Source organism: Oryctolagus cuniculus, chromosome 4 (assembly GCF_051225735.1).
Source record: "Oryctolagus cuniculus isolate XC-2025 breed Fujian yellow rabbit chromosome 4, ASM5122573v1, whole genome shotgun sequence".
In the NCBI taxonomy this organism is placed as follows: domain Eukaryota; kingdom Metazoa; phylum Chordata; class Mammalia; order Lagomorpha; family Leporidae; genus Oryctolagus; species Oryctolagus cuniculus.
In genome coordinates this window covers 154,627,732-155,204,447 of record NC_142870.1, presented here as the reverse complement: position 1 = coordinate 155,204,447, position 576,716 = coordinate 154,627,732, and the positions used below count along the sequence as shown (strand labels likewise).

General features: G+C 38.8%; 1 protein-coding gene and 2 pseudogenes across 2 annotated transcripts; all 3 read right to left on the bottom strand.

Annotated features, from left to right (window-relative positions):
* Window positions 1-58,685: 58,685 nt before the first annotated feature.
* On the bottom strand, window positions 58,686-58,845 carry LOC127483113 (U2 spliceosomal RNA; annotated as a pseudogene).
* Window positions 58,846-114,287: 55,442 nt separating this feature from the next.
* Window positions 114,288-563,288, bottom strand: KCNH8 (potassium voltage-gated channel subfamily H member 8). Its single transcript, XM_002716200.6, has 16 exons — window positions 562,960-563,288; window positions 425,009-425,242; window positions 389,304-389,435; window positions 324,695-324,822; window positions 315,713-315,953; window positions 289,412-289,569; window positions 282,003-282,210; window positions 235,749-235,946; window positions 221,863-222,062; window positions 220,455-220,704; window positions 214,895-215,109; window positions 165,363-165,401; window positions 160,752-161,110; window positions 159,843-159,949; window positions 156,841-156,917; window positions 114,288-117,339 (listed from the first exon to the last, which is right to left on the bottom strand). The coding sequence occupies exons 1-16, from the start codon at window positions 563,033-563,035 to the stop codon at window positions 116,635-116,637; spliced, it is 3,327 nt and encodes a 1,108-aa protein (XP_002716246.1). The 5' UTR covers window positions 563,036-563,288; the 3' UTR covers window positions 114,288-116,634.
* LOC100349935 (cytokine-like nuclear factor N-PAC pseudogene) lies at window positions 535,508-539,180 on the bottom strand (annotated as a pseudogene). Its single transcript, XR_016232844.1, has one exon. The product of XR_016232844.1 is annotated as a cytokine-like nuclear factor N-PAC pseudogene (transcript).
* Window positions 563,289-576,716: the final 13,428 nt, after the last annotated feature.

Below are 576,716 nucleotides of genomic sequence, written 5' to 3'. Positions count from 1 at the left end.
GTTTTAAAGAGATCATATAAATAGGATCAAGTGCCTGGCAATAATAATAGATAGAATTTAAAAGAAGAGAATGTCCAACATGGGAAGCAGTCTGAACAACAGATTCATAGAATAACAATCACCTTAAGTAACACTCTGACCTCAGAATCAGCCGTTAAGGCTTCCTGGTCTGGCTGAAATGCCTGTGTGATCATTTCAGGCATGGAAAGCCAAGACACTGTGGCAAAAATTGTTCTATTATTGTTCTACGTGAAGGATCTCCAGCGGAAATAAGTGGCCATCAAAGAAGGATGTTCTTTTCTCTAAAGGGAGGGGAGAACTTCCACTTTGCTTATGGCCTTGTCCAAATACTGACAAAGTTTATGGACTCAAAAGGCTTCCATAACCTAAGCAGCTTATTTCAATAATCTCAGGTGGTCACTGATGTTATACACAAGAGTGTTAATTGATAAATTAACAAGAGTCACTGTGCACTAACTTCCCACACAGGCACTCTGTCCTCAATGTATTGAGTTAACTGTAAAACCAGTTCTCAAACAGTTTATGTGTGTGTGTTTGTGTGTGTGTGTGCAAATTGTTGAAATCTTTACTTAGTATACAGTTGTACTTTGTGTACAAAGTTAATTAAAAATGAATCTTAATGGAGAATGGAACTGGCAAGGGGTGAGGGAGGAAGAGTGGGGTGGGATTGTGGGTGGAAGGGCTGATATGGTGGGAAGAACAACTATATTCCTAAAGTTGTACTTATGAAATTTGTATTCCTTAAAAATAAATTAAAAAAAAAAAGAATGACTCACAACAACAACTACACACACACAAAAACAGAGTAACAAATACTGGTAAGGAGATGGAAAAGGGGAACTCTCATAAACTTTTGGTGGGAATGTAAGTTAGTGCAGCCACTGTGGAACAGTATGAAACTTTCTTTAAAAACTAGAAACAAAGCTTCCATCAATCCCACTACAGTGTATCTACCCAAAAGACCTGAACTAATTGAATCAAAGAGATAATTGCTAAATAAGTTTATAGCAACACTTTTCACAATAGCCAAAATATGGAATCAACCAACGTGTCCATCATCAGATGAATAGATAAAAAATATGGTATATACACACAAAATAATAATAATAAGACTTTAAAATGTAGAAATCCTGTCATTTACAACAAAATGGATGGAACTGGAGGAAATCTTGTTGAATGAAATAAATAGATACAGAAAGACAAATATTGCATGTTCTTTATATGTGAGAACTAAAATTTCAAAAAAAGTCCGTCTGAATACCAAATTTTGATTACTAGATGCTGGAAGGTTTAGGAGGCATAAAAAGAATTTGGATAAGACAGACTATGGGAAGTGTATGGTTCACAGTTGTGACAAATACACCAAGATGAGGTGTTAATAGTAGAAATACGTTGATAGGTATATGGGAACTCTATGTTGGAACTGGCAGAAGCTTCAAGAGCTTTGAGGTTCTTGGTAGAAATGTGAATGTTAAATTAAATTCAGAAAAACGAAGATAAAGATGATTCTTTTTATTGAGTTGCAAAGAACTTGAGTGAACTGTGTCCCAGTGTTTTCTGCAAGGTAGAAAATATGGCTAATGAAGAATATTTAACTGAAGATATTTCTAAGCAAACTGTTGAAGAAATTTGATTCCTCCTTCCTGCTTATACTGAAATGTAGAAGGGGAGATTTATTGATTGTTAAGCAAAGTGATCTAGAATGTGAAGATATGAAGAGCTTTCAATGTATCACTAGTGCAAAAAATCAGAAATAGTGATCTGACGAGGCCACTAAGAATATGTCTGAACAATCATTTGATAAAAAGCCATCATGTGTGACTCATTGACTTAATCATCCTTCTCAACAGAGGCCAGGAACAGAGCTGGGATTATACAGTAAAGACACTACCAGTTTGATTGAAGGGGGCAGAGAAAGTGGAACAGATTAAAGGAGTACTGTCAGTACAAGCTGATTAACACACTTTGTACCTGTAGATTTAGAGTTCTTATGAATCTGCTTTGATTCTGGCATTCCTACAGCATTATTTGTGCTTTGCCTTCACATTGCCCACACTTTTGTAATGGTTCCCTTCTTAAAATAGCCTAACTGGAATATGCCATCTGCTCTCTGCTGAGAAATGACGGATAACAGAGTTCAGTAAGAGTCTTGAATGAATGAAACAATAATTTATAAATAGGTTTTAAGGGCACGATGCTTTTCCACAGATTTATACTAAAATTTTCATGCACTTTCTTATCAAGTCCAATTAATGAGACTGTAGTAATTTCTAACTCTTAAAGGATTCAGTAAATTTTTATATTTTAAAAAATTTGTAATATTTAAAATGGATTTAAATATAAAATTGTATGCTACTTAGCACATAAAATTAACCTCATCTTTTATTATTCTAAATTTATTTTATATTAATAAAAAATTAATTTTTAATAAGCGTCACAAAACTAAGTCTACAGTAATTAATATAAAAATAAGGAAATATTATATTAGTTTTTTAATGTTCAACAACTAATTGAAGGTGTCTTGTTAGCAAATAAAAGATTAATAATTTGATTTAAGTTAAACAAAGACTTCTACATTATCTGTTAGTATAGCATCTGTGGAATGATTTCACTTTAATTAATAAGAAAAATAAAATAATTAGTAATTATTATTATTATTTTTTTGACAGGCAGAGTGGACAGTGAGAGAGAGACAGAGAGAAAGGTCTTCCTTTTGCCGTTGGTTCACCCTCCAATGGCCGCTGCGGCCGGCGCACTGCGGCCAGCGCACTGCGCTGATCCGAAGCCAGGAGCCAGGTGCTTCTCCTGGTCTCCCATAGGGTGCAGGGCCCAAGGACTTGGGCCATCCTCCACTGCCTTCCCGGGCCACAGCAGAGAGCTGGCCTGGAAGAGGGGCAACCAGGACAGAATCCGGCACCCCGACCGGGACTAGAACCCGGTGTGCTGGCGCCGCAAGGCGGAGGATTAGCCTATTGAGCCACGGTGCCGGCCAAGTAATTATTATTAATGAAACTTATATCACTTGTGAGATTTTAGGAGCCTGAGATGTGCTTGTGGATGAATCCCAAAATGGCGTATGGGAATGACTGAAAAGGCAAAATATAGATGTTGATTTAGCTTTCTCCTACTGAATCCTTATTTTGTTACTGACTGCATTGAGATGGCACTTAGATGAAATCACTAAAGTAGATCTCCAGTTGCTAACCCTCTATCTGCCTTCTTACACCATTTGGAGATGGGTGGTTTCTTTACAACTTGATGTCCTGCTGTGGAGTGTTTGGTGAGGTGGAATAGTCTTCTTTTGAAAACTTGTAGGACGAGAGCAGGACATTAATATGCTGTAAATCTGTCAATTTGGCTACGACATAATTGCTTAGAGTTGCAACAAGAGATCAATGGGTTGTTGTTATGAGGGTGCTTCAAAATGTTCATGGACAAATGGAATTAAAAACTAAGTTTGGCCAGCGCCACAGCTCAATAGGCTAATCCTCTGCCTGTGGTGCCAGCAAACTGGGTTCTAGTCCCGGTCGGGGCGCCGGATTCTGTCCCGGTTGCCCCTCTTCCAGGCCAGCTCTCTGCTGTGGCCAGGGAGTGCAGTGGAGGATGGCCCAAGTGCTTGGGCCCTGCACCCCATGGGAGACCAGGAGAAGCACCTGGCTCCTGGCTTCGGATCAGCGCGATGCGCCAGCTGCAGGGCACTGGCCGTGGTGGCCATTGGAGGATGAATCAACGGCAAAAGGAAGACCTTTCTCTCTGTCTCTCTCTCTCACTGTCCACTCTGCCTGCAAAAAAACAAAACAAAACAAAAAAAAAACCAATAAAAACAAAACTAAGTTTGTTTTTGTGCTGAAATTTTTGAAATCCATGCATAATTTTTTCATAATATACATTTTCTTTTTAAAAATTAACTCACCTTTTTTTTAATGATTAATTTATTTACCTGAGAGGCAGAGTTACAGACAGAGAGAGGGAAAGACAGAGATAGAGAGAAGTCTTCCAGCTGCTGGTTCACTCCCCAGAAGGCCTCAATGGCCAGAGGTGGGCCAATACTAAACCAGGAGCTAGGATCTTCTGGGTATCCCACATGGGTGCAGGGGCCCAAGTATTTGGGCCATGTTTTGCTGCTTTTCCAAGCCATTAGCATGGAGCTGGATTAGAAGTGGAGCAGCTGGAACTTGAACTGGTGCCCATATATGATGCTGGTGCTACAGGTAGATGGTTAACCTACTATGCCACAGTGCCAGTCCCCATAATATACACTTTCATGAACTTTTTGAAGACCTTCATATTTTGATTTCTATTTATAGTCATCTATGTCTAGTCCCTTACATTGTGTATGTGTGTGTGTGTGTGTGTGTGTGTTTCAGCTGCCTTGGAAACACATAATAAAAAATGCATCTGTTCACTCTATCATGCATTGATTTGAAAGTCCAGAACTTCGCTTCTATTGGCAACTTAAGTTTCAAGAGGAGATAGAGCTTAGCTTTTCCAAAAACCTAGATTTCTAAATTTAGCTAAATTTAATAATTTAAGTACATATACCTAAAATCTAATTCAATCATTATTAGAGTAATTATTAATTAGATTTCTATTGTGCTTAACAAACAACCACAAAATCTAAATTGCATATACCTATAATGTTATTTTGTTAATGCACCTATAGATCAGCTGGGAGTTAGTTATTCCAGACTGCATTTGGCAGGCTAGTCTTGCTAGTCCTGGCTGGACTCAGTCATTGTGGTGTTCTGGGGGTTGGTTGGTATAGGCCGTCTGGTTGGAGTGCTTAACTGTATTGTTTTTAAAACTGTGTTGTTCTGATCCCATTGTTGTTCACTATCTCTTAGGGCCAGTGGGCAGACTTGGGCATGTACTTCTCACAGAGCTGGTAGAAACACAATAATGCAAGCAGAAACACACAGACCTAAGGCTTAGGCTAGAACTGGTAAAATTTCAATTTCGTCTCTTTCTCTATTGACACAAGCAAGGCTCATTTAATGTAACCACAAAGTCAAATGGCAAAAAGTGTGGATAAAGAGTAGCATTTGGCCTAGCAGTTAAGGTACTGGTTAGGATGCCATGTCCCACATCAAACTTCCTGGGTTCCAGTCCCAACTCCAACTTCTGATTCCAGCTTCCTGGTAGTGGGGATCTGGAAACCAGCAACAATGTTCCAATAGTTGGTCTCCCATCACTCACAGAGGAGAATTGGGTTTTCTTACCTGTCTCCCTCTCCAGCCATTGTGGGCATTTGGTGAATGAACAAAGTAATGTGAGTTCTCTCTGTCTCTTTATTTGTCCCTCTCTGTTTCCGGAATAAATAGATAAGTAATTCCAAAAAGGTGTGGGCACAGGAGGCAAGTGTGAAAAATTGTACCACAGAGAACATCAGATCCAACATTGTTTAATATAATTATTTTCTGTTTTGTATTTTTTCAGAGATTTTAAAATGGATAAATTTATAGGACATTTATTTAAACTTTATTTTCCCAACTGTATTCCAGACCTCTACTATTTCATGTGGAGTAAGTTGCCTTTAATTTTAGAATATTTTACTTCTTTGCAAAGAATGCTAATCAACGTGCTTGTTCTTTTAATCTCATGTTGGTAAGTGCAATTAAAACCTTGTAATTTCAGATATACTAAGCATAATAATTATAGACATGTGGAAGACAATATGCAAATATTGCAGTCCAGAGGCAATGACCTAGGTCTTCAATGAATGTCAATAATTACATCATAAAATCAAAATCAACTTAAATTCTTTTAAAGTAGCAGTCTATAATTTAGTCAGATCCACAAAAAAACATTTCTCTCATTGACTATTATATGAACCTTTAAAAAATCTGAGTAGATATCATATGGAAGGAGGACCGGGTATGTCTATGCCTGTGTTTATATTGTTATGAACTCCTTGGTCCAAATGCTTTGGTTATTTGTCTTAGGGCAGAATAATTTTTTTAATCTTTATCTATCTTCTGTCTGTCTCTCTATCAATCATCATCATCATCATAATCCTACTCTATTATACTTATAAGTATACATGTACCGAGGACAATGTCAATAGTTTGGTTAGCTGGACAGAAAGATAAATATATGTGTCATACAAGGTTAGGAAAAGCTAGTTTATGGCACATCTTAACTTCGCTACAGTGTACATACCCTAAATTAAGTTGCAGTGAGGCTTGTCTGAAAGACTGGGGGTGGGGGTGAGTGGGTAGGGACAGGGCTCACTGGGAGTCTGTTAGTGGGAATGTTGACAGCCCACTTGGAAAACAATCTTCTTATAAAAATAAAATGAGTCAAGAAACTTGTTCATTGGCACTATTGGTATAATATAAACCCTCAAACATCGACAGGGACTAGTGGGTTTTATTATCTTAATTTTAGTTTTTTATAGATTTATTTATTTATTTGACAGGCAGAGTTATAGACAGAGAGAGGGAGAGAGAGAGAGAGGGAGAGAGAGAGAGAGAGAGAGAGAGAGAGAGCGGTCTTCCATCTGCAGATTCACTCCTCAAATGATCGCAACAGTGGGAGCTGGGCCAATCTGAAGCCAGGAACCAGGAGCGTCTTCTGGACCTTCCACGTGGGTACAGGGGCCCAAGCACTTGGGCCATCTTCCACTGCTTTCTCAGGCCATTAGCAGGAATCTGGATCAGAGGTAGAGCAGCGGGACTTGAACCTGTGTCCATATGGGATCTCCGAGCTGCAGGGGGAGGCCCAAACTACTATGCCACAGCACTGACCCTGTAGTTAATCTTATTTTATTTTATTATTTTAAAAATTTATTTATTTATTTGAAAGTCATAGTTACACAGAAGGAGAGACAGAGAGACAGAGACAGAGAGAGAGAGAGAGAGAGAGAGATGTCTTCAATCCACTGGTTCACTCCCCAGTTGGCCACAATGTCTGGTGCTGTGCCGATCTAAAGCCAGGAGCCGGGAGCTTTCCCCCACTGTCTCCTAGATGGGTACAGGGGCCCAAAGACTGGCCCATCTTCTACTTTCCTAGGCCATAGCAGAGAGCTGGATCAGAAGTAGAGCTGCAGGAACTCAAACTGGAGCCCATATGGGATGCTGGCACTGCAGGTGGAGGCTTTACCTGCTATGACACAGAACCGGGTCCCCATAGTTAATTTTAAATACAAGATGCAGACCTTCCTCAGGTACTGCATACATAGGTTGGTTTCATTTTTAAAGAGGGAAGCTACTAATGAAACTAAAAATTAAGGTTCTTCAATATTATAAATAATATTGAAGGCACAGATCTTTTATGCTTCTCTCCTTAAATTCCTGTCAAGGCACATTATGGGTTTGAGGACTGGCTAAAACTTATTTCTCATTCACTCTTTGAGAATGGAGAAGGATGCTTTTGATTCTCTTATTCTTCCTAGAGGTTGTGGTAGGAGCTGCAATATCTAACTGTGTTAGGCAGAGCTTTGCGCAATTGGGATTTGTCTACTAGTGGCAGGGTGTTCCCATGTGACATGTCTTCATCTCCATTCTTCTACTTCCTGCCAGTTTTTGTCTTCATGTATTTTATCTTCATGTGGGAAGGGCCCACAGCCCACTTTCTGAAGAAAGCCTTGTGAACTAGACCACACATAAAAGATGGGTATAGAAGTAGGATTAGCAAGGATAATTTCTTTGGCCCTGTTTTATTATTATTTTATCTTACTACAGTCTCATCAGGCAAGATATTGGAAGCTCCTTAAGGCCTCCTTGGTCCTCATTGAGACACCTGACTTTCTGTTTAAGCAGTTCATTCAGAGTAAAGATTCTTCCATGTCACAGGAGCACAGTGTAGGAGGCAGAACGGCAACTCACACTACCTAAAATGAGTGTCTTATTTCTTGAGCTATCTTTTGGGAGAGGCTTCCATATATCAGTCCTGATATTAAGTGTCTTCATCTCATCATCCTCCAGACTCCTGTGTTCTGTGTATAACGGGGTGTGAAATGCAGGCCTATTTGTGTAAATGCTGTAGGATTGCAGGCCCTCTTAGGCGTCTGTGTGCCCACTTGAACACATGGGTTGTAAGATCTCAGCTTAGAAGGGGGTTTTAGGGGTGAACCTGGGCTTCCTATCTATACTTTCCAACACAGCCATCCAAGGACCCAACATTTTGGAGATTCCTATGTAAAGAAATCAGTACTTTGCTGTTTTTCCTGTTTGTGTGGCAGCGTTCTAAACTACAAGCAGGTTATATTTACAGAGAGTGACACACAGGTGAGTCTTTGTTTTACACACTGCAGTGGAGCACAAGGAATGCAGTTCTCTGTTGAAGTGAGGGAACTGGACAATGAGCAGGGGAGGGCACTGGCCGTACTAGAAATCTGGCAGTTTCAGTCAGGCACAACATGAGTGCAGTGGGACCTCAGCAGGTTGGCAAAAGATCTCATCAGAGGTGGCATCAGTGAAACTGCACATTACCTAACTTCCCAAGGTGTGGGGGGCTTGCTGACATTGCCACACAGAGCCAGAGCTGAAGCCAGATCAAGAGAGGCAGAAGAGGGAGTTGAGAGAACTTCACTCATCCACACCACTGGGAAATCTTCAGGTGACAGGCAGAAATACTTAGGGGAAACTTTTAAGGGGATCTGGAACATATTTAATAATAGGCGAGGGAAGAATTAGAAAACAGCTGTGTTTCTATAAATGTGACTTCTTGTCAGTCCCAAACTGGTAGGACCCAGGAAATACAGGTGATAAAGGGTTTGAGCAGGTGTTTTGCAATTGTAGTCAAACATAATCTGATAGCCAGGTAGATGCTTAAAATAAACTCGTTTGGTTGGTTTGATACTCTCACAACCTTTTATATTCTTTCATATATCTACTTTCAGCATTTTGACAGCTCTGCATTACTGATTCCTGAATCTAGCAATTAAAATTATATTAGTTGCTATGTCCCTGACCTGTGTTATATGTGACAAGAGAAAGTGATGGGTGATAAATATGGATGCAGAGGAATATGATGGATGGATGATTTTATAATATAAGAATTTCAAGTTTTCCCACATTAGGTTATAAGCCCCACAAAGATTATTCTTTTTGATTAACACAATATTTTCAATTCCTGGCAAAATACGTCACATAGAAACAAAACTCAATATTTTTGTCTTTTTACTTATTTATTTTGAGAGGTAGAGTTACAGACAGAGAGAGGGAGAGGCAGAGAGAGAGAGAGAGTTCTTCCATTTGCTGGTTCACTCCCCAAATGGCCGCAATGGCTGGAGCTGGGCTGATCTGAGGCCAGGAACCAGGAGCTTCTTCCAGGTCCACCACGTGGGTGCAGGGGCCCAAGGACTTGGGTCATCTTCTACTGCTTTCCCAGGCCATAGCAGAGAGCTGGATCAGAAGAAGAACAGCTGGGACTTGAGCTGTTGCCCATATGGCTTGCTGGTGCCACAGGCAAAGGCTTTAACCCACTATGCCACAGCTCCAGCCCCAAAACTCAATATTTTTGAAGCATACGTGTTTACTACATCTGTGTTTTAGCATATGTTTGTGTGTGAGTATGTGCAACATCAAAGAGTCTGCAGGAAGCGGCGCTTGAGGGGACTGAGAGGAGAAATAAACTGAGGAAAAGGCAGAGAAAAAGTAGATGGGATTTAGAGGGAGATCCACCAGGATCTGTCACTTGAGTCCCTACACCTACCATGAATCAAGTTAGCCTCTTTTCTTGGGTTTTGTTCTTTGTGCATTGCTGCCCCCTCAAGCAGAAAAGATCCATGCCAGTATTTTCTGGGAATGTTCATTCAAGAAAAGTAATTCAGAACATACGACAGAACATTCTTGGCTGCATATGAACAACTTGTTTAAAAAAATCAAATCTAACTTTCGTATGTGGTAAATCGAAGATGCTTACCAGAGCTGTCTTATTAAAGATGGACCTCTTAAGTTAGCTCATATCCCTTCATCACGATAGTGCCTTGTCTCCCCCTTCAGAAGGACATCTGAACAATGGATTAGGGGGCAGAGAAGGGAACTGCAAAGGCACCTACCCACTTGTTCTCCTGTAGTTGGCACAGAGTGCAGAGGATTGCCAACAATTTCCATCAGTCTCTATAAGATTCTGAATGTCAAGAAAGATGTCACGGCAGTGGAAATCCTCTCAAGTCTTCCAGAGGGAACAAAGCTACAGGTATCCTAATGGATGTATCCAACCAGAAAGCTGGGAGTGCTTTTACTTTGTTAAAAATATAAATTTTTTGTTGTAAAATAAAATGCCACACTCCATTGTTGGATTTTGCTATTGTAACTTGTTCAGTTTCTTGAAATTAAATTGTAGTTAAAACTTGAAACAGACATGCTTTCATCTATCATTTATCTCTCTATCATATCTATCATCTCTCTCTCAATCTCTCTACTGATCTATCTTTTTTAAAAAGATCTATTTATTTGGAAGTCAGAGTCACACAGAGAGAGGAGAGGCAGAGAGAGTGAGAAAGAGAGGTCTCCCATCTGCTGGTTCACCCCCAAACTGGCCACAATAGCCAGGGCTGTGCCTATCCGGAGCCAGGAGCTTCTTCCAGTCTCCCATGCGGGTGCAGGGACCCAAGCACTTGGGCCACCCTCCACTGCTTTCCCAGGCCATAGCAGAGAGCTGGATTGGAAGTGGAGCAGCCGGTACTCGAACTGTCACCCACATGGGATGCTGGCGCTCCAGGCCAGGATGTTAACCCGCTGTACTACAGCGCCGGCCAATTTGAACTATCTTCTATCCTTCAGTATCTATCTATCTATCTATCTATCTATCTATCTATCTATCTATCATTTGAGAGTGAGAGAGAGAGAGAGAGAGAGAGAGAGAGAGAAAGTGTGTGTGTGTGTGTGTGAGAGAGAGAGAGAGAGAGAGAGAGAGAGACATCACCAGTTTGTTGGTTCATTCCTTAAATGTCTGCAGTGCCATGGAAACTGGGAACTCAACTCTCACGGATGGCAGGAACCTAACTACTTGAGCTACTACCATGGCCTCCCAAGATCTGCATTAGCAGGAATCTTTAGTCAGGAGCCCAGAAGCAGGTATCAAATCCAGGTACTCTGATATGGAATATAAGTGTTTTAACTGCTAAGCCAAATGCCCACCCTTATGTTTTTAAAAATAAAAGTATAAAATTGGTGATGAGGCAAATAATATCCTGTTCTTACACAGCAGACATGGTTTGATAACAATGACAGTATATTTTTGAGAAATGATAGGGCATTTTTTTTTGTTATCTTAATGTAATCAAGAGACCTTTGTACATCTTGTTTCTGTAACATGCTTATTCTCACAAGTTCTTGTCATAAGAATTTTCTCTCTGAGAGTATATTATAATAATGTCACAATAAAATATATTTGTCTTCTATCAGAATTATTTTATTGATAGTTTCCTGCACTTATTTTCTCTAGTGTCATTTTCTGTGCCTGTTGGGTTGATCAGATCTCTTAACGTCTTCTGTTTTATTCCTTTCATTCTATTTCGTTTTTTTTTTGTCTTTTAACACTAGATCTTAAAATTGACTTCCAGTCCTCCTCTCCTCTCTTTTTCCTTTCGTTTCCTTTCGTTTCCTTTCGTTTCCTTTCGTTTCCTTTCGTTTCCTCTCCTCTCCTCTCCTCTCCTTCCTTCCTTCCTTCCTTCTTTCTCTTCTTTCTCTCTTTCTTTCTCTCTTTCTTTCTCCCTCCCTCCCTTCCTTCCATTCTTTCTTTCTTTCTTTCTTTCTTTCTTTCTTTCTTTCTTTCTTTCTTTCTTTCTTTCTTTCTTTCTCTCTCTCTCTCCTTTCTCTTCTTTCCTTCTAAGTTTTATTCATTTACTAAAGAGTTACACAGAGAGAGAAGGAGAGGCAGAGAGAGAGAGAGAGAGAGAGAGATTCTCTTATCAGGGGTGATTTCCTCCAATTTTCTTTTGTTTTCTATTTCATTTAGTCCATATATTTTGTGATAAGACTTTCCTTGGATTTGTTGATCCTTGTTAGCCCACTTTCAGTTAAAAGATGGTGATGAAATCTGAGTAGAAGTTCTGAAGACATGTGATTTTGTGGACCCCGTTCACTGAGCCCTTCAGTAAGGAGCAGTCAGGTTAGAATTCTGTTGGAAGCCTGTGGTATCCTTCTCTTTGGCTTTAACTCCTGGGCTGCTGAGGTTCTATACAGAGATTCTTCAGTTTCCTTTCTCAGCGGTAAATGATGGTCTGTCTGAATTCTGAGAGACTTTTGGAGAATTAAGTTGTCTCTTTTATATCACCCATAATTCTCTTGAGACTCACCAAAGTTGTTGTGGATATCAGTAGACAACATACACAGGAGGATAGCTATGGTTAACAACAATTAATTGAATATTTTAAAGTATCTAATGACAGGATTTGCAATATTCCTATCACAAGGAAATAATATCTCTGAGATGATAGATATGCCAGTTTCCCTGATCTGATTATTACACACTACATACACACATTAAGATGCCACAATATATAGTATCACATAAATGTTTACAATGATTATGGGTTAATTAAAATATTAAAAAATGAAAAACAGGCTATCCAAATGAAATTATACAATATGTAAATTTTTGAGACTGGGTGTTTTCACTTAGCAAAATCCTTTAGCTCATTCATTTAAAAGTCATTTAATAGTATTCTGTGTATGGATGTATTAAAGTTTATTTAAGCATTTATTCACTGAAGGGTATTTAGATTGTTTCCAGTTTTTTACTATTATAAAAAACTGCTACAAATTTTAATATATAGTTTTTTCCTGTAGGTATTTGTTTCATTTTTTTGAGGTGAAAGCCCAGGGATATGATTGCCAGATAAATTCATGCTTAGTTTCAGAAGAAGCTGCAAAATTATTTTCTAAGTTGTGATTATGTTTTTGCATTCCTTCCAGTAATGTATAAGTTATTCAGTTTCTCTGAACATTTTCTTATGTTTGATAATTTTTTACTTTTACTAGATTGTTATCTTATTATTGAGTTTTGAGTGTTCTTACATGTTAGGATACAGATTATTTATCAAATATTACTTGGAAATATTTTTGTTACAATTAATGGCTTCCTTTTTATTTTCTCAACCTTATCTTTTATGGAGGAAACATTTTTTATTTTGATATAATCTAATTTATCAATATTTTCATTTATCAATTATGCGCCTGATAACTTCTCAATGGCTGAGAAAGTCTTCATCTAGTTTTCTTTTAGAGAATCTTTAGGTTCAACATTAGGTCTTTGACCAAATTTGAGTTAATTTTTATATACAGTACAAGTTATGGATCATATTCTTTTTTTTATATGTGAACATTAAATTGTTTCAGCACCATAGCTAAAAAACCTATTCTTACTCTACAAAACCACTTTGAATTTGTTGAAATCAAATTACCAAGTTTTTGAGGGTCTATTTTTGGAATGCTTATTCTTCTACGTTGATTCATGTATTCTTTTGCCAATATACAGTTTTAGGGTGAGTCTGAAGTCAGATGGTATGAATCTTCTAATTTTTTACTTTTTAAAAAATTGTGATTGTTTTAGTTACCTTATCTTCCCATTCAAATTTTAGGATCAGCTTGTTAATGATATACTCATATACAAAAACAAGTCTTGCTAAGATTTTGATTGGGATTCAATTAATCTGTATGGTAATTGGAAAGAATTGACATCTTAGCAATATCAATTGTAGTTCCATTTATTTCGTTCTATGAGTTCTTACATAAGTATTTTATAATTTCCAGCATTTGAATCTTACATATACATTGCTAAAATTGCACCTAAATATTTCATTTTTTGGTGCTATTACAAGCTTATCAATGTGTTTTCCTTATGCCAAGCGATACTTGTCAGCTTTAAATCTTCAGGGTCTAGTACAACATCTAGTACAGTTTAATTCTCAATAAATATTGGTTAACTATGAGTCTTACTGACAGACAATTTGAGTTCTACTTCTAACTCTCTTAACTGTGACATGTTGGGTAAGACATACAATCTGCTTTTTAAAAAAGGAACTGAGCCATCTTGCACTGCTTTCCTCATTGTTTCAGGTTGTTACAATAGAGAAAACTACTTAATTTTCATTGAGTATATTCAAGGAACTGGTGGTCTAATTATTGTGGACTTAAATATTATATTTTAAGGAGAGACATAGATTTAATAACACTGAAATTTTATCACTCTCATGATCAGGTCTCACTGGCTAGTACAAGGCATTGAATTTATTGAAATTATTTCATTTTAAATAAAAATTTTAATTATGACTCTTACCTCTTTCCTAAGTTGAGATGGGCCCAATCATTTTTTTTAGCGAAGTGTTTTTAATTGTCACATTCACTACGGTACTCCTTCTCTACATCTGTAAGTAGAAATTGTTCTAGAAAAAGATATCTGTAGCTTCATTTTTAATAATTTTTATTAATATAAATTCTATAAATATAATTTTTATTAATATAAACTAATTTGCAAAAGCCATAAATAGTAGAATTGCTTCTATTTTGGCTGAGTTTCAGAGGTTGACGAAGTACAGGGACATTCAAAGGACGTCAGGTTTACTGTGTCACAACCTTCCTGGACCAGATGTCCTCCTTGCATTTTGCTGCCCATTAGCAGGGTATTTTAGTAAGCCTATTGGAGGTATTTTAGTAATTAAAGTAATAACTTTCCCTTGGAAAATATGAATATTTTTAGCTCCTAAAGTTAGAACTTATTTCAAAGAGTACTTGCTTAGGGTGTGGTGTCGAATAAATACATCATCAGTCCATTAGCTGCCAGCTTTCAAGTTGTTTTCTTTAAAAGAGTTGAAGATCACACAATTTTTGCCTGCCCTATAAAGCATCTAGATTCTTATTTTCTTGTACTCTGGGGTAGTCACCTAAATTGCTGCACTTCCCGTTATTACTGTCTTTGTTTTTTTTTTTCTTTTTCTAGCAATTTTTATTATTTTTTAGTTTCAAATTCAGTTATGTCTCTTCTGTCCCTCCTCATCACTACCCCCCACAACTTGGGCAACAAATGTACCAGCACTTCATTCCAAGCAGGATGCCATCTTAATTCATCAGCCATGTGGTCATTTAATTAGTGTAAATTCTTGAGCATTCAATGAGTCTTGCTGAGTAGGTGGGTTCTTCTTATTTATTTAAATTTATGCTTTGTCTTTATGACTGGTCATTTGGTAAAGTTTGGTGCTGAATAATGTGCTTTTGCTGCAAGTTTGAGTATTTTGAAAAAAAAATCTGATCCCATCATGTCTTTGTAAGCTATGCAAAACATATGTAATAATATTTAGCTTATCTCTGCTCAGGAATGTGCATAATCTCTCATGATGTCAGCTACAAAGTGTTGTTAGAAGATTGGATTCTAGACGTTATTGCTGAAGGCACCTGTAAGACTTAAAGCAGACCACTGCATCAGCCTCCTGTCTTTTAAGTTTTTATGTCTAAAATTTACATTTTTCTTCATGTAGTTTAATAGTAAAGGCACCGATGTTTCCCAAGCCTGTCTCATTGCTTTCCTTTACCATTCTACGTACATGAAATGTTTAAAGCATTTCCTAGCCATTGAATGTAAAATAGCTACCTATATAACTAGGATCAACAGAAAGTTTCCCACTTCCACAAAGTCTTGCTAACTGATCCTGTCTTACCTTGTGTTTTCTAGAAGCAGAGCCTAAGCCACAAATTTAGGTACTCATGATTTGTGAGGGAAGTACTCTCAGAAGGAACCTGTGAGTGAATAAAGCAGCATGACAAAAAGGAAAGAGCTTAGCAAGTTTATTGTCTATAGAATTCACCCTTTAACCTGATCCATTGGTGGTAGGTAGATGCCTTTAGAGCATAAATTATATCACAGGACTTTCCTCCCAAAAGACAAAGACTCTGCCTTTGTAACCCTTGACCAACTAGTTCTGTACAGGTAGGCTTTGCAACTAGTGCATTATTTTCCCAGTTTATGTGGTTTCAATCAAGGTAGGGAAATCTTGAAAAGCTGGTATTCGAGGGGCTGGCATTTTGGCATAGCAGGTAAAAGCTGCTGCCTGCAATGCCAGAATCCCATATGGAGCTGGTTCTCATCCCAGCTGCTCCAGTTCCAATCCAGCTCTTTGCTAATGGCCTGGGAAAAGCAGCAGAAGATGGCACAAGAGTTTTGGCCCCTGCCACCCACATGGCAGATCCAGTGTTGGCCATTTTGGCCATGTGGAGAGTGAATCAGGAGATGGAAGATCTCTCTCTCTCTCTCTCTCTCTCTCTCTCTCTCTTTCTCTTTCTCTCTCACTTTCAAAAAATAAATTCATCTTTTAAAAAAATGAAAATGGGTTATTTTAAACTATTTTCAGTGAATTCTTACAGCAACTGTGACCTGATAAATGTGAAGAAGGCCTCAACTGCTTAAAACATTTATTAAATTAATTTTTTCCCTCTACCTGATATACCTTAGGTGACTGTTTCTGTTTCTATGTGTCCCAGTTTTCGACTGCCCAATGCTCCCTAAATCTTTGGAAGTATTTGGAAGTACCCAGAGCAGTTGTTCTTATTCATATAGTTTCTAGAGGTTCCAACATTAAAACTGCAGCTCAAAATTTTAAAGAAGTCTTTCATTGAGTGTTTAAATTTTCAACACAAATATAAATAAAACCCAAGGTTTAAGGCTCCTGGCATTCTGTTTAAAGATATGAACAAGCCATTCACAGAAAAGTAACAGCATATAAGCATATGAAAAATTATCAGTTACATGAGTCATCACATCAAAACTGTCAAATAGTACAAAGGATACTAATACTTGGTATAAAGGTATGGGAACCAACATTATCATACATTGCTTATAAGAGTCTAAATTGGTAGTCTTATTTTGAGAGTGGAGGTATAAGGGTGTAGGTACATACTTTTTGTTACAGTGATTTCAGTATTGAACCTAAAGAAATAAGTGAAAGGGACCAAAGTGAGGTGGAGTAAGAAGGTACGAGTAGGATCTACCACAGATTATCTCCCCATAGAGACACTAATTTGTATAGTTATTCATGCACCAATCTGTAAGAGTTGGAGAAGCCATGTGACTGATCGTAGTACCTAGTTTAACATAATAATGAAAGACATATGGAAGAAGGAAGGAAGAAAATTGTTGTTCATGTCGCCCTTTCTCCAACTGTAATCAGTACAGTGTAGAGAGAAAGAGACACTTCTCACTTGGGAGATTGGGGAGGGAGTTAAGACCAGGCCTTAGTACCAAGCCCAATACCAAGTCTTCTATTGTGAAAGCCAATACTGGCAGCCCCACAGTTCCTGCTCCCAGGCCAGTACCTGTGGGGAGCAATTCGGACTAGACTAAGTTACTGGAATTAAGACTTATTCTATGCATCTGCTCTCCTACAATATGGCGCTGGGAGAGGAGAAAACAGCTTCTACCCAGCTGCCTCCAGTTCAACCAATAAACTGTAGGACTTGCTCCTGATTGGAGAGCAGCGTACTCGGCGTGTGGGCAGCCGAGTTGGGATTGGCGGAGGAGGACTATAAAGGAGGAGAGAGACGGCATGCACCAGGAACATCTATGGGGAACATCTAAGGGAACCCGTGCAGCCCCCGAGAGAACCGGCCGGCGGAGTGCCACTCCCCTGCGGAAGTGGGGAATGTGGCCAGGGGGAACTGCCCTTCCACGGAGGTGGAAGGGATAGTAGCCAACCCGGGAAGAACCAGCAGCAAACCCGGGGAGGGCCGAGCAGACGAAAGAACAGCGCAGGGTCCTGTGTCGTTCCTCCACGAAGAGGGGGAGCGACAAGTACCCATGTACTGAATCTCTAGAACTGCATTAGCAGGTGCCCGGCTAGCTCAGTCGGTAGAGCATGAGACTCTTAGAACTGCATTAGCCAGGTGGCCAAGAGACTCCTCCTAGCAGCCCATCCATCAGCACAACCTCAGGCAGCACACATAAAGAAAGACTCCACTCATAGTGGAGCGGGACAGGAAGACAAGCACGGGACTTATGGGGAAGGAAAATACGCACACCGCATCCGCAACTGCTTCTTTCCAGATCAACTCTGAACAAACAGGGACTTCCCTCACAAGGGAAGGGGTAGGCAGGAGATTCCTAGCAGTCCCTCTTCCTGCCACAGACAACAGAGCTAGCTACTGCTGGGGAACCCCGAGGCCCCCGTAGGCATCGAGCCCAGCTGTGGAGCTGTCCTTTCACCACAACGCTACATTGCACAGAGGACAGAGCCCAACCCCTTTACATTCTTCCCCATCCAGGTTCTTGCTGCATGGAGCCATCTTGAGACTTGTCCATCTGATGCCCTATGAAGCGTTTGCTCCTGGAAGTTCCACACACCCAGCCTTGTAAGCCAGCCTTGAAGGCTCTCTTCCATGGCCCTGAAAAGAAGTTGGGCATGGCATCCTGAGGGTCTTGGCCTGAAAATCCTCCAGAAAACAAGTATGCATCCCCTCCTGCCCTCTTGCTGTCTTGGAATAGGCCAGGCGCATTGCCCCTATCCCTTTGCCCCAGGAAGCAATTAGACAACTTGCCCTGAGAGGCTTAGATCATGGAAGAGCAGAGAAGCAGATGCGTAGCTGTCGCTCCCCGTCTTCATGGAGGAACGACACAGGACCCTGAGCTGTTCTTTCGTCTGCTCGGCCCTTCCCGGGTTTGCAGCTGGTTCTTCCCGGGTTGGCTACCGACCCTTCCACCTCCGTGGAAGGGCGGTTCCCCCTGCCACATTCCCCACTTCTGCGGGGGAGCGGCACACCGCCGGCCGGCTCTCTTGGGGGCTGCACAGGTGTTCCTTCAGATAGATGTTCCCCTTAGATGTTCCTGGTGCATGCCGTCTCTCTCCTCCTTTTTAGTCCTCTTCCGCCAATCCCAACTCTGCTACCCACACGCCGAGTACGCTGCTCTCCTCCAATCAGGAGCAGGTCCCACAGTTTATTGGTTGAACTGGAGGCAGCTGTGTAGAAGCTGTTTCCCTTCTCAGCGCCATATTGTGGGAAAGCAGATGCATAGAATAAGTCTTAATTCCAGTAACTTAGTCTAGTCCGAGTTGCTCCCAGTTGCTCCCCACAGATCCCCCTTTCTTTTTATTTTTGGCGTTGATACGCGCCTGTCCTCGGTGCCCCGCGGCACACACTCTGCTCTGCTTGCTAGAGTTGCCCACAGGTTCTTACAAGTCCTATCAATCAGGCAAACCGAATCCGGGTCCTCTCTTCGCCATGTTGTGAGGAGGTTTTTAGGCGCTGATGCGTGCCTGTGTTCGGTGCCCTGCAGCGCATGCTCTGCTCTGCCTGCAGGTGCTTACAAGACCTATCAGGCAAACCGAATCCAAGCCTTCTCATTGCCATATTGTGGGGAGGCTTATTGGTGTTGATAACGTGCCTGTCTTCGGTGACCTGCGGCGCATAAGCTGCTAGCCGCCCGCAGGTGCTCATCGCCTCACTAATCAGGCAGACTGAATCCAAGCTCTCTCATTGCCATGTTGTGGGGAGGCCTTTCTATTTCTCTATTTCTCTATGTCCGGGCATTCCTATTTCTCCCATTTTACTTCTATCTTCCAGCATTCCTATTTCTCTCATTTTACTTCTAAACTTCTGTTTCTCTTATCCCTGCGGCTTCCCGGCGCCCGCCCCGAGGCTGCTTCTCGGCACCTCACCCCGCCGGCGGGCTCCTGGCTCTGCGTGGCTCGGCTTCGCGGGCACACTCCGCGGTCTCCACGCCCTTCGCATCTGCACCACGGCCTCGCGCCAGCCCCGCGTTCCCTATCTATTCACGCCCAGTGCTCTCTCTGCACGCTGCGGCTTCCGCGAGTCACACAGCGTAGCTTACGTCTCCGCCACTAGCATTCAATCCAAGTTCCCCGGACTAACCTGGCGAATTCCAACCTGGCGGCCCACGTCTCTGCCTCTGGTTCCAGATCTTCGCCTCTTGCTCCCCGGGCTGACTTGAAGAATTCCAAGATGGCTTACGTCTCCGCCTCGGCCTGCACTCGCGGCTTCATCCTCCCTAACATTTTTCTCTACCTGGTATGTTTCCCTAAGTTTTCTTCCAACAATATTCCTCCCTCATTTCTCCTGGCCTCTCCCCACAGTCCGTATCCAAGTCTAAGTTTCTTATAGGTTTCACTTTCACTTTCAACCTGCAGTCCGTATCTGAGTCTAAGTTTCTTCTTGCTTTCACTTTAAATCCTAACTTCTTTCCCACAGTCCATATCCGAGTCTATGCCTAGGCTTTTGATAGCTTCTTCCGGCACCTTTTCCATCCGGCTTTCCCTAGGCTCTGTGCTAGTCTCTCTCTCCAGTATTTTCTACTTCTTCCCGTTTCTTCCCTCCTAGGTTTCCTATCCCTCCTAGGTTTCCGATCCGAGTCACGGCACCATTATGTCGCTCCCCATCTTCATGGAGGAACGACACAGGACCCTGCGCTGTTCTTTCGTCTGCTCGGCCCTTCCCGGGTTTGCAGCTGGTTCTTCCTGGGTTGGCTACCGACCCTTCCACCTCCGTGGAAGGGCGGTTCCCCCTGCCACATTCCCCACTTCTGCGGGGGAGTGGCACACCGCCGGCCGGCTCTCTCAGGGGCTGCACAGGTGTTCCTTCAGATAGATGTTCCCCTTAGATGTTCCTGGTGCATGCCGTCTCTCTCCTCCTTTTTTAGTCCTCTTCCGCCAATCCCAACTCTGCTACCCACACGCCGAGTACGCTGCTCTCCTCCAATCAGGAGCAGGTCCCACAGTTTATTGGTTGAACTGGAGGCAGCTGTGTAGAAGCTGTTTCCCTTCTCAGCGCCATATTGTGGGAAAGCAGATGCATAGAATAAGTCTTAATTCCAGTAACTTAGTCTAGTCCGAGTTGCTCCCAGTTGCTCCCCACACGTAGCCCTTCTCACTCACCCATAACCCGGGAAGCAGCTGAGCAGGTTTCTCTGAGAGGCTGAGCTGGGTAGGATCCTTGGGAAGCCAACAAGTCACCCATACACCCTAAGCCTCAGCTGAGAACCCGTTCTCAGATCCTTGGCCCACTGAGCCCTGAGAAGCAGACACTCAGATGCTCACCAATCCTGGGCTTCAGGAAGAGCCTGGGAAGATCTCCCTGAGCAGGGTCGTTCCTGTGAAGTTACCTGTGGAGCTTTTAGGCACTGACATGCTGGTGGAGCCTTGCCACCATGTGGCCCTGAGACACTGACAGGAACTCACCTTGCTACTGGGAATGCTGTGACTCCTGACGAGGCCCATGGGGGTGGTCTCTATACATGATTCCTCTTTCGTATTACATGTTTTCATAATTTCCTGGTTTTTTTGTTGTTGTTGTTGAAGAACCCCATTACTGTAAGTACACAAATTTTAACATCCTTGTCATGGGGCTGTAACAATTTTACCTGTGGTGAGTAAATTTTCCTTTTTACTGTTGTTAGCAATGTCCCCTATAACCAGATTAATGGTAAATTCCAGAACATTGAGATACGTTTATTACTGTATCTTCTGATAAAATCGTTGGTTCACTTGTTAGTAAGGAAGTCAGTACTGCTCACATTCAGAAGGGTAAATGCAAAATCTGAGGGGACATTGGTGTTTCCTTCTGAATGGCGAAACATTCTCCCTTAATTTATCCTTGAAGAAGTTCTGTTTTCCTCAAGTTGCTAGCATTGCTGAAAGAAATGGAAAACGTACACTCAGTGATGCTGTAAATAACCTTGCACAGGGTTGATCTCAACTAGACTGTTCCTAAAAATAAGATTTCTGCTTCAAGAAGGCTCATGCACCTGCTCTGACACCATTCATGCTAAAATCTCCATTACAACGACCACTCCCTCATCACTCTTTCTTTTATTCTGTAGTAAACACAGCATGATTTATATTTGCTCTACGCTCGGTGATAAAGGCACATTCCGTGAGCAACCACCGCCAAAGAAGTGATCCCAGTGAGGTCGAAGTGCTTACATAATGTGTGATGGTCCCGATGCCAGTGCAGCACAACTATATCAACTCAAGGGAAGCATTGCGACTGCCATAGTGATGGAGAGAGACTGATCAAAGATTTCATGCAGCACATTTTTCTATCCAGCCCTGGGGTCAGAGCAAAGATGCCATAAGATATTTTTACAGTTCTCATGAGTTTTGCTGTATTGTGTTATTTCCTTCAATGGAAATAGCTATCTCAGCAACCAAAGAATTCCCATGACTGTGGTATTGAGAGAAGACTTTTATATAGATTTTTATCTTTTTTTAAAAAATCAGTTGAAAATTTTAGAAAATATTTTGAGAGATCTTGATTTGTGAATTTATAGTTTGCTAGTTCATCTAAATGTTTCTTAAAACTATTTTCAGGCAGATCAATCAATTTGCTGCCCACTCATTTTATAAAATGTAACTTTTTTTAATTCTGAAATTATCACAGCATAATCTCATTTTGGCCACTCTTATCAACTGTTTAAGGTATGAATGTCCACATAACAGCTTGCATTAATTGTGCTGCTGTCAATCTGAAGGAGAGAATTTTAAATTTTTCATCAAGAATAGTTATTTAGCATTTGTTATGTAGAAGACATTGTCTCTGTACCATATGGATCCCTACTATTCCTTCACAGTTTCTGTGCACTCCTTCCCCAATATCTGTGCTTTACTTTTTATGGCCTTGCCCTGTATCCTCTTAAAAAACTTCTTTGGTCTACTAAAGGCAATTTTTCTCTTTCTGCAAGCATAGAGGAAGTCAATGTCTCCAGGAGTGGTTAATTTAGGAGCTCTGATTCCCTTTCCCTGAGCAGGAAAAAAATTAAAGGAATTAGACTCTAGAGCTCTCAGTCGGATCAGATTGATGTTGGGCCATCACTGGAAACTGCACCCTTGCTTGGCTTCTTCCATTCGCCTGTCCTGATCTGCCAGCTCTCTTTCTGCTAGGAACACTTTGCTAAGAAATCACACCATTCTTTGCCCTGGTGACTGTTTCTGGGAACATAGATTAAGATATACACTGTGTCAGACTTTAGCATGGATGTTCAGAATATAATGAAGAGTAAATGAGACACAGATACTGCTGCTTAGATCTCACAGTTGAATGAAGAAGATGGAACATGAAACTGGCATTTGCATAGAGGAAGAGAAACACTCTCTTCTGAGACAAACAGTCCCCTAGGAGGAGGAGTTCATAATCATGCAGGGTAGCAGTGGTTAGGTGCAATTTAGCAGAGAGGGTGGCACTGAAGACTGAACTGGAGTTATGCAGGCAAAGGGCAGTGTGGAACAATGCACAGGAAACATTGCATGTAAGGCGTAGAGGGGAGAGATTGCACAGCCAGGGCAAAACTCAATACACAGCCTGGATGTTACTGCATTGCCCTGCAAGCCCAAGAATGAATTATAAGAAGACCTAATTGAGTCCAACAAACTTATTTGTATATTTCTGTTTCAGTGCTTACCATAGTTTACAGAATAACATGACAGTACTGGCAAGAGTACTAATTACCAAATACAAATGGATATCTACAAACCAAAAGAGCTAACTGTGAAAAAAGGGGTCATTTGGGCTACAGTGGTCCAGCTAGGGTTTGGTCATTTGGCTCAGGGTAGGCAGATGTCAGCTAATAGAGTGAAGTGAATACTACATGCCAGGTAGGAAGGCCTGGAAGAGGGAATGGTCAGGCCTTAGTCCCAGGGTGGAAAGGCAGATCCCCATGCAATTATCCCCTTCTCTGTGGACATATTGCAGACTCATCCAGGTGACTCATCACCCTTTTCCCTGTACACGCTAAAACTTACACATGTCTGCACTCTCCTGTATAACTTCTCTGACATCTTCAATGGTCTATGAGTTTTCATAAAAGAAGAGATGATTCTCTTTAATACACTCAAACAGAACATAACCTAGGTTAAAAAATGTCTGCTGGATGATGGATTTAAGGAGTAAGTGACCCTTTTAGTTTTTTTTTTAACTTTTATTTAATGAATATAAATTTCCAAAGTACAGCTTATGGATTACAATTGCTTCCCCCCATAACGTCCCTGCAACCTGCAACCCTCCCCTTTCCCACTCCCTCTCCCCTTCCATTCACATCAAGATTCATTTTCGATGCTCTTTATATACAGAAGATCAGTTTAGCATACATTAAGTAAAGTTTTCAACAGTTTGCTCCCACATAGAAACATAAAGTGAAAAATACTGTTTGAGTACTAGTTATAGCATTAAATCTCAATGTACAGCACACTAAGGACAAAGATCCTACATGAGGAGTAAGTGCACAGTGACTCCTGTTGTTGACTTAACAAATTGACACTCTTGTTTATGGCCTCAGTAATCACCCTAGGCTCTTGTCATGAGCTGCCAAGGCTATGGAAGCCCCCTGAGTTCACTGACTCTGATCATATTTAGACAAGGCCATGGTCAAAGTGGAAGTTCTCTCCTCCCTTCAGAGAAAGGTACTTCCTTCTTTGATGACCCGTTCTTTCCACTGGGATCTCACTCGCGGAGATCTTTCATTTAGGTTTTTTTTTTCTTCCCCAGAGTGTCTTTGCTTTCCATGCCTGAAATAGTCTCATGGGCTTTTCAGCCGGATCTGCATGCCTTAAGGGCTGATTCTGAGGCCAGAGTGCTGTTTAGGACATCTGCCATTCTATGGATCTGCTGTGTATCTCACTTCCCATGTTGAATCATTCTCTCCCTTTTTGATTCTATCAGCTAGTATTTGCAGACACTATTCTTGTTTCTGTGATCCCTTTCGTTCTTAGTCCTATCATTATGATCAATTGTGAACAGAAATTGATCACTGGGACTAGTGAGATGGCATTGGTACATGCCACCTTGATGGGATTGACTTGAAATCCCCTGGTATGTTTCTAACTCTACCGTTTGAGGTAAGTCAGTTTGAGCATGTCCCGAATTGCACATCTCTTCCCTCTCTTATTCCCCCTCTTATTTTTAACAGTGATCACTTTTCAGTTAAGTTTCAGCACTTAAGAAGAATTGTGTATTGATTACAGTATTCAACCAAAAGTATTAAGTAGAACAAACAAAAAAAATACTAAGAGGGATAACATTAAGTTGTTCATCAACAGTCAGGGCGAGGGCTGATCAAGTCACTGTTTCTGATAGTGTTCATTTCACTTTAACAGGTTTCCTTTTTGGTGCTCAGTTAGTTGTCACCTATCAGGGAGAACAAGTGGTATTTGTCCCTTTGGGGTTGGCTTATTTCACTCAGCATAATGTGTTGAAGTGAAATGGACACTATGAGAAACAGTGACTTATTCAGCTCTTGTCCTGACGGTTGATGTACAATGTAATACTTTATCCATTTTAGTATTTTTTTTTGTTCTAGTACCATTGGTTGAACTCTGTAATTAACACACGATTATTCTTAGTTGTTTAAATTTTAACTGAAAAGTGATCCCTGTTAGGAATTTGGAAAACATTATGGTGAGTGAAATAAGCCAATCTTTTAGTTTTTATTCTTTTCAGCATGAGCACAATATCTTCTGTCCTAAACCCTTTTTTTTTCATTTTCGATTCTCTTTATATACAGAAGATCAGTTTAGCATACATTAAGTAAAGATTTCAACAGTTTGCTCCCACACAGAAACATAAAGTGAAAAATAATAGATGATTTTTTAAATGATGATGAAATCAGATCAGACCTATTGTCATGTTTAATCCCAGTGAGAGTCAAGTTGGGAATTGATAATTTCTTTTTTTTTTTTTTACAGAAGATCAGTTTAGTATACATTAAGTAAAGATTTCAACAGTTTGCACCCCCATAGAAACACAAAGTGAAATATACTGTTTGAGTACTCATTATAGCATTAAATCTCAATGTACAGCACATTAAGGACAGAGATCCTACATGAGGAGTAAGTGCACAGTGACTCCTGTTGTTGACTTTACCAATTGACACTCCTGTTTATGGCATCAGTAATCTCCCTATGCTCCAGTCATGAGTTTAAGGCTATGGAAGCCTTTTGAGTTCTCCGACTCTTATCTTGTTTAGACAAGGTCATAGTCAAAGTGGAAGTTCTCTCCTCCCTTCAGAGAAAGGTACCTCCTTCTTTGAAGACCTGTTCTTTCCACTGGAATCCCACTCACAGAGATCTTTCATTTAGGTCTTTTTTTTTTTTTTGCCAGAGTGTCTGGACTTTCCAAGCCTGAAATACTCTCATGGGCTTTTCAGCCAGATCCGAATGCCTTAAGGGCTGATTCTGAGGCCAGAGTGCTGTTTATGTCCTAAACCCTTAACTCATAAATGTGTCCTTTTCTAGGCCATAGCTGTCCAACAGAAATGTGAGCCGTATTTGTGATTTCAAGGTTTTTTTTTTTTTTGACACACTATGTTCATTACAGTTGCCACCCAAAAGAAGGTGGACTCTGCAGTCCCAAATGTGCTACTCCCCAACTTTACAAGCTAACATGATTTTTGAAGGGGACAGGGTATTTGTGGATACCTGGGTTAGAAAAGAAACACTGGGTCTAGTCAATTTATTTTTAGACAGATTTTCAGGATGTGTTCTCTAATATCCACATTGAAAATGGTAAAAAATGAGCAAATGGAATTAATTTTCATAATCTAATAATTTACTTCTCTTAATATTTCAAAATTATCATTTCAACATGTAATCATTCTTTTATAGTTATTGATAAATGTTTTTTGCATCTTTTCCTGCTAAGAGACCCAGTGTACATTTTATATATTCCTCATATTCCAGCTGACAGTAGTCCTATTGCAAGTGCTCAATAACCGTGTGTCACTGTTGCACCTCCATCAGACATGGTAGTTCTAGATATTATCTCAAAATATTAAGTTAGCCTTTTTATTACAAAATCTGCTCTAAGTCTTGGTTTTTCAATCTGAGACATTACTAAAAAGCAAAAGAATTTCAGGCACAATTATTAATATCAGAATTCCTCAATTGCAACACTATTGACATTTTGTTGGATAATTCTTGTGAACTCTCCTGTGCATCATGGAATATTTAGTAGCGTCCTTGGTTTCTACTCACTGGATGCCAGTATCAACCCTTTCTCCATTTATAACATCAGAAATATCTCCAGATAGTGTTCAATATCCCCAAGGGGATATACTTCTCCCATTTGTAAACCTCTGTTGTGAATTAGATTCTCTCTCTGAACTCTAAGAATCCAAACTTTTGGGTTCAGCAGATTGGTAGAGAGGTGGGCATTATGAAGAGAATTGATGCCACAGAGGAAATGTCAAACCCCCAAGGCCTTGTTCTAGAATTTCTGCTTGCTGAGGCTTCACTGATCTGCCCAAGAGCATCCACACTTTCCCACCTCTGGCCATTTCAGTTTATTGCATTTAGTTTGACTAGTGTTTATTCAGGGAATATGTCATGGAGAATATTTTTCTGTCACATTTCATATGGAAGTCTGAGATTTCTTGTTTGCAAGCAACAGGGATTAATTCTGGGCAAATGAAAAATAATTTGTTGGAAGGTTCTAAGGAAGAATGTGCAGTCAATGGGAAGATGGAAAGATCAGACTATTAAGAACTGAAGGGAATTCTCTCTCAGGTTAATATTGTATTACAGAAACAATCTGGTTAGGATGCAATTTTGGGGGACACAGTTACTGTGTACTCTTGCTTCCCCTGGATATTGGACCCCAACACCCTGCCATTGTGAATATTTTTTGCATTGTGTTTTTGCACCCTTTCTTCCCTGTAATCGTATAGAGAGAACTTAGGAAACCTTGGGTATTGTCCATTCTCAGATGCCCGCTGAACCACTCTCACTACCTTTATAAGCTGTTTCCCTAGAGGTTTGCATTCCAAGTTACTACATGTGCTTTCTTTCCCAAATCCATATTTGATTCGCAGATGAAGGTTATACAATGTTCTTGGATGCTTAGAGTTGTGTTTACTCTCAACCAGCAGTAGCTAACTGTAAGTGACCTCATTTGTTAAGAAACACTCAATTGGTCATTCCAGGGATGCCATCTTTTTTGCTTTGAATATCTCTCCTTTCCTTTTTCTCTCAGAATCATCTCTAATAGCCATTCAAGTCTCCCTTTCCCACTGCAAGAATTTCTCTTTCTGGGCCCCATGAGTTTGGGACCTAATTTCTAATTTGTTTCCTAAAGTTACTAAATAATAATATGAAGGACAGTGGCTAAATTGATTCTCTGGACTCACACTGCAGGCTGTAGCCTTGTTTTTTTTAATTCATCCATCCGTTTTCTCAACAAACATCAACTGTTCATGGAGTGCTAAGCTCAGGGCCAAGCATTGCAGATGCGAAGTGACTGCAGCCAGCCACTGTATTTGGAGAGGATGTTGGCTGGCAAGAAAGAAAGACATTAATCAGATAAACACAGAAAGAAATATTGAGTAGCAATATCATGTGAAATTGTGCATCTGGAAGACTTATAAATAATAGGCAGGAAGCCAATTCAGCCCTGGAGGACTGACATGTGACTGCAACTAAGGGGTGAACAAAGACGAAATAGGAGAAGAGGATAAAGAGAATTCCATGAAAAACAACATGAACAAAAGTCTGGCGGCAAGAAGAAATGTGGCAAATCCAATGGCATAAAAAAGGCCAGCAAAGCTAAGGGAGAGCATATGTGTTTCCCTCTGGAATGGTCAGCTCTGCTCAATGAACTATATGTCTGGCACAAGTACTAATACCAAGAAATAATTGAAACATACTTGAGGAAGTGGAAGACTTAAAGGCTCTCACTGAGCTTGCTCACAATTTGAATGAGAGTTTCAATGGTTCTTTAATATATGGTAAAACAAAAAAGTGATAAACTTACCCCCTGAACGCAAGCTCTCCTCTGCATTCAGTTGCTATGGCGAGCTGATTTCCCTTCCTCACCAAAGAAAGGGGACTCAGTGGGCCTTCCTAATTACTTGTCACAACCAGACATATGTTTTACATCCACCAGATAAAAATTAGATGCCAGAGTGTGGGTGTTTAATTGAAACTGAGGATAACTTGCTTCTAATAGATCTTGAATTATTAAGACAGCTCTTGGAGAACACCTGTATCTGGTCTGTGTGACCCAGTGTGGAAGGTATGACGACAGCTCTGCATCTTCATAACTGCTTTCTGAAAACAAGGCTGAAAGAAAGCAAGACACAGCCTGGTTCCTGCTTTCATTTTCACCTCCTCAGCCCAGCTCCTCCTCCCCCTTGGTGCTGGTAGGCAGTAGAGCCAGCCTTATCTCCCTGAATGTCTGGCTTGCTACCTCTTCTGGTTCAAGAAGAGTGGGCTCCATGGAAACTGAAATAAGCAGCTGGTTGACTCTCATTTGCAGCAGGAAATTCCACTTTGATGCTACCAGCTGATTTTCTAAGATGAAAAAAATGGAGGCAGAAGCAGAAAGCTGCCACTTGCAGGCTCCTGTTGCTGAAGGTCAATGACTTTGCAAGTGGCCTTACCTTGATGTTTTAAGAAAGGTTTTCATATTTGGAAGCACTGTCACTCACTCTCCAACCTGGATCCACCCCTTGGACAGAGGAAAAGCCTGAAAATGTCTGATAAAGAAACACTTGGAGACTTGAGATTGATGTGTTGCACTTCTTGTTATCTCTATTTTGTGGATTCTAAAGCGGTGCTTGAGGGAACGTATTGACAAATGCAGACCAGCTGAGCTAGGTACAATGAGCAGAGAGAGAGGAAAAGGAAAAGCAAAGTGAGAGATTAAGATGAGAGCATTTCAGAAAGTGATGAAGGGGGAAGGAGGAGGACAGAGATGAAATGATGAAGGCAGAGAGGAGAGTGAAGAAGCATCAGTGGCATATAAGGGCACAAAGAGAGAAAAACAGAGTCGAAAAAGCAGTAGTAGAAAAAAATAACACTGAGAGTGGGCAGATTAAAATAAGAGAGATTGTTCCTTTAACAAGTATCTATTAAGCAGAGTCTATGCAAGGTCTCCATGTTAGCAGGCATTGGAACTACAAAGATAAATCAGTGAAGTAAGCATTGTAATGAAGAGTGCTGCGCCGATCTGAAGCCAGGAGCTAGGTGCTTCCTCCTGGTCTCCCATGCGGGTGCAGGGCCCAAGCACTTGGGCCATGCTCCACTGCCTTCTTGGGCCACAGTAGAGAGCTGGACTGGAAGAGGAGCAACCGGGACAGAATCCGGTGCCCCAGCCAGGACTAGAACCTGGGGTGCCGGTGATACAGGCGGAGGATTAGCCTAGTGAGCCGCGGTGCCAGCCCTTGGATATATTCTTAAGCAAGGGCTTCAGAACTACAATAAAAAAATTTTAAGTGTTGTTAGGGACTTCTAAACTAGAGGGGCTTAAACTAAACAGGCTGAAGAACCCCATAGCTTGCTTGCTTTTGTCTGGAATTAAAGTAGGTATGATAAATCTAAAATTTCCTGCTTGTCTTAAAATATTAATTTTGACAACAGTAAGGCTTTGTTTCCCCTTTACAATAACTTGCAGGAACAGACTAGCATTAACTCTTGCAGACGAGGCGTGCCTTCTGAAGAATGCACATCCTCCAATTCTCTACTATTTCTCATCTTGCTCTGGAGCACTAAGGCCCAAGAGTTAGTGCCATTCATCATAATTCCTCTACTGCTGTATTATTTATATCTGATTTACTTCACATTTTTGTATGTCCTGCCCATCCCCTATAGGCAAATGCATTTGGAAAATTTGGTTGCTAGCATCACGGATACTTAATTTTTTTTTAACCTGGAAAGCTTTCATTTAAGGATACTAACTTAATGGATTTCATATATACAAATTAGGATGATAATGGTTCTTCCCACTCTACCTTCCCTTCTTCCACCTCCCTCTCCTATTCCAATTTTAACATCTTTTGTAAACCTAGAAATCTTTCAAGGTATACAAACTTCATTCATTTCATATATACAAATTTAGGAACATAGTGATTCATACCACTTTATCCTCCATCCCATCCCCACTTCAACCCTTCTTCCTCCTCCCTCTTCTACTCCTATTAAATATATTTTTACAAAGATCTGTTTTCAATTTACTTCATATTCATAAGATCCACCCTATACTAAGTAATGAATTCAACAAACAGTATGAAAAAAATATTCCTCTAAAAAATAAACATTGCTGGGGAGGAGGCAAGATGGCGGAGTAGGAAGGGAGCACACTGATAGTCTGGGGAGAGATAATTTAATAGAAGTGGAGATACTGCAGGTTCAAGGAAGAGTAGGGGAGGAAACAGCAGAAGAAACTCTTCCGGAACGCGTGATTCACAGCGGACCTGCGTGGAGAGCGTGGGAGCCCACAGTTCGGGACACCAGCGGCAGACTCAACACACCAGCGCTGGAACGCGAGGTGAGCTGAACCTCAATAGCCCGAGACACCAGCAGGCAAGTGGAGAGAGGAGACTAGAGGGAACAAACCCCGGGCGGGGGGGGGGGGAGTTCACCAGGCTAACTGGAAGAGAGAGAGAGAGAAAAAAAAAAGGTGACTGGTACGGACACGGGTTTCTCTCTCTCCGCTCACCTCTCAAGGGCGAGCAAGACAAAGAGCAGGCGCCATCTTGGACATACGTCATAAGCAGAGCGACCTCAGGTCTGCACCGGCCCTGAGCCTAGCAGAAAAACCTGACTCTGGGCGGGGCGAATTAACAGGAGATTAGGACCTAGTAAATTTGTGGTGCTACTGAACTGAGACTGTGAAAAAAGAGACGGTGGGGGAGAGAACTCACGGAATTCACATGAGCACTCTCCAGAGACACTACAATTCCATAACTTTGGCAACCCAGTGGGAGACTGAAGGAGAATCTGAGCCCACTCTGAGGGCAGAACAGATTCCCTGTGTGGTCCTTGGGAAAGAGCTTCTGATCTTTGGCTCCTGTGGGTATATCATTTGCCTGCTAACTACCTCCAACTTCGTTCAGCTGTGCAGAATTACTTCCCTTTTGAATCAAAAAAAGAAAGAAAGAGAGAGAGAGATTTACCACGCCTAACCTGGGAGTGTCACCTTTGGCACACCAAACAGAGCTCTCAGGCCACACCCATCTCAAGCCCTAAGGCTCCATCAAAAACAGACAGTCCACTTAATCTAGAGTCATAGTATAACAAGAAAAAGCACCACAGTGAAGAAACCAAATATCTCCAATATGCCAAATAACAAACGCAAAAACCGAGGTAATAAAAACAAGGAAGTCACCATGATGCCCTCAAATGAAAAAGACACCCCAATTCAAGATTATGAAAATGATGACATAGAAGAAATGCAAGAAGCAGATCTCAAAAAAATTTTAAGAACATTAAGAAGTTCTCAAAAACAAATTCTTGAACTACAGAAATCCTTAATGGACAAGATAGAAAATCTCTCTCGTGAAAATGAAATATTAAGGAGGAATCAAAATGAAACGAAACAACTAGTACAACAGGAAACCGTGATAGTGACTGAAGTGAAGAATTCAATAGATCAAATGAAAAACACAATAGAGAGCCTTAAAAACAGAATGGGTGAAGCAGAAGAGAGAATATCGGACTTAGAAGACAGAGAACAAGAAAGGATACAGTCAGACCAAAGAAAAGAAGAGGAAATTAGAAATCTAAAACATATTGTCGGGAATCTTCAGGATACTATTAAAAAACCAACTTTCGGGTTCTAGGAGTTCCTGAAGGCATGGAGAGGGAGAAAGGATTAGAAGGCCTTTTTAGTGAGATATTAGCAGAAAATTTCCCAGGTTTGGAGAAGGACAGAGAAATCCTTGTACAGGAAGCTCACAGAACCCCTAATAAACACGACCAAAAGAGATCCTCACCACGACACGTTGTAATTAAACTCTCCACAGTGAAACATAAAGAAAAGATCCTAAAATGTGCAAGAGAGAAACGTCAGATTACTCTCAGAGGATCTCCAATCAGCCTCACAGCTGACTTCTCATCAAAAACTCTACAAGCTAGGAGGGAATGGCGAGATATAGCCCAGGTACTAAGAGAGAAAAACTGCCAGCCCAGAATATTATATCCTGCAAAGCTACCATTTGTGAATGAAGGTGAAATAAAGACTTTTCATAGCAAACAGAAATTGAAAGAATTTGTCGCCACTCGTCCAGCCCTGCAAAAGATGCTTAAAGATGTGTTGCACACAGAAACACAGAAACACGGTCATCAATATGAAAGAAGGTAAAGGAAGGAAACCTCACAGCAAAAGATCACAGGGAATTCAAAGCATATATTAGAACTTATCTTTGGCAAATGGCAGGACAAAGTTACCACTTATCATTAGTCACATTGAACGTGAATGGCCTGAACTGTCCAGTTAAAAGACACCGATTGGCTGATTGGCTTAAGGAACAAAACCCATCTATTTGCTGCTTACAAGAAACACATCTTTCCAACAAAGATCCATACAGACTGAAAGTGAAAGGCTGGAAAAATATATACCATGCCAACAGAGATGAAAAAAGAGCGGGCGTAGCCATCTTAATATCGGACAACATAAACTTCACCACAAAAACCGTTAAGAGAGACAAAGAGGGGCACTACATAATGATTAAGGGATCAATTCAACAGGAAGATATAACAATTATCAATGTATATGCACCTAACTACAGGGCACCAGTTTATCTAAAAGATTTGTTAATGGACTTAAAGGGAGACTTAGACCCCAATACAATAGTCCTGGGGGACTTCAATACTCCACTCTCAGAAATAGACAGATCAACCAGACAGAAGATCAACAAGGATACAGTAGATTTAAACGACACTATAGCCCAAATAGATCTAACAGATATCTACAGAACTTTCAATCCTACAGCTAAAGATTTTACATTCTTCTCAGCAGTACATGGAAGCTTCTCTAGGATTGACCACATACTAGGCCATAAAGCAAGTCTCAGCAAATTCAAAAGAATTAGAATCATACCATGCAGCTTCTCAGACCATAAAGGAATGAAGTTGGAAATTAGCAACTCAGGAATCCCTAGAGCATACGCAAACACATGGAGATTGAACAACATGCTCCTGAATGAACAATGGGTCATAGAAGAAATCAAAAGAGAAATCAAAAACTTTCTGGAAGTAAATGAGGATAACAGCACAACATACCAAAACTTATGGGATGCAGCAAAAGCAGTGTTAAGAGGAAAGTTTATATCAATAGGGCCTACATCAAGAAATTGGAAAGGCACCAAATAAATGAGCTCTCAGCACATCTCAAGGATCTAGAAAAACTGCAGCAAACCAGACCCAAATCTAGTGAGAGAAGAGAAATAATTAAAATCAGAGAAGAAATCAACAGGATTGAATCCAAAAAAACATTACAAAAAATCAGCCAAACGAGGAGCTGGTTTTTTGAAAAAATAAACAAAATTGAAACCCCATTGGCCCAACTAACTAAAAAAAGAAGAGAAAAGACCCAAATTAATAAAATCAGAGATGAAAAAGGAAATGTAACAACAGACACCACAGAAATAAAAAGAATCATCAGAAATTACTACAAGGACTTGTATGCCAGCAAACAGGGAAACCTATCAGAAATGGACAGTATCCTGGACACATGCAACCTACCTAAATTGAACCAGGAAGACATCGAAAACCTAAACAGACCCATAACTGAGACAGAAATTGAAACAGTAATAAAGGCCCTCCCAACAAAGAAAAGCCCAGGACCAGATGGATTCACTGCTGAATTCTACCAGACATTTCAAGAAGAACTAACTCCAATTCTTCTCAAACTATTCAGAACAATTGAAGAAAAGGGAATCCTCCCAAATTCTTTCTATGAAGCCAGCATCACCTTAATTCCTAAGCCGGAAAAAGATGCAGCATTGAAAGAGAATTACAGACCAATATCCCTGATGAACATAGATGCAAAAATCCTCAATAAAATTCTTGCCAATAGAATGCAACAACACATCAGAAAGATCATCCACCCAGACCAAGTGGGATTTATCCCTGGTATGCAGGGATGGTTTAATGTGTGCAAGACAATCAATGTGATACACCACATTAACAGACTGCAGAAGAAAAACCATATGATTATCTCAATAGATGCCGAGAAAGCATTTGATAAAATACAACACCCGTTCATGATGAAAACTCTAAGCAAACTGGGTTTGGAAGGAACATTCCTCAATACAATCAAAGCAATCTATGAAAAACCCACAGCCAACATCCTATTGAATGGGGAAAAGTTGGAAGCATTTCCACTGAGATCTGGTACCAGACAGGGATGCCCACTCTCACCACTGCTATTCAATAGAGTTCTGGATGTTCTAGCCAGAGCTATTAGGCAAGAAAAAGAAATTAAAGGGATACAAGTAGGGAAGGAAGAACTCAAACTATCCCTCTTTGCAGATGACATGATTCTTTATTTAGGGGACCCAAAGAACTCTACTAAGAGACTATTGGAACTCATAGAAGAGTTTGGCAAAGTAGCAGGGTATAAAATCAATGCACAAAAATCAACAGCCTTTGTATACACAGGGAATGCCACGGCTGAGAAAGAACTGTTAAGATCAATCCCATTCACAATAGCTACAAAAACAATGAAATACCTTGGAATAAACTTAACCAAGGACGTTAAAGATCTCTATGATGAAAATTACAAAACCTTAAAGAAAGAAATAGAAGAGGATACCAAGAAATGGAAAAATCTTCCATGCTCATGGATTGGAAGAATCAATATCATCAAAATGTCCATTCTCCCAAAAGCAATTTATATATTCAATGCAATACCAATCAAGATACTGAAGACCTTCTTCTCAGATCTGGAAAAAATGGTGCTGAAATTCATATGGAGGCACAAGAGACATCGAATAGCTAAAGCAATCTTGTACAACAAAAACAAAGCCGGAGGCATCACAATACCAGATTTCAGGACATACTACAGGGCAGTTGTAATCAAAACAAATTGGTACTGGTACAGAAACAGATGGATAGACCAATGGAACAGAATTGAAACACCAGAAATCAATCCAAACATCTACAGCCAACTTATATTTGATCAAGGATCTAAAACTAATTCCTGGAGCAAGGACAGTCTATTCAATAAATGGTGCTGGGAAAATTGGATTTCCACGTGCAGAAGCATGAAGCAAGACCCCTACCTTACACCTTACACAAAAATCCACTCAACATGGATTAAAGACCTAAATCTACGACCTGACACCATCAAGTTACTAGAGAACATTGGAGAAACCCTTCAAGATATTGGCACAGGCAAAGAATTTCTGGAAAAGACCCGGGAGGCACAGGCAGTCAAAGCCAAAATCAACTATTGGGATTGCATCAAATTGAGAAGTTTCTGTACTTCAAAAGAAACAGTCAGGAAAGTGAAGAGACAACCAACAGAATGGGAAAAAATATTTGCAAACTATGCAACAGATAAAGGATTAATAACCAGAATCTACAAAGAGATCAAGAAACTCCACAAAAACAAAACCAACAACCCACTTAAGAGATGGGCCAAGGACCTCAATAGACATTTTTCAAAAGAGGAAATCCAAATGGCCAACAGGCACATGAAAAAATGTTCAAGGTCATTAGCAATCAGGGAAATGCAAATCAAAACCACAATGAGGTTTCACCTCACCCCGGTGAGAATGGCTCACATGCAGAAATCTACCAACAACAGATGCTGGCGAGGATGTGGGGAAAAAGGGACACTAACCCACTGTTGGTGGGAATGCAAACTGGTCAAGCCACTAAAGAAGTCAGTATGGACATTCCTCAGAAACCTGAAGATAACCCTACCGTTCGACCCAGCCATCCCACTCCTTGGAATTTACCCAAAGGAATTTAAATTGGCAAACAAAAATGCGATCTGCACCCTAATGTTCATTGCAGCTCAATTCACAATAGCTAAGACCTGGAACCAACCTAAATGCCCATCAACGGTAGACTGGATAAAGAAATTATGGGATATGTACTCTTTAGAATACTATACCGCAGTAAGAAGCAACGAAATCCAGTCATTTGCAACAAAATGGAGGAATCTGGAACACATCATGCTGAGTGAAATAAGCCAGTTCCAAAGGGACAAATACCATATGTTCTCCCTGATGGGTGACAACTGACTGAACACCAAAAAGGAAACCTGTTGAAGTGAAATGGACACTATGGGAAATGGTGACTTGATCAGCATAGCCCTGACTGTTAATGAACAACTTAATAAATTATCCCTCTTAGTAGTTTTTTTGTCTGTTCTACTTAATACGACTGGTTTAATTCTGTAATTAATACACAGTTATTCTTAAGTGTTGAAATTTAACTGAAATGTGATCCCTGTTAAACATAAGAGTAGGAATAAGAGAGGGAAGAGATGTACAATTTGGGACATGCTCAAGCTGACTTGCCCCAAATGGTAGAGTTAGAAACATACCAGGGGACTCCAATTTAATCCCATCAAGGTGGCATGTACCAATGCCATCTCACCAGTCCAAGTGATCAATTTCAGTTCACAATTGATCATAATGAAAGGACTAAGAGTCAAAGGGAGCACATAAACAAGTCTAGTACCTGCTAATACTAACCGATAGAATAAATAAAGGGGAGAGTGATCCAACATGGGAAGCGAGATACTCAGCAGACTCATAGAATGGCGGATGTCCTAAACAGCACTCTGGCCTCAGAATCAGCCGTAAAGGCATTCCGATCTGGCTGAAAAGCCCATGAGAGTATTTCAGGCATGGAAAGCCAAGACACTCTGGCAAAAAAAAAAAAAAAAAAAAAAAAAAAAAAAAACAACCCTAAATGAAAGATCTCTGTGAGTGAGATCCCAGTGGAAAGAACAGGTCTTCAAAGAAGGAGGTACCTTTCTCTGAAGGGAGGAGAGAACCTCCACTTTGACTATGACCTTGTCTAAATAAGATAAGAGTCGGAGAACTCAAGGGGCTTCCATAGCCTTGGAAACTCATGACTGGTGCATAGGGAGTCTACTGATGCCATAAACAGGAGTGTCAATTTGTAAAGTCAACAACATGAGTCACTGTGCACTTACTCCTCATGTAGGATCTCTGTCCTTAATGTGCTGTACATTGAGATTTAATGCTATAATGAGTACTCAAACAGTATATTTAGCTTTGTGTTTCTATGGGGTTCAACCTGTTGAAATCTTTACTTAATGTATACTAAACTGATCTTCTGTAAAAAAAAAAAAAGAAGAAATTATTAATTCCCAACCTGACTCTCGCTGGGATTAAACATGACAATAGGTCTGATCTGATTTCATCATCATTTAAAAAATCATCTATTATTTTTCACTTTATGTTTGTGTGGGAGCTAACTGTTGAAATCTTTACTTAATGTGTGCTAAACTGATCTTCTGTATATAAAGAGAATCGAAAATGAATCTTGATGTGAATGGAAGGGGAGAGGGAGTGGGAAAGGGGAGGGATGCGGGGGGAAGCCATTGTAATCCATAAGCCGTACTTTGGAAATTTATATTCATTAAATAAAAGTTAAAAGTTAAAAAAAAAAGAAAAAAATATTCCTCAAGAGTTGAGACAAGTGCAATGATTTTGAAATCATTGCATCTCAAAGTGTTAATTTTAGTTCTAACAAGACATATTAATTACCACAGATCAGGGCCAACATATGGTATTTGTATTTTTGGGACTGGTTTATTTCACTAAGTGTATTGGCTTCCAGTTGCATCTATTGTGTTGCTTTGTTTTGTTTTGTTTTGTTTTGACAGGCAGAGTTAGACAGTGAGAGAGAGAGAGACAGAGAGAAAGGTCTTCCTTTTTCCTTTGATTCATCCCCCAAGTGGTCGCTGTAGCTGGCGTGTTGTGGCCAGCGCACTGCGCGGATCCGAAGCCAGGAGCTAGGTGCTTCCTCCTGGTCTCCCATGTGGGTGCAGGGCCCAAGGACCTGGGCCATGCTCCACTGCACTCCCAGGCCACAGCAGAGAGCTGGACTGAAAGAAGAGCAACCGGGACAGAACCGGCGCCCCAACCGGGACCAGAACCTGGGGTATGTACTGGCGCCGAAGGCGGAGGATTAACCTAGTGAGTTGATGCACCGGCCTGCATCCATTGTGTTGCAAAAGACAGGATTTCATTTTTTTTCTTACCTCTGTGTAGTATTCCATAGTGTACATACACTGTAATTTTTTTTTTAACCAGTCTTCAGTAGATGGACATCTGGGTTGATTCCATATCTTAGCTATTATGAATTGAACTGCAATAGACATGGGGTACAGATAATTCTTTTATGTGTTGATTTTTTTCTGGTTTGGGTAAATTCCCAAGAGTGGGATTCTGGATAATATGGTATATCTGTGTTCAGATTTCTGAGATATCTGCATACTGTGTTTCACAGTGGCTGCACCAGTTTACATTCCCACCAACAGTGGATTAGAGTACCATTTTCCCAATATCCTTGCCACATTTATTGTTTGTTGATTTCTGTATAACAGCCATTCTAACTGGTTTGAGGTAAAATCTCATTGTGGTTTTGATTTGTATTTTCCTGATGGCTAGTGATCCTGGGACTTTTTTCATGTGTCTATTAGCCATTTGAATTTCCTTTCTTGGAAAATGGCTGTTTAAGGACTTTGTCCACTTCTTAACTGGGTTGTTTGTTTTGTTGTTGTTGAGTTTCTTGAGCTCTTTAAAGATTCTGGATATTGATCCTTTGTCAATTGTATAGTTTTCAAGTATTTTCTCCCATTTTGTTGGTTGCCTCTTTACTATGCTGAGTGTTTCTTTTGCAGTGCAAGAGCTTCTCAATTTGATGTAATTCTATTTTTCAATTTTGGCTTGGATTGCCTCTACCTCTGGGAGTTCTCCAAGAACTCCTTGCTTATGTGAATGTCTTGCAGAGTTTCCCCAATGTTCTCTAATAATTTGATAGTATCAAATAAAAGACTTAGGTCTTTGATCTGTTTTGAGTGGATTTTTGTGTAAGGTGTAAGGTAGGGGTCTTGTTTCATACTTCTGCACGTGGAGATACATTTTTCCCAGCACCATTTGTTGAAGAGACTGTCTGTCTCCAGGGGTTGATTTTACCTTGCTCCAGAGGTTGATTTCTGGAGTTTCCATCCTGTTCCATTGGTCCACTCATCTGATCTTTTTATTTGCCAGTATCAAGTTGTTTTGATTATAAATGTGCTGTAGTATGTCTTGAAATATGTTTGTGATGACTCTGGTTTTGTTTTTGTTGTATAATATTGCCTTGGCTATGCAGAGTCTCCTGTATTTACAAGTGAATTTCAGCATTTTTTTTCCAGATATGAGAAGAATATCCTTGTATTTTGATTGATATCACATTAAATTTGTAAATTGCTTTTGGTATTATGGACATTTTGTTGATATTGATTCTTCCAATCCATGCACACAGAGATTTTTCCTATTTTTTGGTGTCTTCTTCTGTTTCTTTATTTAATATTTTGTATTTCTTACTGTAGAGGTATTTGATATCCTTGGTTAAATTTATTACAAGATATTTACATTTTTTGTAGCTATTGTGAATAAGATTGATCTTAGAAATTCTTTCTCAGCTATGGCCCTTTCAGTGTATACAAAGGCTATTGATTTTTTGTGTTAATTTTGTATCCTGCTACTTTACCAAACTCTTATGAATTCCTATATATGGAATCATGTCGTCTGTATATAGGGATAATTTGACTCCCTCCTTTCCAATTTCTATTCCTTTGATTTCCCTTTACTGCTTTAATGGCTCTGGCTAAAACTTTCAGGACTACATTGAATAGCAACAATGAGAGTGGGCATCCTTGTCTGTTTCCCAATTTTAGTGGAAATGCTTCCAATTTTCCACATTTGATAAGTTGCTGGCCATGGATTTGTCATAAATTGCCTTGATTGTGTTGAGCAATGTTCCTTCTATACCCAATTTGCTTAAGGTTTTCATCATGAAAAGATGTTATATTTTATCAAATGCTTTCTCTGGGTGTATTGGTTTTTGTTCTTCAGTTTATTAATGTCCTGTATTGCATTACATTGATTTGCAAATGTTGAACCATCCCTGCATAACAGGAATAAATCCCACTTGGTCCAAGTGAATGATCTTTCTGATGTGTTGATGGATTCTATTTGCTAGTATTTTGTTGAGGATTTTAGCTTCTATGTTCATCATGGAGATGGGTCTACAGCTTTCTTTTTCTGTTGTATCTTTTTATGGTTTAGGAATTAAGATGATGTTGGCTTCATATAAGGAGTTTGGGAGGATTCTCTTCTTTTCAATTCTTTTGAATAGCATGAGAATAATTGGAGTTGATTCTTCTTTAAATATCTGGTAGAATTTAGCAGTGAAGCTGTCTGATCTTGGACTTCTTTTCTTTTGGGAGGGTGTTTATTACTGATTCAATCTCCGTCTTTATTATCGGTCTGTTTAGGTTTTCTATGTCTTCATGACTCAGTTTTGGTAGATTATTTGTGTCCAGGAATCTATCCAATTCTTCTAGGTTTCCCAATTTCTTGGCATACAGCTCTTTGTAGTAATTCCTGATGATTCTTTTTATTTCTGTAGTATCTTTTATTACATTTCCTTTTTCATCTCTGATTTTACTGATTTGAGTTTTCTTCCTCTTTTCTTTAGTTAGCTGGGCTATTGTGTATCAATTTTGTTTATTTTTATAAAAAAATCTCTGCTTCACTGACACTTTGTATTTCTTTCTGGTTTCTAATTTCATCATATATATATATATATATATATATATATATATATATATATATATTTGGTCTGATTGTAAGTGTGCTGAGACTTGTCTTCTAGCTCAGATATTTATTCTTTCTTCTGCCTCAGTCAGTCTGTAGTTAGGGCTTTCTACCACAGTTTTTGTTTGATCTTTTGAATTTTTCGTTTCTAATATTTTATTTAGAATTCTCTTTAAAATCTCAATTTCATGGGAAATATTTTCATTCATGTTGTGTATTGATTTCTTTTGTTTGTGGCTTTGCTTGTGAATGCTTCTGAGTATTCTATAATTTATCTTTTGAATTCTGGTTCCAGCATTTCATCAATTTCTTTATTATCACATTATAATATTGAAGTGTTGTGTTCTTCTGGGAGAATCAGGTTGTCTTCCTTTTTCTTGTTTATTGAATTTATGTGTTTATTTTTCAGCATTTGTGGAGTTACTTGTTGTTTCTTTTCCCTCTCATGGCTTTTATCTTTGGACTAAGCCTCTGTGGCTTAGTGGAGCATCTTCTCTTTCAGAGAATATCCAGAGCTTTGTGCTCAGTGTGGCCAGCGAGTTGGGCAGGTAGATCTCTCCTTATTTTTTAGTGTGGAGGGTTTGATAAGCTCTGTTGGCATAGTTACACCCTTACCTTTTCACCTCAGTGAACGATGTCTAGGCACTAGCCCATAGTGGGTGCATTACTCATCAAAAGAGTCAAAAGAACCACATAAAGGACCTATGCAGTCTTCACTGTGAGCATGGATTCTGCTACAATGTTCCACCCCAGAAAATCAGTGAGCCTTGAGAGTGTGGAGCTGCCCACATCACTGTCCAGGGACTCAGCCACATGCTGTGCTCTCCCAAGCAGCCACAGTGTTTCCACAGTCCCAGCATACAAGGTTCCTACAGTCACAGGGTGCCAAGGATCCACTCTACACTGCCAGTCTGTCTTGTACACAGAGAGATGGGTGCTCTACCTAGGAAGTTTGAGCCCCATAGCCTGTGATGTGTTGGGAGACTGGTACTTCACAGTCCTAAGTGGGTACCCCACACCCTGTCAATCCTCCCAGCCAGAATCAGATATCTCTTCTTGGCTGGTTGCTGGGGTGCAAACACAAGCAGGCACAGCTGTGAAGGATGTCCAAAGTGGTGCCCACCTTCTCCCAGCCATTTGCAGGGCACCATTGTCTGGGGGATGGGGAAAAAGAAACATGCCCCCATTTTCCCCTCTATGTTGGCAGGTAATTTGTCCCTTGGAGCACTGTTGCTCCAAGCCAAACTCAAACTAAGATCTCTCTTCAGCTTTATTGCCAGTGTTTTGGGCTGCTGTAGTCTGGCCTCATGTCACTCTCCAAAGCTTGTGCTGAGGTTCTTGGTTGCTGGGGTCCTGTATTGTATCCATGCTCATTCTACACATTCACATCCTCCACATAGATCCACAGTATCCCTCTTCCTGCCATGGAATTTCCGCTGGAGTTTTCTAACTCTTTCCTGAGATTGTACACTCTCTACTTTTTTTTTTGACAGGCAGAGTTAGACAGTGAGAGAGAGAGACAGAGAGAAATGTCTTCCTTCTGTTGGTTCACCCCTCCAAATGGCCGCCACAGCCGGCATACTGCACCGATCTGAAGCCAGGAGCCAGGTGCTTCCTCCTGGTCTCCCATGCGGGTACAGGGCCCAAGCACTTGGGCCATCCTCCACTGCCTTCCCAGGCCACAGCTGGACTGGACTGGAAGAGGGTTGGACTGGAAGAGGAGCAACCGGGACAGAATCCAGTGACCCAACCGGGACTAGAATCCGGAGTGCCAGCGCTGCAGGAGGAGGATTAGCCTAGTGAGCCACGGTGCCAGCCCGCTCTCCACTTTTTTTTTTTTTTTAAACTATCTTCCCCTAACTTAGAGCAGTATGCTCCCTCCCTATTCTGCCATCTTGGAATCTCTGAATACTTAAATTTAAATTAGTTGAAATAAAGTAAAATGAACATTTCCATTCTTTAATCCCTCAACCACAATTCAAGTGGTCCATGCTACCTGCCGTTAGTGATTATCATATTGGGCAACACTCATAAAATGCTTATATTACTGAAGAAAGTTTATTGGATAGGGCTTATCTAGATAAGAAAGAAGAGCTGAGACCAGCATTATCTACAAATTTGTTCCTCTATGATACTAAACCCAGAATTTGTTAGTAGGTGATACTATGACCACATAAGTGAATAATGGTGTGTGTTTAATTTCTTTTTTAAAAGATTTATTTATTTATTTGAAAGTCAGAGTTACACAGAGAGAGGAGGAGAGCAGAGAGAGAAAGAGGTATTCCATCTGCTGGTTCACCCCCCAAGTTGACCACAATTGCTGGAGTTGCGCTTATCCAAAGCCAGGAGCCAGGAGCCAGGAGCTTCCTCTGGGTCTGCTGTGCTGGTGCAGGAGTCCAAGGACTTGGGCTATCTTCTTCTGCTTTCCAAGGCCATAGCAGAGAGCTGGATTGGAAATGAAGCAGCTGGGACTCGAACTGGTGCCCATATGAGAGGCTGGCACTGCAGGTGGTGGCTTTACCCACTACACTACAGCGCTGGCCCTGAGTTTAATTTCTTAAGGACTTTAAACATTATGACAAACTAGTTGCCTAAAAGCACACTAATTCAGCCTTTTATATTTCTGGTAGTCGGAGTCTAAAGTATGTCTCTCTCGGTTAAAACCAAAATGTCAAAAGGGCTATATTTGTAGGGAGTGGGAGTCATTTTCTTACCTTTTGAGAGAACCCCTCCTTCCATTTTCAAATCCAGCCATGACCCTGAATCTTACTTTTCTTCTTTCCCATTTTAGTTTTAAAGACTCTGGTTATTACATTGACCCTACCCAGATAATTCAGAACAATTTGTCCATCTCAGGCTCAACTGATTAGCAACATTAATTCCATCTGCAACCTATTTTTCCCTTTGCCATATAACACAACATAGTCACAGGTTCTGGGAATTAAAACATAGACATCTTTGGAGACCCTAACTGTCTACCAAATAAGGTTAAACAAAATTAAGCAGTGACCTTTCCATTAGGACTTCATTGCAGTTTTATTATTCAAAAAAAATGTGAATTTCTAGGAGGAGTAAAGGATATAGTATTTTTCAAATCTATTTCACTACAGGGCTCTTTTTAATGAAAAAAAGTATTTGTTAGCAATATTTAATGGAACAGAACCTGAAAGATATCTTTGTTGGAAGCCTGTAAAAATAACTCAGAAAGGAGTAACCATTCCAGTTCACTACCTTGGTAATTGCAGAACAATCTCTTAAGTATCATATGCAAATTATTTTCTAAGGCCCTGCTGAGTTTCTGTTCCTTTAACAGGAATATATGGAGTAGGCGGAAATGAGCTAGCTACTTGGAAAGATTTTTGAGCCTACTTGTCTCTGTGTTGCGTATGTAGTAAGGACATGCCTCTGTCTGCAGCTTATACTCTCAGTTCATTAAAATAATCATGGGACATTATAGTTATTACATATCTTTGAGGGAATCAAATACAAAAACCTGGAGTACTTATCATTTGTCATGCAGAAATAATCCATCTGTTGGTCTACATTCTCTCAAGTAAATATTATTCTAGCCTTAAAATTACATTCTTCCAAAAATGTAGGATACCTGGTCATAAAAGTTGTTTGTAACTAAACACCTATGATATGGTATTTACCCTTTCTAGGGATTAAGAATGAAAACTTTTATTAGAAAAGAGTACAACCTGAAGCAGTTGGTTCTCTCCTGTGTAAATTTTCCAGTAACTCTCAAGAAGACTTTGGGTGTGTTTTCTTTGAGCATTTCAACTCTTAAAATAAGTTAGTTAAGCTCCTTCTCTGAACTTCCCACCAAAGTTCTTTAATTGATCCTGTACTTCATGAAGCAAGGAGCCCAAAGAGTGCTAAATAAAGGATGATATTAGACAGAGATTATGATACAGGAAGTCTGTATTTAAAATGATACAAAGGAGATCCCTGGCAATTCCCAGGGATTCCCAGTCATGCCATAGTTGCATGAGGAATTTGCAGTTGGAGAGCTCTGTAGTCCTTGAGAACTGATCCCAGTTTGGGTATTTGCCAAGTCATCACACTGCTGCATTGCCTGGAGAAAGAGCCTAGCATAAGATACAGCCTTCTCCATTCAGGCTCTTGCTGCATGCAACCATCTTGACACTTCACTCACCCAGGATACTACAAAGTTACCCTGATTGAACCTGCCCTGCCAAGCATCCAAGAAACTCCACCCACTCTCCTAGGGTCCCAGGAAGAAACGAGCTACTCATCTCAACTGATTCAGAGGCAGAGTGCATCAGGGAAGTCCGATGGCCCTGAGCACCCTTCAACTACTAATAGAAAAATTCAGTCATCCCTGCCCACTCACTGCTCCAGAAGCAGCTGAATGGCCCCACTCACACAGTCTTGGCCACAGGAAGCAACTAGGCAACCAGCCCTTAATGGCTTGCCCACAGAGGCCCAAGATAGCATAGAAGTGGCCCTGCCCACCGACCTGTGACTCCAAGAAGCAGCCAGCCTTCCCTGAGTAGCCATCCCATTGAGGTCACCAAGGAAGCAGCTGGGCATCCCCATTCACCCTCCTGTGGCCCCACTAAGAGGTCGAGCAGCCCATTCTAAAATGCTCTTCTCACTGAGATCCTGAGAAGCAGATTCTCAATCTTGCCTACTCATCCTTGGCCACAGAATGTAGCAGGGAAACTTCCTTATCAAGTTGGCCCCCAGAGACTCCATAGATGTACTGATACAGCCACTGGACACTGAAACATACTTCACCTAGACAAACTGGTATGGCCTGACCCTTTGTGACCCATGGAACTCTCAGGTATCCCATAGTAATACCATGGGTAATGTTTCCCATTCAGCTGTACCCATAGGAGTGCGCCTTCATACAACCCACAGAAATTAATAGGTGCCAAACACTCACATATGGACACACAGCATCTGGGGTTGCAAACAAACCTGACCCCAACTAAGTGATTGGCAACCTAATTGACAGAGCCTCCTTTCCTTAAAGATTCTTTTATTTATTTGAAAGGCACAGTCAGAGAGAAAGAGGGAGAGACATATTCCATCTGCTGGTTCACTCCCCAGATTGCTGCAACTGCTAGGGTTGGGCTAGGCCAAAGACAGGAGTCTGGAGATTCTTCTAGGTCTCCCATGTGGGTACAGGGTCCAGGTACTTGGGCCATACTCCCCATCTTTCTCAGGTACATTAGCAAGGAGCTAGAAATGGAGAATCTAGGGCTGTAACCAGTGCCCATATGGGATGTTGACAGAGTGGACTGTGGCTTTACCTGCTATGGCACAGTTCTGGCCCTTGGCAGGGCATTTCACAACTCCAGAATCTCAGGCCAATGAAATACCCACAAATATCACTAACATTGATTTCAACTGAAGAAGTTACACAGACACAATACTGAATTATTCACTTGGAACCATAGGTAATCTGCTTATCCAATCAATACCCTAGGACACTTTGCTAGCAAGTCTTTTGCTATTGAATTCTACCCTATAAAATCAGGCAACTACACACCAGATGCATAAAATCTAACATGGGGTAAAGAAGCTTGAAGCAAAAAAAGGTAACAGGACACCTGGCAGGAAGTTAACCCTCTAACACCACAAGGAACTAGAGATCAACTACTTGTCCAACAGTAAATTTGAAAGGACAATCCTATGAAAACTTAATGAAATAACAGGAAAACAGACAATTCAGTGAGATTATGAAAATAATTTGTGGCATAAATGAAAAATTCAGCAAAGAGAGATCATAAGAAGAAAAGAGCAAATCAGAGATTTTGGAGCTAAATAACTCAATATAGGAATTTTTGAAAAACAACTAATCCTCAATAGTAGAAATGAATAAGCAGAAGAATTATTAAGCTTGAAGACATATCTTTTGAAATAACTCCATCTGAAAGAAAGAAGAGGAGAGAGAGAGAGTAAAAGAAAGAAAGAGAAGGTGGGGGAGAGAAGGAAAGCAAAGGAAGAAAGGCAATGGCAGGAAAGGAAGAAAGAATTATGGGATACTATTTAACTAGTAAACATTTGCATTGTGGATTTTGCAGAGGAGAAGAGAAGGAAAAAGGCATAGAAAATATATTCCATGAAATTAGCACTGAATATTTTCCAAACATTGTGAAAGATATGCACATCCAGGTTAGAAAACCCAGATCCTACGGCAGATTTGATCTTCCCTGAAGCTTTTTACAATCAAACTTTAAAAAATCTGAAATCTGTCAGGCTGAGAGAAAATGGATGAAATATTCAAAATCCTAGATGAAAAAAGCATGCATTTACTGCTAAGAATACTATATGCAGCAAAGCTATCCTTCAGAAATGAAGGAAAAAAATAGATTTCCCATAATAAGCAAAAACAGAAGAAATCACCTGTCCTATAATAAATGCACAAGAAAATCATACATTGAAATGATGATAACTACCTTCAGGAAAACACGAAAATACAGATCTGAACACTAGGGACTGTCATTGTGAAGAAATTAGTAAAATTGCTGATTGCAATGCTGTCGTCTTATATTGGGAATGTATATTGGGGCCAGTTCTAATCCCAACTGCTCTGCTTGTCATCCTGCTTCCTGCCCATGTGCCTGGGAATCAGTGGAAGATGGCCCAAATATTTGGGCCCCTGCCACCCATGTGGGGACCTGGATAGAGTTTCTGCCTCCTCCTTCAGCCTAACCCAATACTAGCTATTGTGGGCATTCGGGGTATATAAAAGATCTCTCTTAATTTCTCTTGATTCTCTGTCTCTGTCTGTCTCTCTCTCCCTTTCCCTTTCCTTCTCTTTCTCCTAAAATTAATTCTAGTTGATAGTTTACCATTTGAAACCAGCAATTCTGATCAATATAACACATGACTTACTATAGTATTCAGTGTAACCTATCATTTGAACTAGATATCACAGTCAGTCCCTTGTGTCCTCAGAAGGGATGCAGTAGCCACCCTGAATCCCTAGAATCCTTCCCCCATCTGCTGACCTCTCTATCTGTGATGAGATGAACAATTTGAAAAGGACACTGAAAATCTATCAAAGCAGCTCTCACTTATTTTCATCTTCACCAGTACTTGCTCTCTTTCATAGAGATAGACGTTTTAGAGGTTAATTAATATAGTTGCATTATTTTAGCGATGAGAAATCAATTTTTTAACAATGTTTACTAAGTCAGAGGTAGACCTAGACTCAGGGTAACCTGCACATTTCTTGAGCAGGATTCTCTACTGCTGCAGCTTTGGAATCATCCCCCTTTGCTGGAATCTAGTGAAAGGTCACTGCTTTCTCAGTTTAGTGGGTGAGAGAAGACTTCAGAAAACATTGAGAAATTACAACAGTCCTTCTATGTTAATACATTTAATCTAATTATATAAATACCAAATTTTGTAAAATCAATGTGAATGAGTATGACAATAAATTCCATATTGCTTTCATTCATCAATTTATCCAAAAAGAGTCATATAAGATGTTCTGAGCATTTTTTTATGATTTCGAGAATAAGACCTTGCCAAGAATGAACTATCTGATTTACATTCTGAATAGTTTTTACTTTCTTAATGTTTTTATTTTCAGTTCCATTATTAATATTATTATAATTAATTTTTCCAAAAATCCACCCCCCCCAAAAATAAACCCCAAGCAACAAATAATAAAACAGATTACAGACATTAAAATGTATTGTTAAACAACAAAGTTAGGGGCAGGCGTATGGCACAGCAGTCAAGATACCACCTAGCACATCCATATCCCATTCAGAGTGCCTCAATTTGAATTCTAGTTATACAAATGATTCCAGCTCCCTGCTAACAGGCCTTCTGGGAGGTAGCAAGTGATGGCTCAAGTAGTTGGATGCCTGCCATCAGCTGAGACATGGACTGAGTTCATGGTTCCTGGCTTTGGCCTTGCCCAGCAACAGCTCTTAACAACCATCTGGGAAGTGAACTAGCAATGAATCTCTCACTCTCTCTCTCCTTCTCTCTTTCTCCCTTCCTCCTTTGGCCCACCCTCTCCCCTCTCACTATCTCTCCCCTCTCTGTCTCTTTCTCTTTTTTTCTCTGCTTTCGCTAAAAAGAAAATAAATAAATAAATAAAATATATTTTTTTTATTACAAAGTTAATTTCTTAGCAACTTTAAAAATTTCAAATCCACCACAAAGTTTGTTAATAACCAACTAGGCATGTTCCTCACTTTTGCAACACATATTACACACTATTTGTTGATCCTGTAGAAAAACATCAATAGATTAATTTCACATTCAAAACTCTGAAGTAGTGTACAAAGTGATTTATCTTTCCCTCTCATCCTCACAAATAAATAGCTGTCTTGTTCACATCCCACCAAACGGAGTCCCTTTGTGTTCAGGGTTGAGTTCATGAAATGGAACAATAGAGGCTGTGTGCTTAGTTCTCTTCTTCATAGGGCCATTGTGGATCTCCATGCTACAGAACATCTCTGCCACATCTTCGCTTCTCTCCAACATTCTACTTCAAATATTCCAGTGAATTATTATTTTTTCCCTTGATTTGGTCCCGGGTTGCAGAGGGAGATACACCAGGTATACCAGCAACCTCTAGTCAGTTGTCCATTTTATTCATAAAGATTTATATATTTGAAAGAGAGAGGGAGAGAGAGAGATCGGTCTTCCATATGCTGGTTCACTCCGAAATGGACACAGTGATTGCAGCTGGGCCAAACTGAAGCCAGGAGCCAAGAACTCCATCTTGTTCTCTCACGTGGTTGGCATAGGACCAAGGAATTGGCCATCTTCTTCTGTTTTTCCAGGCACATTAGCAGGGAATTGGATTGGAGGTGGAGGGGCCAGAACTCAAAAGGACACTGTGATATGGGATGCCAGAGTTGCAGGCAACAGCTTATCCTGTTATACCAAACACAGGCCCTTAGTCAACCATCTTGGTGATGTCCTGAAATAGCATTTTTTTCTCAAATATTTATTTATTTATTTATGGGGGGGAGAGAGAGAGAGATAAGAGATCTTCCATCCACTAGGTCACTTCTCAAACCACAACACAATAACAGCTGGAGCTGGGATGGTCTGAAGCCAGGAGCCAGGAGCTTCTTCTGGGTCTCCTAGATGAGTGGCAGGGTCCCAAGAACTTGCACCATCCTCTGTTGCTTTCCCAGGCACATTAGCAGGGAGCTGGACTGGAAGTGGAGCAGCCAGGTCTCGAACTGGTGCCCATATAGAATGCTGGCATTGCAGGTAGTGACTTCACCTGTTAGACTGCTACTTTACAACGCCAGCTCCTGAAATTGCTATTCTGTCCAGAACTCTTTTTATGAATTAATTCTATTTGCCCAGACACAATCTTTCCTTGACTTTGTTCTTGGCTTTAGGATGAGATGCTGTGTTTGAAGGTCTTAAAGACTGGTGAAGCTTCACTAACTTTTCTTCAGATTCATGAACTTCACCACCTTGAATAAATCCCCCTTGGGAAATTATAGCCTGGGAGATTGGAAGTCCTTTCTGTTTCCCTTGGACCTGAAATAGTTCACTTCAGTGGATGTATTTCTGTGTACTGTGAAATGATTCCTACTTCAGACCCCTGCTGTGGGAGTCATTAACAACCTGGAAATGGAAAACAAAGCCAAAAATAGGATAAAAATCTGTTCTACCAAGAAAATAAACATTACATGAAAATTCAAAATTTAATTACTAAAATATGGCTGCCTTTAGAAAGAAGTAAATTTCAAATGAATGTGTTCTAATTTCCTGTAATATACATTTATCTCAGGAAAGGGAAAATGTTTGCATACTGATCAGCAACTCTAAGAAATAGAGATTATTCACTCTAATGAATAGAGGTCATAATCAAACAATGAATCATTAGAAATCATTTTATGTTCCCAAGGATGTCATGTAAGTCAAGGGAATGAAAGTAATGACTTAGAGTAATTAGGTTGACAGGGAGCTATTTTGGAAATCTCTTTACTAAGAAAATTGATCTATGCATAAGAGTAAGGTACAACCTGTGCTGGTGTCTTTAGCCATTGATAAAGAATTTATGTTTTTATACATGAATAGTTTTTTTTTGGTAAAAGATTTATTTACTTGAAAGAGTTACAGAGAGAGAGAAGGAGAGGCAGAGAGAGAGAGAGGTCTTCCATCTGCTGGTTCATTCCCCAGATGGCTGCAACAGCCAGAGCTGCGCTGATCCGAAGTCTGGAGCCAGGAGCTTCCTCTGGGTCTCCCATATGGATGCAGGGGCCCAAGGACTTGGGCCATCTTCTACTGCCCTCCCAGGCCATAGCAGAGACCTGGATCGGAAGTGGAGCAGCCGGGATTTGAACTGGTGCCCATATGAGATGCAGGCACTGCTGGTGGTGGCTTCACCCACTACACCATGAATAGCTTTGTAAATTTAATTTTTAGCTAATTTTTAGCAAAGTCAATGTAATTTTTAGTTATAATTCTAAGACCATATTGGTATTTCCTTTCTCCATTTTTCCCTCCCTCCTTTCCTCTCCTATTCTTTTTCTTTCTCCTTTATTTTTAGTTTTTGGGATAACATATTTTAAATCTATATTACAGTAAAAAAGGCTGAATACTTCACCTAAGAAGTTTAGAAAATAATAAAGCAAAAAGAACTAGTTTAGTGAGAATAAGACAATGGCTATAAATAATAATTGAATGTAAAAAGACCATTTCACTCATATACATAAATTTTAAAGTAATCACAGGTCATTAAAATTATAGTAGTACTACATTCTTAAGTATTGGTTTCTCAAAGCTATAAAAGAAAGTTTTACTATATTTGCAGCAATACTGAAACACAGACATTTCTTTTTTTTATTTCTTTTGGCTTGTTTTTTAAATTTTAGCTCAGGAATATTGTGTGTGTGTGTGTGTGTGTCCTTGATGATTTATTTCATTAGTACTTGATAATTTTCATTTTTGAGATTTTTCAATTCTTTGATTAAATTAATTGCTAAATATTTGATTTTTTTGTAGCTATTATGAATGAGATTTCCTTCTTGAATTCTCTTTCTCTGAGTTCATAATTAGCATACAAAAAGCTTGTTTTTTAAGCTTTTTTTTGAATGTTTATCTTGTATCCTGCAACTTTACTGAATTAGTTTACCAATTCTAACAACTTTTTGGTGGAGTGTTTAGGTTTCTTCATGTACAACATCGTGTCATCTGAAAATGGATAATTTCACTTCTTCTTTTCCAATTTTAATGCCTTGTATTTCTTTCTTCTCACTAATTGCTTTTACTAAATATCCTAGTACTATATTGAATAAGAGTACCAGAAGTGGACATCCTAGTCTTGTCCCAGATCTGAGGGGAAATTGTTTCATTTTTTCCCATTCAGTATAATATTGGTTGGTTGTGATTTATAGCCTTTATAATTTTCAGGAATATTCCTTCTATTACTAATTTGTAGGAGATTTTTTTATCATAAAGGGGTCTTAAATCTTATCAGATCTTTTTTATGCATCTATTGAGTTGACTATATGATTTTTGTTCTTCATTCTATTGATATGATTTATGACTTTTAATGATTTGCAAATGTTGAACCACTCTTGCATTTCTGGGATAAATCCCATTTTTTATGTGGTTTTGGATTCAATTTGCTAGTGTTTATTGAAATTTTGCATCTATGTCATCTATGTTCATTAAGGATATAGGTCTTCAAGCGTCTGGTAATAAAAATAGAATTAAAAAGGAGAGAATGTTCCAACATGGGAAGCAGTCCACACAGCAGACTCCTAGAATGATATTCATTGTAAATAACACTCTGACCTCAGAATCAACCCTTAAGTCTTCCTGGTTGGGCTGAAAGGCCTGCGAGAGCATTTCAGGCATGGAAAGCCAAGACTCTGTGGCAAAAAAATCCTACCCAGAGGACCTCTGTGAGACCTCAGAAGAAAGAAAGGGTCATAAAAGAAGGATACACTCTTCTCTGAAGGGAGAAGAGAACATCCACTTTGCTTATGGCCATGTCCAAAAACCGATGGAGTCTATGGTCACAAAAGGCATTCATAGCCTTGGCAGTCCATGGCAAGAGCTTCATAGGATCACTGACATCATAAAAAAGAGTGTTAATTGTTAAAGGAACAACAGTAATCACTGTGCACTTGCTTCTCATGTAGGACCTCTGTCCCTAATGAATTGCAATATGAGAATTAACTGCAAATTTTCTCTCCTGACTGTACTGTATATGTTGTTTATGTACATGGGTGCAAATTGTTGAAGTCTATGCTTAGCATGGAATTGGTCCTCTGTATATAAAGTCATACTAAAAATGAACCATAATGAAGAAGGAGATGGGAGAGGGAGAGGGAGAGGGAGGTGGGATGGGAGCTGGGGGGGGGGATATGGGGGGAAAGAACCACTATATTCATAAAGTTGTACCTATGAAAAAATGCAATAATTAAATAAAAACTAAAATAAAATAAATTTAAAAAAAGAATCATCAGGAATTACTACAAAGAGCTGTTTGCCAACAAATAGGGAAACTTAGGAGAAACAGCTAAGTTCCTGGACACATACAACCTACCTAAATTGAGCCATGAAGACATAGAAAATGGAAACAGACCAATAAACAAGAAAAATATTGAACCAGAAACAAAGACCCTCCCAAGAAAGAAAAGCTTCACTGCTATATTCTTCCAGACATTTAAAGAATTAACTCCAATTCTTCTCAAGCTATTCAAAACAGTTGAAAGGGAGAGAACCTTCCAAAATCCTTCCATGAAGCCAGCATAACCTTAATCCTTAAACCTGAAAAAGATACAATAGATGAAGAGAACTAAAGACCAATATTCCTGATGAATCTAGACACAAAAATCTCAACAAAATACTAGCCACTCGATTCCAACAACACATGAGAAAGAATATTCACCCAGACCAAGTAAGATTTATCCCTGGTAGGCAGGGATGGTTCATCATTCACAAATTAATCAATGTGATACATCACATTAACAAATTGAAGAACAAAAACCATATGATTATCTCAAGAGATACAGAGATAACATTTGATAAAATACAGCATCATTTCATGATGAAAACAGTAAGCAAATTGGGTATAGAAGGAACATTTCCCAACACTATCAAGGCAATTTATGACAAACCTACTGCCAACATCCAATTGAAAGGGAAAAATTTGGAAGCATTCCTACTGAGATCTGGAACCAGACAAGGATGCCCACTCTTACCATTGCTATTCAATTTAACCCTTGATGTTTTAGCCAGAGTTAGGCAAGAAAAAGAAATCAAAAGAATACAAATTGAGAAGGAAGAAGTCAAACTATCCCTATTTTCAGAAGACATGATTCTATATATAAGAGATGCAAAAGACCCCACTAAGAGACTATTGGAACTCAAAAAAAGTTTTGTAAAGTGACAGAATATTAAGTTAACACACAAAAATCAATAGCAGGTAAAGCTGCCACCTGAAGTGCAAGCATACCATATGGGCACCGGTTTGGGTCCTGGCTGCTCCACTTCCAATCTGACTATCTGCTATGGCCTGGGAAAGCAGTTAAAGTTGGCCAAAGTTCTTAGGCTCCTGCACCTGCATGGGATTCTAAGAAAAACCCTTTGGCTCCTGACTTCAGATCGGCCCAGCTCTGGCTGTTGCCTCCATTTGGGGAGTGAACCAGTGGGTGGAAGACCTCTCTTTCTGTCTCTCTGTCTCCATCTCTCTCTCTGTCTCTGCCTCTCTCTCTCTCTCATTCTGCCTCTGCCTTTCTGTAACTTTGCCTTTCAAATAAAATAAATAGATATTTTAAAATGTCAATCCCTCTTTGCAGATGATATGATTCTTTACTTAGGGGATCCAAAGAACTCTACTAAAAGACTATTGGAACTGAGAGAAGAGTTCAGCAAAGTAGCAGGATACAAAATCAATGCACAAAAATCAACAGCCTTTGTATAAACAGGCAATGCCACGGCTGAGAAAGAACTTCTAAGATCAATCCTATTCATAATAGCTACAAAAACAATCAAATACCTTGGAATAAACTTAACCAAGGATGTTAAAGATCTCTACAATGAGAATTACAAAATCTTAAAGAAAGAAATAGAAGAGGATGCTAAAAAATGGAAAAATCTTCCATGCTCATGGATTGGAAGAATCAGTATCATCAAAATGTCCATTCTCCCAAAAGCAATTTATAGATTCAATGTGATACCAATCAAAATACCAAAGTCATTGTTCTCAGATCTGGAAAAAATGATGCTGAAATTCATATGGAGGCACAGGAGACCTCGAATAGCTAAAGCAATCCTGTACAACAAAAACAAAGCTGGAGGCATCACAATACCAGATTTCAGGACATATTACAGAACAGTTAAGAAATGGGCAAAGTACTTGAATAGCCAAGCCCAAATGGCCAATAGATGCATGAAAAAATGCTCAGGATTACTAGCCTTCAGGGAAATACAAATTAAATCCCCAAGAAGGTTTTACCTCACTCCAGTTATAATAGTTTTCATACAGAAACCAAAAAACAACAAATGCTGGCGAGGATGTGGGGAAAACGATACCCTAATCCACTGCTGGTGGGAACATAAACTGGTACAGCCCCTGTGGAAGATAGTATGGAGATACCTCAGAAATCTGAATATAGACCTACCTTATGACTCAGCCACTCCACTCCTGGAATTCACCCACAGAAAATGAAATCAGCATCTGAAAGAGTTATCTGTATCCCCATGTTCATTGCAGCTCAATTCACAGTAGCTAGGATTGGAATAAACCCAGATGCCCATCAATTGAAGACTAGATAAAGAAATTATGTCATTATACATACACCATGGAATACTACACAGTGTAAAAAAAGAAATCCTTTCATTTGCAATAAAATAATAAAATGGGTATGGATGCAACTGGAAAACATTATACTTAGTGAAATAAAACAGCCCCCAAAAGACAAATACAATATTTTGTCTCTGGTCCGTGGTAACTAATGGAGTACCTAAAAGGTAATATGTGGGAGTGAAATTAACAATTTGAGATGTGATGATTCTGAATAGCTCTTGTCTTGACTGTTGATGTACAGTGTTTTTTCATACTATTTGTTGAACTCTACTTAGTGTGGTGTTAATCTTATGAATATAAAGTTAACTGAAAATAGACCTTTATAAAAAATAAGAATGGGAATAAGAGAGGGAGGAGAAGGAAGGGTGGGAGTGCAGGTGGGAGGGAGAGTAGGATAGGAGAATCACTCTGTTCCTAAATTTTATATATGAAGTGCATGAAATTAGTATACCTTAAATAAAATTTAAAAAAGTATTATTTGTCTGAGCTCTGAGAGTGGCCAAGTATTGGGATTCCAGTTGCTGCTGTGGAACTGTGGCCTCTCTACTTTTTCCTTTTGAATATTATGTTTAGTGGTGCCTTAAGCCTGTGATTATAAAGTAAGTTGAAATTGTGCTTCTGCAAAAATTAAAGGAGGAGGAAAAGAAGGAAGGGGAAGTTGAGGCAGGGACAGAGGAAGGGAGGGGAAATGAAATCTGTTCTCTTTATATTAATACAAATTTTTAAAAGTTAAGGCACTTATCTCATTCATAAGGCCTCCACCATCATGACCTGATAACCTCCTAAATGTCCCACCTCAAATTTTATCACAATGGGGATTATATTTCAACATATGAAGGGTTTTCAAAAGGCTTGTAGAACAATGGAACTAACAGATAATTTATTTTTTGAAAGCCTACATTAATTTCATATTATACATTTTCTATGAATTTTTAAATAGACCTCTTGTATGAATTTTGAAAGGATGCAAATATTAAGACTATTGCAAGGGACATTTTTAGGGTTTGCCAGCTAGACATATTTGAAATTTGAGGATACATCAATTTTAATTGAAAATTAGTAACAGGAAAGCAGCTGCTGTATAGAGGGTATATCATTAAGATGTTCTGCATAATTTTAAAGCTTAAATATTATTGTTTTATATTACAGATTATGAATCAGGCTTATGAATCTGATTAGGTTTGACTGCTATTGTGTGAGATCACTTGTGTTTTTCTGCATTAGTGGTCTCATCTAGTTATGAGTATTTGTGGGCAGGCTGGAGTCTCTGCTTTAGATTTGGTTTGGTTAAATAGCTTAGATGTGCAGCTCTGCCTCATCCCTCCCTTGAGGGATAGCTAGTCTCAGACTTGTTTAAGACAATATGAGCATAGGGCTAAAGCAAATGTAAGGATTCTGATATGAGGCTACCACTATTATTAAGTATTTACTACTTAGTACCTTCTATAGTAACAGTGATTCTCAAGCTTTCATGGCAACAACAACAACAAAAAAACCCAGATAAAACACAGATTTCTGGGTCTATCTAATGATGTGTAAATGCATGCCTTTGCTGAGACAACATTATTCTAACTGAGGCTAGGCAATTCTAATATAGGCAGTTCACATATCATGCTTGAGAACACTATCCTAAGGGAAGCTATAGTAAAATAAAAAATAAGTTTTTCTAAAGATTTTATTTTATTATTTGTTTGAAAAGCAGAGTTACAGAGGGAGGGGGAGATGGATAGATCATACATCATGATCAAGTGGAATTTATCCCAGAATTGCGAGGTTGATTCAGCATTCACAATTCAATATACTTCATAAATCACATCAATACAATGAAGAACAAAAATCTTATGGTCATCTCATAGATGTAGAGAAAGAATTTGATAAGATTCAACACCACTTTGTGATAAAAAAATTCTTCATTAATTAGGTACAGATGGAACATCTTTCAAAATTATAAAGGCTAAATATTACAAATCAACAGTCAATATCATAAATTAATGGGGAAAAGCTGAATGAATTTCCACTTAGGTCTGGAACAACATTTTTGCCACTCTTATTCAAATTAGTACTGGAAATTTTAGTGAACAATTAGTGAGGAGAAAGAAATACAGGAAATCAAAATTGGAAAAGAGGAAGTGAAATTATCCATGTTTGCAGATGTCATGATGTTGTACATGGAGAAACCTAAACACTACATCAAAAAGTTTTTGGAATCAATAAATCAGTTCAATAAAGTTGTAGGTTATAAAATAAACACAAAACACTATCGTTTTGGATGCTAATGAACTCAGAGAAAGAGCAATCAAAAAAGAAATTCCATTCACATTAGCCACAAAAATTCAAATATTTAGGAATAAATTTAACCAAAGAAGTGAAAGAGTTCTACAATGAAAATTATCAAACATTGAAGAACAAAATCATGAAGCAAACACAAATAATGGAAAGATATTCCTTGCTCATGGATTGGAAGAATCAATATCTGATAAGAACAGATACTACACTTGATCTTAGCCAAAAGGCCGAGAAGCAATGGAAGAATCAATATCATTAAATATCTCTACTATCTAAAGCAATTTACAGATTCAATCCAATCCTTATCAAAATGCCAATGACATTTTTTGCAGAATTGGAGAAAACAATCCTAAAATTTATAAATAATCACCCAAGAGCCCAAATAACTAAAGTGATCCTGAATAAGAAAAATCAAGCTGGAAGCACCACAAATCCTGACTTCAAAGCATGTTACAAAACAATAGTAATTAAAACAGCCTGGTACAGCCATAAAAACTGGTACATCAATCAATGGAACAGATTAGAGATCCCCAAAATTAACCCATATACATACAGTCAATTGACAAAAGTGGAATAAGGATAATCTCTTCAGCAAATGGTGCTGGCAAAACTGGATGTATATATGTAGAGAATGAAATTAGAACCACATCTCTCACCATATACAAGAATCAGCTCAGAATGGATCAAACACCTAAATTTAAAACCTAAGACTATGGAGTTGCCGGAACAAAATGTAAGGGAAACACTTCAAGACATCAGCATAGGAAACAGCTTGTAGGATAAACACTGAATAAGGGAATACTTAACTGTTGCCACTACAGGGTTAGTTAGGTCACAATGTTTTTGTTAACCAGTTATTATATAATCTTGTTTCATGTAGGTTTCTGTTTGAAGACACCTTATTCAATAAATATTATCAATTCACTGACACTGATATAGAGGCCGGAAGCATTGTGACTCCAGCTTATATTATACCTACCTAACAGATGTATTTCAGTATAAGGAACATTATGGTCTTTTTCTATTTAGGAACACTTGATAGCAATTCAGCACTATGCTTGGTGGTATTTTAGAGGCATAACCAACAAAAGCACAAACTGGAAAACATGGCACTAAATGGGCATTGAAAGGGCACTTTGTTTAGTGTGGGAGCTGAAAGATGACAGGCAGAACATCATCTTGTTTGACCTCAGCAAAGGACATGAGGTGACAGTAACTCAATATTTGGCCATTATGTGTATGTTCACAAATGACTGAAAACTGTGAGTATTGACTCTAGGATTACAAGCAAATTTCATTGAATAGGCATTTTCACAAGATCAGTTATCTATGAATAATTACAATTGACTACATATTTAAGTATCAGTGACAGAGCTCAGACAAATGTTAATGCTAAGACTAAAAAGAACAGAACAGGTGTCCTAAAATGGGTGAGAACAACCTTCAAGAATTTATTCATGTGTCATGTATAAATGTGAAACTAAATTGGCATTGACAACACTTCTGTTGCCAGATTTTTTTTGGGTGACATGTTCTGGAATAGTTTCTGACAGTGTCTGTTACAACACTCATTTAAAAATTAAGTCTGGATCAGTATTATGATCTATAACCTCTTATCTGCTGTAGCTTCCTTTTACTCCCAGAATAATGTCTAATCACCTTAAGGCTGGCCACTATCTGGGTCTTCATGATTTCCCTGTCTCGTCTACAACCTGATTCTTCTATTTATGAGAAATTGCAGTCAGTGGTTCTGCCATCAAGGAGTTTCAGTCTAGCTCGAGAAAGAATATGTTCAACCAACACCCTATACAAAAAGAGTTTATTCCTAAGAAAGGTTCCATGCTGAGAGTGGGTAGAGAAAGGCACTACATCTACAACCATGAGCCTCAAGGACCTATGTTGTGGTTTGAGTCTTGGCTTCCCTGCTTATCAGAACTCTTAACAGCTGTAGATATGTTTTCTCCTCTGTGAAATTGGAATAGTAATAGCACATGTATTACCAATATCAAAGGGTTATTTTAAAGAATAAATCAATTTTTGAGATTCTTCATTTAATAATCTCCTATGCTATAAATCAGGGTGCTCAAATAAAGATATATAGTAATCTAGGGAGATTTTAAAATTGCATACTCATTTTATAGTTTTATATAGTTTAACAATAGATCAGCATTTTTAATTTGCTTATAACTTTCCTGGTAATCTTGTGAAAATACAGATTTTGAGTTGATTGTTCTGGAGTAAGGCTCAAGATTCTGGCATCCATAACCCTCTCCCAGGTGGTGCCAGTACTTCTCAACCTGGTCTTCATTAGCAGGAAGCTGGAATTGGTAGTGAAGCAAAACTTAAAATTAGGCAGTCGGCCGGCGCCGCGGCTCACTAGGCTAATCCTCCGCCTGTGGCACTGGCACCCTGGGGTTCTAGTCCCGGTCAGGGCGCCGGATTCTGTCCCGCTTGCTCCTCTTCCAGTCCAGCTCTCTGTTGTGGCCCGGGAATGCAGTGGAGGATGGCCCAGGTCCCTGGGCCCTGCACCCGAATGGGAGAACAGGAGGAAGCACCTGGCTCCTGGCTTCGGATCAGCGCAGCGCACCGGCCATAGCAGCCATTTGGGAGATGAACCAACGGAAGGAAGACCTTTCTCTCTGTCTCTCTCTCTCACTGTCTAACTCTGCCTGTCATAAAAAAAATAGACACTCAATATCTATTTGAGTCTCTACTTCAAATGGTTATTCTATGTTTAATTTTTTGATGCACTATGATACTGTTCTCCACAGCAGGTGTGCCATTTTACATTCCTACCAGCAAGGCACATGGTTTCAGTTTCTCCATATCCTTACCAACACTAGATGTCTTCTGGTTTTTGTTTTTGCTGCTGTCTTTAGTTTCCATCCTAGTGGGGTAAAGTGGTATTTCATTGTAGTTTTGAGTTGTTGTCTGATGATTAATGATGCCAACCATCTTTGTCTATTCAAGACTTGTTCCCATTTGTTGTTAATTGCTTTTATTGTAGTTTTTGCTGTTGTTTGGCTGTAGTTCTTCTGAATTCTGGACTGCTTTTCCCATTACATATGCAACTTCCCTTTCTGACTTCCATCTTTTGTAGGCATAAGTTTCCAGCACCAGACACACAAACAACAGACCTAGTAAACACTTGATCAGCCCCACGACAGTGTAAGATCAAATTCTTAGAATAAATATTTTATTTTATATGTCTCCTAGGAGGTCTGCTTCACTGATTGTACTCTCACTGATATTATTATGCCCCATGAGCCTTTATAGAAAAGCCCCATTAGCAAAAGGAATGCAATCACTGTGTTCTACATTATCCACAATACAGTGCTCTGTTGAAGTCAAACTCCTGGTAATTTATGAAACCAGGACTCAGATTTACCATCTCTGAGTCCATTTTCTTTCAGTAGGACTAAATTGTCTTCTTTAAATTGAGGAAAGACAGAAGTGAGTTGACTCATTAAAATGCCTTACCTATACGTGTTCCTTCCATGAAGTGTTAATAGGAATAGCCACTTTATCAATGACCTGCTTTCTGAGTTACCCACAGGGTATTTTTATTATCCTCCAGGTCACACAGATGACCTAACTGTTGTCTAGTGCTATCATAGCCATGTCAATCATGGCCAACATGGAAGCAAAATGAACCCTGTGTTCTGCCACCATTATGAATAAACATGTACATGGTGTTCCAGTAAACAGAAAAGAATGGGGTCATCCTGTCTAGTTCTGGATTAATGAAATTTTGGACAGTTCCTCTAAATCACTCATTCTCTAACAAAATAAAATGACCTTGACTTTTGTGAAGGTGATTTCCAAAGATATGTAACATCGTTTCTGGTCGTGATAATCATGTGAAGAAGTTTTTGGTTTTTACTATGGACAGGTTTATGTAAGTTTGTAACTTTAATAAGTTCAGCTTTTCCCCTTAAATTCATGCTGTACTTTTTATTTGACAAACCACTCTGACTCGGCTGACCACATTTTTGTAATAAACCTATTTTCTCATGCTTTGAATTCTGATTATTTTATCTCCCATGAATGTGTTTTTGTATTCCCTAGGATGGAAAAGTCCATGACAGTGGGAAAAGTAAAATTGATAGTAGTGTTTTTACATTGGGTTGATCTATGTAAAACAAAATGATCTACACACTTGCCTTCCTGTGTTCCTGGTAGTTTTCATAATAAAGCCCAGCCTTGGGAATTTGTATTATAATATAAAATTGGCTGGGTATGAGAAGGAAAGCTGGGACCAAGCTGATATCGGCTATCTGATTTGTTGTGTATCTTTTCATAGTATTTAGAATGTAGTCTGTAGTGTTTAAACTTGAACCAGTTATAAGACATTAAAAACTTTATAGATTAAAAAATGTGTATAAATATGATTCAATTTCTTTGTCTAGTAACTAAGGAAATTATTAACATCTATTACATAGTATTTTTGTAAAGATTAAATAATGTAAACATGCAGGTGAGCATAGAACCTGAAACATAGTAAGTGCTCCAAAAATTTCAGTTATGACTGTCCTGTAATATTTTGTGGAGTATTTGAGGCTGTTTGGACTCTTTTCTTGGAACAGTCTGAACACTAGTATAGTTACCTGACCAGAAATGTGAACCATGTAGCTGGTGCCAGCTGTTGAAATTCAAATTAAGTACATATAAGGAGTGTTCATCAAGTTCATGGAAAGTATGGATAATATACCAACCATCTGTGGATTTCAGAAAATTTTTGAAATACAGTAAACTTATCTTTTAATTCCATTTCTGTGAACCTTTTGAAGTGTGTTTACACTTAAATATCCCTGGAGGAAGCAGAGTTTGAGTGTGTGTCAAGTAAAAATATCCTTCAGGGATACTGGAAACTAAAATGCTACAGAAAAGTAAAAGTAGGGACTTAGTACAATAAGCCAGCGGCAGGATCGAATTTGGGATGGAGAACAATCTGGTGAATTGGACAAGCATGGTTTTGAAAGGAAAGCTGATTAGGGAAAAAGAAAATAGCATTACAGGAAATGTTTGAGATCAGTCTGGTCTTTGGCTTTGTTGGATAATGGGGATCAGGTATACGATTCTTTTATTAGTATGGAGAATTCATAAATGGGTGCTGGAGATACTTATACTTCTAGAAGATTGTAAGGAATTAATACTGAACAATTGCACTTTATATATAATAAAATGTTTCATTTTCATTATGAACATTATATATTATATGAGAGGACTTCTAGAATTTATTGAAAATACAAATTATTTTAAAAGTATGGATTTCAAGTTTTTTACACCAAAATAAGCTTATGCTTATTTATTTATTTATTTGAGAGGCAGACAGACAAAGAGAGAAAGAGAAAGAAAGCACTCTCATCCACTGGTTCATTCCCCAAATGCCCAAGATGGCTGGTGAGGTTGGGCCAAGGCTGAAGTCAGAAACTCAATCCAGGTTTCCCATGTGGGTGGCAGAAACTTAATTTCTGGAGCCATCACCACTGCCTTCCAAGTTCTGCATTAGCAGGAAGCTGGAGTGAGGAGCTGGAGTCAGATATCCAACCAAGGCACTCCAATATGGGATGCAGATATCCTAACTGGAGTCTTAACCTCTAGGCCAAATGCCAACTTCTACACTTATATTTTGAGTACCCTCATGTATTCTCATTCTCAGTTTTGCAGGTGAGAAAACAAACATTCAATGAGGGAGGGATATTAGTCATGACTTTTTTTTTTTTTTTTTCTGAGAACCAACACTATTTTTTGGATGCCAAGACTAACATTTAAGTGTTCATGAGAAACAGAGAGGCAGGCGTGTCACAAATCACATCTCATTTCCTATGGAAATAGTGGCAGAACGGAAGCCTGTTTGCTGACCAGAACTTAATGATAAACCTTTCATAGAATTTTTTTTTTTTTGAGCCATTGTAATTGATCTTTTTTTTTTTATCTTTTATTTAATGAATATAAATTTCCAAAGTACGACTCATGGGTTACAATGGCTTCCCCCTCCATACCGTCCCTCCCACCAACAACCCTCCCCTTTCCCACTCCCTCTCCCCTTCCATTCACATCAAGATTCATTTTCGATTATCTTAATATACAGAAGATCAGCTTAGTATACCTTAAGTAAGTATTTCAACAGTTTGCTCCCACACAGAAACATAAAGTGAAAAATAATAGATGATTTTTTTTAAATGATGATGAAATCAGATCAAACCTATTGTCATGTTTAATCCCAGTGAGAGTCAAGTTGGGAATTGAAAATTTCTTTCTTTTTTTTTTTTTTTTTTTTTTTTTTTTACAGAAGATCAGTTTAGTGTACATTAAGTAAAGAATTCAGTAGTTTGCACCCCCATAGAAACACAAAGTGAAATATACTGTTTGAGTACTCGTTATAGCATTAAGCCTCAGTGTACAGCACGTTAAGGACCGAGATCCTACATGAGGAGTAAGTGCACAGTGACTCCTGTTGTTGACTTTACAAATTGACACTCCTGTTTATGGCATCAGTAATCTCCCTATGCACCAGTTATGAGTTTCCAAGGCTATGGAAGCCCCTTGAGTTCTCCGACTCTTATCTTGTTTAGACACGGTCATAGTCAAAGTGGAGGTTCTCTCCTCCCTTCAGAGAAAGGCACCTCCCTCTTTGAAGACCTGTTCTTTCCACTGGGATCTCACTCACAGAGATCTTTTTGCCAGAGTGTCTTGGCTTTCCATGCCTGAAATACTCTCATGGGCTTTTCAGCCAGATCCGAGTGCCTTTAGGGCTGATTCTGAGGCCAGAGTGCTATTTAGGACATCTGCCATTCCATGAGTCTGCTGAGTATCTCACTTCCCATGTTGGATCACTCTCCCCTTTATTTATTCTATCGGTTGGTGTTAGCAGATACTAGACTTGTTTATGTGCTCCCTTTGACTCTTAGTCCTTTCATTATGATCAATTGTGAACTGAAATTGATCACTTGGAGTAGTGAGATGGCATTGGAACATGCCACCTTGATGGGATTGAATTGGAATTCCCTGGTATGTTTCCAACTCTACCAATTGGGGCAAGCCAGCCCGAGCATGTCCCAAATTATACATCTCTTCCCTCTCTTATTCCCACTCTTATGTTTAACAGGGATCACATTTCAGTTAATTTTCAACACTTAAGAATAACTGTGTGATAATTACAGAATTAAACCAGTCATATTAAGTAGAACAGACAAAAAAAAATACTATGAGGGATAATGTATTAAGTTGTCCATTAGCAGTCAGAGCTATGCTGATCAAGTCACCATTTCTCATAGTGTCCATTTCACTTCAGGAGGTTTCCTTTTTGGTGTTGAGTCAGTTGTCACCGATCAGGGAGAACATATGGTATTTGTCCCTTTGGGACTGGCTTACTTCACTCAGCATGATGTGTTCCAGATTCCTCCATTTTGTTGCAAATGACTGGATTTCGTTGTTTCTTACTGCGGTATAGTACTCTAAAGAATACATATCCCATAATTTCTTTATCCAGTCTACCGTTGATGGGCATTTAGGTTGGTTCCAGGTCTTGGCTATTGTGAATTGTGCTGCAATAAACATTAGGGTGCAGACCGCTTTTTTGTTTATCAATTTAAACTCCTTTGGGTAAATTCCAAGGAGTGGGATGGCTGGGTCGAATGGTAGGGTTATATTCAGGTTTCTGAGGAATCTCCAGACTGATTTCCATAGTGGCTTGACCAGTTTGCATTCCCACCAACAGTGGGTTAGTGTCCCTTTTTCCCCACATCCTCGCCAGCATCTGTTGTTGGTAGATTTCTGTATGTGAGCCATTCTAACCGGTGTGAGGTGAAACCTCATTGTGGTTTTGATTTGCATTTCCCTGATTGCTAGTGACCTTGAACATTTTTTCATGTGCCTGTTGGCCATTTGGATTTCCTCTTTTGAAAAATGTCTATTGAGGTCCTTGGCCCATCTCTTAAGTGGGTTGTTGGTTTTGTTTTTGTGGAGTTTCTTGATCTCTTTGTAGATTCTGGTTATTAACCCTTTATCTGTTGCATAGTTTGCAAATATTTTTTCCCATTCTGTCGGTTGTCTCTTCACTCTCCTGACTGTTTCTTTTGCAGTACAGAAACTTCTCAATTTGATGCAATCCCAATAGTTGATTTTGGCTTTGACTGTCTGTGCCTCCCGGGTCTTTTCCAGAAATTCTTTGCCTGTGCCAATATCTTGAAGGGTTTCTCCAATGTTCTCTAATAACTTAATGGTGTCAGGACGAAGATTTAGGTCTTTAATCCACGTTGAGTGGATTTTTGTGTAAGGTGTAAGGTAGGGGTCTTGCTTCATGATTCTGCACGTGGAAATCCAGTTTTCCCAGCACCATTTATTGAATAGACTGTCCTTGCTCCAGGAATTAGTTTTAGATCCTTGATCAAATATAAGTTGGCTGTAGATGTTTGGGTTGATTTCTGGTGTTTCAATTCTGTTCCATTGGTCTATCCATCTGTTTCTGTACCAGTACCATGCTGTTTTGATTACAACTGCCCTGTAGTATGTCCTGAAGTCTGGTATTGTGATGCCTCCGGCTTTGTTTTTGTTGTACAAGATTGCTTTAGCTATTCGAGGTCTCTTGTGCCTCCATATGAATTTCAGCATCATTTTTTCTAGATCTGCGAAGAATGTCTTTGGTATCTTGATTGGGATTGCATTGAATCTATAAATTGCTTTTGGGAGAATGGACATTTTGATGATGTTGATTCTTCCAATCCATGAGCATGGAAGATTTTTCCATTTTTTGGTATCCTCTTCTATTTCTTTCTTTAAGGTTTTGTAATTTTCATCGTAGAGATCTTTAACGTCCTTGGTTAAGTTTATTCCAAGGTATTTGATTGTTTTTGTAGCTATTATGAATAGGATTGATCTTAGCAGCTCTTTCTCAGTCATGGCATTGCTTGTGTATACAAAGGCTGTTGATTTTTGTGCATTGATTTTATATCCTGCCACTTTGCCAAACTCCTCTATGAGTTCCAATAGTCTCTTAGTAGAGTTCTTTGGATCCTCTAAGTACAGAATCATATCGTCTGCAAAGAGGGATAGTTTGACTTCTTCCTTCTTGATTTGTATTCCTTTGATTTCTTTTTCTTGTCTGATGGCTCTGGCTAAAACTTCCAGAACTATGTTAAATAGCAGTGGTGAGAGTGGGGATCCCTGCCTGGTGCCAGATTTCAGTGGAAATGCTTCCAACTTTTCCCCATTCAATAGGATGCTGGCTGTGGGTTTTTTATAAATTGCATTGATTATATTGAGGAATGTTCCTTCTATACCCAATTTGCTTAGAGTTTTCATCATGAAAGGGTGTTGAATTTTATCAAATGCTTTCTCTGCATCAATTGAGATAATCATATGGTTTTTCTTCTGCAGTCTGTTAATGTGGTGAATCACATTGATTGATTTGCGAATGTTGAACCATCCCTGCATACCAGGGATGAATCCCACTTGGTCTGGGTGGATGATTTTCCTGATGTGTTGTTGTATTCTATTGGCCAGAATTTTATTGAGGATTTTTGCGTCTATGTTCATCAGGGATATTGGTCTGTAATTTTCTTTCAGTGCTGCATCTTTCTCTGGCTTAGGGATTAAGGTGATGCTGGCTTCATAGAAAGAATTTGGGAGGATTCCCTCTTTTTCGATTGTTCTGAATAGTTTGAGAAGAAATGGGATTAGTTCTTCTTTAAATGTCTGGTAGAATTCAGCGGTGAATCCATCTGGTCCTGGGCTTTTCTTTGTTGGGAGGGCCTTTATTACTGTTTCAATTTCTGTTTCAGTTATGGGTCTATTTAGGTTTTCGATGTCTTCATGGTTCAATTTAGGTAGGTTGCATGTGTCCAGGAATCTATCCATTTCTGATAGGTTTTCCTGTTTGCTGGCGTACAGGTCCTTGTAGTAATTTCTGATGATTCTTTTTATTTCTGTGGTGTCTGTTGTTACATTTCCTTTTTCATCTCTGATTTTATTGATTTGGGTCTTTTCTCTTCTTTTTTTAGTTAGTTGGGCCAATGGGGTGTCAATTTTGTTTATTTTTTCAAAAAACCAGCTTCTCGCTTGGCTGATTTTTTGTAATGTTTTTTTGGATTCAATCCTGTTAATTTCTTCTCTGGTTTTAATTATTTCTCTTCTCCTACTAGATTTGGGTTTGGTTTGCTGCAGTTTTTCTAGGTCCTTGAGGTGCGCTGAAAGCTCATTTATTTGGTACCTTTCCAATTTCTTGGTATAGGCACCTATTGCTATAAATTTGCCTCTCAATACTGCTTTTGCTGTATCCCATAAGTTTTGATATGTTGTGTTGTTGTCTTCATTTACTTCCAGAAAGTTTTTGATTTCTCTTTTGATTTCTTGAATGACCCAGTGTTCATTCAGGAGCATGTTGTTCAGTCTCCATGTGTTTGCATACTTTCTGGGGTTTCCTGAGTTGCTAATTTCCAGCTTCATCCCGCTGTGGTCTGAGAAGCTGCATGGTATGATTCTAATTCTTTTAAATTTGCTGAGACTTGCTTTATGGCCTAGTATGTGGTCAATCCTAGAGAAGGTTCCATGCGCTGCTGAGAAGAATGTGAAGTCTGTAGATGTAGGGTTGAAAGTTCTGTATATATCTGTTAGATCCATTTGGGCTATAGTGTCATTTAAATCTGCTGTTTCCTTGTTGATCTTCTGTCCGGATGATCTGTCTATTTCTGAGAGTGGAGTATTGAAGTCCCCCAGTACTATTGTATTGGAATCTAAATCTCCCTTTAAGTCCCTTAACATATCTTTTAAATAGACCGGTGCCCTGTAATTAGGTGCATATACATTTATAATAGTTACATCTTCCTGTTGAATTGAACCCTTAATCATTATATAGTGTCCCTCTTTGTCTCTCTTAACAGTTTTTGTATTAAAGTTTATTTTGTCTGATATTAATATGGCTACACCTGCTTTTTTTTGGTTTCTGTTGGCATGGAATATCTTTTTCCAACCTTTCACTTTCAGTCTGCATGCCTCTTTGTTAGAGAGATGTGTTTCTTGTAGGCAACAAATAGTTGGGTTGTGTTCTGTGAGCCAGTCAGCTAAACGGTGTCTTTTAACTGAAGAATTCAGACCATTAATGTTCAATGTGACTATTGATACGTAGTGACTTTGCCCTGCCATTTTCCCGGAAATATTTTCTAGTATATGCCTTGAGCTTCCCATGCTCTTTTACTGGTAGGTGTTCTTCCTTTCCCTTCTTTCATATTGATGGCCGTGTTTCTGTGTTTCTGAGTGTAGCACATCTTTAAGTATCTTTTGCAGGGCCGGACGAGTGGCCACAAAGTCTTTCAATTTCTGTTTGCTATGAAAGGTCTTTATTTCACCTTCATTCACAAATGAGAGCTTGGCAGGATATAATATTCTGGGCTGGCAATTTTTCTCTCTTAGCACCTGTGCTATGTCTCGCCATTCCCTCCTAGCTTGTAGGGTTTCTGATGAGAAGTCAGCTGTGAGTCTGATTGGAGATCCTCTGAGAGTAATCTGACGTTTCTCTCTTGCACATTTTAGGATCTTTTCTTTATGTTTCACTGTGGTAAGTTTAATTACCACGTGTCGTGGTGAGGATCTCTTTTGGTCATGTTTATTGGGGGTTCTATGAGCTTCCTGTACTAGGATATCTCTGTCGTTCTCCAAACCTGGAAAGTTCTCTGCTAGTATCTCACTAAAAAGGCCTTCCAATCCTTTCTCTCTCTCCATGCCTTCAGGAACTCCTAGAACTCGAATGTTGGTTTTTTTGATAGTATCCTGTAGATTCCCAACAATATTTTTTAGGTTTCTAATTTCCTCTTCTTTTCTTTGGTTTGACTGTATGTTTTCCTGTGCTCTATCTTCTAAGTCCGATATTCTCTCTTCTGCTTCACCCATTCTGTTTTTAAGGCTTTCTAATGTGTTTGTCATTTGATCTATTGAGCTCTTCATTTCATTTTGATTTCTCTTCACTATAACACTTTCCTGTTCTACTAGTTTCTGAGTTTCATTTTGACTCTTCCTTAAAATTTCGTTTTCACGAGAGAGATTTTCAATCTTGTCCATTAAGGATTTCTGTAGTTCAAGGATTTGCTTTTGAAAACTTCTAAATGTTCTTATCATAAATTTTTTGAAATCCGTATCTTGCATTTCTTCTATCTCATCATCTTCATACTCTTGGCTTGGGGTGTTTTGCTTATTTGGAGGCATCATAGTGTCATCGTTGATCTTGCTCCCTCTATTTCTGTGTTTGTTACTCGGCATAGTTAATTCTTCTTGCGTCACTGTGCGTTTTTTTTTTTCTTTTTTTTTTTTTTTTATTTATACTGTGTCCGTGTTAAGTGGACTGCCTGCTGTTGGAGGAGCCTTGGAGGCTTGAGATGGGTGCGGCCTGAGAGCTCTGCCTGGTTCTTCCAGGTTAAGGGTGTGCAAAGGTGACACCCTCAGGTTATGCGTGGTAAATCTCTCTCTTTTTATTTATTTATTTATTTTATTTATTCAGGGGGTAAGTAACACCACAGGGCACGGCTGTGCAGAATTGATGGTATTTAGCTTCCAGTCTTTGGCTCCTCTGGACTCCCACTGGGTTGCCTAGGCTACTGAATTGTAGTGACTCAGTTCCTTAGCTCTCCCCCATTGATATGTAAATCCAGAGCGCAGGCCTGCTCTTTGTCTCTTGGGAATTCTAGCCTTGCAGCCTTGTAACCTTTGCAAGGTTAGGGGGAAGAGAAACCCCGAAGCTTTTTTTTTTCCTTCTTTCCGGTAGTGAGTTTGCTGCACTTTCCGGCCCCCCTCTAGATTCTGACCCCCGTTTCCCCACCAATGTCTCGGGTTATTGAGCTCACCTCCCCTTCCAGCGCCGATGTGTGGAGCGTCCCAAGTCTCCCCGCTGTTGTCTGTGTGGCATGCACTCCCCTTGGAGCACTGGGGCTTCTGCGGCTCCGTCCCGCGACTTGGCTTCCACGCGGTGGGTGACCTTGTTCTCCCAGTAGGTCCTCCGATTCACGATTCCCGTGCAATTTTTTCCTGGTTCTTTTTTCTGCGGCTACCGTAACTCCCCTTTTATTAAACTAAATTTTCCCGGACTATCGGTGCGCGCCCTCACTATTCCGCCATCTTGGCTCCCAGTCATGACTTTTTGATTACAGGTGACTAAAACCCAGTTTGAACAAGCTTTGATAGTTCAAAGGCGCCAGGCTTACTCTCCTGTAGTTTTCTGAATAGCATCATGACCCATTGACGTTTGTGCTTGCATCGTGGCTGGTAATCTGGCCTCTTGAAGCTCTTTCTCACAATTTTGCAAAATACATTGACAATAACTCTGAGTAGTAATGCATGGGTTATGTGCCCAATAAAAGTGGCAAGCGATTTGGTACCACGATGGGTTGTCTCCATTGCAGCAATAATTTCAGTTTGAAATGGAAGAAGAGTTAGGAAAAAAACCCAATAGTTAATTACTACTTATAAATTGCTCAAAGTCTCACACAGTCTAAAAGTGATGGAAGTGAAATTAGGACTAGTCCTGTCTTTGTCTTTGCTATGTCCCTATCTGCCTGCATTTACCTGGTTAATCCCCAGTAGATGTAAAGTATTTTGGGACACCAGACAGAAGAGGAAGAAAAAGTTATAGAATATTCATATTTTGGTTTCTACCACCAAAAATGATTCTTCATTTTTTCCAACTTAAGTAGCATCAATGCTGCATCCACATTACCTTTGTAACAACTGACCCTTATTGTTCCATGTTATTTATATTGCAATGTGCATGGATTGGTGATGAGTTTTGTCTCTCTTTTATTGAGTGAAGTGTTCCTATACAAAGAGGAATCCCATCATATTGCATCTGGAATAGTTTGTTATTCCTGTTTGGTGATTTATATGTATTCTCTGATAGATTAGTCTCCCCAAACAGCTGGGGCAGTGATTCCAGTTAGATATCATTTGTTCATTTGGTCTTGGTTACATGTTCATTGAAGTATAGTGTACACAGAGAGAAGTGCATGGATTGTAAGTGAAGAGCTCACTGTATTTTCAAAAGCTGGAGAATATTCATGCTATCAGTCCAAATCAAGAAACAGCATAACTAATAGCAGTAGAAGCCACAATGGAGCCTTTGCAATCATACTGTCCAGCAGTAACATTTTAATATGCTTATTGTTACTAATGATGTCTAACAAAGATAGCATGTCTTTTAAAATGTGCTCTCTAGTGGTATAAATTACTATGTCAGTGCTTTCAGAAGACCCTCTTCATGGAACATTTTAATGCTTTGCCTCATGAGAATCTATTGCTATGTCATAGGGCAGGAACTAGTAAGGAATAAAAATGTATTGAGATATCAGAAAATTATGCTCTTGTGAGAGGATCTTAAAGTTATACAGATAATTCACCTTAAATTCCATAGAGGTCAGTTCTGGCCAAAAGAAAATAATTTACCTATATTTATATGATTGTATGATAGTTTTTTCATTTTATTTTTTGTTATTTTCTTATGATACCTGTTTTTTGTATGTGTTAACAATTTTTTCATAATCTCTTTAAATATTTTTTATACTAAATAAAAACATTGCTTTGGGGATTGCTAGTGTTTTCTGTACAAAGCAAGCCTCTGGATCCTCTTCTCTTTTATCTCTTCAGCAAGTCACCCAGGAGCTCATTGTCTTTCACAGGTGTCCCTGGGAACTTTGATTCATGTCCCTGTATTTACCCATGTTTCTTCTATCATTAAGGCTGGTTCTAGAGAATTCAACTTAATTCATAGCTTTAATGCAACCAGAAAGGCCAGATACGACATGATTTCTGTATTGCATTTTATTTTTTTTTTATTTTTTTTAAACTTTCATTTAATAAATATAAATTTCCAAAGTACAGCTTTTGGATTACAGTGGCTTCCCCCCTGCCATAACCTCCCTCCCACCTGCAACCCTCCCATTTCCTGCTCCCTCTCCCATCCCATTCACATCAAGATTCATTTTCAATTATCTTTATATACAGAAGATCAATTTAGTAATACTAAGTAAAGATTTCAACAGTTTGCACCCACTCAGAAACACAGAGTAGAAAGTACTGTTTGAGTACTAGTTATACCGTTAAAGCACATAGTAGAATAGATTCAGGACAGAGATCCTACATGGGGAATAAGTGCACAGTGACTCCTGTTGTTGATTTAACAATTGACACTCTGGTTGATGGCGTCAATAATCACCCGAGGCTCTTGTTATGAGTTTCCAAGGCTATGGAAGCCTCTTGAGTTTGCCAAGTCCCATCTTATTTAGACAAGGTCATAGTCAAAGTAGAAGTTCTCTCCTCCCTTCAGAGAAAGATACCTCCTTCTTCGATGGCCCATTCTTTCCACTGGGATCTCACTCACAGAGATCTTTCATTTAGGTCATTTTTTTTGCCACAGTGTCTTGGCTTTCCATTTGCATTTTATTTTGTTTTCAGGCTAGCATGGCCTAGAATATGGTTTTGAATTCTTTTATAGACTATGTGATGTTTTAAAAACTAGTTTATATTTATTTAGGTTATGCATTTTGCCTGTTAAAAACTAATTTGTGTGGGAACTAGAAACCTTAGGAAATGATTGTGTCAGAGATGGTGTCACACACTTTGTCACATTCTCATATTGAGAACATGGAAACTTAAAAGACATTAGGCATGTGTCTAATTATCGTGTAAGTTTCCTTCCTATTCAGTGGAATTTATGATACACTACAAAAATATCTAGAAGGGAATTCTTTAATTTTCAAATTATATTGTTCCCAAATTTCTTGGTAGATTTTTTTCACCTTAACAGTTTCTCATTTTACATTGACCTCACAGCTGTTACTGAGATATTTAAAAATCAAAGGATCAGAGACAATGCAGTGTGAGAGGTGATGGGCACCATAACAACCTAGATTCCAGTGCAGGCTCTGATCTTACTGATTCTGTGGTCTTGGAACAGGATTTAATTATTATTATTATTTAAATATTTACTAATTGGTAAATGTAGCTAATATGGCCTTTTATTTTTAAGATTTACTTATTTATTTGAAAGGCAGAGTTACAGAGATGCAGAGGCAAGAGAGAGAGAGAGAGAGAGAGAGTGAGATAGAGAGAGAGGTCTTCTATCTGCTGGTTCACTACCCAGATGGCTGCAATGGCCAGATTTAAGCTGAAGCCAAGAGCCAAGAGCTTCTTCCAGGACTCCTCTGGTCCATCTTCCACTGCTTTCCCAGGCCATAGCAGAGAGCTGGATCAGAAGTGGCACAGCAGAGACTCGAACTGGTACCTATATGGGATGCTGGCACTGCAGGCAGTGGCTTTACCAGTTATGCCACAGCACCAGCCCCACTAATGTGGTCTCACTTATTTGAACGTGAAGTCAAAAGGCTAAGGCATACATGCATCAATTTAGGCTCCCTATGTCTGCACTAATATGTCCAGTCCCAATTCAACATTTTATATTCCAATTCAGCTTTTCTATTGGGTTCTTTAAAGGAAGTCGTGGATTACCTTTTTTCCCCTCAACCATGACTTACTTCACCAGAAGCACAATCAGTTAGCTCTTTGGATCTATTATGATGTCTAAGATAATTAATAGCATTTGATTATAGACAGTGGTATCTTGGTAAATGTTTAATAGCTGATGCTTGAAAAAAATTATTATTTGTAGCTTTTGCCAATATTTTTTGGTAAATACTGCCATTTTAATTTATTTATTTTTATTTTATTTGAATGAATGAGAGAGACAGGGAGATATCTCCCATTTGATGATTCACTCTCCAAATGACCACAATCTCCAGGATTGAACCAGACTGAAACCGGGATCCTGGGACTCAATATGGTCTTCCACACAGGCATCAGGGGGCCCAGGTACTTGAACCATCACTTGCTGTCTCCCGGGTGTACATTAGCAGAAACCTGGATCAAAAGAGGAGTAGCCAGGACTCAACCCAAGCACTCTCTTGTAGGATGTGGGAATCCCAAATTGCAACTTACCAAATGAGCCAAATGCTTGCCACTATTGCCAGTTTTAAGCTACTGACTTCACTACACAGAATGAGGAGGTAGGAACAGATGTGCACAGTAGGACCTCCCAAGTTGGTGGTATAGCTAGCTACTCTGCCCTGTGCATTAGGCATGCTCTATGACCCTGGTCCCTAACAACTCACAATAGATCAAGGATCTAAACCCAACGTCTGAAACCATCAAATTAATAGGGGAACCATAGGGTATGTGCTGTAAGACATTGGTACAGGCAAAGACTTCTGGGATAAGACCCCAAAAGCACAGGGACAAATATGATTACATCAAATTAAGAAGCTTCTACACAGCAGAGGAAATACTCAACAAAGTGAAGAGGCAACCAACAGAATAGGGGAAAATATTTGCAAGCTATGAATGTGATAAAGAATTATTATCCAGAATATATAAGGAATAAAAGAAAATCAACCAAACAAAACAAACGATTCAGTTAAGAAATGAGCAAAGGACATAAATGGGCCTATTCCAAAGGATGAAATTTAAATGGCCAATAGAAATATGAAAAAAAAAATGCTCAGGATCACTAGCCACCAGGAAGACATAAATAAAAACCTCATTCTATCTCACACAGGCTAGAATAGCTATTATTTTCAAATAAAAAAAAAATAACAAATGCTGGTGAATGTAGAGAACAAGGTACCCTACTGCATTATTTGTGGGAATGTAGACCTATAGTATAGAGAATCATCAGATATATCAAAGTAGATCTATCATATTACCCATCCATCCCACTCCTGGGAATATACCCTGAAGAAATGAAATCAGCATATGAAATAATTATTTGTACCCCTATGTTTATAGCAGCACAATTTACAATAGCTAAGATTTGGAATACACCAGATGTCCTTCCAACAGATGACTGGAGAAACAAAATTTAGTATATATACATAATGAAATACTCCTCATCCATAAAAAAGAATGAAATTCTGTACTTTGCAACAAAATGGATGCAACTGGAGACCATTATTCTTAGTTAACTAAGCCAGATCAAATATTACTTGTTTTTTTATTTGTGGTAGCTAATATATAGAGTAGAAAACACTTAACATTTGAATTGTAGATGATTTTTTTCACATGAAGCTTACTTAAGCTGTAATTATTTGTTTTTTTAAACAAATCACAATAATGACTATAATTCATATTCCTTACAGGTAGTTAAATTTTTAAAGTAGCATTGAGTCATTCTAAAAATATTTTGTTTAAAAGTAAAATAAAAAATCCAAAAGATGAAGGGAATAAAAGAAAGAAAAAAAGAAGGAAAGAAGGAAGGAAGAGAGAGAGGGGGAGGAAAGGAGATGGAGGAAGGAGAGGGAGGGAGGTAAGGAGTGGGAGAGGAGAGGAAGATAAATATCATATTCTTAGAATTGTATCTATGAATTACATAGAATCTGTTCTCTTTGTATTTTATCACATTAACATGATAATTGATTAGAATTGTGTTGTAGTAATTATCATGCATTTGCTGTTACCCTGAGAATCTAATGTATTAATAAATCAATAAAAATAAAATAAATACAAAAATAAAAAAGAATAATTATATTCTAAAAAGTTCATACATAGGAACCAAAGACAAAATATTTCTCTTTGGCTGCTTGACTAGAAACCCTACTATTTGCTAACTTGTGGGATATTATCTCTAGGTTGGTGGGACAACTGCCCCATGATCTGGAAACCTTAGTGTAGACTTGAATCTAAAAGTAACATCTAAACTAGAACCCAGTCTTAACTAATCTGCAGTATTTCTCAGCCTTTGAAGGTTTGAATCCATGATTACCTAATAGTTTTCTATGACATCATGACAACTTACTTCAGCATTTAGCAAATTAAAACAACATTCATTATCTCACGATTTCTTTGGGCAGAGAGTTAGGTGTAGCATAGCTGCACGCCTCTGACTCAGCATCACCTTTGATCTACAACCATGTATCAACCAGGCTGTAGTGCTTTCAAAGGTCAACTGGGGGAGGATTTGCTTCCAAGCTTTCTCACATGGTAGGCAGACATCTAGTCCCCTTGAATGTTGACCTGAGACATCAGTTCCTCACCATGTAGGACTCACCATAGAACCTGACAACATGGCAGTTGGCTTCCTACAGGGCACATGAGTAAAAAAATAAGAGGCTTCCCATGATGGAAGCCATAGTCTTTTTGTAACCAACACAAAAAAAAAATGGTATCACATTACTTTTGCCAAATTCTGTTCAGTAGAAGGGAGGCACTTGTTTCAGCTCACACTCAGTGGGGGTGATTACACAACAGCCCACAGGAAGCAAGGATCATGTTCCTGTTATTACCTCTACAGCATCTTCTAATAATGCCTCAAAGTTTTTTTTTTATTTTTTAAAATTTATTTATTTGTTTGAAAGAGTTACAGAGAGGCAGAGGCAGAGACAGAGAGAGAAAGAGGTCTTCTATTCACTGGTTCACTCCCCAGATGGCTGCAATGGCCAGAGCTGTGCCAATCTGAATCCAGGAGTCACATGTGGGCTCAGGGGCCCAAGGACTTGGGCTATCCTCCACTGCTTTCCCAGGCCACAGCAGAGAGCTGGATCTGAAGTGGAGCAGCTGGGACTCGAACTGGCATCTGTATGAGATGCCAACATTGCAGGTGGAAGTTTTTACACACTATGCCACAGTGCCAGCCTCCCAAAGTTTTTTTTTTTTACCCTGATTTTTGGTAGAAGGCAGAATGGATATCTAATGCAAAAATCTCTTTAATTCCAAGTAAAAGTCAATTCCATAATATCAACTTGTAGTGTACTTGGAAGGACAAAAGATTGGATCTAGTCCCAGTGTATCTTCAGTTAGTCCGTCAGTTCTTTCAGAGAAAATCCCACTATACTGAAATCTGAAGAAACCAAAAGATCATTAAGACCAAGTTAAGAACCATTTTCCAAGAGGAAATTGCATGAACAAAGTTTTAGATTCCCATAGTCTAGAGAATTCACGTAATACTATTTACATTCAATTTTATATGCCAAGAGCATATAATTTAGAATGGTATTATTTCCCCCCAATTTTCCTTCTGGGCTTGCAGTAATATTCCAAGATCCACCACGAGATGTGTTTGATGCCCTGTGACTCCCTGACACCATTCAGCTTGGAGTTGACATGATAGATTGAGCACTCCTAGGACTGGATCTCTTAATGCTTTCTTCACAGCACTCCTCAGCACTGTGTCTAAATGTATGTAATTTAGATAGTGACTCCCAAGCACTATTACGAGTATAAGCCCAGTCACCCAATATTCATATTGCTTTAAAAAACCCTGTTCACTACTATAAGTTTTAAAAATTAGTGTCAACATTACTGCAGGTTTCTGAGGAGGCAGCAGAATCTCAATAAATATCTGTTTTAGATCTCTCTTTGTCCATGAGGCTTTTCTCTACTTTTGGCATGTGCTAAACTCCTTGCCCCTTCTCTCTCATGCATATTGTTCCATCTTCATCTCTCTGCATCACACTGAGTTTCTTTTGTGTAGTTACTCACGATATGCAAGACAATCTCAGATCTCAGAGTAGTTGATCTGGTCTCCTACTTCGATGGTGATTCTCATGATAATCAGGCATCAACTCCATTTTCAGATAAAATGTTCTATTGTTGTACAAAGAGCTATCATCAAGTAGCCATGTTTAGATTTTTGTTCTTTGTCTAAAACTCAAAAGAGAATAAAATGAACAGGGAATCTTTTCATGGATAGTCTTAGAAATAACCAAATGGTTTTGAAAATGTGATAATTTATTCAAATAACCAGCCTTAACTTCTTCATGTCAGAAGTCCTAGGTTGTTGTGCCAGTGTTCCACCTCCAACAATTGAGTAATCAGATTTCAAAATATCAGAAATTTTCAATGTTAAAATTATATAGTTACATCTAATAGCAACATTTTCTCCTTATTAACTACTATTTTGTTTTTGTGTGAGTGTTTTTAAAGAGTTTTGTTTATTTTCTTTAAAAGAATGCCAGAATGAGGGGGAGAGGTGGGGGCAGGGGGAGAACGAGAGACCACACACACACACACACACATACACAGAGTTATGTGATTTTTTGGAAAGGTAGTTCAATAGATATTTTGGGTGAAATTGTTGATGCAAGTTAAGTTACAGTTGAGTTTGGTAGAAAAAAAGAGATAAGAATGTATCCCTTGAAGTAGCTGCAAAATACTAAAATAAAGCTTGTCTTAGACTTGGCAGGACTAGGAGTGTGTGAGTGAATCTCTCCAGAGTACTTTTGTGGAAAACAGGACTCATAACGTGCCTGGTAATGCCATGGATTTGATTTCTACACACTTCTACAGCCCTGTGGATTTCTTTCAGGGGGTGAAAAGGCATAACTGATGTAAGGGAGATAAGGAGAGTCTCTGTGTCAGCTCTGAGTCTACGTTGGCTCTTTGTTCAATAAACATTTGGTAATTTGATGAAAAATAAAAAATAAAATAAAATGGAAAACACCAAAATAATTACACTTTGAATTTTGTTTCTCATTCTAAAGGGACCATACAGTGGAAACAGAAAACAACATGGAGCTAATCTGGATTATTATTACTTTTTTCTACTGGTCTGCATATGGATATATAAGGTAGTTTAGAGACTGGTTATTGACCAGGGTACTTAGTGGGGTTCAAACTTGAGGGATATGATTTGTATCCTAAACTTAGGGATGTTGTACAATGACCTTAAATTTATCCTGCTATGTCTTTCCAATTGTTTTTGGCTCATTTTCCTGCACTCACAGCAGCAGGTATTTGGGTGATAACAAAATCTAAAGTAATTCTAGGGAAATACGCCAATTGATTGAGAGAAGCAGAAGCCATAATAGTATTTGCCTCAACACAACCTCTGTAATTCAGCTAAACTAATCAGGTACCAGCAGCAAGACTGTTACACACTGGGGAAATGGCACATCTTGATGCATAATTATCTGGATGTTTTAACTGAAATAGAATATATAGAGAAAATTTTGAAGCATGGGAGGGGTGTTACTGCAGTCTAAAAGCCTCCACTACCAAGAATAACTCAATAACAATAGAAATTTAAACAAAATATTTAACTTACAAAATTTGACCATAAGATATGTAACTTGTGTTCATCAAAATTTACACCAATTAGGAGTATACTCAACCTCAAACAGAAGAAAATCCATAAACTATGTCTTAAACACGTAGTTTTTTCAAATAAAGTCAATAAATCATTCAGTGATGCCACCAGCTCCTCAGATTTCTTCCACCTGCTGTCTCTACCTCCTTAATGCCAGGTCTCTTGATGTATCTTTCATAATCAAGCATGAATTCCACATTCTGGCCTGGAAGGAAATAGGAACAGGGAAGTGGAAGGGGCAGCACCTATTTAGAGGAGAGGAGTACTCATTAAGAAAGTTCTACCAGATGCCCAGTTATAGCTCCTCAGTCAGTTCTGGGTCATGGTATCACCCACAGTTGCCAGAATGTCAGGAAACTGTGTTGGACAAATTTATATATCTCTGAAATTTTATTCCATAGCCATGACATCAACCCAGAAGCAGTGGACATAGATCAAGATACTGCACATTGTTCTCTGCTTTCCATCCCTCATTTATGTGAGCCATTTCCATCCTATTTGTACAAGGCATTTCTTTCATTTTAATAATGCACTTCTGTCAGTTAGGATTTGGAGTCTTAGCACATGCAACAGTTATACATCACAATGGGTACCAGCATTTACCCTTCTATATATCTCCATAGCCTCCTTTATATTGATTTTTGTATTGTCAGAAATCTTCAGATCATAAATTTGTTTTCGATTTTCCTTTCTTTGCCTCTAAATTCTTCTTTTGTCTTCTGAGTACTATTTAGTGTGACCTACAGTTATGTCATACATAGGCAAGATCTGATGAAAAATTAGACTTTTCCCTCTTAAAATCATTACTGAATATTACAAAACACATATTTAAGATAAACATTTTTACTTTAAAATTTTTTATTATATACAGGGAACATATTTCATGTATTTTATATATACAGTTTTAAGAACATAATTATACTTCCCACTGTACCTTTCCTGCCTCTCACTCTCACCCTCACTCTTGATTTACATTTTTCTCTTAATTTTTACAATGATATACTGTCAATTTCCTTCAAAATCACAAGATTAGCCTGCCACTAAATACAGAATTCAACAGGTAATAAGTAGAAAAATTCCTCAGGAGTATAGAAATGGCTATAAGTAATAATCAAATCTGAAATTGTCACTTTCGCTAATATAGATTTATATATATTTTTTGTACTCTATATATTAGTTACCAGGTATCAGGGAAAATATATGAAATTTTCTTTTTGGGACTGGCTTATTTCACTAAATATGATGGCCTCTGAATTCTTACCTCTTTCATTTCTTACACTGTCCTTGGTAAATGAAAGTATCCCTTAAGTTATACAATGAAAATGAAATATTGGATTTACATAGCAGCTTGAGTAAAAATAACAAATGAAACTTTACTCAATGCCATGATGATCAGTTTTGTACATGCAGAAAGTAATTCTGGGAGCCAACTGCATTCTAACCTTTCAGACATTATGTCCAGTCAGGCTCTGATTGCTCAGCTCTCATTTTTTCACCACATTGTCATTCTTTATCCCAATCCCTTTTGTTTTTCCTAGCTGTTTGAGCAATGACAGACATATTGAAGGTAGGGAATAAAGAAAAGAAATGCTAAAAAGATGACTCTGTCTGAATGTCAATGACCATTTCCAATCGCTGGAGACATAGTCATTCTGACCGCATTCGAAATTCTAGATTTAGTGTGGCCTCTGGCTGATGGAAATGAGGCTGCCAATTTTATCTACCAATCTGAGGAGGAATTTCAGAAATAAGAATGATTTTTCCACTATCCAAATAATTGTGAAAAACTTGTAAATGATAAAATACATTTCACTTTGCCACTGGTGGAAATGAGAGTTCATATGATTACTGGAAACTGATAAGTATTTTAATATTGAGTTATATTTGATAGTAGAATACAAATTAGTTGGCAGAATATTACATACTATATAGCATGTGTTAACATGGTGGAAATATAAAATAACTTTGTCTCAATCCATAGCTAATATTTTCATAAGAATCAGCCCTATTTATTTTTTATTTCTATTTTTAAAAAAAGATTTATTTGAAAAGAGAGAGAAAAGGGGAAAGAGAGGGAGAGAGAGAGAGAGAGAGAGAGACTCTTCCATCCACTGGTTCACTCCCTACATGGGCCCTAGGGCCAGGGCTGGGCCAGGCTGAAGCCAGGAGCCGGAAACTCCATCGTAGTCTTCCACGTGAGTGGTAGGGGCCCAAGCACTTAGACCATCTTCTGGTGCTTTCCCAGTCACATTAGCAGAGATCGATCAGAAGTGGAGCAGCCAGGACTTGAACTGGAGCCCATACAGGATGCTGGTGTTGCAGGTGGTGGTTTAACCCTCTGTGCTACAACACTCCAATCTCAATTTATTTAATCAGGAGTGGTTCACAGATAAAGAACCTAGAAATTACTGAGCTTGGCTGAAAACCACATTCTTCAAGAAACATAATCTGTGTTCATTCAATCATTTGTTTGGCAAGCATTTGCTTGAACAACAACTGAAACTTCAATATTTATTGGAGCCTAACTTTGTAAATGTAGTAGGGGAAGAAAGTATTTCATAGCATAATCCATTCCAAATGAATTCCAAAACAGAGAGAATGGATATATTTGAGGGTTTCTATTATAATTACTTTCAACTGGGACAAAAGTAACATGTAAATACAGGCTTTTTCCATTTAATTTTGGTCAACTTCTGGAAAATGAATGAATGTATGGGTTTGTGGGTATGAAAGAATGCAGAGTATCATAAAGTATCAGTACAATTATTCATAACTGTTGTATTATTCCCATTGTCAATTGTCTTAAGCATTTCTTTTGGATGTTTGGAAATAGAAATGATACCATTACACTGACAATAACTTGTACCTTGACTGAAGTTGACAGGGAGTCTTTATCTTCCTGACAATAATTTCCAATGGATAATGTCAGGAAATAAGCTGAATTAAGGAAAATGCCAGTAGTCTCCTCTTATAATTTCCCCTCAAGGCATAGGATATCATTTAATCTAGAAAGAAAATAAGTCTTCAGTAGCTTAAATAAAAACAGGTGAATATTAATTAGAATAGGGATGCCTATAAACTCCATATTGAAAGAGCAGGATTAAAATAATCTGAAATTGCTAATTTGATCTCCAGCCTTTAACTTGGTACCTCTTGAATAAAATACAAATACAGGAGGGTTGCTGCTGCCTCAAGCTGAAGCCCTTTACTTAGCCCATTGCTAACTGATTCCCCTTTCTATTGTGAAAAAAGGAGAAATTTGAATATAGAGACAGATACACACAGGGATAATGCTGGGCAAACATTAAAGCAGATATAGGCTGAGTATCCACCAGCCCAGCTAGTCAATGATTTCTAGCAAAGTAGCAGATGCTAGAAGAGATACATGGAAGAGCCTCTCCCTCACAGCTCTCAGGAAGAGCCAACCCTGCTTATACCTTGATCTTGGTGATCCAGCTTCCAAAACTGTGAGAGAATATATTTCTGTTGTTTAAGGCACCTTATTTGTCATATTTTACTATGGAAACTGCAGCAAACAAATACTAGGGGTCTTCAAAAAATTGATGAGAAGTATGTGTTACGGAAAAATATGCATGGATTTTAGAATTTTTTTGAAACCAAAGTAATATCTCTTCATTCTGTTTCCTCTTTAAAAAAGATTTATTTATTTTGAAAGTCAGAGATACACGGAGAGAGGGACACACACAGACACACACACACACACAGATCTTCCATTACCTCAATGGCCATCATTGGGCCACACCAAAGCCAGAAGGCAGGAGCTTCATCTGGGTCTACCACGTGGGTGGCAGGAACCCAGGGATTTAGGCCATCTTCTGCTATTTTCCGAGGTTATTAACAGGGAGCTGGATTGTAAATGGAGCATCTGGGACATAAACTGGTGCCCAAATGGGTTGCCAGCATTGAAAGTGACGCTTTACATCCTGTGTCTCAACCAGGTCTCTCCATTTGTTAAAACATTCTGAAGTACGAAAAGTGTGAGCTGCTTTCAATACCTGGTGTGTCTACCCTACAACAGTATGCCCACTGACAGAATGGAATTAAGAGTATGAATCCTGTGGCCAGCTTTGTGACATAATGAGTTACACTACAGCCTGCCAGGTCAGCATCCCATACAGGTGCTGGTTCAAGTCCCTGCTGCTCCTCTTCCCATTCCTGCAAATGCACCTGCTAAAGTAGTGGAAGATGGTCAATTCCTTGGGCCTCTGCACCCACAAGGGACACTTGGATGAGCCTCCTGGCTCCTGGCTTTGGCTTAACTCAGCCCCGGTTGTTGCAGACATTTAGGGGAGTGAGTCAGCAATGGAAGCTCTCTATTTCTCCTTTTCCCTCTGTCTCTGTAACTGCCTTGCACATAAATAAAATAAAATATTTTTTAAAAAGAATATAGATTCTATAATGATGTATAAATGAGAAAAAACCCAAACTTTTTATTTTCCCACTTTCCTCTTTTCCTTTCTTGTTTATAGATATTTATGACTGAGTAAATAATTGACTTGTTTATTTCTTCATATTTCCCAAGATTAGTTTCCTAATTATCAGATAACAAGACTTGAAATGGATTTTGTGCAGGAGATGCATAATGGTTTTTAGAAAACAGCAGTTATCTATTTTTGGTGATAAAATAGGATATTTAAATTATGAAAGAAAAAAGGTAGAATTCTACTGTTAGCCAATTCCCACACTCTCTGAAGATAATAGACAGCAGACACAGTATACAGAAACCAGACTGGTGGAATATAATATCTTGGAACATAAGACATTAATTAAAAGATGAAAAAGAATATGAGAGATTTCAGACAAGGTATGGAAAACAGAGGTTTCTGAATGAAAAGAAAGAATAAAAATGTAATAATCAATGGCACACAAGAAAAAGAAATAGAGACACTAATAAATAACTGAGGTGGGAGAAAGTGGTGTCCCACTTCATCTCAAGCAAATAAAACAAGCAGAGGGTGGGCTAACCCACTACTGTCAGTCCCCAGTAACAGCTTATAATTCACTTGAAAACTGAACATGTGAAAACAAATTAGCATAAATATATTAACAAACAACAACAACAAGGACAAAATATCTGCTAGATATTAAAACCCGGAATGAAACAACAAAGTTTAATGTATTTTTGAATTCATTATAAAATAGAAACATGAAATAATAGGATAGCTTCTGAATATATAAGTAGATTTCACAAGGATTAATATATTTACTCAAAATGGATAGAGAAAGGGAAAACCAGTAAGAATGTCAATTTTTCATAATTGATTAGCATTTTGAAACATAAGAAATTTTTTTTTTAACTTTTATTTAATGAATATAAATTTCCAAAGTACAGCTTATGGATTACAATGGCTTCCCCCCCATAACGTCCCTCCCACCTGCAACCCTCCCCTTTCCCACTCCCTCTCCCCTTCCATTCACATCAAGATTCATTTTCGATTCTCTTTATATACAGAAGATCAGTTTAGCATACATTAAGTAAAGATTTCAACAGTTTGCTCCCACACAGAAACATAAAGTGAAAAATACTGTTTGAGTACTAGTTATAGCATTAAATCACAATGTACAGTACACTAAGGACAAAGATCCTACATGAGGAGTAAGTGCACAGTGACTCTTGTTGACTTAACAAATTGACACTCTTGTTTATAGCCTCAGTAATCACCCTAGGCTCTTGTCATGAGCTGTCAAGGCTATGGAAGCCCCCTGAGTTCACTGACTCTGATCATATTTAGACAAGGCCATGGTCAAAGTGAAAGTTCTCTCCTCTCTTCAGAGAAAGGTACCATAAGAAATTGTTTTATACTGTTCATCAAAACGTACTTCATTTGAATGAGGGCAATGGAAGTAGACAGAGAGATTTGCTGTATTAAGTGTTGCTGCAGATCCAGTTCCATTACATGCTCGTGAGTGAAAAAGAGGTAGCTTTGTAGTTATCACTGGAAGTGGGAATTACAATTTATTGTTTCTGTTTGTGTTCTGAAGGAGAGTGAAATGTCAAAAAGCATCAAATTAGAGGATTAAATATAAAAATAGCAAAATATAGAAGAACTGGCAGGAAATAGTATGGTTATCAAATATAGGAAGGAATGATAAGGTTTTAAACTTTTAAATAATAATAGGAAGAATCAAAATGTTAATATACACAATTTTAAATGATCTTTACGATGAAAAATAGTAAAAAAACAATATGCATCACAACATGTTTACATCAGATATGACACAATTTAATATCTATAAAATATTAAGGATGTGCTCAAAGTTATGAGAAAAATATCAAGGCTACAAAAGATAAGCAGGCAAGAGACATGAATTGATGATTCCAAAGAGGAAGCACAGTTAGAAAATAATAATGTGAAATATTGTTCATATGATTTAATGATAGAAATGCAAAACACAGCAACCATAAACAATTTTTATTTTTTTAAATCAGAACACCCTGTGCTGATAAATTTGGGTTATAACTGATATGTAGATTTTAAACTTGGTTAACATAATTTAAAAGTAAATTAAATGGGTTGACAATAGGCATTTCTCACACTTCAAAAATACAACTGATGACTTTTCTGAGAATTTACTTATGGAATAAGTGGAAAATAAAAATACAAGTATTTTTTAGCCTGATGAAAGTGAGTTATAGTGTCATGTGAACTGCATCTATATTAGTACACTTAGTGCTCTGGAGAGCAAATGATATGATTAAACGGAGAGCATATCAGAACATGCTGGTCATGGTGGCATACAACAACACTGGTTTATGTTTGGAATTTTTGCAACTTTACAGTCATGCATGTTGGGATAAATCATTTAATTTCTGTGAAAAACAGGGATAAGGGCTGGCTATTTTATTTCAGATACCAGGGTAATCATCAGAGTGAGGCCACTGCAAAACCCAGAATCTTCTGCATTTTATGAATATTGGGTTAAATCTTAAGATTGCACTGAGACGGCTGATGTCCCAGCACTCCTTTTCTTGACTCTTCTATTGGTCGAAATTTGAGTTCCTAGGGAGTCAATCCTTCCCTGAAGTGGAAGATTCATATGCTTGCTGAAGTTTAAAACCCTTTTGGAGGGTACTTCAACAAGATTTCCAGCTCGAGGGCTGGTAGATCAGAGGCTTTATGTCCTGAGTCACTACAGGTTTAGATTACAGGTGAAAATGAATTAAGGGTTTTTCTCATCTAACGTAGCTCCCGTAGGTTGCTTTGTATGCCTAGAGAAATCTGAGCAACTTGCTCAAGCTGCTAAAGTGGCTGAAGCAGCTTTGTCTAGAACGTTTCATGCCTATTTCTACTCAGGTTAGACCACTCTCATGAATCCTGTTAGTTGTTAGTAACCCTTAAGTGTTTCATTTAAAAATATGTATTTATTTAATTTCATCTTATTTGAAAGGGGGATATTTCATTTACTGGTTCAGTCCCAAAATGTCTGCAACAGTCAGGGCTAGGCAAGGCTGAGGTCGGGGACCTGGAACTCAGTCCAGGTGCCTCACATGTGTGGCAGGAACCCGAGTACTTGAACCATTACTATTGTTTCCCAGAACGCGCATTAGTAGGAAGCTCAGACTGGAAGAGTAGCTGGGACCCAAACACAGGCACACCAACCTGGGAGGCAGTCATCCCAAGGCATCTTAACAGCTGTGTCAAACACTCACCCGAAATGCTTCTTTTTGATGGCTAAAATATCATTGCAGAAAGCACCTATCCCAAATTATTTCTGCTATATGACTATTTCTCACTTATTTACTAGTTCAGTGGGAGACATTTGTTTTTTATAGAAAATTTTTATTTAATAAATATAAATTTCCAAAGTACAATTTTTGGATTATAGTGATTCTTCCTCCCATAAACATCCTCCCATCCGCAAACCATCAGTGGGAGACATTTGTAAAGTCATTAAGCAGAGATCTTAGAAACTGATTATGACTGACTTTCAACATATCTGTAGTCATAGAAGATAACTATAAACTACAGATTTTTTTGAAATTGCATTGCCCTTCTCTTTGAAGTAAAATGGTACAAATTGACTTTCACTACAGGTTGCTTCTCCTTCTTCCTAATACTGTTTTAGTGACCTTTCCAATAAAAAATGATTTTTTTAGTTTTTATAACCTCTTTAATGGTTATTTGGATAATCATAATACTTTGCACTAGTATGCTCTCAATAAATGTGTAGCTCTCTGGGGCCAGCACTGTGGTATAGTGGGTTAAGCCTTTGCCTTCAGCGCTGGCATCCCATTTGGGCACCAGTTCATATCCCAGCTGCTCCTCTTCTGATCCAGTTCTCTTCTATGGCCTGGGAAAGCAGTAGCAAGTGACCCAAATCTTTGGGCCTCTGCACCCACGTGGGAAGACCTGGAGGAAGCTCCTGGCTCCCAGTTTCAGATTTGCTCAGTTTCAGTCATTGAGGCCATCTGGGGAGCGAAGCAGCACATGGAAGACCTTTCTCTTTGTCTCTCCCTTTCTCTGGCTGTAACTCTACTTCTCAAATGAATAAATACTTTTAAAAATATGTAGTTTCAAGACATAATGATAATAAATCTTGGGGTGGGCATTTGGTATGGCATTGAAGTAAGTGATTGGGGCATCTGCATCCCATATCAGAGTGCTTGTTCTGAGTCCAGGCTCCTCTGCCTCTTAACTAGTTTCCTGCTAGTGTGCACCCTAGGGGGAAGTAGGATGATGGCTCAAGTACTTGAGTCCTTATCACTCTTGAGGGATACCTGAATTGGGTTCCAAGTTCCTGGCTTTGGCCTGGCCTAGCCCTGATATTGTGGCCACTTGGGGAAGGAACCAGCAGTATATAGAAGATGCCTCTCTCTCTCCCTCAACCCTGCCTTTAAATGAAAAATAAATAAAAATTAAAAAAAATTTAATGAAATAATTAAATGTTTCAAAAAAGCATGTCTTTTTCCATAGAATTTGGGTAATCCTTATATATTATAAACAAGGGGCCAGCACAGTGCTGTGGCTCATTTGGTTAATCCTCTGCCTCTGGCACAGGCATCCAATATGGCACCAGGTTCTAGTCCTGGTTGCTCCTCTTCAAATCCAGCTCTCTACTGTGGCCCGGGAAGGCAGTGGAGGATGGCCCAAGTGCTTGGGCCCCTGCACCTGCATAGGAGACCAGGAGGAAGCACCTGACTCCTGGCTTCGGATTGGCGTAGCTCCGACTTTAGCTGCTATTTGGGGGATGAACCAACAGAAGGAAGACCTTTCTCTCTGTCTCTCTCTCTCACTGTCTAACTCTATCTGTCAAATAATAAAGAAAAAATATATTATAAACTATTAATTATTTCATTTAATGGATAAATTTGATGAAAATTTTATATGCTGACAGGATTTAACAATATTGCTACATATTCATATAAAATCTATTCTTGTACATTTAAGTGTGTATACTTGTAGATATTTGGTTGAGAATGTTTGTAGAATAAATTTCTAGAACTAGAAACCCCCCATTGAGTTATGTGTGTATGATTTTTATTGGACGGATGTGGCCAAGTTGCCCTGTAAAATGTGATGCCAATTGTTTACACCACGAACAGGTATTTGTTAGCTATCATTTTCTTTATTCTTTGTTAATTTGCCATGGGATGCGTTTTTTTATTTTAATTGATATTTATAATTTCTTCATTTGTTAAGGAAATTAGCAATTTGTATTTGGTTGCACATATTGTCCAGGCTTTTGACTTTGTGAATGGTAATTTTTTTTCTAGTGGAAAGTTTTCATTTTCATGTGATCAAATTTACCAACTTTTTTTCTGTATGATTTCAAGCTATTAGTCTTTAAAGATTACATTTGTGCCCTGATAGGAAAGGAATTCTGTACTCAAAGATGATCTGAGTGCGAGTGTATTCCTCTGGTACTTACATTTATTGCTTGTTTCTAATATCCAAATCTTCGCTTCCTTTAGGATTTATGTTTCAGTGCAAGAGGATGAGTTGAATCCAGGTTATTCCCTTTGAAGCTAGTGGTTTAGTATCATTTATTGCCCTTTGATGGGAAATATTAGCTGTATAATATGCCAGATTTCCATCGATTTTTTGTGCGTAACTCTAATGTTGTGTTTTGCACCCTGCAGCTCTGCTGTAGTCTCTCTCCAGCACTCTGCTGCTTTAATCACTGTAAGGTGTTTTAGCACCTGGCAAGGTCCATTCCTATTCTTTACTGATAATATGTGTGTATGGGGGGGGGGATGATGGGGTATTATGAAAGCTATAAGGAGTTTTCCAGGCTATTTAACTGTAAATCTTGAAATCTGGTCCTTATTTTGAATGGAATTACTTTTGATCACGAGTTTCTTAATGTCTTTTGTGATGACACACTTCAGATGTTTCATTTTTTCTTACAATATTGTGTGTGTGTGAGTGTATGTGTGTATGTATCTGTTTGTAACCCATTTTTGAAAACTGAGTCTGAAATATTAGGACTGCTTTTGTCTATAAAACCTTGGGCCCCTGGGACGCAATTAAATGGTTGACATCAAAGAAAACTGTATTTCCAGTGTTTACCTGAATATAATCTTTTCCTACAATGGAGGGAATACTGAGGAATGTCCACATTCTGGCTATGTCAGGGTATAAGAACAATACCCATGTTATCAATTTTCCATCCTGAGAAAGTAGCACTATAATTTTTCAGAGTATTATATAAAGCACAAGCTAGTTGGTGCTACATTATCAAGAGCTCCAATAATCATATTAATTAATACACTTATACAAGTGACTCTAAAATATATCCAGGAATCATTGATATATTCTTGCTGCATTTTACCAATTCTTGAAGACCAAATTTGAAGCCAGCCATCCCCTCCTCTCTTTTCTAAAACAATCTATGTTTCCTTTAGTCAGACCTGATATTCCTCTCCTGTCTATTACAGTTCTTACTTCTGCCTAGTGTTCTACAATCTGTCTCCTCCTTTGATGATGAAAGATTTAAGCTGAGCTCTCCATAAGGACTTGTTCATAATACTCATTCTGGTTGAATGGAGCTTAAAAACCTCTAGGGGTCTGAAAATTTTACCAAAACTACTATACTGAGTTTTCTGTCAAGGCTTACTACAGCCTTAGAAAAATGGTTTCCTCACTGTTCTGGAAGCCAGAAGTCTCAAAGCAGCATCAGCTGGTGAAAATCCAGTTTGACTACCCTCTTTCTGAAGGCCCCAAGGGAGAGCCTCTCCTTTCCTCTTCTGCTTTGATGACTGTCAACATTCCTTTGTGTGACTATGCATCGTGCCAGTGTCTGCCACTGTTCTCACATTGCCTTCTCTCTGTGTGTACTCCCTTAGTGCCTCTTTTGATGAGGACTCCTTTTGCATTTTGGTTCCCACCCATATGGCTCAAGAAAAGATCCCTAACTCATTCATATCTGCAAAGACCCCTTTTCCATTCACAGGATTTGGAAGTTTGGACACAGTATTTTTGGGGATACTATACAATTAAATATAGGTAAGTTGCCTCTTATCCAAGGAACCATGTAACAGGGAATCTAAACTTTTCTTTCAGACTGTTTCTCTTTTTGAAGAAGTCCAGGGAAAAGTATAGTCCCTATTGACAAGTTTGTTAGTAAGAAATGAAGAATATCTATATATCTGTCTGTCTGTCTATCTATTTATCTATCTATCATCTATCATCTATCTATCTCAAGTTAAATTTGTTGAGATATATTTATACATACAATAAAATGCATGGTTTTAAATATTTTGATGAAGTTTGATGCATTTCTATGTCTACGTAACCACCACTATAATAAATATACCCCAAATTTTTGTCAGTCCACAGAGGGCCACTGTATTTATTTCCAGTTCATCTTCTTTTCCTCCTTGGCTCCAGTTGACCACTAATCCACCTTTTGCCATTATAGATTAGATTTGTTTTCTAGAGTTTCATATAAATGTAATCCATTCCCAAATTTCTTTGTGATTTGGCCATGCTTTAGATTACTCCTTTTTATTACTGAGCAGCATTTTTCTTCACCTGTTCCTCTGTTGGTGGACATTTGGATGTTTTTAGTTTGACACTCTTATTAACAAATTTACTTTGAACATTACTCTACAATTTTCTTTTCTTTCTTTCTTTATTTATTTTTATTTTTTATTTTTTTGACAGGCAGAGTGGACAGTGAGAGAGAGAGACAGAGAGAAAGGTCTTCCTTTGCTGTTGGTTCACCCTCCAATGGCCGCCGCGGCCGGCGTGCTGCGGCCAGCGTACCACGCTGATCCGATGGCAGGAGCCAGGTACTTCTCCTGGTCTCCCATGGGGTGCAGGGCCCAAGCACTTGGGCCATCCTCCACTGCACTCCCTGGCCACAGCAGAGAGCTGGCCTGGAAGAGGGGCAACCGGGACAGAATCCAGCACCCCGACCGGGACTAGAACCCAGTGTGCCAGCGCCACAAGGTGGAGGATTAGCCTAGTGAGCCGCGGCGCCGGCCACTCTACAATGTTCTTATCTGGACATATGCTTGTCAGTTTTTTTGGCTTTTCTTCCTTAGACTCTTTTTAAAATTATTTTATTATTTTTTATTTTTTGACAGGCAGAGTGGACAGTGAGAGAGAGAGACAGAGAGAAAGGTCTTCCTTTGTCGTTGGTTCACCCTCCAATGGCCGCCATGGCTGATCCGATGGCAGGAGCCAGGTGCTTCTCCTGGTCTCCCATGGGGTGCAGGGCCCAAGCACTTGGGCCATCCTCCACTGCACTCCCTGGCCACAGCAGAGAGCTGGCCTGGAAGAGGGGCAACCAGGACAGAATCCGCCTCAAGGCAGTGAGCCGCGGCGCCGGCTTCTTCCTTAGACTCTTAGAATCCATCTCCCCATTTCATTTTCTATAGTTTGAAGGAATCATGCTCTGAAATAGACAGGCATGGACAATCTTACAAGCAATAAGTTATTGACAATCTTTGTAGGACTGCATGCCTTTCTTGACTTTATTACAGAGATAGAGACAGCAGCCACTTCAAAGAATCCTGCTTCACTCTCAGTAAGGATTTCATTATTCCAACTAACCAAGTAAACCGTAGTTCTATTGAGAAAACAAAAGAAACTGGAAGTGATGTGAGAGCTCGGAAGTATAAGCAAGCAATTACCTGACTGAATCACAGAAAAGGTGAACTTTAATGGGGGATTGCTTGGGAAATTAAACTGTAGGGAAACAAACATGTGAATCTAACTTCAGATGTAACCAACTTTCTAAACTACACAAAGTTCAGGCTCAATTAGAATAGTTAGTTCCTCTGTTGCCACAGAAGGCTCAGAAGTGCCCCTAGACAAATAGAAATAATACAGAACCATCAACCAATCACGTGCTTGATTCCTTTTTCATGATACAAGTGATCTGATGAATATTTTGAATCTCAACAGTCAATAAAATCACACATAGGTTGCTTCTCAATGCTTAAGAGAATATCTGAGCCTAATCCTAGCCTACCTCTTAACTTATGTTCTAGCCTCAAGAAAGATACTGAATGCATTAAGGTCTCCTTGAGAGGAGGAAGGTAGGACTGAATTTTATAGCTGCTATGGCAACAGGTGCTGTTTACATCTGACATTTTTATTCTTGGAGAAAATCTACTCAGTAGTAGAAATGAGGACAGAGCAGAAGGGGGAAGTAAAACATGTAGTCCCAAGACCTTCTGGTCTAACCTCTGTGCAGAGGATTCAATAGCAATAAAATCAGAATTCCCAGTTCAGGGACTTCTCATTCCCATGATTAATTATACCTGCATACCAAGTTATAGCTAAGAAATTTTGAGGTACTCTAAATCACAGTGTTATCCAATTCTTCCCTGAGAGATAAAAGAAAGAAGGTTATATTAAATATAAACACCAAGTAACTTACTATGCTCCCAATAGCAACATATTTAGTCAGAAGAGATAATATCACTGTCTCAACAGTCTACTAATTAAATTTAAAAGGAAAAAAAACAACCTGGGTTTTGAGAAATATACTATAATTACTCAATAACTGTTTAAATTTATAACAAGGTAAATAAGAATTGTTATTAATTTCTTTGTTTTGAATGATTTTGTTTAAAAAACTCAATGCTCTCCTCCAATGTTTTCCTTTTTTCACTTCCCATCTCTTTCCCTCCTTCATTTTCTTCCACTGCTTTCAAGTATGGCTGAATTCTGGGTTCAAAACTGCTTTCAGGTTCTTGGGAAATTCTGTGATTCTACGCAGGCCATTCTGGAGGTTGATAATCATCCCTTAGTCCACTCAGCTGACTCAGAACCTGAAACATGTGCAGAACCTAGAAAGATTGGCTGTGCATTACCCAGCCACAAGTCTATACTCCAAATTACAAGTAGCCTTATAGACTTCAGTAATCCCTGACTTCCATGGGACAACCCATTATTTTTTTAAAAGCCTTTTACTATAATGTAAATTTAAAATATGTTATTAAAAAAAAGGGTAGGAGGAAGGAGGGTGGGTAAGATGGAGGGAGGAAGGAGAATATCACTACATTTTTAGACTTGTTATCTACAAATCATATTGAATCTATTAAAATTAATTAAAATTAAAAATAAAAAAAGATTATTTATTTCAAAAGCCAGTGTTACAGAGAGAAAGAGATCTTCCTTCAGCTTGTTCACCCCCACAATGGTAACAATGGCCAACGCTGGGGCAGTCAAAGCCAGGAGCCAGGAGGTCCATCTGGGTTTCCCTGGTGGATGGTAGGGACACAAACTCTTGGGCCACTTTCAGCTTCTTGAGCTGGATTTGAAGTGGAGCTTCCAGGACACAAATCTGCCCCCATATGAAATGTCAGCGCAATGCTGGCCCTGTGGTTCCATTATATTATGAAGCAGTAAACATGGCAAATACAGAGACAAAGTGCATATTGGCTTGGTGTTAACAAGATGTCTTAAAGATACAGTTTCTATGTTACCAGAATTCTGATTTCAGTCTCTTATTCACTATTTCATTAATTCACTCCTTTAAGGATAGTCTTTTAGTAACTTCCATGATTTCTATGGATACAACGGTGAGCCAAACAAGAATTTGCAGTCTGATGAGGACAGAGATGTTAATCAAGTAAGTACTTCTCATTTTTAATTTAAACTCTATTAAAGAGCTGGGACCTGAAGGTTGCATTGTATATGTATCTTATTAAGATGTTCCATTTCACATTAAAATGGTAATGGGAGCTAGTTTCACACAGGTTGTGAAAAATAAGTAATTTACAGGGATAAAGAATAATGACAGACGATAGTGCCTGACTTTTCACATAGAAACTTTCTGAGGAGAGAATTCCATTGGTTCTTGCTTCCTTTAAGAAATGATTTGGGGAGGGGCACAGTCTTGTTGCTCAACAAGCTAAGCTGCTGGCTGCAATGCCAGCATCTGCTATTGGAGCACTGATTCGAGTCTCGGTTCCTTTGCTTCTGCTCCAGCTCCCTGCTAAGGTGCCTGGAAATGCAGCAGAGGATGGCTCAAGCATTTGGGCACCTGCCACACATGGGGGAGACCAAGATGGAACTCCACAGGCTCCTGCTTTTAGCCTGGCCCAGTCCTCGCTGTTGTGGCCATTTGGGGAGTGAACCAGTGGATGTAAGATCTCGCTCCCTCTCTTTCTCTCTCTCCTCCTTATAATTTTACCTTACAAATAAATAAATAAATCTTTGAAAAGGACTTAAAGCTTGAAACATTGTCCTTCCCATAAGAAAGAAATTTGTGCCTTGTAAGTGAGAAATCCTTGAAAATACATATGGAATTCTTTTTTTTAGCATTTATTTATTTATTTGAAAGGCAGAGTTACAGAGAGAGAGAAAGAGAGAGGAAGTGAGAAAGAGAGAGGTCCTCTATCCACTGGTTCACTCCCCAAATGGCTGCAATGGCTGGAGCTGGACCAATCTGAAGCCAGGAATCAGGAGCCTCCTCCAGGTCTCCCACATGGGTATATGGGTCCAAGGACCTAGGCCATCCTCTGCTGCTTTCCTAGGCCATAGAAGAGAGCTGGACTGGAAGTGGAGCAACCAGGACATGAACTGGCACCTACATGGGATGCCAGCACTGCAGGCAGTGGCTTCACCAACTATGCCACGGTGCTTAACCACAGAATTCTTGAAGAGAATGATGAAAGTATATCCTGGGTTGGGTTATAAACTAGTCTGGAGGTCAGGAAATCAGCAACAGGCTTCTGGCTGGTTCAACAGGCTCCTCTCTTGTTCTCAAGTGAACACAGTACCTGTTGAGTCTCAGTCTAGAGGCATCAATAACGTGGAAAAACATTCAAATTGTAGTGCCCAAAATGCAATTCCGTTTAGAATTGGAGGCCATTTTACCTAGTATAGAGGGAAACCAGAGATTATTAGAAAAATGAGTAAACACAATCCAAGAATACAGGTCTTTTGGAAACAAAGACAAGGTGATAACATACAGCTTAGGTGGTGTCAGAGCAGGTCTGTGATGTGTTCTTCTGATTCCCTACTTCATGCGAACTCATCAAGGGGGAATAAACTATAAATCTAGAAGAGGGCACACATCCAGAAATAAAGCTTGTCAGATGGCATCTGATTTGCAATCTGCATTAGTGATCTTTGGATATACTTTATGGATGCTATAAGAGTTTACAGCACTCGGTAAAGGCAGATAAGCTAATGTACTTGTTTGCAGACCTGCCTGAGGCCAATGTTCCCATTAACTTGGGAATTAATATCACCATGACCCATGTCCCAGCACTCCCACAGCCTTGGGATGATACCTGATATCTTTTTTTCAACTTATCTTTTAATTTCAATTTCCCATGAACTTTATTTTAATGAAAGTCAAGCAGAGCTCCCATATGCTGGTTCACTCCCCAAACCTCTCAATTACCAGGGTTGGAGGCAGGAACTGGGAATTCGATCTTAGTATACTGCGTGGGTAGCAGTGACTCAGCTCTGTGAGATTCACTGTTGCCACCCACGGTCTGCATTGGCAAAAAGTCAGACTCTGAAACCAGAGCTGAGAATTCAGCTCAGCCACTCTGATATGGGACCTGGGTGTCTTTAACATCATCTTAGCCAATAAGCCAACTGCCTGCTCTGATACCTGACAGCTAACATGATGAAGCACTACTGCAGGACGACACTGAAAGAAATTGCCACACCATCCAAGAAAGAACTTTGGAGGAATTCTTAGGTTTTAATCATTTTTAAAAAATATTATCAGCTCATTTTAGGTTTTGTCAAGGTGGACAAATAGCTTATTAGTCAAGAAAAATAGTCTGATACCTCTCATGTATATCAGAAAGAGTATGGAAGCAATATTAGGAAGGGGTGATAGGTAGGAGGATTTAAGAGATATTGATCACCTATGGTGTGACAAACACTGTGCTTGTGCTTTGTCCCTAAGAGTGTCATCTCATTCAATTATCAAAACACATTGCTGCTCCTTTTTTGTTCATCTGTTACGAAACTGAGCATCAGAGATGTTATGAACCTTTCTCAAATGTCGATGATAGAAACAGAATTTGAACATAAGAATGCAGACTTCAAAATCCACTCCTTTTCTAACCCTTCCAGGAGGCAAGAGAGAATATTTGAGAAAGAGTCTAAGATTCTGAATTTGGATGAATTCTGGGATCATAATGTGTTTTGCATGGTACAAAACTGGCTCAGAGACCATTGAATCAAGGGATATAAGAGGCTGATATCAAATACAGAATGTTAGTATAGAAACAGGTAGCCTTGGAATCTATAAGCACTATTTAATGTACCAGACTTGAAAAACATTTTATATATCCACAAAAGATCAAGAAGAAAGGATGTTGAGTTTAGTGACCCGAGGCATGAACCCTTTGGCTGGATTCTATTCTTGGCTCTTCCATTTACATGTCACATGGCCTCTCTCAGAGTTCCTTATGCATATATGGAGCTAATAATACTGTAATTATTGGAAATGAGATGGAAACTAGTAGTAATCAGCATAAGATGGACAGTAGAACCATCTGCAGTAGGCTTGGAAATAATGCAAGCCAATCAGTATGATCAGAGAGTTGTGAATCTTGAGAAGCAATTTTAGGAAATAAAAAACAAATCAATTGCATTGTACAAAGACAGTCTGGATGAAAGAACAGAAAATTCACAAGTGCTTTCCATTCCTGCCCAAAAGAGAGAACATTGTTTTTAGTCCTTAGATTAAGAGCTCTTAAAATATGGATGAAATAGCTCTTACGGCCACAAATTCTTTTCTACCTGTGTAATGCCTATGGCATAACCATGAAGTTATTTCTTTTTTAAAAAATTTTTTCTAGTTATGTTTATGCTGAGAAATGATGTATTGACTTCTTCAAATTTGAAGGGCATGCTTCCACATTCTTATTGTGTTAGTTATCTATTGCAGTATAACACACTATCCCTAAACATAGTGAATAACACAAAATGTATTTATTATTTCCCAGGGTGTATGGGTCTTGAGTTTGAGCACAGCTGGAATGGGTCTTCTCTCAGGGTTTTCTGCAAGGCTTCAATGAATCTGTAAATAGGGAGCCTATTGTACAATATGACAGCAATTAACATTAGTGCTCTGTGTATTTGAAAATTGTGCAGACTAGACGTTGTATCCTCACCACAAACAAAAGAGGCATGTGTGAGGTAATACATATGTTCACTAGCTTGATTTAGTCATTCCCACAATGTATACATATTTCAAGACATTAATGCTGTATGTCAAAAACACAAGGATTTGGTCTTCAAGGAGTTCATGGAGAATGCTTATTATGAAAAAACAATACAAGGATATAAAAAGTTCATCAAAATAAGCATCTTTTAAATCTAGTTTCTACAAACTGAATACCATTGTATATATAGATTTTAGTTATCAATTTAAAAATAAGTGAAAGAGACAGGTACTGCAAAGCTTAATTCAAGGGTCAGCTAAGGTAGGATCAGCTTCAGCTCATGAAACCGTTGTTGATTACACTCATCTCTCTGCTGTTTCTTGGGCTGGAGGCTTCAATTTCTTGTAGGGTGGTGGCTAGAGGATGCTTTTAGCTACTGGCCTGGGGTGCCTTCCATCACCATAAGTCAGCTAGGAGATCCTCACAGAAACAAGAAATCCACCGTCTTTTATTACCTAATTCAGCAGGTGGTATCTTACCACTTTTTCCATATTCTATTTGTTAGAAAAAAGTCTCTAGGTCCAGGCCACATTCAAGGGACATGGATTGCACAGGAGCATGAACACCGGGAGACAGGGACCATCGGGACAGTGTCAGAAGCTGCCTGTCACTCTTCTCCATCTATGAGCTACCGTAGCAGAAGCAGGAGTTCATCACAACTATTGAAAACCAATATAGATAATTACTTAGAAAAAAATATGAGGTATCCTTTATGCTATCAAATATCCTTTCTGTAAATAAAAAAATGCAACTGTTTGAATCACAGAAAGCGACTAACACTTTCTTTTATTTGGGGCAATAGAAAAGCAACTACACTATAGCTTTCCTCTCACTGTTGCCTCAGATGTGGTCTTGTCTTTGTACAATCTGCTTCGGAGTAGGCCCAAGTGAGTAGTGCAAGCCAAGATCTCCTGACATGTGGTTTTCAAAGTATATTTACACTGTGTGTGGGTCAACAACCTTGATATTTGGCAGAGGTCTCTGAGCTGATGATGGAAATATTTTATCACACATTTAAGTCAATACTCTTGTGCTAATATTTCAACTTAGAGAATAAGGATGCCTTGAGGACAGGGTACAAGAGGGGAACAAGGAAGAGGTGAGAGGAGGGAAAGAAAAGAAAGGCATAGAATTTTTTTAATCCTTTAGCTTTATAAATAATAAGGACTTGGTTTAAAACAAAAAGAAGAAAGAAAACTCCATGATCAGCAATTCTAAGAATTTAGGGCCTCCATAAAAAAATTCATGTTTAACTCAAAATGGTTCAAATGGGACAAAGAGAGTCATGTTTAACTTGTGACTGGTTTAATGAGAGGCTGAGAAGAAAAGTGTCTGCCTGTCTTGAATGTCTGTTTGTGAATGCCTTGCCATTTTGGTTTGGACAGAGCGATAGAATCCTTTGTGTGTATCTCTGTCCTATTTACCACCAGCAGGGTTAGTTTACAGCTATTGAATTTGGGCAATTCAGAAACTTTAAGCCTTAAGAAAAGATGCCACTTCCTTAAGCTTCCATTTCTTAAGAAATAAGGACATTAATGTTAAGTATTTAGGTTATTTATTTGCTGAATAATCAATGCTCTGAGGTATGCAAATCCTCAAAATGTCCCTCAAAGAGGGCTACATTAAGAAAAGGGGTTAATCATGTAAAGAGATTATGTGGAATGTGCTGAGTGGAAAGCCTTCTTGTCTCTGGGAAACAGTTTGGAACACAGATAATGCACAACACCAAATTCTGCTTTCATTCTGCCTCTGCTGCACATTTGATGCAAGATTTTTAAAGCCATTTTAATTATTGGCTGTAAATACTAATTGTGTCATGACGAACATTATGATGACCAGTCTTTTACTAATCCTTTTATTAATGGCCATTGTTTAGATTATAAGATCTATCAGTCACTGACTTCCTTTGAAGATTTAATTTTATTTATTTGAAAGACAGAGTGATACAGAGAGAGAGGAGATAGAAAGAGAGATTTTCTGTCTGCTGGTTCACTCCCCAAGTTGTTGCAACATCCAGGGCTGGGTAAGGTCACACCAAGAGCCAGGAACTCCATCCAGAGTGGGTGGAAGGGGCCCAACTTCTTGGCCATCACCTGCTATCTTCCCAGGTGCATTAGCAGGGTGCTAGTTTGGAAACAGAGCATGTGGGACTCTCATATGTGATGCTGGCAGTATCAGCTTAACCCACTGCATCACAATGCCAACCACATTTGTCAAACAGCCATTTTGCATCTTTCTCAAATGTTGTTTGTGGATAGAAAGCTATTGAAAGACTTTGGCTGCCTTGGAAAGCCCTTCAACCTGAAAATGCATACAAACAACAAGCCCAAAATTAAGATGTAATGTAGAATTAAGAGCAAGGATGCTGCAGCCAAAATAACTGGATTTAAATCCAGCTTAGCTACTTACTAGAAGTATGGCTTCGGGTATATTATTTAATTTATTTTATCCTTAATTTCCTCAGTTATGAAATGAAGATAATAATAGTGACTGATAAGATTATTATTAGGACAAAATGAATTGATACATAATTTTGAGCATAAATATTCATTAAATAATAGCTATTATCATTTCATCTCCTTGTCTAATCTTGCTGCAATAACCTCATTGATAAAATAAGCTTAATATTATATGGTCTAAAAGTGTAATAGACTTATAAAGACTCAAAATAAAGCATTTTTAAGGGACTGTACAAATGCATCTACTTATTAATAAGATTTGTTTCCCAAGTTAAGCTTAGGACAGAATTAAGTACAAACTTATAATATCCATGCGAATCTTAGAGAGTCCTAACAACACTGTGGAGTTGTGCAGAGTGGGATCTTCGGAATCTGAGGACAAAGATTATACTTCCCATTTTCTGTGGAAAACTGTTCAGTTTCACAGTTTCTGCTTTCTATTTGTGATAAATAAAGAACTGTATTTTACAGAGTTGTGAAGATTATATTTAAAGTAATTGTCATATAATAGACAATCAACAGAAATCAACTTATGTTGATATGAAAAGAGGAGGAAAAAGTGTATGAAAAAAAAGGTATATGGAAGGATAACCATGGAAGAAGGATGTTGAGTCTGAACATAGAGGCCTATTTTCAAAAACCCCAGCAGCACCATGCAAATTTCCCTAGACCTAAGGTCATCCTGTCTGGATATGGTGGGCATAGTCCTCAATTCTGTCACTTTATAGCTTACTGTTTTTTTTTTTAAGATTAATTTATTTATTTGAAAGTCAGGGTTACACAAAGAGAGAAGGAGAAGCAGAGAGAGAGAGAGAGAGAGAGAGAGGTCTTCCATCAGCTGGTTCACACCCTAATTGGCTGCAATGGGTGGAGCTACATCAATCCGAAGCCAGGAGCCAGGAGCTTCTTCCCAGTCTCCCACGTGGGTACAGGGGCCCAAGGATTTGGGCCATCTCCTATTGCTTTCCTAGGCCATAGCATAGAGCTGGATTGGAAGTGCAGCAGCTGGGAATACTGGCACTGCAGACAGCAGCTTTACCCACTATGCCACAGCACCATCCCCTATAGCTTGCTGTTTACTGCTGTCTCTCTCTTTTCCTTAGAAAGTTTTTATTTAATAAATACAATTTCATAGGTACAGCTTTAGGAATATAGCGATTCTTCCCCCACACCTGTCCTCCCACCCCCATTCCCATTCCACCTCCTACTCTCTCTCACATCCCATTCTTCATTAAGATTCATTTTAATTATCTTTATATACAGAAGAACAACTCTATACCAGGTAAAGATTTCAACCATTTGCACCCACACAGATACACAAAGTATAAAGTACTGTTTGTAGACAAGTTTTACCATTAATTCTCATAGTACAATTCCTTAAGGACAGAGGTCCTACATTGTGGAGTAAGTGCACAGTGACTCCTGTTGTTGATTTAACAATTAACACTCTTATTAATGATGCCAGTGATCATACAAGACTCTTGTCATGAGCTGCCAAGTTTATGGAAGTCTTTCGAGTCCACAAACTCCATCAGTATTTAGACAGGGCCATATGCAAAGTAGAAGTGCTGTCCTCCCTTCAGAGAAAAGTGCCTCCTTCTTTGATGGCCCCTTATTTCCACTGGAATCTCACTCACAGTGGTATTCATGTAGATCATTTTTTGCCACAATGTCTTGGCTTTCCATGTAAGAAATCTCTCATGGGCTTTTCAGGCAGATCTGAATGCCTTAAGGGTTGATTCTGAGGTCAGAGTGCTATTTAGGGCATTTGTCATTCTTCTGAGTGGCCTGCTTCCCATGTTGGATCATTCTTTCCTTTTTAATTCTATCTTATTATCGGACACTTGGTCTTATTTATGTGATCCCTTTGACACTTATTCCTATCTATATGATCATGTACACACTTAAAATGATTGCTTTAACGTGTAAGATGTCGTTAGTACCACCTATACTGATGTCTCTTGCTGCAACTCATCTGCTTCATACTGAAAAAAGCAGGATGAAGCAACTGGTCCAAAATCATTTCTAGCATCAGAGGGAAGTAGGAGTAGAATTCTTTCTGGTGGTTCAAAAGGCTGGGTTTATTCAATCTTTGTGAGTTGGGGGCATAAGAAACTTGTCTATTTACTATATAAATTGTTTCTCATTTTTGTAGGTAGACAGTCACTTTCTCTGTTTCTATGAATTATCAGTTTGAATTTTGTTCATATCTACACAGTAAAAATGACCATAGAACTGTTTTATAGCCTCTTAAAAAATCTTTTCTCTAGTGAAAAAATTTTAGAAGCCACCTCTCCAATTCAATTCACCTCGTACATAAACACTTCAATGGGCTTGATTAGCTGTCATCTAGTCACATTTGGATCACTGTGTTAAAATTAACTTAAAAATTCCATGCCTCTGCCATATGCATGGAAAAAGTGTATGTTTCCAACCATTGTCACCTCCTGTTGTCTGTTGGTTTCTATGACCTTGACTCAGGCTATCCTGGTAATGCATTCCTTTGATGCCCTAAAAAACATATGAAGCAATAAGACAGGAGGATTTCTGACCTATCATAAGACAAGACTGTGTTTCTATTTTTAAGAGATATGAATGGTTATGAATATCAATGGTAATTGGATGGAAACAATAAATTTACAGCCGGAAGCATATTCATGGGTCAAGAGATTAATTCATTTAGTGGAAAGGTTAATTAACTGGATGAGTATATGATGAAGACATCGCAAGGAGATATTTTAATTGACAGTTGTAACACTAGTGGGAAAGATCAAGAGATAAAATTGTGCTAAATTGGAAGATTCCAACTTATTATTTGGAGTTTCACTGAACTCTGCCTCTGTGAGATAGAGATGTACTTCCTGAAGGGCTTTCAAGGGGAGAAGCAAAGACATTCTACCTGCATAAAAACAGCTTATCAAACTTGTGCACAGATCATATTCTTCACTTTCCACAATGCCTACCAAAATTTGCTGAAAAATGGACAAAGATATGTTACAGCTTGGCTAATCTATGGATTAAAATACATATGCAAGTATAATACTTTTCACTAATTGTAGAATATAGACTTGACTCACATTAATGGATTTTTGGTAATAAAATATGTTTGTGAATATGGAAGTTAATTCATGCATTTGTACATGGAAAACAAATTTTGTTAGGAAGATCATATGTTAAGGATAGTTTTAAAAATGATTAATCATGATAAAAGCACAATTTATTGTTAATGATAATTTTAAATATGTTTTTTTGATTAAAAATGTGCATTTAGAAATAGTATCAAAGAGTTATGAGGCCAACATTGCTCTGATACCAAAACCAGACAGGGACATAATTGTCTACAAGTCAATACCCTTGGTAAATATAGATGCAAAAATATCCTCAACAAAATACTAGAAAACTGAATCCAACAATATTCTTAAAAGAGCGTTCCGGCTGTGGCGGCCATTGGAGGGTGAACCAACGGCAAAGGAAGACCTTTCTCTCTGTCTCTCTCTCTCACTGTCCACTCTACCTGTCAAAAAAAAAAAAAAAAAAGATTATTCACCATGATAAAGTGAGATTCATCCTGAGATGCAAGAGTGGTTCAATATATGCAATCCAATAGGTGTGCTACACCACATAATCAGAATGAAGTTCAAAAATCATATGATCATCTCAACAGATAGAAGAAGCTAATAGCTTTCATCACATTGGGGAAAATCTGCCATTTTCTCTTTGAGATTTGTAACAAGGCAATGATACTCACTTCTACCACTTCTATTCAACACACTACTGGAAGTTTCATAGCAATTAGGCAAGAAAAAGACAAAGAATATTCAAATTGGAATGAAGTCAAAGTGTCATTGTTTGCAGATGACGTGATCTTATATATAGAAAACTCCAGAGACTCCACCAAAAAAACTACTTGAAACTAACATATTTCTCAAAGTTGCAGGATATGAAGGCAATGTACAAAACTCACTACCATTGTTAGACACCAAGAAGAAGAAATCAAGAAACCAATCCAATTTCCAATAGCTACAAAAAATAAAATATCTAGGAGGTGGTTTACTTTCACCAAAGAGGTGAAGGAGTTGTGCAGTGCAAACTGCAAAATCTTGATGAAGGCAATTAAAAAGGACATAAATACATAGAAATACACTCCAATTTGTAGGTTTAAAGATTCAATATCATTAAGGTGTCCATATAAGCCAAAGCAATTTACAGATTTAACACAATCACTTTAGAAATACTAATGACTGTTGAAATCTTTACTTAATGTATGCTAAACTGATCTTCTGTATATAAAGAGAATCGAAAATGAATCTTGATGTGAATGGAAGGGGAGAGGGAGTGGATAAGGGGAGGGTTGTGGGTTGGAGGGACGTTATGGGGGGGAAGCCATTATAATCCATATTCTGTACTTTGGAAATTTATATTCATTAAATAAAAGTTAAAAAAATGAAAAAAAATAAAACATGGAGTTCAGGGCAAAAAAAAATACTAATGACGTTCTTGACAGAAGTAGGGAAAAAATATGAAAATTTGCATGGTACCACAAAAGTCCTTCCTTCAGCAGTCACAGCACTCTTGAGCAAAAAGAATAAAGCAGGAGGTATTACACTAAACCACTTTAAAATATATTACAAAGCTACAGTAATTAAAATATTGTGGCATTAGCATAAAAATAGAGATATAGAACAGAACAGAACAAATTCTAGCAGCAAACACATGCATCTTAGCATGAGTTTGACAAAGTATCTGACAAAGGGGCTAGGACCATGCATTGGAAAAAAGGACAGTCTTCTCAGCAAGTGATGCCAGGAAAATTGAACATACACATGTAGAAGAATGAAACTAGACCTATCTCTTACACTAGATAAAAATCAGTTCAAAATGGATGAAAACCTAAATGTAAGACCTGAAGCTTTGAAACTATTAGAACAAAACATAGGAAAATGCCTCGGAACACTGGAATGGGCAATTATTTTTTAGATTAGATCCTAAGAGCACAGGAAACAACAAAAAGTACAAAATAAACAAATGAGTTTTCATGAAACTAAAGAGCTTTTGCATAGCAAATGAAATACTGAAAATAGGAAAGAGAAAACCTATAGAATGGGAGAAAATGGAAGCTGTTGTTGATAATCAGAATATATATAAAGCACTGAAATAACTCAATAGGGAAAAGCCAAATCAATTCAAAATGAGCAGTAGATCTGAGCAGACATTTCTCAAAGAAGACATACAAATGGAAAACAGATACATCAAAAAAATTCTCATCATCATTAACCATCAAGGAAATGCAAATAAAAACCACAATGAGGCATAAACTTATTCCACTTAGATTAAATATAATCAAATCACAAAAGATAACAAATGATGGTGAGGATATGGGGAAAAGCGAACCTTTGCATACTGTTGGTAAAGATGTAAATTAGTATAGCCTTTGTAGAAAACAGTATGGAGGCTGCTCAAAAAACTAAAAATAGAGTCACTATATGATTCAGCAATCTTGCTACTGGGAATATGTCCAAGGGAAATGAAATCCATCGGTAGAAAAGATATCTGCACTTCCATTTTTATTGCAGCCCTATTCAAAATAGACAAGAAATGAAAACAAGCTAAGTGTCCATCCACTGATGAATGAGTACAGAAAATTCATTACATATGCACATGAGTGTTAGTCATAAAAGGATGAAATCCTGTCATTTTCAACAACATGGATGAAATTGAGGTCATTATGTTAAGTGAAGTAAGCCAAGCATGGAAAGGCAAGTACTGCATGATCTCACTTATATGTGGAATCTAAAAAAATGGATCTTACAGAGATTAGTGGTTACCAGAGGCTAGGGAGAGTAGTGGCAGTGAGATATGGGTATAGGAGAGGTTGTTTAATGGATACTAAATTATAATTATATGAGAGAAATAAATACTGGTGTTCTATTGAATACTGGAGGACTTTAGATAGTGATAGTGTACTATATATTTCTCTTTAAAACTTAAAAGATTTTGAGTGCTTTTACCATAAAGAAATATTATATGGGTCCATCGCTGTGGTGCAGCAGGTAAAGCTGCTGCCTGTAGTACTGGCATTCCATTTGAGTGCCAGTTCAAGTCCCTGTTGTTCCACTTTCCATCCAGCTCTCTGCTATGACCTGAGAAAGCAGTGGAAGATGGCCCAGATCCTTGGGCCCCTGTACCCGCGTGGGAAACTGGGAAGAGGCTCCTGGCTCCTGGCTTCAGATTGGTCCAGCTCCTGCCATTGTGACCAATTGTGGAGTGAGCAAGTAGATGAAAGACCTTTCTCTCTCTCTCTCTCTCTCTCTCTCTCTCTCTCTCTCTCTCTCGTTCTGCCTCTCTTTTTCTCTCTGTGTAACTCTGACTTTCAAATAAATAAATAAATCTTAAAAAAAAAGAAACTTGCATGGTTGAGAATATATTTATGTTTACCTTGATTGGACATATAAAATGTATACATGTACCAAAATATCATATTACCCTAAAAATATGTACAAGTTTTATGTGTCAATTTAAAAATATTCAAAATAAAGGATACCATCAAGGGAAATTTTATAGTGTAAAATAATTTTAATACATTAATTTACATTTTATGTAATGATCTTATGTAAATGATGTTATCTTCTGTCAGATTATCTTTCATCCCAAAATTTAACTTTCCTTACCCTGCTTGCATCTTGTAAATATTTTCCCTTTGCCAGAGACTCCACAGGAGTAAGGGGCATTTCCTGTGCTGCTTCCTGGTTGACTCCAGAGGTACAAGGTGACGAGTATTGTGCTACATAGAACACTGTTGCTCACCCTCAGTTGGTTATCTCTAGAAACAGGTCTGGACCCCTACATGCCAGCATAGACTTTCTTTGTATCCACACTTCCCTGCCCTCCAACTTCATCCAGTGACTAGCAACCTAGCAAGCCTCAGGTAAGCTGTGCCTATACCTTCTCCACCAAGTCCACATCCTAGCCTTGGAGACCTTCCAAATCTGTTCCTTCACCACAGCATTCTCATTCATATTTTCTTAAGTGTTTATCCTCCATAAATAATAATTCTTTTTATAAAAGATTTATTCAAAAGTCAGAGTTACACAGAGAGGAGAGGCAGAGAGAGAGGGAGAGAGAGGTCTTCCATTCGATGGTTTATGCCCCAATTGGCCACAACGTCCAGAGCTCTGCTTATCTGAAGCCAGGAGCCAGGAGCTTCTTCTGGGTCTCCCATGTGGGTGCAGGGGCCCAAGGACTTGGGCCGTCTTCTACTGCTTTCCCAGGCCACAGCAGAGAGCTAGATCAGAAGAGGAGCAGCCCGACCTAGAACAGGTGCCCATCTGGGATGCTGGCGCTTCAGGCCAGGGTGTTAACCCACTACGCCACAGCATCAGCCCCATAATAATTCTTTATAATAAGCATGTCTAGTTCAGGTTACTGTGCCATTTCTGTCTTTCAACTGAACCTGATGCACTGTGTACACAGTTCCACCTTGCCATGCTCAAACATCCAGCTACAAGCACTGGAGACTCCTTGTTGAGGCTTTGTGTTTGTATTTGCATAGGTTTGGGCAAGGCATGCTGTGGCATTGAGGTCTCTGGGAGCAACCTTCAGTCACTGACAAATGGGAATTCCAGAGGACCACTTCGTTTCCTTGTCAATAGTTAGGCAACTCAAAACAGGTTCTTCCACTCCTAGAGCTCCTTGGGTGACTGAGTCTCAGTTACTCACAGTGACTGTTTAGTCGTACACCCTCTGTTGGCTTCTGTCCTCTCACTGTCTCACTTCCTCCTCTTCAGGGCAGTCATTTTGAAACTTGAACTGGCATTGGAATCACCAAACATCAATGGCCCTACCAGAGTTTCTGATTCTGTAGGTCTAGAGTGGAGTCTTTGAATTTGCACATTTAATAAGTTCCAGGTGGCGCTCTCACCACTGGTTAGGAGAACTTATCTTAAGAACTACTTTGGAGAGCAGTGTTACTTCAACTCTGCAGGTATACCATTGTCATCTGGGGAGTTTTTAAACATTACCAATACTTGGGCCCCAACCAGACAAACTAAAGCAGAATCTTTGAGGAATCTGTTTTTAATTTTTTTAAAATGGTTTACTTTCCAAATGACCACAACAGCCAGGACTGGCACTGGGCTAAGCCTGGAGCTGGGATCTAGGAACACAATCCGGCCATCCCATGTGGTGGCAGGAACCCACCCACTACAGACATCATTGTTGCTTACCAGGAGTGACATTGGTAGGAAGCTGAAATCAGGTGTCAGATACAAGTGATTCTAACGAGTAAAGTCAAGAACCAATACCTACGCCAGTGCCAGTGTTTCTAAAACAGTAGCATTACATGGATTACTTAGGAATGTTATTAAAATGCAAACTATGATTCATTAGCTCTGGGATGGGGTCCAGGATTTTGCATCCTTAAAAAGCTTCTGGATGAAACTGCTGCTGCTTCCTGGATCACACTTCTTGAGACACAGAAGTCAGACACCCTGTCCTCTTCATCCCTTTTCTGTAGATTCAGTTTTCATGCTGTTAACCAAAGATGTACAAAGTGATCCCGGGGCAGGGCGGGTGGGGGGCTCACATACCTTTTGGGTCTCAGAAGGCAAAAGTAATAATCTGATGTTTATTCCATAGGCTACAGTGTTACAGCAGGAGGAGCTTGTGTGACTAATTTTGAGCAACAGGTTACCATGGCAACTTTCAGGAAACTGTTTCAACCTGTAGGTGCCTGGTCATCACTGACAGTCATAGCAAAGGGACCCCAACAGTGCTCAGAGCCTTGATCTGCAGTCTCTTGGAAGGCTCTGTGTCCCTCAGAAGTGAGCTGAGTATGAGCCTTTTCCTTGGCAACATTTTGTGCCAATCCACATGCTGAGTTCAGAAATGATACTCCTCCAGGGCAAATAAAGCATACTGCAGAATAAAGCTGCCAGCCAGAGTTCAGGGATCTCAGCACTGGTAAGAACATAAATTTACCCTTGAAAGCTAGAGTGCCAAAGAGACAGCGTACTCTACCCTGGAGGGAATTCTTAAACCAAAATTGTCCTTTCTGAGTATTCAAAATAATGAGTTTTTGCAAAAATTAAAGGCACACATTTCAAAGTCTCACTTCTTCCCATTTTATTCTTTGTTGCAATTAAATATATCACAGATAAACATTCTATTTTTGTCAAGCTAACTGTAAGGAAAAAACAATAACCCAGAAAAAAAAAAGGCTTAGCTTCAACTACAGATTCCACACCACTTCCAGCTTCTTATCTCCCCAGGGCGAAAATCTAGGCAAGAGGAAACAGTCTGAGAAAGCACAATTTTGTCCTTAGAACACCTTCTGCTCACCCATTTTTTTTTTCTGGAACACATTGCTTATTTAATTATTTAATCTCAGGTGGGGGTGTGCGGCCTCTGCCTCACGGGGCTGTTCTTACATCATTTGTGCACTTTTCTTTTATTCAGGGCTCTGTTAAGGGACACAACCCAAGGAACCGGTTCTTTCAGGACACAAGCTGCAGGGAGTGACATTTCACGTATCCTCTCTGCTGGGACCCAATCGCTCGCTGATATGTCAAGGGGAAGCCTGGAAGGCATCAGCTCTGGACAAGAGGACCAGGCCATTTTCTTTGGGGGAAGTTTTGAGGCTTTCAGTTCAGTGTTCAGGTGTGCCTGAGCCTGGGTGGTGGGTATGCCGTCCAAATGAGTGTGATATCTGAAGCAACAGAAAATTCCCATGAAGATACTTTTTTTAGGGAAAATAGCATGTATTTTTGGAATACGTTCATGGCAGTCATTAAGCTTCCTGGGTTTTTCTGTAACTGTAAAAAGTTTAAAATAAAGCTTTAATTATTAAATTCAGATAAACCTGGAACTCACACGGATTGGGGTTAGGGTAGCTGGGAGCAGAGAACATTTTTTTTTTTGACAGGCAGAGTTAGACAGTGAAAGAGAGAGACAGAGAGAAAAGCCCTCCTTCCGTTGGTTCACCCCTCAAATGGCCGCTACAGCTGGAGCTATGCCAATCCAAAGCCAGGAGCCAGGTGTTTCCTCCTGGTCTCCTATGCGTGTGCAGGGCCCAAACATTTGGGCCATCCTCCACTGCCTTCCCAGGCCACAGCAGAGAGCTGGACTGGAAGAGGAGCAACCGGGACTAGAACCCAGAATACCTTTGCTGCAGGCGGAGGATTAGTCTAGTGAGCTGCGGCACTGCCAGAGAACATTTTTTTTAAAGGCGATGCTAACAGTGCTAACAGTGCTAATGCACCAGTTAACTCTATGATGAACGCACTGTCAGCAATGGATCCTGAGTGTGGAGTTGTGGCCTCTGCCAAGAAACGCCACAGGAAGAGGTGGGGGTGTCGCATTTCCAAAAGTTAGCCTGCAACACTGAGAGGAGTAAGGAGAGGCAGGTAGAAGGCAGAAGGGAGAGAAGATGGAAACAGAGGAGAGAATAGAGAAAAAGAGAGGCAGAGAGAGACTGTGGAAGAGGAGCTGAGGGACAGGACAGGCAGGAATGAGGAGGGAGAGGGAGGGGAATGAGAGGAGAGGAAGGAAGGCAAGGATAGGGTGGACGTCCAGAGGAGATGAGCTGACATTTGCTTAGCATTCCTTATATGTCCAATCCTGTGCCTCCACATAGACCCTGCAGATTAGATCTATGTTAAGCCTTTGTCTCTAGATGAAGATACAGAGGTTCAGAGGGTAAATAACCTATCTGAGAGCACAGAACGAGGCAAACGTGGGAGGAAGCAAGCACTACAGTGTCCCCCTCCCAATTCCTGCCCTTTCTCAGAATCCCCCTTACTGAGAGCCTTTGCCTTTGAAATTGAAGGCAGCAGGCAATGGAAATCCTTCTGCAACAGTAAAAGCAGTGTTTTAAAAGGATGGCCTTAGAAAATACACTTCAGACTTCATGAAGATGCAGCCTTAGCAAGAAGTATTTGGAGCAGGCTATCTTCAGTGTTCAGGATAAAATCATGATGTTGCCCTCACTGGTTTCACTCCATATAGCAGCCGTCTATCACAATTGTAATCCTCTAACAAAATAGCTGTGTTGATTTTCATATTGAAATGATTTCTTCCTGAGCAGAAGAAGCTGACCAGTTTATGAGACTTCAGAAGGCATCTTAATTTTTCTTCCTCTAGAAAATGCAAACGGAACAAGAAAACAGAGACGCGCCAAAAACCGAGAGGTATCATTGGTACGTGACACATAGTAGGCACGCAGCCCTTTGTAGATGAAGTAATGAATGCCTGTTCAATGTACCTGGGAGAATAGTGCCAATCACTTTGATGAAAAGAAATCATTGATATATTACAAGCTGGACAGAAATAGTATTACAGACACTTGCCTGGCTGAAGGGCTTGAATCCAGCTGCTCCTTCTTCCAGCAGGAACAACTCCTCATTAGGTGGGGGATGACTGTGTGGGTTCTTTGTTTCCTGGACCATCTGCCCTAGAATCATTTGCATCACAGCCCATGGCTTAGTGGTTGGCGCCACTCTCTTTTAAGATCTTCCAGAAATACATTATTTGCACTCAAGTCTAAAAGCTGCGTGATTTAGGGGTTAATTAAACTTCTCTGTTTCACAGTTATAAACTTGGAACTTTATTTAATAGCACTTATTAAAGCCCCTTTATATATAAACTGACTAGGACTCACATTGTACTTCTACAGATTTTAGACCAATATTTCACCATCAATGCAGGTGGCCCAAGGAGTTTATTAAATGGTGGATTTTTCCCTTTAAATGTACGGCCCCATGATTCTGATGCAGGCATTCTGACAACCTTATACCTAGTGCAGAGTCCTTCTGTAGAAAATTCCTGTCAGTCATTCAGATGTTGAGAGAACACTTGATCTACAGGGGATAAACAAGATTCTATTTGTAAATAGTGTTAATGAACAGAGATTTGGCCTCATACTGAATTAATATAAAGTCTCAGCTAATGTCTGGTTGTCTCCCTTAGAATTACAAAGAAGACTTTGTTCTTGAGATTACCTTTAAGAAAATATATTTGACCCAGAAAACAGCTGCTTTGGTTCCTTCTGGACCCCTGTTTTGCTTTTTCAATACACGTTGGATCGTGGAGGGAAGTGTAAGGTTGCAAAAATGTATTCCTGATGAGAAACCTCTGAGATCTGCATAGCAGTAATGCTTAGAAAATCAAATACCTAGGAAAACTCGGAGATCTCATTTATTAGAATAATATACAATCTGCATAAACAAAATAAGATAAAAATATATCACTCTGGGTTTCCTGCTTGTCAGATGAGGGAGACCGTAGGTAAAGAATAAGGTGAGGCTTGTTCTGGTGGGCATTTACCTATTTCCCATGTGCCCACTCACTCTTGTCCATCTGCAGCTCCACACATCAGGAAGTTGGTTCCTGTGCCCACTACCATCCAGAGAAAGCCACTGTTTCTTCCTCTTTGTAACTGTCATTAAGTAAATAAAAAATAATGTAACTGGGTAAGTTTCAAAAATGTGTGTCCTTTTTATTTATTTGTAAAATAGGGTTCATAATAACAAGTAATTCCAGTAGCACTGTTGGATGATTATATGAGGAAACATAACATATATTCATTTTTAACCATCTGTTGGTGCAGACTTGTTGTACTCAAAAAACAGAATGCTAGTTGCTGTGATTAGCGTCTGTAATCATAGTAAGGGTTTGCCAGATGGGCATGCATGCACCAACCTCCATTCATTCCTTGGAAATGGTGTGTGCCATACTACACAGGCTACCATGAGCAACAGAGGGAATGGAGATGAGTATGCAAAAGCTAGAAATATGCCTTTGCCTCAGTTTCCCCTTGAAAGAAGGGAGAACTGGGTTTTTGCAATGTGGAAGGAGTAGGGGCTGAGGCTGTAGGAATCTGTCTCATTATGTCTATACAGTGGCTCTTCTCCTTGCTGATCTAGCTAGTTTTAGGGTGCAAGATTTGCACAATATCAAAAGTTTTGTTTTTTTTTATGTTTTTAGTGATACGATGCTTATTCTTTGTGGTGGGAAATAAACACAGGAGGACTTCAGAATGTGAACTCAGTAGGTTCTGTAGGAAAGTCTAGAACAATTGGGCTCTAAATATTCTCAAATATAAAATCAAAATTCAAATGAAGATGTTTAAGCCATTTCCAAGGGGCTGGTGCTGTGGTGTAGCAGGTTAAGCCAACGCCAGCAGCACCGGCATTCTGTATGGACCCCAGTTCAATTTCTGGCTGTTCCACTTCCAATCCAACTCCCTGCTAATGTGCTTGGGAAAGCAGCGGAAGTTGACCCCAGTGTTTGGGCCCCTGCACCCACCTGGGAGACCCAGAAGAAGCTCCAGGCTTTGGTCCCACCCAGCCCTAGCTGTTGTATCCTTTTAGGGAGTGAGCCAGCATATGAAAGATCTCCCTCTCTGTCTTACCCTCTGTCTCCCTCTGTAATTCTACCTTTCAAATAAAAAAACACATTAAAAAATTGTTCCCAAGGCCAGCTTCTGAATTGGCATATGAGTGTGAGATATGGGGAGCCCTGTGGATTCCATACTGTGCTGGCCTCCTAGCTGTGTGATCTCTGGGAATTTTTTTCGTCAAACATGAATGAAAGCAACTGCATTGCATAGCTTCCAGTGTGGAGGGCAACACTGAAGAAAAAGGGTAGAGTTCTGATCCACGGTGAGCTAATAAACCTGCTGCTAGCATCGCAGCTCGAAGTCTTGGCTCCATTTGGGAATGCTTGCTGGTCATAGTCTCTCCTAAAAACAAAGCACTGGGGAAAGATACACCCAAGTTTTGTGCTCAAAGTGGCTCAATGGAGGTGTGATCTTACAGTCCACAGCTTAAGCAACAAGATGTGAAAATCAGAGGAAAGACACTTCTGCTGGCACACTGGTGGCAACATTAATTCAGGTGGTTGTTGTGAGTCAGCAGGGACTAGCAGGAACCCTCTTTACCACCATGCCAAATCTCAAGTAGTTGGCCCGTAGCCATGTTTTTATTTCATTAATGAAATATGACTAAGTTTTCTTTTGTATTCCAGAAGGATGAGGATACATTAGTTGCAAACTGCATGCAGATAAAAGAGGGGTTCCTTTTGAAACTACATCCTCTTAATAATAAATAATCTTTGATCTACTATATACATAGCAATAGTGCATTTCTTGTTAAAACAGCAAGCTTTTTTTTCCAAAATGAAAAGAAAACATTCATTTCTTTATAAATATTTTAAATATTTTAAATACATATTTCATACCAAGGATATAAAAATAGCCTCTCTTTTTTTGATAAATAAAGACATTTTCATTTACATGGCAAATAACGTGCGAATAGCTAACCACTGGTCACCAGCGCTATTGGACTGATTGTCTGAGAGATGACATGCCGTGATAATTGTCCCTTTGCCTTCTTCAAAAGAAAAACAGATCTGCAGGCGCTGCGCACTCCTGAGGCCAACAGTGCTGTGGATATTGTTCAAGAATGACAAGCCGGCACTCAAGAAAAACCTTTGTTGCAATTCACAAAAGCCACCTAGGACAAAACGAATGCACAAATTGTCCGGGACTTCTAGCTGCTCAGACCCTCAAGGTCTTTGGAACTTTACCAGAGTCTGTCAAACAGACCAGTAAGTTAATATGTGTACATAAATATGCTTCTATTATGCTTCTAGGATCTACAAATTGTTTGCTACAGTATGGGGGTGGTTGTGCCTTTCCCTGGCCCCTTATGCACTCTTCTGCAGAGTTCCCAACTTGACTCAGTCTTCAATGCCTATCAGAGGCAAGAAAAAAAAGGCAAACTAAAGCTGTCATGCAGTGGTGCGTTTGAAATTGGCAGCTGTGTCATCATGTGTGCTGCTATCATACATTTATGGCTTTATTATCTTTCGTTTCTGCTGTGCTTGTAACGACTTCCAGGGGAAAGTTCTCCAAGGGTTTGGTAGAGACTGATGCCATTCTTTCTCGGTCCCAAGATCCTGGCAAGTTTTCCAGACTGAGTGAACTCACAGCTCCCTGAATGAAGCTACCTTCCTCTGATCTGCTTGGGAGAACCAGGTGCAAAGATGTCTCTGAGGAGGAACAGACAGAGGATGAGAGGGTCGCCGAAATGGACTGCAGAGGTGTCAGTGTAGTATCTGAATGTGGAGAGATGCACCTTAAAAATTGCAAATGACCTTCTTGGACAACTTGGTAGTGGGAAGGTGAATAATCAATATTTGGAGAATGACAAAGTTCACTGTCTGCAGGGTGTTGCTCACGAGCTCCAGTTCTTTGGGGGCTGCTCCCCAAAGAAGAAGGATCCACACCCCAAATGTCTGAGGTGACATTACTGCCACACAGTTGTGCTTGGGTATAAGCAGCCCCAGCCGTTTGCAAATGCAGGCAAGGCTGGTGTGTGCTCCAACTCATTCTTGTCTGCAAGCTCTCCCTGGAGGGACACACAGCGGTGGTATGTAGAGAGCAAAGTTGGGAGGGTTGCTGAGGTGACAGAACATTTTCCAGAAGCTGCATCACACTCTTCATATCTTTACCTAGCTGGGAGACTTCCTGAGTCAGTGTCGTAACCTGTGTGGATGAAGCAAAGCAAAAGGCTGTAGTTAGAGGTGCATGGGATCGAACAGATTTCAGGGCAGGAAGTAAGGAGGTGAGACATCTTCATGAGAAGGCCTGAAAGGCTGCTCCAACTCCAAATCCAACCAAGAACAAGTGGTGAATGGGTAGAGTAAGCATCAGGGCTGACACAATAAAGCCATGCTCCTTTCAATGGAACCTGCAGAGATATATGTAGGCTGGGATACTTAATGAGTGATTCTAGAGTTTATGCATGGAACTGGAGGCATGGATCCATCCTCTCTTAAACACTGGTGGTACTTTTTGCTTCCTCTGAGTGGACAGTTGTGTCACTTGCCCCTTTGAAACCGTGTGGAGTGGCAGTTACTGTATGTAAAGTGTTCCAGCCCACACAGCGCCACTACCTGTCTAGTGTGGACACCAAGCACACAGTACTTCTCCTTTCTGTCATTTTCCAGTTGAGCTCTATGCTTTATACACATCCAGAGATAAAGTGATCTTTAGTGATGGTGAAGGCAGTAAACAAGAAATCACACGGGCATGCTGTGGAGGATTTATTTTTCTAGCAACCACATCAAATTTTTGAACATAGAAGGCCACCAGAAGACTAAATTTGACTTAACTATAGCTTTTCCTAAATCTGTATTCCTCAAAGTGAGGAAAACTTGTGTATCAGAAATCAGGGCACACGCACACATCTAATCTTTGGTCAAATTCATAATACAAATTCAATGTTGTAATGTTTTGCCTCCATTGCAATGACATTGTATTTTCTTTTTAAGACTTACGTATTTATTTGAGGAGGAGAGGAAGAGAGGGAAAAGGAAGGGGAGGGGGCGAGGAAGAGGGAGAGAATGATTCCATCTGCTGGTTCTTTCCTCAAATGGCTCCAACAGCCAGGCCTGGGTGAGGCTGCAGCTTGGATTCCAGAACCCCAGCGTGGTCTCTACATGGATGGCAGGAGCCCACCTGGACCATCTTCTGCTGCCTTCGCAGGCACATTAGCTGGAATCTGGGTAGCATAGAGTAGCTGGAACTTGAACAAGCACTCCTATATGGGATTCCAGAGTTGCAAGCATTGGCTTAACTCACTACCACAATGCCCGCCCTTAACATTTTGCATTTTCTATATAACTTCCTTATGACTTGATTTTGCTATGAAGAACCACTAAATTCCAAACAGAGGGAGCTAAACCTATTGGCCAAATATCATCATTGAGGAAGAAAAGAAGTGAGTTGGGGCTGGCGTTGTGGCATAGTGGGTAAAGTTGCTACCTGTGATGCCAGCATCCCATATGGGTACCAGTTCATGTCCCAGCTGCTCCACTTCTAATCCAGCTCCATGATAATGGCCTGGGACAAGCAGTGGAAGACGGCCCAAGTATTTGGGCCCCTTCCACCTACCTGGATGAAGTTTCTGGCTCCTGGCTTCGACATGGTCCAGTCCTGGCCATTGCAGACATCTGGGGAGTGAACCCCCTTTCTGTAACTCTGACTTTCAAATAAATAGACACATTTTTACAAAGGAGTAGATTGAGGATGTTGAGGAATTCAATTTCAGTTTTATAAAAGCCAATATTTCTGTTTTGGTAGACTTTCTTCAATATTTAAGTACACATACCTAATTTATCCAGGAATTTAATTCAGTCCACTTCCTGTGAAGCCAATTTGAAACTAATTCTCCATGGCAGGTCCACTGGGAGGTAGCACTGTTCAGAAATCAGGCATTTAAAGGAGACCAGAAGGAGGTATTTCCATGGTTCAGGAAACCAACTGTTAGCACCTGCCCTGAAATTGCCAAGCCAAAACTATTTCTGCTGAATGCTGGCATGGAACTTGAGAGACTGGGCCAAATATTTGTGCAGGCTTTTCAGCAGATCTAAAACTTCCAGAGACAACAAGATGTTTGTCAGCCTCATATTGATTTCTCTATTACTTTCATGAAGAAACATTTTAGTTGATGTGTAACAATTGTACATGTTTATGGGGCACAATGTGATAATTTGATACATGTCTATAATGTGTAATGATCAAATCTGGGTAATTAGCCATTCTCATTCCTTAAATATTTATTGTTTCTTTGTGTTGAGAACCTTCAAACTCCTTTCTTCTATTTCTTCATAAAATATATAAGTTGTGACTGCAGTCACCCTACTGTGCTGTACAGCACTAGAACTTATTCCTCCTATGTAACTATGTATTAGTACCTGTCTAACCTCCATCTCCCCATTTTTTACCATTCTGTGCTTTGAATAACCACTATTCTACTATGTTTTATCTATGACATCAAAGTTTTCAGCTTCTCCAGATGAGTATTTGCCTTTCTATGCCTGTCAACCTCACATTTAATCTGAGAAAGATTCAATGAGTTTTGAAATTTTCACAACAGGTTGTCAATTTCATTACCCGCCAAGCCTCAATTCCAAAATGCGTGGATCACACTTAAGTTACTAACACAGGACCTCTGCCCTGCAGATATCCATGAGGTTTCCCACTTGAATTATTAGTTCTATCAAAATTACAGAAGCAAAACTTTCAATAAGTGAGATGGTAGAAAGACAAACTAACCATTCATTCTTGTGGTTTGTCCAAGATAATTCCTATATCAAACTCACGAGGGCTATTTTAGCTCAGCTCCCAATAAAATGCTTACAGTTGGTCATTCAGTGAGGATTGTATAAAGACACAGTCTATGATGGACAATTTTGAATTTTAGGCACATCAGTAATTATGTTATCCAACAAATGTTTCAGCAACTTTATAATACAACATGCTTTCAGGTGCATTTTCCTTACTGAGTCTGGAAACAGTATTATTAAATCCCAACATGGAAAATGGGGACATGAAGGCCCAAATGTGATATAACTTTTTTTAATGTTAAAATATTTATATACTTATTTACCTAGAAACCTTTTCTTTCTTCTTTTTTAAAAGATCTATTTATTTACTTGAAAGGCAGAGTTACAGATGCAGAGAGAAAGAGAGATGTCTTCTATCCACTGGCTCACTCCACAAATTGCTGCAATGGCTGGAGCTGGGCTGATCCAAAGCCAGGAGCCTGGAGCTTCTTCCAGGTCCCCCATGTCAGTGCAAGGATCCAAGAACTTGGGCCATCCTCCACTGCCCTCCCAGGTCAAAGCAGAGAGCTGGATCAGAAGTAGAGCAGCCGGGACCTGAACTGGTGCCCAAATGGGATGTTGGCACCACAGGTGATGGCTTTACCTGGTCTGCCAGAGCGACAGCCCCCAGAAACCTTTTCGGTAAAGTATACAAACTTCATGCATTTCGTATGTACAAATTTAGGAACATAGTGATGAAATGACTTTATTAAAGTCACTTATTTAATGAATGACAGTCCTTAGTTTAGAATGCTTAGAATTCAGTCCTTTCTAAATTTGGTTCTCCTTCTGTGAAAGTGTATCACTGCATAGTAAAGGAGACGTTGCCTAAGAAAGAGTTGAGAAATATTTTGCTATTGTGGTCAGAATTTGTAAAGAGCATAATGCTACAAAAATGTAGTAGGTATGTAAAAGCTGTGTTAAATATTAATTCAACAGCAATGAAGTGAATAGTGGCTTCTGTTTTAAAAAAAGAGACTGATTAAATGCAATAAACTCTTGTCATCACAGATTATACCATTGCAAAAAAGAACAAAATTACTACAGGGTAAAAATTGGAACTAGAAGACATTTTAACAGACGTATTTCTGATGAACTATTTTTAGCTTTCAAATTAAACAGGCATTTTCCCATAGCTTAAATACATTTTCATGGCCATTGTCTTGATATCTAACCTTTACTATGCAATGCATTTGCCATAGCTTTTAGGCCAGGAACTTTGGGAATCCAGTAATATAAACAAACACTAGCATTTTCTGCAAATAAATTACTGTGCTAGCTTGAATTACAAGGAGCAAGGAACTCATAGAAAGTGAGCTCTCTTTAGCTCTAGGGGGAAAGGATCAAGTTATGTTAGGGAAGATTTCTGTCACTGAGTCTCGGAGGACACACCCCTGTACCTCATTACAGTTACAGGAGGGAATTAATCCTTATTAGTCAAGGAATTGCTCGCTTTACAAGGACAAAGCCAGCTGTCGCCAGGAGAGATGGCAGCTCCTGGAGGTGGAGACCACGGTGACATTGAAGGAGACAACATTCTGTTACTGCCACAGAGAATGCAGTAAAGTTTTACAGCACTTCTGTTTACTGCTTCCTGCCAGGCTTGCTGACAAAAGTCATTCTAAAATGGGAAAGAACTTAGACTTAATAAAATGCAGGAAGCAACGAACGAAGCAGTGTTTGCTTTCTGCAGGTGGGGAGCTCAAAAGCTTCTCCGTGTGTCTGTGGTAAGAAGGCCTGCATCTGCTGAAAAAAGGTCATTGGGGCAGCCTCGTGAACAAGGCTCTGTCCACTTAGGGACCTGTCTCTTCAAAGTCTGTGTGGGTGCAATCTGTTGAAATCTTTACTTAGCATATACTAAGTTGATCTTCTGTATATAAAGATAATTAAAAATGAATCTTAATGAAGAATAAGATGGGAGAGGGAGTAGGAGATGGGATGGTTTGTGGGTGGGAGCATGGTTATGGCGGGAAAACTGCTATAATCCAAAAGTTGTACTTTCAAAATTTATGTTTATTAAATAAAAGTTTTCTTAAAAAAACAAAACGAAACAAAAAAACAAAATGAAGCTTAAAACCAGAGTGCCGCAAAGAGATAGGTCAATAAAAAAGTTAATGAAAACATGTTCTGATGCAATGAACAAAAGTCTTCCTACTTACCCACCGATAGCCCAAAAGCTTTAAATGCTTCTGTTACTCATATTAGAAAACACAATCTCTTTGTGAGGTGTTGAAAAATGTTGCACAAGCCCCTTTTCAATTTTTTAAATGTTTATTTTCTTCCATTGAAAGTCACGTGCATGCAAGAGAGAGAGAGAGAGAGAGAGAGAATATCTCCTCCATCCCCGATTTACTTCTCAAATGCGTGCAATAGCCAGGACTGGGCCAGGCCAAAGCCAGGACCTCGAATTCCATTTCACCTCCCACGTGAAGGGCAGGAACCTAAGCCCTAGAGACATCCTCTGCTGCCTTCCCAGTGCTTTAGCTGGATGCTGGGTGGGAAGCAGAGGCACGGGGACTCTAACTGGCACTCTTGTATAAGATGAGAATATATCAAGTAGTGGTTTTAAATGCTGCATCCCAAAGCCTGCCCCATTTCATTTTTAAGGACTCCATGTCATGCCTTTCTTCCTTGCCTACTAATGGAGTGAAAACAGTGAGGTCCAAATCTCACTCCTCTGGTGTCTCCACTGGCAGCTCTTTTCCTCTACCTTTTCCACTTGGTAAATTTCTTCTCTTCCCTTCAAATGTCTGCTAATTGATTTTCTCTGCAGAGCTTTTTATTTGTTTGCCTCTCATTTATACTCACAGAACAGTTTAACCCTGACCACCTTGCATCACACAAGACTGTTCTCAGCTAGAATATGAGCTCTCTGAGGTGGAGACTTTTATTTATTTCAGTATGCCCTGGATTCAGGCTAATGTCTAGAGTACCACATATACTCAGTATATCTTGAATGTAAGCATGAATGCAGTGCTTGCCATTTTGAAGACTGTTTTGGTTCTCATGTTGCCTTCGATTTTCATTGTAGTTTAATTTATGGTTTTATCATAAATATATTGGATGGAAACTTCCTGGAATAAAATTATATTGGAAAATCTGTAACTGGGCCCCTTCATTGGAAGTATAGATATTCCCAAGCAGGGATTATATGACTGCTAACATTTTTATAGACAAATTTCCTAAATTGACACTTTGGCCATCCTCTAGTTTCTAGGAACAGATATTATTTCTACTTCAAAGGATCCCTTCTCTCATATTGTATTCCCTTTATAATTGTAGAAATGGGTTTCCATGCCAGGACTTTTTTTTTTTTTTTTTTTACAGGTAGAGTGGACAGTGAGAGAGAGAGACAGAGAGAAAGGTCTTCCTTTGCCGTTGGTTCACCCTCCAATGGCCACCGCGGCCAGCGCACTGCAGCCGGCGCACCGCGCTGATCCAATGGCAGGAGCCAGGTACTTATCCTGGTCTCCCATGGGGTGCAGGGCCCAAGCACTTGGGCCATCCTCCACTGTACTCCCTGGCCACAGCAGAGAGCTGGCCTGGAAGAGGGGCAACCAGGACAGAATCCGGCGCCCCGACCGGGACTAGAACCCAGTGTGCTGGCGCCGCAAGGCTGAGGATTAGCCTACTGAGCCACGGCGCCAGCTCATGCCAGGACTTCTGTGAGACTTCACTTACTGCTCTGTCACTTGTCCTGGTATTGACTTGATTTCAAGGGGGTGGTTTTAACACTTGAGAAATTTCCCCCATTTCCCGGTTCCTAGATCTCATATTATGAATGCCATGAGACAAATTCAATATGTTATTCATTTGTGTTTATCAACTGAAATTTGTTAAACCTCTTATATCCCTGGTCCCTACTCTGGGTGATTATTTTAGCTGTGGCCTAATTCTTCCTACTTAAAAAGATAGTGGATAAAGAAAACATAATGCACATCCTGCTCTTACTTGTTAACATTAAGCTATGTTTTATTTTTTCCTCATCCTTTTTCTTCTTCCTCCTTTTCTTCCTCCATATTCATCTGTTGATAAGAATCCATCAGTCTGGAGTTTAAAAATGTTGGAAAAACCAGTTCACCATCACCATCTGTTTAACCAATTGTTCACATGCAGGCTTTCTCTATACTTTCCAAAATTCCAACTGTTAGAAAGAAAAAGTAATGAAAACACCATTTGGGTTTTCAAGTCATTCATTTTCTACCCTAAGCTTTGGATCACCTAAAGATTCTTCTCCTCTCTGTTCACATAAAGCATTACATGTTAGCAGGTCTGTAGGCAGTGTATGTGCTTTTATTGGGCAGCAATTCTTGTCAAGAATAGAAACACCTGACAATGAACCTGCAAGCTGCCCATGAGAAACAACACATTGATCTTTACACATTTCTAAAAGGGAAATCAATTTTTTTTTTTGACAGGCAGAGTGGATAGTGAGAGAGAGAGACAGAGAGAAAGGTCTTCCTTTTGCCGTTGGTTCACCCTCCAATGGCCGCCACGGCTGGCGCACCACGCTGTTACGAAGCCAGGAGCCAGGTACTTCTCCTGGTCTCCCATGGGGTGCAGGGCCCAAGCACTTGGGCCATCCTCCACTGCACTCCCTGGCCACAGCAGAGAGCTGGCCTGGAAGAGGGGCAACTGGGACAGAATCTGGCGCCCTGACCGGTACTAGAACCCGGTGTGCCGGTGCCACAAGGCAGAGGATTAGCCTAGTGAGCCGTGGCGCAGCCTACTTCCACAACTTTTCTATTTCTGCCACATCCAAGCTACTGAGAACTGTTGACTTATAATCAGCCATTATTGCCCTAATTCCAGAGTATGAGGTTTGCTCCTACCATGTTTAATGAACTCCATTGATGTAATGCTACTTCTTACTTTCCTCTACATCATACTGTTACGAGGATTAAATAATACAATGGGTGTAAAATGTCGGTGCCATGTAACTAGTAGTCTCAAAATCCCAGGTGGCTGGAGGGACTAAACTTACTGGAGAATATGTACATAGTAGGGAATACTACTCCAGAAAACATTGAACACGAAGAAAATGAAAACTACAACTATTTATATAACTCTTCCTTTGCCTCAGCATGGAAAAATAAATTATCATTTACCAATGATTTTACATAATTAAATCATAAGAAAGCATCTCTAACATTTAGTATGATTTTGCATGGATCTTTATAGTAGCAAATAGTAATAGCTATAACTGGAATCACTGAAATATGTTACGATCGTATATGTTCAGTCCAAGGCTTGAGGAACTGCTGTATGGTGGATTGAGAATTCTCTATATAGATACATGAGACAAATACATGGTGTTGATAAAAACTGAATAAAGATCAATTTAGGCTGGTTGCAGGTTGGTCTTTTCTGTTCTTAGCAATAACCCAAGGTCCTATAAAAATTCTGCCATGCTGTAGGTACTCTACAAATATTTATTGACATATGAATATCTTAATGAGTAGTAAATTGCATGCTGAATTTCTTAATAAGAGGTTTTGCTGTTTTCAACTCCCCTTAAAAAAGTCACTTTCACCAATCTCTCCTAAAAACACTACATAATATTCAAGCTAGATAAACATTCATAGCTCTAAGGCTGTTTCATATGATCTCTCTCAGTATCTCATGGTAGTCTCTACCACTTATTAATGGGTGATTTAAAAATATTCTTTTATTACATGGATTAAAGAATACACCTGCGGTGCTGATGACCTGTTGCCCAACAATCACCAGCTTTTATAGCTGGATTCTGTGAGTTTTGCTGAAAACAGATCTTGTGCCTCTTTTAGATTGTGCCTTTAGGGAACGGGAGTATATGATTTTAATGACAATTACAAAAAACGTGTTTGAGAAGACCCTCCCTCCACCTACTTATTCCACATAGAAGTATCTTCCCTTCATTGTATATATATATTTTATATTTCTCAGACTTGCTGTGTTATAATTCATGGGATCTGGGTATAACTGGAACTCTAGTTGACAGGCAGAGAAAAACCCAATTTCCATTTTTGTGCATTCGGAGAGCAGATGGGGAATGCATCTGTTGACATAATCTTCTTAGCTTGAAGAGTTCTTGACCTGTCACTCAATTTTTGCCAAACATGCACACATTTTCCTGCTAGACAGTTTTCCTAAATTCAGGAATACTAATTACACCACTCCTCTCTCCCTGCCACAAACACATACACATTTTTTCAAACTCTGATTCAGGTAATTAAATGGTCATTCATTTAATTCTTTTTTGCACTGCATATTTATCATGGCATTCAGACAAGTTTAATCAAACTCCATAAGCAGGCAAAACAAAAAAGAAGATTGGAAAAATTTCATCCTTGTGTCTTTTGCTTCACATAGCATTTAAACACAAGTGACAGTCTTTTAAACCATCAGCTAAAATAATAATCATACTCAGCACGTGCATGCATTTCCTCCAAATGAGGATATCAATCCCCTTGCTAATGAAACTTGTAAATCTTTGTCCACATCTGGAGAGACTAGAATGTTGGAGGTGAAGTGGCTTGTCCTAGGTCACGTGGGAATAATACCCAGGGTTTTACTTTTGCAGGTGCAGCTGATGCCTTTTAAATTGTAAGAGAAGAATTACAAATAGAGCATTACCATTTCAAAATGACCAGTGAGCAGTGTTGAAAGTGATTATTTCAATGGTTTTATTGAATTTCTGCAAGCTCAGGACTTTGGACACAACTTTATTACTTAAGTTGTGCTTTAGTAATCTGCTATTTATCAACTCTTGGATTGATTTCCTCCTTTGCTTTCCTGGTTTTGGGGACAAAGAGTGATTATATAGAAATTGTTGTCTGATTAAGGATCTTCACTGCTTTCAGCAAACCCCAAACAGAAGTCTGTCCTCTTGCAAAATATCAGCTGTATACAACTTTAATGTGTATAAGAATTTCATTAATGAGTACAAGAATCATTTGGGGAGCTTGAAAAAAATGAGTGTACGTTCAAATGTCAAGTTCTCAGTGAGCTCTTCCTTGACCAGGCTCTCTAGCATAGCAATGCCCTTTCAACTAACATATGTACCTTCTTTTTTTCCTTCCTAATTTATTTTCCCTCATGGCCCTATGAAATCTTTATTGTACTACGTATAGTATATACATATACTACTTGTCTTTCTGATATATATATGTATATGTATACATATATATATATAAATCTCACATTTATTTATTTACATTATTCATTGTCCTTATCCTCCCACTGTAGTTCAATCCTTTGAGGATGAGACTTTATCTACTTTGCTCTTTGCTATATAGTTGTAACATGGTACACACAGATTAATAGCTGATGATGGAATAAAAGATGTTTGGGGTGGTTAAGTTGTCAGCTAAAACACCTGTGTTCTATGTTGTGGTGCCTGGATTTGATTCCAGGTTCCAGCTCCTGACCTGTGGATTGTGTTACCAGTCTTAGCTTCTACATCTATCCAGCCCTGCCTGTCGCAGGCATTTGGGGAGTGACTAAGCATATAGGATCTCTCTGTCCATTCTGTCTCTGTAACTGTCTTCCAAATAAATTAAAAAATGAGTAAGTAAAAAATAAAAATAATAAAAGATACTGGGAATATGAATTATATCTATTTTAACTATCAGATATTAGAACATTGAATAGAATATTTTGAGTAGGAAGAGACATCAGAAATTCTTTCATGTGACATGCTGATATCACAATCAACTGAGTCCCCAGAGATGGTCTCATGCTTTAGTTTATCAAGCAGTAGAGAAAGACATAGAAATAATATAACAAGCACAGTCTAATAGGTTTTCCTTCTTTTGAATTAGCTTTCAAGTGGAACATCTCTGTCTATCATCAAAAATTCCCTTCTGAAATGTCAGGAGCCCACATCAAGCCTTGAGTCTTAGAAATGGCATGTGGTATAGCAGGTTAAGTCACTACCTGCACTGCTGGCATCCCAAATGGTTGCTGGTTCAAGTCCTGGCTGCTCCACTACTGAGCCATCTCCCTGTTAATGTACCTGGGAAAGTAGTAGAAGATGGGCCAGCTGCCTGAACTGCCTGAGCTTCCATATAGGAGACCCAGATGGAATTCCTGGACAGCATCTCATGCATACCAGTTCAAATACTGGCTGCTCCACTTCAGATCCAGCTCCCTGCTAATGCACCTGGGAAATCAACAGAAGATGAATGGCCCAACTGCTTGTGCTCTTCCATGCAGGAGAACAGGATGGAGTTCTGAGCTGTTAGCTTCCATCTAGCAGGGTGGAGAGTGAACCAATGGACAGAAAATCTCTCCCTCTCTGTCTCTTCCTCTCTAACCCAGCTTCCACAATTCTGCCTTTCAAATAAATAAGTAAATCTTAAATTAAAAAGACTTGGGTCTTTGATTTCTTAAATTAGCCATAAATGTACTTAAATTTGAAATGTGGCTTAACTACAGACAGATGACTTAGGATACAATAATTTTAAGGAGGGATTTTCAGAAAAGCCTGGTAAGTTACGCTGTTTATTCCAGGTGGAATATGAGGTGACTCACATTCTCATGGAAAATGCATACTATAGAAAAACTATTTTTAGATTTCACAATTTTTTCCCAAATAAACATCTTTTAAATGTATTTCCCACAAATTATTTGAAGAGTGGCACACATATCCTTATACATATATTTAAAATTTATTAATACTTCCAATGTCAGCATTTCCAAAGCTAAAAATAATATATTTTTAAGTAAATGATAAATTGAATATATTTTAAAGCAAATAAACAATGAAACATTTTAAATGAGTGAAAAATAGAAGAGAGAAATAGCTGGTCATATACTTTTTGAGGTATTTTTTCACCAAATTTAATAACTGATATTCACATACTATCCCTGTGGTCACCTGCTGACTTCACTTGATTATCTGAAAGCTCACTTTCTAAACTGAATCTTTTCAACCATGGAGATGGAGGAGTTTCTGTTCAAGTAATTTTTTGATGAGCTCATTAGAAAAATGTGCTTTATTTAAAACACCTTTATCAGAAACTCTTGACTTTGGAATAGATCTGCCAGTGGTTTAAAATAATTCTTTAGCAAGCCTTGAACCAAAGTTAAGAAGCATGGTGCTACAGCGGTTTTCTCCCAGGCCTGGCTGGATCAGTTCTTCTCATTGAGTGAATGTTTATTACTCAGTCACTCTGAGAGTAAAAGAACCATCTTTGCTTTAATTGAAAGAAGAAGACCATCACTTATTGTATCTGCGTTTTTCTAAGTAGGGCTTACAATTTTTTTAATTTATTTTAATTTTCTTTGAAAGGTGCCAACAGAGACAGGGAGTACTGTTCCACCCACTGCTTCTCTCCCCAAATGCCCACAACAGCCAGCCATGGACCATGCTGAAGCCAGGAGTCTAGAACTCAATTTAGATCTCTCACATGAGTGGCAGACCCAAATGCTTTAGACATCATTTACTGCCTCTTAGGGTGTGTACTCAGGAACCTGGATTAGAAGCAGACCTGAGACTAAAACTCAGGCACTCCAAAATGAAGTGCAGATGTCCCAAGTAGCATCTTAACCACCATATCACTTAAATTCTTATTCCCTCTCTCTATGCTTTTGTGGACATTGATTTGCAGTAGTAAAAATGGGTAACTGAAATTTACAGTGACAAAAGACAAAAGGATAAGCATTGTATAAAAATCAGTAACTTTTTCATTAAAAATGACAGTCCAATAGTCTTTCCTGAAATTAAAAAAATTAAACTACACATTTAATTACATATTCTACTTAAATTATGGGACTTAAAGAAGAATAAGAAATTATTTGGGTGTGTATTGAAGAAAAACCTCATAAAGGACTTACAAGAGAAGAAACTAGGGTATCAGAATTTTGGCAGTAACAATTTGCAAGAAAATGCAATAACAAAATGTATGATATTTAAGAAAGCACATCCATACTATCAAAAGCAATTTACAGATTCAATATGATCCTAATCAAAATACCAGTGATATTCTTTTCAGATCTAGAAAAAAATGACCCTAAAATTTGTATGAAACAAAAGAGACTCTGAATAGCTAAAGCAATCTTGTACAATGAAAATAAAGCCGGAAGCATCAAAATACCAGATTTCAAGACATAATACAGTGTAGTTACAATCAAAATAGCCTTGTAATGGCACAAAAACAGACATCTAGACCAATGGAACAGTATAGAAACACTAGAAATTGATCCACACATCTACAACCAACTAATCTGTGACCCCTGGGGAAAGGACAGTCTCTTTAACAAATGGTGCTGGGAAAATTGGATCTTCACATGCAGAAATATGAAACAAGAGAATTTACTTTACGCCTTATACAAAAACCAACTCAAAATGGATCAAAGATCTAAATCTACAACCCAATATCATCAAATTACTAAAGAAGAAGATTGGTGAAACTCTGCAAGACATTGCCATAGGCAAAATCTCCTTGGGAAAAAACCCAGTAGCACAGGCAATCAAAGGAAAAATAGACAAATGGGTTACATCAAGCTGAAAAGCTTCTGCACTGCAAAAGAAACACTCAGAGAAGTGAAGAGGCAACTGACAGAATGGGAGAAAATATCTGCAAACTATGCAAGTGATAAAGGATTATTATCCAGAATCTATAAAGAACTCAAGAAACTCAACAACAAACAAACAATCCAGTTAAGAAATGGACAAAGGACTCCAACAGGCATTTTTCCAAAGAGGAAACTTAAATAGCCAACACATGAAAAGATGCTCAGAATCACTAACCATCATCATGGAAATGCAAATCAAAACCACAATGAGGTTTCACCTTACCCCAATTAGAATGGCTTTCATAAACAAATCAACAGACAATAAATGCTGGTGAGGATGTGGGGGAAAAATGTATCCTAATCCAGTGTTGGTGGGAATGTAAACCAGTATAGCCATTGTGGAAGATAGTATGGAGATACCTCACAAAGATGAAAATAGGCATATCATATGATCCAGACATCCCACTCCTGGGAATTTACCCAAGGGAAATGAAATCAGCATATGAATGAATGATTTGTACCTCCATGTTTATTGTGCTCAATTCACAATAGCTAAGATATACAATCAACCCAGACATCAAAAATTGATCACTGGATAAAGAAATTTTGGTATATATACACTATAGAATACTACTCAGCCACAAAAAGAAATGAGATCTTTTTTTTTGCAACAAAATGGATGCAACTAGAAACGATTATACTTAGTGAAATAAGCCAGTACCCAAAAGACAAGTACCAAATGTTTTCCCTGATCTGTGGTAACTAAGAGTACCAAAAATGTAATATATAACAGTGAAATTGGCATTTTGAGATTCAATGATTGTTTACATCCCTTGTCTCTACTAATGAGGAACAGTGTTTTTTTTCTTCTCACTGTCTTTTGAACTCTTTACTTAGTGCAGGGTTAATCTTATGAGTATAAACTAAACTGAAAGTAGATCATTGTATGAATTAAGACAAGGAATAAGAGAGGAAGGAGGAAGAAGGGTAGGAGCATGGGTGAAAGGGAGGGTGAGATGGAAAGTATTACAAGTATTACTATGTTACTAAATCTATATATATGAAATATATGAAATTTGTATACCTTAAAAATTTAAAAGTACAAGAAAATTTGAACAAGATTTTATAGCCAGCAAAATTATTGGTCATGAAGTATAAAATTATTACCAACATGTGATAACTCAGGGAATATTTTTCTCAGAAGAATTTTCTGAAGTACACCAGAATAGGGTTTTAGAAACCAAACTGGTTGAAATTGATTATCATAATGACAAGTTCATTGGAATTAAATATGAACTTATTTATAGGAAAAATTCAGTGATGCTCTAGAGAAGAAAGCATAGTTGGAAGCGGTCATACACTCTGTCAGTGCGCAAGAAACAGAATCATAAACAAAAGAGAAAGGGCCTCTGTGGAATGCAAAAAAGCTGTTCTCCCATCCAAGTACTAACCAGGCCCGACCCTGCTTAGCTTCCGAGATCAGACGAGATCGGGCGCGTACATTATCCCTCTTAGTAGTTTTTTTTGTCTGTTCTACTTAATATGACTAGTTTAATTCTGTAATTAATACACAGTTATTCTTAAGTGTTGAAATTTAACTGAAATGTGATCCCTGTTAAACATAAGAGTGGGGATAAGAGAGGGAAGAGATGTACAATTTGGGACATGCTCAGGCTGACTTGCCCCAAATGGTGGAGTTAGAAACATACCAGGGGACTCCAAATTAATCCCATCAAGGTGGCATGTACCAATGCCATCTCACTAGTCCAAGTGATCAATTTCAGTTCACAATTGATCATAATGAAAGGATTAAGAGTCAAAGGGAGTACATAAACAAGTCTAGTACCTGTTAATACTAACTGATAGAATAAATAAAGGGGAGAGTGATCCAACATGGGAAGCGAGATACTCAGCAGACTCATAGAATGGCAGATGTCCTAGACAGCATTCTGGCCTCAGAATCAGCCCTAAAGGCATTCCGATCTGGCTGAAAAGCCCATGAGAGTATTTCAGGCATGGAAAGCCAAGACACTCTGGCAAAAACAAACAAACAAACAAACAAACAAAAAACACACACAAAAAAAAAACAAAAAACAAAACAAAACAAAACCTAAATGAAAGATCTCTGTGAGTGAGATCCCAGTGGAAAGAACAGGTCTTCAAAGAAGGAGGTACCTTTCTCTGAAGGGAGGAGAGAACCTCCACTTTGACTATGACCTTGTCTAAACAAGATAAGAGTCGGAGAACTCAAGGGGCTTCCATAGCCTTGGAAACTCATGACTGGTGCATAGGGAGATTACTGATGCCATAAACAGGAGTGTCAATTAGTAAAGTCAACAACAGGAGTCACTGTGCACTTACTCCTCATGTAGGATCTCTGTCCTTAATGTGCTGTACATTGAGGCTTAATGGTATAACGAGTACTCAAACAGTATATTTCACTTTGTGTTTCTATGGGGGTGCAAACTGTTGAAAGCTTTACTTAATGTATACTAAACTGATCTTCTGTTAAAAAAAAAAAAAGAAGAAATTATCAATTCCCAACTTGACTCTCGCTGGGATTAAACATGACAATAGGTCTGATCTGATTTCATCATCATTTAAAAAATCATCTATTATTTTTCACTTTATGTTTCTGTGTGGGAGCAAACTTGAAATCTTTACTTAATGTATGCTAAACTGATCTTCTGTATATAAAGAGAATTGAAAATGAATCCTCATGTGAATGGAAGGGGAGAGGGAATGGGAAAGGGGAGGGTTGTGGGTGGGAGGGACGTTATGGGGGGGAAACCATTGTAATCCATAAGCCATACTTTGGAAATTTATATTCATTAAATAAAAGTTAAAAAAAGCTGTTCTCCCAGAACAAGAGAATAGGATAATTGTTAGAAGACACTGGGGAAAGGAGGAAGCAGGAGAGGATGAAGAGCGATTAGGTTAGTCAAAGGGTGCAAAGGAGAAAATTCTGCAGTTCTTTTTCATTATAAGGTAATAATAGTTCACAATGATGTAATGCATGTTTCAAAATAGCCAAAAAGCCAGAATAGGGGATTTTGAAAGGTCATATGACATCATTGCATAATGCATACATGCATCGAAGTAACACATTATATGCCCTAGATAGATTCAGTTATCATGTACTAATTAAAAGTAAATAAGTAAAATTTTTAACAAAGGGAAAGTGAGAAGATAATGAAAATACAAAGTGCAAACAATTTTAACTCTTTCCCATGATTATAATTTGTAATACTAATTAGCCTTGGTATTGATACATTAAGATTGTCATATCTATGATATGGGAGTAAATCATGGGGTATCCTAATTTTGTCATTTTCTGTACCTCAGTAAACAGGGTTCACAGTGGAGGATATAGGATATACAAATGTAATATAGAAGGGGTTATAAACCAATGCAGTATTAGATTTATGTAAACATTTCCAAGCCCTTTTTGCAGAAAGCAGTAAAAATCATACCTAACTCAATAGCAGTGAATATCTCTAGAACCCATATTGTGGTCTTAAAATACAGTTTTCTAGTAAAAGAACAGACTTTGTAAAAAAAAAAACAAGAATAAGAATAAGAGAGAGAGGAGGAGGAAGGATGAGAGCATGGGTGGGAGGAAGGGTAGGGTGGAAAGTATCACTATGTTTCTGAATCTGTATATATGAAATCCATGAAATTTGCATACCTTAAAAATTATAAAAAATATAAAAATAATAATAAATATGTGTTTCAGCTTTCTAGGTATGAAATAAGCATGATGAGTCTGGATCACCTTAGCATATCATATAGCAAGAAAGCTATCAAAAAAATTTCAGGAGTCAATAGAAGTGTCCTACATTAGCTGAGAATGATGTAATTTTAGATTTCAGGAAGACTGAGAAATACAATGGATTTAAACACATCAAATATGTTTCAGTTCATGAATTTGTTATAATATTTAAAAATAATTATCTAACTCCAGAGGATGTTAGAAAAATAATTTATTTTATTTAGAATTTATTGCTATGAAATGGAAAACTAAGCATTTTTCCCTATCTTTCCATATTTAGTGGAGAAATCAAGTAATCTATGAGAGAAATACCTCTCATAAAATTAGTTCAGCTAAATGGAATTACAGAATTAGATAAAATATCACCTCTTAGAAACCACAGGACTGTGCATCACTTCCTGCTAACAACACAGTAAGAAAGATGACCCAAACCATGTGCTTTCTAGAACTCCTCTCCACCTACAGACTTGTGAAAGGAACTGAGAATTTGAGAACAATTCATACTGAGCAATTAGTATGTGAAAAGTTAAATAAGGGAATAATTTAATAAGAATTAGGAACAAGATCATTCTATATCCATGAAGTTCACAGGAGCAGTGAATAGAATGGTGGCTACTAGGACTACACAGAGGGTGGAGATTAGGAAGATGTTGGTCAAAGGATACAAAATTCCAGTTTGAGAGGTGGAATCAATTTGAAAAATCTATGGTACAACATCTATGGTACAACATGGTGATTACAGAGAATAACAATGCATTGTATGTTTGAAAATTGCTAGGAGAGTAGATCTGACATGTTCTTATCACATATACACACATACACACAAAGTGATAAGCAGATGAGGTAATAAATGCATCAATTAGCTTGATTTAGTCAATCCACATTGTGCACATAAGTCAACACATCACAATAGAAACCCTAAATATGTACAATTTTGTTGGGTAAAAAATTTAAAAATAAATTTCAAATTAGAGAAAAATAAAATAGGACTAACGATCTACCCTGCAGAGCATGGGGCAGCAGCATTCGCATTAGCTGGGACCTTATTAGAAATGCAGAGTCCCAGGCCCTCAGAGCCTTCTGTACAGTTATCTGAAGGATGTGCTTTCAAAGCAGAGATTAAAAATAACTGCAGGAGTTTCAGTTGTTTCTAAACTAAGACTCATTATAGACAGTAAACTCTGTGGTAGCAACATCATCTGTAGGACTCTAGGGTCAATTGTGGTTTTCTTTGAGACACTGGCTCAAGATGAGAGGGCAAAGTTCCAGGAAGCTGATTTTGCTGATGGGTTTTGTGTCACATTACTGATGTTTCTAAGAAAATAAAACATTTATGGATGAAAATATGGGAAATCAAAAACAGGAAGGAAGAGGGATGTTAGCTATCTTCAAACTTGAAATATTTTCATGAAGAAAAGAATAATTATGTAGCTTTTTCTATGTAACTCAAGAGGGAGAGAATAGGAAAAGTGAATAATAGGCTTTGCAGAGAGTTATGACAGCTAACTATAGAGAAGACTTTCTAAAAGCTAATGTGCTTGAGAAACAGGGCAAGGCAGTTTTTGTCATAGTTGGCTGGCATCAGAATCATTTGGAGAATTTTTAAAAATATAAATGTCCAGAACCAACACTAGAACCAACACTAGAAATTATGAGATTCAGCTGATATGTTATTGACTACAGGAATGGCTAGTCGAAAAAAAATCATTTTATATATTAATTTATAAGAAATATTTATAGTTTCCAAAAATCTTCCCAGAAGATTTGGAAGAATAGCCAGGTTTGGGAACTGCGGGGGTAGAGTTTTCTAGGGCATTATGACCTTTTTCCCATGTTCCAGCAAAATAATTTCTTGGGGCCAGTGCTATGGTGTAGGGGGCTAAGCTCCCACTTGTAGTGCCGGATTCCATATGGGCGCCGGTTTGTGTCTCAGCTGCTCCACTTCTGATCCAGCTCTCTGCTGTGGCCTGTGAAGGCAGCAGAAGATTGCCCAAGTGCTTGGTCCCCTGCACGGGCATGGGAGACTCAGAAGAAGCTCCTGGTCCCTGGCTTTGGATCAGCCCAACTCCAGACATTGTGGCCGTCTGGAGAATGAACCAGAGGATAGAAGATCTCTCTCTCTCTCTCTCTCTGTAACTCTACCTTTCAAATAAATAAATCAATTCTTTAAAACAAATAATTTCTTACGCATAACCTCAAAAATATATGTGAAGTTATATGCTATGATACTATCATATCATGAAGCTGTAATGGTCTCAAGCTGAGGTGCTGAATTATTTGCTCCAGTGCAATTCTTTGACTTGTTGCCCAAGTCCATTTGTGCTACTACAACAAATGATGTGCAGCAGGGTGATTTATAAAGAACAGACATTTGTTTCTCAGAGGTCTGGAGGCTGGGATGAACAAGATCAAGGAATTGGCATCTAGTAAGGGTTGCTGTTTTCAAGATGGGGCTTTGAAGTCTGCGGCCACTGGTGGGGAGGAATGCTCTGTCCTCAAACAGCAAAAGGTAGGAGGGCAAAAAGGAAGGCAAACTCCTTGCATTAAGTCCTCTTATAATGAACGGAATTAATCTATGGTAGATGTTTCGGTTCTCAAACATCCCCAGATTGCACTTCCTTTCAGCCCTATTGCATCAAAGATTAAAATTTCAACATCTGAATTTTGTGAGACACATTCAGATCATAGGACTCATTATTTATAATCACTGGATTATTATTTTAAAATTTATCCTATTATTAGGCCATACAAGCACAAAAAAGGAAATCTAACTAGTTTAGTGTTGGTATATGTATATATATATATGTATATATGTATATATATATAATATATATAATGTTTATTTCTAATTGTGCACAATCAATGGTAAGTCCACTCTGCATTCCTCTAGGTATCTTACTGCTCTCTAATAAAAATATTGGAAAAATATACCAAGACTTTTTGAGTTGATGAAGTTATTTCAGTTCCTGGCATAGTTACCTGAGATCTGCTACATTTTCAATAAAATATGAATACTGTAAATATTAATAATTTAGAGACAATTCGCAGAATTTTTGGGAAATACAATCTAAGCTCTCAAGAGCCTTGCGCTCTCTTTGGAGAAGGAAGAAAGGTACACACAAAAATAATATAAAAATATACAGAAGCAAACATTGAATGCAAGGTGTGAAAAGCAGTTGCTAAAGTTTAGGGATGACAGTCAGGGATTGGGACTCATCATGGAAGGATTAAGGAAATTCACAGGAGACTGTAGGTAGAATCAATTCTAAAGGGATTGAGACCTTTTTGAAAGAGACAAGTGTTCTCAGTTTTTTAAAAAGAGAAATTCATGTACTGGGGAGAGGATGAGAAAGACACACCAGCAATAGTCCCTTTCAACTTCTGAGAGTCTAAAAAAATTCCAACATAATTGGATGAGCAATTAAACTTGATTTTTTTTTCATTGATGAATGAAAATGGCAGGGCTATACACTTTTAAAAACACATCTACTCTTATAAATTATTTAAGACATATGGAGGACACCTACATCCATCTGGTAAAAATAATGTGAAACTATCAGTTAGATTTCAGATAAAACTAGCACCACTAACTAGCCAATTATTAGTAGTGATTACTAACTAATTATAAACATTTTATTTTATTTTTTCCCTCCTTTCTTGCATACACATTAAATCAATTCACTGGTGATTTCTCATTTATCTGTAGAACACATCCACTTTCCACTTTCCAGTCAACTCTATTCCCTGCCTCTCAAGAAAATAGATATAAGTATATTTTTTCAAAATCAGTAAAACTCTCACGAGAGCCACAAATCTATTTGTAGAAGCTTGAGAACTGAAAAGTAATTAAAAGAGGTCCTACAAATATGAATTCATTGGATATATTCCAGTTTACAAATCTGTGTCCACAAAATGTCATGATAATATTAATAATATGTATGTAAAATGAAAAACACAGCATGCTTTTGCCAGCAGTTAAACAGATTATTTTTCTATGTCACCAAGTTAATGTATAGTCTGTTTATATTTTCCTCTTGAGGATTGTAGATCAAGAATTATGTATGATCAAGATGAGGAAAAGAGATCTCTGCATTGACAGATTTTGGGATAACTAGGTAGGCCGGTGGGTTTCAGTTGTTCCAGCTGTTACTGAAAGAATATAACAGTGACACTAATTCACAGGACTGTGAAGTGAATTTTTATCATATGATATTACTCATGTAGGTTCCCTTATATGAATTATTGACAGAATCCTGATCTTTCATAAGCACTTAGAACAGTATTAAAGCAATTCTTAAAAAAAAACCACTTATTACGCTTTTTAAAAAAAAAAGATTTATTTATTTATTTGAAAGTCAGAGTTACACACAGAGAGAAGGAGAGGCAGAGAGAGAGAGAGAGAGAGAGAGAAAGAGAGAGAGAGAGAGAGAGGTCTTCCATCTGCTGGTTCACTCCCCAGCCGGCTGCAATGGCCGGATCTGCGCCAATCCAAAGCCAGGAACCAGGAGCTTCCTCCGGGTCTTCCCACATGGATGCACGGGCCCAAGGACTTGGGCCATCTTCTACTGCTTTCCCAGGCCATAGCAGAGAGCTGGATCAGAAGTGGAGCAGTCGGGACTCGAACTGGTGCCCACATGGGATGCTGGCACTACAGATGGTGGCGGCTTTTACTTGCTACGCCACAGTGCCAGCCCCACGCTTTTTTTTTTTTTTTAGTTTATATTTATATTTTATTGTTATCTGACTTAAAAAGGACATTGCTGTTTCACTTTTTCAGGTATTATCTAGACAACACTGATTGCCAGTGGAAGGTTATTTAATTATTTTTTGCATCTTTCAGAATTTCTGTTTTTATTTTATTGAGAAGTAGAGAGAAGACAGAGCTCCCATTCTCAGGTTCATTCCCCAAATGCTGCAACACCTGATGCTAGCTGTTCCCTCACTTCAGTCTGTCTGCATTTTCACTCCACATCCACTAAGTCAGGCCTGCCAACTGCCTCCTTACTGCCCTCCAGACTCCAGAGTTGTGTGGCTGTTGCTTCTTACCAACCACGACCCCCTTTTCCCACCCTTATGGATCTCAACAGTGTTCTGGAAGGGGTCAGATTTGATGCATTTACTCAGTTCATCATTTCTACTTGGGATCAGCTGTCAAACATCCTAAAACACTGAGATCCATTTATCTAATGACTACTGAGTGCCTGTGAAGTGGCTGGCAGTTTAACAAATGCTGGAGATGACTAGGATTTATCTTCCATGGCGATGACTGATGTTGCAAGGCTGTGCGGTTTGTTGTTTGTTTTTCCCAAAGAGACCTTTTATTTAATGAGTACAAATTTCATAAGCATAACTTTAGGAATATAGTGATTCTTCACACCCGCCCTCCCACCCTCACTCCCACCCCACCTTCTCCTCCCTCTCTCATTCCCAGTCTCATTCTCTATCCATTAAGATTCATTTTCAGTTTACTTTGTGCACAGAAGACCAACTCTTTACTAAGTAAAAATTTCAACAATTTGCACACACACACACACACACACAAACTGAGAATGAGCTTTACAGTGTATTCTCATAATACAACTCATTGAGGATAGAAGTCCTGCATGGGGAGTAAGGGCACGGTGACTCTTGTTGTTGATTTAACAATGAACACTCTTATTTATGATGTCAGTGATCACTCGAGGCTCTTGACATTAGCTGCCAAGGCTATGGAAGCCTTAGGAATCCACAATCTATGTCAGTATTTAGACAAGGCCATAAGCAAAGTGGAAGTTCTCTCTTCCCTTCAGAGAAAAGTACATCCTTCTTTGATGGCCACTTCTTTCCACTGGGGTCTCTCTCACAGAGACTGGAAGATATTTCATTATTTGTATTTGTTTAATTGGGTATCATATGCTACATTTAATTGGGGACTACTTTAGCTTTCAACTTTGAGCAAAGTAAATAGACAAAATTTCACTATTTTAAGGAAGTGAATACTAGTATTTGCCAGTATCCAGTTTTTCATTTCTTTTGGGATACACAGAAATTACAGTTTCCTTCTTCTTGAAGTCAATTTTAAATTAGTTCTGGTTAATGATTATGGGTACATTCTTCGAGGCAAACAGTTGTCTGTGGTCTACTCCTTAAGTTGAATACAAGATTCCAGATGGAGAATCCCCTTCTGCCGAGTTGTGTTGAACATTTTGCTTGAGTAAGAAACAACTTTTAATCAATACATTGGAGTGTGTCACCTCATTATAGTTTTCCTTGTAACTATGCTTATATGAGAAGTGTGGGACTCTTCAATATTTTAGAAAAAGTTTTTGAGGGAGTTAGGAACGAAGAAAGAAGAGTTAAAATATGTTAGAAAACAAACTTTGAATTTGACTTTGAGGTCTTGGTGACTATATGAAAGAATCCTCTAAAGCCTTAGGAAAATATTGGGTACAAGAAGATGACCGGAATAGCTGGAAAGGAAATGACCTACAGTCCAATCAAGAATGTAAAGTCACCTCCAAAAAGAAAATAAATGGGGGATGGATTCATTATAAAAGAGATTGGGGCTGCCACTGTGGTTAACCTGCCACAACTATGACTTCTGCATCCCATGTGAGCACTGGTTCAATTCCTGGCTGCTCTGTTTCTGATCCAGCTGCCTGCTAATGTACCTGAGAAAAGCAGCAGAAGATAGCCCAAGTTACTGGGCCTCTGCCACCCATGTGGGAGACCCGATGGAGTTCTTGGCTCCTGGCTTTGGCCTAGCTCAGCCCCAGCTATTGCAGCCACTTGGAAAGTTAACCAGTAGGTGGAATCTCTCTCTCTCTCTCTCTCTTTCTCCTCTGTTCCTCCCCCTCTCTCTTTCTCTGTAACTCTGCCTTTCAAATAAGTAAATAAATCTTAAAAAAGAAAAAGAGAAAGCTCTCGGTCTATAAAATGTAAAAGACCAAGGTCATATTAATTACCGTCTTATATTTCTTCAAGTTAATCATATGCTATGTGTCAAATGCAACAAAGGGGTCTAAAGAATTCTGGGAGTGTCCTCACAAAATACTGGAAATGAAGAATAGAACTGGGATCCCACAAATATTAGTCCTCATCATGTGCACATAAAACTCACAAAATACAGAGTTGTAGGGGTAAAGCTGGAATAGTTTTCTAAATTCTGGAATTTGAGTTGGTGTTTAATTTTGTCCCACAAATAGATTCATGACATCTTCACCATGGGAAAATACTTTTTTTTTTTAAAGAAAATGTAGATCCAATCAGGGTATAAAAAGAATTATAATATTCCTAAAAGGGGAAAGGATTATTCCCACCAAAGCCTTTTAGACACTGAAACAGATCTATAACTTAAAATGTAAAGAGAGTCACTGGATCAATAGTCATTCAGTGGATGTGAGGGTTCGTTTTGTGTACCAACCTGACTGAATCATGGGATGTTCAGATATTTGATTAAACACGATTCTGGTTGTGTTTGTGAGGATCTTTCTGGATGAAACTAGCATTAACTTGATAGACTGAGTGAAACAGTTTGCCCTCCCTAGTGTGGGTGGTCTCATACAATGCACTGAAGACACGAATAGCAGACAAGTTTAAGAAAGAACTCTTCTGCCTCCCTTCATAAAGTCAGCCCTTCTTGGTTCTCAAGCCTGATGGCTTTTGAACTAAATCTTTTACTATTGGCTCTCCTGGTTCCCAGCCCTTTAGGTTCCTATGAAACTACATCATCAGCTCTCCAGTTGTGCATCGTGCCAGGCACAGATCTTGAAACTCCCCAGCATTATGTGAGTCAATGACTTAATACTTCTTTCTCTTTCTCAATATTTATATTTATTGTTCTATATAATCTGTATCATTTATCTATCTCCATCATAATCATCATCATTTATCATTTATCTATGTTTCCCTATCTATCTCCTATTGTTTCTGTCCAGAGAACACCAACTAATAAATTAATAGTTGAAAAGTATAAACATGATGTGTTTAGGTTTTGGGGAAATTATGAATGGCCAAACCTGTACAAAAATAAAGTGATTAAGACTGCATTTGAAGTGAACTTTAAGCAGTTCTGAAAGCAGAATCCGATGAAGCTAGCTTTGTGGTGCACCAGGTTAAACGGCCGCTCGAGATGCCAGCATCCTGACAGCTGGCATCCCAGCTGCTCCACTTCCAGTTTAGCTCCCTGTTAATGCACTGAGGAAAGCAGTGGATTATGACCCAAGTGCTTACTCCTGCCACCCATGTGGGAGACCAAGATAAAGTTCCAGGCTCCTGGCTCTTGCCTTGGCCCATTGTTGATCTTTATAGCCATTTTAGGATTGTTGGAAGATCACCCCACTGTAATTCTTTCTCAAATAAATCTTTTAAAAAATAAGAACACTCATGCAACATTCCCCTCAAGCATACAGGGCACATATGCTATGTCATTAAATAAACTTCAGAATTTTAAAAGATTGAAATCATAAAATTGTGTTTTGTAGTCACAATAGGATGAAATTGGAAATTGATAACAGATATTTGGAAAATGTATATTTATGTGGATTTTAAAAATATATTACTATATAATCAATGGCTTAAATAAATTATCACAAGGGAAATCAGAAAATAATTCATGATAAGCTAACATGAAGACAAAAGTTATCAAAGCTCATGGGATGTAGCTACAGTTGATGGAAATTTATGATTGTATGTAAAGTTCTAAATTGAAAAAGAAGAGCTAATAACAATTTTTGCTTCCACATTAGGGGATTGGGACAAAAAAGAGAACCAACTAAACTCAAAAAGGAACAGAAGGAAGTGAATCATAAGGATAAGATAATAATAAAACAGAATAGAAAAATAATGGAGAAAAATTTGTTAAAACCAAAGAAAGTTTTTTGAGAATATCAACAAAATTGACAAACCTTTACTTTGATCAAAAGTAACAGAGCAACGACCTGAATTACTAAAATCAGTAGTGAAAGAGAGGATGTTACTATCGATTTTTACAGAAGTGAAAAGTAATCAGAATCTTTCCACAAAGAAAAGTCCAGGAGTAGTTGGCTTCACAGATGAATTTTACCAAAAATTTAAGGACTAATTAATGGTAATTCCAAAGCACAGAAGAGGATAAAATATTTCCCACGTCATTATGAGAGAATTATTACCCTGACATCAACATCACAGAAAAATTATGCACCAGAATCTCTTATTACATAGATGCTAAAACCCTTAACAAAATATTAGTAAATGAATCCCAGTCCCATATACAAAAGATTGAGAGTGGGCATGTAGCATAGCAGTTTTTTTTTTAATTTATTTTTTTATTTTTTATTTTTTGGACAGGCAGAGTGGACAGTGAGAGAGAGAGAGAGACAGAGAGAAAGGTCTTCCTTTGCCGTTGGTTCACCCTCCAATGGCCGCCGCGGCCAGCGCGCTGCGGCCTGCGCACCTCCCTGATCCGATGGCAGGAGCCAGGTACTTCTCCTGGTCTCCCATGGGGTGCAGGGCCCAAGTACTTGGGCCATCCTCCACTGCACTCCGGGGCCACAGCAGAGAGCTGGCCTGGAAGAGGGGCAACTGGGACAGAATCCAGCGCCCCGATGGGGACTAGAACCTGGTGTACCAGCTCCGCAAGGCGGAGGATTAGCCTAGTGAGCCGCGGCGCCGGCCCAGCATAGTAGTTAATACATCCATATTGGAGCCAGCGCTGTGGCATAGCGGGTAAAGCTGCCACTTGCAGTACCAGCACCCCATATGGGTGCTGGTTCAAGTCCCAGCTGCTCCATTTCTGATCCAGCTGCCTGCTAATGTGTGAGGGAAAGCAACAGAAAATGGCCCAAGTCCTTGGGCCCCTGTGCCAGCGTGGGAGACCTGGAAGAAGCTCCAGGCTCCTGGCTTCAGATTGGCCCAGCTTTGGCCATTTGGGGAATGAACCAGTGAAGACCTCTCTCTCTCTCTCTCTTTCTCTCTCTCTCTCTCTTTCTGCCTCTGCCCCTCTGTAACTCTTGCCTTTCAAATAAAATAAGTAAATCTTAAAAATAAAAAAAGATCCATATCTCAAACCCAAGTGCCTGGGTTTGATTTACACCTGCACCTCCTGATTCCAGCTTCCTGCAAATTCAGATCCTGGGAGGCAATGGTGTTACTCAAGTGATTGGATTCCTAATAGTCACACAGAGGAGACCTGTATTTAGTTCCTAGTTCCCAGGTTCAGCCAGACCTAGCCTTGGCTGTCGCTGACATTTGAGGGGTGAACCAGTGAGTGGAAGATCTCTATTTCTATGTCTATCTGTTTTCTATCTCTCTGCCTTTCAAATAAACGAACAAATAAATATTTAAAGGATTATATCCCATGAATACTGGGACTAAGAAATGCAAGTTTGGTTCACTATCCAAAAATAGTATATTAACTCACCATATCAATAGATAAAAATTATCATCTCAATAGATGCAGAAAAAGCATATTACAATATTTAACATATTTTCATGGTAAAGCATAGTAAAGATCAATTATGAAAAATTCACTCAATGGTGAGAGAAAGATTGAAATATTTTCCCCAGACACAAGGAAAAACACAAACATGTCTCCATTCATTTCTGCTCAACTTCCTCTTGGAAGTTTAGCTAGGGCAATTAGGCAACAAAAAGAAATAAAAGGCATTAAATCAGAAAAGAGGAAAAAACCATTTTCAGATGACATGATGCTACATAGAAAAATCTTAAAGATTTCCATCCCAAACTACTAGAACTTCTAACAAACTCTGCAAAGTTGCAGTATGTGAGCTGTTCATGCAACTAACAGTTGTATTTCTCTAAACTATCAATAAACAATCTCTAAATGTGAAGTAAATATTCAATTTACAATAGCATCACAAAAATAGAATAGTAAAGATAAATTTAGCCCATGAGATGCACAAATTGTATCTTGAAAACTGTAAAATATTGTTGTAAGAAATTTAAAAATATACAAATAGTGAAAAAAAGTCATGTTCATGAATAAGAAGCCTGACTAGTGAGATGAAAACACAGTTTGATTGGCAGGATAAATGCGTTCATTGTCAGGATACCAGACATTGAAAGAAACTAATTCTAAAATTCATATGCAATTTCTGGAAACCCCCTGCCATCACAAGTATACTGAAAGAGAATAATGAAGATCTGTATTTTTCTACTTTAAAAGTTACTACAAATATACAGTAATTAATTCAGTATTGCTATTGTTATACAGATAGATATGCAGATGAATGGAATAGAATTGGGAGTCTAGAGATAAACCAATAATCCATTAAGGTCTGTTAATTTCCAACAAGTGTTAAGATCATTCAACAGGGGGAAACACAGTTTTTTTTTTTATGTTTTAAAGCAAACACTGATATGACAATTACAAAGCTACACACTACACACACACAAAACAAATCAATTTGAAGTATACCTTGCACCATATATAAAAAATTACTCAAAATGTGTCAAAGTTCTAAAATATGAGTTCAGATTATAAAACTCTTAGAAGAAAACTTAGGAATAAATCTTATGTTCTTGGAATAGGTAATGATTTCTTATATATGATCCCCAAATCATATGAAACCAAAAGAAAAAAAATAGAGAAACTGGATGTCATCAAAGTTCATACATTTATCCTTGAAAGGACACCATCAGGAAAGTTGAGGGGCAATCTTAAGAACGTGAGAAGAAAATCATAAATCATTTTCCCATAAGGCATTTGTACTTATAGAGAGAACTCTTAAGAGTCAATAAGAGTCGGAGAACTCAAGGGGCTTCCATAGCCTTGGAAACTCATGACTGGAGCATGGGGAGATTACTGATGCCATAAACAGGAGTGTCAATTGGTAAAGTCAACAACAGGAGTCACTGTGCACTTACTCCTCATGTAGGATCTCTGCCCTTAATGTGCTGTACATTGAGGCTTAATGCTATAACGAGTACTCAAACAGTATATTTCACTTTGTGTTTCTATGGGGGTGCAAACTGTTGAAAGCTTTACTTAATGTATACTAAACTGATCTTCTGTTAAAAAAAAAAAAAGAAGAAATTAGCAATTCCCAACTTGACTCTCACTGGGATTAAACATGACAATAGGTCGGATCTGATTTCATCATCATTTAAAAAATCATCTATTATTTTTCACTTTATGTTTCTGTGTGGGAGCAAACTTGAAATCTTTACTTAATGTATGCTAAACTGATCTTCTGTATATAAAGAGAATTGAAAATGAATCCTCATGTGAATGGAAGGGGAGAGGGAATGGGAAAGGGGAGGGTTGCGGGTGGGAGGGACGTTATGGGGGGGAAGCCATTGTAATCCATAAACTGTACTTTGGAAATTTATATTCATTAAATAAAAGTTAAAAAAAATGCAAAAAAAGAGTCAATAATAAAAGGGTGACCAAACTTTAAAATGGGCAAAATGAATAGATAGTTCTACAAAGAACATATACAAATGGCCATTAATACCAAGAACATATGTCCAATATTTTTAACTATGAGGGAAATCTAAATTAAAACCACCATGAATTGCAAATTCACACAAACTAAATGCCAAATAAAAACATGTCAGACTAACAGAAAATGGTTGACAAAGAATTTTAGAGCTTGGAACCTTTGCTTACTGCTCTGGGAATGTCAAATGCTGCTATTGCTTTGGGAAACAGTCTGTCAGTTCCTCAAATGCTTACACATAGAGTTACCATATAATTCAGCAATTCTACTCTTAGGTATATAACCGAGAGAAAAGAAAACATATGTCCACACAAAAACCTGTGCATGATTCTTTTTATCAGTATTAGTCATATTAAATAAAAAGCTGTAATGACCCAAATGTCCATCAGCTGAAGCACAGATACATAAAACATGGTATATCCATAAATTGGAACATTATTTGACAAAAAAAGGAGTGAAATACTGACATATGCCACAACATTGTGGTTCTGGAAATATTATGGCGAGTCCAGCACTATGGAATCGTTAGCTAACCCTCCTCCTGTGGTGCCATCTCATGTGGATATCAGTTAAAGTCCTGTCTGTTCCATTCTGACCCAGCTCCCTACTAATGTCCTGGGAAATCAGTGGAAGATGGCCCAAGTGCTTGAACCCTTGCACCCATGTGGGAAACCTGGAAGAGGCTCCTGGCTCTTGGCTTTAGACTGGCCCAGCTCTGGCCATTGTGGCCATTTGAGGAGTGAACCACTGGATAGAAGGCCTCTCTGTTCTGTCTTTCCCTCTCTCTGTTTGTAACTCTGCATCTCAAATACTTAAACAAATCTTTTAAAAGAAGTATTATGCCAAGTGAAAAAAATTCAGTTACAAAGGATTACACATAAAGGATTCCATTTATATGAAATGCCTAAAATGAGAAATCCTATGAACACAGAATGTAGATTAATGATTGCATAGGGTGAGCTAGCATGGGTGCAGTGGTGGTTAGGGCTGATGGCTATGTGGAATGGGGTTTCTTTGTGGATAATGAAATGTTTTAAAACAGATTATGCTGAGGGAAGCACAATTCTGTGATTACTAAAAGTCATCAAATCTTAAACTTTAAAAGAGTAAATTATGTGACATGTTAATTATGTCTCAATAAAGTCAATTAAAAAAAGAACTAAGAGCATAGGAGGCCAAAGTATTCTCTTTTAAAAAACATTAATAAAATTTATTGCACTAATATTTCTACAAAGCTTATATTTGTTTAGGCTTCTACACATATCATTTCCTTAATATATTTAAGATTCAAGATGGATTAAAACAGTCTCCAATTAACTATGGTTCCCTTACATATATACAAAATAGAATGTTAAAAAAATGACAATCATTCCATCCAAAGCACACTTTGGTGAGCAAGGATAACTTAACAAATCACCTGCATTTTCTCATTTTAGTAATACAGCTCTGACTATGCTTATTTTTCTGTTAAGCTTGGCAGAGTTTGTGTTTTTTTTTTTTTGCCTTATTTTATCATTAAAATGTTCATTGTAATATTGGGTAATGGTTAAGTATTGGTAAACTGGCATATCGTGCCTATATTCTGTAAATCTGACATAAGTTAATACACAGAACAAATTAATACTACAGTACAATCATATCGAACTATTTTGCTAAGATCAAATGCTTTGAAATACAAACCACTGCATCATTTTCTCTTTTAATTTCATAATTAGTATCTTCATAAAAAAGAAAGCCTCTAACATGAAAAAAAATCATTTTAATAATAAAATATACTTTTAAATTCAGACATTTTCATTCTATTTCATACCCATCAATTACTTCCCTTTCTCCTGTTACTCTGTACTGGGCAGTGTTAGTAGGGGGATGTTTGTGTGACCTATGACAGTCCCCCTTTGTTGGCCAGAATCATAACCTTGTATGAAGAGGCAATCAGTGTTTATGGCCACTTATTAAGAAAGATGTCATGATTGGTGCTGCACATATTGTATTAAGTCCTCACAACAATCTCTTTGGAGACTTTATTACTACTAGTTAGTAGAGGAAAACTGTGAGCTCAGGGAAGGAAACTGTTTTGCTGAAGTCACAGAATAAGGATCTAAGGATTTGCTCTCTCCAAAACTCCTTCTCTGCCTCCCACATTGTGTGGTATGCTTTATGCCTACTGGCCAAAGCAGTTTCACTTGGTTTACCTCGTGCAATGTCTTTCTGAGTCAACCAGATTTCAGAAACGAGAACGTTGTCTAACCCTCACCTACAAATCTTTTCAGAAATGGAGCATTTGGCTCAAACAGTCAATGGTCCCCACAGTGACTTCTTGTTGTTATTTTCAAAGAACCTCCTTTGAGTCACACTATTTCTTACTCTGCTGTAAAGCAATGGTAGTTTTGTCAAAACAACTCTAATATTAATAGCTGTGCTACATCTTTTAACCTCTGATAACTGGTCTGTGAATGTAGGTTATTACCAATATTATTGTGGCTTTCATTCTGTATTTAGCCAATGGATTATGATTGTGAAATATATGCCTCAATCAACAATTTATATCTTAAATCTTTGAGCAAATATCAGAATAGGGATTCTGTAATGCTCTACGATGCTCAACAGTCGGAACAACACGACTCACATACATTGAGGTCAGCCTTTTTGTGATAGAGATATCACCATGCGGTACACATCCACATGTAAGATCAAGTCTTCACTTCCTTGTCTCTAACCAAAGCATTGAATAAACAAGAATGGAGAAATCAAAGGGTCTTGCAGGTGAATAGTAGGGAATAGCCAAAATGGTAAGAATTTGGCTTGTACTTTTTTTTAAGGTGTTTTTTTCCCCTATGTAAACAACATGATTTTTCAGGAAATCCAAGGAAAGAACACATAAGGTTTAGGAAGAGGGATAATTTTTTTAGCGTGAAGCCAATTTGTGTTTTTTTATTCTGCCTATCTTATTGGATTGTAATGTACTATCTGATAGATGAAAATGGTGGATAAATTAAATTATGTGTAAAGGATAAGATTTTATACTGACATTTCAGCGATGAAGAAATGAGTTATTTTTCTATAAGAAAAAGCTAATTCTTTAGAGAAAGATAATTGGACTACTGATATTTTACCTTGCCCTTTTTATTTCAGTGTTTGACAAGGCAAAAAGGATTTGTCATCTCACTAGAAACAGAATCATGAGTACTGAATCATGCTAAGAAAATGCTTTCTTTTCAAAGGGTTATCTATTTTATTTATTTTTAAAAAGATTTATTTATTTATATAAAAGGCAGAGTTACAGAGAGGCAGAGGCAGAGAGAGAGAGAGAGAGAGAGAGAGAGAGAGGTCTTCCATCTGTTGGTTCACTCCCCAAATGGCCACAATGGCCGGAGCTAAGCTGATCCGAAGCCAGGAGCCAGGAGCTTCCTCCAGGTCTCTCACACGGGTGCAGGGGTCCAAGAACTAGGGTCATCTTCTACTGCTTTTCCAGATCATAGCAGAGAGTTGGATTGGAAGAGGAGCAGCTGGGAATCAAACTGGCATCCATATGGGATGCTGGTGCTCCAGGCGGAGGATTAACCTATTGTGCCACAGTACAGGCACCTCCATATATTTTTAACAAGAGATTGGATGATCTAGTGCATGATGAAGTCTTTGTGATTTAAAGACTTGAAGTGTAGTTAGTGGACCATCTAAGTTTCTCTTTTCTGTCCCATTCATTTTCCCTTTGGCTCTTTTACTTCATGTCAGCAATAGTCTCACTTCCAAAGAATGTGGAAGGAGAGTTGGCAGGTAAACACAAATCTTCACTAAGCTGAAGAGGCACAGGTTTCAGGGAAATCTGCAGATTTTATGACAGCTATCCAGTCTTCTGTTATTACAGATAATTGGACACTTAACTGTGGTTCCATGAAGAATGTCATTGGTATTTTGATGGAGTTGCATTGAATTGGCAAGTCCTTTAGGTAGTATGAAAATTTTTATAATAGTAATTCTTCAAAACTATGACATGGGAGGAAGTCTTTCCAGTTTTTCTCTTTCATTTCTTTTAATATTGTAATATTTTTTGTAATATTCATTGTAGATGTATTTCTTTTTTTTCTTTTTCTTTTTTTTCATTTTTGACAGGCAGAGTGGACAGTGAGAGAGAGAGAGAGAGATAGAGAGAAAGGTCTTCCTTTTTTTTTTTTTTTGCCGTTGGTTCACCCTCCAATGGCTGCCGCGGCTTGCGCACTGCAGCCGGCACATCGCGCTGATCCGAAGCCAGGATCCAGGTGCTTTTCCTGGTCTCCCTGGTCTCCTTAGGCCCTCCCATGCAGGGCCTAAGGACTTGGGCCATCCTCCACTGCACTCCCGGGCCATAGCAGAGAGCTGGCCTGGAAGAGGGGCAACCAGGACAGAATCTGGCGCCCCGACCGGGACTAGAACCCTGTGTGCCGGTGCTGCAAGGTGGAGGATTAGCCTATTGAGCCACAGTGCCGGCTGTAGATGTCTTTCACATCCTTGGTTAAATTTATTCCAAGGCATTTTACTTTTTGTAGCTATTTTGGATGGAATTGCTCTCATAATTTCCTTCTCAGCAAATTCACTGTAGGTGTATAAAAATACTATTGATTTTTAGGTGTTGATTTTGTATCCTTCAGCTTTATTTCTGATGGTATTTTGATAGCATCTTTAGGTTTCTCTGGATATAGAATCATATCATCTGCCAAAATGGCTAACTTGACATCCTCATTTCCTATTTAATATGGCCTTTATTTATTTCTCTTACCTAATGATTCTAGCTAAAACTTTCAAAAATGCTGAATAAACTGGCTAAAACTTCTGATAAAAATTTCTCATTGCTGTATAACAGCTGCATAACAGCATAGTGTATAACTGTATAACACAGTGAGAGAGACACCTTTGGTTCCAGATCTTAGATGTGGATTCAATTGCACCCTGGATGTGGATTTGTTGCCTTTAACCTTTATTATATTGAATTATGTTCCCGCTGTAGTGTTCTATGAGTGCTTTTCTTTTTAAAATGATGAACAGTTGTTGAATTTTATCAAATGCTTTTTGTGTGATATATTATGTTTATTGATTTGCAGACCTTGAACCACCCTTGCTTCTCTGGGATAAGGTCATGGTGTATGACTTTTGGGGGATCTGTTTTTGGATTCAATTTGCTAATACTCGGTTGAGAATTTTAGCATTTATGTTCATGAGAGGTACTGGTCAATGGTGTTCTTTATTTCAGTGACTTTTCTTGTCTGGTTCTGGAATAAAGTAATGCTGGTCTTACAGAGTGAGTTTGAAAGAATTCTTTCCCTTTCCTTTTTTGGGAATACTTTGAGAAGTGCTGATACTAATTCTTTCTTAAAAGTTGAGTAGAAGTCAACAGTGAAGCCATCTATTTCTGGTGTTTTCTTTACTTTTATATTTTTATCAAGCTTAATATGTCTTTATAGTTTAATTTTCATAGATTTATATGCTTATATAAATTTATTTCTTCTTAGTTTTCCAATTTTATGGCACACAATTGTTCATAACAGTGCCTAATAATACACTATATTTCTATGGCACCAGTTATAATATCTCTTTCTTCAAGTCTAAGTTTATTTACTTGAGTCTTACCTCTTGTTCATTTTTTAAATTCACATAAAGGGAATGAATTTCATGTATTCCATATATTCAGTTTTAAGAGCATAATAGTACTTCCCATCCTACCCTCCCTCGTTCCCTCACTCCCAAAATCCCTCCTTCTCTTATTTTTCTTTTAATTTTTACAATGATATACTTTCAATTTATTTTGTAATCATAAGTTTAATTAGCCTTGCTAAAGGTCTAATGATTTTTTTATACTTTCAAAGAACTCTCTTGAATTCATTGATCCTTATATTGTGTTCTTAGTTCCTACTTTATTTATTCTCTGATACTTATTATTTCTTCCATTCTACTAACTTTGAGTTTGGTTAGTTCTTGTTTTTCTAGGTCATTGAGATGCATTATTAAGTCATTTATTTGATATCTTTTTTTGATTGATATACTTATTGCTATACTCATTCCTCTTTTATTTAGGATTTATTTATTTGAAAGGCAGAATTAGAGAGACAGAGAGAAAGAGAGAGAGAGAGAGAAATCATCTATCCATGGTTTCAATTCCCAGATGGCCGCAATGGCCCGGGGTTGGCCAGGCTGATGCTAGGAGTCAAGAGCTTCTTGCAGGTCTCCCACATGGGTGGCAGTCACCCAAGCACTTAAGCCATCTTCTCTGCTTTTTCCAGGCCATTATCAGGGAGCTGGGTGAGAAGTAGAGCAGCCAGGACTCAAACCGACATCCATATGGGATGTAGGGGTTTCAGAGGCAGCTTTACCCACTATGCCACAATGCCAGCCCCTATACTCATCTCTCTCAGTACTGCTTTTGCTATGTGTGCTTCATTTTTCATTAGTTTCACTGATGCTTTTAAAAAGATTCATTTATTTGAAAGGTAGAGTTAGAGTGAGATAAATTATATCTGTAATATATATAATATATATACATATATATGTAATATATATGTTTATATATATATATGTAATATATAGAGAGAAACAGAGAGAGAGATGGAGAGGGGAAGGGCAGGGAGAGATCTTTCATTTGCTGGTTCACTCCCTAAATGCCTGCAATAGCTAGGGCTAGACCAATCCTAAGCAAGAGCCAGGAACTCTATCCAAGTCTCCCTAATAGGTGGCAGGGCCATCATCTGCTGCCTTCCATGCACATTAACAGGAAGCTGGATTGGGCTCAATGAATCTTTTACTTTCCTTTCCATTTTCATCAATGAATTTTCACGTGTTTGTACAATTTTTAGTGTTTCCTGTGTTGTTTACTTATAGTTTTTATTCTGTTGTGTCAGAAAAGAAATGATTTTGATGTTTTGACATTGTTGATTTGTATGTGGCCTAATATATGGTCTTTCCTAGAAAACGCTGCATGTGCAGAGGTAAAGAATGAGGATTCTGCAGCTGCTGAGATGCAATGTTCTCTAAGTGTCTGTTTGGTTCATTAAATCTATAGTTAAGTTTACTCTGATGTTTCTTTAATTTTTTGTTTGAATGATCTGTCCATTGATGAACGTGGGAGTTTGCGGTTCCCCCTGTTACTGTGCAGCAGGGATCCCTTCCCTCGAGGAAGAAAAAAAAGGCTAAAGGCAAAAAATGGTAGAGGCTTTCAAGCAGGGGCTTTCAGGAAACAGGGGTGTTTCCCGAAACAGGTCTGAGAAATGCCACCAGGCAACCAGGTCAGCAGCAGCCATTCAGGGGCATGCAGGTGTGACTGTGTGATGGTTTTCTAAGTACAGATGCAGCAATGGATATCCAATCAAAAGCCATGTACCTGAATATGAATTAGATAATGCCCCGCTTTGTTCAGAGCCCAGAATTGGGAGACAAAACTCTACTTTGGGTCTGCTGGCAACAATAAAATCAATTTTTCTGTTAAGAGCTTTGGTGTCCCGTGTCTCTGTCCAAGATTCCCACTATGACTGTATTAGAGTTTATCTTTCTATTTAGATACAATAAAGCTTGTTTTACAGAATTGGGTGCTCCAGCATATATACTTACTGTTGTTACATCTTCTTGCTGAATTGACTTCTTGATCATCATACAATGTCTTTCTTTTTTTTTTACAGTTTTTTTTTCTTAAAGTTTATCTGCCAAAAATAAAGCTACATCTGCTTACTTTAGGTTTCTATTAGCATGAGATATATTTTTCAGTATTTTCACTCTCAGTCTGTGAATGTCTTGTAGGCAGCATATTTTTGGGTCATGTTTTTAGTCCATTTTGACAGTGTGTATGTTGTAATTGGAATTTAGTCCATTTACATTCAAGGTTATTACTGATAACTAATGACTGAGACTTGTAACTTCAACATTTTTTATTTTGAATATTCTTTGTTCTTTTTCCAGTGAGTTTTATAATTTCTTATGTTTTCATGATGGTTATTTTTCTTTTCTCTGTAGGACTCCCATAAGCATCTTTGATAAAGCGAATATGTTGGTTATGAATCCCTTTAGTTTTTACTTTTCTTCAAGTGTCTTTGTTTCTCCTTTATTTATGAAAGATAGTTGACCTGGACAAAATATTCTGAATTGCCATTTCTTTCATTTCTTGCTATTTCCTGGCCTGTAAGGTTTCTGTTGACATGTATGCCATTATTTTAATAGAGTTTTCCTTAAAGTTGACTTGGCAGTTTTCACTTGCAGTATTTCAAACTCTCTCTTTGTGTTGTATTTTGAGGGTTTAACCGTAATGTGTCATTCTGAAGATCCATTGTGGTCATGTCTAGTTGAGATTCTATGGGTCCATATTTTTGTTTATGTCTGTATCTTTTTCCAGATAAGGAAAGTTTTCAACTCTTATTTCATTGAAGAGGATTCTAGGTCATTGTTTCTTTCCTTTCTCTCAGGTATTCTCACAATTTAAAATTTGTTTATTTGAATGGTATCCTGAAGGCCCCAGAGGCTGTATTCACTCACTTAAATTGATTTTTTTAACTGAAAATACTTGACTTCAACTGTGGGTATTCTTTAATCTACTTGATCCAGTCTATTGTTAAATATTTCGACTGTATTTTTTATTTAACTTAGTGAGTTATCCATTTCTAGGATCCATTTCCAGGATTTCTACTTGGTTCTATAGGCTTTTAATCTTCTAGATGAATTTCGTACTCATATCACACATGGTTTTCCTGATTTCATTTAACCATATGTATGTATTCTTTTTTATCTCTTTCAGAATACCTATAATCATTGGTGCTTGTTTTAAATTCTCTTTGATATATTTTGTCAATATGTTTTTCTTTGGGATCTGTGTTCAGAAAGTTATTGTGCTCTTTTAGGAGTATCAGGATATCTTGTTTTCTTCATATTACTTGTGACTCTACATTGAGATTGATGCTTCTGGTTGATCAATTGTCCTAGCCAGGTCCACAGCAGGATGGAGACCTAGTTGTTCACAGATTTCATTATCTTATTAACACGTTCTTATTTTTATGTTCTTTGCTATTTATTTTGCATTCTACATAACCTCCCAAATAAACTAGTGTTTGCATTCAAAATTTCTCAGAATCTGCTTTACCTTTCGGTGGGTGGGGGTACCCAAATTAAGGTAGTAATTCAAAAATTACTTTATTTCTCTATTTATATGTATTGGCCCCAAAAGACCCATTTATGGAAAGTAGAATATCAGTTTCCTAGGGCTATACATAGGAATAAGGATTACATTGAGGATAAAATATATTCTAAAATCTATTTATGGTGATGATTGTCTCACTCAATAAAATTACTAAATCTTGATATTATACACTTAAAACAGAGGAATTTTATGACATGTAGATTTACTGCAATAAAATAGCTCAGGCCATTTGATTACTCTGAGAAACAGCATTCTTCTATGGACTATTGATCTTTTAATGAACTCATTAAAAACTGGAGGACATAAAAAAAAGCTGAAAAAAAGAATGCCAATCAAACCAAATAACAATCAATTTATAACAGTAATTATAACACTTATCATGTACTTAATGAGTATTTTACACTAAAGGATTTACCTAGGTTATCTCATTTAATTTCACAATGGACCCTAAGGTAAGCCTTACTGTCCCTTTCTTTTATTAATATATACATATATGTTTAGAGATTCTTTTTTTGTTCATTTGAAAGGCAGAGTGACAGAAAGAGAGGGTCAGGGAAAGGAAGATACAGTCAAAGACACAGGTGCATCTTCCATCCATTGGTTCACTCCCCAAATGCCTACAACAGTTGGGGCTAGGCTAGGCTGAAGACAAGAGCCAGAAACTCCATCTGGGTGGAGCACCTGGGTGGTAGGAACATTAGTACTTTGGCCATCACCCACTGCCTCCAAGGTGCATTCGCAGGAGGCTGTATTGGAAGCTGTGTTGGGACTTGAACCAGCCAGGTTATGTCATGGGATGTGGGTGTCTCAAGCACTGGATTAACCAGTGCACCTCTCCCTATTGTCTGTTTCTTACATTTGAAGAAATGGAGTTTGAGAGACCATGAGTGAAAGCTTGCATTAACTTATACAAGGCAGAAGAGGGATTCATTCCTGGTGGTTTGACAATGCAGTACATGCATGTAATTACTGTATTGTACTGTTGCTTGTAGCTAGAATTATAATCTTACCACTCCAGCATGACCAAAGAAAGTTCCATACCTCACTGTTGAGTTTGTTTATTTGCTGCTTGGTCTCCTCTGCTTTGATGAAGAGAACAGCAGCTCCAATCTCTGGGTCTGAAAAGAGACATACATAAAGAATAAGTACTTTAGGAATAAACTACATATTTAAAAACTGGGGCACCTGGAATGTGAAAGAGAGAGCAAACTGTTGCCTTTAACCTTCTCTGATGTCTGTGCCCTGTAGGTTGTATCTTCTTGGGACCGGACAAGTTTCTTGCACTTCTCTGGATGGTGCCCAGTGCACTAAGCACACATCATGATGGTGACTGTGACCACAGTGATTGGATATGTCCATACCAAATCTTCAGTTCCCCTGAACACAATCGCCATGATGCTCCTGAATGGCACATTTTCTCTTCCTTGCCTATTCTCTAAAAATGCACCACAGTCAGTGCCCAAGATAAATTTTCTTGTCTCCCTTTCTTCCCTTTCTAATTATTGATTCATGTGTCCGTGAGAACATCTTTCTTCCACCTTTTCTGGTATTAACCTTTACTGTGTGTTTCCTGTCTCTTCCTATGTCATTCTAAAAGGTAATTTCTCCCATTTCCCTCTTTTCTACCTTTTTTTTTGGCATTACTCTTCTAGACATATTTATTTCTGTCAGAGACAAAATGTACAGATGAGTCAGTGCTAGCTGTAGTGGAAAATATTTGGCAGAATACAGCTATATCTATATTAAGATCTATATCTCTTATCATATGAACATCCTAATTTTGATAAATTATGAATAAAAAATTTATTTCTGAAGGAAGAAAAGTTACTCAAACTGGCCCAACGCAGAGTCCCAAATCGCATTTTGCAGTGATATTTTTCAGTGGAAATCCATTCATCTTGGGGTATAGTGGGTTAAGCCAATGTCTGCCATCCTGTCATCCCCCCAAGGGCATCAGTTCATGTCCTGGCTGCTCCACTTTTGATCCATCTCCCTGCTAACAGCCAGGGAAAGCAGCAGAAGATAACACAAGTGCTTTGGTCCCTGAAACCCATGTGGGAGATGGATGAAGCTCCTGGGTCCTGGCTTCAACCCCACCCAGTGCTGATCATTGCAGCCATTTGTAGAGTGAACCAGCAGATGGAAGATATCTCTCCCCGCCCAGTGTGTGTGTGTGTGTGTATTTGTGTGTGTGTGTGTGTGTCTGTCTGTCTCTCTGTAACTCTTTCAAAATAAGTGAATAAATCTTTTAGACACCATTGAATAATAATATTGGAGCATATAGCATGAAACAAGACATTTAAAAAGTAACTTGCAATAATTAATAAGTCAGTTCAGGATTTTAAAGCATGAAAGTAAAGAAATACAAATAAATTTGCGGTTTTAAAAAGTTCACTCCATACAGAAAATAGTGAAACCAGAGAAGAGACCTTAATAGTAATACAGGCATGAGATATGGCCAGGAAAAAATTATATCAGTGAGACTAAAAAGCCTGAGAGAGGCTTAGCTGGTGTTATGTGGCAAATTTGTTGCTTGGATAGATAGTGGAGGGGTAGATGACACAGAAAAGGAAAGGAGGAAGCTAAGTGGGTGGTGAGACCAAAAAAACGTGGATAGACCTGGTGAAATTCTCTGAATTTTCTCCAGGTGAGCCAAAAAAGAAAACTTCCAATTGACACTTATGAAAGCTTTCGTGGCTAATAAACCAATGTATTGTAATTTGATTTCTTTGGACATTGCCTTAAGCAGAGTAACAACAACATATGTAAGTCAGTTGAATTAACGAGTCAAGATTGAACTTCTTGTACTCTCCTCACCCCACACACACCACCAAGAAGTCTTATGAAGACCCTGCAATTCCCCAGAAGGTGATCAATGTCAGGAAGAAATGCTGACTGAGATGAAATACTGGTAGTATCCCAGACTGCAACACACCTGCAGAACTATACATGCAAATATCTTTCTTGGGTTTAGCTTTTTCCAAAGAGATAGGCTAATTAGCAGTAAATCCTGATCCAAGGATCTCTGGTCTTGGTGGGAAGGAAGGAAAGGGTTAGCAGAGGGTTACTAGCCTTGCCTCTGACAATTACTTTGGATTTCCTATGCCTGTTTAGTACTTCTCATTTTTGTCTTCATCAAATATGTGCATGTCTTTTTTAGAGTTTGTCATGTATGGCTTTCATCATGTTACTAGACTCCTTTTAATGGGCAGTTAATTCATGACTGAAAAGAAGAGAGGTCTAGGCTGGATTTGGTGGTACTTTTATACTAATCTCCATCAGTAGAAGCTAGCACTTCATATGGTCCTCATTATTTCCAACATGCTTTATCCTTCTGAAATTAACTCCTGACATATTGTAATAACCTAGCCTCTCACTAAATAATTATTAAATATAACCAACAAGATTTTTTTAAATAAAGATTTATTTATTTATTTGAATGTCAGAGTTATAGAGAAAGAAGGAGAAAGATCTTCCATCTGCTGATTCACTTCCCAGGTGGCCACAATGGTCAGGGCTGGGCCAGGCTGAAGCCAGAAGCCAGGGGCTTCTTCCAGATCTTGCATGCTTGTGGCAGGGCCCCAAATACTTTGGCCCTCTTCTGCTGCTTTCACAGGTCATTAGTAGGGATAAGATGCTGGCATAGCAGGCGGCTCCTTTCACTGCTACACCACAATGCTGGTCCCACAGGCAACATTCTTATAGTACACAACCAGCATGGCATTTCCTCAAGATAAACTCCCTGAATGTACACCAGGAGAACATGGCTACTCTCTAATGACCAGTAGTAATTCGCATCTTCTAACACCATTTACCTTAGCTGATAAACAGGTCATTTAACTTGGACGGAAGAACAATTACAAACAATTCTTAATAACTTTGAGATGGCACAGACTCACATCCATTGTTCAATAGCATTGGTAAACTTCTATCACAGGGAGAATATTCTAAGAACAGAAAGGCAACAATGAAATGCCAATGCCATATATTACAAGTTGACAGCAAATATTGTCAATTGAGAGAAGATTGAAAATAGAACTTACCTCCAATTGGAGGAGAAATTCTGAGCTCTGGTTTGATACGTTCAGAGCCAAAGTCAAAAGTCTGACTTTCTTCACTGCTGTTTCCATCTTCAATCCCATCAACAATTCTATATATAATAAAGGGAATTGGTTGGTTGTGCATTTATATTTATGGGTTCTTGTAAATCTAGAAGACTTAGAAAACATTGTGCTAAATATCTAGAGAGTCTAGAGCAGTTATCTGCACTATGGCAGCCATGAGACTTATGTAGCCTGGAACTGAATACCAGCAATGTGGAACGTGGTTAGTTCAAATTCCTCTGTGCTACAAAAATAAATATGCACAAGTTTTTTAACATTTAAAAAGTCATGCAAATTATTGCATTAATTACTTTATATTGTTCACATTTAAAATTATAATAAAGATACTTTGTATTAAATTAAATGCTTTATTAAAACTCTTTTAACTTTTTAAAGTTTTAATTACATATGTGGCTCCCAATTTTACCTTACATTATACATCTATTGGACAGCATTACTGTAGAGTGTAGACTCATTTATTCTTAGATTAAATCTTTAATAGATAGAAGTCCTTTAACCTAAATTCAGGTTAAAAACAATGCTCTACCCAGGAGAAAATGTTTTAACCTAATGGTCACAGCATCAAAGAAAATAAATTTAATGACACTTCCACTCTAGTCTTGGTCAAAAGGCTGAATGTAAGAGTTAAATAATGGTATTAAAATAAGTATCAGGAGTTTAACTAGTTTTCTTTTCTTGGTAAATAGGATCTAACCTACTGTGTGCAGAATTCAGGCTTGGCACCTTTGTCGTGGAAATTCCCAGGTTTGATAATTTAATAGACAGGTACCAGTCTGTATAAACAGTAACATTTTACCAAGAGAAAGATTACATGATGTGAACTCTTACCTTGGACTGAGGTCTGGGGGCCCAACACTATTCAAGGTTGAAAGCTGCAATTTCAAGTTCTTCTCTTTTCTTTTACCATGATTAGGAGGATCAGTCTCTTGCTTGGCTTTGGGGGAATTTGAACTGGAGACTCTGATAGGTGAGTGAAATGGCACTGTTCCTGAGGCCAGCTGCTTTAAGCTTAGTCCTAGGTAACTTTTGTTGCTCCCAATCTTCTTGCTGCGAGAAGAGGAGGATCCCCTTGTATAGATGGGAGAGAGGGACGCTGTCTCTTCTTCCTCCCCGTCCTCTTCCTCCTCCTCATCTTCTACAATGGATGGGAGTCTCTTCTTGATGCTACCATTTCCCTTGGGCTCTGACTAAATCAGTGGATAATATAGATTAGTACAGATACAAAGATCTCTTAATAGATACATCATTCATGCTGGAGTTCTTTATATGAACAAAACCAAATCCTTTAGATTACTGATGCCATAAACAAGAGTGTCAATTTGTTAAGTCAACAACAGGAGTCACTGTACACTTACTCCTCATGTAGGATCTCTGTCCTTAGTGTGCTGTACATTGAGATTTAATGCTATAACTAGTACTCAAACAGTATTTTTCACTTTATGTTTCTGTGTGGGAGCAAACTGTTGAAACCTTTACTTAATGTATGCTAAACTGATCTTCTGTATATAAAGAGAATTGAAAATGAAAAAAAAAAAAAAGAAATTCACCTCTCATTAAAACTGAGGTTTTTCAGTTTTCGTTATTATTTTTTCAGGTATTGAAAGTCTCCTGGGGCAGGCACCATAGCTCAATTGGTTAATCCTCTGCCTGAGGCACCGGCATCCCATATGGGCGCCGGGTTCTAGTCCCAGTTGCTCCTCTTCCAGTCCAGCTCTCTGCTGTGGCCCCGGGAAGGCAGTGGAGGATGGCCCAAGTGCTTGGACCCCTGCACCTGCATGGGAGACCAGGAGGAAGCACCTGGCTCCCGGCTTTAGATCGGCGCAGCACCGGCCATAGTGGCCATTTGGGGAGTGACCCATTGGAAACGGAAGGAAGACCTTTCTCTCTCTCTCTCTCTCACTGTCTCTAACTCTGTCAAATAAAAAAAAGAAAGTCTCCTCACTTTTGTCCTTTTCCAGGTTTCTCCTCTCTGCTTTTTTAACTTTAGTCTCACTTTGGTGTTTTAAATTCTCTTGATGTAGAGCTGTGTGAAAGGTGAATTTTTTACCATATTTGCATCTAGATTTTAATCAACCTATTATTTTTAATAGTGTACAACAGCATGCTCCTGGGAATAAAAACCTTTTACATTTTAATGGAGAGTCTTGGTCCTTGTTTTTATTCTTAGTGTGTATCAAATGCATTTTTAAATGGATATCAGCCATTGAAATTGTATTATCCTTGAGAAAAATTATTTCCTATCTTGGATCACATGGATGAAAGAAGACTGGAAGTATCTCAGCCTCCCTGCTTTCTACTCTGTTTGCTCTCACCAGTCGCAAGCAAGAAATAGTGCAAACCACCTGATCTTGCTTTGAAGAGGTGATGTTGCAAGGAAAGAGCAGAAAAGGCAGCAAAAGCTAAGGTGTAATGCCCTCAACAGAGTCATTATCACAGCATGCTTACTGTTTTGCCATAGACACATTTTAAACTTTTCCAAAAGAACTTGATTCATTTTTCTGTGTATCACTTTCTTTTGAAGATACAATCAATTTTACTGGCTCACGAATAATTTATAATAAAAATAAGATATCAGGTAAAAATCTCTGGGTTACTATTTAAAACTCATGATTTACATGATTATGACTTCAAGAGTTTATTCATGGGTAGATATAGATCTTGCTATATCTATAACAGTTGTAATGATAGAGGTGAAAAAGAACTGCGGTGACCATAGCTACCAATTCTATTCTAATGTTAATGGCTCAAAATTTCCCAAGTAAATGGCATCCCTAGCCTCATCTTTCCAAGCAGGTGTCCTTAGTTTTGTTAACAGTGAAGCCGAAAATTCTTTTTTGAGATACTCATGATGTTGCTTTTATTTGTTTGCCTTTTGTTTTTCAAAGTATTTAATGGATTGTCCTTTTAATAAAATCAGAACTGCTGGAATTTTAAGGGAACATTTGTATATTAGCATTATGGTATAGAAAAATTAGCTTAAATAGCTAAAGACATAGCAGGGCAAACTTATCAAAGAAATGAGAAACAATGAGCACATTCTCTAATTAGACTCCTTTTGTATTTGCATTGCCAATTTAACCATTCCTTTGTTTCAGGAAAGCTCTGTTGGCTTTAATAATCTCCAGACTAATAGTCTACCAAGCATTTTTAGTTCTTCAGATTCGTTTAAATGTCCTACTTCCATTCTGTCATGGTGATCTGGTGCCTTCAATTAGTTGCTTGGATACTGACTTTTGCAATCAAGGGAACAGTCATTACTTCCAAAAAGAATGAGTGATCTCACCTAACCTCTTGCAGAAGGGACCTATTTTTTATATGACTAAGCACCTAGCCCAGTATTGGCAACTATGCAAGAGGACCAGTTATATTCTCCTGTTTTCTCTGTGTAGGAAACCCTGCCTCACTTGGGTAGCTAGATTCACCTGTTATACACTGTCACAGGGCTCAGCCATAGCTTTCTCCCACCTCATGTGACCTATCCCTTCACTGTCTTCCTGGAAAACATTTTCATACAGGCAATGAAGTTTTATATCCATTTTAAAAGAAATCTCAAATGCAGTCCATGGCATTTTGTTGGGATAATTACTTCAAGCTCACAAATGACTAGATCCAGTTGGATCTCTCTCTTTACTAAGGGGGAAGCAGAAGAGTTCAGCAGTTGAATGCATGGACTCTTAGTTACAGAGTTCTTATAGTTGTGTGGCTGAACAGTTGTGAACTCCAGCAAGTACTGTAGATATTAAATGTCTTGGTTATCTCACCTGTAAATTAGGGATGGTGTAAGGAAAACATTAGATGTTAGACAATGGAAATTAAGCATTTACAATGTGTAAAGAGTTCAATAAATGTTTGCCAAAGCAATTATGATGATGATCATAGAACAATGGGAATAACATTTCTATCAAGGAAGATATATCAGAGAGTATGGGTGACCTCTATTTTATGCAACCTCTCTTTCTTAGTTAACAGAACTCTTAGTAATGCCCCTTGTCCGATGAGCACTTTTCTCAGCTTCTGGATGTGAAGCAAAGTTCTGGGATCATGGCTTCTATATGCACAAGCTTCAATAAACTTTTAGGAATGCTTTTAGAAACTGAAAAGCTTTTATCCAACTCTTACATTTCTCTGGTTTCTGAAATTTGGATGCAAGAGATGGATGTTCAGCAAGTACCTTAGATAATGAGGAGATCTTGATGAATGTAGCCATATGCTGAAGATGATGAAGCAAAAGGAAGAAATCCTGGGACTATATTGATTCACTAAAGTAGTCAAATTTTCCATCTCTGGACTGTTCCATGAGAAAGAAAGAAATATCTTTGTCTTGAAAATTCTGTCATTTGTTTGTTTTTTTTTTTTTTTTTTAACATTGCCAATGAGCTTCAGCCTACATTCTATAGAAGGATTTTTCTGTTGAAAGTAAAAGATGTTTTATTCTTGGTATGTATCTTCCTCCACAGAGTTCTTTCAATGGGTAAAAATTTCAAATTGGAAAATAAAAAAAATAGGTAAGAATGTTCTCCACAAGTCATGGAGCCAAGGAAAGTTTGGGAAAAAAGCAATGCTGCAGTGAGGAAAGGTTATCTAGTGAAAAGAGTCAAAACATTAAGACTATTTTGCTGATTACTGAGGTGGCACTTTGTAGAGATGAGAAGACAAATAAGACCAAAGAAAAACTTGCTTGAAGCACTCAGGTACTTTAAAAGCCGTTTAAGAAGTTTCTCTGTAAAGTATTAAAAGTAAACCCTATTTGCCCTCCTTACCATTTTCAGTAAATCATCATTTTTTTTGTAATATATGACATAGTTGGGTCTATTTGTGTGCCTGTAGGTGTGCCTGAGTTTCTAAGTGCTCATGCATGTGTATACTTGGGTATGTTTTTGCCACTCTGAGTATGTGTGTTGTCTACTTTAAAAGAAGTACAAAGCAAGGAAAGAAGCTGTTGACAAGATTCCTGTTGCTGGATTACTAGTAAGAAAGGTCTAGCTAATAAATTTGAGAAAGCTGTGTTTCTTTGAGAAAGTTTTCAATGAAATCAGAAGTTCCTTAAAAGTTGAGATTATTTTAGAAGAAGCGAAGCTCTTTCCTGGATATCTCTGAACCATATTTTAAATGTTATAGATACTTGCAAGAAATTGTATGCATACATAAAAAATGTGCCTAACAATTTTCAGACCAAGCAAAAACACTTCTAAGATCAATACTTTAGGACTTTGCTACTTTTGGCACACTTTAGTGAAAAATACTTTACACTTAATACAGAGAGATGCATTTCAATATTACATTATACTCCAACTCAAGAAAGTCAGTCATCACATCTCTCATTAGGAAACCAGTTATAGGAAGTAAAATATAAATACACAAAATCCTGAAGGGGAAGACAGATTTATTAGAAATTCTTCAAAATGTAGGTACAATTTTGTTCTTTAGCACAAGCCATACCTGTGGGACTGTAGATTTGTTCGATAATCTTGTTATCACCTGAAAGAACAAACGGAAGTGTTAGCCTTCATTTAAGACATTTACAGTGTTTTTTCTTTTTGAATGAAATATCAACATGTCAGAGGCAGTGGAAAGATAGGAATGTTTAGGGAGTGTGTGTGTGTGTGTGTTTGTGATTGGGATGGGGCCACTCCTGTGGGTCTACCTATATATGGCACAGAAGAGAAAATATTTTCTGGAAGGTACTGAGAACACCTGCCACACTGCATGCTCTAAGACCCCTACTGACCAATGTATGTAATGAAAACAGACAGAAAGTTCAATGTCTGCCACAGGACACACACACCTAGGAAATAATGATTACAGCAGTAGACTTGTCGGTTATATTTTCCACCTTGATGCTTCACTTTCTCTTCTTCTTTATGCATTCCATCTCTCTATTCTTCTTTCCTGCTCTTTTTCTAAATTTGCTCACTTTTACAGATCTTTCTCTGTGGTTCTATGTGATCTTCATTGATTTAATCTCTCTGTTATTCTATATTTATTCCTTCCCTTCTTGACTGAATACTGGTGAGATTGATGTCTCTGTTATGTCCCATTTGTTTGATTTATTTTAGTGTTCCTTCTGAAATAGGATTAAGCATACTGAGGAATCTAATCCCCTCTTCAATTGATTCTAAGATCCCATTGATTGCAAAAAGAAAAAAATGCTGTCAATCAAATTGTGGCATGCCATTAATTAAAATATAGATCTCAATTTCAGAGATGCTAAAATATGGGATAAATATGTATCTTACAAAAGCTTAAGCTTTGGGAGTTCCAAGATGGTGGAATAGTGACAGGATGGTCTGAATCACATGGGACAAAATTAATAATTCACAGAAGGATAGGAACTACATGACTGACATAAAGCCATGGGGACTTTGCAGTGGGAAACCCAGAAAGAACAACAGAGATGGTCCAGGTCCATGTCAAAAGAGCAAATTAAAAAAAAAAAAAAAACAATGGAGGTTCAATCCTGGTGAGGACAGCACTGGTGTGGTAGACCAGGTGATGGGGAAAACCGCATGCTTATGGAGCTATGGATAGCAGTGGGAGGGAGAGCTTGGAGAACTGCTTTTGAAGTTTCATGTGGGGAAAAAATAAATGAACAATTAGGGAGGCTGCCCTTCCCTCCCTCTCCTGAATGAAGTACATAGAAGTCATAGAGGAAATCAAAAAAGAAATCAAAAAAATTTCTGAAATAAGTGGAAGTGACAACACAACAATTCAAAATTTATGGGATACAGCAAAAGCAGTGTTAAGAGTATAGTTTATAGCAATTGGAGCTTACATCAATAAATTGGAAAGGCACCAAATAAACAATGTACCAATGCATCTCAAGTACCTAGAAACATACAGGAAACCAAACCCAAAACAAGTGGGAGAACAGAAATAATTAAAATTAGAAAAGAAATCAACAAAATCGAAATCAATAAAATAATATAAAGATCAGTAAAATCAAGACTGGTTTTTCAAAAAAATAAATAAATAAAATTGAGACACCATTGGCTCAACTAACCAAAAAAAGTAGGGAGAAGACCCAAATTAGCAAAATCAGAGATGAAAAAGGAAATGTAGCAATAGACACCACAGAAATAAAAAGATCATCAGAAATTACTACAAAGAACTGGATGCCAAAACGGGAAACCTAAAACAAATGGATAGGTTCCTGGGCACATATGACCTATGTGAGCCATGAAGACAAAGAAAGCCTAAACAGACCAATAACTGAGACAAAACTCGAATCAGTAATGAGGACCCTCCCAACAAAGAAAAACCCAAGATTGAATGGCTTCACCACTGTGTTCTGCCAAACATTTAAAGAAGAACAAGTTCTAATTCTTCTCAAGCTTTTCATAACAAATGGAAAAGGAGGAAATGCTCCAAAATTCTTTCTATGAAGCCAGTATCATCTTAATTCCCAAACCTGAAAAAGATACAACAGAGAAAGAGAACTACAGACCAATCTCTCTGATGAACATAGATGCAAAAATCCTCAACAAAATACAAGCAAATAGAATCAAACAACACATCAGAAAGATCAATCACCTAAATCAAGGGGTATTTATCCCTGGTATGTAGGGATGGTTCAACATTCGCAAATCAATCAACATGATACATCACATTAACAAATTGAAGAACAAAAACCATATGATTATCTCAATAGATGCAGAGAAAGCATTAGACAAAATACAACATGCCTTCATGATGAAATCTTCAAGCAAACTGGGAATAGAAGGAACATTTCTCAGCACAATCAAGGCAATTTGTGACAAACCCACAGCCCGTGTCCTATTGAACAGTTCGAAGCAATCCCACTGAGATCTGGACCCAGACAAGTGTGCCCACTCCCACCACTGCTTTTCAATATATTCCTGGAAATTCTAGCCATGGCCAGTAGACAAGAAAAAGAAATAAAAGGGATACAAATTGGGAATGAGGAAGTGAAACTATTCCTAGATGCAGATGACATGATCTGCACATAGGGGATCCAAAAGACCCCACTAAGAGACTATTGGAACTCATAGAAGAGTTTGGAAATGTAGCAGTATTTAAGATCAACACACAAAAATCAACAGCCTTTCTATACATAGACAATGCCACAGCTGAAAAAGAGCTTATAAAATCAATTCCATTCACAATAGGTACAAAAAACCCAAAATACCATAGAATAAACTTAACCAAGGATGTCAAATATCTCTTCAATGATAATTACAAAACATTAAAGAAAGAGAAGAAGATAAAAAATTGAAAAAATCTTCTATGCTCATGGATTTGAAAAATCAATATCATCAAAATGTCCATTCTTCCAAAACCAATTTAAAGATTAAATGTGATACCAATCAAAATACCAAAGGCATTCTTCTCAGATATAGAAAAATGATGCTGAAATTCATATATAAACACGGGAGACCTTGAATAGCTAAAGCAATCTTATACAGCAAAAACAAAGCTAGAGGGATCACAATACCAGATTTTAAAACATAATTCTGGGCAGTTATTATCACAACAGCCTGGTACAAATAGATGGATTAGACTAATGGAACAGAATAAAAACACCTGAAATCAATCCAAGCATCTACAACCAACTTATCTTTGACAAAGGAGCTAAAATCAACTCCTAAAGTAAGGACAGTCTCTTCAACAAATGCTGCTGGGAAAACTGGATTTCCACATGCAGAAGCATGAAATAAGACGTTTACTTGACATCTTTCATCAAAATCCATTCAAAATTGATTAAAGACCCAAATCTATGACTCAACACTATCAAATTATTAGAGAACATTGGGGAAACCCTACAAGACATAAGCATAAACAGAGAAGTCTTGGAAAAGACCCCAGAGATACAGCCAATCAAAGACAAAATTCACAAGTGGGATTACATCAAATTGAGAAGCTTCTGTGCTACGAAAAAAAAAAAAAACAATCAGCAAGGTGAAGAGACAACAGACAGAATGGGAGAAAATCTTTTCTTTTTTCTTTTTCTTTTTTTTTTTTTTTTGACAGGCAGAGTGGAAAGTGAGAGAGAGAGATGGAGAGAAAGGTCTTCCTTTGCCATTGGTTCACCCTCCAATGGCCGCCACGGCCAGCAAGCTGCTGCCGGTGCACCGCGCTGATCCAAAAGCAGGAGCCAGGTGCGTCTCCTGGTCTCCCATGGGGTGCAGGGCCCAAGCACTTGGGCCATTTTTTTGGGGGGGGGAGAAAATCTTTTCAATGGTATAACTGATAAAGCATTAATAACCAGAATATTCAAAGAGATCAAGAAACTCAACAACAACAAAATAATCTGGTTAAGAAATGGTCAAGTCTAGTACCTGCTAATACTAACCGATAAATAAATAAAGGGGAGAGTGATCCAACATGGGAAGCGAGATACTCAGCAGACTCATAGAATGGCAGATGTCCTAAATAGCACTCTGGCCTCAGAATCAGCCCTAAAGGCATTCCAATCTGCCTGAAAAGCCCATCAGAGTATTTCAGGCATGGAAAGCCAAGACACTCTGGCAAAAAAGAAAAAAAAACACCCTAAACGAAAGATCTCTGTGAGTGAGATCCCAGTGGAAAGAACAGGTCTTCAAAGAAGGAGGTACCTTTCTCTGAAGGGAGGAGAGAACCTCCACTTTGACTATGACCTTGTCTAAACAAGATAAGAGTTGGAGAACTCAAGGGGCTTCCATAGCCTTGGAAACTCATGACTGGAGCATAGGGAGATTACTGATGCCATAAACAGGAGTGTCAATTTGTAAAGTCAACAACAGGAGTCACTGTGCACTTACTCCTCATGTAGGATCTCTGTCCTTAATGTGCTGTACATTGAGACTTAATGCTATAACGAGTACTCAAACAGTATATTTCACTTTGTGTTTCTATGGGGGTAAAAACTGTTGAAATCTTTACTTAATGCCTACTAAACTGATCTTCTGTAAAAAAAAAAAAAAAAAAAAGAAGAAATTACCAATTCCCAACTTGACTCTCACTGGGATTAAACATGAAAAAAAAAAAGAAAAGAAATGGTCAAAGGACATAAACAGACATTTTTCAAAAGAGGAGATCCAAATGGCCAATAGACACATGAAAAATTGTTCAAGATTGCTTGCCATCTCAGAAATGCAGATCAAACCCACACTGAAATTTCAATTCACCCTTTTTAGAATAGCTTTCATACAGAAATCAACAAACAACAAACATTGGCAAGGATGTGGGGAAAAAGGTTCCCTAATCCACTTGGTGGGAATGTAAACTGGTAAAGCCATTATGGAAGACAGTGTGGAGATGCTTCAGAGGTCTGACTCTAGACCTACCATACGACCCAGCCATTCCATTCCTAGGAATCTACCCAAGGGAAATGAAATCAGCATATGTAAGAGCTATCTGTACCTCCATGTTTATAGCAGCTCAATTCACAATAGCAAAGACATGCAATCAACCCAAATACCCATCAACTAAAGACTGGATAAAGAAATTATGGGATATGTTCAACATGGATTACTATATAGCATTAAAAAGAAAATGAATCTGATCATTTGCAGCAAAATGAAGGGCACTGGAAAATATCATACTTAGTGAAACAAGCTAGTCCCAAATGGACAAATTCTGTATGTTCTCCCTGACCTGTGATAACTAACAGAGAACCTTAAGGACAACATGTGGAAATGAAATAGACACTTTACAAAGCAATGATTTGGAACAGCCCTTCTCTTGACTGTTGAGCAACAGCTTCTTATTTTATATTTTTGTTTATCTTTTCCTTTATAATATTTTCCTTATATTTTTCTCTTTCATACTATTTATTGAATGCTGTACTTAATATAGAGTTAATCATATATGTATAAAGCTAAATGTAAACAGATCTTAGTAAAGAATAAGAGTAAAAATAAGAAAGGAAAGAGGAAAGGGTGGGAGTGTGTGTGTGAGGGAGGGCACAGTGGGAAGAATTACCAAGATTCTAAAGTTGTAATTGTGAAATGTATGAAGTTTGAAACTGAAAAGCAGTATAGTACTACATACATTCCTGTGGACCTACTTCAAAGGGTACAGCTTAACAGTTAGCCATAGGACCCCAAAATCCCTCTAGCTGACTGATAAAAATAAAGATATAAAGATCAAATGGATATGAACAAATGGTAAAGTGACCATATAGATAAGATAAAGTGTTAAATTGATCATATAAATAGGGATATGTGTTTGGAAACAATAATAGACAGAATTAAAAAGTGAAGGCTCCAACATGTGAAGTAGTCCATACAACAGACCCATAGAATGACAATAGCTTTAAGTAGCACTCTGAACACAGAATCAGCCCTAAAGGCATTCCAGTCTTGCTGGTATGCCCAGGAGGAGCATTTCTGGCATGGAAAGCCAAGACACTCTGGAAAAAATGGTCCTACATAAAGGACCCCTGTGGATATGACCCCAGCAGAAAGAAATTGCCACCAAAGAAGGATGTACTTTTCTCTGAAGAGAGGAGAGGACTTCCACTTTGCTTATGGCCCTGTTGGGCTAGTGGATCCAAAAGGCTTCCACAGACTAAACAGCTCATGTCAAGAGCCTTGGGTGATTACTATGTCATACATAAGATTGTTATTTGTTAAATAAACAACAAGAGTCACTCTGCACCAACTTCCCATGCAGAACCTCTGTCCTCAAACAGTTAATAGTAAAAACTTATTCTCAAGTTTCTAAAAGAAAGAAAGGAGAGTAAGGAAAAGAAAAGAGGAAGGGGGAAAAAAAGCTTAAGCTTGGAACCCAGGAAACATTTTGTGTAAAATCAAACTATGTTACAATGGAGGAATATATTATAAAGGTATACCTCCCATGATGTACAAAGAAGTTCTGGCAATGACAATATCCTGATAATAGGTTTCTGGTAGCAACCACTTTGTTTTTGAGTCAAATATGCTTCTTTCATTTTTTAAGTTGTAATAGATGCTATAAATTAATACAATTTTATTCACCTGAAAAAATTGTACTTGAAAATTATTTGCTTATTAAGCTAGACATATTTAATGATTCTTTTACCACTGCATGTTTTTTTCTTCTAAATGATTAGAGAAACACATGTGTTATTATTTATACAAATTATGGCATCATTATTGCTGTGCAAATATATGTTTCATCAATGTTTAATTTTATCAAAGCAGTCAACTCATTATACATCTGCCCAGTTGCTTAAATATGCACTAATGAGAAGTATTCTATACATAAGTTTTGCAGTAATTCCCTATATGGTAACAAATAAAACAGCTGAATAATTTAAAATTTGAAAGTAAAACAAAAGTATAGTACTCTTATTACTAAGTTAGATACAAACACGTGTTTTTGAAAATCTTTCTGTTACAGCTTGAATTGGAGAAAAAAAATCTCCATGGGATTCAGGAAACTGGAACACCCCCAAGTCCAGTGTGATGTGAGAGGCATCACAGGAAGAAGATATAGATAGCTTTAGCCATTAGGCATGCCTCCAGCTCTCTTGTTTACTGCTAGTATGAGCTTTGTCAAGTTGCTGAGTCCCAGGGTTGTTTTCCTAAATCAGTGCTTCTCAAACATATATGTGCATATGAATCACTTAGGGACCTCATTAAAATGTAGCTGCTGAATTTGAGTATTTGGCACCATGGTTAAGATGCTATTTCGGACATCTGCATTGCATATCAGAGTGCCTGTTTGGGTCTCAGCTACTTCTCTTCTGATCCAGTTTTCCGCTAAGGGTACCCTGGGAAGAAGCAGGTAATGGCTCTAGTGCTTGGGCTCCTGCCACCCACATGGGGGACTTGGATGGTGTTCTGGGTTGTTGGTTTTGTTTTGGTCCAGCCATGGATATTGAAGGCATTTGGAAAGTAAACCAGTGGATGGAAAATCTGTCTCTGTCTCTGCCTTTCATATAAAAATGAAATTAGAAAAGCAAATTATTTTAAAAAACGCAGGCTATGATTTAGGAGGACAGAGTGGAACCTGAGAATCTAAATTCCAGTAAATTAAACTTCCAGGTAATATCGATGCTGCTGGACTACAAGACACACTTTGAGTAGCAAGATCTCATCACCAACATCACAGTTATCATCACTCTATCGCCTATCAATTAATTTTCTTTTTTTTTTTAATTTTCAACATGTGATAAGCACTTTGGTAGGTGCTTGCAGGCATTATGTCCACTAATTTCCTTTGTAATTCTATAAAGTAGATATTTTTAATCCATATTTTGCTTACAAGGAAACCGAAGTCTAGCCCTAGGCCAAGTGAAGTGTCTTGCTCAAAATTGTATCACCAAGAGTGCATGAGATTTAGGAAAGAAGATGGTACAGGAACAGGGGCAGAGAATCTTCCTGGGTTTTTTTCTCAGAGGATGTTCCAGGAAAACTTATCTTGTAATGGTGTACTCACAGGGGTCTGGAGCATCCAAGACAAGGAAAACTCTAAGAGCCCAGTCTGGATTGTATTTATTGAGCATACAAGTGTGAAAATGTGTGTTGCTTGAGCAGGAAGGGTCCTCTTTCCTCCCCTTTTCTAAATCCTAGACACTTCTTAACCCTTGCTATAAACTATGGCAAACTGCATCTCCAGGAGGCTTTTATTAGGGAGCTGTATCTTCTCACCATCCTGTTTTATCTGCTTATGCTTATCTGCCATATCTTTTGAAAAACTGCTTATCTTTTGAAAAACTCCCACTTGAATTTGATTGCTAGGTGATATTCCAAGTGAATAGATCCTTATTTCTTTTCTTTTCTTTTTATTTTTTAATATCCTTTACTACAAGGTACAGTTAGTAAGAGAAAAAATCTATAACTTTCTTGATTTTTTCTTAGATTTTTTTCTAAAATAGTCTTTAACTGAATATAGATATTTTATTTTATTTTTTTAAATTTAATTTAATGAATATAGATTTCCAAAATACAGCTTATGGATTACAATGGCTCCCCCCCCCATAACTTCCCTCCCACCCACAATCCTCCCCTTTCCCACTCCCTCTCGCCTTCCATTCACATCAAGATTCATTTTCAATTCTCTTTATATACAGAAGATCAGTTTAGTATACATTAAGTAAAGCTTTCAACAGTTTGCACCCCCATAGAAACACAAAGTGAAAAATACTGTTTGAGTACTAGTTATAGCATTAAATCACAATGTACAGCACATTAAGGACAGAGATCCTACATGAGGAGTAAGTGCACAGTGACTCCTGTTGTTGACTTAACAAATTGACACTCTTGTTTATGGCATCAGTAATCTCCTTAGGCTCTAGTCATGAGTTGCCAATGCTATGGAAGCCTTTTGAGTTCACCGACTCTGATCATATTTAGGCAAGGTCATAGTCAAAGTGGAAGTTCTCTCCTCCCTTCAGAGAAAGGTATCTCCTTCTCTGATGACCTGTTCTTTCCACTGGGATCTCACTCACGGAGATCTTTCATTTAGGTCATTTTTTTTTTTTTTTTTTGCCAGAGTGTCTTGACTTTCCATGCCTGAAATACTCTCATGGGCTTTTCAGCCATATCCGAATGCCTTAAGGGCTGATTCTGAGGCCAGAGTGCTGTTTAGGACATCTGCCATTCTATGAGTCTGCTGTGTATCTCTCTTCCCATGTTGGATCGTTCTCTCCCTTTTTTATTCTATCAGTTAGTATTTGCAGACACTAGTCTTGTTTATGTGATCCCTTTGGCTCTTAGTCGTATCATTATGTAGATCCTTATTTCTACTGACAAGGCAAGGTGACAACTAAGAGCAGGAAAATGAACTCAGCATTAGCTATTGCGGGGAGTATATGTAGTAATACTCACATATTTAAAAGTGATGGTCAAAATATTTTTACTCCTCATATTTTTGATGCCTGTTTATCATCCCAAGTTACCCTAGCTAATCTTTTACCAAATTCACTGATGGTCAAGAATTAAGCAGAATCAAGAGTGCTTCCTACATATATGTGAGATTAGTAATTCCCCAGAAGTCTGATAGACTCTGAATAAATCATTTTATTTATATATGGTATTAAACACTTTTTGTTTAAGCAGAGTTCTATGATGCATTCATTTTTGATGACTCATGTTTCACAATGATCCTGCATCTGGCAAGAATAAGGAATTGGAAACCCAGAGTTTTGAAGCCAGAAGCAATCCTACAATGTCTACTATAATAGTGTTTACATCTTGCAGGTAATGGAACACACTGAGAAACTTTAAAAAAAAAACAGATTCCAGTGTACTGACTCAGTGAATCTATTTCAATATGTGGTGGTTTGGGTCCAGTGATCCAGAATTTTACAAAGTTCTCCAAATCAGATTTAAAACCACTGGGTTAGTTCAACTCCCTAACTTCAGAAATAGATAAACTTGGCCTGGGAAGATGAGATAATGTACTACATTCATCCACCAACTTAGTAGCAAAACCTCCACCATGAACCACACATCTGAATCCTACTATTCCTTACACAGAAACAAAGTTTTCTCAGGCACTTTCTTCACAGTAAAATATTCAGGGTTAATATTTTAATACTATTACTAAGTCTGAAAGACTATTTGTCAGATGTATTGTGGGATTTAATCTGGCAAATGGTTTGATGATTACCATAAAAAAGACCCACTAAACTCATGATACTAAGTTATTCAACCAGTGCTTTAACTTTTTCTGAGTCATATAGATCTTTCTGAAATAGGTTTTCTCTCCCTAGGAAAAAAAATGCATGACTATAAGTTTTGGATAGAAAATGTTATTGACCCCATTCTCTTGTGTTAGTAACTAGAGAAGATTTTTACTGTTTTGAGGAGGACAGTCCTATCCTATTTTGAATCCTTTCTACTTGAAATTTTTATACCTTTTAGATAATAAGAAGAACTCTAGTGATCTCTAATGGGGATTTTTTTAAGAGACTAGAGTTACAGAGATTGGAAAACAAAAAGAAGCAAATCAGATATGAGAGGATTAGAGGTGTTTTAAACAGTCTTGAGTGAAATAAAGAAGACTGAGGTCAGCACACTGAGACCTTGGAATTGCACCTTTCCTTCTGTCTGGACAGAAGACAAGTGTGTGCAAAAGGATACGTGTTGACACAAAGTTGTCATGATCAGGGGTATGGCTTTATCACCTTGTAGGCTGGGAAAGAAATATCAGTTATGGTGAGTTGATTTGAGAAGTTTACAAATAGCTTTTCTTCTGCATTTCCCCCCTATCTTAAGTATCTAAATTACTCTATCATTCTGTGAGTTTGGTAGGAAGTGAGAAGGAAGACTCTTACATTGGAAAGATGCTGATCATTGATATAGGGGACAGAGAAAATATAATCTCTTAGTGCTCAGACTATCTACAACAAAAAAGGAAAGCAAACTCACAACTTTTGCTTTTTTTCAAATTGTACTAGTAAAGCCCAGGCATTCCACTGATGCATTTGAATTGCAGATGGAAACCAAACACACTAGGAATATTAATGGTAGTTTCAAATGTGAAGAGTGCCATGGTTTTCTCTAATTCTCTTTATTTTACTGAATAAATACATTTTTATAAGAGCTTTTATAAGTTCATACCTGACTTTGGCCAATAAACTCATTTTTTCCACCTAAAGTTCTTAAATTCCTCAATAGCAAATTTTCCTGTTATTAGAATTTCCAGCAGTTAGGAAAGGAGCTCTTGGATTTCTTTCAGTTTCCCCAGCTCATTAAATGTCCCTGAATTCTGACAGATGGTAATATGGTAACTATTGAGTCTCACCCTGTCAGGCAAGGCCGATGCTTTACCTTTAGAAGGAACAAGAGTGGTTGCTCAGTTGTGGCGAGGCATTACCAATAACCTTTCCTCACTCTCGAGCTCCTTTCAGGAGTCTAAACCATCAAGAAGTATTATCGGGTGGAAGGAAGAAAATCTTAGTGAAACCCACAGCATGTATCTATGACTTTCAAACTGTAACTTAGCAGATGCACGGCTCCCAAAGTATAGGGATCTATTTTCACTGTTTACTTGGTATACAAGTTAGAATTCACAAACCCTCACAGGACTCTGCAAATGTCCACTAGGCTATGGAATCGAATCTCAAAAGACACTGAAGTGCTATGGCAGGAATGTTATGACAGTTGAAAGCTCCATTCAGAAATGAGCTCTCCTTTCTGACTGATTGACAGTATTGTCTGATTCATTAATAGTAGCACATTAATTAAGGCAAAAAGCAGGTTGACAAAATGTGTCCTCATTCAGAAAGGGGGTTATTCATTTTTTTCATATTTATCTTGGTCACTGGATAGCAACATTTCTACTACGAATATGAGTGGTTATTTGGGATAAAGGGAATATGGATGAAGCACAGTCATAAATATTCCCATAACTCTCAGAGTAAAAATAACATTCCTGGCGGAGCCAAGATGGCGGAATAGTGAGGGCGTGCACCGATAGTCCAGGAAAATTTAGTTTAATAAAAGGGGAGTTACGGTAGCCGCAGAAAAAAGAACCAGGCAAATATTGCAGGGGAAACCCTTCTGGAGGGAGTGGCCGTGAATCGGAGGACCTACTGGGAGAACAAGGTCGTCCACCACGCGGAAGCCAAGTTGCGAGACCGAGCCGGAAGCCCCAGGGTCTGTGCCCCAGTGCTCCAAGGGGAGTGCATGCCACACAGACAACAGCGGGGAGACTTGGGACGCTCAGGGCTCCGAGTCCACACATCGGCGCTGGAAGGGGAGGTGAGCTCAATAACCCGAGACATTGGTGGGGAAACGGGGGTCAGAATCTAGAGGGGGGCCGGAAAGTGCAGCAAACTCACTACCGGAAAGAAGGAAAAAAAAAGCTTCGGGGTTTCTATTCCATCTAACCTTGCAAAGGTTACAAGGCTGTAAGGCTTGAAGAATTCCCAAGAGACAAAGAGCAGGCCTCCTCTCTGGATTTACATATCAATGGGGGAGAGCTAAGGAACTGAGTCACTACAATTCAGTAGCCTAGGCAACCCAGTGGGAGTCCAGAGGAGCCAAAGACTGGAAGCTAAATACCATCAATTCTGCACAGCCGTGCCCTGTGGTGTTACTTACCCCCTGAATAAATAAAATAAATAAATAAATAAAAAGAGAGAGAGATTTACCACGCATAACCTGAGGGTGTCACCTTTGCACACCCTTAACCAGGAAGAACCAGGCAGAGCTCTCAGGCCGCACCCATCTCAAGCCTCCAAGGCTCCTCCAACAGCAGGCAGTCCACTTAACACGGACACAGTATAAAAATAAAACAAACAAACAAACAAACAAACAAAAAAAACCAAACGCACAGTGACTCAAGAAGAATTAACTATGCCGAGTAACAAACACAGAAATAGAGGGAGCAAGATCAACGATGACACTATGATGCCTCCAAATAAGCAAAACACCCCAAGCCAAGAGTATGAAGATGATGAGATAGAAGAAATGCAAGATACGGATTTCAAAAAATTTATGATAAGAACATTTAGAAGTTTTCAAAAGCAAATCCTTGAACTACAGAAATCCTTAATGGACAAGATTGAAAATCTCTCTCGTGAAAATGAAATTTTAAGGAAGAGTCAAGATGAAACTCAGAAACTAGTAGAACAGGAAAGTGTTATAGTGAAGAGAAATCAAAATGAAATGAAGAGCTCAATAGATCAAATGACAAACACATTAGAAAGCCTTAAAAACAGAATGGGTGAAGCAGAAGAGAGAATATCGGACTTAGAAGATAGAGCACAGGAAAACATACAGTCAAACCAAAGAAAAGAAGAGGAAATTAGAAATCTAAAAAATATTGTTGGGAATCTACAGGATACTATTAAAAAAACCAACATTCGAGTTCTAGGAGTTCCTGAAGGCATGGAGAGAGAGAAAGGATTGGAAGGCCTTTTTAGTGAGATACTAGCAGAGAACTTTCCAGATTTGGAAAAGGACAGAGATATCCTAGTACAGGAAGCTCATAGAACCCCCAATAAACATGACCAAAAGAGATCCTCACCACGACACGTGGTAATTAAACTCTCCACAGTGAAACATAAAGAAAAGATCCTAAAATGTGCAAGAGAGAAACGTCAGATTACTCTCAGAGGATCTCCAATCAGACTCACAGCTGACTTCTCATCAGAAACCCTACAAGCTAGGAGGGAATGGCAAGACATAGCACAGGTGCTAAGAGAGAAAAATTGCCAGCCCAGAATAGTATATCCTGCCAAGCTCTCATTTGTGAATGAAGGTGAAATAAAGACCTTTCATAGGAAACAGAAATGGAAAGACTTTGTGGCCACTCGTCCGGCCCTGCAAAAGATACTTAAAGATGTGCTACACTCAGAAACACAGAAACACGGCCATCAATATGAAAGAAGGGAAAGGAAGAACACCTACCAGTAAAAGAGCATGGGAAGCTCAAAGCATATACTAGAAAATATTTCTGGGAAAATGGCAGGGCAAAGTCACTACGTATCAATAGTCACATTGAACATTAATGGTCTGAATTCTTCAGTTAAAAGACACCGTTTGGCTGACTGGCTCACAGAACACAACCCAGCTATTTGTTGCCTACAAGAAACACATCTCTCTAACAAAGAGGCATGCAGACTGAAAGTGCAAGGTTGGAAAAAGATATTCCATGCCAACAGAAACCAAAAAAAAGCAGGTGTAACCATATTAATATCAGACAAAGTAAACTTTAATACAAAAACTGTTAAGAGAGACAAAGAGGGACACTATATAATGATTAAGGGTTCAATTCAACAGGAAGATGTAACTATTATAAATGTATATGCACCTAATTACAGGGCACCGGTCTATTTAAAAGATATGTTAAGGGACTTAAAGGGAGATTTAGATTCCAATACAATAGTACTGGGGGACTTCAATACTCCACTCTCAGAAATAGACAGATCATCCGGACAGAAGATCAACAAGGAAACAGCAGATTTAATTGACACTATTGCCCAAATGGATCTAACAGATATCTACAGAACTTTCAACCCTACATCTACAGACTTCACATTCTTCTCAGCAGCGCATGGAACCTTCTCTAGGATTGATCACATACTAGGCCATAAAGCAAGTCTCAGCAAATTTAAAAGAATTAGAATCATACCATGCAGCTTCTCAGACCACAGCGGGATGAAGCTGGAAATTAGCAACTCAGGAAACCCCAGAAAGTATGCAAACACATGGAGACTGAACAACATGCTCCTGAGTGAACACTGGGTCATTCAAGAAATCAAAAGAGAAATCAAAAACTTTCTGGAAGTAAATGAAGACAACAACACAACATATCAAAACTTATGGGATACAGCAAAAGCAGTATTGAGAGGCAAATTTATAGCAATAGGTGCCTATATCAAGAAATTGGAAAGGTACCAAATAAATGAGCTTTCAGCGCACCTCAAGGACCTAGAAAAACTGCAGCAAACCAAACCCAAATCTAGTAGGAGAAGAGAAATAATTAAAACCAGAGAAGAAATTAACAGGATTGAATCCAAAAAAACATTACAAAAAATCAGTCAAACGAGGAGCTGGTTTTTTGAAAAAATAAACAAAATTGACACCCCATTGGCCCAACTAACTAAAAAAAGAAGAGAAAAGACCCAAATCAATAAAATCAGAGATGAAAAAGGAAATGTAACAACAGACACCACAGAAATAAAAAGAATCATCAGAAATTACTACAAGGACCTGTATGCCAGCAAACAGGAAAACCTATCAGAAATGGATAGATTCCTGGACACATGCAATCTACCAAAATTGAACCATGAAGACATAGAAAACCTAAATAGACCCATAACTGAAACAGAAATTGAAACAGTAATAAAGGCCCTCCCAACAAAGAAAAGCCCAGGACCAGATGGATTCACTGCTGAATTCTACCAGACATTTAAAGAAGAACTAATCCCATTTCTTCTCAAACTATTCAGAACAATCGAAGAAGAGGGAATCCTCCCAAATTCTTTCTATGAAGCCAGCATCACCTTAATCCCTAAGCCAGAGAAAGATGCAGCACTGAAAGAAAATTACAGACCAATATCCCTGATGAACATAGACGCAAAAATCCTCAATAAAATTCTGGCCAATAGAATACAACAACACATCAGGAAAATCATCCACCCAGACCAAGTGGGATTCATCCCTGGTATGTAGGGATGGTTCAACATTCGCAAATCAATCAATGTGATTCACCACATTAACAGACTGCAGAAGAAAAACCATATGATTATCTCAATTGATGCAGAGAAAGCATTTGATAAAATTCAACACCCTTTCATGATGAAAACTCTAAGCAAATTGGGTATAGAAGGAACATTCCTCAATATAATCAAAGCAATTTATAAAAACCCCACAGCCAGCATCCTATTGAATGGGGAAAAGTTGGAAGCATTTCCACTGAAATCTGGCACCAGGCAGGGATGCCCACTCTCACCACTGCTATTTAACATAGTTCTGGAAGTTTTAGCCAGAGCCATCAGACAAGAAAAAGAAATCAAAGGAATACAAATCAAGAAGGAAGAAGTCAAACTATCCCTCTTTGCAGACGATATGATTCTTTACTTAGGGGATCCAAAGAACTCTACCAAGAGACTATTGGAACTCATAGAGGAGTTTGGCAAAGTGGCAGGATATAAAATCAATGCACAAAAATCAACAGGCTTTGTATATACAAGCAATGCCATGACTGAGAAAGAACTGCTAAGATCAATCCCATTCACAATAGCTACAAAAACAATCAAATACCTTGGAATAAACTTAACCAAGGACGTTAAAGATCTCTACGATGAAAATTACAAAACCTTAAAGAAAGAAATAGAAGAGGATACCAAAAAATGGAAAAATCTTCCATGCTCATGGATTGGAAGAATCAACATCATCAAAATGTCCATTCTCCCAAAAGCAATTTATAGATTCAATGCAATCCCAATCAAGATACCAAAGACATTCTTCGCAAATCTAGAAAAAATGATGCTGAAATTCATATGGAGGCACAAGAGACCTCAAATAGCTAAAGCAATCTTGTACAACAAAAACAAAGCCGGAGGCATCACAATACCAGACTTCAGGACATACTACAGGGCAGTTGTAATCAAAACAGCATGGTACTGGTACAGAAACAGATGGATAGACCAATGGAACAGAATTGAAACACCAGAAATCAACCCAAACATCTACAGCCAACTTATATTTGATCAAGGATCTAAAACTAATTCCTGGAGCAAGGACAGTCTATTCAATAAATGGTGCTGGGAAAACTGGATTTCCACGTGCAGAATCATGAAGCAAGACCCCTACCTTACACCTTACACAAAAATCAACTCAACGTGGATTAAAGACCTAAATCTACGTCCTGACACCATTAAGTTATTAGAGAACATTGGAGAAACCCTTCAAGATATTGGCACAGGCAAAGAATTTCTGGAAAAGACCCAGGAGGCACAGACAGTCAAAGCCAAAATCAACTATTGGGATTGCATCAAATTGAGAAGTTTCTGTACTGCAAAAGAAACAGTCAGGAGAGTGAAGAGACAACCGACAGAATGGGAAAAAATATTTGCAAACTATGCAACAGATAAAGGGTTAATAACCAGAATCTACAAAGAGATCAAGAAACTCCACAACAACAAAACCAACAACCCACTTAAGAGATGGGCCAAGGACTTCAATAGACATTTTTCAAAAGAGGACATCCAAATGGCCAACAGGCACATGAAAAAATGTTCAAGGTCGCTAGCAATCAGGGAAATGCAAATCAAAAGCACAATGAGGTTTCACCTCACCCCGGTTAGAATGGCTCACATTCAGAAATCTACCAACAACAAATGCTGGCGAGGATGTGGGGAAAAAGGGACACTAACCCACTGTTGGTGGGAATGCAAACTGGTCAAGCCACTATGGAAATCAGTCTGGAGATTCCTCAGAAACCTGAAGATAACCCTACCGTTCGACCCAGCCATCCCACTCCTTGGAATTTACCCAAAGGAGTTTAAATTGATAAACAAAAAAGCGGTCTGCAGCCTAATGTTTATTGCAGCACAATTCACAATAGCCAAGACCTGGAACCAACCTAAATGCCCATCAACAGTAGACTGGATAAAGAAATTATGGGATATGTATTCTTTAGAATACTATACCGCAGTAAGAAACAACGAAATCCAGTCATTTGCAACAAAATGGAGGAATCTGGAACACATCATGCTGAGTGAAGTAAGCCAGTCCCAAAGGGACAAATACCATATGTTCTCCCTGATCGGTGACAACTGACTGAACACCAAAAAGGAAACCTCCTGAAGTGAAATGGACACTATGAGAAATGGTGACTTGATCAGCATAGCCCTGACTGCTAATGGAGAACTTAGTACATTATCCCTCTTAGTATTTTTTTTTTGTCTGTTCTACTTAATATGACTGGTTTAATTCTGTAATTATCACACAGTTATTCTTAAGTGTTGAAAATTAACTGAAATGTGATCCCTGTTAAACATAAGAGTGGGAATAAGAGAGGGAAGAGATGTATAATTTGGGGCATGCTCGGGCTGACTTGCCCCAATTGGTAGAGTTGGAAACATACCATTGGATTCCAGTTCAATCCCATCAAGGTGGCATGTGCCAATGCCATCTCACTATTCCAAGTGATCAATTTCAGTTCACAATTGATCATAATGAAAGGACTAAGAGTCAAAGGGAGCACATAAACAAGTCTAGTATCTGCTAACACTAACCGATAGAATAAATAAAGGGGAGAGTGATCCAACATGGGAAGTGAGATACTCAGCAGACTCATAGAATGGCAGATGTCCTAAATAGCACTCTGGCCTCAGAATCAGCCCTAAAGGCACTCGGATCTGGCTGAAAAGCCCATGAGAGTATTTCAGGCATGGAAAGCCAAGACACTCTGGCAAAAAGATCTCTGTGAGTGAGATCCCAGTGGAAAGAACAGGTCTTCAAAGAGGGAGGTGCCTTTCTCTGAAGGGAGGAGAAAACCTCCACTTTGACTATGACCTTGTCTAAACAAGATAAGAGTCGGAGAACTCAAGGGGCTTCCATAGCCTTGGAAACTCATGACTGGTGCATAGGGAGAGTATTGATGCCATAAACAGGAGTGTCAATTGGTAAAGTCAACAACAGGAGTCACTGTGCACTTACTCCTCATGTAGGATCTCTGTCCTTAATGTGCTGTACACTGAGGCTTAATGCTATAACGAGTACTCAAACAGTATATTTCACTTTGTGTTTCTATGGGGGTGCAAACTGTTGAAATCTTTACTTAATGTATACTAAACTGATCTTCTGTAAAAAAAAAAAAATATCAATTCCCAACTTGACTCTCACTGGGATTAAACATGACAATAGGTCTGCTCTGATTTCATCATCATTTAAAAAAAATCATTTATTATTTTTCACTTTATGTTTCTGTGTGGGAGCAAACTGTTGAAATCCTTACTTAACGTATACTAAGCTGATCTTCTGTATATTAAGATAATCGAAAATGAATCTTGATGTGAATGGAAGGGGAGAGGGAGTGGGAAAGGGGAGGGTTGTGGGTGGGAGGGACGGTATGGGGGGGGAAGCCATTGTAACCCATGAGTCGTACTTTGGAAATTTATATTCATTAAATAAAAGATAAAAAAAAAAAGAAAGTGCTTGGGCCCCCGGCACCCACATGGGAGACCCCAAAGAAGCTCTGGGCTCCTGGCTTCAGATCGGTCTGGCTTCAGCCATTGTGGCCATTTGAAGAGTGACCCAGCTGTTGGAAGACTTTGCTCTCTCTGTCTCTCCCTCTCTCTCTCTGTGATTCTGCCTCTCAAATTAAAAGGAAAGAAAGGAGGAAGAGGAGGAGGAAGAGGAGGAGGAGGAGGAGGAGGAGAAAGAAGAGGAGAAGGAGGAGAATAGAGACACTTAAAAATACTCTATTGATATTAGGTAATATTAGGGAAGATATCTTATTTTTCTCAATATACTATAATAAAATAAGTTAATAAGCCTGGACTTTCAATACATTTCCTTCAACTAAAAAAGTAAGATAGTGGGAAGTCACGTTTTGAACATACTAGTATACTGCCTATGATTGTAATTTTGTTTCATTTAAGTCTCAGAACTTCCCATGAGAGAGGTATTTATATTCCCATTTACACACTAAGCAACTAAAAACTCTTAAAATTATGAAGGGCTCTCTTTATACCATGTATGATTAAATACAATTTAAATGTAAGCAGAACTCTAATACCACAATTCTAAAGAAAATAAAGATTTGGGTATTTCCATGTTACTTATCAAAATTAAATGAAGAGTATTAACAATCATCTAATTTTTGGTTTCATGTGTGAATTGTTCTTGAATGCATTTTTTAATCAAATAAGTTCAGTAAACAAATTCAATAAAGCAACCACAGATCCATTTTTTCTTATTAACTTTACTGGTTATGATATTAGTGGACAACTTTTTAAGAAGAGAGATTTATTTATTTATTTGAAAGGCAGGCTTACAGACAGAAAGTGATCTTCCATCCACTGCTTCACTCCCTAAATTGCCACAATGGCCCGGGTAGGATCAGGAAGAAGCCAGAAGCCTGGAACTGCATCTGGGTTTCCCACATGCGTGGCAGGAACCCAAGCATGCTGGCTATCCTTTAAGGATTTTCTGGGTTCATTACCAGGAGCTGGATTGGAAGTATACCTGCTGACACTTAAACTGGTACTTATGGGATGCAGGCATCATAGGCAGCAACTTAACCCACTGCACCACAAGGCCAGTCCCTAGTACAACATGTTTTTAACACAATTGTTGAAGATGATCATAGAAAGCAAAAATATTTGAGAGTCAAAACTACTCTTTACAAATTTATAAGTAGTCCTTCAGATATAGTTAATGTGGCACATTTGGAGTGTCCCAATTTTTATGGTATTCTTTGGGATATTGTAGTTTGAGTTGGAGAAAAGGAACAAAAGAAATTTAACATGTGAAAAATTAGCCATTTACACCATTTTGCCTTTAGGGGAGCAATACAATTTTGAGTGATAGATAAGGGTGGGTTGTGAACTCTACAGTATTTCTCTTTGCTAGCAGGATATGTGTTATTCTGTTATTTTTCACATAATCATCATACAAAGTAACAGACTTGTTATAGAGAAGACTGAAAGAGATAATAATACCTTAGAATAGAAAACACCACATTCCACATTCAGAGAATATATTACATGCTCATATAAAAGGATGCCATTTTTTTTCTAAAATCTTATGCAATTTCATTTATTCACCTGTTCCTTGAAGATGAATTTAATATTTAAAAAATTTTTGTTTTGTTCTCTGAGTGTCAATCTGCTCACTTAATTTCACTGTTATTTGATGTTTATTTAACCACAGTTCTTGTGTATTAAAATATGTGGCTACCTGGCAAAAAAAAATAACATTCCTGCAGCATCATACATGATTGTCACATCATAGAGGCAAGTAGCAAATCAACAGTTTTCATTTTCATCTGTGATATGCTTCTTTCTCTTGCACACTGAAGTGGAAGTGCCAGTAAGTAGCAAATGACACCATTGGCAGGTGTTAGATGGGAATTGGAAATGGAAATCTCTGGAGAGAAAGTAGACTTTAATAAAGAAGCATTAATTTTCAACTAAAGCAGTCTGAGGTTTAACCAACCTCTGATTTAAAGAAGAGATTTTTGAGGTTGGTCTGAAATCCCAACTGTGTGACAAAATTTCTGTCATGTTTTCTTTACTTGTTGTATAACAAGTAGAAATATAAATGAGATTTTAATGAAAGAATAGATGATTTTGACAGTTTTCAATTTCACCCTGAGATTTGAGGTCAAAACAAACCATTAAGATGTAGAGGAGAGGCCGGCACCGCGGCTCACTAGGCTAATCCTCCGCCTGCGGCGCCGGTACTCGGGTTCTAGTCGCGGTCAGGGCGCCGGATTCTGTCCCGGTTGCTCCTCTTCCACTCCAGCTCTCTGCTGTGGCCAGGGAAGGCAGTGGAGGATGTCTCAAGTGCTTGGGCCCTGCACCCCATGGGAGACCAGGAGAAGCACCTGGCTCCTGGCTTTGGATCGGCACAGGGTGCCTACCGTAGCGGCCATTTGGGGGGTGAACCAATGGAAAAAAGGAAGACCTGTCTCTCTAAAAAAAAGATGTAGAGGAGAAGTCTTTTCCTCTAAAAAAATTTCCCTATATCCTTTCTGTTCATTGCCTTTCTCTGGCAATAATGCCTGGCATTCCTGCAAAAGGCACTGATAGATGGTGTCATGTCTTTTAGGTTTTTGTTTCTCCAGGGTAAAAAAGCATTCAGAATCTGAGGAGCAGTGTAAGCTTCCTGTAACTCTAGCTTCTTTATCCACAAGTTCTCACATAGAATTTGTGGTGAAGAACATCCTTTTTTACATTAAATTTGTTAAGTGCTTGCTCTAGTGTCTGGCATCAAGAGTAATTCATGAAAACAAATGCTAATTATGTTTTATGTATATATTAGTTATGAAAAAGTTTTATTTGGGTTGGGTTATTGTGAGGAGTGTGTCATTATGGCATTTTACATCAATTGTTGAGTTAGGTTAAGGTTATCTTCACATTCACACACATGACTTTGTATCACTTGAAATTAATATTTGTGTGGAATTCCTTAACAAACAAGCTGTATTTTTTAAAAAGATTTATTTGAAAGACAGAGTTACAGAGAGGGAGGGAGGGGGAGAGAGAGAGAGAGAGAGAGAGAGAGAGAGAGAGAGAGAGAGAGGTCTTCCATCACTGGTTTACTTCCCAAATGGCTGCAAAAGCCGAAGCTGGGCCAGGCTGTGAAGCCAGGAACCAGGAGCTTCTTCCAGATCTCTCACGTGGGTGTAGGGGCCCAAGTACTTGGGCTATCTTCTGTTGCTTTCTCAGGCACATTAACAAGGAGCAGATTCAGGAGTGGAGCAGCCTGGACTTTAACCAGCACTCACATGGGATACTGGCACTGCAGGCTGCAACTTAACCTGCTATACCACAGCACTGACCACAGGCTGGACTTAGTTGTTCACAAATTACTCTCCTAGCAAAACGGTTATCATCTAATGCTATAAAAACACACCTTGCTTTGCATAGTACTAATTGCATTACATTAGATAAAGAAATGGCTTGGTATTTTAGTCTCTTTCCCAACTCCTTTATCTGCTTCACTTAAATAAAGTAAGACATTTTCAAACTGTCCATAGGTACAAATACAGTCAATAAGATTGACAATATGGACAAATTATCTCAAGCACTATTGTCTCTGTGGTCCAATCCATTAAATACCAGGCTTTGGAATCGAAAGGAAACCCAAAGGAGTTCCTTTATACTTATCTAAAAGCTTAGAAAATACAGGACAGTTTTGAAAGAGAGCAAGTTACTTACTAATATGTTGCTAATATTATTCTAGAAATAGAAAAGGAGGAAAAAATGCATTATTATGTGAAGAAACTTAACTAGAAATCTCACAGCAACGAAATAGGAATTTCGAATACTTCAGGTTTAAGAAGCTACATCCCAAATCAGTGATTTGGGAGTTCAGTGGGGATAATCTGTTCTAAAGGAACTTATGCCATTTAAACTCATTATATTAACCTGAATCCCATGTCCCCCAGTGACCTGCTTCTGATTAGGGTACAATGGCTCTTGGTTAGCTTGTAAAGTCAGCTACTGTGTAATTGTAAGAAAACACAATAGTTAGTTTCCTAAGATTTTGAGGATACCCACTGAGTATTCTGGTTCCCAACTCAGTTTGGGGTGAGAAGTTTGAGCATCACAACTCCCAATGGTCCATTCACAATTAATGCCAAATGCTTTATTTGCTGCCTAGGAAACTAAATATGCACTGTAATGAAAAACTTACACTGCAGCATCCCTGCATGTTGAAGGTAGTGTGTGGACCAGAAAACTGAAAGGGGTTAGTTTGCTCATTTGAACTATTGTGCCTTGGTTGAGCTTGCCTAATATAGGGTAATACTATATGACTGAAGCATGCATGATTTACTGAAGGACACTTGAGTAATACTGCTCATCACGGTATTAGCCAGATGAAGAAGCAGTCTCACTGAGATGTGAAGCTTCTTGTTCCAGTTTTATTGTATCAAAATTGATGGGTAAATACATTGTAAGAGAGATAATAGGAACTAATCACACGATGATAAAAAATAAGGCTTTGTGAGAATTTATAATGGGATTCCAAGCCAATGAAATCTAGGAAGGAACATGCATGATTTGACATTTTTAATTCTCCAACAGTGCTCTCAAAGAAGGAAGTTCCCAGAATAAAAATTATGTCATAAATAACATATGCCAGCTATAGCTCCAATTTCCCTTCTGGGTCTCTTACCCATTAACATTGCCCCTAGTGCATACTTGTGGTGGGAATAGAGACCATCCTCCAGTTATCACACTGCAGTAAGCATTTTCTAATTCTTTTCTTACGTAAGCTTGTGTTTCCTTAGCCTTTTAAAGTAAACATAGAAGAATTCAGAGGAGACATTTGAATGAAGGATGGGCAAAGCCATATCCCTTTTCCTGAAATTACACTATGCAGACAAGCTTTCTCTATACTACCAGGGAGACAATGCAGTCACAGAGTTGCCATTTCCAAGTTTGGGGGAAATCACAGTGATAGTTGTTGAAGAGCTCCTCTTCATAAGAATGTGAATGATGTCTATCCATTTAGAGTAGATAGAACTCATAGTGGTGTCATTCTGAATTTGCAGAAATGCCTATTCTGTTATTCTGAAGACATCATTCTTTTAGTGAGACACATGAAATGTATAATCTACTTCTCTGCGGAACAAGCTTTTCTCTCCAGGCTTTAGGACTATTTCCATGGGAGTAAAATACTGACAATTTACCCTACTGGAGTGATTATGCATTCGTGGCTACTCATATGAATTTGGGCAAACCAATTTCAGTCCTTCAAGCTTCTTGTCTATTGGATTAAATTGTGCGTGTTCACTTTTTTGGGAGGGGTACAGAAAATCTGCAACATTGTTTTCTCTGTAAAAGCAATTGTACCCTTTGTTGTAGATGTATTGAATCTAATACTTAGGGATTTCTGGATCTTTATTCATTTCTCTTTTTGACAGAATACTGTTTTGTTTTTTCATATACGATGTCAACATTTTAAACTATCAAGATGGAAGAATGACTAATAGCCTCAAAGAGAAATGTAAACTGTACAGCTAGAATATAAATATGACTTGGGACTGTGTATGAATGCTGGCAAAATGTAGTGACGCAGAGCAGTCACCATATGCCTGCTTTTAGAGACCTTAATCCTGACAGTAGAAATGTGAGTGGGATTACTGCATAACTAAAGGCTTAGCAACTTGCAGATGTTCACCTCAGAATTTCCTTTATCATTTTCCTCAATGACACAGAAATCAAATGCTTTAAATCCCAATTCAGTGGACAGAAACACATCTTCCTGGGTCCACCCCCAACCTTGCAGATTAGCCATTATCACATGCTGGCTCTCTAATTCATAATTTCAAGGTACTTCAGTTTTTATCCTAATTTGGCATCTTGTTTGACGCGTCTCTTGGACTGCTTGGCTGCTGTTTCCTACACTCAAAGCTGTCACTCTTTTGGCATCCCAGAATGCTGTGTTTGTATGGTGAGCAAACAGACTCCTCGAATCTGATCAGACTGTAGGTCTCAAACTCTGCCTGCTGGGCACAGTCTGTGCTGTGCGTTTGCAGACTGCCTCTGCCATATGTCATCTTTGCTGCTGTTTATGCCCTTTTGGGAAACTTGGTGGGAAAAGAACTATTAAAGATGTTTATCCTGGGAATCCATAATTCGTTTTTAATTTTAATTTAATTTCCACCAATTTAGCCCATTTATAGAGGCTTCAATCATACAACCCACTGACCATATGTTATCATAGTTGAGTCTGGGTTTGGAATTAGAGGACGAAGAAATGTTCCAAAGGCCAGAGATGACCTGTGAAACTTTGCTAAGCTCATACTATCTCACAGGGTGATGTACATGCTGCAAAGAAACATCCGAGATTATTCTAAGCAATCCCAGGAGGTCAAATTGTTAAAAAAAAAAAAGCAAGACAAAGTTATGTCCTGAGGGACCTCCATCATGATGTAGTGGGTTGAGCTGCCACCTGCAATGCCAGCATCCTGTATGGGCACTGAATCAAGTCTCAGTGCTCCACTTCCAATTTAGCTCCTTGATAATAGCCTGGGAAAAGCTGCAGAAGAGCTTAGGCTCCTGCCACCCACGTAGGAGACCTGGAAGAACATCCTGGCCCCTGGCTTCAGCCTGGCCCAGCCCTGGCTGTTGCAGCCATTTGGGGAGTGAACCAGCAGATGGAAGATTCTCTCTCTCTCTCTCTCTCTCTCTCTCTCTCTGTATCTCCCATTCTCTCCCTAACTTTGCCTCTCAAGTAAATAAATAAATCTTTTGAAAAAAAACATGTCTATCCTAACATACCCACAGTTAATTATTTTTGATTAACAAAGAAATATGAACGAAAATGTAAACTAAAAAATCGCTTATTTCACTTATATTCTCAATACCTTTGCATAAACACATGTATTAGTATGTGTACATGTGTATGTGTATTTGTTGGCAAGATTGAAATATTCATACTCCAAATAGATTTTCACTTATTTCAGTCAATAAGATCTCCCAACTTCTTACAAGAATGAAACTGTGTCTGGAAAGAAATGAGATACTATTTTGTGTATTTTTTTAAAAATTTTTTGACAGGCAGAGTGGACAGTGAGAGAGAGAGACAGAGAGAAAGGTCCTCCCTTTACCATTGGTTCACCCTTCAATGGTCACTGTAGCCGGCGTGCTGTGGCCAGCACACCGCGCTGATCTGAAGCCAGGAGCCAGGTACCTCTCCTGGTCTCCCATGGGGTACAGGGCCCAAGGGCCTGGGCCATCCTCCACTGCACTCCTGGGTCACAGCAGAGAGCTGGACTGGAAGAGGAGCAACCGGGACAGAATCCGGCACCCCAACTGGGACAAGAACCCGGGGTGCTGGCGTCGCAGCAGACTAGCTGAATGGATTAAAACACAAACTGATCTACAAGAAACAACACCCCACTAACAAAGGTACACATGAAAGTGAAAGGATGAATAAAGATATTCCACACACACACAAAAATCAAAACCTAGCAGGAGTAGCATATTCATATCAGAGAAAATGGATTTTATGACAAAAAGTATTAAAAGAGACAAAGAAGAACAACATGTAATGATTAAAGGATCAATTCAACAGGAAGATGTGAAAATTGTAAATGTGTGTGCATTCAACTGTGGGTAAGCTGGCTGTTTAAAACAAAGGTTAATGGATCTAAAGGGAGACATATGCTCCAATACAATAATAATGGGATACATAAACACCCCACTTTCATCAATGAACAGATTGACTTGACGAAAAAAAAATCAATAGACAAACACCAGAGCTAATCTAAACTACTGACCAAACGTATATAATTTATATCTGTAGAACATATCCCACAGCTTCAGAATACACATTCTTTTCATCAGTACACAGAACTTTCTTTAAAATAAACCATATACTAGATCATAAAACATGTCTCAGCAAATTGAAAAAATGTGAACTCATACTATATATCTTTTCTGACCACAACAGAATGAAGCAGTAAATTAACAACATAAGAAATTATAGAGGCCGGCGCCACAGCTCACTAGGCTAATCCTCTGCCTGTGGTGCCGGCACTCCGAGTTCTAGTCCTGGTTGGGGCGCCGGTTCTGTCCAGGTTGCTCCTCTTCCAGTCCAGCTCTCTGCTGTGGCCCGGGAGTGCAGTGGAGGATGGCCCAAGTGCTTGGGTGCCTGCACCCATGTGGGAGACCAGGAGGAAGCACCTGGCTCCTGGCTCCTGGCTTCGGATCAGCGCAGCACACCGGCTGTAGTGGCCATTTGGGGGGTGAACCAATGGAAGGAAGACCTTTCTCTCTGTCTGTCTCTCTCTCTCTCACTGTCTAACTCTGCCTGTCAAAAAAAAAAAAAAAAAGAAATTATAGAAAATACACAAACAAATCGATACTGAACAACCTGCTCCTGAATGAACAGGGGTCATAAAAGAAATCAAAGTGGAAATAAAAAAAATCCTAGAAAAGGATAAAGACGACAATACAGCATATCAAAACTTATGAATACGTGGGGCTAGCATTGTGGTATAGTGGGTAAAGCTGCCACCTATGGCACTGACATTCCATATACATGTTGGTTTTGTCCCAGTTGTTCCACTTCCTATGCAGCTCCCTGCTAATGGTCTGGGAAAAGCGGAAGGATGGCCCAAGTGTTTAAGCTCCTGCCATCACCAAGGAAGACTGATGAAGCCCTTTGCTCCTGGTATCAGCCTGGCCCAGCCCTGGTCGTTGTGATCATGTAGGAAGTAAACCAGAGGATGGAAGATTCTCTCTCTCTCTCTATTTCTCTCTCTCCCTTCCTCTTTCCTCCCTCCCCCTCTCTCTCTCTTTTCCTCTTTGTCTATAACTTTAATTTTCAATTAAATAAAGAAAACTTTAAAAAAAATCATGGGATACAGCAAATGTAGTGTAAAGAGGAAACTTTATAGCAATTGGTGCCTACATCAGAAATTGGAAAAGCATCAAGTAAATGATCTAACAATGCATCTCAGAGACGTAGAAAAACTAGAAAAAAAAACCAAACCCCAAATTAGTAGAAAGAATGAAATGATACGAATTAGACAAATTAGAGAAAAAATAAGCAAAATTGATCTAAAAATGTGCAAATATCAGTGAAATGAAGAGATGTTTTTTGAAGAAATAAACAAAATTGATAAACCATTGGCCCTAAAAAGAAGAAGACCAAAATCAATAAAATCAGAGATGAAAAAGAAATGTAGCAACAGATACCACAGAAACAAAAATAAGAAGCAGGATGTACTAAAAAGAGTTGTATGCCAACAAATTGGGAAGCCTAAAAGAAATGAAGATTCCTGGACACACACAATCTATCAAAATTGAGTCGTGAAAACATAGAAAACCTAAACAGACCCATAACCAAGACAGAGTTTGGAAATGTAGCAGGATATAAAATTAACACACAGGCATTTTTCAGGACAGGAAGTTCATATGATCAATGGACACTTGAAAAAAATACTCAAGATCACTAGCCATCAGGGAAATGCAAATAAAAACCACAATGAGGTTTCACCTCATTTCAGTAAGAATGACTCCCATACAGAAATCAACAAACAATAAATGCTGGTGAGGATGTAGGGAAAAAGGTACCCTTATCCGCTTTTAGTGGATAAATTGGTGCAGTCCCTGTGGAAGACAGTAACCCAGAAATCTTAATACAGACCTACCATATGATCAAGCCATCCCACTCCAATTTACCCAAACCAAAAGAAATCAGTATATGAAAGAGTCATCTGAACCCTCACATTCATTGCAGCACAATTCACAATAGCTAAGGTATGGAATAACCCAGATGTCCATCAACTGTTGACTAGATAAAGAAATTATGGTATATACACTATGGAGTACAACTTGGCTGTAAAAAAAAAAAAATCCTCTTCTTTTGCAACAAAATGAACATAAGTGGAAACCATTATACCTAGTGAAATAAGCCACTTTCAAAAAGACAGATATCCTATGCTTTCCCTGATCTGAGGTAACACAGAGTACCTGAAGTGTAATGTACTGGGTGATATAGACATTTTGAGATTCAATGATTGTTTATAGCCCTTGTCTCTTCTGTTGAGGAGCAGTTTTTATTTTTCTCTCTTCATACTATTTGTTGAAAACTTTTACTTAGTGTAGGGTTAACTGTACGATCATTAAGTAAACTGAAAATAGATCTTTGAAAAAACTAAGAGTACGTACAAAAGTAAGAGGGAGGGGAGGATGGGTTGGAGCAGGGGCAGGAGGGAGAGTAGAGGGGGAAGTGTCACTATATTTCTAAATCTGTATATATGAAACACATGAGAATTGCATAACTTAAATAAAATCTAAAAAAGAAAGTAAATTAGTGATTACTTAGGGCTGAGGAATGGAGAAGAGAATGACTACTAAGAGGCAGCAATTTATTTTTGGGTAAAAAAAGAGTCTCCAGAAATTGGATGCTGTTAATAGTTGTATAACTCTGAAAATACTAAAAATCACTAAATTTTATACTTTAAAAAGTTAAATTTTATAGTGTGTGATTTATATCTTAATATAGCTATTACAAAATGAAATAAAGAATAAATGGAAATTTTAAAAAATCAACAAACAATGCTATGGCTGAGAAAGAACTTTTAAGATCAGTCTCATTCACAATAGCTACAAAAAATTGGAAATACTTTAGGATAAATTTAACCAAGGACATAAAAGATGTCTACAATGGGAATCATAAGACATTAAAGAAAGAAATACAAGAAGACACACAAAAAAATGGAAAACCCTTCAATTTTCACTGATTGGAAGGTTAATATCACAAAAATGTCCACACTACCAGAAGAATTTACAGATTCAATGCTACCCCAATCAAAATACCAAGGACATTCTTATCAGATGTTGAAAAATGACTCTAAAATTCATATGGAAACACAAGAGAGCTCAAATAATTAAAGCAATCTTAAACCATAAAAACAAAGCTGCAGGCATCACAATATCAGATTTCAAGTCATATTAAAGGGCAGTTATAATCAAAACAATATGGTATTGTCACAAAAATAGACAGGTAGAACTGTCTATTGGATCATATCAGAAATCCCAGAAATTAATCCACGTATCTATAACCAACTAATCTTTGATATATGAGCTAAAATCATTCCTTGGAAAAATGACAGTCTTCTCAACAAATAGTGTTGGGAAAGTTGGGTATACACTTGTGGTTGTATGAAACAAGACCCCTACCTTACACTCTCTGTAAGAATCAATCCAGTTAACCTACTCCCCTCAAGGTGCTTAACAATTTAACTACCCACTGTTCATCTTGCAAACATAAGCTGCCAATATTCAAGCCACTAAAATGCAACCACTCTGTGGGCTACAGTCATGCTCTTCAACTGACAAAAAGCTACACAGAAAAACAAATCCAAAGAAGATTAAAGCTTTTTGTGTCTTCTCTATTTTGTACTTTTACTTATCCTATATATTCAAATGGAATTTGGTTTCTAGGAAAACATTGCTAAGATATGATTGCATGGAGAACTACAGTGATGCAAGCACACAGAAGAGGCTCACAGTTCATACTGTCTGTAGATTTCTTTTATTGGTTTAGCAACTACCTCTGTGCATCTAAACATTTCTTGGATACTGTCTCTTATCTCAACTCTTCAGCCCACAGGGTTGCCATGGAAACCGCCATGCTACTGTAGTGTGATCTCCCCCTTTCCTTGACAGTCCCCTCACATGAACACATACACATTAACTGATGTAACTTGACTTCAGCCTAAGCACACAGAGTCTTTTTACAGGAATCTAGAATCAACCAAGAAAATCATGCTTAATCTGCTGCCTATGTACACTAAAGAGATGCTTCAGTGGTCATTTTATGCCCTTTGCATGAGAAAAGAGAGATGGCAAATCTATTGAAAGAGCAGAATGAGAAGATACACAGAGAAAGGAAAACTAAAAAATGAAGGGAGAATGTTAAAGTTTGAGAAAGTGATTGCTTGTAAGTTCCTGAGATCCAGGTTTTTGTTGGTATGTATGTTTGCATGTGTATGCGTATATGTTGTTTTATTCTGTTAGATACTTGGCTTTCTTACAATAAATTCTCCTACTATTAATATATTCAAAATAGATTTCTATTGCTTATAGTCAATGTTCTCTTTCTGAACCTTCTCAAACTTACAAAGATTCCTAGCTCCATATAGCTCTATACTGTATACTCCAACAGCTCTATACTAAAATAAGAATTGAAAATGAGTCAGTCTACAGTTTGAGAAGGGGGTTAGAGTAAATTCTTTCATAACTTTTATTAAAAAGCCTTTTTGAGGCAAAGGTGTACACAGGAAACACAGAATCTCAGGATTAGAAAGGAACATGGACCTAGAGCTCAATGGAATCCAGCAAAATCAATCCTCAGTGAGCTCTTCAAGGAGAAACAAAAAGGGGATGAGACTAATAACCAGGGAGGAAATGACAATAGCCATCTTCATTTATCCAGTACTACAAACGTAAGCACAGAGCTATGTTCTGTACACACTAACAGAAGCAGAATCTCTTCCTACTATGTTTGTCACAGCCACATCTGAGTCCCTGAAAGAGACAGTACGAGAAAAGTTGAAGGATATAAAAAAGCATTCTGGATATAAGTAGAACTTCCAGGCCACAGCTTATCGAGTTTTGTTTTGTTTTGTTTTGTTTTGTTTTGTTTTGTTTTCAGCTGATACTCTCTTGAATACACTAAAAGTGTATGGTAGAGCCGGCGCCGTGGCTCACTAGGCTAATCCTCCACCTTGCGGCGCCAGCACACCGGGTTCTAGTCCCGGTCGGGGCAACGGATTCTGTCCCAGTTGCCCCTCTTCCAGGCCAGCTTTCTGCTATGGCCAGGGAGTGCAGTGGAGGATGGCCCAAGTACTTGGGCCCTGCACCCCATGGGAGACCAGGAAAAAACACCTGGCTCCTGGCTCCTGCCATCGGATCAGCGCGCTGCGCCGGCCGCAGTGCGCCGGCCCCGGCGGCCATTGGAGGGTGAACCAACTTCAAAAGGAAGGCCTTTCTCTCTCTGTCTCTCTCTCACTGTCTACTCTGCCTGTCCAAAAAAAAAAAATGTATGGTAGATAAGGAAGAACTACAAGATATATAAAAGAGATATTTTTGTTTCTAAGGAAAAGTATTTTAGAAACAGACCCTTGATAAACACAACACCTGTTGTATCTGAGATGAAAAGGAAAGCTGGCATGAAAAAGTACATGTAAGTCCTTCAGTGTGCAATTTTCCAAGAACAGCTATCTCAGAAAGGTGCAGAATTAATTATGTTCTCTCACTGTGCAAGACTGTGCAAGCAGGTACACACCTACCACAGGCTACTCTTGAAGAACTACCTATCCAGCCCATCAGATAGATTTTTAAATTGTTACTTCAATTTGATAAATAATTTTCTAGAAAATTGCTTCCAAACAGCCCAATTTTATTTCAAATTAAAATGGGGGCCAAATTTATACCAAGTCCCTTTAAAAAAACACAAAAATCTTCCCTTTCCTATACAAATCTAGATTTAAATTAAGTCAGTATAGTCAGATAAGCAGTGAAAGGTAGCAAAGCTGGCAAATCTAAGATTTTGCTTGAAAGATCTAAGCAGTCTTTTTTAAAAAAATCTAAGTGAGGAAGCATGGAGTTGAATCTCATGGGTAAAGCATAGTCTAATTAAAGATGCAATTGTATGGTACTAAGTGGTTCAAGTAGATCCAACTCGATATATTATGGAAATTAGGTACTTTTTCCAATGTTACTTGTATTTCAGATAGAGACCACTTTCTGAAAATATAAAACTCGAGATAAAGACTCACTTTTGTGCATGAAAGACATAGGACCCAATATAGGAAGAAATATGCATTAATATTCAGATATCACTGAGCTAATGCAGATTGGGCAACATGAGAAGCACATGATTAGATTTCATTATGTATACAGGTCCTATACCCCACAGTTTACCATTAAGGGTAACAGGTCTATATATTGTATTTTGATTAAGTATTTTATAACCACAGATGAACTACTTTACCAGATTACCAGACCCTAGAGTTCTCCATGTCTAAATTAATTTCATCCTCAAATATATAGCCTTATGCCCTGGGCAATAATAGTGAGGTGATTAAGTTCAGAATGATTTAACGGTTAATAGTACTTCTCTACCTTCTGGTGGTATTAGTATTATATTAGTTCATCAGTTTCTACAGAAAATGGGAATACTAGCTTAGATTTGAAGCCAAATCCTCTTTCATCTTAACAGTACTTATGATATCAAACTTGCTGAAGGAATTCTATTACCCATATTGCAAGCAATTTTTTTTGTGGCTATTCAGCTTACATTCCTCAAATGATTTTTTGGGAAACTCTTGTTTCTGAAAAATAGCTGTTATTCAATTTAGCTGTGCTTTCAATTTGTTTTTTCACATCCTACTATTGACACTCATTGGCTGTGTTATTTCTAAGGGATATAATTTAAAATTCCCCTAGATTTCCACTTCAGACTCTATTTACTGCCCATATAAGTGGCTGCTTTCAGGACTCCCTTCATTTTCTTAATAAAATTTCACAGTTTCCAGGCTGCAGAGTAAAACTTGAAATTCATTCATTTACTCATTGACTATATATGGAATGTTGACTCTGATTAGGCTCTAACTCAGTGTAGTACAAGATGAAGTCTTTATAAAGTAGATGTCCTGGTAGAAAAGCTGGCCAAGAACAAGAGAAAATACTAACTAAAAGTAATTTGATATATTTTTAAAGATTTATTTATTTATTTGAAAGCCAGACAGAAAGAGGGAGAGGCAGAGAGAGAGAGAGAGAGAGAGAGAGAGATCTTTTATCCATTGGTTCATTCCCCAAATGGCTGCAACAACCAGTGCTGGTCCAGGCTGAGCCAGGAGCCCGGGGATTCTTCCTGGTCTCACACATGGGTTCAGTGGTCCAAGGACTTGCACCACCCACCACTGCTTTCCCAGGCGCACTAGCATGAAGCTGGATTGGAAGTGGAGCAGCTGGGACTTGAACCAATGCCCATATGGGATGCTAGAGCTGCAGGTGGCAACTTAACTTGCAGTGCTGCAGTGCTACAAGGCTGGCCCCCAAGTAATTTCGTATCTTGATTAATGCTATGAAAAAATTATAAAAATTATGTGACAGAGGATAACTGAGAGAGGGCAAACTCCAAAGCAAGTCATCAGGTAAGGCCAAGGGAGCAGTATTTCTGGAAGTAACAGGAGCAAATGCAAAGGCCCTGTGGAGTGAGAAGCTGCCATGAGTAAGGAAGGAGATGTGGGCCAGTTTGCAGGAGTGCATGCTGGGTACAAGATGGGATAAGGTGACTTTGAAAGGGAAGCAGGAGTAGGAAGGCTTAGGACTTTGAAAGTTATGGTAAGAGGCCTGAATTTTATTATCAGTTGATGAAGAGCTCAAAATATTGAATGATTTTAAGCTACGGAGTGACACAATATAATTTAGAGAATAAGAGTAGAACAAGGAAGTTTATTATATGTACTTTCATTCCTCATGGTCAAATAGATATTTTTTAGCACCTACAACCCTCCCTGCCCACCCCCAGCCCTCCATACACACATGCACATCTCCCTCCCATGGGCTGTTGAGGGAAGGCTGACTCATTTGTTAGAAACCGGCTTACTTCTGTCAAACAATAGCACACACAGCACAGCTGGTGAAAATAGCAATGTCCATGTAGCATGACTACTGTAAAGACAGCACAGGATTAAATCTGCACAGCATCTCAGAAAAAAATCAGTAACAAGAAGAAATGGCAGCTGCAACTGACATTTGGCCTCTTCATCCTTTGCAGGTTGATACATAATATATTTATCTCTGTGTGTATATATTCTTCTACATGAATCTATGACAGAAGAGAACCACCATATTTCTGCTAGAATTGTTTAACATGTATATCCTCAATCTGTTTTCTGTACACTGTATATGATCTTGAAGTAGTCTGTGAGCCCCCTGACAATGTGACATGATATATGGTCCATGGCAAATAATCCAGAAGTCAATAGATTTTATCAGATTCACAAAGAGACTTATGACATATCTAGTAAAGTAACAGCAGCCAAGGTGGTGATGTGTGTGTGTGTGTGTGTGTGTGTGTGTGTGAGAGAGAGAGAGAGAGAGAGAGAGAGAGAGAGAAATTGAGGTCTAAAGACATTATAGTTGCATTTAAGAACACTAAAGATAGAAGAAGATACCACAAGATGCTAGAAAGAAGTGAGGACTGATCACTTACACAGGAGCAGCAGTTCACACAGGACAAGTTTTCTCAACACCAACAATAAACTCCAGAATTCTATGCTGATAAGTTCAATGAATTGAAAGAAGATAATTATCCAACAAGTATTAGGTGCCTGAAAGGATGAGAGCTTGTTGCCTTTCCAGAAAGTAAAATTTGTTATAAATGAGAACTAAAGATCCAGTGTGTTACTATGCAAGAATGGACAAAAATCAGTAAAACTAAGTGAAGATACCAAAAATGTATACCCATATATGAATACTCAAGAAAAAACAGAGAAGGCCTTGCAGCATTGCAGATCAGTAGGGAAAATGAGGCATCACTTCACAAATAGCATTGAATGTGCATTTGCTGTCCCATCAAAACTCAATTCAATCTCCATTGTGAGATGTTAAGAGATGAGACTAAGTGGGACCTACATGAAGTGTCATAGGATACCATCTGAGGGTCCCACGTGGATGCAGGGGCCCAAGGACTTGGGCCATCTTCCACTGCTTTTCCAGGCCACAGCAGAGAGCTGGATCAGAAGTGGAGTAGCCAGGACTCGAACCAGTGCCCACATGGGATGCTAGCACTGCAGGTCACAGTTTTACCCACTATGCCACAGTGCTGACACCTATATAACATCTTTTTATACTATTAGTTACCACAGATCAAGGGAAACATATGGTATTTGTCTTACTGGGACTGGCATATTTCACTAAGTATAATGGTTTACAGTTGCATTGACTTTTTTTTGCAAAAGGCAGGATTTAATTCTTTTTACAGCTGAAGTATTCCATAGTGTATATATACACCACATTTTCTTTATACAGTCATTGGTAGATGGGCATTTGGGTTGATTCCACATCTTAGCTATTGTGAATTGAGCTACAATAAACATGGGGGACACAGATAACTCTCATAACCTGATCTCACTTCATTTGGGTGAATTTCCAGGAATAGGATGGCTGGTAGATTTGTTTTCAGATTTCTGAGGTATCTCCGTATTATCTTCCACAGTGGCTGTACTAGTTTACATTATCACCAATGGTAGAATAAGGTACCTTTCCAACACATCTTCATCAGCATTTATTATTTGCTGATTTTTGTATGAGAGCCATTCTAACTGGGGTGAGGTGAAACCTCATTATGGTTTGATTTGCATTTCCCTGATAGCTAGTTATCCTGAGCATTTTTTCCAGGTGTCTGTTGGACATTTGAATCTTCTCTCTTGAAAAATGCTTTGCTCAAGTCCTTTTCCCATTCTTAACTGGATTGTTCATTTTGTTGTTGTTGAGTTTCTTGAGCTCTATAGATTTGGATATTAATCCTTTCTCTATTGCATAGTTTGCAAATATTTTCTCCCATTCTGTTGGTTGCCTCTTCACTTTTCTGAGTGTTTCCTTTGCAGTGTAGAGGTTTCTTAGCTCGATGTAATCCTATTTCTCCATTTTTACTTTGATGGCCTGTGCCTAAGGGATCTCTTCCAAGAAGCCCTGTCCTATGCCAGTGTCTTACATAGCTTCCCCAAAGTTTTCCTCTACTAATTCGGCAGTATCAGGTCATAGATTTAGATCCTTGCTCCATTTTGAGTTGATTTTTGTGTAAGGTGTGAGGTAGGGGTCTTGTTTCATACTTATGCACGTGGAGATACGATTTTCCCAGCACCATTTGTTGAAGAGACTGTCCTTTCTCCAGGGATTGATTTTAGCTCTTTGTCAAATATTAGTTGGTTATAGATATGTGGACTGATTTATGGAATTTCTATTCTGTTCCATTGGTCTACATGTCTATATTTGTGCTAGTATCAGGCTGTAGAATAACTGCCCTGTAGTAGGTCTTGAAATCTGGTACTTTGATGTCTCTGGACTTTTTTGTTGTTTAAGATTGCTTTAGGTATTCAAGGTCTCTTGTGTTTTGGTCTCTTGTGTTTCCATATGAATTTCAGCATTTTTTTTTCTAGATCTGAGAACAATGTCATTGGCATTTTGATTGGGATTACATTGAATCTATGATTTGCTTTTGGTAGTATGGACATTTTGATGTTATTAATTCTTCCAATGCATGGATATGGAAAATCTTCCCATTTTTTGTGTCTTCACATATTTCTTTTTTTTTTAATATTTTGTGATTTTCATTGTAGAGATCTTTCACCTCCTTTGTTAACTTTTCCCAATGTATTTCATTTTTTGTAGCATTTGTGAATGTGACTGATCTTACAAGTTCTTTCTCAGCTGTGACATTGTCTATGTATTAAAGACTTTTTTGTGTTTTTTTTTGTATATCCTGCACTTTACTAAACTGCTTTGTTCCTTTTTACTTTTTTTTGTGTGTTAAAGTCCATTTTGCCTGATATTAGGATGACCACACCTGCTCATTTCTGTTTTCCGCTAGCATGGAATATCTTTTTTTCCATAATTTCACAATCAGTTTGCATATATCTTTATTGGTGATGTGTGTTTCTTGAAAACATTAAATATATAGGCCTTGTGTTTTAATCCATTCCAGCAGTGTGTATCTTTTTAATTGGAGATTTTAGGCCATTTTCATTCAAGGTTACTATTGATAAGTAACAAAGTGGGTCTGCCATTTTTCCATAAATATTCCCATTATTTGCTTTAAGTTTCCTTTGTACTTTTACTAGGAAGATATTTTGCCTTCACATTCTTTCATAATGATGAGTATTTTTCTGTTTCTGTGTGTGGCACATCCTTCAGCATCTTTTGTAAGGCTAGAGGAGTGGTGGCAAATTTTTTCAATTTCTGTTTGTTATTTCACCTTCATTCATAAATGAGAGCTTTACATGGCACAGTATTCTGGGTTGACAGTTTTTTTTCCTCTTAAGACTTGGACTATGTCTCTTCATTCTCTCCTAGCCTGTTGGGTTTCTGATGACAAAGCAGCTGTCACTCTAATTGAAGATCCTCCGAAGGTAATCTGGCATTTCCCTTATGCACATGTTATAATCTTTTGTTTATGTTTTACTGTTGAAAGCTTGACTGCAATGTGTCATGGTGAAGGTCTTTTCTGGCCATGTCTATTAGGCGTTCTATTTGTTTCCTGTATTAGGATGTCCATTTATTTCTCCAAATTATGGAAATTTCCTTTATTATTTTCCTTGTTAGGCCTTCTAATCCACTCTGTCTTTCCACACCTTCGGGAACTTGTACGTCCTGCATGTTCTATCATTTGATGGTATCCCATAAATCTCTAATACTGCTTTTAATTCTTCTAACTCCTCATCCACCCCCCTCCTGCTTCTCCTCCTCCTCCTCCTTCTTCTTGGTCTGACTAAAATATTTCCAAAGATTTGTTTTCTTGCTCGGATATTCTTCTGTCTTACAAAATCTGCTGTTTAAGGTTTTCCAGTGTATTTCTGATTTGACATACTGAATTTTTCATTTCTAATATTTAAGTTTGATTTCTCTTTAAAATCTCTATCTCATGGGACAATTTTTCATCCATGTCATGTATTGATTTTTTTTTAATTCACAAATTTGCTCCTCACTGCTTCTAAGTAATCCTATTACCATTCTTTTGAACTCCTTTTCAGGCTTTTCATCAACCTCTTCATTTTCATATTCTAAGATTGAAGTGTTATATTCTTTTGGGGGGTTATGTTGTCTTCCTACTTTTTGTTTCTTGTATTTCTGCTTTTATTTATTTACATTTGTGTAAATACTTGTTGGTTTTTCATCTGATGCGTTTAATGTTCAGACTCTGCCTCTGTAGCTTAGTGGAGTGTCTACTCTTTCATTGGATAATCTTAGCCATTGCTGGGTGGGGCTGGGGAACTCTGGTGAGAGCTCAAGGGTGGGGTGAGAATCCAGAGTGACACCCAAGGTGGTGTGGTAGATCTCCTCTATTGTAAGCAGGGAGAGGGTATGGTCACACTTGTTGACATAATCACAACCTCTCCTCCTCTCTTACAAATTATCAGTGACTGGGGTTTGCCCACAGTGGATACAACCCGCATCCATGCTGGTGAATGAACCATACAAAGGATCATTGCAGTTCCGAGTGTGAGCATGGAACATTCTTCAGTGACACACTACAGACTGTCAGGGAGCTCTGAGCTTCTGTCACCAGACACAGTGATTGCCAAGAGACCCAGCTGCACCCTGTGCCCTGTGGCGCATTCACATAGTCACTGTATGCAAGGCTCTCACATTCATGTGGTACAAACCTGCCCTGTCCATGGAGAGAGCAGAGATGTTCCCTGAGCCAGCTGCTGTGGGTGGTCGACCTTGGCAGTTTGAGCCCCAGAGCTGGTGGTATACTGAGAGGATATTGGCACTTCACAGTCCTTCATGGGTGCCCAGCCCCCTGTCAAGACTCCCAGCAAGACTCAAAGTGAGTGGTGAACAAAGATTTTTCTCTCTGTAAAATCCCTTGCTCACATGTACACCTGAGCCACCATAGCCACAAGTTGTGACATGATGGTGCCTTTTCCTGGTGGTTTCCAAGTCCTTTACTGGGGGATGAGGAGTAAGAAACATGCCTATCTTTTGCTGGTAATGTGGGTACCCTGCCCCCTGCTAGGGTCTCAGGCCAGACTCAAAGTCAGTGCCATCCTCATGGCTCTCCTCAGGCAACATCACCCAGTGGTGGCATGAACTGCCACAGTCTGCTCTCACCTCAGCATCAGATGCTATTGTGTCCTCCAGCCCCAGCTGTAGATTTCATGGGTGGTGTCCTCACTCACTACTGTGCATCCACACTTTCTATACTGCTCTATGGCATCCTTCTTCCTTCTGTAGAATTTCCATTGCAAACTTCTCTCCACTCTCCTGTGGGAATGCACTTCCTCCTCTTTTCTTCTGCTCTTTTCCCCTGGTCAAAGTAGCACATCTTTTCCCTATTCAGCCATCTTGGAATCCTGGTATAAACTCTTATACTTAGTTGTGATAGGAATTCAAAGACTTCGCTGGATGCCACTGGCCCTTAGGAAATTGGAAAAATATTTGTCTTGTTCCTAAAGAGTTGAGGAGGCTGAAACAAAAATTTATTTTTTATGCTGAACAGATTGTATGTCAATATGGTAAACTGAGGAAGAAAGGAGTTGACCAACACATTTACAACGTAATAGGATGGGGCCAGCATTGTAGTGCAGTGGGTTAAGCCACTACCTGTGCACCAGCTTCACATATGAGCACCAGTACAAGTACTGGCTGCTTTTCTGGCAATCCAGCTCTCCGCTACTGACCCTGGGAAAGCAGTGGGCAATGGTGCAAGTACTTGGTCAACTGCTACTCCATTGGGAGACCTGAACAGAGTTCCAGACTCTTGACTTTAGCCAGGTCCAGACATGGCCATTGAAGCCATTTGAGGAGTGAACAGGAAGTTGAAAATCTCTATCTCACATTATCTCTCTGTAATTCTGCCTTTCATACATATGTATGAAAAGTAGTATGTGTTGCCACTTAATAACTCTTTGGTATGGTAAAACTAGAGGATTTATCTATTAAAGAATTTATTGCTATTTGTTGCTCTACAACCACAACACCATCATCAAAAAAACAACCAAATATAAAGGACAAATATTATTTCATGTTGTCATATCAATATCTTTCAATGTCTTTGCTTTATTCATTTTTGAGAAAACATATGTATATATTTGGATATTTTTCAGTCATTTTATTTGCTTATCACAAATTCAAAATTCTTACATTAAAGAAAATTAAATTTCACAACTATCACCAACAGATTAGTTTGTACTAAAATCAATATTATCATGTTTACGACGAGAAACAGTGAAGCAAATTTCTCATAAGCTGTATAGACAAAGCTAGCCAAATTATTCTATGCCATTACTAAGGTCATTAGGAGACAGAAAAAGACCAAATGTAAAAACATACTGATTTCATAAGATGAATAATTAACAAGAGGTCAAAACAGTGCTGGCTAACCTTTTCAACAAACATCCAGAATATTTTGTTCATTTTAATTAACTTTCCTATGTGAATTGGATAAATTATCATTCTAGAATTATATACTTCATCACAGTTTCAGGTGTCATAATCTAACTATGACTATTGATTCTGAATTTTGATTACTTCTTAAAGCGCTTTTTGGTCTTTATTTTATTTCTTTTCTTTTTCTTTTTTTTTCTTTTTTTGACAGGTAGAGTGGACAGTGAGAGAGAGAGACAGAGAGAAAGGTCTTCCTTTTGCCGTTGGTTCACCCTCCAATGGCCGCCTCAGCTGGTGCGTTGCGGCCGGCGCATTGCGCTGATCCAAAGCCAGGAGCTAGGTGCTTCTCCTGGTCTCCCATGGGGTGCAGGGCCCAAGCACTTGGGCCATCCTCCACTGTACTCCCGGGCCATAGCAGAGAGCTGGCCTGGAAGGGGGCAACCGGGACAGAATCCGGCGCCCCGACCGGGACTAGAACCTGGTGTGCCAGCACCGCAAGGTGGAGGATTAGCCTATTGAGCCATGGTGCTGGCTTATTTTATTTCAAAATCGGTTGACTGTCTAGATTGTCTAGTTAATCTCTATGATACCTGATAGTTTTAAGCTACCTGGGGTAAAAAGTGACATTCTGGGGCTGGTGTTGGGGTATAATCTGTAAAGCCAACATCTGTGATGCTGCCAACTCATATGGGTGCCAGGTTGAGTCCTAGCTGATCTACTTCTGATCTAGCTACCTGTTAATGTCCTGGGAAAAGCAGCAGAACATGGCCCAAGTATTCTGGGCTTCTGCCGCCCATATGGGAGACCCCGAAGAAGCTCCTGGCTCCTGGCTTCATCCTGGCCCAGCCCTAGCTGTTGTGATCATTTTGTGTGTGAACCAGTGGATAGAAGTGGATGGAAGATCTCTTTCTCCCTTTATCTCTTCCTCTTTCTCTGTAACTCTGACTTTCAAACAAACAAATAAATTTTTTAAAAAGTTACATCCTAAGGGCAAAATTAGAAAGACACAGGTAAACAAAGAATTAAGCTACCAGGTATCAGTAATAATGGGGTATTTTGGGATGAAATGGGAACAAATGAGGGAGGTGAGATTAATAACAAATCGCTGAACAATGTGGCAGAGTTGCCATATGGTGTTTAAGAACACAGGCATGTTGATAAATTACATTTATGCTTTTTTGCATCCCATTGTGCAAATGTTCCTCCTTCGGCAACCCATCATCCAAATTTCCATAAAGGTTTCAATGTACCAGAAATCTGTGTGAGTGGATATTTCTGTGACCATGAAAATTAAGAAAAGGGGCTTGATTCCACATTTGGTCTGACACCAGAGTACAGCAGTAGAACAGACAGCAGGAATCCATAAATATGGGTAACTATCAGAATATAAATACTTCTGAATGTCATATGATGGCAGGAAGGGCACAAGACTTCCCCCCTGGTATCTGGAATTATAGGAAGGGATGGTCCAAATTATCTAGCATTTAGAAGGAAATGCATTTCCAGTTCTTGGATATGTGAGTAGAAATTCTGAGTAATAAAAGATCAGGAAATACAAAGCAATTAAGATCTCAAAGGTATATGTGAGCTACCATGTGCCCTTAAACTTGCAGCTCATAAGGAATCAACTTTCAAAAGAAGCAATAACCAAAATGAAGTGGCTCAGATGGAACTAACCCTGAAGGTAAAGGTAGTTATAAAGCTGGAATACATAAAATAACTGTTTAATGGCTTTTTGAGAGCAGTCAATTCAGTTTAAACCTAGAAGAGCTGTGAATCTTGAATAAAGGGAGAAACAATAATGTGATCGGTATACTTAGCTCGGTCTTTTTTCAGAGGGCACTTGCTATTTTATTGTATGGTGGTACTGAGTAGACTAATAGGAGGAAGTTTTATTGGCTAAGCAGCCAGAGGATGAAATCCACGTAAACCAAAAGATGTGGGATTGGAGTATAGTCCAACAGAAGTACCTGCATTAATGTTCCCATGGAGACATTAGCCAACACCTAACTTGAGCATGCAGGAGAATTCCCAGGAAGCTTAGAAGAAAACACTGGCTAGTGGTCTAAATTGCAGAAAAGAGATTTCCACAATAACATGGAATTCAAGCCCTGCCAAATAGGAAAGCACTTGGTGAACGTATGAGGGTTTAGCTGAGATTCCAGAAAAACTGTTTTAGGAGTAAAAACTATACCCCAGGATTAGGGAAAAAACTGAAAAATAGAACAGTTTCACAAACCTTACAATGAACTAAGGACAGGATAAGCATGTACTTGCCATACTTGGCCTGGCTGCCAAAGGAAAGTGTTACTCTTCTTAGAGGAAAATGTCATAAACAATCTTTCATAAACACCATCTTAACAAAATTATGATACCTGCTTTTAAAATAAGATGAAATGAGAGAGAGAGACAGTGATAGATGATAGGTAGGTAGGTAGGTAGATAGATCATAGAAAGGAGAGAGAGAGAGAGAGAGAGAGAGAGAATAATTTCTATCACAGGTCTGTTATCCACATGCAGAAGAATGAAAATAAATCTCTATGGCACTGTATACATTAAAATCAACTTGGAATGGATAAAAGTCTTAAATTTAAGACCTGATGTTGCAAAATTCTAGAAGAAAAGATGAAAAAAATCCCCATGACACTGGCCTAGGTAATGACACTTTTACAAATGATGCCAAAAGCAGAGGCAGCAAAAGCAAAATTCTACAAATTGTATTACATTAAATTAAAAAGCCCTTTATACCATAGGAAACAATCAAAAGAGTAAAGAGAAAACATAAAGGATGGGAGAAAATGGAGCTACAGAGAGAGAGAGGTAGGGAGGGAGAGAGAGAGAGATCTTTCATCTGTTGGTTCACTCCCCAGATGGCCTCAATAGGCAGTGCTGGAGCAGACTGCAACTAGAAGCCAGGAGCATTATCTGGGTCTCCCACAAAGGTGGCAAGGGCCCAAACACTTTGGCCATCTTCTAGTGCTTTCCCAGGCCATCAGCAGGGAACTGGATCAGAAGTAGAGCAGCTGGAACAAGAACCAGTGCTCATAAGGGATGGCAGCTACACCACAAGTCCAGCTCCATTTTCTCCCATCCTTTCTGTTGTCTCTAGCTCTTGTCCTGATGGTTGATGTACAATGTAATACTTTATCCATTTTAGTATTTTTTTTTGTTCTAGTACCATTGGTTGAACTCTGTAATTAACACACAATTGTTCTTAGGTGTTTAAATTTTAACTGAAAAGTGATCCCTGTTAGGAATTTGGAAAACATTATGCTGAGTGAAATAAGCCAATCCCAAAGGGACAAATACCACTTGTTCTCCTTGATAGGTGACAACTAACTGAGCACCAAAAAGGAAACCTGTTAAAGTGAAATGAACACTATGAGAAACGGTGACTTGATCAGCCCTCACCCTGACTGTTGATGAGCAACTTGAAATGTTATGCCTCTTAGTATTTTTGTTTGTTTGTTCTACTTAATACATTTGGTTGAATACTGTAATCAATACACAATTCTTCTTAAGTGCTGAAACTTAACTGAAAAGTGATCACTGTTAAATATAAGAGTGGGAATAAGAGAGGGAAGAGATGCGCAATTTGGGACATGCTCAAGCTGACTTACCTCAAACTGTAGAGTTAGAAACATACCAGGGGATTCCAATTCAATCCCATCAAGGTGGCATGTACCAACGCCATCTCACTAGTCCAAGTGATCAATTTCTGTTCACAATTGATCATAATGATAGGACTAAGAACCAAAGGGATCACATAAACAAGAATAGTGTCTGCAAATACTAGCTGATAGAATCAAAAAGGGAGAGAATGATCCAACATGGGAAGTGAGATACACAGCAGACCCAAAGAATGGCAGATGTCCTAAACAGCACTCTGGCCTCAGAATCAGCCCTTAAGGCATGTGGATCCAGCTGAAAAGCCCATGAGAGTATTTCAGGCATGGAAAGCCAAGACACTCTGGGGAAAAAAAAAAAAAAAAAAAAAAAAAAAAAAAAAAAAAAAAAAAAAAAAAAACACCTAAATGAAAGATCTCCGCGAGTGAGATCCCCGTGGAAAGAATGGGTCATCAAAGAAGGAGGTACCTTTCTCTGAAGGGAGGAGAGAACTTCCACTTTGACCATGGCCTTGTCTAAATATGATCAGAGTCAGTGAACTCAGGGGGCTTGCATAGCCTTGGCAGCTCATGACAAGAGCCTAGGGTGATTACTGAGGCCATAAACAAGAGTGTCAATTTGTTAAGTCAATAACAGGAGTCACTGTGCACTTACTCCTCATGCAGGATCTTTGTCCTTAGTGTGCTGTACATTGAGATTTAATGCTATAACTAGTACTCAAACAGTATTTTTCACTTTATGTTTCTGTGTGGGAGCAAACTGTTGACATCTTTACTTAATGTATGCTAAACTGATCTTCTGTATATAAAGAGAAACAAAAATGAATCTTGATGTGAATGGAAGGGGAGAGGGAGTGGGAAAGGGGAGGGTTGCGGGTGGGAGGGACGTTATGGGGGGGAAGCCATTGTAATCCACAAGCTGTACTTTGGAAATTTATATTCATTAAATAAAAGTTTAAAAAAATATAAAGATAATTTTCAAAAATGGGAGAAAATATTTGCAAACCACACATATAATAAGGATTAATATCCACGATACATAAGAAACTCAAATATCTCAGTAGTAAGAAAATAAAATGACCAGTTTAAAATTGGTTAAAAAACCTTAATGCATATTTCTTTAAGCAAAAAGAGACAGAAAAGGTGTACAGGTAGATGAAGAGGTGCTCAACCTTAATCCTTAGGAAAACACAAAGTCAGAATGTGATATCATTTCAAGCCTATTATCAAAAAGATGAAAGATAAGCATTGGTAAGAATGAGGAGACTGGTTGATGGCAATTCAAATTAATATAGGTTCCATAGAAAATACTATGATGGTCCCTGAAAAAAATCTCAACTAGAACATCCCTGTGTTCATAAGAGCATGTTACCATGTGCACAACAGCCAAGCTATGGAATCAACCTAAATCTTCATCAACAGAGCAGTAGACAAAGACACCGCACTGGAATGCTATTACGCCTTTTAAAAAGAAGTAAATCATGGCAATTGTGAAAGCATGGATGAACAGCAGGATATTATGTTAAGTGAAATAAACTGGCCAGAGAAAGACAAATACTTCATGATATCCCTTATATGTAGAATCTTTAAAAAGTCAAACTCATGGAAGCAGACTAGAATGGTGGCTACCTGGGGTTGGGATGGGGACTGGGAGGATTGAAGAAATGCTAATCAAAGGATACGAATGAGTTCAAGAAAGAATGAGGAAGAATGAGTTCAAGAAATCTATTGCATAACATGATTGCTATGATTAATAACAATTTACCAAAAAAAGTTCAAAATAGAAAATAATTGTATATCATATACTTTAAAAATGGTAATCTTTTTTTTTTTCAGGCAGAGTTAGACAGTGAGAGAAAGAGACAGAGAGAAAGGTCTTCCTTCTGTTGGTTCACCCCCCAAATGGCCTCTACAGCCGGTGCGTTGCTCCGATCCGAAGCCAGGAGCCAGGTGCTTCTCCTGGTCTCCCATGCAGGTGCAGTGCCCAAGCATTTGGGCCATCCTCCACTGCCTTCCTGAGCCACAGCAGAAAGCTGGACTGGAGGAGGAGCATCCGGGACAGAATGTGGCACCGCAACCGGGACTAGAACCCGAGGAGGCGGAGGATTAGTCAAGTGAGCCGCAGCGCCAGCCAAAAATGGTAATCTTGTAGAAGTTAAAACTATAATGGTAGTTAGCAGAAACTGGAGCAGGGAAAGGAGATGGAGGGGGAAAGATTGATTAATGGGAACTAAGTTATAGCTAGAATGGAATAAGAAGTTCTGATATTTTGTTGTACAGTAAGATGACTAAAGATACAGGCCTGTATATTTCCCTACACAAAGAAAATAGCTACCAGATAGGATTTTGGGTGTTTTTACCATATAGAAATGTTAAGTGATAATTTAGATATATTTACCCCGATTGGACAATACACAATGCATACATGATGTACACATGTATTGAAACATCACACATGGTACTACACAAATAAAATTAAAAACAAAATCACTAAGAGTAGATTTTAAGTGTTGACACAAGAAATATCTAAGAATGTGAAGAAAGTGTATGTGAATTATCTTAATTCAGTCATTATACAGTGTACACTTTTCAAAATAATTTCATACATAATAAATTATTTTAAAAAGATAAATATTCTTAAAGCATGTTGGATAACAAGAAAACAGAGATTGAGATCCAGTATTTTTCACTCTTCCACGCTGAGTAATAGTGGCTCTTTTCTGTCTTTCCACATTTCTTCCACTTGATTGCTGCTATCCCCTAACTCACCTTCAATCCTGAAAAATGGTTGTCATTTTATGCTGTCATGGAGAGCACAAAGTACACCTGTGGTTTAAAAATCCAATCTACTGAATGAAAGACATGAAAGTGATTTCAAGAAGAGACAACCTATTTAATGAAAAGAGCATAGGCTTTCAAATCAAGCGCTGCCTCAGCCATCTGTTTTTGTGACGATTTACAGGTGACTTAACCTTTCCAAATCTCACTTTTCTCTTACACTAAAACAGAATAACACTTACCTTAATAGTTAGTTTTAAGCAATAAATGAGATATTTTATACAAGTGGGGTGTGTAGAACGCAACAGGTTGCCAATAAATGGTGGTGCCTCCGCTGTTGTTGACGTCACCAACAGAGAGAGACACACATGCAAAACTGGTAATCCTGAGCTTCAGAATGGGATCTCATTCATGTTTTTAATGTGATTTAATATTCTCCATCAAAATGAAAGAATATACAACTTGTTTTTTTACTTTAAGTGGAAAATACTAATGACCAACAAAAATATCTATACAACATGTATTAGTCAATACTATAGCTTTTTAAATCCCTAAGAGAGGAGAGGCATTTGTTGCAGCAGTTAGGATGCTTCTTGTGATATCCACATCACATATCAGATGACCAGGGTTCCAGTTCCAGTTCTGCTTCCAAATACAGCTTTCTACAGGTGACAGCTCAAGCGCTTGGGTCCTTGTCATTCATGTGGGACATGGTGATTGAGAACCAGGCTCCTGACTTCAGCCTGGAATCTGGGGAGTGAGCCAGGAGATGGATGATCCCTACCTCTGTGTTTGTCTATCTGTCTCTCTGCCTTTCAAATGAAAATAAATAAATAAAATTTCTTTTTAAAAGTTCCCTAAAAATTAACTGTTTCAAATATCTGGAACAAAGCCCAAAGTAGTGGAGCAAGGATGCAACTGTTACACAATGCTGTGTGCGTGTTCTGGCTTGTCTTTCAGTAATCTGTCCTATTAAATTATTTGTTTCCCTGACACCTATAATGAAGCTGTGTTCATGATCAGCTTAATCATAGGATGTAGTGTAGTACATATTTTGACAGGAAAGCTGTTTATATCAATTGAAACAAGTAGCAAGTATATAATTTCATAAAATGTTCATTATCCACTCAGTTTGACAATCCTAGGCTTGAATAGTTTTATGTAGTCATATTTGAAATATTATTTTGCATACTATTTATTTTAAAGCAAAGAAGATTCTTTTTAAGCAAAATCCATGATAAGAAATTGGATAAGTGATCAATCACAAGATAGTAAACTCTGAATTATATACTTTATCTGGAAATCACTAAATTTTAGTGAAATCAAACATCTCTAGCTAAATCATTAAAATTGATTCTACTTATAAGCACATGAAAATAAACAGGAAAGAACTGAATTAACTGAAGTCATCCATAAGTAATATTTTTCCTAGAATTATGGTAACAAGTGCTAAGTTTGGCTTCTAGCTAATTATTTAACCACTCAACTGGTGGCTCAATAATCATGCCTCATATGAACATATTAATAGACTGTTATTTATTTTCATTCTTTATTTGAATGGCAGAGAGAGACAGATATATTCCACCCATAGGTCTACTCTACAAATGTCTTCCATGGCCAGGAATAGGCCAGGCCAAACCTGGAGCCAGGAATTCCATCCATATCTCCCATGTAGATGGCAAGGACCCAAGTACCTAATTATTTCCTGCTGCCTCCCAGGGTGGGGCTAGGATATAGAATGAAGACATTCCAAGCACATCTTACTGCTGTACAAAATGCCCACCCTCCCCAGAGACTTCAAGTGCAGTCATGACATCTGCCTGTGTTCTCAGATCTCCACTCTAATTAGGAATGAGACTTACATCACTCTCATGACCTTCCCGGAGGTTGTACGTGAGGTCGTGCTGGATGTCTTCCACAAATTTGTGAGCATATTCTGGGTAAAGGTCGAGCACTTCAAAGAGTCCTTTGAGGATGATGCACTGCAGATCACAGTAGGTTAAAGCCTTTACATCTGCATTGGTCTTAATCACTTGGTCCTTAATTGATAAATTGGCTCCAATTAAGTCCCCTTTCCCTAAAAAACATTTTAAAAAGACACACAATTTTTAAAGAAAAGAAAAGCAAGGTTGGGACTGGTTACTTCCTTTGACTTCAGGCCTTCCTTTCTCTGAGATTACACTGAAAAGAGAGGAGGAACCTTTATTTTGCACAAGGCAGTAGTGAATTGTGGGGTTCAACAATTCTATTCAGGGCAGTAGCCAGGAGGGCTTTCAGTGCAGAGAGAATGTGTAGCAGCGTCTTGCATCCCTCTCCCCAATTAGGACAACCCATAGTATCTTCAGACACTGTCACAGGTCCCCTCAACACTATTCCTGGTTGAGAACATTCATGAGAGGACAAAGCCGGGAGCCTCAGGGCTAGGAATTGTAGGTTAGAGATGGGCTCCAGATGGACTCCTCACAGGACTCAGTAAATGGATTCTGACAAATCAATGGATTTTTTTATAATTGCCTTAATCACTCAAGGGAAATAATAATGGCTCAGATTTTTCTGAGAGGGAAAATGGCTCTGTGCTTCCGAGGTAAATCATTTGTCTCTGACACATCTCTGAGGTAAATCATTTTTCTCTCATCATCAAGAACTATGTGAATTATTTTGATTTGGCACTTTGAACAATAGCACAAGCACACACTGTCAAGCTTGCTAACATAATCAGTTCTTTTATTTACCTCTAATCATGTTCACAAGACAGGAAGGTGACATGGGAGGAGGAGCCCCCCTTCCCTCATTGAGTGAATTTGGGGAGGTAGGGGAAGATGTTCGACATTATGGACCATGAATTTATTACAGAAAATATACAACACAACTCACCGCTGAAATGCCCTGTGACATTGTAAAACCTCCATTTTCTCCATCAAAGTAGCAAGTGAATAAATAAGCACTCTGAGGTCCTCACTTGTGACACTAGACTCAAACTCTGTTTCCCATCCCACCTCCAGCTCCCCATGATTTATTTTTGTCTGTAATGCTTCTGCCTCACAGTTTTAGGTTGTACTTCACCTGTTTCAGAACAAGTTTGCTGGTCAGATAATATTGGGCAATTTAATGAGTTCAAATTAACAGGAGAGTGAGCATAACTGAAAGTGCTAATATGAAGATGACTCAGACTTTGGATTTCTTTTTGTCACAGTCATTAATTCAGCAGCCATGGGAAACTTATAACAATTTAATTCATTTTTAAAGATTATTTTATTTATTTGAAAGGCAGAGTGACAGAGAAAGAGAGGGAGAGACATAAAGGGGTGGTCTATTTGCTGGCTCACTCCCCAAATGGCTGCAAGGGTCAGGGCTGGGTCAGGTCAAAGCCAGGAGCACAGAGTTGCATCCTTGTCTCCCGCATGGATGGCAGAGGTCCATGTACTTGGGTCATCACCTGCTACCTTTCCAGGTGTATTAGTAGGGAGTTGGATCAGAAACAGAGCAACCAGGTCTAGAACCAGTGCTTGGATAGGGGATGCCAGTGATGCAGGCGATTACTTAATAAGTCACACCACAAAGCTAGCACCTAGAATAACCTCAGTGCTGTCAGACTTTCATACTTTGTGTTTCCAATGGCATGGCTATTTCAGTGACAATGATACTAGCCATGAAAATAGCACCAACATCTTGCCAAACTTGGCATCTAGAATGAATTCCAGTTTATGTATTCACTCAATGAATACTTGCGGAACACTCCCTATGTGTTGGCCTTGTGTGGAGCCCTGGCAAGCAGACACTGCAAATTACAACATGCTGCTCACTCTCACTGATTTTACTCTTGTAGGTTTCTCACTGTCTACATTTAGGACCTTGAGTTAGGTTTCCCAACTGAATCTCAGCAACCTTACTTCTAAAAGAAGTGACAAATCCCATGACCCTTTACGGTCACCATTTTTCAAAACTGTACTGTTGATCTTTACTAGTCAGTTATTTTTCCACTGTGGGGAAAAAAGTTAAGGGATGCATCTATAAAACTCCATGTTAGAGCTATATAATGTGTTTAATTATTTGACAGACGGATCCTATCTGTCAAAGTGCATTTGTTCATGCTTTGTCATGTTCTTAAAGCAATTAGGATAAAATTGGTGGAGACAACACAAAAACACAGATGTAAAACTAAGATGTACAAGGCAAACAAATTCTATCCCTATAAAAATTCCTACCTCTATGACATCTCCAGTTATCACATTAAGAAACATCTTCACGTATTGACAGGACAACATAGTTACTTGAATAAGTTAGTAGTTTGACAGTTGTTTGATGACACTTCTTCTTCACTGTATAATAATTCAATTCATTGGCAGAGAACATATATTAAATATCTATAGATCAAATGTGAAGCCATGTGCTTAAATTTATCATTGTCAGAATGGATTTCAATTAGCCCCGAATGACAATATCACCATGGGAGAAATAAAATAGTTTATCTTATTAATGAATAAGAGAAAATATTAATAATTTACTATCTCTAGTTGGATTTAGTCTCAGTGCCACATACCAGAGTTTACAATGGTCATATGGCAATTTGTATGTAAATTACTTTCAATATATACACAATAGAAGCAAAAATATAAAAATGTTAATCATGGAAATTTATAGAGGAAGTTGGGGGCTACATGCAGAAAGCAATGCATTAAATCTTTCATCTGTTAGTAGATTTTTAAAAATAACAAGAAAATCCAATTGAATCATGTTCTATAAGCAATGGCAGTTACAGAGAAGTCAGTAAGCTTAACTTTTATGATCCAATGTCATGGATGATGTTTTCATATTCCATTTCTAAAGTCCTTGCTAGTCGCAAACTTTAAAAATCCACCACAACCATGGGACACAATCCACATTACATTAATTTAAAATTTATGTGTTATTTTGTTTTCATGTATATTAAGCCACAAGGTTCTGAAAAAAGGGCTAAATGTTCTGTTAAAAGTGGGTGTTGGAGCCAGCATTATGGCTCAGCAGACTAAGCCACCACTTGGCATCACCAGCATCTCATATGAGCGCAAGTTCAAATCTGGCTGTTCCACTTCCAATCCAGCTCCCTGCAAGTACCTGGGTCCCTGCCACCCACCTAGGGGACCTGGATGGAACTTCAGGCTCCTGGCTTTGGTCTGGCCCAGCCTCAGCTGTTGCAGCTATTTGGTGAGTGAATCAGTGGCTGGAAGATCTCTCTTGCTTTGTATATATATATGTGTGTATGTATATATATATATGTGTGTGTGTGTGTATGTATATATATATATATGTATATACCTGCCTTTCAAAAAAAATTTTTTTAAAAAAAGTAGGTTGTTTCAACAGGCAGACTATAAAACTTATAGTGGTACTAAAGAAACCTGCAGAAAAATATTTTCTGATCAAAGTTGTTTTGTGACAAATCAGGAATAATTGTCAATTCTAATTTAGAATAATAAATTATAGGATCTCTGGTCTTTAACATCACAAAGTTAAGAAAAAAGGCAGGAGTATTAAATTCTATGCATATAAGGAAACACACATGCTCGGACACACACTAGAAGCCTTATTCTAATATTGACAATGACCTGAGCAAGTTGACAGTAAACTCTTAGTTTCTATCCCATGCCTTTCTATTAAGAATAACATAAGTGGTAAGTGAAGAACAGAGTTAAAACTTCGAAAGGCAGGCCCTGCATTTCATATGTTAGTGGTAAATGGAAGACGACACTCAGCTACAAAAGTCACATGACGCTTTCCCCACTCAGTGACTCCATCTTGTCACCATTAAGGAAGCACAATCTTACGACTCTTAGACAATCGCTAGTCTAGTAGAGTTGCTGTAACAAAATGCTATAAACTAGGTCATTTATACACAATGAAAAATGGTTTCTCACAGTTCTGGAGGCAGGAAAGATAAAGGCTCTGTCATATTCAGTGTCTGGTGAGGGCCCCTATCATTTCGATAGGGGCTTCTTGCTGTGCCCTCTTGGGTGGAAAGGGCGTGGCAGCCCTCTGGGGCCTCTTTTAAAAGGACACCTCCATCATCCAATCATCTCCCAAGACCCCACCTCCTACACCATCACACTGGTGATGAGGTTTCAACAGATGAATTTTGAGATGACCCAAACTTTCAAAGTTTAACACACAAGCACACACACACACAGATGCACTTAACTAGGTTGCAAGATTCCAATTGGATAATGGACAAAAAGCACCCTGTTCATATTAGGGATTTATTAAATGTTAATTCTCTTTTCTCTTTCAAATTATAATCTGTGCAAAAGCTTACCAGCCAGATCCCAGTGGTACCAGGACTGCAACGACTTTCTGACTTTCTAGAATGGTAGGTATTGGTTAGATGTAGAAGGAGCAATGATGTAGTGTTCAAGATTCAGGTCAGCTCTGACTTGGGCAAATGGAGAAAATACTTCCCTCTCTGTCTCTGAGCTGTGAAGGCATGCATGAGGCTGTATGCATAAAAATACTTTGCAAGTAGTTGTTTACATATATCATCTTCACAGAAAAATAAAAATATAAAGTACTGAATTAGCTTCTTCTTATTAATACAAATTAAAATGATATTGGTGTTCAAAACATATGCTGAATTCATTACTGCTCCTACCATGGCCTATGCCCCATTGCCTTCTTCACTTCAGTATGATTTTTTTCTTTCCTGCTGCATTTTCAATATTTAAGACCAGTGCTGATCACTCATAGACCATTAATAATTATTATCAAATAAACAAACAATAGAGAAGTTTCTAAAAGATATTTCCAAAAAGTGAATAATTTTCCTTCATTAACTTCCTGTGCGACCTTTTGTCAGCTGCCATGGATCTCTCAGTGAAGACTAAAATGTGTTTCTATTTAACGTCAACTTTGTGGTATAGACTTTTCACCAGTTGTGGAAATAAAAAGAACCTACAGTCATTTTGAGAGTGTTAAGTTAGTCATGGCTATGGGAGCTTATTTTTGAAGCATTATCATTTTTGTTCTATTTCTAGCACAGATAAAACTTAATTTTTGTGTCCTTTGATTTGATTCTCCATAAAAATAGAGAAATTTCTTCTTAAAACAGAACAGTTATTTCACCAGGAGGCAGTATACGTTGTGATTAATCATTTAGCTTTAGGAAATCAGTAAAAGTCAAGTTAATTTTCTTACTATGTAATTGGGACAAGTCAACTAAGGTGCTAGTATTCTTTTGTAAATTGAGGATAATATGCCATTGGAGACTTCACAAGAATCAAATGACATGTTGAATATAAGTGGCAAATTAAACCCAATGAAGAATAATACCCGGAGCCAACATTTCTATCTGTAATTTTCCTACTCTTACTATCAAGCTTTTTCTCCACATTTTATCTCCTTAATTCATGCTTCAGAGTGAAATTTCACAGAAACTTTTCCACTCAGACTTACCAAGAATTGCCAGCACCATGCTGTCTTTGAGGACTTCCATGGAGCCTGAACATACAAAGTAGATGGCCTGCAAGGCATCCCCTTGGCGTAGTAGATATTCCCCTGGTGCACAGAAGGAGGTTTTGATGTGCAGAGACAGAGACCTGAGGCAGCCCCGGCTGGCACACTCAAAAAGGGACAACTGTAGGATCTCCTTGTTCAAGTGCATGGTGATGTCAGAACGTAGCTCATCTGGAAAATCTTTCAAAAGCTGTCAGGGAAGATGAAATGAGAAGTCAAATGGGAGTAAATATAGTTTAACTGATTTACTTCAGAAGACAACAGGGATGATCCCCTTTGGTGTGGGCAAAGAGGGTAAGAAAGAGGACATCTATGTATGTATATTCCCAAAGAAATTTTTCAGTGACAGATTTTCATTTTATGCTGATGAATAATCAGTGCTGATAAGTCTAGGGCAATTGAACAAATTAATAAAGTACTCTGGAATTGGAAAAGAAAACTCATTGTAACTTGCTTCTCAGAAAGACTCTAACTCAAGACTGAATATATGGAATTTGGACTCACTGGTGTTTCCTTTTGAATCAGGATCATACAAAGAGAGCAGAAATCAATCACACTAAAAACATTGGTTATAAAACAGGCATTCAGCCTAATTGTTAAGACTCCTGTGTTCCATCAGAGTGCCTGGATTCAATTCTCGACGGTTTCCAATTCCAGCTTTCTGCTAATGTAGACTCCAGGAAGCCAAGGTGATGGCTCAAGTAATTGGGTCCTACCATTCATGTGGTGAACCTGGATTGAGTTCATGGCTTTTAGGATTGGCTCCCGTCATTGGCCATTTTGGCCATCTGGGGAGTGAATCGGGATAGAATCAATCTCTCTCTGTCTCTCTCCTTCCCTCTACCATCTCCCAAATAAATACACACATTGGTTATTGGTTTGGCTGGTGAGTTGTTGTAATGTTGGTTAATTTGTATGAGGCCTCTTTCACAGTGGTGCTGTAGGGTGTTCAGGATATTAGCAGGTAACATCTTTGCTGGAAAATGTTTTAAGTTTAATTTTATCAACTTTAAAAGACACAGTTACCTCGATTCATCCAAGATTACATCCTTAAAGTATCATTAGAATTGGTTACATTCTAAAGGGGCAATGAGAATGAAAACAAATCCACCTGCCCTACTAAGGTAGACGATTAATGTAAAACATTGTTCAAACCAAAGTGTTGTAAAACACAAACCAAAGCAGATAAAAAAAGATGGGCTGGGTTTCCCAAGAGATGTAAAAATAATCAGGTAAAGAAGCTGGTAGGTATGTTTTTCACTTCTGATACCTATATTAGAGCAACTTGCTTTTACCTTAGAATATGTGCTTTCTGCCTGAAATCATCAATAGGAGAAGTGAACATTACCTCATTTGAATCTATGCCATTGTTGACTGACCAGGTGGTTTGGAAATACTCAAGCATCCTCTGCTTGAGCTGCTGGGGCAAGTGATGGACACGGATGAAGTCCTTCAGATCCTTAGTTCTGGTGTGATAGAGAGACCACCTGGAATACATCCTCTGAATGATCGCCGTGACATTACCGAACACCAGGGCATGCATCAGGGCTGGAGAGAACAGCACAGAACAGAACAGGAGGGAAATAAGAGGGAGGCTTTTTCCTCAACTCTCAATGCATAGTCTGTAAACATTGAATCAGAATAAAGCAAGCTTACGTGGCCACATGGATATGGCTATTTGGGGGTAGTCAATTTATCACAGTGTACTTCCTACAGGAGTCATTTGAATTCAACATTGCCTGATCACAGTAAAAAATATATTTAAAAAAAGACTCAATAAGGAGGTGGACGCCTGGCCGAGTGCTCCAGCTGCTGGTTGCAATGCTCACGTCCCATGTCAGTGTGCCCGGACTTGAGGCCCAGCCCTATGCCTGACTTCTATTAATGAGCAGCCTGGGAGGCAACAGTGATGGCTGAAGTGATTGATTCCCTGCTACCCATAGGGCACAGCCAGGTGGAGTTCCAAGCTCCTAGCTTTGGCCCCAGCCCAGAGTCAGTCACTGTGAGAATTTGGGAAGTAAACCAGTGGATTTGAGGTCTCTCTCTCTCTTTCTGTGTGTGTGTGTGTGTGTGCCTATCAAATTAAAAGAAAAAGAAACAAACTCAACAACAGACAATATAGGTCTCTTTGTCTGACACTGAATTTGTTGGCTGTATTTCTGGCTATGACAAACTTTTATTTTGCACTCTATTCTCATCCATATTGTTTAAATAATCATGTACAATTAAATAGCTGTAATAAGACAGTTTTTCACAGTTTGATAGAATAAGCTACAAAGTTTAAAAGTAATTATTTTATTGTAATAATAATTTTTTAAAAAAATATTTATTTATTTTGAAGGTCAGAGTTATGAGGACAGCGCTGTGGCATAATAGGCTAAGCCTCTGCCTGTGGCGTCGACATCCCATATAGGTGCCAATTTGTGTCCCTACTGCTCCTCTTCCAATACAGCTCTCTTTTAATGGCCTGGGAAGGCAGTAGATATGGCCCAAGTGCTTGGGCTACTGCACCAATGTGGGCTTTGGATCAGCCCATCTCCAGCTGTTGTGGCCATTTGGGGTATGAACCAGCAGATGGAAGACCTCTCTCTCTCTCTCTCTGTCTTTCCCTCTCTCTATCTATAACTCTCTCTTCCTCTCAAATAAATAAATGATTATTTTAAAAAACATCAGATTTACAGAGGGAGAGTGAGAGGGAGAGACAAAGAGAGAAATTTTCCACTTGTTGGTTTACTGCTCAAACGGCTGCAAACAGCCAGGGCTGTGAAAGGCCTAAGCCTGGAGCCAAGAGCTTCATCTGGGTAGGGGCCCAAACACTTGGGCCATATTCTGCTACTTTCCCAGGCCATTAACAGAAAGCTAGATTGGAAATCAAGCATTTGGGACAGGAACTGTAACCCATATGGGATTATGGGATGCCTATGTCACAGGGGGCAGTTTTACCTTTGTAATGTCAGCCCCGCAACTAACTTTCTAAAAATCACACTACTGCAACAGGCTAGCCCTTGTCAGAATTTTAGTGAGATCCCCCCAAAAACCATTATTTAAAATTAGTTTTAGAATATTAAATATAGGGCCGGTGCCGTGGCTCACTTGGTTAATCCTCCGCCTGCGGTGCCGGCATCCCATATGGGTGCCGGTTCTAGTCCCCATTGCTCCTCTTCCAATCCAGCTCTCTGCTGTGGCCCGGGAGGGCAGTGGAGAATGGTCCAAGTGCTTGGGTGCCTGCACCCACATGGGAGACCAGGAGGAAGCACCTGGCTCCTGGCTTCAGATCAGCACAGTGCGCTGGCCATGGCGGCCATTTGGGGGGTGAACCAACGAAAGGAAGACCTTTCTCTGTCTCTCTCTCTCAATGTCTAACTCTATCTGTCAAATAAAAAAGAATATTAAATATAATACATCTGTATTGATACCAGTATTGAGGAAATTGTTAGCAATGCCACTGAGCATTTTTTCGGCATTCTGAGGCTGACATTAACATAATTTCTATACCCCGCTTCACCTCTGCTTTGAAGTCACTGTAATTTTAAGGAAGACAGCAGAAAATTTGAGTCCATTCAAGAAACAAGGAAATTTCAGAGAAAAACAGATATTCTATTTAGAGTCATTGTTGCCACCCTGACAAATACCAGTATGCTTCACACCTATGAGCCTCTTATTTCAATGACATTTGTCAAAAAGATTTAATCTTCACTGCCTTACAGAGCCTCTTGTCTGAAACTATCACCAAAGTTTCATGGCTCTGAGAGTGGATGGGGATGGAAGATGGGTTTTATTTTGGAGAAAAGTATGGCAGAAGGTTTGACCTCACTTTCCAGGATCATACTTTGGGGAGTAGCTGGGTATCTAGAAGCAGAGAAGGCATGACAAGACTTTGTGCTCAACAGTTATTAGAAGGGAAATGGAATGGACTATGCGGATGTCTCAGGAAGGTCCTGGACTAACATGGGGCTGTGACATCGAAAGATGGATGAGAGTCCAGTGCCGTGACATCTATGGGTGAGTCAGCTCTAAACCTTGATCCCCATCCTGGAGCAGGATTTGAGAATAGGGTAAGGAGCACAGGACTGGGTAAAAATAATCTGTTTTCATAGTTTCTAGTTAAAATAAAGACTAAAAATTTAGTGGTTTGTCTATTAAAATTACACATCCCTGTATCAAAATCTTGATGACTGAGGAGCAGTGTTAGAAGTTTCTTAGCTTGAAGACAGATACATTAGAGCAAATGTGTCCACATGTTATTATGTCTACTTCAGAACATTTCCAGTGCACATTCTTTTTTCCTCTACCTTAATCAAAAATTACCAAACACTGACATGCTTATTTCATTCTAATTTAACATTGGAATAAGAATTCTTTACAAGGTTGTATATCATTATTTCTCTATGGAATAATGGTTACCCTGTCTGAAAGGACATCTCTCTCTCTCTCTCTCTCTCTCTCTCTCTCTCTCTTTTAAAGGTTTTACTTATTTACTTGAAAGGCAGAATTAGAGAGAGAGAAGAAGAAGAGGAAGAAAAGAGAGAGAGATCTTCCATCTGGGGGGTCACTCCCAGGTGGCCACAACAGCTACTGACAGATCAGGCCCAAACTAGGAGTAGGAGCTTTATCTGTATGTCTCATGTGGGTAGCAGGGACCAAACACCTGGGCCATCTCCTGTTGTATTTCCCTGGCCATTAGCAGGAAGCTGAATTGGGAGTGGAGCATCCAGGACACAAACCGGCTAAACTGTGGCCCTGGCCTCTAAAAGACGAAACTAGCCTTCAGTATCTCAGAAAACTGCCAAAAATTAAGGTTAATCTTAGGTCTATAAAGAGGAGGCAGCCGGCGCCTCTGTCTGCTAATCCTCTGTCTGCGGCGCCACATACTGGGTTCTAGTCCTGGTCGGGGCGCCAGATTCTGCCCCGGTTGCCCCTCTTCCAGTCCAGCTCTCTGCTGGGGCCCAGGAGTGCAGTGGACGATGGCCCAAGTGCTTGGGCCCTGCACCCCATGGGAGACCAGGAGAAGCACCTGGCTCCTGGCTTGGATCAGCACAGTGTGCCGGCTGCAGCGCGCCGGCTGCAGCAGCCATTGGAGGGTGAACCAACGACAAAGGAAGACCTTTCTCTCTGTCTCTCTCTCTCACTGTCCACTCTGCCTGTAAAAAAAAAAAAAAAAAAGGAGGCAATGTAATGTTGCAGAGAGAATATGGATTTTTTAAATTTTTTTTTAAATTTTTTGACAGGCAGAGTGGACAGTGAGAGAGAGAGAGAGAGAGAGAGAGAAAGGTCTTCCTTTTGCCATTGGTTCACCCTCCAATGGCCGCCATGGCCGGCGTGCTGCGGCCGGCGCACCACGCTGATCTGATGGCAGGAGCCAGGTGCTTTTCCTGGTCTCCCATGGGGTGCAGGGCCCAAGCACTTGGGCCATCCTCCACTGCACTTCCCTGGCCACAGCAGAGGGCTGGCCTGGAAGAGGGGCAACCGGGACAGAATCCGGCGCCCCAGCCGGGACTAGAACCCGGTGTGCCGGCTCCGCAAGGCGGAGGATTAGCCCAGTGAGCCACGGCGCCGGCCAGAATATGGATTTAAGATCAGACAGATCTGGATTTGAAACTTAGATTTGTTTTTTCCTAATTCTGTGAAGGTGGCAAGTTACATAGTTTCCCAGCATGAACTCATGTTCATGTTAACTTACAGTACCTTCGTCGTAAGTCTACATTGAGATTTAAAGATATAGATATATTATATAAACATATATAGTAAATAAATATATAATGTATAACACACATATGTGTATTTCAAAAAGTTTCTAATTATATGTATAAAAATAGTGGGTGTTCAATTCATGTTAATTTTCCCCATAAGCATGAAAAATGGTAGCATGAATGGTGAGCATGCTCAGTGGAGATTGGGATCCTGGTCTAAGATTTTACTGCAAACTTTTAAATAGATAGGAATGCTTTTTTGGTGAAAAAAAATTCCTGATGAAAGAAATTCAAGAAATACTCAATAAGTACTCACTATTTTTGCAAGGGCATGCAAGAATATATTATTTATAAACGTTTAAGAATGAAAGGTCGGCTGGCGCCACGGTTCAATAGGCTAATCCTCCGCCTTGCGGCACCGGCACACCAGGTTCTAGTCCCTGTCGGGGCGCCGGATTCTGTCCCGGTTGCCCCTCTTCCAGGCCGGCTCTCTGCTGTGGCCAGGGAGTGCAGTGGAGGATGGCCCAAGTGCTTGGGCCCTGCACCCCATGGGAGACCAGGAGAAGCACCTGGCTCCTGGCTTTGGATCAGCGCGGTGCGCCGGCCACAGTGCGCTGGCTGCAGCAGCCATTGGAGGGTGAACCAACGACAAAGGAAGACCTTTCTCTCTTTCTTTCTTTCTCACTGTCCACTCTGCCTGTCAAAAAAAAAAAAAAAAAAAAAAAAAAAAGAATGAACTATCTCCCTGTCTCCCAACAGGTAAAAAAAAAAAACTCTAGAAAATTGTATATTGCATAATAACTCAGAGGTTCAGAGGTTTATCTTTTTGTATGGTTTTAAAAGAACAATTATGATGCTCATATATTTTAATTGGAAGATAAGATATCTATTTATGATAAACACCCATCAAATAAAAGCACTGATTTTGCTACAAGTCAGGGAAATTAAATACCAATTTCAGGCTCCACTAATATATGTATGGACTAAGTGTTTGGAAGCCCTAACATATTTAATGGTATGTAATAGTCTTTTCATGGAGATTAAACTGAGTACAGAGAACGATTTTATTTCATTTATTTTAATACTGCTTTCCTTAATTATGTATATGATTTTAACTTTACTTTGCTTAATTATAATGTGTAAAGCACTTAAAGTAAGAGAAGTAACATTCAGATCATTTAGCATACTAATTGTGCATTATCAATAAAACGAATTACTGGATGAATTGTAGCATTCATAACTGGAAAGTATTAGTCTATGCCTGAGTCACCATAATTTCAATGTCTCATTTGAACACAGAAAATATTTCCAATTAAGGAGTTAAAAAAATAAAATCATGGATCTCATAGATTTTCATTTCCCAAAGTTGTTCTAACCTTTTTGTCACCAGTAATCATTTCACTCTGGCAAAGAGTATATGAAACTGTCAGGCCCAATCATTCCATTTGCTAAGAAAGTTTGACTTAGGAACTTCTATATCCAGGTCAGTTTGGAAATTATAACTCACTTTTCCTTTTTACGGAGTGAATTTGATATATATAATTCTTTAGTTCTAGACCTGCTGAGTTTGTGGGAGGTTCTTTTTCTTTGTGTAGGAGTTTTGCATAACATACATTTTGTAAAATCCCATCTCGGTAACAGATATTTGAAGAAATCTCAACAATTGGGAAATAAGAAAGTTAAGTAGAACTCAAGTGAAAAAGCACTTCTATAGGACTTCCTGATGGTCTTGGTCTCCCCCCCCTTCCCTCACTCCTTCCATCCCTCCCTCCCTCCTGCTTTTCCTTCTATATCCCCTTTCTTTTTTCCTCCTTTGAATTTTGGGCAAGACTGTTCTCCTGGGATGTAATTTCTTTCTTCTTCTTATTTTTTAAAGTACAACTCTGCTTTCCAATGAGTTTCTTTTTTTTTCTTTTTTTTAAAGATTATTTATTTGAAAGGCAGAGTTATACAGAAAGAGAAGGAGAGGCAGAGAGAGAGGTCTTCCATCCACAGGTCCACTCCCCAGTTGGCCTCAATGGCTGGAGCTGCACCGAACCAAAGCCAGGAGCCAAGAATGGGTGCAGGGGCCAAGGACTTGGGCCATCTTCTACTTCTTTCCCAAGCCATAGCAGAGAGCTGGATCGGAAGTGGAGCAGCTGGGACTTGAACCCATATGAGATGATGGCACTGCAGGCGGCTTTATCCGCTATGCCATAATACCAGCCCCCTGGGATATATTTCATTACTGATATCCTTAGTCAATTATTTTGGGGTGACCTCAAAGTATACATGTGCATTGTTTTCCTCTGATTAAAAAAAAAAAAAAAAAAGGAAACCACAGCTTACATTTTGGATGAGCTTGACTGCCCTCCTCTCTCCTATCCTCTCACGGTTCAGGAATTTCCCAACCTTTGTTACAACTAAACCAGGTTGTGGATGGCAGATGGCAGAGAAAACAGAGTGAGAAAGATTTCCTAAATGATGAATTTAAATACCAGTGCAAAGGCATTTTAAGAACAGCTGAATTTGTGAACACTTAGCTCATATGGGTCCAATAAAATTATTTCAGGATAGTACTTATTGGGTGGGAGGATGCAAGGGAAGCCTTGATTGCTTTATGACAATAATTCTTCATTTAAATTGCATGTGTCTCAACCATCTGTACTGGAAGCTTTATCTAACCTCCAAGGCTAAGCTGATGGTCCTTTCAACTGGGACAAAGTCATTAGGTGTCTACAAACAGCAATTGTGAAATATGGCAAAAGAACTATTAAAGACATGGAATATTTTCTAAATATATTTTCTTTGGTGGCAAAAAGGATATGCATCATTAAATATATGTATGTCAGAAAATAGGGTATATAAAACATTATAAAAAGGCTGAAAAACCATCTTTTGGTGATGGGAGTATGGGTAATTTAAGTTTTTGTATATTTTACAGTATTTTTTAAATGTGCTTTATGATAGGAAAAAAGTGAAATGTAATAAGGGCATCATCTATTAAATATCTATTTCCATCACTAATTTTGCGAGCTTCTATGAAGGAAAGTATCACGTCTTAGTCATCTTTGTTTCCTAAACATCTAGCACAGTTCTTGGCATAATTTAATGTGTGCCATAAATATTTATGGAACTAAAATGAACCTCTGGTAGTTCAACACTTTCTTTACAAATTTTCATAATTGTATGCAAGTGGCTTAGAAAATTTATGATGAGGGGCCGGCACCGTGGCTCACTTGACCAATCCTCTGCCTGTGGTGCCGGCACCCGGGTTCTAGTCCTGGCTGCTCCTCTTCCAGTCCAGCTCTCTGCTGTGGCCCGGGAGTGCAGTGGAGGATGGCCCAGGTGCTTGGGCGCCTGCACCCACGTGGGAGACCAGGAGGAAGTACCTGGCTCCTGGCTTCGGATCGGCGCAGCTCTGGCCATAGCGGCCATTAGGGGAGTGAACCAACGGAAGGAAGACCTTTCTCTATGTCTCTCTCCCTCTCACTATCTAACTTCATCTGTCAAATAAATAAAAAATAAAAAACAAAAAAAATTATGATGAACAATTCAGTCCCAAGCCTTCCTTTTTAGCACTCTCCTACTCCCCAAAGGCAATCTTTAAACATGATTTCTTTTAGGTCCCTATGCGGTTATTATCAACATTTTAGACAACATGATTTTATTGCTATTGCTTGACATATAATTGTTAAGGCAACCTAAAACCAACCTGATGTCAAAAAACAACTCATTGTTATTCAGCTTCTCATCACACACTTTGTATTATTTTTAGTTCATCTAACTTATTTTCACAGAAAAATTAATATCAAAGATATATATATGTATATATGAGATGTATATATAAAAGATGTATATATATATAATATATATATATATACAAATACTGAGTGTGTAGCTCATCAGTTTCTCAGAGTGAACATAAGTATAGAATTACCCTTAGATGAATAAACAGAATTTTATCAACATCTTGGAGGCCTCCCTTTATCCCCTCCACAATCACTAACTATCCCATCATCTGAGGCAACTTACTATGAATTATATTATAATCAAGATTAAAAATAAAAATCTTTTAGCTTTTTCTGTACAATGTCATATGGGGTGCATTTACTTTGTATCTGGTTTTTCCATTTAGCATTTGATTTTGTAAGATTCGTACATGACGTTGCATGGCATAGCAGTTAATTCATCCTCATGATTGTACAATTCTCTCTTCAAGAGTTACTTCATAATTCATGTAGTTGCTCTTGTACTAATAGGCATTCTCCTATTAATGGCACTCTTCTGTTAAATGCACATTTCCAGGTAACCATTCTTACATTTATGCTTCTATAGGCATCTATGTATGTGTTTTTGTTCGTTTCCTCTGATCTTACACTCAGAAATACTATTATTCAGTCACAGAGTACAGGCATGCTTAGATTTGGCAGATTGGCTCCCCATCCCCAACAGAATAGGTGAAGTCAAGATATTCCACATATTCTCAAATACTTGGTGTTGTCAGTGTTTTTAAGTATGCCATTCTGGTTTTAATTTGCATGTCCTTGATAAATGATTTTGATCACTTTTTAAAGTACATTTATTGTCTATTTTGGGCATTGGAAATCTATTTTTGAACTGCTTTTTCAAGCTTTCAATCATTTTTGGATTGTCTTCTTTTTTCTTATTGATTTGTAGAAATTATTTGTATTTACTAGAATACAGTCCCTTTCAAGATAAACATTTGGAAATATTGCCTCTTATCCTGTGAGTTGTCTGTCCATACTCTTTGGTTTTTAAAGATTTGGTTTTTATTTGAAAGAAGGAGAGAGAGGAATAGAAGGAGAGAAGGAGAGAGGATGAGAGTGAGGAGTGAGAGAGTTACCTTTCATTTGCTGGTTCACTCCCCAGCTGGCCACAAGAGCTTGAGCTGGACCAGGCCATGGTCAGAAACCTGGAACTCCATCCAGGTCACCCATGTGGGTGGCCAGGGTCCAAGTGCTTAGGCCATCCTAAGCTGCTTTCTCAATTACTTTAGCTTGCAGTCAGGATTCAGACTGGTGCTCTGATATAGGATGCTGACATTGTAGACAACAGCTTTGCTTGCTGGACCACAATGCAGCCCCTCATACTCTGAATAATGTCTTTTGATAGAGAAGTTCTGCAGTTCAATTTTTTTGTTATTTTCTTTAATAGTTAGTTATTTTTATGTTCTTATGAAGCTTTTGCCAAATCCAAGCTCATGAAAACATTCTCTTTTAATATCTTTCAAAAGTGTGTTGCCTATTCTTTCCCATTTAGATCAAACTTCATCTGGAATTAATTTGAGTGTGCATTTTTAAAGGAGTCAAGGTTTGACAATGCATGGATATATAGTTGACTCAGCAACATTTCTTGAAAGCCCTGTGATTTCCCTTTTTCATTATAGTGTTACTGACGTTATAAATGAAGTGACCATGTATGTGCGGACCTGATTCTTAACACTCTTTCATTTCACTGGTGTATTGTTCTATTCTTGAGCAAAGATTATATATTCTTTTTTTAGAGATTTATTTATTTATTTGAAAGTCAGAGTTAGAGAGAGAGAGAGAGAGAGAGAGAGAGGTCTTCCATCCACTGGTTCACTCCCCAATTGGCTGTAACAGCCAGAGCTGCGCTGATCCCAAGCCAGGAGCCAGGAGCTTCTTTTGGGTCCCCCATGTAGGTGCAGAGGCCCAAGGACCAGGGCCATCCTCTACTGCTTTCTCAGGCCACAGCAGAGAGCTGGTTTGGAAGTGGAGCAGCTGGGTCTTGAACTGGCGCCCATAAGGGATGTGGGCGCTTCAGGCCAGGGCATTAATCTGCTGCATCACAGTGCTGCCCCCCCACCGTATTTTCTTAATTTTTGGAATTTTGTAATACATCTTCATATTTGTAGCACAAATCTTCCAATTGTTTCTTTTTCATGATTTCTTTGATGAATTTTAGCTCTTCTCATTTGCACTAATTTTCATATACGAGTTGTCAGTTTTCAAAGACACAAGCATACACACACATACATGGGTGTGCATCTACTGGGATTTTTGTTGGGATTGCATTGAATCTGTAGAGTCAATGTTTCCTTCATAATATCTAATCCATCATAACCACCATTATCTAGCCTTCCATTATTTTAAATCATCTGTGTAATTTTCTTACTAATGTTTTCTATGTAGAAGTATTGCAGATATTTTTAGGTTTATTCCTACAGATTTGATGCTTTTATCATTTATTTTATTTCATTTTTTCATTTCTTTTATTTCATTTTGTAATTATTACTATTTTATCGAAACACAATTCATTTTTGTATATTAATTTGATATCCATTGACTTTACTATATTTACCTATTACGACTAACTGCTATTTGAAAGTTTTGGGATCACATCTTTGTTCTGAGTGCTCTCAGAGTTTATGTGGATTTGTCTCGGTACAAATTTTGAACTATTTTTGATTAATTCATTTGCTTTATACTTTGTACACTGTGTAATGGCACATGCTTATATAGAAGCTGGTAATGTCACTTAAGTAGGAACTTTATACATGTATATGACGAAAACCCTTCCAATTCTGTGGAAATGCTGATGCGTCCCCAGAGTACTCTAGATCCGTCTCCTCAACCAATCTCCATATCCTTCTGTCCTAGATAATGATCTGAATTTGGGCAGTTATTCTTCATTGCATCACTGCAATTAGCAATTTCCTTGGTCCTACATGAAGATTTCCAACACAGTTATCCTAGATATAATTGTAATGAGCACCTGAATTTTTCTTTCAAAAACTAAATTATTTGTATATATTTATAGAAATTATATAGAATAAATTATAGTATATAACTAAATTCATATTTACAGGAAGTTTGCCAAGTTTTAGTGAATTCTATCATTTAGACTCACTAAACTTCTGCTACCTTATCGCCAAATTGGGGCATTAATAATCTCTAACTCATAGTGATATGAGAACTAAATGAACAAACTGATCAATATTGTGAGCTCTTATATTAGTTCTCCGTGTTATACAAGTAATTACTTAATTAAGAAATGTTAAAATGCAAGGATCATTTCTCCCAGGCTAGAGAACTTTTCACAATAACACAAAGTGCTTCTCCACAATCACAAACCTAGGATGCTTTAACTAATAAATGCGAATGACTTAGATGCCACTTGGCATTTAAAAGCAATGATTTCCTAGGTGCTGCACATGCCACCTATATATTTTAATGTCAATTACAAAAAAAAAAAAAAACCACTGATTTTGTACAGGCAAATCTGCTCAATAAGCATTTAACAAACAGATGAAAAAGTGACACAATGATTATTTCATGTATGTTTTTGCCTTGTGACCGGTGTAACTCCTACCTACAGTAAACAGTGGGGACTATATTATTCCTTAACAATTTCTGTTTCATACTTCTCACAATATAGTGGATGGCTCCGTGCAGAGTAAGCTCAATTACCTGACAGATTTTTCAAGGTTCAAATCAAAGGCTTAAGTCTAGAGCATTTGAATGTTTCCCAAACTTTCCTTTAGGAATAGAAGAAACATGGATAAATGCTATACATAAGTACAGTCTGTATGCATCTGTAAAGTGCTTGCCATTTTGTTGGGTTTTAAGACAGGCCATCAAAGAGATTAGGAATTATATAAGCCATGAGATGGGGTATGAAAGAGCCACCACAGGCTCTGGCATGCTGTAGCTCTTCAGAAAACGACAATTCCTATTCTATGCTCCCAAAGCTACCAAGAGGCTGCTAACATTGCTCCAGTCCCAGCCTGCTACCTGGGCAACGGGGCCATAGCACAAGGCTTTCCTCCAGGCCTTTGTTTCTCACTGCTTCTGAACTTCCTAAGTGATCTGACACTTAGCCTTGGTAGCCTGGTGTTGTTGAAACCCATCCTGACTACTTCAGCCAACCTTCTCCCAACAGGATCACAGGCTCCTTGAGGGAAGGTGTGGTTTATACTTTGATTTCACCATGAGTGCTGATTCATCAATTGCTTGAAGTCCTACCTGCTACTCCTATCACATCCTCCATGGCAAAAGCCATCCTCTTGTATGAGGTTCAATGTAATATCTGGGATTAAGGCCATAAATGGAGCATGATCAAATGGGCCTTTGAGGGAATATTGTAGGACAGAAAATACTGAAAGAGCTCTGGTCTATGAAGAATGCTTACTTGATCCAAGTGGACTTCCACATCTGCTTCTCCATGACAGTACTCTTATAATTCAGTAAACATATATAATGATAATGTAATTCCTTTTGTGTACTTAAAGAGAATAGTAAATATTCACGTGGATTCAAATTTGCCTCCTTCACTCACTGGTTTTTGGCATTGTGAAAGTTGCTTTACTTCTCCAAGCTTTAGAGTTCTCATTTGAAAATGGTGGAGAATAATAGTATCAATCCTATAGCAATTACAAAGTTCAGAGTAGACATACTTTGCTATTTTACTGAATATTTCAACAGGAATTTTTTTGAGAGCAAACTGATTTCATTGGACTTAGAAGGCTGAATGAGCAACAAAGTGAGCATGGAGGAAACCTGGACAGAAAGGAAGAAGGGACTGTCACACTCTGGGCTGAATCTACACACATTCAACAGAAGAAGAAGCAGGGTTATCAGAACGCAGAAGCCCAGGGGAAGAGCTGTGAAGCTCCTTAGGGATCATGGATCTGACTTGGAACATGGTTGCCATGCCTAATTGAAACAGGAATCTCTGATGAATCTCTGTGGCTGGCTTTGGGGTTGCCTAAAGAGACTAAAAACAGATACCACCTGCTGATTGTTGGAGCCCTCCTCCACTGAGAGGAAAGCAGGAAGTCCCTTTGTCCTCTGCCCACCAGTTGCCCTCTCTGGTGCCCACTACTGGAAACAGAAGTAACCAAAGTCAGCTGGCAAAGAAAAATAAAGATTGCAGAATCCAATCCCCAGTATGACCAAGTAGAATATAGAGAATGAGTTTGGAACTCAAAAAAGATAGTATAATAACTTGTCTACTTGATAGAATAATAATAGTGCCCATGCCATAGATTTGCTTTAGCAATTACTCAGGGACTTGGTATTTTAACATGGTATTTAGCACAGAGAATGGAACACAAACAAAACTGAAAAATTTTACCTACTCATTATTGTATATTTTTAATTTTAACTAGTTTTTTATCAAATAATCAAGCATCCTTTATTTACTATACTAACCTTAATAAAGTTTGATGACACAGACCTATTTGTCACTATAAAAGTGAGTTTTGAGCAGATGTGTGACTCAGGGCAATGAGACACAAACACAAGTGGAAAGTATCTTACGAAGAAAAGAAAGGCCCTGCTCTTTCACAATCAACCACTAGGTAAATGGCTGCTTACTCATTGCCCAGAAAGTCGAATACATCAGCATCACAGACTTCCATTGCAATCCATGTGTATACCCAATGTTTGTCACTGAATTCCCAATTAGTGCCTTTAGACTCTTCATGTGTATCCCCATTTATCTCTTGAGTTTCAGGACAAACAGAAGAGTGACAGTGGCAGACACGTGTTCCCTTCTGGTTTAAGAGATGTTCTCTTACCGCCAATCAGCATGGTACAGATGGAGAAGATCTTCTCTGCATCTGTGTTAGCAGAGACGTTGCCAAACCCAACACTGGTGAGGCTGCTGAGGGTGAAGTACAGCGCAGCGATGTAGGCACTGCGGATTGAGGGGCCCCCCAAGGTGTTGTTGCCATAGTAGGGGGATTCCAGTCTCTTTCCCAACTCATGGAGCCAACCTGCAAGGGAGACAGAAAAGCAAACTTAAGCTTAAAATAGAAGGTCCCAGGATCAGCTTATGTGGGTGATGGCAAAAGAACATTTAGAGGCATCATAATTTGCTCAGACAGAAAAAGAAGGTTAAAAGTAAATTACAAGGAAGGAATTTGATTTTGTTGCTCTAGAAACCAAAGTATCTACATGGTTTTGTCTGTAATAAATACAGCAGAGAAATATGCATTTGAGAGTACAAAGTGGTCAAAACTAAACAAGACACCTAGAGCAAGTACTAATCGCAGAGATTGCGATGGGGGTCAAAATTCTTAGTGACAGAGCTGTATATATAACTAAACTTGTTAAGCTCATTTCTGAATTGAAATTTCAAGATGTGAGGGGGTTAAGTAAATATTTTAAAATGCTACATGACAAATAGCAGTAAGACTTTAGATAGGTGAGATGAATTTTATTTCATTTCTGTGAAACTTATGCCCTTTTTATTTAATTAAGCTCACAACAAAAATGCCTTTTATGTCATGTTACCTTCCTTTAGAAGCCTTCTTTGCCACCTCATTCTTCCTTCGGGGATGGAGGTGTGTGTGGGGAGGGGCCGCAGGTTAGGGAACCTGCACAGGTAATACATATCTATAATGGAATTGGATGGCTCCATTCAACTGTCTTTTGTTACTGGTGCATATATGTGTCAAAATTTATGAAATTACATGCTTTAAATATGTCTAGTTGTTATGTCAATTTTACTCTCAAAAGTCTATAAAAGCTATACTAATAAAGAATAGCAAATATAATATTAATGATAATGCCATGATCTACAATGGAAACATAACACAAAGACAACTTTAAAATTCTTTATAGGAAATATTTTCCCCTTAACAGTCATATTTTATAATTTTATATCTTTTTTTTGACAGACAGAGTGGACAGTGAGAGAGACAGACAGAGAGAAAGGTCTTCCTTTACCGTTGGTTCACCCTCCAATGGCCGCTGCGGCCGGCGCGCTGTGGCCGGCGCACCACGCTGATCCGAAGCCAGGAGCCAGATGTTTCTCCTGGTCTCCCATGGGGTGCAGGACCCAAACACTTGGGCCATCCTCCACTGCACTCCTGGGCCACAGCAGAGAGCTGGACTGGAAGAGGAGCAACCGGGACAGAATCTGGTGCCCCGACCGGGACTAGAACCCGGGGTGCCGGTGCCACAGGTGGAGGACTAACCTATTGAGCCATGGCGCTGGCCTAATTTTATATTTTACAATTAAATATTTTATACTTTTCTTTCTCTGTGTGTAATTTTCACAAGACTTTTGTTAATATTTGTTAATTTACAAATCATTTTCTTACAAACATTAAACTTAATGACTCTCCAAGAAGAGATGGAAACCACATTCTTCTGAAGAAGTAATAACACATCCAAGTTATACACCACAGAGCTGGGCTAGATAATTAAAATGGAGATTTAAACAGGAATTCCTTGAGACCATGAAGAAAGGTTTAGTGACTGGTCCTGTGGCTGATTCTCCCTGGGTCTCCAGACAAGCATGTCTGAACCTGTAGTTTGCATCAGAAACACCATGAGGACTGTAGAACAGAGATCGCAGGCTCTAGCCTTGGCATTTCTGGAACTGTAGGTGGGAAGGATAGAGATAGGGCTGAGAACTTGCCACTCCAACAGGTTCCCAGGTGATGCTGATTCTGCCAAACCACACTTTGACAAACCACTACTCTAGGACAAGGAATCAAAGCTGACAACACTGGAAACCTTTTTAAAAAATACACTGTCCAGGTTCCACCTCCATAAACTGAATCAGAATTTCTGGTGCTAAGTCTAGGTATGGGCACTTTTTTTTAAGTTTCCAAGTAGAATCTAATATGAAGGTGTGGCTTAGAATCACTATATTCCAGAACTTTTCAAATCATCTGGCAATAGTAGGATTTAGTAAATGGCAGGCTAAAAAGTGAACACATTAATGAATGCACACATAGTCCTTAAGTGATGGTATGAGATAATATGAGAGCACTTATGCAGATAGAGTAACATATATGCATTTGTAAATTTGTACTAGATTTATGTACAAAGTGCAGTGAAAGTGTTTTTTGATGCCAGAGAATAATAATCCCATGTAGGGGTTATAGGTTATGAAAAGCAATGCTGTACATAAATTATGGCCATTCACACCACTTAGAAATATTTTGTGGAAGGAATTAACTATAAATTCAAAAACAGATATAAATCTGGTCTCTTCTATATATAAGCTGTGTGAATAACTAACCTTTGAGCTTCAGTTTTTTTCATTTGTAAAGACAAGGGTGCTAATTGGCAACAACATTAAATTAGATGCCACATGAAGAAAATGCCAACCAATGTTACTAGGAGAGCTTTTAGGACATCACATCTTTTTTATTTCATTCTCTTTCTTCTTTTTTTAATTTTTTTTTTTTTGACAGACAGAGTGGACAGTGAGAGAGAGAGATAAAGGTCTTCCTTTGCCGTTGGTTCACTCTCCAATGGCCGCCGTGGCCGATGCGCTGCGGCCGGCGCACCACACTGATCCGAAGGCAGGAACCAGGTGCTTTTCCTGGTTTCCCATGGGGTGCAGGGCCCAAAGACTTGGGCCATCCTCCACTGCACTCCCGGGCCACAGCAGAGAGCTGGCCTGGAAGAGGGGCAACCGGGACAGAATCCGGCGCCCCAGCCGGGACTAGAACCCGGGATGCCGGTGCCACAGGCGGAGGATTAGCCTATTGAGCTTCGGCACCAGCCTTCTTCTTCTTTTTTGTTCTTTATTTGACAGATAGAGTTAGACAGTGAGAGAGAGACAGAGAAAGGTATTCCTTCTGTTGGTTCACCCCCCAAATGGCTGCTATGGCCGGAGCTACGACGATCTGAAGCCAGGAGCCAGATGCTTCTTCCTGGTCTCCATGTGGGTGCAGAGGCCCAAGCACTTGGGCTATCCTCCACTGCCCTCCTGGGCCACAGCAGAGAGCTGGACTGGAAGAGGAGCGACCAGAATTAGTAGCTGGCACCCATATGGGATGCCGGCACCGCAGGCGGAGTGTTAACCAAGTGAGCAATGGCGTCAGCCCCTCTTATGTTTCATAAGTTGGAATGTAGAAAGCACGTAATTCAAAAAGAGAAGAGAAAATATGAAGCCAGCAGTGAAGTATAATGCAGAAAGGATGGTGGAGATAAATGTATTTGGAAGGATCCACTGGCATGTGGCTACAAGGTAGTATTTCCTAATACATGTGGGAGAGAGGAAACCAGGGGACAGTAGTTCTTAGAACTGGGTGATACATACACCTTTTTGTGAATCTGAAGACAGACACGGGTCCTAGTTTATGTGTTTATGTGGAGAACCACACATGATCTCGTGTACACTTACAGGTGACTCGTGGCTTCCTGCAGCCATTTCACCTCTATGTGGTCCAAGGATGCACATTAAAATGTTCTGCTCTACAATTTTAAGTGAGAGGGAGAAGAGAAAGCAGCGATAAAGTAAGATGTGGTAAAACTAAGATTAATCTTTTACAGAAATGGTTTAGAAAGAAAGACAATTTATCCAAGAATAGTTAAAGAGATATCACCAAAGCAAGTCAAATATATCTTCTAAAATATTACTGCTGAATGCACTGTAGAAGAGAGGAGACGCAGTAGTAAAATCAAGACACGGAATTCATCGTTCTATTCAGGATGGAGATTTCTGCGGAGCAGTGCCCTCGCAGGAACGGGCCTGAAGCTCTGGGGAGCATGGGCTACAATGGGGGACTGAACGCTGCTGGGCTGGCAATTTTTCAGGCATCCTCCAAGTTGTGCTCTGAAAGAGGTGTCACTTCCTCTCTGCTAGACAAACAAGGGACTAGAGGGGGCTTGTCCCCCTTTTTCTTTCCATATTGGCCATTCTTGCTAACCATAGGAAAGTCCCCAAAAGTGAAATGTGTCACTTTTCCTGAAGAGTAAATATTACCTGACCAAATTTTTCTTTTAGCAGAAGCGTGGGGTGGGGGAGGGAAAGTGGTGCAAAAGCTCATGGTAAAAATACTGCTTGGAGGGACTGTTACATAAGCCAACATCCCAACATGGCGTTTGGGTGTCCCAAATGGTGGCCTACCTTTCTGTGTCACTGACAATCTTATATTTGGAAAATTATATATAATGAAACTCAATATATCTTCCCCTAAAGGAGAAAAAAAATGCTTCTTGTTTTCAACTGAATGAGCTATACAATCAATCATAGGACCTATTCATTGATTAATTTAATTGAAGTATTATCCATTTACCTACAGATTCTGAAATTTTCTCATAAAAAGGAAGTGAACAGAGCCAGCTAATACATTTATTTCAACTCCTTAAACATAAGTACAACATAGAAGTATTCTCTGCACTCAATCATGTTTTGTAAAATTTGCTTTTCTTAATAAAATAGGATAAAAGTTTATATTAGGACATTTATTATATTTTAATATAGTGCCTATCTGATTATGCACATCTAAGCTTGTTTCTCAGGAGTGGTTCCAGGAACAACACACAACAGACCTACTTTTGTTGACACTGTACCTCCTTTCTGTCTAGTCAACTGTTTTGTCTATTTTGAGAAATATCTTGCTTTTTAAAAGGATTGCTGCTAAACTGTATTCCAGCTGACAGAGCAGAAGCAATAATGAAAATGGAGCAAACCGCTAACATGGAGAGGAGGCACCACCCACAAACCTGGGGATTGGCTACATGGCTAAATAAAGCTTTCACAGAACAGCTCGTCCAAAATGAGAGCACATGTTCCACTGTAACAAGACAACATGTCACTGTACTGTAGAGAAGGAGCAATTTAACCGATTTGGAATCCAATCTTTTTTTATGCTAGAGAAACTCTTGTCTCTAAAGAAACGGATGTCCTAGAACAGTCTGTCTGCTTCTGCTCATTTTTTTCTCTCAAGAAAATTTTCAAAGGAGAAACAATATACAATGTAGACTCTAAATATACCTAAAACACTGCCATTTAATAAAAACAAAAGATATCATTAAGTAATCTTACAATTATGAAAATCAATTAAATGAACAAAGGAGATTTGTGATATAAAGAAGCAATCAATTTCAAAGGCTGAATAACTCTTAATCACCATATCTAGAAAAGTCTATAATTAGCATGATAATTCAGTCTGTGTATTTTTTCATTGCATCCTTAACGTGGACCAAGTATTTTGCATAAATACACACCTTTAAGCCTCAAGAGGATTTCTTATTATTTTACTCTCTAGATTTCATAGGTTTACCACTTACATGTATACATTCACAATTTGTACAAGTGTGACCTACTGTGTACAACAGATATATTACTGAAAAATTTGGCTTATATTAGTATTTGATAAATTAACAGATGTGTTAGGCTAGGAATAGGAACATGTTATTTAAGAGAAACCCATCGATAGAAGGAATAGGAGCATGTTATTTAAGGGAAACCCATGGATGGATATTTTATATCTTATTAAATATTTAAGTAACATGAAAAACCACCCAGTCAGATCTGCTTGTTAAGTCAGATTTAGATGTGTGTTTAAATATGAATATGCAGATAATGTAAAGGAAAAAATAACAAGTATTAAAAAAACCTGTAAATCAAGTGGTGTTCCACAGAATTTGGTATGAAGGACTCAGGTTGTAATGGGAGTTAGCTTAAAAGCAAGAATGGAGCCACCAGTATTGGAATTTTCCAGCCTCTGATTGGCACCTGGATATGACTTTACTGATGCTACCTGTGTTCTCTGTAAGGGGTGCACCTATCATTGTATTACATGCCCTAACCCAATGGAACATATGTAATGATTATCCATATTCTGACCCATTATCTCAGTAGTGATCACATCACCTTAGGAATGACGATTTCTATTTTAAAGATGAAGAGTAAAGCTCAGAGAGATTAAATAACCTGTTTAACGGGCCATCAGAGAAGGAGGTACCTTTCTCTGAAGGGAGGAGAGATCTTCCACTTTGAATATGGCCTTGTCTAAACAAGATCGGAGTTGGTGAACTCAAGAGGCTTGCATAGCCTTTCAGCTCATGACAAGAGCCACAGGTGATTACTGACGTCATAAATAAGAGTGTCAATTGTTAAATCAACAATGGGAGTCACTGCTCCCCATGTAGGACCTCTGTCCTTAATATGTTGTACTATGCAAATTAATGGTAAAACTACTACCCAAACAGTACTCTATACTTTGTGTGTCTTTGTGGGTGCAATCTGTTGAAATCTTTACTTAGTATATACTTCTGTGTATAAAGATAATTGAAAATGGACCATGATGAAGAATGGGATGGGAGAGTGGGAGATGGGATGGAGGTTATTGGGGGAAAAGCCGCTATAATTCAAAAGTTGTACTTTGGAAATTTATATTTATTAATTAAAAGTTAAAAAAATCAATGATAATAAATAACTTTTTATTTAAAAAAATAAAAAATAAATAACCTGTTTCAAATAGCAATGTAAGGCTTTTAAACCAGATAAGTCTGCATTTTGGTCTAGGAAACATCTATAGGAAACAAGAGGAAAGGGGCACATAGAATGAAGAATATGTAATCAAGAAAGTTATCATTACAGACAATTGGAGCCTAGTCCTGCCAAAGAAGAAGGAACATTATTGATCTGGGTGCTCAAAATGGAGTGAGTGGGTGCTCTCGTCAAAACCGGCCTCAGATGTGCTGCAAGTTGAACTCTTGAACTGAGCTGTTTTGAACATATCCACCTGGGTCGCGAAGACCTTGAGAACAGGGTCATTTCTGGCTGGAGATTCTCGAGTCTCTGCAATAGCCTGTAAGGGTAAGTCCTTGCTTCCTGAGACTGTGCTCAATCCCCCTCTTACAGAGCAGTTTAACCTTTTCTGCACCAATCATAGTTCCTGACAAACAGGTTGTATAATTCACAGCCCCCTTGCAGTCTGGGCTGTAAAACCTTCCAGCACATCTCTAAGGCTGCTTGAATTTTGTGTCTCCTGGACTGCAGTCCTAATAAGCCTCAAATATACCTTATTCTTTGTTCTCAACTAGGCTTATTTTGTCTTGGCTGACAATCCCATGGAGAATCTCTGGGACCAGAGAAGACCAACTAACATCCATCATTGACTGAAGACTGTTCTTGAGGAGGCTGGATTCCACACCTGTGACATGCCTGCTATCAGAAGACCCTTCCCTCAGCCGGCGCCGTGGCTCACTAGGCTAATCCTCCGCCTGTGGCACCAGCACCCCGGGTTCTAGTCCCAGTCAGGGCGCTGGACTCTGTCCCAGTTGCTCCTCTTCCAGTCCAGCTCTCTACTGTGGCCTGGGAGGGCAGTGGAGGATGGCCCAAGTGCTTGGGCGCCTGCACCCACATGGGAGACCAGGAGGAAGCACCTGGCTCCTGGCTTCAGATGGAATGGCACAGTGCCAGCCGCAGCAGCCATTTGGGGGGCTGAACCAACGGAAGGAAGACCTTTCTATCTCTTTTTCTCTCTCACTAACTCTGCCTGAAAAAAAAAAAAAACCAACCAACCAACCAAACAAACAAAAAACCCTTCCCAAATCTTGCAGATTGCCTCTGGCAAACAGATGCAGGTCTTATCACAGATTAGGTTTTATCACAGATTAATGGGTCATGGTGGGGCACCAACATTTCTGACAGCACCAACACATACTGTGCCAGGTACTTTGCTAGGCAATTGTGTAAATTCTCCAATTCACAAAAAGCTTTTTTTTTTTTTTCAGTGGGTCCTGGTAAAGAGGCTGTGCAGTTTTTTTTCTCTCTTTTTAAAAATTTATTTATTCATTTTAAAGGTAGATTTACAGAGAGAGAGAGAGAGAGATCTTTCATATACTGCTTCACTCCCCAAATGCTGACAATAGCCATGGCTGGGCCAAACCATAGCCAGAAGCCAGGAGCTTCATCTGGGTCTCTCATGTGGCTGCAAGGGTCCAAGGACTTGGGCCATCTTCTGCTGCTTTCCCAAGCACATTAACAGGTAGCTGGATTAGAAGTGGAGCAACCAGGACTAGTGCTCACACCATGCAGGCTGTTGGCCCAGAAGGTAGCAGCCTTACCCTGCTACACCACAGCAATGACCCCAGTATACTCTCTTTTAGAAGGAAGTATTAGAACTGAGATGTAAATACATAATTTCTAACTTAAACAACCATGTTCTTTTTGCTATACTATATAAATAAGTAATCATTATTTTGTTTTCCACTCAGTGGCCTTTTGTGCATGTTTGAGTCTTTTTCTTCTCCAGCTTAACTGAAATATTATTGAAAAATAAAATTGCATATGTACAATGTACAACTTGATGCTTTAATACATATATATTGTAAATGTGCTGCAATCAAACTCATTTACATATCTATTGACCATGCATAGTGATTTCATAAGACACAATTTCCATGAACTTCTTGAAGTACTCCCCTTTTATTCACTTTAAATAAGCTGTTTTTTCCCCCTGGGTTAATTTTAGATTTGTGGAAATTTGCAAGAATTCTGAGTCCCTATATATTGTATGTCTTTCACCCACAGTCTCCCAGTGTTACCATCTTACATTATCATGGTGCATTTGTAAAACAATAAAAATAAAATTCGGTAATTACTATTTACTAAACTATGGCTTTTTACCTTTTAGCTTAAGAAGTAAAATTAAGGAGAAGTTCACAAACTTAGCCCCAAAACCCACTCTCAACTTTCCACCCCTTCCCAATTTTATGAGAAGGAACAAAGTGAAAGGCTAGATGGGCACACCTTTGTGGAGACCTTCGACATGGATTTCCTGTACACTAGGGGACAGAATTGTACATCTGAGGTTGCAGTGTGATGAAAGCAGTCATAACTTGTGATTCCCATTAATCTCATACTTTGATGCTCATCACCTAAAGTGCAGCAACCCACTCTTGAGACAAAAGTCTGAAATCTGGTAGTAGCAAGTAGGCTTTCAATTAGGAAATTGATGTCCTATTCTTGGTCTTGTCACTAATTAAACATATGTGTAACCCTTTATGCATCAATTCACTTTCTGGTCTTCCAGTTTTTAAACTCGAATATGAGGTGATCATAACTTTTTCAGATCTATGATTTTATGAAATGGGATCCTATAATGTGTTTTCACATATAGTTGGCTTTCTTTTAAAGCAAAATGCTTAGTAATAGCCCATGACTGTGAATTTGCCTTTCTTCAATGTTTAATTATGTGATTGGAGACTCATCAGCAGATATTCATGGGATAACAACTGAAGGTCTTCACACTTTTTCATCTTTGCTCTATTCCTATTGCTGAATAAACATTCAGAATAAGAAACATATGCTGTTAGAACCACCAAGAGTAAAGTGAGTCCCGAGTTGGTCTATTTTCCGTAATCTACTTAAGACCTGAAAAGCTTGCACAGAAGAAATATCCAGAATAATTATTACTGAGATTACTTAACTTAAACAATAACTGGTTTGAAGATTGTATACTGCTATCAACTGCCACAATAAGCTATCATTACATACACCGCTGCCCAAAAATCCTAGAAAGAATGAAAAATGTGAAGCAATCAGAAACCAGAGTTGGGCAGCTACTGTGAAGTTTTCTGATTGATAACAAGAAGTAGAACAGGCCATCTGCTTTAAGCTAACTGGGACATTCCAAAAGCTCTCAACCAAAAATAGAGATAATTGTAACAAAGATTAGGTTCATGGCTAAATTGGCAGAACATAGACTATGAAATTTTCCCTTTAACCTTGCTGTATAGAATACTTAAAATCCACAATGCTTTCAGATCTCTGCCCCAACATACACATTTCTTTCATGGGGAAATGCTCTAGAGTTTTATATGATATTCAAGGGTCTAATCTCAGGGTACCATTTAAAAAGACAACTTTTCAATCAGTAAGAATATCTTTATCTAAGGTACTTGCTACTTGCACCTACAGCAGGAGAAAACCCTGTTCCAGGAAGATGATTTTGGATAAAAATAATCAAATCCAACCAAATAGTTTAGTTTGATAGTCTGCTAAATTTTATGTTTACTATCTTCCCTGAATTTCCTTTTCATCCTCTCTCCTCTCTCAAAAGTTTAGATTAGTGCAAAGCTAGAGAAGAAAAGTTAAGTGACACTTCTCAAATTTACAAACCCCTTCTCAGCTATTTAACTTTAAAGGATAGGGCTGTGTAATCATATGAAAAAAAGTCTTAAATTTGCCTCACTTGTAAAACTTCACAATAAAAGTATAATCATATTTCTTCCAAATACATGAGAGATACATTTTCAAAGTTTTTAATTATAATAGTAATTCTAAAATGAATTAGATCACATAATTTTCATGAATGTTGCATGCAAATACCCCAGTAAAGAATCCATTGGATTTTATTTACTTAAGCTTTACATTGATACTATTCTGAAGACCCTTTAATAAAGTTTATAGGAAATCCCAAGACAAAATGGAGCATTAACTTGGTATAAGCCTTTGTTATTCTTTATAGGATGATATTCCAACTCATACCTAGTAATGTACTTAAAACATATAGCTAACTTTGTTTGAATGGCTGTGAAATACAGTAAGTAGTGGGAATTTGCATGGATATTCCAAAATAAGGTGTTAGCTAATGAGTAGCTGAGTGCTTGGCCTTTAAATATAACACAAGGCAGGAGGGTGGCTCCAGAGAGACCTAACGGGTAGCATGGAAATATTTAAAAAATGCGAAGTTGAATTAAGAGAGAGAAAAGAAATTAAGAGAAGAGAAAAGAAATACAGGAAAATGCATAAGATAGATATAAGTACACAAATATGTGTCATACTCAAGTCAAACAGTAGATCTCGATAATCCAAAAGACAAGCAATGCAGCATATAACAGTGCATATGAAAGCTTGTGGTGGAATTAGGTTGTCTGACTTTTCATATCTTTGTTCTGCCAATTAACAGTTGTACAATGCTCACTTAAGTTACTTATTTGTGTGTGTATGTGTGTCTTTGTCTCTTCCTCTTTAAAATGGAGAACATGGTGGTAATTCACTGTGCAGTGTGTTGCAAGGTTAAGTAACACAATTCACATAAAATGTTTCACAGAGGCCAGTGTTCCACACAGCAAGCACTCAGGTTGTTATTGTTGCTGGTATTGTTTCAAATGAAGGAGGCTTTCTGTTTTATTGAAAATTATGGGAACTTTTAGAATCCTTCAATATCGAAAACCTGCGTAAGATGTTAATACAACATCCCAGCTCCATACAAAGAAAATAATGTACAGAATGGCATCACTCTTGGAATTCAAGGGTCTTTCATCATTCATACTTACAAATGTCATTTCCACAGGAGATTCTGGAGATATTAAGTGGGAAAATCATAGAACATTTTCTAGCATCAACTTGCTTTTTTGTTACTTGATACATTATAATATTCTTATTTATGCATTCATGGTTGGAAACTATACATTGATCACCCAAGGTGCTAAATATTTTATATACTATGCAATCCTATGTCATGTAATTTCATTTTTTTCAGCTCTAAGAGCTAAGTGTCACATGAAGAAATGATGATATTAAGATAATAGTATTTTAGTATAAACATTTGATATTAAAATATTGGCTAACCAACTGTAGACAATTTGTTAGGGAGAAGGATTATATTTCTAATCTGATTTGGATTGAAAATCATTATGCTTTGGGGCCAGCGCCGTGGCTCACATGGCTAATCCTCTGCCTACGGCACCGGCATCCCATATGGGCACGGGGTTCTAGTCCTGGCTGCTCCTCTTCCAGTCCAGCTCTCTGCTGTGGCCTGGGAGGGCAGTGGAGGATGGCCCAGGTGATTGGGCACCTGCACCCACTTGGGAGACCAGGAGGAAGCATCTGGCTCCTGGCTTTGGATAAGTGTAGCTCCGGCTGTAGCGGCCATTTGGGGGGTGAACAAATGGAAGGATGACCTTTCTCTCTGTCTCTTTCTCTCACTGTCTAACTCTACCTGTCAAATAAGTAAAAAAAAAAAAAAAAAAAAAAAAAAGAAAGAAAGAAAGAAAATCATTATGCTTTTTAATATACCATTGTACCTCTTAATCTTTTCAGGCAATGTTTTGACATTAATGAACTTCCAATTGACTTCACTTCTTTTGTAGAAATGGCTCCTCCGACAATCCAGGACAAGTCTTTGGCCTGGATTAAGACATGAGTAATGATGCCTACAGCTCATTTTAGAGTATCTGAGATCAATACCTGGCTCTAGTTCCTGACTCTAGTCTCTAGTTAACACGGACCTCAGAAACAGCAGTGATGGCTTAAGTAATTGTGTTCCTGCTACTCATTTGGGAAAACTGGATTCAGTTCCTGGCTCTAGCTTTGACCAGGCCCAGTCCCAGCCATTGAGATATACGATGAATGAACCAGTAGATGAGAGCTTTATCTGTCTGATTCAATCTTTTATATATAAAGGAATGGTTCAGGGCTCACATTGTGGTATAGTGGGTAAAACCCACTGCCTGTAATGCCAGCATCCAACTTAAGTGCCAGTTCCAGTCCTGCCTGCTCCACTTCCAATCCATCTTCCTGCTAATGCTCCTGAGAAGACAGTAGAAGATGGCTCAGGTGCTTGGGCTCCTGCATCCACGTGGGAGACCTGGATGAAGCTCCTAGTTCCTGGCTTTGGCCTGGACCAGTTCCAGCCATTGCGGCCATTTGAAGAGTGGACCAGTGGATGGAAGTGCTCTCCTCTCTCTCTCTCTCTCAACTCCATCTTTCAAATAAACAAATAAATTTTTAAAAAAGAACCGCTCTGCTAGAGCACATAAAAACATTTTAAAAAATAAAGGAATAGCTGCCCCAGTGAATTATCCTCTGAGATTGATTTTCCCTTTTATCTGAAAATATGAATTTCTCATATTGTCTTTTTCCTGTTTACTGTAACCATCTTCTGGGCATGTGTTCTGAAGATCTTGTGTTCTATTTTGAGTATGGAAGCTTATATGAGGTATCCTTCTTTCTCCCAAAAGTCCTGGTATTATTCCAAAGGCAGTTGTGGGGATTGATGTGTTAATGTTCTTTGTATGAAAAGACTTGGGTACTATAAGAAGATTTTGTGAAATCTCACATTCTCACTTCTTCCATCTCCAGGAATAGAACTCTTTGGTTCTCTCTTGTGGACTTTGTAAGAAATCTTTATATAGGTCAAGACTATGCTATACAGAAACTAAGAATCACATAACTTTCATTCTTTCTTATGAGAATCCATTTTCTTATATACTTTCTTGTACCATATGAAAATAGTGGATAATCTAAGCCCATCAAATCGCCTTTGAAACACTTGATGTCTAAGTTCCATTAAAGAGTCTAATACATCCATTTGGCAACCAAGTCTTTCTGATGAATGTAAAATAGTGGAAACTGAGGCAAAAGGCAGTTTCATCTCCAGGCTGGCACTGAAAAGTTCTTTTACCTTACATTGTTACCAAAGCACAGCATATGGTTCTTCATGGAGAAACCCAGTCAAGATGACAGTAACTTTTGGATGCAAAAGATCACAGTGCTTAGAGAAATAAGCCAGTGCCAAAAAGACAAATATGCTATGTTTTCCCTGATTTGTGGTAACTAATATACAAAGTACAGAGTAATGTATGTGAGCAAAATCAACATTCTGAGATTTGATTATTATTTAAAGCCCTTGTCTATATCCCTGAAGAACAGTGGTTTTTCTACTTCCTACTTGTTGAGTTCTTGATTTAGTGTAGGGTTAAGCTTGTGCTTATAAAGTAATTTGAAAGTATGTCACTGTAAAAATTAAAAGAAAAAGAAGAAAAGGAGAGAGAGTGGAAGTGAAGGAGAGAGGGAGGGTGGGAAAGAAGTACCATTATGCTCTTAAAACTCTACATATGAGGGCTGGCGCCGTGGCTCACTAGGCTAATCCTCCGCCTTGCGGCGCCGGCACACCAGGTTCTAGTCCCGGTCAGGGTGCCGGATTCTGTCCCGGTTGCCCCTCTTCCAGGCCAGCTCTCTGCTGTGGCCAGGGAGTGCAGTGGAGGATGGCCCAAGTGCTTGGGCCCTGCACCCCATGGGAGACCAGGAGAAGTACCTGGCTCTTGCCATTGGATCAGCACAGTGCACCGGCCGCAGCGCGCCGGCCGCGGCTGCCATTGGAGGGTGAACCAACGGCAAAGGAAGACCTTTCTCTCTGTCTCTCTCTCTCTCACTGTCCACTCTGCCTGTCAAAAAATAAAAAAAAAAATTAAAAAAAAACTCTATATATGAAACACATGAAATTCATTCCCTTTATATAAATAAAGAAGTTTAAAAAATGCAAAAATAAGAGCACTGCCTGAATGATGGACTGATGCCCTCTAAACACATAAAGCATATGAGTGGTTCATACCCAGATTCAACCTTCGGAATGCCTTTCCTGGGTCCATATTCTTTTAAGATAGAGGCTTCTTAATCCTTTTTCATGGACTTTTCTATGACCATGTCCAATGGTGCCCCTTGGCCCTTAGCACCTCGTCTTAAGGGCACTGATGACCTCATATGAGATGAAATCTTTTGCCAAGCAAAACTGTGAGTAAGACTGGATGAGCAGTTCAAGACAAAAGAGGAAAGGGAAGGAATCGGAGTAAAGAGAAAGAGTTACATTGCAAGGTGCATAAGGAAAAAGAGGATCCATGAAAATGATTGGAGAAGAAAATTATTTACTGATCAAAGAACAAAAGTACAAGATGAAAGTGAGAGTTGCCAAAAAGTCATAGCAAAATGTGTTTGATGTAAAAGTAGCCAACAAAGACTATTAGAAGGAGGTTGAATAATGGTCTTCAAAAACAGAGGAGAGTAAGAAGTTTGGTGTTCTGCAGAACACTGGGATGACTGTAGTTTATTACACACTTCAGGAATAACAGAAGAGAGGAAAACAAAACCTCTAAGCATCAAGTGATGTGGAGAGGAAAATCTTAATTATCCCGATTTCATCAATATATGTTGTATATTTATTAAAATGTCACAGTGTATCCAATAAATAACTATGTGATAATAAATTTTAAAAATATTTAAGGAGGTGGAATTGCCAACTAACCTGATTTGATCATCACACATTGAATGCATGTATCAAATTATCACATTACCCCATAAGCATGTAAAATTAAAATAATGCATTTTTTTAAGCCTAGGTAAATGTGGAAAGGAGGTTATCACTAACAAGGCCATTTGTTAAGAAGTAAAATCAGTTTTGGATGATCAACCTCCCCTTTGTCTGTTAAAGACCACACCCTTCACTCATGGGGCTAACATGAAATTCAGAGGTCATCCACTCTACTACTAAAATTTACCATGTCCAATCAAATGACAACTGACCTCTGACCATCTATGGTAAAGTCAAATTTACTTCTTATCTTAAATCTTTTGCATCCATTTTGAGACAATTCTGATTATCAGAAAGTACTGTCTGGCATAGTGAACATCAGGGGGCCCAATATGCCTAACTACTTTTGAGATTTGGCATACCAAAACCAACCAACAGGAATCCGATTTACACATTGGCCTAAGTCTTGTTGTATCAATCTGTGTTTATTACATGCAATTGAGTGGTGTCCTAAAAAGCTTCTCAGCCTACTTTCTTGGAAACATGTTTTAATTTCCATGAGACAGGTTGTAGAAGTGTCATTCAGAGTCCAGCTGTCCAACTTTGGGTGTACTCCAAAGGCCATAAGAGACAAAGAAAGCGTGAGAGCAGGGAAGAGAGAGTCCAGGGACAGTAGAGCAATTCAGTGGCTGCAGGCAGCAGCCAGTCAGGGCTGAGAAGACTCTCAGGGGCCTCTCAGGAAGAGTCCAGGCAACTAGAACTCTGGTGCTCCCAGTCCTGGGTGGAGGGCAGGACTGGGCTGCAGTTCCTACAAGAGCTAAGACTTCAGGAACACATGATTCTCCTCATTGACACAGCCCTGGTGCATTGTAGACTGGTGCTGAGCTGAAATCTGTCCCTCTCCTGCTTTTCCAGCTTGTTCTGTCTCTACTTTCTTCTTACACACTCTTACAGCATTGCCAATGTTTGTTTTTTAAAGATTTATTATTTATTTTATTTGCAAGGCAGTGTTACAGAAGAGAGAGGTAGGGAGAGCTCTTCCATCCTCTGGTTCACCTCCAGCTGGCTGTATTGGCCAGGGATGGGCGAACTGAAGGCAGGAGCCAGGAGCTTCCTCCGGAACTCCCATGTGGGTATAGGGGCCCAAGGACTTGAGCCATATTCTGCTGCATTTCACAGGTGCATTAGCAGGGAGCTGGATTGGAAGTGGAGCAGCCGGGACTTGAACTGGCATCCATATGGGATACTGCAGACAGCAGTTTAGTTCACAGTGCCATAGCGCTGCCCCACTGCCATTGTTTAAAAACAGGGCTACCCATACCTCAGCACCAGTTCCAACACTCTGTAAGGTTTTCAAGATCACATGATACCACTTCCTGTGCCTTGTTTCTCTTTTCTGGGATATTCTGTCTTTGGTGCTTTGTCACAGAACTGAATATCAGCAACGTTTTATAGTTTTGCCAGCAATTACCCCTGATGAACTCCTGAAGCTCTGTTCTGACACCCAGTTACCAACCAAGGGTACGCTGGATCAACCCTCTTCATTTTCCATCCACTTCTACAGAGCAAGCGTTCCTTGAACCAGAAAACTGAAAGAGTATCTTATCCTACCACCTGTCCATACTCTCTTGTTCCTAATTAGTTAATTAACTAGTTTGCTAAATTAAAGTGTGTTCAATGATCGTACTGAATGTACAAGATGCCATGTAAGATAGAAAGATTAAGGATAATGGTTTTCATTCCCTTGCAGTCAACTGGGGAAACTCTCATACAAGTGTAAATAAAACAGTGAACGACTGACCACACAGATTCTCCTGTCTGGATCAATCAACAACAGTACAGAATGGGTAGGGATTGAATGAATATATGGAGGAAAAATGTATTTGTGACAGTTGAAAGCACATGAATACTAGGCATGAGGCCATGAAAATATAAAACATGTATGAAGGAAAAGAATTTAAGTGAATTGGTTCAAGTTAAGGGTATAATTAACCTACATTTTTTCAAAGTTTTCTTGTTCTCTTCTAAGGTATCAGAATTAACTACCATAAGTAAAGCTGGGCTTAAATTACTACACTAAGGATTGATATTTAACATAATTGCTAACTTTCTGGAAAGAGTGTCAAGTGTTTGAATAAATTAGCAGGAAAAAATTGTCAAGTCATTCTCCTTTATATACGTACACCTGTGCATGCATGATTAATGATAACGTAGAGATAAATTTAGTGTGATTCTTCCTAGGGTCAGGAAGAAGGTTCAACTTTAAGAATACTTACAATGCAAAAAGTGATCAACATTGACCTAAATGAAAGATCTCTGTGAGTGAGATCCCAGTGGAAAGAATGGGGCCATCAAAGAAGGAGGTACCTTTCTCTGAAGGGAGGAGAGAACTTCCACTTTGACTATGACCCTGTCGGAATAAGATCGAAATCGGTGAACTCAAAAGGCTTCCATAGCCTTGGCAACTCATGACTAGAGCCTAGGGAGATTACTGATGCCATAAACAAGAATGTCAAATTGTTAAGTCAACAACAGGAGTCACTGTGTACTAACTTCTCATGTGGGATCTGTCCTTAATGTGTTGTCCAATGTGAAGTAATGCTATAACTAGTACTGAAACAGTATTTTATACTTTGTGTTTCTGTGTGGGTGCAAACTGATGAAATCTTTATTTAATATATACTAAATCGATCTTCTATATATAAAGATAATTGAAAATGAATCTTGATGTGAATGGAATGGGAGAGGGAGCGGGAGATGGGAGCGGTGCTAGTGAGAGGGAAATTATGGGGGGGGAGCCATTGTAATCCATAAACTGTACTTTGGAAATTTATATTTACTAAATAAAAGTTTAAAAAAGAAATAAATTTTAAAGAAATAATAAGGCAAAAGGTACTGAGATTTTGAGAATCTGTTGGAGAAACTTCTGGGGATTATTTTAGGGTCATTTCTTCTGACTGTAAAGCCAAATAAATGTAGACACAAGAGATACATTTTAGTCTCCAAAGTAGTTCATAGTCAAGAGTTCAAAAAGTTGGAAATCAGTTCTAATGCTGGAATCTAGTTAATAATTTCCAATCTTAAATGATTACCACTATGATAAAAATGTTAAAACATTATAAACACATTTAAGGACATTTCAGCATTTGAAAATTCTCTCAACTGCAGCGATTTCATTTAGATGTAATTTATCCCTTCTCACCTTTCAGGAATTCACTTAAGCAAGTTTTCATTTCCATTACTGAAACTGATCAGCCCCTTATCCTTTGATCTTTCATCCTGATGTTCCCTCACACTTTACCACATTTAATCTCTGATCTTCTGCCTGTGTGTCCTGCCTAGACCAACCGCTCTGTTAACACAAGGATTATGTTATACACTTGATTCATAAGCTTAGCTCAGGGGAGACACCCTGTATGCATTCCACACATATTTGTTAAATGATAAAGAATGTCTGTCTACATCATACAGATTCCCGAATCGGGGCTGGCATATGGCATAGGCGGTAAAACCACCACTTGGGACAGCACCATCCCATGTGGCACCAGTTGGTGTCCTGACTTTTTCACTTATGACCCAGATCCCTGCTATGCCTTAGGAAAATCATAAGAGAATGCCATAAACACTTGGGCCCCTGCTACCCATGTGAGAGACCTGGAAGCTCCTGGCTTTGGTTTGGTTTAGCCCTGGCCATTGAGGCCATCTGTAGAGTGAACCAGTGGGTGGAAGTTCTCTCCCTCTCAGGATGGAATCTCTCTGTTTTGCATGTAGAACAGGACTGGACTTTGCAGAATGGCTTGTCCTGCAGCCTAACCACTACTCAACAGTCTGACTTCAGTTAAGGTTAGCTAGCTCTAAATTTCAGCCTCTTTAGCTAACATACAGAACTAAATCTGCCTTCTTGCTTGTTGTGAAGATTACACAGACAATTTTGCAAGACTCTGGCATGATGCCTGGTGAGTGGTTGCTCCTAGAATGTCAGTGCTTTCTCCAGGCCAGCACTGTGGCGCCTGGGTTAAAATTCTAGCCTGAAGTTCTGGCATCCCATATGGACACCAATTCGAGTCTCGGCTGCTCCACTTCCAATACAGCTCCCTGCTAATGCACCTGGGAAAGCAGTAGAGGATGGCCCAAGTGCTTGGGCCCCTGAACCCATATGGGAGACCTGGGAGAAGCTCCTGACTTATGCTTGGCCCAGCATCAGTCATTCCAGCCATATCAGAAGTGAACCAGCGGGTGGAAGACCTCTCTCCGTCTCTACCACTCTCTGTAACTCTGCCTTTCAAATAAATAAAAGAAATCTTAAAAGAATGTTAGTGTTTCTCAATTTTTCTTCAGTTTTCACTTTGTTTCACATAACTATTTTATTCAAATTAAGTTAGCTTTCTGAATTGGAAGATGAATTGACAATTTTTCTCATATAGCACATATATAACTACAGACATATGCAGTTGGCAATTCTGATATCAGAATTAAATGATATATATATGTCTACAAAAACCAAGACTACTTCACAGTCATCACTATCACTTAGCAAAACTCAGGCCTCTTGACTTATTAAACTGAGGTATCTAAAAATCAGAAGGAGGATTTTTTGGTGTTATTCTTTTGATTTCAATGACATTTTTGTCCCTATCTCCACCTACAGATATTACCAATATTTGTAATATCTTATGTTCGTTGCTCCTTGTTCCAAGAAATACATATTTTAATTATTTTATTCAATTAATAAACATTATTGACAGAAATGAGACAAACATAGTTGAAATGTAGAAAATGGAGTATACTAGAATTGTTCAGAAACAGCATTGAGGCATAGACTACCTGCGATGCTGGCATCCTATAGGGACACTGGTTCATGTTCCAGCTGCTCCAGTTCTGATTCAGCTCCCTGCTATTGTGTGGAAAACAGTGGAAGACGGCCCAAGTGCCTGCACCCCTGCACCCATGCAGGAACACTGGTTGACTGGCTCCTGGCTATCCTGGCTCCTGGTTCCTGGTCTGACCCAGTCCTTGCCATTGCAACCATTTGAGGAAGGAATTAATGGATGGAACCTCTCTCTCTCTCTCTCTCTCTCTCTAATGCTGCCTTTAAATATATAAATAAATATTTTTTAAAATTCGTCAGTCCTCTAAACAAAAGAACAGATAGAAATTATACATTTTTAAGGAACACTGAATACAGCAATCATGGATAAACTTAGATTCAGTAGGAGTAAGAATGATCAATACGAAATAAAAGTCACAATGGCTAAACCTGCACAGAGTAAAATTTCTTTATCAGGAATTCATGGAATAATAAAATTTTCATGACAAAAATTAGTGCCCTAAGTGTTGCATTACAAAAATTGGGATTTGGGGGCTGGCATTGTGGTATGGCAGGTAAAGCCACTGCCTGTGACACCTAAACCCATATGGGCATCACTACTGTCCCAGTCGCTCCACTTCTGATCCAGCTCCCTGAAAACGTGCCTGGGAAAGCAGCAGAGGGTGGCCCAAGTCCTTGGGCCCTCGCACCCACGTGGGAGACCCGGAAGAAGCTCCTGGTTCCTGGCATCGACAAGGCCCAGTCCTGGGTCATTGCAGCCATTTGGGGAGTGAACCAGGAGATGGAAGGTCTCTATCTTTCTCTGTATCTCTGTCTCTCTTTGTAACTCTGACTTTCAAATAAATAAATAAGTCTTCTAAAAAATTAGAATTTGTAAAAATGTTGACACACACACATATATACACACACACCTGAGCAACTCATTACATCTGATATGGGTCTTTAAACATTGATGAATGTTTGGTGAAAGTTTGCTGAAAAAAATTGCTTTGATAAAAAATACTTTCAATACAATTAAAATGAAATTGAAAAATAATTATTGTATCCTCTATATAGGTATTTGATTCAATGGAATTCTTTTTTTTTTTTTTTTTTTTTTTTTGACAGGCAGAGTGGACAGTGAGAGAGAGAGAGACAGAGAGAAAGGTCTTCCTTTGCCATTGGTTCACCCTCCAATGACCACTGTGACCAGCGCGCTGCAGCCGGCGCACCGCACTGATCCGATGGCAGGAGCCAGGTACTTCTCCTGGTCTTCCATGGGGTGCAGGGCCCAAGGACTTGGGCCATCGTCCACTGCACTCCCTGGCCACAGCAGAGAGCTGGCCTGGAAGAGGGGCAACCGGGACAGAATCCGGCACCCTGACCGGGACTAGAACCTGGTGAGCCGCGGCGCCGGCTGATTCAATGGAATTCTAAACAGTACATTCTAAATAAGATTCAGAAATGTTGTTGTCATTCTGAGAACGTCTGCATTACTCCACACACAATGGAAATAGTAATAGGGATCAAGAGAGTGGGATGAAAACATCCATGGCTTAAAGTCAGAGTCCACAAGAGTAAGATGAAATTCTCCTGTGCTTATCAACATTAGCTCAGTATTTTGTCAAATAAATATTTTTAATTGTCCGATTGATACTTCTCAAACTAATTACTGAATCATAGAAAATTGAGGATTTTACTGCAATAATTTTATTGAATTTGACATCCAAAGACAAAATATTTTCTAACTTAAGAATGAAAAGTATTTGTTTCATCAATTTAAAATGTCATCTTGGCAGTGGTAATGAATTATTGTTCTCTGATTTCTCCTCTCTCTCATGTGTGCATGAGTGCACACACACACTAACACAGTTCATTATGGCCGTGACTTTTCTAAGCATGATCACTATGACATGACTTGCTTGAACCATTTACCAAGCACATTGTCAGTGGAGAAATCACACATGGTCACAAATCCTCAGTTTCTAACAAAATAATAATGGATTGTTCATTTAGGTATTCCTAGCTCTTTTAAAGCCCAATATATTATGGCATCATTTTTTGGCATTTTTGACAGATTTTTTTTATTGCTACACAAACATTTTTGTGTGAAACACATAAATGACAAATTATAGCCTGGAAATATGTCCCCTTATATATGACATGCTCTTAATGTAAATCAGGTGCTAACTAACTCTGAAACCATATCCCGGGTTACTCCACAATAGGGCATGAAGAGTAACCACATATCTGAAAATAAACCATTTCAGCCACAGAATAGCTTTGCAATCTCTAAGCCTAACCCAGGATATGTGTATTTTAAAAATTAATGAAATTAGCTAGCACTAAAACAAGATTTTATAGGAAAATGATAAAATTAGAAATACTGCCCTCCTTCTGTGAGTCACAATTTTAAAAAAAGCAAACCTTGACAGAATTCCATTTCAGGCTAGAAAGATTGCTAAAAATAAACCTATAATCCCTGACCATCAGCAGAAGGGTTTTAGTAGAGATGCAGGCAGATGGAGAACTGGCTTCAGTGCTGTGAAAAAGTTAGGTAGAATATCCTGGGAACAGATTCACATTTAATAAAATTATTGCCACAAAATACTAAGCATAACAGTTAAAACAACACAAGCAGTGGCACTAATAGCAATGAGCGTGTACAGAATATTGACTCATCATTTTACACTACTAATTTCTCCCAATGACATGATGAAATCAGTAGGCCAATTTCTATTTTACAGGCTGTATCTTAGACAAGTAAGCAACTCCCATACATTTATACAGACAGTACTTGTAAGCAAATGGCCAGACTTTGAAGTCTGAATTCAGAATATACATTCTAAAAATTATAACATTTTATGAGACTAAACATAGGGTCATGGGAAGCTGTTAATAGAAGGTTAACTCTAAATTTCTTCATATTAGAAAATGAATTTAGATGTCAAAAAAGCTACCTAAAGTTACATGTGCACTAATTTTATTTTTGCCTTTGACCTTTCTGTTGAATGGATCTGCTAGCATCCTACTTTCGCCAGTTTACTTGAGTTTGGTGTAGAGGACAAGGATGTGGAAAAATACAGTGGGATGTGAATCCATCAGTTTTTGAAGGCAAGGCCTTTATATATCTTTACTCTCAAAAGGGGTTCTAGGCTCTGGGTTTTTGAGGAAATAAAATTCATTTTGTCTCTGTCTTTCCTAACTAGTATTATTTGGATCCAGACCCAAAAATCATGAAAGGCTCTTATACCCTATTAAAGGAAATGTTAGCAAGGAGATTTTAATAGTAATCTCCTTAGGGTTGAAGACCATGGAATGCATTTAAATTACTTCTTTTGTTTGTGGCTAGCTGCAAAGATCCTATACATAAAGCAAACACCCACAAAAAAATGCTAAGGAGTGAAGAGGGGTTGAAATTTTTATGCCAGATATCTAATTAGTTTAAATAAAATGTTTAATTACTTTTAGTTCCCATTAGGTATCTATGAGTTACATTCATATTTGTGAAAAATCTCACATGGGAAATGCATTCCACTGGAAGTTCTTTATAAATGCAAAACTCCTTTATAAAATATTCATACAATTAGGATAACAGAGGAAAACTTTTCATTAGTGCATATATATTGACAGTGAGACCAATTACCTAAAAATAGCATTTTTATTTCTTTTCATGAGAAACAGTTTAGCAAATATTGTGAAGAAAAATATTTTCCATGTTTCTGGTTCTTGAATTTAGGTTAAAATTCCTAAAATACTGTAATGAGTCTCCACTTTCCTGGTCTCTGCTGTTTTAGGGGTCCTACTTGCACATCTTAGCTAGAACCTGAACACATTATCTTGGCTTTTTTCCTCTTTTCATCTACTCTGTGAAGGAATGTTGGTGACCTATGGTGCTCCGACAGGTATTTGTTTGTGTGTGTGTGTGTGTGTGTGTTTTATACCATGTTTTTCAAGTTCTAAGTTACTTGCCACTGTTTAAGTAGTAGAGATTTTAAAAAATATCCTAACTGCCAGATTCTTTGGAAAAATCAAATATAGCTACACTTCATCTCTAATAATGCTGGAGTTAAGCCTCGGTTGGCTCTCTCAGATGAGGCTGGATTTCTCTGCTTCTTCTGAAGTTAATTTCATTAACCTTTAGCATTGTACCTGGCCTACTTCTGCCAGGCATGCCTTTTCTTTGAAAACTCAGCTATTTATTAATTTTCTACAAACTGATCCTTTCACTATTCCTCCAACACATTGTGAGATTTAGAACTTCCACAATTTATTCACTTGTCAGAATTACTTTTGTATCTTTATGGACTTTAGTTATTTGCTTCTTGTGTATGTGTTTGTGTTTATTTGTGTCCATTTCTTGACCCTTATTGAGACAGTGCACTTCTAGTACATCGATACTGAAATCCTAACAAGTTTAAAATAGAACATCTCAAAGACTTGGATCATTTTTTTCTATTTTTCTCTACATCTATAGTCTCTTAGGAATATAATATACAGTACATGAAATTGTCATCTATTCTAACAGAGTTAGTATGACTAATAGAGTAGTTAGAAATACATAATTGTATATTAAGCATATTTGATGATCTCTTCTCAAAACAGTAGCATAATATATTTTCCTGGTAACTGAACAATTGTGTTTGAAATATTGGAGATTTGAGGTCTTAAGTTTAAATGATTTTCTCCCATGAATGTGTTTCAAATGGAAATAAGGTCTGGAGTAATTAACCCTCATTCAGTTGACCTTTTATGAGGTAGATAATAACCATTCTTTCTTTTCACCAAAAAAAAAAAACCTAAATCAAAATCACACTGGAATTTAAGTTATTATTTAGGGTAGAAAGTGATACTGCAGTTCTGGAAAAATCATAAAGTTAGCTAATTGCAAGCCCTTCTGTTATAAACACCTGGAAATATATGTATGGCAAATGTATGCATGTGCCTAATATGTATATATTCATATTTTTCCCCATATGCAAAGATGAGGAGCAGGGAGTTTGTTGGTCGACATTGTGATGGTGGTGCTGACCGGGGACAGATACAGGTGGCTAATCTGTACTGGTATAGTCTGTGAGTTTGGGTTTCATGTTCCTGCAAAGTCCAGGAGATAACATCTACCTCCTAAAAATACTAGAACTTACATTTTGTGTAAAACTGGGATACTCAAAGAGTGACATGTGCATGGAGGGGTTAGAAATAATTTGCTCAAAAAGTTATGGGAATGACAAAGAAATTTGTGTTTTTGCAAAATATAGTGTCTTTTGAGAAATTTTAAAAATTCAGCCTTGAGTCTTGCATGTACACTATCCTTGACAAACAAGAATTTTAAAACCAAGAATTTTTTAGAATTTTGATGCCAGGGAAGATGATAATCCTAGTATCTTAATAAAAGCAAATAAAAAATTAACCACCACCAAAGTTCTGTATAATTCTATCATACCTCAATATTCACAAGATTCCTTCAGAAAAAAATTCTATTAAAAATGAGCTCACAATGCAAATGAACAAAATTATAGAATATATGAGGAAATAATTTGCCTTTCACAAGAGTTAGCAGAAGAGAATATTAGCACATGGTGAAATTGAATTAATAGAATAAAAATGGGGAAATAGAATAAGGAAGTAAATATTAAATATAAACTTGTCATAGAATCCAGCAATCCCACTACTGGATATATATCCAAAAGACATGAACTTATCATATCAAAGAAACACCTGTTCCATCATGTTTACAACACTGTTCATGAAAACCGAATTAAGGAATCAACCAAGATGTCCATCATCAGATGAAATAGATAAGGAAAATGCGATACACACACACACAACACACATGCACAAACACAAGAATACTATTCAGCCATAAAAATAATGAAATTCTACCATTTGCAACAAAAACAGTTTGTACTGTAGGAAATTATTTTGAGTAAAATAAGGTAAACATAGAAGGACAAATATCACATGTTCTCCCTTAAATGTGTGAGCTAAAATGAAAGAGAGAGTGAAAGAGAGAGAGAGAGAGAGGGAGAAAAAAGAAGAGAGAGAGAGAGAGAAATACTTGAGTGTATCAGTATTGCCTGACATTCAGTGTTTTGTAAAACTTGGTTTTAAGTATTTGTCCAAAAAATTGTTAGGAATTATATACTATTATAGTTTTAATGATTTTATGACTATTTTATAATTTATATTAGTGAAGTTGAACATCTTTCCATTTGATTATTGTGTATACCCCATGCTTATTTTCCTGCTAGGCTGTGGTATTTTCATTTTTTGTTTGTTGAACTCTAACTTAATACAGACAATAAGTCATTGACGATAATGCAAATTAAAAATTTGTTATTCCCCCAAAAGAATAAAATATGTAATAAAAAGTGGACAGAATAAAATACTTTCGGAAATGTAATAAAATTTATTCAGTGCAGGTATTCTGCTAGTTGCATCAGATCAGGGAAAACATGTGTTATTTGTCTTTTGGGGATTGGCTTATTTCACTAAGTATAATGGTTTCCAGTTGTGACCAGCTTGTTGCAAAATATAGGATTTCAGGTTTTTTCTTTAACAGCTGAATAGTACTCCATAGTGTATCTATACCATAAATGTAAAGTATTAGAGTGAAATAGACATTTTGAGAATGGATGATTGTTTACAGTGTTTATAGCCCTTGTCTCTTACATTGAGGAACAATCTTTTGTTTAGTTCTATTTTATTTTGTTTTGTTTTCTTTCTCTTCATACTATGTGCTGAACTCCTTTACTTAGAGTAGGGTTAACTATATGATCACTAAGTAAACTGATAACAGGTCACTGTAAAAATTAAGAATGGGAATCCGAGAGGTTGGGGGAAGGGTGGGAGGGGAAGTCCCACTATATTCCTAAATCTGTCTATATGAAATATATGAAACTTGTTTAACTTAAATAAAATTTTAAAAAGAAGGCTAATTAAATAGTAATTATAAAAATATTCAGTTCAAATGCTTCATCTAATGGAAAACCTGGATCAATACAAACAGACTAAACACTATGGAAAATACACAGGGACTGGGGTAGGGGCACAATGGGGTAAAGCTACTGCCTGCAATATAGGCATCCTATATGGGTGCCAGTTCAAGACCAGATGCTCCACTTCCAACCCAACTCCCTGCTAATGGCCTGGGAAAAGCAGTTAAGAAACGGGCAAAGGACTTAAACAGGCATTTTTCAAAAGAGGAAACCCAAATGGCCAACAGACACAAGAAAAAATGTTATGTTCAGGATCACAGCCATCAGGGAAATGCAAATCAAAACCACAAGGAGTTTTCATCTCACCCCAGTTAGAATGGCTCACATACAGAAATAAACAAACAACAAATGTTGGTGAGGATGTGGACAAAGGTACCCTAACCCATTATTGGTAGGAATGTAAACAGGTAAAACCACTATGGAAGACAGTATGCAGATATGTCAGAAATTTGAATACAGACCTATAATATGGCCCATCCATTTCACTCCTAGGAATTACCCAAGTAAGATAAAATCAGCAAATAAAAGAGTTAATTGTACCCTCATGCTTATTGCAGCTCAAATCACAATACCTAAGACACGGAATCAACCTAATTGTCCGTCTACTGAAGACTGGATAAAGAAACTACGGGATATGTACACTATGGAATAATACACAGCCATAAAAAATGAAATCCAGTCATTTGCAACAAAATGGATGAATCTGGGAAACATCATACTTAGTGAAATAAGCCAGTCCCAAAAGGACAAATACCAGATGCTCTCCCTGATCTGTGATAACTAATAGAGCACCTAAAAGGAAATCTATAGAAGTGAATTTGACACTAAGCAATGACTTGAACAGCCATTGTCTCAACTGTTAAGGAACAGCTTTTTTTCTTCTTCATACTATTTTTTAACACTTTACTTAACATAGAGTTAATCATGTGTGTATAAAGTCAATTGAAATTGATCTCATTGAGCCGGCGCCGTGGCTCAATAGGCTAATCCTCCACCTTGCGGCGCCGGCACACCGGGTTCTAGTCCCGGTTGGGGCGCCGGATTCTGTCCCGGTTGCCCCTCTTCCAGGCCAGCTCTCTGCTATGGCCAGGGAGTGCAGTGGAGGATGGCCCAGGTGCTTGGGCCCTGCACCCCATGGGAGACCAGGAAAAGCACCTGGCTCCTGGCTCCTGCCAGGATCAGCGCGGTGCGCCGGCTGCAGCGGCGGCCATTGGAGGGTGAACCAGCGGCAAAAGGAAGACCTTTCTCTCTCTGTCTCTCTCTCTCACTGTCCACTCTGCCTGTCAAAAAAAAAAAAAAAAAAAAAAAAAAAAAAAAAAAGAAATTGATCTCATTAAAAAATAAGAGTGAGACAAAGAGGGAGGAGGAAGTTTTTAACTGTAAAGCTGTATAGTTCTGCATACATTCCTATGGACTTACTTCAAAGGGTACAGTTTATTTTTAAGATTTATTTATTTATTTGAAAGTCAGAATTACACACAGAGGGAAGGAGAGGTTGAGAGAGAAAGAGGTCTTCCTCCTGCTGGTTTACTCCCCAGTTGGCTGCAACAGCTGAAACTTTGCCAATCTGAAGCAAGGAGCCAGGAGCCAGCTTCTACTGCTTTCCCAAGCCATAGCAGAGAGCTGGATCGGAAGTGGAGCAGCTGGGACTTGAGCCAGCACCCATAAGGGATGCTGACACTGCAGGTGGTGGCTTTACCCGCTATGCCACAGCACCGGCCCCTAAGGGTGCAGTTTAAAAGTTTCCCATGGGACCCCAAATCCCATTAAGATGGGTAGTAAAAATGCCATCTTAAGTGTTAAAGTGATCATATAGATGGGATTAAGTGTTCAATGGATCACATAAATAAGATCAAGTGCCTGGCAATAATAATATAATTAAAAAGGAAGGAGTGTTCTGACATGCGAAGCAGTCCTCACAGCAGACTCATAGAATGGCAATTGCTTTAAGTAGCTCTGGCCTCAGAATCAGCACTTAAGGCATTCTATTCTGGCTGAAAAGCCCATGAGAGTGTATCAAGCATGGAAAGTCAAGACACCATGGCAAGAAATGTCCCACATGAAGGATCTCAGTGAGACCCCATAGGAAAGAAGTGGCCATCAAAGAATGATGTACTTTTCTCTGAAGGAAGGAGAGAACTTCCACTTTGCTTATGGTCTTATTTAAATATTAATGGAGATTGTGGATTAATTAGCCTTGGCTATGATGTCCATAGCCTCTAGTGGTCACTGACATCATACATAAGAGTGTTAATTGTTAAATTAACAACAAGATTCACTGTGCACTTACTTCCCATGCAGGGTCTCCTTTCTCTATGAGTTGTATTATGAGAATTAACTGCAAAAATTGTTCTCAAACAGTTGTGTGTGTGTGTATGTGTGTGTGTGTGTGCAAATTGTTTAAATCTTTACTTAGTATAGAGTTACTCTTCCATGTATAAAGTTAATTAATAATGAATCTTACGGAGAATGGGACTGGGAATGGGAGGAGGAGGTTGGAGTCAGGGTGGGAGGGCAGATATGGTCAGAAGAATCACTATATTTCTAAAGTTGTACTTATGAAAAATTGTACTCCTTAAATAACACGTTTCTTTGGGGGAAAAAAGCAACAGTAATAGTATTGGGACCACAGAATTATGGCAAGATTAAATGAACGGTGCCTGGATCTGTGAAAGCTCATGTATATCTACTGTTATCACCGTTATTATCACTACTATTTCTGCTTACCATGATATATAGAAGTTAATCAGAAAAACTTATACTATATATTGATAATTGTTTTGCTAACAGATTTGTTCAGTAACAATACCATCTTATAAAATCTGCTGCACCAATTTTAGAATCTTGAGGAGAAAAGAAGGGAGCAACCGAGAGTTGGAAGGGAGTATCACTTTTGTTTCATCTGTAGTATTTCACTAAATTTAAAAATAGAGATGAAGCACATATAGTAAAATAATAAGGAGATACACCTTCCAGAGTGTATCTATTATATTAGTTCTAAATGTTTTTTCTTAAAAGTCTTTCTCAATTGAGAAAAAGAAATCCCGAGGAAATATCAAACTTTTCAGCAAAATGGGATTGAAACTATCTACCTCATGAGATTGCAACAATGATTAGATGAGATAATATACAAGAATATATTAAATGGTATAACCTGAAATTAGTTTGTGCTCAATAAGTGTAAATGAAATGTTAATTTGATGTTATTTTAAAATGTCAAAAGAAAGTAAACTCAAAAATAATTCCACTACTCAATGAATTTATTTCCATTTTTTCTTTTTTAAACCAATCTAGATAATATGTAATATATAGAAATCTATTTCTTGAGTTTTTCACTGGAAATAGCTGAAATTTTTCCTGCCATTAGATATTAATCTTACAATATTTAGTGGTTCATTATTTCTCATTTTCTTTTCTTCATAAGATTTTTTTAAGGCAGAATGGCAGAGAGAGAGGGAGAGACAGAGAAAAATCTTCAACCTGCTGATTCACTCCCTAGAAGGCCTCGAAGGCTGGGGCTGGCCTAGGCTGAAGCCCAGAGTCTAGAACTCTATCTGGGTTTCTCACGTGGGTAGCAGGGACCCAAGGACTTGGCGATCTTCCACTGCTTTCCCAAGTGCATGAGTAGGGAGCTGGATATGAAACAAAGCATGTGGGAGTTGAATTAATAAGAACTTGTTAAATACTATTAGATACAGCTTTTTTTTTTTTTTTTTTTTTTTTTTTGCTAGGCAGAGTTAAACAGTGAGAGACAGAGAGAAAGTTATAGACAGTGAGAGAGAGACAGAGAGAAAGGTCTTCCTTTCGTTGGTTCACTCCTAATGGCCGCTACGGCCAGCACTATGCTGATCCGAGGCCAGGAACCAGGTACTTACTTTCAGTCTCCCATGCGGGTGCAGGGTCCCAAGCACTTGGGCCATTCTCCACTGCTCTCCCCGGCCACAACAGAGAGCTGGACTGGAAGAGGAGCAACCAGGACTAGTACCCGGTGCCTCAACTGGGACTAGAAGCTGGGCAGAGGATTAGCCAAGTGAGCCACGGTGCCAGCCCTAGGTACAGATTTTTGAGATAGTCTTAAAACATTATTTTAAAATCACTAAGTCTTCTCATACAGTAATGACTGGAATACAACTAGTACACAATTTATTTCACTCAGAGAAACACAAAAATATATAGTACTCAGAAATAAACTTAATGAAAAATGTGTACACCATATGGGAAGGAAATAACAATCATTTAATTTTCTAAAAGAAAATAAATGAAGATTAAACACTATGACCTTGGATGCCAAACATGTTTAAATGTTATAAAGACATTATTTTCCCTGAAATTAACTCCAGTTAAAATGTCATTTGGACTTTTAAGAGTAAGAATGTTTTTCTGTTATTGACTCAAGTAAGTGAATAGCTTGGAAAGGTCTGTGTTCTATTTGCTGTACCAAATTTTAAAACGTCAATAATTAAAATTCTTTAGTATTGGTGTAATTAGTCTGTCAATGCAAGAAAAATGAAGCCAAGTAACAGGCAAAAATACACAGTCATAAATCATAATTAAGTATTATGAAAATGCTGTATTTAATTAATGGGAATCAATGAATTATTTGATACATGATACTGAAAAACTGGATAGGCAGTTCAAAGTTAAATTAATCGATCAACTAATTAGTTTGGATTCAAGCCTCAAATCAGCCAGATCAAATCTGCACTTCTAGTAGTAAGATTTTAAAAATTCTTGAGAGGAACTGGAGCTGTGGCAAAGTGGGTAAAGCTTCTGCCTGCACTGTTGGCACCTATATGGGCCCTAGTTCAAGTCCCAGCTACTCTGCTTCTGATCCAATTCTCTGCCATGACCTGGGAAAGCAGTGGAAGATGATCCAAGTCCTTGGGCCCCTGCACCCATGCAACAGACACAGAAGAAATTCCTAGATCTTGCCTTTCGATTGACCTAGCTCTGGCCATCGCAGCCATTTGGGGAGTGAAACAGAAGATGGACAATTTCTCTCTCTCTCTCTCTCTCTCTCTCCCTCCCCACCCTCTCTCTCCCTCTCTCTGCCTCTGCCTCTCTGTAACTCTGCCTTTAAAATAAATAAAAATATAAATCTTTAAAAAAAATTCTTGAGAATTTGGAGAATATTATACTCCTGGTTACATATAGCCCTGACCAGAGACAATTCAGCCTTTATCATTTTTTATTGACCTGCAATTCTTCAAAAATAAGACCTCTTTCATATTTGTGAATGTGCACATTACCTTTTGGGACACTGTAAAATCAGTATTTCCCATGTGACATGTCTTCAACTTTGAACTCACATGAAAATAGAAGCGCATGGCACTGCCTGAGCCAGAAGCACATTGTCCATAATCTTAAGAAACACACAATGCAGGAAAACCCAACAGAGAAGAGAAGAAGAGGCCAGAGGTGGACAAAATTTCTAGTGAGTGAAGTGGTAGGATCCTGAATGAGGAGCATGGTGAGTCAATGACAGCCAGAAAAGTATTGTCTCAAATCAAGGACTCGTGTGGTAAAATACTCAAGATTCTCAAGCCCAGAGTATCCTCCAAAGGCTAAGACACCAATGCAATGTTATCTCCAGCTAGAACAGAGAAGCATGCTTGAGTCACGTGTTCAGACAGCAACCACAGGAAAAGAAAAAGGACATGGAGTGGAGAGGGTTGAAAATGATTCGTTCTCTCTTGTTTTCCCATTTAAAGTATAAGGCTGAAATCAGTGTTCATAATTTCCTTCTATCAGTGCTACCTACCAAACAGATAGAAATCTAAAACACAAAAACAACTGACTGACTCACTGCAGCATCATACAAATCACTAAGAGAAGACTATGAACTCTAGCCAGCACCACGGCTCACTTGGCTAATCCTCCAACTGTGGTGCTGGCATCCCAGGTTCTAGTCCTGGTTGGGGCACTGGCGCTGCGGGTGGAGGATTAGCCTATTGAGCCATGGCGCTGGCCTAAAAAGTACATGTTTAAAAGATAGTGCAGGGATTTCAGTAAAGTTATGCTAGGAGATTTAACAAAGTCCAGATAATCAGCACCAGCACTAGGAAACAATGGCTTTGGCCATAAACTATCACCTGCTCATATCTGTTTTTCCTCTGGCATATGACATCGTGGTTCATATTCTTATGTCTAATACCAAGTTCATTTGCCCAGCTGATTTGCTTTGGTTAAAAAGAACTCCAATTGTGTAGCTGGGTATTTAGTTTCTACCACACCCAACTTGGGGTGTTACCCTGGAAACTCTGCCCACCCTAGAGCATTGAACAGAGCTCTCTAGCCACACCCATCAAACACCTCTTGGTATTCACTGAAAGTGCAGACATTCCACTAAGCCACAAAGCATAGCCCAAAGATAAAAGCCATCAGAAGAAATGAACAAAAATCAATTTCACAAATGCCTAATATAAATGCAGATATTAAAAAACAAGAATAAAGAAAACATGACGACCCTCCCCACAAAGGAACACAACAACATTTCAATTTTAGACTACAAAGATGAAGATATTGAGGAAATGCCATAAATGGACTTTGAAAAATTAATCATAGGATTACTAAAAGCAATCAGAAGCAAATCCATGAACTAAAGAAAATTACACATGACCTGAATGCAATTTTTTTTTGCTATGAAACTGAGGTTGTAAAGAGAAATCAAAAGGAAATAGCAAAAATGAAGAATTCAATATATCAAATAAAAAATGTGGTGCAAAGACTTAACACCAAACTTGGCAGAAAGAATATCTGAACTAGAAGACAAATCTTTGGAAATCTTTCAGTCAGACAAAATAAAAAGAAGAAGAAGAAAATAGAAAACTTAAAAACAGTGTTGGAGGCCTATGGGATATTATCAAATAACCCAACACATGGGTCTTAGGAGTACCTGTGGAAAGAAAGAATGGAAAAAAAGACTACTTAGTGAAATAATTACAGAAAACTTCCACAATTTGGAAAACAAAGATGTGTCCAAGTAGAGAGAGCACACAGAACTCCTAATAGACATGACCAGAAAAGATCTTCAGATCCATAACACACTGTAGTCAAACTTTCCACAGTAAAACATAAAGAAAAGATTCTAAAGAATGCACAAGAGAAATGCAGGTAGAGGATCTCTAATTAAACTCATAGCTGATATCTTATTAGAAGCCCTATGGGCTAGAAGGGAATGGTGAGACATAATCTAAGTTCTAAAAAAAAGCAACTGTCAACCCAGAATACTGTACCCCAAGAAGCTCACAATTATGAATGAAGGTGAAATAAAGACTTTCCATAACAGAAATTGAAAGAATTTGTCACCACCAATCCAGCCTTACAAAAGATGCTTATGCATGTGCTACACACAGAAACTCAGAAACATGGTCATCACTATGAAAGAAAATGAAAGCAAAAATCTCCCGGTAGAAGTACAAAAGAAATCCAAAGTAAACAGTAGGAATATTTATGGAAAAATGGTAGGGCCAAATCACTACTTATCAATAATAACCTGGAATGTAAATGGCCTCTATTCTCCAGTTAAAAGATACAGACTGGCTGGATAGATTAAAAAACAAGACCCATCTATTTGCTGCTTACAAGAAACATATCTCACCAATGATGTACATGCAAACTTAAAATGAAAGAATGGAAAAAGATATTCCATGCTAACTGAAACCAAAAAGGGGCTGGTGTTGTCAACCTAATATCAGAAAAATAGACTTCAATATAAAAACTGTTAAAAGAGATGAAGAAGGGCACTGTGTAATGAATGATTAAGGGATCAATTCAAGAGTAAGATATAACTACAATAAATGTGTATGCACCTAATTACAAGGCACTTGTCTATTTAAAAGAAATGTTAATGGACCTAAAGAGAGGCATAGACTCCAATACAATAGCAACGCGTGACTTCAATACCTCACTTTCAGCAATGGACACATCAATCAGACAGAAAATCAGCAAGGAAACAATAGAGTTCATTGGCACTATAGATCAAATGGATCTAACAGATACATATAGAACCTTTCACTCCACAATGGAAGGATACACATTCTTCTCATCAGTGCATGGAACCTTCCCTTCTCTAAGATAGACCATATGCTAGGCTACAAAGCAATGCTCAGTTAATTCAAAAAAAAAAAATCAAAATCATTCCATGCATCTTCTCTGACACAATGGAATAAAGCTGGAAATAAAAATTCAATAATCTCTAGAACATATGCAAACACATGGAGACTCAACAACATGCTCTTGAATGAACCATATGTCATAGAAGAAATCAAAAGAAGAATCAAAAAATATTGGTAACAAATGAAGATAACAATACATTGTAACAAAACTTATGGGATACAGAAAAGCAGTGTTAAGAGGTAAGCTTATAGTAATAGGTACCTAAATGAAGAAACTGGAAAGCCACCAAATAAAAGAGCTATCAGTACATCTCAACGACCTAGAAAAACAATAACAAATCAAATCTAAAATTAGTAAGAGGAAAGAAATAATTAAAATTAAAGAAGAAATAAACAAAATTGAAGGAAAAATACAAAAAATAGAGAAATAAAGAGCTTGTTTTTTGAAAAACTAAACAAAATTGATACACTTTGGGTTTATCTAATAAAAAAAAAGACTGAACAGATACTACCGAAATAAAAAGAATCATCAGAAATTACCATGAAGAACTGTATGCCAATAAATTAGAAATCCTAAAGAAATGGTTAGATTTCCATCTATTATTTTTCACTTTATGTTTCTGTGTGGGAACAAACTGTTGAAATCCTTACTTAAGGTATACTAAGCTGATCTTCTGTATACTAAGATAATCGAAAATGAATCTTGATGTGAATGGAAGGGGAGAGGGAGTGGGAAAGGGGAGGGTGGTGGGTGGGAGGGACGGTATGGGGGGGAAAGCCATTGTAACCCATGAGACGTACTTTGGAAATTTATATTCATTAAATAAAAGATAAAAAAAAAAAAGAAATGGTTAGATTTCTAGAAACATACAATCTCCCAAAATTGAGTCATGAAGATATAGAAAACCTAAACAGACCAATAACCAATAAGAAATTGAATCATTAATAAAGACCCTCCCAACAAAGAAAATCCAGGACCGGATGTCTTCACTGCAGAATGCTATCAGACAATTAAAGAAGAACTAATTTCAGCTCTTCTGAAGCTATTCAAAACAATTGAAAAGGAACAAATCCTCCTAAACTCCTTCTATGAAACTAGTATCACCTTAATACCTAAACCTGAAAAAGATGCAACAAAGATAAATATATACTAATGTCCCTGATAAACATAGGTGTAAAAATCCTCAACAAAATATTAGCTAATTGAGTCCAACAAAACATCAGAAAGATCATTCACCCAGACCAAGTGGGATTTATCCCCAGTATGCAGGCATGATCCAACATTCCCAATTAATCAATGTGATATATCATATTAACAAACTGAAGAATGAAAACCATATAGTTATCTCAATAGATGCAGAGAAAGTATTTGATAAAATACAACATCCCTAAACCTTAAGCAAAATGGTTATAGAAGGACCATTCCTCAACCCAATCAAGGCAATATATGACAATCCCAAAGCCAGCATCCTATTGAATGGAACCAGACAAGTATGCCCACTCTTACCATTATTATGTAATATAGTCCTGGAAGTTTTAGCCAGAGCCATTAGGCAAGAAGAAGACATAAAAGGGATACAAATCAGAAAGGGGCAAATCAAACGATCCTTATTTGCAAATGACATGATCCTATATACAGAGGATCCAAGAGACTCCACTGAGAGACTATTGGAACTCATAAAAGAGTTTGTTAAAGTGGCAGGATATAAAATCGACACACAAAAATCAATAACCTTTGTATACACAATGCCATAGCTGAGAAGGAACTTCTAATTTCAGTCCATTCACAATAGCTACAAAAATAATCAAACATCTTGAAATAAATTTAACCAAGAGTGTCAGAGATCTCTACAATGAAATTTACAAAAACACTAAAGGAAGAAATAGAAGAGGACATTTAGAAATAGAAAAATCTTCCATATTCGTGGATTATAAGAATCAACTTCATAAAAATGTTCATACTACTGACTGAAATTTACAGATTCAATGTGATATCAATCAAAATACCAAGGATATTCTTCTCAAATATAGAAAATATGATACTGAAATTCATGTAAAAACACAGCAGATCCTGAATACCTAAAGCAATTTTAAACAACAAAAACAAAGCTGGAGGCATCACAATGCCAGATTTCAAGACATACTCCAGGGTAGTTATAATCAAAACAGCCTGGTATTGGCACAAAAACAGGTGGATGAGCAATGAAACAGAATAGAAACTCCAGAAATCAATCCATGCATCTACAGCCAACTTATCTTTGATAAAGGAGTCAAAATCAATACGTGGAAAAAGAACAGTCTCTTTAACAAATGGTTCTGGGGAAATTAGATCTCCACATGCAGAATTATGAAACTAGACCCCTACATTACACCTTATACAAAAATCTAGTCAAAATGGATCAGACCTAAATCTATGACTTGATACCAACAAATCATTAGCGAACATGGGGGAAACTCTTCAATACATAGGCATAGTCAAAGATTACCTAGAAAAGACCCCAGCACAGGCAATCAAAGCCAAAATGACAAATAGGATTACCTCAAGCTGAGAAGCATTTGCACTGCAAAAGCAACACCCAACAAAGTGAAGAGACAACTGACAGAATGGGAGAAAATGTTTGCAAACTACACAACTGACAAAAAGCTAACATCCAGAATATTTAAAGGGCTCAAGAAATTCAACAACAAAGCAAACAATCCAGTGAAGAAATTGGCCAAGAACTTAAACAGGCATTTTTCATGACAGAAAATTCTAATGGCCAAAAGATACTTGAAAAAAATGCTCAGAATCACTAGCCAACAGAGAAATACAAAAAAAAAAAAAAAATAGTGAGTTTTCACCTCACCCCAGTTAGAATGGCTTCCATACAGAAATCAACAAATGACAAATGTTGGTGAGGATGTGGATAAAAAGGAACCCTGATCCACTGCTGGTGGGAATGTAAACTGGCGCAACCTTTCTGAGAAAAATTCATTATGGTTATTGAAATTATCAGCTCACAATATCACAAGGCCGTTTACTGTTGTTCTTACATTACGCTTGTGAATGCTAAGCAGATAATAACTAGAAAGCCTGAAATCAATCAGCTATTTTGATGTTTCATCCAGCAAGGACTAAGGAGATTTAGTATTAAAATTGTCAATGAAAATCTAAAAATTATGTCTGACTTAATCGGTTTTTTTTCCTCATTCTAGATCCCTGCAATTTTTTTTTGGCCAATGAAACAGATAAGCTACTAGGCATCTACATTGGGTAAACCTACTCTGGCCAAAGGATTAGGAGATTAAAGAGCTTCTCTCTATTATAAACGTTCTTTAATCTTTAAAGTAGATCTTTTATTTTAAAGTTCAGTGTGTCATAGCCTTAGAAATAGAGGGTTTAGAGAAAAAGTATAAAGTAACATTTTAGCAGAAAACAGAGCTACTGATCCAGATACAACCGTGCTGAGAAAATCCATCTTGGTAAGAATTCCACTGTTGGACTCAAATAAGGAGCACAGACTGTGTCATGGTGAGCAGGATGCCTTGGAAACTACCATTCTGCAGCTAATTCCACTTGACATGATATCTGTGAAGGGTGTGATGATTCACGGAGATATTTTAATAAGGGTTTTATTAAACTGTATGTTTCATGCGTTGGGATAAAGATGTTATTATAGATATTTATCTTTTTAATAATTTTTTAATGGATAACAGCCTCCTTGGAGGGGAGAGTCGCCACTGCAGATCCTAGCAGAGACACAGGATCCTGATTCCCCCCCCACTGAGAGGTAGGATGGAGGGAGCAGATAGAGTCTGAGCATGTGACTTGCACTTGAACTACAGCCTTCCTCATCAGGGATGGTAGGTCAAAGGTGAGGGAGGGTAGGGCTTCCTTACAGTACCTACAGAGATGGACACAGGTACCAGCCATCCCCACCAAACGCCATATGGCTCCCTCGCACTGAGGAATCTGGAGCTACCCTCATGTCTTGTTCTCTGTCCTTCTGAATCTGCATGTCCTACTAATGAAAGTCTTTCTTTGCTTTTGCTTCCAATTAAGAATCACCAGTGATGGAGAAATTTCAGCTCTTTGCAGACTCAAGCTGTAATGTATCTCAGTTCTCCACTGTTCATCAGTGTAAGGTTGAGCAGATGCCTGACATTTAAGAATCGTGTGAATAGTGACAAGAGCTGAGATTCTGGCAGTGATGGTAATGGTGGTAGTTATGAGCTACAAGAACATACTGTGCACCAAACACTATGTGAGGTGACTACCAGTAGGATCACTACTACACAGCCATTTTAGCTGAGAAAACTAAGATCATTCTATGAAAAGTTGCACACTAATGTTCATTTTGACTAAAATAACCTAAACACCTGAAGTAAAATTCAAATGTAAATTTTTGTAATTAAAATCAGACTTTCATTAGATTCCTAAGAGATCTCTCCAATGATGAATTTAGTGTTTTAATGGAACTGTACAAGTGATAATAATTATATAATATAATATACTTACATTAAATAGGATATAAGGAAACCTGCAAATTCTTACATATTTTAGCTGGGTATTTATTGTCATTCTCTTGAAGACAATAAGTAAAGCAACCTTTCCCTCCCCTCCCACCAAGAGGTCATCCTGAAACATTCTTTGCAAATGAAAGAAAAAATAAAATTTAAAAAGCGCTCTCAGATTTTACTGTGAGATGTCTCTAGCAGTATAGTAAATCTTATTCTCAAATCATTAAATTCCAAAATAATGTGATATATCCCAATAAGCTGTAGGGTAAATCTGTCTCTTCTCTTAGCCTTGAAAAGGAAATCTTCTGTAAGTGGGCAATTATGGACCTACGCAAAAATTACTAATTTTTAAGAGATTGATTCAAATAGGAAACTGACACAGATAAATCATTCTAATTTTATATGCAAAGGCATATAATTTCTTATCCAACACTAAATTAAATATAGAAGGCAATACTTTCTGAGTCATTTTAAAGTAACCTTCCCATATAAAATGAAAAATATTCAGTTCTTTCTGTCTTTCTTTCTTTTAACTGACACATAAAAATTGTACCAATTTCAGTGGTATCATGTAGTGGTTTGATACATGTATACATTAAATGATTGTCATAATAAATGGTAATGACAGTTAATATTTACTGAGCAGGTACAATGGAGTATACATGCTTCACACAACACATTTGGAGAGGTAGATACTATTGCTTCATTTTATAGATACTGACAATGAAGCAGGACCAAGGAGCTAAAATCAATCCCTGGAGGAGGAACAGTCTCTTCAATAAATGGTGCTGGGAAAACTGGATTTCCACATGCAGGAGTATGAAGCAGGACCCCTATCTTACACTTTACAAGAAAATCTATTCAAAATGGATTAAAGACCTAAATCTATGACCTGATTCCATCAAATTATTACAAAGCATTGGGGAAGCCCTGCAAGACACTGGCACAGGCAAAGAGTTCCTGGAAAAGACCTCAGAGGCACAGGCAATAAAAGCAAAAATTAGTAAGTGGGATTACATCAAATTTAGAAGCTTCTGTACCGCAAAAGAAACACTCTGGAAAGGGAAGAAGCAACCAACATATTGAGAGAAATATTTGTTACCAATGTAACTAATAACCAGAATATATAATGAATCAAGAAACTCCACAACAACAAAACAAACAACCCAGTTAAGAGATGGGTAAAGGCTTAAACAGATGTTTTTCAAAAGAGGAAATCCAAATGGTCACAGACATTTGAAAAATGCTCAGGATCACTAGCCATCAGGGAAATGCAAATCAAAACCACAATGAGGTTTCACCTCACCTCAGTCAGAATGGCTTTCATACAGAAATCAACAAACAACAAATGCTGGCAAGGATGTGCAGAAAAAGGCACCCTAATTCACTGTTGGTAGGAATGTAAACTGGTAAAGCCACTATGGAAGTCAGTTTGGAGATACCTCAGAAATCTGAATATAGTCCTAACATACGACTCAGCTATTCCACTCCTTGGAATTCACCCCAGGGAAATGATATCAGCAAATATAATAGTTATCAGCTCCCCCATGTTACAGCTCAAGTCACAATGGCTAAGATATGGAATCAACTTAATTTTCCATCAACTGAAGACTGGATGAAGAAATTGTGGGATATGTACTCTATGGTTACAGTGTAGTTAAAAAAAAAAAGAAATCTGGTTATTTGCAACAAAATGGATGAATCTGGAAAACATCATACTTAGTGAAATAAGCCAGTCCCCAAAGGACAAATACCAGATGTTCTCCCTGATCTGTGATAACTAATAGAGAACCTTAAAGAAAATCTATAGAAGTGAAATTGACACTTTGAGAAGAAATGACTTGAACAGCCCTTGTATTGACTTTTAAGCAACAGTTTTTTGTTTGTTTTTTTCCTTCTTAATACCATTGGTTGAACACTTTACTTAACATAGAATTAATCATATGTGTATAAAGTCAATTGAAAATAGATCCCAATAAAGAATAAGAGTGGGAATACTAGAGGGAGGAGCTGTATAGTTCTGTGTACATTCCTACCGACTTACTTTTAAGCATAAAGCTAAAAACTTGCCATGGGACTCCAAATCCCATTAAGCTGAGTGCTAATAAGGACATCTTAAGTGTTAAAGTGATCATATTAAGTGTTTAATTGATCATATAGATAGGATTAAGTGTTAAAGGATCATACAAATAAAATCAAGTGTCTGGTAATAACAATAGATAGAATTAAAAAGGAGAAAATGTTCCAACATGGGAAGCAGTCCACACAGTAGACTCATCAAATGAAAAATGCTCTAAACAGCACTCAGACCTCAGAATCAACCCTTAAGGCATTTTGTTCTGGCTGAAAAGCCCATGAGAGCATTTCAGGCCTGGAAAGCCAAGACACTGTGGCAAAAGGAAAAAACATTCTACATGAAGGATCTATGTGAGTGAGACCCCAGGGGAAAGAAGGGGCCATCAAAGAGAGATGTACCTTTCTCTGAAGGGAGGAGAGAACTTCCACTTTGCTTATGGGCTTGTCTAAATATTGACATAGTTTATGGGCTCAGAAGGCTTCCATAGCCTTGGCAGCTCATGTCAATAGCCTTTGGTTGTCACTGACATCATACATAAGAGTGTTAATTGTTAAATTAACAACAGGAGTTGCTGTGCACTTACTCCTCATGCAGGACCTTTGTCCTTAATGAGTTGTATTATGAAAATTAACTGTAAAACTTGTTCTCGAACAGTTCTTTATATTTTGTGTGTGTGTACAAATTGTTGAAATCTTTACTTGGTATAGAGTTGGTCTTCTGTATATAAAGTTAATTAAGAATGAATCTTAATGAAGAATGGCATGAAAGAGGGAGGAAGGGTGGGAGGGGATTGGGGATAGGAGAGAGGGTATGTGGAGAAACTGCTATATTCCTAAAGTTATACTTATGAAATTTGTACTCTTTAAGTAAAGGGTTTCTTTGGGGAAAAATATTTGTTTTAGTATCACCAGTGCCTAACACAGTGCCAGGCATATAATTAGAACTTAAATATATTTTTTGAATGAATGACCAAATCTGAAGTGATCACATTGTTCTTCTCACAATCTTCCTAGCCACAAAGACTTTGATAAGTAGCCACTCCCTATGATTTTGCAATATTCAAAATTATTAGAAGGAGCTGTACACAGGAGTAGGGAATCCAGGTTCTGGTACCATGGCTGTAATTCAATGAACAAATTACCTTGAAGATTGATTTGATTCATTTGAAGTTGTTTTTTATTTTTTTTTATTTTTTTTTATTTTTTGTATACTCTATATAATGCAGAAGCTGGAACCACAAGAAAACTGCAGCAAAGAACACAACAGAGCCCCTTCACTCGTGGAGCTGCAGAACCAAGAGCCAGATTTTTCTTCATAAAATCAGAGAACTGGCAAAGGTCTGCCCAGGTCTCAAATGCCATAAGACATGAAACAAAAATTATTTAAAACCTCAAAATTATTTAAAATGTGGTGTGGACATAAGTAAAACTATGAAGTAAAAGTTGCAACCAAATAACAAATAACATATTCTTATATAGCAAGTCTACAAGCATCACTTCTTCATTCCAGAAATAATTATCTTAGAAAAAATGACAATGGAATATTTTTCAAAGATTGAATCAGAGTTGGTATGATAATATTGGAGCCCTTCTTTTCTTGTAAGTAGAGATTTTGACGAGATCAGAAGGAAAAAAACATAATTTTAGGGCAATTAGCAATGAGTAGAAAGGAAATTTACCAGCTGAGAAGATGACTCCATTCTATCCAGGCAATGTTAACCACAAACATAAATGAAGATATGCTTTCTGACCAAATTTTGTTTTTGTGACAGTTTTTTGATTCATGGTAATTGGACAAAAAGGATATTATTATTAGTTGACAAATGATATAGTAAAAACTAAATTAGCTTAGACTCTCAGTAGCTTCACTACAAAAATAAATAGGGAAAGTCATAATTATTTAATTTGTATCCCAATCTCAGAGAACATTTTAAATGAACAAATGATGAAAGTAATTTTCATGTAGGAGAAGAACGTGTGACAAGCCTTTAAACATCATATTTACAGAAATCACTAATGTACTACTTGCTTAATCATATCAGGAGAGGTATGTGGACAGCGAATCTAATACTCTAAAGATAAATGTTCAGTTACTCTTATCATAACTAAGTAAAACACCAATTCTTTGACATGCCCAGTTGACATTAACTGGTTCCAACTGAAGGTTTAGGTGGACAGTGATATATAAGCAAAAAACATATATACACACACATTCTCATAAGCATATGAGAGGTCTTACGAAAGTTCATGGGAAAGTGCACATTGTGAAAAAGCAATACATAAATTTCAAAACATTTTTGCACCAAAATAAATTTATTTTAATACTATTTTCATGACTTTCAAAAGTACCCTTGTGCGTACGTGTGGATGAAGGTAATATCGGATTTGTTTATCCATGGAAGTCATAAAACACGGGAACTGAAAAAGACTTCAAGTTATATGGTAAGGTTTCTTGTGTTGTCGATGAGGAAACTGAGGTCCATACAGATGAATAAGATTTTTGAAAATCAGAGAGCAGGTTAAAGAGAGAGCAATGATGATAGGAGAAAACTACAGCAGCTACCTTGAGGCTCTTCCCACTGTTCTATCACATCCATGCTTTTTGTGGGATTGATTTACAGCTTACTATCTCCTTCCTGTTCATTACCTTTAGCTGCAACACCAGGATCAAGAGGACAAGTGGAAGAAGGGATAACACAGAGAACGCTCAGGTGGTTGACTTTTTTCTGCCTGGAACATAGATACGTCTGTATGTTTATGGGAAGGAAAACCGCAGCTAGGTTGCATGTCTGCAGGAGGACTGACATGTGGAAATAAAGCAAAAAGCTTTTCTCATGTAACTAAATTTGAGACCATGAATAAGCTGATTTCCCCATCTGGAGATACTCAGACCAGAAAAGTCTTCCAAATTAATATGAATGTGTAGGTCTGTGCCTAAAGGAAATTAGTTCAGGTTTAAAAAGGAATTAGGTGCTGATCACAGGTCAGAGTTTTAGTATAGACTCAGAATAAAAGGCACAGACCTAATGCTGCAGTTCACTGAACACTGTTGGGATGGTGCTCTACTACACAATGAGGAAGGCTTCAGAAGTCACAGAGAGGAAAACAGCATTGAGGAACAGAAAATGTTTTAATGCAAGTACAGCTCAGACCCTGGTCCTTTCAGTGCGCGCACTCTCTCTGTCATCAGATTTCCCTTTTATCTGAGATATTTTTACACTCACTCTGAAGTCTTATTTTCCTATTTCCTGCATGTTTGAGAACTTAGATCCACAGCAAGATACAGAAAAAAGGTTCTGATCAGGAAGATTCTTATATGAAAATTATCAAAACACATCAGTTGCTCTGTGTAGCTCAGGAAAAAAAATGAGACGTGTGTGGGGCCTTTTAAAGAATCCACACAGGAGATTCTCTTTCTTAATCTTGCTTCTTAAGGTCTGCAGCTCATTCCCCAGTGACATCCTTTGAAGGCTTTGTGCATGTCCTATGGGGAGAGAGTGGCCTTTATGAGAACCAGCACAGGGGTGTGCCCAGTGCTGCCCACCTCTGAGAGCTGGTGTGAAAAGTTGGGTCATTTTACTCTCCTGGGAGACTCCTGCGGCTTTATTCCCTGGCGAAGGTCTCAGCCTCTTTCAAAAGTTCAAGATTGATTTTTGGTGGAGAAGATAAGTGAAGAGTTTTCTAGCCAGCGAAGAAGCAGATTCTTTTGTTTAAATGTCAGATTAAGGAAAAAAAATTCCTTCATAGGGTACTCTAACAGTTCTATAAAGGATAAGTCTAAGGATAAGTCTAAGAGGAGAATGCAGGTATTTTAGGATGGAGGGTTATGGTCTTGAGATTTTTCACTTTCTATAAATTTCCTGTGGTTAACATAAGTTTCAAAATGTATTCATGTGCATAAATGCTTCAGATTCATTTATGCAGCATTATGCAATACTTGGGCCTCACATTTTATGGGGACATCAAATTTTTACAAATTATATTTATAAATATGCAGTCTTTCCTATGCTCACAAATTTTGAAAGTAAGCTTAATGTGTCATTCTGACAGTTCTCTCTCTTTTGAAAGGAAAGAATGATGGGGATTCTTTTCTATTTACACACCCTTTCTAATAAAAGTGACAGTTTTATTGTGATTTTTAAAATATTATAGACATAATGCAGACCATCTGCCTCTTGATTTACTGTTAGTAGCTCTGTATCAGTGTGGGTCAAGATAAGATCACATATAACTTATTCACACATTGCCACAGTCTTGCTGGTCATTCTGAACAGTTACTTTGGCTTGAAAATTTAAGCCATCAGTCTTTGAAAAACAGGGGTTACTTTTTTTCCAGAAAACTTTTGGAAGAAATCATTTGTAACATAGACTTAAGAAAACAGGTAATACAGTTTGAAAATAAGAAGGAATGTATTTCTAGACTAATTCTTCTCCTCATCAAAGTTCTGGACAAGCTACCTTTTCAACTTAATAGAAAACGCAGCAGTTATGAGTAGGTACAACAGGGGCAAACAGGTGCAACAGGTGTGAACCTTACCAACTTCCCACTTGAGAAGGCTGTTGTCTTCCCGCTCCATTTTCCCAATGACATACCAGATGCACGCCATCCAGTGTGCAAGCAGCGCAAACACAGACATGAGCAGAGTCAAGACGACAGTGCTGTGTTGGGAATAACGGTCCAGTTTCTGCAGGAGACGCAGAAGGCGTAGCAGCCGCACAGTCTTTAGGAGATGCACGAGAGACACCTATGACAGGAGACAGCAGCACAACTTGGCACATGTGTTAAATTCAAGCCATGACATTCTTGTTCACTTACAGCCACTCTGGAGAGTTCTTGGAATTAGGTATAAACATGCTTTCAATACTGCGGGGGTTTTTTATGCATGCTTCTTTGTTTCTAACAGAATATATCTGGGAGTGATAGGAAAAAGAGTGTAAGATAAAGGATGGCATAAAGAAGATCATTTAATTTCCTAGAGGAAAAACTTACTTTTCTTAGCTAAGATGTATCTCTTTTTCCAGACAATTCTGACTGCATAAAATTGTATATATTCTGATTCAAGCTGAATCACATCAGGGTATCAAGACTGAACTATGTCTTCACCCGATTGCACTCATTTTCTTTCAGTCCTACATCCACTTTCTTCCATAAGGTAGTTGCTTTATAACAATAATTAACACAGGTTGAAATAAATACATAGAAACAGGTAACAAACGTAGCTTAAAATTTTTTATTTGTTTATTTTATTTATTTGAAAAGCAAAGAGATGGAGAAAGAGACAGAAACACCTCTTCTATCCTTGTTCGCTTCCCAAATGTCCTTAATAGCTGGGGCTGGGCCAGGCCAAGATCAAGAGCCTGGAACTCAATGCAGGCCTCCCACAAGGGTGGCAGGGACCTGACTACTCGAGCCATCACCTGCTGACTCCAGGTGATGCATCATAAGAAAGCTAGATCCAGCACTTGAACCCCATTATTCTATGCAGTGACTTAAACACCATGCCAAACACCCACACCATTTTTTAAAAGTAGATCCATAAAATCAGTAAGTTCTGCTTGCAAGCACCAGTAACACTTCCTGCCTCATGAACTACACTTTCTTCCTTATAACACTATCAATGGACAAAGAAAACATGTGCCTGAAACTCTCTCTCAAATAAACATGAAAAACAAACGGAACAATCATTTTGGAAAATCTACATCTTGCCTTTGCTTTCATTAAAGCAATGGACTTGTTTCTGAGGGTTTATTTTGTTTCTTCCTGTGACCTAATTGAACAATGTGAGCCATTGGTGTCCACAGGATTGTCAATGTCATTATTAATAAGTGGTGCATAAAACACACACTCCACATCCTCAAAGAACCTGAGAAAGCATTCCAAAATAGAAAACACAAGAAACTAACTAATATGGAAATAGAGTTTGAGAAATTCCTTGATCTTATCTAATTTCTTTGAGGGCACCACAGAGGGGAAAGAGGTGATTAGTTGGCTGTCACTAATTATAATCTCTCCCTTACAGAACATAATCATAAGCCTTTTGGGAGTTTGCTTTGTAATTAGTCCAAGTTAGTTGACTTCTGATTCCTTGCTCTGCTAACCATTTTCCCTTAATTCCAAAGGGGGGGAAAAAAAAAACTAAAATAGTGCTTGACACACAGTAAGTGTTCAATTAGCATTTGTTAGATGAGGGAGTGGATAAATTATCAAGGTAAGAAGCATTGCAAACTCAGCCAAAAATAGATACTCCACAACATTGTGCAGCGTTTTAATCTCGTGAACTCTTCTGCACAGAAATATATATAAAAAAAGCTTGAAGGCACTGGTGGGACTTGCCAGCTGTCTGAGTTACTTTATTTATTTATTTTTTTTATTTTTTTCCTTCTTCTGTATCAGGTTTTACTTTTCTTTTTCTCACAGTCAAGTTCTCATCGACCCTTTCTCAGGCTACTGGTAAGTTGTGTGTTCACATGCCAAGATTTGGCAATCTCTGCTGTGTTCGTTAGAGGAATTGCTGGAATAGTGTTTATTTAATAGTTGGATGAATTTGATCTGCAGGTGACAACTGCAGAAGAGAAATGAAATCTGCAACAAAAGTCCCAACTGGAGGAAGACATCCGGATGTACTCACTGAGGTCATCTTCCTGTTTCCTCTGACCAGAAAGAGGATATTGTGAGGAGAATGGAACAGCCCTTACAAAACAACCAAAGTCATTTGCAAAGACAAGGGGCGTGAATCTGGATGTTCAAGATGAGGCAGTGCTGGGGCTTTTTTGGTCTCAGCTTATTTATTTATTCTTTAAATGATGCTTACTCCCATCACAGCCAACAGCTTACTACCACAAATGGGAATTTGGGCCCTCGAAGAATAGCAGAAAGAGGCATATTTGGTTTAAATAGAAATACACAATCTGAAAAAAGGGAAGAGATTATTTTTACTTTTAGGTTGTTGTCCAGAATTTGTCACTGATTAAAATTAAAAGATACTTGTCGAAAGGGGAAGTAACCACCTGGCATTTTCCCTTTTTACCAAGTGGATGTGACCACTTCTGATGGCCAACAGGATGAGAAGAAGGCGCAGGGAGGGGCGGTGGAGGAGGAAAAGGAGAGAGCAGAGAGTGACACTGAGGTCTTCCTAGATGTCAGGTTCTCAGCAAAGCATTTTATGTTACCTCCTTAGTTCAGAAAGCCAGGGTAGTTTTTACACCCAGTTTAGGCCTGTTTTGATGTTATTTTGATTCACATGGTGAATGAGAACATTGAGATGCATACCTTCTCTTTTTACTCCATCATACTTTCTATAACTGAATTCACAATTTCATTTCTTATTAGTGCCTTTCACAGTGACAGCCATGAGAGGGTTCAATAAATAAATGCGTTCACTGTATTTAAAAAAATTTCTATGTACAATTATGAGTAGAGCTAAAGCCAAAGCATGCAAAAAATACATTTCTGTGGCTATTTTACATTGTTGAATGCCATCTATGGATTCCATAATGGGGCACTCGTTAGATCTGGAAGACAGATACCTTTGGTAGCTTATTTATTTCTTTCTCTTCATTTTTAACTATTTGCAATATAACATAACTAATAAGTTATTCACAGTAACATCCATTCTCCCACGAAGGAAATGTAACACTTTGAATGAGCTTTTCTGTTCAAACAGAATGTTTCATTCTGGCCAGTTTTTTTTTTTTTTTTTAATTTGACAGAGTTATAGACAGTGATAGAGAGAGACAGAGAGAAAGGTCTTCCTTCCGTTGGTTCACCCCCCAAATGGTTGCTACGGCTGGCGCTGCACTGATCTGAAGCCAGGAGCCAGGTGATTCCTCCTGGTCTCCCATGCCGGTGCAGGGGCCCAAGCACTTGAGCTATCCTCTACTGCCTTCCCGGGCCACAGCAGAGAGCTGGACTGGAAGAGGAGCAACCGGGACTAGAACCAGTGCCCATATGGGATGCCCGCGCAACAGGCGGAGGATTAAGCAAGAGAGCCACGGCGCTGGCCCCCCTGCCCAGTTTCTTAAAGGAAGATAATAAATTTATGTGCTAATAGTTGTTAATTTATTTGAAAGACAGAATAATGGGGGGAGAGGGAGAGAGAGCAAGAGCGAGAGCGAGCAAGAGAGAGAACGATCATACATCTATCAGTTCCCTCCCCAAAAAACAACTTGGGTTAGGCCAGGATAAAACCAGGAGCCAAGAACTTGATCATGGTCTCCCATGTGGATGGCAGGGACCAAAGAATGTGGGCCATCATCTGCTGCCTCCCAGAAACATATTAGCCAGGAGTTAGATTGGAAGAGAGCAAGGTTTTGAACCCAGGCACTCTATTACTGGATGTGGGCAAACCAAGAAGGAGCTGATCCCGCTATACCACATTGCCAACCTCACATGTGTAAATTATTTGAATGATCATATGCCTAGTCTTTCTTCATTTCTTTCATTTTTTTATTCTTTTATTTTATTTTATTTTATTTTATTTTATTTTATTTTATGACAGGCAGAGTGGACAGTGAGAGAGAGACAGAGAGAAAGGTCTTCCTTTGCCGCTGGTTCACCCTCCAATGGCCGCCGCGGCCGGCGTGCTGTGGCCGGCGCACCACACTGATCCGATGGCAGGAGCCAGGTGCTTCTCCTGGTCTCCCATGGGGTGCAGGGCCCAAGCACTTGGGCCATCCTCCACTGCACTCCCTGGCCACAGCAGAGGGCTGGCCTGGAAGAGGGGCAACCGGGACAGAATCTGGCGCCCCGACCGGGACTAGAACCCGGTGTGCTGGCGCTGCAAGGCGGAGAATTAGCCTAGTGAGCCACAGTGCAGGCCCATTTCTTTCATATTATAGATGAATTTAAAATTTTTTGATTAACATGCAATAATCATACATATTCATGGGACAGTGTGATATTTCAACACATCTATACAGTGCAGTCTGATCAAATCAGGGTAACTAGCATTCAAGTTTCCTTTTCATTTCTTTATGTTTTGAGACTTCAGCAGTCTCTCTTCCAGTTCTTTATAAACGTATTATTGTACATTACAGTCATCCCCCTGTGTTGGGGAACATTAGAACTCACTTCTTCTGTCCAGCTGTTTTGGTGACTATTTTCCAAATTCCTTCCATCCCTGCCTCACCTTTCCCAGACTCTGATTCACTTCTTAAAGCTTCTCCACAAGAGAGAAAGCACGTGGTATTTGTTTTCCTGTTTCTGGCTTATTTCACTTAATACAATGACTGCCAGTTCCTTCCATTTTGCTATATATGACAAATTATCCAGTTCCTTGAAAAGCAGGAAAAAAAATCATTGATAAGAGAGATTCCTTTTTTCTCTTTTCTTTCTGACCTGGATGTTGATCTATAACTGGCATTCTTTATAAACAATTTAAATGATGAAAAATGGAGCAGGAGTCCAGTGAAAGCGTACAAGTATTTAAAACATATCAAAGCATGTTAATGATATATAATATTCAAAACACTAATGAAGGGCCGGCGCCACGGCTCACTAGGCTAATCCTCCACCTTGCGGCGCCGGCACACCGGGTTCTAGTCCCGGTCGGGGCGCCGGATTCTGTCCCCGTTGCCCCTCTTCCAGGCCAGCTCTCTGCTATGGCCAGGGAGTGCAGTGGAGGATGGCCCAGGTGCTTGGGCCCTGCACCCCATGGGAGACCAGGAAAAGCACCTGGATCCTGGCTCCTGCCATCGGATCAGCGCGGCCATTGGAGGGTGAACCAACGGCAAAGGAAGACCTTTCTCTCTCTGTCTCTCTCTCACTGTCCACTCTACCTGTCAAAAATAATAAAAAAAAAATTAAAAAAAAACCACTAATGAAAAGGCATATTATGTAAAAAATATGCATAGACTTCAGGTTTCTTGCACAACAGTAACTAATCTGGTTTTAAAGATTATTTATTTATTTGAAAAGGAGAGTGACAGAGAGAGAGCGGCAGAGAGAGAGAAAGTGCACTTCCATCTGTTGGTTCACTCCCTAAATGGCCACAATGGGTCAGGCCTAGTATAGGAAGAAGCCAGGAGTACAAAGCTCCATGCAGATCTACTAAGTATGTGGGTGCCGGGGGCCCAACCTCTTGGGCCATCCTCTCCTGCTCTCCCAGGCACATTAGAACAGGTGGGACTCAAACTGGCATTCAGATATGGTATCCCAACATTGCCCACTGCACCACAACACCAATAAACTTATCTTCTGAAAGTCCCCTTGTATATTACATGTTTTTATTATACATTTACAATCTAATTATTTGATACATATATTAGTTCAAAATTATCTAATTTGTCAGTACCCAAAGAAAAATGGAATACAAAAATTTTATTAGGATTTAATTGCAAGGTAGCCAATTAATTTAAACAAGAATTCTATCCTCCTTTAACAATTTTGCCAGGGGAATTTAGAAAGCTTATTTTAACATTTTGTGAATTATATAGTTTTAGATTTCTTTGTAATCTTAGAAAAGCCATGTTTTAAAGTCATTATACTTTCATTACAGTACACTTATCTAGACAAATTCAATGTTAAAAAGTACTTGGAAAGCCTGGATAATTATTCACTGTAGCACTGATTGATCTTGTGTGCAAGATTTTTCCCGGGAGCTTTCATCTTAGCTGAGTTATAAATCTCTTAAAGATGTTGACACTCTTAATCTCCCAACATAAAAAAAAGAACAAGAAAAGAAAAATACCATTATAGAGACAATTAACAAATTGTACAAGTCTGTATTAAAGAGTCAGGGTTAATTCTATGTTCATTTTTGAAGTAAAAAATAACTATTTGAACAGTGATCACTTTGATTAATGTTGAAAACTATACTTTTGAATTCTTAAGAAAGAATATGATTTCTGAGGGCTGCACTATGGTATAGCTGGTAAAGCTGACACTTGCAAGGCCTGCATCTCATTTGAACTCCAGTTCAAGACCCGGCTGCTCCATTTCCGATCCAGCTCTCCGCTATGGCCTGGAAATGCAGTGGAAGATGGCCCAAGTCTCTGGGCCACTGCATCTACATGGGAGACCCGGAAGAAGCTCCTGATTCCTGACTTCAGATCAGCACAGCTCTGGCCGTTTCAGTCATTTGGAGAGTGAAACAGCGGATGGAAAATCTCTCTGCCTCTGCCTCTCTGTAATTCTGCTGTTCAAATAAATAAATCTTTTTTTTTTTAAAGTATATGATTCCATACAGGGATTGTCAACTGAATAGAAAACTTGTTAAATGTAAGCTACTCTGTAGTAAATTTTTATGTGCTAATGTTTTCTAGTAGAAAATTGCATTAATGGTTCAATAATGGTCCTCCCTAAAAAATCTACATACGAAGCACATTATACTTTTAAGAACATCAAGTACTAAACAGTAAAGACAGTTACGACCACAGGTACCCATACTTTCTGCCCTGTGAGGAGACACGAGGACAGGGGGTTTACAGTAGGTGCAAACAGCTCAAATTCAAAAGAACTCTCAAGTTTTATGTTATTTATTGTGTCCTTTAGGCTTCTGCCTAGACAACATTTTTACAGGGACTTATAAATTGTGGTTTAGTTCCTTTATTTTAATTTTAGCATTCCTTCTTATCTCCACCAGTTTTTGGTTGGTTTTGCCAAATGGATAATTAAATATTTAGAAGTAGGTCATAAAAGGAGAAAAAAAACTTGTTCAAGCTCCCCATCAAACTCTTGAGGCAAATATATGTCTAGGAAATACAAAGTAATGCTTACATTTCTACAGATATTTTCCTTACCGAAAAATTTATTTGGACAGTTAGGCTTTTTAGGACAAATTCAGGCTTTTTGTACATTCTGTTTCTGGCTATTTATATAAATGGAAATGGGAAAGTACACAAAAAAGCCTGGCATCACAAATTGCCATCAACATTTAAAACCTGTAAAAATAAGCACAAGAATAAAACCAAACTTGAAGGTGAGGTGGAAGGGAGCTCTCTACTCACCACTGTGACGTTGAAAGCATATAGGAGATCGAAAGGCAGGGCGGCGATTAAATCGATGATGAACCAAGTTGTGACATAGTGGATGCAAATTGATCTTGCTTCAAAGATCACTTGGCCAGATTTGCTGACGTAAGTTGTTCGGAAATTTAAAATAATATCTGCTTGAGGAAAAAGGATGGAGGAAGAAAAGGAAAAGAAGGAGAAGATAAAGGAAGGAAAGAATAAAACGGGAAGGTGGAAGACAGAAAAGAAGGCAAGGAGGCAAGGAGAAAGGGAAGAAGAAATTTTATAAAATTAAGTAAATGGTAATGTCTGGCTATTTCAGATTGATAATCTTGAAGGACCCTCTTTCAGAGATCCAGTTAAACTCCTCAAACAAATATAGGGGAAAAGAGAAGAAAGTTATGTTTCTGAGCACTTAGTATGATCCAGACATAATATCATGCTTTACTACCATTTAAATAAATAATCATAGCAATGAAAATACTAGTCATCACTTACTAAATGCTCAGTATGTATCACACATTGCTCTATGAGGTTAGAATAGCTTATCTCACTTAATCCTCACAGTTCTGAAGTAGATAGTACAAAAGTATTTCAAAAAATTCTTTAAAAAATAAAATTAAAGAGTAAGTTTCAGAGTGGGCACTGTGGCACAATGGGTTAAGCCATCACTTAAGATCTGGCTTCTAGTTCAAGTTGTTTACTCCTCTTCCTGGCTGGTTTCCTGTTAATGCACTCTAGGAGGCAGCAGATGATAGCTCCAGTGCTCAGGCCCCTGCCACATACATGGGAGACCCAGATGGAATCCCAGGCTCCTGTCTTCCACCTGGGCCAACCCTGGCTGTTGCAGACATTTAGAGAGGGACCCAGTGGATGGAAGATTCTCTCTCTCTCTCTCTCTCTCTCTCTCTCTCATTGCTTTGCCATTCAAGTAGATGAAAATAAATAAATAATAGAGCATTAAAAAAGAAATTAGTTTATTTTGGTACAAAAATTGAATTTAAAAAGCGTGAATAATTTTTTTCATAAAAGGCATTTTTCATGAATCTTTTGAGGACCCACTCACTTGCATGGGTTTCAAAAATTTTTGAATCACAGTAAATTTTTGTTTGGTGTTGGTAATGTGCTTTTTAAATTCAAAAGTCTGACAAATAGAGACAGACAGAGATTTCCTATCTGCTTATTCCATCCCTAAATGCTTGCAATGCCTAGGACTTGGAGAGGCTGAAGCTGGGAGATAGGAAACAAATCCAGGTCTCCCACACGGCAGATAGAGATCCAACCTCCCACAGTGAACATCAGCAGGAAGTTTAAACAGGTAGTGGAGCTGGGACTTGAAACCAGGCACTCAATATGGGATGCAGGCATGCTGCCTGACATCTTAAATGCTAGGTCAAGTGCTCACCCCATAAATTTATCCTTTAATTTGATCTTTCACAACTTTTTTGAAATACTGTTATATTAATCCTATGCTAAAAGGTAGAAGCTAAATTTAAGTAAAAAAACACAACTCATCCAAGGTCATATTGCCAACAATGGCAGAGATTATCTTGAACATAGATATAATCTATAGCCTGCATTCATAACTTTATGAAATTCTACTTAATTTTATGTAAAAAAAAAAAGAGTGCCAATCTTTATGTGGATACGGAATTGACCTCTGCTATGAAGGTACTCCTGCTAACAGGACATCAGGAGTATTTTTTGGATTTCTGTTAAAATTTCCCATTTTATTTTGATGAAAAATGTAAATATTTTCAACTGTGCCCTACATTATTCTTTTATTATATATTTGTTGAGTTGTTTCAATGAGTGCCCATCAAATGACAGCCACAGCCAAATGGGTTGCCTTAAGCTCACTCCCACGCTAATGAATAAAAATCTCTGAGTCTCCCATCTTAGCTCCTGTGTTAAATATCATTAAGTCATTTTCCTTAATTTGTTTCAAGATTGAGTACAACCAGGCCACAGGGAATTTCAGGATTGACGCACATATGCGATCACATAAGGGTGATAATTTTTGAGCATTTCATGGACTGGTGACTGGTGAGCATTTCACGGACGGGTGACTCCATCAGAAATAGATCTCTCCGTGGAACTTTATTTTGAGGGAATGCCACGTTTCAGTTATTTACAGAGCAATATGGAAATAAGTATCTCAGCCAACCAGACAAGGTATTCGAAGTGTTAAATGAAACCAGGGCTGACCTCTGAAATGCATAATTATCAGATAAGTGAGAGTCCTCCATACCGCTAAGGTAAAGCATTGAAAATAGGTAAACAGTATTGTACAACATTATTTGTTGATATTGTAATAAGGACGGTGATGACAATAAAAATCTTTCATAATAATACTCTCTTCTTATGAATCATTTTTATTTTTCACATCATGTTCACATTTGTGGATGGCATAATTCTAAAATTACTCCCGAGAACCTCATATGATCTCTTTTGCGAAGATGGAACATGTGAACATATTGAGATATTAAATTGTGATCAGATTGCATTACATGGCAAAAGACAGGTCATCTTGGGGGTCCTGATCCAAACAAGCAAGCGCTTTAAAAGTAGAGAGTTTTCTTTGGCTGGTGACAGGGGATTGAAAGAAAGCAAATGCCATCTTATGGGCAGAGCCACACGACTGGGAACAGCTAAGGGCAACCTCTGGCTGACATCTTGTGAGAAAATGGAGCCAGTGGTCCTACAAACACAAGGAAATAAATTCCTCCAAAAACCATGTGGGCTTGGAGAAAGACCTAGAAGTCCAGAGAGCAAGGTGCTTCAGCTGATACCTTGATTTTAGTCTGAGTCTCAGAAGAGCCTGGCTAACCGTATCTGGATTTCTGACAGCTAGAAGCTATAAGATAGTAAAGTGTTGTGGTAATTTGATATGCAGTGCTAAAAAATAATATAACATTTATTCTGTTATTTGATTCTCATTAGAGCTTTGTGAGGTGAGCTAATGGGAATTATGACAAAACCAGATTTTACTACATTGTGATAGATAACACATGTGTTCTTTGTATGTAGCCTAGGATGATTCTAATTTATAATCATTGTCTTTCTGTTTTCTCACAGCAACGTCAAGAAGTTGGCACTTTTTTTCTTTTTATTTTTTTAAATTTATTTGACAGGTAGAGTTATAGACAGTAAGAGAGAGAGAGAGAGAGAAAGGTCTTCTTTCCGTTGGTTCACCCCCAAATGACCACTACAGCCGGAGTTGCACCGATCCAAAGCCAGGAGCCAGGTGCTTCCTCCTGGTCTCCCATGCGGGTGCAGGGCCCAAGCACCTGGGCCATTCTCCACTGCCTTCCTGGGCCACAGCAGGAGCTGGACTGGAAGAGGAACAGTCAGGACTAGAACTGGCGCCCATATGGGATGCCGGCTCCGCAGGTGGAGGATTAGCCAAGTGAGCCATGGCGCCAGCCCCAAGAAGTTGGCACTTTTATCATCTCCTTTTACAGATGGTGAAGTTGAGGTGTAAGAGAGGTCAACGTCACACAGACGGTGAAACTATTGCACAGGATTCAAACCCTCAGTCAGTTACTGGAAAAGCAATATCCAAACCTAACTCCCCTGAGATGCATTTCAGTGCTGGGGGTTTGGGCTCCTCAAAGAGAGAGAGACCAGTCACATCACAGGTCTTAAAACAAGTTTTGGGTGGTCCCAAAAGAAAATTGTTCTAGTCTACTGAAACGAAAGTAATTGTTCTAGTCTACGGAGAATGATCTAACTTGAGCCAAGTCCTTATGTCAGTTATAAAATTGGAGACAAGTTCCTTGCATATTTACTAACTTCACCAGGCCTACCACAAACTTCACAGAAAACTCACTGCTGCCATTCACATAGATACCTGAGGCACTTCCAGGCATGGAAGAAGGAATTAATAGCCTTTGCACCTGATTGATAAAGCAAACATAGAGCTTTGTGGTGAATTACGTGACCGACTGAAGAACAAAATAGAAGTTCAGACTTCTGAATAGAATAAGTATTTTCTTGGATAAGTCACTACAGAATATTAGTTTAGACAGCCTTTTAAAAAACCAGTTTGTTATTCAATTGAGTAAATTAGATGAAAAGAGATATACTAATTTTAGGCTTAAAGTGATGCAATATAATAATTTTACATACAAACAGAAAAATTTATATATACAAATATATTTTTAAAATACTTGAATATTTTAAAATTATATTAGTATAACATTCTTAACCATTGGTTAGACAAAGGTATAAAATAATTTTTTTTAAAACTGTATTCACAGTAAAACTAGTGCACAGACATTTCTTTCTTTTTTCTTTTGTTTTCTTTATTGTTGTTGTTAAATTGTAACTCCCACATACAAGGAAGAACATGTGGTATTTATCTTTCTGAATCCACATTATTTCACTCAACATGATGTTCCCTAGTTGCATTCATTTTGCTGTAGATGATAGAATTTCATTTTTTATAGCTGAGTAATATTCCATTGTGTATGTATACTACATTTTCTTTATCCACTCATTTGAATGTTATACTATTATAGTTTTAATGTTCTAAAATAACTTTAAAATTTACTGTGTATGAATGAAACTGTCATTTTCCTTTCAATTATTGTTTATAGTTGTCTGTATTCCCATTAAACTAGGGTCTTTGCTTGTTAAAATTCTTATATGGTTAAGAAAAGATATCAATTGCACTCATATAGATCACATTTTTTGTTCTGTATATAACAGCTGTAAATCAAACATATAGTATCTGTCTTTAAAAGCAAGTCTCAGTGCTATGGCAGAGCTTTAGCCATCAATATAATAGTGATAAAACAAAGAATATATGAAGAGTCATATGCTTCTGTAATTAAAATGTTGTAATTTGATGCAGTTGAGATTATGTATGCCTGAGGGATTCCTAAACCAGTGTCATGTACATCTAGGTTAGTATCAAATATTCAATAGGGATATTTTTACACTCAAAAAGTAAAATAAAATAGTTGTATAGTTTTAGATTTATTTTTAGGGGAAATACACAAACATATGCAAACATACTGATATATATCTTTATATAAGTATAAATATATCTATATCTATATATATCTATATTTATATAAATATATTTATATATATAAATATATATCTATATTTATATAAATATGTATATATATAATTCCAAAATTTTCAGCACTGTGATATAATTATTGTACAATAATTTGGGGTTGGTGCTGTGGCATAGTAGGCTGAGCCTCCATCTGTTGCGCTGGCATCCCATTTGGGCACAAATTCTTGTTGTCCTGGTTGCTCCTCTTCCAGTGTTGCTGTGGGAAGACAGTGGAAGATGCCTCAAGTGCTCGGGCCCCGGCACCCAACATGTGAGACCTGAAAAGAAGCTCCAGCGCTGGCTGTTGCAGCCATTTGGGGAGAGAATCAGCAGATGGAAGATCTCTCTCTCTCTCTCTGCCTCTCCCTCTCACTCTCTGAAACTCTGTTTCCCAGTTGCTCCTCTTCTGATCCAGCTCTCTGCTTACGGCCTGGGAAAGTAGTGGAAGGCGGCTCAAGTGCTTGGGGCCCTGCACCCATGTGGGAGACCTGGAAGAAGCTGCTGGCTCCTGGCTTTGTATCAGTCCGGCTCCTGCCATTATGGCCATTTGGGGAGTGAAACAGTGGATGGAAGACCTTTCTGTCTCTCCCTCTCTCTGTCTACATCTCTCTCTGTCTCAAATAAATAAATAAATAAAATATTTTTTAAAAAGAAAATTAAACAGAATTAAATGTAGGGAAATGAACTTTGTGGAAATATGGGGTCTACACTTTTGTTCAGAGATAGCTGGGAAATCACTCTGTTAAAACACCTGTCTACTGAAAAGGATGTGGTGATGTTGTTTGTGAACCACGTTTGTAAATATTCCCTTAAACAGAAGGGATGAGATGCAAGAGTGAGGGAACCACAGGATAAAATAAGATGGTGATGAAGAAGAAAAGAACTTTCTAGATCTGGTGTCCATGGTGAAAGAATCAGAGTGAAGTGCGGCTGCCCAAGCAGTGGCCTCTGCCACTCTTCCCCTCATGGAAGTCTCTCTTCCTGTAAGATTTTTGTGTTTGACTAATGAGATCAGTGACTCCGTCAAACCTTGTAGCATGAATGTGGTCTTCTCCAGACATCCACAACCCACCTGAAGGGCAGCAGTTACACTTTCACTCTGAGACATGAAGAAATCATCAGTCAACCTCATCTTGAAAACCTCATGGAAGCGAATTCAGTAATACCCAGATTTTATATGTAAAGTGTCTTGATTCCATTGATTATTAATGTTCATAAGCATAAACCACACACACACAGCTTTGATCAAGAACAATATTTCAACATTCATAGTAAATTAATTCAAAAGGGTTCATCACCTAGAAATCTTAATGTATCTTTGTACTTGTGTGTGCTGAAACCATCCATTGAGACACATAGTATTGGTATCGTGTGTAATGAGTATTTGACGGCAATACAGAATTACCATACACACTCTATATGGTTTCTCAAATCTGCAGAAAACTGATCATAATATACTCCACCAAAATGAAGTAGAATGTAATTCAGTTCTGATTTTTCTAATTACTTTGGAGGATCATCAATTTGCCTCATTGTATTTCAGTTTTACACAGCGTGATTCAAAATAAGACAAATAATAGGAAGATAACTGTGTGCTTATTCTGTTTTCATATTGTTAAGACTTCTAAAAAATGAATGTTTCATTTCTCATCCACACTAAAAAGCAATGAGACTAACTGCATTTTTTTCTGCTGCAATTTCCTCAAGAACTGTGTAATTAGAAGTACCAAAAAAAAAGAACCCACAAGTTAAATTCGATATGGCATAAATTAGACTTTTTTTCTTTATTAGCATGCATACCAGATGGGAAAAATTTTAAAATCATATTGCCTTATTTGCTAAAAAGCAAATTAAGCTATAATGATGTGCACAAGAGCATATGTACCACATACAAATAATTAATATCTCAATTTAGCCTTTTCTTTAAAAATTAATTAATGTATTATAGCGTGGGTGGAGAGATATTTAACTAAACCAGTTGCCAACCAATATTCTAAAGAAATTCTCTTTTCATTACTTGTGAGATGCTGCTTTGAACACAGTATGCAGTCATAGCAAATTTGAGCTAGAAGTTGCAGGCCAAATGAATAGAGAGGTGATTAAAAAAGAGGCCTGAAAAATAATGATCCTAAGAATGATTGCTAGTGATTGCCAGTATTAGTGAATCTAGATTTTCTAATCACTCAGTCCTTGCTCATCTTGTCATCATTTGTCCTTTTCACTTACCTTAAAGTGAAAGACATGGAAGAGAAAGAGGTGGACCCAATGACAGAATGAAAGAACAACTTCATTTGGAAGAGAAGGTGAGGCTGAAGAGGGGCGACAAAGCAGGTTGAGGCATGGTTGATGGTTGGATTGGCTTCAGTTTTACATCGGTGGGGCAATGGCATTGTGGTGGACTCATAGTCAACCAGATTAACTTCACCTAGACCCATACCTAAGTGAAGTGACTTAGAAGTCCTCCAGCCTCTTGTCTATACTAAGGGAGGAATCCTATCATTTCAACTTTGTTAAGAATATGGTCAGCCATCCAGTGAGTGCTTCCAGTAACACTGAGCCCTCCGCTCTGTGAGTGGCATATCAATTGGACATGTTCATTTTTAAGTAGTTCTTCCTTTCTTCCAATAGTTGCATTCCTCTTTGTAACTCCCTCCCTTTGGTCAGTTTTGTTCCTGGCAACAAATGTAACATACTGCCTTTTCCCACCCCAAATCCTTTTCCATAAATATTCAAGATTAGTCAACAAGTTTCACAAATTGACAGATCTTCATTGCTTTTGACTGTCTCTTGCTAGTATGTTTTTCCTGATTGCCCTGATGATATTCTCTAGTTTGTTGGTTTTCAAAACAAATCTCATGGGATAAACGGCTTGGGTGTTAGCAGTCTCCTCCTCCACCCACCGTTTCCTCTTCCCAAGTGGGACTTTATTCATTTTACACCTGAGCTTTCTCATTGATCTTTATTTTGAAAAGGGATTTTCAAATTTTAATGTAATAAATAAAACGGAAAGAAAGCCCCTCTTGTAGTTGATCACTGTCCTTTTTCATGTAAAATTCTTAGAATTAAATTTACTGCCCCAGACACACCGTTCAATATGGGAGATATTAGCAAACATGCACACTACCATGCAGCAATGTTTTCAGCATTCTTGTTACTCCACATTTGATGATACCAGGCTGTAAAAGTTTTGTCAATTTGTTGGGAGTATAATTCTAGTAATGCATTGAGAACTGCCTCTTTCTAGTCATTCAGCCTTAGTAAGTTAGATTCTTTTAAAATGCTGTTACTATTTACTGAAATGAACTTCTACTAACTTGAATTCCAAAATGTTATTGTTTTAAATATATATTTACTCCTAATAAACTGAACATATTCTAATTAGAAGAGCCAAGTATAGCTATATCACATTTTCAATTTACTTAACCACTGTAAAAGAACTGCAGCTGGGCCAGCGCCGCGGCTCACTAGGCTAATCCTCCGCCTTGCGGCGCGGGCACACCAGGTTCTAGTCCTGGTCAGGGCGCCGGATTCTGTCCCCGTTGCCCCTCTTCCAGGCTAGCTCTCTGCTGTGGCCTGGGAGTGCAGTGGAGGATGGCCCAAGTCCTTGGGTCCTGCACCCCATGGGAGACCAGGAGAAACACCTGGCTCCTGCCATTGGATCAGTGCGGTGTGCCAGCTGCAGCGCGCCGGCCATGGCGGCCATTGGAGGGTGAACCAGCGGCAAAGGAAGACCTTTCTCTCTGTCTCTCTCTCTCACTGTCCACTCTGCCTGTCAAAAACAAAACAAAACAAACAAACAAAAAAAGCAAAACTGCAGCTGTATCCATGCTCTTTGTTCTTTACAGAGCCTTTGACATTCAATGGTAGAAAAGGTATCCAAATGAAGCACTTCTTTCCCTAATAATTATGGGCTTCCATGTTTTTATTTCCTGAGATCATTCCACCTTTAGATACATAGTTAGCAGCATCTTGTATACATGCTGGTGGGTCAAAAGACATGGTAGACACTCCCAGTAGATCTCTATCAAAATTTTCCACTTGGCTATATTATTAATTATTCGCATTACATTGACATCATATATGTTTACCATATCAAAGATTTCCATGTAAGGTGAACACTAGCATGCATTAAGACTACCTATTTTGGTTCTCCATAAGTTAATCACTTTTTAATTATGTATTAAAATCAAGTTCCAAACTGGAACTTGAACTTTGGATTTGTGGAGACATTTTTAACACAAATAATGATTAATTCTAAACTTACTGAAAGTCTGGATATAAGCACATTTAACTTGATTACAGAGTTTTGACAAACTTAATCTGTCTATTGATTGACATGAATCCAATTACTGAATCATCAAGTCTATTTATATTTCACTTTAATAGAGATTAGCAAAAAGATGGTACTGTTTCACATTCTTATATACACAGTATGAAATTTCAGATGTTCCATATCTTTCACAATCCTTGGTAATTTCTAAGTTTTTCCTTTTTATGAATTTTAGCTATTGTTAGTTATGAAATTATTCTCATTTTCCTAATGTTTAATGACATTAAACACAAATTAATTGACTGCACATTTATTTATATATCTTCTTTCATGAAAGTCTGATTCATGACATTTGTCTATGAAAATCTCCAATATCATTAAAATCTTTCACTTTGAAGTCTTCTAAGAGTTTGATTATGTAACTATCCCATTTTGTCTATAAATTACCTGCAATTGATTTTGTACATGGTGTGGAGCAAGAATCAAAATTTATGTTTTCCAGATGGATATCAAATTGATGCAACACCATTAGTGAAAATATCATTTCCCTAAAGCATTGCAGTTCCATTTTAGTCATAAATCAGGTGATTATGTACGTGTAGATCTGTTTATGGTCTCTGTAATGTGTTCCAATTGCTTATTTGTCAGATACCAGTTTTTCCACTTCCCCAGCACAGTCAGAAACAGATATGTCCAAGCTATTTCCAAGGATGCTGAAGATCATTTAAATTATGATTAATATATTTGACTTTTGAGGCCAAATTTAAGTATATTTTCACAAATAGAAAGCATTCCATTAAAAATGAAACAGAAGAAAACACTGATTATTTGAAATAAAAGAACCATACTCAATTAAGAGAAATATAGTTTTTCACATATTTCGTGTTTTTTTACGAATGTGGTCAGTAGAAAATGTTCACATTTTTGTGTTATGACTGGAAGTGCACTTATAATTGTAGGTTTAATAATTCAATCTATAATAATATATCAATAATATATCTATTTAATATCTAATATCAATATATACCTATAATATATATAATATATCAATAAGATATCAATAAGATGAAAAATTCAAGTATATTAAATCACACCCATCTAATATATCTATAATAATATATCAATAAGATACCAATAAGATAAAAATACAATTATATTAAGTCAAACCCATCTGATTCCAGTAATGTATTAGTAGGATTAAGCAACAAAGCCAGAGTTGGGGCACAAAGTGTTTCTTTGCTCTAGTTGTGCTATCATCCAGGGCACTGAAACCAGAAAGCAAGTTGAAAAGCAAAATAGTGTCCATATTTTATTAATTCTTCCTCAGAGTTGTTGAGTAGAGAGTATCCTGATAACATATGGTATGATCATCTATCTCACAACGTACCCCATATTCTCTTTGAGTTGAATGATGGGGAAATTATCTTTAATATTTAAAATTTCTCTCGCTTTTCTTTTCCATCCTTCCTTTAATCTTAAAATACTGTAGGGCAACATTAGTATGTAATGTGAGAAACAGTGGCAAAAAAATAGCTGTCCACCAAGCTCACACTCTTCCTTTTCCCGAATAAACAGATTGTAGCAGGGATGATAATCTCCAGCCCCCTTAAAGCCATGATGGTCACAGGAATAGGCCCTAGCAATGAAAGTAATGTGTGCAAATTTTGTGATCTGCTCATAAAATTGTGCACAGTTTCTCTTCTCTGCTCATTAGCTTTTGTTTCTGTTGGTTTAAATACAGATGGATGGAGTAACTATAGAAGCCACTGCTTAAAATTGTATAGCAATTAGCAGTCCCCAAATGATTGCCCAAGAGAACCCCCCTACACACACACACACACACACACAAAACCTTCTCTGTATCAGCCTTTAATACACTCTACAGAACAGCAGAACATGAAATTAAAGATAAATAAATTCCTGTATCTCATAAACCATTGAATTATGGTTATAACTCTTGTTAAAATGTCTTATTGACATTAATACACAAAATAAAATCCACTGCCTTATTTCTTCCATGTGGATTTTAACAATTCCTAGCCCTGTGAGATTAGTATTTTGGTGATTGGTTTCAACAGGCCAGTCAAAACACGTCCTTTCATCATTATGAACAAGGGAGTCACCTAATTCTCCAGCTTTTACCAAAGATGGCAGCCTTCCTAGTAGTGTTCCCTTTGCAATATCTAGAGAAATACTGATCAGTATCAACTCAGCAAACATCATTGCTATAGCCATTCCTGTGTGTTGAAACTCCTGATGTTGCTTGTAAATGCCAGGGTATTAACAGGATCAGTTAGTGTGATACACACACAGAGAGAGAGAGAGAGAAAGAAAGAAAGAAAGAAAGAAAGAAAGAAAGAAAGAAAGAAAGAAAGAAAGAAAGAAAGAAAGAAAGAAAGAAAGAAGAGAGAGAGAGACATCTTTGAATTTCAGATAAAGAAGGTATGGTAATTCAGGATAGACATAAACCTTTTATTGTCTAGCCATCCTTGGACTTTAAGTCTCTCAGAACACATCCAGATTACTTGAAGGTGGTCATCTATCTTCACCTCCCCAATAAATGTGCACAAATCCAACCAATGGTCTGATCAGGAACTGAAAATATGTGGGTGCAGGTATGTGTGTATGTTTGTATGAATCCTGATGTGATTGTGCACTATATAGAGGAGACATGTTTCAGCATCACAAACATGAAATACTATATGCTCATCTGCCTCCTTACCACTGATATCTTTTGTTTTCACTATTTTTAAGGGTTTATTTATTTATTTGAAAGTCAGAGTTAGAAACATAGAGATATTGTACATCCACTGATGTACTCCCCAGGTGGCTGAAACAGCCAGGGCTGGGCCAGACAAAATTCAGGAGCCAGGGGTTTCCTCCAGGTCTCCCAGATAGGTGGTAGGGCCCCAAACACTTGGGCCATCTTCTGCTGCTTTTCATAGGCCATTATCTGGGAGCTGGGTTGGAAGTGGAACAGCCAGGACATGAGATGGCATCTATGTCAGATGCCAGCATTGCATGCTACAACTTTGCCTGCTACAATACAATTTACAACAACAACAAAAAAACCCTGCTAACTGCTACAGCTGTTAACCTCCCCATAGTTTCTCCTGGGAAGGGGGAACAGCAAATGGGGTGGGGGAGAGGGGAAGGGAGAGAGAGAACATGTGATTTAGTGGGGAAGGTAATGAGTTTCCCACCTGTGATATCTGAAGTAGCTGCATTTCATTGGAATGCTATCCTATAGGTTGTTGAATTCACACATGTGAATTTAGGGAAGTAATCAGGCTCAGGGTATAGTTTTGGGAACCATTAACCTTACATCAAAGGGATATAATATATTCTAGACTTTCATTACACTCTAGACTTTTAAAAAATTGTTTATTTATTTATTTTTTTTTTTTGACAGGCAGAGTGGACAGTGAGAGAGAGAGAGACAGAGAGAAAGGTCTTCCTTTGCCGTTGGTTCACCCTCCGATGGCCGCCACGGCCCGCGCGCTGCGGCCGGCGCACCGCGCTGATCTGATGGCAGGAGCCAGGAGCCAGGTGCTTTTCCTGGTCTCCCATGGGGTGCAGGGCCCAAGCACCTGGGCCATCCTCCACTGCACTCCCTGGCCACAGCAGAGGGCTGGCCTGGAAGAGGGGCAACCGGGACAGAATCCGGCGCCCCAACCGGGACTAGAACCCGGTGTGCCGGCGCCGCTAGGCGGAGGATTAGCCTAGTGAGCTGCGGCGCCGGCCAAAAAATTGTTTATTTACAGTGACAGAGAGAGGGACAGAAAGAAAAAGAGAGAGAGAGATATTCCATCTAATGGATCCCTCCCCAAATGGCCACAATGGCTGGGGCTGATGATGCCAGGAGCCTGGAACTCCACCTGAGTCTCCCACATGGGTGGCAGGGGCCCAACTATTTGCACCATCATCTACTGACTTCCCAGTTCATTAGCAGGGCATTGAGTCAGAAGTGGAGCATCTGGGACTGAAATATGCACTTCAGAATGGGAGGCTGGCATTGTAGACAGTGGCTGAACCAGCTGTGCTACAGTGTCAGCCCCCACACCCTAGACTTTAATATCTGTTAATTCTTACATAGCAAGGAACATTCTATCTGTCTCCATGCACCTACTCTATGGTTATCAATCTAATTTCATGCCTTGAGCGTGTATCCATAGCATAAATTTTTATATTGTTAAATGAAAGAATCAGTGATTTTCTTCATTATTTGTTTCACAACAAAGTGAATGAGAACTACTTCTTGCTTGGTTTTCTAGTTGTTTGTTTCACTCCAGTGCACTTTGAGTGTTACCACCTGTCTCACTGTACTTTTCAGGTTATCCAGTGGAAATTAAAAAGCTTGAGGTTTCCCCAGAGGAATACAACAAAAGTTATTGATTTCTGTGGAAACCACACTACTACTCATGCTGTGGACACAAAATTAGAACTTTTAAAATATTTACACATCCTTTGTATTTTATTCCTTAAAATGGTAATTTTAGTTCAACTAAATGTAGGAATAAGGTAAAATGTCATAATCCACTAGGATAATCACTGGCTTTAAAATAAAATATAACTGGGTCCTAATTCCGACTCTCCCACTAAGTTGCAGTGCTTCCATTGGGAAATTTATTACCTTTCCTAGAGTTCAATCTCTACTTCAGTAAAATTAAACTGCTGCTGATTTCCCTTCTTATATTTACTCAACTAGCAATTATTGAGCATGTCAATGTACATGGATTGGTTAGATTCTCAGAGTACAAAGATGGATAATGCTCTGTTCATACATTCAAAGACAGTAAGGGTTAGTAGGGGATATGGGTGATTTTAATAGGACATTATAAAATCATGTGATGAGTGCTCTAAGAACACCAAGAATGAATAAATGACACAGCTATAGCAGGTGAGGCTTGAAACAGACAGGTAGAAGATAACAGTGAACTGTGTCCTAATGAGTGGATAAGAGTTAGCAAGGTAAAGAGGAAGAGGGTAGAGACACACATATGCATTTATTTAAAGCTCAAGAATAGGAAATGACTGAGAGTTTTTCAGAACAGATGTAACATGCTCAGATGTCACTTTAATTTTATTTTTATTTTTTTATTTTTTTTGACAGGCAGAGTTAGAGAGAGAGACAGAGAGAAAGGTCTTCCTTCCGTTGGTTCACCTCTCAAATGGCCACTATGGCCAGTGCCAATATGAAGCCAGGAGCCAGGTGCTTCCTCCTGGTCTCCCATGTGGGTGCAGGGCCCAAGCACTTGGGCCATCCTCCACTGCACTCCCAGGCCACAGCAGAGAGCTGGACTGGAAGAGGAGCAACCGAGACAGAATCCAGTGCCCCAACTGGGACTAGAACCCGGGGTGCCGGTGCTGCAGGCGGAGGATTAGCCAAATGAGCCGCGGCACTGGCCCCAGATGTCACTTTATTAAAACAACAATGATAATGAAAACAACAAAAATCAGACTATAGCACAGTAAATGGATCCCAAGAATGTAGGCAGAGAAGTCTGGGCTTGTGGTAAGCAGCCAGAGCTGATGGTGACCAGAACTAAAGTTGTAGCAGCAGGAATGAGAAGGGAGAACTAGGAGGAAGACCTTAGAGGAATGTGAGTTTGATTTAACCTACAGATGGGAGAGTGATGAAAGTGAGAGGAAGGGAGGAGAGCGGGGATGGGGTGGGGAGGGAGAGAGAGAACATGTGATTTAGTGGGGGAGGTAATTAGTTTCCCACCTGTGATATCTGAAGTAGCTGCATTTCATTGGAATGCTATCCTATACGTTGTTGAATTCACACATGTGAATTTAGGGAAGTAATCAGGCTGAGGATATTGTTTTGGGAACCCCTAACGTTAAGACAACAGGTGGTGATGCAATCACACTCGTGGTGAATGTGTGATACAGCAGAGAAAGGGGAGAGACCCAAGGTTAGGACCCAGCAGGAGGAATTGACTGAAGGTACAGGGAAAGGGAGAAGAGTTCATGAAAGAGATTGAATAGAATCCTGGCAGGAAAAAGGAACACAGCACACACTAGAAATCCAGGAAGACAATGGAATCACTACCATCAATGTGGAAAGAACACTAGTTGGACAAAGTCTAGCAAGCACCATTTGACAAAGAAGAGGCTCTGACTGAAAAACTCTTCCATAGCCCTTTTTACAATCACTAAGTAAAATAATAAATATAAAACTATTAATCTTAGATGTACTGTTCAAAGTTGTCAGCTTACATTTCATTTTCCTTATGTCATTTCTCTAAAGAGTGATTTAAACTCTGAGCTTTAGTTTCTTCATACACAAACTGGGATACATATTGTTGTGCAATTTAGCTTTTTAATTATGCTCTAATATATAAGGTCCTCCTTAAAATTTTTGAGAGGGGAAGAGGGCATTTAGTCTAGAGGTTAAGATGCCCACATCCTACATGAGAGTGCCTAAGTTTTATTCCAAGTTCCACTCTTGACCCCAGCTTCCTGCCAATGCAGACTCTGGGAGGCAGTGGTGATGACTCAATAAATGAGCACTTGCCACCCACATGGGAGACCTGGATTGTGTTCCTGGCTCTTGGTTTCAGCCCAGTCAAGGGCTTACTGCAGTCTTTTGGGTAGTGAAGTAACTTAAAGGAACTCTCTCTGTCTCTTGCTGTATGTCTTTCTGCTCTTCATGTAAATAAAGATTTAAAAACATTTTGAGATAGGCAAACAAGAATGTAATTAGTCAGTGATAATTTAAGTAAATATATTTTAAATATTTAATATTTTATAGCTATATAATACTACTAGTTTTGAAAATTAGTCTTTACATCTTAGATTTTTCTTGGTAAGCCCATCAGTTTTATCTAGGCTAATGTTTAATTTAGCCCAAAATGAGTAACAATTTTATTTATTCTTGCAATTGATTCCTAGACATACTCACTTTCAAATGTTAAACACAAATTTATGGAATAGCTACTATGCACCAAGCACCAGGACTCCAATACATTACAGCTCAATCTTTCTTCTAAGAATAAAATATTTATCCAAAGACCCTGTTTGTGGAAGGTCTCTGGAAATAGCAGGCTCCACAATGAAGTCCTTCTGCTGGTATGGCTGTGATTAGACAGGATTATCAATGAGTGGGTAACCACAAGCTCAGCTTCTTTCTTGTTCGTCCATAGCTAAGCTTCTCCTCATTGCGAGTGCTCAGGGTCAGGGGCTCTCACCCCACTTTCCTGTACACCTTCATTTTCCACTCAAGCCTACATTCTGTGGCTAATATAAACCAGCTACACACCTATTTCAAAATACACAACCAATATCATCCTTGAAGTCGTGGAGTCTTAGCTGCTAAGGACAAGGTTGATGCCACTATTCTACTCTCTGACAAGAGTTTTCTACATTTATGCAAATCTCCTATCATTGTAGAAGTTATTTTGTCTGTTTAACCGTTGTATAAGTTTTTGAACATGGAGAGAAATCTTCAGTTTCTTTAGTACTCTTTTCATCTCTCGAAGTGTTGTGTCATATCAGACCTTATGATTAAATTATGCAATAAAAAGTAATGATGATTAGTTAATTGATAAGAAAATGCTTTCCTAAATAAAATTTTTCTTAAATTTTTACTTTTTGGTTGCCTAGTGGCTAGAGTGTCCATCTGAGCTAAGGCTATAGAACATCCTTGCCTTTGTGTGTTTCCCTAGGTCTGCTTCTTTGTTGGGCATTCAGAGACGCTGGCACCCAGCATGTAAAGATGTTGGGCTCATTCCATGTTTACCCTACACTCCATCTAGGGGAGCTTGCCAAGCTCTTAGGGTTTTTGCAAGGTTCTGGGTAAGGTGCTAAAAGCTGCAGGATTTCCTAAGATACCTGCCATTTACTTAATCATGCTAAGCATTAGGAACTCTAAAGAGGGCTACACTATTTAAAAATGGGTGGTTGTTCTGGGGCCGGCACAGTGGCGCAGCAGGTTAAAGCCCTGGCCTGAAGCGCTGGCATCCCATTTGGGCGCCAGTTCTAGTCCTGGCTGCTCCTCCTCTGATCCAGCTCTCTGCTATGGCCTGGGAAAGCAGTAGAAGATGGCCCAAGTGCTTGGGCCCCTGCACCACCCATGTGGGAGACGTGGAAGAAGCTCCTGGCTCATGGCTTTGGATCAGCGCAGTTCTGGCCGTTGTGGCCATATGGGGAGTGAACTAGGAGATGGAAGACCTTTCTCTCTCTCTCCCTCTCACTGTTTGTATCTCTACCTCTCAAATAAATAAATAAATCTTTAAAAAAAATAGTTGATTGTGGGGCCACCTGAAGAAAACACATAGGCCTGCATTTGGAAATGAGGCTGTTGTTCACCTTAATACTTTTCCTATTTTATCTGAATTATGCTAGTCAGCAAACATTAATTTAGTTTCTACTGTGGGTCAGATACTGTGCATTAGTGGCGCAAGTACAGAAATAAATGCATTGTCTGGTCCATACCCTATGGAAACTTATAGTTTACAGTGTATGTGTGCAGAGGCCAATAGATACTGGTGATATGAGGTTGCAAAGTGGAGAAGGAAAACCATTGCAACAGTGCATAATTGAACTTTTAAGCCCAACCTGTGGTAACACAGGTAGAAACGCTGAAGATTTTCTAAAAGAGTTCACAGATGATACTTAAAGAATAAGAAGAATTTGGGTAAAGAGGAACTAAGGGGTTGTCTTGCTAATTTTTATTTCTGGGAGCAGAAATAAAGCATATGCAAGGACGTGAAAGGAATGGCACAACTGAAGAACAGCAGGTACTCCAAGTCACTGGAGCCTTAGGAAGAAGCTACAGATGGTGATAGGCGAAAGAATGGAGAAAATGTGTCCAGACCATGAAGGATCTTCCATGCTATGTTAAGGGTTGCCATGCCCAGTCACGTGGGTGATCACATGCAAGATGTTAATAAGTATTTAAAGAATTGAATGACATATCATGAATTACACTTATGCTCAAATGATCATAATGTGTCTGTCATTTAAAAATATTTAAACAACTACTCAATATATTTAACATATATGTGCTTCTAGTTCTTTATTATTTGTGTATTTATTTACCTTAAAACTTCTCGGATGATGGAGAGAAGTTGTTAATGCAACAGCAAGTGCAAACTCCATAGATGACAATGGAAAATATGTGAATGGGAAACACATGAATTATGCCATTTCTACAAAGAGAGCAGGCACGTTGTTTATACTTTAAGAAAGTATTTTGGAAAAAGTTGGAAGAGCAATGAATGATTTAGCAGAGTTCATATTTGGAAAGGGAAGTAGAAAAAATTCCTCACAATTGCAGCAGATTTCTAAATCAAGAATTCACATTTTTGGTGTTTCTAAATTCAGTAACATTACATTTTTCATGTTTCTGCTCTGTCTCAAACAAGCACCATATTTTATGAACACATGCTCCCTCTATCCTAGTCCATTTATGGTAATAGGTAAGTCACAGGGCATTATCATTCTTATATATATGGTGAGACAGTTTCCTCTCATATTTGTCATTTCTTTAATGTTCAGATTAAGACATTCAGGTGGAAAGATACTTCAAAAATTTCATGAAAATTTATATTATTAAAAACTTATGTATGGACTTCAAAGTTTTTTTTTAAAAAAAGACTCAAAGAAAATAATTTTTAATTCCATGTTTCCCATGAACTCTGAAATACCTGCATGTATTGGGAAATGAAATTTGCATTTGTCTTTTACTTAGGGCATTAGAATAGATGGATAAAACAGAAATAAATAACAATAATACATTATTGATGGCATTATCTCCATGAATTATTCCATTACATAAAGTATCTAATTTAGAGTATTATAAAAAAATCAGAAAGAAACATGGAACCTAGAGTTCTCACAAAATATATTAGCATGGACAAACTGCATTTCAACAAGAGCTATATTAATCAAGTAAATGTTCAAAGTTTATGTGATTTAAAGAAACACTTGCAGTTGTATGTGTTAATATTCTTGCTTTAACACTGCTACCTTATTTTTTATCTTCTAATTTCCCATATTTTTATTCTTTATTTGTTCTCTCCTTTTCTTTTTTTGTTTTTTTTTTTAATTTATTTGCATTAATTTCATAAATACAACTTTAGGAACATATTAATTCTTCCCACTGTACCCGCCCTCCCACCCACACTTCTACCCCCTCTGCCTCTTCTCTCTCCTGTTCCAGTATTGTTTTTTACTAAGATCTGTTTCATTTAACTTTATACACAGAAAATTAGCTCTATTCTAGGCAAAGAGTTCAGCACTTTGTATGAGGGAGAAAAAGAAAAAGAAAGAGAGAAGGGTAAAACAAAACAAACAAAAAACTAAAAACAAAAAAATTTTTTAAATAAACAAGAACAAAAGCTATTCAAAGTCATTGCATTTTGATGGTAATTTTGCTTTTTCTTGGAAACTTTATAATCTTTAAAGAGGAACCTATATCTTTTGCAAGCACTTAGACATAACTATAATTTGTGTGATGTAAGAATATTCTTCAGTTAATACACAAAAACAAACTAATTCTTTGAGAACAAGTTTTACTATTACGTCTCATAATACAATTTTTGAGAACAGAGGATCTACATGGGAATTAGTGCACAGTGACTCTTGTTTATTTAGTAATTAATACTCTTATGTATGATGTTAGTGATCACTCGAGGCTATTGACATGAGCTGCTTAAGCTATGGAAACTTTTTTGATCCAGAGACTCTCCTTCAGTATTTCAAAAAGGCCTTAGGCAAATTGGAAGTTCTCTCCTCCCTTCAGAGGAAAGTACCTCCTTCTTTGGTGACTGCTTCTTTCCATTGGGGTCTTGCTCATAGAAGTCCTTCATGTAGAACATGTTTTTGTCACAGTGTCTTGTCTTTCCATGCCTGAAATGTTCCCGTCGGCTTTTCAGCCAGACCAGGATGATTAAGGGCTGATTCTGAGGTCATAGTGCTACTTCAGGCAATTGTCATTCTATGAGTCTGTTGTATGAACTGCCACCCATATTGGAGCATTCACTCCTTTTTTACTTCTATCTATTATTACCAAACACTTAGTACTATTTATATGATCACTTTAACATTTGGTTCTATCTATATGATCACTTTAACACTTAATCCTTTTCTTTTAGATTCATAGTATTTCATATTTTTAATTTTTGATTGTTTAGAAATCATGGATATATTGATAGCTTACTTTTTCATTTTGCACGTAGTTATTTCAAAATTTTAATACACAAAACTAATTATAAGTTTTTTGGCAATATTCTCTAGGATTCAATCTTTTTACTCTTATTTTGACCATCTCAAAATGTGATACATGAGTATTGCTTTTGATCTACTTACTGCTGTCTTTACCTGGTAATTATTGTTTAGAATTTTGATTTCCACCTATTTTAAAAATATAAAATTCAGTAATACATTTTCAGCCAACAGTTAATTAAATTTATCAACACATTCCACAGTATCTGCTATAACTTGCTCTTTTGTTTGAGTCCACCAAGGCAATATTGTTTTTTATCCAGTAACTAATCTAATTTGTCAAAATATTTTATCAATTTTCATTCGAATTCTTGTTTTATCTTGAATCCACTCCTCCCTTCTGGGCTTGCTTCTCTTCCTACTAAATCTGTAGTATGATTGTTTTGTTTTGTGAGAATGTCCTCATTGTGTCCATTTCCTTATGTCTAGTGAACTTGGAGAAAGAAAGAAATGAGAAGAAAATAAAGAAAAGGAAGGAAAGAAAAAGATAGGTTTAAGAAAGAAAGAAAGGGAAAAGAAGAAACATAGAGTTTTTTTAAAAGATTTTATTTATTTTATTTGAGAGTTAGAATTACAGACAGTCAGTGGGGAGAGAGAGAGAGAGAGAGAGAGGTCTTCCTTCCGTTGGTTCACTCCCCAAATGGCTGCAATGGCCAGAACTGTGCAATCTAAAGCCAGGAGCCAGGAGCTTCTTCCTGGTCTCCCACGTGGGTGCAGGGGCCCAAGGACTGGGACCATTTTCTACTGCTTTTCCAGGCCATAGCAGAGAGCTGGACTGGAACAGGAGCAGCTGGGACTAGAACCAGCGCCCATATGGGATGCGGGTGCCACAGGCGGAGGATTAACCTACTGTGCCATGGCGCCGGCCCCCAAGAAAGAGATTTTTAATAGTAAGGTGGATATTTTTCTTCGTCTTTAAACAATACAATTGCTGAGAAAACTGATTTCATTAGAATTATTATCCTGCAAGTAAATCTGTTTTCTTTCTAAAAGTTTGGAATATCTTCTTTTTAATTCTTTATAATTTGCAGTGTCACTGTAACCTATGTAAGTGTGGACACATTTTTATTTACTTATCTTATTCAGTAGCCAGAGTACTCTTAATTTCAGGAGTCATTTGTTCCTTTCATTGTGGAAAATTCTCAACTATTACCTTTTCTATGTTTCCCCATTAGTATTTCTGTTCTATTATTTTGGAAGTTCTATTAAATAACCCAGGGATTTATGACTATTGTAAATGTGGAGCAAACAGAATGTACAATTTATGTTTCCTTTGGCCTTTAGCTTTCTGAGGAGTTATTAGCGACCATGTGGATCAGACCTATGACTTTATGGCATAGCCTGTTACTCCAAGCCTTTGTGATTATAACAGCAGATATTAAATATGAGCAAATTGTTTCCTAGCTAGACTTATAGTGGAATGACAGGATGGAAAAAGGCCACACTATTTCATTTCAAAAGAATATAACGTAGTCGCCCCAACAGCCCCATGGTACAGGCCACAGATGATGGTGTCACAGATGATGCAGTGGTGATTATTTTTACAATGAAATAGCTACTAGCAATCAATATCCAAATAACAGTGACTTCCATGATAGGAGCTTTGAATATCACCAAACCAGGAGTCTGGAGGTACTCTATGCAACGCCATCTTCTTTGCCATGGCTCTCCTAACTATTGCAAGATGGCCTCACGCTTCACAAACATCACACTCAGTCACCTCCAGAAAGGAAAGAATGGGGCTGCAGAGATTTTTTTTTTTTTCTCATTGAATGTCTCCTTTTTGATTTCAGCAAAAAGCATGATTTCCAAGGGACCTTTTACCTCTTCTGACCCACCAACATGGCCTCTTCATATTCTGTTGGATAGAATTTGCCACGTACTTAGTACTATATCGGAAATGGATGAAGGGCAATGGAATTAGCAGTGGCTTAGACAACTCATGTGTTATTATATGGGTCTGGGCATACTGATGCCTACACAAAATTGGATTCTTTTTTTTCTTTTAGTACAGAAATGAGGGTTGTGAGGGTAAGACATGGATATTCACAACCAAGACTATATTCCGACTCTTAAATTCTGTGTTAATGCAAAAGAGAGAGGGTAGTTGGTTCTTCTTTCTCATTGGCTGCCTCATTGCTACAAATAGTGGGGAGCAGGTTCAGTGGAATCTTGCAGAAAATGGAACCTAGTGACCATAAACTATTAAACAAGAATCCTGATGCAACAACCAGGAGGCTTCACTTGCCATTAGTCAGTTGTGGGGTCTGGCCCATATCACTGGGCTGTTTTCCTACTTATGAAATAAGAAAACAGTGCATTAGATAAGAGGCCATTAAGGAACTTCTCATTTTAAGTTTCCATAAGGCTTTTAATCAGTAGCTAAGTTTTCATGATCATTTCCAACCTATGGGCGGCTTTATAGCCAAACTTTGCAACTCATAGCCAAGCATTATATCCTATGAAGCCCAAAGAATCACTGTGGCTTACAAAAAATTCAAGAGTGACAGAATACTCGAAAGAGTCTCAAGCTCACCATTCAAGTCTAAGTTTCTATTAGCATCTTTACATTTAGACACTTTCTTTATAGTGATTTTATTTGGAAAGAACATTTTTAAGTTAGTCTTCCCAAAAGAGAATTATGAAAGGCCGGGGTGGGGGGCACAAGTTCTGAGGTAAAAATAAATTTGCAAGGTGCTAGATAATCCCATTTAAAGAGATTTCTTTATCACTTAACTTCTTAGAGGATTTACAATGCTCAAGTGATTGTTGGTCTCTGAAAGGCATATGTCCTCTCCCAACTTTAATTTTGACTATGAACCCTTTTTCCATGAAACATTTAATTCTTCTCCATTAAGAATAAATAATCACACTAGCTTATATTTGCATATTGTTGGTAAAAATAACAAATTGCTTTTTAAAATACCATGTTCTAGCTGTATAAAAACTCTCCTTTTCCAATTGCTTTTTAACGATTCTTATCCAGTTGATTATACAAGGTCAATTTAATAACAATATTCTACATAAAGAAATAGCATGTCCAATATGCAAATAGATTTTACATCTACTAATTTAACAAATATTAATTGGCACAATCACTATCTTTGCACTGTAAAGATACAATATTGCAGGCAATGTACTTTTTTATTCCTGATATTTGAACTTATTAATGATAATTTTTAGGCCACTGCTCTGAAATATTTCACAGAATAAAAATTCAGGAAAATGTACATCAAAATATTCCTTTAAACTGTTTTTTAAAACTCGTTAAAATAAAACATAGATGAACTTAAGTTCATTTAAAGGGAGAAAGAACAGAAAGATGACAGTACGTAAATGCAGGGACGTTGTTACAGCTTATAGAAATAAATCAGTCAATAATTGATTCCAGACAAGTCACACTAAAACTACCAAAGACCAAAATCAGAAATTCTTAAGCAATCTTTATAGAAAACAGCAATAGGATTCCATTCCTTTGGTATGTCATGAGTAATGGATACGTTTTGCCTATTGGGTGAATCAATCTTGCTGCCTAAAGCAGGAGAAATGACAACAAGAAAAACACAAATGTTAGGGGCAATGTTCATGAAAGAAAGCAATCTCCATTGGTTTAGTAGAGGAAAACATCATTAGTAGAAACAAAAAACCAAAAATATAACATATCTCTGCTGTATCTACGGGTTTTCATGGGGTAAAAAAGTTGTCATCTGCTAATGAACATTGAGTACCAGAATTGGCTTCTAGCCCATGGCATTTCAAGTATATAAGCATCAGGAAGAATGGAAAAGAAAGTTCATGATACAACCTTCTTCCAATAACAGTTGTAAATAAAACAGATGAAGAAATAGTTGTTAAGCAGATATTTGCAACCATTATTTCATGAAGCCCTATGAAATTGTTATCACACAGGAAAAAAAAAAAAAAACCCTGAGACTGAGACATGTTGAATGATTACTGAAGTTCTGGAGAACTTTGCACAGCTCATGAAAATATTTTAGGATGCTAACAGACATGGCATCAGGGATGAGTTGGAAGGGACAGAAGAGTTTGGCAAAGTAACACAATAAAAACCACAATGAATTGGCATATAGACACACCCAATTTGTCTACGATTTGCATTTTAAGTTCTTGTTCACACTGGAAAGTTTTTATTTGCTATTTAACAGCCCCCCAAGGTTATGCTTTGCTGATAAAGAACATGTGATAAATTTCTTTGGGTATGCAGCCTATTGAGCCACCTAACTAGACAACATTGCCATCTAGTGGCCTAGGCATATTACAGTCACAAGTTTTGGGGTAGGAGCAAGGGTACTGAGGAGGTTCTGGGGGGTCTGCCCAGCAAATGGAATGTTAACAATGATGTCAAAGCAACACTAGCAGCAGACGAATGCATACAGAGCAAACATGTGCTGACAGCTGGCTCGAGAACTCACTCATGCCCCAAAGTTTTAACAGAAAAAAAAACCTACTACCACCATTGAAACAGGGTTCAATCAGTCTCATTATTTATGTACTTTCCTTTGAACTATTTTTTAAAAACTTTTTTACTTATTTCTTTGAAAGTCAGAGTTACAGGGAGAGAGGAAGAGACAGGGATAGAGAGAGGAGAGAGATCTTCCATTCACCGGTTCACTCCCCAAATGGCCACATTGACCAGGGCTGGGTCAGGCTGCAGCCAGGTACCAGAAGCTTCATCTGGGTTTCCCACATAGATGCAGGGGCCCAAACACTTGGGCCATACCCCGTTGCCTTTCCAGGTGCATTAGCAGGGAGCTGAATCAGAAGTGGAGCAGCCAGGACTCTAATGGGTGCCCATATGGGATGCCAGCACTGCAGGCAGTGGCTTTATCCACTGTGCCACTGTGTCAGTCCACTTTCAAACTTTTGAAATCAATTCCTCATTCCTTTGTTCACCCACTTGCTTGAAAATATTTTCCAAAAGTTCTATCATCTTTACAACAAACAAGTTGCTCTATATCGCCGTGATCAGGTAAGAAGGAAGCAACAGTTATTAATGATGGCCAAGACGTGACAAGAGGTGAATCTAAGCTTAGAGTTCACGCTAGATCAGCAGACAATAGCCAGGCTTTGGTCCATGCAGGACAGAGGTTTAAGGGATAGGGAAGTAGGACAAAGCTTATAAGACTGGAACACTTGTACACCAACAAAGTTTGCAGTAATCTGAAGATAAACTCTTGTAGCAAACATCCCTTGAAGCTTGTTATTTAATTGAAGTCATTTACTCACTGCTTCCCCTGATTGACTGGAACCTTTGCTTATACAACCAGGACATTTACTGAAACCACCATCAACATGTTGCTATGCTAGGTCATGGAAGGGCAGGAAGAAAACCCTGTACCGGCTTGGGCACTGTCAGGACACCACTGGGGGAGTCTTGCCAAGCCCCATCTCTGACTCTACATAATTAAGATCTTGAAGGATCTGAGAGTACAAAGTAAACAGTTATTAGGTATTTTTAGTTCATTCTTTCCTGCCAAATACAAATAGAAACACAGAAATCTGATTAGACCTGTTTGAATGCAGAAACAGTGGACATGAAAGATGCAATTTCTAGAAATCCAAGTATGAAATTCTCCAAACTTTGAATCTCTGGCTGAAACATACTTATGGACATAATTCTTAGTTCAAATTCATGTTGGAAAATCTGGAACTCTTACTTCCCCTACACCAACCTCCAGGGAAAAGGACTATTGGTTCTTACCTATAATGAACAGAATCTCCACTGCAATGTCACTGACAGTCGTGCTCCGGGTGGTGGACAGGTCATCATTGCCAATAAAGCAAACGTTGTAAGGTACAGTCACAGCAACATAGAACGTTGCCAACAGAATAAGCCAGTCCCAGCCAGCTTTAAAAGTGCTAAAATGCAGAAGTATGAATTTGGACTTCTTTGCATCAGAAACTTTGTACTCCGGAAATGCTGGTTTATCTACAAATACATTCTGTGGATAAAAACATAGAGGAGAGAAGGGAGAAACCTAGAATTAGAAACAAGAATTACACAACATTGGACACACTTCCATGAGGAGGATCACTTGTGCATACGATGTCAATGTATCTTACAAGTGACTTTTAGAAGTTGAGATATACATAGCCATGAACTTGATAAAAATACTTCTATAAATGACAAACCATGTGTATGACAATGATTCCATAAGACTAGGATAGAACTGAAAAATTCCTACTACCTAATGACATTGTAGCCATCATAGCATAATAGTGCAATGTATCACTGGCATGCTTGTACTGATGAAGTAAACAAATCAATTGCATTGCCAGTCTTATAAAATATAGGACCTACATATGTACATTATACATTCCTAGAGATAGTAGGAGACTCTTACTGATTTGTACATTAACTGTACTATACATTTTGTCATTACATTATAGTCCTACTATTGGTGGGAATGTAAACTAGTACAAGCATTATGGAAGATGGTTTGGAGATTCCTCAGAAATCTGAAAATAGATCTACCAGATGGCCTTGCCATCCCACTTCTGGGAATATACCCAAAGGAAATGGTATCAGCTTATGAACAGTTATCTGTATCACCATGTTTATAGCAGCTCAATAGTTAAGATACAAAATCAACCCAGATGTCCTCAACTGATGACTGGATAAAGAAAATGTGATACACACACATACACACACACACACACACAATGGAATTCTATTGAGCCATAAAAATGAATGAAATGTATTGTGCAAAAAAGGTTGCATATGGAGACCATTATGCTTACTGAAATAAGCCAGTCCCAAAAAAGACAAATATCGTTTGTTTACTCTGATTTGTGGTAACTAATATATAGAGTACAAAAAAAAAAAAAACTTAATGTATATGAGCAAAATTGACATCTCTGATTTGATTAATAACCTTTGTCTATAGTTCTGCATAACAGTAGGCTCTCTACTATTGACTTATAGAACTCTTTATTTAGAAGAGCATTATCCTGTAGTTACAAAGTAAATTGAAAGTAAGCTATTAGCCGGCGCTGCGGCTCAATAGGCTAATCCTCCGCCTGCGGCGCCAGCACACTGGGTTCTAGTCCCGGTCGGGGCACCGAATTCTGTCCCTCTTCCAGGCCAGCTCTCTGCTGTGGCCCTGGAGTGCAGTGGAGGATGGCCCAAGTCCTTGGGCCCTGCACCCCACATGGGGGAACAGGATAAGCACCTGGCTCCTGCCTTCAGATCAGCGCAGTGCGCCAGCCGCAGCACACCAGTCGTAGCGGCCATTGGAGGGTGAACCAAAGGCAAAAAGAAGACGTTTCTCTCTGTCTCTCTCTCTCTCACTGTCCACTCTGCCTGTCAAAAAAAAAGTATGCTATTACAAAAAATTAAAAGAAACAAAGGAAAGAAAAAAAGGAGGAGGAAGGGAGAGAAACAGGAAACTATATATTCTTACATATATATATTTATGATTCTTAGACTTGTATCTATGAAACACATGAAATTTGTTCTCTTTCTATTAATAAGTAAAATGTAAAAAATGGCATATTATGACAGATTAAAAATTGCAATAAAATGGTATGCTTATTGTGGTAGCAACAACTTCATTCAAGAGTATTAAAGAAAGTTATGTAAAAATGGAAGTAAAATATGCTAATTTTGATGCAATCTTTTTAAATCCATGTAGTATTTTCTGCAAATTATGCATTTTCCATGACATTCTTAAAGCCTCTTCACACCTTTCATGTTTCCACATCTCATGATTGCATCAAGAGTCCATGTTCAGTAATTGATCTATACTATCTAGGTTTGTATAAATGCATTCTAAAGGGTGCTATAACAACACATTTCTGAGAGTATATCCCTGGTGTGAAATGAGGCATGATTGTATTAAAACTAAGCATAAATCATTTTTATGACGAAGAATTCACAGTATTTGGTCACATTAAATGAATAATCTAATTTTTTTTCATAAAAACACAAAAAGATCATTACCCTAAGACCATTATATAAAATCTACCTAAATATATCTACACTTTCAAGTATAATTCTACTCACATTGTAAACACAAAAATATATTTACATGGGGGCTGGCACCGTGGCTCACTTGCTTAATCCTCCGCCTGAGGCACAGGCAACACATGTGGGCACCGGTTCTAGTCCCGGATGCTCCTTGTCGCTCCCCCTCTTCATGGAGGAACGACACTGAACCCTGCCTAGGCTTCATATCCGAGTCACGGCACCATTATGTCGCTCCCCGTCTTCGTGGAGGAACGACACAGGACCCTGCGCTGCTCTTTTGTCTGCTCGGCCCTCCCCGGGTTTGCTGCTGGTTCTTCCCGGGTTGGCTACCGTCCCTTCCACCTCTGTGGAAGGGCGGTTCCCCCTGGCCACTTTCCCCACTTCCGCAGGGGAGCGGCACACTGCCGGCTGGCTCTCTCGGGGGCTGCACAGGTGTTCCCTCAGATGTTCCCCTTAGATGTTCCTGGTGCATGTTGTCTCTCTCCTCCTTTATAGTCCTCTTCCACCAATCCCAACTCTGCTACCCACACGCCGAGTACGCTGCTCTCCTCCAATCAGGAGCAGGTCCTACAGTTTATTGGTTGAACTGGAGGCAGCTGTGTAGAAGCTGTTTCTCCCTTCTCAGCGCCATATTGTGGGAGAGCAGATGCATAGAATAAGTCTTAATTCCAGTAACTTAGTCTAGTCCGGGTTGCTCCCCACACTCCTCTTCCAGTCCAGCTCTCTGCTGTGGCCCAGGAAGGCAGTGGAGGATGGCCCAAGTGCTTGGGCGCCTCCACCTGCACCAGAGACCAGGAGGAAGCTCCTGGCTTCTGGCTTTGGATTGGCGCAGCGCCGGCCGTAGCAACCATTTTGGGGGTGAACCAACGGAAGGAAGACCTTTCTCTCTGTCTTTCTCTCTCACTGTCTGTGACTCTACCTGTCATGTGTATGTGTATATATATATATATACACACATACATATATATATTTACATGCCTATTGCTATGGGGATGTTCTGTATATTGATGGCTTTCAGACAACAATCATTGTCCAAAGAACATATTTGACCTGAGATTATGCTGCTGCCAGCAAAAGTGGCAAATGTTTTCTAGAAAGAATAGAGATTACCAATACAATATTATAAACAGCTCTTTCATGTCTTTGAAAATATAATCACATTGTACACGCATCGGTGAAGTTTCAAGTTAGAACCCCAAACTTCATTACCTTGATTGACATAGATGCATTCTGACCTTGGGAGAACTTGTTAAGATGGTAAATTGAGGAATAGTTACTTAAAGGTTATTGCTTAAACCATGGAAGGAGACAGGCAATGTTCACTGTGGAGCTGATTAAATGGAGAAGAATAGCTGGAGTTTCTGATAACTGCAAACGCATTTCACTTCAAAAGTACTCTACATTGATGAAAAATTCCTCTATTGCTACAAGACAAAGGAGGTCCAACAATAGCATGTGTGGAAATTTGACAAGCCTGTGACCAGATACTTGAAGACCTTGCTTTGACCTCAATTAATGAGAACTACAAGATAGGTAATGGAAACTCAAATTGGAAAGTTAAGTTGAATTAACAGAACAGTTAAAAGTTCTGGAATACATGTTATTTGTGGGTCACAGTGCTATTTACTTGCCTCACTCATTGAGGGGACAGCACATTTATGTGGTATGTTCTGAGAGCCCTCAGATTTCAAGAAAGATTAGAAGAGATCAAGAATACTCAGTTCTGTTCTGTAATATTAATGCACTCCTGTATGGCATCTCCTGTATGGCATCTCTCTTTGATAGGCATTCCCAACACATTTCCCCTTCCTCTTAACATTTTCACTCAGTAACACACAACCACCTCCCAATGCCAGTACTTCATGGTGCAGCAGTGTATTGTTACTCTCAGACTGTCCTTTGATACTCTTTTTCCACTGCATCTTTCTTCTATCCAGTTCCCTGATGTTTGACATACACTCTTTGCCTCGGTACTGGCTTAGACTTTGGCATAAAACTGAGACATGACAAAGTATTCCTGTTGGACTTTTCATCAAAACTCAGGCACCATGGTGCTTGGGAAGGGAGAGTCAGTGTCTACTGGTATCAATATCCTCAAAGCTGATAAGCACATCTAGTCATAATAGCACATGATGGATTCTGATATAACTTTCCCCTAAATATTTACTACTATAAGAAGTTATTAGAAACCATATGGAGTAGCTCATTTTCTATACAAGTGTTTTTTTGCTATTCTACTACAGAAATTGAAATTCTACATTGTTTGATGGAGAAAATAGTTCTAGAAGTAGGAATGAAGATCGGCAAAACTCAAAAAGAAAGGTGTTACCTTTGGGCTATACAACACATTCATCATCCTCACAAATCACTTGGTTTCAATTTTACAGACTATTAAAACATATTATTTTAAAATATTTAAAATGAAGATCCTGGCTCCTGGTTTTAGACTGACCCAACTCTGGCCATATCAGCCATCTGGGGGAGTGACCCAGCAGATGGAAGATCTGTGTGTGTCTGTGTGTGTGTGTGTGTATCTCCCTCTCTGTAATTTTGACTTTTAAATAAATAAATATAAAATAAATCTTTAAAATATCATTAGGCCGGTGCCGTGGCTCACTAGGCTAATCTTCCGCCTTGTGGCGCCAGCACACAGGGTTCTAGTCCCGGTAGGGGCGCCGGATTCTGTCCTGGTTGCCCCTCTTCCAGGCCAGCTCTCTGCTGTGGCCAGGGAGTGCAGTGGAGGATGGCCCAAGTCCTTGGGCCCTGCACCCCATGGGAGACCAGGATAAGCACCTGGCTCCTGCCATCGGATCAGCGTGGTGCGCCGGCCGCAGTGCGCCAGCCACGGCGGCCATTGGAGGGTGAACCACCGGCAAAGGAAGACCTTTCTCTCTCTCTCTCTCTCTCTCTCACTGTCCACTCTGCCTGTCAAAAAATTAAAAAAAAAATAAATAAATATCTTTAAAAGATACAGATAATTCAATATATTTCAGGTTTGACTTAAATTTTGAAATGCTGCTAACTCAAATCTTGTATGTCTTTATCCAAGTCCAGAGCAAAAAAAATATGAAAGTACTTCAAAACGTCCATGGAAAACATAATTGAACGATAAGTTTATTATGCTGCAAAAACACCTTGACATCTATGATCACTTTTTCTTAATTTACATTTTCTACGAATCTTTGAAGCTGTCTTGCAGACATGATTTCAATTTTTTTTGCATCAAATTAAATTCATCTTTTAATTCCATTTTCAGTGAAACTTCTGATGTATTCTTGTAGGTGCTCTTCACTCACCACATTTGTGGAGCTGTATTAAGACCCTTTTGAGTGGAAAATAATTTTTTTTAACTTTTATTTAATGAATATAAATTTCCAAAGTACGATTTATGGATTACAATGGCTTCCCCCCCATACCGTCCCTCCCACCCACAACCCTCCCCTTTCTCACTCCCTCTCCCCTTCCATTCACATCAAGATTCAGGGAAATAATTTCTTATGATGTGAAAACAAATGAAAATGTACACAACTGAAAAAGTGTGCTATTATTAGGAAGTGTGTGTGTGTGGGGGGGAATGACATGCTATTTATAACCCCCAAATGTATGGAGTTTGCCTAAAGAACCCTACCACCAACCAAAGTAGATTTTAAGTATATATTATTTATTAATTTTGAAATATATTTACTTATTATCTATCATGTCTTAGCTGTTTAATCTCTAGTGTTTCATTTATTGAAACCTGATAGTTAACTCCAATGCCTAAATAAAGTTATCTTTTCTGAACCACTTGTGCAATATTGTTTGAAACTATCATCTGAATGAGGACCCAGGAGGTATTAACATTATTTCTTCAGTTGCTACACTGGGTAATGCCCGGGCTGACCACTATCACAGTATTGGTCTATAATATGAGAGCATTTGTAGCTCTTTCTTTCCAAGTCCCCAAGACTCTCATGCGATCTTTACAGCACTTCATCCCATTCTCATCTAATAGATAACAGATCAAGGGATGCAGGAATTGAATACCTTCTCCAAGATGTATGAGGCAAAGTTACAACCAAGACGAGAGGTGTTCCCTCCAGATCCTCAAACCTTCCTCATGGGCTGATACATTCATTTGTCTGTTTCAAGCACATATTCCTATTTCAGAGAACTGTATCAGACAAGTATCAAGGTGGGGGCAAAAACACAGCAACTTTGAATCAGACAATTTAGGACTGGGTACCCTAGCTGCTGCTGCTAATTTTAGTACTGCTGATAATATTTTTCCCATTAATAAAATGAGACCAATAAAAATTATACCAAGTACTGGGTTGCTGTGGAAACCAAACAATGTAATGTAAGTAAAAGGAATCTGTTATAAGGAAAGGGCTTTAAAATATTAAAAATTATTTTTTCTGCACAAATATGACAGAATACTCAAAGATTGATAACTGAGTCAATAAACTATTCTGATTATTTGCTTTTCGTTCCTTCTCTCTTGTTGTCTTTTAGCCATTCTACTCTGTTCTCCTTGAAAAGAAAAAGTGAACAGAGCCAGTACCCATTCTACATTTTACTTCAGAAGCAAGAAATTACCTGTAATATCAGAATCACTGCATTGATTAGAATCCATAATTACAATGTATTGTTTTAATGTTCCACTCCGATATTTATCCACTTTAAACAAACAACAATTAAGCCAATTACTTAAGCAGTGGGAGTTACGATTCTTTTAAAATCATATTTTTTAAAAAAATATTTATTTATATATTTGAAAGGCATAGTTACAAAGAGAAAAGGAGAGACAGAAAGATCTTCCACCCACTGGTTCACCCGCCAAATGGCTGCAATGGCAAGCATTGTATCAGCCAAATGCCAGGAGCCACAAGTTCTTCCAGGTCTCCCATGTAGGTGCAGGGGCCAAGGGACTTGGGCCATCTTCTATGCTTTCCCAGGAGAATTAGCAGGGAAGTGGAGCAGCCAGGACTCAAATGCTGGCACTGCAGGTAGAGGCTTAACCCACTGCACCACAGTGCTGGCCCCTAAAATCAGAATTTTGAGGACTGCTTTGTACTTTGTTAATCTAAGGAGAGAAATAGCATACTCAGCAAATGCATCTGAAAGCTTAATACTTGCTATGTTTATAGGATTCTCAGCTAAACACTAAAAGATGGCGTCAGCTTTCAGCACCACAGACTCCCTAGATAATGTTTGTTTAGGTGTTTTGCTGGTTTGCGTGAAGAAACTCCAGCCCAGATGTGGGCACTTCTGGTTCTTCCTAGAATGTGTTTACCTTCACAAAGGCTGACTTGGTAACTGAAGGAGAAGTAAGTAGGAGTAAGTGGAAAGACCTGCTTGTCGAGAGCTGTGAACCATTTCACCCCTCTCCCCAGACTCTCAGCAAAGCTATGTGACACTAAGGCATAGGTATAGCCCTTGAAAATCTTTATGTTAAGGAAGGATGTTAAAAAGCAGTGTGTGGCTTTCCACAGCGGTGCATAGGAGACCAGCATGGACGTGGCTGAGGGTCCCCGGAGTACAGAGGACTAAAAGCACCTTATTTCAGCTTCCAGAAAGGAACTGCATGGTTTGCAATACATTCATGTCAAATCTCCACACCACAGGCTTATATAACCTTATTTACTAAATCAGAAAGATGGGTACTTTGCATCTGTGATACATGAGCTATTTTTATCAAAATATTTGTGTGTCAGGTTAGGTGGCCCTTGAGCTTACAATGTGAAAAATCAAATGCAAAAGAATCCCCACTGTGTCCTTAAATCCCAGAGCTTCTGGATTTTTAATTAATTCCAAAGTAGCTCTGGCTGTTCAATGCAACTCTTTCTAATGTAATTGGCAAGTTAGACTCCAAGTCTTCAATCTGCCACCCATAGTCACACAATCCCCAGAGATATGTTGATAATTCCACAACAGAAATTAATGTAATTAGTATCATTTGACAGACTATCTTTGAACATCTACAACTAGACAGAAATTATTAGGGGTTTCTCTATGAAAGTGAAGTTTCTGAATGCTAAAAACTCATTAAATGTTGAATCTTGAAAGATGTGTGTCATACAAAACTCTGCAAAGAAACACAGTTTATGACCATAGTTACTCTCTGTGGCTTTTGAACAGATAAGCAACAGTCTTCAGAAAGCAGACTTATGGTCACTCACTAAAAGTGCAACATTTTATAAAACTTGATAATATATGGCTAATGCTTCTAATGTGTGTATTTTTCAGCTGTGATTTGTATAAAATGTAGAGTTCTGTGTGGAATAATTACACTGACTTGTTCATGCCCTTCCCCTCCCCTCAGAATAAAAGCATTAAGAGAAACCTAAGTGCAAAACAGATGGAACTAAAATTAAATTAGAGAAATTTCATCCAACAAACTATGAATGTGAAACATGACTTGCTGCATCATCTTGTTTTATAAAATGTAACCACTGTGTCCCTATTTGCAGGTCCCAGGTACCATTCTTATACTGCACTGCAATAATATTCTAATCTCTATGCTGTGATAATGTTATGATTAAGCACTTTTATTACAGAAAATGCCTCATGACTGCTGACCTTTTCCAGTTTGTTCTTTAGAGGAAAGCACAAACCAAAGTGGAAAAAAATCCAAGAGAACCAATAAATGAGTAATTGGAGCCTTTCTTTAGCAAATCAAACATTGCCACCGGGGAGACTGTAGCATTCGTAGTGTAAACACACACCACCTACATTATTTATTTTCAATTTGTTCTTTTCTCTTCTTTGCAGGTGTCCAGAGATGTGATAAAGGACAGCTCGACTCCGTCTCCGGGCTGAGTCAAAGTGGGTCCCTGCTCTTGATCTTCCTTTGGCTTTGTCTGTTGGAAAATAAGACTCATTAGACATCAATGAATGCATCATTTCATTACAAGAATGTCTAGTTTTGACAGTTCCTTTTCAAAAGTACACAGGCAAATGTGTTTTTCAATATATGAAATTATCTGCTGGCTCCTAAAGGCATTAAATTTAATTTCATATTCTTATTTTTTATAAATTCATTTTATTTTTTATTTATTTAAAAGGTAGAGAAAAACAAGGCAGAGGGAGAGAGAGAGAGAGAGAGAGAGAGAGAGAGAGAGAGAGAATCTTTCATTTGCTGACTCACTCTTCATGTTCTGGCAACATCAGGGATCAGGGGCTGGGCCAGGCCAAAGCTAGGAGTCCAGGGACTCAATCAAGTTCTCCCACATGGATGGCAGAAGCCACTGCCCTTGAGTCACCACTTGCAGTTTCCCAAGGTGTGCATAAGCAGGAAGCCATAATCAAATTAGAGCCAGGACTAGAAACCAGACCTACAACTTGGGACGTCCAGGGCCCATGCAATGTCCTAGCTGCTATACCAAACACCTACCCCTACTTGCATTATTTTTCTTCCAATTAAAGTAAGACATGCATGAGAATAGAGGAAATTTCAAGTATTTCAGAAAATCACAAAGGGATATTATTTCCTTATTTCTACTAGTCCAAATTTGTAGCCTTAATCCTATTCTTGACATTTTTGAAAAACTCCTTTCCAGGAATGTTCAGCTACATATCCAGTATGCACATTTATTTTTTTATTTTTTATTTTTAACTTTTATTTAATAAATATAAATTTCCCAAGTACAATTTTTGGATTACAGTGGCTTTCCCCCCCATAACCTCCCTCCCACCCACAACCCTCCCCTCTCCTGCTCCCTCTCCCATCTCATTCACATCAAGATTCATTTTCAATTATCTTTATATACAGAAGATCAATTTAGTATATACTAAGTAAAGATTTCAACAGTTTGCACCCACTCAGAAACACAAAGTGTAAAGTACTGTTTGAGTACTAGTTATACCATTAATTCACATAGTACAACACATGAAGAACAGAGATCCTACATGGGGAGTACATGCACAGTGACTCCTGTTGTTAATTTAACAATTGACACTCTTGTTTATGGCATCAGTAATAACCCGAGGCTCTTGTCATGAGCTACCAAGGCTATGGAAGCCTTTTGAGTTCGCCAAGTCCGATCTTATTTAGACAAGGTCATAGTCAAAGTGGAAGTTCTCTCCTCTCTTCAGAGAAAGGTACCTCCTTCTTTGATGGCCTCTACTTGCCGCTGGGATCTCACTCACACAGATCTTTCATTTAGGTCATTTTGTTTTGTTTTGTTTTGCCACAGTGTCTTGGCTTTCCATGCCTGTGAATCTCTCATGGGCTTTTTAGCCAGATCCGAATGCCTTAAGGGCTGATTCTGAGGTCTGAGTGCTGTTTAGGACAACTGCCATTCTATGAGTCTGCTGTGTATCCCGCTTCCCATGTTGGATCATTCTCTCCCTTTTTAATTCTATCAGTTAGTATTAACAGACACTAGTCTTGTTTATGTAATCCCTTTGACTCTTAATTCTATCATTATGATCAATTATAAACTGAAATTGATCACTTGGACTAGTGAGATGGCATTGGTACATGCCACCATGATGGGATTGAATTGGAATCCCCTGGCACTTTTCTAACTCTACCATTTGGGGCAAGTCCAATTGAGCATGTGCTGAACTGTACATTTCCTCCCTCTCTTATTTCCACTCTTATATTTAACAGGGATCACTTTTCAGGTAAATTTAAACACTTAAGAATAATCGTGTGTAAATTAAAGAGTTCAACCAATAGTATTAAGTAAAACAAACATTTCTAATTATTTTTCTTTGAGTAAATGAGGTTAATGATAAAAGCTACTTACATATTACATTGCATATAATAATTAGAACTTGTAAATCATTCAAAATGAGCACATTATGGTTTTCTCCCATTCAGTTGAGTGGTCAATAGTATACCATGTTAAGTCAGCCTTGTTGGTTTTATTATTCTCCTATCACGGACATTTAATTTTTATCTAGGATTTCAAAAAAACAGTTTTCGCGGACAATCCCATAATGAAAGTTCTTGAGTGTATAGGACTTTGTGTTTGTATGCCAAGACACTTAGTAAATAAATTAATAGCATTAGGTTAGTTCATTTTAAATTTTGGTGTACACATTCCAAATTTCGTTCCAGCAATTTATATTCCCAGTAAGTGAATTAATGACCCTGCTTTTGAAATTTCACATGAGTGTTATCTAATATTCTGATAGTTTAAAGCTATCATATTACTTTAATTTACATTCTAAAATTTTTGAATGTAGGTGACCATGTCTTTAAATATTGATTATTTATTTGCATTTATCTTTCTGAAGTTAATTCATAATATTTTGCAAATTTTAAAATTAAATCAGTGCTTTTCAATCTATTTGTAATAGCTCTTTGGATACTACTTGGCATTTTCTTGTCATATATGCTGCCAAAAATGTTTCCATTTTTTAACTTGACTCTGGACTTTAACTATGCAGTATTAATTTTTAAGATTTTTTTATGTTGTTAGACTTATCAATCAATCTGTTTGTGGTTTCCAGACATTATGTTGTGCATAGCCAAACTGCCTTCCATGAAAATTGTTTTTAAAAACCATGCATGTTACTTTCAATATCTTCATGTCTTTAAATTTTTTTACATTTTAATGTTTAATGCCATTTAAATATATTTTATCAAAATGAAGTAAGGATATATTATTTATTGACCAAGAGAAGTAGTTGCATTACACTGAGAAATATTTAATCTTAATTTGACCAACATATAACTTCCCCAAAATAAATTTATTTATATTATAATGACTGCAAAATATCAATTATTAAAAACAATTATTTATCTACCTTTCTTCATCAAATCTCTTGGTATTATGAATTCTCTTATTTCTCTAGTTTAAAAATAATTTGATTTGGTTGCTGTGTTGAGGAAGTCATATTACTATTCTTTTGAAAGATTTATTTGCAAGACAGCAACACAGAGAGGAAGAAATGGAAATAGAGGGAGATCTGCTACCCATTGGTTCTCTCCCCCAGATGGCTGCAATAGCCAGTGGGCCAGGCCAAGGACAGGAGCCAGGAACTCCATTCTGTTCTCCTATATGGATGATAGTGGCCTGAGAACTTGAGCCATCTTCTGTTTTCCCGGGGGCATTAGCAGGGGTTCTGGATCAGAAGCAGAGCAGCCAGGATGTGAACTGGGTACTCCAATATGGGATGCCAGTGTCACAAGTGGCAGCTTAATCCACCGTGCCACATCACTTACCCTGCTATGTCACCAGGCTCCACTCTAGACTCTCAGTGTTTACTAATTTAGCTAATCCTCTCACATATCCCATGGGACAAGTATTACCACCCTTAATTTATAGATAAGAAAACTGAAGATCTAATAACATGTCATATGATCATATAGCTAGTGAGGAGTACTTAGATGTGAAGCTCTATTGGTCTAAAGTCCGTTTTCCTTCTATGCGTATTACCAAGTTCCCTTAATGATTTCAACTGGTATTCAGGACTCCTGCCTTGTGTTGAATGTCTCACAGTCACCACCCATGTGAATTTGAGCTCCAAGTCTTGCAAGGACTTAATGGTCCCTCATTCTCACATCATGGGGTGATGTGTAACGAGCAACTAAAAGGATGCTTCAAAATTCCAATCTGATGTTACAGTTTTTTAAATTGTACATCTTTTGCTGTAAGCCCTTAAAATGCTTAAATTAAAACATATTGCATTATTATAGACATGACTCACTAAGAACAATTAATAAGCATAAAGATTAATTTTAAGAGGATAATTTCTTTTGAAACTCATGACTGAACAAAGCACATTTCGCTACATTACTAAAAGTTCAGATCATATTTTCATGTGCTAGATTTTTTGGTCCACATAAAACTTTCTTTTTTAAAGATTTATTTATTTACTTATTTGGAAAGAGTTACAGAGAGGCAGAGGCAGAGAGACAGAGCAGACTTTCATCCGCTGGTTCACTCCCTAAATGGTCTCATTGGCCAGACGTGGGCCATTTCAAAGCCAGGAGCCAGGAATTTCCTCTCTGTCTCCCACGCAGGTGCAGGGCCCCAGGTACTTGGGCCATCTTCTACTGCTTTCCCAGGTGATAGCAGAGAGCTGGATCAGAAGTGGAGCAGCCAGGACTCGAACTGTCGCCCAAAAGGGGTGCCACTGCAGGCAGCGGCTTTACCTGCTACACCACAGCGTCAGCCCTGACATAGAAGTCTTGTAAATTGAATTTGAAATGTAATTAATAATCCAACAGGGAGCATTTTAAATATTTTTAAAATTTGAAAAGAGTTTTAAGACACAGACTATAGGAATGTGGCAGGAAAGGCCAGCAGGTTGCTTGTGCAACATCACTTGGTTTCCAAATGTCAAGTGGAATTACAACGCTAACTACAAAGCAGACCAGATTAGATATTTATGATAGTCAATAAACCAATTCTCTTTCCAGTGAAGAAATTTAATTACTAAGTGAAAATTTCCAAATCAAACAAAAGCGATTTTATCATCTTACAAAAGGCCCCCTCAAAGGAAAATGTCAAAGAAACATTTGCTTTGGTCTTTTCTCTAAATGGAAGGAATTTTTTTTTCCTTGAACATTTGTAGTCACAACTGAACTCTCATGCAAGATTGGGACTGAAAATAATTCATTCTACTTATGTGATCTAAAACCTCCCAAGCAGATGAATGAATTTAAAACAGTCCTGTAGCTCCTGGTTAAAAAAAAAATCACAAATAGAATATCCAGAAACTCATTCTTTTAAAAAAATTTATAACAAAACATTCATTTCAGTAACATTAGTAACTTGTATATTCACACAAACACATCAATATATATACACAATACCTAATCTACACTTATGTGTTTAAATATGTAACTTGAAACAAGTCAAATATCCATAAACAAAAGAATGTATAAATTATGGCACAATCTTAACACTGAATATTGTTATCCATTAAACTGAACTTACCTGAGAATTAATTACAAAATGAAATAGTGCCTGCATATTAATGTAGAATTACGTCAAATATGTAAGATTGAACACAAAAGTGTGAAAAAAAGGGTCACAGATATATGACAACATTTTTACTCATATACACATTCATGCAAAGTTAAATAAAATTATTTAGGAAAATGTAGACTTCCTTTTCAAAAAAAGAGAAATATACAATTCCAGTAAAACTATGCTAAGCCACGTAACTACAACTAGCTGACAAACTGCCTAGGGAATACCATCTCCTACCAGGTTAGTGTTTACAGTTGTGTATTAGTAAATTAGTATTAAGTGGTATTAGTAAAATTTAAAGTTTTTATCAATACAAAAAGAACTGATTTCAGTTATTTCATAGGTGCAATTCTAAAAAGATAATCATATTTCCCTCCATCTCTCTCTCTTTCCTTGAAGCCCCCATCCTTCCTTTCTGTTTCTTTTAATTTTTGCAAAAAACATAATTTCAATCCACGCTACAATCACAGGCTTAATGCACCACTAACCACAACATGCAAAAAACAAAAAGTAGACAGAGCACAGTTCCACAGGAGAATAAATAGGAGCTAAAAACAACGATCAAATCAGAAGATATCTGTTTCATTCGTATACAATTTTTTGTATTCTATATTAACTACCACATGCCAGAGAAAATATATGATATTTGTTGTTTTAGTCTGGCTTATTTCACTAAGTATAATGGTTTACAGCTGCAACCATTTTGTTTCAAAAGACAGAACTTCATTCTTCTTTATGGCTGAGTAGTATTCCGTGGTGTATATAGACCACATTTTCTTTTTTTTTTTTTTTAACTTTTATTTAATGAATATACGTTTCCAAAGTACGAATAATGGATTACTATGGCTTCCCCCCCATACCGTCCCTCCCACCCACAACCCTCCCCTTTCCCACTCCCTCTCCCCTTCCATTCACATCAAGATTCATTTTCGATTATCTTAATATACAGAAGATCAGCTTAGTATACATTAAGTAAGGATTTCAACAGTTTGCTCCCACACAGAAACATAAAGTGAAAAATAATAGATGATTTTTTTTAATGATGATGAAATCAGATCAGACCTATTGTCATGTTTAATCCCAGTGAGAGTCAAGTTGGGAGTTGATAGTTTCTATTCTTTTCTTTTTTTTTTTTTTTTTTTTTTTTTTTTTTACAGAGGATCAGTTTAGTATGCATTAAGTAAAGATTTCAACAGTTTGCACCCCCATATAAACACAAAGTGAAATATATTATTTGAGTACTCGTTATAGCATTAAATCTCAATGCACAGCACATTAATGACAGAGATCCTACATGAGGAGTAAGTGCACAGTGACTCCTGTTGTTGACTTTACCAATTGACACTCCTGTCTATGGCATCAGTAATCTCCCTATGCTCCAGTCATGAGTTTCCAAGGCTATGGAAGCCCCTTGAGTTCTCCAACTCTTATCTTGTTTAGACAAGGTCATAGTCAAAGTGGAGGTTCTCTCCTCCCTTCAGAGAAAGGTACCTCCTTCTTTGAAGACCTGTTCTTTTCACTGAGATCTCACTCACAGAGATCTTTTGCCAGAGTGTCTTGGCTTTCCATGCCTGAAATACTCTCATGGGCTTTTCAGCCAGATCTGAATGCCTTTAGGGCTGATTCTGAGGCCAGAGTGCTATTTAGGGCATCTGCCATTCTATGAGTCTGCTGAGTATCTCACTTCCCATGTTGGATCACTCTCCCCTTTATTTATTCTATCGGTTAGTGTTAGCAGGTACTAGACTTGTTTATGTGCTCCCTTTGACTCTTAGTCCTTTCATTATGATCAATTGCGAACTGAAATTGATCACTTGGACTAGTGAGATGGCATTGGTACATGCCACCTTGATGGGATTAAATTGGAGTCCCCTGGTATGTTTCTAACTCTACCATTTGGGGCAAGTCAGCTTGAGCATGTCCCAAATTATATATCTCTTCCCTGGTGTATATAGACCACATTTTCTATATCTAATCATCAGCTGATGGACATCTGATTGGATTCCATATATTAGCTATTATGAATTGAGGTACAATAATCATGGTGTTTCAAATAACTCTTTCATATTTTGATTTCATTTAGTTTGGGTAAATTCCCAGGAATTGGATGGCTGGGTCATATAGCATACCTATTTCCAGAGATCTGAGGAATCTCCATACCGTCTTTCATAATAGTTGTACTAGTTTACATTCCCACCAACAGTGTCATAGAGAATATTTTTTCCACACATCCTTGCCAACATTTAATGTTTCGTTTTGTTTTGTTTTTCCATTTTTGGATGACAGCCATCCTGACTGAGGTGCGGTGAAAGCTCATTTGTTTTTAATTTGAATTTCACTGATGGATAGTGATACAGACATATTTTTCATGTGTGTGTTGGTCATTTGTATTTCATCCTTTGAAAATGCCTATTAATTCCCTTTGCCCGTTTCTTAACTGCATTACTCATTTTGTTGTTGTTGAGTTTCTTGAACTCTTTATAGATCCTTGTTATTAATCCTTTATAGACTGCATAGTTTGTAAATAGTAAAACTATTTCTTTTTTTAAATATTTATTTTTTTTAACTTTTATTTAATGAATATAAATTTCCAAAGTACGACTTATGGATTACAATGGCTTCCCCCACATACCGTCCCTCCCACCCACAACCCTCCCCTTTCCCACTCCCTCTCCCCTTCCATTCACCTCAAGATTCATTTTCAATTATCTTAATATACAGAAGATCAGCTTAGTATACATTAAGTAAGGATTTCAACCGTTTGCTCCCACACAGAAACATAAAGTGAAAAATAATAGATGATTTTTTTTAAATGATGATGAAATCAGATCAGACCTATTGTCATGTTTAATCCCAGTGAGAGTCAAGTTGGGAGTTGATAATTTCTTTTTTTTTTTTTTTTTTTACAGAGGATCAGTTTAGTATGCATTAAGTAAAGATTTCAACAGTTTGCACCCCCATAGAAACACAAAGTGAAATATATTGTTTGAGTACTCGTTATAGCATTAAATCTCAATGTACATCACATTAAGGACAGAGATCCTACATGAGGAGTAAGTGCACAGTGACTCCTTTTGTTGACTTTACAAATTGACACTCCTGTTTATGGCATCAGTAATCTCCCTATGCACCAGTCATGAGTTTCCAAGGCTATGGAAGCCCTCTGAGTTCTCCGACTCTTATCTTGTTTAGACAAGGTCATAGTCAAAGTGGAGGTTCTCTCCTCCCTTCAGAGAAAGGTACCTCCTTCTTTGAAGACCTGTTCTTTCCACTGGGATCTCACTCACAGAGATCTTTTGCCAGAGTGTCTTGGCTTTCCATGCCTGAAATACTCTCATGGGCTTTTCAGCCAGATCCAAATGCCTTTAGGGCTGATTCTGAGGCCAGAGTGCCATTTAGGACATCTGCCATTCTATGAGTCTGCTGAGTATCTCACTTCCCATGTTGGATCACTCTCCCCTTTATTTATTCTATCGGTTAGTACAGAAATTGAAAGAATTTGTTGCCACTCGTCCAGCCCTGCAAAAGATGCTTAAAGATGTGTTACACACAGAAACACAGAAACACGGTCATCAATATGAAAGAAGGTAAAGGAAGGAAACCAAGGAAGGAAAACTCACAGGAAAAGATCACAGGGAATTCAAAGCATATATTAGAACTTATCTTTGGCAAATGGCAGGGCAAAGTTACCACTTATCATTAGTCACATTGAACGTGAATGGCCTGAACTGTCCAGTTAAAAGACACTGATTGGCTGATTGGGTTAAGGAACAAAACCCATCTATTTGCTGCTTACAAGAAACACATCTTTCCAACAAAGATCCATACAGACTGAAAGTGAAAGGCTGGAAAAAGATATACCATGCCAACAGAAATGAAAAAAGAGCGGGCGTAGCCATCTTAATATCAGACACCATAAACTTTACCACAAAAACCGTTAAGAGAGACAAAGTGGGACACTACATAATGATTAAGGGATCAATTCAACAGGAAGATATAACAATTATCAATGTATATGCACCTAACTACAGGGCACCGGTTTATCTAAAAGATTTGTTAACGGACTTAAAGGGAGACTTAGACCCCAATACAATAGTACTGGGGGACTTCAATACTCCACTCTCAGAAATAGACAGATCAACCAGACAGAAGATCAACAAGGATACAGTAGATTTAAATGACACTATAGCCCAAATGGATCTAACAGATATATACAGAACTTTCAATCCTACAGCTAAAGATTTTACATTCTTCTCAGCAGTACATGGAACCTTCTCTAGGATTGACCACATACTAGGCCATAAAGCAAGTCTCAGCAAATTCAAAAGAATTAGAATCATACCATGCAGCTTCTCAGACCATAAAGGAATGAAGTTGGAAATTAGCGTCTCAGGAATCCCTAGAGCATATGCAAACACATGGAGATTGAACAACATGCTCCTGAATGAACAATGGGTCATAGAAGAAATTAAAAGAGAAATCAAAAACTTTCTGGAAGTAAATGAGGATAACAGCACAACATACCAAAACTTATGGGACGCAGCAAAAGCAGTGTTAAGAGGAAAGTTTATATCAATAGGTGCCTACATCAAGAAATTGGAAAAGCACCAAACAGATGAGCTTTCAATTCACCTAAGGATCTAGATAGCATGAGCTATCAATGCATCTCAAGGATCTAGAAAATCTGCAACAAACCAGACCCAAATCTAGTAGGAGAAGAGAAATAATTAAAATCAGAGAAGAAATCAACAGGATTGAATCAAGAAAAACATTACAAAAAATCAGCCAAACAAGGAGCTGGTTTTTTGAAAAAATAAACAAAATTGACACCCCATTGGCCCAACTAACTAAAAAAAGAAGAGAAAAGACTCAAATATAAAATCAGAGATTTAAAAGGAAATGTAACAACAGACACCACAGAAATAAAAAGAATCATCAGAAATTACTACAAGGACTTGTCTGCCAGCAAACAGGGAAACCTATCAGAAATGGATAGATTCCTGGACACATGCAACCTACCTAAATTGAACCAGGAAGACATCGAAAACCTAAACAGACCCATAACTGAGACAGAAATTGAAACAGTAATAAAGGCCCTCCCAACAAAGAAAAGCCCAGGACCAGATGGATTCACTGCTGAATTCTACCAGACATTTCAAGAAGAACTAACTCCAATTCTTCTCAAACTATTCAGAACAATCGAAGAAGAGGGAATCCTCCCAAATTCTTTCTATGAAGCCAGCATCACCTTAATTCCTAAGCCGGAAAAAGATGCAGCACTGAAAGAGAATTACAGACCAATATCCCTGATGAACATAGATGCAAAAATCCTCAATAAAATTCTGGCCAATAGAATGCAACAACACATCAGAAAGATCATCCACCCAGACCAAGTGGGATTTATGCCTGGTATGCAGGGATGGTTTAATGTGCGCAAGACAATCAATGTGATACACCACATTAACAGAATGCAGAAGAAAAACCATATGATTATCTCAATAGATGCCGAGAAAGCATTTGATAAGATACAACACCCGTTCATGATGAAAACTCTAAGCAAACTGGGTTTGGAAGGAACATTCCTCAATACAATCAAAGCAATCTATGAAAAACCCACAGCCAACATCCTATTGAATGGGGAAAAGTTGGAAGCATTTACACTTTTTTAAATATTTATTTATTCAAAAGGCAGAGTTAGAGAGAGAGAGAGAGAGAGAGGAATATCTTTCAACCATTGGTTCACTCCTCAAATATCTGCAATGGCTGGAACTGGGCCAAACTGAAGTCAGGAAGTCAGGACCCAAGGGCTTCATTTACCAATGATAAGCCAAAAGCCCCAGAGTAGGAAAAGAAACCAAGCGAGTGCATGGGCCCAAGCACTTGAGCCATCTTCCATTGCTTTGCCAGTCGCATTTGCAGGGAGCTGGATAGGAAGTGGAGCAGCTGGGCCTAGAACTGGTACCCATAAGGGATGCAGGCACTGCAGGCAGAAGCTTTATCCACTGCGCCACAATGTTGCCCCCAAAATTTCATTTCTTAAACTGAGTTGTGCATATATAATGACTTATAATAAAACTGTTACACTATAGATATGTGATTTTTAATGTAAAATAGTCTGCATCAAAAAGATGATAAGAACAAAGCGATATAAGACCATTCAACAGTGGAACCTGGTCTAATTTTTTGGAGTGGTGGTAATGGGTGCATAACGTGCTACAGATGGATGACTCAGGGTTAGAAATTGAAAAATGAATATTTGTCACTAAGATAAGGTAGGGGATAGCAGAGAGAACACTCCTGACATTGCCAGTAAAAGGCATGAGGGCCTTGAACTGAAAGGAATTCATCATCTCAGAAGAACTGAAATAAGCCTGGAGAATTTAGGATTTACAGAGCGAGAGCAAGAGAGCACTCAGGGGGAAACCAGAAGATAGGCAGGATCCAGAAAGAACAGCTAGGACTGTTGATGTCACACTGAGAATCATGCTTTTCAATCTAAGTGCAATAGAAAAGCATTCATTGGGGAACAGATTTAGCTGCTCCAGGACAAGGCTTCTAAAGCATAGATAGGTAGCTGCTTGAGTAGTAATTCTGGGTGTGTGCATCTGCGTACATGTGTATTTTGAGTATTTTCCTTTCTGAGAGGCCAGCAGAGAGAAGGGTTTGAAATCTTTTTGCAGTGGAGCAGCTCTGCTGCCCTTGCATAAGCAGCTTCCACCTTTGAGTCCAGGGCAGTCCCTCTGTGGGAACGGGCAAGAGGGAAGACGAGGTAGACAGAAAAGTCTTCTAGTGAGGGAGCAGGATGCCGCGCACTTCATTTGCTCACTCGCCCCAGTCACGCTCAGCCACGAAGGAGACTGATAGTGCAGTCTGCAGCTGGGCAGCCAGGAGCCAGTTACAACAGCTACAAGTTGGGGAAGCCTTTGATATCAGGTGGGAGCGTTGTGCCCTCCGTTCCTGTCTTCTTGAGTGAGAGAATTCAGTCAAGAGAGGTGGAGTGGCAAAGCAAGAGATTTCATTTGTTGAAAGAAAACACATTCCCGAGAAGCCAGAGCAGGCTGTCCCAAGCAGAGAGCAGCCCCAGGCAGTCCATGTGTGGCTTTTTATTCTCTTCCCTGGGTTCTTCTCCCTGTGTATAAAAGTTTATTGGCAGAAAAGGGCTCACTCCTTTTGGTTCTTCTATGTGTCTGGAAGCCCTGTTGCAATGCCTTTCCAACTATAGCCTCAGCAAAGCTCTTGAGGGTTGCAACATCAATGGTAATAATATTATAACCTAACAATATGTCCTTAACACTTCACCTCTCCCAGGGACAAAAAGTCCCTCTGGTTTTCTTTTTTTTTTTTTTTTTTTTTTTTTTTTGACAGGCAGAGTGGACAGTGAGAGAGAGAGACAGAGAGAGAAAGGTCTTCCTTTGCCGTTGGTTCACCCTCCAATGGCCGCCGCTGCAGCCGGCGCACCGCGCTGATCTGATGGCAGGAGCCAGGATCCAGGTGCTTTTCCTGGTCTCCCATGGGGTGCAGGGCCCAAGCACCTGGGCCATCCTCCACTGCACTCCCTGGCCATAGCAGAGAGCTGGCCTGGAAGAGGGGCAACCGGGACAGAATCCGGCGCCCAGACCGGGACTAGAACCCGGTGTGCCGGCGCCGCAAGGTGGAGGATTAGCCTATTGAGCCACGGCGCCGGCTTGGTTTTCAGCATCTTATATAGCAGGATGCCTGAAACCCGCAAAAGGTGGTGCTTGGGGCCGGCGCCGCAGCTCACTAGGCTAATCCTCCGCCTAGCGGCGCCGGCACACCGGGTTCTAGTCCCGGTCGGGGCGCTGGATTCTGTCCCGGTTGCCCCTCTTCCATGCCAGCCCTCTGCTGTGGCCAGGGAGTGCAGTGGACGATGGTCCAGGTGCTTGGGCCCTGCACCCCATGGGAGACCAGGAAAAGCACCTGGCTCCTGGCTCCTGGCTCCTGGCTCCTTCCATCGGATCAGCGCGGTGCGCCGGCCGCAGCGCGCCGGCCGCGGCGGCCATTGGAGGGTGAACCAATGGCAAAGGAAGACCTTTCTCTCTGTCTCTCTCTCTCACTGTCCACTCTGCCTGTCAAAAAAATAAACAAACAAAAAAAACAAACAAACAAACAAACAAAAAAAAAAAGAAGGTGGTGCTTGGGATGGTGTTGGGTGGACCTTACCTGGTAAAGATGTGGATCCCAATCATATCATTGCCTACTCCCCTGCTTATGTCTGACAGATAGGTTCTAGATAATAATGAATACTTGCTGCACATGAAAACATTGTAAGATTTTAAACATGGGGAAAAATCAAGCCTTCAAATTAACACAATGACTTGTAATGTGTGAATTCATTGAAAAAAAAAATCAGTGGAGGTCACTGGGAAATCACTGAGAGGAGCCTGTCTTTGTGGATCACTTGTAATGTTGCAGTGGCCAAGATGTAGAACAAAGCTTGTATATAGGAAAGACACTTACAGCCTGACTCTGTCACTTAGCTGACTATGAAATTACCTAGGAAGAGGGTTTAGAAGGAAATCTAGACTCTTTAACATAATAGGCTGAATTGCATGTGGTATTGTAGGTAAAGCGAGCACCTGCAGAACAGCCATCCCATATGGATTGGGAACGGTTCGAGTCTTGGCTGATCCACTTCCAGTCCAGCTCCATTAACTGCCTGGGGAAGCATGGAGAAGGCTCAAGTGCTTGGGCCCCTGCCAAGCCTGTGAGACACAGGGATGAAGCTCTGGATGCTGGCATTAGCCTGGCTCTGCCCTGGCAGCTGCAGCCATTTGGGGAGTGAACAAGCAGATGGAAAACCGTTTTTTCTGTCTTCTCCCCTCTCTCTGTAACTCTTTTTTTAAATTTTATTTATTTATTTTTTGACAGGCAGAGTGGACAGTGAGAGAGAGAGAAAGAGAGAAAGGTCTTCCTTTGCCGTTGGTTCACCCTCCAATGGCCGCCGTGGCCGGCGCGCTGCAGCCAGCGCACCGCGCTGATCCGATGGCAGGAGCCAGGTACTTATTCTGGTCTCCCATGGGGTGCAGGGCCCAAGCACTTGGGCCATCCTCCACTGCACTCCTGGGCCACAGCAGAGAGCTGGCCTGGAAGACTGGCAACCGGGACAGCATCCAGCGCCCCGACTGGGACTAAAACCCGGTGTGCCGGCGCCGCTAGGCGGAGGATTAGCCTAGTGAGCCGCGGCTCCGGCCGTCTCTGTAACTCTTTCAAATAAATTTTTGAACTTTTTAAAAAAAGAAAAGCACAAAAGGAGAAAAGTGATTAATTTAGTGTCAGAAAAATCTAAGAGAAAACAGGTTTCAAGGAAGAGAGAAGTCACAGTGTCTTCAGATCTCATTGTGAGTGAATCTACTTAGAGACATCCTACTGCTTCTTCTAATACAAAGGGAAGAAGTGACAGATTATGCATGGAGATCGATTCTATAAACAAGTTGATGGCAGGAGATGATATAGCTGCTGTCTGGGAGATACTTTTTTTCCACTTCCTCCCCTTTCTCTGTCCCTCCCTTCCTTTCTCTCTTTTTCTCTCTGTGTCTCATTATTTTTTTATCACCTGATATAGGAGGTATGGTCAAATGCTAAGGATGAGGCATAATGAGTAGGAACTGGCAGTGTGACCACAGTAGAAGCTGGGAGGTCATGGCCAGCAGGAAAAAGTGACAGGTTTGTCTGAGAATTTGAACCAGCCCACAGGAGGCCACTAATAATTAATTCATGGCAGCTCCTGTCTGCCCCAGTGAAGATTTTAGCCCAGCAGTTCTTGACAATCTGTCGATAGTGGGCAGGCCCGACAAAAGGATTGTAGATTCTTTGGGTTTGTAGCTTCGCCACATTGGTATAGAAAAAGCACAAGGGTGCAAGAGTTTACTATATGTGCTACGAGATATTAAAATAATCAACCATGAAAGCTAAGGTGGAAGGAACATGAAAACAGTAGTAGCAGACTATCGGGAGCAAGATGAAGACTTCAATGAGCGGGAAGTTACCATCAGGTCAAAAAAGATAAATAAATGAGATGTAACAGCAGGCATTGCTAGTCAGCAAGCAGGGTGACTATATAAGCCATTTTCATTACTGAAGAATCCTAAGGATGACATTTCCAGGAAAAATAGTTTAAAAGCTATTTTTATACTCCAGTGCGTTAGGACTTCACAAAACATCATGGATTAGCTAGAGTCCCTTATCTCCATCATGTCCTAGGCATTACGCCAGAAACTGTGTCTTGGTTTTCATTCAGTTCTCATACTGTTAGGCATGAGTTTTTCCATTTACTGGAAGAAAAGTAAAGGTCATAGAAATTGTGTGCCGACCCAACCACACACAGTTCAGTGAGTGGGACGGCTGATATTTGAACTTTCAGTGTTCTCACTTGAAGTCTCATGTTCTCCATGCTTCACCATAGTAGGTTGTAGCTCACTGAGCAGGGGAAGTGTGTCAGATATTTTCACTAATCTGTATTGCCCTGTTGAGTCTAAGTGGATATGTCTTAGACATGAGTAATTCCTCTGCTCAGCAGGGTCTTCTCTTCCATTTCACTTCCTCCCCATGCCAAAACATACACTGGAAGATGGGTCCTTTCTCTCTCTCTCTCTCTCTCTCTCTCTCTCTCTCACTTTACATTTCCATATTTTTTCATATATCTCCGTTGCATTGTAAACTACTTTCATAACATGATTTTTGAAATACTAGAGAATCATTTTAAATTAAGTATTAATGCAGATTGCTGGTTCAAGATGTCTAAGAAAAGCCCTTTGCTACCGAAGTCACAGTAAGAATCAGGAAGCTCATAGAAATCCCAATAAACATGACCAAAAGAGATCCTCACCATGACACATTGTAATCAAACTCACCACAGTGAAACATAAATAAAAGATTCTAAAATGTGCAAGAGAGAAATGTCAGATTACTCTCAGAGAATCTTCAATTTGACTCACAGCAGACTTCTTATCAGAAACCCTATAGGCTAGGAGGGAAAGGCAAGATATAGCCCAGGTACTAAGAGAGAAATACTGCCAGCCCAGAATATTATATCCAGCAAAGCTCTCATTTGTGAATGAAGGTGAAATAAAGACCTTTCATAGCAAACAGAAATTGAAAGAATTTGTCACCACTCTTCTAGCCCTGCAAAAGATGCTTAAAGATGTGTTACACACGGAAACAAAGAAACACGGCCATCAATATGAAAGACAGCAAAGCAAGAAAATCTCTCAGTAAAAGAACACAGGAAGTTCAAAGCATATATTAGAGATATCTTTAGAAAAATGGCAGGGCAAAGTTACTACTTATCGATAGCCACATTGAATGTAAATGGCCTCAGCTCTCCAATTAAAAGACACAGATTGGCTGAATGCATTAAAAACAAAACCCATATAGCTGCTGCCTACAAGAAACACATCTTTCCAACAAAGGTGCATGCAGACTGAAAGTGAAAGATTGGAAAAAGATATTCCATGCCAACAGAAACCAAAAAAGAGCTGGTGTAGCCATATTAATATCAAACAAAATAAACTTTAACACTAAAACTGTTAAGAGACAAAGAGGGGCACTATATAATGATTAAGGGATTAATTCAAGAGGAAGATGTAACTATTACAAACGTATAAGCACCTAATTACAGGGCACCAGGTTATTTAAAAGATAAATTAAGGAACTTAAAGGGAGACTTAGACTCCAATACAATAGTCCTGGAGGACTTCAGTCTCCACTTTCAGAAATAGACAGATCAACCAGACAGAAGATCAACAAAGGAAACAGCAGATTTAATCGACACTATAGACCAATGGATCTAACAGATCTATACAGAACTTTTCATCCTACACTTAAGGAATACACATTTTTCTCAGCAGTACATGGAACACACTCTAGGAATGACCACATACTAGGCCATAAAGCAAGTCTGCAAATTCAAAAGAATCAAAATCATACCATGTATCTTCTCAGACCACAATGGAATGAAACTGGAAATTAGCAAGTCAGGAAATCCCTAGAGCATATGCAAATACATGGATACTGAACAACATGCTCCTGAATGAACAGTGGCTCACAGAAGAAATCAAGAGAAATCAAAAAAATTTCTGGAAGTAAATGAGGATAACAACCCAACATATCAAAACTTATGGGGTACAGCAAAAGCAATGTTAAGAGGAAAGTTTCTATCAATAGGTGCTTACATCAAGAAATTGGGAAGGCACCAAACAAATGAGCTATCAATGCATCTCAAGGATCTAGAAAATCTGCAGCAAACCAGACCCAAACTAGTAGGAGAGTAGAATTAAAATTATAGAAGAAGTCAACAGAATTAAATAAAAATATTACAAAAGATCAGCAAACCAAAGAGCAGGTTTTTTGAAAAAATAAACAAAATTGACACCCCATTGGCCCAACTAACTAAAAAAAGAAAAGACCCAAATCAATAAAATCAGAGATGAAAAAGGAAATGTAACAACAGACACCACAAAAATAAAAAGAGTCATCAGAAATTACTACAGAGAGTTGTATGCCAGCAAACAGGGAAATCTATCAGAAATGGATAGATTCCTGGACACATACAACCTACATAATTTGAACCATGAAGAAAACCTAAACAGACCCATAACTGAGACAGAAATTGAAACAGTAATATAGGTCCTCCCAACAAAGAAAAGCCCAGGACTGAATGGATTCACTGCTGAAATCTACCAGACATTTAAAGAAGAACTAACTCCAATTCTTCTCAAACTATTCAGAACAATTGAAAAAGAGGGAATCCTCCCCACTTTTTTCTATGTAGCCAGAATCACCTTAGTTCTTAAACCTGAAAAAGATGAGCATTGAAAGAGAATTACAGACCAATCTCCCTGATGAACATAGATGCAAAAATCCTCAATAAAATTCTCGCCAATAGAATGCAACAACACATCAGAAAGATCATCCACCCAGACCAAGTGGGATTTATCCCTGGTATGCAGGGATGGTTCAACATTGGCAAATCAATCAATGTGATACACCACATTAACAAAATGCAGAAGAAAAACCATATAATTATCTCAATAGATGCAGAGAAAGCATTTGATAAAATACAACACCATTTTATGATGAAAACGCTAAGCAAATTGTAATAGAAGGAACATTCCTCAATACAATCAAACTATTTATGAAAAACCCACGGCCAACATCCTATTGAATGGGGAAAAGTTGGAAGCATTTCCACTGAGATCTGGTACCAGACAGGGATGCCCATCTCACCATTACTATTCAATATAGTACTGGAAGTTTTAGCCAGAGCCATTAGGCAAGAAAAAGAAACTAAAGGGATACAAATTGGGAAGGAAGAACTCAAACTATCCCTCTTTGCAGATTATATGATTATTTATTTAGGGGATCCAAAGAACTCTACTAAGAGATTATTGGAACTCATAGAAGAGTTTGGCAAAGTAGCAGGATATAAAATCAATGCACAAAAATCAACAGCCTTTGTATACACAGGCAGTTCCTCGGCTGAGAAAGAACTGCTAAGATCAATTCCATTCACAATAGCCACGAAAACAATCAATACCTTGGAATAAATTTAACCAAGTATGTCAAAGATCTCTACGATAAGAATTACAAAATCTTAAAGAAAGAAGTAGAAGAGGATACCAAGAAATGGAAAAATCTTCCATGCTCATGGATTGGAGGAATCCGTATCATCAAAATGTCCATTCTCCCAAAAGCAATTTATAGATTCAATGTGCTGCCAATCAAAATACCAAAGACATTCTACTCAGATCTGGAAAAAATGATGCTGAAATTCATATGGAGGCAGAGGAGACATCGAATAGCTAAAGCAGTCTTGAACAACAAAAACAAAGCCGGAGGCATCAGAATACCAGATTTCAGGACGTTCTACAGGGAAGTTATACTCAATACAGCATGGTACTGGTACAGAAACAGATGGACAGATTAATGGAACAGAATAGAAATACCAGAAATCAATCCAAACATGTACAGCCAACTTATATTTGATCAAGGATCCAAAACCAATTCCTGGAGTAAGGACAGTCTTCAAGAAATGGTGCTGGGAAAATTGGATTTCCACGTGCAGAAGCATGAGGCAAGACTCCTACCTTACACCTTACACAAAAGTCTACTCAACATGGATTAAAGATCTAAATCTACAACCCGACACCATCAAGTTATTAGAGAACATTGGAAAAACCCTGCAAGATATAGGTACTGGCAAAGACTTCTTGGAAAAGACCCAGAAGCACAGGCAGTCAAAGCCAAAATTAACTATTGGGATTGCATCAAATTGAGAAGCTTCTGTACTGCAAAAGAAACAGTCAGGAAAGTGGAGAGGCAAATGACAGATGGGATAAATATTTGCAAACTATGCAACTGATAAAGGATTAATAACCAGAATCTACAAAGAGATCAAGAAACTCCACAACAACAAAACAAGCAACTCACTTAAGAGATGGGCCAAGGACCTCAATAAACATTTTTCAAAAGAGAAAATCCAAATGGAAACAGACATATGAAAAAATGTTCAAGATCACTAGCAATCAGGGAAATTCAAATCAAAACCACAATGAGGTTTCACTTCACCCAGGTTAGAATGGCTCACATACAGAAATCAACTAACAACAGATGCTGGTGACTATGTGGGGAAAAAGGGACACTAACCCACTGTTGGTGGGAATGCAAACTGGTAAAGTCACTATGGAAGTCAGTTTAGAGATTCCTCAGAAATCTGAATATAGCCCTACCATACAACCCAGCCATCCTACTCCTTGGAATTTACCCAAAGGAAATTAAATTGGCAAATAAAAAAGCTGTCTGCACATTAATGTTTACTGCATCTCAATTCACAATAGCTAAGACCTGGAATCAACCTAAATGCCCATCAACAGTAGACTGGATAAAGAAATTATGGGACATGTACTCTATAGAATACTATACACCAGTCAAAAAACAATGAAATCCAGTCATTTGCAACACGATGGAGGAATCTGGAAAACTTTATGCTGAGTGAATTAAGCCAGTCCCAAAGGGACAAATATCATATGGTCTCCCTGATCGTTGACAACTAATTGAACATCTAAAAGGAAACATGTTTAAGTGAAATGGACACTATGAGAAACAATGTCTTAATCAGCCCTATCCTGACTGTCCAGGAACAACTTACTATTTTATTGCTTTGAGTATTTTTTGTTCTACTTTATACCATTTGTTTGAACTCTTCAATTAACACACAAATATTCTTAGGTGCTTATGGGGGGGAAAAGCTGCTATATTTCATAAGTTGCACTTTGGAAATTTATATTTATTAAACAAAAGTTGAAAACAATTTTATAAATGAAAGAACATTATTTATAAATAAAATAATGTTTTTAAATATATCTTATATCCAAACACAATATATATGATATAACATATCATACATAAGGAAGAATGAGACCACTACCACTGAATACGTTTTCCTCTAAGTCTTACTTCAGACAGTTTTAAGAGTCAGTGTGGGGCCAGTGCTGTGCCGTGGCTGGTGAGGCTGCCACCAGGGCAGGCATCCTTTATGTGTGCCAGATCATTTCCCAGCTGCTCCACTTCTGATCCAGCTCTCAGCTATGGCTTGGGAAAGCAGAGGAGGATGACCCAAGTCCTTGGCCCCACACCCACGTGAGAGACCTGGAGAAGGCTCCTGACTCCTGGCCTCAGGATGGCTCAGCTCCAGCTGTTGCGGCCATTTTGGGAATGGACCAGCAGATGGAAGATCTTTGTTTCTCTGTCTCTCTCTCTGCTTCTGCCTCTCTGTAACTCTGCCTTTCGAGTAAATATTTTCAAGCTTTAAATACATAATTCTTTTAATAGCTTCAGAGAATAAAAAGTTTGAAAATTTCTGAATTCAACCTACAAGTCTGAGAAATTCCAACACCAAAAATTTTTGAATATTATATAAAAGCTAACCATAGACCATTTTCACTTATGTTGTATAGATGGAAAGATTTTTAAATAAAGTATTAATGAACTGAATATAGAAGTACATTAAGAGGTAAATATATTAGGCTTGTGTAGGATACATGCCAAAGATGGTTCCACCTTAGAGAACCTTTCAACTTAGTAGCTTTACAAAGAAGGGATATTATATGATCATATGAGTTTATGTGAATTTGGAAAATGAACCCGTACATTAATTATAAAATTTTTACAAAGAAATAATTTCATGAGAAAAAGACACTTTACTATCATATGCCAGAAAACTTAGTATTAAAAAGTACAAATTTGCACATCTACAAGGGAAATGCATTTATTTTTATTTTTGTTACTCATGTTTTATGAGATATACATGGGCTATGGTTGTGTTAATAATATTTAGAACAGAGCCTTGTAAATAACAGGCACTTTGCTTTTTAATGAATAAATGAATGAATAATTTTTATTATGTATTTTGTATATTACATATGTGAATATGAATTATTTGAAGTTGGTCTAGATGCTATGACTAGAGAATAATCGCTGTCATCTGTCATCTATTACAGCCTACTTTAAACAAAATTCTCAAAAAAATGTTGTACAAAAGAGTTGATTCTATATTTTATAGTCATTTATGTCTTACATAACTCAGAATGTACTTTTAATTTACATTTTGAAGCAAACATTTTGAGTATACCATGCATACACACAAAATAGCTAAATTAAAGCAAGCAAGTTGATTTATGATTGACACTTATCTTGACTATCCAAATCAACAGAAGGGCATACATTATGTTCTAAATACTGTTTTTTGCCTATTTTCTGGGAGGTACAGTGCACCAACCGCTTCCATCATGTCCATGGAAAGGAAGCAACAAAATTGTAGGATATAACCAATGTCTATGATTTCCAAAAGTTAGAAATCTAACATAAATGGGATTCTTGATAACATGCTTTCTGATAATAGCATAAAATATCTTTGCCATCCCTCCCTCAAAATACAATTTATACAGCACATTACAGTGTAACAAACTTACAAACTATTTCTAGAAATAGTAAACTTGTCTTTGGCATATGATTTTTTGTCACTCAATCATCCTCAATTTCTAATATCACTTCAGTAATTAGCTCTACATTATAGGGCATCTAACTAGTGGCTAAGGCTCACTTTCTCTGGTTAGTGATGGTCTAGTTACAGCCCATGAATTAATTGTGACATTTTACTGGAGGTTTGTTGAATTACCAAATGCATATCTAAGTCTACTTGTCCATTTTAAATAAATCTAGAGTGAAAGGAAAGTGCCTTTTTTTTCATAGTTATGGATTCAGCTTTTGAGGGAAAGCCATAAAAAACAGCAATATAAATATAATCAACAGTCTCAAATACTCTAACAGAATCTTCTTTTGTGGTAGGTATTTTCCATTCCCATACATTTCAGAACTTAAACCAAACGCTGGACTTGGATCAGCAATTACAACCTTGGTCCACAAACTTATTATCTTAGACGATAATGAAAACATGAAATTCCAAGACAGTCATGTAACTGGTTTCAAAAACCAAAACCTATTTATATGAAATTTTTGCTATAGAAATACATAAATTTATATGAAAGAAGAGAGAATACACATTATAATAACGGTGAGTTTTACATGTTAACTTGGCTAGACTATAACTGCAAGATGTTCAATCCAACACCAATCTAGGCATTACATCGAACGTATTTTGTAGATGTGTTATCTATAAGTAAAAACAGATTATCCTTGAAATTGTGGGTGGGCCTTATTCTATCAGTTGATAACTCAAAACAAAAATTGAGGAATTCTGACCCAGCAGCAGCTCTTTGTTCCTACCCAATAGTTCTCAGTCTGCTAGTTTGCCTGATAGATTTACAACTTGCCATCCCATGCCACTGCATAAGCCCATTTCTGGAAGTAAATCTGTATCCCTATGCACACATTCTATATATTTCTCTCTATCTATCTATAATACATGATAAAATATTTTAAACCACAATCACAGTATCATATGAAAATCAACAATCATTCTTTCATATTACCAAATATTTATTAATTAAAAACATGTGGTTTTAAACTTGGGATCTTTAGGGTCTCAGGGGTGAGGAAGTGCTGTAGGGCTGGAAATTTGTGTGTTATGAAAGAAAGGAAAGCATCACCAGCTAACATTCTAAATCTAGGACTGCTATTATCTATGTCATAAGATGGGCTTTGGAATGACATTTTATTCACTGAATGAACTCTTTGATAACAGAAAATGGAAACTGCCAGATGGATAATCTAAAAAGAGTAGTATTAGTTCTACTTTCATAAACTAGGCAAAAAACACACTATATTTAGCATTGTGATGAATAAATAGTGCACTAGCCAAGTGTGTCAGATAACTTAGTAGGTGTATTAGCTTTATGGAAGTACTGATCAGGACAAATTATTATCTCATTTAAAACTCTTGCTATGCAAAACTTAGCACAGAGCTAGAAATAAGTGAGTGACTAACTAGTGCTAGAGTAACTTAATCTGATTCTTTATTCACATACAATAGTTGACTTATTAAATTTAATTGTTCTATGTGAAGAAATTTGAACCAATAATTGAAGGAATTTCAGAAAAAGACATTAGAAAAAGGGATAAAAAGAAAAAGTGAGAATTGCTACAGTAAAATGGTAAGACAATCCACTTTCCTTTGAACAGAACAGCTCTGAGTTGGTAGAAACTAGAAAATGCTGAAGGACTATTACAAGAATAGGTCACTTCCTTTGAGTGTGAGAAGCAGAAATGCCTAAAATAACTTTGTACAGATGAAAAGTCCATGGAGAAAACCATCAGGAAAGAAAGTGAGAGAACAATAAACTAATATGAAGAATCAGAAGTTTTAAAAGTGGTAACAATTATAATAGATTTTAGGTGTCAAGATCAAGTGTAGTTTCCATAGCCATAAAAAGCAATGAAATTCCTTTGTATATTTAAGCAATATATCCAATCACAAAGTGATTCCTAAGAATCACTTTGATATTTATAAAAATTATATTTAAACATTTTACATGCTGATAATTGCTTTAGCTAAATAATGGATGCATTGATATCACTTTAACTCTACTTTTTATTCAAAATTTTTCATAATAAAAATTTAAAGACATACAAGTCTGTGGTTGTGAATCCATTGTACATACATACTACCAGCAATTGTGAATCTTAGAAATAGCTACTCCCAATACCTGGAAATTAAAATATGTACATTCTTTAATCTGAAAAATTTACAGAGGATGAAAGGCAAATAGAAGACACAAGACTTCTATTTTTTAAAAAAAGAAATATATATCTTAATAGCACTGGTGGAAACATTGAAAATATCACATAAATGAAGGCTTTTTACGACTGATTCTTAGAATCCTTTATGTTCATAAAAGTATCTTTCTTTGAAAATTCAAATAATTGAATCAATGCCAGAGTAATCATTTTTTTCTAAAGATTTTATTTACTTATTTGAAAGACAGAGTCACAGATAGAGAGGAGAGACACAGAGAAAGGTCTTCCATCTGCTGGTTCACACTCCAAATGGCTGCAACGGCTGGAGCTGAGTCGAGGCTTTCCCCATGGGTTCAGGGACCCAAGCACTTGGGACATCTTCTGCTGTTTTTCCAGGCTATAACAGAGAGTTGGATCAGAAAAGGAGCAGCTGGGACATGAATTGGCGCCCATATGAGATGCTGGCACCACAGGTAGAAGCATATCCTACTATGCTACAGTGCTGGCCTTGTAATCATTTTTTTAAAGATCATCAAAAATTTCACTGAATTCTATGTGTACATAAATATAGGCAACTGATAAAACTTGATGGATGCCACAACACTTGTCCACCCTATAAACAACATACAATCTACCACAGAACCATGAATTTCTGCTCTTCATTTTGTTGAGTGTCTTCTACTAAGCAGAAATGATTTGAAAAATTATGAATATTATACCAATGAGGAGAACTGTCTTTGTCTTGACCCATTATCACAGTCATATGGTTTCATAAAATGAGAGTGCAAATCCCTCTGATTTATACAGTACTCCATCTGTGATACTTCTTACTTCAAACTGAAGTCATTAAACCTTTCATACATAAGACAGTGTATTAATGATATCTACGAATTTCAATAAGATAGATATCCAGACAGGATATCTAGACCTACTAATATTTTCAGGACAGGCATTTTCCCTATTTACTTGGAGTTTCAGTCTTTTTGATAGACCTTTAGCCTCTGTTCTTTGCCTCAGTATGTGTATGGTAAAACTAATTGATTGTGGCCGGCGCCGCGGCTCACGAGGCTAATCCTCCGCCTTGCGGCGCTGGCACACCGGGTTCTAGTCCCGGTTGGGGCGCCAGATTCTGTCCCGGTTGCCCCTCTTCCAGGCCAGCTCTCTGCTGTGGCCAGGGAGTGCAGTGGAGGATGGCCCAAGTCCTTGGGTCCTGCACCCCATGGGAGACCAGGAGAAGCACCTGGCTTCTGCCATCGGATCAGCCTGGGGCGCCGGCCACAGCGCGCCAGCTGCAGCGGCCATTGGAGGGTGAACCAACGGCAAAAGGAAGACCTTTCTCTCTGTCTCTCTCTCTCACTGTCCACTCTGCCTGTCAAAAAACAAAACAAACAACAACAACAAAAAACCCACTAATTGATTGCCTCCACAAGTACATAGCTAACCAATTTTTGACACAAATGCAATTTCCACTGCTGGCTAAGCTCAACCTGCAAGAATCTGTTATGAAGAAAGAGGTCTGAAATCTTGTGTCAGAAGTTTGATTCATGCACGTGAAATGCATATAAACAAAATAGAATTCAATTTTAAAAATGGATGGTATACATTTTTCAGTAATAATAATTAACTCAACATTCTCTCATACTAAATAATTTGATATGGCCATTGTAAACATGGAGTTTCAGAAACAAAACAGTTTAGAACCTGATATTTCATTGTATTTGATATAGACTTCATTTCATCCGATAGAAGACTATCTCAGAATTCAAATTCTTCTAAAGTTAGCATGTGGTTATTATTGTTGTCAACATTAGAAAACCTTGATTCTTAGAAGAAACATCATTAAGAAATTATGGAAACCATGAATTTTCACTTTCTTTTAAAAATTTTATAACACCTTGCAAGAAATAGTTCACCTTCTGTGAACCGATTATTATTTTAATGATCAATTGGGAATTAATGTCCTTCCAGGAAAGTTGACAGAGGCTGCAATTCTAAACTTTACTTTTTTTTAGAAGAGAACATAACATCATAGGGAAAAACAGGAAAAATGTCTGATAAGACTCAGGTCATTGAAACATAGTTTAGGGGCCGCTGTGGTGCAGTGGGTTAATGCCCTGGCCTGAAGCACCGACATCCCACATAGGCACCAATTCTAGTCCTGGCTGCTCCTCTTCCAATTCAGTTCTCTGCTGTGGCTGGGAAAGCAGTAGAAGATGGCCCAAGTCCTTGGGCCCCTGCACCTGTGTGGGAGACCTGGAAGAAGCTCCTGGCACCTGGCTCCTGGCTCCTGGCTTCAGATCGGTGCAGCTCCGGCCGTTGCAGCCGTCTGGGGAGTGAACCATCAGACAGAGGACTTCTCTCTCTCTGCCTCTCCTCTCTCTATGTAACTTTGACTTTCAAATAAATAAATAAATCTTAAAAAAAAGAAACATAGTTTAAATCAGATATAACTTAATACATGATTATCATTTCAGTTGTGTCTCTTAAATTAAATGACTTACAAAGTTACACTGTTTTTACTGTTACAAACATTTCATGGTAAAACTTGCCTCAGATGACCCGTTTAAGTTTGTATTATATGACAGTCAAAACCTAAAGTTAGCTGAGTACTAATTTAAAAAGTGACTTTTTGACTAACTTATGTCCTATTTTAACCTATTACTACTATTTCCCAACTCTTGTGCTTACAATATCCCAGAATTACAGCAATCTCAGGCAATTGTGATGTTCCCAGAATTAAATTAACTTTAATCCAACTTAAATGCAAAAGATAATATGATTCTCACAAAAGCATCAAGGATATTGGAAATCCATGCCTTGCTATGACCTCTTCAGATACATGTAGAATCTGTGAGACACCAAGCTGATATAAGCAAGTTTTGACTCTGTGGAGACTATATCTTATTGGAAAGATGGATAAAATTGAGACTAGGATGGTGCATATGGGCACTGAATGGTAGTACTTGTGGAATACAAGGAAGAAACGTCTAAGGGAAAATAACAACCAAAAAAATCAGTGAAGAAACTGGTCTCTCATCTGGGACAAGAAAAGGTATTTTTGGCCAACCTCATAGAAGAAAAAGAATTTTGGAATGAAAGAGTGTGACAAAAAAATGTGCTAAAATACATTATGATAGTGACAAGACCTTATACACATTATAGTTAGGACACAGACTTTGCAATGAAGGCTGTGTTAGAAAAAGTTGTGGATAAATTTACTAGACATCAAAAATCACTTCAAATATTTTAATTATAATTCCTAAAAGAATTACTAGGGCAATCTAGAAGAAGAAAACATGATCTAACTTCTGTTTTTGGAATTATTGTGAAGTATTGTATTAAGAAGGGATTTTTATAAGCACTTTATTTTATAATAATCTCAAACTTATAAAACAAAAATTGTGAGACAGCAATTCAGTTTGAATGTAGCCCTCATTCCATTTCCCTACTGACATTTTACTGACATTTTATATTAGTATCTTTCTCACAATTAATGAATTGCACTCAGCTACACTTATTTTTTTAATCCAAAAATCTCTTACCCATTCCTATCTCTCTCAACCTCTACTCTGGTAATCAACATTTTATGTTCAGATTGAGATTTTATTTTTTTTTTTCATTTTAGCTCCCACAGCTAAGGAAGAATATGCAATATTTGTCTTACTGTGTCTGCTTGTTTCACTCAATATGATGTCCTACTTCATTCACTTTGCTGCAAATGACTAGATTTTGTTCTGTTTTTATAGCTGAATAATGTTCCATTGTGTATATTTACCACATTTTCTTTATCCATGTATCTGATGATGGACGCTTTGGTCAATTTCAGGTTTTGGCTACTCTGATGACTCTTGCTATAAACACCATGGAACAGATATCTCTTTGATACAATGAGTTGAATTTTTGGGTATACATCCAGTAGTGGGATTGCTGGATCCTATAACATTTTTAAAGAAATTTGCATACTGTTTTCCACAATGGCTGAACTAATTTACATTCCCACCAACAGTGTATGCATTCCTCTTCCTCTCTGTGTTTTGGATAATAGAGTTCTGACAGGGTTGAGGTGATATCTCATTGTGGTCTTGATTCATTTCCATGGTGGCTATTGATGTTGAGCACTTTTTCGTTATTTGTTGGCCACTGGCATTTCTTCTTTTGAGAACTGTCTACTCAAGTCCTTAGGACATTTCTGAACTGAATTGGTGGTTTTTCTGTTGTTTATCTGTCAGATAAACAAATTGCAAATATTTTCTCCTTTCTTTCAGATGTCTTTTGTTCTATTGATCCTGTCCTTTACTGTTCAGAACCATCTGAATTTGAGATAATCCCATCTGTCCTGTTTTGTTTTTCTTGCCTTTGCTGGTGGGGTTTTATCCTGAATAAAGGATGCAAAATCAACATATAAAAAACAATGTGAATGGGATGGGAGAGGGAGTGGGATTTTATCCTGAAAGCCATCACTTACAACAATGTCTTGAACTGTTTCCCCTATATTTTCTTCTAGCAATTTCATACTCTCCATTCTTACATATAGATCTTTGACCAGTTGGAGTTGATTTTTGTATATGATTTGAGGTAGGAATCAAATTTCACTGATGTACATACACACATCCAGTTTTGCCACCACCATTATTCAAAGGCCCATCTATTGCCTGATCTATGCTCTTGGTACCTTTGTCAGAAATCAGTTGACTGGATATATTTGGATTAATTTCTAGGATCTCTATTATGTTACATTGATTTTTTGTGTCAGATTTTACCATGCTATTTTAATATGATATCAAATTTTTTATGATATGATAAAACTAAAACTATGATAATCTTATATTATGCTTTGAAATCAGGCATTGTGGTAACTCTAGCTTGAATTCTACCCCCCACCCTCCATCATCACTTTGGCTATTCTGGGTCTTTTGTGATTCCATATGAATTTTAGGATTTTTTTCTAATTCTGTAAGGAATGTCATTAGTATTTTGATAAAGATTGCATTGAATCTGTAGATTAGGTAGTATTAACATTTAAATGCTATTAATTCTTTCAATCCATGAATAGGGAATATCTTTTTTTATAATTTTCACCGTAAAGATCTTTCACTTCTTTGGTTAGATTTATTCCTAAATTGTTGATTTTTGTGTAGTTATTATGAATGGAATTTCTTTATCAGTGAGATCACTGTTAGTGTACAAAAATTATTTTTTTGTTTTGTTTCAATTTTTTCTTTTTCTATCCTCTCACTTTCTTTTTTAAACTTTTATTTAATACTTTTAATTCTAATAGGAGTGTTGAAACTGGTCATCCTTGTCTGGCTCTAGGTTTAAGGAGCTTTCTCTCATTTGGTATAATATTGGCTTTGGTTTATCATATATCGTCTTTACCATTTTGAAGTATGTTACTTCTATACCTAATCTGTTGAGGGCTTTTGTCATGAAAGGATGTTGCATCTTGCCAAATACTTTCTCTGCATCTGTTGTGATGATCATATGGTTTTTGCTCTTTATCCTCTTGATGTGGCTTATGACATTTACTGATTTTGAGGCTGGCATCAATCTGATATCAACACCAAACAAAGATACAACACAGGCAGAGAATTGCAGACCAATATCCTTGATGAGTATAGATGCACAAATTCTCAACAAAATATTAACAAATTGAATCCAACACTGCATCTAAAAGATCAGACATCAGAGAAAGGGCTATATTAAGAAGAATTTTAGATCATAAAAACCAAAAATGATATTTAGCCAAAAAAACTCTATTGGATTGTAAGAACTGTCCTTAATTCATTTACTCTATTCTGACAGTATTTTTAAAGCAAATAAAGTGAATAAATTATCCAAGAAGAAAAACTAAGGAACAGTACTAGTATATCATAAGTATAGCAAATACAATATGAAAGAAACAGAATTTTCATATTCACTATTTTAATACTTAGTCACATATTGGTTAGCAGTTTATTTTATGGAAATTCTAATTACACATAATAATGTATAAGTCCAAAAAGATAATGTGTTCTCTTCTACTTAATCTTTTCAAAAAAAGTCATCACTCAATTAATTGTCCCTAATCAATTTTTGTATTTAACTTTTGATTTATACTTTTTCCCCCACAGAATTTATCAGGACATTGAGTAATGCTGTGGTTAGAATCATTTATAGATGATGTGACCCTAAAAGTAAATTTTAAATGCCTGTTTGTTTGTTTGGGGGAAGAATTTAATTCAACATCTTGAATTTATTGAAAAGCTGCCCATTGTTTTAGCTCCATTTATTATGCATGAAATTTGGAAAGCAGTTGGGAGGGGCATGATTTACAATAACCTCCAACAGGGACCAGCATTGTGGCCTAACAGGTAAAGCTTGGTGCATGCTTTCCTCATGCCAAGTAATCCATCATTGCCTATCCTTAGAACCATATGAAATCCTTTCTCTTATAGAAGCATCATTAATGTTTCTAGTGCTTAATATTAACAATATTGCATTTTAATCCATTATGTTCTTAAAATTCTATCCTATCAATTTTATGTTCTATGATGATCTTCAGGATTTTTTTTTTTTTGGAAGTCAGAGTTCAAGAGAGAGATCTATGTTCTATCCACTGATTCACCCCACAGAGGGCCACAATGTCCAGTGCTGGACTGGGCCAAAGCCAAGAGCTTCTACTGGATCTCCCATGTGGGTGGCAGTGGCACAAACACTGGAGCCATCTTCCTCTGCTTTTTCCAGGCCATTAGAAAGGAGCTATATCAGAAGTGGGGCAGCTAGGACACAAACCGGCAACCACATGAAATGCTGGTTTACAGCAAGGTTCCACTACAGACTACTGAGGGCGGGGAGCTGGGGAGATGGGGAAGAGAGAAAGAGAGAGAGAGAGAGAGAGAGAGAGAGAGAGAGAGAGAGAAATATAAACATTCAATGTCTATTCCTTCCACCCTCCTCAGTGAAGACACCAGATGTGAGAATGAAGTCTTTCAGGACGTTCCAGCCCTAGTGTTCCAAGATGATGGAAGCTACACAAATGACTGCAGCCAATACTATTTACACCAGAAGAACCACAAAGCCTACCCTGGCTTTCAATTTTTCAAGTTTTTTTTGGGGGAAAATTCATTATATCACAAAGACTAACTGATAGAACTAGTTTGCGGATCCTGGTGTGGAAAGAATAAATCATCAAGAAATTCTACACAGACAAGTGGAATAGTGTCACTTTAGCCTGTATCTTCATTTATATCATTGATTCTATATCAGGCATTAAAGCGTACCTCCACTAAAATATCAATACTCCTTGGAAGGAACAGTCAGCTGCCTACAAGGTATTACTAGACAAACAATATAACACTAATATTTGGCACAGGTTGGAGGGGAGAATTTTATTTAAAATTGATCAGAAAAGGGAGTTAGAAAGGTATCAAAAGACTACGATTTTGTAGAGCCTTGACCTTGCCCATGTGTAATTAACAACACCGCCAGAATCATGATCAGCTAACTATTTTATGCAAAAGTCATCACAGATAATATTTGACTTATTTTTTCTCTATTCTCAAATGATACTCTGAGGTAGTGTTAGTCCCATTCTAAAGATGATTGTATGAAAGCCCAGTAGGTTTAAAAAACATGCACAAGTCCTTGAAGTTTACAAGTCCACATCACTACCACCTAGTTCTGCCCAATCCAAAGCCTTTGCTATTTCCTTTAGCACACAATTTCTCCTAAGTACAGGCCCTATTCTTGTGAGTACTGAAAGTCCAAAATCTCAAAAAGTATTGCTAATTAATTTTAAAAAGTTATTAAATTCTATAGCAAGTTGGTCCATAATTTAGAATTATAGACTATATAAAACATTACTTAATATTAAAGGCATATTTGTAAGGATTTTACCATGGAAACCAATTAAAAATAGAAAAAAATTTTACAGTTTATGTTAAGAATTTATAGCAGTAACAATTTTATTACATGATTATGGGTACTGAAATGATACAATATTTTCCTCACTGGTATTCATCAATATCCTACATTAAAACTCTTTGTGCTTTTTGGTTATGGATACTTTTCAAGTTTATGGAATTCAGAACAAGTAAGTTTTTGTCATATCTTGAGTACATCTATGAAGAAATCAAGGTAGCAAGAAGTGCTGGCAGATCAAAGTGCAGAAATAGAAGAGGAAGAGGGAAGAACAGAATATGTTGAAAACAGGCCAACTGCTTGTCTGTAAGATCACAAAAAGATTCAATATCTTATGCCAGTCACTGAGCTGGGGGAAACATAAATCACATTTCTTGACCATTAAGGAGAAGTAGGCAATCTGAGTTATCCAGATAAATGGTGCACTGAGAGATCTGAGGGTGATTCAACTAGTTCATAGGCTTCCCAGATAAGATCTAATTACATTTCTGCTCTGAGTAATAAGTTTACCACTGGTTCTCAACATGGAATCTCTGGAGAACAAAGTCAATAACACAACCCTCTTATTGCAGGCCTTACATGATATTGACAACATGATATGTAAGATCTGGATGGGAAAATACACACACATACACACACACACACACACACACAGAGAGAGAGAGAGAGAGAGAGAGAGCCCTTTACAGAGGATGGCTGTATTTCTAAATGAATGAGTTTTCCTTAGAAAGTGTACTTGCTGTGGGACTTCAAATCCCATTAAGGTGGCGTGTACCAATGCCATCTTATATGTTAAAGTGATCAGTTTAAGTTCATAATTGATCATTAAGATAGGACTAAGTGTAAAAGGGATCACATAAATAAGAACAGTGTCTATTAATAATAATTGCTAGAATTAAAGGGGATGGCGCCATCGCATAGCAGGTTAATCCTCCACCTGCGGGGCCAGCATCCCTTATGGGCGATGACTAAGATGACTAACCGAGTTCTAGTCCCGGTTGCTCCTCTTCCAGTCCAGCTCTCTGCTGTGGCCTTGGAAGGCAGTGGAGGATGGTCCAAGTACTTGGGCCCCTGCACCCGCATGGGAGACCAGGAAGAAGCACCTGGCTCCCGGCTTCAAATCAGCATAGCTCCAGCCGTTGTGGCCATCTGGGGAGTGAACCAATGGAAGGAAGAATTTTCTCTCTGTCTCTCTCTCTCACTGTCTGTAACTCTACCTGTCAAATAAATAAATAAATTAAATCTTTTAAAAAATGATTGCTAAAATTAAAAAGGAGAGAATGATCCTACATGGGAAGCAGGATACACAGCAGACTCATAGAATGGCTAATGTCCTAAACAGCATTCTGACCTCAGAATCAGCCCTTAAAGCATTTGGATCTGGCTAAAAAGCCCATGAGACTTTCCCAGGCATGGAAAGCCAAGAAACTGTGGCAAAAAAATTACCTAAATAAAAGATCTCTGAGTGAGATCCCAGTGGAAAGAACGGGCCATCAAAGAAGGAGATACCTTTCTCTGAAGGGAGGAGAGAACTTCCACTTTGACTATAGCCTTGTCTAAATAAGATCGGAGTTTGTGAACTCAAGAGGCTTCCATAGCCTTGGCAGTTCATGACAAGAGCTTTGGGTGATTACTGACGTCATAAATACAAGTAACAGTTGTTAAATCAACAACAGGAGTCAATGTGTACTTGCTCCCCATGTTGGACCTCTGTCCTTAATGTGTCATTCTACGCGAATTAACAGTAAAACAAGTCTTCAAACAGCACTTTATACTTTGTGTGTCTGTGTGGGTGCAAACTGTTGAAATCTTTACTTAGTACAGATTTTATCTTCTGTATATAAAGATAATTAAAAATTAATCTTAATGAAGAATGGGATGGGAGAGGGAGCAGGGGATAGCATGGCTTGCAGGTGGAAGGGTGGTTATGGGGTGAAGAACTGTTATAATATAAAAGTTGTATTTTTGAAATTTATATTTATTAAATAAAAGTTATCTTTAAAAAAGAAAATGATGTATAACAATTATCACTAGAAAATAATGAGTAACACAAATTAGTTCACTTCACAAAAATTCAACTCTTCTACAAACTTATTATATTATTCCCACTTCTATTCTCTGATGCCCTGTTAAGTGATGGCTTGGTTTCTGTAAACCAGTGTTTCTCCACCTCAGGGGACTTTTGTTCCCAGGGGGACATTGCAAATGTCTTGAGTTGTTAAAAGTGGTATATATATTTCCATATACTTCAACCAAAAGAGAGGATGCAATCAATCACACATAAAAGATGAATGACTCCTGAAGAAATGTTTGGATTTTTCATTCTTTTCCAAAAAGGAAATGAAGTTGTGCAGAAGTCAAATGACTTAAAAATCAATGAATGAATTAATTTCTTTAAGTTTCTAGGTCATGGTTTAATAATTGAAGTGAGTATTCAATTTGGGGACAGTCAATTCTCAATTGATCTATGTTTTTCCAGTCATACTCATCAAGTCACAGAGTAATGAACTAAGCCTTGGACTTTTTTAGAGATTTCCTTTTGAAGTAATTCTCACCTACCTGGTGGAAAACTACATAATATTCTCCTGATGTTTTTCCTTGACAGAAAACTGATAGTATCTCAGTTACTTGTATAAATTATGAATCTGTAATGACTTTAGCAAACTCTAAAATGTCCTGACTTTACTGCCATGAATCTATGATTCCGTAATTACATGAAAAGCATAAAGATAGATTACAAAAATCAGAGGGCATGGTTTAAGTGCACAAAAGAAACATCTTGAGGTGCAAAGATGGGTCAACATAGTGACAAGCTGCTAATAGGCTAACAACATGCATTCTTTTCTTAGTCATCCAAAGAGGTCCTCAAATGATTGCAATAGGTCAATATTTTGGGCTCTACTTCTATTTGCCATATATTAGGTAGTATGAAGTACCTAGCTGCCTTTACAATTTATGAAGCATTAGCTGGCAAAAATAACCTCAGTAGATTAAAATAATCTCTTCAACAAGAAGGAAGTGACCAGGGTTTGTAGAGTTATTAGAGACTGATCTAAATCCCCCTAACCCTATCTATTCTATCAGAAATTAAACCATCTTTTTCTCTAGCATTTCTGATTTGAACACATCACTTCCTAATTTTACTCTGCACGATCTATTAGAATTCTAGAACACGATCACTTCTAGGACCATGACAAAGGAGCCCTTATCTTCCCTTTCTCTCTTCCAGACAAGAAATATGGCCCTACTGCTCTGAATCCTAACCTGATTAACACAGGTAAAGGATATAGAAATTAAAGTATTACAAAGAACAACAACAATCCTACTGACTTTTTTTTTTACCATCTGATAATAAATACTCAGTGATGACTGAAATGAGACCCTAATAAATCGCACTTTCCAAGGTGCTATGTCTAGTAATGTTTTCTAATTAGAAAAGTCATAACTGAATGTCAGGTATCCAGAAATTCTATTTTGATGTTATTTCCAGTATAGAATAATCCAGAGCTAGAAGTTTGAAGGAGAAACCACTTGTTAACTAATTAAGGATCTGGAAAGTTTGGTTCATGAATCATCGATCTGTTTTTGAAAATAAAATTGCACTGAAACGCAGCCACAACTGTTGACATATTGTCTGTGACTGCTTTCCTGCTATAGGGGGTGAGTGAAGTAATTTTGATAGAGGTCATATGACCCACAAAGCCTAAAATTTCACTGATAAATGATAAAAAAATGCAACAAATTATTTTCCAAATATATTTCTTTCTGAGAACTAACTTTCTAAAGAAGCAGAGTGTACAATGACCCAGCTTTACCAAAACTTTTAGAAATTAAGCTTCACATAATTGATCCTGGGTTTATGTATGTAGGTGGTTTAAAGGGGAGAAAGCACATCAGCAAGTACATTTGAAGTTCAAATATTTCTCAATTCTATTCATTTCACCATTATGTAACATCAAACACTCCATAAAATGCAGAGTTTATGAGAACCAAACCATTTAAGGACTGGCATTGAAATGCAAATTCCTACTAAACTCAGCACGAATACTCAAGTCTATTTTTGTTCTTCTTCTTCCTGAATAAGACCATAAGTTAGCCAGGGATCCTTGGAAAATTCGTATGACCATCTACAGTCTTACACATGACACTCCTTTGGAAGAATCTTCTTCCCGTATTAATAGAGATGCTTACTGAGTTTTTCAAAATAACTCTGTGAAAGCATCAGAAAATAAAGAATATACAATTCAATTTCAAAACTTGGGCTAGAACAGGAATTGTTCTGTCTGGTGAGATTGCCTGTGGCAAATCCACTGAATATTCTCACGTTGGTGAGCACAGACAAAAGATATGCAAGATAGGACCTTAGTTCACAGTCTGTAAGTAAGGCTTCATGACCCTGAACATTATAAGCTCTCCTGGCACTCAGAGTGATGATGGAATTACTGATCTTTTAAGTAACAGAAGTCTTGGGAATTATCTAGTCCAATTCTTTTATTTTCCAACTGGAGAAACTGCAGTGAGAAGAAGCAAAATGCCTGGCCTAAGTTCACATTACTAATTAGTAGCAGAGATGGTACTTGAAGTTGTAATTCCTCAGTTCTTTTTTTAAGATATCACAAAGCTAGCAAGTTGACATGCCCCAAATAAAATTAGGAAATAGGATAAAGCTTGTCACCAGACAACTATAATTGCTTGCTTTGGCAGGAGAACTCATTCATCTCCGAATGAAGAATAAAGACCAAACTCCCCAGCAGGGCTTGCAAAAAGAGACCCAAACTGCTCAGGCATTCTCCATTCAGTGTAACCCTTCCTATTCCTGAAATTCTAGAAGAGTTCTGAGGCTAGAAAAGTCTCTGTGTTACTCAAGTAGTGAATGGCAGTTCTGGGGAAAACAGCCACAGGAAAAGCTGGATACTAGAATACATCCAATTCTAAAAGTATATACACACAGAGCAAGAGGAAGTCATCCTTTTAAAGAGGCCACATTTCCACTACGCATGGTACTCTCAGGCTTGTTCCATGCAGTGCTGTGTCTTTTTACAGGAAGCAGGAGCTGTGCAGAATAAAGAGTTCGAAAAAGGTCATCCTTATGTCTAAAAATTCACCACTGAATCCAGGGGAATGTCAATTAGGATATTTTGCAACTGACAGAAAATCTGGGAAATCCCATTCAAATTGACTAAAGAGGGGATAAAAGGAATTTTGGTCTGTATCAACTCCATTCTTGGAAGTGCTCCAAGAATGAGCATCATCTCAGTTTCAGGTCTAGCCAGAATCACATAAATCTACATCTTGTAACTTCTGCTTGGTTCTGGTGGGGTGGGGTTGTGGATCCATCACTGAACCCTTTTCTCTGTCACAAGAGTTTACAACTCTGGTCTGCCCTGCACCAGACACTGTTACTGAGGAACACGAGGGATGGTATAAGCTTTACCAGAATGATGGTCTGTGGGCAGAGAAACTGAATTGCTCCTCCCAGATACACTACAGAAAGTAGGGCAAGTGAATATAAGATGGCAAAGTGTTAAAGCTATCTGTAACATACACACAGTAAAAAATGACGAAAAACGTATCTAGTGTGCAAAAAGGTCCAAATCTTCACTCTACAACTTGCTAACTGTGTTAGCTTAGGCAAGTTATTTAACTTACCTGGGCTTAAATTTATTAATCTCTAAAAATAGTGATGATAATACTGACTCAGAGGTATTTTGTGATAATTAAATGAGATAAAACCCATAAAGTGCTTAGAATAGTGTCTGACATATGGTAAGCACTCAATCAATGTTGGCTGTCATTATTATTACTATTATTAGATATAAGAGGCAAAGTTAAGTGTTGCAAAATATCAGAGGAGGATTAGAACACTTATAAAGAGAGTACACACGGAGGAAATCATGAGCAAACACTCAATAATGACAAATGGACAGCTGAGAAACAACTTCTACATAATAGGAAGAGTTTACACATCCTAATATGTGAAAGTGAGATACGGTAGATAGCTGATTTGACTGGAGTGGATAGTAAAGTTGTAACACAGTCTTAAATGTCAGCCTAATCTCAAAAATATTGAGCTTGTGCGATTCTACCAGACTGTGATTCTAAATATAATAGAAATTTGTTTTTATTTTTTTAGCTTAGGTTTATGGCTTTTATTGTAAAACAATGAAAAACTCTCTGTTTTATTTAATTCATTCACTAAAAGCAGCTTTATACAGGGACATCACAGGATTTTTTATCACATGTTCATAAAATTACTCTTTTAAGAAATAGTTTGAAGCAATGGGCTACTTTGAACTCCAGAACAGCATTCTATCTTGCCAATGTCGATGTGTCAATCCAAGGGTTATTATTCTCATTTTTAAGAGTCTGACTCTGCAGAAGGCTCTCATATCCTCCAGACATATTAACCTCTTACGCACAGTTTCTCCTTAGAGACTTCATAAAAACAAAGTTGTTATGATTTCCACATTATGAAAACCCATAAATAACACAAAAAAGAAAACCCCATCATTTATAAAGACACTTTATGGTATTATAGTTAGGATTTACCAACATTTTTCAGGAGGTGAGACTTCTGCATCTGATTGGGTAATTATTTTTCTAAGTTGCTTTATGTTAAAGAAGATATTGTCCTTTAACTAGAGGTTAGTCACAATTTTCTAATAAACCCAGTGAAGTGATACAATGAGAAAATTTACAATAGCTTTTATGTACAGCAACACTGAACTTTTACTTAGGTTAAAAAAACAAATAAAAAGAAAATATTTTCATATCAAAAGCTTTAGTAATCACTATGCTAACTGTTCATTCATCAAATGTTGGAAATATGTGGATTTTCCCCCCTTTAGACAGACATGCCTACTACTTGAATATGCTATGCACTATGCTAAAATATAGAAAACAAAGGCATAGCCCTTCCTCATAATTTTTTTTTTTGACAGGCAGAGTTAGACAGTGAGAGAGAGAGACAGAGAGAAAGGTCTTCCTTTCGTTGGTTCACCCCCTAAATGGCCACTACCACTGGTGTGCTGCGCCAATCTGAAGCCAGAAGCCAGGTGCTTCTCCTGGTCTCCCATGCAGGTGCAGGGCCCAATGACCTGGGCCATCCTCCACTGCACTCCCAGGCCACAGCAGAGAGCTGGACTGGAAGAGGAGCAACCGGGACAGAATTGGCGCCCCAACCGGGACTAGAACCCTGGTGCCAGCGTGGCAGGTGAAGGATTAGCCATGTGAGCCGCGGCGCCGGCCCCTTCCTCATAATTTTAAAAAATATTTTTTGGGGGGTGCCAAGTTTTTACTTGTTCCATGGAGGTTCCTGCTGCTAGATGATCAAAAAAGCTCCTTATCTAGCAATAAGCAATCTCCAAGCAGACAAAGACATGGTGGGTGAAGGGAGACAGTTAACTCAACCCGCCAATGACTGAGTTCCAATCCAAAGCAAATTGTCATGGCCCATTTCTTCATGACTGTGGATATCAGATCTTTCACAGTTTCTAGTTTAATTATTGTATTTAGTTATTCCAACATGGATAGAGTTGCTTATTACAAGTATCTGCTTTTTGGTTCATTGCTTTATCCAAATGTTTTTCTTCTGAAATTTTTAACTCCCTTGGAAAATGTTCCCTTCATTTCCCTCTTCCATTTCTATCCAGATAATCATTACTCCCTCAGAGCATGTTTTCCACACCTATACTTTACTATATAGAATTATTTTTTTAAACTTTTATTTAATGCATATAAATTTCCAAAGTACGACTTATGGATTACAATGGCTTCCCCCCCATACCGTCCCTCCCACCCACAACCCTCCCCTTTCCCACTCCCTCTCCCCTTCCATTCACATCAAGATTCATTTTCGATTATCTTAATATACAGAAGATCAGCTTAGTATACATTAAGTATGGATTTCAACAGTTTGCTCCCACACAGAAACATAAAGTGAAAAATAATAGATGATTTTTTTTAAATGATGATGAAATCAGAGCAGACCTATTGTCATGTTTAATCCCAGTGAGAGTCAAGTTGGGAATTGATAATTTGCAAGAAGTTGGACTGGAAGTGGAACTGAGACTCAAATGTCAACTGCTGACTGAAACGCCTACCTCAAGTCAAGCTTTTAAACAATGCATCATGATGGGTGTTCTCCGATTTTGTGAAACACCATAAAGTATTCCAATACTGTTCCATTGTTTTTTTGTTTTTGTTTTTGTTTTTGACAGGCAGAGTGGACAGTGAGAGAGAGACAGAGAGAAAGGTCTTCCTTTGCCGTTGGTTCACTCTCCAATGGCCACCACAGCCAGCGCGCTGTGGCCAGCGCACCACGCTGATCCGGTGGCAGGAGCCAGGTGCTTCTCCTGGTCTCCCATGGGGTGCAGGGCCCAAGGACTTGGGCCATCTTCCACTGCCTTCCTGGGCCACAGCAGGAAGAGAGGCAACCGGGACAGAATCCGGCGCCCCAACCAGGACTAGAACCCTTTGTGCTGGCGCTGCAAAGCGGAGGATTTACCTAGTTAGCCGCGGCGCCCGCTTATTGTTCCATTCTGCCATGTCTGATATTCACTTATCAGCTCTGCCCTTTCCCTCAGTAATTTACTCAGAAATGGAAATTCTCTGGCATTTTGAGTGAGCGTCCCTCTTGTGTTTCAGCTGCAGTAAAGTCTATGCCTTTCAGAGCACTTGCACTGGGGTTCTCTGAGAAAGGAAAATGGGCACCCGCAGATAGAAAAGAACTTAGGTTGTGTAAGACCCCAAAAGTAATCAAGCATGAAAAATCCAAAAGAAGTATTAGAAAAAACATTTGATTAGTACCAAGTTTTAATCTTATTGTCATATTTGGATTCCATTTGAATGGAATTTGGGTTTCCATTTGGGTTTTGATTTGGTGTTATTTCCAGTCTGACGGAGTTGCTCACATTGCTAATTTGCGCTTATTAGGATTGCTGGAATTTACATTAAGGCAGTCAACCTTGCTTCCTTGAAAATGGACTTAGTTTTTCATGGTAACAAATCAAATTTATTCTGTGAGATAGAGAGAGTCAGAAATAGAGACAGGCAGGAAGACAGTGAGAAAGAGAGAGAGAGAGAGAGAGAAGAAAGAGGAATGAGAATGAGAGTGAGAGTGAGACAAGGGGAGAGAGAGAGACAAGGGGATTATGGAAGATTGGTGATATGAAAGATTGTTCATGCAGCCTGAGCTCCCAGGAAAGGCAACTAAAAGGGGGTTACAGGCAGACAAATCTTTAGGGCATGTCTTTAAATTCAGTATCTGTTGGGAAAAGGAACAAAACAGGACCAGATTACAACTGGGCAAGAGACAAGTAGGGCTGTCCCCCAAATCAGCAGTCCTCTACGAATACATGGGGAGTTCTGGTGCTGGGAGGATGGTTCCAAATTGGAGGAGAGGACTGTGCCTTTATACTCTTAATGTTTTCCTTCCTTTCCAAGTCATTGGATAAGGTAACCTGGATCCGAATGTGACCATGGATAGTTCCTCTCCCCACTCTCAGCCTAGGGAATCCATTTAGAGAACCAATAGCATAGGGTTGTCAGCCAGCAACACTTACAGAAACTTGGCAATGGGTCTTCAGTCATGGAGGACTGGTAGCATAGCACAGTGACCTTGAATGCTGTGCCATTTCAAATAAGCATTTTCTCTCAAAATCCTATTTTTGAGAGGTGGCAGTATGGGAGTTTACTGAGAACCACCCAACAAATAACTTAAATCTTTCATTTTTTTTCTCATTTAAAAAACAAACTTCTTATTACTGTTATTCCATGTAGAAATACTTAAAGTTGATTTGATTCTTTTCATTATTTGTTTGGATTTGCCTTATGAGCTATATCTGATCCTTTGAATAAAAAGATGTTTTTCAATGTTTATTTATGAAAAGCGATAATTCTATTTTTCACTGGAAGGAGTGATGAAGATTTGTGTGGTACCTTGTGCCATTTCTTTTGAGAGTACTTTTCTGTCTCAATATAGAATTAAAACTGAAAGTGGTCATTTAAGCTTTTCCCAACAATAAAATTTAAATCTCTTGCTTTGTAAATACATGACTAATTTCTACCAGGAGTTGGAAGAATTTTGAAAGGAAGGAGGAGGTGTGATATCCTTGGAGCTGGCACAGTGCTTGGAGCTTTGCGGATAGCTTGTCCTCACAAGATTTCCTTGAGATGCAATCTTTCTAGTCACTGGAGGCACTGCAAGACCACAGCTCCCGGTTGAAATGTAAATTGGGAAGCTCCCTGACTACAGACATGCAGCAAATTGGACCAGCAAGTGAGGCTCAACAGCCAACTCGCTGAAATCCTGAGCTTTTTGTAGGAAACAACATTGACACTCACAGCCTCTCTTTATGTGTGGGCTCCTTAGAATGTGTAAAATATGTCTGGAATCTTGGAAGATTTGGATACTTATGCTGCATGGGACTTGAATTCAGTGTGACATTGTAGATTTAAACAAGATATAAAGACTGTGAGAGAATTAGCAAACATCTTGTTTTATTGACTTGACAAATCTTGAAATCTCATTCTTCCCAAGGGTGATTCGGCTTCAGTCAGCAAATGAGACTGCTCAGGGCTCAGGCCAGGAGGAGAGAACTGGTTCAGTAAAAACCATTATGCACAGAGTAGTCTGAGATCCACTAGCATCAGCACAGATGAATTCTGATTATTCTTTGAAAAACAAATGAGGGAAAATTCCCTGCTTTATGTTTTAGGAAATCTATAAATATCACAGGATAGGACTTAGAAATACTCTTTTGTTGATGGTAGTAGAACCAGGAAGGAGTTGGAAAACCGATGGATGACCTAGACCATCTGTAATATTTATTCTTGATACAGCATCACCTCTCCTGACAGGTAACACGAACAAATGAGCCACATGCTCGCATCCTGCCTACTGCTTCATCCTATTGGCGAGATGGGGCAATGATTCTGGCTCTGGAGCTTCTGCTCCAAGACTCTGTCCACTCATCTGCTGATTCAGTTCATTCTTTACAATGAAGTATTCCCTTTTGCCTTTGGAATACGCCTGGAGTGGGAGCTTAGACTCTCACTAGCTGTGGGACCTTAGGACAGTTCAAATGAGAGCTCACTGCTGAAACCACCTGCCAGCACACCTGGGATACAGCAAACAGCTGGACACTGACTCTTTTTGCAGAGAACTCTGTTCCATTAAGGCCACTGTGCTTTCTTCTTTTTATCCTCTTCACATAAAGGGTACTTTAAATATTATTCCTCTGGTGGCAGGTGTTTGGTCTAGTGGTTAAAATGCCTTCATCTTATGGTTCCTGACTCCAGCATCCTACTAATGCACAACCCTGGGGTCCACCAGTGATGGCTCAAGGCTCAAGTAGTTAAGTCCCTCTAACCCCAGTGGGAACTCTGGATTGAATTCTCAAATCACAGCTGGGTATTGTGGGTAGCTCTTTCCCTGTTTCTGCCTCTAATAAAAATGGTAACGGTCAGTGCTGTGGTGCAATAGGCTAAGCCTTTACTGGAATTCCATATGGCCAACGGTCCTAGTCCTGGCTATTCCTCTTCCGAACTAGCTTTCTACTATGGCCTGGGAAAACACTGGAAGATGGCCCAAGTCCTTGCGCCCCTGCACCTACACGGGAGACCTGGAGGAAGCTCCTGGATCCTGGCTTTGGATCAGCTCAGCTCCGGCTGTTGTGATCATCTGGGGAGGGAACCAGCAGATGGAAGACCTTTCTCTCTGTCTCTCCCTCTCTCTGTAACTCTGCGTCTCAAATAAATAAATAATTTTTTTAAAAAAGTTAAAACATTTTTAAATATTATTCTCTTCAACAAAAGATGTTTTTTTTTTCCTCACATGAAGGGCTACCTCATCAATTTAATTATTGGAAGAGAAAAAGGAGAAGTGCTATTTTATTTTTAAAATTTTATTTTATGTTTTAGGAAATTTCATTTACTCACTAATAACTTAGGATGGGTTTGGATGAGTATCAGTTGAACAAAAGGCTAATTAATAATTCCTGAATGCATCTGGTGCTAATTTCACAAGCCTATTCTCCTTTAAAAATAAATCAAGATTACACATGCACGTGACAAAAATAGTCCAATTGCTGTTAGAAAACCGAAAGTTCACAGATCCTTTATCACATTTCCTCTGCATCAGAAACACGTCTTTTGGCCATTTTTGTAATCACTTCATTAAACATAGCATATCTATATCGTCTCTTTATTGATTTTCCAGATCTAGGCATTATCAGTTTGTTTCTCATATGAGACCTTAATATACTGAATATCACATATCCTAATCACATATGTCCCCTTTCCATTTCTTTCCCTTCTAGTGTGTCTATATTATTACTTTTCTTAAATCAGCATTCAGTGTTCACAATATTGTGACAGCTGAGCCATTTGGTGTATGACAAATATTTTCATTTTCCACATAAGCTTTTGTTTTCTTTAATAAATATCTTATTTGGCTGGCTTTGTTTGATAGAAGGCTATTAAGAATAAAAATCCAAATTCTTCATCAATTGTGAATTTTCTCTCAATAGATTTTGATGCATCAAGTGGAATACAAACTAACATAGACTACTTTCCACAGGCCCTGTCTGCTAAATCTAGGCAGGCTGGCTTGATAACTCAGGCACACAGCTCTCCTACTAAGCTGTCCTGCAACCATCACCCCAACAATACCATCTACTCTCTTGAGTCCTAAATTCATTTTCTGCAGCTTATGTCTTCAATTTTCCTAGTTTATTGCCTTGTGTCGGTGTACCACAGCTTCTAGCATACTCTTGTGAAAGGGTTATTGAGAAAGAAAGAAATTTGAAGGGACTTTTCATGTCAAAAGTTATTTAAATATGCACATTTATGTTTTTTCTATCTTTGCCATTATTGGCTGCTTGGATGGATACATATTCTAGGTTTGCTATCATGCTCATTTACAATTTTTAAGGCATTGTTCTACTTTCTTCTAGCTGCTGATATTCATCTGGCAAAAATTCAAAGTCATTCTTGTTTCCCATCTTATGTATGCTATTACTTTTGAGTTTGGGTTTTTGTTTGTTTGTTTGTTTCCCTTTCTGAAAGCCAAAAGAACCATCTTTCTATTTATAGGGTTACAGTGTCATGAAATTTCAGAGTCTGGTCACTCCTGCCCCTCAGTTTTGCAAGCTTGAATTAGTTGCTATGATGGATTCCATTCCTCCAACCATTCTCTTTCTTTTGGCTTTTTGGGGCAGGGACTATTCATTCTAATCTAGTAGTTACTAGATCTGCGCTGTTCCAAACAATAGCTGCTAGCCATGTGTGGCATTTCACATTTCAAAACTGAGAGAGAGATAGAGAGAGAGAGAGAAGGAGGGATGGAAGAAGGAAATATTTTATTCTTAGAATTGTATCTATGAACCACACTGAATCTGTTCTCTTTGTATTAATTTCACATTAACATGAGAAAGTAATAATGTGTCAGATGGTACTATACAACAAATTGACTAAATTTTAATCAACTTTTAAGGTTAAATTTCTCAATACTAGCTATATGTCAAATGTTAGCTACACGTGGGTAGTGGACACCGTACTGGGCGGCAAAAATATAGAACATTTCTGTCATCACAGAAAATTCTAGGACAATGCATCTTAAATTGTCTTTTCATTAGTATTCCTTCTAATTTCAGCATCCTTGTTACTTTGTTCTGGTTTATGGAAGATTCTTCAACATTTGCTGATTTACTCCTCTTTGAGTACTGCCTGGTTTTCTTCAGTCCAGCAAATTGGTCCCTTAAAACCACCTGTTAGTGAAAAGCAAATTTGCCACACCCTACACATGTATTCCAGTGGTACTTATTTTAATAGCAGTAGAAAGGTCTGAGAGTAAGAATAAGCCTTTAATTTTCTGCAGGGGGATTATGTACTGGGCAGTGTGCTGTGCTATGCATCTCCTTCTTTTTTTTTTTTTTTTTTTTTTTTACAGGCAGAGTGGACAGTGAGAGAGAGAGACAGAGAGAAAGGTCTTCCTTTTGCCGTTGGTTCACCCTCCAATGGCCGCCGCGGCCGGCGCACAGCGCTGATCTGATGGCAGGATCCAGGAGTCAGGTGCTTTTCCTGGTCTCCCATGGGGTGCAGGGCCCAAGCACCTGGGCCATCCTCCACTGCACTCCCTGGCCACAGCAGAGGGCTGGCCTGGAAGAGGGGCAACCGGGACAGAATCCAGCGCCCCGACCGGGACTAGAACCCGGTGTGCCGGCACCGCTAGGCGGAGGATTAGCCTAGTGAGCCGCGGTGCCGGCTAATCCATCTCCTTCTTCACAACCAGAAAGTGATTGTTCCAGCTACTGAGAATACCCCACTTGAAGAGGTCAACCCTGACCATCATCTCGCACTGTTTTTGCAAACACCCTTCCTACACCGATTGGTCAGAATGCATGTTTACAAATGTCCAGACTACTAACTTAACTCAGGACAATTCTGAAGGTCACCTCCACTGGCAGGTCATTTTGTGGCTATATTAGAAGCCAATGTCTCCTGCTCAATCCTGCTTCTTTCCCTTCTATACAGATAGTAACCCCACGAATCTTGCTTCCTAGGAACACTGAAAGTTTGAGAAAGGCAACGTTATTAAATGGTTTGCAATTATAAGATGCTATAAAACACTAAGTGTAGTTTGAAAATAGACATGATCTCAAGGATCGCTGTGGCTCATGACTTGAATTATGGTTATAATTATTCTTAACAGTCATCCTGATCGAGAGGAATATATAAAACACAGGTACTTAAAAGCCATCCTTTCACTGTACTCAGTGTAGCTGAGATACAGTATGCATTAGTATGTAATGTTCTAGTCTCAAGATGAGTAAAATGGATTTCAGTGGAGCTTAAGGGAAAGGGTTGAGAATAAAGAGACACAAGCAGTCAGCAGAAAAACACGCCTTTTGTTCATAAGGGAATTACATAGTTTTCTAAGGATCCTAAAGCATATGAAGAAGTCTTTTAAAAATTTCTGTGTGCTTTTTCCGAGAAAATTTAATGGGATAATTGGTGAATAAAATTATCTTGTAATAGTAGGACATTCAATATTAGTTTTCTTCTTTCATAAAAATATTCAAGCATTAAAAATCATCTTTAGCTTCAACAAGGAGGAATAAAGCTCTAAAAAAAAGTTCCTACAAACAGAATTATCATAGAATGGATGTATTGCCTTAAAATTCACTGAAAATTATGGAAAAAGAATGATTTATACTATGATGCAATAAGAATTATATTCTATGTTAGGTTTTTCCGGTTCTGTTGCAGAGTTCCTGTAACAGTTGGAATTTCTTGAGTGATGGAGAAAAAGAACTTTCATATTATTTATAATAAGCCTGTTTTAACTATATCTGTGTTTACACCAATAACATCACTCTTGGAAGGCAGAAGTGAACTTCCAGAGGAACCAATCATGTGATAGGGGATTAGAACTTCCAGCCCCCCACCTCAATGGCCAATCATTTCATCAATCATGCCCACATAATAGAACCTCCATGAAAATCTGAAATGACAGTGGTTGCAGATCTTTTAGATGAACTACGTCATGTGCAGATAGGATACAGAACACAATGCCACAGAGACAGAAGCCCCTCTGCTTCAGACTCTCTGGACTTCTTCAGTTATCTGCTCATTTATATTCTTTATTATAAACTAGTAAATGTTTATCATACAATAAAGTGTTTCCTTGATTTTTCTGAGCTGGACCCATCCAGGAGCCAGGAGTTTCTTCTGGGTCTCCCATGTGGGTGCAGGGGCCCAAGGAGTTGGGCCATCTTCTACTGCTAGCCCAGGCCATAGCAGAGAGCTGGATCGGAAGAGGAGCAGCCGGGACTGGAACCAGTGCCCATATGGGATGCCGGCACTTCAGGCCAGGGCATAAACCCTCAGCGCTACAGCACCAGCGCCTACTACTACTATTTTATAGTACAAAATTTCTAACTCTCAAGTGGTAAGAGGAAAATATGGTTGGATTTAAAAATCATAGTGTCTATATATTGAAAGAATCACCTAGAACTCATATCTTAACCTAAGAGGAAACTTTCCCCAGGATTTTCCAGAGTCACTGGAATATATACCTTATATATCAGAAACTGTAAACATTATGTCATCTCTACCTTTAAATACCTTGAACACTGAATTTCTAAATATTGATTCATGAACACCCACAATCTCAGGTTTCCTATAGTAAGTATGTATGACTTTTGCATTCTAAACTACAGAAATCAAATGCACCTTAACAAAAATACTCCAAAGAAGGGACTTATATTTCACCCACTTAGTTATAGGCAAACAGATCCATAGCTAGAGAAAGGTATAATATTTTACAAGACAATCATGTTTCTGTCTTCTTCCTATATTCATTACCTCAGCTCATCATGAGTCTTCCCATAACTGACAAACATGTCCCTAATTATAGTAATTTAAATACTCATTTCCTTATATTTTCATACTTACATTTATACATTTTTATTTCAAATACATTTCCAGAAACTCATTTATTTTCATTTAAATCATCTTCTAATATATATTAAAATAGTAATTTTTCTTTAAAAAGTTATTTGTGTGTCATCTAAAATCACTAGGTATGCTACCATCAATATTTATGACTTCTCGGAGAACATTTGATCAGCAAATTATACTTTGACATACATATTCATATGAAAACTTATTTTAAATGTGAAGCTAATAATCTGATTTGGAAATGAACATTCTATCTCTCCACTAACTGAAAAATCAAGACAGGAAATTTTGAGGAGAACATCAGTTACCAAACTCAAGTCAGTTCAACTGCAATAGCCAATTCATTTCCTGATTTTGACTAAGATAATGTCAAATTTTATCCACAAATTTCAGCCACTGTTAGAGATCAGAATTATCTAAGATAATAAGATGAATGATACCTCCTGATTAAAAAAATTACTCCTAAAATTAAAAAAAAATTGCTTTATTTAGCACCACTGTGGCTGTTAAGGAGAGGTTAATTAGACAACAGTTAGTTGCATCTTATGTTCATTGTTGCTAGGGTAGTGGGTGTGAAATTCTACCACTGTTTTTAATTTGAATTTTACTGATTACTAATGAGATGGAATCTAATTAGAGGGAGCACACCCGTCTCCCCACACTGCCAGATGCCCACACTGCCAGGGCTTGGCCAGGCTAAAGTTGAGAGCCAAGAACTCATTGCAGATTTCCCATGTAGGGGGCAGAACCCAGTTACTTGAGCCATCACAGCTGTTTGCCATGATCCATATTAGGAGAAAGCTGGAGCTAGGAGTCAGAGCCATGTATTGCACCCAGGTACACTGTTTTATTATGTAGGTGTCTTAAGCAGCAAATTATCAATTAAGACAAATGGCCATCCCAGCTTAAGTCTCCTGATATGTTTTTGGGCAATTTATGTTTCATTTTCTTTGATCTACCTGTAGATATAGCATTATTTTTATGTTATCTTTTTGTTATTTACTTGCAATTTCCTATATATTCTTGGTCCTAGTTGCTGGTTTGTGTGTGTTGCAAATAGCTTTTCAGATTTTTAAAGGATGGATTTACAGCTGGTCTATACAGTTATGACAGAGCTTGCTTTGTACCCCAGTTGAACATCTCTGCTTCCCAGAGACATATGGGTAACTGTTCTTTGTTGTTATCTGGCAAACCTAAGCTCAGGACACTACCAACCAGGGCTGGGTGCACAGAAGGAAGTGAGTGGTAGCAGAGGACTGCACTCAGTCTAAGTGTCATACAAGCCCAGATTCCTGATCCTTACTTGTATTTTGTATCACATGAAGAAGAAGACTTATACTTCCATAAATGAGATGATCTCCAGCACATTTCCAGACTGTTAACCTGTGGAAGCTCATTTCAGCTTCTAATTCTTCCGTCTACATGTATTTATGGGGGGGTGAGCCTGACATTTTCTTCCCTCATGCTTCTCAACCAGTCCCTGTCTAATATCAAATTATTCTTTTCTATCCCCTGAAAGAATTTGTTTAGGATTGGGTTTATCTGTTTATTAATTGGGAATACTCATCCATAAAATCACTCAAGCTCAATATTTTTTGGGAAAAGTTTTAAGCTGACTGAACACATTTCATGATAATAGAATAATCCAATTTTCTGTCTCTCAGTCAGTTTTGAACATTTTCCCTAAAGTTTTCCATTTCACTTCATTTTTCAAAACCATTATCTCCTGCATCTCTACCACATAAACTTGTGTATCCTTTTTCATTTCTAATATTGACATTCCTAACAGTAAAATTCTAGTGAATGACCTGTTGTTGTTTGTAATTTTCTGCAGTGTGTCTCCATTTCTTTCAAGAGTTCAACTCGATGAAACCGTCCAGGTTGGCCTGACTCTTACTCATACTCTGAAGATGCCAAGCAACTCTTCTCTTCTCTTCTCTTCTCTTCTCTTCTCTTCTCTTCTCTTCTCTTCTCTTCTCTTTTCTTTTCTTTTCTTTTTTCTGTTGTTGAAAGGAGTTGTCCTCAACTTGGCTTTCGTTTGCAGATAAACTAATTTTCCTAAGGCTCTTTAAAAAATCTGTTTGTATATAGTGATATTTTAGTTTTGCAGCATTATTTCTAGGCCTTGTTGGTTTGCATGTATCCTGTTTAGATTTGTTGGGTTTCCTAAATATGAATAGTAAGTTTTATTAATTCTGAAAAAGTCCTCAATAGCGTATTTTCCACCATTCTATTCTCTTTGAACTTAAGATATACTTTGGATCATTTTATTCTGACTTCTCTTTCTTTTGATATTTACTTTAAATGTGTCTATGTGACATATATTAATGGGAACTCTTTTCCCTTTCTATTTCACTAATTCTTTCCTTTTATGTGACCAATCCACTTATTCTGTTCATTGAGTCTTTTAATTGTCTTCTTTTTCATTTGTAGAAGTTCTATTTGGCTCTTTTTATTAAATCTATCTGCTTAATTTTGACAGTTTTTTCTTCCACGTTTTTATCCTTTTTGTTTCCTTATAAGAGGTTAAGAGAAATTTATATTCTTATCTGATAATCCCAATATCTACCATCTTAAAGATTCACTCATTCACCTTCTCCAAGTGAACTTTTGCTCATGGTGGCATATTTCACAGAATTCAGTACTTTATTGTAGTTCACATTCCTTTGAACTTTATCTGTAAGAATTCTTTTAGAACCACAATTTTAAAAATACTCAATCACAGAATATTTGAATTTTATTTTACAGTGTGCCTGGAGGTCCTACTTACCATATTACCTTCAATAAAATTTTCAGCTGGGGTCACCCCACACACAATAGGTGTTGTGAACATGGGCCCCAAACCTAAAGGACTGTGAGACTGCGAAATTCTTGAAGAAAACTTTTTATTTTTTCATACTCTACCTTGAACCAAGGTTTAAATAAGAAAGTGTCCTAGGTGCTGCGGCTCAATAGGCTAATCCTCCGCCTTGTGGTGCTGGCACACTGGGTTCTAGTCCCGGTCGGGGCTCCTGATTCTGTCCCGGTTGCCCCTCTTCCAGGCCAGCTCTTTGCTATGGCCCGGGAGTGCAGTGGAAGATGGCCCAAGTGCTTGGGCCATGCACCCCATGGGAGACCAGGAGGAAGCACCTGGCTCCTGGCTTCGGATCAGCGTGATGCGCTGGCTGCAGCACACTGGCCGCGGCGGCCATTGGAGGGTAAACCAACGGCAAAGGAAAACCTTTCTCTTTCTCTCTCTCTCACTGTCTAACTCTGCCTGTCAAAAAAAAAAAAAAAAAAAAAGTGTCCTTTTTAGAGCCTCCCACGACTTGCCCTAGGTGGTACTGTCATTGCCATTTTTCTGTTTCCCCAGAATTATGCTGGTGGCTTCAATCAGTTCCTACACTCTGCTCAGGATCTAGGCTTTGTTTATTTTCCATCACCACCTCCAACATATTTCTTCTTTCTTTTAGTTCCTCAATTTTTAAAGGTCTATTTATTTATTTGAAAGGAAGAGAGAAAGGCAGAGAAAATCTTAAAAAGAAACAGAAGAAGAAAGAGAAAGAGGGAGAGAGAGATTTTCCAAAAGTGGTTTCACTCCCCTAATGACTGCCAGAGCCAGGCCAAAGACAGGAATCAGGAGCTCCTTCTGGCCACCCCCATTTGTGGCAGATGCCAAACTATTTGTGCCTCCTTTCAGTGCCTTCCCAAGCACATTAGCAGGAAGCCAGATGGGAAGCAGAGCCGCTGAGTCATGAACCAACACTCTAACAGGGGATGTTGGCATTATAAGTGGCAGCTTACCCTACTGTGACAGAACAGCAGTCCCATAATTCCTCAGTTCTCATCATTTTCCAATTTGACCACAGGATAACCATATTGAGAAAACTTCACATTATGCAGAAATCTTAAGAATTCTGAATTGGGATTTCTTTTCTCCATCTCTAGTTCATCATATGCTTCTTAATTTTATAATTGATTTATGAAGAAACATAGATCATAGAGAACTTAACTATAAACCACAATAAATAGATTGTTTTCATTTTTAAAAAAATGTATGAAAGACAGGCTATTTTGTATTAGTGATTTAACCTGACAATAGAAAGCTGAGGTCTCCAATTTTCTACTTGTTATAAAATGGTCATGCCTTCACCAATAGCAGGCATGGCAAATGTTTGCCTGGCTGTGACCTTTACCCTCTATTCTTCTATTTATTGTTACTTGGCAGAATTCAATAACCAAAAAGACACCTTTCCCCCATGAGATGTCACTGCAAAAGGGATTTCAACACAAAAGTCTTGGCAACCATTACCAATCACATGGCGTTAGATCATTTAGAAACTCATATTAAGCATCCTTGTCTAGCTAATCAGATTAATAGGATGTTTATCTCACTGTTATTTATTAAGCTTACAAGTTAAAATTGTATGCTCAGACTCTAATGAGAATGTATGATTGCACCAGGGTGATGGGCACCATGGAAAGACACCAATAGACATTAGTGAAAGATACTTTTCTGTAATGTAAGTGATGAATCGAATTCCTATCTGCAAATCTAGAAATGGCTGCATAGAGTACAATATTCAGCCACCAGCACTTCTGGAGAGTTTGATCATCCTTGATTTGTAAGCTCTTATTGGCCTATTGACCTCAGCTTTCTATTGTCAGGTTAAATCACTAATACAAAATAGCCTGTCTTTTCATACATTTTTAAAAATGAAAACCATCTATTCATTGTGGTTTGACTTGATTGAGAAGAGGATTCTGTAAGGTCTTTGAGAAACTCCCTTCACTGTTTCCTGGGTGTGGTTATGTATGAAGTTATAGATACCATCTCATCTGTTTCTGTTCACCAGCAGCCAGCGTATTCCTGACTGTCTTGTGGCAGATGATTGAAGAATGTATTACATAATGTAAGTGCACAACACCCTCAGTTATCCCAGATTCTGGGCTATTCTTTATTTCTATTCCTTCTCAGAAGATAATGACAGGCTTCACTGAAAATGTACACATTAAAAAAAAGACCAAACTCATGCATTCAATGAGCTTCATTTATAAGTTCTAAAGTTTTTCATCGATACAGTTGATCATTATCAGAGCTTTCTAATCAATATTTGAGAAATCTGCAAAAATTCATAGAAGAGTTAGGTCTTCAGCACAGTGGTTAAGAAACGGCTTGGGACACCCATATCCCATACTGAAGTGCCAGGGTTTGAGTCTCAGCTCTGCTCTCAACTGCAGCTTCCTACTAACGGGTACCCTAGGAGGCAGAGGATGATGGCTCAGGAGTTGAATCGCTGCCACCTACATGGGAGACCCAGATTAAGTTTCAGGTTCCTGGCTTTGGCTTGTCCCAGCCCTGGCTCTTGGGTATTTGAAGAGTGAACTAGTAGATGAAAGAACAGTCTCTCTCTCTCTCTCTCTCTCTCTCTCTCTCTCTCTCTTAAACATATACACTCATTTAAAAGTTCTTGGAAAATTATCTCTTAATTGTATTTTTCCATGAACTTTTTGAAGTTCCCTCATAAGTTTAGCTTACCTCCTATTTGCAAAAAAAAAAAATCATTCTTAATACAAACTCTCTGCTCTGAAATGTAAATACTTGGGCAAAAAAAAAAGTCATTCTGCAAAACTGGAGAGCAAGCTCCTAATTGTTCATGTGTTTCGTTCTGCACTCAAATATGTTTTTTGTAAGTAGATTGAATACAATTGAGTTACCATATATTTTGAAGAGATTTAAGCAATTATATGAACATTTCAGGAGGCATTCACCCATAAAACTTCTCTACTGTCTACAGGCAACATTGTTCCCCCCAATATGTGACAAAGAAATATCTGAAAAACCTCAAGGAATTTGGGAGAGTCCCACTGTGATAATATGCATGATTATTGGTGATGACTCCTGGATATTTTTCTTGCTGTCTGAAAACAAGCTTGCTGGAAGGGAAGCCTATTTTTACCAAAGCAAGAAGTAGAAACCAAGCTAAACTCAAACTGTGCTGAAAACAGCAGTCTGCTGTTCAGGGTATCCAATGTCTCCCAAAACTTCTTCAAATAGCTGGCATCTGTGCTCCTGGTAGCCAACAGTCTGTGTGTGCGTGTGTGTGTTTTCTCATACAGGCAAAGCAATTAACTAGAGAGACAAGAAAAAAGGAAAAAAGCACCTGGCCCCCACCTTCACCCCCCTGAATCACAAATCTACCATTCTCAAGCAAGTCTCTCCACAAAATGCCTGCAGGTCAAAGGCATAGGTACCTACAAATCTTTCTGAGATGATTTCTAGCTTGTCTCAAGTGATACTGCCATCATTCCTGCGAGTACAATGATAGCTATAGTCTTTGAATTTTAAATACTCCTTAGTATTCTGGACACATTTCCCCAGCTATAGTGATTATGACCAAGAATGTATGTCCATTGAGGGTACCAATTTCTATGGCTTTTTGACTCTCTGAATTTACTACTCTTATTAATACCACATTTATTTTTTATTGTAATAAATGTTGTTAATCACATTTATAAATTTATAAATATTATATTTACCCAAAAAGGGGGTTGAAACCATGTTCCCTTTTTGAAGTAATATAGTTAGAAATCTCTTTTATAAAAAAAATCAGACTAACGACATATTAGTTTGATTGAGTTTTGTCTAAAGATCACAAGCTACTTGCCAACAGAACAAATTCAACCCACAGGTTGACTCTGATTTTCTGTAGAATATGTAGACTGTTTCTTGAAAATAGAATAACTCAGTGGAGCATGTCACATTTATTATAACTCAGAAAGATATTAGTGCATATATAAAATTCAAAGAACTTTTCTTTAATACAGATAATACATTAAAATGCAGACATGATTAAAACCTTTTAATCATTTTAAGCATCTATCAGGATTCTTCAATTCCATTTTCATCACACATTTTATGCAGTTAGCATAGATCTCCTGGAGGGATGGTCTCCTGGGATAAATTATAAATTTTTACAATAGTTCTCTTGTCCAGCAGCTACTCTTTATTAGGACGTATGCATGTGTTTCTTCCACTGTGCAAGTAAAAATAAAATAGAATACTTCTACATTGAACATTTGAGAAAGTAAATAAAGATCATCTTATGTTTAATTAATATCAGATCAGTGGCTTAATATTTGACCTTTTCAAGGATAATCTTGGTTATATTTTAACAAATAAGTCTATCTCCAAAAATGTTACCAAACTGAGATTCTAAGAAACTGAATGAAATGCAGAGGAGTCAGTAAGAACAAATTATTAACCAACAACAGAGATTCTATTTAAAGAGAGCCACTTGATACCATTAATAAGACCACATTTTGAGAAGGAGAAGACTTGGGTAGAAGATACATGTCAAATTGCCCTAGACTCAAATCAAGCAGAACCCAAGCAAACAATATAGTCATCAGAAATTTTACCTGAAACATGCAGGTTTCATAATTATGATCTGATTATTCTGAAATAACAAGAATGTCATATTATCTATCCCTGAAAAGCCAAATTTCCTATTTTAGATGTTATTTACAGATTCATATATTCACCAACCTATCTCATAACCCATTATGTGTTAGACACCCTGTAAGTGTTGGATATATGATCCTGAGTAACAGAGTCAAAATCTGTTTCCTGAGGAAGCTTAAATTTTAATTGAGGAGGGAACAGTTGTAATAGAAGCCAACGTTTAAGAAAGGCTATTCCTAATAGACATAAATGTGATCACAACATTGAGCAGTGTGAGTCAGGGTAGCTGCTGGATGGCCAAAAAAATTTTCTCATTAATGTGTAGGGAGCAGGGCTTCTAAAACTTGGATGTCCATGTAAATCACCTGGGAGTCTTGTTGAAAAGCAGATTCTGACTCACAGGCCTGATGAAAGACTAGAGATTTTCCATTTCCTATAAGATTTTTTGTGATGTAGTCAGGTCAGGCCCTCAACCCACATTTCGAATAGTCAGGTCTTTAAATAAGATAAAAGAATGGCAAAAAGAACTGGGACAGAAGGAATCCATTTCATTGGCAATCACGTATAGGTGTTTGGGTAAAGGAACCGAGATAAGTCCAGCATTCTGTCCACCTCGTTTCCAATTTTCTCTCATTGTTTCATGGGACATGGTGGGAAAATATGAGCTCTGAGATCATGCAGACTTGGGCTTCAAAAGTCTATACCTCTTCACAGCAATGAGACCCTAGACAGTCCACTTACTCTAAGTCTCATGCTTCTACATTGCATGATCCTGAGATAATCTGTCCTGCACATAGAAAACAGTCAACAGGTAATAACATGATGCACACTGCAGACTGGTTGACCCAATCTCATCTACAGATCCTCTCTATTTGGTCTGTTTACATATTACAGATGTAAAAGCCAGAAAAATCAATTCAGAAAATTCAGATTTCCTTGTCTTCCTTGCAGCTAGAGAAGACTATGGTCCATGCAGGTTGAAAGAAATCATTGGTAGGAAAATGAAGCAAGGGAATGCCATTCCTTCTTGCAACCAAAACAGAGCCCCATAGGAAAAGGTCATTGCCCTTTGTCCTTCATTCTTCTTACTGTCTGCACCACAGAAATGAGTTCTGCCCATGTAGCAAGCATCTTTACATCAAGACGTCACAGATATAAGGACGCAAAACAGTACATTGAGAATAGCAGAGCAGAAAGGCCAAGGGAGTCTGAGTGTCCACCAGTGTTTCAGAGTCACTGTTTTGTGAGCCCATACTCCTTGAAGTATGAGAAAGATAAATCCTGTTTCAGCTTGGATTCATTAGGTTTTCAGGTTCTTGAAGTTAAAGGTAATGCATATATAATTGTTTAGTACAGCTATTCATTATTATTTCTCCTGAGGGCATTCAGGAATAGACAAAAGTCAATGAAAAATAAAATTTTGACAGTGTCTTTGATAATGCCAATGTGCAGCTGCTTGCCAAAAATTAGACTTCCATGAAATGCTATTACTTGTGAACCTTGACTTGCATTTCCGCTGAAGACAATGTGTAAAGGTTTGCACATCATCGACTCCTACATTTTCACTTTGAATTTGAAGTGCTAACTTTTAGACGTTGTAACTGATATTCCCCCATTTGTGGTAACTGATGATGTTGTTGTCACATAGTGAATTACCCAGTGTTAATCATTTTTAAAGCAAATTTGGGACACACTATAAGAAATAAATAAAAATAACTGTATTGGGCCATGTGCCTGGAAAAGCAAGACACATATCATCAGACTCAACTGATTTGAATGTGTTTCAATGCTATTTTCCCTGCAAAGTTCTCCCTTATTTGGTTCCAATTCTTTCTGCCCAACTCCATGCTCTTTTTCTCCCTATCTGGGAACAGTGTATCATTTCTTCCATTCTACTATCACTAAATGTACTACATGGCCAATCCTGGATCTATGTTCTCCATGAGCACTTTGGAGCCAAAAAGAGAGGAGGAGAAAACAATGGTACACTCTGGAGTTTGTGGGATCACAAATCCAAGTTTTATTATTTTTTACTGTGTCAACTCTGCCAAGTGACTTAAAATGCATAACTGAGAAGAGGAACTATTTTCAGGGTTATAATGAGAAGTAAACAAAGTTGCGTAGGTGAAGCACTCAGCATAAAGCAGAGACCCAGAAAAGGTCAGTTATATCTAAAAACATACAGAAGTTAACAAGAATGACCATTTCTATGTTTTATTAAGCATATTCTGTTTATCCTTGTGCTACATAATTTCACGTGTTATTTTTCATAAACCTACAACAAATGTAGGAGACACATATGATTACTCCCACTTTACAGAACAGAAGATTCAGTTCCTGCCAAGGTAAGGAGTTTATGGAAAGTGCAGCAGCCAACATGTGCTGGAATCAGGATCTGAGCTGAGATTTAGACCACCTAAAATCTACTGCCTCCATTCCTGCATCTCCAAACACTATTTCAATATTGAAGGCAAAATGGTGCTCAAATATTTGCTAAATATTAACTTTTAACCTTATAATAAATCTCAAATATAATTTATAAAAAAATATTTAATTTAATTTACACTCATTGAAAAAATAAAGCTTCCTTGCTTAATTCACAAGTTCTTACTTTATGGCACTGGAAGATGTTTTTCCCTATCTTTCCCCGTCTTTGAGAACCCCCTGGCCAGGAAAACTTTGCCTACCCTGCCTCCTTTCATTAAGGAGCCATCAGTTATCTTCTTGTCAAAAAGACTTTAAAGTTGTGATCAAGACTTATGATCAGCAAGGAAAAAAAATCTCTGTTGCCAGAAATATTGATAAAAAGACCCAAGGTTTATATTAAAATATACCTTATTAATAGGGAGAAAGGGAAACAGGGTCTAATATTAAATTCATTGTATGCAATACTAGACATGGATGTAGAAGTTAGCGGTGTACACACTTTTTTGGACTGTAAGTAAAATGTGTCCAAAAAGGAAGGGTATTTTTAAAAAAAATTATTTGAGAGCGAGAAAGAGTGAGAGCTTGGCACCACTGGATCACTCCCCAAGTGCCTACATGCAACATCTGGGGCTAGGCCAGAGCCAGTAAACAGAAACTCAATCCAGGTCTCCCACACTGGTAGCAGGAACTCAAGTACTTGAGTCATCTCTTGCTGCCTTCTAGAGTCTGCATTGGCTGAAATCTGGAATCAGGAACTGGAGACAGAAACTGAATCCAAGGAATTTGATGTAAGACCTGAGCCTCTAAAATGTTAGATCAAACACCTTACTACCCTCAAAAGGAGGATATTTTCCAAGGTGGTGAAAAACACTAGACTTGTGCTGAAGTCTCTCTCAATCTCCCTCTGTCACACACACACACACACACATACACACACACACAACCAAATCACTATCTAAAAGCTATTGCCTGTACAATTAGTACTTGGCATTTTGTGCTAATCTCCAACTAGTGCTGTGAGTGCAAGGTCTGCATTGTATCCTATATTTTGCTAGCATATTTTTTATTTTTTATTTTTTTTTTTAATTTTTTTTAACTTTTATTTAATAAATATAAATTTTCAAAGTACAACTTTTGGATTATAGTGGCTTTCCCCCCCATAACATTCCTCCCACCTGCAGTTGTCCCATCTCCCACTGCCTCTCCCATCCCATTCACATCAAGATTCATTTTCTTTTTTTTTTCATTTTCAATTCTCTTTATATACAGAAGATCAGTTTAGTATATATTAAGTAAAGCTTTCAACAGTTTGTACCCACACAGAAACACAAAGTGTAACATACTGTTTGAGTACTAGTTATAGCATTAAATCACAATGTACAGCACATTAAGGACAGAGATCCTACATGAGGAGTAAGTGCACAGTGACTCCTGTTGTTGACTTAACAAATTGACACTCTTGTGCTAGCATATTTTTTATTTGACAGAGTTAGACAGTGAGAGAGAGACAGAGAGAAAGGCCTTCCTTCCGTTGGTTCACCCCCCAAATGGTCACCACAGCCAGCGCACCACGCTGATCCAAAGCCAGGAGCCAGGTGCTTCCTCCTGGTCTCCCATGCGGGTGCAGGGGCCCAAGCACTTGGGCCATCCTCCACTGCACTCCTGGGCCACAGCAGAGAGCTGGACTGGAAGAGGAGCAACCGGGACTAGAACCCAGTGACCATATAGGATGCTGGCATCGAAGGCAGAGGATTAACCATAGCGCCAGCCAGCCCTGCTAGCGTTTTCTATAAAATATATTTTTCCTAATTTCAAAAAAAAAAATCCCCAACAATATCAGGATTAATGATTAAAGCACGTTTTAGAAACAGAACCACACAATTTGTATCTCTTAAACAAAGTACCCTATGAGCTCATATCCTATGAGCTTCAGCAGGGAATAAACTTAATCAATATAACATTATTTTCAAACTTAATTGAACTTCAGCGACACATTTGTATGAAATGAAATAGAGTCAAGTGAGGCCACATGCTCATTTAGAGATTTTTGGTTCTGTGAAACACTACTGCTCTAGTTTTATAGTGAGTGATTTTAATGATTTTCAAACACTTCTCTTGAGGTTCTAAAAATGCCATACATTATACATTTGGCCTACTGTTGAAGACATTGCTTGATTCACCTGCTTCCTGTATTAGAGTGTCTGTGTTCTTATGCCAGTTCTACTTCTGATTCCAGCTTCCTGTTAATGTTCACCCTGAAGCTGATGATGGCTCAAGTGATTGGGTCCCTGCCACCCACATAAGAGACGGGAATTGATTTCCCGGCTCCTGGCTGTAGCCTGGTCCAGCCTGGGCAGCTATAGGATTTGGGAGCATATAAGCCAGTGGCAGGGAGCTTTCTGTCTGTTTCTTGCTGTGTGTATATATCTCTCCTGTGTCTCTGCTTCTAAATTAATAAAAAAATTAAAATATCACATGGTAAGGTGTTCCCTTCTTGATGATATGCCAACAACTAGTGAATTATATTCGTAGTTGTTAATGATCATTTTTACAACCATGATGACTTACAATAGCTAATTTGTCTCTAAAAATCTACATATTTTTGTGGGACATTTATAATAACATAGCCACAGGAAAAAAGTGTTCCTGAATGTTCAGTATATATCAGGAGCAATACTTAATTTCCCATGAAACATATTATTTGAGGAACAAAGTTATCAAACTATAAAAAGACTTAGGGACTCACCAGCAAATATTTCAAAACTTTAAATTAATTTGCCTAATATAATTAATGTTAAAAGTCTTTTGTATTTTTTCTTTGAATCTTGCCAGAGTATCATCTTTTTATTGCACCTGTTCCTTAACTAAAAATGGGATTATTGTTGAACACAGTTCAATATATTCATTTTAAAAATATGAAACTCGTTTCCAAGGCAGAAACCTAGTTACACAGAGTGTTCAGGTGCTCAGCCTTCAATGCCAATGGCAGGAATGATCTCTCATGCAAGCAATTCTTCCATGGTGACCTGACTGGCCTCCTCGTGCTCATATACCCAGTTCATCCCCAGGGAAGATGTGTAATTTAACCTGATTGAGGTCTGTAGCAGAGATGGGCATGCACAATGTGACCCCTTCCTCTTCTCTCTTTTCAGACAGCAGCTGCCTTTGGGGACCAACTGTCCTGGTCTGACCCTCTAGGGTTTTAGTTTCCTCTTGGGAAGCTTCGTCCCTGTACCAGTCCAATTTTGCGACTGAAGCACAATTTGCCTTAATTTGTAGCTCACTAGGAGGGAGTCCACTACCTGCTGGGAAAAGTCAGGTTCTCCTTTATTAGTTTTATCAGAAATAAAAGTGACATTTTGATCTCAAATTTGCCTTACTCTTTTTTCTTTACAGGTTGATTCAAAAACTTGGGTGGTGAACACAAGTGTTTTGATTAAACTCTTTCAAATACCAAACGAAAATGTACATCTCGCTCCTTTCATCTATACTGCGAAGGGGATTTCCCTTCTATCAACAGATATGTAGAACATCAGAAACCGATGATCAAATAATTTGTATAAAATCATTCGACATGAATACTCATGCTCAAAGCAAGTCAGCTAAGCACTGATTTGCAGCAAGCAAACAAAAAAGAATGTATTGCTTTTTGAGGATAGTTTCCTATTCATATTTGTCCAGACACATACAGAAGTGTGCATAATAACACACATATATGTGTGCATAATATACACAAATATATATGTGCATAATATACTTATATATACATGTGAACAATTGTATTCAAAAAACCCTTGCCTTTTGTATTCTTATATTCCAAAGAAAACAGTAAAAAAAGTGCATACCAATTTCCACACTTACCTTTATGAAACTTACATCACATAGGCACTACACTTGCTCTAACACTCATGTAATTGATTGTTAGACTATGCTTTCCTCATATATGCAAAATATATCAAGGTATCTGGCTATGCAAATATAGAGGAAAACAGTTCAATATATTTGCAAAGATTTTGAATTATAGATGTGGGGGGCACCAAACTGTGGCAGTTCCTCATCTGGGCTGAAATTTCAAAGAATATAGTATATTTAAAACACTAATCCACATTTTTAAAAAGAGTGAGAGTAAAAGGGTTCATTCCTGGGACTGGCACCATGGCACAGCAGGTAAAGCCACCACCTACAGAGCACCATATGGGTACGAGTTTGATTACTGACTACTCCACTCTCAATCTAGCTCTTTGCTAATGCTCCTAGAAAAAGCAGTGCTTGGGAACCTGCACACACAGAGGAGACCTAGAAGAAGCTCCTGGCTCCTGGTTTCATTCGGGCCCAGCCTCAGCCATTATGGCCATTTGAGGACTGAACTCTCTAACTCTGCCTTTCAAATAAAGAATAAATAAATCGCTTAAAAAAAAAAGAGTCCACTCCTAAACATAAACAGATAATCTCACTGGGGCCAGCGCTGTGGCATAGCTGGTTAAGCTGCTTTCTGTGGTACGAGTATCCCTTATGGGCACCAGTTCCGCTCCTGGCTGCTCCATTTCTAGTTCCAGCTCTCTGCTAATGGCCTCAGAAAGCAGCAGAAGATAGCCCAAGAGTTTGGGCCCCTGCCACCCATGTGGAAGTCTTGGAAGAAGCTCCTGGTTCCTGGCTTCAGCCTGTACCAGCCTGCCCTGGCTGTTGCAGCCATTTGGGGAGTGAACCAGCAGAAGATGGATGATCTCTCTCTCTCTCTCTCTCTCTCTCTCTCTCTCTTTCCCTCTCTCTCTGTAACTCTGACTTTCAAATACATCTTTAGGGGCCAACATTTTGACAAAGTGGGTAAAGTCACCGTCTTTGATGCCAGCATCCCATACGGACACAAGTTGGAGACTCCACTTCCCATCCAGCTCCCTTCTAATATGCCTGAGAAAGCAGTGGTGGATGGCCTAAGTCCTTTGGGCCCCTGCACCTATGTGGGAGACCCACATTAAGTTCCTGGCTCCTGACTTCTGCCTGGCCCAACCTCCACTGTTGTGGCCATTTGGGGAATGAACCAACAGATGCAAATTCTCTCTCTCCATCTCTCTCTCTCACACTCTGTCTCTTTTCTCTCTCTCTCTCTCTCTCTCTCTCTCTCTCTCTCTCTGTAATTCTGCTTTCAAATAAGTAAATATTAATTTAAAAAAGGAGTCCATTCCTAAAAAGTTTAAAATATTAAGTATCAGGTTCTGACAAAGAACTCCCCCATACAGGAAATTCACAAAGGCACAAATTGCTTCTTCTCTTGTCTCTAGAATACCTAATCCGACTTCTCTGTAAAACAAATAACACCATTTTTTTCAGCAGGGATTTCTGTCAGCTTATATGAAATGCAGGGTATTTCTTAACAAGCTACAAAAATAATAGAAGGCAACAAGCATAAACTCTTAAAAGGGATACTTTACACAAATTGAAACCTTATTTGTGTCTTAAATAATTATACTATTCTATATAATATAGTAAGGTTATATATTTGTTTGCAATACTTTGTTTTAACAATACGTATACTACAGTTCTTACTTTCAAATGAAATTTCGCACCTCTGAGTTTTCAGCTATAGCACATTAGATGAAAAAGGGAGAAGTATCTTTAATAATATCATTTAGCTTCAGTTATCCTATCTATCCAATTTTGTGCCTTATAAAGCAAGCTGGTGTGAATTCTTATATTGTGGTGAAACATTTTCTCACCCTCATCCTATTTGCATAGGAATATGAACTTCTGCTTTCTGTCAAATGAGTCTTTATTACAAAGATAAGAATGTAAATTCATGTGAGTTTCTGTGATTTGGAAATATTCGCCAAATATGACTGCTAACAGTTATGAATATGTATCAGTTGCTGTTATTATAAAGATAAATTTTTTCTTCCAGAGCTTCTGCATAAACAATTTCAAAATGTTACCCCATCTGCCAATGTTTTCTGCAAACAGTACAAACCTTCTTTTTTTTCTTCTGGAGTGATCTTCACTTTTGTATCTGTTATATCCTTGAATGAGGCCAGGAAAAGAACCACATCTCCTTTCTCGTTCTTTATAGGAACAATATCCAATAGACACCAAAATGGAGACCCTGCAACAGCAATAATGATACGAATAAACCACTGCCACCCATTTTTCTCTATGAAAATCCCATTCATTAATAAAAATAAAGCCCTTGGTTCCTTCTACCCCACTACTCCCCCCAACTTAAAAAAAAACTATCAGTTTTCAGATTCCATAAATGACTAGCCTATTGCATCTCTGTTCATTTGCAAATGGAATGGCTTATCTATGAATAAGGCAGTATTTTAAACAGAATACTTGACCAGGCTGACACATTTCTGCTCAGGCCATTTAAATTGGGTTTCTTCTTTGAGCTTACAGGTGTTGAAGCATTCTACTTTATGAACGGTTACCTTTTACCAACCCAGCACACATTGGTTCCAAATGAAGACTTTTGCTAGGTATATGAATCTTCTAGAGGTTTATTTAGTGATTTTAAAAACCAAAGCTTATCCATCAGAATAACTAAAATTAGAGAAGATGGTAAGTTTGTAGGAAGATGCATAGTCACTTGAGAGGTAATGTATTATTGGATGATTGTAATGAACAAACATACCTTAAAAACTGCTAGTGTTAAAGTTTATTTTCACAACACAGCATTATATATCAATGTGAATGAGTAATACATGACTATGTATAACCAAACAGGTAACTCTCACTAAGATAATGTTGAGCACAAGTAACCAAACACGGGGTACTACACCATGGTGCAGAAGATTAAGACACAGCCTGCAATGCTTGCAGCCCATGTGGGAATGCTGTTTAAAGTCCCAGCCACTCTACCTCTGATCAAGCTCCCTGCTTATGTGCTGGGAGGCAGTGCATGATGGCTCCAGTACTTCAGTTCCTGCCACCCTTGTGGGAGACCAGCCTGGAGTTCTTGGCTCCTGGTTCACTGTGGTCTAGCTCTGGGTGTTATAGGTATTTGAGTTGTGAATTGGTGTGGGGAGCAACCTGGACTAGACTGAGTTACTGGAATTAAGACTTATTCTGTGCATCTGCTCTCCCACAATATGGCGCTGGGAGAGAAGAAAACAGCTTCTATACAGCTGCCTCCAGTTCAGCCAATAAACAGCAGGACCTGCTCCTGATTGGAGGAGAGCAGCGTACTCGGCGTGTGGGCAGCCGAGTTAGGATTGGCAGAGGAGGACTATAAAGGAGGAGAAAGACGGCATGCACCAGGAACATCTAAGGGGAACATCTGAGGGAACACCTGTGCAGCCCCCGAGAGAGCCGGCCGGCGATGTGCCTCTCCCCTGCGGAAGTGGGGAAAGTGGCCAGGGGGAACCGCCCTTCCACGGAGGTGGAAGGGACAGTAGCCAACCCGGGAAGAACCAGCAGCAAACCCGGGGAGGGCCGAGCAGATGAAAGAACAGCGCAGGGTTCAGTGTTGCTCCTCCACGAAGAGGGGGAGCGACATAATGGTGCCGTGACTCGGATAGGAAACCTAGGACGGATATGAAACTTAGGAGGGAAGAAACAGGAAGAAATGGGAAAATTTCGGAGAGAGAGACTAGCAAACAGCCTAGGGAAAAGCCGGACGAAAAAGGTGCCGGAAGAAGCTATTGAAAGCCTAGGCATAGACTCAGATACGGACTACAGGGGGAAGCTGGGAGAAATCTCCAAGGTCGAAAGCGAAAGTGAAAGCTAGAACAAACAGACTCAGATACGGACTGTGGGGAGAAGCCAGGAGAAATGAGGGAGGAGTATTGTTGGAGGAAAGCTTGGGGAAACATACCGGGTAGAGAAAAATGTTAGGGAAATTGAAGCCGCGGGCTGAAGCGGCTCAGAGCCGGAAAGCCGCCGAGAAGCAGCCTCGGGGCGGGCGCCAGGAAGCTGCGGGGATAAGAGAAACAGAAGTTTAGAAGTAAAATGAGAGAAATAGGAATGCTGGAAGATAGAAGTAAAATGGGAGAAATAGGAATGCCCGGAGATAGAGAAATAGAGAAATAGAAAGGCCTCCCCACAACATGGCAGTGAGAGAGCTTGGATTCGGTCTGCCTGATTAGTGAGGCGATGAGCACCTGCGGGCAGCTGGCAGCTTATGCACCGCAGGTCACCGAAGACAGGCACGTTATTAACATCAATAGTCTCCCCACAATATGGCAATGAGAAGGCTTAGATTCGGTCTGCCTGATTAGGGCGATAAGTACCAGCAGGCAGCTCGACCAGAGTATGAGCTGCAGGTCACCGAAGATAGGCACGAACCAACACTAATAAGTCTCCCCCACAATACGGCAATGAGAAGGCTTGGAATCGGTTTGCCTGATTGTTAGGGCTTGTAAGCCCCTGCAGGCAGAGCAGAGCATGCGCTGCAGGGCACCAAACACAGGCACGCATCAGCACCTAAAAACCTCCTCACAACATGGCGAAGAGAGGACCCGGATTCGGTTTGCCTGATTGATAGGACTTGTAAGAACCTGTGGCAACTCTAGCAAGTAGAGCAGAGTGTGTGCCGCGGGACACCGAAGACAGGCGCATATCAACGCCAAAAAATAAAAAGAAAGGGGGATCTGTGGGGAGCAACCCGGACTAGACTGAGTTACTGGAATTAAGACTTATTCTGTGCATCTGCTCTCCCACAATATGGCGCTGGGAGAGAAGAAAACAGCTTCTACACAGCTGCCTCCAGTTCAGCCAATAAACAGCAGGACCTGCTCCTGATTGGAGGAGAGCAGCGTACTCGGCGTGTGGGCAGCCGAGTTAGGATTGGCGGAGGAGGACTATAAAGGAGGAGAGAGACGGCATGCACCAGGAACATCTAAGGGGAACATCTGAGGGAACACCTGTGCAGCCCCCGAGAGAGCCAGCCGGCGGTGTGCTGCTCCCCTGCGGAAGTGGGGAAAGTGGCCAGGGGGAACCGCCCTTCCACGGAGGTGGAAGGGACAGTAGCCAACCCGGGAAGAACCAGCAGCAAACCCGGGGAGGGCCGAGCAGATGAAAGAACAGCGCAGGGTTCAGTGTTGCTCCTCCACGAAGAGGGGGAGCGAAAAATTGGCAAATGGAAGATTCATATTCTCATTCTCTCACTATCTCTCCCCCCCATCCCCTTTCAAATAAATAAGTAAACATTAAAAATTTAACAGTAACAAAACACAAATGAGTAGAATGAAATATGATTCCAATCACATTAAGTTAAAAATAGCAAAACTAATCTATGATGGAAAAATCCAGGTTGCTGTTACCTTTGGAGAGATTGTGGCTAGAAAGGTATACAGATCAGGGAGGTCTGGGAAGCTGGACAAGTTTTATCTCACGATTGCTTAACATATTTATTTATTTATTCATTTATCTACTTCCTGACTCGCTGTGATTCCTCGGTACATGCTCCCCAACTGGCATCCATTGCCCTCAATCAGAGGCCAAATCAACGGGAACAACCAATCTCGGATTGGAACCTCCAAAGCCTTGAGCCAGGATGAACCTCGTCCTTCAAAAACAGCCTGAGTCAGGTATTTGGTATAGTAATGAAACCGTGACTGTGGATGTCTACCTTTTCAGTGCATTATATGCGAGAAATGCTTACTGGAAAACAGTGCAAGGGGTACAAGGCATTCACTCTCGCTCCTTTCTTCTCCTCCCTTTCCTTCTTTCCTTTATTCCTCCATTTCTTCCTTTTTTCTTTTAACTGTACCTTTTATCCACACTGGCTACCTTACTAATATACTTTTCAGTACCTGTAATGTTGGGAAACAAAACACATGCCAGTTGCTTCTGCTTGCAGAATAAGAAGGTATATGCTAAAAGCTACCACTTAGATTCAAGGAGAGACCCTTCACATTTAACTTGCTCACTTATTCATCCCCTCTCTCTTTTCTGAAATCCCTCCACCAAGGCCTCCACTCTGTCTCTCTAACAACCTTTTCAACCTTGCATGACTGTGATAATTCAAGGCTGTTCCCTAGGGTTTGAATTTTCCTTCTTCCCTCCCTTATCCACGAGAACAATGATGACCAAAATCTTCCGTCAAGAGTAATGCAGGCCCAGTGCAACAAATGTCTCTTAGGGTTATGGTGGAATGCAGCTAGTCCATCAGACTCAAATTCAAACATGTGGATAATTCTTAAAAGTAGAGTTAGAGGGCAGAAATCCTGAGTGAATTTCAGCGTCTGTATATAGCAGCAATAATTAGCATGTTGGTCAGGAAGTGCCAATATAAATGAGACTCTGCCAGGATTTAAGTAGGGAACACCTTTAATTTCCTTTGATGGAGATTTAACTGATGGAGAGAAAACAGTTTATACCTTTATATGGTAAACTGTATTCTTGGAGTTGAATAAATAGCTACACAGGATATAAATCTAGTGGAACTTCCATTGTCTCCATTTCAGAACTTCCTTTTTCCTTGACTGAAAAACAAGGGCACAGAAGAATTCAACTTGCTAATCTTTCAATTATAGAAAGACTCACATGCTTTCCATATGTGGCCAAATATATTTGGCAACTAATTATAAGTATCAGATCATGGTTTAGCACCTTAACATTGAGAGTTGAGTGACTCCATTCTTTTTAATGACTGTGTTGTCAAGAGTTATGTTGCTCAATGCAACACAGTAGCTCAAAGTAGTATATGGACAGCTTGCACCTCTCCAAGATTCTTTGAGTGTATTCTTAATGATATACATGTGTGGCTTTTACTCTTTGAAACAATGCCAATAATAAATAGTCTGAGTGTTAGCAATGTCAGTTCCATAGGACCTAAACATTTTCAGGTGTGTCGCATATTTCACATTATGTATAATGGGTCTTGTCCTCTACAACCATTGTCTAGGTGCTATGTAGCAACACAATGACATATTTGCCACTCTTTTGAAATTAGTCTAGGGGAACAATATTAATGTGAGGCTGGGAATTTGACTGCATTTGAGTTAATAAGGCTGTTGCTAATGATAGCTGGGTGATGGGACTTGCAAACCCGTTGAAGAAAGAGGGTGGCAGCAAAGAGAGTCACACTGAGTCTAACTCAGAGCTCTAGAAAACCAAATTGGTGAAGATGCTAAACAAATAACTCTTACCTACAACTGAAAGAGTTTGCTATATGCAGCTAAACACAAATTTAGCTGCCATAGGTTGAGAAGAGGAACCACATCAGCTGAGCATGATTCAGTGAGAAACAGAATTGAATGTCTGAAAATATAATGCACACAGTAAGTACCTAGTGTTGCAATTATTTATCAGGCTTCTATCACATGGCAGACACTATATCTAACTTCTCACTGATCAACATAATAGATATTCTTCCACACTGAACTGTATTTTATAATTATGGGAATTGAAAGATGTTGTACTATCCTCAGTATCACACAACTAATAAATGTGAAAGACTAGAATCTAAAGGTAAGAGTTGAACTTTTAAATTTTGCTTTCCTATAATATTTTGGGAATGACCTCATTCAATGAGCAATGTTTCAGGAATTGAGTTTCAATTTGACTTAATTCCTCTTTCTACAAATTCTGTAGAACATGATGAATGTAAGTTAAAATGTTCTCATTCTAAGAGAAAAGAGTGAAGTAACACCTTTGATTAGCAAAACATTTTGCTCTCAACTACAAAATGAGAGTTTAAACTATTTCAGTTTAAGATTGGAATACAACCTTTATTAAGGTACATATAACATTAATTCTTAAATTTGTTTGAGTCCACAATGAGCCAAGAGGATCACACACCACCACTGGCACTACTTTCAGCCACTTGGCTGACACAACGGGAATGAACATATACAAGCAGTCCTGACTACAATTTCTGAGTGTAGCTACCTAAGCTGTTAACATATACAGCACCATATCTTAACCTCATTAACTATGTCTTTGCCTGAGTCTGCTTTCAGTGTTTCTGCTTCCTGCTCTTCTAGGAAGCTTCAGAAATGGTGATTCGCATACCACTGAGGCCCCATATAGAAGCCACAGCAACATCTCTTGGATTAATTTCTTCCAAGTTACAAATAATGAGAACTGAGCTCCAATCAATGTCTAAGCCACAGCTCCATGTTCAATGATGCTTTGGGGGAAAGAAGGCCATGTGGTGTAACGGACAATTATTAATGAATAGGAAAATCTCTGATCTGACAGGTTATTTTCAGATTGCTTCTTGTCAGCCACTTCTTTCTGAGAATAAGTCACTGAAACAAATTCACTCCCCTGATATTTGACTTTAAGGAAAGCAATTTAAAATTGCTTCAAACTTTCAGTTGTTCAGTGAGAAAGAACTTGCTTCAAATGAGAATCTGAGAATTAAGTCAACCCCCTCTAATTGCACACAGCTTCAGTTGGAGGAATCTATGATCATTAGAGGGCAATGACAATAAGTATCAGTGCCAATAAACATAATTTATACATGAACTCAGGATGATTAAAAATGGTCTAGGATTTTGAGCTCACTTAGTTTAGGATTCAAAGGAAAACATTCATAGATCACATTACAAGCAATTGGACATAATGTTATTCATTAATTCAACAGACAACAAGTGCCTGTTATGCTATGCACGGTTTTGTGTTTGGACTCATCATAAGCCAAACAATAGATCTACGTTCATGTCCTGAAAGAACTTTTATTCTACTTTAAAGAAGATAATGAAAATAAAAATGTGCTATATAGGAAAGTTACATAGTTTATTTGAAGATCTTAAATGTCAGAGCAAAGAGAAAAAGGACAGCAGGGTGAGGGAGAAATGTAAAAAGAGTGTCAGAGAAAAAGGCATAGCGTCATACTATAACTTTATTAGGAGATTATTCACAAAAATGCTACTTAATATTGCTCTCGAGTATAGTGAATTATTGGTATATTATTGTAGTCCTCTTGGAAGAAAACAATGAGAAGATTTGATACAGCATTAATGTCATCTGAAGGAGACAAGGAAGGAAGAAAAATCGCATGAAAGTGTCCTGGGGTACAGCGCAGTCCCAAAAAATTAGCCAAGTCATTGGGGAGCTAGCTTGCTGTGTTAGGGTAACTAAAAGGACCAAGGAAAGTAATGAGTAACCAGGCTTTTTGGGAAGCAAGAAACAGTAGCATTCTGTAGGGTCTGGATAGCAGGAAAAATTGTTAGGCTGAGTTCTCCATCAAAACAGCTCCATATCTCCTAGGAACAGGCCTGACTTAGCAGCCCTGCCTCAGTCAGTCATCGGCCAGGAGCAGACGATGGAAAGTTTGGCTTCTATGTCAACACAGTGTTTCAGAGCACAGCTACTAGGTCCATCAATCAATTAATGCTCATGATTGCCACAATTAGTACAGTGGACATCCCCTCTTTTTGGTGGGATAGCATCCATGGCCCCTTCGTCTTGGTCATAACACCTCAAAATTCCACTGGGAACCAAACCTCCTCTCTGCTTTCACCCCTAGTAGAAAGATCCAACCTGGTGCTCTGACCTCACTGGAGGGATGGACAAATCACCTATGCCTTGAGCACAGGTGCAAGATCAAAAATGAGGGTATTGGGTTCATTCAACATTGAAGACTAGAAAAAACCCACACAATTACTCCTGCTCTCCTAACCCTACAGAACACTTCTGTTTCTTGCTTCCTGGAAGGCCTGGTTACTCATTAATTTCCTTGGTCCTTTAAGTTATACTACATGTTTTTAATAAACTATTAATCTTCTTAAGATAACCAGAATGAATGTATGAAGAATGATAATTAGAAAATGATGATTTTTAGAAAGCGAGAGTCAAATTGTAAAGGAAAGAATACGTGGCTTAGATGGAATTGCTTGGGACCAAGTTCCAAATTCTCTGTTGACTTGCTGCATATTTTCAGCACAATTTTTAAACCAGTCCCTACTGGATATAAGGCTACTTCTTGTGGAACTTTGTATCAGCCAAGATTAACAGCTTGGAGGTGTCCTACACACTGTAAACATTTGTATAAACCAAGGATTCAACTGTGGCATGTAACTGTTTAATTCTTTAACTATAAAGAGCAGTCAGGAGCCACGAGTGTTCCGCTGTAGTGGTACAGTCTCTGTCTGTGACAATGCATCCCATATGGGCTCCAGATCATGTCCTGGCTGCTCCATGTCCAATCCAGCTCCCTTCAAATGGCCTGGAGAAGCAGCAGAAGATGGTCTGAGCATTTGGGCCCTGCCACCCACGTGGGAGACCCAGATGAAGCTGCTGGCTTTGGCCTGCCCTGTCCCAGCCCTGGCCATTGTGGTCATCTGGGGAGTGAACCAACATTGGAAGATGTCTCTCTCTGTGTGTCTCTCCCTCTCTCTTTCTGTAACTCTGACTTTCAAACAAATAAATTTAAAAAAATCCAAAAAACATGGCTTGGTATTAACATTTGCTGGAGTAAAGAGGTGGTATACAGTAGGCATCTGTTGCCTTTGTATTTTTGTGTGTTTATGGCACATTCCATTATTGTTTTTAAGTGCAGGAACACTTCAACACATCACACATATACTTTAGAAAATGAATCCAGTATTTCCTTAAACACTTAATCTAACATTAAGTTGAAACACAAAATTATCTCACATTGCTGGAATTATAAAAGATATTAGAGCTTTTTATTGAAAAGATGAAAATCTTGAGTCAGAGTGTTTAAGGAAACCATATAAGGCCAACATATTAAATATGTAAAGAGTTGGGAACAGAACTTAAATCATAAGAATGCGTTTCATGATCTTTCTGATAAAACACAGTGCATTTCTCTGTATGTTAAAGAGAATACAAAAGGAATAATTATCACAGGAATCTATAATCTAGTTTTGCTATCTTATAAGAAAGATTCTCCTTGTACGTTATTGACATTTCTGACAAAATCACTAGGACATGCAACACAGTCAGAATGGAGCAAGTCCATTTTAAACAATTAAGTTCAGAATTAGGAACTGTGTTTAAAAAGTTGGGCAAGTAAGATAAAAAAGGTGAGAAAGTATGTCCTATGTGAGACAGCAGAAATCCTGAGAAGAGAATTGGAAGCAAAGATAAAAGAATTGAAAAGAAATGGTTAAGAATCTTGTGACAATTCTCCAGTATATAAAAATATAAGATGACAGTTTTAGGTGGCAATTTAGCACTTTCCAAGAACAGACAGACAACAAACATACTGAACATCTCTTCCATTGTGCAAACTCAATGCTTAACGAAGACTCAGGAACTCGCATGCCAGATTGCCCTGAGTCACAACTTGGCAGGCCTGTGAGGCAAAACAGTTAGATGTCTTCCACAACTTACTGCAACTCTCCTGAAATAGAGCAGATGCCTTACCAGGGCCCTGGTAGGCCTTGTGGTACCCAGATTAGTTAGGTGAGCTTTTAGCACTAGCAAGCTTACTCATCAGATACCTGCCCTAAAAGAGACAGCAACATGTGAAAAATAAGAATGTACGTAGCATTTTCTCACTAGCTCCCCATATTACCACAGGCATTTTCCTCCAACAGAAAAAACAACAGAACATTTTGAGTCCATATGTGTAATTAAGATATGAAAATTCAGAATTCTTCTAAACCAGGAGGCAACAATTCGATACCCAACCTAGCAGGATTGGTTATTCATCTTCAGTGGTCAGAAAGCTTTTTTCTACAAAGAACCAGATGATAAATATTTGTGATTTAGCAGTTCATATGGTCTTTGTCTCAACTACTCAACTGTGCTGTTTTAGTGCTAAAGCAATAATAGACATTGCATAAACAAGCGAGCATGGCTGTTTTCCAACAAAACTTCATTTACAAAAACAGATGTCTTTCCAGATACAGGCCATAATTCACTTACCCCTGATGTAGAAGCCTACAGATATACTGTACACTGGAAGTAATTCTTGATACTTAGGGAGATAGACTAAACTCTGTATTTAATACCAAATTATTTAAAAGCACTATTTGCTAGTGTGAGAGCTGTGTGGTCTTTGTTTCAGACAGAATGTTAGTGATTTATAAAAGAAGATTATCCAATCAGATCCTATTTTCCTAACTACAGGCTAGTCATTTTCTTCCTCATTTGAGAATATACTGAAACTGCCCTTCACTTCGAAAACAGGTTTGACTGCTAATGACCAGGAGGATTTCTGATAAAGCTTTTGTCCCCAAATTCAAGAACAATGTCGCTCCCCCTCTTCGTGGAGGAACGACACAGGACCCTGCGCTGTTCTTTCGTCTGCTCGGCCCTCCCCGGGTTTGCTGCTGGTTCTTCCCGGGTTGGCTACTATCCCTTCCACCTCCGTGGAAGGGCAGTTCCCCCTGGCCACATTCCCCACTTCCGCAGGGGAGCGGCACACCGCCGGCCGGCTCTCTGGGGGCTGCACAGGTGTTCCTCTTAGATGTTCCCCTAGATGTTCCTGGTGCATGCCGTCTCTCTCCTCCTTTATAGTCCTCCTCCGCCAATCCCAACTCAGCTGCCCACACGCCGAGTACGCTGCTCTCCAATCAGGAGCAAGTCCTACAGTTTATTGGTTGAACTGGAGGCAGCTGTGTAGAAGCTGTTTACTTCTCTCCCAGCGCCATATTGTGGGAGAGCAGATGCATAGAATAAGTCTTAATTCCAGTAACTCAGTCCAGTCCGGGCTGCTCCCCACAAACAAAAGCTGGATTGAGAATCATGGCACTGGGGGGGGGGGCACTTTCTGAGCTGCACCACAAAGCAAATACATGTGAAACCCTGGTCCAAAAGTGGGAAAGGGGCAGGGGTCAACAAGTGAGTGACTGTTTTTCAAAAGTATTAACTCCCAGAGTCAGGCCAATGCAGCTAGAAACTAGAAATATGAGGAGCTTCCACTCTGCAATCTTCTTTGTGCATGGAAAAGAACAAGTACTTTTCTATTATGGACATTAATCAGTGATATAACCATAGTAAGGGATGGTATTTAACCTCAAAACACATCCTGAACTTAATTGTTTTCTCTTCTAATAACATCTATTCTTTAACATTCCTTTTTAAAAAATATTTATTTTACTTATTTGAAAAGCAAAGAGAGTGAGACAGATACACACACACACAAACACACACACACACACACAGAGAGAGAGAGAGAGAGAGAGAGAGAGAGATTTTCATCCACTAGTTCATTCCCTCAGTGTACACAACAGCCAGGGCTGGGCCAGGCTGAAGCCAGAGCCAGGCACTCATGTCTCCTACATGGGTGGCAGAAATCCCCCTACATGAGCCATAACTTGTTGCCTCCCAAGGTGTGCACTAGCAGGAAGCTCATACTGAAAGCAGAGTTGGGGCTTGAATAAAGGCACTTCAGGAGACGGCGATGTGGCACAGCGGGTTAAAGCCCTGGCCTGAAGCACCAGCATCCCATATGGGTGCCGGTTCTAGTCCTGGTGCTCCTCTTCCCACCCAGCTCTCTGCTGTGGCCTGGGAAAGCAGCGAAGGATGGCCCAAGTCCTTGGGTCCCTGCACCCGCGTGGGAGACTGGAAGAGGCTCCTGGCTCCTGGCTTCAGATCAGTTCAGCTCTGGCCATTGCGGCCATCTGGGGAGTGAACCATTGGATGAGGGACCACTCTCTCAGTCTCTACCTCTCTCTTTAACTCTTTCAAATAAATAAATAAAATAAATCTTAAAAAAAAAGGCACTTCAGCAAGGGATGCTGGCACTCCAAGTGGAGTCTTAACTGAAAGGTCAAATATCCAGCCCAGTAACATTCTTAATAAGGTTTTTTTCATTGTTTCAGTACTATTGTATTTGTACAACAGTACTTTTCTTTGCTGCTATTAAATAGTGGAACACAGTGTTTCAAAAGACAATTTAGAGGACTCCAAATTGAGAATTCTGGGAAAGTAAAGCCTACAAGAAACATGGCTTTGCTTATATAGAAGAAATCTGATCCCCGGTGATAACTTGGTTATACTGCCATTTGATAGAGATGTTCCAATTCATAACATCTTTATTTTTCACTGAAAGTCTTTTTTTTTATAATGATGCTTCTTAGATCCTATCAGCAATGCTCTGGGAATTTCTACACTCACACAAAAACTAAAATGCAGGCTCATTCTTCCCTCTCAAACCAAAACATGAATACTCACACACTTCACCAAAGGAAAAAAAACTAAGTTAGGTGATTTCTGTTGTGGGTGTGCATTTCAGAGTCATGTTTGACACTTCCTCCTTTCATTCCCCAAGCCAAAAAGATCACTAAGTCCTGTCATTTGAGTAGTGAAACCTGAAAACAGATTTTCATTCCATTCACTCTTGAATTTCTACAAGTCACAAGCTAGACCAAGCCAGGATTTCTCTATAGTGTATGTTAGAATCACTTGGAGGGCCTGTGAAAGCACAGATTTCTGGCCCCTCCCCCAGGTCTGATTCAGTCAGTCTGGGCAGAGCTTGATAAAATGCATTTCTCACAAGCCCAGGTGATACTACTGCTGCTGGTCTTCAGATCACTATGAAAAGCACTTGTGTGAGCAACCACCACTGCCTATATGGAATATTTGCCTCATATTATAGAAAAAAAGAAAATGAACTTCGCAAAATTAAGTATTCATCATACTACCTTCCTGTCTCCCTAACTGCTTTTATTTAACGTTAGGCAGCCTGAGCCTTGTCTATGAAACCTTTCATAATTTGACTGTCTTCCTTCCCACTCCCATGTTCTATCTGGCTGTTTGTCTTCCAACTGCACTGGCCTTCTCATTATTTCTCAAATGTTTCAGACTCTCCCAGAAACTTTGCACATGTGAGTCTCTTTGCCTGGGACACTTTCATTCTCTCCTCCATGTAGCCAACTTATCATTCAAAATTCAACTCAAATATCATTTCCTTACTGGAGCCTCCCTTGGGCTGATCTCCCTGTTATCTACTCCCCTCTCCCCACCATAGTAGTGGGCCACATGCCTTCAAGTCATCTACAGGTGTGTCTGATCAGACTATCAGTCCTTCCCTCTCACTGTTAGGGACTCTGACTTCCTCTTCTTTTCACTCCCTCATGTACACAGCAAAGTCCCTGGCTGAAGCTTATTAGGTACTCTAAACCTAATGTTCAAAAAATATAACTATTTCAATTTGAAATCAAACTTTTTAATGATAATGCTACTGGTTGCAAGACTTAGAGCTAACAATTACTGAGTTCACATCCCATATCAAACCCTATCCAGAATAATATTTCATTTAAGTCTATAAAGCAGATGCTATTATTATTGTTGCTATCTTACAGGAGAAAACCAAGGCTCTGGTAGTAGAAGTAAACTTCACAGAATCACTTAGTCAATAAGTAGTGGAAGCTTTTTTTTTGTCCAGTAGATATAAATTTTCATTATAATGAGCATGTATGTGATTGTATATAATTTCTATAGCTTATTTCTTTATCTGATTTTAACAGCTTTAAGATTTTTTTTTTGTCTTTTAGAGGCAAGGCTGGATATAGAAGGGTTAAACAGCTAAGTTAAGATCACATACAGTGTGTTAGTGAAGGTGCAAAGACCAAAACTCAAAAGTCTTCACATATAAAGGTCATAATTTTTTCTACTCTAGTTTGCTGGAAATGGTAAAAAGTACTTTCTATAATAAGATGATTTTAATACATTTTTGTTCTCAAATATGCATCTGAAATGGGAATTCATTTGAACATCCTGACAAGTTGCTAAAGGCCAACAATTAGACTACTTCTTAGAGAGATCTTTCAGCCCTGAGAGATATTCACATGCCAATGCTTCTAGGTAGAGCGAAAGTACTTCCTCCTTTCACGTTCAGAGTGGACCTATTGTCTCCAGTACACAACACAGGGATTTCTGAGTTGTGTCAAGTTGCTGGTATTGTCTGCATTCTCTAGTGGCTGTCACTCCAGCTGCTTTCCCCTTGCCTGTTCTTGCCAGTTTGCTCAGGGGAGGCACTCACGTCTTCTGGCTGCCTTATTTGTTTATGTCCTCTGTGCCTTCACTGGCCCAATCTCCCAAAGGCAGCTGTGATGGACAGGAATAAGGCAGAACAGAGTGATGTCCATGAATAATCAATCCTGCAGGGCTCATTGCTGAATTAAGATGCCTAAGGAAACCTGGTCATTTTCCATACAAACAGGTGTTGGCTTTTTTGGCGAGAAGAAATTTCCAGAGCACCCATTTCCTCTTTCTGTGTAATACAGAGAATTTACTAATTGTCCAGAAACAGAAACAAAAGGGTAGGATAGGGTATGAATTTTAAGGAAACTTGGAAGGAAAGGTAATCAGGAGGCTGAAATAGAAAATAAAAATGAATGTCTAGGATGTGGGGACAGTCCTGGGCAGCGTCCAAGGCTGTTCTGAAAAGAGGATTACAGAGTGCCCACTGAAACAACATTCAGTAAGTATGTATTAAGCATTTACCAGGCATGAAGGATTGGTCTGGGACTCCAGATACCGAGATTCATGTGGTGCCCTTTTCCAAGATGGCCAAAGAGAGGTTTCCCAGCATTTGCCTCCCCTCCACAGAGAACAAGGAAACATGAATTCTCCAGAGTAAGAACACGGGAACTCAACAGGAAGACTTGAGAACACCACAGGGCCCAGATACGGGGGATGACAGCACAAAGAAAGGAACGAAGGCAACTGGCATTGAGGTAGGCAGGCATACAGGCTAAAATCAATTAGGTTTGTAAGCTGGAAGACCACGCCTTCACCACACCCCTGTGTGACCTCACGCCCTACCTGATACCTTTACCATGCCTGCCTCTGTGTGACCTCATGCCCCTACCTGGCCACACCTGGGTGCCCACCAGCCAATCAGGTTAATTAACCACTCCCCTTTGGAAGTGGGTTAAAAGCCTGGGACACTGTGTGTCCACCCCTTCTCTTCCTTGCCCTGGCCTCTGGCCAGGAAGGGGCTGGCTGTAGCCCTGCACCTCCAGGTAGCGTGGACTTCAGACCACCCACCCTAGGCTTCCTGGCCCAGATGCTCCTCCATGTGGCTGGTTCCTGGTACTCGGTATGAACCCAGATTTACCTCTCTCTCTTAGATAAAGCTTCCACTCTCCTATGCATCTTTCACACTAAATAAAAGCTTAAAATGTACCATGCTGCCTTGTTTATTTATGCCAGCATTTAGAATTCTTCTCTAAATATTAGTCAAGAATCCTCTTGGGCTTATTAATATTGGGGGTTTATTAAGCATATGGTGATACCGTGTGGCACCCCAAATTCCGGTAACATACGTAGCATCCCAGATGGCACTTTTGGGGAGCTCTAAGGGGCCACATTTTCTTATAGATTTTAGGGGGTCTTTTCTGATATCAGCAACAGCAACATTGCAGGGGAAAGGGTAAAGAATACAGCCCAGCAGACCATATCCCCAGAAATGCTGTACATCAGTCAAACTTTAGCCACAGGAGAAATTCACAGTTCTCACTGACTTGGAACTTAGCAAGGGGAATATACATGGTAGATTTCTCCAGGGAAGAACTCACATTGGCTCCCTGCCAACTTCCAGATCACAGGCTGTGGCAGAGTGATGCCATCTGAGAAAGAGGTCACTACGGTCAGATCCATACTGCCCTAGGGGACAAAAGCCCATGCTTATCCCCTTCCAGGGATGCCACAGATGCTTCTCTACTAGCACAAGGACTACAGCTTCAGCAACCCAACTAGAGTTAGCAAGATGTGGCCCAAATTATGTATTACATTGCACAGAGCAGATGGTTTGAAATGGCATGAACAATCTTGCTTCCAGGACCTTAGAAGCTGAGCTATGTGCCTCTGCAGACTTGAGCACCCCCAGCTACCAGCACCATCACTGTTCTTACTTACCCACAGGATAGGACCCTCCTACCCTGTAGTTGGGCCAGCTTTGCCACAGCTACTTGCCAACACCTGCCCTAGATTTGGGAGATAATCTGAATTCTGGCCTAATCCTGACTCTTCTCCAAGACCATTCCTATTTCAGTGGGGTCAGGCAGACATGCATACCAGCACAGCTACAGCTCCCTCCCTAAGCCTGTCCCTGTTTTGTTGCAGGTGGGCAGATGCACACCGTCATCTGGACACCAGTCTCACCACTGCTCCCTTCCCTAGCTTCTCCAGCTTCGGTAGCCTACCAAAGCAGTACCTAAAGGCATATTTTCAGGAATAAACTTTCAATCCAGAAGAACCACTATTTAAAAGTGACAGACAAATGACCCACTAGATGTACATGTATCAATTTGGGGACATAAGAAGTATGAAAAGCAAGGTAAACTGATGCCCCAAATAGCAAAATAATGCTTTAGTATTGTGCTTCAAAGAAAGCAAGATTGACAACATATCTCATAAAGGATACATAATTATTATGAAGACACTCAAAGAGATATAAGAGAATATGGAGGGTTAAATGAAATTAGAGAAGAAAAGAATAAGGAATTCAACAGAGACATCTTGAAAAAGGACCAAACAGAAATCTTAACAAAGAACACAATAAGTCAAATAAAAATACACTTGAAAGCCTCCACCAAAATACTAGATTAAGCAGAACAAATAATATCAGAACTTGAAGATATGGTTCTCAAAATATATCAGAACAAAAAAGAAGAGATAAAAACTAAAAAAAATAAAGATAAAAACAAAAGGTGATGAAAATGTTTTCTGAGATCTTTGGGACACCAATAAAAGCAAAGGAACTACTACGAATTCTGGAAATCCCTGAAGGATAACAGAGAAGCAATAGAGTAAACAACCCATTCAATAAAGTAACAGCTGAAAACTTCCCAATCAGGAGAAAGATATGGACATCAAAGCACAGATTTCCCAGTAGGCTACATCCCTAAATGTGTACGTATGAAATACAGGAAACAGCTTCCTGAATTTGGTCTCCAGCTTGCCCAAGACAACCTCCCAACAGACATCAGGAGGATTCAACACAGATCTGATCATGTGTTTCCTATCTAGACAGTGAGAAAGAGAGACAGAGAGAAAGCTCTTCCCTCCTTTGGTTCACCCCGCTATGCTGTTCCGAAGCCAGGAGCCAGGCGCCACCCCCGGTCTCCCATACAGGTGCAGGCGCCCAAGCACTTGGGCCATCCTCCACTGCCCTCCCAGGCCACAGCAGAGAGCTGGACTGAAGAGGAGCATCCGGGACCAGAACCTGGTGCCCATATGGGATTCCGGCACCGCAGGTGGAGTATTAACCAAGTGAGCCACGGAGCTGGCTCCCAGAACTATGGTCTTTTTACATTTTATTTGTTGAACTCTTTATTAGTGGAGCAGTAAGCCTTTGACTATAATTAAAATTGAAAATACATTACCTCAAAGATTAAAAAGAAACTAAAAACTAATCTACCTAGGTTATTCATTAGAATATATAGGAAAAAGAAATGAAATTGGCATACAAAGGAAATATCTATGCTCCTATTTTATTGCAGAACAACTCACAATAGCCAAGATATCGAATTACTTTAAATGTCCATTGATCCATAAAAGGATAAAGAAGACATGGGGATATTATGTAGCCATAAAGAAGAATGAAATCTTGACCTCTTTGGCAAAATGATTGAGCTGGTCATTATGCTAAGTGAAATATTCCAAAATACCACATGTTCTCTTTCATATGATGAAGTTTGAAAAAATATACAGTCATTATGAACTCAGAAATAGTGATTACCAGTGATTAGGAAATTTAACAAGAAGGTAGAGTCAGGGGGGATAACCAGTATCAAGACCCAGTCAGATAGAAATAATAAGTTCTAGAATTTCACAGCACAGTTGATTGACTACAGTTCACAATAACATATTGTATTCTCTACAAGGAATTGAAAGAGAAGAACTGATAGGCTCCAAACACAAAGAAAACTTAGGGAAGTGGAGAACTGAGTTGCTTTGTTGAAATGATTTACTCTGTGTATATGTGTTGAAATACTGTACTGTATCACATAAAAATGTACAACTATTACATGCTAATTTAAAAATTTTTAAAAACATAAGTATAATGATATCCAAAATCCAAACGTATTTACCAAAATGTGACAGTGTACCGTTTCCACCACCTCTACTACCACCAATAATACCAGTACCAATAGAAAAAAATTAACAAGGTTTCCTAAAATATATATATATATATATATATATATATGGTGCCAATGCCACACTTAATCATATGGTGGGGAGAAATGTGTAAAGAAAAAGTTATAACACACAGTTATACCATTAAAAAGAATAGACCTGACTTGTAAAACGTCATATTTGGAAGCCTCCCAGATGAAGTAGGTTTAATTGAGTCTTGATGGTTTTACAAAGGGTTTTTAAAAAGCTGATTGTATAAATGCATATCATGAGAAAACTATTACAGTAAAACGAAGTTTTCTTTTAATGCCATTTCCCCACAAACTTTCTGAAATCCATTCATTTTAACTCTGGGAAAGTAGAGGTAAAAGGTGGTGAGTAGCATTCCTGGCAGTGGGGAACACCCTAAAGAAAGGTACATATTAGAACATGTAACATTAATAATAAACAAACATTATAAAATAATTAGGCTAAAGTATGGGCTCGTTGAAGTGGGAGTGATGGGGGATGTGGGGGAAGAGGGAATGAAGAGTTTAAGGAGGTAGCCTAGGACTGGGTCATGAGAGTGCCTTTTCAGGACAGACTGAAGGGTTCTCGTGTATCCTGAGAGGCACTGAGGAACTACTGAGGGGTTCATCACAGCAGAGTAATAGGATCACATCTTCACTGAAGGAAGATGACTTTGGATGTACCAAGGCGAAAGAATTTGAAGGGACAGACTGGAGACTGGTCAACAGGTCAACAACGTAGGCTCCACTAAAGCAGAGGCAATAAGAATGGATTTCTGGTGCCCATAATTGCGTAAATTTGATGTAGGCTGGGGAGTCAAGGCTCATTACTGCAAAATAAAGCGCGGCTATTTTTATATGACCGTACCCAGTCAATATTATATAATTATTCATGCTGTGGATATGCATCAAGTATGCCAAAATTATGTAATTTTTGTGTGAATTTAGTAATTTTTATGCAACTCAGCAGACACAGAGCCTCTTGGCTAAGATATCATGGAATTGTTATAGAATTTCTTAAGATGCGTTGATTTCCACAGCTTTTTGATAGACTAAGGGGCAACAAGAATCAACTTATGCCCAGTGCCCAGAGTTAACAAAGAATAGACATTGAATTCCAGGCATCCAAAGGAGAAATGCTGAGGATTTGACACTGTGAAATGAAAACATACAGGTTTTTCTGGTAGGGAGAACAGGTCTGGGCAGGAAGGCATATTCATCAAATGGCTATTGTGTTCAGGGCCATCCTCAAGAGCAGTCACATAGTCTCCATGAATAGAAGGAATTCATGCATTTGGTTATTACTCTCCTGTTGCTGTCTTGAAATCCTTAGTAATTTCTTAACAAAAGGGTCTGCAATTTCATTTTGCAATGGGTCCTGCAATTTATGTGTCAGGTCCTGATAATGCATGTTGAATAATCACTATTTCATTTGGTACTTCATTGTACAACTATGAGGATAATATTTAATTTCTATTTTTGTTACAGATCTGCATACTTATTCAAAAGGTAGAGTGAGGGAGAGCAAGAGTCAGAGTGTCAGAAAGTAAGAGACAAAGAGAGACAGAGAAACACAGTTGGGAGTGGGCGGAGAGATACCTTACATCTACTAGTTCACTTCCCAAATGGCTACAGTAGCCAGGGCTAAATCCAGGAAACAGGAACTCCATCTGGGTCTTCCATGGAGATGTCAGTGGTCCAAATACTTGGGCCATCATATGCTGCTCTACAAGGTGCATTAGCAGGAAGGTTGCTCAGAAGTGGAGTAGCTGGGATGAGAACCAGCACTAAATATGGGAAATCGGCATCACAAGTTGCAACTTAACCAGCTGTGCCACTGTGTCAGCCCTTCAATCCCTACTAAGGAGCTGAGAGTCCACCCCAAAACTTATTTATTCTCACTTTTGCTCTAAATACACAGCCTTTTAGAGCTAGTCCTTATCCTGGGCACAAGTAAATGTAATGGAAAAACTTGATCGTCAAAGCTCAATATCATTTCCACAACAGAAAGAGAACCTTTAGAACACTGAGTTTTTCTTATTTCAAAGGGAATTTCTTTGGCTCCAATGATTCTCAAATGTCATTTGTAGTTGTGTCTCCTTTTTGGACCATAACAAAGGAATAACCAATAATCACAGTTACAATAACAAGTAACTTACTGGGGTCTTCCCTTGAGAGTTTGCCCTTATTCCTCCAGGAGGACATATGGTTCCTAGCGAGTCCATCCTTAGGCTCCCACAGGCACAGGGGCAGTTCAGGGAGCACCATGAGCTTTCTGGCTACAGAGGCTGGGCTTGCCACAGGTGTGAGCATGAGCACAAGAGCTCAGGAGTCAGACTGCCAGGACTTGAATCCTAGCCCTCCCACTTCTCTATGAATCAGTGCCGTTAATAGTAAATGGATGTGGCGCCGCGGCTCAGTAGGCTAATCCTCCGCCTTGCGGCGCCGGCACACCAGGTTCCAGTCCCGGTCAGGGCGCTGGATTCTGTCCCGGTTGCCCCTCTTCCAGGCCAGCTCTCTGCTGTGGCCCGGGAAGGCAGTGGAGGATGGCCCAAGTGCTTGGGCCCTGCACCCCATGGGAGACCAGGAGAAGCACCTGGCTCCTGCCATGGGATCAGCGCGGTGCGCCGGCCGCAGCACGCCAGCCGCAGCGGCCATTGGAGGGTGAACCAACTGCAAAGGAAGACCTTTCTCTCTGTCTCTCTCTCTCACTGTCCACTCTGCCTGTCAAAAAAATAAATAAATAAATAAAAATAAAAAAAAATAGTAAATGGCTGATCAAGTCACCGTTTCTCATAATGTTCATTTCACTTCAACAGGTTTCCTTTTTGGTGCTCGGTTAGTTGTCACCGATCAGGGAGAACATATGATATTTGTCCCTTTGGGACTGGCTTATTTCACTCAGCATAATGTTTTCCAGATTCCTCCATTTTGTTGCAAATGACCGGATTTCATTGTTTTTTACTGCTGTATAGTATTCTATAGAGTACATATACCATAATTTCTTTATCCAGTACTTTGGAAATTTATATTCATTAAATAAAAGTTAAAAAAAATACAAAAAAAGCAATTTCAACTCAGTTTAGTGAAAATAAACATGTTTTTGTTACAGTGAAAAAAAAAGAATACATTAAACTAATTGATTTTGAAATAAAAAAATAGTAAATGGGATATTAATAGGATCTGCCTCAAAGTGTTGATGAGAGAATTACATTAATATAACAACGAGGCAAAGATCAGAGCACACATCTTGGCCCACAGTGAATGTTCAGTAAATGGTAGCTGTTACTATTTTATGAAATCATCTGTGTGAAACCAGGGAGGTGCTGAGGCTGACTCTGAAGAAGTGGAAATGTAGAGGAATCTGGTTAGGCAGAAGCAGTGACTGCTAAATCTCAGCAAGACAGGCCAGGCTACCAGCTCCTGGTGAATGCATTACAGCCCCCTAAATGTCTGTCTCCCTTTGTTCTGATCATCCTGGCTGGAGAGCATGGGCCAGCACAGATCACTTCAATAGCTAGAGTGATGTAAAACACTACTCATTGATTAAACAATGCAACTTTAACTATGGCCATAGAAAAAGATCAGGTTCTCTCTTAGAGTGGCTTGTTCAGGTATGTGAGAGGTAGACCAGGAAGTCACAAGACTTCATTGACAAGACCAAAACTTGAATAGATGAAAGCAGAAACATAAACTGCAAGGCAGGCTCCTCATCCAAGCTGAATGCATGCCTTCAGCACGGGAGGCCTTCACCTTCTTGCTACAATCTGTGGGTGTTGTTTTAGTGTATTGCCTTTATGAGATTCCATTCCTGAATACATAAAACACAGGAGGGAAATTAAAAAAAAAATACTGATTTCCTATCAAGACTGGAAAGACACAAAATGCTTAGTGAAAACCTAAAGACAATGCATATTTTCTGAGGGTATGCCAAATCTCAGGGAGGGCCTCTGAGAAATCAGACTGCAAAAAGCAACTGAGAATGGGAGCAGAAAAATGCCTTACAGTTCTCTAAAACACTTAGTTGCAGGAAGCATGGTATCTATTTGGCGTTCTGACCGACATTGTGAACAAGCACCAGAATTAAATCCTCTCAACACTGGGATCAAGGAATGATGATTAGCTCAAACTTCAGAGTTTGTAACAGTACTTGGTTTGATTTAAATATTTATGAAGTTGGAATTTGTCTTGTCAAAAATGTCTAGCTGTTTCCTTATTATTCATTTTTGTTGTGTTGACTCTGCAGGAATAAAACCTACCTTAAAATACGACTCCAAGGACTAACTGAATAAAGCACAAAATTTATGTAGTTGTTAAGGAGAATAGACATTTTTCTGGATTACAAAAAAATTTAAAATAATTAAATGCTATTTTTTCCCCTGCAAATCTAGATGTGGCTGCACATCTATTATTCTTTGGCACTCTCCTTATCAAGAGACGGGTTCTAGGTCTCCTTCCTATGATTCTGGGTGATTTCTCCAAAGTTAAGATGTATGACTTCTTAGATTTAGTCAGAAAAGGTCTTGCAGTTCCTGCCTGGTTCACAGACTATTAGATGGCCCAGAACCCTATATACAAAAGAGACCACATGTGGGCACTTTGGTTAACTCTCTCAACGTATCCAAGATGGGAGACATGGATGAGCCATCCCAGACTTTCCAAACCAATACATCTCCTATCTGAATAGCACCAAACAATCAGATTCTGTGAACTCTACATAGAAGAATCATCCACCCAAGCCCAGCATGGATTCCTGACATGTAAAACTGTAAAACATAGCAATTGCTATTTTAAGCCAGTAGGCTCTAAGGCAGCTTGTTACATAGCAATAGAGAAATGGAACACTGTATAGACTGGGTTGTACTTTCTTAATTCTCTCAGCCTGTAAGTAAGATTATGGTCACATACATTACACAGAAAAAAGTTTCCAAAGTCTCACTTTCACAGATTTTCAGGAAACCAAGTCCCCTTGGGAATCTGCATAAATGTTTCTAAAATTTGATGGAGACATCTACAAATTATAGTTCTCTTGACTTCCAGTGATGCAAGAATCTAAGTTCTACATTGTCCTCTAGGCTCACTGGATACTCTCAGTTATTGCCAAGGCCACCATACCATGCAGGGCTAATGATCAAGGTGCTTATGATTTTGAAGATTTTAATAGCCTAAGAGATGTTAATGAAAAATATTGCACTTGTCTTTCATTTTTCACGGTCAGAATTCTGGTTTAAATCCACAAGAGGACTATGTAGGAAAATGACCTTGTTTTGCTCAGAATGAGCTTTCCTTCATCCCTGGTCTCACTGAACCATAGAATAAATTACCTTTCATTTTCTGTGATCTTAAGCCTGGTTTCTCCAGCTCTTGAAATAGATTCCTGGCTGGCTTGCCTCATTATTCACTAGATGTGGTGAAAGTGTGAAATGACTACAAGTGATGCTCATGCTGGGAACTCTCATATCCAGAGAAGATGTTCATTTAGGCACTGTTCTTTCCACTAAAAAGCGTATTCTTGCTGTGTATTTATTGCATGGATGGGCATAACACCCTTTGCTCTGAAATTTGGATCTTAGCTGAAACCATTCCATATGCAACACTACCAGTTCATCTCTTAACAGTCAAATAGGGAAGTCACATATGTTGCACATTTAAAATGCTAATTTTGAGAATAATCTGACATCCAACAGCCCCAGGGCTTTGTCTTTTTTCCTAGATCGAGCTCTAATTCTAAAATACTTAGAGGATGCAATCAAATATTCTAAAAATCTGCTAAAGAGTCACATTGAATAACTGGATGTAAAGGAACTCACTAGGAATGGGGGCTGGTGTTGGATACAGTAGCTGAAGAGGTATCCTGAAACACTGGAATCCCATCAGTCTTTTTATTTTTAAAGTTATTTTCATTTATTTTTATTTTTTGAATTGACACACAATTTTTATACATGTTTATGTAGGACAATCTTATGATTTCTTAAATGTAGACAGTGTACAAAGATGCAATCATGATAGCTGACATTTCTATCACTTTTTGATTATTTTAATTATAATATTTATTTTCATATTTGAAAGGCTCATGATGGAGAGAGAGAGAACAGAAAGGAAGAGAGCAAGCAAGAGAAAGCAAGAGCTTCCATCTGCTAATTTTCTCCTCAAATCCTCACAAAAGCCAGGGTTGGGTCAAGTCAAAGCCAGGAGCCAGGCACTCCATTTGAGTATCCAATGTGAGTGGCAAGAACTCAAATATTTGGGCCATTATCAGCTGCCTCTTAGATGCATTAGCAGGAGCTTGGATTGGAAGCAGAGGAGCCGGAACTTGAATCAGGCATTCTGATTGGGATGTGGTTGTCCCAAGTGGCAGTGGCTTAACCAAGTGCAGCATAACGCTTGTCTCAGGATCACACTTATCAATGTAAAATTATATCACAAATCTAGAGCAATAAAGACACTATGGTACTAGCATAAAACAAACACACATACCAGTGGGACAGAATAGAGAACCCACAAATAAATCTAAACATACACGAGCAATCAGTTTTCAATAAGGGCTACCAAGAAGATATGATGTGAAAAAGATGCTGCCTATGGGGCCCATGCTGTGGCATAGCAGATAAGATGCTGTCTTCAAAAAATGATGCTGGGAAAACTGGATGTCCACATGCAAAATACTAAACCTGGACCCTTTTCTCACACCAGACACACAAAAAACAGAACTCGAAATGGGTGAAAGGGGGAAGATGTTTGGTGCAGAGGTTAAGATGCCGTTTAGGAACTGTATCATATTGGATACATAACTTGGCTCTTGTCTCCTGTATTTCCAATTCAGCTTCTTGCTGATGCACACTCTGGGAAGCAGCAAATGATGACTTAAGTATCTGATTCCTTGTCACCTACCTACCCAGTCTGAGTTCCAGGGTCCTGATTTTGGCCTTGCCCAGCCCTGATTCTTGTGGTCATTTGGGGAATGAAGCGGGTGGGTGGAAGATCTCTCATCTTTCTTTTTTTCTTTCTCTTTCTTTCTGTCTCCTTTTCCTTCTCTCTCTCTCTCTCTCTCTCTCTCTGTCTCTCTTTCATTGTCTCTCTCCCTTTCAAATTAAAATAAATACTTCTTTAAAAAATGGATACAAGGCATAAATGTAAAGCTTGATATCATAAAAATTTCAAGACTAAAGCAGGAAAATCTCCTTGATACTGATCTTTTCAATATCATGGATATCACACCTAAAGCTCATGCTACAAAATAAATAAATAAATAAATAAATGGGATCACATTAAACTAAAACATTTTTCAAGAAAATGTAACATCATTATAAAAAGACAATCAACAGATTGGGGAAAATATCTGCAAACCATGTGTCATATTAAAAGTTATTATGTGAGATTTATGAACAACTCATACAACGCAACAGCAAGAAAATGTATAATAATTACAAAATCAGCAAAAGACATCCATAGATATTTCTTCAAAGGGTGCTTAAAAATGGTTAAGGTACATGAAAAAGTGACCAACACCACCAATCAACAGGGATATGCAACTCAAAACCACTAAGAGAAAATGATGCTTCACTCTTTTTAGGGCAGCTATTATCAAAAAAAATCAAGAAATGGCAGGTTCTGCCAAACATTTGGAGAAAAGGGAATTCTTATACTCCAGCAGTGGGATATAGACTGGTGTAGCTACTGTAGAAAAAAGTACAGATATTCCTAAAGAAATTAAAAACAAAACTATTATATGCCCCAGCACTCACTCTTCTATGTGATACTCATCAAAATACCAAAGACATTCTTTTTAGATCTGCAAAAATGATGTCAAAATTAGTATGGAAGCACTAGAGATCCTGAATAACTAAAACAGTCTTGAATAATAAAAACAAAGCAGGAGGCATCACAATATCAATTACAAAATATACTACAAAGCAGTTATAATCAAAAAAGCCCGGTAAAGGCAGAAAAATCATCATGTAGATCAATGGAATACAAATCCCAGAAATTAATTCATGCATCCACAGTCAAGTAATCTTTGATAAAGGAGCTCAAATTAATCCCTGGAGCAAGGACAGTCTCTTCAACAAATGGTGCTGGGGAAATTGGATCTATGAATGCAGAAGTATAGAGCAAGATCCCTAGCTTACACCTTATACAAAAATCAACTCAAAAGGGATCAGTGATCTATAGCTATGACCTGGTACTACCAAACTACTAGAGAAAAGCATTGGAGAAACTGCAAGACATTGGCATAGGAAAAGGCTTCTTGGAAAAGACCTCGAAAGACAAGCAACAGAAGCAAAAATAGACAAATGGGATTATATCAAGCTAAGAAGCTTCTACTCTACTCTTCTACTCAACAAAGTGAAGAGGCAACTGACAGAATGGGAAAAAAAATACTTGCAAACTATGCAATATGATAAAGGATTAACATCCAGATGCTATAAAGAGCTCAAGAAATCAACAGAAAAAATGTAAAGGATCACTAGTCATTAAGGAAACGCAAATAAAACCACAATAAAGTTTCACCTCACCCCAGTTTTGGCTATCATCCAAAAATCATCAAACAATAAATACTGGCAAGAATGTAGCGTAAAAGGTACCCTAAGACACTGTTGGTGGGAAACTAAATTAATACAATCATTATGGAAAGCAGTATGGAGATTCCTCAGAAATCTGAAAATAAATCTACCCTATGACTCAGCCATCCCACTTACAGGAATTTACCAAAACAAAAGGAATCATATAGGAAAGTGTTACCTCTACCCTCCATGTTTATTGCAGCTCAATTCATGATAACTAAGATAGAGAATCAACCCAGATATCCGTCAACTTATGAATGGCTAAAGAAAAAGTATGGTAAATATACACCTTGGAATTACTACTCAGCCATAAAAATGAATAAAATCCCATTTTTCGCAACAAAGTGGTGTAACTGGAAATCATTATGCTCAGTGAAGCAAGCCAGTCCCCAAAAGACAAATATTGTATGTTTTCTCTGACGTGTGGCAATTATTATATAATAAAAAAAGTATATGAATGAAATAGACATCTTGTGATATGATTTCTCTTTTTATTCCTTGTTCATACTCCTGTGGAATTGTGGTCCTTATACTTTTTACTTCTTAAATATTATGGTTAGTGATGAATTAAGCCTGTCATTGTAGAGTGAATTGAAATTATGTCTTTGCAAAAATTAAAGAAAAAAAAAGAAAGAGAGAAAGGAGGGGAGTTGAAGGAGGAAGGGAACTATGATTATCATCTTAGAGCTATACTATGGAACACATGAAATCCCTTCTCCTTATATTAATAAGAATTTTTTAAAAGTTTGCATACCTGTACTATTTTCAGAAAAGCTAAAAATTATGGAAAGCAGAATTAAAATATAAATTTATTTTGATGCAAAATTTTTTAGAAATCATCATTTTTTTCATAATATACATTTTCTCTGAACTTCCAGAAGTACACTCAAGTGTGTATGTGTGGGGCAGGGAAACAGAAAATAAAATTGAATTGATTTCTACTGTGAAGTATCTCAACAAGAAATGCTCAGGTATGACCATCTAGGGTAGAATATAGAAAAGCACTTGGATAATTCAACCAATACATAGAACCACTGTAATTTCTTTTTGTTTGTTTGTTTCCTTTTCTTAGTTCTTTTTTTAATTTTAATTTAATAAATATAAATTTCCAAAGTTGGAAATTATTTTGGATTATAAAATTTTGGATTATAGTGGCTCTTTCCCACTATAACCTTCCTCCCACCCACAACCATCCCATCTCCGACTCCCTCTCCCATCCCATTCTTCATCAAGATTCATTTTCAATTATCTTTATATACAGAAGATCAATTTAGTATATACTAAGTAAAGATTTCAACAGTTTGCACCCACACAGAAACACAAAGTATAAAGTACTGTAATTTCAACAGCTCCAGATGTAAAATGCATGAATGTGTTGTATCAATGACAGATACTGTAAATTAGTGACTTTATGAAATAGAAAAATTCTTATCAAGATAAAATTCAATCTTTCCTCAAACTACAGTGGTTTTTAAAGATTTATTTATTTATTTGAAAGGCAGAGGTACAGAGAGAGAGAGAGAGAAAGAGAAGGAGGGAGGGAGAGATCTTCCATCTACTGTTTCACTCTGCAAATGTGCACAATAATCAGGGCTGGGCCATGGCAAAGCAAGGAGTCTGGAACTTCAGCCAAGTTTTCCATATAGTGCAGGGGATCATACACTTGGGCCACCCTCCACTGCTTTGCTAGGTGCATTAGGAGGGAGCTAGATTAAAAATGGAGCAGCCATGAATCGAACCCACATTGCAAGTGGTGGGTAAACCCTTGTGCCACAATGCCAGACCAACACTATAGTTTTATTCTTGGAAATCCAATGGGAAATTAAGGGCCTTCAAAAACAATTTGCATTTTCAGCTCTAGATACATTTGATTAGAAACCAGTGTTTTACTTCCTGGAACGTTTTACAGGGCATTAAAAAGTCTTTCAAGACAACGGATAATTCTTTCATTGCAAGGCCATCCCACACATTACACAGTACTTAGCATCTCTGGCTCTTGCACACTAAATGTAAAAAACACTCCCTAATTATTGAGTTAAACAACCCCAGGGATAGGAAAGTGTTCTTACCTGTGGTTAAAGCACAAGAATCTTGGAGTCAAGCAAGAATATTTATACATCCTGCTTTCTTTGTTTATAGCCTTGTACAAGTGACATAACTCCTAATCCAGTTACTTTATATTGATTTTTTCTCCCATAAAAGATTTGTTGGAATCTAATCCCCAGTACTTAAATGTGACCTTACTGCAGAGTGTCTTTATAGAGATAATCAAGTTAAAAGGAGGCCACTTGAGTAGAAACTAATCCAATATGATTATACTTAGAAAATCTGGACACAGACATTCACAGAGTGGCGGTGGGGGACAGAGAGAGCAAGCACCATGAAGGCAAAGATGAGGTGAGTTTTCTGTGAGCCATGCAATGACAAAGATTTCTATCAGGTTACCAGAAATGAGATGAGAGTCATGGAACGGATTCTTCTAACAGTCCTCAGAAGCAGCTAATCCAGCTGAGAAGTGAGCCTTAGACTTCTAGCATGCAAAACTAGCAGGCAACTAATTTCAATTGTAGAAGTCCCTCAGTTCATATTTCATAATGATAGTCCTAACAAATTAACACCAACATAATAATATTTTGCAAAATTAACAATATCTTTTTAATTCTCTCCTTGAAATTTTGTTCTCTAGAAATCTTTCTACACCTATAGACCAAATTATTCTACCCAGAGAGGGGAAGGGATAGCATTTGGCACACTTAATAAGAAAATGGGTTGGGAAGATAAGCTTTCTGCAAGAAAAGTTGGAGCTAATAGAACCAGTCCTGGGGGTCTTCCCTGATACATTGAAGACACACTTCACTGTTGATAAAGTTTAACCAAGAAGTTAGAGTTACAAAGAAAATAATTATCACATAATAGCCCAGCCTGTCCATTCTCGTATTGAAGGATTATGAGAAAAAAAATAAGAGAAGCCAGAAATAACCTCACTTCCATGGGGTTTCCTTGATCTGAAACATGATGAAACTACACTGAATAGTTTTGTGGAAGCATTGAAAGGAAAAAGCACCTTTCTTCTCCATTTGGAATTCTTTTTTTTATTTACTTACTTTTTAAATTTTTAAAATTTATTTGACAGATAGAGTTAGACAGTGAGAGACAGAGAGAAAGGTCTTCCTTCCGTTGGTTCACCCCCACAAATGGCAGCTATAGCCAGCACGCTGCACCGATCCGAAGCCAGGAGCCAGGTGCTTCCTCCTGGTCTCCCATGGGGTGCAGGGCCCAAGGACTTGGGCCATCCTCCACTGCCTTCCCGGGCCACAGCGGAAGCTGGACTGGAAGAGGAGCAACCGGGACTAGAACCTGGCATCCATATGGGATCTCTCACTTAATCAACCAAGTGAGCCACGATGCCGGCCCCTGGAATTCTTGATAGAAGTTGCTTGTCAGACTATGTCTCTGCCAATGTAGAAGCAGCTTCCTACTTTAAGGAAATTTGACAACATAAAGAGGTATTAGAATTAATTTACTTGAATACTCTATGCTTCTAAGTATGAGGAATATATACAGTCACTGATTAGTCTTTCAGGGCAAAAAATGGCAGGCAGTGATTGCTTTGATGATTGGTATAGTTAAGGAGGAGGCAAGTTTTAAGAAGTACCTATAGTTACCGCAAGAAATTAAGTCAAAGAAACAGCACCATTAGCCAAAAAACTCAGGTAGGGGAAGCATCAAACAGGCCAGGAATACATCAGTGGGCAAACAGGTAGTTGGGAGAGGCCTTGTGAAACTGTGTTATGAGTTCAGACAAGGTTCCACTGTGTAATGCTTAGCACTCTGCACTCTGAGTTCAGATAAATCCTTTCACATCCCAGTCACACAAATGACAATTTAAGGAGAAAAAAATGAGAGGAAGGAGATTCTCAGAGAATGGGCCAAATACCTAAAGAAATTGTAGATCAACTAAAGAGATTTTTTTAGGGGCTGGCATTGTGGCATAGTGGTAAAGCTGTCACATGCAACAACAGCATCCAATTTGGGCACTGGGTCGTGTCTAGCCTGTTCCACTTCAGATCCAGCTCCCTGCAAATGGCCTGGTAAAAGCAGCAGAGGATGGCCCAAGTGTTTGGGCCCCCGCATACACATGGGAGAACTGGATGAAGCTCCTGGCTCCTGGCTTTGGCCTGGCTCAGCCCTGGCTGCTGTATCCATCTGGGTCATGAACCTGTGGATAGAAGATTCTCATTTTCTCTCTCTCTCTTACTCTCTCTCTCTCTCTCAATCTCTCTCTCTCTCTCTCGTCTGACTTTCTAAAAAATAAATAAATCATTAAAGATGTTATTTAAAATACTACATGAAATTCAACAATGGTAGAAAATTCTTGGTTTTTGAAACATCCCCAATACTTTCACAATATTGATATAATTGAAAGAGCAAAATCAAAAATCTTCAAAACAGAAAATGTATCTCCATAAATCTTAGAATACAGGATAATAGGAAAAACCATGTAAGCAACTAAACTCTTGTATGAACAGTGACTGTGCAGGAAAAGGGGACTTATCATATCCCTAGGAGCTTGGGACCTTATAAATCATCAACAAGACCTACTCCTCAAAGAACAAACTCTTTTGTAGTGAAAGATCTCATAGATACACCAAGAAGCAAAACTGGAAGGGAATTTCACACTCCTCAATTTGAAAATAACTCTAAAAGGGACTACAGAAAAGTAAAAAATGAAAATTCAAAAGGAATTCTGTCATGAAAGGATACAACTCAAGTTTTAAGGCAAACATCTGGAAACAGAACCATACTTAAAATTAGGAAGATCAGGGGAAAGTAAGGAAATGTTTCAAATACTAACGAGAGAGAGGCCCACATGAAGATAAAGAAACCTATCTCAGGAAATAACAAAGATACAGCTGTACAGAGAAGTTATTTTTAAAAAGCACTCTTTCAGTAATGGCAAGAGTGTTAGGGCTATAGAGAAATAAGAAGTTTTCAAATGAACTTCAGTTACCTTTGTTCTCTAAACAAATTCAGACAGGAAATGCAAAAAGAAAAAAAATTAAAATTAAAATAAAGTGATACATAGAGAACAAATAAAGAAGGTCCAACATAAATACAATAGGTGATCATAAAGACTAAAACCAAACAGTGGAATGGAAGAGTAATCATATTTAAATTCAAGAAAACTTCCCAAAATAAGAATTTAAAGCTAAATTCTAAAGGCACTTGATGTGCAGGGAAAGATTTGTCCCAAAATGTTCTATACCAAGCATATAAATAAATAATGATCTGTGGGCCAAATTTAACACACTCCTATTTTTGTAAATAAAGATTTACTGGAAGACAGCCACCACTGGGCAAAAGCATTTAGTTGCTTCCACACAATACTGATATGTGTGTAAGGTGCCAATGTATGTGCATAACTCTATTTTTCTATTTGTTGCACAAAGGAAACCAGAATATCACAGGGAGAAGGTAGTCCGCACTCTTCTCCCAAATCTTTTTGTGGGTTCATTTTGGCTCAACAACTCTATATTTTGAAATGAGAACTGACAGAGGAGGTTGTGCTGTGTGCATTATCCTGTTCAAGAGAGAACAGCTCGAGTGGACAGAGAATAAGATATTTCTAAAGATGAGGCAAGTATTCAATCACTGAAGTATGAATATCTTTAAGGTTGAGTAAAGAGGTGGGGCTGGTGCTGTGGTGCAGTGAGTTAACGCCCTGGCCTGGAGCGCCAGCATACCATATGGGCACTGATTCAAGACCCAGCTGTTCTACTTCTAATCCAGCTCTCTACTATGGCCTGGGAAAGCAGTAGAGGATGGCCCAAGTCCTTCGGCCCCTGCACCCATGTGGGAGACATGGAAGAAGCTCCTGGCTCCTGGCTTCGGATCAGCGCAGCTCCAGCCATAGCAGCCAATTGGGGAGTGAACCAGCGGAGGGAAGACCTCTCTCTCTCTCTCTCTCTCTCTCTTTCTCTCTCTCTCTTTCTCTGCCCCTCCTTTCTCTGCGTAACTCTGACTTTCAAATAAATAAATAAATCTTTAAAAAAACTAAAGAGTAAAGGAGGGTAAAACTCAAGACTTAAATCAAGGGTATTGACTGTGATTCTTCTAGGGAGGCAATGCCAGTGGAGCCGTTTTATTTTCAGCAGGCACACTTGCCATTCTGATCAGAGTATTTTTCTTTATGCTAAGTCCCATTAGGTGTCCTAAACTTTTAGTGTACTTCACTCCTCATAAGCAGCCTTGAGTTAGGTTCTTGGAATTAAAGCACTAGGAAGGAATGGAAAGGTCAGCCTTTTTCACATCACTTTTTCCATAAGAAGAAAAATAGCAACATTAAGGAGTTAGTAGGCGAAGGAGCTAATCACAGAATATCTAAAGCTATTTGTTCCAGATGAGAGACAGATATCCACTTTGTAAAGCATATTAACAGAAATAATCCATTGGAGAGAAGGAGGACCCTTTAAGTCTTGTGCACTTGTTTAAAAAAAAAAAATCAGAAATCCAGACATTCTATCCTGTAAAATATCCATCAGTCCCTCCTCGAATAATCAAGTTCAATTCCCTTCGGCAAGTATTTACTAAGAAACCACCATCTTACAAACACTGCTCAAGGTTCAAGGCTCCAGGAACTGGGAATGTGGAGATAAATAACTCAGAACCTGTATCTTCAAGGTCTCCCAACTATGTGTAGAGACAGATAGCCACTCATATAAATAGCTATAACAATGCATGTCTATTGTAGGACAGAGGACAATTTTCAATCATTTGCAACTGGATCAATTACTTATATTCTGAGTATCAGACAATTCCCCATGGTGACTGGCCCAAAGCGGCTGGTGCTCTTAGTGGTTTCCATCCAGGTATGTCTGAGACTTAGGCATCTTATGAATGCCTGAAACGCTGCTGGGTGTTGATCTCCATACGTCCTACCTGTTGAGCCTCCAGAGTCCCCATTCTTTCTTTGTCACATCTAGATTCTCCACTGCGGCCCGGCCCTTTCTCATTGGTTCCACATTTGGATGTTTTAAAGAAGCTTCACAAGGAAGACACTGAAATACATATGGAGGTACATCCCCAAGGATTCATTGAAGAAGGAAGAGCCTGCAGTCAGCAGACATCTCAGACAAAGGATATTTGTCCCCTTTGTTTCCCCACTGCAGGTTTTTATCACCCCTGCCAGTCTGCACCCTCAGCAATATCCTCCCTTTTATCTCAAGCCCTCTTTGCAACCATTATCTCACAATTACGTAGACCTGAACCGGAGCTCTTTTATTTTATCATCTATATGAATAGACCTCATATAATGACACTGGAAAGAACAATGGTCTGAACTCTGCTCCTGGAGCCAAAGAGCTGCGGTATCCTGTTCTCCAATATCCATGACTGCCCAATCTCCAGTACCCACAAGAGCAGGGAATGTCCTCCAAGGACAAGCAATTTACAAAAGGGGATGTGACTTCCTATGTAGGCTCCTTCTTCTCTATCTGACATTGGCCAAAGTATTCAGAGTAAGATACAAATTACAGACCCAAAACCTCAACAGTGACAAGATTGAGAAATCTAGAGATACAGTGCTGCTTGAATACTCTTCCATAGAAAACACCCTCATGATAGTGAGCCAAACAAGACAGCAATGTATTTGGTTCTGACTGAGGATGGAAAGTGGATCTGCAACAACATCCAGGCTCCTTCTATCTCCTCCCTCTGTGCTACACTATGCTGTTCTGCTTTGCCTGAGAGCTGAATCCGGCTGTGCAGCCTTTTCTCAACTTTCTGCCCCATGGGTATTAGTTTGCTTGGGCTGCCATAACAAAACACTACAGACTGAGTTACAACATATTTATTTTTTTCACAGTTCTTGAGGCTAGAAGTCTTATGCTGACATGTCTGGTTTCTGCTGGGGCCTCTCTTCTTGGTTCATTGATCACTACCTTCTTTATGTGGTCTTTCCTCTTTTGGTGCCAGTTCCTCAAGATTAAGGGCCCCACACGTTTGATCTCAGTTAGCTTTAATGACCTCCTTAAAGGACCTATTTCAAAATGCAATCTCAATGAGGGTTCTGGCTTCAATGTATGAATTTTGGCAGGACACAATTCTATTCACAACATTATGGGAAATAGGAAGAAGAGAAATTAGAGAGTAACTATTCCACTTTCATAGCTTTTACCTAGAAGTTGCATAAATCATTCCTTCTCATACATCATTGGCCTGAAACATAGTCACATCCATGATCTAACTACTAAAGAAGCCTGGGAGAGTTAATTATTCTCTAACTCAGTGACCAAGCATCCAGCTAAAACTCAGCAGGTTATGCTAGCAAGAGGAAAGGCAAAGCTATGAGAGAAAAAGGGGGAATTCTAGATACTAGGAAAATAGTGGTTCTAAAGTTTGATTTAGCATTTCTCTCATATACTGCTTCTGAGATTATTTCTGTTAGGGCCCATGAGCTACTGATGTCTTTTCCTACACAGGATCCAAGCACCACAGGTACCCTGCATGTTTCAAAACATTTAGAGCAGAGAGATAAAACTGCATCTACACATCATAAAAAAAATCTTAGTATTTCCTCAGGGTCAGTTTTGAGTACAGGTAAATTTACTCCACCCTGTGAGATCATGTGTCTCTTGTTTTTCTTTAGAATGTAACAGAATAGTGAGAAAGGCTCTGTATCCAGGGAACAGGAAAAAGAAATGGATATGCTGATGTCCTTTAAATTAACTTCCTTTTCTGGCGAGGACACTAACATTACTGCCTTTAATGGCTGCAATCGAGATGTGGTCCTTAAAGGCATCAACATTTCTAAAAATTTATATAAAAGATCATGTGTTAATATATTAGCAACTATTACATACAATATATATTTTAAGAGTGAATGTAATATAATAGTAATACACTTTTAACATATATTGACTCTGGATATTGGCAAAGAATAGTTATAATTCTAAGGCTAAATTCCCAGGAGATTTAGATGGCTAATGGCTAAAACAAGGCCATCATCCAAGTCATTTGTGGAACTTCTATAACAGACTGTATTTATATGAAATGCCATTAAACATTAATGGAAATTATGGAGCAATTACTGAGTTGAAAGAAGGTGACTTCTCACAACTCTCCAAGGAGTAGCAAAAAAAAAACCAACTCACCGTTCTTCTTATAGAATATAATTTCTCCTTTGAATTCTGATTTTTCCTCCAGTGACTTTTCTATTTGAAGCATCAGTTGTTCATTGGTTTCAACTCCAAATAAGAACTTGCAGCTGCAACTCTTCTGCATGACTTCAGTTCGGGCAAATCCAGCAAGCTCACAGAAGCCATCAGAACAGTAGACAATGGGGAAACCTTTAGCCACCTGAGCATTGGCAAGGATGAAGTTGCTATCTGTAGAAACACAAGGAGAAGCTATTCAGCAAAGTAAAGTTCTTACTGAAGTCACCACTTTGTATCAGATTAAAGCATATGTGTTTAGGTTACAAGGTCTAACATGGATATTCTGATGTTCTGCAGAAGAAAAGAGATACACTCCAAAACCTAAACTGGCATGGGTGTGAACAGTAAGGATCAAGCTCTGACCTTGGCTTGCATTTTGAAAAACACACTGTCACTGAAACAGAGTATTCACTGGACAGCTTTGAGGTCCTTGCAATCTACTTGGCAGTAAAAGGATGATGCTTTTGACCAAAACTTCTGGTTTCTAACTCAAATCTGCTACAAAATACATAGGTGAACTTGAAGTTACTGTTTCCTCATATTTTCTTTCCCTAAAAGCAGATCCTGTGCCTAGAATTTGAGTGTAAGTAGTTTATTGGGGCAAAATTTCAGAAAGTACACATGTAGGGAATTGAGAAAATTAAAGGAGGAAAGGTAATAGGGTGAGTTTACTGCAGTGGCAATGCGACCTTGTCACTGCTGATCTAAGGAGTGAGTATGAGAATGCAACTCAACATGGCCATGAAAGAGAAAGAATAAAGAACTATTTATCCACCAATTTCCATATCCCATTAGGAAAGGTCACTCAGGGTGGCAATATTTTGGCATTTCTGACCTACCCACTTGGGCTAACCATGCTCTGAAGATATCATTCAGCCTGCAACATTCCAGAAGACGATGTTATGTAAAGAAATCCTCTGCACATGATTTCAAGGTGATATTGGCAGGTATGCTACAAGAATAATGTTACTTACTTTATAGATGTGATGTAGAGGTGAATAAGACAATACTGTGCTTAGCAAAGTATATGGCATATATAAGTATTCAAAATTATTATTAAGAATCTTATTCACAGCTTGATGGTTGTTATTAATAAATAAGAATTAGAACACAATTAAAATAATAGATAATTATTGAATGTTTATGAATAACTCCTTGGGGACATTCAAGGAAACCTTCTGCAGGATAACTTGTTTCTTCCTGATATTACTTTGAATGGTATAGAAGACATTTATGTGAAAAAAAAATGCAGGAATGAGATGTATTTTAAGATAAGGCATTTGTAATCTTGTGGATGAGTGAGTTTTAGGTACAGTATTATTTATATATTATTATTAAATTACTCATTCATTCACAAACAACACAAATGTAGGAATCTATCAGCATACCCAAAGTGTTAGGGGTGTGGATTTAAGGATAAAAATAGAAAGAACAACAACATAGGCTGATAAACAAAAAAGAAAATCAAGTTCAATGTAGTATGCTACTAAAGGAGCTATATGTATGAAATACACCTAAATAGATAAAACCAGGTATAATGCTATCATTTGATGTGATTTTGCTCCTGAATTCATGCAGGACTTTAAATTCTAAAGTCATAAGTTATTGGTCTCAAGAAGGTAGAAACTTAATCCAATTATGGCATTTAGGAGGCAGGCCTAGTGGAAGATCCTTAGATCTTTGGGAACACGCCCTCAGAAAGTAGTTCTCAATGTGACCTCTTGAGTTCTTACAAGAGGGTTATTATAAAAGCCTAAGTTGGAAGTTTCCCTCTCTCTCTCTCTCTAACTCTATCTATCGATCTTCCCAGCTCACCACGTGTTTCATCCTCTGAATGAACTCCACCACTGCCATACATCAACCTCACAGAGGCCAAACCAATGGAACTGTCCAATCTTCTACTTGTACCTTTGAAACTGTGAGCTAAATAAACTTTGTGTCTGTAAATTCAGCTGCTTCATATATTTCATTGTAGTAATGAAAAGGCAGCCGATGCATTCACCAACTATGAAATGTTTATGTCTACCTAAAAATAAATAGAAGAACTGATAACTGCCTTTGGAGAGAAGCAACATGGGCAGAGGTGAGAGGGACACCTATTTTTACTAAATACCCAACTGTGAGCCCTCACAGTTTTATGCTATATGCTTTATATATTGCCAACTCAAAAATCAGTCAGTCTGAAACACGTTTGCAACAGGAAATAGCCAGCAAGAGAGCACTGAAAAACCTATCATATGGGTTTTCCTGTCTTCTTTTAAACTTCTGTTGTTTGTTTCCAAACATAGTCTACTGTCAGCTGGCAGAAACAAATTCATTCTATGCAGCCCTGCGCCAATCAGCTCCTAACTCCGGAGTAATAATCATAGTGCCAATATGTACTTCCTGCCTCACTGAGCTGAGTCTTCTAGCCTCTCAGTAATTCTCTCCTTCTGAAGGCCAGAGCTAAAGGCCTACACTTGGAAACATCAAGTGTACGCTGATTTGAAACCATGGGAGTGAATTGAATAACCTCAGATTAATAGCTAATTTTTTCACACTTTGCATAATCATTTATTGACTGTGTGTTACATGTTAGACTTTGGCCCAGGTACATGTGAAAAAGTTTATTAGATGTGGTCCCTATCCTTAAAGTTCCCATAGTAGTGAACCTGTGGGGATTTCTGGCTAGGCTCAGATGGGGCCAGCCTCCTGCTGGGGCTGTGATCTCAACTTCAACAAATTGTACAATTTTAGGTCATATAGAATGTATCATTCCCTAACATTTTTAAATTATGGCTGAAAGATTGCTTTGAAAATATAATTATGTAGTATTGCCAAAGTACTCAAATATCGTGAAAGAATTTCAATGTGCTCCAGAAGCCATTCTTTTTTAGTCAGACATGGACATGTTTATTGATGTTGTATCATATGACAGTGTGAAAATCCATGATATGGTAGACCATGGGAGATGATACGGTGTTTAAAGGAGGGCAAGGAGAGGTCACCATCTCTAAGGTATAATTTAGTTAGAAGTTTGCATGAATGTAAATGACACTAAAATGCAGCTGACAAGTACCACACCAGTACTACGCAGATGGTGAGTACCAATGAGTACCATCAGAGTTGAGAGATTAAACACCCTAGGCCTTGGAAATAGTTAGCTTGGAGTAAGACAGAAGCAGATGAAGATGGCTAATGAAAGTCCTGGAATATTAGGAGTGGATGCCCAGAAGGAGTAAGTCCAGAGGATCAATGGGGAAACAAGAACTAGACATAGATAAATCTCACATGTTGTCCCAAAGTCCAATTTTCTCACTACTTATAAGTAGCTACAGCTTTCTATTCATATTGTCTGGTACACCTTTTCCTTTCTACTTTCAGACCTTGTAGGAATTATGTTCTAGTTGTGTTTTAAACATGGTGTACATGTAAATAAACCACAATATGGAAAAGCATTCAACTTAAGATTAATATAGTCACTTTTATTATTACTACTATATTACACTGTTTTATTTTTACCAACTTAATTTGTGCTTTCTCATCACTTCATTTTTTTTATTTTACATTTTCTCCTTTTGACAAAGTAGGAAACATGCCTACCATAGAAAAATGATTGCATAATAATCCTTTAAAACAACAGTAAACACTTGAAGATTATTTATCCAGTGAAAACCATGGTATGCATCATTTCTTTCTTTTCTCAAAGAAAAAACTCATAAATTGAAGTTTTATAATAATCACTCATTTATATAGTTTTTTAAAACCCTTATATCTCTTCATACAACATATTGCCTTTATTCCTGATATTTAAGGGCATATAATGGTATTTCATTCTGCATATTTCATAATGACTTACTTCTTTTAATTTCCTTAGTATCTCTATGATTAGTTATGGACATAGAGAAAACAGTCCTTCAGAGCTAAAGTTTCTGGGGGGAAAATGCTGAAGGATTTGCCACATTGCCTGATCTGTGTTTTCAATTAAGGATTACAGCTTGTTTGAGGTAGTTAATTCTTCCTGCAAATACACTGAAGAAAACAAAACTAAAAAAAAAAAAAAAACTAGCAACACATCTTTGGCCTTTTCTGTTTATACTTAGCACTTGTCCTCGATATGTAATTGCATTTCAATTCCGAAGAGAATTTAGTGCCAGTCTGTGCTGCAAAAAGCTTAGTGTATGAATTACGTGAATGGCCATGCTGTTTGCGAACCCAGCCATCTACTTGGGAACATATGCTATTCTGAATACTAGTCCTGGGAGCCCCAAAGAAGAACCAAGACATTTACTTTGGAATTATGTAAAACAAAGCTATTGCCATAATGATTAGGAACTCATCATGGGTATATCACTATCCCTACATATGCCAAGCATATTTAACCTTTTAAGGAATCAATTATGCATATGTAATATGCATCTAAATGCCACATAGCTTTGCTCTGTTTGTTTCTAGGTCATGCTTTTGTGTATATTCAGTTTGAAATTGACAGTAAACAGTAAGCTCTAAATGTATTTACATATCAGGCAGTTGACTATTTCTCTTAATGCTTCCTTAGGAAAAAGCTATCAAGGATTAGTGGAGATCCAAGTCATCTGGTGTGACCTCCAGATCCAGAGCCCCACTTTCCCATTCAAATGGAGATGTGCACTTCTTTCTGGATTTTCCAAGCACAAAAGGAATAAGGTGTGAATGGAGATGAACAGAGAGAAACAGAAGAGAAAGGGAGAGAGCAGAGGGCAAACACTGATCCACTGTTAAGGCCTTGCATCTTTTGTACTTGGCCTCACTTTTCAGATGAGAACCTAAAATCTGAAGAATGATAGTTTCTTGTCCAAGATCCAAAGCTAGAGAGTGACAATAATTCTATGTGACATACTATCTCACTATAGTTATATATTCTTCCCATGAAGAAGTGACTTGCTCTCTAATATCAGAAAAAAGAGTATAGTTTATAGAAAAATATTTTTTACCTACTGAGGTCTTCAAAGAGCCCAAAGCCACAGATTCTTCCCTAAGAGATCATTTATTACAAGTTCCCTGATGACATCTTCCAATCTTCTAAACAAGTCCAGATCTCTCAGCAACCTTTAAGGCACTTCCTCATTTCCTCCAGAAAGGCAATTATTTCAAAAATAAGTCAGCAACTTCCTCTGTTCCAAGACATTTTTGTGTTGTTGGTCCACTCCAGAGTCTCACAAGAGGCAGAGAAATGCAGCTGCTATTCAAATCATCTGGTTTCCAATCTCCTCATGAACATTTAACAGGTATTTCAGCACTTCGAAAACTTTCTCACTAAAATATCCTATTGGTTAAGGCCAGTAAATACATACTCCAAGAGGACAGAGCCATAGAAAAGCAGCCTCACATTGTTTTAAAAATCTCATGTTGGGCCCAGCATTGTGGTGCAGTAGGTAAAGCCAATGCCTGTGACACTGGCATCCCATTAGGCACTGCTTCGTGTCCCAGCTGCTCCACTTCCTATCCAGCTCCTGATAACAGCCTAAGAAAGCAACAGAAGGTGGGCCAAGTACTTGCACCCCCGCACCCACGTGGGAGACCAGATGAAGCTCTTGGGTCCTGGCTTCTGTTTGACATAGCCATGGCCATTGTGGGCATTTGGGGAGTGAACCAGCAAAAGGAACATCTCTCTCTCTCTCTCTCTCTCTCTCTCTTTCTCTTTCTCTCTGTCTCTTTTCTCTCCACCTCTGTCTCTCCCTGTAACTCTTTCAAGTAAACATATCTTTAAAAACCAACCTCGTAACCTCATGCTTAATTTAAGAATTTTGCATTCCACTCTTCAATGTGCCAGTATTCATGCTGGTTTTAATCTTCTTGATTTTGTTTTAATGTGCTCCTGACAAACTTTTTAGTCAACTGAAACTTCATAAAGACGTGCTACTTGTTTTCTACAACTTTGTCGAAAGTGTTAAGTACACTACCAAATAACCTCAATGCAAGAATCATAAATCTAGGGAGAATAGTGCATGCTCTCGCAGAATGGGTAGAAACAACCATCTCAGCAACAGCAAATGTCCACATGGCTGGCCCCTAGAACCATTCAAACCCATGGAGTCATTGATAGACTTGACAACACAGAGAAAAATGCACATTCTTGGCTTTCTCCATCAATCATGCAGAAATTGAGATGTGGATGATGCAAATCTTTATTTCTCAAGAGTGCCCTTGATATTAGTTCTCCTTTAAAACCAAACTTTCTGTTGTGTAGCAAGGAGTCCTAATAACATAACCTGCCAACAAGGATAATGAGCAATTTGAAGTCCTCTAGCCCTCATTTTCCTACAGAGAGCAAGAAATAATCACAAGTGTCTAACCTTATTTTATGAGTTGCCCCCATGCTTTTGGAATCAGCTTGCATACAGGCTCAACAAAAACAACATCTGATATTAAGCACTTTCATCTTCGGAGTCTATTCTATTCAGGAAATAGAATACTGATGTCTGTGACTTTAAAATATTTAAGTGATCACTGTACTTTATATTGATTTCAGGGAGCTTAATTATATCATTTTCAAGTATGATGGCATCTTTATTAGATTAATGATGCCAGCTGCAAACTAAAGTTCTTAGTGTGCCCTCTGCCAAAATTTAGGAGGCTGCTTGGACTTGAGGACTTTTTATACCTATTTAAAAAGGCAGATGAAAAGTTTGTAAAGAGGAATTCATAATCCTTGTAATTTATGAATCATTAAATGTCATGTTTCTTCCTTCATTTGTGGTTTGATTTTGAAAGTGCTACTACATTTTCACTTCAATGAGTGGAAGAAAACTTAAACAAAATCAGAGTTCTAACTCTACCAGCAGCTCAAAATTGGAACTAAAATGATGGTAGAAAACCATAAATTGTAGTTGTGTATGAGAACATCTTGTCCCCTCCCATCCCATAAGCAAAGAAACAGAGACAAAGTGATTCAAAGCCTTTCCACTGGGAGCATGTCTCTGGTACAGCAATATCAGACTCCCCTTCAAACGTCTTAGAAATTGCGGAACCTTCTGTCTCATCCCAACCCAGGGATTCCGAATTCACACTTCCACAGGAGTCACAGATCTTCAAAGTTTGGGAAGCTGCTTTAGAATACTATTGGAAAGTTCTACAAGAATCTAGGGACAACAAATGGTTGGGGGAGCCCGCCTGGGGCTGAGAACAAAGACTTATTTTCATTGTATAATATTTTTCACTTTAGAATTTTGTACCATATGCATGTAAGAGCCATTCAAAAAGATACCATTCAAGTTCATTTTACCAATCATTTGAATGGCTGCATAAAAATAAAGACAAACAGCAATCTTGATGAAGAAAAAAAAAGGACTTGACAAAGTTTAAATTTCCAAGAAATAAAGTTAAAAGCTCATTAAGACAAATAAATGTGAAACATTCTTTATCATAACTTAGAATTAGTAAAATCAGAAAGTTTTACAAATTCTACTTTTGCAGCTGCATTAAACTCAGTGCTGAGTCTTATAATTCGTGTCAGGCTTATTGTCTCTTAATGTTCATTAAATGAGTTTCATCTTTGTAAAGAATGGTTTTTAATGATGGCACAATGACAATATCATCCAAAGTAAAATGAATGAGAGAAAAACTTCAGAAAATCCTAAAGGCAATGGAAAAAATCTGTTTGGTATTTTCTCCACAGTTTATTCTCTATGTACACATTGGTAGTAATATTATGTCCCATGGTTCTCTGATTTTTGTCTTACATAGTTAATCTTTTAGACAAAATGGTTTTTCATAGCATCTGCACACTTCCTGAAAAATTAGCATTATTTATACTGTGTACTATTTGGATGTACACTCTAAGGGATAGGGGAATTGGTCAGTGTTGTTTATTATTGTACTCATAGTCAAAATAACAGTTCCTGCTACACAGTAGGCATTTAACAAATATTTATGAAACAAAAAAGTGAAATAAACTGACAGCCTGTTCACTTTTATTGAAACACACCAAATCAGAGCCCAATATTTTTAGCTGAATCAACGATTTATTTTATCTTTTAGCAGTATTCATTTATAACAAACTAGCACCTTTGCTTTAAAAATAAAATAAAATCAGATTTGGCCTAAGTCGCTTATCTCAAGATCATAGTTTTCATCCTGACATCCCACTTTCAGTAAAGTATTTGGTGAGCAGAAGTAAAAAGTTTTGTTTTCAATTAGAAGAAAACAGATGAAGCAGAATCAGAAAACTGAATAATACCCAATAAGCCTATTCTTCCATAAGTAAGATGAAGAAGTTATGCAGCACCCAGTAAAGATAACCACTGTGTGCCCATGAATAAAGCATTTTGGGAATCAATATATGGACTCTTTGGGGTCACTAAGGGTTACTGCATGATTATTTAATGCAAAATTCTGCATTTTAGCCACTACCTTTGTGAGGACAGGCTGACCTGTTCTAAGGTGTGTGTAGAAAGAAGTAGGACTGGTGCAAATGTTGCTATATTTGCATATCTATTATTCCTGAATTTTCATATTTATAATTCCTGTTCTCCTCTACCTGCATCCACCCAAAGATCAAACAGCAACCCTGAGTGAGCTTCCTGGAAAGGGCAAGCTTTGCTCCTGCTTTTGCAAAGTGAAGGGAAAGAGAAAGCACAGCTTTTTTTTTTCCTCTTGCCACAGTTCCCCCTTTCAAATACATACAGTTGGATATTGTAAAAATCCCAGCTTCTCCAACCTAGAAGAAAGGTAAGGGGAAAAGTTAGGAGCAAAGTGACAGGGCCTGAATTTTCTGGGACAATCTCATGTACTCTAATTTCATTTTCTTAAATAAATATAAATATAGCTAATTGTGATAATAGCTAATTGTGACTTAAATTTTACATATTTTTGTTTGAAAGACATATTTATTCCATCATCTTATGTGGCAAGGAATGGCAGATTAAATGGAAACTAGTAAAGAAACTGGCTGTAGTCTACAAAAACCCAGAGTCCCAAAATATCGAACTTAATCTATCCTTGGATTCTCCTGCAGTACAATCTAGACAGTGCCTCCAATTATTTTTAATTTAGAGAGAATTTCCTTTTCATTTCCAATAGACTGGAATAGACTCTTGACATCAAGCATACATGAAAATTGGAGGGAAAAAGTGATCAATCCAGCCATATTGTAGTCATGTAGCTCTTACACTCAAAGGGCTTCTATATTTGAACTTTTGAAGACAAAATATACAAATTAGTATGCTAGTGCAGAGAGTGGGCTGACCTTTCTTCTTTTAAGCTTTGTTGACTCTGTGGATGTTAATAGTATTCAAATACCCTTTATAATTTGGTAGCATTTTCCAGAACTCCTCTTGTCCACCAAATAGTCTTCTCTGCTTCACAGTGCTTATGTGAGATTAAACAGGAGACATGAGTGGCTTTACAAGAGATAATTGTAAGTTAATTGTAGCCGAAAACACAAGGCTAACCTAATTTGATAGTTATAGATATTCTGTGGCTGTAATTTTGGTGTTTTTATTCTCATGTCTTTAAAACTAAGTGTGGGGTGCAAAACTTCAGTTAAGGAGACACCAGCTAAGGACAGGTTTTTAGGAATTTGTGGGAGAAGAGGAAGCAAGAGGATGATAGATGAGAATCAAACCAACACAGGTAATGCCGACTCTGTTTTATGAAATGGAGATGAGTAGGAAGGAGGCAATCAGATAAATTAGACAGGCTGAAACAGAGCAGATGAGAGCTGCTGTTTATTATACACCATGACATGCCAGGCGCTCAGGTCAGAATTCTGCAGTTGGAAACGCTGGCTCTCACAGTGGTGTCTTATGATAAAAGTCACTATAGAAGGCTCAGAAAGGTTGAATAATCCAGCAATCTAAGCAGTTTGTTAAAATAGCCCCAGAACTACAATACTCCTGAGCTCCATGGCTGATGGCTAGAGGTGAACTAGAGCTAGGGTTTGAAAAGGGATTCTTCAAAGTGCACCTTATCTACCTCCTCCTTTGGAATCTCCTGGGTTAAATCTCAGAACTTTCCTGAACCTCACCTCACTTGTAAATATGTGAACTATTTGTATAACTGCCTCACAATTTTTGTTTTGTACATTTGAAACTATTCTAAAATAAAATATTAAATAGCAGAAAAGAACTATAAATAAAATATTTTTTCAAATGGAAGAAAAATATTCTCTGAGGCATGAGATCTGGGCATCTTCATTTTAAACAAGATCACTAGATGAGTCACTATTGCCCCCAAAATGAAGACTTTCTACACCAAGGGAAGAATGCTCAGGTTACATTCCTCAACCCCAACTTGTAAAGGGGATACCAGCTTTGTAGATAAGCAAATAGTTGATTTCTAACGTTTAGGGAGATTCTTTTCTGATTAATAGCTCAGCTGATTTTATAGTTGTCTTCAATTCAATAATTAGCTGAGTTCAGAGAACTGCAGGTCCTCAAAGTTTAAGGGAGGATCGTAAAGGTCAATGTCTAATGCCATGCCCGATCTGTAATCCTTTAATTTTCCTCAACGATATTCCCATTGGTGATGGGGGCCTCGCTCTTTCATGAATCAGTGATGTCAGTGCTCTGACTGTGAGGGCTGCTAGCCCAATCCACATATGGATTTAAATCTTGCTCTTGACCTTTTTATCTAGAATAGCCTTTGCACAAAAAATCATGTCTGTAGCTCTCCTGTTTTAAGTTATTTAAATGTTGTTCCATCATACTTAGAATGAGGTCAAACTCCATTTGAAATCATCTGCAATATCCTAAGATTTCACCAACATCTGACCTGGTATTTCACAGGAAGCATGTTCTTCCCCAAGCTCTATGCAGGCTCAGGCTTCTGCCCATGTAGTTTCTTCTCCCTGTTTCTCATCCTTAAGTTCTCAGATTAAATATCCACTTCTATGAGAAGCCATCCCTGATCATACCCCTACTGCTGTGTCGTAACATATAGCCTATGTTTCCCTTAAGACTTAATCTTATAGCATTTAATGATATTTCAACATGTTAGCTATTTATAATTTATTAGCCATCCACCCTTATGCCCACTATACACAAGACCATAAATATATATTCAAGTGTCAAAATGACCACAAATGTATATTCAAATGTGTGTTCCTCTAGTTGCATATCCTATTATCAAGCACATTTCCTGTGTAAATATTATTTGAATTATACACACAACACATTTTTTTCTATGAAAATGGTGTTTGTACACCTGAGTTATGTTAACCTGACAGACACCTAATCTGCAACATAGACAATATGGATTTTCACGAGAAAACTCATTTCTTTTGATTATATTTTAGGTTGAGCACCTTTTAGATCTAGTATATTTTCTACTTTGATGAACACTGGTCGGCACACTAGATCACTTAGGATATTTTTCTAAGCATCTCTTGGAATCATATTGCAGCTGGATCAATAATAAGCTGTGTGAGTAACCTCAAGACATCTCCCCTCTCTGAGCCTTGTTTGTTCCATGTATAAAGTGAAGAGATTGAGCAAGATGACCTCTGAGTTCCTTTCCTTCTCAGACATGTGGCAAATCCATGAATTAAAGTAAACGGTGACTAGAACCTAGTAACTGTAATAAATTATTTAAAAAACACTACATATAATTTTAACCTTATGAATAAAAGTCGAGGAAATAGAGAAACATGGGGAAAGAGAGAGGAAAAAGAGACAAAACACCAACAAACAAAAGGAAAAGCAGCTTAAATATTAGACTCCAGCAGAAATATCTTTTTGAATGTCTCCAGCTCTAATTTCCTGCCACTGTTTCAGAAAAGTGTAGCTTGAGATACTATAGCACACAGTTGGGGACAGATTCCTTCAATTTTAGCTGTTAGAAATGATCAAGCTGTTTGACATTTCCAAATGTTAGTGTCCTCCTCCAGTAACACAGAGGGTATTTATTCACAGAAACAAAATACCTAAACTAATGCCTGACATGGGAAGACATTACTCAATGAATCATAGCCTTATTTTTTCTATAGCTGTTGCTTCTCATATTTCTCTCTTGGACAAGATACTCAAATCTGTTAAAAACTTCACAGAGAAAATCTGTCTTGGTATTCTAATTCTACAAAGAAATCCATCACTCATTCAACAAGGATTTACTGAGCTCACCTGTGCCAGGCACCTGTACCAGCTCACCTGTGCCTATGGTGAAGGCTCAGGGAAGAAGGAAGAAGAGGAAAGGAAGGGGGGGGGGGGGAGGGAAGGGAGGAGGGAGGGGGGAGTAAGGGAGGAAATGTGAAACAGTAGTGACAAATGCTATGAAAGAAATATAAAGCAAGGTGGGAGAATTAGGAATGGTAAGTGGTAATTTTATACTTAGTATAATTTAAATGAACATTATCACGAAAATCTTCTCTGATAAGGTAACATTGACTCAGAAGAAGATGTGAGGTGATCCACGTAGTTGTAGGAAGGAAGTTATTTCCAGGCATAGATGTGATTAAATGCAAAGGCTTGAAGTGGGACATGCTTGGCATGTTGATAGACTTGTGAGGAAGGCAGCCAGTGTGGCTGAAACATTGAGACCAAGGGAAGCCGTGGTGGAGGGGAGTTTACAGAGCTAAGTGCTCTGGCTCTTACCCCGTGTGTCAGGGGCTCTCCTGGGGCATTGCCACTCCAGGGAAGAGTGCTCTGACTTCTGTAACAAAGGTGCCATGCTACCTACCTTGTTATGAACAGACCATGGATGGGCAAAGGCCAAACTGCAGAGAGCATTCAGAGGTTACCATCATCGTCCATAAAAACGACGCGGTCATTTAGAACTAGGGTGGTAGCAATGACGTGCTTCAGAAGGAGGGCATGAAAAGATCTGCCTATGGTTTCAATTGCAGTGAGCAAGGAAACTTTAACTTCTGTTAAAGTTCATAACAACGCTTTTGCCTTGATAACTAGAAGAGCTGAGGTAAGTGTTATGAGAAAAAAAAAAAAAAAAACATCCTGCAAGTGTATGGAATTTCAAGAGTAGTGTTCGCTGTGCTATGTTTAAGAAGCCTAAAAGGCATCTAAGAGGAGACAGGAAATAGTTGAATAAATGAGTCTGAAGTTTAAAGTCGATAGCCGTGTTTAAGACAAACATCTGCAGTTAGCAAGAATGAGATAATTTGGTAATGAATACAAACAAAGCAAAGATAAAGCTGAATACTGAATCCAGCAGACTTCATTAGTTAGAGGCTGGAAAATTCAGAAGTCATCAAATGAGATGAAGAAAGAGTGACCAAGAAGGTAGGAAGAAAATCAAAAACAAGTCATGAGACCAGATGAAACTGATCACAGCGTTTCTTAGTGCTAAATTCATCTCGTGTTTTATATACGGTTTGCAGCATAGATTTCTTCATGAATCAATATAATCATATTTTGGATCAAGAGACAATAGCGGGGTGTTGTGCTGTGATGCAATGGGTTAACACCCTGGCCTGAAGTGCTGGCATCCCATGTGGGCACCAGTTCTAGTTCTGGCTGCTCCACTTCTGATCCAGCTCTCTGCTGTGGCCTGGGAAGGCAGTAGAAGATGGCCCAAGTCCTTGGGCCCCTGCATCTGCGTAGGAGAACTGGAAGAAGATCCTGGCTCCTGGCTCTGGATGGGCACAGTTCCAGCTGTTGTGGCCATCAGGGGATGGAAGACCTCTCTCCCTCTCTCTGCCTCTCCTCTCTCTGTGTAACTCTGACTTTCAAATAAATAAATAAATCTTAAAAAAAGAGAGAGAGAGAGAGAGAGAATGGGGAGAGCTTGAGTTGTGACCTTGATCATTAAGATACCAGCATGGCTTCCCTGTGGCTTCCATGCTTTGGATAAGTAAAAACATGGGGATGAAAAGTCGGATGAGATAACAGATAAACCTATGAATCTTTCAAGAAAGTGTCCTGTTAATCTGAGTTCAGATAAGTTTATTTTTTTATTGTTAATGACTCATTTAATTATCAAACTAATGTAAATCACATTATAAAGCATTTGGAAACCAGATAACAAGCAGATTTTTTTTTTAATCTAAGAAACTGTCTATCATCCTACTGTTCTGTGCTGCTGGTAATAATTTTATACAAATTTCTAAAATGTTTTCCCATTCATATTTCCAATTCTTGTAATCAGAATATAACAATAACTGTGAAACTAATCTTTCACTTGTCACTCAGTGGCCAGGTTAAGTTGTGTCCGATGAGACACCTGAGTAAGTTGGTGTGAAGGTATTTGTAACTAGTAAAATATTTTTATTTCTATTGAAAAAGAGATATAAGAAGTGAATGCTTTCATTATCTAGGTCCTTGTGCCCTTCTACTTTCTCTGCCCCTCATCCCTGCCTTGGAAAAGAATCACTGTATGTAGAGTTACGGTAGTCATCCTATGACCTTGAAACCACGTATCTAGGTAACAGCTTCCTGGATGTGACAGTAAAGTGGGGGAAAAGCCTGGATGATGCCATTGAATTACAGAACCAATGCTAGCAAAAGCTTATGGTCAGATGTTAATTAGATGAGAAAAATTAAGAGCTATCAACTTAAAAATCACTCGCATTTGGGGTACGCTGGTATTTGAAGCTGAAAGCATCCATAACCAAAACATTCAATGTCATGAATATTGGCCAATTTATTCCCATCTTTATAATTATAATCTGAATGATGATATAATAATCAATGACAGAAAAAATACCTAGCTAATCCTCTATTCTGAAAATTAAAGGTTTTTTTGGGAACGTCATAGGTTGCCTCCTTAAAATACTTTCATTCTAGTTCAAAATTAAAGTTGGTTTGGAGTATCCTCATGGATTACAAAAAAAATAAAAGACTGTAAAATACTCTCTTTTCTCACCTACTGCTGGACACTTACTAGATACACAGGACTAGATAATAGATACCCAGTGACCTTGACAGCTTGCAACAAATTCCATAATTTCCAACAAAAGTCCATCAAGAGAAAAATGTAAGATATGTACTTTATTATGAGAATATACGCTAAGATATAACATCTCCTAAACTCTGTTATCCCCTTGCTTTTATGTTAGGCTATTATATTAGGAAAGGAAGTCTAGGTAATTGGTCCTTTGCCCTTCTAAAGACCCTTCTGGAATTGTTATTTATCCACAATTGGAAAATAAGATGTATTTGCTCAGCATGTGGCTATGAAATACTCCAAAGAGAGTCATTATGCTAGACAAATAAGAAATTCCCAGAAAGGGGTACAAATGTTTGAATAAACAATTGCTTGGAATACTCTAAACTTCTTTTTCCTTTCTTTTCAGTTTGTTTTATCATTGTCTAGTCTATTCATTTGTCCAGTCTAGAGATGAGAAAATTATACCATTTCATTTCTTTGCAGCATTGTCACAAAGGAGGGCACAGTTTGGTTCTAGGTTTGTCCAGGAAGTAGAGGACCTATGAACATTACAAAGAAAAATATTTAATCTCAAAACTAATATAATTCTATCTAGTAGTTAAGTCTACTCAAAAGTTCACAAGGTACCTTAAATATGGTGAGTTTCCTGTTAGCAAGAGAAATAGTGAGATGAATATGCAATTGAAAGGGGGTTACCATGAGGAGCAGCAACAGACTGGATGACTCCTACAGACATCTGAAAAATCTGAGGGGCTGGCACTGTGGCGTAGCAAGTAAAGCTGCCGCCTGCAGTGCCGGCATCCTATATGGGCACTGGTTCAAGTCCCAGCTGCTCCACTTCCGATCCAGTTCTCTGCTATGGCCTGGGAAAGCAGTAGAAGACGGCCCAACTCCTTGGGCCCCTGCACCCGTGTGGGAAGGCCCAGAGGAAACTCCTGACTACTGGCTTTGGATTGGCACAGTTCCAGCTGTTGCATCCAACTAGGGAGTGAACCAGAAGATGGAAGACCTCTCTCTCTCTCTCTCTCTCTCTCTCGGACTCTCCTTCTCTCTCTCTGTGTAACTCTGACTTTCATATAAATAAATAAATCTTTTAAAAAATAGAAAAATCTGAGATGTGAGCTTGAATTCTGTCCTCCAAATTCTGAGTTCCAGAGATCTTTATGTCTGATCTTTATACTACAAATCCACTTGCTTAATTTCTCATCATAAAATTTATAGGATATGTAAATTATATATATATATATACTCATATGTGTGTATTGATATATAACTTTAATGCTTGCATCCCATATGGGTACCAGTTCAAGACCGAGCTGTTCCATTTCCTATCTAGCTCTCTGCTATGGCCTAGGAAAGCAGCGGAGTGCTTGGGTCCCTACACCCGCATGGGAGAACTGGAGGAAGCTCCTGGCTCCTGGCTTCAGGTAGGCCCAGCTCCAGCTGCTGCAATCATCTGGGGAGACAACCAGCAGATGGAAGACCTCTCTCTCTCTATGCCTCCGCCTCTACCTGTCTGTAACTCTGACTTTCAAATAAAATAAATAAATCTTTTAAAAAATGGACCCTTTAATCCATTTTCCCAAGAAATAGAGATATGATTTGGATTTAAATTGCTTTGAAACAAAAGGCATGCACACGTGCACAGAGACCCTGATGCTATCCCTTAATCCTTCTATGAGTCCCCCAGTGATCTAGAGGTACAACTTTCATCTGTCAGAACTGATGTGCTAATTATGCTGATTTCTTAATCTTGGTTTGCATTTACTCGAAGCTGTCTATGAAGTGCAACATCTTCATTGCCTGTATCTATACAACCCAGATTATTTCCTTGTCTTTGTTTCTGTATTGGTTTCTGTACAGAACTCAATACTGCCCTGTGCCCACGCCTTCTGTGGTTGTACTCTAATTCTCAGGTCTTTGCCCCTTGTGCTAGTGTAACAGGGATAGTCTTATGCCATCCCGGCTTCTGGAGAGAACAGCCAGGGTTGCCACATAAAGTTGAGCAGGTCATGCCTTGAACAAGAGATTTAGACAAAAGGGGTGAGTGGGTACTGAAATCCGGTTTGCACTGGGCATGCCAAGCCATGTGCCCTAGTATCCAGCCATGTCCATTAGAGAAAAGATGCTTCTGTCCAATTCCCACAAAGGCCACAGGCAACTCAGAAAAACAGCCTGAGTGATAGCTGAAGACTCTTCCATTATCTAACAATGAAAACTACAATAAAACCATTTACAGATGCTTCTTTTGACCTCCCATTAAATGGCCACTCCTGGGGGGGGGGGTTAAAATACTAATAGCAAAAACAAAACAGATTTTAAAAGCCCATACTGTTCTTTGTATTACTACTACATTAACATGTATTGCTGTTTAATTTGATCATGAGAGCAACATTTACATTTTATAATCTTATGTAACTCCATAATACAGATGAAAATATTGAAATATAAATAAATTTATTTCCAAAGGAATTGCGATTACTCAAAGTAGAATAACAAAGTCAAGTTACATTGGGTTATTAGAACCAAACCTTTTTGACAATTGCATTAAAATATTTTAGCATGATATATGTACACTACATAGAATATTGAAACCTATTTTATTATAGGAAGATATTAATAATTTCTGCCATTTTATATATATTCCTCTGTCTTTTCCTCTTGTCTTAGATCTCTCCCATTAGTCATCTTCTATCTAAACACCTATTATTTCATTCTAAGGCTACAATTTGAGTGAATAATTTTATGCATCATAAACTTATATTATATCTTCCTTTGCCAGGTGCTGAGAGATAAGTATATAGAGGGCCATTTTTGATACAAAAGTTATGTTATTTTGACATCCTTGAATAAGTTTTCATAATATGCATTTCCTTTGTACAGACTGAGTATCTCTATTCCCAGATTCCCAAATCTGAAAATCTAACCTGTTTTCAGTATGCTGGCACTCCAAAAGTTTCAGTTTTTGGAACATTTTGTTTTACATAATTTTGGTTTAAGGATGTTCAATGCAAATATTGCAAAAGCTAAACAAAAATAATCCAAATTTTGAAATACTTCTAGTCTCAAGCACTTTGGATAAGGGTTATTAATTTGTAAACTGCTTAGAGCAGTTCTACCTAATTTTATAAAAAATAAAAAATGACAGGGCTTCTCTCAGTCCCTAGAGTTTCCTTTCTCTCTTACACTGCAGACTTTCACCAGAACCTTCTTTTTTTTTATTATTTGACAGGTAGAGTTATAGACAGTGAGAGAGAGACAGAGAGAAAGGTCTTCCTTCTGTTGGTTCACTCTCAAATGGGCAGCACGGCCGGCGCTGTGCCAATCCGAAGCCAGGAGCCAGGAGCTTCCTCCTGGTCTCTCTTGTGGGTGGAGGCGCCCAAGCACTCAGGCCATCCTCCACTGCCTTCCTGGGCCACAGCAGAGAGCTGCACTGGAAGAGGAGCAACCGGGACTAGAACCAGCACCCACATGTGTTGCCTGTGCCTCAGGCAGAGGATTAACCAAGTGAGCCATGGCACTGACCCCCACCAGCACCTTCTTACCTTCAACTTACTAACACTGTCATCACACCAAGTATGGGTCAATATTTTTACCTGTTTACCTCCCTCTTTAGCAAAAAAACACTAGAGAAATTCTTAAGTAGTTCATATATCATAAGTACCTGAAAAGGTTGGAGATGGGAGTTCCTGTAAGATGAACAAAGAATAGAAGATAGTACACAATTTATCATGGCACAATCTTCCACACATTTAGTGTTTTTGCTTTGTTAACAAAAAAGCTACACTTCCCTTCCTGAATGATTCATGGGAAATGCCTTCTATGAAGGCCTTTCCAAACATGAAATTCCACTTCTTTTTTTTTTTTTTTTTTTTTTTTTTTTTTTTTGACAGGCAGAGTTAGACAGTGAGAGAGAGAAAGAAACAGAGAGAAAGCTCTTCCTTTTTCCATTGGTTCACCCCCTAAGTGGCCACTACGGCCGGCACGTTGCGGTCAGCACACTGCGCCGATCCAAAGCCAAGAGCCAGGTGCTTCCTCCTGGTCTCCCATGCGGGTGCAGGACCCAAGCACTTGGGCCATCCTCCACTGCCTTCCCGGGCCACAGCAGAGAACTGGACTGGAAGAGGAGCAATCGGGACAGAATCCAGTGCCCCGACTGGGACTAGAACCCGGTGTGCCGGCGCCGCAAGGCGGAGGATTAGCCTAGTGAGCCGCGGCGCCGGCTGCAATTCCACTTCTGTGATTGGTTCTGTAGAGTGTTGGAAGTGAAACTAGTTCTGAGAAATCTGTGGCGCCATTTATACACGATGAAGCGATTCAGACAGGAGTGGCCATTTTGGCATAGCAGTTAAGAAGCCCCTTGGGATGCCACATCCTACACAGGAGTACGTGAGTTTAAATACTGGCTCCATTTCTGACCCAGCTTCCTATTGATGCACATCCTGGGAGAAAGCTGTGAGAGCTCGAGTACTTGGGTCTCTGTTAACCATTTGAGAGACTGGAATTGAGGACCTGGATTCTGGTTTTGGCCTGGCCCAACACCAACTGTTGTAGGCATTTGAGGAGTGAACCACTGGAGGACAGATCTGTCTTTCTGTTTGTCTATCTCTCATATAAATTACATCAATAAACAAAAAATTCATGGAAAGTGGAATTAGAAAATAAATTTATTTTTAAAAAGTATTCACATATGGGCCAGCAATGTGGCATAGCAGGTAAAGCTGCCACCTATGATGTCAACATCCCATATGGGCATTGGTTCAAAACCTCACTGCTTCCACTCCCCATACAACTTCCTGCTGATACACCTGAAAAAGCAGCAGAAGAGGGCCCAGGGGTTTAGGTCCCAGCACCCACATGGGGTACTTGGAAGAAGCTCTAGGCTCCTAGCTTTAGTCTGGCTGACTCCCAGCCATTGCAGCCACTCAGGGAGTGAACCAGCAGATGGAAGATCTCTCTCTGTCTCTCCCTCCCTCTCTCTGTAACTCAGTATTTCAATAAATAATCTCTATAACTGACTTTCAAATAAATCAGAATAAATCTTAAAAATGCTGAATGCCATCTTTTTAAAAAATGCACACATCACTTACGCTGTGATGTCTGCAATTATACCACCAAGCTTTTCCCTTCTTTCCCCTCACCTCAATTTCTTATCTGGATAAACCTATCATTTATCAATGAACTTTTGAAAATTCTAACTATGATATTCCATGTTGGGTTTTTTTTTTTTTTTTTTTTGACAAGCAGAGTGGACAGTGAGAGAGAGAGACAGAGAGAAAGGTCTTCCTTTGCCATTGGTTCACCCTCCATGGCCGCCGCGGCCGGTGCACTGCACCGGCGCACCGCGCTGATCCGATGGCAGGAGCCAGGTACTTATGTTGTTTTTTTAAAGACTGTATTTATTTATTTGAGAGATAGAGTTACAGACGCAAGAGGAAGAGACAGAGAGAAAGATCTTCCATTTTCTGGTTCACTCCCCAAATGCACAACAGCCAGAGCTGAGCTGATCTGAAACGAGGAACCAGGAGCTTCTTCCAGGTCTCCCACATGAGTGCAACATCCCAGGTTCTTGGACCATCTTCAACTGCTTTCTTAGGCCATAAGCAGAGAGCTGGATTAGAAAAGGAGCAGCTGGAACACAAACCAGCTACCACGAGGGATGTTGGTGCCACAGGTGTAGGCTTAGCCCACTACACCACAGTGCCGGCCCATCGCTGGGCCCTCATGTTGAATTTTTTACCACAAGTGAGCAATATCTCTTTTCCAAGTGAGCATAAGAAAGTCTGCCAAAACCAGTTTTTCTTGGTTTCACTTTTGACACATTTTCCTAATTAAAATAATTATTTTTAAAAAAATCAATGTATTTCAACTAGCACAGCTTCTGTAGAGCACATTGGATTGCTGTAGCCCTGTGAACATGAAGAGTCTGAGACAATCCAAGAGCATTGGACAGAATCTGCATTTTAAAATAATTCATTTTTGATGATATTTATATATTCCAGGTAAAACAGACTTACACCAATGACTTTTGTCATACTGTTTTTATTCTTAAATATTTATATATAAAACTTAAAAAGAAATGTGACCAATACCCAGATAGCCACCCATCAGAATTAATGAATAATAACACGCTCCCATGTTTGTTCTGACTTGATAACATTACAGATGCAGCTGAGATCCCTTCTTCAATGCCAGTCCCTTCAATCCTCTTCCAGAACAAACAGAATACTGGACTAGGCATGCCTCCAACTCATCTTTGTTTTCATGTTTGCATCATAGTATTGTGTACGTAAGTAGCATATAGAAATACTTAACGTGCTTAAAATATTTACATAAATTACAACTTTTTTATAGACCATTCTGAAGTTGGCTAGCCATTTCCCAGGAGATTTTTTTGGCATTTATCCTCTTTGATAGCTCTATATCTAACTGTTTCATTTGAACTGCCCAAATGTAGGCATATACCACAGTTTATCTACCCATTCACCTACAAATGAATGGTAAACTGACTTGCCCCCTCTCTCCTCTCATTTCATCCTCTCCCCTCCCTCCCTCCCTCCCTCCCTCCCTTCCCTTTTACTATAATGAAAAAATCAGCACAGAATTATAAGTCTCAGAGTTATTTTCAAGTTCACTGGAGACATAGTCTACAAGAACACCGTCCATATTTTGTGAAATTTTTATTCAGTAAATCCAATCATCTTCACTTTGTGACTCTTCTGCTACAGACTGTTCACTGATTAAAAAAAATCTTTCCTTTGCTGTCCTACACTGAAATTGACACCTATTTGGTGTGCTGACAATAACAATATCAAATCAAAGCCATTTCCAACCAGAACAAGAGTTAATGGTACCAGATAGAAACCATTGAAGAGACCAGCTCAGTTTAAATAGAGGAAAGAATAGCAAGGCAAAAGGTGAAAATAAGAAGCAAGTAGAATTTTTAATCACAATATCAGAAAATGGCAAGGCACTACTGACAGAGATGTTTAGATTTAACCACAGAAAACTGACATTTTGTAGGAAAAATTGGATATTCCTCATATTTTCTGGATAGAACATCTGTCAGAACTGATTTATTTGAAAGAATTAAGAATTATTTATAGATATATGTACCAAAAATATGTGTGTTCGTATCAGTTGAGATTAGAAATTACAATGAGGTTTCACCTCACCCCGGTTAGAATGGCTCACATACAGAAATCTACCAAGAACAGATGCTGGCGAGGATGTGGGGAAAAAGGGACACTAACCCATTGTTGGTGGGAATGCAAACTGGTAAAGCCTCTATGGAAATCAGTTTGGAGATTCCTCAGAAAACTGAAAATAGCCCTACCATACAATCCAGCCATCCCACTCCTTGGAATTTACCCAAAGGAAATTAAATTGACAAATAAAAGAACTGTCTGCACCTTAATGTTTATTGCAGTTCAATTCACAATAGCTAAGACCTGGAATCAACCCAAATGCCCATCAACAGCAGACTGGATAAAGAAATTATGGGGCATGTACTCTATAGAATACTATACAGCAGTGAAAAAAATGAAATCTGGTCATTTGCAACAAAATGGAAGAATCTGGAAAACATCATGCTGAGTGAAATAAGCCAGTCCCAAAGGGACAAATGTCATATGTTCTCCCTGATTGGTGACAACTAACCGAGCACTAAAAAGGAAACCTGCTGAAGTGAAATGGACACCATGAGAAACAGTGACTTGATCAGCCCTTGTCCTGACTGTTGATGAACAACTTGATACTTTATCCCTTTTAGTATTTTAGTATTTTTTGTTATACTTAATACTATTGGTTGAACTCTTTAATTAACATCCAATTATTTTTAGGTGTTTAAATTTAACTGAAAAGTGATCCCTGTTAAATATAACAGTGGGAATAAGAGAGGGAGGAGATGTACAGTTTGGGACATGCTCAATCAGACTTGCCCCAAATGGTGGAGTTAGAAACGTGCCAGGGAATTCCAATACAATCCCATCAAGGTGGCATGTACCAATGCCATCTCACTAGTCCAAGTGATCAATTTCAGTTCACAATTGATCATAATGATAGGACTAAGAGTCAAACACGACTACTGTATGCTAATACTAACTGATAGAATTTAAAAAGGAGAAAACGATCCAACATGGGAAAGGGGATACACAGTAGACTCATAGAATAGCAGATGTCCTAAACAGCACTCTGGCCTCAGAATCAGCCCTTAAGGCATTCGGATCCAGCTAAAAAGCCCATGAGAGTATTTCAGGCATGAAAAGCCAAGACACTCTGGCAAAAAAAAACAAAAACAAAAAAAACCTAAATGAAAGATCTCTGTGAGTGAGTTCCCAGTGGAAAGAACGGGCCAAAGAAGGAGGTACTTTTCTCTGAAGGGAGGAGAGAACTTCCTCTTTGACTATGACCTTGTCTAAATAAGATCGATGCCATGAACTCAAAAGGTTTCCATAGCCTTGGCAACTCATGACGAGAGCCTCGAGTGATTACTGACACCGTAAATAATAGTGTCAATTGTTAAATCAACAATAGGAGTCACTGTGCACTTCCATGTAGGTTCTCTGTCCTTAATGTGTTGTACAATGTGAATTAATGCTATAACTAGTACTCAAACAGTATTTTACACTTTGTGTGGGTGCAAACTGTTGAAATCTTTACTTAGTATATACTAAATTGATCTTCTGTATATAAAGATAATTGAAAATGAATCTTGATGTGAATGGGATGGGAGAGGGAGTGAGAGATGGGAGGGTTGCGGTTGGGAGGGAAGCTATTGGGGGGGGTACTATAACCCAAAAGCTGTACTTTGGAAATTTATACTTATTAAGTAAAAGAAGACACCAAAAAAAAAATAAAAAGAAAGAAAAAAAAGAGATTTGAAATTGTCCCTTGGTGCCATGGGGTTATCTTCCATACCATATTTCTCAAATGCTTTACACAATTCTTGCACACTCATCCTTTACCCAAGACTGCCATTAAGGGTTGTGAACTTGTGCATTTCACAAAGGATTCCAGTTACAGAGGTGACAGGCAGCTGTGCCCTTGCACAGCAGGGTCTGCCTAAAGAGGGTCACTTTCCTAATTAATCCGCCCAATGGGTGCGCATTTTTCTTATTTTCACAATAGTACTCTGTAGGTTATGATAGATGTTTTCTAAATTATACGGGAGCCTGGACAATTGACAGCTACGATGAACTAAGTTGGGAAATAGTGGACCAGGTCTTCATGACTCATCCAAGTGGAAACTCTCCTTTGTTATACTGGACTCTTGGCTTTCTCTTAACTCAAATCTTTTGATACCAAGCATGCCTCTGATAGAACTGTTGACAGATTTTCAGCTATGGATTCTGAATGAAGGATATACTTAGAGAAATAAAACCAGGAGTCAGGTTATCTTCTTGGCAACCAAACAGAGATGACATATTCAAGATACACCAGCACATTTGCAATCTATTGATTGAAGTAAATAAACCTGTCAGGTGTGTTTTGTTTGCTGATCATGCAGGTACCTTCTGTTTGACCTTGCATTTTTATGTGAAAAATGAAAAAAATTGAACACTGTAGCACTAATTCCTCTCAATTAGCCTGTAGCAAAAAGTAAAATTGTAACTGAGATACAGCAGCAGACATCTCAAATGTGCAGTTCGAAGATTTTTAAAGCAATTCAGCTGACTGACCTCTAACTTGAGGTAGGTGTCACATATTCTCTTTTAGTGTGTGGTTTCATCTCCTAGAAATTAATTTGATATATTGCTTTTAATATTTTAGACATTGTATTTACCCTGCAGAGACACTGTGGGAAGATGTTTATAGGAGAAAAGGAATATTTACAAATGAAGATGAGAACTGCTGATGAAAGGAAAGCTGAGAGTCAGTAGCAGTCACAGAATCAGCCCCCAAACACTCATCACTTCAAGGCTCAATCCCCCAAAATAGAGCTAATAAAGATTCAGCATTGCAACACTGGCTACATCCATTCTGTTAAAGACTATCATGGGGCAGAAAGAAGTCAAACAGATATGTTCTGTAGGCTGGCCCATTTAGAGGGGATTATTTAAACTAGAGCCAAATCACTAAGAGCTACTTAACATTATATATCTAAGAAATCAGCAGTTCTGGAGAGGGATACCATCTCTCTTTTCCAATATAGAGTCTACTATTACTTTTAAAATTATCAACTTTGATCACACAATTAGTAAAGTACTCAATAAAGTAGGAAGTGTTCAAAAAATTAATTCTCTTACATAAAGACAACCAGATATTTTCTTTCACCTTTCTTACTCATTTATGCAAAAAATTCCAAGTTATACATAATCTACCAAGCGTTACACCTATTAGGGGTATACAATTGTGATTGAAACACAATCCCAGCCCCCAGATTTGTGTGACTGAATGGTGAACACACATGAATGAAAAGGAAAATGAAATAAATTTTGATCAGTATTATCATAGAGCCATATGAAAATATGTTAAGTTGACATAATCAAATTTTTAAAACACTTAATTCACCCCATTTTCAGTTAATATATATATTTAACATCATTTTACTGATTGCAAAAACAGTCTACATTTTGGATATGTTACATTTTGTTAGCCTTTTTGAAAATAATTATTTGTTTAGATTATTTAAAGAATTTTCACTTTTATAACTAACATAATGAACATTATTCACATTGATCCTAAAGCAAATTCTAAGGGTAAGAACATTAAAAAAAAGAAAAGAAAAAAAACTTCCTGGCATATATTGTAAAATTACGTTCCAAAGGATAAACGCATTCTGCTAAATTACACATCCACCACGAGTTGAGACTTATAAAAGATACACAAGTACACACATAAATCTTCACACTGTGCTTGACTTCTACAAAATTTTCAAGTTTTCCAAGTGGAAATAATCTCTTTGTTCTTGGGCAAAGGTGAAAGCATGTTAACATTACACAAAGATGCAGACGATCATTGGTTTTGTCTTAATGTAAAAGATATCCATTTAAAAATATGCATACTAAACTGATCCTCTGTAAAAAAAAAAAAAAGAAATTATCAATTCCCAACTTGACTCTCACTGGGATTAAACATGACAATAGGTCTGCTCTGATTTCATCATCATTTAAAAAAATCATCTATTATTTTTCACTTTATGTTTCTGTGTGGGAGCAAACTGTTGAAATCCATACTTAATGTATACTAAGCTGATCTTCTGTATATTAAGATAATCGAAAATGAATCTTGATGTGAATGGAAGGGGAGAGGGAGTGGGAAAGGGGAGGGTTGTGGGTGGGAAGGACGATATGGGGGGGAAGCCATTGTAATCCATAAGTCGTACTTTGGAAATTTATATTCATTAAATAAAAGTTTAAAAAAAAATCTGAAAAAAATGAAAGCAAAAGAGTTTTTGGCATCACATAACCCATGATATTGTGTGCACTTTGCCTGCAATCTTTTATCACAACTATCTAAAGCAATGATGTTCCAAGACAGCATGGAAGCAGCCCTCTGTTTTCTCTCACCATCAGTCAAGTCTGGTATTTATTCTATCTGGTTCTGAGTGACATGAAATTGTCCACTGCTTCTCTAGATCTTAGTAAACCTCTCTGTTTACCCCTATTCAATTACAAAATTAGCCACCAATCCCTAATAAAAATTTGATCCTATACATAGAAATTAAGAAAGTCATCACTCCGATTTTTATGACAATGAGGAAAAAGAATTCATTACAGCCATCCGGTATCAGAACAATTTTTTTTGGTGGATTTATTCAACTATATTTTCATGAGAGATGGGTCAGTAGCAGCATTATTTATGTTCTTAATTAGTGTCTTAGTTTTGAGCAACTTCTGAACAACAGACAGAAGTAAGAGAGTCAAATAATGGGCAACATTTATAAACAATATCCATTGTCCAGCTAGCTAAGTAGTTCTAAACTAATTTCCAGCTTGCAATGATAAATTTTTTATTTCATCCTTATTCATATAAGGAGAATAGATTTCATGTATTTCTTAGGTACAGTTCTAAGAAGACAACCATACTTCCATCCCTATGTGTCCCTTCCCCAACCCCCCTCCTTCCATTAAATTTGGCAAAGACATAATTTTAATCACTCTATAATCACAGGCTTAATTCACCACTAATCATAATATTCAACAGGTAAAAAGTAGGAAGACCATAGTTCCACTGGAGTAGAAATAAGGGATAAAAACTACAGTCATATTACAGAATGTCTGTTTCATTCTTATGCATTTTTTGTATTCTACATTAACTGACATATATCAGAGAAAACACATAAATTTCTTGACATTTGTTTTATAAAAAAATTCAAGTTTAGAGTTCCAAGATCTGGTTCGATCTTGTCACTTCTTAGCTGCGTGGTACTCAGTGTCATTTTACTTGCTCGGTGTAGTAAATGAGTTACTGTCCTTGAGAGCACCTCTGACACAGCAGGTGTGCTGAATCTGATTATTTTTCAACTTAGCGCCTTTGGCCAGCCCATTAAAAGCTGTATTCATAACTTTCCATCGAATGTTCTACGTTTTATCTATTTTGGAAAATATCCTGATGAATACAAATCAGTTAAATGCTATCGGTGTTGTAGCAGATGAATAGACTTCCATTGCATTTGTCAGTGGGCATGTGTCACAGACCTAGCATTGGTGTGAGTAAAATGTTGATCATGTTTTCCCACAGGACAATACAGGATCTGTATTTTCTGAATTTATAAAGCTGCTCCTAAAAATTCACATCTGTGCCACTCTTATCCAAAATGTTCCAGATGTTCATTATTTTCATTTAAAAACTCCCACATGATGCAGAATGAGCTGGGAATTCTAGCAGTACTCAACATGAGCCTAGTGTGAGATAGTGAATAAAGGGGAACCCAAGGATTAAGAATGCATATTTCAGAATACAGGTTAGAAAACTTCTTATATAAAAGGCAGATACTTAATATTTGAGATTCTGAGGGTCATATCATCTCTACAACAAATGAATTTATTTGAGTCTCACCGTAGCACGAAAGTAGCCACAGAAAACATAGAAATTGTTATGAGTCTTCTCATTCCTTTCAACAATTGAATAATACGACATGTATTCTTCATTTGTTCAAAAAAACAAGTGGTGAGCCAGGTAGAGACCATAGGGTACACGGTGCTGCTCTACTATCAAACTATTTAGGTCCAAGAGTCTTTCTCTCTACCCAGGGGTCTTAGTAGGTCAACAACCTACACCTCAGTCATGTTATTAGCATGTGGCCTCACTGGGGGGATACATAAATGTGCCTAGCACCATTAATGGAGAGCTGCTAAAAGGGTAGCTCCCTTCCCTTCCAAAAGTCTTTATTTTTATGGGCATCATTTATGATGGAAACGCAACATTCTTGAAGCCAAATAGATTGGTACATAAATCATAACCATGAATTTTTAGCCTTACTGGGGTGTAAAACAGAGCCAATAACATTACCTGTAATTCAGGATTGCTGCACGAACCTGGCACTTCATAGATACTGAGTTTTGTTTTTGTTTTTGTTTTCTGAATCTGTAGCATAAAGACAATGCTTTATAAGCTTGGTTACTGTTTTATGTTAAACTCTTTTTCTTAATCTTATAAGGACATATTCCTTATCTTTGTATCACTTATCACTTGTGTGTGCCTGGGTGTGTATTTCTTGTCAGGCTCTATACTTTCACACAAACAAAGCACTCTGCCTTTCAATAAATAAATTAATCAAAAATATTCATTTTGATGCAAAAATTTTGAAATTAATACATATGAGGAGGTCTTCAAAAAGTTCATGAAAATTGTGTATTATAAGAAAAAGCTGGGGCCAGCTCTGTGGCTCACTTGGTTAATCCTCCACTTGAGGCACTGGCATCCCATATGGGCGCCAGGTTCTAGTCCCGGTTGCTCCTCTTCCAGTCCAGCTCTTTGTTGTGGCCCAGGAGGGCAGTGGAGGATGGCCCAAGTGCTTGGGCCCCTGCACCCGCATGGAGACCAGGAAGAAGCACCTGGCTCCTGGCTTTGCATTGGCGCAGCGCTGGCCATAGTGGCCATGTGGGGAATGAACCAATGGAAGGAAGACCTTTCTCTCTGTCTCTCTCTCTCACTGTCTACAACTCTGCCTGTCAAATAAAAAAAAAAAAAAGAAAAATGAAAAAAAAAAAGAAAAATGAAAAAAAAAAAGAAATCTTTTGGCACCAAAGTAGACTTGTCTTGATTTCTTCTTCATATGTGGATATTATGTACATACACATATATAATATTTTTCTTGAAAACAAGGATATTAATACCTTGAAATGCAAGATTCATGACAATGACCATAAAGTAAGGAAAGAAGGGTACATTGTCATATACATAGTATCATTCAGAGATGACAACATTTATAACTAAATGCCAAATAATACAACATCCACACAATTGTTATACTCTTGATATATTAATTTCCTCAGATAAGTCAGACAGAAGAATCTCTGGATAGTCCAGTAACTACTGATTAAAGCTAGCTTTTATAGAACCCAGGATAGAAAATGCAAACATACACATATATTTATACATATACATAAATACATACAGATATTCCTAAGTACAGCAGACATCCTGTAAAATAGCTAGACATAGTACATACTTCCTTTCCCCAAAAGCTATCCTGCCAGCATGGCTGGGAAGCCCTACCCATCTAAGTCAATAATAACCATTCAATACTCATCTCACTGGAACCATCTAAGAGGAGGAGATGCCCCCATTATTGCCAAAGAAAAATTCACATCATATGTAAAGAGTTACTTCAAAGTACATATTTGCTGTTTCTGATAACATACTCTGCTCATGGTATCACTTTTCATAAGCACTGAATTCATAATAAACATTTGTGATTATATAGACAGTAAGACTCACATCTAGAAATCACTGGCATGTATATTTACCTGACTCAGCACAGCGGCCAAAATATCTTATGGGGAAAAATAAGATTCATAAGTATTTTAAATATACACATAGAATTCTTGTGCAAATTTTAGATCCATATTATAGACAAAAGATAGTCCAAATTGACCATCTATGGATGTGAGAGCCCAAGAAATAAAAGGACTCCAACAATCCAAAAAATGCCAATTCTGGAGACTAATGCTTACAAATGATTGTCAAGTCTACATCAAAGAAAACGTGACATCCTTCACAAGCCATATTATAAACCAATGATGCTCGAAGAAAAGAAATTATAAGGGCTTCACACACATAAGACATATTTATTATCACACAATCCACATTCGGGAATCAGAGAGAAACCTCTCATTTTTAGAAGCCCTTAGAAGAAAAACAGATACATAAAAACACTGACAACTGGGCCAATCTGTACATATTCATAAAGCAATATCTGCTAAAGACTTCGTCCTTGAATAACCCAGTGTAGTCTGATGTGATGTAAAGAATCCTAGGCTGAGAGTCAGCCAGGTTGGAGTGTTGGCCTCACTAAGCTACTAGTGAGATCACATAGATATTCTATGTGACCTATGATAAGTCACTTAACCTCAGTGTGTGTCAGCTTCCTTATCTGTAAGACATGTTTATGGACTCTTCCTGCCTGTAATGCTATCATGTCTCTGCAAGTCTTCCTGCACACTAGCATCCAATTTTAGAGAATAAATTCTGAACTTGGATTAACGTTGAACACTCTCCACACTTGGACTATGCCATTTGTCTCCATCTTTGTCTTGTTCTGGCACTGGAGCCACCTCCATATCTCATTCAGACTGGCTCTTCACCATGGTCAGTTCTGTGCTTCTTTCCTCCTTTGACACTGAACTGTACTTTCCTTTATTCTACCTCCTCCACACCATTCCTGTGCTAGTTTTACAAGAGGGCACTTCAGGAAGATGAAAGAAAAATGACTTAAAAGATAAGCTTATTTTGGTGCAAAAAAATTGAAACATATATATGTGGAGAAGCTAAAGTAAAAAAAAAAAAAGAAAACGAACAAAGAAAGGTGAGTATTGCCACAAATAGTTTTGTAAAACTGTGTTTACATTCTTAGGATTGTATCTACAAATCACATGGAATCTGTTAAAATTTTAAATCTTTTTTAAAAGTGCATAGAAAATTATATTATGGAAAAATATGCATGAGTTTCATTTTTTTGCTCCAATATAAACTCATCTTTTAATCCCATTTTCCATGAACTTTTTAAAAAATATTTATTTTTGTTTATTTGAAAGGCAGAGTAACAGAGAAAGAGAGAGTGGGAAAGATGGAGACGGTTCACTTCAGACATGGCCACAACAGCCAGGGCTGGGCCAGGCCGAAGTCAGGAGCCAAGAATGTCATCTGGGTCTCCAACATGAGTGTAGGAGCCCAAGCACTTGGGCCATCTTCCACTGCTTTCCCAGGAGTGTTAGCAGGTAGCTGGATGGGACATTGAGCAGCCAGTATCACTGCTGACAGCATAACCTGTTACGCCAAAACACAGGCCCTATCCACAGACGTTTCTAATACTTGTATGTCTGTTATCACTATGATCTGTAAGCTCCTAAATTTATGGGTCTTAGGTTTGGTGACATCTCTTTGTGCTGTACTGAGTACTCATGAAAACCTGGACAAAATATATCCATGAGAATGGCGAGTGATTTATAATCTTGGTAATAGAAAACAACAAAAGGTCTGGTTTTACTTTAATTGCTGATATATATTTGTTAAAATAAAAAAAATCCTCATAACAAAGGTCTATTCCTTTTACTCTGTGAAAAACATTACCTTTGGAAAAAAGGAGAAGTAAATGACATTTAAGGTCACTATGAATGGTTTACTTCTCTTTAAACATAGACTAGCTAGAATTCAGGTAGACCTAAATTGTGGCTCAGGTAAGCAAAATAACCATTACTGTATTAATTTCTCACATACCTCACAGCAACTTTTAATGAGTTGTCAGGTATTACAAAAACCCAATGGTTGAAATAAGGTTAAATATTTTCTAAGTTGTAACATATAATGTAAACACCACTGAAGCATGTCAGAATCTGTCTTTAAATTATTCAAGAAAAATTGGTTTTCTATTTGATTTAGGCTACTCTATATACCGTGAAAAAGACAAAACCAAAATAAAAAGTCTTCCTTTGAAATGGCTAAATAGAAAAAACAAAAAGCACTTGATGCCAACTAATCTTTTTTCAAATGTTTCAGATACTTTTAATGAATATGTAAAAATATTTTTCTCTCTTCCTTTTATCTTCCTTTTTCTTTTTTTTAACTTTTATTTAATGAATGTAGATTTCCAAATTACAGCTTATGAATTACATTGGCTCCCCCCCACAATGACTTCCCTCCCACCCACAACCTTCCCCTTTCCTGCTCTCTCTCCCCTTCCATTCTTATCAAGATTCATTTTCAATTTTCTTTATATATAGAAGATCAGTTTAGCATATATTAAGTAAAGATTTCAACAGTTTGCACCCACATAGAAACACAAAGTGAAAAATACTGTTTGAGTACTAGTTACAGCATTAAATCACAACATACAGCACATTAAGGACAGAGATCCTACATGAGGAGTAAGTGCACAGTGACTCCTTTTGTTGACTTTACAAATTGACACTCCTGTTTATGGCATCAGTAATCTCCCTATGCTCCAGTCATGAGTTGCCAAGGCTATGGAAGCCTTTTGAGTTCACCGACTCTTATCTTATTTAGACAAGGTCATAGTCAAAGTGGAAGTTCTCTCCTCCCTTCAGAGAAAGGTATCTCCTTCTTTGAAGACCTGTTCTTTCCACTGGGATCTCACTCACAGAGATCTTTCATTTAGGTCCTTTTTTTGGCCAGAGTGTCTTGGCTTTTCATGCCTGAAATACTCTCATGGGCTTTTCAGCCAGATCTGAATGCCTTTAGGGCTGATTCTGAGGCCAGAGTGCTGTTTAGGACATCCACTGTTCTATGAGTCTGCTGAGTATCTTGCTTCCCATTTGGATCGCTCTCCCCTTTATTTATTCTATCGGTTAGTATTAGCAGGCACTAGACTTGTTTATGTGATCCCTTTGACTCTTAGACCTATCAGTGTGATCAATTGTGAACAGAAATTGATCACTTGGACTAGTGAGATGGCATTGGTACTTTGATGGGATTGAATTGGAATCCCCTGATGCCAACTAATCTTAACAGCAATCTTGGCTGTATGGTAAGACACAGCCGTTCTCCCATAGGGAAGTACAAATCAACAGAAAACGTGTCACTAAAGGTCTCAATCTTCCTTTATTTATTCCTCTGTGTACCACCAAATATGATTTTGGAAGTCTTCTTTTACATGTTTCCCATCCCTGAGTTTGCACACCTTTTATCTCAGGTGAATTATTAAAGACTAAAATATCTGAAATGAAATTAGAAAATTAAATGCCACTGCAACCTTTATAAAAGCAGAAATTGTTTCCAAAATTTCCCCAAAAAGTGAAAGAAAATGGTAAGCAGTTGTAAATGGTGAGTCACTGGGGAGTTGTGTCAGAAGTTTGAGATTTCAGTCTCAAATGGTAAAGCAACAACAAAAAGCAAAATCATAAAAACGTTCTCTCTGGGAGTGTTATTTAGTAATGAATGGCTGAAACAAACCTTTGCTATCGGCAATAAACATTAATCTCTAAAATGAAAGTAAGTAGAGGGAGTCCAGGCCTCAATAAGCACATTTGTCTTATACAAACTTATATTCAAGCTTAGCATGAACTCACAGCTAAGCAAAAAAGCAAAATGAAAAAGAGAAGAAGAAGAAATAAACATTTAAACAACACAGGTAGCTTACCTGTTCTGCAATTATTTAACAAGAAACAACTTTTTACAATTTATGTTGATATGACATCAAAACATAAGGTGATTATTTCATCAGAGCTCTGACTCAGTGCTAAGGTAAATCCAACTGTATTAGTTAAATACAAAATGTTTGTCTGCACTAGACTCAGCTGATAGGGAAAATGGTAGCCAATTTTGACCACGTGCAAATGTAATCATGTATAGATGCTTTAATAAAATATTTTGAATAATGCATGACTGTTCTGAAACCCTATATTTGGAGATGTCAGTCTCATCCCAAAATTATCCTCTCTACAGTTGCCAAAGTGTTAAACAATCATTCAGTGGAATCCTAAGAAAGTAAGTAATACTTTCATCTCCCAAATTATTCTGTTATACCTCCAGTGTTAATTAGACCTCTTCTTTATGGTTCTGACCCATTTAATATACGGAGATGGGAGAAGTAGAAACAGCTGGAGATATGGCCCCAAGCTTTCATTTTATAAAACAAAGAAACTGGAACACAGAGAAGTTAAGGTATTTGGTCAAGGACAAAACTTAACATGGGGTTCATGTGGTAAATACCTGGGAACAGGAAATGTAGATCCTTCTTTATTAGAAAACTCTGCTGCTAAGCTTCATCCCAAAACGTTTCCTGGAGCAAGCTGAGCACTAGCAAGTCTGCCACAGGTTTTTATCTGTGGTCAAAGCAGAAGTTTTGACTTTTCAAAAGCTGTATTACTTTCTTATACTAATTGCAAAGTTCGGAACTGCTTTCATCAAAGCTTAATATCACAGTTCTTGGAGATGCAATTTATTTAAACAGTGAGGCTTGTAGTATTTGGCACACCACAGACGGTTTTAGAGGGTTTTACTGCTCACCCCCATGAAACCTTTACTGCACTTGGGGTAACAATGGAAAATGACAAACACAATTATCTTCTGTACACAGCAGCACACATTTGCCATATTCTAATGAGTCAACTGCTGTACACCTAGCAGTGCTAAACTTTTCCCCACCACCTTTTCTCCTAGAGAATCTGAGAATATTTCAGCTATAGAAAACAACTCCTGCATTGTATAGATGAAGAATAAAAATTTTTGCACTCAGCAAAAATGTCATTTAAATTCTCTCAGGGACGGTATGGGGGGAAGCCATTGTAATCCATAAGTCGTACTTTGGAAATTTATATTCATTAAATAAAAGTTAAAAAAAAATTAGAAAAAGGACATGTGGCCGGAACCGTGGCTCACTAGGCTAATCCTCTGCCTGCGGCGCTGGCACCCTGGGTTCTAGTCCCGGTCGGGGTGCTGGATTCTGTCCCGGTTGCCCCTCTTCCAGGCCAGCTCTCTACTGTGGCCCGGGAAGGCAGAGGAGGATGGCCCAAGTGCGTGGGCCCTGCACCCACATGGGAAACCAGGATAAGTACCTGCTCCTGGCTTCAGATCAGCGGCCACTGGAGGGTGAACCAACAGCAAATGGAATACCTTTCTCTCTGACTCTCTCTCACTGTCTACTCTGCCTGCCAAAAAAAAAGAAAAGAAAGAAAAAAGAAAAGGACATGTACATGTACATAGGGTTAACATAACCCTATCTATATGCCAGAAAAATTAGAATCCTGAGTAATACGAGAAGCTTTGAGTTTGCAAAAATCTCATGATGACTGACCCTACTTGTCCTATAAAGATGGGTTATTCTTTTCTCACATTGAGAAGCTTGGTAAAGACTAATTATTTAATATCTGCATGTTTTTAGGTATTAGAAGGCAGTAAAATTATTTATGTTAACTGTATAATGGTATTAAACATTATTTGAAATTTTTATCCATTAGACCTCAGAGGACTTGTCAACGTTCCACAAATTAAAGAGAATTGACAAGGCAGAGGGGAAATCCATGTTTTGGAAGTCCTAAGACATTTTAAAAAGAGGAAGAGGAAGAATTTTGTAAGAAAACACAAATAATTTAGGAGTGAAGATGAACGAACATTCTTTTACAGGGACAAAAATAACAAATGCAGAAAAAACACAGTAAATTTTTAACAAACATCCCTTATGATGTAGATCAGTTTTTTTTTTTTTTTACTATGGTTTTAAGTGTTCTTTTTCTTTCCCCATCACATAATTCTTGTGCCCTGGACCATAAGAGCTACCCATCTTGAATCAAGAGCCCAGGCCCTGCACTTACGTCCTGACACCCAGTGTGTCTCAAGGCAGGTGGCTAGACTATTCTGGCAAGCCGTCATTCATTACACCAGGACAACTGCAATAGCTACACTTGGAAATTATTGCAGAGTACATGTGTATATTCTGATCAGTCTCAACTACACATGACATGACAAAAAACAAAGGCAAATTTATTTTGGTGCTAAAATATTTTGAAATCCATGCATAGTTTTTTTCATCATGTTCATCTTTTACAAACCTTTGAAGACCCATCATAAATACATTCTCAATTCAAGTTCCCCTTTTAGCTGGACCCTAAGGTCATCTGCAGCCACATGAAAGAAGAGGATATCAGAGTGGAAAGACACAGTACACTGAAGTGACTAAAATGCCTTACTCTTGAAAATTTTGCAAACATAAATGCTCACTGGACCTTCAAAGGCCACTATCAGGGCTTACGAAAGCCACTGCAGTTTATGCTTTATCAGACTCCCAGTAAGTCTGAGTCAGGAAGAAGAATCTATCCCTACTAAAGGAACTACTACGCTGTGAATTTTCTTCTCACGTGATTCTTGCAGACAGCACTGACAGGACAAGACAAAAAAGAAAGTTGTCGTTCAGGAAGTACACGCTAGGCTGCCAAACAAGGCATGAGACCGGTTTATTACTTGTGGATTGAGGGGTCCAATGTGCTGCCTCTGCCAACTCCTGCCTCCTGATTCCCCTCCTGTTTTATGGTCGGTCATGGATAATGTTGGATCCATGAACGAACACAGTGAAAGCCAATCAATCATGTCTCCCTCTGTCAGTTCTTCCCTTCTGAAGTCTCATTTATTTTTGTTATTAATATAAAGAGAACAGATTCCATTCATTCCACAGGTACAGTTCCAAAAGGACAATCACACTTCTTTCTCATTTGCTTGGGACACAGAGCTGAGACGTTTCACTGCTCGGGCCACATGGTATCAGAAACTCCTTCCAAGCTCTCTACAAACCACCAATCTTCCTCCTATCTCCACCACCAGCAGAAGAACTGCTTAAAACAGTGTTCTAGCCCTTACTTTTGTATGCCAATAATGAGTTCAAGGATAAATTAAACCAAAAAGACAAAGGCACAGACACTGACGCAATGATATGTGGCCTAGGATACCAGGTGGTGTGATGTAGCCTGTATGGGATTTTGTGGAGTGCACTTGGAGACTGCCCTTCAACTATAGTTTAGGAAGGGTTTCTCAAGCATGTACTGTGTATCAGTATCTATGCTAGGTACAAGAATGCAAAATAGTGGACAAGAGTTGCATGCCATCTTTAGATTCACATTTTATGAGGACAAAGGCTGACAACAAATAGGTCATGTAATATAAAATGCTGGATTTTAATACCAAGAAAGGTACAGTTCAGTAGCTCTGCTGGGAATTGCTCCTGACATGGGTTTCCAAGGGACCTCGAGAGATCTCCATGTGATCATTAAAGCAATTGGATGTGACATCTGTGGGTCACTTAAACCTCATTCACTCCCATGAAGCCAGAGAAATGGCTTCTAGAGCACTTTGCGGTCACTTTAGGAGCTTTTTGCTTTTGTTGCTAGTAGGACAATCACAGCAGGTCGTGAAGGTTGAGTTCTCACCCTGACTCTCACTTCCAACTCAGTGCCTCAATGATTGCTTCCCCTCCTGCTAAATGAAGCCTCCATCAATTTCACCAGAGGAGTTTCAGTTCTATCCAGTAATGGAAAAAGCTCTGATCTCTCAGAGGGAGGAATGGCAGACCCCTACTTGAATTCCCAGTATCATGAGCAAGGTATTTGTCTAAGGACCCCACGTGTAGGGTACAGGAAAGTCCTGTCCAGTTCTCCAGAAAATGGCTGAAGGGAAGTTTTGCCCTTTTTCACCTGCCTTGCTCCAACGTATTAAAGGTCTACAGCTCTAAAACTAAACCAAAAAAGAAAGAAAAATGGGAAATCCACACACATTTTGGGGCCAATAAGTCTGAAGTATTCTTCAAGATGTCTGGAATACACCAGGATAGAACACAGAAAGAGTAGCCTCATTGGACTTATACCCCAGTGTGAGGACGGGTGCAAGACAAGTAACTTAGAGAGCACTTTGATTTTATCTTTTACATTAATAATATTCTTTTTTTTAAAAAAAATACAGATTTATTTATTTACTTGAAAGACAGTTACAAAGAGACAGAAACAGAGAGACAGAGAGAGAGAGAGACAGACAGAGAGAGAGAGAGAGAGAGAGAATCTTCCATCCACTGGTTCACTCTCCAAATGGCCACAACAGCCAGGTCTGGACCAGGCTGAAGCCAGAAGCCAAGCACTCCATCTGGGTCTCCCAGGTGGATGGCAGGATCCAAAGCACTTGTACCATCATCTGCTGCTGTCTCAGGTGCATCAACAGGGACCTTGATCAGAAGTGGAGCATCCAGGATTTGAATAAGCACTCTGATATGGGATGCTGGCATAGCAGGTGGCGGCTTAACCCACTGCACCATAACACCAGCTTCAATAAATTTACCTTTTAATTCTGTTTTCTGCAAGCTTTCTGAAGTACCCTCATAGTTATGTTTACTTTTGTTAGATTATGATTTGTTAGATTATGTTAGATTATGGTAGGGTGAAAATGTAATCCAATTACAGTGTTTAGAAGTGTGGCATCTTAGTGGGGGGGGGGATTGAATAAATTAGACTAGGTTGTTAGGATGGAGCCCCTATGGCTGAGTCCTGGGTGACGTATAAGGAGAGAGAGAGAGACGCATAGACACACATGCCCCACGTCTTGCCATGTGCTGCTGTGTGGTACTGCTTTGGGACTCAGCCAGCAAGAAGGCAATCACCAGATGAGGCCCTAGACCCCGCCACTCCAAAACTGTGAGCCTAAATAAATCGCTTCTCCTTACAAAGTTAGCCTATCTCAGGGATTTTGTTAACAATAACAAAAAGCTGACTAATCCCATGACAAACATGATAAGCTCTTAAAATATTTGCCCCCAGAAAATAACGTATGTGCTGATAACAAGTAGTGATACATACACCTGTGTGCTTGCCTGCTCACAGAATGGTAACCGACTTTAAACGTTTAGATAGGACAGATGTTTTTAAGAAACTGTAAAATGTCTTAAGCCATACACCTAAGTAAACTGAAAGAGAACACTTTCCAATAAAACCAGGTGGTCCTCTCCTGGATCTGAGTGAGCAGCAATGACCATTGTACACAACCAAAGATGTTAGCCTTATACAGGGGGCGGTGCTGAGACTTCACATGAACCTTTCATTTAATCCTTAAAATAACCTCATGAGATGCATCTTATCACACTCTATTTACAGATAAAGGAATGATCTCAGAAACATTAAAGATCTTTCCCACCTCCATGCCACCCAGAAAGTGATAGAAAACCTGGAGCTCATATTCTTCACCACACAGCTCCACTCATGCCAAAGCTATGCTCGCCCATTGCTCAATGTGCCATTTGAGTTCCCAGTCCCTTTCTCCCCCGTGCTGACTGTCCCAGCACCCTAGATCTGGCCTGCAGCCATGCTGCCATAATCCCAGGGGCCAAATGGAAAACCAGTGCTGCTGACTGCTTCCTTGAGAACAGCACTCAAGCTGCTGCGAGACTACAGAGACCTCCAAAGGGTTCCTGATGTATATGTGAGTGGCAGCACTTTGTACTTCCTCGAGAGACACATATTCCCACAAGGGAATCACGGCTGAGACTGCAGAAATACAAGGGGTGGGGAAACTCTAGCATGCATTCCTGGTATGAAGAAGTATTGTGATAGTTAAATTTTGAAGATGCCAGTCCTGGCGCCGTGGCTCACTTGGTTAATCCTCCACCAGCAGCTGCGGCATCCCATATGGGCGCCAGTTCTAGTCCTGGTTGCTCCTCTTCCAGGCCAGCTCTCTGCTGTGGCCAAGGAGGGCAGTGGAGGATGGCCCAAGTGCTTGGGCCCCTGCACCCGCATGGGAGACCAGGAAGAAGCACCTGGCTCCTGGCTTCAGATAGGCGCAGTGGCGGCCATTTGGGGAGTGAACCAACAGAAGGAAGACCTTTCTCTCTGTCTCTCTCTCTGTCACTGTCTGTAACTCTACCTGTCAAATAAAAAAGAAAAGAAAAGAAAAGAAAAGAAAAGAAAAGAAAAGAAAAGAAAAGAAAAGAAAAGAAAAGAAAAGAAAAGAAAATGTCAGTGACGTTTGTCTGTTTTTTTGAAGGTTAAATCCATTATGGAGAGCAAAGTGGAGATGATGACACCAGGAGATTCACTGAGTAGGTAGAGGGGTCAAGTACTCCCAGCAGATATATTATCGATCCTAACTGGCAGTTTCTAGTGAAAATATCTAGCATTTCAGAGAGATGTGGCACCATCTTAATTTCAACCAATGTTATCTGTATAAAACCCTCTTCATCACTCCTGGAGACAAAGGCTAGCCTTCCACAGCTGGGGCTCAAAATTGTTTCTGTATTTTCCTCTCTCTGTTCCCTGCTTACACTGGAAAATATCAGTGCCATGAGCCAGAATGCTAAGAGAAAGGGCAAATTTTGATGGGAAAGTAATAATTCAAGTTGTTTGTAAATGACAGGTATATCCAGCAGGTTCACTAAACACAGACAAACTTTATTAGCAAAACTGCTCATTCAAATTACCAAAGGAACAAGGTTTCTGAACCCATAAATGGTTTATTGCAAGCATGCCCATTATTCTAAATTCCTATTAATTTCCCAATTCCCACTTGGATCCGGCTGCCTTCAAAGGCACATTTCTATTTGTAGTTGCTGACACTTTGATGCAATGGCTAATAATTTCATCTAACTGTGGGACAACTAAAAAGAAAAAGTGATTGAATTAGCAACTTCTGTGCTTCATTCGGCCACAGAGATAATGGGGCAAATGCTGAGAAAGTAGACCTACCTTTCTGAAGTAGAATAAACAGGTGACCTCTCTCTGGGATGGACAGCCTGCTTACTACAACACCGATAATTTATTGGTTTGTTTGTTTTCTGAAGAAGGGAGGGAAAAGCTGTGTGACTGCACAGTAATTACTTCCAAATGGGAACACAGGAGCCAGAGTCCATCAGGTGACACTGACTAGGCTATTAAATCCCCAAAGGAATCTGCACGTCATGGTCAAAGAGCAAACCACAAACGAAAATATACAAACTGGGGTCATGGAAAAGGAGACAATTAGGTCCCAGACCTGTTGAGTTTGCCACTGAATTTCTCATTGTCTTTTTCAACATGTGAAAATGCAATGGACTGATAGAAGGTATTCTCAAGTGGCGTTGGCCCAATTAGCTTTCAATATTGACACATACAACCTCTGGAAAATCTAGGTCTTCCTGGCTCTCCTGTATAGCTAAGCAGCCCTTCAACTGCTGCCTCCCTTTTCCCTGCTAAGTGTTAGTGTGGGGTGGCAGGAGTTATAAATAAATCCATCACGATGGGCCCCCATAATAACTATTATTTACTGAAAGGCATTTAAGTGTCAACCTGTCATCTTAGTTTTTGTACCTTAGTGGATGTCACTGCACAATTCCCAGGGCACAGAGAACTAGTCTACCCCAAATAAACATGATTAGAGAAAAGCAGCATGATTTAGTAGACAAGCTGACTCACTTCAGTGAACTGGGAGTGTTGAGCATCAATCAAGATACTGGCCTACACTTAGGGGGAGAGAAACAATAAGAGTATGGGCCAAGGGCAGTAATAGCAGGGTCTGCGTGAGCCTCCGTGGAAAAGATACTGGGCATGCATAGCCCCTTTTTAAGGAGTGGGTGCAGGTCTTGGATATTGTTAAGTCAATCCATTGGGACACACTTCACTCCCCATCCAGTGACAGACCATCCTTCAGAACAGGATGAATCAGCACAGAAGATGAATTGGATTAGGGAAAGCATGTTTGGGGTGCGAGATTATTCTGATCATGAGAGAGTAGTGGTTAAGAATCCAAGATTTGGAGTCAGATAGATCCAGACCAATTTCCAGCTTCACAATCTTCTAGCTCTGTGTCCCTGGTACACGTCTGAGATCAGCTTCCCTAGATGCAAATCCTAATAGCAACTGTGTAAGGGTGTATTCTCAGAAAAAGCCTTTAGGGAGATGAGAGAAGCAGGACTGGGAAGGGGAGACAGCATTAAGTTTGTGGTAAAGGTTAACCTTGGCCTGACCCATGGGGGAACTGTATTATAGAACTGTCCTGCCTTGTCCTGCCATAAAGCCAAAGGAGTTGATTTTAATCAGCTGTTCATTGATTCCGGCTCACAGGCAGTGGGAGGGTGGGGAGGGTGCTAACCTCCTAGGCAATGCAGCTCTCATGAGCTGAAGTCAATTATCTGAGGAAGTGGACAGCTGTGCCTTTAGCAACCAGTGATCCCAGCAGGTGGACCCATAGCAATCTGGATCCAGCCTGGATACGGAAATCACACAATAAGCTATAGAAAAAAGTTGGTGAAAAGTTATTAACTATGATGGGAGAGTAACTACACAGTAACCTAGGCTGAGAGACAGAATCCAAGAAGAGACAAACTTAGGGAAAGAATGGTTCACCCAGTAGTCAGCAGAGAAGTACAGAAGCGTGGCCGGGCCAGAGACAGTTTGGAGTTGCTGAACCACCAAGAGACCACCCTGCTCTGGAATGCTAAGCAGCGCAGGAACAGGGGTCAGCAGCTGATGCCTCTAACAGGCATGTGTAGTGGAGGTCCAGGTACTGGTGGGAGCAGGACCACTTCAGAGAGTGTGAGACACGCTGCCCTCTGGTTTCTGTACCAAGAGGACTGTGTGGCAAGGTTGTAGAGGGGCTGAGGCTGAGGCTGCAGATTTGCAGGGAAATTGCACTTGGAGCTTAATGCTGGAACAGACTCCACTGGATGTCCTTACACCCACATGGCCAGACCCAGGAGCTCTCTGAAAATCACAAAAAACTTCTTCCTCCTGCAGCCTGTCTATCCTCTACTGAGAACGATTAACAGCATGCTCTCACAGAGGAAATTCTGAAGAGTGTGAAGAAAGGCAAGAAACAGAATTGACACAGTTCCCCACACCACTCTGCCCAGTTTCCTCTCCTTGAAAAGAGGGATAGACAACTAGTACATACAGTGCTTTGCAGATTAAATGAGATTTTGTCATGTGCTAGCACAGTGCTGCATATGTAACAAATTCAAATATTCAGCAAATACTTGTAGTACGAATTGTAATTGGAGGAATTTCCATTGAGATGTCATGCCGAGCTATGGAAAACACTTATGGAAATAGCAGATTGTTCTTCCACATTTATAGAAATGGTAGATTGCTTTACTACACTTTTTTTTTAAAGTGCCAAGCATCTAGGTTATTCCCAGCACTGCAAAATATAAAAAATAAAATAGTAAGACTAATATCCAGTCATATCAATGCCATGAATTGGAACTGGAGGAGTCAGGACATGAACCGGCATACGTATGGGATGCCAGTGTCACAGGTGGTGGCTTTACCCACTTCACCACAATGCCAGTCCCTATTGTGATAACACTTACTGACCTTTTATTCTGTGCCAGGACTGTACTATGTGTATGACAAGTGATATCTCATCATCATTGTAACACTGTGACATTGGGTTACTGTTATCTTCATTTATGAGATGAGAAAATGAAACACAGAATGAAAAATAATTTGGTCAATATCACACAGCTTTGCTCAGTAAGGGTAACTGAGTTCTATGATTCTCCAGATATCAGGCTCTCGTTATTACTGTGTATTAGAAACAAATATGAGTGGCTTTGAAGTGTGGCTGTGATCTGCCAGGTTTTGGTTGTATGAGTTGGAGAAAGTAGCTAACTTTCCAAGGGCTCAGTGCTCTCATCTGTAAAACAGTGGAGAGTAGCAGCATTGTCTAGAGTCACTGTAAGGATTAAGCAAATTAATATTGTAAAATACATGGCAGAGGGGCTGGCACTTTGATACAGCAAGTTAAGGTGCTGTTTGGAATGCCCACTTCCTGTATTGAAGTGCAAGGCACTGGGTACCACTCCACTTCTGATGCAGCTACCTAAAAATGAGCACCCTAGGCGGCAGCAGGCGATGGCTCAAGTACTTGGTTCCTGTCATCCATGTGGGAGACCAGGATGGAGTTCTTGACTCTTGTCTTTGGCCTAGCCCAGCTCTGGCTATTTTGGGCATTTGGAAAGTGAACCAGATGAGGGAAGATCCATCTGTCTGTCACTCCGCCTTTCAAGTGAATAGAAATAGATGCACAAACTTTTAAGAAAACATTTAGTAGCGTGATAGCTATGAAAATGTTCAGTAAATGATAACTGTAGCTAATATTATTAGTAATCACCATAAATTGGCATAGTATGACAAAAATCCACATTCAAAAAGATTTTATCAAACTTGGACTAATGGTCCAAATTGAAGTTATGATATTTATAAGATTAAAAGAAAATCTCTGTATACATGTTCCAAACCAACATAATAAAATATCTGGCTAAATATCAAAATTGGAGGAGAAGTTCATTCAACAAATATTTATTGCCTCTAACATTTTGTTGACATTACTCAAGATACTATGGAGGGGCCAGAGCTGTGGCATAGAGGGTGAGGCTGCTGACTGCAGTGCCACCATACCATATGGGTGCCAGTGTGAGTCTCCCCTGCACCCACTTGGGAGACCCAGAAAAAGCTTCTGGCTCCTGGCTTTGGATCAGCGCAGCTCTGGCCATTGCAGATAATTGGGGATTGAGCCAGAGGATGGAAGACCTCTCTCTCTCTCTCTCTCTCTTTGCCTCTCCTTCTCTCTGTGTGTACCTGACTTCCAAATAAATAAATAAATAAATAAATCTTAAAAAAGATATTATGGAAACTGCAGAATGTAATAACAAAAAATAAAACCCCAAGTCTCAATGAGTTAAAGCTTTTGTAGGATATGCAAAGCATAAAAAAATAAATACCTTTAAAAAAGGCCGGGGTGGGGGGGTGGTGCTGTGGCTCACTTGGTTAATCCTCTGCCTGTGGCGCCAGCATCCCATAAGGGCACCGGGTTCTAGTCCCGGTTACTCCTCTTCCAGTCCAGCTCTCTGCTTTGGCCCAGAAAGGCAGTGGAGGATGGCCCAAGTGCTTGGGCCCTGCACCCGCATGGGAGACCAGGAGAAAGCTCCTGGCTCCTGGCTTCGGATCAGCACAGCGCCAGCTGTGGCGGCCATTTGGGGAGTGAACCAACGGAAGGAAGACCTTTCTCTCTGTCTCTCTCTGTCACTGTCTGTAACTCTACCTGTCAAATATTAAAAAATAAAGTAAATACCTTATGTACAATATAGTAATAAACATAAGTTATTCTCAGCACTGGGATAATATATTGGGAAGGCAATGATCAGAAAAGCCTCTCTGAGAAGTGGAGACTTCTAGAATATTACAAAAAAATTTCATGGGAAGATGAATATTTTGTTGAAAAATTTTGGAAGTCCATGCTTGCAGAGTTCTCATAATACAGTTTCACAAACTTTCTGAAGACCCTGAAAGTGGCAGGCAGCTCAGAGAGTGAGGGCAGGTAGGTCAAGGAGGAGTGTTTTAAGCAGAGCAAACTATGAAGGCAGAGGGCTGAAGGTGGGACTTTGTGGGACAGTAAGGAGTCATGTTGCCTAGAGAACACTGAAGGACAGGAAGAGGCACAGGCAATGAAGGCAGGAAGAAATCATTGGCCTGCTCCTGTGGGAGCTCTCAGACCCTGGTGATGAGTCCGACTTTACTGTGATTGCGATAAGAAGGCATTGGAGGTATTAAGCAACAGGATGATGGCATGAGCTGATTTATGTTCCAGCTGCTCCAAGGGAACAGACTGTGCAACAGCTAAGAGTGCTGGGAGCTCTCTGTGCCTGGAACAGAGTGGGGACAGTGGAGCTGGAAGGCATTGGAGGGATTATGGAAGTGTTTTTAACTAAGAGACAATAGGGTTGCCAGTGGTCTGGGTGTGCAATGAAAGAAAACAAGACACGCCAAGATGACTTCTGGTTTTTGGTATGAACAACAGGAAAACAAAGGCTCTCATAATAAGATGAAGACTGGGAAGCATTTTGGTGGGAAGGTGCAATCAAGACTTTGCTTGTTGGTGTTATATCTGAAATGCCCACTAGACATTCCCAAGGGGAATTATCTGTAGGCACTTCTACATGGGTCTGCAGCCTAGTGGAAAAGGTGCTGCTCTAGGGACACAGATATCAAAGTCCTTGGTTTATAGATGCATTTGAAGGTGCAGGGCTGAACCACAGGAGTGCATATGGATGGAAGACAGGAAAACTTCAAAACAGGAACTCTAGAACACTCCTGCCTTGAGCAATTCTTGCTTTGAGCAAGCTTCTGTTGGGTTTGACAGAGGAAAATACTCTCCAGGAAGCAGGCATTTGACACAGAGGTTAAAACGTAGCCTGGGACACATGCATCTGATGTCAGGAATGCCTGGTTCAAGTTCAAACTCCTCAGTTTCTGTTCCACCTTCCTGATAAGGAGCAACCTGGAGATAACAGGTGACTGCTCAAGTAGTTGGGTCCCTGTCACCCATGTGGCAGACCCAGAATGACTCCTAGGCTCCTGTATATTGTGAGCATCTGGGGAATGAGTGAACCAGTGGATGGAATAATCTCTCTCCTCCCCCAACCACATTTCAAATAAAAACTGAAGAACAATAAATCCAAACAATTTTAAAAGAACTGACTGCTGCCAAAGATAAAGCGTTCCTATTCTATGTACCTCAGCAGGATCTGTTTACCTCAGTCAGAGATATTGTAGGGATCCTTGCATTGGATGGAAAGAAGGAGCCAAGATGACTGGCTGAGAATTGGGAGACCTGTAGTTAAATTCTTGCAGCTTTCAGCAATTTATGAAATTCCTTAGTCTTCAGTTTTCTCATTGATAAAAATAAAGGAGTTGCATGAGATATTCTTTAACACACTCTTGTGAGACCTAAGTCTGTAATTACAAAGTATTCATTTCCTGCTATTTAACTCAGGTGTTACAAAACACAGCTGTAAGAAAAAAAAAATCAGTATGATTCAACAAAAGTAAAGAATTGCTGATTCGCTTCAAATTAATTAATTCGATTCACAGAGTCTGACAAAGGCAAAGCCTTCCCAGGTAGTATGAGTTATCTTGGCCAGAGCTCCTGCTTCCACTTGCACTCTGGTGGTGCAGCTGTATTTCTATGATAAGCTGAAGCAGAGGAAGAAAATCTACCACAATTCAAACAATATGACCTACAACCAAAAGAAAAGTACTATGCTGGATGCCTTAGGATATAGGAAAAGCCTCTTCTTGGGATTTACAACCTAGTTGTTGGATGGCTAGGTAAAATGAAAGGGAAAAGAAAATCACTCATCAAGAAATGCATAATGCTGGCTGCATCGAGTTCAAAGAGGAGATGGATCATCTGTTGGAAAGGGAGAGCCCAGGCAGAAAAAGCTGATCTTCACGGTGAGGCTCAAAGATTAGTAGAGTTTCCAGGAATGTGAAGAGTAGGAGGTTTGGAATAGGGAAGGTCTAAGTTCCAAATACTGTGTGACCTTGGTAATATCATTCGCTCCTTAATTCTGGCCAACATCTTCCTTTTAGGTTCCCTGTGATGAAAAAATGTGATGATTACATTTAAGGTGCTTATTGAATACCTGGCATCTGAGAAAAAAATCAACAAGCTATAGTTCTTAGTACCTGTTTGAAGGCAATGGCATTAAATTACAAAGGAAGGAACAATTTGAATGAAGTTGTGAGTACGGTCCTCTCTAGTCACTTTGACCTACTCATACTCTGTCTTTCTAACTGTATTCTGGTGACATTCCAGGAAGACCCTCTTTGTTACCACATGTACCATCCTAGGCATAACTTATACTTTAAGCCAGTGTTCCCCTAATTTCATTCATTCACATACCACCCAAATTACATAAAACAGGCACTATTACTTGTTTTCACTTTTCCTTAAAGTATCTTTCTCCTTTAAGTATATTTAAGTAAAACATCGTATACCACAATATTAACCAAAAATTCCTCATTTACTCTATAAGATTAAGAGAACTAAAAATAAATGCAGTCTGAAACTCATTTTATTGAATCATGGTTACTAATATCTGTCAGAGTCGTTGAGCCTGAGACCCAATGTGAGCAGAGGGAAAGAGAAATTTGTTAACTACCAAGGAAAACCAGGAGTTAAAACATCAAACTGATGTTTTTTTTCTTTCCTGAAATAAGTATTAAAAAAACAATTGGAAAGAGAAAAAGTTTTCCACTGTATCGTTCAATATTGTTTGTTACATCTGTGTACTGTGCACACCAGTAGCGCTACACACAGGGCTCGTGCCTTGAGGAACACTGCCCTGGTTCACGTTATCCTGCCTCTTCCACTCACCCTAATATTTCACATATTCTGATGCTCCCTCAACACCACCTCCTCCATGAGCCTCCCTTGATTAGCCTATTGAACAGTAAACTTCCAGTCTTTTTAATCAGCGTATCTGGTGTTTATTCACCCATTTAGAAATCATACACTTCTTTATGTGACTGCCATATTGGCATTTTGGCCCTGCATTTTAGTATCGGATATGTTTTTCTTACCTCCTCCACAATATATCTTTGTAGGTAGAGACTATCTGTTCAAACATGTGGCCAATAAGAATGCTTATGACTGTTTCAGAGAACTGAGACATTCCAGATGAGGTTGAGAACAGTGATTTTTTTTTTTTTTTTTTTGACAGGCAGAGTGGACAGTGAGAGAGAGAGACAGAGAGAAAGGTCTTCCTTTGCCGTTGTTTTACCCTCCAATGGCCGCCGCAGCTGGCGCGCTGCGGCCGGCGCACCACGCTGATCCGATGGCAGGAGCCAGGAGCCAGGTGCTTTTCCTGGTCTCCCATGGGGTGCAGGGCCCAAGCACCTGGGCCATCCTCCACTGCACTCCCTGGCCACAGCAGAGAGCTGGCCTGGAAGAGGGGCAACCGGGACAGAATCCGGCGCCCCGACCGGGACTAGAACCCGGTGTGCCGGCGCCGCTAGGCGGAGGATTAGCCTAGTGAGCCGCGGCGCCGGCGAGAACAGTGATCTTAATAGGCATTATTAAAGTAAAAAAAAAATCTCCAATGTGAGTAGTAGTGGATTGTTTCCTTGGATAATTTCAGTTTCTCGGCAGCTAATGTCAAAAGAGCTCCTTATTTCCAGGGTCCAGAGCTAACAGGACCCTACCCAGGCAGTACTGTCAGAGGACTCCACCATTACATTGTTGTCAACATCCTTTACTTTTCTCTCTCTCCAGACTCACTAGGAAATAATGATTCCTATTTGGACATATGTGATTATCTAGTTTTTCTAATTACTTTTCCTTTTACTAATAGATTCACAAAACAACCTGCTATAATGCCAAAGCAGCCATTTCACCGTATGTCAGAACTCACCACAGTGGAATTTCAAAAGCAACATCAAAAAAAGTAGACACTTAAAAATACCATACAGAAGAAGGCAAACTATGAAATGACTTTTCTCACATCTTATGCTTTAAATGAAATTGGAACGCCAAAGAGAAAGCTTTCTTTAACCTGGTAGTAGGGTTTTTCTTGAAGTATTTTTTTTTTTCACTAAGCCTTGTGTAATAAACAGATGCTAATCATTGCATCACTGGGCATATGGTCTGAAGGGTCATAATTTCATTTTATGCATTTGGGGACAATCGCTTTGGAGAAAATCAGATAATGAGAAAAAGAAAACAAGTAGAAGTCGAGAAAGAACCAAAGTTTAAAGCTTTGTACTCCTGCCCAACCCCTATCTTTCTCTTTCCATTTTAAAATGTGATAGCAAATCTCTTCATTCATGGATTAAAAGGATCTCTCATCAATGGATAGGGAATTCTAAAGAGGATTGGGGATTTTTATTAGAATCGAGTGACATTTTGATATTTTGAACTCCACACTTTACAATGACAGAGAAGACCAGAAAAAGTCTGATTATCTAAGACTACTCAGCTAATTTTGACCAAGGGAGGTATGGAAAGCGACCGCTGAAGACAAATCTCTAGCCTTGACCTGACCAGTAACCGCCTGCAAAATTATCTTTGTTGTTTGTTTATTTATTTATTTGACAGGCAGAGTGAGAGAGAGAGAGAGAGAGAGAGAGAGACAGAGAAAGAGAGAGATCTTCCATTTGCTGGTGTATTCTTCGAATGACCACAATGGCCCGGGCTGGGACAGTCTGAGGCCAGGAGCCAGGAGCCAGAATCTAGGAATACTATCTGGTCTCCTACATGAATGACAGGGTCCTAAGCACTTGGGTCACCATCTGCTGTTTTCCTAGGCATATTAGCAAGGAACTGGATCAGAAGTAGCACAGCCAGAACTCAAACAGGTGCTCATATGGGATACAGGGTCACAGGCAGTGACTTAATGCACTGTACCACAATGCTGACCCCCAGAAGGCTCTTCTTGCAGCTCAAAATCTGAGGCCCTCCTTCCTTCCTTCTCAGCACAGGCAGTAATTATACAGCAAATACAGTAGTGTGCATTCCATGGATGGCAGATGACTCATCAGGTACCTGCAATACTTCTGCTAAGGTTTTGTCAGGTCTTTAGAAGCACATGTCTCATGTCTGTGACTGCTATTATTGGCAATCAGAGTAACAGGTAGTACCTGTCTCAAGTTTCATGCTACCATGGACACCGCATCTCCCTTTATGCAAAGCTGCTTTTTGTTCAGAATCCAGTAGACGGAGCTGTGCTGTGTACTCAGAGCAGATGTGAAGGTACAATCATTTGCTTACTTCTGCAGGGGAATTCAAATCTCTTGGATAATTTGAGACAGTCCGCATGACTGGTTTGAATGCTTTACAATGTAATAGCCAATCTCTGGATAAGTGTTAAATAATCCTCCAAACTTTCAAAGATTAAATTGGTTTGCTTGCAAGAATCTATTCTATTTTAAAATGCTCCAAGTTTTTTCTTACATCTATCAGCATTACCTTCTAGACACATATACTTCTTTGGTCTCAAAAAGTGCAATAACATTGTGCCCAAGAAACATAAAATATTATCCTAAATGAAAAAAAAAAACATATATCTCAGTGATTCATTTTCATTTGTAAACAAATTCTAAGCCCAAAAAACTAGTGGTTTTCTGGTGAGGGCAATCACAGTGAATCTTTTAAGTTAAAAAAAATGCATGCTGCTTTAAACACAAAAGAAAAAGATTATTTCCAAAATAGCTAAGGGAAGGGAACTGAAAAATAAATTCAAAATTCTTTCTTTGAGGAGCCACTTCCCTACTAGCGTAAGTCTCAGAGGTCTGAGTGAGAGTAAGGAAGAGTGCTCCAGGGCTCCAAAAGTGTGGGAGACCTGACATCTCTTGCTCCCTTGTTTTAATTTTGACTTACTCACAAAAGCAAATTAAACTCCTCCTTTCCGACCTTCTCATCCAAATCTGGAAACACAAACTTCCTTTGAGACTGTATCAACAACAAAAGTAGGAAAAAGACCACCTCTGCCAGGAAGCCCTCTTTGAAATCCCTCTGACAGGGGTCTCTCCCTTCCTTGGTACCCTGTTTCACTTGCACTGATCTCGGAAGGGCTCAGCATTGAAGTGTTGTCTTACTGATTTACATCCAGTTCCTTCTCTCTCTCCAGCAGGCTCGCTAACATCTGAGAATAACAGCTATAATTTATATTTGTTATTTGTGCTTTGCGATACCTAGCAGCGTCACAGTACAGACATGCATTAAAGTTGCACTCGCCTGCTTGAGAATCACATATCATTCTTTCCAATCTCTGAAGTCCTTGAAAACTGAGATCCAGATAGAGCTAGGAAGTAAACTGTGATGAAATAATGAATTTATTCTTTGGTAACACTCAACTTCTGAACAGATCATATATAAGATTTTATTATGTACTTGAGATGAACAAGAGGAATAAAAAAATGACATTTGAAACAGCAGATGCCTTCTTTCTATTGGTAAATATGAAGACCGTAGTGTCCCCTTAGGAATAAAACATAATTTAGTGTTTTTCAAATTGAAAACCTGCATAGATCCTTTCTTGCAACACTGACAAAAGGAGTAAATGATTAATGCCCTAGAATCTTGGTAAATTAATTTCTGAAGTATAAAGCATTTGGCATTCTTGTGAAATAAGGAGTTAAACAGCAAAGGCTATATATGCTAGGGTTTTATCAATTAAATTGTAATTAATTTCTTATTTTAAAATATCTTAGTAGAACTGTTCATCAATATTAAGTACACTGAGTACCCTGACTTGTATGTTTAAGAAACCTTAATTACATTAAGATTTCATGCAATAGAATGTTTTTTTCTTTGTCTTTGGTATTCATATTTTGGTGAGAAAAGCCATTATTCACATAAATGCAAGACATAACTTTCAGGACACAAAAATGATCACTTACAAATTAAATGAGTCTAAACATACATTTAGCTTATGTTATAATTGGCATACGTTTACTCTATTGGTATGGGAATATTGTTATGGTGAGGGAGTTAATCTGTGTCTGGGAAGCCCACATCTCATATCAGAGTACTAGTTTAAGTCCTAGCATTCCACTTCCAATCCAGCTTCTTGCTAATACAACCTGGGAGACAGCAGATGATGGCTCATGTGATTGGGCATCTGCCACCCACATGAAAGACCCAGCCGGAGTTCCTGGCTCTTGGCTTAAGCTTGGCACAGCTCAGGTTGTTGACGAATTTTGGAGATTGAACCAGCAAATAAGAAGATATCTCTCTGTCTTTCTCTTAGTCACTGTGCCTTTCAAGTAGATGCAACTAAATAAACATATTTCTATATACATATATTTAAAAGTTTGTACATATCCCTATAATGCCTATCTCTGAAAATCTCAAAATACTTCATAAAATTATTTTTTATAACATAAAGTGATTATGGGGAAAACCACTGATTACCACCATCTTCTTCAATGTAGTATTAATATAATATATACTCAAAGATCACTTTATTATTCTAGGTACATAGATCTGCTTCTAAAGTCTCAAAAGCAGTCCTTTATTCCACATAGCTTATTACAATTCACTATTTTTAAGATTTTATTTTTTTATATGAGAGGTAGAGTTACAAACAGTGAGAGGGAAAGACAGAGGTGCAGAAGCCCAAGCACTTGGGTCATCTTCTACTACTTTCCTAAGCCATAGCAGAGAGCTAGATTGGAAGAGGAGCAACCAGGACTAGAACCAGCCCCAATATGGGATGCTGGCAAGGATTAACCCACTGTGCCACAATGCCAGCCCCCTACAATTCACTTTATTCTTCCATTCATCTCACATTTTCGAGCACTTACCATGTGCAAAACACTAAGTCCACAGAAAAAATAGAGCATTAGCTTCATCCAGTGCTGCATTTTCCTCTCAAATCACTGTGTCCCAAGAATATGTGGAACACCATCACTGAGTTTCCTTCCTTCCGGAAAGGTTTGAGATCACATTCTCCTAGCTCTGCTCCTACCTGTCCAATTATCTAACACTGCCCTCAAAAGTTTAACCCAAAGGCCTACTTATTTGCTTTTATTTTCTTTTTTGAAAGATTCTTTTGTATGTTTATTTTACAATAGTATCTTTTCTATATGTTAATGATAAACTAGCCAAAAGAGAAATATAAAATTCTTATTTATTATAGCAGCAACAACAGAAAAACAAATATTTAGGAATAAATTTAACCAAAGAAGTGAAAGATCTCTACAATTAACACTATAAAACATTGATGAAAGAAATCATCAAAGACAAAATAATGGAATGATATTCCTTCCTCAAAGATTGGAAGAATTAATATCATTAAAATTTCTATGCTGCATAAAGCAATCTACATATTCAATGCAATCCCTATCAACATACCAATGACATTCTTTATGGAATGAGCAAAAAAATCCTAAAATTCATATGGAATCTCAAAAGACCCACGATAGCCAAAGTGATCCTGAGGGAAAAAGAAAATCAATGTGGAGTGAATCAGTGGATGGAAGATTTCTCTTTCTCTCTCTCTGCCTCTCTGTAACTCTGCCCTCTAAATAAATAAATAAATAAATCTTTAAAAACTGTGGTAATTAAAACAGCATGATACTGGCATATAAGCCAACAGGCAGGTCAATGGAACAGAATAGAGGACAGAAATTAATCCACATACAAACAGCTAACTGACTTTTGACAAAATTGCCTAGACCATATATTGGAGTATGAATAATCTCTTCACTAAATGGCACTGGCAAAACTGGTGTATATATATGTATATATATACACACACACATATATACACACATATACATTTGTGTATATATATATATATATATATGTAGAAGAATGAAATTAGATACCTACCCCTGATCATATTAAAAGAAACTCTCAAGATGGATCAAAGAGCTAAATTTACGACCTCAGAGTATCACATTGCTGGAGCAAAATGTAGGGGGAGCACTCTAAGATATTGATTTAAGTGATGGCTCTTGGGTAAGACCCCAAAGCATAAGCAACAAAAGGAAAACTAGACAAATGGGATTATATCAAACTCAGAAGCTTCTGAACAGCAAAGGAAACAATCAATAGAGTGAAAAGACAGCTGACAGAATGAGAAGAAAATATCTGCAAGCTACTTAATCAACAGAGAATTGATATGTAGAATATATCAGCAACTCAAAATACACAAAAACAAGGAAAAACCAGCCCAGTTAATAAATGGGCAAAAGATCTCAATGCACAGTACTCAAAAGAAGAAATATAAATGACCAACAAATATATGAAAAATTGTTCAGCACCACTAGCCATCAGGGAAATGTAAATCAAGACCACAATGGGATATCACTTCACCCCTGTCAGAGTGGTTATTATACAAATGACAACAATTAACAAATGCTAGCGAGAATATGCAGAAAGGGGAACTCTTATACACTGTTGGTAGGAAAACAGTATGGAGATTTTTTAAAATATTTATTTATTTGAGAGGCATAGTTACAGACAGAGAGAGGGAGAGACAGAGAGAGGTCTTCCATCCACTGGTTCACTCCCTAAATGGTTGCGATGGCCAGAGTTGGGCTGATGGGAAAACATGAGCCAGGGGCTGCTTCCAGGTCTCCCACGTGGATGCTGGGGTCCAAGTACTTGGTCCATCTTTCATTGCCTTCCCAGGCCATTAGCAGAGAGCTGGATCAGAAGAGGAGTAGCTGGGACTCGAATTGGTGCCCATATGGAATGCTGGCACTGCAGGCTGAGGCTTAACCTACTACGCCACAGTGCTGACCCCTGGGGAGATTTCTGCAAAAAACTAGAAATAAACTTGCCATATGACCCAGCAATCCAACTACTATGTATATACCTGGAAGACATGAACACTCTGTATCAAAGGGGCACCTGCATCACCATGTTTATAGCAGTACTGTTCACAACAGACAACATAATCAATCAACGTGTCCATCATCAGATAAATGGATAAAGAAAACACGTACACAATGGACTATTATTCAGTTATTAAAAAGAATAAAATTCTATCATTTGTATCAAAATGCTCACAACTGGAGAATATCATGTTGAATTAAATAAGTCAGACACAGAAATATAAATACCACATACTCTCTTATATGTGCGAGCTAAATTTTTTCTAAAAACTAAAAAAATGCCTGTATGTAAGAATATTGAGGCCAGCGCCATGGCTCACTAGGCTAATCCTCCGCCTTGCGGCACCGGCACACCGGGTTCTAGTCCCTGTCGGGGCGCCGGATTCTGTCCCGGATGCCCCTCTTCCAGGCCAGCTCTCTGCTGTGGCCAGGAAGTGCAGTGGAGGATGGCCCAAGTCCTTGGGCCCTGCACCCCATGGGAGACCAGGAGAAGTACCTGGTTCCTGCCATTGGATCAGCGCGGTGCGCCGGCTGCAGTGCGCCAGCTGTGGCGGCCATTGAAGGGTGAACCAATGGCAAAAGGAAGACCTTTCTCTCTGTCTCTCTCACTGTCCACTCTGCCTGTCAAAAAAAAAATAATATTGCTACAATTGTGGTTTCACAACATGTTGCTTTTTTATCTTTGTTAAACAAATTAAGAATGATAAACTACTATAGTTTTAATCATCTGTAATTATTTTAAAATTTACTGTGCATGAGTGAAATCGACATTTGATTATTGGTTATAGCCCTTGCCTATATTCCCACTGAATTATTAGTTATTTACTTTTTTTTTGACAGGCAGAGTTAGTTATTTACTTTTTTTATTTTTATTTTTTTGACAGGCAGAGTGGACAGTGACAGAGAGAGAGACAGAGAGAAAGGTCTTCCTTTGCCGTTGGTTCACCCTCCAATGGCCGCCACGGCTGGCACGCTGCGGCCGGCGGACCACGCTGATCTGAAGGCAGGAGCCAGGTGCTTATCCTGGTCTCCCATGGGGTGCAGGGCCTAAGCACTTGGGCCATCCACTGCACTCCCGGGCCACAGCAGAGAGCTGGCCTGGAAGAGGGGCAACCGGGACAGAATCCAGCACCCCGATCGGGACTAGAACCCGGTGTGCCAGCGCCGCAAGGCGGAGGATTAGCCTATTGAGCCGCGGCGCTGGCCTGAAACTTCTTAATATCAAAAAATCTCTTGAAGATATGCAGGAAGACATCAGTGCAGGGCCTAAGCACTTGGGCCATCCTCCACTGCACTCCCAGGCCACAGCAGAGAGCTGGCCTGGAAGAGGGGCAACCGGGACAGAATCCAGTGCCCCGACGGGGACTAGAACCCAGTGTGCCAGCACCACAAGGCAGAGGCTTAGCCTAGTGAGCCACGGGGCTGGCCAGTTATTTACTTTTTGAACACTTTTTTTTGGAGCAATAAGCCTTTGAGCATAACGTAAAATAAAAATGTTATATTAAAAACTAAAAAAAAAAAAAAAAACTTATATGAAAGGCAAAGACAGAGAGAGAGAGAGCACATGCGCAAGAGAGATCTTCCATCACCTGGTTCAAGGCCCAAATACCCACAATAGACAAGGCTGTCCCAGGTCAAAGCTGGGGGTGGAGAATTCAATCCAGGTCTTTCAGATACAATAGAGAGCAGGGACCCAAGTGCATGAGCTATCACATTATCACATGCTGCCTCTCAGAGTCTGCGTTAGCAGGAAGCCAGAAACAGAAGAGATGCTGGTACTTGAACCCAGCCCTATTGATATGAGATGCAGGCATCTCAAGCTTTGTCTTAACTGCTGAGCCAATGACCCACACCTGTTTTGTTTTTCTATATACCTCCTTCTTCACTCAACCTAATAACACCCAGATCTCTCCATCCAAGTCACACTACAACGTGAAATATTAATTTTGTATTTTCTATTGTCTCCAAGACCCATATGCTTGGATGTAACTCGACCTCTTAAAATTCCCCACCTCAAAAATCACTCCTCATTCTGCCTGGCCTCATTCCTCACCCAATTTAACATTTCTCTTCTGATATTTTCCATACCGGTATCTTCCAAATTGCTCGCCACCTCTGACTGTCTTCTCACTGTAATCTCCTCCATATTCAGTTCTTATTTCACCAATCTTTCTTGCGTGAATTCATCCTCTAGATGATTCATCCAAACTGATGATTTTCAACTTTGAGCGTTTTTTGCTGTTGGATGACATTTTTGGTTGCCAGACTGAGTGACGCTACTGGTATCAAGAGGGTACAGGGTAGCATCATTGCTCAAAATCCTATAATGTGCAGGAAAGTGCTACCTCTCCGTGACTGCAAATAAGTGTTTGATCCAAACATGGTTAATAGTGCTGAGAAAGACAACCTGACCTAGACTAAAAACGAGCCGTGTCACTACCACGCCCACCATGTACAGTGTGACAATGCTGTCTCAGGCTTCCAGCTAGACCCTCAGAACCCTCGGTGACGGATCCCAGGCTCTGACCCCTGCTTCTCTCCTGCCCATGTCGCCTTTTCCTGGATGCACTGCAGCACCAGTTTGCTTCTAGTTCTCACCCACACTGTTTGTCATCTTTGTCTCTTATCCCATACTTTTCCTATTGCCCGAAATACCATTTCCTCCCTTCTTTGATTTGATTAATTGTCATGCATCTTTTAGACTTTCCAAGGTTTTCTTGGTTGCCATTCCCACTTTCTACCACCTTGGGCCACGTTGATGCCCCTTATCTATTTTTCACAGTACACTGGCCATGCCTTTGTCAGAGTACCAAGGTGTGGTGTCCAGATTATACATGGGTGTCTATATCCCTTTGCTTCGTGCAGGGAGCAGGTTTTATCCATTTTCACTTTACCCCAGTGCCTGGTTTATATGTAATCAGGAAACACTTGTTGAAATTTACTAGTATTTTCAAGTGGAGATCGACTGACAATATTCACCAGAGAATGAGAACTTCATTAGCATAAGAGAATGTCTAAGGTATTAATTTTCAGAATTCTCACACAAGAACACATTTGGTTCCAGACATTTCCTAGCCATGCCAAAATAAACTTCCTGGTATTGAATCCTTCATGAAACTGTAAGCAGCTTAATAAGAGCAGGGCCACATCTTTGTCATTGAAATGGATTTAAAAATACTCACTCAACTATCATCAATTGGAAGTATGAATGAATGGATGGATGGATAGTGAGTAGCTGAGTGGAAGGGTGGAGGATTAGATGGATGAATGAATGGATGGATATTATAATCACTGATTTCTTCATGCGTTGTTTGGTCTCCTTATGACCAACTCCTTCCTAATAGGTCTAGAAGCATTCCTGCACTTTATTATTTGGTTTTCTTGCACATATATTTGTCCTCTATCTTGGTAACACTCTGGAAAATCAAGTGCAAAGAGTTCTAAAAGCACTTGTGTGAGTAGTTCAATAGTTTTAGAGTTCATTAGCAAGCATTTTGATTTTGTTTTAAATGAATAGAGCAAAGAACCCTTCAAACCCCTCATGATTCTCTTCCCCCAACCCAATTCTTTCTCCCAACTTGTTTAAAATGTTTTTAAATTTTAAAAATTTACTTTTGACAAAATATGAAATTTAAAAAGAAAGCTCCACTGACAAGGTTACTATCGCTTATGTGCTAACAGATTTTGTTGTTGTTTTAAATCTCCTTCTGAACTCTGTCTCTCTACTTGCAGAAGAAAGTGCCACATCTAAAACCATCATTTGCAGTTTTAAATCAGCTGGCAGCAGACGGCTTTAGGGGAGTCTGTCCAGCCACCTGTTCCCATAATTGAGGAACAGACTCCTGTAGTCACATTAGCCAACACCATTCCTGAGATCACACATGATTACAACAATGAGGAAAGATAAGGAGACATAGAGGAGCATCCTCAGTTCACAGTGGAATAAAGATCTCATGATCAGAGAGACCATGCAATTTATCAGCCAAATTAGGACATATTTAATCATGAATGGGAGTAATAAAAATACATATGTCATTTGTGAAATAATTAAAACTTGAAAAATTGTTTTTGTTTACCAGGGAATTAATAAAATAGTTTAATCTCTACTCTCAAAATAAACGTTTTTCTAAATCATGGCATATCTTATAAAGTAAAACAACATCAAAATACTTGTTAGTGGCAAGTGTTTGTCACAGCAATTAAGATTCCAACTGGAATGCTCGCATGCCACATTCGAGTGCCTGGGTTTGCGTTCCAGTTCTGCTCTGAATTGCAGTTTCCTGCCAGTCTGCCCCCTGAGAGACAGAAGGTGATGGTTCAAGTAGTTGAGTAGCTACCAACTACGTGGAAAATACAGATTGAATATCTAACTCCTGGTTTCAGCCTAGCCCAGCCATGGCTGATGCGGGCATTGCAGATTGAATCAGCAGATGGGAGATCTCTGACAGCCTCTCTCTTTCTCCCCCCATACTCCTCCCTCCCTTGCCCTCTCTCTGCCTTTCAAAACATAAATAAATAAATACTTCTTAAATCTTCTCTGGATAGTAAGTATACTATAAACAATGCCACACCCTGATTCTGATAACTGAATGGATTTTAGCAAAGATGGCCTAAATTTTAGGATATATAATTAAAATATTTAGAAATTGTAAAAAGACATATTGCACAGCCCTTTAAAACTTTACAGAAATAAATCAGCTTGAAATAATATAATCAACAAAAGTATTTTTCTTGTACTCAAAATATTACTACCTCCATTATTATTATATAGAAATGTAAAATATTTCTATCTCCATTATCATGCCAATAGTATTATGTTGAAAGTATTATTTCAACATAATCAAAATATATTTTGAACTGCCTACAGACTTCTTTTATGAATAATAAATTAAAAACTGTGGAAATTTTCAATTCACCATTTTTGGCATACTACAAAATTTTTATATGAAAACATATTTTCTTTCTAAGAGTCAAAGAACCTAATAAATGAAAGGCAAATTATGTTAAATGGAATACAGTCTCAGTTTTAATAGTTTAAATGGAAAATGCAAATATTCTTACAGATACTAGATTTTTATTTTTAATTAGGATAACTTCCTTTGACAAATATTCTAAACAAAAAAATGCATAAATAGTTTGTCTCTATATAATTATTTTGAATATTTAGCCAAATTTAAATACCTCAAAATGAATAAATGTATTCAATTAAAGAGAAGATTGGAACAAAAATTCTTCCTATAACTCAAGATAGTCTAAAGAGCAATTACAAAATTCCAAATTAAGTCTTTTACACAGTGACACTATCATTATTTAATTTGTTTAGTTTCTACTTTTGTAAGGATCATTTCAATGTTTAAAGCCCTGGTTACATTATTTTGTTAAATATTCAAAATACATTTTTTTCCAAATCTGTTCCTTGAATGCTTTGATTCTAAATTTCTAGGCAATTTCTAACCAATTTGGAACAAAATGCAAACAGAATTGAACTGACTACTGATGCTCCTTCAACAAATTTGCATCTTCCACTGGGTCCTGTGGTTAGTGATGTGTCCACAGTCCCCACAATGGGTGGCAAATGCCAACAGCCTTTTTGATTAAGAATTATAAATTTATTACTTAACATTTGATTTAACATTCATTTCTTATTTCTTTTGTTATGGATGCCAAAGTGGTTTATTCCAAAATACGAAAGATTTTCCACACACAGGAATATAGTCAGTTGTAGACTTAAACTGTACAATTAAAGGCATAAACATTATACACTACTGTCTGTGGAAAATGGGAATAAAACAAGGTTACTCGTTTCCATGATCCATATATACTGCATATGTATCACAAGCATAATATTAAACATTTTCCACTAACCCCAGTCACTCATGGCCTGGGAGCTTTGCGCATCCGGCACAAGAATTAGCTGTTTTGGCCTTTGAGGCTTGAGAGCTGTTTATTTCATCAGCCAAAATAAATAAATAAATAAATAATCATTGAAAGGAGGTTGGAACTGCAAAGGTTTAGGCATAGAGAGACAGACTGGCCATTGTCCTTTTGATTTAATCATATGTTAAAATGAGAAATCTCTTCATTGTACATGGATCTCACAAACTATTCTTCCAGACCATAGCACACATCGCAAGCAAAGTAGAAATCTATTAACTGAAACCCAGGCCTTTTTAATAAAATGAATACTAGCTACTTGTCTTTAAAAACTGAAAATTTTGGACAAAAGCTAAACCAGATGGGATGGCAGAACCGAAGGCAGATGCCAGGAGCAGTCCAAGTACAGCAGGACATGAGTCTTCCTTCCCTGAAGGCCCCTGTGAGTGTCCAGATCTAAGTGGACTAACAGATCTAACAAGAAAGCACATTTTTCCCTCAATTCTCTTAATTCACTAATTTGATGTTGGAAATATATTTACGAATTTTTTATTGTAGATTTTTTTTGACAGGCAGAGTGGACAGTGAGAGAGAGAGAGAAAGGTCTTCCTTTACCGTTGGTTCACCCCCCAATGGCCGCCGGCGCCGGCGCGCTGCAGCCGCGCTGATCCGAAGCCAGGAGCCAGGTGCTTCCTCCTGGTCTCCCATGGGGTGCAGGGCCCAAGCACTTGGGCCATCCTCCACTGCCTTCCCGGGCCACAGCAGAGAGCTGGCCTGGAAGAGGAGCAACCGGGACAGAATCCAGCGGGACTAGAACCCGGGGTGCCGGTGCCGCAGGCGGAGGATTAGCCTAGTGAGCTGTGGCGCCGGCCAGATATTTTATCTTTAAAATTAATCATCAATTTCTCATACAGTAAATGGATGTTTCCTTTTATTTTGATAGCTTTCCTTTGTTTTCAGAATGGAAAGATGTTTAATGATTTTTTTTTTCAGAAAAAAAAAGAAATTCACATCCAATGGTTTTGATCTAAATTGGGAAAGTATTCGACTTGTTGTTCCCTGAATATTAATATAAGTGAAACACTTAAACGGAAATTACAATGGGACTTAATGAAGAGAAAATTCAAGCTTTGATGTGGATGAGATTGTACATTTACTCTGTTAGACTGAGGATTCCATGGGTAATAATAGTGTCAATCTCTCTTCAAGGCAAAAGAGAGATTACGGGACTTAAGTGTGGGGCCTGGGTTCATGACAAAAAGATTCAGATTTGAATTAAATTGCAAGTGTGAAGTAGAGGAGCTGCTGGAGTGTTGGACATAAAAGGTCTAAAAAATTTATTATATTCAAGTACCTCCTCTCTGTCACTTACTATGTTTTGTTCCCACTGCTCAACCAGTTTTTTTTTTTGTTTGTTTGCTTGTTTGTTTGTTTGTTTGACAGGCAGAGTGGACAGAGAGAGACACAGAGAGAAAGGTCTTCCTTTTGCCATTGGTTCACCCTCCAATGGCCGCCGCGGCCGGCGCACTGCGGCCAGCACACCGCGCTGATCCGATGGCCGGAGCCAGGTACTTCTCCTGGTCTCCCATGGGGTGCAGGGCCCAAGCACTTGGGCCATCCTCCACTGCACTTCCTGGCCACAGCAGAGAGCTGGCCTGGAAGAGGGGCAACCGGGCCAGAATCCGGCACCCCGACCGGGACTAGAACCCGGTGTGCCGGTGCCGCAAGGCGGAGGATTAGCCTAGTGAGCCGCAGTGCCGGCTACCAGTTTTCTTATCTATCAAATGGACATGCTAACATCCTAGTGGGACAGGTTATGAGATTTAATGATACAGTGCAATGTAAGTGGAACTTTAAAAACATTCAGTGTTTGGGGGCCATGTCATGGTACAGTAGGTTAAGTTGCCACCTGTGACACCAACCATATGAACACTAGTTTGAGACCTGGTTGCTCCACTTCAAATACAGCTCCCTGCTAATGCACTTGGGAGAGTATGAGAGGGTGGCCCAAGTGCTTGCTCCCCTGATGCCCATGTGGGAGGGAGTTCCTGGCTCCTGGCTTTGACCTGGCCAACCCCTGACATTGTGGCCATTGTGGAAGTAAACCAATGGGTGGAAGATTGATCTCTCTGCCTTTCCCTCTTTCTCAAATCCTCAGTCTTTCAAATACACAAATCTTTCTGAAATTTTTGGTGAGTTTTAAATGTTGAAAATCATTAAAGAATTGAAGATAAACAAAGTAAACATGATAAAATGTTATTAGGAGCACATATGAGTGTCATATAATTTCAAGAGAACGGTTATTAATATATTTTATTACATATTCAATGGTTATTTATGTCTCATCTGAAAGTATATTTAAAACTAATTAAACAACAAAACTTTAAGAGAAAGAACATCACCAATGCAGTCTCAATGTAGAAATAATGATTTGGGGGAACTTCATTTCTCAAACTTTGTTGGGGGTAGTTTTTAGGTCAAAATTGCTCTTGCTGTAAATTGACACTATTAGTATGTACCATAGGGCAAAACCAGACCTGTAACGAAACTAGTCAATAAAATTGAAATTGAATTAACATTAATTTGAATTCTTTAAAGAAATTGTTGAAAACCAGAGTTAGCTAAAGATTGCATTGATTGTGCCCTGATGAAGCCTTCTTCCAAAAAAGTGTAAGTGACCATTCCACTGCCTATAGAGTAAAAGCTTCCCAACTTTGGTTGGAGGCCATGTTGTTTAGGGTTTTCAGTGCATTACAAAGACATACCAGTTTTGTATCAGAATATAAATTTTCAGGAAACTGTAAAGTCCATTTAATAGAAAATGTAGGTATCTCTTACTCTTCTGTAAAAGCTGACATCTAAAACCAAATAAAGTTCAAGTTATCTGTAATTACTGTTTGATCTAGATATCTTTGTGAACCAAATTTAGCAATTTCTGAAGATCATCTTCTTGGTCAAGCTTATTCTTGGAACTTTATTTATTTTCTAATTTTATTTTTCTCATTCTTATTTTATTATCCATTTGTTGTTTTGATTTTATCTGGAAAACTGTTTTTATTTACTTATTTATTTTATTTGAGAGGCAGACATATAGAAGAGAGGAAAAGAGAGAGCGAGAGAAACAGAAACAGAAAGTTCCTATCCTTTGGATCAAATATTCCCTGGTACTTGGAGCTCAATTCAGTTCTCTCACTTGAGTAGCAGAGACCAAATCAGAGGAGGCATCACTGTTGCCTCCCAGGGCACACATTAGCAGGAAATTGGAATTGAGAGACGTGTCTGATACGCAAACCCAGGCATGCTGATACAGGATAGAAGTATCCCAAACAGCAGCTTACATGCTATGGTAAACACACCCCACCATCATTTTAATTTTATCTGTTGTTTATATCTCTAAAAGCTGAATCATTTCAGTGTCTAGAATACTGTGGGAAATGTTGTCACTATTTTTTCTAGTTATCATACTTAAACACGATATTGTACTCTTTAGTTTCACATTAAGAACTTTTATAGAGTTATTTATATCATATGAAAATTTATAGCACAACTTTTAAAAAGAATCCCTTTGTTATTAATTATGGTACTACATCAAGAAATTAGCTGAATGAGACTGCATTCATCAGGACAGAAAGGATTGTTCACTTTTTAAATTAAAATAATAATGCTAAGTCACACACTTCTTTGCTTTAGCAACACATCTATCATTTGTCAAAAAATTCAGTGATTTACATATTTTACTGAATCATCACACAGAAAACATCTTGCTCATGAAGATCAGAGATAGCCCTTATTATTAAACACTTTAGGCACCCATAAAACTATAATTACACGATTCGTATATATGTGTGTGTATGTGTGTATATGTGTGTGTATGTGTGCATATATATATATATATACACACATAATATGCTTCTGGTAACTAATGACATGCAAAATTTTACTCTGAGTTACACAATTAGCAGTTTTTATCCAGTAGCTACAGAAACATTTAATATTACCAGCTGAGAGTACATATTTACAAACTTGGGAGAATGTTCTTTTGTTACATGATTGAAAAGTTTGCCTCGTAGGAGGATGTGATGTCCTGTATTTCTCACTATGATTTATGTAATATTAGTGAATTGCTTCTATAATGAAAGTTTGTTTGTGCTCTGACATTAGCAGAACTTACTGTTCTAAAAGCACCCTGCCAGATGAAAAAGAGAGGCTAGGATTAAGCTCATTTCTACACATCACATAATTTATTTCAAACTGATTAGTGATGAATAGCTATCAGACTTTATGTACTGGAGGGCTGGCACAATGCAATGAATGCAAGAACATGAAGTCATGCAGTGTGGTAAAAGTTAAATATTTGAAAGCAGAGTAAAAACAGCTTTGGAAATGTAAAACTCTCATCCTACTGCATATTTCCTATTTATAATTTTGTCATAAGTTACATGAGGTTGGTCAACCAGCCATCCCACTTCACTGGCACACTTGCCACCAGACATTGTTAGGGTTCAGTTACTCTGTGGTTCCTCCAGACAGCAGCCTTGCTTGGGAAAGCCCTCTTCCCTTCTCCACCCACCCTTGCATTTGCTGAAGTGTGTCTCATTTCTGAATATGCCTATTCCCATTGAGACAACTCATTCACCCCAAACACTGTGATATACTTATGCGATTCTATGTCCTAAGATATAACGTAAAAACCAAATACGGTATATTTTCTTTCACATTAAGGAAAACACAAAAGTACCAATGGGGACTGGGGAATTGGCATTGATTGTTTCTGTTGTCCGAGAAAGTGTGTTGTTCTCAGGAGGGAGGTATCACTGTCATATTCATCGTACCCATAGGAAAGACATCTCTCTTTTTTTGGTAATTTTAGAATAAGTATCACAATGGGGGCCGGTGCCATGGTGCAGTAGGTTAATCCTCTGCCTGCAGTGCCGGCGTGCCTGATGGGTGCCGGTTTTAGTCCTGGCTGCTCCACTTCCAATCCAGCCCTCTACTGTGGCTTGGTGAGGCAATAGAATGCGGCCTAAATCCTTGGGCCCTGCACCTGCGTAGTAGACCCAGAGGAAGCCCCTGGCTCCTGGCTTCGGATCGGTGCAGCTCCTGTCATTGAAGGGAGGGCATTTGGGGAGTGAACCAGTGAATGGAAGACCTGTCTCTCTGTCTCTCCCTCTCATTGTCTGTAACTCTACCTCTCAAATAAATAAAAAAAAAATCTTTTAAAATAAAATAAGCATCACTTAGAAACACAGAAGCCTATAAATGTTATCTGTCATTTATTTTACAAACTCAAATCTTCACACATTTTCTATTTTCTAAAGATCTTTCCCGATGTCAGGATGGATAGCTATTACTTCTCCCGTGTACTGTTACGCACCAGCCATGCCTCAACCCACTGCAGTTATCTTACACAGTCACACTGGTTCTGGCCTCCACACTCTGCTCTGCTTCCTTCAATACTGCCCCATCTTCATCATCAGCTCTTCCTGCTTAGGGCTCAAGAACCATTTCCTCTGAGAAACTGATTCTGCCTTTGTTTCCAAGCGTGCCTTGTGCCTATATATCATTCTAAGTTCAGCAGCAGAATGCTTCTGTTCGTTTATTTATTAATTTTCCAGTACTGAACACTGAATTCTCTTAAGATTGGAAGAGTTATTTTTTCATTACAACTTCCTTTGAATTTATCTCTGGCAAAAATACTCAATAAATCTTTGTTGCTTGGAACTGAATAAAAACTATTGCCTACCTTGCTGAACAGAACTTAGACACTATCTCTGGCACTCAGACATCTGCTCAAAAGCCTCCTTCAGCTACTCTCCTTACCGAATTGTACCGAGTTTGTGACATATACTGCACCAAATTTCCAATATTTCCTTCATGAAGTTCATTTTTGAAAGTGTCAAGAGTGAGTAAAATAAAAATTTTATCAACAATGGTAAGTAAGGCTTTATACAACAATTGCTGTGAACCACATATATTTGTAAGCACTTGAAATATACTCACTTATGTAATCTCCACAACAATCCACTTAGGTAGGAACTCTTATCCTTTTAGAGATAAAGAAATCAAACTATTGAAAAACACATATAACTTGGGGGCAGGCGCCTTGGCTCACTTGGTTAATCCTCTGCCTGCGGCGCCAGCATCCCATATGGGCGCTGGTTCTAGTCCTGGTTGCTCCTCTTCTAGTCCAGCTCTCTGCTGTGGCCCAGGAAGGCAATGGAGGATGGCCCAAGTGCTTGGGCCCCTGCACCCGCATGGGAGACCAGGAAGAAGCACCTGGCTCCTGGGGAGTGAACCAACGGAAAACTATCTATCAAATTAAAAACAACAACAACAACATATAACTTGTCCAAGGCTTTTGAAGGGCAGAGGTAGCACAGCTATGATTTGAGGCTAAGCATCCTGGAACCAAAACTGCACTACAGAAGTTTTAAGAACATGGTACATACATGCTTACATGCTATCCATAGATTAACTTCTAAATAGCTGAGTAAGCAGGGCTGTAGAGGAGGCCATGATGACTCCAGAACAGATATATTTGGGAAATATTATGGGAGAGTTGAAAGCTGATTATCATTGATTTTTTAGGATTTGTTGAATTTGGCAAATCAGAGGGAATCAAGGCCTCATAATAGAGAAAGCAAATACTGAGACACCAAAGATAAATAAGAACAAGGTCAATTATTTGCAAGATAATACTGTTAAGATGCAGAGGACAAGATTATGTATGTATTTTTAATAAGCCTGGTTTTAGGGTTAAGACTTTAGACCTTCAAAAGTGTGAGCTAAATAAAGTCTTTTTCTTATAAAGTTAATTGCTTCAGGGCTAATCTTCCACCTTGCGGCGCCGGCACACCGGGTTCTAGTCCCGGTCGGGGCGCCGGATTCTGTCCCAGTTGCCCCTCTTCCAGTCCAGCTCTCTGCTGTGGCCCAGGAGTGCAGTGGAGGATGGCACAAGTGGTTGGGCCCTGCACCCGCATGGGAGACCAGGAGAAGCACCTGGTTCCTGGCTTCGGATCAGCGCAGTGCACCGGCCACAGTGGCCATTGTGGGGTGAACCAACAGCAAAGGAAGACCTTTCTCTCTATCTCTCTCTCACTGTCCACTCTGCCTGTCAAAAAATAAAATAAAAAAAAAGTTAATTGCTTTAGGTATTTCCTTATAGTGACAAAAAGCTGACTAACACACTAAACATGTAAGCCACTGGGAGAAATGGTCAAAGAGAAATGAATCAAGTAGAGCTTCGAGATGATAATCTGTCAGTAGTCCATAAAGCAAAAGTCAAGAAGAAGGAGCTTTGGAAATAGAGAGCTCTTTAGAACACGTATCTACAGGTTTGAACAGAAACGACAGGACCCAACCCAGTTTTACTTATAAATTCTTTCCTGTGTGAATCTGGAAATGTTGAACTTGACATTGAAAAATCTAGTTTTAAACTTTACCTATGACATTTATTAGCTAGTTCAAGTCACTGGAGGCTGAAATGTAATGTTTCCTTTTTGGTACAAGCATGTTGTTAGAAGAGTTTTCATAAAGATAAAATATCTGATAAAAATATAAAGCGTACAAGTTTCAAAGATTTTATTTAACTTATTAATTAATGGGATGACCAGCCATATATCACAACTAGTTTAAAGGAGACTACAACGACCACACACATGGGTGATAAGAAATGTTGAACTGAATTTATACACAGACCAAAAACCTGCGTCTTCCCAGTGGGGAAAAGAAGTCAGGTTAGCCCCTACCAGATAAATATATTTGCTCGTCTGTGGACAAGAGGCCTTTGTATTGTTACTAACTATCTGTGATTTACAGAATTATAGGTAGCTCATAGACCATGAATGGTGCAGAGATCTCCATATAATCAGATAATCAGGAAGGATGTGCTGCTAAAGAATGTCTTGTTTGATACTGGACAGCTGGCAATTTTTTAAACATGTCGAAGTCTTTCGCTGGGTAAAAGAGCCCATGTCAACATATTGATGTGGATATTAAGTGATGATATCATCAGAACTAGATCAGAGCCAGGATTTGAAACTTCCCAACACATGGGATTAGGTGATACTTTCCCTCTCCCTACCCCTTAAATAAACATATTCACATACACATAAAAATAGAAGATTCATAAAAAGGATAGAGCTGTGTCTTTTATGAGGTTTAGAGTTATACAAATGCACTTGGCTACTATCGGGTGGTAGAGGAAGACAATAACCAAACAAAGGAGACACTTGGGGTCTCTTAGGGAGAATCTGGCAAGAAAAGAAATGTCAGTCTGGCCCATTCAGCAAGACTTGGCAGGAGGGTCTTTTGTTTCCATCAGAGTACTTGGTTATCAGAAAAATAAACCAACATGAGCTATTCTGATTTTTAAAAGGCAAACAATAAAAAACATACACAGAAATCTGATAGAAGAATATCAGACTTGCCAAATCTGCAAGAAGCCTAGAGGAAAAAGACAAACTGGAAAAAAAAAAAAAAAGGCAAGAAAAAGATACGACATCAGCTAAAGGATACAAATCCCACTGGCCAAGACTTGTGCAATTCTGAGAGAAATGACCAGTGCTGGAAACCTCCTTGTCATATCTTTACTAAGGGCACTAAAATTCTCTTTCCTTCAAAGTGGCAGGTTGTAACATTTGATTTGTTGAGCTTGTTCACAGTCCATATTACCGGGTAGATGTAGCACCTTTCTCTGCTGCAGAACACTGCAGCACGCTATACCTATACACACAGTGGTAAATATTGCCAAGATATAATGGAGGAAGTAACAAATATTTCATTGGTAAATGATAAAGTGGATGCTTATGACTGCCAGGAGGGTGTGGGTGTCTGAGATATTCTCTGTTGTCTGTAGGGAACAGGTGAGTCCTGAGTCCCCCCTGGTTCATCTGCTATGTCAGCAAGAGTACGCAGAAGGAAGAGGAGGGCTCCGGGAGTCATGAAAACAAAAAGCCTATAATGCCAGACTCAAGCAGTTCCGCTGTGGGATCCCTTCTAAAAATGCTGACTAGAGTGGGGATGGCAAGCCGTTCACGAGCAATGAGGAGAATGAACACACTGACATCTTGGAGCTGCAGGAGGCACAAGCAGCAGCTCCCGAATGGAATAGAGATTGAGGGCACAACGGAGGTGGAGGGAAATAGGAGGCAGTGGAATGCTGAGGCTCCCTGGGATCTGCAAGCTGGCAGGAAAGGCGCAGAGAGTTCCTCTGGCCACAGCTGGTGAGGCTCGGAAACATATGATTGCAGAAAGTTATTCGTACTTTCTCCTAAAACACATCATGTCTGATAAGTCTTTTTTTTTTTTTCTTAAGATTTTATTTATTTATTTGAGAGGTAGAGTTACAAACAGAGAGAGGGAAAGAGAGAAAGGTCTTCCATCCACAAATGGCCTCAATGGCCAGAGCTGAGGTGATCTGAAGCCAGGAACCAGGAACTTCTTCTGGATCTCCCATGTGGGTGCAGGGTCTCAAGCACTTGGGCCATTTTTCACTGCTTTCCAAGGCCACAAGCAGAAAGCTGGATTGGAAGAGGAGCAGCTGGGGCAGGAGCCGGAGCCCAAAATGGGATGCTGGTGCCGAAGCTGGAGGCTTAGCTTACTACACAAACAATGCCGGCCCCATGAGTCATTCTTTATATCATGTTAGGTATGATGGGCTTCCTCATGATGTTTTAACCCATCATGTAAGGGCCTTACATTCCTTTATATCTAACTAAAAGGTTTTGGTTTTAAAATATTAAGGCAATTCCATCTCTTCACCTTGACTTAAATGCACCTCCGTTGTTTTCTCCATTGTCAGCCAAAACTCTTACTACACAATTTAGAATTTAAAATGAAGCACTATCCATGACTTTCTCAAATTGTTTGTAATGCAGGAGACTTGAATCCACAACTAATGTGTGGGGCCCTACGGAGAAACGGTACATATTTTGAAATTCCCTTACTCTACAATGGGTGCTCAATGAGCACGTCTCTCAAGGGTTATTGTGGTAGATTGGAAAAAAAATGGATTTGAAAATTTGAGTTGAACCTGTCACTTTGGTTATGGGAGAAATACTTCATCCAACTTTTGAACCTTATATGCCCATCGAGAGAAAGCAAGCAATAAGATCATGAAGATAAAAATACCATCACCAACACTCAGCTCAAAAACTTACCAAGAGCCAATAAAAATAGAGCAAAGTGCTTTCAAGTGTTAAAACAATGCATAGTAAAAAAGCTATTTTTGAACACATATACTATTATCTACTATTAACATCAAACAGCTTCCCTTGCAGAATGTCAAATTCCAACGTAGGCTGTAGACAGAAGACATTTTTGGAAATTAGGCCCTGACTAGCATGTTTTATCATATAGGTAGTTCTCATTTTGCTTACAGCTTATTCTACTGTCTTTTCTTGTCCAAATATACCCCACAAATGTCTAGTTCTGTGCCTTATCCAAGTTGTTCCCTTGTCTCTCAGCATCATCTCCCTTCACACTATTAGCAACTTATATTTATACAGCACTTTACGGCTTACAGAGAAGTTTCACACTTACTGCCTCTTCTGATTTTTGTGCATATACAAAGACTACACGAGAGAGGTGTTAATACTTAATAAGCTTCCCAAACTGTTGAAAACATTAAAGTTAGAACAAAATTTCTACAGTGGATCAATCATTTTCTTTGAAGAGTCTAATTTTGCAATTATTACTATCTCCATAATTATCTCCAATTTAATACTGTGTACTTAGGTCAACAATCTGAAAGCTTTTAGGGCTAATTTTACAACTTTTTTTTCTATATCCCAATTTTACTTTGAATAAGTTTTGTACCTTCTACAGAACTTTTTATTATATCATATTTCATGGAACATGTTCATACCTCCTGTTTCATTTGATCTTTGCAGACACACAATAGTCAAGATATAAGGTAAAAATAATGTCCCATATTATTCATCTTGTAATGTCTGGGTCTAGCACAGTGCATGGCACATTAGAAATGCTGCATAAATCATTTATAAAATTAAATGTAAAGTAACAAGGCAGGGATAGGCATTTGGCATAGCAGTTGTGACACTGCTTAGGATGCCTGCTCCCACACTGGAGTACCTAGGTTCAATTCCACTTCACTCCCAATTCCAGATTCCTGCTAATGTGCAACCTGGGAGGTAGCAGGTGGTAGCCCAAGTAGTTAGGTCCCTGCTACCTGCATGGGAAACCCAGATTGAATTCCTGGCTCCTGATTTAAGCCAGAACCACCCTGGGCTGTTATGAGCATTTGGGGAGTGAACCAGAAGATGAGATATCTCTCTCTCTTTAATTCAGATAATTATTTTAATTCAAAGAAAAAAAAAAACAAGATGAGAAAGAATATCATTACTCAAAGGCAAAGAAAGATTAGTGTTCATGGACTTATAGAAGATTGTTCTTATTTTTCCGTATGCAGAAACTTCACTAATATACATTAATACTCATTTCTTAAATATATCATTTGTGATGAGCACTAAATTACAGATTTTGCAACAAGAAACTTATTAAATATTCAAATTAGAAGATATTCTCTTTACTACTTTAAAAATGGCATTGTATTTGAAAATCTAAAACTTTTAGTCAAGCAGGGACTGAAAATAATCTTTGCAGGGAATCAGTCTCAGCTTCCAAAGTAAAACTCTCTCATTACTGCTGCTTTCAAATGAGTAAGTTTCAGTGGCTCTATAAATGAATCTCTCTAAAAGGTTATGTGGAACTGTTAAATCGTTTTTGACAATCATTGGCAGTCCTACACTTAAAACAGTAAGAGAAGTGAAGAATATTGTTTCCAATAATATTTGACTGACTTAAAATTCTGGCAGGTTTGTGGGCCATTTCTAAATATACCTGCTGCAAGTATTTCAAACAGAAACGAGAGAAATCTTCTCTTTTATTGGACTCAGACTGAGTGAAAATAAACATAATGAAATCAAATTCAGCTACAAATCCCAACCAACTCCATAGAGAGCTGAAAAGGGGTAACTTGGAAAAATAAAATTTATTACTCAAAATGATTTCACCATTGGTTTAACTAGAGATATTTGATGGCAACAATAAAAGAAACTTGACCTTCCTTCTGGAAGGATAAATGAAAAACAAGGAGTAAATTCAAAAGAGCACCGGGCATTGGGATGATTGTGAATATTCTGAGGATATAAGGCAGATGGGAATACACTAATGCTACTATCTAGCAGAGCTAAGTGTATCCCAAGAAATGGCCTTTATCAATCCCCCTCAAAATAAGTTTTTTTTTTAAAAAAAGAATCAAATAAACAGAAAAATTACATGTTGCACCCCAATGACAGTAGCTAACTTTGACAGTGCTCTCCTTGGTAACTATTATTTCCCAACTAGGCAAAAAAAAAAAAAAAAAAAAAAAAAAAAATGGAGCATAAGTACATTGCATCAAAATAGGAATGCTACCATTGGGAGCCTAAAAAAGTGGGCATAGTTTACAGAAATATGAGACAAAATCCTCAATAACACCTATCTTACTTCATTCAAGGAGAACTTAAACTAGCTTAAGGCTATTGTCCTTTAGAACTTGCTTTTACTGTCAAACAAAAAGCAATTACCACGAAATTTGTGGAAATTCCCTAAAGCTACCAAGTCTGTACAATCTGAGACCAGTGAAGAAAACCAAGAACTTAAAACAGAAGTACCAACTTATTGCCCCAAGAGAAATTTGAATAGGATAAAAACTGTAAATGGGTAAAACTAATCTCATAAGGAACATCCAAGATAGTAATAAAAAACAAAAAAGAAGCATAAATAAATATATAATACACATAAATGATTATAAAAACACAAATACCACAATTAAAACTAAAGCTAAATACACTAAGAGATAAATAGCAGAATTGACTCAGATAAAATATTGATGATTTGGAATACTGAGAAGCAGGACCCTCCCAGCCAAATGCAAAGGACAAAGATTGGACAGTTGGGAGAGAAAGGTTAAATGGTATAGTAATTTTGATATAGAAAATTTAACACTCATCTAATAGGTGTTGTAGAGGGAGGTGATAGAGGAATAATCAAAGAAAATACAAAAGAAAATTTCTGTTAGTCTTTCTAGACTCCATCAAATAAAATTAAAGTAAACCAAAAAAAGAAATCTCTTTAAGAAATATGAATAAGAAATAATTATGCTAATGGACAACTAATATGTGGAAGAGATTTTAATCAGACTTCATTATTAATCAGATACATCAAAATCCTTGCAGTACTACATCTCATTTTTATGCATAAATTTCACAAATATTATATGGTTGATAAAATGCAAGGCGGGTGAGACAATGGGAATGGATAATATCATACAGCTTCAGTGGAATCATAATCAATAAAACAGGAGAATTAGAGTATTTGACTCAGTAACCACACACCTAGGATTCCATCATACAAAACAGCAGAGGTGAGGCAAGACTTTGGCACAGTAGTTACAAAATAGCTTGAAAAGCCAGTATCCCATATCAAAGTGCCTGAATTTGATTCCCAGTTCCATTTACATCTTCATTTACCTACTAATGTGTATGCTGGAAGACAGAATGTGATAGCACAAGTACTTGGAGAGCTGCCACCCAATAGGGAGACCCAGATGGAAATCTAGGCTCCTGGTTTTTGCCTGATCCAGTCCTGGCTCTTGAGGGAATTTAGGGAGTAAACCAGTTAATGGATTATACCTTCCTGTTTCTTTCTCTGTGTCTCTGCCTTTCAAATAAATTAAAATGTTTTTGAAAAGAAGTGCACATGTATATCAGTATATGTAAAGTTGTTTATTTCAATACCTTTGATTAATAACAATTGAAATAAACTAAATATTAAAAAAAAGTTGATGAATGATATACTCATGGAATATCTTATGATGCAGCAGTACTATGGAAAAAACAATGGTATTTTTCTTATTATTACATGTATTGTTTACATTGTGGTTGTAATGTAATCATTTAAAAATAAAGTAGATATACATACTAGCATAGAAAGATCCCCAGATGTATGATGTAGGAAAAGAGTACTAAAACATTAAAACATGAAATCTTTTTTGTTACACATATGAATGCAAATATATCCAGAATTCTGTGAGGTGGTCTACCACACCCATTGGCAGAGGAGAACAGGATTACCAGGCTACTGTGTATGTGTGTACATATGTGTAGGACATCGAATCAGAAAGAGGACTTATTCTAAATATATACTTGAATGTTTTTTGAATTTAAATGAACTCACATTTTCATTTTTAAATTGAAAACAGCCTTCCATTGAGCATGACTATTTTATGACAATAAAAATATCAAGGAAAATTTTGAGAAATAGGGGCTGGCACTGTGGCGCGGAAAGTTAAGACCTGACCCTGCCTACAATACCAGCATGCCATATGGGCGCCAGTTCTCAAGTCCTGGCTGCTCCACTTCCAATCCACTCCCTGCTAGTGTGCCTGGGAAAACAGCAGTGGATAGTCCAAAGGTTTGGATCCCTGTATCCACATGGGAGACCTACGTGAAGACACTGGCTCCTGGATTTGGCCTGGCCCAGCCCCTGCCATTGCAGCCACTTGACATGTAAGCTAGCAGATGGATACTCTCTCAATCTCTCAGTCTTAAAATAAGTTGGCACTTCTGTTTTAAGATTATTTTAATCCCTCAATCTCTCTCTCTCTCTCTCTTATCCTTCTCTTTCTCTGCCTTTTAAATAAATAGATATATCTTTTCTAAAAAAAGAAAATTTTAAGGAATAGGCAGTCTAATTCCTCAAAATGATCTAATTCACAGATGGATGATATGAATTTGATAAAATTAAGGACAATTAAAGAATGCGATAGCCACTTAATAAAACATAGAAAAATTACATGCTTTTATTTTCTTAAAAGTAAAACCAGCATAGCATACTTGCAATAAAAACTTACAGACTCATAGAAACTGCCCAACCTGTATGAGATTTATGTTTGACAAGAGTTCAAGTGGACATTTGACAAAAAAGGCTACAAGTAAGTATTTCTTTGTGTACTCAACCCTAAACTCTACCTATCATTCATTACATATTCTGAAAGCCAAATAGTGACAGCTGGTCATTACTGCTTGTTGCTTTAAGAAATTAGCATAAGGATTCTAATATGGCTGAACAGGGATAAGATGTGCTACTTCAGACTGGGGAAAAATAGCAAAAGAAAGTGGAGGAAGTGCACTCCCGTGGAAGAGTCGGAGAGAAACTGGAAGTAAAATTATACAGAAGGAAGAGGGACACTGTGGGGCAGTGTGGAAGATGCAGAAGTACAGCAGGGAGCCGTTGGGGATTAGAGAACATGTAGCATCCTTGCCACTGGTGGTATCGCCTGAGGGAGACCATTGTGAACCACAGATATTGAGTGTGGCCTGGAGCCCTAATGCAGGACAGGGTGCCCACATAATCCAGCAAGAGAAAAACACATTTCTTTCTCCCCAATCCCTCTACAAAGGTGCCTGGCAACTGGCAGGCAGAAGGCTTTGGGCAGCTCTCATGCAAATGGTGACCAGGATATTTTACCAGAGAGAAAATTCTGCATTCCCCTCTAACTTTGAGTCTGGTGAAAGAGGTGACAGGGGCTAAGCTCCCATGGAGGACTGTGAGGTGCCCCCATGATCTCAGCATATCACAGGCTCTGGGGTTGAAACTGCCAAGGTGGAACACCCACCTGCAGCTGGCTTTGGGAACACCTCTGCTCCCTTTGTGGATGGAGCAGTCTCACACAACTGAGTGGCTCCTCTGCGACTGTATGAATGCTGTGACTGCTCAATAGTGCATGGGGAGTAGCTGCAAGCCATTGGCACAGGGAAAGACTTCTTGGAAAAGACCCCAGAAGCATAGGCAATCAAACAAAAAATAGACAAATGGGATTACATCAAGCTAAGAAGCTCTGCACTGCAAAGGAAACACTCCAAAGTGAAGAGGTAACCAAAAATAAAATTATTTGCATACCATGCAATGGATAAAGGATTAATATACAGAATCTATAGAGATCTCAAGAAACTCAACAAACAATAAATGCTGGTGAGGATGTGGGGAAAAGGGTACCATAATCCCCTCTTGCTGGGAAGGTAAACTAGTACAGTCATTGTGGGAGCCAGTATGGAGATACCTTGGAAAGCTGAAAACAGTTATACCATATTACCCAACAATCCCTCTTATGGTAATATACCCCAAGGAAATGAAGTCAGCATATGAAATAGTTGTCTATACCCCCATGTTCATTGCAGCTTAATTCACAATAGCTAATATATGAATCAATGCAGATGTCCATCAATTGATGACTGGATAAAGAAATTAGATATGGATAGATAGATAGATAGATAGATAGATAAAGAAAGAAAGAAAGGGAATCCTATTCAACTTTAGAAATAATGAAATCCTGTTTTTAGCAACCTTTACACTTAGTGAAATAATCCAGCCCCAAAAAGATAAATAAAGACAAATACCATCTGTTTTCCCTGATCTGTGGTAACTAATAGAGTACAAAAAATGTAATGTACATGAACAAAATGGACATTTTGAGATTCACTGATTGTTTACATCTTTGTCTTACTATTGTGGAACCATGTTACTTTCTGCTTACTCTTTTGTTGAATTTTTTACTTTGTGTAGGATTTATCTTATGAGTATAAAATAAATTGAAAGTAGAACATTTAAAAAATTAAAAGAGATATATCTAAAGGGTTCCAAGATGGTGGAATAGTGGTTGGGTGGTCTGATTTATGCTAAGTGAAATTAATATTAAAAAGTGATAAGACTGCTGAGGAAATTGAGGTGGGAGATCCTGCAAAAGCAGTAGAAACAGCCCAGACCTGTGTGGAAGGTGCAGACACACAGCAAGGAGCAACGAAACAACAAAAGACCCAGCAGCTTGGGTCTGGGGAAAAAGCACCTGTCCTGGCAAACCAGGTGACAGAGAACTGCACAGGCCCATGCCACTGTTGATCTAGCTGGAGGGAGAGCTTAGTGAACTGCACCATTTTTTTTTTTTTTTTGACAGGCAGAGTGGACAGTGAGAGAGAGAGAAAGGTCTTTCTCTTTCCATTGGTTCACCCTCCAATGGCCGACGTGGCTAGTGTGCTGTGGCCAGCGCACTGCGCTGATCTGATGGCAGGAGCCAGGTGCTTCTCCTGGTCTTCCATGGGGTGCAGGGCCCAAGCACTTGGGCCATCCTCCACTGCATTCCCTGGCCACAGCAGAGAGCTGGCCTGGAAGAGGGGCAACCGGACAGAATCTGGTGCCCCGGCCAGGACTAGAACCTGGTGTGCTGGCGCCGCAAGGCGGAGGATTAGCCTATTGAGCTGTGGCGCCGGCCTGCACCATTTTTTAACCTAGCCCAGATCCCCCAGAGCAGCGGTGCAACTGCTCATCCACAGGGGGTGGGGGTAGGGAAAGTGGGTCATCTCTCTCTCCCTCTCTCCTTATCTCCCCTACAACAGTGACCTGTAGGCAGCATTGGGAGGGCTGGTGCCATTTTTGGACATGAGTAAGTAGCAGCTGCTCTAGCTCTTGTGTGTGCACCCAGAACTATCAGGGTCACCATTCACCAGGTCAGCTGGGGTAACCACAGCAGTCCAAGAGCAACTGACAGCGACAGTCTCCACCACGCCAGCTGCACCCACTCTCGATGGGTAGGGAGGAGGAGCCATCCCTACAGAAAGGAAGTGCTGCCTGCAGGGCTCTCCTACGCACCCAGCACAATTGTGAAGAGACTGGGGCTGCAGCTAGCAGGTATTGAGGGTGCCTATGATCCAGACATCTTACCAGAGAGGAAAAAACCACATTCCCTACTGACCTTGAATCTGATTGGGAGGGCTGGACTTAATCCAGCTGTCTGGAACAAACACAGACAGCAGCTCTGGGAACATCTTAGTGTCCTTGTGGACAGGACAGGCCAACAGAGCATAGTGGCCCCACTGGCACTCCTTGACCCTGAGAGCCCTGGGTGCTGAGACTGAGAAACACTGTGACTGTGTGAGAGGAGGCAGGTGTAGCTGGGTTCTGGGTAATCACAGAGTGCCTCTGCACTCTCTCAGAGCTCCTTGGTTGCCTAGAGCAGCAGCTCATAGCCGAAGGACCAGTGCTATTAGGAAGGACTGAACAGATCATATGTGTGGCTCATATGATGGTTGAGTGTTGAAAGCACTGGGGACTAACACCTAGGCATTCCTCACCTTGGAGGAGAAGGAGTTGTTGCACCAACAGAGGTGACCATTTCTCTCCATCCAGTTCCAAGAGGAGAACTACCACACCCAACTTTGGTGCTACCCTGGATACTCACCCCATCCTGGAGCACTTAACAGTGTTCCCTGGCCATATCCACCACACACCTCTTGGTAGTCACTGAAAGTGTAGACATTCCAGTAAGCTACACAGGCATAGTTCAAAGATAAAAGCCATTAGAGGAAAAAAAAAAAACTCTACAAATACCTAAAAATAAATGCAGAAATTCAAGAAGCAAGAATAAGGAAAACACTATGAGCCCCCCCTCCAAAGGAACACAACATATCAATAAGAATGTGAAGATGAAAATTAAGGAAATGTCAGAAATGGAATTCAAAAAATTCATCATAGGATTACTCAAAAGCAATCAGAAGTAAACCCATGAACTAAAGAAAATAATATACGATATGAATTAAAATTGTTCCCATGAAATTGAGATTTTAAAGAAATCAAAATGAAATATTAGAAATGAAGAATTCAATAGATTGAATTGAAAAATGCAGTGGAGAGCCTTAAAACAGAGTTTATTAGGCAGAAGAAGGGATATCCTAAAAGACAAAATGCCTGGAAATTTTACAGTCAGACCGAAAAAAGAGAGAGAGAGATAAGAAGAAATTAGGAAACTTAAAAATAGTGTTGAAGATCAATAGTATACTATCAAATGGCCCAACATACAGGTCTTAGGAGTGCCAGAAGGTGTGGAAAGAAAGAAGGGACTAGAGGCCTATTTACTAAAATATTTACATAAAACTCCACGAATTTGGAGAAAGAAAGGAATGTCCAAGTAAAGGAAACACACAGAACTCCTAACAGATATGACCAGAAAAGATCTTCACCACAACACATTTTAGTAAACCTTCCACAGTAAAGCATAAAAGAAAGATTCTAAAATGTGCACAGGAGAAATGCCCAATTACTTTCAGAGGATCTACAATTAGACCCACAGCTGACTTCCCATAAGAAACCCTACAGGCTAGAAGACAATGGCAAGATATATTCCAAATCTTAAGAGAAAAAAGCTGTCAACCCAGAATACTGTATCCTACAAAGCTCTCAATTATGAGTGAAGGTGAAATAAAGACCTTCCATAACAAACAGAAATTGAAAGAATTTGTCACTATTCATCCAGCCTTACAAAAGATATTAAAGGATGTGCTACGCACATAAACACAGAAAGAAAACCATCTTCGTGAAATCACCCAGTAAAAGTACAAAACAAACCCAAACTAAATGGAAGGAATATTCACCAAAAAATGGCAGGACCAACTAGTTACTTATCAACAGTAACCTTGAATATAAATGCCCTCACCTCTGCAGTTAAAAGATACAGACTGGACAAATGGATTAACAAATAAGACCCATTTATTTGCTGCCTATAGGAAACACTTCACCAACAAAGATAACATGTAGACTGAAAGTGAAATGATGAAAAGAAAAAAAGGGCAAGTGTAGGCATCCCAATTTCAGACAACATAGACTTTAACAGAAAAAGTGTTAAAAGAGACAGAGAAGGACACTATGTAATCAATACAATAGGATCAATACAACAGGAAAATGTGACTATAATAAACGCATGTGCACCCAATTACAGGGCACATGGCTATTTAAAAGAACTGTTAACAAAGCTAAAGTGAGACATACATTCCAATACAACAGTAACAAGAGACTTCAACAACACACTTTCATCAATAGATAACCAGACAGAAAATCAACAAAGAAGCAACAGAGCTAATTGACACAATTGACCAAATGGAACTATGGAGATCTACAGAACTTTTCACCCCACAGTTGCAGAATACACATTCTTCTCAGCAGTACACAGAACTTTCTGTAGGATAGGCCATATGCAAAGCAAGGCAAAAAAATCAAAATCATACCATGAACCTTCTCTGATCATGATGGATTGAAGCTCAACACTGACAACTCAAGAATCTCAAGAACAAATGCAAACACGTGGAAACTGAATAACATGCTCCTAAATGAAGAGTAGGTCATGAAGAAATCAAAAGAGAAATCAAAAAATTTCCAGAAATGAATGAATATGACAATATGTCACATCAAAATTTATATTATACAATAAAAGCAGTGTTAAGAGGGAGGTTTATAGCACTTAGTGCCTACATCAAGAAACTGGAAAGTCATCTACTAAATAAGCTGCCAATGCATCTCATGGACTTAGAAAAAATAATCAAACCAAAATAAGTAGGAGGAATGAAATAATTATAATTAGAGAAGAAATAAAACAAAATTGAAACCAGAAGAACCGTACAAAAGATCAATGAAATGAAGAGCTGGTTTTCTGGAAAAAAAATAAACAAATTGACATCCCATTCCAAGTAACCAAACAAAAAAGAGAGGGAGAAAACCCAAGTCAATAAGATCAGAGATGAAGAAGGAAATGTAACAACAGATACCACAGAAACAAAATGAATCATCGGGAATTACTACAAAGAGCTTTATGCCAACAAATAAGAAAGCCAAAAAGAAATGGATAGATTCCTGGACACATACAACCTACCAAAATTGAATCATGAAGACATAGATCACCGAAACAAATCAAGATGGAGATTGAATCAGTAATAAGGAATCTTCCAAAAAAGAAAAGCCCAAGTCCCAACAGCTTCTCTGCTAAATTTTACCAGACATTTAAAGAAGAAATAATTCCAATTCTTCTCAAGCTATTCAAAATAATTCAAAGAGAGAGAATCCTCCCAAACTCCTTTTATGAAGCCTGTATCACCTTAATTCCTAAGCCAGAAAAAGATACAACAAAGAAAAAGAACTCTAAACTAATATCCTTGATGAACATAGATGCAAAAACACTCAACAAAATACTAGCCAATTGAATCTGAATATAGATCTGAAAGATCATTACCCAAAACAAGTGGAATTTATCCCTGCTATGCAAGGATGGCTCAACATCTAAAAACCAATAAATATGATACACCACATTAACCAACTGAAGACTAAAAACCATGATGAGTCCATTAGATGCAGAAAAAGCATTTGACAAAATTCAACATCCTTTAATGATGAAAAGCTTAAGCAAATTGGCTATAGAAGGAACATTCCTCAATATAAACAAAGCAATTTATAACAAAATCAAAACCAGCATGGGTTGGGAATGCAGAAAAATTGGAGGCATTCCCATTATTATTTGGAAACAGAAAAAGATGCCCACTCTCAACATTGCTATTTAATATAGTCCTGGAAGTTTTAGCTAGAACCATCAGGCAAGAAAAAGAAATCAAGGCAATACAAATTGGGAAGGAAGAAGTCAAACTATCCCTAGTTGCCGATGACATGATTCTATATATAGGGTACCCAAAGGACTCCATGAAAAGACTATTGGGGGCCGGCACTGTGGCTCACTTGGCTAATTCTCTGCCTGTGGTGCTGGCATCCCATATGGGCACTGGGTTCTAGTCCTGGTTACTCCTCTTCCAGTCCCGCTCTCTGCTGTGGCCCAGGAAGGCAGTGGAGGATGGCCCAAGTGCCTGGGCACCTGCATCCACATGGAAGAGTAGGAGGAAGCACCTGGCTCCTGGCTTCAGATCAGTGCAGCACCAACCATAGCAGCCATTTGGGGGGTGAACCAACAGAAGGAAGATCTTTCTCTCTGTCTCTCTCACTGTCTAACCCTACCTGTCAAATAAATTAAAAAAAGAAAAAAATTAATAAAAAAAAGAAAAGACTACTGGGTGTCGCAAAAGAGTTTGGAAAAGTAGCAGGATATAAAACCAATACACAAAAATCAATAGCCTTTGTATACACAGACGATGCTATAGCTGAGACAGAACTTCTAAGATCAATCCCAGTCATAATAGTTTAAAAAAATTTAAATAACTTGGAATAAATTGAACAAAGGATGTCAAAGATCTCTATGATAAAAAATTATAAAACATTAAAGAAAGAAATAGAAGAGGACATAAAAAAGTGGAAAAATTTTCCATGTTCATGGACTGGAACAATTAATGCCATCAAAATGTGCATACTACTGAAAGCAATTTAGAGATTCAATGTGATTCCAATCAAAATATGAACAACATTCTTCTCAGATCTAGAGAAATTGATGCTAAAATTCGTATGCAAACACAGAGACCCGAATAGCTAAAGCCATCTTGAACAATAAAATAAAAGCTGGAGGCATCACAATACCAGGCCTCAAGACATACTACAGGGCAGTTATAATCAAAACAGCCTGTAACTGATACAAAAAACAGATGTGTAGACCAATGAGACAGAATAGAAACTCCAGAAATTAATCTACACGTATACAACCAACTTATCTTTGACAAAGGAGCAAAAACCAACCCCTGGAGCCAAGACAGTCTCTTCAAAAAATGCAAAAAATGGTCCTGGGAAAACTGGATCTCCTCTTGTGGAAGTATGAAACAAGAATCCTACTTTACACCTTGCATAAAAATATACTCAAAATGGATCAACGACCTAAATCTGTGATGTAATACCATCAAATTACTACAGAGACTCAGGAAAAACCTACAAGACATTGGCATAGGGAAAGACTTCTAGGAGAAGATCCCAAAAGCACAGGCAATCAAAACCAAAATTAACAAGTGGGATTACATCAAATTGAGAAGCTTTTGCACAGTAAAAGTACACTCAGCAGTGAAGAGGCAACCAACAGAAGGGGAGAATATATTTGCAAACTATGTAACTGATAAAGGATTAACTTCCAGAATCTATAAGGAGTTCACGAAACTCAACAACCACAAAACAAATAACTTAGTCAAGAAATGGGCAAAGGACCTGAACAGACATTTTTGAAGAGATGAAATTCAAATTGCCAATAGACACATGAAAAAATGCTCAGATCACAAGCCACCAGGGAAGTGCAAATTAAAACCATGAAGAGGCTCACCTCACCCCTGTTAGAATGGCTCTGATACAGAACTTCCACTTTGACTATGACCTTGTCTAAATATGATAAGAGTTGGTGAACGCAAAAGGCTTCCATAGCCTTGGCAACTCATGACAAGAGCCTAGGGTGATTACTGATGCCATAAACAAGAGTGTCAAATTGTTAAGTCAACAACAGGAGTCACTGTGCACTTACTCCTCATGTAGGATCTATGTCTTTAATGTGCTGTACAGTGTGATTTAATGCTATAACTAGTACTCAAACAGTATTTTTCATGTTGTGTTTCTATGTGGGTGCAAACTGTTGAAATCTTTACTTAATATATGCTAAACTGATCTTCTGTATATAAAGAGAATTGAAAATGAATCTTGATGTGAATGGAAGCGGGGAGGGAGAGGGAAAGGGGAGGGTTGCAGGTGGGAGGGACATTATGGGGGGGAAGCCATTGTAATCCATAAGCTGTATTTTGGAAATTTATATTCATTAAATAAAAGTTAAAGATACAGAAATAAACAAACAACAAATGCTGGTGAGGATGTGGGGAGAAAAGTACCCTAACCCACTGTTGGTGGGAATGTAAACTGGTACAGCCACTATGGAAGACAGTATGGAGACACCTCAGAAATCTGAATATAGATCTACCATATGACCCAGCTATCCCACTTCTGGAAATTTATCCAAAAGAAATGAAATCACCATATGAAAGAATGAATTGTACCCCCAAGTTCATTGCATCATAATTCACAAAATCTAAGATATGCAATCAACCTAGATGTCCATCAACTAAGACTGGATAAAGAAATTATGGTATATATACACTATAAAATACTACACATTAATAAAAAATGAAATCCTGTTATTTACCACAAAATGGATGCAACTGGAAACCGTTATACTTAGTGAAATTAGTCAGTCACAAAAATACAAATACTGTATGTTCTCTCTGATCTGTGGTAACTAACAGAGTACTTAAAATGTAATCTATGGGAGTGAACCTGTCACCTTGAGAAACGACAATCTTGAACTGCCCTTGCCTTGACTTTTCTTGTTTGTTTGTTAATTTTTATGGTTTTTTTTCTTTTTTCTTCATAGTATTTGGTGAACTCTCTACTTAGTATAGGGTTAATCTTATGAGTAAAAACTTAACTGAAAATTGAGTTCTGCAAAACATAAAAGGGATCACATAAATAAGACTGATGTCAGCTAATAATAATTGATAAAATTAAAAAGGAGAGTGATCCAACATGGGAAGTGGGATACACAACAGACTCATAGAATGACAAATGCCCTAAACAGCACTCTGGCCCCAGAATCAGCTCTTAAGGTGTTCAGATCTGGCTAAAAAGCACATGAAAGTATTTCAGGCATGGAAAGTCAAGACACTGTGGCAAAAAATGACCTAAATAAAATATCTCTGTGAATGAGATCCTGGTGAAAAGAAGGGGCCATTAAAGAAGGAGATACCTTTCTCTGAAGGGAAGAGAGAACTCCCACTTTGATTACAGCCTTGTCTAAATAAGATCAGAGTTTGTGAACTCAAGAGGCTTCCATAGTCTAGGCATCTCATGACAAGTGCCTTAGGTGATCACTGACGTCATAAATAAGAGTGTCAGCCAGCGCCACAGCTCACAAGGCTAATCCTCCACCTTGCAGCGCCAGCACACCGGGTTCTAGTCCCGGTTGGGGCGCCGGATTCTGTCCCGGTTGCCCCTCTTCCAGGCCAGCTCTCTGCTGTGGCCAGGGAGTGCAGTGGAGGATAGCCCAAGTGCTTGGGCCCTGCACCCCATGGGAGACCAGGAGAAGTACCTGGCTCCTGCCATTGGATCAGCACAGTGCGCCGGCCGCGGCGGCCAATTGGAGGGTGAACCAACGGCAAAGGAAGACCTTTCTCTCTGTCTCTCTCTCTCACTGTCCACTCTGCCTGTCAAAAAATAAAAAATAAATAAATAAATAAATAAATAAGAGTGTCAATTATTAAATCAACAACAGGAGTCACTATGCACTTACTCCCCATGTAGGATCTCTGTCCTTAATGTGTTGTACTATGCGAATTAACAGTAAAACTAATCTTCAAACAGTACTTTATACTTTGTGTTTCTATGTGGGTGCAAACTGTTGAAATCTTTACTCAGTATAGAGTTGATCCTCTGTATATAAAGATAATTAAAAATGAATTTTAATGAAGAATGGGATGGGAGAGGGAGTAGGAGATGGGATGGTTTGTGGGTGGAAGGGCGGTTATGGGGGAAAGAACAGCTATAATCCAAAAGTTGTACTTTCGAAATTTATATTTATTAAATAAAAGTCTTCTATATAAAAATAAGAATGGGAAAGGAAGAGGGAGGAAGAAGAAAGGTGAAAATATGAATGAGAGGGAAGTAGAGGGGGAAGAATCACCATGTTCCCAAATTTGTATATATTAAATGCATGAAGTTGTATTCCTTAAACAAAATTAAGAAAAAAGAGGGGGAAAAAGAATGTATCTAGCCTTGGGATTGGCATTGTGGCCTAATGGGTTAAGCCACTGCCTGTGACACTGGCATCCCATATGAGTGTTGTTCAAATCTTGGCTGCTCCACTTCCAATTCAGCTCCCTGCTAATGTGCCTGGGAAATCAGTGGAAGATAGCCAAGTACTTGGGCTCCTGTACTCATCTGGGTGGCTCTGATGAAGCTTCTGGTTTTGTCCTGGTCCAGTTCTAGTCATCGCAGCCAGTTGAGAAGCAAACCAATGAATGGAAAACGTCTCTCTATTTCTGTACCTATGCCTTTCAAATGAGTAAATAAATCTTTCAAAAATGTAAAAAGTATAAAAGAATAAGAAAGGAATGATAAGGGAAGGTGGCACCATGGGCAGGAGAGGGGGAAGGGAAGGAAGTATCACCATGTTCCTAAATCTATTTATATGACATACATGATATCTGCTCACTTAAAAACTAAATAAATACATAAATTTTTAAAAGATTAAAGAAAAATAAATTAGCGTATTTTCACTAGTATTTTTTTATCCTTCTACATTAAACCCATCAGACTTTTGGCCCATGTAGCTACTATTTCTTAGACTATCAATACATTGGACTCAAACTATCCATCACAAAACTGTTACAGAAAAAAATAACTTCAATTTAGTCAGGCTCATATATTCTATTCTTTGTACCTCATCAAAGATCAAAATAATTTAATAAGGATGGTTTTGCCTTTTGTATCACTTGCTGGTATAAGAGAAAAGAATTGAACTTTGACCTACTGGGGACAAGTGGCCTGGACTGGTGAGGAGTGAGAGAATTACCAATTTTAGTGAGGCTTCTGTAAACCTGCTGCTCTTGGTCAGCCCTAGGGATCCCACAGAGAGTTGAGGGAGGGAGATTTTATTGCCAACAGTAACAGCCTATTATACCTTAAAGAGAACGACCACACAATTTTTCTCTTAGAACTTATGTGGGTCCAAAAAATGCAAGGAAACCTTTACTAGTTGCAGAAGTTTACTGCACAAGTGAAACACCTGTGAACACATGGTTTTTGTTTTGTTCTGTCTTGTTTCTTGAGAGGCAGAAAGAGGGGTTGAGGTTGGGAACCGGAAAACAAATCTGGGTCTGCCATGAGGGTGGTAGAAAATCAACTCACTTGAACTGGCACCTGGTGCCTCCCAAGGTATGCATTAGGAAGAAGTTGGAGTTGGGAGTGGAGCAGAGACTCAAACTCAGACATGCTGGATGTGGGACTTACCTGGCAGCTTAACTGCTGGGCTAAATATACACCCCCTGAACATAGGCACACCTGCTCATTTACATATTGTTTCTGGAAGCTTTCATACTACAACGACCTGGTGGCATACTTGGAGTGAAGACATTATGACACAGAACCTAGATATTTACTCTGTGACTTTACAGAGAGATTTACAATCTCTGCTCTAGAATATATTCACATATTCTAAAACACAGGCTTAGGATCACAGCTGAACCAACATTATGGTAAAAGTCGCACCCAGGACCATTACGATGGCATAGCAGGCTAAGCCTCCGCCTGTGGCACCAGCATCCCATGTGGGCGTCAGTTCATGTCCTGGCTGCTCCTCTTCTGAGCCAGTTCTCTGCTTGTGGCCTGGGAAAGCAGTGAAAGCCCAACTGCCTGAGCCCTTGCACCCATGTGGGAGACGGGGAAGAAACTCTTGGCTCCTGGCTTCAAATAGACCAGGCTCTGACCTTTGTGACCATTTGGGGGATGAGTGAGCAGATGGAAGCTTTTTCTCTCTGCCTCTCCCTCTTTCTGTCTGTAACTTTGCCTCTCAAACAAATGAATAAAAATATTTTAAAAAAAAGTTATACTGTAAAACATTGCCTAAATCCCAGTAAGGAAACAAACACAATTACAGAAAGAAAAATTGTGCAGCAATATTTGGTCATAAAGTGGTAATCCAGGTCATAGACTGCATGCTTATAATTTTTATTTGCCCATTTAAAAAAAAAGAAAGTGTGTATTTTAAATACCTACTAGATGGCATATGGACCCAAGAATATATCCAATGACCCCAGTCTGTGCAGAGAAAGCATAAAACACATAATATAAACCTAACTGTGAAAAAGAGCTGTGCCTGACTTCTGGAATCATACTAGCTTATTCAGCAAATGAGCGGGTGAGAGTTGATTAATGTTTGTTTGGAAAGGTGGTTTTGAGACTTTCTGGAAAACGATTACATTACATGTACAATCAAAAATATTTAGTACAAGGAAACCACTTGTTATCTGTATTCCAACTTACATAAAGAAGCTGTCTCATGCACTTGCTAAAAATTGCATTCTAGGTTTTGCTGTGTTCCTCACGTATCTGTCGAAATTACTCCAAATATGTTTGGAACTCCAAGTTTTGTATTTATATATGCATAGATAGACCCAAGTATAAATCTATTTACACCATGATGTAGGGTAATTTATTAATCTAATACTTTGAAAATGTGTACTCATTTTAGTTTTGAGCTTTTCAGATTGTTTTCTATACATTAGATGTTAGCAATATTTGGTTCTCAAACCTTTTTGTATAGTACAAGAGCAAAGAATACTTTTTAGATTTTTTGAGTGGTTGGAAAAAAAATCCAGGATTTCATCACATATGAAAATGGAACCAACAGGATAGAATGCAGGCAAAAAAGAATCACTCGGAAATGGACAACAAATCCAAAACATTTTCTAAGCACATATTCTCCTGAGCTTGCTTTCCAGAGACTGTCCCAGGAAGCTTATCTTGTAGCATCACACTCAGAAGGGTGCCAGGTGCCAGACCACAACCAAGGGATGGTAAAGTCTCAAGGAACTTGTTCTAGCTGACCCCAACAACAAGAACATGCACAGGACAGGTGCCAGCCCCCAGGGATCCAGAATAAACTAGTCTCACAATAATACTAATCTCTCCTCTGGATGAAATTTGAAGCCATTTTCTGAACAGGGGATCTATGAAGCATGCTGAACCTCTATACCAGACTAAACTCTTATCTCTAAATACAAACCTCAAGACCCTAAGAATATGCCTTGCTCTGCCTGTCAAGACCGTGCTGATCCCTGGATGGGAGAGGCACTGCTTTGAGAACCATCCATAGCTTACTCCTAGCATGAATGCTCACAATCAATCTTATCCAATCAATCTTATGCCTTGCTTTGATGCAAGTGTTCACTGGCCATCCTCACCAAGCAAGAACCCATTAGTTTTGATAACAGAATTAATATGAAGTCAAGTTTTAGTGTCCATAAACAAAATTGTATTTAAACACAATCATTCCCATTTGTTTATGTTTTGTATGCAGCTGTTTTCATGTTGTAGCAGCAGGGATGAATTGGAGATCATAAGGGCAGCAGAACCTGAAACACTTAACTATTGGCTTATAACAAAAAAGTTGGCCAAACTGTGCTTAAGACAATATGGAAATTTGGAATAAGCAAAAAAGATTACAGGATATCCCCAGTGCAAAACTATACACTATCTTCACCATCTCAACTCCTTGGAAAAACCAGTTTCACTCTGTTTGTACATTTATTTCAAAATTCCTTTGCTCCATAGAAATTTAGAATTCACTGAACCTCGTTAACACCTACCTAGTTCTCATTTTAGCCATGAGTTAAACAAAATCCTTAATACAGTTTTATTTCATATGTATGAAAATCATTATTTTTCCTGCTTAAAATTTATCCAGCAGAACAAAAGAACACATCAAAGAATATGTATTATTCTTGCTGTCCCCACCACTTGCGTCACGAGAGGGAGCCTACAGAAAAGTGATCTGTTTACGCTCTGCCCTTTCAGTAAGTGAATAAAAGAAAAGGCCCAGAAAAAGTGCCCTTAGGGAACACAATAATTTGCGAAATGCCAGGTGTTCATTCCAGGTTTTCTTTTGGAGAGACTTTTGAAAATGAAACAAAAGACATATTCAATAGAAAGGACACTCATTTCAAGCCAGTGAGGGCCAGTTGCAAAATTTTCTTTTTTTTTTCTTTTCTTCTGCCTTTTTTTTTAAAGAGGCATGTTGTACCTAAAATAAAGCTGTGGGAGAATGCACCCCTGGACTGTGTCCATGCATCAAAGTCTTCTGCACAGTCTGAGGGGATGTAGGGGAACAGGTACCTCTCCCTGCAGGTTTTAATGCTGATCAATCTAGCTCCTTTAGAAGCATTTGGCTTTTAGAACTATTACCTAATATTAACTCACATGAAGCAGAGAGAATAACCTGGTTGGCATGTGTGTTTGTATACTGTGTGCAGAAGCTTAAAACTGGCTCAGAATGCAAATCACGAGAAAACTTATGACTACTTTGAATAATGGCAATGTTTTTTGGATAAATATGGATAATAAATATAATTATTTTGACAGAAAAAGCACTAATAGGAATATTGGTTTTTACTAAGTTCACATCCTTATTTTTCATAAGATTTAACTCTCCTTTAAATAGAAAGGGCAAATAAATCGTAGAAGCACAAACACGCTAAATACCTGATGTACCAGCTATGGTTATAATGATTTGCTCCTCTTTTAGTTGTTTTCTCACAGTATCTTCTGCCCAAGTGAAGATCATATGAGATATAGGATACATATAAATATTAAACCGCACTTAAATTTAGGTACCATATTAAATGAAGAAAATATCTGTCAATCTCATATCGGGTAAAGAACTATGTCCACACTAGAACCCTTATAACTCAAAAAGGAAAAAGGGAGGGAGAGGGAGAAGAGGAGTGGGAGAAGAAAAGAAGAGAGAGAAGAAGTGGGAGAGAGGGCAGAAGAGATAATCATCATGACTATCATTATTATCATCTAATTTAAAATATGGAAAAAATATAGATATGTCACCAAAGGAAAAAGCAGATATCTAATAAATACACAAAAAGTGTTAGGTATCATTTATTATTGGGTAAATACATATTTAAACCGTTCTGAGATACTACTTCATACCTACCCGAATGGCTGCAAACAAAGCATAGATTATGAACAGTTTTGACAAGAATACAGAGAAACTTGGATCCTTATCTGGTGGAATTGTAAAATTTTGTAATTATTCTGAAAAATAGCTTGGTGTACCTTAAAAATTAACATAAACTTACAGTAACCCAGTAAGTGCACTCCTATTAATCTATCCAAGAGAAACAAAATATATGTTTACTAAATAATTTATACATGAATATTCATAGAAACATCCTCATAAAGGCCCCCAGCTGGAAAAAATAAAATGATTGTCTGCTGGTCTACAGATCAACAAATATGACACACCCATGAAATATATTGATACATTCTACAACATGTATTGAAGCAAAATATTGATACATTCTACAACAAGTATTGAGCTGTGCCATCCTCACAAACAACCCATATTGCCAACTATAGGAAAACACTAATTTATTTGTCTTGTCTCTACTAATTTACTTTTTCCAGATATTTCATACAAAAGAAACCACACCATAAGTAGTCTTTTGCATCTGGTTTCTTTCATGTAACATGTTTCTGAGATTACTCATGTATTCTGTTCCATTGATCTCTGTCCTATATCTGTATAATACCTTATCCATTTACTGTAATTTGATAAATAATAAATCCTGCCTTCTAATAGAGTAGCTCTTATACCTTGTTATTATACCTCAACATTATTCTCAGTCTGTTTCTTTTCTAACAGCTTTTATACTCTCCAAGACTTCCTACATAGACAATCACATCATCTATAAATAAGGACAGATTTTTTTTTATTTTCTAATTGTATCTCATGTCCTTTTACAGTAACATATTGCATTGGCCAGAATGAGCAGTACAGTAATACAAAGACAAGATAATAGCAGGATTTTTGACTGGCTCCAAATTTAAGTGAAGATACTTCTAAACTTTCATTACTAAATATGTTAACAGGTAAGTCATAGACAAGCATCTTTAATCAGGTTAAGAATGTTCTATTGTACTTCTATTCTGGTCTGGTGTTTCACAAAGAAGAATCACTGACAGCTATTTAATACTTTTCTACATCTATGGTCATGCAATAATGTACCATTTATTCTTTGTTGAGTAATAAGATGCCCCAAAACTCAGTGGCTTAAAACAGCTATTTATTATTTTCTCATGTTCCTTGTGTTGACAGAACAGATCTGCTCTGACTTGGACTCATTCATGAGGTGGGATCTGTCCACAGGCAGGATTATTAGGGTTCACCTCAGAAAGCAAGTCCTCTTCCTCCATTTGTCTTTACACTCTGTAGGAAGCAAGATGGCCCTTCTTCACAGGATAGAATCAGGGCTCCCAACAAGAAAGGGAAAGCATGGTGTGCAAACATTGTTAAACCTCTTCTTCCACTGGATTTGCTAAGAGCCCACTGGCCAAACAGATTTACATACTGAGCCCGGATTCAAAGGGTGGGAAAACAGATTCCATGCCGTGATAGGAGGAGCAGCAAAGAATGTGTGGCCACATTTGATGCCCTAGACTCTGTTTTATTAAGGTAATACAGTAAATTAAAACTTCTTTCTTATATGGAATCACTTTTTCTATGATACAGATACCAAGGAATATGGCCATTTTTTATACAACTGTCATATAAGACATTCTGAATTCATTTTGCTAATATTATGTAACAAGCAGAGTAAGATCTGTTTCCCCAAAACTCATGCAGCTGTTTAAACTTTATGTCTGAATGTTGATTAACTAAAGATAGAGACTCCATTTAATGATGATGGTTGAGAGGTAGGGTCAATGGGAGATATTTGAGATATTGGAGGATTGCCCTAGGAAGGGAGTTTCCACTATAAACTGAAATAAACCTTTTCTTTCCCAAAGAAATATCTCGGGTATTTTAATGTAATGAAAAGTGACCAATATATGTCACATGTAATGGGTGTGTATAATCAGAAGAGATTGGTGCCTATGTTTTTCGTATTTACTCATTTATTGTTATTTATTTGAAAGAATGGCAGAGAGAGGGAGAACAAGACCACCAGACAGGAAGACTAGCCTTCCATCTGCGGGCTCACTCCTCAAATGCCCACCAAGCCAGGTATGAGCATGGAACTTCGTCTGGTTCCCCACATGGGTGGCAGGAATTCAAGGACTTGGGGATCCGTGCTGCCTCCCAGGGTGTGCTTTTGTAAGAAGCGGAAATCAGAAGCAGAGCCGGTACTTGAACCCAGGCACTCTTAATGTGAGATGCAGGAAGCACAGGTAGCAGTGGCACTGTGCTTCCAAAGGGCGCTCTCCTCTGCCAGGTTTTCCTCTCTACATCTATCCTACTGTGGTTTGGGAACAAGACTTCTCGATTAAGGAGATTTCATTCTTTCTCTTTTCCCAGAGCAGTGATCAACTATCCCTTAAACAGAGATGTTCACAATATTTCTGTTGTCTGTGCAAGCATGGGACAATGGGGGAAGCATAAGCATGTTAGAGTTGATTGGCTTTTTAAATTCAATTTGCTCTTTGGCTTTTCAGTTTTCCACATATTTTGTGAGTCAATTATGAAAATGTAAATTTTTAGCTATGCATTCATTACCTATAAATTTTACATTGGCTTAAATATCTATGAGCCCTTTTTTTTAAAAAAATGAATTTCTTTATTATGTCTCTCTGTTGTTTTTTATATCACACTTGATAGATATTTACAAATAATTAAAGTCTTCAAAAAATCAAAGTGGTTGTGTTAATCATCTCTCTCTTTGCCTGTATTATACTGAAAAGTTCTAATACATCTTTGATTCTCCTCTTTTGTTCCACCTACTTTTATTCTATTTTTCCAGTTTCTAACTTCTTCAGTGAAGTGAAATGCAAAAAAAAAAAAAAAAAAAAAAAAAAAAAAAAAAAAAGAAGAAGAAGAAGAAGAAGAAAAGGAAGAAGTGAAGGAAGGGAAAAAGAACAGATCTAAAAAGAAACATTCCTCTTGATAGAGTGTATCTTCCAAAAATTATCTCTTGAGTGGTTATTGGAGATCAACCCTTTTAGCCATGTCTAACAAAAAACTCTCTCCATGAAAAGAGGCCTCAAAAAACGTATATCATGTTCTTGCAAAGAAATACAGTAGCATATTGATGTTAATCCACTCTAAGCTAGCTTATATTTGCTAAAATAACATTCAGGCCACCCTGAAAATTACATGTTCTTTCATGTTATTGTTGTATATCACTGACTTGTTCAACTAAAAGAACTTTCTTATTTCATTTCTCTTTTCCTAAATAATATCTTTCATCTGTGACAACACTGTATACTTATATGTGATAATTGCTTATCAGCAATAGTATTAAATAAGATATATTTTTAGACTTAGTATATACATCTAAAAATAAGCCCTCAGAAACTATTTTACAAATAACATATATCTCAGGGGCTGGTGCTGTGGCATAGCATGTTAAGCCGCTGCCTGCAGTGCCAGCATCCCATATGGACACCGGTTCGAGTCCCGGCTGCTCCACTTCTGATCCAGCTCTCTGCTGTGGGCTGGGAAAGCAGTAGAAGATGGCCCAAGTCCTTGGGCTCCTGTACCCGCGTAGGAGGCCCAGAGGAGGTTCCTGGCTCCTGGCTTCAGATCAACCTAGCTCCAGCTGTTGCTGCCATTTGAGGAGTGAACCAGCAGTTGGAAGACCTCTCTCTCTATCTCTGCCTCTGCCTCTGCCTCTCTGTGACTCTGCCTTTCAAATACATAGGTAAGTCTTTAAGAAAATGATATATATCCTCATAGTTAATCAATTAGTCTTTTTGGAGGGAGGTTTAATAGACAAAAAGAAACAACTTGGTGCTGGCTTGCTTTGTGTGTTTAGTGAATGTGTTTTAAAGCTCAGTAGCAGTTTTGAATGTTTGAAGTCAGGCTGAGAAGACATGTCCAAAATTAGAGACTTTTAAAAGGGTCAAACTTAATAAAACCGGTAATTGCTTACTCTTGTAATAACACGGGCAATTGCTAATTTCAAAAAGTGCAATATTCATAAGACCAAAGCTAATGTCTTTTGACAGGTTTCTGTTTATCTAGTGATGACTATCAGGTAGTTCAATAGTGGCTTTCATGATTATTTCAATAAGAGGCATGGCTTTGCAAAGACTTTGCAACATGTACTTCAAAATTTCTGTAGTTCTGATTGGAAAAGCCTGGCTTGGTCGTGTGAGCAAATGTAGGCCACACCATGTTGCCATTACTCAGCTTGGAAAGCAGGGGGAAGGCAAAAATAGATAATTTCACAGTATACATGAGTCAGATTTTTGTGTTACTTTAACTGATATACCTAACGGAAGCAATTTAGGACGGAGGAAGGCTTTTTGGCTCACAGTGTTGCAGATGTACAATCCAAGACCAGGTGGCCCCACTGGTCTGGTGTCTGATGATGGTAAGGGGTAATGGAACTGTGGAGGGAAGCTCACATGGCAAGCACAGAAGTAAGAGTCGGGCTTAGCACAGCTTACATAACCAGCTCTCACTTGAGAAACATCTTCTGAGGGCAAGCCCGCAATGAGTAAGGTCCCACAATGCCCACTTCTCAGAGAGGATAATTGGATCAAACGTCTGCCCTTAATCCATCAGCCATTAGCATCAACACGTTACCTGTTAACATATGACATTAGGTCTGTATATCTGCATGAGCTGGAGAGCCAAATGTTGCTCAAACCACAACACAGTATTATATTTTAGTCTGTCCTCACATATTTTCTCCAAAGTTTTCAGTAGAAAAAATCGATTCCAAAGAATACTTATGATCTTAACTTTTAGACATTTTGAGGGTTCCATAATAAGTAGTTGGTACAAATTTAGGAATTTTTTTTTTTGTGAAACATCTTTATCTTGCCTATATACTCTAACTTTGGCCATGTTTAACAGCATCAGTCTCATATAAAAAATCAGCCTCTATTCTGTTAAGTAAGCACACCTTTAATGTGTATTGTATGAAGTATCTCTTCACTCATCAACTCCCCTCCATAACCACAATGAGAGCCATTTACATTATATCTGGTCTTTTCTTCCGTATTTAGAATTAAGAACATAGATTCCAATATGTATGGACCCACTTTCCCACTTTTCTCTAAGAATTTTTTATTTTTCACCAAGCGTAAATGTCTTTTTTTTAACTTTTATTTAATGAATATAAATTTCCAAAGTACAGCTTATGGATTACAATGGCTTCCCCCCATAACATCCCTCCCACCCGCAACCCTCCCCTTTCCCACTCCCTCTCCCCTTCCATTCACATCAAGATTCATTTTCAATTCTCTTTATATACAGAAGATCAGTTTAGCAAATGTCTTTTTTTAACACATGGATCTGCTTAAGAAACAATATCTGCTATTATATTTCTTTGGGAGTAATAAGAGTAGTTTTATTGTTGCTAGTACTATTTAACTGTGAAATTCACTGCAAATCTTATTCAAAGATATTTAATTTTTGATTCTTTCTTGTGAAAATCATTCGTGAAATACTTATCAAATTCTCCCAAATTCCTGAGATGGAACATAATGCTTCCAATTTCATATAGAATATATGCCACAAGTAAGTATTTTCATTGGCCCCATTAGCTTTCATTTTGGTCTGAAATCACTGAACAAAAGTAGGCAACAAGGTTGAATTCAAACATTGTTTCTGTGCTGGATAATTGAAGCAGATCCTGTAAACCACTGATTAAGTGAAGTATATTGCCATGAATCCTTCCCCTGGATTCCAGTAACCAGCAATGTTACAGAAAATAAACTACTATAGTAACCAGATTAAATTACTATCTTTTAGATTATTTATTTAAAAAGCAGAGTTACAGAGAGAGAAGGGGATCTTCTACCTGCTGGTTCACTCACCACGTGACCTCAATGCCTGGGGCTGGACCAGACCAAAGACAGGAGCCTGGAACTCAGTCCAGGTCTCCCACACAGGTAGCAAGACCCAAGTACTCAGGTCTTCCTCTGCTTTCCCACGCACATTTGCAAGGAGCTGGATTAGAAGTGGAGCAATAGATATTTGAGCCACCCTTCCTACGAAATACTGGCATCACAGCAGTGACTTAATTCACTGCACCACAGTGCCAGTCAGATTCAATTATTAATACGCCTGGTTTAGCCTAAGTGAAATATTTTGTCCCTATTATACAAAAAATGGATAATTCATATGTGGTATTTGACTAACACTCCAGATAAGTACATTTGTCAGTATTGCAGAGAAACAAATAATAAGCATTCTCCCATACTAAATAAAACCAGATGGGCCTGTATTGTGATGTAATGGGTAAAGCCATCATCTGCAATGCTGGCATCTCATATGGATGCCTGTTTGAGACCTGGCTGCTCCACTTCCAAACCAGCTCCCTGGTAATGGCCTGGAAAGCAACAGATCACTCAAGTGCTTGGGCCCCGGCCACCCAAGTGGGAGGCCTGGAAGAAGCCCCTGGCTCTTTTTTGGTCTGGCCCAGTCCCAGCAGGTACAGTCATCTGGGGAGTGAATCAGTGGCTAGAAGATCTCTCTCTCTCTCTTCCTCTCTCTCTTCCTCTCTCTCTCCCTCTCTATCTCCCTCTCTCTCTCTCTCCCACTCGCTCTCTCGCTCTTTCTCTCCTCCTTCTTACTCTGTAACTCTGACTTTCAAATAAATCTTTAAAAATTAAAAAGTACAAAAATAAAAATAAAATAAAACCAAGACAACGAAAACAACCATTTACTAGGAGAAAATTTGCTACAGAAACTCTCCTTTTGGGGCAAAGAATATTTCCGCCAAGTGAACGTACTATATTAAAAGCACACTCTCTCTCAACAATGACTCTCACATTTATCCCTGTGGGGAGCAACTGGGAGCAACTCGGACTAGACTAAGTTACTGGAATTAAGACTTATTCTATGCATCTGCTCTCCCACAATATGGCGCTGGGAGAGGAGGAAACAGCTTCTACACAGCTGCCTCCAGTTCAACCAATAAACAGCAGGAGCTGCTCCTGATTGGAGGAGAGCAGCATACTCGGCGTGTGGGTAGCAGAATTGGGATTGGTGGAAGAGGACTATAAAGGAGGAGAGAGACAACATGCACCAGGAACATCTAAGGGGAACATCTATCTGAAGGAACACCTGTGCAGCCCCCGAGAGAGCCGGCCGGCGGTGTGCCGCTCCCCCGCGGAAGTGGGGAAAGTGGCTAGGGGGAACCGCCTTTCCACGGAGGTGGAAGGGTCGGTAGCCAACCCGGGAAGAACCAGCAGCAAACCCGGGGAGGGCCGAGCAGACAAAAGAACAGTGCAGGGTCTAGTGTCGTTCCTCCACGAAGAGGGGGAGCGACATAATGGTGCCGTGACTCGGATAGGAAGCCTAGGCAGGGTTTAGTGTCGTTCCTCCATGAAGAGGGGGAGCGACAATCCCCACCTTCCTGGTTCAGATTTCCCTCTTTGGTTCAGGTCCCTGTATACCAAAAACATAACTCCTAACCAGGTTTTTGTCTGTGGTACCTCATTGCCCCTAATCCATATTAACTCAATGGTAGAGTGAGGTTCTCAAAACAAAACAAGGACTTTGTGAAGTCAATATTTTACAACAGCTCTTCATTACCTGTTAAAGTCCAGCCAGATTATCTGGTATGCAACACCTGAATCACGAGGTCTAAAGTTCTAGTCCAGCCTTCCTGCAAACTGCACGCCTTGACTTCAGGTGTACCCTAGTCCATCAGAACTTGCAGGGGGTAAGGAACAGTCTCCTGAGATCTTCACTCTCCATCTAAATGGTTCTTGCTTTCTTCTTCCGAAGTAGCCATCCCTTGTTTTTTCACTCACAGCACTTGTTGCTAGTTTTCAGGCCATGCGAATCTTACCTGCCTTACTGTATTGCAACATCTTGAAGCCTGAAATTTCCTCCTCCTCTTTCAGCCATCCCTTTCACAACATGCAACACGGTGAATTAAAGAGTAGTAGTTAAAGTTACAATAGAGGCATTGGATTGCAGTCTAAAGATTAGGAGAGCGGGTAGTTTGTCATTCCCTATTTCCAATCATTTTGGTAAACAGGTACTAAAATGACCATGTTCTCCAAAGATATGGCAATGAACAAATCTCCAAGTAAAAAAATCTAATACAAACCAGTGAGTTTATATTAAAGGGGTCTCAATTCTAGATATTATTAAAACTCATCGCAGAATTCCTGGAATAAGCCACTCAATTACTACATTTACTTTCCTATGCTATTTATTTTTACTAGAAAGTATAAATTGATTTTGATAAATGGACAAATAATTTAATTGGTAATATAATCAGCAAATATTCCACTGACTTTAATATTAAGAAGGAAAAGAGTGAAGCAAAGTATCACCATTGAATATATAATGACATGTTCAAATTCAGTAGCTAGAAGTGTGGCAAAAGCTGAATTAACTATGTCATAAGATGGATGACTTCCCATTAATTGCATTTTAAAATAATGCTAAGATTCTATTAATTATGAAGCCTTTTCATTCTGTCTATAAACAGAAGAGGTTAAGTCAATTTTATGTACTTCAAAGAATTTTTTAAGTATCTGTTACATGAATACTTGAATAATTAGGACATTCATTATTTTTACAAAGATTTATGCATTTATTTTGAAGGTCAGAGTTACAGAGAAAGAGATGTTCCATATGCTGGTTCACTCCCCAGATGGCCTCAACAGCCAGGGAAGGGCCAGGCCAAAGCCAGGAGCCAGGAGCTTCATCTGGGTCTCCCACATGGGTGTCTGGGTCCCAAACACTTGGGCCATCTTCTGCTGCTTTTCCTAAGCCAACAGCAGGAAGCTAGATCAGAAGTGAAGCAGCTGCGACAGGAGCCAGTGCCCATATGTGACGCTGGCACCACAGGCAGCGGCTTTACCAACTGCTCCACAACACCGGCCCAAGGACATTCATCACTTTTAAAAATGACTCTTCTCTCTACATCAACACATCTTCACTTCCCCTCTTCCTCCCATTCCTCCTTATCCTTCTCATTCTCTCTCTCTCCCTCTTTCTCATTCATTCTTGCTGTCTTATTTACTCTGTCTCTGTAATGCATTTAAATACTCAGGTATTTAATATATGTGTTTAAAAGATAATAAGAATTGCACACAGAGACATTTGCCAGTAACTAACAACAAATGGAACCACAGAATGTTAGAGGCTGCTATTCAGCAAGTACTATGAGTTAGAAGATTAAAACTAATAGAAGCTAATTTTCATCCAGTATTAACCAAAACATGTCATAGATGTATTGTTATATGCTCAGTCCTCATTACTTCTGGATTCCTTATTTACAAATGTGCCCACCTATTAAAATTTATGAGTAACCAGAAAATCAGTTGCAAGTTTTTGTGGTTATTTGGAGACTCACATAGATCATCAGATTTTCTGAGTCACCTGCCATGCACCGCACTGAGGTTAAACAAAGACATGCTCTGCTTTCTTGTTCCAGCTCTCATATTGGACACAAGGGCCCTCTTTTGTGGTCTAGGTAGTGCCAAGTTTCACAAATTTTTGTGCTTTTAGTTGGTATTTATTTGCTGTTTAAATTGGATCCCAAATGGAGTGCTAAAGTGCTGTTTAGTGCTTCTAGGAAAACACTGTGGTATGCTTTATAGAAAAAAAAAAAAAAGTGTTTGATGAGTTCTGTTCAGGTGTGATTACATTGCTATTGGTTTTAAGCTCGATGCTAATGAACCATCAATACACATATATTAAATAAAGATTCTTTAAATAGAAACACATGTAAAGCAGGGTTATGTTCCGACTGCTTCACAAAAATGTGTCCTGGAGGAGTCTAACTACATCTCTTCTAAGAGCAAGTGTTCAACATTTGCTAGTTCAGGGTTCACACAACTTTACAGAACATAATCACCACGAATAATAAATTGCCTGAATATCACACAAACACACATACACACACACACACACACACGGGATAAAACAGTCTGAAGCAGATATAAAATTAAATAATCAAAAGACAGGTAATGCTAAAAAAATACGTTTTTCTTTTGAGCACTTCATGCTCAATAACACTATGTTTTCATAAAACTGGTTACATATTTTTAGTAAAAGGAAGAGTAACATTCTATTAGCTTGTTTGAGACACTTTTAAAGATTTATTTATCTATTTCTTTGAAAGGCAAAGTGACAGGGAGCATCCCAGAGATGGAAAACATGATAGATAATATAGAGGAAGAAAGAGAGAGACAGAAAAACAAAGAGAAACACGCACACACACACATACAGAGAACCGTATCGTCCATCTGCTGGTTCACTCCCCAAATGGCTGCAACAGCCAGGTCCAAGTCAGGCTGAAGCCAAGAGCATGGAACTCCTCCCAGGTCTCCCAGGGTCTCCCAGAGTCTCCCAGGTAGGTGGCAGGGGCCCTAGTACTTGAGCCATCATCTGCTGCTTTCTCAAGCGTGTTAACAGGAAGCTGATGGGAAGCCAAGTAGTAGGGACTTAACCAGTTTTTTGCTCCAAAATGCCAGTATATGCCAGTTCAGTACTGCTAAACCCACTGTGCTACCACACCAGCCCCTCTGATAACTTTAAAGATAAAAATAGTCCTAAGTCCTCTAAGCACAATCTCACAGAACTTTCAGATTTTTCCAATACTTTCCATCTTTGCAATATTCTTAGTTAAACTGCAATGTCTTTGTTGTATGAGAACCTGAGGATCCTCAAAAAAGTTCATGGAAAATGTGTATCGTGAAAAAAATAAACCATGCATAGATTTCAAAATTGTTTTGCACCAGGATACACTGACTTTCCAATTTCACTTTTTCATGAACTTTTTTTAAACACCCTTGTACTCTTACCTCATGCTTACAGGACCCCATATTGTTTGGTTGGATATTTCCAGTAGAGTAAGTACACAAAACAATTACTCAATCTGCAGTCTAAATAACTTTTTGAATTTATGTTCTAAAATTTTGTTCAAAAAATTATTGCTTTCATTATAATGTATGGAAAGTTTTCTCTGTTAATCAATGGCATAATAGAGAAAATATGGCCCTTAACATGTTCATAATCTCAATCATTCCTCATTATTAAGTCATTTTAGATCATTAATTAAATTCTCCATGATTAAATCTTTAAGATATTAAAGATAATTTTGTCATTAGTAATACTATAGTTGGTGCCATGCTACAGACAGTATAAAATAATTTACAAGGAAACAGTATTAATCCACAGAAAGTTGATAGATTTGAAAAAGTTATTAGTAGGCATAGTTTACTATAGTTCTTTATAACTATGTATCTCTGACTTTACATTTATGTGCTTTTTTACATAGGATGAATATTTCTTTTCTTAAAAAAAATTATTTCTTTATTTGAAAGGCAGAGTTACACAGAGATAGAGGCAGAGAGAGACAAAGAAATCTTCCATCGATGATTCACTCCCCCAGATGGCCGCATAGTCCAGAGCTGTGCCAATCCAAAGCCAGGATCCAGGAGCTTCTTCCTGGTCTCCCACACAGGTAGAGGGGCCCAAGGACTTGAGGTATCTTCGACTGCTTTCCCAGGGCATAACAGAGAGCTAGATCATAAGAGGAACAGTAGGAACTCAAACCGGTGCCCATATGGGATGCCAGAACTGCAGGCAGCGACTTTATCCGCTATGCCATAGCACCGGCCCCAACACAGGATGAATATTTCTAAGAGTTACCGCTGCTGTGGAGGTGGTATAAAGTAATGGTTAAAAATACAGAGTTCAGGCCGGCGCCACGGCTCAATAGGCTAATCCTCCGCCTTGCGGCGCCGGCACACCGGGTTCTAGTCCCGGTCGGGGCGCCGGACTCTGTCCTGGTTGCCCCTCTTCCAGGCCAGCTCTCAGCTGTGGCCAGGGAGTGCAGTGGAGGATGGCCCAAGTACTTGGGCCCTGCACCCCATGGGAGACCAGGAGAAGCACCTGGCTCCTGGCTTCGGATCAGCGCGGTGCACAGGCCACGGCGTCCATTGGAGGGTGAACCAACGGCAAAAGGAAGACCTTTCTCTCTGTCTCTCTCTCTCACTGTCCACTCTGCCTGTCAAAAAAATAAAAAAAAAAATTACAGAGTTCACCTATCATCAGCCAAAGTAGTATTCACGTCCCCGCAGCTGCTCCCTAAGCCTTTAACTTCTTTAATCCTTAGCTTCCTCTTTAGTAAAAACGACCCAATTCCAAAATCAGGAAACTCTAAAAATGAAAAGTAGTTTTGAAAGCTTATTACCAACTCACTTGTCTGAGAACCTCATCTGGACTGATGTGAGGCTATTTATGTGCTTTCTGGTACCCCTTAATACTTTAGTAGCATTATGTTTTGCTATAAAACATTAATATGTTTGATTACAGGCTGCCAACCCACCCAGAATCCACCAGGCAAGAGGTTTTGGAATAGTAAAAGTCTACCTTGAAATTGCCAGGAAGAAAACTTTACATACATCTGTACACATATGAGTTCATGAAAGCAGACCGTATCACCCTAGCTCATACCACCTTCAGCTCAACAAAGGGTAAGCATGGAAATTCAGTGTTCATTAAAGTACTCAGGGTGATCCGCAGCTTACCTCTGCCTTTGGGAGGTCCCTGCCTGCCAAGTCCCAGGACAGCTTTTCTCTGCATCTCTGACTTTCTACTTATACCACTGAGCCTGTCTGACTTCCCTTTCTTGAACATAATTCATCCTTTCCTTCAAGTCTTGAGTTGTGCAATTCCAGGTGTTTCACACATGTCAGCGAGTCACCCAGGCTCTCCCCCAACACTCACACAATCATCCAAACGGACCCATGAAGTAGATCCCTTTTAGTCCAGATCTACAGAGGATAATGAAATAGATGAAGTGCCTCTGGCTTCCATTTGCCTCTCTATAAAGCCTTCCCCATATAAAGTGGTAATATCACCCCTTTTGTTCACACTTTACATTGGTTTCCCATTTCAATTTGAATATAAGCCACACTCCCTTCCAAAATGGCCATATGCACGATATGATTTGGTCTCTTATTGTAAGAACTTGTTTCATATCATACATCTCTTCCTCATTCACACGCCCATTGCCTTCTTTTTTCCAGTTTCCTCCTTCTTCCTCCATTTCAATACTTCCATTGCAGATCTGTAATGATCATCATTAACATTTTTTGGCTTAAAGGTCATTTTTAGAGAGAATCTTTTACTGATCACCCTGTATTTAATAAAAAAACCTCTTTCCTCTAAATTATGTTCTCTTTTTTCTTATATTTTATTAATGGCTTGTATCACTCTCTGAATTGATTTCATTTGTGTGTTTAGGGTTTCTTCCCATGAACACCTACCATTAGATGTAAGCTTCAAAAAGGCAGAGGCTCTTTCTGAACTGCCTACAGATATGTTCTGAGAACAGTGTCTGGCCTACAGCCAATGCTCAATAACAGTGTATTGTAAGAGTCATCCCACTGGCTTTGCAAAACAGTAAACAAATATTTGAATTTGAAAAATAATTAAGTAAATAAAAACATCACTCTAACAAAGATTCCAGTGCTTCACCAGGAGAGATAAGTTCCATAACAAAGGTAGAACAGCAGGATGCAGAATGAAATGTTGTGTGGGCTGAGGAAACAGGGAAATCCTAAGGACTAAGAAGGTCAGGGAAGATGTCTCAAGAACAGTGTTTTGTCCATATTCATAGTTCTACCCCCAAACGGTACTGGGATGTTGTTGGACAATTTTCTATACGCATATAGGAAGAAAATCTCAGTATGGCAAAGATGTGACAGACCTGTGCCTTATGAAGCATATATTACTACATTAAATATTGATTTCTCATGAGTTCAAGGTATTCGAATCTGGGTACTGAACTCAGCTTGAAGCTGGTAATATTGATTTGGTGAAGCATTTGTCAATAGCCAAGATTAAAAGAAAAAATAAGTAATCCCACTTACCCTGACTTCAGGGATACATAATAAAAGTCACAAAATGGAGGAAAAAGAAGAAGAATTCTTACTTAAGGAAATCAAGGTGCCCGATACAACAAGCATAACATTGTAACACTCAGTATAGGCTTTGCACACAACCAGCAATCAAGGGTATTAGCATCTAATTTTAAAAATGCATAGAATCTTTTTTACAACAATTTCTACCAAAGAAGACAATGGCTATTATGGGAAACATGAAGAGCCAGAATCCTATTTTAAACTGTAATAGGTCTTCCAATTTTTATTGAGTGTTCTCACTATGTTTTTGTTATTCTACTTCAATTTTACAAGTTCCACAAAATGCTTACCTCAAAGAAAATTCTAAGGAACAATGAAGTCATTGTTGTCCAAGAAAATCTCATATTCTAGGATATATATTTATTACAGGTCAATTCTCATGGAGTAAAAGCATATGTACAAAAGACAGGAATACAAAGTCAAATATTCTTTCCAATTTCACACACTGTCCTGTAAAATAGATATGACAATGAACAGAAAGCACAGATTCTAACTGGCTACCCTTCTTTAAGCCTCAATTCCCTTACCTTCAAATAAGGAAAGTTGAGACAAGATAATTCTTTAGGTCTCTTTCAGGGCCTTACCCCAAAAAAGACATTCTGCATTTACTTGAGAGTAAAAGCAGAGCAGAATATTAAAGGACAAAAAGTAAACAAGTATTTTCCCAAACTCAGCAGCATACATTTTCTGAGAAAATTCTAATAACATGAAACAATTTCAAGGAAAGTAATAACAGAATGATTGTCATCATTTTAAGTAGCATTACCTCTAAACAAGCTACTGTAGCTAAGTTGATCATAAATGGCCATCGGAAGTTTATTAGTTGAAGAAAATGTCTAATAGAAGTCTGAATACTGTATGGGAAATTAGACTTGACTTGAAATGTAAATACAAAGAGTTCACAGGTTTTTTGAACTCTGAAATGTCACAGAGAGTATGAGAAGAACCAGTTTATACTTAGCCTTTATACTTAATTAGATGAATATGACCAACAAAAGAATCAAAATGACACTCTAAATTTCATTTTGTAAGCTGTGAAAACAAGGTGATTAGATAGCCTTTCCAGAAGAAAAATACTAGGAAGTCTACATAAATTAGTCTTTGGGTTCTCATAGACTTTATAGAAGCTATAACCATAAAATAGCAATCTCAACTGCTTAGAGTCACATAAAGTAGGCATATTCAGTACAATTTTATGGGCCAACTAGAAATAATGAATACACAAAAGCATGATTAATATAAGTACAAAAATTATTGTGCAGATTTCAAACCAATGTCATCTTAGAGAAATGTGTAAATGTGAAATAGGATTTTGATGAATTACTATAATTAGACCATTATCAAAAGAAATTATTTGTCTCAATGTAATAGCACTTCACTCAGGATAAAGAGACAATTTCATAAAAATTTTTAAAAAGTTCTACAACACAGTCTGGTCAAGAACTACATAGTAAAACATGCTTGGCATCTAACTCAAAGAGGCACATTTCTTCTTTTCACTTACAATGACTTACAGTAACAGAAAAAAATTATGGAAAGACTCAAATATTCATTTTCTGAAAGAAAGCAGGCACAAGCATTTCAGTATAAAAAAATTATAAAAATTTGAATTTTATCTTCATTATAATATTTCCCAGGCTTTATTATTGAAGATAACACTCATATCCATCTCCCAGTCTAAATGCTGCCTCCTGGAGGATCATTAATTTATTTATTTATTTGTCTATTTTTTATGAATTATATTCTAGAGCAAGTAGTAGATGTTAGGCCAATTGAATAAAGAACATGTTTTAAGATACAGTTGGAAAATAAGCTCATCAAACACATGGAAAATCCATTTTCGATTTAGTTCCTAAGAGAACATAAAAGATAATACTTCTTCAGGCCAGCGCTGCGGCTCAATAGGCTAATCCTCCACCTAGCGGCGCCAGCACACCGGGTTCCAGTCCTGGTCGGGGCGCCGGATTCTTTCCCGGTTGCCCCTCTTCCAGGCCAGCTCTCTGCTGTGGCCAGGAAGTGCAGTGGAGGATGGCCCAAGTGTTTGGGCCCTGCACCCCATGGGAGACCAGGAGAAGCACCTGGCTCCTGCCTTCGGATCAGCGGAGTGCGCCGGCCGCAGTGCACCAGCCGTGGCAGCCATTGGAGAGTGAACCAATGGCAAAAGGAAGACCTTTCTCTCTGTCTCTGTCTCTCACTATCCACTCTGCCTGTCAAAAAAAAAAAAAAAAAAAAAAAAAAAACTTCTTCAGAAAGTAGAGGAAATCCAAAACAGAGCTTTTAAAATAAATCTTTCACTAACTGACTAGCTTAATCAATACCATTGTGGATATTTTTCTGTTTCCTTAAAGACAGGGAAAACCGACTCCCCCCACACCCATTAAAATGTACAAGATCCTATGGAGGCATTGTTGATACATTTTGAGGAAACCACTATATTTTTTAAAGATTTATTTATTATTTATTTCAGAGGCAGAGTTGTAGAGATAGAGAGAGAGAGAGGAGAGAGAACTATATGGGATGCCAGCATTGAAGGTGGCAGCTTAACCTGCTACACAACACCAGCTCCTATATTTGTGTTTTAAATGCTATTCTCTTCCTTCATATATGAAAATATTCAGGGAAAACAAATCCTTACAGTTTCTTACTAAGGTCTGGAGGTAATGACAGAAGTAATGAAGTGAAAACACTACTGATGAGCAGGCACTGTTCCTAGTGAAAAAGATTCCACATCCCAAATTCCAATGCCTGAGTTCATCTCCCAACTCTTAAGCCCAGTTTCCCACCAATGCAAATCCTGGGAGTCAGTGGTGATAGCTCAAGGACTGACTTTCTGCTGCCCATGTGAGAGACATAGTTTAAGTTCTCAGTTTTAAGTTCCCAATTCTAACCTTGTCCAACCTCAATTATTGCAGACACTTCAGGAGTGAACCAGAAGATGGGAGATCTGTCTCTCTTTCCCTGTCTCTCTTTCTCTGCTTCTCTCTTTCTCTCTCTCTCTCTTTCTCATAAAAACCGTATTTCACATTTACACATTTCTCTTAGACGACATTGGTTTGAAATCTGCATAATAACTTTCGTACTTATAATAGACAGGCTAACTATTTCAGGCTGTCTGTCCTTGAAATTTAAAAAAGTTACAAAAAAACTATGATTATAGTATTTTTCAGCTCTTTTATAATCCTATTAAACTATCGTTACATATGCAGTTCAATTCAACTTTGGCCAAAATATCACTATACAATACATGATTGTATAAACATAAGGATATTAGACATTATAACAGATCAAATTTCAATAAAGATACTTTTAGATGCCAAATCTGATAGAGTTTCCAAGTATTTGGGCTCTGGTAAGTTCTAGGAGAGTAAAGAGAATTATTTTATTTAAGCATGAATATGAACGTATGGGATGTTCAATGATCAAGAGAATCAAGGGCTACAGACATAATTTCTTTTTCCTTAGATTAATTCATTTAATATTGGTATATATTTTCTATCACTTCCTCATAAATAAAAATTGTGAGTAGCTCATATTCATGATTTAATGTGTCCTGCCATGATAAGTCTGTCCATATAGAGTTTGTGTCTTTCTCTCCTGCTCTGTCTTGTTTTAATCTCTCACTTCTACAGAACACTTACAAACTGAACCAACTCAAGAAGGCAGCCAATATCCTGATTGCTGGGAAAAACAAGTATCAAGGAAGAAAAAGAAAGAAAATTTCACACAGAAAACACTTTGACAGACAGCAAGTTAGATCAGAAGTCTTTTCTACTGCCTCCTACATGATTGAGACAGTGAATTGGTACACTCAGATGAGATCACCCCATTGTCACACACTTGGTGCAAACACTGTCAAGTTGTAACACACATTGAAAACGAAGATCCTTGACATCTGAGTTAACAGAGAAAAACCCAACCTTCTAACCAACGTCAACACAGCAAAATTACGTGTGAAGCTTTTTTTCTAGTGTTGAAAATCAATCTCAGCATCTTGTTTCATATAGGCAACCCCGGGTCACGTCCCACTGAGTTAGTGGAGTATTTCTCACTTTAGCTGTAAACTCAGCAGTAGAAATAATTAACATGTTTCCTTGCTCCCTTCAAAAGATGTCATAGACACTAATTTAAAAGAATACATGAAATCTTTTAAGTGAACCTAGTAATCAGCAGAGCAGATCTGTCATTCATGGCATCTTATCCCTGATAGGTTTGTTTATTCATTGATACAAGCTACTTAAGAACTACTTGAATATTAAAGAACTGGAGAAGTCATGCACCTCTATAATTTGCATCAACCCTTAACAGATGCTAACTTGAAAAGTAGATAGCAAGCAATAATTATTCACTTTTTTTCCTGAAACTAAAGTGTTACCCCCTCTAATCACTGAGAAATAAATAGACAGATGATAGATAGATGACGGGTGTGTGGTGCGGGTGGAGCAAAAGATATACTTGTGGTACAGTGGGTTAAGCTGCCACTTGGGACATCACCATCCCATATCAGAGTTCCTGGTTCAAGTCTTGGCTAAAATGCTTCTGCTCCATCTTCCTGCTAATTTACCAGGGAAGCAACAGATTATGGCCCAAGTAATTGTGCACCTGCCACTCATCTCAGAAAACAAGATGGAGTTTCTGGCACCTGGCTTTAGCCTAGCAAGTCTCAGCTGTTGCGGACACGTGAGAGGGAACCAATGATTAAACAATCTCCCTGTGTCTCTTCTCTCTCCCTCTGTCTCTGTCACTCTGCCTTTCAAATAAATAAATAAATATTTTAAATATATAAGCTATATTCTCCAAAAGATGATCTTTCTTAACCTAGAAAACTCTAAGCCAATAAGAAAATTTCTCAAAAAATAAACAAAAATCTGATTTTCTTAAAATTTGTTTTTACTTCTTTTTTTTTTTTTTAATTTATTTGACAGACAGAGTTAGACAGTGAGAGAGAGAGATAGAGAGAAAGGTCTTCCTTCCGTTGGTTCACTCCCCAAATGGTCGCCACGGCTGGCACTGCACCGATCCAAAGCCAGGAGCCAGGTGCTTTCTTTTTTTTTTTTTTTTTTTACCAAGAAATGTTTTATTTTTCTTGCAGTAGCTTTGTTAATTGCACAAAATCATGTATTGTTTTTGCCATTTAAACATTATCACACAATCCTATTCTCAAAGACAAATGTTCATTAAAAACAAAGCAAAAATAAAAATTCACAACCTTAATTACCTAGATTTGTCATTTAAAGGAGGCTTAAAGGAAAAATAGGGGGAGGGGCTTTCTTACAAGCTTTCTCACGAGTGTCACATTTTCTCTCCAGAACGGAAGGACTTCAAAACAAAGGTGAAATAGCTTAAACAGAAATATTCTTAAAAAGGGACTTTACAGAACTGTCAACAATATTAAGACAACATTGACTAACCGGATTCATTACAGCATGTCCCCCACCCCCACCCCTCAGTGTCCCCAGGACTCCAGAACAGGCTTTGTGTTCAGACAGAAGTGAGTCCAGAATCCCAGTGAAATCGACAACTGTGTGAACCCCAAAGGGCATCTTCCCTGCCCTCCCCCGATGTCTTCTGGGACCCTCTACCTAGGTTCTAATCAGTGAAAAACGGCCAGGGCTGTGAGGGGACCTCACACCACCGCAACCACCTTATATATATATGTGTGTATATATATATAGTTATATATTTCACTATAAATGCTGACCTTCTACAAATTGTGACTTTGGAAAATCCAACCCATGCAGAGGGAGAAAAAACTGACATCCTTTGGGTGACTTCTCCTTGTTCTCATCAGTATTTCAAGCCCCTTCTGGTCACCTGTCCAAGGAGAAATGCTAGGGCCTTGAGGATGTCCCAGATCTACCTCTGAGGGTCAGTTACAGATCAGCTTTAGGTCAGGCCCAGTTCTCTTCCCTCCCAACAGACCCCAGGCCTGGGAAGCACCGAAGACCATGATGCTGGCTGGAGTGAAGACACTCATTCCTGAATCAAGAGCTGAGCCCAAGAAATGCTCATCGTTGGTCAGGCTGGTCTGGGCCGGAGAAGGGGCAGACAGACAGACACTGTCTACTTGGGAGGAAAGAGGGGAGGAGAAAAGGGAGGAGAGTGGAGAGGGACATGCGGGGACCCTGCAGGGCAGACTGGAGAAGGCGGGCACAAGGGGCCCAGTCAGAGCGGCTCTCCTCAGAGCCAGTTGACACGTCTGTGGCGTAACGGAAACAGGAAGGAGCCTATTTCTCCCTCCCTTCTTCCCAAGGGTTGGAATGCAAATCCAAACGCTAACACAGCCCGGTGAGGAGCAAGGCTCAGTCAGGGCTGCACGGCTTGGTGGCTGGTGGGGGTGCTGGGGTGCTGAGCAGCAGTGAAGGGCACCGGCTTCCAGGCTCACCTACAGGCCGGCTGCTCGCTGCTCCTCCTGAAAGCCAGATCCCTGTCTCGGCAGGACTTTGCCAGTCTCATCTGAGTTCACAAAGGCGCTGACGGAGAGTTGGTTGTTATGTTGCTGTCTCTGACGTGAACATCATCCTTGTCTGCTCACCCGAGGCTGGAGGTCCTGCAGGAGCCTCTCTCTGGAGTCTGTTTTGGCTCCTCTGGGCCAGAGCCTCCCAGATCCAGTGGGTATGTGCACTTGACAGCCTCTTCGTTCTGCAGAAAGCTGTGGAAGGCATCCACTTTCACTGTTGATTCTAGTTCCTTGGCTGGAAGGGTTTGGAGATAAGACAAGCTTGGAAGAGGAAAAAAAAAGCCAGGCAGCAGTTTCTGGGTAGCTTCTATCCAGGGGTGAGTGTGTGTCTGTGTGTGTGTGTGTCCAGTACCCAGCTCAAGAGCTTTGCCACAAGCCAATCCTGCTGACGCCCCTCCCTCCCCAGGGCCTCAGGGAGGGGTGCTGCTGTGTGCTGTGCTGACGGCAAGTTTTAAAGTCTGTATAAAAGGAAGTGGAGACAGATGGACTGGTCCAGACTTAAGTCCCAGGACCTCGACCCCACATGAGGAGAGGGGTCCGAGGGAAGAGTAGAGGGGTGGGGTGGGCTGTTGGTGGTTTAGTGGATGTAGGCTCGGTACATGGCAGACATATCGTTGTCAGACTGGTCCAGTGCCTTGGCTCTTTTGTATACCTCATTGGCTGCAGCTGCCATAGGAGTTGGATGGTTGACGGCATCACCCAGTGCAATGGCTAAGCGGAGATCCTTTTGAATATATTTCAGGTAGAAATCAGGCTTAAAGTTTCCTTGTAGGATATTTTGGCATTTCTGGTCCAGGAAAATGCTGGCCAGCTGTCCCTGATTGAGGATGTCTAAGAGCGTCTGTTGTGACTGGCCTGTCACCTGGGCCAGGGTCAGTCCCTCAGCAATGGTGGCCATGAAGCTCCCCTGGACCATGTTCACAATCAGCATCATCCTGGCTGCGCTGCCAACTTCACCTAGGAAGAAGGAGGTCTTCCCCATCGCCTGGAAGCAGCTGCTGCAGTCCTCGTACAAGCCCCTGTCTTCGGCTGCTAAGATCACCAACATCCCATCATTAGACAGCTGCTGGTTCCCTGAGACTGGGGCCTCCAGAAAGCGGCCCCCCCTGGACACAATCACCTGGGCCAGCTCGGTGACTGTGTCGGCGTCCACTGTTGACATGTCCACGTAGCACTTCCCCGGGCGGATCCCTTGCAGCACACCGCTGGGGCCCAGCACCAGGTCCTTGGCTGCCTTAGGATCTGACACACAGGCGAAAGTGATGTCACAAGTTGAAACAACTTCAGCGGGGGTTCTTCCCAGGCGGGCCCCCTCCTGGATGAACAAATCACATTTTTCGGCAGTCCGGTTCCAGACAGTCACTGTGTGACCCATTTTTAGTAAGTTGGAGACGATGCCACTTCCCATGAGTCCAAGGCCCAAAAATCCTATCTTTTTGTCTGTGGGTGTGATGCTGCCATTCACAGCTGTGCTGTCTGCTGCCTGGATAGAGGTGGATCCAGTTTCCTCTTCACGTATTTTCAACTTCTTTGTGATTGCCTGGTAACAGACAGCTGGCTTTTCCGTCTGGCTCAGCAGGAAGTGATGGAAATGAGGATCTGCGTCTTTAACGGGCTCGCTCACGGTCGGCTGCCATTTAAACGCGGCCATCGGTCCAGCCATCATCCCCTTCACGGTACTAGACGCGGGGATGGTGAGATCCTTCTCATCCTTTGGGGGCCGACCCCGCTTCCGGGGACTTGGCTCTTGGGCTCTTTTCAGGGGGGATTTGGAGCCTCTCTCTGCAGAGCCTGAAGACACCCTCTTCTTTCCTTCTCCCATGTTCTTCTTCACCTTCCCTTCAGACAGGCTAAGTTTGCGCTTCTCATCACCTGAGTTTGGCCTACTTCTTTCCTCACTGGAATTACGCCGATTCTTGTCATCAGCAGAACTGTGGGATGAGGTCTGGTCTTTCCCCTTGGCTCTCCTGAGGAACTCTTCCATGGCATCCACAGCCTGTTGGAACCGCTTGCCCTTGTTAATCTTGATCATCTCCTCCTTGTGAGCATGATATGGCTTGAGCTGCTCCACTTTAATCCAAGCATGATCTTCTGTTCCGAAAAACTTCACAAAGAAGCATTTCTTTCCACGTGGTTTCTTCAAGTCTTTGGGTGGATTAACAATCTTCCCAGGCCAAGGAGGGTACCGGCCGAGCTTCCCCCACACCAAGTCGCCGAGCCGCAGACTCACAGTCGCCATCTTACCACCCCGCCAGGTGCTTTCTCCCGATCTCCCATGCGGGTGCAGGGGCCCAAGCACTTGGGCCATCCTCCACTGCCCTCCTGGGCCACAGCAGAGAGCTGGCCTGGAGGAGGGGCAACAGGGACTAGAACCTGGCACCCATATGGGATGCCGGTATCGCAGGCAGAGGATTAGCCACGTGAGCTATGGTGCTGGTCCCTGTCTTTATTTCTATGATGACTGATTCCATGGAGGATATGAGGAGAGGACACATACTATGATCGCAGCAGGAATATCAAACAGGAACACAACCAATTCCTTCCCAAACTAGTAGAACACTTGCGAAAAATAAGTGAAATAACAAGTATATTTTTGTAATAAATCACTGTTTATAGTGTTATTGGTAATAAAACTGATGCTAAAGTCCTTTGACAAGAAAACAAGACATAAGGGTATATGTGCCCTCTCAGTCACCAGAATTTTTATTGATTGTTAACAGGCTCCATTCGATTCCATTCAGTTAATTTAGTGAAGGACAAGTACGTGCTAGGTGTCTTTGTTCCACAACATGATAATAAAATGAATCTATTCCAGTTTTAGTTTCCCTTGGAGTCATCAAATATTAGGTGCCAATCTCCACTTTGCAAAGGAAGAAGAGAGACTACACATGGGTTTCCAGAGGAGGTGAACAAAGAGCAGTGTCTACACTCCCAAGCCTTCATCACACTGTTATAGAAGGGTGGAACTGGGAGACTTAGAGAAATGAGCTTCCAAGAGATTGAAAGGGCTTGGTTCTTACCAAGAAAAGGAATCTTAGGTAACATATTCAAAAAATGTCCTCTGGACTCTTGGGGAAAATAATTCAAAAGGTGAGAGGCTGGACAGCTGTTGTACCGTTAGAGTGAAGAAAGACTGCTATATTGAACATGGCTTGAGCAGGCAGGTGTCCATTGAGCAGGCAGGTGTCCATTCTAATGTATTCAATGTAATTCATGCTCATAAGAGAATAAGCTTGGGTGGTCATAAGATTCTGAACAAGAGGACCCTGTAGAGTGTGAAGCAACTCCTCTAGAAGAAGCCAGAGGTATACCCTGGACATCTTGAGGATGTGGAAAGAGTCATAAGCCAGAGATAAATGCCATTACCCAAATCAAGGGAACAGCAGATAATAAAACCTGCAGGATGTGCCTTGTGAGGGGGGAAGAGCCCAAGGAAATGCTCATCAAGAGTATCAGCTGCACCATGATGCAAAAGTCCATGCTACATTCCAAAGGTATAGCAAATGGCACAGCCACCAACTAATCAGAACATAGCAGTGACAATCAGAGTTACCTCTACCCATTGGATGAGAAGAGTGCCTATATAATGACTTCAGCTTTGTTCCAAAATACCAATGACAATGTACTATGTTATTCACCAGTAACTTTTTTATCCCAGATTCCTCCTCTACCCTCCAGCTTCAAACATGGATGACCATGAGGCAGCCTAACAAATGGGCTGTTGAATCTCTAGGCAGGGAACTTCCCTTTTAATGTTTTCCAGGCCAAACTGGACATGTGCTGGGCAATGGAAAAAGCTATCACTTCTAAGTAAGATGGAAATTACGGCTATTACATTGGTCTGGATCTTTATTAACTTACTTTTTTGAGAACTGTACAAATTATAAGATCTTTGCAAACCTAACATGGAACTGAAATACCAGGGAACTTGACCTACATTTCATCTTAAGTTGAAGGAAAGGATTGACTTTATATAAACATGTTTGACGAGGCAGGTGGGTCACAGGAAGCTCATTTAATGAAGCAGTTACAATTATATAATGTTGAAGTGATAGGTAAGGTGTTTCAAATTTCTGTTCAGCCACAGAGATCATTTTTCAAAGGAAAACTGATATAAAGTTCAACATGTCAAATAGATGATCTCAGAGATACTGTAGTTGGGGAAGTGGGAGAGCTGACAAGAAACCAAGTTGAATACCTGGCCTTGAAGGGTGTTGCATGATGGTTTAAAAGCCAGCCCTGAGGGGATGACTTCAAGAGGAAAGCATTTGAATTCATAATTATATTTTAAAATATTATTTTCCCACTTTGAAATGAGAACTGAGTAGCTCCACAAGTTTTTCCAAAGAAATCTGTAAATGGGCCACCTCCTGTAGACACTTCCTGAGAACTGTTATTCACCTTACATGAAAGGTTGTTATGACAGGGATGATTGTTACGACTGAGACCACGCTCAAACACCCCAAGGCAGCACATGCCATCTCTCAAGGTTTATAGCTGTGCACATTTGCCCAGGTTTAGTAGGGATTTTTTTTATTATTATTATTCAAACAAGATAAAGAATTGGAGCCAGAAATTAATGCATCAATGTAACTCAGCAATAAAAAATAATAATTGAGAAATACTTGTATCAACTTGGATAGATCTCTAGGGAATGATGCTGAATGAAAAAGTCAATCTCAGAAAGTAGTTATTGTTTGATTTGGTTTATATAATGTCCTTGAAATGACAAAATTATACAGTTGGATAACATATTACTGGTTGCCACAGGTTAAGGAAGGAGGTAACCATGGGTTTTAAGAGGAGCATGAGAAATCTGTGTTGAAATTCTGTGTCCTGCCTGTGGCAGCTGTTTCATGAGCTAACACATATGATTATCAAATTGCATATATCTAAGTACACACACACACACACACACACACAAATGTATAAAAGTAAAACTAGTGAAAACCAAGGTGGGTTGTTTCAGTTGACATTCTGGTTGTGATACTGAATGACAGTTAAACAAATGCTTACTCTGGGGAGAAACTGGTGAAGGTTATAATGGGATCTCCATGTATTATTTCCTATAGCTACATGTGAATCTAAAAATGTCTACAAAAATCAGAATACAAAAATACTAGAATGTAGGTACAATTACTAGGTTGTCACTCACTTTTGTACTTCTCATGCTTTCAATATTTTCATTAATAAGAGGATATTATTTTATAAGAAGTTCTAAAAATCAATAATGCAGGAATATCTTATACTGAGGGGTTGAGAGGAATCACATTTCTTGATCTCTTATTTAAAAAAAAAAAAAAAGAAAATTTAATGCATGATCTTCCCTGTTGATGGAAGGCACTTCAACTTATAAAACAACTCAAATTTAAATATCAGAAAGTATTCCAGATTTCTGGAATTGCAAAAAGACATTTTGAATAAGCTATGCTACATCTACATTAAGAAGCAAAATTGCTTCAATGTCTCTGAGGTGTCTGTTATGCAAATTTTTTTCATTTGCCCCAAACAACCCTTTCTGGTAGCAATATGATGTGATTTAAAAACACAGCCCTGGCCGGCGCCACGGCTCACTAGGCTAATCCTCCGCCTTGTGGCGCCGGCACACCAGGTTCTAGTCCCAGTCAGGGCACAGGATTCTGTCCCGGTTGACCCTCTTCCAGGCCAGCTCTCTGCTGTGGCCAGGAAGTGCAGTGGAGGATGGCCCAAGTCCTTGGGCCCTGCACCCCATGGGAGACCAGGAGAAGTACCTGGCTCCTGCCATCGGATCAGCGCGGTGCGCCGGCCGCAGCACCAACGGGTGAACCAATGGCAAAGGAAGACCTTTCTCTCTGTCTCTCTCTCTCACTGTCCACTCTGCCTGTCAAAAAAAATAAAAAAAAAAAAAATACACAGCCCTGATATTTAGGACAATTGGCCCCAATTCTGTCTATATCACTCATCTGTTCAGTAACTATAAAACAATTAATATTTAATTTCCTCATCTGCAAAAGGGGATACAATTTCTTTCACACCACTCTTACTTCATAGTGAGAAAAAATTCTACATAAACATGACTAAACATTTAGTGAACGTAGAAGATTGGATACGAATCTCTGGTCATTTGTAGCTGACATTCCAAGTGCTTTAAACAGAGCTTCAACTACAGCAAACTCACCATTATGAGTCTTGTCACCTTGGGTCAAATGGCTTACATTGATGACTTTGTTACAGAAACATAGTAGGGACTAAGATCCTCAATCTATGAAACTCACCATAATGGTGGTAGGTATCTCTGCTACTTTTTACTTCAGTTTAGAGCTTAAGACTGCATGCCATTGCCATACCTGGTTTAAATTTCAAAGAATTTACTGGTTTTCTTATTGTCCCCAAACATACTTGTGTGTCCATTATTGACAGAACTAAATTGGTTCCATATAACAGAGAACATCCTTCATCCATTGAAGTCTTTAATGAGGCAGGCAAGTCTGTTCATTCAATACTGTTTAAAGTTCTAGCGATGTATTACGAACAGTGCTGAAGGCAAGGCATGCAGTGGTCATCAGAACTGAAGTGACTTTCATCCTCTTGTAGCTCCCATCCATGTTGAAGCAGGCTGACAGCGCAAGCATCATAAAAAACTATTTTTGGTATGTGCAGTGTTTCATCGTATTGAATACTAATAAACTATCTTTTTTGCTACACTTCAAAAATCTTACAAGTAGCAACATAAATGTTCTATTCTACAGTATTAATTTTAAATATTAATTGCTGTGAGGAAGCAAATAATTCAAGATACAATACTGCCATTTTACAAAGAAAATAAACATAATTTTAAGAATTTATAATTTTTGAAACATGTCTTATTCCCTGACCACAAAGATAACAATAATATGGCAGATGGCGTAGACTTTGTTATTGGTTTCAGTTCTCCTTTGACATACAGCTTTCAGGGTCCACGCACTGGGAGGGACATCATTCCCATACAACACGTTTTGTCCACATGACCCAGGCTAATGAATAGAATATGAACACCCACGATAACAAGCAAGTTGTGAAAGTCATTTGTGTTATTGGGCTGGCTTTGTTTCAGGATTGAACTTGAGATTGTAGTCACGTCAACACATCAGGAAAAACATCTAGAGCAGAAATGCCCTGGCTAAGCTACCCCAGCCAAGCCCACAGAGGAACAGAGACTGCTCACAATCAGACGCACATGATGGAGGCCAGCCAAGACCCCAGAGCAACACTGCTATGAGCTGAGTCCCCAGCCAACCCAGAAATATGTAAATGATAATAATTAGGAGACAACTGATACAATGAGCAGATCTGTACTATTGACAAAAATAAGCCAACATTAACTTCAATCTGATTTTACAGTTAATATGGTAATTCTGTATTGGTAATATCAATTTCTTCATTGTTAATTTCACTTGAGTCTCGAATCTAATTCACTCAACATTTTGGATTCACACAACTAATAATATACCAGAGAGGCCTGTTCACAAGGAAATTGAGAGACAAATACAATTGAATGCAGAGTCTGTGTCATTCATGGTGTTCCAGTTACCCCTCTACTTTTCTCTCTACCACTCCAGAAAGAATTTTAGCAGATTTATTGAAATATAACTCACACATCAGAAACTACACATGCATACAGCAAACAATTTGACAAGCTAAATAGATGCACACACCTAAACACCATCAGCACAGTGAAGACAGTGACCAAATCCAACACCCTCAAAATGTTCCTCCTGCACTCTCTCACCCTCCCACCATCCCTAAGCAATTGCTGATAGGCCAGAAGCAAGTGTTAAGTTCAACTTAGTGTGACACTATTCTAAAGGAAACTCTGAATCTGCCCTAACATTATCAAGCTGCCGGACCTGGACCTAGCTCGGAAGCTTCCAACGTCAATGAGTAAAGCCCCTTCAGGAAACAGGAACCATTTTGGGAACTTTTTTCTAACAAGGGAAGTAAATTCTTGAATAATCCACTAAACACTGCTTCTAGAACATTGCCACTTTTTTACTTTCTGGGTTGACTTTCCCAAATGGAGTTTTCTGAAAAACCATAAAGTTTGTTAGGTGTTTCTTAAGTGCATCAAAATCTCTCAATCATAAATTTAATGACTTCACAGTTTAGATCCATCTTTTGCCATCTATTAAACATAACTTGCAATTGTAAAAACCGTGTGTGGAAATTTCAGCTTCGCCACTTATAAAGTGTTTGACTTTTGACAATTTATTTCTGCTTCAATTTCCCTATCCATAAAGTATGTGTAAAAAACATCTAACTTGCAGTGTTTTGGAGAGTCACTGAAGTATTGTAGAGGAAAATGCCAAGTACATCAGCGGATTCACGGTGGCTCACTGAATGGTAGTTCCTTTCTCTTTTCCTCCTTTCAAAGTAAAAGCAGAGACAAATTTAAAAAACAACATTGGATTTGCAATTGCAAGATGAGAGGTAAGAGCCCACACTTTCCAGTGTTAGCTTTGGGACAAAACACAGACTTTCTCAAGTCCCCTGCCTCCCTCTAAGGTGAGAGCAATAATATATCTAGGACCATCAAGGCCAGCAGAGACCCACCCAATCATTTCCACTGCAGGGTTTCTAGCATATCAGAATTAAGGAGATACCACACAGGACTGTGCAAACTGTTGGACATTTATATTAACAGTGAAAATTCTGGGATCCTTTTTCTCATTTCCATCAATCTGCCAAAGAAGATCATATAAAAAACTAAATGATTTAAAAATGTGAATTTAGAAAATTCATGCTTGACAACCTGAAGCAGGCCAAAAAACCTTGCCTGGTTAAACATGCTGTGAAAGTTAAGCTATGGATATTATTTTAAAGATGCTATCTTTTTATTCTCTGTGTATCATTATTTCTATTTTTTCATAAAATTACTTGCAATTTTTCCCAGTAGTACACTTTATGTTTCATACATTTGAAATTACTGACACTTAAATCAACCCATCAATAGAAGCCATAATAATTTTAATGGAAAACACTCTCTGTAGTTCCTGAGATAACTTACAGCCATACAGCAAGCTGGGTCGAAAGCATGGAGTACCCAGGACTTGAGCCAGGAATGCAGCAGCTTAAACTGCTGTGGCTCAGTGAGCACGCTAATTTCTCTAAATTTAACATCACAAATCATAGAGTGTCATCACTGAAGCTAATTCTCTATGTACAAAAATATTTGGTAACTTTGAACACTATAGCTTTCATCGTGAATAATAAAACAGCACCAGTTTTGACACATAAATGAATTACATGTATACCACACCAAGTCCAAGAACATCTTCACTGCATCTGTTTCTAAAGTGTGATAACAAGGGGCTGACCATGAGGCTGTGCTCTTCCCATGTTTTCCTTTGTTTTATCATCGCAGAATTAACTACTTTATCTTACTTTATATTTGAGGTTGAATTTACGACACTGCTGGGTAATATATGTAAGCTTCTATAGACAAGAAATTGTACTTAAATCCATGAATTAGGTGAAAAACTTTAAGCATTATTAAAACTACTTGATTTTTCCAGTGATATCAATATTTCCTGTGTTCTTCTGCTATGAAACAGCACAATAATCACTATCACTTCATTTTTTTGTACACACACAAAAATGTCTTGGAATCAAAATGAACAAACTTTTCAACAATAAAATAGAACAAACTAGTGATTCTCTTTTTTTAAAAAAAGTGAATTGCAAAATAATATATGTAACTGAAATAAGTCAGACAAAAATGCTACATATGTGTGTGATGTAGTAATGCAATCGCCAACGCAGAGGCTCACTAGGCTAATCCTCTGCTTTGCGGTGCCGGCACACCGGGTTCTAGTCCCGGTCAGGGCGCCGGATTCTTTCCCGGTTGCCCCTCTTCCAGGCCAGCTCTCTGCTGTGGCCAGGGAGTGCAGTGGAGGATGGCCCAAGTGCTTGGGCCCTGCACCCCATGGGAGACCAGGAGAAGTACCTGGCTCCTGCCATCGGATCAGCGCGGTGCGGTGCGCAGGCCGCGGCGGCCATTGGAGGGTGAACCAACGGCAAAGGAAGACCTTTCTCTCTGTCTCTCTCTCTCACCGTCCACTCTGCCTGTCAAAAAATTAATTAATTAATTAATTAATTAAAAAATAAGTAATGCAATCAAGCCAAGCAAAACCATAGAAATAGGAACTGATTAGGAGTTACTAGGTACTGGAAGTGGGCAAAGGATATTGACCTTTGACAGTGGAGATACTGCTGTAAATTTTGGTTGTTAAGATAATTACAGGACTATAGAAACATCTGACAAAATGCATTGAACTGTACACTGAAAAGGAGTGGGTTTTTATTGTATGTAATTTATATCATTAGAAACTTCATGCCAAAACAAACTGAATGCATGAAATTTATATAGAAGAGCAGTCATTTGATCTAAATAAGAAGTCATGCTTCAAAGAATATATATGTCTAAGATACTTTCTGTACAATGACTCATCATTTTAAGGTATAGCCTTCTTAAATTAGATACTAATTTTGTGAGACCACACTAATGGATTTTAATGTTATCTGTGAAACTCATGATATAGCTAAATGTCAACATTTTCTTCTAGTTAGATATTCATTATCAACTTTCTTATGAAATGGGAATTCAATACTTCATTGAACACATTTTTCATTTTGGAAGGTAACTTGCTGAAAGAGTTGCCTATAATTTTTAAATGCCAGGAACATAAATAATTTGACATATTTCATGTATGTCTGAGTTTTAATTCCCTATGTTTCCTATTGACTCTACTAATTTGTGGTCTAGTAGCTTCATGCATCTCATAGGCTATGATGACATTACTGGTTAATATATAATGCGAATGCTGGTCTAGGAAAGGATATAGATACAAAATAGAGAATAGACATTTTATAACTGCATGAGGTTGGGATAAAAAATGCATACTATTGTTTGATAACTTCCAGGATGAAGAACACATTAAAGAAAAAACTATATTCATTACACAGCATCTGAGAAAGTACTAGGCAAGCCCATAGCCAAAACAAAGACATAACTGGGAGGCTAGCATTGTGGCATAGCGAGTAAAGACACTGCCTGTGATACCATTCCATATGGGGTGATGGTTCGTGTCTGAGCTATTCTACTTCAGATCCAGTTCCCTGCTAATGACCTGGGAAAGGCAATGGAAGGTGGCGCAAGTGTTTGGGCCTCTGTCAGCCATACTGGAGACCCAGATGAAGCTGCTGGCTCCTGGCTTCAGCCTGGCCCAGCCCAGGCCACTGCAACCATCTGGGAAGTGAACTGGTGGATGGACGATTCTCTCTTTCTCCCTCTCCATCTCTCCCTGCAACACTGACTCGCAAATCAATAAATAAATGTTTAAAAAAATAACCAGATCTAGCACCCCATTTTGGCACTATTTTAATGCATCAATTAATAATAACACATAATTAAAATATGAAAACTCTGAGGGTCAGCACTGTGTCTCTGAAGGTTAAGCCTCCACCTGCAGTGTTGGCATCCCATGTGGGCACCTGTTCAACTCCCAGCTGCTCCACCTCCTATCCAGCTCCCTGCTAATGAACCTGGAGAAACAGCAGAAAATGGCCAAATTACCTGGGCTCCTGTGTTATGTGTGAGACCTGGAAGAAGCTCCTGGCTCCACACTTAAGCCTGGCCTAGCCCTGGGAATTGCAGCCATTTAGGAAGTCAACCAACAGATGGAAGAACTCTTTTTTTCCTATATCTGTGCTTTTCAAATAAATAAATCTTCTAAAAAATATGAAAAATCTGGCACAAATGCTAAACCTCACAGATTACAAAAATCAAATAAGAACAATGTATAAAATAGGACAACAAAAACCAATGTTACACATTTAACATATTTTTATATGTGTATACATGTGTGTAAAAATAGTTAACATGGAGGGGAGGGGGAAAGAGTAACATGGCCAAGTAATATTTACTGAAAGTGTGCAGTTATTTCCGATATTTTGAAATCTGTTGACTTCATTATATTAGTTGACTCAATAAGAAACAATGAGTTTCTTTGACAGATGATGAAAGTCAATTGATAAAATTGCTTAATAAAATAATAATGTGTGAGAAAGTCTCTTAATAAAACTAACTCATAATAAAACATTTATAACTCAAAATGAAAAGTCAGAAAGTACTTACTAGAAAAAACAGTAAAATAATTTCCAAAGCTTGGCCTTTGGAAAGATTTTTTTAATGGCCATCATATTTTAACACTGATCTCAAAATATCTAAGTAATTGGACAATAGGGAAAAAATAAGGGAGAAAAAGTAAGAGCCATAAAAATAGAAAACAAGAAAATAAAATTTTTATTAGAAATTAATAATTTGTGGCTGGCACTGTGGCGCAGAGGATTAACACCCTGGCCTGAAGCGCTGGCATCCCATATGGGCGCTGGTTCGAGTCCCAGTTGCTCCACTTCCCATCCAGCTCTCTGCTTTGGCTTGGGAAAGCAGTAGAAGATGGTCCAAGTCCTTGGGCCCCTGTACCCATGTGGGAGACCCAGAAGAAGCTCCTGGCTCCTGGCTCCTGGCTTTGGATCAGCCCAGTTCCGGCTGTTGAGGCCAATTGGGGAGTGAACGATCAAAGACATCTCTCTCTCTCTCTCTCTCTCTGACTCTCCTCTCTCTGTGTAACTCTGACTTTCAAATAAAATAATTAAATCTTTAAAAATTAATAATTTTATGATCGTATATATTCTTTATTTCTTACCCCAAAATATAAAGAATCAAACTGCAAAAGATACAAGAAAGTTGGTAAGCAAACCAGTTTTAAAAGTAATAACATTTAGGAGTCAATAGACTTCAAATAAGCAAGTATGACTGAATCAGACAAACGGAACTGTGGAAGAAAAGATTCAGTTTTCCAAAGCAATTATAAAGAGAAACTTAGTAATAACAAAGAAAAAGAGAGAAAATGTACAAGAGTTTTGAGATACTCCCCCCAAAAGATGTAACAACAGGAACACATTTCAAGTTCTTACTTATGGATTTTCAGCATTAAAAAAAATGTCATTTTCCCTGAAAGAGATTCCATTAAAAGCACCATGAGAATTTTTTTCAACTAGATTATCTGACACTTAAATTTATACAGACATCCAAGTAAGTAAGTAGAGATAACAATATAAAAGTCTGGAGAAAAATAATGCAGTGAGCATTTTCAGATATAACATAATGCTCCTATATAATTAAAATTGCTCAACTTTAGGTAAGAATATAGTAGGATAGAAAGTCAAAAAACAGAAAGTGGGACCAGCACCATGGCTCACTTGTTTAATCCTCCGTCTGCACACTGGCATCCCATACGGGTGCCGGGTTCTACTCCCGGATGCTCCTCTTCCAGTCCAGCTCTCTGCTGTGGCCTGGGAGGGCAGTGGAGGATGGCCCAGGTGCTTGCGACCCTGCACCCACATGGTAGACAAGGAAGAAGCACCTGGCTCCTGGCTTCGGATCAGTGCAGTGCCAGCCATGGCGACCATTTGGGGAGTGAACCAACGGAAGGAAGACCTTTCTCTCTGTCTCTCTCACTGTCTATAACTCTACCTGTCAAATTAAAAAAAAAAAAAAAAGAAAGAATTACATAGAGGAATGAGGTATTTCAAATCAGCATGCAAAAGATAGACTGTTGAATAACATTAGAAATATTGGATACGAAACTGGAAAGTATAAATTTTGATCCCTACATCAGACTCAATTGTTCATATTATAGAACTTTTTGCTGGAAGAGAAAATGGAATATACAAAATTTAACTATTAGAGAACACATAGAGTTTTAACATAGTTACAGAATAAGGAACAGCTTCCTCAGTATAATGCAAAACCTAGAAATTGCAACAGGATCTTTTAGTAACTTATCTACATTATAATCAAAAGATCAATAAAAACTCAGGAAACATACAAATACAATTCACATTACCAAGAAACTATTATTTTTCTTTACTTTGTAAAAAACTCAAAGATATAAAAAAGGGGAATATCAACAATTCCACTATTAGGGAACAATGACTATGAACAACAAATGCCCAAAAAAGAAATTCAAATAGCACTTAAATGTATTAAACTATGCTCAGTTTCACTAACAGTAAGACTGAAATATCATAGAAATGTCAATGAATATTAGTATCTTCCAAAAATATGCTATGAGTGTTGTATAAATAGTCAAGAGTCATACATGTTTAATTCTATTCCTAAAGCCTGAAAACATGGTTTTCTTAGAAAAGAATGCCAGGCTCATTTTCAGATGTCTAAGATGTATTCTAAGTGAAGCTGCATGAAATTAGTACAATACAAAAGTTCTTTCTCCTGCCCCAATCCCCAGACCCTCATTCTTTTCTGTAATTCATGGAATCACGCCAGAATCATTCATCTAGTGTTATGGTTAAAGGAATGTCCAATTTCACCTTCTACATCATCCTCTCCACTGAAGGAGTAGACAGAACACCACACTTAAGGACACTCTACTTTTCATCAAACTTGGTATTTGACGTTTCAATACCATCTAAACCTCTTATGTGAATCCTTCTTTCTAGAAAATCAAATAACACAAGATTGATAACTGCTTCGGTCTCAGTTCTCTTTAGTTCAATAACTGGAATAAGAAACTCATTTGCCTTGACAAATACAATAAGGATGTCTGTCTAGAAGACTTAATAGAACAAAAGAATACCTGGAATAAAAAAGCTTTAGATTAGATTTGAGAGTTGCAGAACTAGACTCTTATTTCTTCCTGTAAGTGCATTGTGGAGAAAAGATAAACCATTTCTGTTAAATGATGTCAACAGTATCTGATGCTGGAGAATATATTTCTACCAATAAAAGTGAATCAAAATAGGTGGAAATATTTCCTCTATATGACCCTACAAGGCAAGAATCCAAAATAATACTACTATAACAGCCATCAGAATTAGAATTTCTTCACAGAGATATTAATCTCACAATTAAAATTCACAAAGAAACACTAAAGTCAGCAAAGTGTAAGGATCAAAATCTCAAGCAAAATGGATTTCATTATTTTTGTAATGGACAGAAGATTTTCTTTGAGGAGAAAAACTGCTTTGCCCAGTGAATGCCTTTACTAAACTCAATTTGGTGCGCAATTCCAGATATGCCTTAATACCAACTTTAAAACATTCTTTAAATGACAAATTCTTAGACTAACATGTCCAAAGAAAAAAATGCATGTAAATTAGAAATGGCTAAGATCTCTGAAGTATAAATCCCTTTTGGAAGAGTTAGACATGATTCTAGAGATTAACCCAGTCTGTTTACCCTTTCTATAGGAACATATTTTAGAAGCAGTGTGATAGAAAACTCACAGACTACTGTGAAGTAGAATTCTGAGTTTTGTCATCTTTAAATTAAAAAGCAGGTACTGGGCAAAGAGCCTTTAGCCTAGAAGTTAAGAAGCCCCCATCAACAATAATAGTAGTAATAGTAGTAGTAGTAGTAGTAGTAGTAGGTCTGCATTGTGATGCAGCAGATTAAGCTGCCACTTCTAAGACTGGGATTCAATATTAAAGTGCCAGTTTGAGTTCTGGCTGCTCTCTTAGTGCCCCAACTTCCTGCTAATGCACCAGGGAAGGCAGAAAAGATGACCCAAGTGCTTGGGTCCTTGCCACCCATATGGGAGACCCAGTGGAGTCCTGGCTGCTGGCTATGGCCTGGCCCAGATCTGACTGGTACAGCCATTTGAGGAATGAACGTGCAGATGAAAGATCCCTCTCTCTCTCTACTCTACATTTCAAATAAATAAATAAATAAAGTCTTCAAACAAAGATACCCCAATTCGACACTAGCTGTGTCTGCTGACTGCAGCTTTCTGCTAATGCAGATGCTGGGACATGGTGGTGATAACTCAGTTAAGTGGGTTTTTGACATATAGAAAGAGACCTGGATCTCTCTCTCTCTCTTTCCCTATCTCTAGCTACATCTCTATGCCTCTCTAATAAAGTTTTTTCCCCAAAAAAGAAACATTTCATTTAAGGAACACGAATTTCATAAGCACAACTTAAGGAATATAGTGATTCTTCCCACCATACCACCCCTCTTCCAGCTCCTTCTCCCCTTGCCAGTTCCATTCTCAATTAAGATTCATTTTCAATTAACTTTGTACGCAGAAGACCAATTCCATTCTAAGAAAGATTTGAACAATTTGTGCACACACAAACTACTTGAAAACAAGTTTTACAGTTAACTCTCATGATACAACTCATTGAGGACAGAGGTCCTGCATGGGTAGTTAGTGCACAGTGACTCTTGTTGCTAATTTAACAATTTTTAACAATTAGCACTCTTATGTATGACGTCAGTGATCACCTGAGGCTCTTGACATGAGCTGCCTAGGCTGCGGAAGCCTTTTGAATCCACAAACTCCAACAGTATTTAGACCATGCCATAAGCAGAGTGGAAGTTCTCTCCTCCTTTTAGAGAAAATACATCCTTCTTTGACGGCCACTTCTTTCCACTGGGGTCTCACTCACAGAGATCCTTCATGTAGGACACTTTTTGCCACAGTATCTTGGCTTTCCATGCCTGAAATGCTGTCGAGGGCTTTTCAGCCAGACTAGGAAGCATTAAGGGCTGATTCTGAGGTCAGAGTGCTAATTAAAACAACTGCTGTGTGGATTGCTTCCCATGTTGGAACATTCTTTCTTTTTAATTCTATCTATTATTATTACCAGACACTTGATCTTATATGATCTTTATATGATCACTTTTAACATTTAATCCTATCTATATGTTCACTTTAACACTTAATATTATCACCTTAACACTTAAGATGGCATTTTTACCACACAGCTTAATAGGATTTGGGGTCCTATGGCAAGTTTTTTTAAAGTTCTTTTTTTTTTTTTTTTTTTTTTTGAGCTGATGCTGTGTTCCACATTCCTGAGTTGCTGAGTTCTGGAAGGAACAGATAAAGCATCAATAGAGTACATGACATGTATGTAGTTACAATTGTAGTCATTGTTACGGACAGTGCTTAACAAAAGAAGTGCATGAGCCATGTGAAAACAAGAGGATGGAGTCACTGCAATATTGTGCTTTAAAATAAAATCTAGTCACACAATATTAAATAAAAGGAGACCAGTTACCATTGGAAAGAAATAAAGATGCTTAGAATATAGCCCTGACCTTCAAGCAATTTGAAATTCTTTTTCTCAAAGAATTATTTATCAAGCAAAGACTTTGTTACAAGTCTAAGCAATGGATATACAGGATGAATAAAGGCCTAGTTGAGCTCTGAATTATGTAAGAATATAATACAGCAGATATAAGGGCTCAGTAGAGGGATGAGCACGGTCTTGCGAAAGTATCTGTGCTTCTCTTTTAGGAAATATCAGCTAACTTTACTCAGAGCCTCACAGAAGGGAATCTTGAAGGTGGGCCTTGAAACAACAAAGCATCTTCCTCTTCAAGTGAAATGTGGAGTCCCAGAAGAATGAAGGAACAGAGTCTTTAGGATGAATATGTCTACAGTCTGTGAGGTAGTGGCTGGAAAAGAATCTGCAGTATCATCTTGGAGGCCGTTGACATTCAGGACTTTGGGTTTTATTCAAGAAGTAGCAGGGAGCCAGCAGATGCCTTTAAGTGGAACATTACATGATCAAATGGTCATGTTGCTTTTAGTGCAAACCACTCTGAAGACAATGGACTCTGAGGGAGTGAGTGGAAGCTAGAGCAGGACTCTAGGGATCTACTTAGAGTGAGGTTGCAATTGTGGAAAGAAGAAAAGGAGGATCCAAATTAAAGTAGAAGCAATGAAGAGGAGATGAGGGGCAACTCAGGGCATTTCTGCAGTAAGATATCAAAGAACTGATAGGCAATTATGTGTGTAGGTAGCTAAGACCCAGTAAGACTTCTAACTTGGAAAACTGAGTGGATAGTGACGCACAAAATTGGGACAGAAAACATAAGATAAACAGTTTTCATAGGCTAGAAAAGATCATTGGTTTGTCTGAGGATGTGTAGAGAGTTTAAAGAAGATTGTTTTCTTAACAACTATGAAAGAAAGTAAAGCAAATCTTCCAGGGAATGTATATAACAAGAACTATATTTGATTATTCAAATTACTGAGAAAGCACTTCAACTGCTCCAACTGCTAAATATCAACTCCTCCAAAGGGAAAATTGAAGTCTCATCTTTCTCTGGAGGCTCCACTAAACTAAAATGGATTTAGAGTTGAGTATATAGATGAGATCAGCAAACATACATTGCCAGGATGACACCTACTATCATTGCAGCAGTTACAGTTGTAAACTTTTTTGTTGGCATTTTTTCAATTGACTCCACTGGGGCTGAATTCTAGCATACCCTCAGTTCTTTTTCCTCACCACAGGCATAATTCAATGGAAGAACCCAGTCTTATGTACAGTCCTGGAGTAGTCAACTATGTGGCAAAAAAAAATCAATCTTTCTCTTCCCTGAGAGGAAGTTAAGTCCCTGGGAAAAATAGACATTCCAAAGAAAATGAACACATCAATTCCAATGTATTCTATGAGACCCTTGTCGGAGCATAAAGGTATTAATAGAAGAGATAAGAAGGACCTTAATTTCAAGGTGAACATTCCTTTAATATTATCTTCAGACTGTAGGGTATTAGAAGGTTGAGAGTTTCTAAGCCAGGCACAGATGGTGCCATCTGTCTTACCAAGATACAGAGGTATCACCTCCAAAGACTTACTGTGACAAAGGACATTGGCCTTAAAGACTTTCCATGTCTGACCTAACCATCCATTAGTCTCTCTCTTGCTCCCTTCACATCCTCGAAAATATTTTTTTTTATTTTCCCTAAAGACTAGTCTAAATGAATAGTAGTACCAAAATTGGCAAACTAAATAGGACATTGTTTTTGTCCCTATTATATATATATATGTAGTATTCAGAATATATATATGTATATTCTGGTATATATATATATATATATATACACCCTCTGGCACCCTATATGTGCGCAGTTCTAGCCACGACTGCTCCTCTTCTGATCCCGCTCTCTGCTATGGCCTGAGAAAGCAGTGGAAGATGGCCCAAGTCCTTGGGCCCCTGCACCCACATGGGAGGCCTGGAAGAGGCTCCTGGCTCCTGGCTTCGTATCGGCCCAGCTTTGGCCATTACGGCCATCTGAGGAATGAACCAGCAGATGGAAGATCTCTCTCTGTCTCTACCTCTCTTCTGTCTTTCAAATAAATAAAATAAATTAAAAAATGGTGAGTCAGGACCCTCAAAATGAGGATGAAACCAATTTTTGTTCTTTGTCAGTCTTTTTGCCAGGAAAGGCCTCACGCCATGGCCTTTGGTTTAAAGCTAATGGCCAATGCTAGAGCCTAGAAACAATGCAGTGTGGGCATAATTTATATCCTTAACACATTCTACACATATTTTTCTCTACATAATGATGTCAACACACAATTATTTAATGACAGGATTTTTTAAAGACCATATAACACAATTTATTATTATATCTCACCCACCAAAAGAAACTCAATTCTCTTTAAGTAAAACATTTTGTTCATTGTAAGGAAGTTCTGAGAGTGCTCATGACAATTCCTTTGGAAGACAAATAAATCATCTACAAAGTTAAGAGAAGGAATATAAATAATTCTCTCTCTCTCTCTCTCTCTCTCTCTCTCTCTTTGTCTCTCCCTCCATCTCTCTCTCTCTCTCTCCCTCCATCTCTCTCTCTGTCTCTCCCTCCATCTCTCTCCCTCCATCTCTCTCTCTCCCTCCTTTTCTCTCTTGCTCTTTCTCTGTCTTCCTCTCCCCACCCCTTCTCTCCTTTTCTATTTTAAGTAAACCTGGAATAAAGTTTAAGCAGAAATATGATCCCATGTAACACATCCAACTTCGAGGCAAGAGTACATAGTAGGGAGATTTTTACACCTGAAACACGGTTTGAGGTATGAGAGAGAGAGAAAGATTAAAAAACAAATAAGCAACGACAACAACAAAAAGCCATCCCACATAGTTGATCCAGAAACAGGCCTGATTCATCTTCTTTATAAGGTGGAAACAGTCAACGATCTTAGAATACAGAGACCTGCATTGGATACAATTCTTTGCAGATTCTGCTTTCTTGGGCTGATTCTCCATCCAGTGTAATCTAAAATATCTACACAAACCAACAGACCCCTTATCTAGAAGAGGGGGCACCCTTTGAAAAGACTGGGATTAGTATAGTGTTCTGAAAATATTCCTGTATCTCCCACATTACATCTAGATCAGAAAATGAAGATAGGCAGCACAGCTGACGAAAAATGTGTCCTACGCTAGGTTTACACGCATTCCATCACCAGACGTTACGTGAGTTGGGCCTTATGTTCCCAAATATTTCAGACATAAAATTAACAGAATATCCTGCATCATGAATCACAGAATGTGCTCAAAAATATGTTTCATAGAAGAACAAATGTGAGACCATTGGGCTTTGTATGGCAATACAACCATGATGAAGAGATTGCGATGGTAGCAGACAAAATGTTAAGTGGGCTCCCACAAATCCCACTTTGTATACACATCCTGTAAAATTTCCTTCCTGGACAGCGTCTCCGCTCAATAGGCTAATCCTCTGCCTGCAGCACCCGCACACCGGGTTCTAGTTCCAGTCGGGGTGCCGGATTCAGTCCCAGTTGCTCCTCTTCCAGTCCAGCTCTTTGTTGTGGCCCAGGAGTGCAGTGGAGGATGGCCCAGGTCCTTGAGCCCTGCACCTGCATGGGAGACCAGGAGAAGCACCTGGCTCCTGCCTTCGGATCAGATAAGTGTGCTGGCCACAGCGGCCATTGTGGGGTGAACCAACTGAAAAGGAAGACCTTTCTCTCTGTCTCTCTCTCTCTCTCACTGACCACTCTGCCTGTCAAAAAATAAAAAAAATAATAAAATAAAATAAGAATTTCCTTCCTTTGAGTGTGAACAGAATATGTTAACATGATGGTTACAGCAGAAGTTAAAAGATTTTATGAATGCAATTAAGATCCATAATGAGTTCCCTTTGAGGTCACCAAGAGGAAGGCTATCCTGGGTAGGCTTGATTTAGCCTAACTGTTAAGCACTGGTTAAGTAATTGCATCCCTTGGGGTGTGCGTAATGATGCAGCAGGTTAATTCACTACTTTTGATGCCTGCATCCCATATCAATATCCCTGGGATTGAAGTCTGCCTCTGCTTCCAATCTAGGTCCCCAGTTATGCTTCCTCAGGCAGAAAATGGTCCAACTACTTGGGTTCCTGCTACTCACATAGGAGACCCAATGGCGTTCCTACCTCCTGATTTCTGCCTGGCTCAGTCTAGGAAATTGGAGGCATTTAGGGAGTGATCCAGTGAAAGGAGTGTTTTTTTCTCTCTTTTTATATTCCTCTCCCTTTCTCTCTGTCTTTTTGCCTTCCAAATTAAAAAAAAAAATCAGTACAGCCTAAATTGGAGTGCCTGGATTTGATACCCTGCTCTAGTTCTTGACTCCCGCTTCCTGCTCCATTAGACCATGGGAGACAGTGATCATGACTTAAGTAACTGGGTTCCTGCCATGCATATGGGAGACCCAGAGTGAGTTACCTGCTCCTGGTCTTGGCACAGCCGGTCATTGTGAGCATTTGAGGAGGAAACCAATGTTTGGGAGAATGTTATTCTGTCTCTCTGTCTGTCTCTCAAATAGATAAATAAATAGATAAGAGGCATATATTCTTACTGGCCCAGAATAAGTAAGCTGTTCGGTTGGGAGGGAGCCCACTGAAGCCCATGGAAGTGCCCACACAGCAAAGCACTAAGAGCAGATTCTAGGAGCTGAGAAAAGTCCATGACTGATAACTGGAAAGAAAACAAGGACCTCAAGCATAAAACCACCACTCTGCCAAAAATTACATGAAGCTGGAAGAAGAATTTAGGCCTTAGATGAGAGCACAGTTCCAGATGCCAATTTTTTAATATACATATAGTTTTGTGAGGCCCTGAGCAGAGAACCCAGCTAATTCTATGCCTGGATGCCTAAGCTACAGAAAAGGTAAGACAATGAGCACCTCAGTTTGTGGCATTTATTACACAGAAATAGAAAGCTAATATAGAAACTAAGTTCCTAAATATAAAAAAGGAATAAAAGAGCATACAAAGAACAGAAAACAAAAGAGGTCTTTGAAAACTTTATTTGTTGGGAAATAGCTATGAAGTGCTACATATTTCCTTTAATGTATTCATGCAATAGCTTTCTACAGGTCCATACATAATAGAAGTCATTATTTTTTATTGGCTAAATGCCTTTGATGACATTCTCCAAACTACAACTCAGCAAAGACTTAGAAAGATCTCCAGTGTGCTATTCTATTATTCCTGCTCTCTCAATCATTGGGTGCATTATTCTTCTCCTTCAGTTCCTAACATTCAGCAATCCATGTGCCTTGATGAAAGTATAAAGATGAAAAGAAAAAGCATTGAGAATTGCATCTGTAAAGGAACATTTCAGTTCTAACAAATTCCCTCGGACCACTTTGAACAGAGAACATAAGAGTGCATAAAACATATGCAAATACTAGTTAGTTTTATAACCACCATTATTTTGAATACTTTGACTGATATCTCATCAACAGACACCACTGGGCTACAAACTTTGTTTAAACCTTAAATCGTGTCTTAATAACCCAAAAAAGAAGAAATATTCTGGCAAAATTTTGATATAGCTGTAAAATGTAGGCTAATGCATCATTATCTTTGAAAATGGACACCTTCCTCTGAAAGTTTTATATCTTCAAAAAATGTGTCCTCAAATGGTATCCTGTGATAAGTGTTTGTACTGGCAAACTCTTTTTTTCAAATACCCACTTCCCTGTCCTTTTATTATACTTTCCCTTTCTCCAGGTTAATGTTCATAGAAACTAAAAAAAGGTTTTTCTAATGCATTAAACATATAGAAACATGCAGATAAGCATATATACACACACACAGTCTTTGTAGGCGTGAACTCCATACAGGACATGGTGATAAATGTCTGTGTGTGTGTGTGTGTGCGTGTGTGTGTACTTCAGAGTTCCAGGTGAGAAAGGCTGCACCATGCAATGACTCAAAGAAATTCATTGTAGTTACTCTTTCCCCTTTAATGGGGTACATTTGCATATGTGTGTATAGACTCATATTTGAAAGACTCTTAGTTTTTCTCTTGTAACATTTCAACGAAACTTGAACTAGAAGAACATATTTCAAGAGTAAATATATTTTAGTGGTGATGTTGTGTTAAAAGACTCTATTTTCCATATGCTGGTTTTTCTTCAGATTGTATAAATCTTTCACCTAAAAAGACTTTATCTTCCAATAACGTTTACAAATTATATTGCATATCAGAAAAACAGTGTCAATTAATGATCAATAATATTAATAATATTCTTAAGTATTAAAGGAAAAAATATCTTATAATAATAAGGTGTCACTAGGTGAGAAAATATATTATTAACTTCATTTATGCTGCTTAGCATAAGCGATTATGCTAAAGGCTTCTATATGGTCATAATTTTTCTTGGAAGAATGTTTAGAAGATGTCTTAAGATCTTTTATTATTTCCCACCATGTAATAAATGACTAAGGCTAATAAAAGAATGTACATTGATTTAACTTAAACAAAGTGGTAATTTGCCATGGGCATTGCTTGTGATATTTCTTTTTTCATCAGAATTGCACAAAATAAAATATGAAACTATCATGACCATAAAATATAATATATACCAACATGTTACTTGTTGACTATACTCTTTCCAGTGTCATTTTTTATTTGGGTGCCTGGCAATTTTGAGAATTTAAAACTTGCAAATAGTTTTACCTTGCAGAAGAAAATAAATGACAGCTACAAAAATTCAATAGAACAGAAGATGATCATAAGAGTTTTAATAATAGTAATTACACTGAATAAAATTATATAAAGAAAAGATGACATAAAATGATAGAGTGAATATTTAGCTAGGGATTTTGTATATCCATGATTCCAGACAGAAAATTTTGGCTATAAATTGTGTGTAATATTTTCTTTTAAGATTCAGATTACTCATATCACTCTATAATTCAAAAGCAATTAAAAAACAAAATATGCAAATACAATCCCTTCACTGGGTGGGATTTCCTGGAAGGACAGGTATCCAATGGCTGTTATAAACAAAATCTTGCCTAAATCAACATTTATGTTACTCATCACTCTGAAATTTGCTTCACTGATTGTCAGATTTCAGACTAGCTGGTTCCCTCCAGGACTCCCCCAGATCCTGTGGAGCACAGATGAAATATGGTCTATCTCCACCAGAGGTTTAGATGTTTTATTGTTCTAAATGTTAGTATGTGATGATTATATTCTCAATAAGGATTTAAAATATCTAACCTTCTATTTTGTTAACACGATTGTGTAGCTATTCACACATACTTCCATCTCTCCCTGCATGTCCTTCTGCTTATCATGGGATAGTGTGAGACAGAGGCCACACACTGATCTTCTAAAGCCTCTCTCATTAGTAACTGACATCTAAATGTATCTGCAGTAATTCCCAGGGCTCTCACTGGGACACTTCAGCACACACTGCACTCCATTCAACTTTAAATGACAATGAGACAAGCAATTACCATTTTCCAATTACCTCATTTGCAATAGATGCATTCAGGATCAATGTTTGGAGCCTCTGGTTTTGAATGTCCAACTTCAAGAACAAACTGATGAAACCGATCAGTTCAGGCAATAGAGTATCCACAATCACACAAGACTAAAGACAACTGTAGTGATTCTGGGTGGTGGTCATAGAGGCAGGGACTTGGACTTTTCCTACAATATTTTATCTTTATGTTCTAATAGATCTAATATTAGATATCTAATAGCCTTACACTTCACTCATATTGACACACTTAGAATATCATAGGGCAAAAACAGCTAAACCTAAAGAAAAAAGAGGAACTACCATAAGAGGCTTGATATGAAAAATAAAAATAGAACAAAATTAAAGTGCTTTGTCTCTCATACAAACTTTCCCAACTACACCCAAAGCATAAATACCCACAGTAAGTAGTAGGCTATAGGAGCAGACGTGGAATCAGACGTGTTCTCCCATATCTACTCCCAGGAACAGTGTCACACTAAAAACAATGATACTTGAACCACTGAGAATGCTTTTAGAACAGATGTGCTTAAATGAATCTTGCATAAAAGAAAAAAAAAGAAAGATAGCACAGAGACGCAGCATAAGCTAGGAGAAAATTGTGGCTGCTCACAGTGGAACCAACTGAGGGCATTGGCTGTACAGACACTATTCACAGGGCTTAGACCTGAGAAGACCCACGGGCTCACAAAGCTTCTGTCTGGGGAGGAGTGGGGACCTGACCGTGGTCCTGAAAGAGACCGACCTGCCCAAGACGCCCAACAGTCTGCGAGCATCAGTACAAAAAAACATTTTTTTTTTCAAACTGTAGCTTAAACGAATCAAATGTCCAACAATATTCACCCTCAAAAAAATAAAATGCCAAACTTTCTCTTTTGATCAGATCAGCCTTTATAATGCCCAGTACCTCCTTCCCGAATCATGTGTCTTTGAGGGTTAGGTTAATTTCATAATTAAGAGTTATGCTAGTCTACCTAAAAAAACAGTTATCCAGATTCTGCCAGATGTACAGCACTTACAATTCTACAGAAAGCTTGCGCTCGACAGACTGATTCTAGTCTGCATCTCTTAAACTTAGATAGGAAATCATGTAATAGTGCCTATTTAGAAAACCTCGGAGAACGAAGCTCCCAACTCTATAATCGAGGGCGCTTCGAAACTCTAGAAAGAGCAAGTGCACCAATACCGCCACTTTGACTCATAAATCTGCAAACAGTTCCCTAAGGACCAACCAAAACACAGGTCCCACGACGAACATAGGTCTAAAGTGTTCATAGGAAACCCAGTCATGGGAGGAAAACGCTTTCTCCGCTCCTAAGAAACCCCGGCAACAGCAGGGAAATCCACGCGGCTGGCGCCAAAGTAACGCACACGAGAGACAGCAGCCTCAGAAAACACGCCTCGTGCATGTGTGAGACTTACGTGTTCCGTCAAAACGGGTGGCGATGGTGTCGAGGAAGGTGTTCTGGGGCGCCAGCAATCCTTTCATGACCGGCATTTTTCCAGCGTGGTGTGAAATTCCCCATCAAAGTTTGTCCAGAAGGAAGCAGGGAAAGTGCCGAGGAGGGAGAAGAGGAACGTGTGGACGGCAGGGGAGGGGGCCCGGCGCGGTACACCGGGGCGCAGAGGGGAAAGGAGAGGGGCGCGTGGCAGCCGCCGCGGTGGCGGGAGCAGCCCTGCGAGCGCGCTCCGAGCCCGCCCCGCACCTCCGGGCTCCGCCAGAGCCAGCTCCGGCTCCCGCCCCCTCCACCTCCGCCGGCTGCCGAACCTCCCACCGCCCCTCGGCTGGCGACAGTGCCCGCCAGGCGCCGCCACGCGCTGCCTCGTCCCCTCCCTCGCCCGCGGTGGCCGTGGGCACCGCGCCCTGACCTGAGGCTCTGGGGTCGTGGAGGACAGCGCCTCGAGCCAGGCGAGGCTCGGCGGCGCGGAGCCTCTGGGTCCCCAAGGGGCGCCGGGAAACGCGAGCGAGCGCGACTCCCACCCCCTAGGAGGCAGGGAACAAAGACCCCTTTGTTCCCGCTCCGTCCCTCTCCCCGGGAGACTGGAGTCCCGTGGGTGTGGTGTTGGAGAGGGAGGAGACAGGTCGGGGCAGGTAGCTGGCCTCCGCCTGGAACTTGGGAGGGGGGAAGCCGCCCTGCGCAGCGCTGTCCAGGGGAACCAAGGCCGCCAGGGGTCCCGGGGGAGGCAGCCCCCTTTCAGTGCACCTGCCCTAGCGAGTTCTCCGCAGGCGAAGCAGACCCTCCCCAGTCGCCAGGGTCTTAAAGCCCCGGGAACCTGTCCAACGAGGCGCCTCAGTGGCCGACTCCAAATGGCCACTGGCTTCCCCAAGTCATCCCAAACTAGAAAAAAAAAAAAAATCAAAGCTTTTTCAACAGACAATGGATGGTTCCCCACTCTCCTGTGAGACGTGAAGAAAGCATTTCTAGAAAAGTTTGGTAGATTTACTGATTTCAAAAAATATACATGGTGTAAGTAAAAACAGTGAGGTTGCCTTACAAAAACAGCTTCACCATGAACCCCCTCGGCCACTCTGTCCGCGTCCTGCCGCGAGGCTCGCCCCCCAAGAAGCGAGCCTGGCCGCGCGCCTGGAACTGCAGGTGTCTTAGAAAACGAAAGTGGTCCCTCCCTGGCCTCCTCCCTCTGGCTCACGCGGGGACTCCCTCTCCACCAACGTCTTGCCAAGGTCCCGTGGCGCAGCCCTGCGCAGGGCACTACCCCGGGTCCGGATTTCTCAGAGGACCCCCGGAAGGGCGGGAGATACGGCAGGAAAGTTGAGAGAACGCGGAGGAAAGCCAACGTCAGCCCAGGTGCCCGTGTACCCGGAAGGAACGGAGGGGAGCGCGAACAGGTGTCTGAGCTGCGGCCACCGACCGCTGGCCTCCCGGGGGCCGGGACCCTGGCGCGAGGCGCGGGGGCAGCCCCCGGCCCCCTGGGCTGTGGGGGAGATTGGGGACGGGGGACAGGGGGCTCCTGGTTTGAATTCTCCCGGCTCCAGGGGAGACGGAGGGACCCTGCGGCTTTCGTCACAGCTGCCCGGGCTCCGGGAGGGCGGGGGCGGGGAGAAAGGCGAGGCATCCCCCTCTCCCCGCCCCCGCCCGCGTTCTCGTGATGCATTTCCTGCGGCCGAGGATTCCCTTTGTGTTGAGATTCAAGATCCGGCCGCCGCGCTGCTGCTGGCGGGGGAGGGGGCGCGCCAGAGACTGGGGATTCCCGAGTGGGCGGCCAGGCCGCTGCTTAGAGCCTCAGGCGGGGTCGCTCGGCCGGCCAGCAGGCCAGCTGCTCCTGGCCACTGCTCTGTCTCCGTCCTCCTCCCCGTCCTAGGTCCGCAGCCGGCAGCTCTTTGTGCAACCCGGACTCGCGCAGGCGGCGCCCCTACTCGGCTATAGCGCCAGGCTGTCGTGGCTCCGTGGGCTCCCTTTTGGGCGGAGCCAGGGACAGAAAGATGAGGGAGTCCCTGCTTCAGCTTGGGCGGTGCCTCGCGCCCAAGAAACCCAGGCTGCCGAAGGGGATTCAAGTTCAGCAGGAAATGTAAAATTCATAGTAAGCCAAGGCTGAGGCTCATAAATGTGCACCGAAAGACTGTCTGTGTGAGGCTAAAAACCTTGGCTTCAGCTGTGTCGCCTAATGCACGGAGACACCTGTAAGAACAAGGGACAGCAGAATGGCAACCCAAAAGGAAGCCTTGGTTCCCTGGCAACCGGGGCCTGGCATTTGGCTTGCACTGTCTTAGTACCCCTTCCAGAAGGTACTGTGTGTCAGGCACTCTGCTAGGCATGGCATTGCGCCTGCTCTAATTCAAATTCAGGCCCTGGGCCCTGCTGGACCCTAAACGATCCTGGTGATCTGTAGTAGGTGGCCCTCACTACCTCATCCTTTCCCCACCAAGACCTAATGATGCTTCCATCACCTCTGTGGTCCAGTTCTAGGCCCTAAGACCCAGTGGTCCTCCTCCTGTTTGTACTAGATCCATACTACACTATAAGGCCGTGTTGCAGAATTAGAAAGTCACCTGTGTGGATTTAAGCATACTAAATCTTTTGAACATATGTTGCTACTTTGAAATCAAGGCCCAAGAAAAAGGCACCCTGACAGGGGGTGTCACTATCGCTTGCCCCAAAACTGATGTCTTTTCTTTAGAGGACATTTTCCCATTGTCACCACTCATTGACAGAAATAATTCCACTTCATTGTATTGCAGCCCTTTCAGCCCCTACAGGCCTAAGACCTTTCTCTGTAGCTTAAGCTGCACTGCAAGAATACAAGATAACCATGTTGTATAGTTGACATAATATCTATATAAAGAGAGTTTTTTTTTCACAGAGGAAGAGATCATTGTTTTACACTAAAATTTAAAAGAAGACACAGGGTCCTGGAACTGTGGCGTAGAAGGCTAAGTCTCTGCCTGCAGGGTCCACACCCCATATGGGCACTGTTCAAGTCCCAACTGCTCCACTTCTGACCCAGCTCTCTGCTAATGTGTCTGGGAAAGCAGCAGAGGATGTCCCAGGTACTTGGGCCCCTCCACCCACATTGGAGACCAGGATGAAGTTCATGGCTTCTACCTGGCCCAGCCCCAGGTGTTGTGGCCATTTGGGGAGTAAATTAGCTGATGGAAGATTCTCTCTCTCTCTCTCTCTCTCTCTCTAATTCTCTGTCTCTCCTTCTATCCCTGTATCTCTGATTTTGAAATTAATAAATTAAAAAAAAGATAACACACACTCCTTATTCCCAGACCAAGGTATTCTATATTATGTAATAAAGAAGACCTCATCAGACAAACCAAGCAAGATAAATTTATCTAGATCTACTTAGAATAGATAAAGTTGAAACCTATTTATTTAAAACAGCAACACTAATGAATTTTGTTCACAGATCTCCATTTGTTCAGAGGTCAATGGGACAGCTTAAGTCAGGCTTAAACCTGGGACTGGAGGATTCACTTTCAAATTGACTTACCCAAATGGATGGCAATTCTGTGCTGTTACCTGAGAACTCAGCCAGGACTATGGCCTTGTAGTGTCAGATCTTCATGTGGGTCTCTCCATGAATTACCTGGGCTTCCTCACAGCATAGTAGATTTAAGAGTGAGCATTGAAAGACACAGGAAGTAGAAACTCAAATTATTAAGTCTGTGTCCAGGAATTACCAAAACAAAAGCAGAGATAGAACTCAAATTAATAAGGAAATAACAAAACCTAACCCCACTAGGAAAGGGATCAAACTATTCTGTGGGCCATTCTTCAAAATTTTCAAACCAATTTGTTAGTATTTTAAGTGTCATAAAAAGGTATAGCCATATAAAAGTAGTACAAAATTTAATTTAAAAACGTTTTTTATTTATTCTCTGTAATCCTGTACTATAAGTATTTGGAAGTTAGGGGTACAAGATCTGGGTTCAAGTCTATAATATCTCAGAGAGAAAACTTAAGACACAGAAGGGAAAATATACATTAAAATCCCTATAATCAATAACCACAGATTAAACAGTTATTTTTCTTACCATTAAGTGTTAACGTTTAGCCATTGCTAGCCGATGTGGAACTTCTAGAAGGTTATGTTTGCTCGATTCCTCACTGGCTTGGTTGAGACATTCTCAGTAGTGCCCCACTCTTCTTACCCAGGTTCTTTCTTTCCTTGTCCTCCCCAGGGGCCATTCCTGCATCAGTCGGAAAACTGTCTGCACCTGAGCCCACCTCCTTCCTCTCATGCTTCCCTGAAGCATCTAATCCTGTCTTCATGTCTTGTTTCAGAGGATCCAAACTGACTCTTAAAGACCACAGAGGTCTTTTGAGAAGATAGATCATGAACCCATTTACTAGATTCCACAACTGACAATAAATCTTGAACAGAAAAGGAACAAACATGAAATACATCAGCTATTTGTTGTCTGCACTTCAGCACCTATTTTTCCTTTTTTCCCTTATTTTTTATCCAGTCCAGATGAGCATTTTCTTAAACAAATAATCCAGAACAATTTCTGTCATCTCTAACTTCTTAAAATCCTCAGTCTGTCCTTTCTCCATTTTCTGCTATTACCATCTTAATCTTCATATTCATTATTTTGTTTCTCACTATGACAATTTCCCTTACTTGGTGTTCCTGTCACAACATCACTCTTCATCAGTTCATCCTTATACTGAAGGCCACATGATGATTTTCTACATATCAATTAATCATGTAGCATGTTCCTTAAAATCCCTGTATCTCTGAGGACAAAGCAAAACTACATCATTTGTAAGTGGAAACCCAGTCAAGAGTTTGCTTCTACGTAGCCCTTCAGCCTCCTGCATCATCTTGCACTTGAATTACATAAGGTCCCCAGTGTACATTATCTTCTTCAAATCTTCACCCTTTTTAACATGTTTTTGTCCTGATTTTAAATAACCATCTCATACTTACTAACTTTCCTCACCTATTGAACTCATGATTCAAGCATAACTTTAATGTAACTTCCAAAGAAATCCTTGTTTGAGTTCCCTAATTTTTAAAGCATTCTTTCTTTATTTTCCTGTAGTATTTTACATATGCCCCTATAATAACCTTTTTCCTAGAGGTACAAGTCTGTGTGAATAGCTACAACACAATATTTAAAAGTGCTCTATATTACTAGGATTCTGCTTCTCTGCTAGTAACAGAATCCTGACTTACAGTGTCTAGAGTGACTTAAACAATAGTGTTCACCAAACAAGTGGTACTGGGGTTCAAAAGCCGTTATCTTTTTTTAATCTTGACTTTTTCCTCATGGTTGCAAGATGACTGCTGTAGTTCCATTCACTGCTTCTTTGTCCCAGCATCAGAAATGACAAACAGGTAGTACTAGTTGAAACTGACTATATTTGTTAGAAAAAAAAAATGAACACTCGTTTTGTTAAGGAAATATTCTTTCTCCCCTTGGGAGAATTCCATTTTGTGTCATTAGCTAGCATTGCCTTCTATGGCCATGTGTAGCTGCAAAAAGATAGTAAAAGTCATTAGCTGCCCAAGAGTTATAAATGATGCAGGTCAGGTCTCTCAGTTTAAGAATGAGATAAGGATCAATACACAGCTCCTGCTACATACTTCAAAGATAGTATAAACAAGTTGTGATATAAAGAAAATTCTATCATATGGATGATAATTAGGTTATATATCACATTTCAATCCTGAAAAGATTGATAGAAGCCACCTCTATTCCTGAATTGAAATAGTTTTTAAATCATCCACAGTCTCAGTGAGAAAAAGTTGAAGATAAATTAAAGTTGTTTACTACAAGCATGAGAAAAAAACCGCTAAGGATTCCGATCACTGCAGTAGACCTGGAGCTGTTAGCTGGGTAGCAGATTCCTAAGAGCTGCATCTGTCCCCATCTCAGCATTACAGAGGAAAGGTAGTTACCAGCTCTAAGATCTAGCACTGTCTTTTATTTTGCTCACTTGTTAGGATAGTTTAGATTATATTGTGGTAGTAAATTAATCTCTTCACTCAAATTTAAATAGCTTAATCACCAATTTTAATTATTTTCTGTAGATCAACAAAAGGGCTTTGCTCTACGCAGAATGATGGACAATCAGCCATCTTCTCACTACACATCCAGAAACTGAGGCTTCCATCACTACCATTGAACAAAAATGTCTGCTAGAACTCACACATGTGCTGAGATATTACACATGTCACTTCTTACAAGACTTCCTGGACCAGAAGTACTCCTGTGCTCTTACTCATCAGAGAGACAGAGAAACAGAGCACTCTGAGAGTACTCTGCCAATTCTCATCTATAAAAAAGGGAATGATAATACCACTAACTCAAACTTTTTAATGATTAAATTAATTATGGAGAACACATAAAGCAGAAATTGAATTATAGTGAGAGCTCAATAAATGTGGGTTATTAGTTATTTCAGGCTATCCTGTCCATACCACCATCTTCAGAATTGAGGACACTACAGTGGAGCCAGGGAAACAGTTGAATAATAGATTCCTGGAGGTGTATGGATTCATCCAAAAGCCTCCTCAGCTCTTGCTATGTGTTTACAGTGTTTGGTTCACATAGTGAATAACATATTCCTTATCTTATGGCCATTCAGTAAATTTGAGCCCCTTTGAAAGAGCAGAAATTGAAAACAGGTGCTCATATTGGTTTATAAGTTTATTCAATCTCACCCTCCTTCCCTTGCTTTGAAGAGACCTGCTCACAGGAAACTTAACATTATGTCCCTCGGTGCCTGTCCAGTTTTCAAGTTTTCTCAGACCTCTCAACACATGAAAGGGCCCCCATATCATCAGATCCTACCGATAACTATCTTTATTTGGTGGCTTTCTCATCTATCGGTACTTTTATAACTACATCCATCCTGTCTTCTTTCTTTTTCTCCCAGATGATTAAGTGTTCTCTTCAAAAGTATCACAAGGCCACCTGTACTTTTTCTTAGTCTACTTCCTGATTCTTGTTCCACTTGTGATGGCCTTCTTTCCTGTATACTTGTTTGTTCCTTTCTACCAGTTCTTTCCAAACCACTTTGATCTTGAGAAATACCCTTCCTTAATCTAATCCTTCAAACTTTCACATAAAAATTTTCTGAAAACTACTCTATAATTACCATGAACACTTTCTTAATTCCCATTCACTCATCAACTTTATGTATTGGTTTATTCTTTAGTTATTCTACCAATATATCTCATTTAAATCACTAATGATTTAAGTATCATTGTAGACACTTCAACTCATGTTCATAAATTTATGTTTTGTAGTTAACTCTTTTAGTCAATACTGTCATAAACTTTCTACAATAGGGGCCAGCATTGTAGCACCACCTGTGGTTCTGGACTCTCATATGAACACCAGTTCTAGTCCTGGCTGTTCCACTTCTTGCCCAGCTCCCTGCTAATGCACCTGAGAAAGCAGCAGAAGATGGCCTAAGTGCATGGGCCCTTGCCATCCAATTGGTAGACCCTGATGAAGTTCCAGACTCCTGGATTTGGCCTGGCCAAGCCCCGGCCATTGTGGCCATTTGGGGAGTGAACTAGAGGATGGAAGATCTCTCTCTCTCCCTCTCTTTTTCTCTGTAACTCTGCCTCTAAAATAAATAGCTTTAAAAATGTCTGCTTTGTAAACTTCTAAGACAGTAAATTTTCTTGTTTTGGACAGAAATATCTTTTTCTGTGAAATGTTTAGTTTTCTTAAAGCAAATTGTTTTCCTTCATCGACTCTTTATAATTCAGGTGTTCTCCCAAGATTTCATCAACTAGATCACTAAATTTCTCCATCTTAATTGCTGTTATATTTCAAACATCAGCTATGTGAAAATTCTTTCCAAATTTTTATCTGAAGCCTGGGCCTCTCCCCTATTCTTCTGGCTATCCCCAACTGTGGCCTTGATATTATTACTTGACTATTATTCTAGCAAAAATGCCTGTGCATACTATCAAGTAATCCAAGTGAATTCTAGGGAGTCATTTTTAAAAAATATTTATTTTATTTATTTGAAATGAAGAGTTACAAACAACTGCTTTCCCAAGTGCAATAGCAGGGAGCTGGATAAAAAGCAGAACAGACACCCATATGGTGTCTGTTGAACTGGCATCCATATGGAATCACCACGTTGCAGGGGACAGTGTAACTCACTATGCCACAATGCCAGCCCAAGGAAGTCATTTTTGGAAGAAAATAAACTTTTAAGGTGTGTTTACTTGGGAGACAGTGAAACACATGTTTGCACATATGCTTGCAAATGTGCATACATACACACACACACATACACACACACACATACACACGAGGTTGAGAGAAGCCTGGTTCATTTCCCAAACGCCTGCAATGGCTGGGTGGAACCCGGGATTCAGGAATTCAATCCATGTCTCCAACATGGGTGAAAGGTACCCAATTCTTTTAACTGTCACCACTGTCTTCCAGGGTCTATATTGGCAGGCAGCTGGAATCAGGAACCATGCTTAGGACTCAAACCTAGGCACGCTGATAAGGTTGTACACAAGTGTAACTGGCAGCTTAACCACTAGAATAAACACACATTCACAGAAAGTCCTTTTTCTATTTTAATCCCAAATATCTACTAATCTCAGTAGTGTGCTTCCCAAATATAGCCTGATCATCTCTAATTTCTCCATCCAGTAGTTGAGGCTAAGCTATATCTTGTATGAACCCTTGTAACACCTCCCAGGTACTTTTATAAGAAACTCTGTACTGCCGCTGGCATGATCTGATTAAAGATAAATCTGATTGTGCCGCTCTCATGTTGCCTCTGAGATTATGAGTTCACGTTATTTTTCATGACTCATTTCTCCCTGTGCTCAAAGGTTATGCCTAAAGAAAACAAAATTCCTAGAAGTGCCCAAGATACAGAAGGCTCTTCTAGAGAGGACTTTGATCATATTAACCTCACTTCCTAGAAAGTGCTTCCCAAACCTCCTTGGTCTGATGATATGCATGCGCTCACCTTCACGCCAGCCCAACATGGGGGTTTTAGTTTGCATATATTTGTTGTATATCATCTGGCCTGGATGATCGGTCTTACCTGTACAGTTTAAAGCAAGTGACTTTTCTGATTTATAATAGCAGAATTTTCACAGGGCAGCTGTGAGTGATAAGAAACAACACACAGTAATCAACACAGTGCCTACTGTTTGTTTTGCATTCCCAGTGGCTAACACAGTCCCTGGCGCGTTGCAGGTACATAAACATTTGAGGGAAAAAATAAGTGTGAGTTATCATAATTATTTTCTCAATCATTTCATTAGCACAATGCTTTATATTCATTAATTTAACTTTTTGTCTCTCCCACCACACACTGAGAGCCAATGATCTTGTTTAATCCTATCCAACATTTATTTAAGGTCACCTAGCAGATGGATGTATTAAACAATATTTGGTGAATGATAAATGAATGAATGGATGAATGAAATTGGTCTATGGAAGGCCCTCCTCTGAAACAAGTGTCAACACTGGCTTCATGGCTCTTTATTACTGTTCTCTTTGCTAGCTGATCTCTTCTTTCCCAAATTGATTGATATCCTGAAATAAGGATGTGTGTGTGTGTGTCCAGGGCTTTGGGATGTTAATTTTACTTACTGATTTGTAAATCACCCACATGTGAACTTGAAGCAATATAATGTGAGCATTTCCCCCATATTGCTGGATGGATTGCTTACATGCAAAAAAAGAAGGGATGGGGTGTTAAGTAATTCAAACTTCCTGCTCAAAATATTGAACACACAGGGACTTTCTATTCACACATATTCTGTCAGTCTCAAAATTTTCAGGTTACAGAATCTTTCCTAAGTCTCTGCATATTCACTATGAGTTCAAGATTCCATGCCCTTGTCCTGTACTGGAGTATTGATATTCCCATAACATAAATATTATTTAAAAATAAGTGTCATTTTTAAGATGTCTTTTAAGCTAATTGAACTCTTCATATTAATGAGTGGGGAGGATATTTGTATTAAATAAGCTAATTCAAGTCCTGTTTAAATTAATTTATTCATAAATTGACCTCTTCCTGCTTGTTAAACTTAAAATAAGACTTAGGAAAAGGCCCAAGCATAGCCTGTCTGTTATTTGAGTGAGGTACTCAGTTATAAAAGGAAAATGCCACTTGGTTTCATGGAGAAAACAGAACACTAGGTACCAAAAATGCAAAGTTCAATCCAAAGTTTGTTCTCAAGGAATTTTGAGATCTGCAAAACTTTAATATCTGTTCAATATGCCTGGAGACAAAAAAGGAGGGTGAATAGAACACAAAGGCCCCTTTGACTTTCAAATAGTATGATCCATATTTGGTTGGAAAATCTCAAAATAAGACTGGGAGACATTTCTTCACATTCACAATTTGAACCCCAGAAACGATCCTTGTTACCCCCCTGTAATATGAAACAAAAATCGTATTCCTTCACTGACATACAGACAATTCAGGTCTGGCTCAGTGCATCAAAGATAAAAAAGAACAACTTATACACCCGCCTTCTGTTCTCCCGCTTCTACCCAGGTTTCTGTTTTTAGGATTTCACACAGGAAAAAATATATGTCTATATATATTAAAACAGTGCCTTCCAAGTCTCCTGCTGCTCCTTTGTATGTACTTAAACCCAATGTTTTAGCAGAGGATGAGAATAGATACTTAGTGCTGATGTAAATGGCAATGCCGTCATCACGTAGCTAACGGAAAACAGAAATAAAGCGAAGGGAGGTTAAGCAGTTCTGAGTGTGATGAAGTAGCAGTTTATAAAGTATAAGTTCCCAGTTGTAAAATATTAGTTCCTAGACATCACCGTGTCCACTTCTTTTTCGTCACCTCATGCTACAATCTGTGTTCTTCCAAATTGTAGCAGCACTACCCAAATTCTCCATCTGGTATTGTCTTAGGCCCTGTCAATACACGCCTCTTTTGATGTCTTGACTTCTTTCTATAAGATGCAGTATCATCATCTCTCAGTGTCACACATTTTGGTTCTCCTACTAGATCAGAGCTGTCAAAGGGACAGGGGTTATATTTTAGATGCTTTGTATCTTCCAGGGTACATTTCCTGAACCTCTGCTCTTTGAGGTTTCAACACAGACTTAGGTTCTCTGTACACAGTGGGTCATTTAGGCAGTGTGGATTGATTAAGTGAATTTGGCTAGGGCCTCTGTGTTCCCGGCTTCCTTTTTGCTAATACTTCATTCAGTATCTTTGAACTGCAGATTCACTACAACTGCATTTTTCGAAAATGATTAGAGTGACAGGAAGAAAGGGAGAAACAAAGAGAGAAAGAGATCTCCCATCTTTTAGATCACTCCCCAAATGTCCTTAATGGCCAGGGCTGGGCCAGGCCAAAGCCAGGAACCTGGAACTCCAACAGAGTCTCCCACATGGACGGAAGGGGACCAAGCACTTTAGGCATCTTCAAGAGCTTTCTAAGGCACATTAGCAGGGAGCTGGATAGGAAGCACAGCAGCCCTGACTTCAGCTATGCGCAGATACTGGAAACCTGCATCAGAAGCAGTGGCTTAACCTGTTGTGCCACAATGCCGGGCCCCACAACTGCATTTTTTGTTAATTCTCTAACTTGGCCATTTCCCCCTTTCTGCTTTCTATTCCTTAGCTGCCATCTTATTGCAGATTCAACTCAAAATTCACCTCTAAAAGACTTCTATTTTTGATTCTTTTTAACTTTAACCCAAAATGAATTAAACCTTGGAAATTCAGTTTTCCCTTTGTTGCTGCCCGGTTTTGAAACTTCTCTTGCAAAATTTCACTCTACAAACTTTGTTCCTAAATAGATTGTAAGGAGTAGTGCTGGGTCATTTCTTCCTTGTTGCTGAATACGCTGTGATTGGCACATGGTAACAACTCAATAATGATAGTTTTTCCCTTTGAAACAGCCTCAAAATAGCAGGCAGTCGAAAGACATTTTAGGCTTACAGTGCTGAAACTATTTCTGGTGGTGAGTTTGGCACTTTGGGACTATAGTCATTCTACTGTGTTCATTAATTCAAAGCAGAGTTCAGTAAAGTGGAAAGAAGTTCAGTGCATTTTAGAATTATAAGGGGTGAAAGTAGAGAAGACCAGGGAGACCCTGCAAGCACTGTTGCCTAGAAAGGGTGGTACACTAAAAAAGGGCACAGCCAGTTCCAGAGAGGTCACTTCAGTCTAAACGGACTTGGTTGAGTACCTTTGTGACTTTGCCCTTGTAGCTCTGCTCTTTCCAGGATCGATATTTCTCCAGCTATTGATGCAGGGAACTTCTTTTTGCTCAACCCCTAACATGGCCATGGAAGACTGACTTCCTTATTTTCTTTCCAGTGTGACTTGTCTGATAAAATATTCATGGCACTTCATCTTTTATAGACCACCTTCAAAGCTTCCCAAATCAGGGTATTTGTGCCTCTGATGATTCATGGCAGGTGACAGAGTTATTTCTAAAGCCACAGGGTATACAACACACAGCTTTATTTTCATGTTAAAGTGTAGTGATCAATTTCCTTTATAATAAAGGGATTTTTTCAAGCTTTCAAAGTTATGGTTGCCAATTCAGGCTATTCATCCTTTAAAAGCATTCAGACTGCCTTGAGGTTAGCAGAACTCAAGAAGAAAAGCTGAAGAAAGAATGTGACAGTGTTAAGCGAATTGCAAACTATCTGCAATGTCTGCTTAGAGAACTGTTTGAAATTGCTGTCTAATTCGTGGTTTAGCCTTGACCTATTGTCTATCAATCTCATTCTTTTTGTGTTCCTTACCGTTTAGTAAAGTATTGATCACATACACAATTGTTGCCAAATAAATGAAATGTACTAAAGATGACAGGTAGGAGCTCGTGTTGTAGCATAGTAGGGAAGGCCACTACTTGCAGTGCTGGCATCCTGTATGGGCTCATGTTCAAGGCCTGGTTGTACCATTTCCAATCCAGCTCCTCACTTATGGTGTGGGAAAGCAACAGAAGATGGCCCCCGTGCTTGTACCCATGTGGGAGACCCAGAGGGCGTGCATGGCTCCTGGCTTCAGCTTGGTCCAGTCCTGGCCATTGGGGAGTGAAACCAGCAGTTGGAAGACCTCTCTCTCCCTTTCCCGCCCCCTGAAAATATGCCTTTCAAATAAATATTTTAAAAAGATGACAAATAGTTACTGAGACTATAGAGGTAGCAGATAGGGCAAGTTCTGTCCTAGTAAAAAGAAAGATTCAGATACGCCATAGTACATATCACAGAAATTGAGAAGGTGCAACATTTTAAAAATAGTTTAAACTCTAAGAAAAGTTAGAAAAGAATAATTACGGCTTACTTTAAGAACTACTTCCATTTTAAACAGCTGATGCAAGAGAAAACAGATGGAAAGTTCAAAAAAGCCTATTATATGAATAGATTAAAAGAATTAGAATTAAAAGCTTAGTAACTTCTAAATGCACATTAATTGATCATTTTATTACACAATTACCTGATTCCATATGCTGTCTTATTTTATTCCTTCTAAGAGGTAGACACATAAAATCTCTCTATATGACATAAAAGGAACATTGATCACTTTTGAATTTTAATCAAATGGAGAAAATGGGAAACTTTAAAATAATGAAGTTCCTGAAATATTGAAATCATTAGAATTTTATATCTTTATGCTTGTAGATTTATTTTATTTTAACCAGAAAAGTCAGCACTTAACACTACAAGGCAGCATTTGTGGAAAGATTCTTTTCTAAGACCAAAACATTGATTT

Excerpts from the sequence above, each read along its gene's own strand:
- KCNH8 (XM_002716200.6), bottom strand. The coding sequence starts at position 563,035 with ATGCCGGTCATGAAAGGATTGCTGGCGCCCCAGAACACCTTCCTCGAC. Across the intron at positions 389,436-425,008 it reads TATATTCTATAAGAAGAACG|GGTCTCCATTTTGGTGTCTA; the intron begins GTGAGTTGGTTT and ends TTGCTGTTGCAG. Across the intron at positions 289,570-315,712 it reads GGAGATTCTGTTCATTATAG|ATATTATTTTAAATTTCCGA; the intron begins GTAAGAACCAAT and ends TTCCTCAAGCAG.